The sequence below is a fragment of the Dama dama genome, chromosome 24 (genome assembly GCF_033118175.1).
Source record: "Dama dama isolate Ldn47 chromosome 24, ASM3311817v1, whole genome shotgun sequence".
NCBI lineage: Eukaryota > Metazoa > Chordata > Mammalia > Artiodactyla > Cervidae > Dama > Dama dama.
This window is the reverse complement of record NC_083704.1, coordinates 61127889-61700288: the sequence shown is the minus strand read 5'-3', so window position 1 is coordinate 61700288 and position 572400 is coordinate 61127889. Positions and strand designations below refer to the sequence as shown.

Below are 572400 nucleotides of genomic sequence, written 5' to 3'. Positions count from 1 at the left end.
GGTGGAGTGAGGGAGATGCAGCTTGAGATGAACCCACAGAGAAAGAAATATTTCTTAACCAGGGTAGTTACAAGGGTGTTCACTTTTCATTATCTTTTCCTCCTCCTCTGTGTTACAGTCACATGCATATTTTATTATTTTCTTTATTTTAATATTTGTTTTTATTTATTTATTCCCAGGTGGCGCTAGTGGTAAAGAACCCGCCTGCCAATGCAGGAGACACAAAAGATGTGGGTTTGATCCCTGGGTCAGGAAGATCCCCTGGAGGAGGGCACAGCAACCCACTCCAGTATTCTTGCCTGGAGAATCTCGTGGACGGAGGAGCCTGGCGGGCTAGAGTCTATAGCGTCTCAAACAGCCGGATACGACTGAAGTGACTTGGCACACACATGTATTTATTGGCTGCGCTGGGTCTTAGTTGCAGCAGGTGGGATCTAGTTCCCTGACTGGGGATTGAACCTGGGCTCCTTGCATTGGAAGTGTGGAGTCTTAGCCTCTGGACCACCAAGGAAGTCTCTACAATGTTAAGTCTCCCTTCCAGTTCCAACTATGCTGATTCCTCAGGCTTGGGTTGGGGCCCGGGGATGAGCATTTTAAACATGCCCCCACCACCCCTGTGCCCTGAAGATTCTGATTCCCAAGGTCCTGAGGCCACATCAACCTCTAAAACACCCACGTGTTGGGAGGAGGAGCCCAGAAAGCAGCCCCCAGTCGGCAAGCAGGGCCGTCGCTGGTTAGAAGCGCCCAGGGGACCCCGGCACTGTGGCCGGCCCACGGCAAGTCCGGTCTGTGTCGGTGCACTCAAGGCTGACCTTGGGGGTTTAAGGAAGGAATTCCTGCCGGCGGGTGCCACTCTGGATGTGGGTGATACTGGAGGGGAGGGTGACACAGTGTTGGTGAGTCGCTGAAATCCCAGCACAGAGGGGCTGGCGGCCCAGTGTGCCCACTCTGGAGGCCAGGCTCAGTGCCTGCCCTTTAAGGAAAACAGAAAGGATGGGGAGGAAGCAGTTAAGAGGCTGCCATCAGACAGGTGTCTGCTCGGGCTTCTGCCGAGGCGCGTTTGGTCTCCCCAGAGTCCAGGTCGGGGTGGGGGAGATGGGAGCGGGAAAGCTTCAGGCCCACCCTCGGCACGAGGCCATGGAAGACAGAGCCGTGTGGATGCTGCCAATCTGCATCAGTTGCTACCCCATCACCTCGGGAGGGAGTGGGCTACCCCCACAGTAGCTCCTGAAATGCTGATCACCCGCTAAGTGCCAGGCCCCGGGGCAATGCTGGGGAGAGAAAGAGGGCAGTCCCAGCCCTCTGCCGTGACTCAGGGCATGAGAGGGGGCCAAGGGAGGCTTTCCTGGAGAGGATGCTGGGCCAAGTCCACAGGATTACTGCGGGTTCCCCAGGGAAGCCCCCTATGCCCCAGAGGCAGAGAGAACTGCATGGGCAAGCGTCTGGGGTGGGAGTAAGGATGAACACGCCTGGGTGCTCCCCAGGCTTGGCTCTGGGGCTTTATGCAACCACGTGGATTATGGCGTGATGACGCTTTCATGCAGGTGTTGCTATTCCCATTTTACAGATGAAAAGACTGGGCCACAGAGAGGTTAGGTAGCCCGCACAAGGTCACACAGGAGGCCTGCGTGGCTGGAGCCCAGAGAGGGCAGAGGGAAGCGGGGATGGGAGAATGGAGCGGGCGGAAGTGCCGGGCCACACGAGAGGATGCTGACCTGGATCCTGCAGCGGCCAGGAGCCACTGGAGGAAGGAGGAATTTAGGGCATCGGACACATGTTTCAGAGGTGTCGAACGGCCAGGGTACGGCCAAAGTCGAGCAACAGTGGATGGTGGACAGACACCTCCTCTGTTGTTGGGCATTGACTGAGTACCTCAGTGGTCTTTCCTGCAGACAGCATGGTCCATACTGACTCCTGACAAGGCCATCTTGGGCACAAATGCACAAATGTTACGATGTGACGAACACAAGGACGCGCTTCCCGGCACGAGCCTCCAAGACCCCACTTAAACCTTTATTAATCCTCTACAAAGCGCAGTTAAGCCACTTCCACGGTTTCTGTTGCCGTTTTTGCTTTACTGAGGTCGATTTCATCAAGACGAAGTCTTTCTTAATTAAAACCTGTAATGAAGACTTGACTCATCAATCAGTTCCTTTGCCCACAGCACACACCACTGATCACGGCATCTTCTGCCGCCTCGGATTCCCTGTTCCGGCTGTGATCTCTGTCAATTTCAACTCTATCGGGTCAGAATCTTGCAGATCTTAATGTTGGCATGGAGATTTGATCCTTCTGTCAATTTTTAGATCAATAACTACTGTTTTTTTTTTAACCGTGCACAGTTTTAGCCAATGTCAGTTTTATTTTGTGAGGGTTGTTTCTACCGGCGATGTTCATAACAGATTGGGCTGGAGACAAATGGTCCGTGATTTTTTCTCAGGGAATCTGTGACAAATGGAAACATGCTTGCAAACCAGAAAAAGAACAGGGCTCTGAAGACCGGGAGAGAGATCCAGACCCAGACAGAGATGGGGAGAGAGATCCAGACCCAGACAGAGACCGCAGATAGAGGCTCACAGGGAGACAGAAAGACAGGGAGAGAGGGAGATAGACAGCGACAGGGAGACCCGTGAAATGACAGTGTAGCTCCGCAGAGTCACAGGCGGCATTCGAGCAAGCAGGCCACCCTGCCCTGCTTCCTCTCCAGCCCCTAAGGGACAGCCCCACCTGCAGGCCGTGGTCCTGCCTGGAAGGTGAAGAGGTTCTCGGAGTCCTTCCCGGCTCTACCTTGCGTTCGCGCCAGGGGAGGGCCTTCCGCCAGGCGGACCCGGACTCTGAGACGGGCCAGGGCCAGGGCCAGGGCTGGATTTGGTAGCTCTCCTCTCACCGGCCATCCCCGATCCATCAGGAGCGGCTGCGTGGAGATGGGTTTAGAAAGCCTCTGAGGTTAAGTCAGCAGGAAGGAGCGAGGCAGTCATCTGGCAGTGGGCCGGGGAGTGGTTCTTGTGTCCCCTGTGTCTCCAGTTCGGGCAGTGAAAAGTGAGGGCCCGGAGATCTGAGTTTGAGTCTCAGCCACCACCTCTCTGGGCCTCCGTCCATCTGGGAAATGAGAATATTTCTATGATTTGGTCTCAGGAATTGTTGGGAGGATTAAGAGAAATAAATGAGGTGCATGTATATGTGTGTGCGTGCTCAGGCACTAAGTCTTGTCCAACTCTTTGCAACCCCAGACTGTAGCCGGCCAGGCTCCTCTGTCCACGGGATTTCCCAGACAAGAACAGAGGTGGGTTGCCATTTCCTCCTCCAGGGGATCTTCCTGACACACGGACTGAACCCGAGTCTCCTGTGTCTCCTGCACCAACAGGCAGATTCTTTACCGCTGAGCCATTTGGGAAGCCCAAATGGTGTATTACACAGGTGCCAATAAATATTACGAATGAAAGGACTTTTTTCTTATTTACTGGGTGAGTGCATGATGAGGTAAGAAGCCCCGGGCTGGACTGTCTCACACTGGGTGTGCCAGATCAGCTGCTTTCTCTCTCTGACCCTCAGGTTACTCATCCATAAGATGGGTCTGCTTCTTATAAGCAGCTGAACATACACTTGGCATGTAACCCCGTAGTCCCACTCCTGGGCATTTAGCCAAGAAAGACAGAAACGTGTGTTCACACAAACCCTGGTCTAGAAGGGCTCCTGGCAGCTTAAGTCACAGTAATCCCAAACTAGAAACTACTCCAATGCCCAGGAACAAAAGACAGAGTAAAGACACCCTTTTTTCTTACACTTGGCAAGAAAAAGAAAGAGATTCTGTCACACAGCAGCACTGGGGGAATCTCAAGTCATGATGAATGTGCAAAACTATACACGTATGATCCCATTTCTATGAAACCCTAAGAAACACAAATCAATTTATATTGATGAAAAGCAGATGGGTACTTGCCTGGGTCTGGCAGAAACTATTTGGGAGGGGCACAAGAAAGCTTTCTTGGGTGATGGGAAGTCTCTAATTATGCATGGATTGGGGCAGTGGTTACACAAGTCTATACATTTGTCAAACTTTCAAACTGTTCACTGAAGATGTGTGCATTTTATTGTGTGTAAGTTATACTTCAATACGGTTCATTTTTAAATGGTTCCTGAGACAACCTTCTTGCTAAGTTTCTTGGGTCGGTCTATGATCAGATGGTCTATACCGATGGACAGGTCAGACCTTGTCACCCTGGAACAAACTCTACAAGCAGGAGGGGTTGGGGGCATTTCTTCGGGTGGTAGCAGAAAAAGGAGCCCACAGCACCAGCTGTGTTGAGATTCCCCTGTGAGGGTGACCCAGCTCCGGGGTCAGGCTGACCCGGGTGGGAATCCTGCCTCTCACCTTCACCAACTCGCTGTGACACTTGGGGCAAAGCAGTTTCCCTGCCTGAGTCTCAGTTTCTGGAACATTCCTCTTTGTCAAGGTGAGCTGAGCTCCTAGCTCCGGACTGGACACCAGGCCATGCCATCAACCCTCATCAAAACTGGGAGACCAGTACAGACACGAAGCACCTCTCCCGGGCTCCCAGCTCCACAGAGGCAGCCAGCAGCTCTTGCACGCTGCTCCTCTGGGCAGTGAGGCGGGCCTGTCCATCTCCTGCGTGATGGTCTATCTGCCGCTAATCACTGTGATTCTCCCATCAGCCTCACAGCATCTCCCTTCCTCCAGCACAGGGGCTGATGGTGAAACGACCTCACATCAGGGTGCTCAGACAGCTGCTGACCGCACCATGGGACTGCATGATGGACGCAGGAGGTCTCCCCAGCTGCCCCGACAGCCTGGGAGGCCTCAGAGGGTAAACTACCCACTCCCTGACCACCAGGCTGCCTGGGAAGACCCCGCAGACCAGAACCCAGAGCAGATGAGAACCAACACTCGTCAATGAGCTCGGGATGAAATCCGCACCCAGCTGCCCCTCTGGCCCCAGAGGGTTCTCCTCTTCTCTCTGCTGAGGCCATAGGCCTCTCCTGCCCTCCCTGAGGGGTTTCTCCCAGCCTTAGGTGAGAAGGGGGCAAATACACCTTGACGTTGCCAAGTGGGGCTTATCTCAATAAGCACCATGGTTGCTCTGAGACAGTTCCCTTTATGTGTCAGCTTGGAGGTTTGGTCAAACCACAGTCTAGATGCTGCTGTGAAGATATTTTCTAGACGTGATCAACATTTATGATCAGTTGTTTAGTGAAGCTGATGACCCTCCATCACGTGGGTGGGCCTCATGCTGTCAACTAAATGTCTTAAGATCAAAGACCGAGCTTCCCCCCATTAGAAATCTGTCTCAAGGCTGCAGCACAGAAACCCTGCCTGGGGCTCCAGCCTGCCTGAGCTGCCCTATGGATTTCTGTATGCCAGCCCCAGCATCACGTCCGCCAATTCTTTAAAACGAATCTCTTCTTTTTTGATAGCTATACAGATAAGATAGATCTCTTATCCCTTCTGTTTCTCCAGAGAACCCTGACTGATACACTCTGAGCCCACGCTTCTCACTTAAGTGAACTGAGGCCCCCACCACGGACAGTTGTGTGTCCCATCCATCATCCAGACTCCGGTCTTCTGGTAACAACACTCCGATTTTGCTCCAGGGAGGCCCCCACCCCCACCTGCTGTCCATGCGATTCATGAGGCTGACCTTGCTTCCAAGGTGGGCACAGCCAATCAGAGCAGCTCACTCTCCCAGCCAGCGGGACCCAGCTGTGCATTCTTGCCCCACCAGACTGTAGGAAGGTACAAGTCTGCAGCAAAGCCAGCAGCACAGAGAAAGAAAGACAAGGAACAGAAGGACGGAGCTCTGAGGTCATCCTTTGAGTCCCTGGATTCAGCCCTTCCTGAAGCTGTTATGAGCATGTCAGGTCCCTCCCTTGCCCGTGCCACTTGGGGTTGGGGTTCTGTCGTTTCTAACCCACAGCTTCCTGCCCGACACCGCCTCCTCTGCAGTCCTGAGAGTGAGCAGGTGGTCACGGCTCACGGAAAGGGCCCGATGTGTTTTGTATCCTGGTGTGTGCGAGCCAGAAGCAGAGCTGATGAGCAGAGCGGCGGAGGGAAGGCTGAGGAGAGAGAAGGAGCAGGAGGAGGCACCCAGGACAGGGCTGCCAGAGGGGACAGGCTGGGGGACAGCAGGGAGCGGCGGGTCAGCTGAACTCACCCCGCGCTGCCGCGGGTGGCATACACCTGCTCCTCGTCTCTCCAGGGACCCTGCCGGAAAGCGAGGTCTCTGCTCCCACCCTCAGCGCGTGATGTCCCGCTGCGCCACCTCCACACAAACACTCAGCAGTTTCAGCCTTTTCACCGTGGGCCCTCTGCTGGGGATCTATCTGTGCTTTGTTCAAACAAACAAAAAAAATTACTTATTTATATCTGGCTGCATCAGGTCTTAGTTGCGGCATGACAGATCTTCTTTTTTGCATGCGGGCTTACCTGCCCCATGGCATGTGGGATCTTAGTTCCTCAACCAGGGATAGAACCTGTGTTCCCTCTCTTGGAAAGTGGATCCTCGACCACTGGACCACCAGGGAAGTCCCTCTCTGTGGCTTACTTTCCATGTCCCTCTATGAGATGCTGCCAAGCACTTCCACACACATTTTATTGGCCGTTGGGATCTCCTTTGTGAACTGCCTGCTTGGGTATCTTGATCAGTTTGCTTTTGGCTTGCCTGTCCTTTTCCTGTTGATCTGTATGTATTCTGGATGAGCCCCCTGTCTGTCGGCAATACAGGCTACATAGGACTGCAAGGCGGGCCCAGAGAGAAGCCACAGGCCACTCGTGGGGCTCACGCTTATTCAGGATGGGTCTTTGTTGTTCAGTCGCTCAGTCGTGTCCGACTCTTTGCGGCCCCATGGACTGCAGCACGCCAGGCCTCCCTGTCCATCAGCAACTCCCGGAGTTTGCTCAAACTCATGTCCATTGAGTCCACGATGCCATCCAACCACCTCATCCTCTGCCATCCCCTTCTCCTCCTGCCTTCAATCGTTCCCAGCATCAGGGTCTTTTCCAATGAGTCAGCTCTTCGGATCAAGTGGTCAAAGTATTGGAGCTTCAGCCTCAGTATCAGTCCCTCCAATGAATATTCAGGGTTGATTTCCTTTAGGATTGACTGGTTGGATCTCCTTGCAGTCCAAGAGACTCTCAACAGTCTTCTCCAGCACCACAGTTCAAAAGCATCAATTCTTCGGTGCTCAGCCTTCTTTATGGTCCAACTCCCACATCCGTACATGACTACAGGAAAAACCATAGCTTTAACTCTATGGATCTTTGTTGGCAAAGTGATGTCTCTGCTTTTTAATACGCTGTCTGGGTCATACACAGGATGAGTCTAAAAAAGTCAAGTTGTGAAGCTTAGATATTTTAGAAATCTCTGACCATTACACCTGAAGACATGAAGACTCAAGCACAGGCTAAAAAGCAGGAGGGCAGGGGAAGGAGGAAGAAGTCCAGTGAGTATGTGCCCTGGGCCAGGCTCTGTGCCAGAGTGCCACCTGCTTCATCTCAAGTGCTTGTGCGGCCCCAGCCTTCCCAGAACGTGCAGACCTGTCTGCACCTCGGGGCCTCCGCATTGGCTGTTCCCTCTGCCCATGCGGTTCCCTGCAGATCGGGCTTCTTCTCACCACCCAAGTGTGTGCTTGATCATCCCCATCTCGGAGACAGCTTCCTGAGGACCACAGGTGAGGGGAGTCTCCACCCCCTGTCTGCCCCGCCTGGGTTACATTCACTCTCATTGTCACGCATCAGTCGGCAAGGCGCTCGGCTGGAACACACTGGCATGTGAGATCCGTCAGGCACGTCCGGTCTGTCTCCTCACTCTCTACCCCCAGGGCCCAAGGCAGTGTCTTCACAGAATGGCTGCTCAGCCAACAGCTGTCAAACAAATGAACAAGTCTCACGACAACCCTGTCAGGCAAATACCAACGGTGTGCCCATTTCACAGATGCAGACACTGAGACTCCGAGGAGTTGGGTAAGGTGCCGCAGGTCTCAGAGAGAGTGAGGGGAATCCCAGTCCTTCCGAGTCTGCAGGCTGCCCCCGCCCCTTGCCTGTCTCCAGGCAAGCCTTTCTTTCAGCCCTGGAGGGCGGCAGATCCCGTGAACTCTTAACCCTGTCTTAGAACTGGATTCCATGGCTCCAGATGAGCTGAGCAAGGGGGACAGAAGAACTGAATGGGGACTGGGGAGAATGCGAGGCTGGGCCCCCGCCAAGAGGCCAGCGCATGAACAGAAGCAGGTCAAGTTTGCAAAAGCTGGGCCCACCAGTATGCCCATCTCCATCCCCATCTCCAGAGATGCCCTGAGCATCTCCCAGCCCAAACCCCACCCAGGACAGAGGCCCTTCCTGCTGAATGGGGCGCTCCACCCCTCCCCGGGCAGTCCGGTTCAGTCTGGCCCAGTTCCCAGGGAAGCAAGATCTGTGGGAGTTGTCCTCAACCTGAGCTTGGCTGGGAGGCCTGCAGGGGATGCCCAGCACCTCCAGAACTGGGAATTTCGAGCACTGCTGGATATCTGGCTAGAAATTAGGTTAAAGCAGGAATAATCAGCTCATTAGCCCCCTCGCTAGACTCCACACGCACCCAGCCTGTCTCAGAGTGACGCTGCCTACTGCTGCTGTCTGCCTGGATCCGAGGAGAGCGGTACAAGTGAGATATTTTATTTATGTGTCGTGCATATTTATTAGGAAGAAGTAAATAAATTAGCTGCCTGCCATCTGCAACCACCAGCCCACACGAAGTTCCCTCCGTCCTCATATGCCTCGGCTGGGGCCACAGCAGCGAAGCTCAGATCCGGTAAAGAAGGGGTTCCTTTCTAGAAGGATTTTTCTCCAGGGTTTGAGCAGCGCAAGGATTACCATTTTTCTGAAAAGAAATCGATATCGGGTACTATTCTAGGCCATTTGCCGATAGCTGCTCCTCCCATCAAGCCTGGGAGGTAGGCATATTGCCATCCTCATTTTAAAGATGAAGACCTGGAGGCTCAGAGAGGTCAGGTCACTTGCTCAGGGACACAGAGCAAAAGAGTGGAGGAGTGGAGCTCAAGTCAGGGGAGGCTGAAAGACTTCTGCGATGTGCTGGGGAGGAAGGTTGGCCCGGGAGGCAATTATATTCCCATTCTGGTGCTAGTTGCTGTGAGGTCCAGGCTGGTCCCGGAACTCTCCTGGCCCTTGAATGTTGAATGGGAAAATAAAACACAACAGGACAGACTTCATACGGTGGAAAAGCAAATCACCACCCGTCCAAAAGCTGAGTGGCCTTCAAGCACATCCCAGAGGCTCCTGACTCCCCCCTGGTAAAGGGGCCCAACAGCTCCCCGACACCTGTCCCAGACCTGCTGCTTAATTCTGGGCACATCACTGTTCTCCTCTGTAAAAGGGGAAAACAGCTGGTTTGGGGAGGGCATGGGCGGTGGGGAAGAGGATCTCATGGGCGTGGGAAGCCTGTTAGGTCTGATGGAGGCAGGCGGCAGGTGGGGCCGAGGACAGGGGAGCGGGAGGGAGCCCAGAACACCTGGTGGTGCTCCAGAGCCCAGAGAAGGGCGGTGACTTGCCTAGAGCCACACAGCAATCACAGCCACCCGGAGTCTCACACCATCTGCCTCCCAGGGCGCCGAGCCCAGCACCGTCCAAGCTCAGCCTGGATCTGAATCTTTCATGAAGCGCCATAAATCTCCCCAGAACCGCTCCTGCCCACAGCCTGCAAGCCTTGCCTCCCTGCCTCTGCCTCCCTGCAGGCCTTTCTCATTAAATGAAGTGCAGAATCCAATGCAATTGCTTTTGATTTTCCCGGAGGGGCCACCTGCCACCTCCCTCCAGGGTGCCCGCGGGGCGCTGACACTCAAACAGTGCGGAGATTTCTAGATAGAGCGTTACCGTTTAAGATGTTTGGTTTAGCATCTTCAGAGCCGAGGTTGGTGAGCCCCCACTACGTGCCAACACAGCCCCCTGAAAGCCCTAGGAGGTAGAATTGGCCCAATTCACACAGAGGACAGTTCAGAGCAAACACAGGCCCACCAGATCCCCTAATTCCTGGGCCGGGGGAGCTGGGGGGAGAGGAGCTGCCGATGCTAAAGCCAGCTTGTCCTCGGGCCACTGTCAGAGAGGGGACAGGGGTGAGCTGCAGCAGGAACGGGACAGGTCAGACTCGAAGGAGACCAGACCGTGCAAGCCCGGTGCGCTCAGCATCGAGAGTCTCAGCCCTCCGTCTCCCACACGACCAGGGTTCAACCCTGCATCTACCGTGGGCCAGGGCCTGCAGTGGTTTCCCAGGACGCTCAGAAGAAATTCGGACTCCTCCGCTCAGCCTGCGGGCCTGGTTGAGCTCTCCACCTCACCCCACAACACACCAGGGCACCCCTGCCCCAGGACCTCTGCCCCTGCCTTTGCCTCCGCCTGCAGAGCTTCTCTCTCGTGTCTTCCCTCCGCTGGTCCATGCACAAGCGTCCCCTCCTCCAGCAGGCCTTCCCTGACCACCTTGTCACTTTTTATCATCTCAGCCCATGTCTTTATTTAAATAGTTTTATTCATTTATCTGCTCTTGGCTGTTCTCGGTCTTTGTTGCTGGGGGGGCTTTACTCTAGTTGCGGGGAGTCAGGGCTACTCTCGTGTTTTGGAGCACAGGCTCTGGGGCGCGTGGGCTTCAGTAGTGGCAGCTCCAGGGCTCTGGAGCACAGGCTCAATAGCTGTGACGCACGGGCTTAGTTGCTCGGTGGCCTGTGGGATGTTCCCAGATCAGGGATCGAACGGGCACGTGTATTCTTTACTGCTGAGCCACCAGGGAAGGTCCCCATTTAAAAATATATATATATTTATTTGGCTGTGCTGGGTCTTAGTTGTGATGCACAGGATCTGTGATCTTTGTTGAAGCATGTAGGATTTTTTTTTTTTTTTTTAAGTTGTGGCATGCGGGATCTTTTTCAGCTTCGGCATGTGAATTCTGAGTCATGGCATGTGGGATCTATTCCCTGACCAGGGTTCGAACCTGGCCCCCCCGAAGTCTTAGCCACCGAACCACCTGGGAAGCCCCTCATCCCATTTCCTTGTCTTCCTTTGTCTCTGTGAAGTCTTATTTATTTGTTCGCCTGTCTATGGCCCAACTCCCCTGCTCCATAAGCACAAAGACTGTCTCGTTGGCTGCTGCAGCCCCAGTACTTAAGGCAGTGACTAGCGCCTGGCAGCTTGTGGTTAACGACTGCAGAATGGATGAAAGTCAGGAAGGAAGGAATCGGTCCACTTGGGGCCAGGACACAGGCAGGAGGGAGGCAGCAAATGCCTGGGGTCCCACATATGATGACAGTCCCCTCCTGGGCTCCCCCCTCCCCCGACCACCCAAGGTCAGTTCCCTGAAGCAAAGGTGCTAGGGGGACGGGGAGGCTTCCCGGAGGGAGTAGGGAGACCTCATGGGATACAGCGGGCTTCCCTCGTAGGGTAAAAACTCTGCCTGCAATACAGGAGACCTGGGTTCGATTCCTGGGTGGGGAAGACCCCCTGGAGAAGGGAGTGGCTGCCCACTGCAGTGTTCTTGCCTGGACAATCCCGTGGACAGAGGAGCCTGGCGGGCTACACTCCGTGGGGTCTGCAAAGAATCAGACATGACTGAGCGACTAACCTACTACTACTACGGGATACAGAGAGGGAGAAACGGTTTAGAACATGAGGAATAGCAACACTCCGGGAGATTATGTAGCCATTAAAAATGACAAGTGTGAGAAATAACATCTGCAAGGGAAAAGCCCAAGCAGAATTGCCTTACAGGCTGATGACAGCCACAAGTCAGCTGCAGCCTTACTTGCAACAGCAAAAGGCTGCAAACAAACCTGTGATCCAGCGCGGGGGAGGCGAGCCGGTAAACAAACTGTGCCCCACACAGACACTCAACAGGGCATTCTGCAGCCAGAATAACCCAGGGAGAGGCTGACCCAGGGAGGCTGAGTGAAGAAAAAAACAAAAGCAAAACGTAAAATGTCACATGATACCAGCAAAAATAGACAGTGGAAAAAAGACTCAGAGGGAACACATCAAAGGGTCCCTGGATGGTGAGTTGACAGAGAATGATTTTAGCTTTGTTTTTGCTCTTTATCTTTCTTTCCAAAATGGTCTGCTTTTAACAACAAATGCATGCTTAAGCAGGTAGAAACTTAATTTTTTTCTTTTTCTTTTTGGCTGCTCTGTGCAGCACGCGGGATCTTAATTCCCCAACCAAGGATCAAACAGGTACCCCCTGCATTGGAAGGGTGGAGTCCTAACCACTGGATCACCAGGGAGGTCGCAGAAAGTAACTTAATTTAAAAGGATACCTTTGTTAATTTTTAATGATGGCAAAAAGCCAGAGGAATGAGCACACATCAGTGCTACACAGAGAAGGAGGGGGGCGTTGCAATGCCTTTTTAAAAGTTGATATTGCTGTGCTTAATTATTTTAAATAGTTTAAATGCCCAACAAACATTTTATAAGATTTCTTTATGGCAAACAGACAAAGGAACAAAGGAACAGACAAAACAGACAAAGGAAGAACCAGGAAACTGGTCAACAGGAGGGTCAGAGGACCAGTTTCAGCTCAGGGGCCAGGTGAGGCCTTCTCCCCTCTGGGCCTCAGTCTCCTGGTCTGTGGAATGGGATGAATCATTTGCTTCCCAGTGTTGCTGCAGAATCCAGGCCTCTAGAGAAGGGGTGTTCCCATGCCCAACACTTAGTGGAATCTCAGTAAATTCTGGTGCCCTCTGCTCTCCAAGCAAGGGACATCCCAGTAGGGTCCTCCCTACTGCTACCCTCCTATCAGGGAGGCAGGGAGTGGTCCCCAAACACTTTGGATCTCATACTCCCATCTACAGAAAAATGTTTGCACGCTCCCTTGCACCAACATATGCATATCATTTATGGACTATCCATGCTTCACTGTATCTGTATATCATGGCATACAACACATGCAAAAACAGAAATAGTTAAATTGCGAGAAAACGCTACCACAAACTGAAACTCAATATTCTTTCCCGTCTTCCTCTTCAAGAGACGTCCTGGGTGTGGCAGCTGCACCCCACTGTGGGGAACCACTAGCTGAGCCTGCAAGCTTCTCGAGGGCAGAGGTCTCCAGAGGGATCGAAGAGCCAACTGTCCCAGCAAACTGCTGAGGTTCCAGGGGGTGACAGAGGATGAGATGGTTGGAGGGCATCATTGACTCAATGGACGTGAGTTTGAGCAAACTCCAGGGGATGGTAAAGGACAGGGAAACCTGGTGTGCTGCAGTCCACGGGGTCGCGAAGAGTCTGACACCACTGAGCGACTGAACAGAGCAGTGTGGGGGGATGTCTGTGGTTCAGGCTGGTTTACATTTGAAAGAAACAAAACAGCTGTGAAAGGTCAACCGTGCAAACCCGAGTCTGACTCCTCGGATCTGAAGGAACTCTGGCGTCCGCAGAGGCACTGGGCCACACTCTCCCTCTCCCTGGGCAGTCTCCCCACCGAGAACCCGAGAGAACTAGCCCAAGTCATCTCTGAGGGAGGGCCCTTCCTGCTGCCCCTGGGCATCACCGCCCCCCAGTCCCTTCCCACCCACTTGAGGGAGGCGGCCTCTCTCGAGAGGCAGGGAGGTCCGTGATTTACACCCTCCTGGGGCCCAGCCTCACTGTAAAATACAGCCGCCCCCATCCTGCCAGCCCTCCAGGACTCCTGCCAACCCAGAGCCAGCTGCCCGTAAACCCCCAGACGTAAATCTCGAGACCCAGTTCCATCAGGACAGAAGGCAGGCAGTAAATTCATGGCTCCGGGGTCTCGGGCAGCAGCACCTCCTGGGAGAATTCATTTTTCACCCTAGGATGAATCACCCTTGCTGGCCGGGAGAGGGGAAGAATTTGTTCATCCAGTTGAAAAACGATTGTTTGAAGGGCATTCCTCCTTCCTTGGGGTTCCCCAGCTGGGCTGCCAGCTCCCAGAGCTATGCAGCCAGCCAGGTGCCTCTAGGCAGGGGTCTCTTGGCAGGCCCCTCCCATTCAGCTCCCAAAACCCACTCCTGCACATCCCCCAGCAAAAGATACCAGTGTAACTCCCCAGGCCCTGAGGATTCCCAGTCAGGAAACTGTACGTCACGAGGTCAGCTGGGTCCCCTGCATGGCCCACTGCCTGCCTCCCTCTGGAGGCTCTGGGATTCAGCTTCCACCCTGCTGGGCAGACAGACCTGAAGCCCAACCAAAGTCACTACCTGCCTAGCCTGGGGACCCTGAACAAGTAAAACCACTGCTTTATCCTTTTTTGTGTAAAATTACACAAATCCCCAAAGGGAGTGTATGTCAGAACAGCAACTCTGGAGAGTCGTGTGGCCTTGGGCCGGGGCGTGATCTATTTCTCACCCCAGGTCGGACGCATTGGTGATTGCTGTATCTTGATCTTTCACAAGTACCCATGTCTGAATCGCTCTTCTTCGTGTCCAGTATATCTCTTAATGAAAGCGCAGGGTAGCAGGCCACCCCTTGCATAAAGTGAGGGGAAAGAACAGGAGTGCAGACTTGTTTATTACGCACAGGAGAAATTTCTAGAGGCGTGCACTAGAAACAGATGATGGTTTTACCTACCGTGGGACAGGCGGGGACTTGAACAAACAGAAGACAGACCCTGGGGAGAGACTCTTCAGGGAATTGTTTCGAGGTTTTCCATCTGAACCACGTGACCCTCGAGTTCTCAGGCCAGCCGCCTACCAGTGGACAGCTGCTTTATGCTCTTTAGTTTTTTTTTCACTAACACTGCAATGAATGTCCTTATCCATGTTGCCTTATGCATTTATGTTAGATTTTTTTCCTGAGCATAGATACTTAGAAAAGGGATGGATGGGACTTCCCTGGTGGTCCGGCGATTAAGAATCCCCCTCCAACGCAAGGAACACAAATTCGATCCCTGGTGGGGGAAGATCCCACATGTCGTGGGGCAACCTAAGCCCACAGCCCCTTGTATAGGGCCCGTGCCCTGGAGTAACAGAAGCCATCGCAATGAGAAGCCCGCACATGGCCGCTGGAGAACCACCTTCGCTCACCGGAACTAGAGAAAGCCTGTGCGTAGCAATGAAGACCTATCGCAGCCAAAACGAAAAGGTTTTAAAAAGAAAACGGATGGCTGAGTCAAAGGATGTGAGCACTTTCCATAACTGTCAAACTGTCCCCCCAAAACGGTCCTACCCGCTTGCTGCGTATATCAATCTGCTCACTCACGGTCTCACCGGCAGTAGACGCTACTAATTTTTTCATTTCCCCTCAAAACTGACAGTGTGCTACTGTTTCTACGCGCATTCTTCCTAACGCCCACAGAACAGTCCCCCCGAGACGGTGAGGCTGACCATCTTCTCATTCACTGTCTGGTCATTTGTGCATCTTCTAGTCACTTCCTGCTCAAAGCCATTACACTCCTCCTAAATGGCTTTCTTTTCTTATTGATTTGCAAACTTCCTTGCACTCTAGATGTTATTCTTTTGTTCAGTTCAGTCGCTCAGTCATGTCTGACCCTTTGCGACCCCATGGACTGCAGCACGCCAGGCTTCCCCGTCCATCACCAACTCCCAGAGCTTGCTCAAACTCATGTCCGTCGAGTCAGTGATGCCATCCAGCCATCTCATCCTCTGTCGTCCCCTTCTCCTCCTGCCTTCAATCTTGACCAGCATCAGGGTCTCTTCCAATGAGTCAGTTCTTCGCCTCAGGTGGCCAAGGATTGAAGCTGAAGCTGAAGCTTCATCATCAGTCTTCCCAGTGAACATTCTGGACTGATCTCCTTTCGGATGGACTGGTTGGATTCTTTGGTTAACATTGATCTGTTTCTGGCTGTCTCAGGGCTTCGCTGCGGCCCGCGGGATCTTTGGCTGCCGTGTGCATACTGCTCCCTCGCTGTTGCACACGTGCTCCGGAGCAGACGGCCTCAGTACTTGCAGCTCACTGGCTCAGTTGCCCTGTGACACGTGGGATCCTAGTTACCCGACCAGGGATCAAACCCACGTCCCCTGCATTGGAAGCGGATTCTTAACCACTGCACCACCAGGGAAGTCCGTGGATTAGGTATGTTTTAAAGACTTTTCCTCCCGGCCTGTGGCTTGTCTTTGAACCTCACAAATGGTTTCCTTGGTCATACAAAACTTCTACATTTTTTGGTGGTCCAATCTCTCCATTCTTTCTTTCATGGCATCTGCTTTTGGAGTTTCTATTTCCTCATCTGATAACCTGGCCTTGCAGGGTTAAAACGAGGAGTGAATACGAGGCATCTCACAGGGCTGAGCAAATATGACAAGGACAGTCGCTGGTGAGGGGGTGGGTCTTCCTGCCTCACCCTGCCTCCCAGCCCCCTGGCAGCCAGCAGGAGCTTTCCGAAGATAATCACTCTCCTGCCTGAAAACCTTTCAGCTGCCTCAAGAAATGACGCATAAACTGCTTCAGTGGGTGAGTTCAAGGTCTCCCGCACCGGGTGAGTGCGTGAATGCGTCATCGGCTGGACGGGGGCGGTGGGGCTGGTGACCACACACCACAGGCGCAGCGGCGGGGCGCGCCCAGGGTCGCCAGGTGCTCTGAAGAGGGCTGCACGTCTGTTTTTCCCGTGTGAAAGCTCCCCGCCTCCTCCCACCTACCCTTAAAATTCAACAGCAACTAATTTTTTTCAAGCTGCTGTCAGTGCCAAGCAAGGTGTATTTACGGGCTGGGTACGACCGTCTCTGCCCTGACAATCTGGCCAGACCCACCTTTCCAGAACGGAGCCCCACTCCCCCACCCCCAGCCACTTCATGCAAGCCCACACACACAGCTGTAGACACGACACATTTTTCTGAACTCTGCTTTTTTCACCCGCTGATCTTTTGGTCTAAAGTGGCTTTCTCTGCTCCTTCCATTCCTGGCCAACTCACCACTGCTCTTTGAAACCTCAGTCAGAAAGTGAAAGTCGTGTCGGACTCTTTGTGACCCCGTGGGCTGTACAGTCCATGGAAGAGTTCTCCAGGCCAGAAGACTGGAGTGGGTAGCCTTTCCCTTCTCCAGGGGATCTTCCCAACCCAGGGATCGAATCCAGGTCTCCTGCATTGCAGGCAGATTCTTTACCAGCAGAGCCACAAGGGAAGTCCACTCAAGCCAGATGTCAACACCAGTTCCCCAACCCAGACAGAGTTCCGTGCTCCTTCCCTGAGCACCCCATCACTCCTGACTCTTGGGACTGGAATTCCAAGGGAAGCAGCCTGGGCTCACAGAACAAGCCTTGGCTTGGGAGAAAGATGCCCCTGGGATGACATTCCTGCTGTGCTGCAACCCAGCAGCGCGTTCTCAGGCAAGCGACTTAACCTCCCTGGGCCTCAGGTTCCCAAGTGTGAGACGGAGATGATGAGCTCTGAACTCAGGCGGGGTTTCTGAAATGGCATAAGCCGAAGCATTGGTGCTTTCGATCTGTGGTGTTCGAGGAGACTCTTGAGAGTCCCTTGGACCTCAAGGAGATCAAACCAGTCAATCCTAAAGGAAATCAACTCTGAACATTCATTGGAAGAACTGATGCTGAAGCTCCGATACTTTGGCCACCTGATGCCAAGAGCAGACTCACTGCAAAAGACCCTGATGCTGGGAAAGATTGAAGGCAGGAGGAAAAGAGGGGGACAGAGGATGAGACAGTTGGATGGCATCACCGACTCGATGGACATGAGTTTGGGCACGCTCCGGGAGATGGTGAAGGACAGGGAGGCCTGGTGCGCTGCATGCAGTCCATGAGGTCACAAAGAGTCAGACATGACTTAGCAAGCAACTGAACAACAAATAAGAGAAGGGCCTGGCACTTAGTAGGGGCTTGGTAAGAGTTTGCAGGATGAAAGGGCAAACTTTAAAAACAAACAAATATTTTCTCAGAATGCTCTGAATGCCCCACATGGAAAAGTTAGCTAATTTTCTGGAGGGGAGCCCGGGGGTTCCCTACACTCTTGTGCAACCTGCCCTTTACTGCCATCTCCTGATTTCAAAGACGGCTACGGACTACCTGCCCATCCATGGCATGCGCTCTGAGGAGCCATTCAAGGCTGAGGACCGCGGAGGAGTGAGTCCCTGGAGGGTAAACTGAGGCAGACCAGCCAAAGGAAGAAGAGTGGGCAGATCCAAGCCCCTGGTGTTTGGGAAGCACAGCCAGAGGCAGCAGCCCGCAGGGCTCAGCCGCACACGTGCACGCCCAGGGCTCAGCCGCACACGTGCACGCTCTGCGAGATCTCGGCCTCCTTGATCTTCAGCACTGTGTACACACAACAGGAGCTCAAAAAAACATCTGCCGATTGAGTGGACTGCTCATTAAATAATACCAATAAGGATGTTTTGCAGGGACTTCCCTGGTGGTCCAGTGGTTAAGAATCTGCCTGCCAACATGGGTTCGATCCCTGGTTGGGGAACTAAGATTCCACATGCCTTGAGGCAACTGAGCCCGTGAGCCAGAACTCCTGAAGCCCGAGCGCCCTAGAGCCTGCGGTCCCCAACGACAGAACCGCAAAGAGAAGCCCGCACCCTAACTAGAGGGGAGCCCCCGCTCGCCGCAATTAGAGAAAGCCCGTGTGCAGCAATGAGAAGACCCAGCACCGGCAAAACACAAACATTATGCTACACTCCTAGAAGGGTGATGTGGCTGATAAACCAACAGAGTATTTAAAAAAAGAGGGGGGGACGTTTTGCAAAGCATAAACTGGCATACAAATGCAGCTCCCCATGCAGGGATTTGCTGCCCTATCCACGCTCAGATCTGTCCTGGCCGGCTCCCAAGCTGGGGCCCCAGGGCGGACACTGCGAAGAAGGATGGGACAGGGTTCCTGCCCTATGGAGCCCGAATCCAGCGGACAAGAGAGATGAGCAGACACATAGCTACTCTCCAGCAGGAGAGGAGCTGGAATTCAAGTGTGGTGGGAGAGACCAATTCTGCCATGTTGGGGAAGGGGACAACAGGAAGCTGCACCCTGCCCTGGTCTAAGCTAGGAACGCGAGGATACACTAATTTGCTGGGTGAGAAGAGGGTGGGAGAAGAGGCACTCCAGGAAGAGGCGGCAGCCTGAGCAAAGGCTCAGAGGTGGGGCAGAACAAGGTCTATGCACGATTCCGGAGCAAAGAGAGGTTACTGCAGCCAGATCCCGAAGGGCTTGGAATATCAGAGGCCTCCAGCTTCAAAGGCAGCATCATCTGACCCCTCAGAGTTCGTTTAAATTGATGCTCAGCATTTTAAAGTTGGCAGGTAGCACTTAAAACTGGCTTTTTAGCTTCTCTAGGAAAAAAGAAAACAGCAACAACAAAAAAGGTCAGAATACCTGGTGGGCTGAGCCAGGGCTCCTATAAAGTCTAACTCTCTGTTTCAACTCTGTCCTCCAGGCTCATTTTGCTCCCTTCAAATATTTATTGAGCAAGTACTATGTTTGTTTGCTGTTGTGTTTCTCCCCCCAAGCCTTCCTCGGCTTCTGCTATAGAAAGTCAACCTCAATCTAAAGAGAAACGATGCAAATGAACTTATTTAAAAAACAGAGACAGATTGAGACTTAGAGAACCGATATCATGGTTACCAAGGGGGATGGATAGAGGGGAGGGAGAGTTAGGGAGTTTGGGGTGGACACGTACACACTGCTGTATTTAAAACGGACAATCAGCGAGGACCTACTGTGTTGCAATGGGACTCTGCTCTAAGCTATGTGACAGCCTGGATGGGAGGGGGCTTTGGGGAAGAATGGATACCTGTGTAGGAATGGCTGAGTCCCTTCGCTCTCCACCTGTTACTGTTACTACCTGTTACTAGTTGTTACTAGTAACAGGTAACCTGTTACTACCTGTTACTAGTTGTTACTAGTTACTAACTGTTACTACCACTACACTGTTAGTCAACTATACTCCAGTACAAAATTAAAAGTTTAAAAAAAAAGGAAAAAGGAAGTCACAGCAAAGGAAACACTTGGATGAGGGTTTTGTTTGTCTGCTTCCCCACTCCCTTTACAAGTGAAATTAAAGTGCAGACCTCTTGTCCTTTTGCCCACAAAGTGAAAGAAAAAGACATGCTATTTAAAAAAAAAAAGGGGGAGTGGAGAGAAACACCAGATCTATAATCTTATACCATCCTTCTTGGCTGGGCGGGGGGAAGCAGGCGATTCTGCACAGTGACATCACAGTCTGCATCACGGGACATAACTTCCGCCACTCAAAGGGTGATGTGCATTTCTGGAGATACAGGGAGAGGTTTCAAGTCGGCTTCAGCGTCGACACCGCAGTTATTAAAACCAAACAAAAGATCCTTTCTCAAGTCTGGCTGGCTCTTCTTAAATTTCTCTGAGCCCCCACTACCTGATTTAAGGCAACGAGCAGATGTTTCACAGCAGGAAGCACATTAGCTCCAGATGCCGCCGCTTTGTTCAAGACATGCACACAGACGCACTGGCAGACACACACAGACACACACACACGCGCGCGCGCACACACACACACACTCACACAGGACTTGGGGCAGCTCCCCTTCCAGCACCTGGCATGCCCACATGGACCATTTGTAACCTCTGTCTGCAAGTCTGACAGAAAGATGAGCAGCGGGAGTAAGCAGCCAATCAGATCCCACCCCACTGTCTTCCCGCTGTCTCCTAGGTAACCAGCAAAGGGACACATCAGCTAGCTGGGTACCACGGGGACGGACACACACACACGATCCCCTGAAAATCCGTAATTGCAGAGCCACTGGGTGAGCCTCTCAGAACCCTGGACAGTTCCCCCAACATGCTTTCAGTGCCTTTGGTTGCTGCCCATCCCACAGTTTCGGCTCCTATAGCTTTCCCGCCTCCACCCCTATACCCATGCCATCCTTCTGCCTGGCACGCCTCTCCCACCGCCATCTCCATCACTCAAAACCTTGCTCATCTTCGGAGCCAACCCAAGTCCTTGGTCAAGACTTCCAATACCTCCCATCGCAGAATAAAATCCACCCTCCTCTCCTATGGTAATCTGGCCTTCCGTGACCTGGCTTCTCCAGCCTCTTCATTCATCACCCTCCTCCCTCGACTCTTTCTCTTCCTCCAATAGGTCAAACCCGTCCTCCCCACACTACCCCTTGGAAGCCAGGGCTTTTGACACTTGCTGTTCCCTCTACCTACACAGGAGAAGGAAACGGCAACCCACTCCAGTATTCTTGCCTGGAGAATCCCCTGGGCAGAGGAACCTGGCAGGCAACAGTCCATGGGGTTGCAAGAGTCGGACACGACTTAGCAACTAAACCACCAACCACCCTACCTACACAGCTCTTCCTTCTGCTCTTGGCATGGCTGAGCTTTCTTGTTCTTTAGTCTTGGCTCAAAAGTCACCTTCTCAGAGAGGCCCTCCCTGAACCCTCCCTGGCCACCCTCTCTAAAGAAGTTCCCTCCTCCGGGACTCTCCACTACATCACTCCATGTTCCTGTGTTGTCTTCACTTCACTGCTGACGCTGAAACCATCCCATTCTTATTTACTTGCTTACTTGTTCTCTGTCTCTCCCCAGACGGAGAAGGCAATGGCTCCCCACTCCAGTACTCTTGCCTGGAAAATCCCATGGACGGAGGAGCCTGGTAGGCTGCAGTCTATGGGGTCGCGAAGACTCGGACATGGCTGAGCGACTTCACTTTCACTTTTCACTTTTGTGCATTGGAGAAGGAAATGGCAACCCACTCCAGTGTTCTTGCCTAGAGAATCCCAGGGATGGGGTCGCACAGAGTCGGACACGACTGAAGTGACTTAGCAGCAGCAGCAGCAGTCTCTCCCCAGAAGGTAAAGTCCCTTACAGCGGGGTCTCTGTTTGGTTCATGGCGGTATCCCCAGCCCCCAGAACAGGGCCCAGGAAATATCTGGTAAGTGACTAAAAAGTCATTTCCTCCTGACTGCTTCTGTATTTCGCCCTCTCTCTACTAAGAGAGCTGGGCGTGATGAATTCTATTAACCCTCCTGGCTAACATTCCAAAAGTCCATTAGAGAGCAGAAAGGACTGGCATAAGGAGGAAAATTAATCAGGCCACACCACGGGAAGAACTTGCCGGTGGAGATCCGACTGTCTCCACTGGGTCACCATTCCCTCCTCCTCTGAGCAGCCTCTCTGACCAGGAATTGTCTGCTGCTTTCAACTCCACGTTCCCCAAGCACTTACATCTTGAACTTTTGTCATCTGAGGGACTGGGGGGCAACCTGAGGCTGAGGACCAGCTTTTATTTTTCTGATCCCACGCAGAGGTCAGCAGGAGCCTGGAGGAGGGAGGCGAGGGTCCCCTAGAAGGGTTTACTGCGGCGAACAGAAGGGAATCTGTTGCTGTCTGTGGGGCCACAAACCTCAAGGTGATGGTTCATTAGCACACCTTTCTCTCTCTCCGTCTCCCCCACACCACACACAGACACACCTCAAAAGCCTCATGAAGCTAGAGTCACAGAGTTCGCCAATTCCTGTGGCTGCGTGTGATCCAGACACACACACTGTGTAACTGTGTGCTGAGCCCAACCACACTTTTGGCCAACCTCACTGGGCAATGGATCCAAGTGGCTACACGGCAGACACAACCCAGACTGGGTTCCCCCAAACCCTAGGAGTGGGGAGCCTCCAGATGACCGCTCATGATCCAGAAACCCACCCTGAGTCTTGAGTGCTCCACTGACCAGTACCCTAGATCACCTCCCCAAATCTAAGCATGCGGGCGTGCTCAGTCATTCAGCCGTGTCCGACGCTTTGCAATCCCAAGGACTGCAGCCCGCCAGGCTTCACTGTCCATGGGATTTCCCAGGCAAGCATACTGGAGTGGGTGGCCATTTCCTCCTCCAGGGGATCTTCCTGACCCTGGGATCGAACCAGCGTCTCCTGTGTCTCCTGCATTGCAGGTGGATTATTTACCTCCCGAGCCATCTGGGAAGCCTCACCCTCACCCCACCAAACCTGAAGTGGGTGTAAAGATCCAGAAAGGAAGATGGGAATTAGTATTTCTTGAGCATAGACCACTTGCTAAGCCACTGACTCTCCAAGACCACCTGCAAGGGAACCCTACCCACTTTCCGGATGGAAAACCGGAAGCTCAGAAGAATTAAGTAGTATGCCCAAGGTCACACAGCTGGCCAGCAGAGACGCTAAGCTGGGGCCCTGAATCTGGTCTCCAAGCCCACTCGCCTTTCCCTGGGGCCTTAACTTACCCCACCCAACAAGCAGACAAGCTGGTCTCGTTCAGAATGTCCCTCCTGCTGACTGAAGCTCTTCTCTGAGGATGCCAGGCCTGTGGCCCCATCTCTGCAGCCCTCTCTCTCCCACAGGTCTCCCGTCCAACTGGACCCACATTGCAGAGTTTCTCATCAGAGACCTGGCCCACAGGAAACCATTTTCCCATGGCCCAGAATCAGCTGGGGATTTTTGTCTTTTTAAAATAGCAATTTCCTGCTGGGTGAGGGTGGAGGCACCAGTCACCCTCCGATTCAGTGCCAAGCTCAGAGATTAACGTCAGGTAAGATTTCCCAAGGAAAACTCAGATGCTGGGTATCTCATGGCACTGTGGGAGGGGGCAGGGGGCTCCTCTTCAAGACGGTGGCCAGCGGCAGGCAAAAGGTCTGCAGGCGTCACAAGACCCCCTCGCCTGGTACAGGTCACCCGTGAGCCTTGGGCACGCCCACTCGCATCTCAAACACGCCACCCACGTGCCGGCATGCACACCTCACACACACACACCACCCACGGGCCTCACCCATGGCGAGTGGGAATCCAGGAGCAAGGCAGCAACACCCTCCATCCCAGGACATCACAGCCTCCCACTTGCCAGTCTGTCCTGGGCCGCGCGCTGTGCCCAGGGGCCAAGATCCCGCATCTTCCTCCCTAGGCAGGCCCTCCCCTTAGGGACACAGAAAGTGAGCCTCCCAGAGCCGGAAGGAGGGTCCAAGACTACGGAGCACGCCTGTGGCTGAGCTGCACTGTTTTCTGAAGGCTGGTGCTGGGCCCCTGCCTCTGAAGATGCCCTTCTTAATTTACTCCTCTCCTTGGGGGCAGCTCCGCGGTGCCTGCTCTACCCTGCTGCCCCCTCCCTCCACCGAAAGGAAGGAAGCCTGGGCACCTGCCCCGCCCCCACCTTTGCACGGGTTCCAGAACTGACCTAGCGTTGGGGACAGGACAGGAGTGGCAGGGACCTGCTCTCAGCTGTTCCGCCTCCCCGCTTCCCTCGCGCCCCAAACAAGAGCATCCTGGCCTGGACTGGGCATGGATCCTTTCCCAGGAACTGAGCCTGGTCCGACTCGGGGCGGGCAGAAACGGGAAGGAGTCGGGGCAGGGGGCTGGCACGACCGAAATCTTGCCAGTAAAGCAGACCTGGGTTCGTTTACCTCCAGCTTTTCCACCTAGTGGTGTCGTGACCTTGGGCGAGAGGCTTCCTCCCTAGGGCCCAGTGCCCTCCCTGGCCAGCAGGAAAGAACAGCGCCCTCCCCAGGGGTGGCCGCGAAGGTGAAAGGCAGAGGCGGAAGTGTGGGCCCGGACGCACAGTGCCCGCTGCCTCTAAGCCCGACTTCGTGCCCCCCGAAGTGAGCAGAGGGTGGGCACTGCCATCCCCGCCTGGCTCTTCCCCCTCGACACCGTTCTGGCAATTCACCGAAGCCAAACTACCCTCGGCGGTGGCCGGACCCGGGCGCGCGTGTTCTTCTTAACCTCCAGGGTGCACGGCCAGCGGCTCCGACCACAGGTAAGCAGCGGGGCAGCCCGAGGGGCGGCCGGGCAGAGGCGGCTGCGCCGCCGCGCTGCGGCAGGGCCCGGCCGGCTCCCCGCCCGCCGCGCACCCCTTCCCGCCTCCGGCCTCTCTGCAACTTTGAGGAACTGCAGACTCTGGGGTCGTCGCGGGGCGGCTGCCGGGCGCGCAGAGGAAAGTTGGGTCCCAGTGACGGCAGCCTCGGGATCCCCAGGCCCCAGCCGCGGTGAGCGCGCGCACACCGGACCCCCCACCCCCCAACTCGCGGGGACGCACGTGGTCGCCGCGCCGGCCACGGCCGCTCCAAGGACCGGACTCGCGCGCCGGTCGCAGGCTGCGCCCTGGGGCGTCCAGAGCCCTTCGCTCCCCACCCCCAGCCCCAAGCGGTCGCCTGGGCCCTGGTCCCACCTCCGCGCGTCCCGTGCAGCCGCCCACCGTGTCCCCCCGGCCCGGCTGCGCTCCAAACTGCATGTCCTGCGATGACCCTTCGGGCTCGGCGCTTCAGGCGCTCCCCTCCCGCGCCTCGGAAGCAAACGACCGTCCGCCCCTCGCCTCCCGCGGGGACCCCCAGCGGGCGCCCCCCGACCAGCCCCGCGCTGGGCCCGCCCTCCTAGCCCCGCGCCGCGCCGGTGCTCACCGGCCTGGGCGGCGGCCGCGTCCTACCTTCGTCCGGCAGCCGCTGCAGGCAGAACGCGAGGTTCCTCCGCCAGCTCCGCATCCCGGCGGCCGCCCTGCGGCCCGGCCCGGCCTCGCCAGCCCGGCCCCGCCCCCGCCGGGCCCGGCGGCGCAGCGCAGCGCTGGGGAGGGCCGTGCGCCCAGGGCGCGGCGGGCATGGGCGGCCGCCGAGGGTCGGGGGGCCCGGGCGGCCGCCAAGCGCTCGGCTCGGCTCCGGAGCCAGCCGCTGAGCAGAGGCGCCCCGAGAGCGCGCGCTTTCCCGGGCGCGGGGGCGCGGCGGCCGGGGCCGGCGGGGGCGGCGCGGAGCGCGGCCGGAGGGGCCCCCGCAGCGGCCTGAGCTCGCTCGCCGAGCCAGCCTCCCGCGAATCCGCACTTAGCACGTCCCAGGAACGCTCATCACCGCGAATCAGACCGTGAATGAATGAGTGAAAACAATGAATGCCTGAATAAATGGGTGAATAAGGGAGGGAATCAGTGAGTGAATACATGGGTGTATGGATGAGTGAGAAAACGGTGACAGAATGAATGAATGAATTAGTGAATGGGTATATGATTTATGTAAATTAGCGAGTGAATAAATGGGGGGTGGGGAGGAATACATCAGTAAGTGGCTGAATAAATGAAAGAAAGAGTGAATCAATGAATCAGCGAGTGTCCCCCGGCTTCAGGCTTGTAAAAGGCAAACGACTTTCTACAGCAGCCCTCACCTCTGCCCTGGGCGCGGGGTTGTATCTTGGGGTAAAGGAGGCTCAGAGAGGGCGGGCCCTGCCCGTGGACCCAGCAAAGTCTGGAGGCCAGTGGTCAGAAGGTCTGTCTGTCTGCAGGCTTTGTCCACTGAAGCCCACCAGAGCTGGCTTCCATCAGCCCAGCAGCCACTAAGCTCCCCAGGGCGCAGAGTTTCTAAGGAAGAACAGCCGGGGAAGGGCACTGGGCGTCCTAGCCCTGGAAATCAGACTCGCTTCTTCCCTTAAAACGGGGGGGGGGGAGGAAGGTGTGTGAGCAATCCAAAGGCATACCACACAGCCATTAAAAAAAGGAGGAAGGGTCTCTTTGGAAGAAGGCAAAGTGGAGTACCTGTTTATAAAATGTGCAGGGGTAAAAAGCGGAGACTCTGCCTTCATGTTTGCTCAAGCATGTGGAAAATTCTCTCTTGTGGACACACAGATCCCCTTGACAAAGTGGCTGGGGGCAGGTGCGAGAGACTCGATTCTCATTGCATCCTCGTTTGTGCTTCTTGAAAATTTTTAAAGTGATTTTATTTTTTATATAAAATTATTTTAAATAATTATATTTATTTTCAGTTGTGCTGGATGTTCTTTGCTGCAGGGGCTTTTCTCCAGTTGCCATGGCTCCTCTTGTTGCAGATCACAGGCTCTAGGGGCACTGGCTGCAGTAGTTGCGGCTCCCAGGCTTTAGAGTACAGGCCCGGTCATGCTCAGAGGCTCGTGGGCTCGGTTGCTCCGCCACATGTGGCATCTTCCTGGACTAGGGATCGAACCCGTATCTCCAGCCTTGGCCGGCAGATTCTTTACCACTGAGCCACCAGGGAAGCCCTTGAAATATTGAACCCTGGAAATGCATTAAGGAGTTCATGCTCAGTCATGTCTGACTCTTTTTCAACCCCCATGGACTGTAGCCCACCAGGCTCCTCTGTCCGTGGAATTCTTCAGGCAAGAATACTGGAGTGGGTTGCCATTTCCTCCCCCAGGGGATCATCCCTCCCCAGGGATCGAACCTGCATCTCCTGCCTTGGCAGACGGCTTCTTTACCAATGTGGATTACTTATCTAAAAAAATTAATTCAGGTTCTTAAATGAATAAAGTTTTATGACAGCATGAGAAAGTGTTTGTACCTCAATAAAGGCTGCCTCCCCCCTGCCCAGTCAAGTCACCCTGTGTGCCTGGCTGCCTCCCTCCCCCTCCTGCTCTGAGAGGGAGGGGGTCTTGCTAGTCCGCAGCAGAGTGATGTGCTAACGCTGGACCCAGCAGAGAGCGCCACCCCCCACGAGTGCTGGGGGGGACAGCTGGCCTCTGCTTGCATCTTGGGTTAGTCTGTGTTTAGCCAGGTGTCCTTGGGCAAATGACCTTATCTCTTTGAGCCTCAGATCCCCCACCTGCAAACGAGGAGCCGTCCTAAGTGTCCTCCCAGAATCCAGGAAAGCTGAAGCCGGGTGCTTGTATTCCAAAAGGGAATCCCGTGGTGGAACCCCGGGTGTCCTATCAGTGATCCTATCAGTGAAGCCAACCTAACCTTTGGCGTTCAGAAGTACCCCTTTTGTAAGGTGAGCATGGGCTTTTATGGGATCTTAGCTCCCCAATACTTCTGCAAGGTTGGTATAATTAACCCATGTTACAAAGGAGGGCAGTGTGGCCCAGAGACATTGAGTGTCTTTCTCAAGGTCACACAGCCATAAGTGGGCAGAACTGGCCATCAAATCCAGATCTGCCCAGCTCCAAGCACTCCCAGACAGTGCTACACACACAGTCTATCTGATCCACATATCACCTATTTGTGCTCCTAAGACCCGCAGATGGGTCACTCCCCAGCCCCATATTGATCGTGAATCATTAATCACTTTAGTGCGTGGGGCACAGGCCCAGGGGGTTGGGACGAGGCCGGGGCAGATCAGTACGCAGGCCCGAGCCCGCAGAGTGCTGACTTCAAAACTTGTCGTGTTGGCCGAGAGCTTTTGACAAGGAAGTAAGTCTCCCCCGGCGGCAGAACTGTGAATCACTGCTGTCTGTACCCAGACGAATGGCCTCACGGCCAAGATGCCCACGGCCCAGAGGACAATGGGGCTGGGCTCGCTGATGGGACAGGCAGAGGTGCCAGTGCCAAGGTCAGGAGGCTCTGGCGGAAGAGGGCAGTTAGCATGTCAGGGCAGGGCAGAGTGCCGGGACTCTCCAGGATGGGCCGTGTGGGCAAGGGGAGAGCCTTGCAGCTCCTGCTGCTGCAGAGGATGCCACTCTAAACTCAAGTGGTGTAAAGAGAAAAAGTTATAGCCAAGTTATTATGGCTGTGAGTTGTAGGGTCGGGAATCTGGACAGGGCAGAGGGCATGTCTCAGTTCCGTGATATCTGGGCGCTCCTCAGGGAAGGCTGGAGGCTGGCACCATCCGGAGGCCTCTTGCCTCGCTGGCTCCTGAGCTGGATGGCGGCCTCAGGGCAGCTGAACTGCTCGCATTGGGCTCAGAGCTCCCAGTGCGAGCGTTTCAAACAGCACAGGTGGGGCCCGCTCCACTTTCACGACCCTGCCTCAGAAGGCACGAGCCTCACTTCCTGTTTATTATTTTTTTTTTTTTAGTTTTAAAGCATCTGTTTATTTTAAAATGTTATAAATGTAATACGTATTGCTGTGAATAAAATAAACTCAAATAATACAGACATATCCTTAAAGCAGCCACCGGCCCCCCAAATTCCAGGCACAGACTCCCCTTCTTATGGGAGGGTGTCGAAGGATTTGCACGTAATTTTGATTCCCACAGAAGGGAAAAAATGTCAGAGGAAAGAAGAGGAGGAAGAATAACAGAAGAAATCCTATTCGCTGAAGGAGAAGAAAGAGAAAAAGTTACAGAGATGATGACGAGTCAGAGAAGAAATGATTTGCCAGGAGGAGTGATCAGAGAAGTAGCAGTAATGAGAAGACTGGTGCTTGGACAGGTAACATTAAGGACAGGAACAAGAAAAACAATAGCAGCCCGACTAGGAGGAACTGTAGTAAGAATTGGTTGTTTTTCAGTCCCTGAGTTGTGTCTGACCCCATGAACTGCAGCACGCCAAACTTCCCTGTCCTCCGCTATCTCCCTGAGTTTGCTCAAACTCATGTCCATCGAGTCGGTGATGCCATCCAACCATCTCATCCTCTGTCGTCCCCTTCTCCTCCTGCGCTCAGTCTTTCCCAGCATCAGGGCCTTTTCTAGTGAGTCAGCTCTTCGCATCAGGTGGCCAAAGTACTGGAGTTTCAGCATCAGCATCAGTCCTTCCAGTGAACACCCAGGACTGATCTCCTTTAGGATGGACTGCTTGGATCTCCTTGCAGTCCAAGGGACTCTCAGGAGTCTTCTCCAACACCACAGTTCAAAAGCGTCAATTCTTCAGCACTCAACTTTCTTTATGGTCCAACTCTCACATCCATACATGGCCACTGGAAAAACCATGGCTTTGACTAGACGGACCTTTGTGGGCAGTAGGAGGAGGAGGGTTAAAATAGGAGAGGTTGTTCTATGGGAGGGAGAAGAAAAAGGGAAGTGTGCAAACTCTGAGGCAATATGTGCAGAGTAATGCCAGGGAAATAGTAACAAGAATGGCAGCAAGTGAGTAAGCTTGCAATGTGATAGGACCAGGGGAGAAAATAGTAGGAATGGAATGTTGTAAGCAGAGAAATAGAAGTGGGAAGAGGAGCCAAAAGTGTGGGAGAAATGAGTTCTTGATGAGGGCGGAAGCAGCAGAAACAAGAGGGGGTGTGGCAGAGAGATTCAGGACCCAGAAGACTCCAGAAACAGGGAGAAAGGACCACATTTCCAAACCAAAGAAATAAACGGCTAGAAGGAGCCATCAAGTTCATCTAGTCCACCGTCCCATTTTACAGATGAGGGAACTGAGGCTTCTAAGTTTAGTTAGTAAGCTTTCTTACTGCATGTATAAGTCAGACTGATGTGGGTTTTTGAGATGTCGTTCTTGTGGCCCTCAGGGAAGATGGATTGGAGAGACAAGATCAGAGGCAGGGAGGCTGATGAGGGGTGTGTGATGGTCCAGGTGAGGGTGAGGGGCCGTGCCCAGGGGCAGGGATCCTAGAGATGACTGAAGGGGAGGAGGCACATATGGTGACGTTGTGTGATGTGGCTGTGCTCCAACAATGAAGGCTGGCTGAATACCCCACATGAACGAGTCTGAAATCTCTACTGAGCCAGTAGGATATGTGTGTGTGTGTGTGTGTGTGTGTGTGTGTGTACATACATATAGATATTGACATATCGATATATAGATATTTAGACATAAATAGGTATAGATAGATTTATTTTTAAGAAAGAGCCTACCCTGGTGGTTCAGATGGTAAAGAAGCTGCCTGCAATGCAAGAGACCTGGGTTCGATCCCTGCTTTGGGAAGATCCCCTGGAGAAGGAAATGGCAACCCACTCCAGTATCCTTGCCTGGAGAATCCTATGGACGGAGGAGCCTGGTGGACTACAGTCTATGGGGTCATGGAGTCAGACATGACTGAGCAGTTGACTAACACACGTGTTTATGGAGACGGAGAAGTCTAGACCTGGGAAAGCTAATGATGAAAGTTCCGGTCTGAGTCCTAAGGCAGGAGAAGACCAACGTCCCACCTCCAAGACTGGCGTAGAGAAAGGCTTCTTTCTTAGCCTTTTATTCTATTCAGGCTTTCAATGGATTGGACGAGGCCCACCCAAGCTGGGGAGGGCAAGCTGCTTTACTCAGTCAACTGATTGAAATGTTAATCTCATCCAGGGACGTCCACACAGACACACGCAGGATAACACTTGACTAAATACCTGGGCGCCTTAAGGGCAGTCAAGCTGACCCATGAAGTTAACCGATCTCATTTAATGCTTCTGATCAAAGGGGGGTTTGTGCCTTGTCCTTTGCAGCTGAGGGAACTGAGTCCCAGGGAGGCCACCTGTGTCTCAGCTGGAGCCCCACCCTGTTCACGCCAAGGCTGACGCTGGGCCACAGCATCAGCCAGGCTGACAAATGACCCGACCCAGATGAACTCGTTCCAGGAACGTTACCTGCAGGACCCAACAGACCACCAAATCCTTAGTGGCGCAAATTCGAGAAAGCTTCTTTCTCACTCATGGGAAGTTCCAAATCAGCTTCTCCATGTGGTCATTCAGAGATCAAGTTTCTTCTGTATTGTGACCCCATCTCCACGTGATTTATACACGCTGAGCTGGTGCAAAGGGAACAGGACACAGGGATGTTTGAGGGTCCTCTAGGGTCCAGGCCTGGAAGAGGCTTACATCACACAAGATATGTGGATATAGACATATACATACAGGACTCCCCTGGTGGCCCCGAAGGTGAAGAATCTGCCTGCAGTGCAGGAGACTCGGGTTCGATCCCTGGGTCAGGAAGATCCCCCAGAGGAGGACACGGCAAACCCACTCCAGTATTCTTGCCTGGAAATTCCACAGACAGAGGAGCCTGGCGGGCTACAGTCCATGGAGCTGCAAAGAGTAGGACCCGACTGAGCAACTAACACACACACACGCACACAGATATGCACAGGGTTTCCCTGCTGGCTCAGTGGTGAAGAATCCGCCTGCCAGTGCAGGAGACCCAGATTCAATCCCTGGGTTGGGAAGAGTCCCTGGAGAAGGGAATGGCAACCCACCCTGGTATTCTTGCCTGGAGAATCCCACGGACTGCCAGGCTACAGTCCATGGAGTCACAAAGGTCCTAACACGACTTAGCGACTGAATAGGAGGAGGATACACACACACACACACACACACACACACACACACACACACACTGTCTTTGAGTACGCCAAGCCTTAGACAGGCACTGTTGTGCACGCATTTATGTAAGGCGAGCTCGGGAGTACCTGGTAGGGGGGAGAGAGAAGCCACATGAGGCAGGGAAGAAACCAAGCAAGCAGGGATGTGGTTTCAGGAGAAGTCTGGCCTCAGCCTGACCCCACGAGTGGCTCTGGAGCAGGAACAATACTTGAGGGAACAGTCCTTGCCCCCTTCCCACGGGAAGAGTGTAGCATCCCAGACGCGGCCCCCAGGGAGGCTCCCGCCGGCTGAAAGCCATTCTCGGGGGCAGGTGCAGCCAGAGCTCTTAGCAGTCAGCACGCACAGCAGCTGGGAGGTGGGTGCTCTGTTTTGGTGACGGGAATCTGGGTGGAGCGCACTCAGCATCTCCTACGACAGGAGAGAGAGAGAGAGAGAGAGAGAAGGTTTCCTACAGGAGAAGGCTTTTGATCAGGGTCTTGAAAAATCAGTTGGAGTTTTCCAAGAGTGGGGAAATGAAGATACTGATTTGGGGACTTCCCTGACAGTCCAGTGGTTAAGACTTGACCTTCCAATGCAGGGGGTGGAGGTTTGATCCCTGGTCCAGGAGCCAAGATCCCACATTCCTCATGGCCCCAAAACCAAAAGCCATAAAACAGAAACAATGTTGTAACAAATTCGATAAAAGACTTTTAAGGAAAAATGATCCACATCAAAAAAAATTTTTTTTAATAGTATCAATTTGTCACTTACTGTGAACCAAATGTGTAGTACAGGGAACTTTACCAGTGGTAGTTAAGTGGAAAAGGACCCGCCTACCAGTGCAGGAGACGTGGTTTTGATCCCTGGGTCAGGAAGATGCCCTGGGAGAAGGCAACGGCAACCCACTCCAGTACTCTTGCCTGGAGAATCGCATGGACAGAGGAGCCTGGCGGGCTGCAGTCCATGGCATCGCAAAGAGTTGGCCACGATTTAGCAATTTAATAACAACAGTAGTGAACCAAATACTCTCCCCCGCATCTGAGCTTGCCTTGTCCCAGGTCTGCAGGCTTCACACACTGTATATGAGTGTCCTGCCGGGACGGTGTGTGGCCTTCTGGGGACAAGTTCTGGGTCTGTTCACTTTCACCCAGGGCCCCTTTCTCCAGCTCCATGCTATGTACCAGATCCACAGGTGCCAGAGTCCCCGAGGGGCTGGGGGACCCCAAGGTGACACAGACAGATAGGTAAATGTGTCAGCACCAGACAAGGGTGGCCAGGACATGGCCCAGGAGCAGTCCCAGCACCTGGCCCCGCGCTCATTCAGAGAGGGGCCACGTGTTTGCTGAACGAGAGAGGAACGTCCTTCCCAGTCCTGCCACGTCCCCAAGGCCTCGCTGCGTCCCCGACACAGAGTGAGGTGCTCGGCAGGAATGTGTGGAGTGGGCGTCCCTGGGCACGTTCTGGGCCCAGAAGAGAGAAGCAGGCTGAGCCAGTTGGAGGGGCCGAGTGAGGACCCCAGCTGCTGAAAGACTCAGAGGAGAGAAGGCTGTGATCAGAAGTGAGGTTGAGAGAAATGGCGAAGCCTTATCCCATGGGCTCTGTAGTCCCGTGAGGAGTCTCTTCATCCGTTTACTTGTTTGCTTGTTTGGGCTGAAATGGGTCTTCACTGCGATGTGCGGGCTCTGGGTTACCGCACCCAGGCCTCTCTACTTGCAGCACGTGAACTTCTCCAGGTGTGGCTCACACGGGCTTAATTGCTCCGCGGCACATGGAAACCCGATCGGGGTAGAACCCTTCCCTGTCCCCTTGATGGAAGGTGGATTCTTAGCCACTGGACCACCAGGGAAGCTCCCTGTAAGGAGTTGGGATTTCACTCTAAGTCATGTGGGGTTTGGGGCAGGAGAGAGACATGGTCAGATTCACGTTGCTAGAAGTCCCTCTGGGTGGGGTGGCCTGCAAGAGTCCATTCTGTGAGGGAACGGATGTCAAGGGTGGATGAAAGAGGGGGTGGTCATGAGAAGCTGGGGAAGGGTCTACAACTGAGCTAGCGGTGGTCTGGCAAAGCAGGGGGGTGCAGAACAGGTGAAGGGGGGAGGTTATACCTCTTGATCTTAATGCTTTACCTCCCGGAGCTTCACGCTTTGCCATTGAACTTTGCAGTGCCTGTTCCTTGACGCTGGACTTGGCCACCTGAGGTGCTCCAACCAATGGGATTTCAGTAGATGTGACCCCAGCAGATGTGACCCCAATATGCCAGCAAATTTGGAAAACTCAGCAGCGGCCACAGGACTGGAAAAGGTCAGTTTTCATTCCAGTCCCAAAGAAAGGCCATGCTAAAGAATGCTCAAACTACCACACAATTGCACTCATCTCACATTCTAGTAAAGTAATGCTCAAAATTCTCCAAGCTGGGCTTCAGCAATATGTGAACCATGAACTTCCAGATGTTCAAACTGGTTTTAGAAAAGGCAGAGGAACCAGAGATCAAATTGCCAACATCCGTTGGATCATCGAAAAAGCAAGAGAGTTCCAGAAAAACATCTACTTCTGCATTATTGACTATGTCAAAGCCTTTGACTGTATAGATCACAATAAACTGTGGAAAATTCTGAAAGAGATGGGCATACCAGACCACCTGACCTGCCTCTTGAGAAACCTGTATGCAGGTCAGGAAGCAACAGTTAGAACTGGACATGGAACAACAGACTGGTTCCAAATAGGAAAAGGAGTACGTCAAGGCTGTATATTGTCACCCTGCTTATTTAACTTCTATGCAGAGTACATCATGAGAAATGCTGGGCTGGAAGAAGCACAAGCTGGAATCAAGATTGCTGGGAGAAATATCAATAACCTCAGATATGCAGATGACACCACCCTTATGGCAGAAAGTGAAGAGGAACTAAAAAGCCTCTTGATGAAAGTGAAAGAGGGGAGTGAAAAAGTTGACTTAAAGCTCAACATTCAGAAAACTAAGATCATGGCATCTGGTCCGATCACTTCATGGGAAATAGATGGGGAAACAGTGGAAACAGTGTCAGACTTTATTTTGGGGGGGCTCCAAAATCACTGCAGATGGTGATTGCAGCCATGAAATTAGAAGACGCTTACTCCTTGGAAGTTACGACCAACCTAGATAGCATATTAAAAAACAGAGACATTACTTTGCCAACAAAGGTCCATCTGGTCAAGGCTATGGTTTTTCCAGTGGTCATGTATGGATGTGAGAGTTGGACTATAAAGAAAGCTGAGCGCTGAAAAGTTGATGCTTTTGAATTGTGGTGTTGGAGAAGACTCTTGAGAGTCCCTTGGACTGCAAGGAGATCCAACCAGTCCATCCTAAAGGAGATCAGTCCTGGGTGTTCATTGGAAGGACTGATGCTGAAGCTGAAACTCCAATACTTTGGCCACCTCATGCGAAGAGTTGACTCATTGGAAAAGACCCTGATGCTGGGAGGGATTGGGGGCAGGAGGAGAAGGGGACGACAGAGGATGAAATGGCTGGATGGCATCACTGACTCGCTGGACATGAGTTTGCGTAATCTCCGGGAGTTGGTGATGGACAGGGAGACCTGGCGTGCTGCGATTCATGGGGTTGCAAAGAGTCGGACACAACTGAGCGACTGAACTGAACTGAACTGACCCCAGCAGAGGCTGAAATGGGGCCGGTGCACTTGGTCATTGGTCGCCCTGAGCCTCTGCCGTCACCATGTGCCAGGCTGGCCTGGCGGAGGACAGAGACATGTGGACTTGCTCCAGGTCAAGACCAGCCTAGATCTGTGGCCAGCCAGCAACCCCCAGGCACTTGAGAGCCCATCCAAGGCTAGAGAACTGCCCAGCCCACCCCCGGCTGATCCTGGACCCGTGAACAGATGCTACCATTGGATGCTCTGAGGTCCGGAAGTGTTTGTTATGCAGCAGTATTTGCCCCCGCTCTGTTCCTCGGGGAATAAAATCCATGACCTGCAGAGGTGCCTAATAGCACGAGTAGTACCAAAGCCTACACAAACTGTGCTTTTTTCTTTTTCAATTAACTTAAAAAATATGATTTTGCTTATTTATTCTTGGTTGTGCTAGGTCTTGCTGCTGTGTGGGCTTTTCTCTAGTTGCGATGAGCAGGGGTTGCTCATCAGTTGCAGTGCGCAGGCTTCTCGCTGCAGCGGCTTCTCTTGAAAGAAGTGCAGGCCCTAGGGCACTCCGGCTTCAGGAGTTGTGGTGCCCGGGCTTAGTGGCTTGCCTGGGAAAAATCCCGCAGCATGTTGGATCTTCCCAGACGGGGGATCAAACTTGTGTCTCCTGCATTGGCAGGCAGATTCACCAGGGAAACCCCCAGGGCTTGCTTTTCTTACAATAAAGTGTAACGTAGAGATAAGGCACAGTCAGAGAATATCTGAGATGCTGGCATCGGCACTCTTGCGCTCTGGGACCACTGTTAAGTCAAACAAAGGCAACTTGAACACAGACACCGCGATGCCAGGACAGCCCATCTGATACCCGAGACGGCTGCTAAGTGACTGACGCGAGGAAGGGGAGCGTATCCAGCATGGACGTGTTGGACAAAAGGGTGATTCACATCCCAGGCGGGAGGGAGATTTCAGCACAGGACTCAGCGCAGTGAGCAATTTGAAACTCATGGATTGATTATTTCTGGAATCTTCCACTTAAAATTTCAGACCACAGCTCACCCTAGGTAACTGAAACCCCAGAAATTGAAACCGTGGATGGGGTGGGAGGGGTGACTAGGTTTTCTTACTCAGTGGCAGGTGCAGGAGGGGACAGAACCAGATCACTGTACCATCGTTTGCTGAGAATGAGGGGGTGGGGGGGAGTCTGGGGGACCCTAGTTTTCCGGGTGATGGGAGCCCTAAATAAGGACGAGGAAGAGGGGGTTCGGAGACTAGCCAGGAAGTAGGTCTGTTGCGAGGAGCGGCGCCCCATTCTCTGAAGGACCGCAGGAAGTCACCCAGGGCTGCAGAGCCCCACGGTGACCTGGGACCACGAGGAAGGAGGTGTCCTGAACCAAGCGCCCGTGGGGCTTTCCCAGAGGCGGAACTTAACTGTCTTTTGTCCCTTCTGTTCCCAGAGAGAAACAGACCGTTTCCCCCTTTTCCAGTTGCTAGGACACTAATCTGTTGGAGAAAGGCGTGGGAACATCTGGTTGGTGGGAACAGCGCTTCTGGGAATATCCTTTGTATCCGTGATTCTATAGACTTTCCTGGTGCTCCTGAGGGCCAGGGCCCTCCAGCGAGGGGCTGGCAGCTTAGGCAGGTCACCTGGGGAGCAGCGAGGGGGCAGGGCCCCTTTCAGGGACCTGCCTGGGGGCCAGTGAGCCCGGGGGGGGGGGGCTGTGGGTGCTGCTCCCCTCCCCCAAGGGGCTGGCGCTCAGAGTGAAGGGACCGCCTTAGTGTTCCCTGCGTTATCTTTCTTCCAAAGATAGATACTAGTTTTGTGTCTGTTATTACCTGGCTCCCTAATGGAAGCTCCATGAGGCCGATGCTCTGGTTGGTCACCAGTGTACCCCTGGTGTGTAGAGGAATGTCTGACACGTAGAAATAATGGTTCTAAACATTCATGGAGGGTTTGCTAGCTGCAAGGAATTTTTCTGATTTCTTTAGACATACTAACTTTTTTTTTAATTTATTTTATGTTGGGGTAGAGCTGGTTAACAGTGTTGTGATGGTTTTAGGTGAAGAGCAAAGTGACTCAGCCATACGTATACACTTATCCAATCTCCCCCCAAGCCCCCTCTTAATATCGAGCAGAGTTCCATGTGCTCTGCAGTCTTTGTTGGTTATCCGTTTTAAATATAGCAGTGTGTCCGTGTCCATCCCAAACTCCCTGACAATCCCTTCCTTGATCCTTCTCCTCTCCTACCCCGCCCCGCCCTGCCATCTTAAGTTTGTTCTCTAAGTGGGTGAGTCTCTTTCTTTTTTCTAAGTTCATTTGTATCTTTTCTTTTTAGATTCCGCAAGGATATACTAGTCCTTTTAGACTTCAAAATTTGGGGAAGCATTTTCCTCTCCATTTTACAGGTGAAGAAACTGAGTCACAAAGAGACGAAAGAACTTGATCAAGGAAGCAGCAGAGTGGGGGGTCCCGGGCGGTCTGGCCCCAGAACCTTGCTCAGACGGGAAGAACAGCTTGTCGAATAAATCAATGACCTTGCCCCCAAGGTCACGCTGGGGAACGGGCGTCAAGAGTCCCGCGCCCTCCCTCACGCACACAGCAGCAGGGGGCCTTGTCACTCTCGTCTTCGTGGGGTGTGGATCTCCGGAAGAGTGGGGCTGGGTTTTGTCCGCTGCCTCACCTGGCGGGGAGACCACAGGTGGGCTCTGCTCAGAACCATCCTGGTGCCCGGTCACAAAATTCCCTCCGGGCCACCAGCCCCTTGCCAGGCTGCAGGCACCCGTCCCACCTCCGACGGGGTGATGAGCTGGGGCTGTGTACACGGGGCATCTCAGATAGAAACAGAGGCCTCTCAGGGCACAGATGGGCCCTTCCTGCTAACCCTCTGAGCAGCGGTCCTCCCTGGGCGCCCACAAGGACAGCCAGATCTCTGTAGCCCTCATCTGGACTCCCTCATACTCATCTCCTCCCTGCTTTCTCAGTCTAGAAAACCATCCAAAGTTCGGAGGCTCGGGTCACCCAGCTCTTTGTCTCTTCTCCCCAAATCTGTTGGTTAGCACACCAAATCTGTGCATTGACTCAGGGCTTCGCTTTCCGAAACCCCAAAGGTCAAACTCGGGAAAATCAAAATGGCATTTGAAACTTATCAGTCTTGGCCTTGGAATTCAAGGTTTCCAGCATTTGAAACTCAGAAGTCTTAACTTTCGAACGAGAAAGGCTTTGCTTTTGAAATTCTTGGCATTTGACTCCAAGAAGTCTAGACTTTTAAAAGTCAGCTCCCCAGGCCACCCTGTGTTTCTGTTTTATCATTCTTTTTCTGAATCAGTGTAAGATGGGAGAGAGTGAAGGACTGGGGATAAGGCGGCTATGGGTGTGTGTGTGTGTATCTGTGTGTATGTGTTCATATGTGTGGGGAGGAAATACCTGTGGATGAAGAGTTAAACAAACCCCCTCTCCTTCTCTCAAAAACACATTTGACCTTGGATTAACTTACTATCTGTGTTAACCCCAGAAACTGGAGAAAAGTGGCACATTGGCTGTGTTGCCAGGCAACATTGCTTATGTTAAAAATGACTCTTGATTGGTGAATTGCCTCTGGACTAGAATGACCACGAATGAGTTCTAAATGCTCAATGGGGACATCAAAACATTGAACTTCCCCACGTACAGAGTCTTTTGCTGGGTGTGTCCCTTGCAGGCTCCCAAGAAACTTTTCACGTGGAGCTGTTAATTGTGTTTCCGTAGTGTAGTGGTTATCACGTTCGCCTCACACATGGAGCTGTTGTTACCAGAGACATTGATTCCTAAGGCATGAGTCTTTGAGGTCCACACTTCTTGCCCAAAATCCAGTGCAGATTTCGGCTCCTGGACCTAAGATGTCACCTGAGGACCGGACTCCTGAGCTGCTATGGGAAGTCCCAGGGGTGGGAGAGGCCTGGTGCTGCCCCTAGGCAGGCTATTTCTTGGACGGTGTCCAGAGTGACAAGTGTGTCTGACAATCAGGGATGGATTTCATTGTCTAGTTGAACCCAGAGAAGACCTCTCCTGGTGGCCTCCCCCATTAGCTCACATCTCTGTTTCAGTTCCGGCCAGGGAGGCACTTGGCATATACACCTTCGCTGGAGAAATGTCTAAAGGGAGGGGAAGGCCGTGGCCACTACCTGCCTAGGACTTCTGCATACTGTACAAGAGTTCATCTCATCTCACAACACCTGCTTCAGGTGAGGATAACCATGCCCATTTTACAGATGAGAAGACTGAGGCCTCGGAGGTAAAGAGACTTGCTGAAGGTGACGTGGAAAGTTGATGGCAGAGCTGATGTCAGGAGACTGTCATGTACTGACAAGGGCTGGTTCAAGTGCAGGCTCTGCTGGGTATGAGCCAGCAGACCTTGTGGGCTACTCTGAACCTCAGTCACTTGCTCAAAATAAATGGATATAATCATATTACCACACAGGAAGCCCACATGGCTTGAAGTAGTCCAGTTTCACATGTACAGTACAATAGAATTCCAGATATTCCCCAATCTCCCCACTCTGTCTACTGCCAACCCACCCAGGGGCTGTACTATTGGACAACAGTCTCTAGCTGCCACTGGCCACATGGCAGATGTCCCCAGTTCTGCAGGGCAGCGTTTCCGTGGCACCGACTGTCCCAGGGCCCAGCTAGAACAGTGGTTCTGGCTGTGATGATAACCAGATCTCATTCAAAATGAAGAGCCTGGTCGCTGGCATTCCAGAACTGCCTCTGGCAAACGTGAGTAAACATAGCTGCTGTTAAGACAGCTGGAAAGAGTCCATCCATTCGATAAATATTTGATGAACTCCCACTACGTGTGGGGCATTGTGAATACCGTTGTCTGTGAGTACACTCTTGTGGCTCAGCTGGTAAAGAATCCGCCTGCAATGCGGGAGACCTGGCTTCTATTCCTGGGTTGGGAAGATCCCCTGGAGAAGGGAAAGGCTACCCACTCCAGTATTCTGGCCTGGAGAATTCCATGGACTGTATAGCCCATGGGGTCACGAAGAGTCAGACACGACTGAGCGACTTTCACTTCACTTCACTTCACTTCTACTATGTGTAGGGCATTGTGAATACCGTTATCTGTGAGTACATGTAATCCTTGCCCTTAGAGTTAGGGAGACAGACATGAATCAATTAACTGCTCAAATTTATATATAGTTTTTAAAAGCCAGCAAACGTTACCAAGGCAAAATTGCAGGATGCCATGATAACTTGTAACAAGTGGTCTGTTGTAAACTACTGGAGTTAATGCCCACCCAGCCTCATGCCTTCATTTTCTCAATTTTCCTTTGGGGACCCACTTTTACCTTCCACCAGGCCCTATGATTCAGGTGATGATGGTGAGCTTAAGGTAGGCACAGGACCCTGGCTAATCAGAGCATTCCATTCCCTGACCACTCCAGTGATTTGTCAAAGATATATGTGTGACCTAAATCTGGCCAATGAGATTCAGTGCTGGAACTTTTGTGGGGATGAGTGGGAAAAGACAATTCTCTTTCTGCTGGGTGTTTCTAGGTTGGAGGATCAAAAATTTGGGTTTTTCATGAGCACCCAAGGGGAGAACCTGCCTAAATCTGGAATCCTCTAGAGGAAGGTAGAGAGTTTTTTTTTTCTTCTTCTTCTTCTTTTTAATCTATTTATTTTATTTTTGGCTGTGCTGGGTCTTCATGGGGCTTTCTCTAGGTGTGGGGAGTGGGGACCACTCTCTAGTTGAGGTGTGCAGGCTTCTCACTGCGGAGGCTTCTCTTGCTGAAGAGCGTGGGCTCTAGGGCCCGAGGGCTTCAGTAGTTGTGGTGCTTCGCAGCTGCCCTTCCAGGTCAGGAAGATACCCTGGAGAAGGAAATGGCAACCCACTCCAGTATTCTTGCCTGGAAAATTCCATGGATGCATGAGCTGGTGGGCTACAGTCCATGGGGTCGCAAAGAGTCAGACACGACTGAGTTTCTTCAATCACTCACTCACAGCTGCCCTTCGGCATGTGGGATCTTGCTGGATCAGGAATCCAACCTGTGTCCCCTGCATTGGCAGGTGGATTCTTCACCATTGGACCACCAGGGAAGTCCCTGAGAGATTTTTTCAAGTAGCTTCCTGGTGGTGTCATTTGAGACCCTAGATCCAACTGTACCTGAAACCATTACCCCCAGGCTTTTCTGTCATCTGAACTGATTGTCACTCTTTTGGACTTAAGTCAATTTAAGTTTGTTTCTCCACCACTTGCCATTGAGAGTGTGCCTAATACAGGACTAATGGGTCTTAGAGGAGTTAGTCCCTGAGGAGTGACATGCTGAGTGCTGAAGGATAGGTAAGAGTGAAGTACGCAGAGACCACATCTGAAGTCAGCAGCTTTGGCTTGCAAACCTGAGGATTCAGGAAAGGAGAGGGGCCTTCACTCTGTGTAGGCAGAAAAAGGACAAACAAGGGAAGACAATCATGGGGAAGTGGCAAGTCTCAGATCACATGTGTACTTAGATCATTCCTTGCTGTTCATTTCAGTGAGCACAGAAATGGATTTTGCTAAGACCTAGGCTTCCCCGGTGGCTCAGATGGTAAGGAATCTGCCTGCAGTGCAGGAGACCTGGGCTCGATCCCTGGGTTGGGAAGATCCCCTGGAGAGGGCATGGTAACCCACTCCAGTATTCTTGCCTGGAGAATCCCCATGGACAGAGGGGCTTGGCGGGCTGCAGTCCACAGGATGGCAGACAGTTGGACACCACTGAATGACTAGCATACATATTACAATGAGTTCCCCTTGCAGGCGGAAAGATGCCCAACCCGACACGGCCATTCTCACAGGACAAGGTCTGAGCTTTCAAAGGCATTTCTACTTCTGGGTTTGGAGGCAGAAAAAAAAAATGTTTTTTCAAGGGAAGTCACAATTTAAACAAAAAAATAAAAACAGACTGAAAATGAGGCTTATTTTTAAATGCAAATAACCGTTTCTTAAGTTTTATAACATTGTGTAATTTTGTGTTTTAGATTTTCTTTAATTTTGAATGTTCTTTTTTTCATTATGAAAGTAATATAACAATATTCTGGAATATACAGAAGAGGAAAAAAATGACCCTTTATAATTCCCTCATTTCAACCCAACCAAAGTTAATTTGGGGTATTTTTCTGCCTTTTTTTTTTTTTAATTGGCTGCTCTGGGTCTTTGTGGCTGTACACAGGCTTTCTCCAGTTACAGTGAGTGGGGCTACACTCTAGTTGCAGTGCATGGGCTTAGTCGCCCAGACCATGTGGGATCTTCCTGGACCAGGGATCGAACCTGTGTCTCCTGCATTGGCAGGTGGATTCTTAGCCACTGAACCACCCAGGAAGTCCTTTCTTCTGTCTCTTTGTTTGGTTAGTTACATGTAGCTCAGAGCCCAACACTTTTCACCCAGGGACTTGTTAAAATGCAGATTTTGACTTAAGAAGTTCTGGTGGGGGGAGTGGGGCTTGGATTCTGTTTTACTAATAAGCTTGCAGGTGATGCCACTGCTGTCCCAGACCACACAGAGTCATGCGGAGTGGGGTCAACTGCAGGCTCTGTGGCCTCAGGCAACGCACTCAACATTCTGTGCCCCAGTCCATGAGTTCTGTTGACCCCTAGGCTGGATTAAAGAGCCACATGACAGCAAACGCCAAAGGCACCAACATGTGAGTGCTGCTGAATATCACTGGGAAGACTGTGGGTTTGCCAAGCCTCCGAGGTGGGGGTGAGATTCTTGAGGAGGCTGCTCCAGTGGGAGGCTCCAAGGAGGGTGGGCCCTGGTGCCTTCTGAGAAGGGCGGTCCCATAACTGCAGGGCTCTGTCTTCCTGAGGCAGTGGAATGCAAGTTTGGGGCCAGAGTGGAATTGCTCAGGGTAGGGAGCAGAGGTTGAAGCTGCCACCCACATCTTCCTCTCCCCTTCGCATGCAGCACCTGCCCCTCTGCCACGTGAAAGCTGAGCACCTGTATCATTAAGCTTGGCCACAGAGGCGGGAGGCGGTTAGCTTGTCCAGGGTCCCCCAGACCTCAGCCTTGACCTGTGTTCACTGAGTGTGACCTCAGCTGACATCTCAGCATATGAAGCCCTTAGATATCTGCCTGTGAGGAAGACACTTTCTGTGAGAGACATTCATAAAGTCTCTACAGTTCTATGAGGCCTGATCCACCTTCCCTTCTGCTTCCCACATATAAGCATCTACTCTCTGCTCCCCCAGCCCCCCAAAGGAGAAAAGACGACCCTGGCAGCCTGACATTTGACTGTGATCTGGCCCCTTCTAGCATCCCTGCCTTATCTTCTTATGTCCCATATTCCAGGCATATTGAAGGACTCCCAGGTCCTGCCTCCACTCCTTTATGTTACTTCCTCTGCCTCAAATGCCCTTCCCTGCCTTAATCATCAAAGAACAAACTTCTATTTATCCCTCAAAACCCAGATCAGAGGTCTCTTTCTTCAGAAGCTTTCCAAACCCTTTATTCAGTGGCTGATCTCTTGCTCAACTATGCCTCCTTTGTGTCTTGCGCACTCCTTTGTATGATTCTTGGTAGCAGATGGCTTAAGGAAAACAGGGTTTGTTTGTTTTTTCCTTTGAGACCATAGGTTTATTTAGGGGAAACACCCATGTGGGAGAACTGCTTTGAACACTGCTGGGACAAAGGGTTAAACTGAGCCACCCAGACTCTGCTTCCAGCATGCACTGGCTCGGCCTTCCTCTGTGTGGGCTTCTACCTCAGGCAGCCCCCAGAAACCCCTCCAAGTTCAGTGTTCACCTCCCAGAAGTTCAGTCCAAGGCTGCCTCTCCCAGCAACCTTGTAAAAGTCCCAAGACTGAGTCTCATTGGTCAGTCCTGGGTCACGTGCTGGTCCTTGGACCAATCCCTGGGACCAGGGGATCGACAGCTCTGATTGGCCTAGCTGGAGTCACATGACACTCCCTGAAGTCCCAGAACTAGAGTCCGGAGGGGCAACTTCTGGAGGGAAAGTTCAGGGTGCCCCCCAGGCCAAGAGGGGACCCAGCAGCCAAAACCCACAAGTGCCTACTATAGATGCCTCTTAGAGCCCTTTCACACCATACAATTATTTGTTTATTTGTGTCTCCTCCAGCTGGTAGGGAACAAGGGTCCTTCTCATTTATAATTCCAGAGCATCATTCCAGCCCAAGGGAAGAAGAGCTTAATAAGTGGCCATTAAATTGTACTTTTCAGGCTTTTCCTTGCTATGTGACCTACATAGCAAGTAAATCAGAGCAATCTGACAAGGATTTTTGTGACATGTATATTAACGTAATGCTTCCTGACATTTAAAAGATCATAGACGGTTTTCTCAGTGTCCACGTCCATTCAAGGTGAGTGAATCGATGTATCTCTCATGGAATCTTCACAGTGCTTGGGAAAGGAGACACTCTCCTTGACAGGTAGAAAAACTGCGGCTCAGATGCCTTAAGTAGCTTATCAAGGCAACACAGCTGACTAGTGGCATTGCTGGGAGTTAATCCCGGGCAAGCTGACTTCCTGATGGTGTGCTGGAGGGGTTCTTAATTCAGCAGGACAGAGGGAAGGATCTTGGGATCGCCTTTGGGGCTTTTAAAAAATATTCCTCTGTCTTAATTTGGGTTCCCTCAGAGGCAGACCCTGAGTGGAGAATTCAAGTGCGTGCATTTTCCTTGGGAAGGGATCCAGGGTGCATGGCTGAAAAAGCCCGGGTGAGACAGGGGAGGCAGCCAGCAAAGAGTGCTCAGATGTGGACACCGCTGAGGGCAATTGGAGCGGAAAGCCGTGGAGACTTAGCTGAGGGCCAGGGAGGGAGTAGCTCAGAGTTGTCCTACCTGAAGGGCGAGGGGGCTGGCACACTTATACCCCGACTCTCTGCAGCCATTGGTTGGGGCTGATCCCAGGGGACAGCGCATTGCCAGCGTGTCCAGCAGCCAGAAAGAGGCCTCGGGCACCACCAGATGGACGGCCAGGGCCCCTCTCAGGACACTGACAGAGGCTGCTGGGACCCTTGTCCTCCCAAGCTGGGAACCACTCTGTAGAATCACAGACCAAAATATCTGCAATTGGGGCCATCCCAGACCCTTCCTGGTGGGGCAGTTCATGTGCCTCTTCATTCCCAGAACCCGAGAGGTCCAAGGGGTGGGCGATCGGAACACAGCAGATGCTTCAGCAACATGATTGACATTGATTGATTTCCCTTTGCCCCCAAGAAAGTACAGGGCTGAAATTGCCTGAATACCATGTAGCCGATGTGAGGCGGAGCTTGTCAGGAGCAGGATCTGGTGGGAATGCAAACTTCTGGACGGAGCTCCACGAGAACAGGGACCCTCTCTGCACCAGCAGCACACAGCAAGTGTTCAGTGAGTTGTTCAGTCGCTCAGTCGGGTCCGACTCTTTGACCCCATGGGCCGCAGCACGCCAGACCTCCCCGTCCTTCGCCACCTCCCAGAGTTTGCTCAAACTCATGTCCGTTGAGTCAGTGATGATATCCAGCCATCTCATCCTCTGCATTCCTTCTCCTCCTGCCCCCAGTCTTTCCCAGCATCAGGGTCTTTTCCAGTGAATTGGCTCTTCGCATCAGGTGGCCAAAGTATTGGTGTTTCAGCTTCAGCATCAGTCCTTCTGATGAATATTCAAGACTGATTTCCTTTAGGATTGACTGGTCTGGTTGGACCTCCTTGCAGTCCAAGGGACTCTCAAGAGTCTTCTCCAGCACCACAGTTCAAAAGCATCAGTTAAAAAAAAAAAAAAAAAAAGCATCAATTCTTCGGCACTCAACCTTCTTTATGGTCCAACTCTCACCTCTGTGCATGACTGCTGAAAAAATCCATAGCTTTGATTTATTGGACAAGTGATTGGATAGTCTGAGATGTCTTGGATCCCAACCTCGAGACTAAGGTGGGGTCACCCCAGAACTGAGAGCAAGGGGCTTGCCTCTGAGGGGGAGGGCATTGTTAAACTATGTTGATGGTGCCCCATGAGGTTTTATGCGTGCCCTGGCTTCGTGCCTCCAAGTCCTGGGTTTTGGACCCAAGAGAGAAGGGGTGGTCAAGTGAGCATGGTGGCTTGTGGGACCCATCACAGACAGGGAGCAGCAAACTGGGGCCTCACACCTTCAGACTGTGACATTCAGGTGTGGGGGCGCACATTCTGTGTGAAGTTGAGGCAGTGCTTTGTAAAACATTAACAAAGTCCTATTTTAAATGCAAAATGGAAAGGAATATAAATATCACCCCCTTTGCACGTGTACATGCACACACACACAAAGGCACCAGTGAGAAGAAGGAAATTCAAGTGTCAACCATTTTCAAAGCAGGCAGGCCTCGACAATTCTGTCATATTGCCCTTCTGCCACACGGTGGCGCCGCTCAAACTGTAAACAAGTTGCCTCAGTTCGGTCCTTGGGGGTCTTGAATTACGAGAGTTTTAAATTATTCATGGTCTTTGGGAACACATTCCTCGTTGTGGGTTTTTTGTTTTTTTTGGTTTTTTTTTTGGTGTCGTGTTGTTTAAAATGTTTATTCTTTCATTTGAATCATGTAAAATATATTCCTTTGTGTCACCATTTCTTCACTGTTTTTTCTATCAGACTGGCTTAGTGTCTTCATCTCTAATGAAAGTGAAGGGAAATGAAAGTCGCTCAGTCGTGTCCGACTCTTTGTGACCCCATGGACTATACAGTCCATGGAATTCTCCAGGCCAGAATACTGGAGTGGGCAGCCTATCCCTTCTCCAGGGGATCTTCCCGACCCGGGAATCAAACCAGGGTCTCCTGCATTGCAGGCAGATTCTTTACCAAAGATTTGCTTTCCTGTTGACCCTGGAGAGATACCCTTAGTCTCCCCTTCCCTCATCCATCCATGCATCCCCAGAGACTTCCGTGTGTATATTCATGAAGCAAATACTCTGAGGCACCCACTCTGGAAAAGGCCTGGTGCTGGCAACTGGACATCAGAGATGGACCAGCCAGGGCTCCCCGGCACCTAGAGGCTGGGAACATCCAGGGGGGGCCTCCCAGAGGAGGTGATGCCTAAGCTGAGTCTTGGCATCGTTAGGTTAAGAGTGTGGACATGAACATGAAATTATTAATTACCACCTATGTGTTTATTTTACTGACTGGACCGCGAGCTCCTTGAGGTCAGGAAACACCTCATTCACCTACTTTCCTGCCCTTCTAGTTAACAGAGAAACCGGCAAGTGAGTGCAGTGTACTAAGTGCTCTGAACCACGCCTGACTGCCAAGTGTAGCTGCTGTGATGGCGTCATCATGCTGTTGTGGTTTTAGCCAAATTACTGTGTATGGAATAATGTACCATGTAAATGAATGAGTGAATAAGCAAGTGGCCTGGTGGAAAGACTTCAGACCAGAGACCGATGGCCTGGATTTGAATCAAGGGTTTGCCCTTGACTAGCTCTGATCCTAAGTTCACTGTCTGTAAAATGGGGATAATAAAATCTTTCGGGACTAGGTGTTACGATGGTGAAATAAAATTAGAGGACACACATATGAAGCATCCAGCACATCGTAGATGTTCAACGCTGATTCTGTTTACCCTCCTCATTTTCTGTTCCCTGGGTGCTTAGCATCAGACTAGGTATGCACATGGCCTCAGTAAGTATTTATTAATGGTTCCTTGAGTAATGGGCTTCCCAGGTGGTGCTGGTGGTAAAAAAAAAAAAACCTGCCTGCCAATGCAGGAGATTTAAGAGACGCGGGTTTGATCCCTGGGTCAGGAAGATCCCCTGGAGGAAGTTATGGCAACCCACTTCAGTATTCTTGCCTGGAGAATCTCATGGACAGAGGAGCCTGGCGGACTACAGGCCATGGGTGTCACAAAGAGTCAGACACGACTGAAGTGGCTTAGCATGCATGAGTGATATTCTTACTGCTTTAGCAATAATAAGCATGGTTCATGCTCACTGTCTCAAACAAACCCTGAGCCAGGAATGGGAAATATCTGCCATGCGAACCTTTGCTCCCTACTCACGTGCCCAAGGCAGACGTTACTAATCAATCATGACACTCTGTTAGTCAGGATTCTTCTGGCTGAAAGAGATCAGCTTAAGGAAAAAGGGATTTATTGTACAGACACTGGAGTTGCTCAGAAAGCCAGAGAAGGAGCTGCAGGCAGCAGGGAAGCTCTGGGCTCTCCTGATGACCCCATCAGGTCCCTGTCTCACCTCTTCATTTCTCCTCTTGGTGTTCGAATGTTTGCTAGCATTATTGTCTCAGGCAAGGCTCTTAGGCTTTTGGTGACTGGAAGCTGGCAACTCTGAGGTTACCTCCTTTCTGCTATGAACCTGGGGGAAAAGTTGAGAGCATGCCCCTCTCCCTCCAATTTGAACATTTCAGGAAAGGTCTCAGATTGGCCAGCAGGGGCCATGTGCTTAGCGGTGGGAGTGGGTGTTGGTCCCCCGGACTGGGAGCCATTCCGGAATCACAAGGGGTCAGAAAGAGCCATTCTTTTTTTTTTTGGAGCCATTGTCCTGAAGGAAACAGAACGCGAAGCTGGGCAGACATCAGTGATAAAGTCCAACTTTTTTTGGATAAAGTCCATCTCCTCCACACAGAGCAGGAATGAAGCCTCAGCATCCTTCTCAGCACAGTGACTGGAGTTAGCACTCAAGGCAAAATCGACTGCATGTTTATATCAAGGCCATAGGGGGGTTCCTGGTGCAGTAAAGAGATGATTTTATTAGAAACTGCTCAGCCTAGGTTTGAATCTGAGTTGTCAGCCAGCAACAAGTTGCTACGCCTTTGTGAGCCCCAGTTTCCTCACTTGAGTAAATGAGTATTGGGCTTCCCTGGGTTGGCTCAGTGGTAAAGAATTTGCCTGCCAGAGCAGGAGACCTGGGCTCGATCCCTGAGTCAGGAAGATCCCCTGGAGAAGGGAATGGCAACCCCCTCCTGGGAAATATCCCATGGCCAAAGGAGCCTGAAGGGCTATTGTCCATGGGGTCGCAAAGAGTCAGACACAACTCAGAGACTAAACGACAAATGAGTTTAACAGCGCTGACCTCAGGGGTACTGTGAGGGCAGGTGAGACAATCCGTGTAAAGTTTAGCATTATCCCTAACAGAGAGTAAACGTGCAAATAAATGTTAGCTCTTATCTGAGTCTGGGTTCCCCCAAAGCAGACTCTGTGACTTAAGATGTCCACCCGAGTAGTTTACCCGGGAGGTATTCCAGGCTGTAAGGATGAAGGAATGGGGGAGTAGAACAGGGAAGAAGGGGGCAGTAGCGAGCGAGCTGTGGGCAGTGGGACCCGATGCTGCAGGAGAACTCCAAGAGCTGGCTGCGGATACCCCCCAGAGTTGTGCCCGTCGGCGGCGGGGCGGGGGTACTGATGCAGCAGCTGCCACTGATGGTTGCTTGAGGGGCGCTTCTGGGCATTAACTCCCAGGTGTTTACAGACTGCCTTGTGCCTGGGCCGAGTTTGCTCCTGCGCCCAGAGAAGCACTTGCTGGTGGAGTCACAGGTGTTTGCAGCCACAGGCAGGGGGGCAGGGACAGTGTGGGCTGCAAATGTTACCATTAGTATCTGTACGCTATAGAGCCCTGTGCACTCATAAGGGATTTAAAAAAAAAAAACCTTTGGCCACACCATACGGCATGTGGGATCTTAGTTCCCTGACCAGGAATGGAACCCGAGAACTCTGCGCTGGCAGCTCAGGGTCTTATCCACTGGAGCACCACAGAGGTCCCCCAAGGGATAAAAACTGAAAGTGTTAGTCGCTCAGTCGTGTCCGACTCTTTTCTACCCCATGGACTATAGCCTGCCAGGCTCCTCTGTCCATGGAATTCTCCAGGCAAGAATATTGGAGCGGGTTGCCCTTCCCTTCTCCAGGGGACCTTCCTGACCCTGGGATCGAACCCGTGTCTCCCACATTGCAGCCAGATGGTTTTAAGACATTGTCTGTTCTAGAGGAGCTGGAATCACATGGAATGGTCCCCATCTTCTTCAGTCCACAAACCCTGACACTTGTTACCCCTGTTTCTGCACCTCACCTTTCACCTTTCCCGTGGGACCCGAGTATGCCATTCCTCATCTTTGATCTGGGCAATTCTCCAGCTCCATGGGGAACTGACATCTGTGGGCAGGCTGGGGCCAGCCGGCTTCCCGCCACTGAGGCAAACCCAAGGGCAGATGGACTGCCTGGAACATCCACTCCTGGATTCTTGGTGGCTAAGTGCTGGACATTCAACCCCTGCATATGTGGGGCATTTGTACAGAAAATAAAATCAGCCTAAAATTCCTTATCTACATCTGCTTTATTGACTATACCAAAGCCTTTGACTGTGTGGATCACAATAAACTGTGGAAAATTCTGAAAGAGATGGGAATACCAGACCAACTGACCTGCCTCTTGAGAAACCCATATGCAGGTCAGGAAGCAACAGTTAGAACTGGACATGGAACAACAGACTGGTTCCAAATACGAAAAGGAGTATGTCAAGGCTGTATATTGTCACCCTGCTTATTTAACTTATATGCAGAGTACATCATGAGAAACGCTGGACTGGATGAAGCACAAGTGAGAATCAAGATTGCCGGGAGAAATATCAATAACCTCAGATATGCAGATGACACCACCCTTATGGCAGAAAGTGAAGAGGAACTAAAAAGCCTCTTGATGAAAGTGAAAGAGGAGAGTGAAAAAGTTGACTTAAAGCTCAACATTCAGAAAACTATGATCACGGCATCTGGTCCCATCACTCTGTGGCAAATAGATGGGGAAACAGTGTAAGCAGTGAGAGACTTTATTTCTTTGGCCTCCAAAATCACTACAGATGGCTACTGCAGCCATGAAATTAAAAGATGCTTGCTCCTTGGAAGGAAAGTTATGACCAACCTAGACAGCTTATTAAAAAGCAGAGACATTACTTTGCCGAAAAAGGTCCATCTAGTCAAAGCTATTGTTTTTCCAGTAGTCATGTATGGAAGTGAGAGTTGGACCATAAAGAAGGTTGAGTGCCGAAGAATTGATGCTTGTGAACTGTGGTGTTGGAGAAGACGCTTGAGAGTCCCTTGGACTGCAAGGAGATCCAACCAGTCCATCCTAAAGGAGATAAGTCCTGAATATTCATTGGAAGGACTGATGTTGAAGCTGAAACTCCAGTACTTTGGCCACCTGATATGAAGAACTAACTCATTGGAAAAGACCCTGATGCTGGGAAAGATTGAAGGCAGGTGGAGAAGGAGAAGACAGAGGATGAGATGGTTGGATGGCATCATTGACTCAACGGTCATGAGTTTGAGCAAGCTCTGGGAGTTGGTGATGGACAGGGAAGCCTGGCGTGCTGCAGTCCATGGGGTCGCACAGAGTTGGACACGACTGAGCGACTGAACTGAACTGAACTGAGCATTCCTTATGCTCTCACCTAGGTGTTCATCCCCGAGCCATTCCCCCTCACCAACTTCCTTCACACGAACGAGGTCCTGCCCATTCTTTCAGCTCCTCCCAGCATGGCAGGTTTTTCTCTTTCTCTTTTATATAGCACTTGCCAAGATAACACTTCACATAATATAAAATTCACCATTTTAAAGTAGACATTTCAGTGTTTTTTTTTTTAGTATATTCACTATATTGTGCACCTATCTAAGTCCAGAATATTTCCATATCCCACAGAAGAAATAACACATCTCCTAACCGCTAGTCTAAATTCTTCCCTTCCCCATTCCACAAGTGAAAGTGGCTCATTCATGTCCGATTCTTTGGGACCCCATGGACTATAGTCTGCCAGGCTCCTCTGTCCATGGGATTTTCCAAACAAGAATACTGGAGTGGGGTGCCATGTCCCTCTCCAGGGCAACTTCCTGACCCAGGGATCGAACCCAGGTCTCTCACATTGCAGGCAGATTCTTTACCATCTGAGCTACCAGGGAACCTCCCCACTCCACGGCAATTGTTAATCTACTTTCCATCTGTATTGATTTTTCTGTTCTGGACATTAACTATGGTGGTGGTGGTTTAGTCGCTAGGTTGTGTCTGGCTCTTGCAACCCTATGGACTGTAGCCCGCCGGGCTCCTCTGTCTGTGACATTAACTATAAATGGACTCATATTTGTCTGGCTTAGCGTCTGTCTGCTTTCTCTTGGTGCAGTGTTTCAGGGCTCACTCACCCATGTTGTAGCCGTACCAACACACTATCCTTTTATGGATGAATAATATTGCATTGCGTGGATAGACCAGATTTTGTTTATCCGTCTTTCGTTTATTCGTCATCTGTTGATGGGCATTTGGGTCGCCTCCACCTTTCGACTCTTGTGAACAGTGCTGCTGTGAATAATTTGTGTACAAGTTTTTGTATGAACACGTTTCCAGTTTTCTAGAGTACAGACCTAGGAGGGGAATTCCTAGTCATACGATAACTGTATTTAACTGTTTGGGGAACTGCCAGACCACTTTCCAAAGTAGCTGCCCCATTTTACCTTCCTTCCAGCATCGTATGAGGGCTCTACATCTTGCCAATGTGCTTTTTTTCCATTAAAAAAACAGTTCTAGCCATTCTAGTGGGTGAGAAGTGATATCTCATTGTGGGTTTGATTTAGGCTTCCCTGATGACTCATGATGCTGGGCATCTTTACACAGAGCGTTGCTTTTGATTACCACACAACATGCAGAAAAATTCCTAGCCTTGGGCTTGGGCCTTTAGCATCCACCAGGCTCAAGCCTCATGCCTATCAGCAGGCACCCTCAGTCTGCCCTTGAACTGAGCCCTGCCCTGATTTCTTGGGAGCATCAGATCCCTTGGTTAAGTAAATGCCTGGCATGTGTTAAGATTCTCCTGGTGGAAAGTGTTAGAAACCCACTTTACACCGACTTGATCACAGAGGGATATATGACTTCACTTATGTTGCACTTTCCAGGGCCATGACAGCTTCAGGCATGGCTGGATCCAGGTGCTCTACCGATGTCATCTAAGTGATCTCCTTTCCTCTAGGTCAGCTTTATTCTGTGACAGGCCCTTCTCCTCTGAGTGGCAAGATGACTTTGGGCAGCCCCAGCCTCAACTCCTGGCTGTTAGCAACACTTGTGAAAACAGAACTTCTCTTTCACCAGTAGCTCCAGCGACGGTCCCAGACTTGCCTCTCACTGGACTGATCTGGGTCACGTGCCCACCCTCAGACCAGTGACTGAGACCATGGCAATGGAATCTGCCCGCTGGCTGGGCCTGGGTCACACCTCCATCTCCAGAACTAGATGGGGGTCAGCTCCTCCCAAACCAAGTAGACCTGAGGCAATAGTGGTGCCCCCCATAAACTGGGGTCCTCTCACCAGAAGGGGGACTGGACACAGGACCGAGAGAGACCTCGGGTGTCCAGTGGACCCCTAGAGCTGGCTACCAGGGGCCTGTCCCTATTCTTAAATGGCCCAGCAAGTCACCCACGCGTCCAGTCTCATGCCAGGACAATGTGATAGACCAAAGGCTGGGAACACAGCCCCAGTGAGGACAAGGAGCGTGAAGAGCTGTCTCCCTGATGGTCCAGGGGAGGAATAAACAGAAGCCTTCCTAAAACTCACTCTGGCTTGTTTTCAGAACTGGTTGTGAGACTTGGACACCCTTCCACGTTGATTACTTCCGTGAAGAGAAGCCCAATTCCTTCATGATAAACTGCTTCTCACACTGATGAGTCTCCCTAGAGCTGGTAAGAGTCGGTTGATTTGGTTCTTTGTTCCCTCTAAATTACTGAGAAGACATTTTTCCCCGCTTTGGGCAGCAGCCCAAAAAGCGGACAGCCCGCTCCGTCGGAAAACATCGTCACCCTGCTGCCCTGGGCGGCAGCGGGCGGACTCCCCGCCTGCGTTCTGCAGGCTGGTTCTCTTTTGGCGGGGCTGTGTGTGCTCCCACCGCTCCAAAACACAACCCCACACAGTCACGATGCCAAGACCACCAACCACAGACATAGGATCCCTGGAGGGGGTGTGTCTCCCACGCCTGCGGCTGCCGACACAAACCCTTCTGCAAAGGCATGGCAATTCTTAGACAGTCGGGTGTGAGTATCGTGCTGACATTTATAGCGCGTCTTCTCGCCCACGCGGAACCATGCACCTGCAGGAGGAGTCGCGAGCATCCGAGCTGCAGATGTTCTGGGCCCTGGAGATGCTTAAATATGTACTGTCTGGGGAAGGCGTTGGTACCCAAACACAGGACTCTGGGAGGGAGGAGCAGGGAGGGGTGAGCTGGTTTCCCCAAGCCTTCTCTGGGTGACCTGAATGGACAGCCTGATAAATCCTCGCCTTGGATGAAAGTAAAGCGTTATCTTGGCTTTACTTTTTAAAACAAGCTTGGGAAAGATGTTAGAATTTATTATGTGTGTGTTAACACACATGCATGCACACAGCAACACATGGGTTGTGGAGTCAGAGAAGTCTGATTTGGGGTCTCAATCCTCTCCTCTCTAGCTGGGTGACCTTGGGTTAGTCGCTTAACCTCTCTGAGCCTCCTCACCTGTAAAATGGAGATCTCAGAGGTAATTGCTTCTGAGGGTTATGGCCAGGTTAGGTGAGTGATGCATAAACCAGAGCAGTGTTGAATATCATTTTCTTTATTTGGACTTCTAAGTCAAGGTGGCGTGTCAGGCAACTTTGTCCTGATATGAGAGAAATTACAATTTCCACCTGCCCTGGAATTCAGCTTCCAACTTTGGCATTCCCAAGCATTCCAGAATTGGGTCTACAGGTCGTCTCTTCTGCAGATCCAGCCCCTTCCTTGCTGTGATGGCAGTGAGTAAACCACCAGGGAAGCCGCCCTACAAAAGATAAAAGCATAGTCACTGCACAGCCTGACTTCCTTGGTGACTCAGATGGTAAAGAATCTTCCTGCAGTGCAGGAGACGTGGGTTCGATCCTTGGGTCAGGAAGATCCCCTAGAGAAGGGAAGGGCACCCCACTGCAGTATTCTTGCCTGGAGAATCCCCATGGACAGAGGAGCCTGGTGGCCACAGTCCACAGGGTCTCAAAGAGTTGGACACGACTAAGCGACCAACACAGCAATTCCTTAAATACCTTTCCTCTTGCTTTTCCGGCTATTCAGGTACAGTTTATTGCATTTATCTTTGGCGGGGCTGGGCCTTCACTGTTGGAGTGTGCAGGGGCTACTCTTCATTGCGGTGTGTGGGCTTCTCGCTGCAGCGGCTTCTTCTCCTGTTGCAGAGCACAGGCTCTAGGCTTGCAGGCTCAACAGTTGTGGTGCATGTGCGACCTTCCTGGGCCAGGGATGGAACCCATGCCCCTGCATTGGCAGGCGGATTCTTATCCACCGCACCACCAGGGAAGTCCCACAGGTACAGCTGAAATGTCCCCTGCCCAGAGACAGCTTCCCTGGCCGCAGCCTGTATTAGGTCGCTCCCACCACCTCACGTTTCTCTGTCCTCACAGCACATATCCGTCATCCTTCCACTGGCAACGGCGGTGACTCACAGTGAGCCGGCGTGCTGGTTACCTTGTGACGGAGGGCTCTGTCTCCCCCTGGAATGTAAGGACACAGGGACAAGCACCATGTCCGTCTCATTTATTTCTATACCTCCAGTGCCTTGCACAACGGCTGGCACGTGTCAAAAATAACTTTTTTTTTGAATGAATGAGTAGACAGTTATGAGTTGCAAGAGCAGAGTCTTTGCAGTCAACATCCCTGGATGGAGTTCTGGTTCAGCTGTGAGTCACCATCGCTCTCTTCTCATCTGTGAAATGGGTGTAAAAGTCCTCCCCCCAGGCCCACAGGCTGCTGTGCAGGTAAATGGGGAGAGCGTGTGCAGAGCCCCTGGCATGAGTCCCAACATGGAGCAGGCCCTTGTTAGCCGCGTGTTGGGTATAGAATGCTCGGATAAAAGCAGAACACTAAACTCCCTGCGTGTGTCGTGTGGAGGCTGAACTCAGGGAGGAAGAAGATGGAGTCGGGGTGCAGGGGGAGGCTCTCTGGAATGAAGGAATGGAAAGGTGTTTTCATGAACAGAGCCCTGATCACCCAGGCAGCCTTTGCTTCTCTTTAAAAAAAAAAAAACTAATTTATTTTTGGCTGTGCTGGGTCTTCGCTGCTGTGTGGTCTTTCTCTAACTGCGGCGAGTGGGGGCTACTCTCTCCTGTGGTGTGAGCACTTCTCACCGTAGCTGCTTCTCTTTTTGCACAGCCCAGGCTCCAGGGTGCTCAGGCTTCAGTAGTTGTGACACACGGGCTTGGTTACCCCAAGGCATATAGGATCTTCCCAGACCCGGGATCGAACCGGTGTCCCCTGCTTTCCAAGGCAGGTTCTTAACCACTGGACCACCAGGGAAGTTCCTGTGTATGTTGTTCTGAGGGTGAACGCTGGGGGAGGGAGGAAGAGGGATTTCGGGCGCGGAGGGAGGCTCTGGAATGAAGGGACAGAGGATGTGTGCTCATGAAAACAGCTCTGGTCACCCAGGCAACCTCTGCGTCTCCCTCTCTTAATGATCCTAGGCCTTCCCCACCCTCCAAGACCAGGATCCTAGCTCCCTCCCGCCAAAATCATGGTCCCGGCTGACTGGCTGGCTGGCTGGCGGCAGCTTCTCCGCAGCGTGCCCCTCCCTTGCGGGAACCAGGAGGCACGTAGCCATTGTGAGCGTCTCTCTTGTGAGAGTCGTGGTCCACCCCCCATGGGCACCTCTCCCGCCCTGTCTCTATCTGCGTCCATCTAGACCATGCAGCAAATGAAAGTGGGCAGCAGGGCGTCCACAATAAATAGCTCAGGGACCCAAGAGTATCTGCAGGAAGGAATGTGGTTCCGGGCCCTTACCTTCCAAGTACATCCTCAGATCAGACTTGGGGCCGCAAAGGAACCTGGATCATATCCACCTCCGGACGCGTGAAGGGTGAGGACCAGAGGCAAGAGGTAGTAGAGCATCTTCTCCTGCTCATAAGAAGCTGTTGGGTTGAAGCTGGGAGGCAGCACTTGGGCCCTGTTTGTTGGCCGTCTTCTCAAGGTTGTAGAGTTCTTAGCACCTCTTGTTTTCACTGATGGCCTCAAGCACCGATTTCTCAAGCTGTTGGAAAAGCCCCACTAATTATCCAGTTACCCCAGATTTGCAAGCTCAGCTGGGCTTTTCAGGGCACCAAAGGATCCTTGTCCAGTCCCAGCTTGCCCCATCAGACCTCCTGGCATTTACCTGGTGGGTCCCTTCTGTCTTCAGTGATCTAATGACAGTGCCTAACTGCAGAAATATTCTGGGGCCAGCTCCTCCAAAAACGTCTCCCTTCTCCAGTAAAGCTGAATGGATTAACGATTACATGAATGAATGAATGAACATGGTGAATATAGTCTCAGACCCACAGGAGGAGGACAGTGTGAGGTCCTGGAACGAGGCTTCCTGAGATCAAATCCTGGGGCCAAGACTAGCTGCGTGACCATGGACTAGTCACTCAACTTCTCTGCGCCTCAGTTGCCTCATCTGCTGAATAAAATAATAACAGCACCCACCATCGAGGCTGTTGTGAGGAGTCCATGAGGTAATGCCAATAGCTGATTCTGTGCCTGATGCTAATAAAGGTGAGCGTCTTCATCATCCAGGGCATGAGTCTGGGTATCTTTATACCGCATGCTCTGCTCATATTTAGAACCTAATTTTCCTTAGATCTGACCTAATCTTTTTTTCACACACTGGACTTGGCTGATCCAGCCACACTGCTGAGTAACTCGGGATCAGAGACAGTGTGTGGGAGATGGGACAAAGGTTAAGACACTGCAGGTGGGACGCATCTGGGAGAGACACACTTTCCGTTTGAGGAAACAGGAGACTGTGTGGAGAGAGGCCACTCACGTGCCAAAAGGAGCCTGGGCTGAATTAGACCTCTTGACTTAATTACCCATTAAAATATTAACCATGGCAACAAGTTCATGCCAGAAAGTGACTGCAGGGCCCCACTTTAAAAATAAGAGCCTGCCTGGGTGGCCGTGCTCGAGGGGGAAAATCATTGTTTCCAAAAGCCACCTCTCTTCCCCCTTTGTTTACAGTCACTAGGAGATCTGACAGATCATTAAAGTCCATAGGAGGGGAAAAGGAAGAAGATAATTGCTCTCCCACCCAGCCTCACCCCCAGGGATCCAACAGCAGTTGGGGCTCAAGCTGGAGCTCAAAGCACTGCAAAATATGCAGCGTCATAACACAGCCTGTCCCCAGGCACAAGTCTTGCGGTGAGAAGACTGGCGCTGAATGAACGTCTGTGTCCCGAGAGAGATGTGTGCACAGCACTTTGCGGCTTGCACACCCTTTCCACACCCCTCTGTACCTCAAACATCCGTGCACGCAGCGGGGTGCCAGAAGTGAGGCTCAGAGGGGTGACGCGAGGTTCTCAAGGTATCCAGAGGGGTGCAGTTCGGCTGAGCGGGGGCCTGGAGGAAATCGTCTGTGCTTCTCACCAGACCAGGGGCCTGCCCTCCCCTCTCTTCCATAACAAACCCAGGTCCATGTTCGAGACACAGTGGCCTGACATCCGGTTTAGAACATGACACCCCAGGAAGACAGCATAGTGTGGTGATGAACAGAGGGCTGTGGCCTCAGTTTTTTTACCTGGTGAAAGTGAAAGTGTTACCTGCTCAGTCGTGTCCGACTCTTTTCAACCCCACGGACTGTAGCCTGCCAGGCTCCTCTGTCCTTGGGAATTCTCCAGGCAAGAATACTGGAGTGGGTTGCCATTCCCTTCTCCAGGGGATCTTCACGACAAAGGGATCAAAGCCGGGTCTCCTGCACTGCAGGCAGATTCTTTACCTTCTGAGCCACCAGGGAAGCCCCTTAGAGGAAGGCAATTCCAGACAGATGTAGACATTTGGAAAGCATAAAAGGAAGAGGAGAATTTGAGGAACGGAGTATGTGAAAAATGGCTGGAGTGCCAGAAGGGCATTCTGGTCAATCCAGATTAAGTTTTCTGTGCTTCTCTAGACGTGGATGTGTGCAGGGGCCGGGGGCATGGGGGAGACTCATTGGTTTGCTCCTGGTCACTGAAATGCCTTGGAAGGCAACTGAAATCAGGCTGGATGCCACAGTAGTGAGGACTTCAGATGAGGGTGATGGTACAAATCTGCCTAATGAATAAGCAAGGAGCTGACTCATTAGAAAAGACCCTGATGCTGGGAAAGATTGAAGGCAGGAGAAGGGGGCGACAGAGGATGAGATGATTGGATGGCTTCACCAACTCAATGGTCATGAGTTTGAGCAAGCTCTGGGAGATGGTGAAGGACGGGGAAGTGCTGTCCTGGTGTGCTGCAGTTCATGGGGTCAGAAAGAGTCACACTCAGCTTATGGATCGAACATGGAGATGCTGGCAAGGACGCTGACAGGCCTCACACAGAGAAAGCTAAACTCTCCAGGTCTTCTGGGGTATTCATAAACGACTAAATGTTCTTTCTTTTTGGCAGCAGAAGATCAGAACGCTGACTAGCCTCACTACCAGTGGCTGGCTGGCAAGGAAACTAAAGGTTCTTCTCTTTACAAGTAAATCGAATGCAAATAAATAACTCACTGTCTTTGAGTGATTTTTTGACACTGGGGTCCATCACTTGTGCATGCATACATGCTTAGTCGATCAGTTGTGTCTGATTCTTTGTGAACCCATGGACTGTGGCCCTCCAGGCTCCTCTGTCCTTCAGATTCTCCAGGGAAGAACACTGGTCCATTACTTACTAGTTGGCAAATGCCCTTTGGCATGTCATTTAACCTCTTGGGCCTCATTTTTCTCCTCAATAACATGGGATAAATAGCTCCCACCTCTGGGATCCTTGCAAGCACTAAACGAGATAATCCACGAAAAGAGGTACACGCATGCTATTGCTGCAGTTGTTATCGTTCGTATCATTCGTTGTTTACTGAACAACGTAAATTTATTCTCTTAAAGTTCTGGAGGTGGGAAGTCTGAAATGAGCCTTACACGGCTGAAATCTAGGCGTCAGCAGTGATGCACTGGAGACTCTAGAGAAGCACTCAGTTCCTAGTCTCTTCTAGCTTCCCTCTTCAAAGCCCACAGTGTAGTGACTTCAGACCTCTCTCACTGATTCTGACCTTTCTGCCTCCCTCTTACATAAAACACCCTTGAGATTGCCGTAGTTGTTCAGTCGCTCAGTCGTGTCCGGCTCTTTGTGACTCCGTGGACTGCAGCACGCCAGGCTGCCCTGTCCTTCATCTTCTTCCAAGTTTGCTCAAACTCATGTCCATTGAGTCAGTGACGCCACCCAACCATCTTGTCCCCTGTCACTCCTTCTCCTCCTGCCTTCAATCTTGTCCAGCATCAGGGTCTTTTCCAATGAATCAGCTCTTTGCATCAGGTGGCCAAAGTACCGGACCAAAGTACTTCAACCTCAGCATCAGTCCTTCCAATGAATATTCAGGGTTGATTTCCTTTAGGATTAACTGATTTGATCTCCTGTATTACGTTGGACTTTACTTAGATAATCTCATCTCAAAATCTTTAATTTAATCACACGTGCAAATCCCCTTTTGCCAAATAAGGTAACATAATTTTACAGGTTCTGGGGATTAGAAGATGGACATGGGGGGGTGTCATTAGTCTGAAGAGCACAATCATTAATATTTTTATCGACTAGCTCATTTACTTCATCTAATTTTCACTGAGCCCCATGTAGTACTATTTTATTCCCATTTGGAAACTGAAGCACAGAGAAAGTAAGAAACTTTCTTAAGGTCACACAGCTAAGTGGTAATGGAGTGATATAAATTGAGGAAGTTGACTTCTGGAGTTCATGTTCTTACCAGCTGAAATATGTAAACTAACACAGGGTAAGCACTGTATCAACATTAGCTATTCTTATTGTTGTTATTTCTACCAGAATTAATATGCTAATCTTTAGCTCATATGACTCTTGTAAGAATTTATATAAATTAACCTGTGAGACGCACCAGCAGTGCCTGGTGAACGTCAGGCGTTCAAGGGTATTTAGATCTTTCCAGTCCTACTAACATTTCTTTCTTTTCGCTAGGAAGATAATCATGTCAGTTCACTCCGCCCTTCCCAAGATGGCGCCTTCGCCACACCCAATCCGCCCCACTCAAGATGGCGTGCATTGCCCTGCCAGGCGTAAGGAGACCTTCTCAAGATGGCACCAAACACCAGCCCTATTACCTTCTGCCTTTTTCAAGATGGCCTTAGCAATTAGCTTCACTTCTGAGCACCCTCTGACCGTCTCAAAATGGTGAAGGACGGATTACTCGCTACACTCTGACCCTCTCAAGATGGCGCCAGAGCTATAAATACCGTCGCTCTACTAAAGTGACTTCCGGTTCCAGCGGAAGGCGGTATAAAAGGCAGGGCTGGTACCTTGAGACGTACACCTAAGGACACTCCGGGGCGAATATGGACAGGAGAAAGAAGCCCTTGGACGTCACGGCGTCCTCGGTGAGTACGGGGATAGATGATGCTACGGGCTCCGCGTCTCCCCGCCTCCGCGGGATAAGAATCTCGACCTAGCTTGCTTCTTCACTCGGGGTCCCAGACTTGGCCTCTCCTCAGAGAGGACGCCGGACCTGGCTTTTCTCTGGGAAAAAAAGCGGAGCGTGCTTTCTTCCTTACGGGGAGCGGGCCCACTTTCTCGCTAGTAGAACTCTGAATTTGGCGTCTCCCCTCGGCCGGGGCGGCGGGCCCAGGCTCGCCCCTCAGACGCCGTCCTGAGCCTGGTGTCTTTTCCGGGTTAGGACTGGTCCTGCCTCCCCTCCGCGACGACAGGCCAGGCCTCCTTGGCAGCCTTGCCTCCGTGACTGTCGGTAGGGGACCCCGGCCTCTGCGAGCTGTGCAGACACGTTCCCCTTGAGCTCAGGGACCAGCACCCCCCCCCCCCCCAAACATTAGTGTGACTCGTACCCCTGGGTCCGAGAGGCCTAGCGTCCCCCGGCAGGAGGACGGCTGAACAGTTGTTAATCCACCCATGGGATGCGCTGCCTGGGAGCTGTAAGGTCTAACAGGATGTAAGCACCTTTGTTAATTTAGTTACTTCTTGAGAGTCCCTTGGACTGCAAGGAGATCCACCCAGTCCATCCTAAAATAAATCAGCTCTGAATATCCATTGGAAGGACTGATGCTGAAACTGAAACTCCAATCCTTTGGCCACCTGATGCGAAGAACCGACTCATTGGAAAAGACCCTGATGATGGGAAAGACTGAAGGCAGGAGGAAAAGGGGACGACAGAGGATGAGATGGTTGTACGGCATCACTGTCTCAAAGGACATGAGTTTGAGCAAGCTTGGGGAGTTGGTGATGGACAGGGAGGTCTGGCGTACCGCAGTCCATGGGGTCGCAAAGAGTGGGACGCAACTGAACTGAGGAAGAAAACCAGTTCTGAGTACTTGTTTGTGCCAGCACTTTATATGCACAGTGTCCCTGAGTTCTACTGACTGCATTAGGAGGCAGGCGCTAGTAATATCCCCACTTTATGGATAATGCCACTGAGGCTCAGAAAATGAAGTGGCTTTCTTCAGCTCACAGAGTTCTTAGTGGTAGAATTGGGCTCTTGTGGTCTGGTTGACTCCATGGCAGTTGTCTTTTCCAGTAGATCAGAGCAAATTGCCCAGCCTTTGGGCTAATCTTGGATTTACTGCAGAATGTTGGGTGCGAGGGATATGAAGGAAATATCCCAATATTTGAGCCCCTTGCCCCCGTCTTATACTGAAAGTCGGTACTAGTTAATAATGTTTGAGGGCTTCCCGGGTGGCGCTAGTGGTAAGGAACCTGCCTGCCAATGCAGGAGACGTAAGAGATGGGGGGTTCGACCCCTGGATTGGGAAGATCCCCTGGAGGAGGGCATGGGAACCCACTCCAGTATTCTTGCCTGGAGAATCCCATGGACAGAGGACCCTGGAGGGCTACAGTCCATGGATTGCAAAGGGTTTCACATGACTGAAGTGACTTAGCGCACACACATAATGTTTGAGGATTAGGTACCAAAAAACTATAAAGTTAATTATTTTTTCCTAATGGGTTAAAATTAGTAATAATAATGTGAATGCCATCTGGGAACTGACACTTCTCTGAGCATCTTCCTTTTAAAATTCAAAAGTATAGTAGGAAAATGTGCGACTAGAAAATTGATGTGGTTAAGAAGGCTTAGAAGAAAACGCTTAAGTTTTTGTTTTTTAAAATTTAGAGTATAAGGTTCTGGGATAAACCAGCCCTTAACGTTATTAAAATCTGTACCAAACCTATTTTTAAATACTTTCTTCCAAAACAGAAATCACTGAATGCAGTCATTTTGATTTCCCTTAAAAGTCAGTCTGTAATGCTGGGTTTTTTAAGTATTCAGTTTACAAATGTCTGTGTATATAAGCAGCTGTACTTCGATCCTTAAAAAGGAAACTGCCATTTTACCCTTTTGTGCAGAGTAGATAGTGATGATAGATCCAAGTCCCCTGTTCCTTTTGCTCTGACTTTTCTTGTTCTTGGACTCTGTTGTTAAGCTGAATTTGTGGTTTCCAAAACATGCTGAAATAAAATTCACTCAGTCTATTTTATTTCTAGTTGAAATCTTGCCTATCCTTCAAGGCTCATTTCAAAGCCATCTCTGATCACTCTGGACAAAAGGAAATACTCCTTTATCTGAATTTTTATGCCACTTAATTTCCCTGTTAAAGTCACGTATTACATCTGACTGATGTTGTAAGTTAGATTTCTTACTAGATTGTAGGTTCTTTGAGGCAGAAGAGTATCTCTAATTCACATTTGTATTCTGCTCTTCAGTGTTAAGTGCCAGGCACATAATGGGGCTCAGATTGTTGCTGATCAAAGATGTTTTCCTGTAGAAATAAGAAATGTTTGTGATATTTAAGTGAAATTAATTTTTTTTTTTTTACTTGTACTACATGAAAAAGCCAAGTACAATGCCAGTCAGAGAGAAAGTGGTTAATGATGTTAGTTGAATCTGAATCTAGAAGATGCAGATTTCATTTACTTTGCCTATCATTCTCTCTTTGCCCAGAGGAAAGCCTTGAAGTGTTGACAATTAAATATGTTTACCACAGAGCTGGAATGAAATATGACTTGGATTTATTTTGTGCTAGACTCTACATTTAAACATTTAATTTTATATCCACTTTTGTCCATTTATAAGAGCTTGTGATCTTGTTTTCAGAATTATAAAAACTTAGAAATCCAATCACTCATTAGAGTTAATTGGTGGTTTTTTGTGGTTTTTTTTTTTGCTTTTTGGCTTTATTCTAGTTGGTAGACCTTAAGGCTGAACTCTTCCGAAAACAAGAAGAATTCAAACAAGAAAAACTTCTAAAAGATGCTGGAGTTTTGGGAAAACCAAAACCAACTAACAAGGTAAAAATAAAATCTAATTATCTCCATTGACCCCAAACATAAGGGAATTAAACCATAATTAAGTTTTTTGAAAGTGTCCAAGGTATCTGCTACCTATAAATCCTTGTATTTGAACATCTGCATAAAGTATTTCAAATATCGACATAGAAATTAGTAAGATTCAAAAGCACATTAAAATGCTCTAATTCTTCAGTATGTGAATGTTTTTCTAATTTTATAAGTAATGGTATCTATTATTTGTATTACTAAATCTGTTATATGTTTTTCATTAATGTCTTGAATTAGGTTGTAATCATTCAGGAGATTTAAAAAAGTAACTGCAATTGTATAAAGAAATTTTTAAATGTAATTTAGGGTCTTTTTTTTTTTTTCCAGCTTCAGCTTCCCTATGTATAGTTTATTTGCAGGACATAAGTTGGCTGTCAGTGGTCCAGTTATTTCCATTGATTCACAAGATCTAATTATCTTTTTTCCCCCTTCTGAGGTACACGTAGAGATTTTTTGCAGTCAGTTGGTGATTCTGTGTTTTTTAAATTATTCTCCAGAAACCAAGCATCTGGAGCAAACAGAATGCAGGAGTCTCTAACCGAGCTGAAAAGGATGCTGAAGAGCAGATTGCAGAACAGAAGACTCTGGACAAAGCGAGGTAATGTCACTCTAAGTGAGGCTGTCTCTGGGGCTCCCTGAGTAAAGACGGGGAAGGTCAGCTTGATTTCATTTACAATGTTAATTTTTGTCATCCTTCTAACCAGATACTCTTACCTGAAAATAATATGATTTGCAAGCATATTTATAATCTTATAAGAAGATAAGACATAGCCTCAGTTTAAAAGATGAAGCAAAGCCCCTGTGAGCCCCTGTTAGGCACTGAGATTATCCCCAAGTGTTTAAGAAGTGTCCATGTGGTGTGGTTCAGGGCTACTAGGTGGTGTGCTGTTAGTAATTAGAAATTGAATTTTCCTCCCAACTTTTTAATATGAAAAGCTTTAAACCAGCAGAATATTTGAAACAAGACTACAGTGAACATTCTAATACTTCTCACCTAAATTCACCACTTAACATCTTTTAAAATTTGCTTTCTTTCTCCCCCTCCCTCTCTCGTGTGTGTGTGTGTGTGTGTGTGTGTGTGTAGAGAAACTTTGTTAAACATCACTGTACTTTACCTCTAAATGTTTCAGCATTTATCTTCTGTATGATACTGTTTCATCAGTGGCATATTTCTGGGATATGACAGCAGTACTGTGGTTATGCAGGAATAAGGACGTTTCCCTGTGTAACCACAATACTGCTGTCATATCCAAGAAATTTGCCACTCTTAAAGTGGTGTCATATGGTCCATATTCATATTTCACCAGTTATCCTAGTGCAGATATGTCCTTTATTGTTTTTTAAAACGTTTAATTAAAGAGTACGCATTGCATGTAGTTGTCATATCTCTTTAGTCTCTTTTAATAGAAGATAGTTCCTTTGCCTGTTTAAAAAAATGTTTACAGTTTTATTTAATTATGGCTGCCCTGAGTCTTCGTTGCAGCATGCAGGCTTTCTCTATTTGTGGCGAGCAGGGGCCACTCTCTAGTTGTGGCGCGAGGGATTCTCATTGTGGTGACTTCTCTTGTTGCGGAGCACAGGCTCTAGGGCACAGGAAGCTTCAGCAGTTACACGCGGACTCAGTAATTGTGGCACACGGGCTTAACTGCCCTGTGGCATGTGGGATCCTAGTTCACAGGTCAGGGAAGAACCTGTGCTCCCTACATTGGCGGGCGGATTCTCAACCACTGGGCCACCAGGGAAATCCCTCCCTTGATTTTTGTTGTCTGTTACACCACTGACATCGTTTGAAAAGTCCAGGCCAATTGTTTCCGCGGTGTCCCACAGTCTGATTAGAGTCAGACTAATTACCAACGGTTGTTAACACTATCTAGGTGATGATTTGTCGTCCTGTTGAGTTACATGAGGAGGTTCGTGATGTCAGCTTAAGTCATTATTGGTGAAGATAAGTTTGATCACTCAGTTAAGGTAGATCTGCTGTAGTTTTCCACCAATAAGATGCTCTTCCTCATTTGAAATTAATAATAATCTAAGGAGGGAAACTGACGCTGTGTGAATATTCTGTTCACCAGTGTGTTTTCATGTGATGATTAAGTCATCACTGACTCAGTTATTACACTGATGATTTCAAAATTAGAATTTTTCTAAATCTGTCATTATTTTTTCATTCTGTTTACTAGCTGGCATTCTTCTATAAAGAAGAGCTCTTCCCTTGTTTGCACTATCACCCTGGATTCAGAATCCCAAGTTTTAATCTCTGGCGTGACTACCATGTGTGTGTTTAGATCCATTGCATAATAAAAAGTTGGCAGTTGAAAATAGTGGTTGCTCAGACTGCTTGGCTCTTCTGGGTCTGAGAGTAAAGGGCAGAGTATTAGCCCATTTAGGGATTATTTTCTTAGCGTTTGACCTATCCCCAACAGGCTGGAGACTTTTACTTAAAGACATGTTCACTGCTGAGACATTTTTCTCACTATTGGACATTATGCTTAGAATTTCAATTTTGTTGAAAGATACTGTAACTTTTTTATGCTTTATATATGTGTTTTATTAAGGTGTAATTGAAACATAACATTGTATTAGTTTCAGATGTGCAACAGAGTTACTTAGTATTTGTATGTATTGTGAAGTGCTCACCACAATAGATCTAATAATTAACTAAGGTCTATCACCACACAGCTCGATCCCTGTGTCAGGAAGATCCCTTGGAGAAGGGAATGGCACTCCAATATTCCTGCCTGGAGAATCCCATGGACCGAGGAGCCTGATGGGCTCCAGTCCATGGGATCGCAAAGAGTCGGACACGACTGAACGACTAACACTTACTTAACTAGGAACATTTGAGATCTACTCTTTTAACAGACTTCATGTATGCAATGCAGTATTAACTATAGTCATTATGCTGGACATTGGATCCTCATTGCTAACATATTTTATAACTGGAAGTTTGTACATTTTGACCCATTTCATCCATTTCCTTCCCATCCTCCTGCTGCCTCTGGCAACTGCCATTCTGTTTACCGTATCTACGAACTTATTTACTTTTTTTTTGGCCATACTGTGTGACATGCAGGATCTTAATTCTCTGGACAGCCACTTATACGAGAGTGAACCCATGCCCCTGCAGTGGACACTCAGAGTCTTAACCTCTGGATCACCAGGGAAGTTCCCATATGGTAGTTCTGTTTATTTTGTGAGCAATCTCATCCTCTTTTTCCTTAGCGGCTGCCCCAGTTTACATTCCCCCCTACACAGCATGAAGATTTCCTTTTCTCCACATCCTCACCAACTGACCCTTGTTATTTCTTAGCTTTTTGTAGCAGTTGTTCCGTCACGTGTGAGGTGACATCTCACTGTGATTTTGGTCTCCATTCCCCTCATGAGTAGTGATGCTGAGCACCTTTTCATGTACCTGTTGCCCATCTGTATGTCTGACAGGATGTTTATTTGGATCCTTTTTTAAAGTTACACTGTTTGGTTTTCTTGCTGTTGAGTTGTAAGTTCTTTATTTTGGATATTAAGTCTATGGCAGACATTCGATTTGCAGATATTTTCTCCCATTCAGTGATGGGTTGCCTTTTCATTTTGGTGATGGTTTCCTTTGCTCTGCAGAAGCTTTTTAGTTTGATATAGTCCCTCTTGTTTATTTTTGCTTTTCTTGCCTTTTTTTTTGTTGTCAAATCCTAAAAAATCATTGCCACACTGATGTTAGGAACGTGTTGCCTGTGTTTTCTTCTAGGAGTTTTATGGTTCCATTGTGAATTTTTAATTCAGATGTGTAGTACAGTTTTTTAGGTTCATCATTTTGCATGTGGCTGTCCAGTTTTCCCAACACCATTTATTCACGAGACAGCTCTTTTGCCATTGCATATTCTTGGCTCTTCTGTTGTAAATTAATTGACCATGTGTGTGTGGGTTTATCTCTGGGCTCTCTTTCCACCCCGTTGATCTGTGTGTCTGTTTTTATGCCAGTCCCATACTGTTTCGATCACTATGGCTTTGTATTGGATTGACGGAAATGTTCATTCGAGTTTCTCCGTAACATCTTAATGCCCTATTAGCTAACATCATACTCACCATTAGAAATGAAATTTTCCACTCTCATAAAGTACGATCCTTCACAAGCAAATGCTCATATGACTTCTTTGGTGCTCTTTATCATCATAAATATTTCTAGAATAAAAGAATCATCAGGTCTTAGCCACCAAAGAGTAAATGTCACTAGAATTAACATGAGCAGAGAGGCTGCTGAATTGAAATGCCAGGGTTGATGTTTGTTTTTAATTAGCTATCTGTCATGAATAATTTATCTATGTTCTGTATAAAACAGACATTATCATATTTTTAACAGACTTCTAGGAGGTTGGTCTCTGCCGCTCTTAGACCTGATTAGCTAAGGGGAGACCAGGGACCCTTGTGTAAAACGAGTGATACAGAGTTACTGTGGAATTTGGTGATCCGTAACAGAAAATGTTTTTGTTTAGATATCTCTGTTTTTTTGGTATTTAATTTGTTGCATTTGGCATTTAAATTAAATTGGAATCTTCATTCATTCATGTATTCATTCCTCAAATACTGACTGAACATCTGCTATGCATCAGGCATTGTTTTTGGCCCTTTGGTACAGTCGTGAATGAAAGAAACATGGGCCAGGCTTTATGTTTAGTTGGCAGAGCAGACCTGGCTATGTCTGAGGGTCCCCTCAGGGTGGGGACTCAGCTCTAGTCATAGTCATCAGACTGGGCCCCGTGGGCAGGTTGTAGCAGTAAGGCTAGGGGTGAGTGGGGGGGGGGGGGGTGGGGGGGGACAGTTTTACCGGGAGTGGCAGTGATAAGACCATTTTTATACTTGTCTCTTTTTTTTTCCTCCTAGGGAGAAATTGGAAGAAAAAGCCAAATTGTATGAGAAAATGACTAAAGGAGACTTTATAGGTAAATATAATTATTTATGCATCTTTATTTTCTGTAATTCATACAACTCTGGGGTATTTTCTTTTTTGGGGGGGGGAGTGTATTTTCTTATTTGTTAAAATAATTATGAGAATAGGGAGAAACTTAAATAGATTTGAGTTTCTGTGTCAGCATCTTCCTAACCCAGGAATCAAACTGGGGTCTCCTGCATTGCAGGCGGATTCTTTTACCAGCTGAGTTCCCAGGGAAGGCCTGCGTGTCAGCACAGAGATAAAAAAATCAGCAATAGTTTTTTATTTGCCCCGTGGGTGCTGGGCCTGTTAGGTGCTATAGAGGGACAAGCCGGTCAGTATTAGCCAGATTCTCTGCCTCTGCCCTCAATGGGGGTATCATCAGTGGAGGAAAATGGCACAGAAGAAAACAAATTTAGGAATAAAGGTCTAAATAGGCCATTGTTACAAACATTTACGGCTGTGTTTAAGAAAAAACAACCTGAGCGGAATTATGGTTATATCAGAGTACTGGGGTTATCATTCCTTTCCCCTGTTTTTTTTCCTCTGTGTTTAATTTTAGTCTTTGAAGTGCTTATAGTTGCTTTTTGTAATTTATTTTTTAAAAAGTGAAAGTTTTTTTGCCGTGCTGCGCAGCATGCAGGATCTTAGTTCCCTGACCAGGAAAGTGGAAGCTCAGAGCCTTAACCACTCTGCTGCCCAGGAAGCCAGTATAGTTGCTTCTAAGATAATATTTAAAAGATCCTCCCTCCTTATACCTGCTCCACAAAAAGGAAACCCAACCTAGAGTTCAACAACAATAAAAGAGATTTTATAAGGCAGTACATCTCTTACTGCCTTTAAAAGGCATATGTGGAAGTCTTTAGGGAGAAGGTGGCTCTGATGGGAGTCTTAAAGGTTTTGGAGAACTGCAGAAGGGCTTCTGCAGGGGGAAATGGGACAAGCAGAGGGAGGAGAGGACCAGAGCTGGCCGGGCTGACTTGCGGGGCTAATGCTGAGGGCCAGGCGGGGGGTGGGGCGCAGCAGGAGAGGAGGCGGCGGGACCCTGATCATGGCTGCCCAGACAGCAGGAACACGTTCCTGTGTGCTGGGAGCCCAGCAGGGGCAGGCTGGGTGCTCACAAAGCTGAGGGCTCTGAGGGAGGCCCTGCCCTCCCCCTGAAGAAGCAGCAGGTGTCAGCCAGCCAGGAGGTCTCAAACTGTTTTGTGGTCTTATTTAACTCAGCTCTGGGAAAATATATTTCTTTCTTTTTTTTTTTTTTTTGGAAAATGTATTTCTTTCCCAATTGAATTACGTATTTTTGTGGCTAAAAATACAGTCTTTTTTCATTTAATTCAAACTTTACTTATATTGTTAATATAGAATCAAGTCAAAGGAGTGTGTGGATATGGAGATTTGGTTTTGTCCGTACCGGCAGACCCACCTCCTGATGGGCTTATTGGATCTGCATGTTTGGGCAAGTTTTGGAGCCTCAGTTATTTTCCACTGTATAGTGAGGGTAACATCAACTCCTGGTAGTAGGGAACCTACCATCTGTTCCTTAGAGCTTAAATCCAGCAGAGTGAAACTTGATGCATACGTTGTTTGTGAATGCATCCGCTATCCTGTGTTAAATTAGAATGATGGATTACTATTTAACTTTCAGCGTAGGTTTCAGCTTAAGTAGATAAGGCCTGCAAGTAGATGGCACATTAGACATCTCTGTATGTCCTGCAGATCCTGGTACTATGCCTTACCTGAAGGTGATGTTCATGGATTGAAAAGAATTCAGATGACTTCTTTTACCTGTGTTAGGACCCTTTGAACACTTGGCATTCCACAGCAGTATACCCAGGGCTATGGGATATGACCCACATGGTTAGAGATGGGTGTCACTGAGTCACAAAGGCTTACTGGGCAATGCCGTTCTGCCTCTGTGTTGTCTGATTGGCTAGATGAGTCTCTTGAAGTCAGACACTGTTATCTTCTCGTCTTGTTATTGATGAGGCAGCAGGAAACTCCGGGCTTTTATTTATTTATTTGTTTTTTTTTTACTCCGGGCTTTTAGAGGTGAGTCCGCGGCCTCTCTGCAGCGTCTCTGTCAGGCCGCAGGCGGCTCTGTGTCTTTGGAGTATTAGGGGCGGGTGGAAACTAGTGAGCTGTCGGGTGGTGTGGCGCCCAGTGGTGACTGTGACTGCTTCATGGCAGCTCCGTGCATCTGAACGTTGATGTTTGTGTCCTAGATGAAGAGGTGGAGGACATGTACCTTGTGGATTTCACACAGAAGATGATAGACAGACACAAAGAAATGGAAGCGGGTGGTGCCAATAGAGATTACAGAAAGACCGAAGAAAGAGACGATGATGAAGCAGCTCTTTCTGAAAAAGATATTCCTCCTCCCCAGGATCCCAGTGAAGAGTGGTTGGTGATATTATGCCATTTGGTTATGTTAATGTTGTCAGACTTGGGTTTACTTTTTGAGAGCCATTTATTTTGCTGTTATCAAGCCTTTTCTCACTAGTCTTTCTTTAGAGACTCTACTCTGAGTAGGATTGCACTTATAGATGTAGAAGTAGTAGCTGCTACTTGATACAATTACAGACAGACTGTGTTCCTGCCATGTGCCAGGCACTGTGCTGGGGTGGAGGCATTGTTTCCCTTTTCATTGATGTGAAAGGGTTGTTTGGGCAGAAGAATGTTCCTTTCTACCCACCCTGCCGCCTTACCCAGGTGCTTATTCGGGCATCATCATGTAGATAGCGTGAGCTCTTGTTTCCAGTGAAAACGGGCTGGCAGGACTGATCCGGTGAGCCTTCCTCTGGCTGTGGCATTTTCTGCCAGTATGGCTGAGGTATCATGGACCTGCATCTGGACAGCATGGGCTCTGCCTTTCACTGGTGGTACGGTTGTGATCATGTTCCTACCCTCTCTTGGCTTCAGTTTCCTCGTCTGTAGAACAGGAATGGTGATGCCTGATAGGTGAATGATGGGGAAACCAAACTAATCTTTCCTTTATAAGGAAACCACAGAGGAAATGGCATGGTGATTTTTCTGTACCTAAGATACTGTTTAGAAACGTGTTCAGAAAGGCTTGTGATTGCATGAGGTGCACTGATGCTGTGTTCCTGGGAGTAACCCTGCCTGACGCTTCCTGCCGGTGTGGAGCCCACCGCTCCCCACCCAAGGCTCAGATGTCCACATCATGGGAGTATTTGTTAGGAACTGCTTAGGGTTGTCAGCAGGACCTGTTGATCTTTTGTCAGCCATTCCCCCCATGGGAAGGAGTCTTTTATGAGTGAAGAGAGCGGTCCCCACTGCTCGGGAACGTAGAGAACTTGCATCTTCATGCTGCAGAAGGGTCTTCTTACCAGCCTTCTAGAACACTTACATCTGAGGTGGGCAGTCACAGAGGAGCGGGTATGATGCCATCCCTTTCCTCATACTTTTCTTCAGCATTTCTAGTCTAAACGGTCTCTCTCTCATCTGAACTCTGATATTAAATATACTTCCTGCTCCTTTGGGTCTTGTTGTTTAGTCGCTAAGTTGTGTCTGACTCTTTGCAACCCCATGAGCCCGCCAGACTCCTCTATCCATGGAATTTTCCGGGCAAGAACACTGGAGTGGGTTGTCATTTCCTCCTCCAGGGATCTTCCCAGCCCAGAAACTGAACCCACATCTCCTGCACTGGCAGCTGGATTCTTTACTGCTGAGCCACCTGGAAAGCCCATATTGACACATAACTGGCTTCCTTACCAGAAAAGGATTGAGACACACTTTGGGGCCGTTTTATATCCTGCCTACTCTTGGTAGGAGCGTCTCAAGGGTCTGTGCCCTGACTTCCCCAGCGTCCTGTGTGGAGGGCATGACCGAGCCCTCCTGTGTCCCCTCCTGCCTCAGGTGATGGTTTCCCTGAGAGCTTGCGCACTGGTTTTTGTTGCTGGCTGCTGTCCTGCCACTTACGTTTCAACGAGATCTTCATGTTTTAGAGGCCTTCTCCAGAGACAGAATAGCTTATGATTGCTTTTCATAGCAGAAATCTCATCTCCTTTGAAAGGTTTAATGTCTCCCCACCCCCCTTATTAATGCCTGTATGATTACAACCAATTTGTTACCGATTTGAAGAGTTTGAAGGGCAGTTGAAGGTGTCACATGCCCCATAGGGTGAAGGAAGATGCACTGCAAGCAGTTCTGACACTTTCTTTGTTTCTAAGTTAGGTTCCAGAATTGTAACTGCTTGTAAAATCCTTTTGCAGTTCAGTTCCAGGTGGTGGGAAATCTTTCCACCAAAATACTGTAAATAATTACTCAGATCATCTGGTTAGGTGGTTTTGGTTCTCCATTCATTGAAGGAAAAGAAGAAAAGGGAGAAACTGCTTTTTGCTGTTGGAGGTTTTGTTTCTGTGGTCATCAGCTTTAGGACTAGTGGTGGATTCCCAAGCATTCACCTTTTAAATCATAAGCTGACATTTGGACTTGGCATGTGTGACAGGAAAGAAAAGACTCACAAAACCGCAAGCCACATGCGTGGGAATCTGACCTTGGGTTGGTCCAGCAGTGGTGCTGGCCCTTCTGTGCTTTCAGCCTCCTGCCAAAGGATCTGGGGGAGTCCCTGCCTGTAATTTAAAACATTAAAAATCTTTTGCATCATAATGCAAATGAAACGTTATCCATGAAAACCTGCCCTTATTTCCTGTTGTGGACATCAGAGTACTTCATTGGCCTTGCTGGCTGCCTGGTTTCCCTGCCTGGTACATGAAACAAGGTACTTACTTTGGGCCAAGATGAGGAAAGAAGAACAAGAGTGAAAGATAACAGACTGGCCCACTGTTGAGGGGCTTTTGTAGTACAAATGTGTGTTGCCTTGGCTTCCTCCTAGTTAAAAAGAGTCTCTCAGAAAACTTCTATTCGGTTCAGTTCAGTCGTGTCCCACCCTTTGTGACCTCATGAATGTCACAGTGAATTCACCTTCCAGTGAATACCCAGGACTGATTTCCTTTAGGATGGACTGGTTGGATCTCCTTGCAAATGTGTAAACCGGATAAAAGTAATTTCTGAGATAGTGCAGCAGGGGTCTGTGTGGAGTTTTTAATCTTTGAGATCAGAGATACACATGGTCAATCATTTTCTACAGTTTCTAAAATTAAGATTTAATCAAGGGTGCAATGAAACGATTGTGTGTCAACTTTTAAGTTTGAAGAGCATGTTTGTACTAGTGGTGGTGGTCTCTCAGGTTGAAGGTTTTTCTTGGTGATGTGTGGCAGTCGCTCAGTCATATCTGACTCTCTGTGAGCCCATGGACTGTAGCTGCCAGGCTCCTCTGTCCGTGGGATTCTCCAGGCAAGAGTACTGGAGTGGGTTGCCTTGCCCATCTCCAGGGGATCTTCCCAACCTATGGATCGAACATGGGTCTCCCGCATTGCAGGCGGATTATTTACAGTTTGAGTTACCCAGGAAGCCCTTGGTGATGGGTTTGTGATGGAGCCTATGTTAACTTTTCATTGTGGACAACTCCTTATCTTAGGGAACTGTATGTTATGTACAGTTTTTCATGTCTTTTCACTTTTATTTCAGGGTGGATTATGTGGATTCTTTAGGGCGATCCCGGCGCTGTATGAGAAAGGATTTGCCAGATCTGCTGGAAATGGATAAAAATCTTCAGGGGAGGCTGTAAGTGTGTGACACACAACGCTTTGCCCAGGTCTGACATGCAGACGCAGGGATTGTTTTGTGAGCGAGGCTGTTTTTAGTTAATTATCTTTCGGGCTCTGTTGTAAGAATATTTTTTTAATGTGTAAGAATGTTTGCAGAAGCACTTTTTTGTGGTTAACATGCACATACACACGTAGTCCGCATTCAGAGAACAACCTGAATGATTGATCATCCATGCTAAAAGGAATGAGTTAGAGCCTGTCTGTTTACTTGGGAGGATGTCTGTCTACAGAGTAACAGAGAATGAGCCCAGAGTAAATGAACAAACCACTGCATAGAAAGTGTTTAAGAATATAGATTTGGTTTTGTCACACCAGGCCCTGCACTGGAGGCCCCCCACCGAAGGCCCATAGTTCCTCTCCTTGCCTGGCCTGCCCCTTCCATTCAGCCAAAGACCAGGCTGGGAAGGAAAGTGATGTGTCTGAGTGCTGAGGCAAGATTCTATTATGCTGATGAAACAAGCTGCCTCTTTGGATTAAAGAAAGGTGGAAATATTTTTTTTTGCAGTTTCCCAGTGGTATTATGAGTCAGAAACCTCTGTAAGGAACTGTCCTCTTCACAACTAGAGTTACTCATCATGACCCCAAATGTCTGAACCAAAGCATTGCCATGCTACAGCTCTTACCTAAGATGATTTTTGCTCTATTCTCCTAGTTTCGTTAGTCCTGCAAATGAGAAAACCTTACTGTCTGAAGATATGAGAAAAGAACTCCAGCGCCAGCAGTGGGAGGAAGAAGAGAGGGAGGCCATGAGAAGGCCAATGGGGCCCGTACATTATGAAGACATCCGTGAAAATGGTACCGTCATCTGACAGCTTTTTAAGTCATTTTTTTATCTCGAACATTTAAATAGCAGGTGGGAAAGGAAGTATTCACAAAGCAGCAGCTCTTCTGTATAAATAAATAATTTTACTTTTGGAACTGAAAATAACTGTTTGTTCACTTTTTAGCCTAACAAAGGGTCTGTTAATCCAAGTGTGTGCCCCAAGAATAGTGGAGACAGCTTGTGACTAAAAAATTAATGAATACTTGTTGCGTGTATCACTTGGCAAACAGAGTGAAAGAAACTTCTAACGTTTTTTTACCTGCTTCTTAAACAAAGTGTGGAAGACATCCCTGTGTTCCTCTCTGCTTTGGTAGAAATTTGTCCTGAATCTAATTCACTGTGCAGGGAAATCTAATCTTTGGGGTAATTTTTACTTATTTCAGAGGCCCGGCTAGAAATTTGGCCTAAATCTAATTCACTGAGAAGGGAAATCTAATCTTTGGGTTTGGGGTAATTTCTACCTATTTCAGAGGCCCGGCAACTTGGTGTTGGATACTTTGCTTTCGCCCGAGATAAAGAGTTGAGAAACAAGCAGATGAAAACCTTAGAAATGCTGCGTGAACAGGTACAGATTAAACTCAGTTGACTTGAAGGATTTGAACAGTTGGGTTTCTCATTGAGTCATATTGTTAAAAAAAAAAAAAAAAAACCTAGTAAAACTAATTAGAAATGTACATAGCTATTCAGAATTCAGTTACAGGTTTCATAAAGATAATTGCCATATTATTTTGGTGTTTCAGACTTTAAGATTATAGTAGTTCAAAAGTAACCTGTGTGACTTTGATTTTTTAAGTTTAGTTTCCAGTATGGCACTTTTGAAGCAGCCTGGGTAAGAAAATGGAAAGTTATTAGAGGGGGATTAAGGAATTGGCAGAATTGGTTGGTTTCCTAAAATGTTAATGCTTCTGGGATGTTCTGTGAACTGAACTTCAGAAAACATCAGAGGGCTTGTATAAGAGCCCTTGTATATACAAGAATATTCATTTTGAACATTTCAACGGATGGCTTCTAAGAGGTGGCAGAAAAGTCAGTTTATTTTTAGAATAAAATTATTTCATCCTTTTCAACAGAAATATTATGAATGGAACTAATCGTTTTCTAATTTTCTGTCCTGTTCAGACAACAGATCAGAGAACAAAACGAGAAAACATAAAGGAAAAGAGAAAAGCCATATTAGAAGCAAGACTTGCCAAACTCCGACAGAAAAAGATGAAAAAATCAAAAGAAGATGGAGCAGAGGAAGAAAACAGAGGTACATCATGGCTTGTGTTTCTGAATCTGAAAAGGAAATATTTTAGTTCCGTTGACATCTCAGTAGTAGGAATGACTGTGTAGAAATCAGCCATCTAGTTTTGTTTTCTGAGCACCTCAGAGGCACATCCGGGAACAGGAACAGCTTTTTACACCAAAGTGGTGTGGAATTACACTCCCAAGAAAATATCAGTTTGTAGACAAGGATGTTAGCAGTACATTTTGTTGCTTCATATAATAGCACAGTTCAGTAAGTGAGACTTAGAGGCAAAATGCTTAAAAGGTATTTTAGGATAAAATTAAGTTGTGCATGTACATATTTTAGGCTTATTTTCTTTGGCTGTGGCAGCAGTTTTTGTTGGTTATTATAACTGTGTTTTAAAACTGTGTTTCTGTATGTTTAATGCATACAGAAAGGTAGTAAATAATTTACAAATGTGGGTAGAGACAGCTTACTAAGGTAGAGATGTGGGTGGAGACAGCTTACCAAGAGACTGTTAAATTGCTTGGGAGCACTCTTCAGTACTGTGGTCAGACACGCTCACGGTGTGAGTTACTGCTCATCTGGGCTGAACTGCCCCAACAGACTGCATAGACTGGCTCAAACCAGGGGGGCATCTGCTTCTCTAGTTTAGCATTGCAGCAGTGGGGGGTGTCGAGGGCAGCTAGCAGCTCTGCCCCGATGGTCACCTGTTCTCCCGCTTCCTCCTGTCTTGCTGCTTCTGCCGTTCCCTAGAAGGTTGCTGTCACCTGCATGGTCACTATCTCCCCAGGACCTGCTCATGATTCAGCCCTGGGGAAGAAGGGGCGGGCACCAGCTACCTTTCTAGGAATGTGCGTTGGGATTCACACACAACCTTCTCACTTACATCCCAAGGGCCAGAGTCCACAGACCACCCCCAGCTGGAGGGGTGGGGGAGGCTGGGGAATGGCCTCATTGGTGAGGCGTCACACATCCAGCTGAAGCTAGGGGCAGATAGAAGCTTCTCCAGCTCTAATGTAAGCCCGTGCCATTTTTAAATTCTGGACTCACTTCAGTTTAGCTTTGAAAGAGATTGGGACACTTAAAAACTGGAAGATGGCCCAGTTCGCTTCGTGTAAACACTGTCTCCCATGACATGCTGAACTCTGTGTGCTGTTTCTGCTTTTGCTCTGCTCCTGAACACGTCATTTCCACAAGACGTGAAGTGCCTCCAGTGTTTTTTTAAAATACCGTTTTCTTTTAAAATATGGCCAGAATTGAATAGCCTGCAGACTGTCACCAGGCTCCAGCTCTCTCATCACCCTTGCTTTGCCTGAGACTCTTTCTTTGAGTAATTGAAGGGTTTCTGGTCCTTCGATTGTTGATCAGGGGAGGTAGGGTGGCATAGTGGCAAACAGAGACTTTGAAATCCATCCAATCTGGGTTTGAATCCTGGCTCTTCACTATTTACCTCTGTGGCATTTCTGATGTTAATTTTCCTTATCTGTAAAATGGAGATAAAATGGAGCACCAATTCTGACTTTGTTTGGGTTGTTACAGAGCTAAGTGAACTACAGTGTACAAAGTACTTAGCCCACAACCTGGCATATAGTAGGTGCTCAGTGAACACCAGTTATTGCTTGTATTCTCAGGATAAATATGTCTATTTAACTTTCTAAAGTAGTCGTAAGTTTTATTGTGATGAAATCTTTATTTCCTTTACAAAAATAGGTGGAGATGTCATTGGCCCTTTGCCCCCAGAACCAGAGGTCACGCCAGCTCCTCGTACAGCTGCCCAGAGTAGCAAAGTGGAAGTCATCGTTCAGGAGAGGAAAGATACCAGACCCGGGGTGCCACACGTCCGCGAGTGGGACAGAGGGAAAGGTGAGGGGTCAGTTCTCCAGAGCAGACTGTGACTCTGGTTCAGGAGGGGAAAGACATCAGGGCTGGGGTGCCACACGTCCGCGAGTGGGACAGAGGAAAAGGTGAGGGGTCAGTTCTCCAGAGCAGACTGTGACTCTGGTTCAGGAGGGGAAAGACATCAGGGCTGGGGTGCCACACGTCCGCGAGTGGGACAGAGGAAAAGGTGAGGGGTCAGTTCTCCAGAGCAGACTGTGACTCTGGTTCAGGAGGGGAAAGACATCAGGGTTGGGGTGCCACACATCCGCGAGTGGGACAGAGGAAAGGTGAGGGGTCAGTTGTCCTGAGCAGACTGTGATTCTGGTGAGTCTTAGTGGTCCTGGGAAGCTTAAAGGAATCTCTAGGTCCTTGAGCTTGCTTCTTCTCAATAACCAGGAGCACTGGAAAGTGTGATAAAAAGACCAGGGTCTGCAAGGCATCATGCCTAAAGGATGAGGTATTTTAAAGACGCACTTGAGGGAGGTTTCGGTAATTCCTGCTGCCCCCTTGTGGTTTTACAGCTTCGGGATACTATTTGTCCAGAAGTGCTTTTTTAAAGTCTTAGGAAAGTTTGGTACTTTAATGTATTCTGTGTTTTTAACAGTCTCTTTTATGCTCGCTTAAAAACAGTCTGCGTCCAAGTGTCATAACTTGGATTCACATATGGTTCCACTGGGTTATGCGAAATTTTAAGTTTTTTCCTGCAAATACACCGTGGTACCTGCAGCAGCCTCTCTTTGGGAATAGACTCTGGTTTATGCCGTTTTGAAAACAATCATTTCAGTGGTACATTAGCTGAAATTGTTGATGCCTGTGAGATCCACGACTCAAGTAAAAGATGCAGGTGGCACATGGCTTTGGCTGGTGCCGCTGTTGGAGGCAGACAGCTCTGAGCGGTGCCTTTGGTGTCTTCCAACACTCAGTAAAGGACAAAACTTGTGTTTTGCTATGAAGTACCTATAACATGTCAAGCAAATCATTTAAACACTTAGTTATTTCTGTTTTAGTGCTTTTTTGGCATTGTCTCCAGAACCTGCCAACTTTCTGTCTCCACAGAACCTTCCTTGAGCTCTCTGTGTGGAACTTTTCACTCTTTTTTTTCTTAGCCTGGTTCCTTCCATGTACTTCTGTAGGCATTGCATGTACCTTGTAGTTTAGTTCTCCAGAGAATTTAAGGTGGCTTTTAAGAAATACATATGATAATTAAAAAGTTAAAACATTCAAATTCTTCAATAATCAGTTCTAATAACACTTTTATTTTTACTAGACTTTTCCTTTGGGTACTGGTCGAAGAGGCAGTCAGATCTCCGGGCTGAGAGAGACCCTGAGTTTGCGCCACCATCGTATTACTTTGCGGACCAAAAGAGAACTGAGTGTCTGAGCAGCCAGGCGTGGAGCCGACCTGCCCCTGCACAGAGGGACCCGGGGCAGCACCCTGGCCAGAGCCATGACCCCTGCGTGTCACAGACATCATCTGCTCCTGCCCCCAGCAGCCCGCCACAAGCCCCGACGGTCACTTTTGAAACTCTGGATGATATGATATCATATTATAAACAAGTAACATGAGCTTAAAAACATTATAACTTGGGTCTGTACTGTTAATGGTGCCTTCCTCTCCCACAGTGGAGAAAATAACTTTAGGGACTGAATTGTAACTTTCTCTTCCTGTCCTTTCCCTGAAGACCCAGACTTCAGGCTGGATTTGTCAGCTGGGAAGAAAGTGAATGGTACTGTGGGAACTCTGGCCACTTAGCTGTTCATTTCATTCTGATGGGTATGGAGACACCAGTTCATCTGGATTAACATGTGAGCTGAGATAGAGGAGACATATTCTGTAATATTTGATGCTAAGGAGTCTGTAATCCTGTCTCTCATGCCCACTCTGATGACTTACTCAGATTTAAAGGCTGTGTTTCTTTCCTTTTGCCAGTCCTGGCTGGCTGATGTCTTTGTTCCAAGCATTCAGCTTCCAAGTCCGTTGATGGAGCATCTGTTAGGAAGAATTTCAGCCTGCCAAATGGTAGCACAGAAGGGGACATTGGGGGACTAAGTGATCTGGTCTCCAGGAGGACCCTGACACTGGTGGAGAATTTAGGGTATCATTTGAAATGATCAGGAAGACCAGGGAGGACTTCGTAGTACAGAAAAGCAGATGTTGACATCACTTGCAGAGTAGGCGTTCAGTAAGAGTGTATTGGGTGACGGGCACACGTGGAGGCTGCTGGGCCTAGTCAGTGTGAGAGATGCTTCTTAGCCATCAGTCAGTTCTTCAGCTCTGCCCGCCCTCCTGCTGCTGCGTATCTAGGCCCTCATCTCACTCAGGAGCCGACTCATCCCAGCCTGAGTGGGATGGACTTGGGCTAGAGTGAGGGGCTGCTAGATCCTTTTGTCTTTGCTAACAACAGGTGGGTTAGTAGTGCTCCAGAAGGACCTCCTGTGCCTGGGTACCATCTGTGTCCTCTCCCAATGTCCTCTTCACAGCTGCAGACAAGCAGCAGAAGTTGGCCACCAGGCCTGCCGGGCTGTCACAGCTTCCTCCCTTGCCAGTGGGTCCTGTAAGAAGCTGCTGGAGCGGATCCTCCAAGGGCCCGCAGGAGCCCGTGGTCTCCGCTCCACAGCACAGCGGTGTTGGTGCGAGGACCCCGTTCTTAGCACAGGTGGCAAGCTGTAGCACAGGGTCGGCGACTCGTCACATGGTGTCCAAGTGGCAGGTGGTTTAAGACTCATGCTTTCCCCAGCACCCTCTACTCTCTGTGTTTAATCCCAGTATTGAGCAGTATTAGACAAAAATTCCAAATTCTTACATACTTAACCTTAGAAGTCCAGATCAAGGGCAGAGTTGCAAGACCTATGAAAGGTCATTTTGTCAGCCTGATCAGGCAAATACATCTAGCAAAAATAATTCATGAAAACCAAGCTTCCTTTTTTGTGGAAATTGTTAGACTCATCCTAAAATTTGTATGAAATTATAAGAGACCCAGAATATCCAAAACAATTTCAAAAAAGAAAAAAGGACAGAGTTGGGGGACATACTTCTTTATTTTAAGACTTACTACAAAGCTACCGGGATTGGCACAGTGTGGTTCTGACCTATTAATAAACAATGAAACAATTTTGAGAGTCCAGAAATAAACCCATACATCTGTGGTAACTTGATTTTTGACATTGGTGCCAAGACCATCCAGTAGGGAAAGAATTGATCTCAACATGATTCTGAGACATTCGACTCTCTACCTCCAAAAGAATGGCCTTGGACACTTAACTCATGCCATGTATAAAACCACCTCAAAGTGGACCAAAGACTTCGACATAAAGCTGTAAGACCAGCTGAAACAGCTTGTAGGACAAATGGAGAGGAGACAGACAGAAATTGGAGTACTAAGAGGAAAAACAGAATTGTTAGATATCCTAGGGTCATAAGGGAAAATAGAGAAGAAGGTAAATGCTAGACAAGGGAGAGGGATGGGAAGAGAGTGTAAGGCAGAGGGACGTGCAGAAGGTGATGTGCAGAGGGACTGGGGGGGGGGGCGGGCAGCTGTCGGGGGCGGGCGGGGAGACGGGTCGGCAGCAGTCAGCCCACGAGTACGGGAGGCGGGGGGCTTCCCCGGTGGCTCTGACAGTAAAGAGTCTGCCTGCACTGCAGGGGACCTGGGCTTGCTCCCTGGGTCAGGAAGATCCCCTGGAGCAGGGCATGGCAACCCACTCCAGTACCCTTGCCTGGAGAGTTCCATGGACAGAGGAGCCTGGCGGCCTGCAGTCCATGGGGTCACAAAGCGTCAGACACGACTGAGCAGCTAACACTTTCACTTTTATGGGAGGCAGTGGTCGTGGGAAGGGCACCCAAATAACCTCTTGTCCTTACCCAGGGCACCCTCGGTGGAAAGCAGACCAGTCTGTGCACATTGGCTCATGGTCGCTGTCAGCTAATAACTGTAAGTTGGATTTTCTGTAGGATTTAAAAGCCTACAAGCGTCGTCCGAATTCCCCTTTCACAGCATACAAATTAGTTGAGTGTCTTGTGCCTCGTTGTTACGTCCTCTTCCATTTCAGACCCAGGGTCCTTCAGCATTAACACAGTTCAGTCTTGCCGTTTCTCTTGGGCCTGTTATGTGGGAGTGTGTCCAGCAGATGGCACTGGCGTTCCTAGACGGCAGACCCGTGCTCTGAAACGGCAGTGCCCGGTAGAAGTGAGGTGTAAGCTGTGTGTGTCAGTTTGTTTTCTAGGAGCCACATTTAAAAAGCGAACTCTTCCTGGGTATAATGCCATCCCTCTGTGTCTGCGGGGGGATCAGTTCCAGGACCTGCTGTGGGGAGCAGAGTCTGTAGATGCTCGAGTTCCCCAGTCGGCCCTCTGCACGTGCAGTTCCTATCCGCACACTGAGCCGGCTGTGGAGCGTGTGGTGCTGTAGTGTTAGTGAACAGTCCACGCACATGTAGACCCTCCCAGTTCAAACCCAGACTGTTCAGAGTCAACTCCACTTAACCCAGAATGTCCAGAATATTTCAGTATTCCAGCAATATACAGAAAGTTTAATGGGGCATTTTGCATTTCTTTTCACACCAAGTCTTCAGAACCTATTGTGTGTGCACTTATAGCACATCTTGATTCAGATGCTCAATTTTCATCAGAAATACTTGATCTCTATTTGGATTTCACAAAATATACATTTGAAAAAGTAGATTCACATACCTAAGTTGATCCAAACACACTTAAAAACATTTAAGAGTTGGCCAGTAATGAAATTATCAAGCTTTAAATTTCATAAACTTAAAATGTAGTTCCTTGTCATACCACACTTCAGATGTTCAGAAGACACACGTCTAGTGCTAGTGAATGCACAGCGCAGCTCTGAACGATCTGTTTTTACACGTTTTGTGGTTTAACTGTATATAATTCTCCTGTTAGTAACTAAGTGATCGGCAAACAAATCTCTTCCAGCCATACATTAAGCACTCACGCTACCCTTTTGGCTGTGTTTGACTTGGGAGCCACCAATGCTGAAATCTCCGGTCGGAAAGCCTGACCACACCTCGTTCATGGCGTTGTGGAGCAAAGCAAAATGTCTTGGATTAGAAATTGCTTTGAATTATTTGTTTTCATTGTAATGTTTTCTCCAGGCCTTTGTGTGTTTTAATACAGTTCGTTTGAATTGGCTAAATAAATCATTTTGTTTGCTTGCAAAAGTCCCAAAGGAGAAACTTTAAATCCATATACATGAGATTCCTGCTATGTTTAGCTGTACATTTGCCAAAGACTTGCAGTATAATTTATTTCCTCTTGAAGCCTTAGTGCAGCCTGGGAGATGGCTCTCAGCTGACCTTGTTGTGACATACAGATGAGGCAGTAGAATTTAGAATCTGGAATGGATGAGGGTACTGGTCTTTACAGTTAATACAACACAGAGCAGCCACGCCATATGTGTGTAATTTCTTTTCAGCCAGTAAAGTGAACTAAGTCAGTTAGATGTCAAGCAGTTCCTATAAGAAACTATATGGCTAAGGTAAGTGGTGATAGCTGAATCGGTTAACCAGCTGAAAATCTTGAGAGAAAATGGAACTCCCCTGATCCCGGCACCTGCCCTGCCGGCTGGTTGGTGGTGAGGTGTTTGCTGGTGTGGGTCCGGACGTTAGCTTAACACATATAGAGCAAGTGTGAGAGGCAGAGTGGGGAGAACGCTGGGGTGGTGGAGCTTCTTGTCTCAGAAGACTGGGAAACCAGCAGAGTTGGACGAAGCAGGGTGCTTAGTGAAAAGCTGTCACCCAGACCTAGTGTTGCTCTTTTGTTACTGTTTCTCAGTAAATCGCAGGTGTTTGTATAACTATGCCCGGTAAGTGTACATCTCTCCAGGGACAGGAGTGTCCACAAATATTTTTTTCTACCGTCCATTTAAACAGCATCTTCCCCACTACATTTCTAACTGCCATGTTCTCTCCAATCCTAAGCTCACCTGCTCAGTGGTGGTTTTGCCTGATTGTAACTCTCTTTTTGGGGTACAACGTGTTCTGTTTCTATCCGGTCATATTCCCTGAGCTTGAACATGGGTATAGCTCCTGACCCCCTCACTCCCCACACCGTTCTTCTCTGCACAGACAGTCCCAGTTGTTCGGAGTTGATGTGGAAACCAGGAAACACACAGTGGGCCCTGCCTCCCACCCCACCCAAGTCTCCTAGGTCACAAGCCTGTCTGAGAGCATGCTGCCATCTTTGCAGGGACCCTTGTTTACTGTTTTCTCTCCTGAAGTGTCATCTTTACCTTCAAACAGAAAGACTTTGTGTCTCTGCTTCCCATTACGATCAGCGTACGTCTATGGGACGTGTCATCACGTAGGCCTGCCATCCACATGTGTGTGTTTTTAACATTATTTCTCAAAACCGAACTCAGTTATTTTTTCGCTGGCTGATGGTTCGAGTGAATCTATGTTGTTAAGCACTTCCTCAGTTGTTGGCTCTCTGCAGTATTTCACTGTTGGGAATGAAGTGACTGTAAGCATCTTTTTGTTTGGCTTAACTACAAGTATACAGCTGCCGTCCCTCCTTTTAAAACTGTTGCCTTGGGCATTTCACAACTGAAATCACTGGGTCAGAGGGTTGATCATTTTCATGTCTCTGGATGAGTCTTTCTGGGAGACTCATCTTCATGGGCCCTTTGGTGCCCCAGTAGATACCGCTGGTGGGGGATGGAGGTGGTTTTCAAGTGAGCTCCACTCGATGACAAGTGGTGACTGCAAGGTTCTCGTCTCGCAAGTAAGCCTTGCCGGGCATCAGGCGGTTAAGCTTGAACGTGTGCATGTGGCCCCACTCTGCTTCCTCTCACATCCACTTCTTTCCATAGCTCAGCCCCTCTTCCTCTCATCTGCTAGAGAGTTCATACATCTGACCAGAATGTTCTTTATGTATTGAATGGAGAGGACAGCATCTGTTAATGTTCCTGTTTCCACTTCCGCCTCTTTCCTCTTGCCTGTCCCAGCCTGAAGCTGCATTTACTCACAGATGGTGGTCACACAGTTACATCTGGACTGCTTACCATCCTTACCAAAAGCATTCTGGTTAAAACTAAAGAGAGGCAGAAACTAGAGAAAAGAGCAAAGAAAGCCAGGACCAGGTCACCTGAGGGGGCTGAGTTTAGTTTTGTTTTTAAATATACAGCTGGATACAACTTCTACCCCAAAACGTATTCTTGAGTCAGTGCCACTAACAGGGAAATATGCCCTTTTCTCTTTTTTCATATCCATGCCTGAACTTCCTCCTCGGTGTCCTTCTTGGTCAGGTGCCCTTGGTTTTCCCAGAGCCTGTTCAGGACTTTCCCACTTTTCATCCTTGTTCTGCTGCGCTCCATGGTATACCCCTGGGAGTTTACTGGGTCTGTGCCTTCTGAGGAACTCTTTGAGGTGCAGGGGCTGGGAGTTGCTTTTTCACTGTACGCAGAAGTCAGGGTGCTGTGGCACAGCTCTCCTCGGCCGATCCCACTGCAGTTGTATGTCTCACTCTGCCCCACCACACTACCGGCCCCCCGGGAGGAGCGCCCTCTGTACAGACGCCACTTCTGCTTGCAGTCCTTCCGTGGTTTCCCATCACATGGGAGATGAAGGCCATGTTCAGCGGTTTATACCAGTTCCTCTCAGCAGGCTGCTGCCCACCCCCAACCCTGCCGATAACCTGTGGCATCCTTGAGTTACATGCAGTTCCCCAAATTTGCCAGGCTATTTAGAGCCTCCAGCCTGAACCAGGGCTGTTCCCATCACTTGGAGTGCTCTTCCTGTCCTTGCTCACTAGTCAGCTTCAACTTGTGGACCAGTTTCTGTCATTTCCGTCATACAGCCTTCTTCAACTGCTTCAAATAATCATCTTTTTCTGCTTAACATTCACTGAGCACTTTGCTAGGCATGGTGCCAGCCCTTAACACATGTGGCCTCATTTAATCCTCATAGTCCTGGGAAGCAGGGTCTAGAATCTACAGGTTCCAGGCTTGAGGTCATGGGGACTGAGCTGTTAGCTACCCAGTGACACTGCCTTTTCTGGATTTTCCTTCTCCCTGGCAGAAAGCACTCTGATTTGCAATGTGTGTGCCCCTCATCTCTGTCCTTCCCCTGGCCTGGGACAGAGGAGACGGGCAGAAAAACTTTGAAGATGCTGGAATGAAGATGGTCATTTTTCATATCCGTTACAAACTTCCATGTTCTTTCACTTCTTTGTGGGAATCATTCATTGCAGCTTTGTGTATAGCTGTCTCTGTGGGTCTCTTAGGCTATCTGTTGGACTTTGATGCTATAAATATTTTTCACTTTCTGCCGTGTGGCAGCTTAGTTGGTGTCTTACTGAGAGTCATGGAGACTGTGAAAGGGGAAGAGGACATGGAGCCTGCCATGGTTTGCAGAGGCCACGTGGGAGGCAGCTGGCAATCAGAGACAATACGTTGGAGTACTTGTACTGAGGATAACTATATAACATGCAAATTCTTTGGTATGGCATATAAGGCCCTTCAGGATCTGATTCTAGACACTTTTTCAGCTTTGTCTGCTGCATCCCCGTAGAGCCCCAAGCCCCAAGCATCCTGAGGTGTTCTGTGGTTCCCGGAATCTGCCATGCTTTAAATGTCTCTCTTCCTTTGTACATCCTCTTCTTTACCAAGAATGCCTTCTCCTCCCTACCTGCCTGGTGGCTTCTTACTGTTTTCTATGACAGCCTTCAGTGTGGCTTCCTTTAGGCTTTTGTCTTTGGGTTTTCATGGCCTTTGTCTTTTTTTTTTTCTGGCGGCATGACCCTTATGATACAGATTTTGCAAGTCTGTTCTGCCTGATGAAAGTTGAGGGCAAGGCACATGTCTCAGTGATGGAAAGATGAACAAGTGACAGTGAAAATAAGATATGTGGGAAGGAGGGAGTGATGCTGTCCCCGCGCAACTGGCTCGCTGGCAGGAATCACATTTGGCTGCAGGAATAGAGATCCGAGTAAAGGGGCTTAAAGAGATCAGGGGTTCATTCCCTCATGTGACACACGGTTGGAGGCAGGAGGTTAAGCGTTGGTGTGGGGGCGCCATGATGTCAGCAGGAGCCCTACCCAGCAGCTCTAGATGTCTTTCACAGGCCAGAACGGAATCACGTGGTGCCCTCCAGCTGAATTCTGAAGAGAGAAAAATATATGGTAACAAATGGAAGTTATTTGTGCGTTTAATTTAAAATGACATTTCTTTAAAAAAAATTTTTTTCAATCTGAAAAGGCTTTTCCCCAAAGAAGATAACAAAAGTAGCCAATAAACTCAAAAAGATGCTCAGCATCCTTAGTCACTAGGGAAGTACAAATGAAAACGACAATAAGATAGCACTTTATACCCTCTAGGATGTCAGTGGAATCAAAACAATATGGTGACAAGCATTGACAAGGACATGGAGAAATTGAAACCCTCATACATTACTGGTTTTGCAAAAAGAACTGTAGAATGGTGCGGCCACTTTGGAAAGCAGCCTGATAGTTCCTGAAAATGTTAAACGTTGAGTTACCGTATGACCCAGCAGTTCCATTCCTGGCTCCCAACCCAAGAGAGTGAAAGCCTCCATCCGCACAACAACTTGTATGGATGTTCAAGTCCTGTGAATGTTCACAGGAGCACTGTTCGTCACAGCCAGAAGTGGGAACAACCAAAGTGTCGTCAAGCTGAATGAATCAACAAATTGTGGCCTCTCCATATAATGAGATATATGAGTGAAGGACTGACACTTCCATAACATGGATGAACCTCAGAAACGTGACTGTAAATGAAAGGAGCAAGTTAACAAAAGACTGCAGAGTATACGATTCCATCCGTGTGAAATGTCCGGAACAGGCAGATATGTAGACACAGACAGCAGATTAGTGGTTGCCTGGGGGGAGGAGGAATGGAGTGAGTGCTAATGGGTTTCTTTTGGGGGTGATGAAAATGTTCTAAAATTAGTGGTGATTGTTGCACAACTGCGCCTATACTAAAAACCATTGTACACTATGAAAAGAGTGAAATGTATGGTATGTGAATTGTATCTCAATAAAACTTTTAAAAGCCAGAGTTTATCTGTTTGTAAGGCATGTCTTCCAAATTAATGTCACAAGAAAGGAACTGGTAGGGGGTAGGATGGGGTTCCTCAAACCAGTGAACATTTCACGGATTGTATTCGTCTTCTCTTCATTTGAGTCTTGGCTTTAAAACAGATCTGCCCTGTCTGCTAGGGTCAGATCCCTCTGGCTGGTTGCCCAGATGACCACGATTCTGAGTGGTCTCTTTGTTCTGTAGACTTATCAGTTCAAAAACGAACCTATTTTTCTGAGTCTCCAAAGCTGAGGAATGGAGCTGCCAGAGGGTCAGCAAATAGATGTAGAAAGCCACTTTATCTGCAGACCAGCAGAATGTCAGAAGGGTTTGCTCTCTGGCACCCTTGTTCTTTGGAGATTTTCTTGCTGACGGATGGGCAGGCAGCTGGAAGGCTGTGGGGGAGTCATGTTTGGAAAGGTCTCCCTGCCAAGAGTCTGCAGACAGACAACTCCCGACCGAGAGCTCCGTCTCCATAAGCCTCCAATTCCTCCATTGGTGAAACCGGAGTGATAATAGCCTCATCACACCAGGGCAGCGTACTGGAAACACAGGGTTTGCACCAGGGGCGCGGTTCTAGAATGGCAAACTCGGGCTGGCTCCCGAGGACACAGAGTGAGGAGTGAAAGGGTGACATTTGTCTGGCAGGAGACGGGGGCGTGGACGTGGGGAGCGCTTGTCAGGGTGCCCGGTTGTAGAACTGATGATGAGAAGGCTCAGTAGTGGGAGTTGCCTGAAATTCTAGATTTGCTGAGATGTGGTAAGTGATACTGGTTATTGGGTTAAAAACCTCATCCTCCTTGCTCTCTCCCCTCTGCCCTTGGAGATGTAAGTTGAATCCAGGTCCATCCTTGCCTTGCAGCTGGAAGTTTCCACATCACTTTCCCTCATCAGGGACCAATGAAACATCTTTTTTATTTTTGCAGGTTTTTATTGAGAGACCAGAAGAAGAACTTCCATCCTCAGATCTCTGACTCCTAGAGGTGCCATGGAACCTTTTCTCTTCCCCTTCCTTTCCCTTCCTGCAGCCCAGGGTCCATGTGGGGAATTTGCTTATCCCCAGGCTCCTCCCCTTGTGACTCACTAAGTTGGTCTCTGACATGTCCCCGGGAAGGGAAGCAGGGTGGGGGTGGCATCCCTTTGCCAGGGAGAGTGACCAGTGATACATCTACCCTCCCACATAGGATGCACCGGCTCAATGACCTGTAAGGGCCGTTCCAGCACGTCCATCTGTCCTGAGACCTGACCTTAGGTGAGAACACAGGCTCCCATTCAGCCCTCAGGCTGTCTAGCTGCTTACAGCTGAAGGTCCCTCTTGTCTAGAATGGACAGCATCACCTAGCAGTATGCGTGCTCTAGTACCATGAACGACATCAAGAGTAACCGAGAACTGTACCTGCAGTACACCGCCACGGCCCCCAAGCTGCTGGCCCACGTCTCCAGGCTGCTCGTTGGCTGCCGGAACGCAGGCATTTCCATACCCAAGGGCATCAGAAACATCTTTGAGTTCACCTGGGAGGAGCTGATCACCGACCCTATGGTCCCTACCCCCTCCGACATCTTGGGCCTGGAAATCAGCATTGGCGCCCCGCCCGTGGTGCTTATGGAATCAGCTCCTGTGCAGGCCCCCATCCAGAAGAAGCTGCCCCCACCAGCGCTCCCGCTGCCGATGCTGCCCGCTTCTGGCGGGCCGGCCAGATTCACGCACTCTCCCACCCACGGCCGCCCCAGGCAGTCCAACCAGGAGACCCTGCACAGGTTCCAGCGGCAGTCCATCCACCTGCTGACCGAGCTCCTCAGCCTGAAGATGAGGGCCATGCTGGAGTCTGTGTCTGGTAAGTTGGCCAAGGCTGGCTCTGTGAAGCGTGGCTCGTTTTTCTGGGCCCGGAGGGTCTGGCCTGGGTGTGTGTGTCCACCATACCCTCCCCAGACAGGTCTACAAGGACGTGCTGTTGGAGAGGTGGCAGCCGAGGGTCTGCTTTGCAACTCAACTCCTTCCTGAGACCACCCCCGGGAATCATCCATCTCCCTCCACCTCTGTTCCCCACTTTGTCCTCTCATCCCTCCAGCTTTGCCAAGCCCAGGTTGAGAGGTTGACAGTGAGCACAGTGTGAGGTCCAAGGTATTGAAGGGCCCAGTTTGTGAAAATGATGCAGTGGTAGACAGAGGCAGCACCCAGGAGGAGGGGGCTAATTGGGAGGGCTGGTTGGTAGCCAGAACCAGGAGAGTCGTGAGAACCGGGGTCTGTCCACGATAAGGGTCTTTCATCCCACTGTCGGGGACCTGGGACTCATCACTGGTGAAAACTTCTGGGTGCTGTTATTTTAAATACCAGTAGCATCAGCTTAGATAGCATCACCAACTCAATGGACATGAGTTTGAGCAAACTCTGGGAGACAGTGAAGGACAGGGAAGCCTGGCATGCTGCAGTCCACGGGGCGGCAAAGAGTCAGACACAACTGAGGGACTGAACGGCAACAAAAGCATCAGTCCCCAGCCTGTGGGTGGGGAGAGAGAAGGGGAAGGGGGCAGAGAGCTAGGGGCCACCTAGAGATCGTCAGAGCTCAAGGCCTTCTCGCTAGGAGCGCCCTCACACCTGCTCACCCTGGGAATAGATCTTCACCCCCTCTTACTTCCAGGGCCACTTAGGGAAGTCCTTTTCTAGAAGCACTTTCCCCATGCTGGAGAAAAGTGAGTAGTTGCCTTTGATGACTTTCTTAGTAGGTGCCAACCCCCTGGACATTACACAGCGCTTCGTGGAGGCCAGCCAGCTCCTGCACCTCAATGCCAAAGAGATGGCTTTTGACTTCCTGCTTGGCACCATCGGGAGAAACTGTGGCAGTGCCGGACAGATGGGGAAAGGTGGGTACCTGAATCTCAGCTCTTAGGTGAAAGGTCAGACAATACCAACAAGAGTGCAGTGGAAAGGTCAAGTCCCCAGCCTAAACGTTTGACGTTTCCAAGAGTTGAGGTGGATGCGAAGCAGCAGGGATTCTCACATGCTGCAGGTGAGTGTGCATATTGGTGCAGTTCCCGTGGAGAACAGGGTGCTGGTGTCTGCGAGGGGGGAGATGCTGTAACATCTTACCACCCAGCAGTTTCTCTGCTGAGTCATTCCCTAGAGCTGTGCTTCTTAAACGCTCTGCAGTGAAGGACCACTTTGTAAAATTTGCAGTCCCTTGTGGAACACCCCGTTTCCAAACATGATATTGTCACAGGAACATCAGATTGGTACATAGACTTCTAAATGTTTATTCTCATTTACTGTATTTACCTGGTCATGGTCTGGTATGGATTTATACCAGACCACACTTGAGAATTGCACTGCCCTAGAGAAACTCACATACATGTTATAAGAAGTCATATCAGGATGTTTATTGCAGAATTGTTTGGGATGGAAAAAAAAAATGGAAACAACCTAAATGTTCATCAACAAGAGAAAAATTACAGTCTTTAGATGATGAAATATAATGAGAAGTGAAAATGAATCAAGCACTGAAGGGCACATATCAATACAGATAAACAAAAAATGGTGCTAAGCAAAAAAAAAAAAAGTTATAAAAGGATACATTTGGTATAATGCCATTTAAATAAGGTGTAAAATAAGAAAATTATAGCATACTGCTTTTGAGCACGTTATACAAAGTATAAAGACCAAATCTGAGTGGGAATAATCAGAGGGCCTGAAATAAGAGACACAGAGCTAGAGGACATGGTCTCTGCTAGCAGGAAGGGGAACAGCTATGATTTAAGAGACAGCAGTTTAGTCACATCTGTACTGTTGTATCTCTTAAGCTTGGTGGATATAGAGGTATTCATTTCAAATGCCTGAAAGTCGTCGCTGTTAGGAACCTTGATGGGGAAGTATAATAAATTTATAACCCATAACCATTTGCCCTAACCTATAAAATCCATCCCCTTTTTAGCATTTCTCCCTGTCCTCTGACTGACTGTCAGGCTTCCCTTGATGGTCAGTGGCTAAACATCTGATAATAATACATGAACACACAGGGCAAATAAATTACACAGTAAAATTGCAAGGCTTGGGGGGAAATGTAGGATTTCATGAACTCAGTGAGAATGATGTTAGAGATCTGCTGGTTGTCCACATGAAGCCACCCATGAGTGATGCAGAGAGGCAAAATTAGTTACTGCCAAGGGCAGGAGAGCTGACCTGGGCGACCGCTCCATGGAGAAAGGATGACTTGGATATCAAAGGGTTGACAATACAAACAAATTGGGACCTTTTCGCAAAAGGCAGATGTGAAGGGACTCATGTTTTATTGCTGTCATATAACCATTCAGAAAAAAAAAAAAAAATCATACCATCTGAAAAAACCGACAGTTGTTTTTATTTCTTATAAGAATTAGGCATGTGCTTACAATATCAGTGGACTTATGGTAAATATGAGCTAGAGAAGGTTATTTTGATAAACTTTGATTTCCTTTCCTAAGGTGAAGTCCCGATCAAGCATACCCCAACTGTTTACCATGAAGTAGCTTCCCAGGGGGCACAGTGGTAAAGAATCCACCTGCCACTGCAAGAGACACAAGAGATGTGGGTTTGATCCCTGGGTGGGGAAGATTCCCTGGAGGAGGAAATGAAAAGCCACTCCAGTGTTCTTGCCTGGGAAATTCCATGGACAGAGGAGCCTGGCGGGCTACAGTTCATGGGGCCACAAAGGGTCAGACACAACTGAGTGTGCACACACATGGGTTTCTTTCTGCTTTAAGAGAATGCACTCTGCCCGTTGTGTTCAGGGTCAGCTCTGCTCTGATGACACAGGCCCTCTGATTATGCCCTATTTATGCAGAAGGTTGCCAGCAGACCTGGAGTTCTGCACGCTGCACTCCACATGGGGCTTGGCGCCCCACTCCATTGCAACTCTGCTTCGTTTGGGAGACAGCTGCCTGATGGTCTGTCACATGGGTAGGCGAGTCCTTGGGAGGGAACAGTTAGCCTGGCCCAGCCACCCACCCTCAAGCCTGCGAGCTGGGCTTTCTTGCCTGAACGTTGTGTTCCCCGACCCTGAAAGTGAAGCAGTCATCCCTTTAGCGCTCCACCTTCCAGGGTGTTTAAGCACCTCTCAGGGTCACAGGCTTTCACCTGTGATGCAGTGGCTTCCCTGACGGCTTGTGGTGAACCTGCCAGAGGAGACTTTGCAGAGACCCAGTTGGTGATGCTTGTCTGTCTGCATCAGAGGAGCGCTGAGCAAGCCTCCCCTGCATCACGCTCCCCCAGGAAATCCCTGTCACTTGTTGGCACCTCTATTCCTGATGCTCCTTCAAATAAACCTAGAGTTTGAAAAGAAACTCTGAGTGACAAAATATAAATGAGGGAGCAGTCTGTTTCTTTTGGGAAAGCATTCATCCTAGGAGTGCTTTAAAAAGAAGATTCAAATGCCTATTGGTTGATTTGTTTTGCATGAATTTTGCTTTTCTGGACCCTTTAATGGCTGAGGTAGACCCAAGTTGTGACTGAGTCTGGAGTGGTGTTCCTTGAGTGCTGTAACTAGAGTATACCCACTGCTAAGGCAGCATTTCCTTAGTAATGAAATTACTTCCTGTCTCTTCTCCTGTCTAGTCCTGACATGTCAGGAAAGAAAACTGGACTGCTGCTTGATTTTTGGTTGATGGCCATGTTATGAAATAAAACAGCAAAAAGAAAACAGATAGTCTTGCCACTTTTATACAATAGCTGTTTTTTTACTTTTGCAGTTCCCTTTGTGGTTCTTCTCTCTGTGTGTGTCTTTGGTATGTATATATATTTTCCTAAGAATACTATAATTTTTCTGTTTTTCAGTTTCCTTTCCGTAACAGACACAGTGTAGTCCAACATGACTATGCCTTTACAGTGGTCACTCTGAGTGGGTGTAGCGTCCTTCTGACGTTCATGCTCCATAATTAACAGAAGGCGCAGGCTTCCAGGCTTCTTGCTGTTAGTGTAATATGCATTGTGATACGCAACTTCATGCATATTGAAGTTCTTATCACTGTTGTGTTGGTTATTAAGATTACTCTCCCAGGAGAGAGGATTACTGGGCAGAAGGTCTCAGGATGTATATAGTTGTTGTTAAATATTGCTTTCTTGATGAATTTTCTCTGCACCAGTAGGACTGACTGGTTTTATTCCATCTTTCTCAGCATTGGCTATTATTAGTTCTTTTCATGTGGTCCTAATTTCCGGCTTTGGGTTACCAGTGAAGGTGATTGTCTTTGGTTAGTATCATTCAATGTGCAGTCTCTGGGTACAGGTTTTGTCTATTTAGAAGGTCGTGTTTGCCATTTTCTTTATGAATTTGAATGAGCTGTGATGAATTGCTTGACATTTCCCGACAGTTTCATGCCCAACATGTGAAATGACTGTATTTGGGGGAAGAATAAGCAAATGATTTGATGAAGTTTGTGAAAGAATAACCAAGATTTTCCACAAGTAAAGGGGTGCAAAAGTTTAATTCTTAAGTGGTCTGCTATCAAGTGATTTTGTACATGACAGTGTAATTCTGCAAGAGACTAATCTGTTGTTGCAGAAGCATCTGATTTCTGTGACTTGGAGAAGGGGAAGAGATAACTCTAAATTTTCTTCTAGCTAGTCCCATGTTTAGTCTCTTGACCTAGTGTAGCAGCTATATCTGCATTTATCCTTAGAGTAACGTCACCTTTTGTGCCTGCCTTCTCTTCCCTGCTCTGATACCATTTCATTCTTGAGAGATATTGGGGACCAGGCGGGGGGACACTGTAGAGGAGACTTTTAAAGATTTCTCTTAATCACTCTGAGTCTTCTCCAGCAGTAAAAATCTTTTTCTTCCAGAATTAGGTGGTTTTGTAACAATAGGGCACTTTAGAATATTGGCCTACCATATGACTAGGACAGAAAGTTCATTATTGTGCTCTTGGTTAAAAAATTAAAATTAAAAACTGAAAGCAACATCCCTGTCTGTCCCACTCCAGATTCCTTTACGAGTATCCCAGCCATGGGTGTGAACTCGCCTTACCAGCTTGTGTACGAGGCCACTTCTGGCTGTCTGAGCTTTTCCCTCTCAACCGGAAGGGAATTCAAGAAGAAAACAGGTAACGGTGATCCCCACCCCCATATCTTTGGTGGTGGGGGTGGGGTGGGGCGGCGGATAGAAGGTTTCCTGTGGGGCTGATGAGATGGTTCGGTTTTCTGATAGGAAGGATAGGTAGCTGCCCTGGCTGGAGACCCAGCGGCTGCTAACAGACTGTGTGCCACACCAGGTGACATATCTCAACCCAGCCCCTCCACCCTGCAGTCTCATTGTTGGATGTTTACAAGCCCTCCACTTCTGTTAATGTGCTTCCTGTTACCTGGGGCAGCACCCCACCAAACCCACATCTTCCACCTACTGCGCTATCCCACACTCACACCTCTGCCCGGAGACTTACTTGTGTACTCACCCAGAAGGTAGGGGAACCAGTGCCTGAACAGAGATGTTTGGATACCAGACCTTAGCATGTGTCCCCAGCTGGGCCAGTTTATGTGGGCAGAAAACAGACATGGAGGCTGCTGCTGTTCTATTGAAGAAGACAGAGGAGAAGGAAAAGCTTGAAGGAAAGAACTGGTGGCAGGTGAGACCATAGCGTGTCTCACTGACCACGCAACCAGAGCTTAGAGGAGGGGTGAACTGGGGCTGGAGAGGGCGGGGAAGGAACTTTGCTCCCTTTGGATCTCCCAGGGCCCCCCAGGCTGTGATGGCAGAGTGGTGGGGTAGGGGAGGAACGCATGGAAGGTTGGGAAGCTCAAAGACTGTCTAGTGATTCCCACGGACCCTGGAGGTCAGGCTGGAAGTTGAGAAGCTTGGGTTTTTTTCCTGAGCCTACCTCTGATGGAACACGAATTTTGCCTTCCTCCAGGCCTCACTCTTCATATCAAGCCAATCCTCTCACTTTTCCGTCAGTGAACAGATGTTTGTTGAACAATCGCTAGTTGTCAGTCACTCTTCTGAATGCCAGGGCTGCACGTGTGGATTCTAAGACGAACACTTCCCTGCTGGAGCTGACATCCTCGGCTTCTTGTTCCCCCTGTTGATGCCCCTCTGAGCATCACTTCCAGCATCCCACTTATTCTCCTGGTTTATCGTATCTCCTCCCAAGCTGGCCCTACATCAGTGCAGTTACTTTGAGGGGAAACAAAGTCTCCTCAGGACACTTATTGAATTCATGATTTTTCTCCCTAATGACTTCAGTTCAAGGGTGATGCCTTGAGTAAGGTTGTTCGAAAACAAAAGCTCCATATGTCTGTTGATCTCTTTCTCGACGTGGCTGTTTTCCTTTGCCACCTGAGGATGTGATCACCCTATGACATTGCATCACTCTCACTAGGATGTATGTTCAACAATGCTGCATTTCTTATAGGTTCCTGACATTGTTCAGAAATTATTCTCACACGTGAGTGCTAGGATGGGTGGTTAACCTTCCCTAATAGTTTATAAGTAACCACGTGTCCTAGTTTATCCACTGAAGTCCCAGTTTATGCTGTTGTCCTGACGTAACTATTAATTATGCCCATGTTCACTCTAAAGTGCTCTATCTTAAGGAACATATAGCTGGTGGTCCAGTAGCGAAGACTCCATGCTCCCAGTGCAGGAGGTCTGGGTTCAATCCCTAATCAGGGAACTAGATCCCACACTCCGCAAATAAGAGTTCATATGCTGCAAGGAAAAGATCCTACTAATGCTGAAGAAGCTGAAGTTGAACAGTTCTATGAAGACCTATAAGACCTTCTAGAACTAACACCAAAAAAAGAGATGTCGTTTTCATCATAGGGGACTGTAATGCAAAAGTAGGAAGTCAAGAGATACCTGGAGTAATAGGCAAGTTTGGCCTTGGAGTACCAAATGAAGCAGGGCAAAAGCTAACAGTGTTTTGCCTAGAGAACGCACTGGTCATGGCAAACATCCTCTTCCAACAGCACAAGAGATGACTCTACACATGGACATCACCAGATGGTCAATACCGAAATCAGATTGATTATATTCTTTGCAGCTGAAGATGGAAAAGCTCTATGCAGTCAGCAAAAACAAGACCTGGAGCTGACTATGGCTCAGATCATGAACTCCTTATTGGAAAATTCAGACTTATATTGAAGAAAGTAGGGAAAACCACTAGGCAATTAGATATGACCTAAATTAAATCCCTTACGACTATACAGTGGAAGTGACAAATAGATTCAAGAGCTTAGATCTGATAGAATGCCTGAAGAATTATGGACAGAGGTTCATGACATAGTACAAGAGGCAGTGATCAAGACCATCCCCAAGAAAAATAAAGGCAAAATGGTTGTCTGAGGAGGACTTACAAATAGCTGAGAAAAGAAAAGAAGTAAAAGGCAAAAGAGAAAAGGAAAGCTATACCTATCTGAACGCAGAGTTCCAAAGAATAGCAAGGAGAGATAAGAGAGCCTTCCTCAGTGATCCGTGAAAAGAAATAGAGGAAAACAATAGAATGGGAAAGACTCGAGATCTTTTCAAGAAAATTAGAGGTACCAAGGGAATATTTCATGCAAAGATGGGCACAATAAAGGACAGAAATGGTATGGACCTAACAAAAGCAGAAGATAATTAAGAAAAGGTGGCAAGAATACACGGAAAAACTCTACAAAAAAGATCTTCATGACCCAGATAACTATGATGGTGTGATCACTCACCTAGAGCCAGACATCCTGGAATACAAAGTCAAGTGTCCCTTAGGAAGCATCACTATGAACAAAGCTAGTGGAGGTGATGGAATTCCAGTTGAGCTAGTTCAGTTCCTAAAAGATGATGCTGTGAAAGTGCTGCACTCAATATGCCAGCAAATTTGGAAAACTCAGCAGTGGCCACAGGACTGGAAAAGGTCAATTTTCATTCCTATCCCAAAGAAGGGTAATGCCAAAGAATGTTCAGACTACTGCGTAATTGCACTCATCTCACATGCTAGCAAAGTAATGCCCAAAATCCTCCAAGCGAGGCTTCAATAGTATGTGAACGAAGAACTTCCAGATGTTCAAATTGCATTTAGAAAAGGGAGAAGAACCAGAGGTCATATTGCCAACATCCGTTGGATCATAAAAAAGCAAGAGAGTTCCAGAAAAACACCTACTTCTTCACTGACTACGCCTTTGACTGTGTAGATCACAACAAACTGTGGAAAATTTAACTTAAAGGGATGGGGATACCAGACCACCTTCCCTGCCTCCTGAGAAATCTCTATGCAGGTCAAGAAGCAACAGTTAGAACTGGACATGGAACAATGGACTGGTTCCAATTTGGGAAAGGAGTATGTCAAGGTTGTATACTGTCACCTTGCTTGTTTAACTTGTATGTAGAGTAAAGTAAAGTTCTCAGTCATGTCCGACTCTTTGCGACCCCATGGACTATAGCCTACCAGGCTCCTGAGTCAGTGGAATTTTCCAGGCAAGAGTACTGGAGTGGGTTGCCATTTCCTTCTGTATGTAGAGTACGTCATGGGAAATGCTGGGCTGGATGAAGCACAAGCTGGAATCAAGATTGCCAGGATAAATATCAATGACCTCATACACAGGTGACACCACCCTTATGGCAGAAAGTGAAGAGGAACTGAGGAGCCTCTTGATAAAGGTCAAAGAGGAGAGTGAACAAGCTGGCTTTAAAGTCAACATTCAGAAAACCAAGATCATGGCATCTAGTCACATCACTTCATGGCAAATATATGGGGAAACAATGGAAACAATGGGAGACTTTATTTTCTTGGACTCCAGAGTCACTGCAGATGGTGACTGCAGCCATGAAATTAAAAGAACCTTGCTCCTTGGAAGAAAAGCTATGACCAATCTAGATAGTATATTAAAAAGCAGAGACATTACTTTGCCGACAAAGATCCATCTAGTCAAATTATGGTTTTTCCAGTCATCCTGTATGGATGTGAGAGTTGAACCATAAAGAAAGCTGAGCGCTAAAGAATTGATGCTTTTGAACTGCAGTGTTGGAGAAGACTCTTGAGAGTCCCTTGGACTGCAAGGAGATCCAACCAGTCAATCCTAAATGAAATCAGTGCTGAATATTCATTGGAAGGACTGATGCTGAAGCTCCAATTCTTGGGCTACCTGGTGTGAAGAACTGACTCAATGAAAAAAAATACTGATGCTGGGAAAGATTGAAGGCAAGAGGAGAAGGGAACGACAGAGGATAAGATAGTTGGATGACATGACCGACTCAGTGAACATGAGTTTTAGCAGGCTTCAGGAATTGGTGATGGACAGGGAAGCCTGGCATGCTGCAGTCCATGGGGTCACAAAGAGTCGGACACAACTGAGCGACTGAACTGAACTAACTGAAAAGATCCCACAGCCAAATTTAAAAAAAAATTTTTTTTTAAAGAACATATTGTGGAGTCATTGTGGCTTTAAGTCACTTTGGGTTTGGGACCTCTGCTACCTGTTCCACATACTCATGCTGTCACACCTTCCCAGCTGGCCCTCTTTGACATTCTAGGGTCACACAGACATGAAAGGGAGTTGCACCTACTCTCTGAGTGGACAACAGCTATTTCTGGAGTATAGCCCAGCTTTTCAGGCAGAGAACTCAGAGAAGTCTGTCAACAGTTGTTCCTGGTTGTCACACTTTGGGATCGTAACCAATCAGGGGCAAGCCAGAAATGAGTGCTCAGGCCAGCAGGTGTTCTAGGAGGCTAGCAGCTGGCAGCTGGGCCTCTGGTCTGGTGGCTGGAGGAGTCAGGAAAGGGGCTACGAACCACTGAAGGTAGCAGGTACCAGAGATGGTACCCAGGCACCAACCAGAAACCTCAAGTCTTGGCTAGCAGTGAGGAAGGCTCCATTCTGAAGCTTTCATGGCTCAGGTGGAGCCTAAGCAGCGCCCCTTGCCTGAAGTCTCATTTTGTTATTGAGACCAAGGTGAAAATGAGCCTGCATTTATCAAAGGAGAGCATATGGTTCCAGCTGAGTGGGCAGCAGAGGCTCAGAAGCATGTAGGATCTGAATAGGTGTTTCTGGAAATTCAGCCACGGATGATCACCTCCACAGTTTTACGTCATCATATCCTCATGCCACCTAACACTTAAATGAAATAAGCATAAAATATTTCCACTACAGATTTCAGCAGACAGAAGAAAATCCATGAACTCAAAGACAGGACAATGGAAATTACTGAGTTTGAAGAACAGAAAGAAAAAGATTGAAGAAAAATGAACAGAGCGTTGAAGGCAGTCCTGCAAAATAAAATGAAAGGACAGTAGACAGAACCACAAACTCACAGGGAGAATAAAGGTCTCCATAAAGGTAACATATGGGAAATTATAACATTTCAACAATGAATTCTACCAAACATTCAAGGAAGAACTAATGCCAATCCTTCTAAAAATTTTCCCCCAAATTGAAGAGGGAATGCTTCCCAACTCATTCCATGAGGCTAGTATTGCCCTGATATCAGAGCCAAAGACACTGTAAGAAAACTACAAGAAACCAGTATACCTGATGAACATTGATGTCAAAATCCTTAGCACAGTATTAGCAAACAGAATTTGGCAGCGTATTAAAAGGATTATATAACAAGACACCAAGCAGGATTTATTCCTGGAAGGCAAGCATGATTTAACAGATAAAACTCAATCATTGTAATATATCACATTAACAGGATGAAGGGAAAAAAAATCCACATGATCTTCTCAATTGATGCAGAAAAAGCATTTGACAAAACTTAACTTCCTCTTATGATAAAAAAAAAAAAAGGACTCAACAAACTAGGACTAGCAGGAAACTACTTCCACTTAACACAAGTCGTATGTGAAAACTGCACTGTGAACATCGTATTCAGTGGCAAAAGATGAAAGCTTTTCCACTATGCTCAGAAATGAAGCAAGGATGTCTGCTTTCACCTCTGTTCAACTTATTACAAGAAAAATAAATAAAAGGCATTCAAACTGAAAAGAAAGAGTTAAAATTACCTGTTTGCAGATGATATGATCTTATATGGTTGTTGTTCAGTCACTCAGTTGTCTCTGGCTCTTTGCGACCCCACGGACTGCAGCACACCATGTTTCCCTGTCCTTCACCATCTCCCAGAGCTTACTCAAACTCATCTCCATTGAGTCCATGATGCCATCCAACCATCTCATCCTCTGTAATCCTCTTATCCTCCTGCTTTCTATCGACCCCAGCATCAGGTTCTTTTCCAATGAGTCAGCTCGTCACATCAGGTGGCCAAAGTATTGGAATTTCAGCATCAGTATCAGTCCTTCCAATGAATATTCAGGATTGATTTCCTTTAGGATTGACCGGTTGGATCTTCTTGCAGTCCAAGGGGATCTCAAGAGTCTTCTCCAACACCACAGTTCAGAAGCATCAATTCCTCTGTGCTCAGCCTTCTTTATGGTCCAACTCTCACATCTGTACATGACGCCTGGAAAAACCATAGCTTTGACTAGATGGACCTTTGTCAGAAAAGTAATATCTTTTTAAAAATACGCTGTCTAGGTTTGTCATAGCTTTTCTTATATGAGAAAACCCTAAATATTCTACACAAAAGAAGCTATTAGAACTAATAAATGAATTTAGCAAAGTAGCAGGCTACAAAGTCAACCCAAAAGTTGGCTTTATTTCTATACACGAACAGTAAACAATTGAAAAGGAAATTATGAAAACAGTCCCATTTACAATAGTAACAAGAAGAGTCAGACACTTAGGAATTAACAGAAGAGGTGAAAAACTTGTGCAATGAAAACTATAAAACATTGGTTAAAGAAATTAAAGAAGACATAAATGGAAACACATTCCATGTTCATGAATTGGAAGATTTGACATTGTTAAAATGTCAGTACTTCCCCAAGTAATCTAAGGCTCGATATAATCACTATCAAAATGCCAAAGATTGTTTTTTAATTAATTTATTTGTTTATTTAGGCTGCGCTGGGTCTTCATTGCTTCTTAGACTTTCTCTGGTTGTAGCACGTGGAGGCTCCTCGTTGTAGTGCGTTGACTTCTCGCTGCAGTGACTTCTCTTGCTGCCACCGGCTCTAGGGCACGCAGGCTCTGGTAGTGACGGCATGCAGGCTCAGTAGTTTCAGCTTACGGGCTTCAGAATGCACGCTCAGTAGTGGTGACACATGGGCTTAGTCGCTGCATGACACGTGTAATCTTCCTTGACTGGGGATGGAACCCATGTTCCCTGCATTGACACGCAGATTCTTAACCACGGTACCACTAAGGATGTACCCTAAAGATGTTTTTTTGAAGAAATAGAAAAACTCATCCTAAAAGTTATAAGAAATCTCAAGAGACCACTGGGTAGTCAGAAAAAATCTTGAAAAGAGCGACAGGGGACTTCCCTAGTGGTCCATTGTCCAAGACTCTGTGCTCCCAATGCAGGGACCTGAGTTCAGTCCCTCGTCAGGGAAGTGGATCCCACATGTTGCAACTGGAAGATCGTGCATGCTGCAACAAAGACCAAAGATCTTGCAGGCCACAGCTAAGACCCAGTACAGCCACATAGATAAGCAAAAGCAAATAAATATTTTTAAAAAGAACAGTAAAATTGGAGGACTCACAAAATTTCAAAACTTACTGCAAAGCTGAACTCATCAAAATAGTGTGATATTGTCACCATGACAGACATATTAACCGATGAAATGGAGTAGAAAACCCAGAAATAAATTTTTACATATATGAGCAAATGATTTTTGACGGGGTTCCAAGACCATTCAATGGGGAAAAGATAGGCTTTTCAATAAATGGTGATGGGAAAACTGGATATCCACATGGAAGAGAATGAAGTTGGACCCTTACCTAACACCATATATAAAAATTAACTCAAAATGGATCAAGGACTTAAATGTAAGACCTAAAACAATAAAACGCTTAGAAGAGAATGAGACAAAAACATGATGACATTGGATTTCACAATGACTCATGATTCAGTGAATCCGTGACCTAATCCCTGATCCAGTGACTCACTCCCTTGGGTATGTCACCAGAGGCATTGGCCAAGAAAGAGAAACGTAGACACATTGCATTTCATGGATTTTTAAAATTTTGTGCATCAGAAGACACTATTGACAAAGTAAAAAAGAGAGTCCACAGAATGGCAGAAAATAATTGCAAATCATGTCTGATGAGGGAGTAATATCCAGAATATATAGAGAGCTTCTCAAACTCAAGAACACAAAAACAACCTGATTCAAAAATGGGCAAAGGACTTGAATAGACATTTCTCCAAAGAAGATATAGGTGGCCCACAGACACATTAAAAGATGCTCAACATCACTAACTATTGGGAGAATGGATATCAAAACTACACTGAGATACTACCTCACCCCCAGTAGGATGATTACTGTCAAAAACCAGAAAACAAGTGCTGGTGAAAATGTAGAGATACTGGAACCCTTGTACACTGTTGGTAGGAACGTAAAATGGCACAGCCAGGTTTACTGTGGAAAACAGTATGGCAGTTCCTCAAAAATTAAACATGGAATTACCATATAATCCAGTGATTTCAATTCTCAGCGTATACCCAAAAGAATTAGAAGCAGGGTCTCAAAGAGATGTTTGTGCAAGTGTTCATAGCAGCTTTATCCACAGTAGCTGAAACATGGGTGGAACTCAACTGTCCATCAGTAAATGATGGATAAAGAATAGTTGGTCATGGGTCATCCCTGGAGATCCAGTGGTCGAGATGCCATGCCTCCAGGGCAGGGGGCTTGAGTTTGATCCCTGGTTGGGGAACTAAGATCCACATGCCACATGGTGCGGTCAAAAAATAAAATTTTGTCTGTACCTATGGAATATTGTTTAGCCTTAAAAAGGAAGGGAATCCTACAGTATTGTTTAGTTTAGTATTTATTGAACGACTAAGTAAGTGTTAGTCACTCAGTTGTGCCCAACTGTTTGTGACCCCATGGACTGCAGCCCATCAGGCTCCTCTGTCCATGAGATTTTCCAGGTAAGGATACTGGAGTGGGTTGCCATTTCCTTCTCCAGGGGATCTTCCCAACCCAGGGATCAAACCCGGGTCTCCTGCTCTGCAGGCAGATTCTTCACCAACTGAGCTACAAGGGAAGCAATATTGTTACAACATCAGTGAACCTTGAGGACATTATACCACATGAAATATTCCAATCACAAAAAAGACAAATACTGTATGACTCCACTTATACAAGGTCCTTAGAGTAGTCAAAATCACAAAGATACAAAGTTAGACTGGCAGTTGCCAGGGGCTGAGGGGAAGGGAGAATGGGGAGTTATTGCTACAGTTTAAATTTTACAAAATGTAAAGAGTTATGGGAATGGATGGTGATAACAGTTGCACAACACCTGGAATGTATTTGATATCTCTGAACTGGCCTCTTAAAAATGAAGTTGGCAAGTTTTTGTTACATGTATTTTACCAGAAACACAAGCAGAAAACTCCAAAACATCACATTCCAAGTCTCAGTCGATATACTCTGCCCTCTGCTGAAGGCTGAGATAAGCCAGCATCACAGAAGTGTTGAAGCTTGTTCCTTGAGCTGGAATTGAGACTTTTTGCCTTGGTCTGAAGTATCACAAGGAATCCCTTCTGTATCCATGGCAGCCATGGGTGTCCTCTCCCTATCCAGAACCAGGCTGCCCTTGGGGAAACGTCGCTGGATTCACCACCCTGCATGAATGTTCCTGACACACAGTTGGTTGACTCACGGAGTAACGCCTGTTTCATAAGACCTGCTGGGAGTTCCTATCTCTGGAAGCATAAATGATTCCCAGTTATTTTGACTCTCAAAGGATGCAGCTCTCCTGCTGTCCCCAGCCATCTTGAGAAACCATTGTCTCAAACTGTCCTTAACCTCTTCGTCTCCAGCTACAGGCAAACCCAAAAATACAGACGATGCTTTGGCATCCCCGCAGCGAGGAGCAGGAGTGGGAACCTCTAGCTCTGAGGTTACCGAGTTGAGCGACCCTTGCCCTGAAGCCCGGGAGAAGCTGCAGGAGATGTGTCGCATTATGTGAGTGCCTTAGTGGTTGGGGCAGGTGGGAAAGGAGGGCATGGCCTGTGTGTGCGGAAGGGGGTCCTGGGCAAGTTGGCCACACAGTGCCCCCAGCGCCAGTGGAGGGGTGATTGTCATCCCTCACACGCACATCCCTAGTCCTTTGCCGTCCTGCTATAACCTTATGGAGAGGTAGGTTTATGCTCGTTCTGCAGATGAGGAAACTGAGGTACTACCCCAAGTGCACGGTAGTAAAGCTTTGTCTGAGGTGCTCCCACTCAGTGAGCCTGACCCAGGGCAATGCTTTTTGCCTCCTCACCAGTGAGACCCCTTTGCATGGCTTCTTATAATTTACACAGTCTTATAGTTAAGCATGTTTATTTCTTAACATAATTTGTTAGATGTTCTCTTTGGAAAAAAAAAGAAACACCTCTCAAAACATATCTACATGGGTGATTAATGATATTTATGAGTTTGTGGGTCACGAGTCCTAGCAAGTGAACCTGCATTTCCCTTGTTCCCTGGAACAAGGCCCATGAAGGACTTCAAATGTAGTCACATCTAAGCATATATGTGTCCTGGAGCGTCCGGGTGACTGTCTCTGCAGCTGTAGAGCTTGGGTAGAGGGCAGCCACCCAGTTTGCTCATGACTGTGACATTTCAGAAGGAAGCTGTCTTCGTTTGTAACCTCAGGATTGGGAGGGGATCAAAGCCTCCAGCTTCCCACCCCATTCTGCACACAGGCCCACCCCATGGGTCTCCACCACTGTGCAAAAGGTGGAAATGAGGCCAGGACTAGTCTGACAGGGGTACAGTCCTTCCCAGTTCTTCCTAAAAGCATTACCTGTGAGGATGAGGTGTTGGGGTGGGAAAAGGTCCTCCGGGGACAGAGAGATGGGATGGGAGTCTCAGGAGCTGGGGAGGGGCTACAGGGTGAGTGAGAGCCAAGTGGCTAGAAGACATGTTGATCTCCTTCCCCGCAGAGAAGCCGAAAGGGTCTCATGGAAAGGGAGGAATATCTTCTACCCCATCGTCATACGCAACTACAGGGCAAAGATGCCCCCGCATCTAATGTCGACCCCCAAAGGCGATGCTCAGACCCACAGCTCCCACCACCCTCACCCTCCAGGTGCTCAGACTTCTGCGCCCATCCCTCACCAGCCTTCCGCCCACCACCTCCACTTCGGCCGGCATTCTCTGGAGTGGAAGGGACCCAGGAAGTTCATCAAGTTGCACTACTCCTTCTATGACGGGTCCTCCTTCGTTTAGTATCCTTTTGTTCGGTACTTTCTCCCCAGCAGCTCAGCCCAGAGAACTCCAGGGTTTGACAAAGCCGGGGTGTTTCCTTTGGCTTTTCAGCTGATCATAGAAGCCTGGTGACCGGTGCTCCAGGGCGTTAAGAATTTGTCCAGGTCAGAGGAAGAAGTCCTGAGAGTCAAGCCTCCAGTTCAGGTCCTGTCAAGCAGGTTGCATCAAAGCCAGCTGTGTGTGATGGCGTGTCAGTCTGGGCTGGGGGTGTAGCAGTGGTCTCTGCCTTCGAGGCTCCCCCAGGAAGAAGAGGTTAGAGACACAGAGCATCTCTAGCTGAGACAAAGTGATAGGGAGCCCCTCAGTCCAGGTGGGAGAGTCTTCGTCTTTCTGTTCCAGGCTCATTGGGTGAGCCCTGTGGTTCTTGAATACTTTGCCCACAAGATCCATGTATTTGTGGAGTCTAACCCACACCCCAGAACCCCACCTGGCATGTGCCTGCCCAGGTTGCTCTGCAGCAGAAGCCTGTCTACGTTCATGAGCACATGGGCAGCTGGGTCCCAGCCTAGGGGTGTGGGAGTGGCACAGGGGGACACTTTCTCTTCGAGAATTTGGTGAAAGGTGTAGGCCCTCTCCTAGAAACACGCACTGAGACATGCATGAAAAACATCGCCGTGGTTGCAGGGGGTCTGCAGACCTCCACAATCTGTCTGTATACCTGGATTTTCGAACGCTAGGTTGAGGAAAACTGAGATGTCTAATATGCAAATCCTTTTTGGCGGGTAAATACTGAGGGTTATGCATATTTTAGAGTGAATGGAGTCAGATTGCTTTTTTCTTTCACAAATGTTTATCGAGTATCATATGTGATGATGAATAGAATGAAGGTGCCACTTTACCTTAGAGGGAGCAACTTGAATATTGCTTTCTTCTGAAATGAGGGAAGGGAGTTTGAATTTGGGTGTGGATGGTAAGAGAGGGCTTCCTTTGGAGAACAATCCGGGGGAGAAACAGTGTATCAGGAAGGCACCTTGGACCCTATGCTCCTTACAGGGGCCCTGTCGCCCTCTCCCCAACATGCTCTAGAGCTGGACTGGACTCAGATGCACAGCCTGTTTGTCAGCAAGGCTCCGAGGCCAGAGAGGGCAGAGTGCTTACTCCAGACTCTGCAGCCTCAGTTGGACGAGATGCAAAGAGATACCAATCTCTTCATTCTTGTCCCTTCGTTGTAGCAACAGGGAAACCAAGACCCAGAGGGGTGACTCACCCAATGCCACAGGGGAAATTGGTGGCAGAGCCAGGCCTGGGTCCAGGGTCTCCTGACCTCTATTGAGGGCCCTCTTCCCAGCACCATTTTTATGCCTTTCAGGATTATTCCCTCCCTCAGAGAGCAGGACAGGGGTTCTGGAAGCCAGAGGGAAGGCTCATTTTACTAATAAAACCACTAAGCATACAGGGTCCACCACTTTTGGCAGAGGGAGTGGCTCTCTGAGCTGTCTCAACAGGCGGCTCAGCAGGTCTGCCGGCCATGGCCCCCTCATTTTCTTTGACTTCCTCTCCACTGAACTGGGCATTCAGAACTGCAGTGCCTGTCACAGGAGTCCTATTGTTTCTCTGGCCATAAATGAGTGCATTCATCACCCTCTGCTCAGCCCCGCTTCCAGGGCACCCTGTATGTTGAACCCAGCACACTCCTTCTTAGGCAGCTGCTGCTCCCCTCTCTGACGCCACACTGCATGGAATGGGAGCGTTCCCCAGAGCTCATGAAGCCTGTATCTGTGAGTTAAGCTGCCATCAGAGGGGGTGAACTAGTACAGATCAGGGGTTTGGGGGACCGCAGGTCAGCCTGCTGGGATCCATACTCACTCCCCTGCTGCAGAATCCTGAAGGTCTCCTGCTGAAGACCTGAGCCATCGACGCCGGTGTGCCTGACCTAATCCCCAATGATCATCACATCCTGGCCATTAATGTAGTTCCACTGTGGGAGTCCCAGGAGGCCTGGATTCTAGGCCCAGTTCTTGGTGACCCTGCCCAAGCCACTGCATCCCTCTGGGCCTTACTCCTCTCCATTATAAAATGACGAAGTGGGACCCAGTGATCTTGAAGGACAGCGTCTGTGTTACTGTGACCAAATGGCCAAAACACAAGTGCGGCTGTTGGATTGAGTCTTCCTCCCGCCCGCTACCGCCCCAGTCTAGCTAGAGTTTTGTTAACGTCACAGGTCTTTTCAGAGAAACAGTTTGGGGTTTTGTTGGTTCTCTCTATTGTCTTTTTCTGTTCTTTGTTTTCTCTTCTTATATTATTTCCTTCTTCTGCTAGCTTTAGTTTTACTTTGCTCTTCTTTTAATAGTTCATTACAGTGGAAGGTTCAGTTGTTGACTTGATATCATTCTCCTTTAATATAAATATTTTTTAAAAATTTATTGGAACATAATTGATTTACAGTGTTAGTAGTTTCTGCTGTACAGTGAAGTGAATCTCCACTCTTTTTAATTTTTTTCATCTTTTTAAAAATTGATACATAGTTGATTTACTATATCCACTCTTTTTAAGATTCTTTTCCCGTATTAGTCATGGCAGAGTATTGAGAACAATTCTCTGTGCCACCCAATAGGTCCTTAGTTTTCTACTTTTTATATAGTGATGTGTATATGTCAACCCCAGTCTCCCAGTTTATCTCCCCACACACACTTTCCCTCCTGGTAACCACAAGCTTGTTTTCTACATCTGTGGCTATATTTCTATTTTGTAAATAAGTTCATTTGTACTGTTTTTTTTTATTCTGCATATAAGCAGTATCATATGATATTTGTTTTTCTCTGACTTATTTCACTTAGTATGATAATCTCCAGGTCCATCTATGTTGCTGCAAATGGCATTATTTCGTTCTTTTTAACAGCTGAGTAATATTCCATTGTATATATGTACCACATCTTTCTTTATCCATTCATCTGTCAGTGGACATTTAGGTTGCTTCCATGTCTTGGCTGTTGTACTCAATGCTGCAGTGAACACTGGGGTGCTCATTCGAACCATGTTTTTCTCCAGATATATACCCAAGAGTGGAATTGCTGAATTATATCATAGTGCTCTGATTTACCTTTCTCCATATTTTCTAGTTATTTTCTTAGTGGTTCCCTGGTATAATGGGATATAATTATTAAGATGCAGTCATTTTGGATTAGAGTGAGCCCTCATCTACTGGTGTCCCCATAAGAAGAGAAAACAAACACAAACACACAGAGAAAAAGATCATGTGATGATTGAGATAAAGGTTAGAATGATGCATCTGTAAACAAAGGAATCCTGAAGATTCTTGGTAACCACCAGAAAAATAGGAAGAGGCAAGGAAGTGTTTTTCCCCAGAGCCTCTGAGAACATGGCCCTGTCAGCTCCTTGATTTCAATTTCTAGACTCCAGACCATGAGAGAATAAACTTCTGCTGTTTAAGTCATCCAATTTGTGGTACTTAGTTACAATAGCCACAAGAAATTAATTACAATTGACAACAAATTAGTTTGAGTAAATACCAACATAACCTTGATAGCATATAAGACTCTGCTCCTATACAGCTCCATTCCTCCTCCTTTGTTTTGTTATTAACAGAAAATAACTCTTTATATATACATTGTGTGCCGTTAACATAGATTTGCAATTATTATTTTATGTAATTGTTCTTTCAAATCATATGGGAAAGAATAATTATAAACCATAGATAATATAAAGCTGAATAATGTATTTACTTATGTAGTTACCTCTGCTAGAGCTCTCTGTTCCTTTGTATGTCTTTGAGTTATTGTCAAGTGTGTTTTCACATCCTGGCAGTATTATGTCCCAAATCATTCAAACTCAGCTTCAACAGTACCTGAACTGAGAACTTCCAGATGTACAAGCTGAATTTCGAAGAGGCAGAGGAACCAAAGATCAAATTGCCAACATTCATTGGATCATGGAGAAAGCAAGGGAATTCCAGAAAATCATCTATATCTCTTCACTGGCTACACTAAAGCCTTGACTGTGCAGATCATGCAAACTGTGGAAAATTCTTGAAAAGATAGGAGTACTAGACCACCTTAACTCTCTTCTGAGAAACCTGTGTGTGGGTCAAGAAGCAACAGTTAGAACTGGACATGGAACAATGGACTGCTTCCAAGTTGGGAAAGGGGTATGACAAAGCTGTAAATTGTCACCCTGCCTATTTAACTTATATGTAGAGTTCACCATGGAAAATGCCAGTCTGGATGAATCACAAGCTGGAATCAAGATTATCAGGAGAAATACCAGTAACCTCAGATATGCAAATGATACCACTCTAATGGCAGAAAGTGAAGAGGAAGTAAAGAGCCTCTTGATGAGGGTGAAAGAGGAGAGTGAAAAAACTGGCTTAACACTCAACATTCAGAAAACTAAGATCATGGCATCCGGTCCCATCACTTCATGGCAAACAGAAGAGGAAAAAGTGGAAGCAGTGGCAGATTTTATTTTCCTGGTCTCCAGAATCACTGCAGACAATGACTGTAGCCATGAAATTAAAAAACGCTCCTTGGAAGGAAAGCTATGATCAACCTAGATAGCATATTAAAGAGCAGAGACATCTCTTGGCCAGCAAAGTTCCATATAGTCAAAGCTGTGGTTTTTCCAATAGTCATGTATAAATATGAGAGCTGGATCATAAAAGAAGGCTGATTGCTGAAGAACTGATGCTTTCAAATTGTGGTTCTGGAGAAGACTCTTGAGAGTCCCTTGTACTCCCAGGAGATCAAACCAGTCAACCCTAAAGGACATCAGTCCTGAATATGCATTGGAAGGACTGATGCTGAAGCTCCAATACTTTGGCCACCTGATGCAAAGAGCCGATTCACTGGAAAAAAATCTTGATGCTGGCAAAGATTGAAGGCAAAAGAAGAAGGATGAGGCAGAAGATGAGATGGTTAGATGGCATCACTGACTTAATGGACATGAATTTGAGCAAACTCTGGGAGACAGTGGAGGACAGAGGAGCCTGGTGTGTTGCAGTCCATGGAGTCGCAAAAAGTCAGTCATGACTTAGTGACTGAAAAACAACAATAAATGGTTTTTTCATTTCAGCCTTAAGAACTCCTTTTAGCATTTTTTGTTGGGCAGGTGTATTAGTGGTTAACTCCCTCAGCTTTAGTTTATCTGGAAACTTTTAATTTCTTCTTCATTTTGAAGAATAGTTTTACTCAATATAGAAGTCTTGGTTGATAGCTTTTTTTCTTTCAGCTCTTTAAATATTACATCCCAGTACCTCTGGCCTCCTTGTCTTCTGATGAGAAATTGGCCAATCATATTAAGGATTCTTTGTACATGACAGGTCTCTTCTTTTGCTGCTTTCAAGAGTCTTTGTCTTTATGCCATTTGATAATAATGTGTCTCAGTGTAGCTCTGTTTGAATTTATTGTACTTGGAGTTTGTTGAGTTTCTTGAACATATACAGTCATATCTTCCCGGAAAAGTTTTCAACCGTTATATCTCCAAACATTCTTTCTGTCCCCCTACTTCATCTTCGGGACTCCTGTGATGCATACATTGGGATTTTTTTTTTTTAATTTGTATTTTAACTGGAGGAAAGTTGCTTTACAGTGTTGTCTTTCCATAAGGCACCTGAGAGCAGAACCTGGAGAGTTTCTGTTATTTCTGCTTAACCATTTCTGCCAGCTATCCCTCTGGAAACATCGCCGTGTGTCAGATCCCCACATGCTGCAGAGGGAGAGCCATCACCTGCCTCTTTAATGACACACCCAGCTTCTCCTTCCTGGCCCTGTTCAATGCTGAAGGCCAGGGCTGTGTTCACTACAACTTAAAGGCCCGGTGAGTAGGTGGGAGGAATCTTGGCCCCATGGAAGAATCTCAGTGTAATGAAGTGGGGCAGTGAGGTAGAAAGTAGGAGCCCCTGGTAAAAGGAGGGGCCAGGCCACATCCAGAGGTCTAGGAAGACAGCGTGGCAGGGCCCAAGTGGTGCCTCAAGGACACGGATGCCCTGAGGCCCTTCCCTGCTGGATCCATGTCACAGCCAACGAGAAGAGAAACTCCCCAAGTCCTACTCCATTTGTTCCCCCAGAACACTGAGATCTTGACTGGCAGCTAGGTTCATGGAAGAATTCTTTAGGGAAGAGAAGTGTTTTATACTAGGAAACAGTGAAGGAGAGGCCATGGGTAGCACATATTCTTGGCAGCCAAATATGCATTTTGTTTGATACTCTTAAGGAGCCGTGTTGGAAGGAATGACTTACTTTCATGAGACATATGTTCCATTTCCCATTTTAGTGCCTGAGATCTTTCTTAACATGCTCAAGCTCCTGGGCTGCAGGCACACATTCCATTTCTGTCTCCCTTGGGTTTAGCCTGAGTCTCCACCGTCTCCCTCAGACCTGCGCTTCCTAGCAGACTCCCCCAAGTAGCATCAACAGATGTGAAGGGACCTCAGACCATGTTAGGCAGGGGAAGTGGGGCTGCTTGCAAGAGTCCACAGTTCCTCCATCTAGGGCAGAGTCTCAGCGTCCTGCCTGCTGATAGCCTGTAGTGATGAGGGCTTCCTTCAAGGGCATGGAGGCAGCTCCTCATTTATGTATCTCTCCTAGCTGCCCATACGTCTTGGTCTTGGACGAGGAAGGTGGGATCACCAACGACCACAAGGGCTACGTAGTCCACAAGTGGAGCTGGACTTCCAAGACGGAGACTTTACTCTCTCTGGAATACAAGGTAGGGGTGGGCAGCAGAGGTAGGACATTAAGAGCCAGGAGGCTCCCTGTGTGACGGGAGCCCTGGCCTCTAGGAGCTTGTAATCTCATCCAGAGGTTCCCACGTTGATGGGCCCATGATTGGCTGAAGTGAAAGTTTCAGTTGCCTGCAGAAACTGTTGTACTGACCTTTCTTAGTAATATTCTTCCTGTTGTATTTTTATTATGAACAATATTATGTTTTATAGTTAAAAATGTCCTTTATTTTAGGAATTAACTGTTACAGTAGTTGATAGTTTTATTTTAAATGTAGTTTTATTTTTAATGTCTAATGTGGCAGTAAGAAAAGTTAATATTATGTTGGTCCTTGTCAGTGTTTGTTTTTGTAATTTACTATCTGTGAAATAAAGAAACCTGAGCATTAAAGGTAGCTGATAGACAAAAATCCTTTTTTCATTCTTTTGGTTGTTAAGCTATTTTTCAAAGATTTACTGGGTAATAAGTTAATGTTGAATTACTAGTACTAAATAATAACTGATTACATTAACTTACTAATAAAGCAAATTAGGTGTGCTTATCACTTTACCTATGGCAGAGTTTCTCATCCCTGGAACCACTGACATTTTGAGATGGGTAATTCTTTGTGATAACTGTGCATTGTAGGATATTTATCAGTATCACCCCAGATGCCAGTGATACCCACTCTCCTAGTTATGACAACCAAAAATATCTCCAGACAGTGCCAGAGGCTCTCTGAGGGACGAAAATCACCCATTGTGTAAAATCACCAACCTTGGGGATAGAAAGATAGATTATACCCCTCAAGGAACTTAGAAGCCTAGGGGAATAATACGTGGTAGAGGACGGTAAGCACTGTGAGGCAGGGATTAGCTTGTGGGTTGGGATTCAGAGAAAGATCATAGAACATAGAATCCACTCAAGGTAAGAGTTACAGACAGAGTCACTCTTGGAGTTTATGGTGGGGCTCACGCATCCTATCTCATGCCCTTCCTGTTCATCCTCTACATTGGCCACTGGATTCTCATTCTTATAAGTCAATTCCTGTAGTCCATACCTCTGTTTAGAAACATTCAAGTCTTTGAACATGACTCATCTTTCCCACCCCATTGGCCTGAAATATGTCTTCTCTGCCAATCCAAATCATTCTTCCTTCAAAGCCCTACTCAGACTTCCTATCTTTGTGGCTCTCCAGTTCACACCCATTTCTCTCTTCTTCTAGGGCCCACTGTCTGGATTAAAAGATAGTCCACACTGAAATGAGGAATTTCAGTCATTGGACAATTAGTTATGCAGTGAAGAGGTTCTAAGTTGTGGCTGAATACCCGTGGAACTTTTAGCAGAAATACAGACCCCAGACACAGCTCCAGAGAGATCCGGAGTCAGTTAGTCTTCCACAGGTTCTGGATTTTGTAGTTTTCACAAGTCTTTCTATTGCTTGACCAGGTCCCAGCTCCCCAGTCCAGAGGTGTATTGTTATTGCCTTAATATTTAACATTTTGTAGTTGTGTGAAAAGTTTACAATTCAAAAAGATTGTAAGTTGCTCGCAAGCAGGCACCATATGTTATATGTCAGTGTGGCCAAGTAGACAGAGAACTGGGATGAGGATCTGAGGAACCAAGTGCTAATGTCTTGCCGAACCCTGGCTGTGCAGCTTTCTAAAAACCACTCAGCTTTTCTGAGTCTTGGTGTCTCATCAGTACAAGGTGGGTCACCAGAGCTTCCGTCCTTGCCTCACACTGCTTTTGTGAGCACTGAATGAAACGATGGTGCTGCAACATCACTGACGCGTTTCAGCAGTGTGTTTCAGTTCATTCTTCTAGGCCCTAGAGCTGCATGCAGAGATGCACAGCAGAGTCTGGTGCAGTCAGGAGTGGCCTGGAGGACAAGGTGGCCTTGAGCTGTAACACGAGTGTGCATACTGTTTTCAGAGATACAGATAAGAAGGAGGGAAAGAACTTTGGGTAGAGGAACAGCATCTCCAGAGTTAGGCATCAGTGTGGCATTGTTAAAAGTTCACGGGTGCTTTCTGTGCAAGAAAAGAAGCCAGCAGCTGTGTGTATCACGGGGTGGGGGCAAGAGGCACTGGATGTCAGGCTGAGGAGTTTGCATGCTGTCTTGAATGCTGCAGTGGCCAGTTTGTTTCTGCCCAGATGTTTGCCATTCCCAGCATTTTCATTCCTCCCTGAAAATCCATTTTCCTCCTGGTATCATTTCTCTTCAGCCTGAAGAACTTCCTTTAGCATTTCTTGAAATGAATATCTTCTGGCAACAAATTCTATTGTTTTTCATGTGGAGAATGTTTTTATGAAAAAACATTTTTGCTGCGTATGGAATTCTGTTTGACTTCTTAAAAAATTAGCATTTTAAAGATGTTCCATTGTGTCTGTCCTCCATAGTTTCTGATGAGAAATCTGTGGTTATTTAAATCATTGTTCATTTTCTCTAGCTGCTTTCAAGATTTTCCGTTTTTGTTTTATAAGTTTGACTATGATATGTCTACATGTGGTTATCTTCATATAAATTCTGTGTGGGATTTACTGAGCTTCTTTAATCTGTAAATTCACATCTTTCATCAAATTTGGGAAGTCTTCTCCCCCTACTTTGGGGGGGCGGGAGTGCTCCAATCTCTTTCCATCTCTTCTGAGACTCCAATTACATGTATTTTAGACCTTTTAAGATTGTCCTGAAGGCCCCTGAAGCTCTGCTGTTTTTGTTGTTGTTACATATTTTTCTGTTTACTTTTCAGATTACATAATTTACATGGACATATCTCCAAGTTCACTGAGTTTATTCTGTCATTTCCATTCTGCTGTTGTGCTAATCCTGTGAAGGTTAGAAATTCCAGGTATTTATTTTCAACTCTGTAATTTCCATTTATCTGTTTTTTATATTTTCTGTTTCTCTGCTGAGATTTCCTAATTTTTTCATTGTAAGTATATCTTTCTTTGCTTTATCAAACATAGTTAAATTAGCTGCTATAAAGCTTTGTCTGCTAATTTCAACATCTGGGACAATCAGAAAGGATTGGTTATTTGTTGCCTTGAGAATGGCTCACACTTCACTGGTTCTTCACACGTTGAGCCGTTTTGGATTGCTGACATTGTGGATGTTATGTTTTGGAGTCTCTGAGTTCTGATGTGTTGATTGTTTTTGTTTTAATAGGCAGTGGACTTAGTTAGAGTTACAGTGCAAACTTTGTCTCACCAGTAGTGGGCAGCAGCTCAAATCTCAGTTCAGTTTTCTGTTTCCCTGGAAGTAAGCTGCTTTGAGTCTGCACTGTTCACACATGGTCCAGGGATCAGCCAGAGCTGTGGACTGATTATTAAAGCATCTGGGATTCTATTTCTCTATCCCTTGTGTAAATCTCTCCTTACTTTTCTGAGACCGTCATTTGCTCCAGGTTTTGTCCTTTGGGTCTTTGGGCCAGAAAGAACTCATCCCATGTTGGTCCTTTTAAGTTTTGACTCAGAAATCTGCCTGCTTTTGCTCACTCTTATGATCCTTTGGATAGTTGTTTTGTTGTATTTTTTCCCATTTCTGTGGGGGAAATCAACCTGGTAAGAGCTGACTCGGCTATTGGATCCCTCCATCTCCTTCACAGCTGCTTACAGGTTTGTGTTGGAAAGGGAAGGGGCAGTGGTAGAGAAACATCCTTACTTTTTCTACTAATCCCTCAAAGAGAAATGGGGATTCTTCTGTCTTCTCCACAAAAGCAAGATTCTAGCGTCATAACCAGAGAGATCTCGCGGCTCCCTCAGCCCCAGGCCAAAGGGGGTTTTGTGTTTTGCAGTATGTCGGAAGCAGCAGGTGGGACAGTGGAAGCAGGGGCCCACCGAGTCCTGGTTCCTTCCTCCACAGGTGAATGATCAAATGAAGCTGACGGTGCTCGGGCAGGACTCTATGATGGTCACCTTCACCTCCATGAACGAGACAGTAACGCTCCCCATATCGGCCAGCAACTGTCCCCACGGGGTATCGCACGATAAGCGGGTAAGGCTCATAGACCAGTCCCCCGGGCCTGAGCCCAGAGCATCTCACCCCATACCGGGCCTGACCTCTTCCCCTGCTCATCGTCGAGTGTCAGACTTTAGCACTGCCTTCTCTGGGAGACCTGTGTCACCTGTCTTTCAGGCGCCTCAGAGTCCAGCGCAGGCTGCCTTAAGCATGGAGAGACAGCGCTGGCTCAGCAAACCGAAGTCAGTCTGTAGCTAGGCAGCGTCAGACACGACTGCATCCAGGCCCTCAGAGATCCATAAGATCTTCCCCTCCCCTCGCCCTGCCCTCTCTTTGTTGGCTTCGTCCTCGAGGAGTTTCTCTCACCTTAGGGTGACCAGATGGTCCTGAGCCTCTCTGGGCTCATTGTTCTTCCAGCTTTGGTTTTCCCAAGAGAAAGAGAACCTGTCTTTGCTATGCGTTCTAGTAGAGGTGCCAATAGCAACATCATTAGCCCCATCTGGTGCCCACGCCTGGGATGTTCTCTGTGGCCAGAAGTGTGTGATGCTCTCACTGGCCAGGCTTGAGTGTCATGTCCGGCCCAGGAGCCAAGGGGTGTGATCAGTCCCTGGTATACCACTTGGGCAAAGGACTAGGCAGGAGTGTGTTCCTGAAGGGAGATTCTGGTGCTGTTGCCGGAAGAGGGAGAAATGCTGCTGGATAGAATCACTGCCCATGTGTTGATCCTCTCCACCACCTCCTTGCCCATCCCAGGTAGAGTCCTGGCCCCTTACTCAGCCCTCCAGCCGTGACTCACCTCATTCCAACACTGCTTTATTTATAAGCCAGCCTTCTCTACTGAACTGGGGATTCCTACTTGTGTCTGTTGCCCCCGGACTCAGTATGAGGACTGCTTTAGATGGAGTACTCGCTGAGGGGGCAGGTGAGACAGTGGCAGAGTCTAGAAACCCAGTTCTTCATTCACTGGGTCTTCATGGAACCTCCTGTGTGCCTGGTCCATAGTATTGCAGAGAGATGGATAGGATGAAGGGGATAAAGTCCCTGATCCCCCAGGAGTTTAAAGTCTAGAGGAGAACAGTTGACATTCACTGTGAGACACTGGGGTAGCCACGGACTCCTTGTGGCACCAGCCACTGGCATTACATACAAGGGATTGGCTTGCTTGGAGTGGAAGCAGGGGGACCACACCTCCCAGTCTTCCCCGGCCCAGTCCCGGTTTACACCTGTCAGCCCAGAAATCATTAGTAGCGTCCCTTTCACTCTCAGGCTTCCCCTGTGGCCCAGCTGGTAAAGAATCTGCCTACAATGTGGGAAATCTGGGTTTGATCCCCGGGTTGGGAAGATCCCCTGGAGAAGGGAACGGCTACCCACTCCAGTGTTCTGGCCTGGAGAATTCCGTGGACTATATAGTCCAGGGGGTGGCAAGAATCGGACACGACTGAGCGACTCTCACTTCACTTTCATTCTCAGAAGTGTCCCAGGTTCCCTTTCTGTGGGCACAGGAGAGGCAGACAATTATTGGAGACCAGTGTTATCTGAACAAAATACAGAGGACACCTGTGTTTCTCCTGGAGGGAAGCGCTGCACTGTTTTTTCTTATATTTCAGTAGCATTTCAACTTTTTTAATTGATTAGTTAATTCAATAAACATAAATTGGCACCTGCCGTGTGCTAGATTGGCCACCAGGGATATTTAAGAAGCCTCACTCCTTCTCGTCTATGAAATATGTTCAGTCTAACGGAAGGGGCAAAAGCATCACTGTGGTTATGATGCAGCTTCGCTGGCTTGGGGTAGGGGAGCGAGGGGAGCTGAGGGGGTGCTGGGTTCATTCAAGGGTCTCATCAAGCAGCCAGGAATCTCAGATGCCTGTGACTTCAGCCTACACTCCCCACACCAAAGACCAAAGCAGCCCCAGGGTTTTGAGTCCCTGTGGGCTGAGACAAATGGCTGTGCTGAGCACTGAGTCCATCCTGCCAATTTGGTCCCCTGCTCTTACTCTAAATGTCACTGTTGGGTGACTAAGTACACAGAATGTATGCAGTCCCATGCCTATATTTCTTGAAAACCTTTTTATACTGTATTTTTAAAATGTGCATTGACTTATCAAGGCAGTAGGTAATAGAAAAAGCTTGTTCCCGTAAAATTGCAGTAATGCGTCTTTGTCCTGGCACCCTCCTGTCTGATCATCTCTCACATTTGGAGCAGGGCTGAGAACCAGCACGTAAGCAGCTGAAGACCCTCGTGAAACAGCCGAGAGAGTCACTCTAAGTCCACATGCCAAACATGCCCCCTGGGCCTCGGGAAGCCCCACAGTCGTTCACATCTTATGTTTCCTTCACTGAATGCAGCCTTCGTGAGCTAGAATCAGAGGTCCAGAGCCTTGTGTTCCAGCTTGGTAGCTGTGAGTCACAAATGCCTATTGAGCACTTGAAGTGTGACAACTCGAGGCTGAGATGGGCTGGAAGTGAAAGCACACGCCGCGTTTCAAAGACTCAGTATGAAAAAGAATATCACAGTTCTTATTGATCGTTTATTTTGAGTACATGTGGCAGTCATCATATTTTTGACGTATTGTGTTAGATAAATATGTTATTAGAATTGATTTCATCTTCTGAGAACTTTTTAATGTGGTTTCAGGAACATTTAAAACCACATGTGCAGCTCACTTTATATTTCTAGCAGATCTACAGCGGGAATCTAAAGGTGGAATTCCCACTACAGGAAGCTTACAGAGGCTGATGGTGCAGAAGGAAGCTGAAAGTTGTTTATTAACAAGAACAGTGTAACTCTTTCTTTTTTATTTTTTTAAATTATAAAAGTATGAGAACACATTTACAGGAGATTTGAAAAATACAGAACAAACTTACATACAGTTCTACTAGATGTTATAGTTATTTTCTAAGTAGAGAAATTAAGATTTTAGTTGGAGTTTCAACATGAAACTCTCAAAAATTAATAGAATGAATAGACTGGAAAAAGTAGAAGGATACAGTAGACATGAAGAGCACTGTGAACCAATTCAACATACTTAAGATTTAGATATACAATTTTCACACAACAGCAGGATATAAATTCTATTTGAGTTCTCATAGACTGTAAAGTAGGAAACACTGGAACATATCCAGCAACATAAAACAAGATGCAAAAATTTCATGGTCTAAAGGTAGTGAAATCACATACGAACGTTATAACTCTAAAAGCATAACTGTCTTGGGTACATTTAGTGTAGGGATAAATACATTAAAACAGCTTCTGAAAACTGCTGCATTCTAGACGATAGTCTAGATGTTGATGTTGACAGAGGAAACTGACTCGCCCCAAAGCGTCCTCGTCATAACCCCTTCTCTTTGAGAATGCAGGGTGGTGTACTGGATTTTACAGCCTTCTGACCAGGAAAAACAACAAATGAAGAAATATCAGGCTTACTGTGGGTAACAGGATTTTCAAATGTCAACCCTAGCTTGCAGGTTAAGCATCTCAGAATATTTTTATGTGAAATCTTGAGAGAGAGAGCACCATGTCTAGGAGGGGGCCTCGGGCCATCCCATCTACTGTCCCTTCCTGGGTCTCAGATTCCCCATTTGTTTAGTGATGTGTAAAGGCCCACCCAGCTTTCCCACACTTCTTTACTGGGATTTTAAAATTCCGTTCAGTTCTATCATGTGTGTGTGTGTGTGTGTGTGTGTGTTTGGGGCTACCTGTCACCCATCAGCAAACCTGTGGCCATCCGGGGAAGCTGAGGGATGCGGGTAAGGAGGCCTCTTCCCTCACAGTCCCTGTCACTGGAAAACTTGTTAAATGGTTCCCCAGACACACATTACCCTGGATGGAACTACCCATCAGAGTGACAGGCAGAGTGGCAGTCCCAGATTTTATGGCCCTGCAGTCAGACTCCTCACTAAATATTTCTATCAAGGCAGCACTTTGGAAGCAAGGAAATGCCTCATTTTAAATGCTTTATTCACCCAGTACTGCCTCAAATACTTTTTGGAAGCAAGATGGGTATAAATTAAAAATAAATAAAATTAGCCCAGAGACAGAGGTTGGGACCAACTATCAGAAGGATGGTTGAGGCTTTGCTGTTAATCAGGGCATTATTTACAGAAGCCTTGCCCGCAGAGGTTGACCTACAGGATGGCCTCAACTGCTTCACAGGAGCCTCGGAGCCAAAGTGGCCGTTCGTAGTAATCCCACACTGAGCTGGAGACCTGGCCTGGTGCCCATGGGTACCAGTCAGTCTCTGGAACCCTGGTACACGACAGTCTCTCAGCTGAGAGCTGCCAGCAGGGTGAAAAGGGTTCTGAGGGTCATGCAGGCAGCAGAGGCTCCCGAGAACATTTGTCCATCCAGCTATTCATAATACAACAGGCGTAAACTGAGCGCCTTCTGTGTGATTGGCTCCCAGATACAGAGAAGACCGAGAGCTGATGCTTGTCCTCCAGGAGGTTGGAGTCTTTTTGGGGAGGCAGTCTTCCACGCAGCTGATCACAAAGGGCTACCTGACATCTGTCTTCAGACTGCATGGAGAGCACAGTGGGGGTCCAAGGCGAGAACAGTTCTGCCTGGACCAACCGGCGCCCCTAGGGGTGGGGGACACTTGAGGCGGGTTAAGTCAGCATGCAGGAATTCACTTGGCCGAGGGGACAAGGTGGGTCCCCTGCAGGGACAGCACATCCTCTGTGCCAAGGCCACCCCTGTGGTCACTGGGCTGGGCAGACGGCTTCTGGCAGGGCTGCTGACGATGCCCTTCCCTCGGCCTCTCCCTAGATAACCCGCAGAATGAGCGGCATGGACGAAAAGATATCTAAGATGAGCCGGGCCCTGGCAGAGATCAAGAGGAGGTTTCAGAAGACAGTGTCCCAGTTCATGAACTCCATCCTGCTGGCGGCAGGTAGGGAGGCAGAAACGGGGGTGCAGTCCTGTCCCAGGGCTTCCCAGATCCTGGGCCACATTGAGGTCACCTCCAAGGACAGCTCTTGAGCACCCCAGGGAGATGGTGCAGCAGGATTCCCCATTGGTGATGGGATGACCAGGCTCAGAGTGGGGAGGGAGCTTCCTCAGGGCTGCTCAGCTGATGGTGGTGGCCTTTGCCAACCTCAGCTTCTGAGAGCTCTCTGTGTGTCTTTATGTCTCCACGTGATTGCTTTTTTCCTGGGTCTCTCTTGGTCTTTCTGTTGCTCTCTCTGTCCTCACCCCCACCCACACAGGGTTCACTTTTTGGCTCCCTCTCCCATATCGTCCATCATCCACTTGCACCCCCTGTTCCTCTCATTGCTGGAGGTCTTGGTAGAAGAGAGAAAAGCAGCCAAGTCACCAGGCTGTCCCTGTCAGGCCCACAGAGTACCCCAGGGCTGGCGTGGGTGGCCTCGAGACCCCTCCCATGTCTGGGCTCCCCTTCTCACTGCTCATGGGCCTGGGTACGAAGAAACATTGATTCTCCCACCCCACGCCACCCCCTGGCTGGGCACACAGGGGCTGCGGTGCCCGCCACGGCCTCCCTGGGGAGTTGCTCCTCGTCCCCAGATCCTCAGCTCAGCTACGCCTGCCTCTGGAGAGCCCTCCCATACCTTCTAGCAGAGCGTCTCACACCCCTCTGGGCTGCCACAGCACTCGTCCATGCTGTAATTATAGGTCTTCCCACCTAGCATTATGAGTACTTCTTTGTTTTCCCATCTGTCCCCAACTCCTGCTTGGAGTCCCTAGAGGCAGGGAACCTGCGCAGGTCATCCTTCTGCCCAGTGCCCAACACTGAGGAAACGTTTGGTAAGTGAGTGAACAAATGAGAGGTCTCTGGCCAGTCTAGCAGAGAAAGCAAAAGAAAAAGACAACAAGTACAGCCGGGAACAGAGAGGGAGGCCCTGGGAACAGCGGGGACGCGTCGGGCACCCAGCCTCCACAGAGACTGTAGGAGGACAAAGCTGAACGAAACCCAGGCTCTTGGGGCAAGAGGGATCTGAGCTGGGCTCTTGACAGAGGGCCAGGATGGAGACTGATCTGTTCTTCCAGTCCGCCAGCTCTGGCCGACCACCACCCGTGCTGGGCCAGACAGCAGTGGTGGGGGCAGTCCTGCATCAGACCCTAGGGAGTGCAGGCTGGAGAGGAGAGGCAGCCCGGCAGCCTCCGAGGAGGCGCGGTGGCCAGGGGAGTGACCCCAGGGTCTTCTGTCCACAGGCCTGTTCACCATCAAGTACCCAGTGAAGGAAGAGGCAGACGTCAGCCGGGCCAGGCGGAAGTCTGGGCTCTTCTCGGAGCGTAGCACCAAGCTGAGCCTGTACTCGGGAGATGCGCTCCTACTGCGCTCGCAGTCAGCCCGGGCCGAGTCCCTGATTGAAGGGGCCCCAAAGGAGGAGCCTGAGTCGGCTCCTGTGAGCCCCACGCGGAAGAAGCCGGGCAAGCCCCGCACCAAGGCCACGGCCCCACGCAGGTGGGCTTCCTGTGTCAGATGCTGAGACTGGCAGGAGACTCACAACGCTGGGCAAAACCGAGGGAGAACAGATAGAAGAGAAACATGGGAACAGCTGAAACACTTCAGATGGGGAGAAAGCCTGGGAAGAAAGTAGAAATGGGTTAGAGCAGAGGCTGGCAAACTACGGCCAGGGCTGACATCTGGCCCCCTCACTGCCTGGTTTGTTTATGAGCTAGCTAAGAGTCATTTTTATGGTTTTAAATGCTTGGGAGGAAAAAAATTAAGAGAATTTTTTGTGACATGTGAAATGATAGGAAATTCCAATGTCAGGACCCATGAGTAAGGTTTTATTGGGACACGCCCATGCCCACTCATTCATCTGTGGTCTGTAGCAGCTTTCCTTCGAGGACAAAAATGGTGTGTCACTGTGACTGAGACCACTGGCCCTGCAAAGCCTAGGCTTTTTATCATCCGGTCAAGGGCCAGCCAGCCCCGAGCATGGGGAGTGACTGGGAAGGGGGTGGGGTGTGTTCCCCTAGGGAGACATTCGGGGAAGCAGTTCTGAAGAGATATGTTAGCGGAGGCCTGAGGGATTGGAAACAAAGGATGGAGAAGGAACATGAGGCAGAGGACGAAACAAGTACAGGGACCTTGAGTCAAGAACAAGTTTGGTGTGTATGAGGGAAAGTGAGAAGACCACGGTGGAGCATCGTGAGGAAGATGGGAGAGGGATGCAAAGTGAGCACAGAAAGACAGGCAGGAGCTGGACCAGGTAGATCTCCGAGTCTTAGAGGAAGCCGTTCCGTAACTATAAGGCAGGAAGTGACACCATCTGATTCATGAGGTTTTAAGAAAACAGAAAAATACATAGGATCAAGGTATCTCTTTTATGCTTTAAAAATTTTTATAAAATACAGAAAAATTAAAAAAATCCTAAGTGTATAGCTCAGTGTGTATCCCAAAGTGAGCATACCCCATCGGCCCCAAGAAATAGAATTTCCCTTTTTTCCCCTCCCAATCAATAATCCCACCTTCCTCCCCAACAGGAAGAGATCTCCCATCATAGCTTAGTGTTTATTTTTTAACTATTTCAATAGAACCATTCAGTATGTATCCTTTGGTGTCCGGCCTCTTTTGCTCAATATTATACTGTGAGATTTAGCCATGTTTTTGTGTGTGGCAGAATCAATGCCTCTCTTCATTGCTATGTAATAATCTATTGTAGGATTACACTAAAAATTTTGCACATCCTAATGTTGACGAGTGTTTAGGTTGGTTACTGTTTCCGTTTGGGTAATGACAAACCATGCTGGTGCTTGCATATGTCCTTCTCTCTAGTTGGAATATTCCAGGATGTGAAATTGCTGTCATAGAGTATGTGTATGTCTGTTAGATCCTGTAGGTCCACAGAGACTGTCCATTTTATTTTATGAGGATCTGTTTTCATTCCAACCCCAAAGAGGTGCAATGCCAAAGAATGTTCAAACTATCATACAGTTGCTCCCATTTCACACACTAACAAGATTATGCTCAAAATCCTTCAAGCTAGGCTTCAGCAGTACGTGAACTGAGAAATTCCAGATGTACAAGCTGGGTTTAGAAAAGGCAGAGGAACCAGAGATCAAATTACCAACATTCATTGAATCATAAAGAAAGCAAGAGAATTCCAGAACAACATCTACTTCTGCTTCACTGAATATTGCTAAAGCCTTTGATTGTGTGGATCACTGGAAACTGCAGAAAATTCTTTAAGAGTTGGGAATACCAGACCACCTTACCTGTCTCCTGAGAAACCTCTGTGTGGGTCAAGACGCAGCAGTTAGAAACAGACATGGAACGACTGAGTGGTTCCAAATTGGGAAAGGAGTGCAACAAGCTGTGTATTGTCACCTTGCTTATGTAACTTCTGTGCACAGTACAACGTCGTGTGAAATGCTATGCTGGATAAATCACAAGCTTGAATTGAGATTGCTGGAAAAAAATATCAACAGCCTCAGTTATGTAGCTGATACCACTCTAATGGCAGAAAACAGAGAGAAACTACAGAGCCTCTTAATGAGGGTGAAAGAAGAGAGTGAAAAAGTTGGCTTAAAACTCGACATTCAAAAAACTAAGATCATGGCATCCGATCCCATCACTTCATGGCAGATAGATGGGGAAACAATGGAAACATGACAGATTTCATTTTCTTGGGCTCCCAAATCACTGTGGATGGTGATGGCAGCCATGAAATTAAAGGACGCTTGCTCCTTGGAAGAAAAGCTATGACCAACCTAGACAGCATATTAGAAAGCAGAGACATAATACTTTGCCAACAAAGGTCCATCTAGTCAAAGCTATGGTTTTTCCAGTAGTCATGTACAGATATGAGTGTTGAGCCATAAAGAAGACTGAGTGCCGAAGAATTGATTTTTTTGGATTATGGTGCTGGAGAAGACTTTTGAGAGTCTCTTGGATTGCCACGAGATCAAACTAATCAATCCTAAGGGAAATCAACCCAGAATATTCATTGGCAGGACTGATATTGAAGCGGAAGCTTCAATACTTTGGCCACCTGATGCAAAAGGCCAAGTCATTGGAAAAGACCATGATGCTGGGAAAGATTGAAGGCCAAAGGCGAAGGGGGTGACAGAGGATGAGATGGTTGGATGGCATCACCGACTCAATGGACATGAATGTGAGCAAACTCTGGGAGATAGTGAAGGACGTGGGAGCCTGGTGTGCTGCAGTCCCTGGGGTCACAAAGAGTCGGACACAGCTTAGCCACTGAACAGCAACAGTTGAATCTTTACTGTTATCCTGCTGAGTAGAACTCTCCAAACTCATGGATTTATGTAATTTTTGTTCTGTTGGGATGGAGAAATAAAATAACCAAAATAAATAGGCAAAATGTATATCGTTTTGGACTATGAGCAATGCTAAGGAAAATAGGCAAGGACGGGGGACATGTGTTGGTGGTGGAAGGGTGCAGTTCCTAACAGGACGGTCAGAGAAAGTGTCACTGAGAAGGTGACATTTGCATAGAGACACGAAGAAGGTGAGAAAGTGGGTGTCTGGGGGGAAAGCCAGGCAGGCAGAAGGAACAGCAGGCGCAAAGGCCCTGAGGTTGGAGGGTGAGAAAAGACCAGCACGGCTGGTGCAGCGAGCAAAGCTGAGACTGCTGGAGGAGAATACGGGGCTGAGAAAAGAGCCGGATCAAGCACAGGCTTGGAGGGCATTGCGGGGACTTTGGCTTTTATCCTGTGAAGATGGGAAGCCACTGAAGGGTTTCAAAGAGAGTAGTGACATGGTGTGACTTGGCTCTTAAAAAATTTTTTTTAATTACAGTGTAATAGATTAATGGGCTTCCCTGGTGGCTCAGTGGTGAAGAATCCACCTGCCAGTGGAGGAGACAAGGATTCAATCTCTGGGTCGGGAAGATCCCCTGGAGGAGGAAATGCAACCCACTCCAGTATTCTTGCCTGGGAAATCCCATGGTCAGAGGAGTCTGGCGGGCTATAGTCCATGCAGTCACAAAGAGGTGGATACAACCTGGTGACTAAATACAACAACCACCTAGTTGATTAATAACATTTCAGGCATACAACAAAGTACACACACACCTTTTCAGGTTATTTTCCTGAAATGATATTACAGAATTACAGGTTATTACCAAATATTGGGTAGAGTTCCCTGTGCTATAGAATAGGTCCTTGTTGTTTATCTTTTTATGGACCTTTTGTATATACGTGCATGTGCAGTTGCTCTTTGTAACCCCATGAACTCTAACCCACCGGGTGCCTCTGTGCATGGAATTTTCCAGGCAAGAATACTGGAGTAGGTTGCCATTTCCTCCTCCAGGGGATCTTCCCAGCCCAGGGATCGAACCCATGAATCTGCATTGACAGGCAGATTCTTTACCACTGGGCCACCTGGGAAACCTCATTTTATGTACAGTAGTGTGTATACGTTCATCCCAAGCTCCTAATTTATCCCTCAACACTCTTTTCCCCTTTGGTAATCATAAGTTGTCTATGTTTGGGTGTGACTTGGTTAGGAAGTGAAGTGAAATTCACTCAGCTCGTGTCCAACTCTTTGCGACACCATGGACTGTAACACAGTCCTTGGAATTCTCCAGGCCAGAGTACTGGAGTGGGTGGCCTTTCCCTTCTCCAGGGGATCTTCCCAACCCAGGGATCGAACCCAGGGCTCCCGCGTTGCAGGTGGATTCTTTACCAGCTGAGCCACCTGGTTATAACAGGATAATTGAACAGCCAGGCAAGAGCAGTTGAAGGTTTAGATGTGTTACTAGAAGTGCAGGCAGGGAAAGTGGTCGTATCCTCGATTTGTTTTGAAGGTAGAGTGAACAGGCTTGCTGATAGACTGGATGGGACATGAGATGTGTGAGAAAGAAAGGCGTTCAGGACGATTCCAGAGTCTGTTGGATGAATGAATTCCCTTGTGAATACTGCTTTGCACCAGAGGAAACTGAGGCACAGAGAGGTCAGGGGGCCCCTTGAAGGCACAGCTGCACATTGGTGGCGGAGGCCAGGCTAGAAGTGCCTGGATCTCGACTCCAGCTCTGTGGTCACGTGGCCTTTGTCCACCTGGATCTGGGATTGGGCTGCTGGAACCTGCGTCCCGCCCGCTGAGTGCCACTGTTTGTTCTTCCTGGCAGAGGGAAGGCCAGAGAGGTTCGCAGCCCCACCAGGTGGGCGGCCTCACTCTCCGACTGCCCCCTGGTGCTGCGGAAGCTCATTAGCAAAGAGGACATCCAGGCCGGCTGCAAGTGTATGGTGAAGGTGCCCCTGGTGTCCGACGTGGAGCTGGAGCGCTTCCTGTCCGCGCCCCGAGACCCCAGCCAGGTGCTGGTGTTCGGGATCATGTCGGGCCGTAACCCCACCAAGTCGGGGCAGCTCCAGTGGCTGCTGGACACGCTCTACAGCCACCGGCAGCAGGGCCGCGCCTCTCCCTGCATCCAGGTGAGTCCCGGGCCAGCCCAGAAGGCGGGTGGAGGGGAGAGCCCCCCAGGGCTGGGCCTCTGACTGAGCCCCCGGGGGCCCTGTTCCATCGCCTTTCTCCTGGGCCTTCACACACGCTCTTCCTACTCTCTCCCATTCATCCTCCTGTCCCCGAGGAATGTCGCCACTCGAGGTGGGGGCCTGTTCTGACCTTGAGACCCATCAGGGTGCTGCCGTTTTCTCCCAGACCACAAGCTGCACATGGTGGTCACACACTAGACTGAGTATTGAGAGGAGCTGCACTCGCCATGAGGCCCTCAGGGCTCTGGCCTGTTCATGGCCGAGCACCCCAGTGTGGGTCCTGTGCCCAGGGGGGCACTCATGGCGGCCCCAGCGAGGGCCGTGAGAGGACAGGGCCTGTAGGATCCCAGAACAGGGCCGCCTGCCTCAGGGTCAGCCCACGTCTCCCAGGAAGAGAGGCTCTTGCTGGTGGGTGGGTGTTCCCAGCAGAGGCAGCGGCCTGTGCGAAGGTGGGTAGGGAGTGGCCACTCTAGGTTCCAGCTCACTGTGCTTGAAGTCCCAGGGGTCAGTCAGTCAGGGGTGCGTGGAATCCACCCGGTCCGCTTGCTGCAGAGTTGTTCCCAAGTCTTAGCCGTTCCCGGCAGGGTTGGCACACTCCACGGTGTGGCCCCGTCCTCAGGCCGTGAGGAGCGGAGGGCCCAGGTGTGGGCACGTGTGGGCACGAGAGCTCCGTGTCCTCCTGCTGACCGCCTGCAGAGCCTCGGTGCCCTGTGGCCTCTCAGACCCGTTGCGTGGCCCTGTCTTCCAGCTGCAACCCTGAGTGCTGAATTTCCACGTGTGCCCTGGGCATGCCCCCTCCAGCCCTCTTCCCCGGGGTGCCACCTCCCTGACCCCTGAGTGTGCCCCCTCGGGTCTGCATGCCAGCCAGGGCCCAGGGCTTGGCAATGGAACCTTACTGATCGGATGCCAGAAGACTTCCTATGGGGCTCATACATCAAAGCCATGTGTGTTTTCTGGAGCCAGGTCCAGTTTCATTAGATTCCATGAGCATTATTACTGCATCTGCCCGTGTATGGATATCATCCCTGGCCATGTGGGAGATTAGCGTTGACTTTAGTTTATCTCAGGGCCATTTGCTGTTCATGAATTATTGTCTGGAGGAACAGGAAGGCGCGGCGGCCCAGCATGGGCAGTATGAATGGCACAGGTCTGGCCTGAGGTGATTGAAGCAGTGCAGGGGTGAGCGGCGCGATTTGAGGACAGAGGACGGGCCCGGGAGTGGTGTTGGGTCTCACGGTGACTCTGGTTCCACTGTTCTGGGGTCTTTGGTTAAGGCAGAAATGTTCCCTGATGTTCTCCTGCTCTGATAACTGGAACCCTGGGTGCAGGGTTTCACATTTTAAACTGAAAGGGCAGACAGGACAGCTAGGGGCACCTGGAACAAAAGACAGATAAAATCAGAAGATGTCACGTTACGCAGTAGTCATATCACTGGATCTGTAGCATCAAGGAGGAGAGGAGAGAGACCAGCTTTACTCTGGACTGACCAGGCTGTACCCAGAAGTATATGTCCAGTTCAGGTTCTGGCTGGATTGGGTGACTGGGGGTGTTCAGAGGGGCAGCCAGCCAGTTTGGATAGAGCAGGGAGGAGTCCTGGAAAGGGGGACCCCTGGGAACAGGACTTACCTGCAGATCTCTGCAGGGCTTCTCCCAGGTAAAGGGGAGAAACAAATCCTGCAGACCCCAGGAGGCTGGCTCGTGGATGTCACGTGGTGTGAACAGTCATCTTTGCGATAACCTTCACCAGTAGAGGGCCCTGAATGGACCCGAGACATCCTCTGGGGATGGTCAAGGGAGGGGTCAAGGGACGGTTGCACAGCAGGGGCTGAAGGGGCCTTGGGCAGGAGTTGGGGGGGCTGTGGTGCGGGGCTCGGGGCTCAGGGGAGCCCGACCTGGCTGAAAACATGGGAATCTCAGTGCGTCTCCTTGGCGTGGGGGCGACAGGCACTCCTTTCTCTCTCGGCAGTGCCAGCATGACCCCTACCGCCTGCTGCGCTATGACCTGGATGGGCCGCTGCAGAGGGACCCGCCTCTGCTGGTGAAGAAGTACGCTGTGATGCAGGGCATGATTCTGGTGAGCCAGGGCCCAGGGGCCCCCGCCGCCCGCTGCCCGCCACCCTGGCCTCTGCAGCCGCTGCCCTCGCAGAATCGCAGGCATAGGGGCCAGGCCGAGGCCCGGAGAGGAGCACAGACCGAGGGGCCCCCAGCACATGAGCTGGGGCTGCAGCCGGGACCCTCGTCCCCCGAGCCCGGCCTTCCACCCCAGGCTGACCCCACGTGTCCCCCATCCCAGGAGGCTGAAGGGGCAGGGGATGCTTCACCGGGAGAAACAAATCCTCTTCACCTGTTTACTTTTAAGTACTGTTTATCTAAATACAGGATATTGTGTAAGCATGTATATTTGTTGTAGAGATTTTGGAAAATGCAGTTTAGAAAAAGAATCACTGTATCAACTCCCCCAGATGGCCTCATTGTTCCCACTGGGCGCCTGGAGGCACCAGTGCTTTGGGAAGCCCTGGGGCACACCCTGCTCACATTTGGGTATCTGGCCTGTCCAAGAATGTTCTGACTTTGAGATCCTGCTTTTTAATTATGGTTTTTATCTGCAGCATAAGAATCTCTCTATTTCTCTACTCGTGTTCCTTCTGTTGAATGTTTCTGTATTTCCTTGTTGATTTGGGCCGTAACAAACAGGCATCCTTGCACTGAAACCTCAGACAGGCCTCTCAAGTTGAGACTGACACACACAGGGAAGGGGTTCAGAGAGCAGTAGGAGGAACTACGCTTTCTGCCCGCGGGGCCCCCGTCCAAGCCGGTCGGTGGCCTCTGAGAAGAAAGACACTTTCTTGCCCCAGGGCTCTGGGAAGGGGCATTTCAGCCGGTCAGGGCTGCAGGGAGCAAAGGCCGGGACGCTGAGGCCACCCTCTGACCCAGAAGTCTGGCTAGGGGACAGGCTCAGCCACACTCACTGGGGTACTTGGGCGAGAGCACGCCCTTCCCTGGAGCCACCAAAGGGAGGCTCGGATCCGGGAACAGGCTCTGAGAGCCAGCAGCCCATCCTGAGATTTAGTGCTGAGGGCAGCTCGCACTGTTTCCTTCTCGTGTCAACAGATGTTCGCTGGGGGAAAGCTACTTTTTGGGGGCTGTGTTTTGAACGGCTATGGCTTCAGCAGGCAGAATCTGCTAAAACAGATCTTCCAGGCTCGACAGAACTGCAAGATGGGCTACTTCCTGCCTGAGAACTACAAATTCAGGTAACGTGTGAAGCGTGTGGGGTGAGGGCTGGGCACAGGGCAGGGCGGCTGGAAGGAGGGGCTGGCGCCGTGGGAGGCGCCTGGGCCCCGCCTGGCGCGGGAGGGGCAAACAAAGCTAGGTCTGTCGGTGGCAAAGGCACGCGCCTGGTCCAGGGATGGAGCCTGGGGTTTATGACGCTGCTGACGACGGTACTGGGAGCCTGCACAGATTCTAAAGTGCTCGGGCAGCACCTGCCTGAGAAGCACTGCCTGCCCGCCGTCACGCGCCTGCCGGTGATTGCGCCCCACTGCGCTGAGTCCAGCAGCCTGCTCCTCCCACCAGGCCCTCAGTTTCCTAGGAGTCCTGACGCCAGTGTCACCCCAGGGTGCTGAGTTTGGGCTTTGTCAGAATGTCTGCCTGACCCTAAAGAGGTCTGGGGAGAAATTCACTCCTGGAGGGACGTGGAGGTCAGGCCGTGACCCCAGAATCCTGGAATGCTTAGTGGGGAAGTCAGGAACTGGAGGAGCCTGTGGAAGGGCAGACGCTGACGGTGTGGAGAGGAAAGTCGTGGCTGAAACTCAAAGCAGGGGGCTTGGAGGTCCTTGGAGACCAGCTCATCAGCAATCCGGGGAGAAGGGAAGATGGAGGCAGTGGGGCAGCGAGGTCTAAGTAAGAAATACACTGAGACAGAAGGAGGAGGGGAGACATGGCTGGAGGGGCCAAATGGAAGATGAGCCAAGGTCACAGGCGGAGGCACTTTCAGAAACATTCAGAAGAAGGCTGGCCCTCCACTGAGGGGTGTTCGAGCTGCCAAAGACCGTTAAACAAGTTGTAGCCATCCTCAAAAGGATGAGCTACGAAGGGAAAATGCAGCATCTGCCTGAGATAGAAAGGGGCGGGGGAGGCAGGAGAAAGAGCACCTCTATGTGTGATCTGGGCCAAGCGCTTAGGCTCTCTCGGCCTCTGCTTATGTGTCTGTAAAGTCAGAAGGTGAGAGGGAGCACACTGCTCACCGACCTGGATGGTAGGGGTCAGATGCTCACCAGCATTTCCTGAGAGGCTGCAAGCGACAGTTCTCAGTGCTCTTGTTATTACTAAAATGAGTTCCAGGTTCCTGCTTTGTTATGTTCAAGGGTTCTGAAGGGCATCAATGCTATGTTTACAACACTTTTTGAGAAATGATGGGAAAAGAAGAATCATACACGTGTGCGCTCACGTGTGTGTTCTCACACACACCCCCACTCCCACCCGACCCCCCCCCCCCCCACACACACACACATGCCCACAGTCCAGGTTCTTGAAATTGGAATGGGGCAGATTCCTGAAAATACTGTAAACCAGTAGGACGCCTCCTAATTCTCGAAAGGCCTATTAACGTTGACAGTTTTAAAGCACTCAGGGGAAAAAGGGAATGGAATCTCTACCAGAAGATGTTGCCATAACAACAGTTCCTACTGTCTGTATCTGTGAAACAAATTACCCCAGCTTAGTTGTGTGAAGCCAGAGAATCATTTGTTATTGTCTCTGACTGGGCTCAGCCCGGTGGTTCTTGCCTGGGGTCTCTTGTGTCTTGCAGTCAGACCTTGACTGGGGCTGGGGTCCTCTCAGAGGCTGACTGTGACAGAGTCTAAGACTGGGCGTACCCAGGGCATGGTCAGGGAGGGGATGCTGCAGGGCTCCCGGGAAGGCCCCAGACTCCTACAGCCCTGGGGGGCGGGGCCGCCTGGGGCCGGAGGCCCAGGCAGTGGGTGGGAAGTGGCTGCAGGTCTTGGTGTGTGTGAGGCCATCGGAGGGCTGGGAGCCCTGCCGCACGAGCCCTGGACCCCCGCTTTCTTGTCTTCACATCCTCTGCTCAGGGCCAGCACAAAGGAGGCCCTTGGGAAGTGTCTGTTGCATGAAGACCGAGGGCTGATTTTGTCCCAGGGCGTCAGAGGCTGGGTCAGAGCAAGAAGAGGCTGGCACACAGGGTGTCTGCTGATCACCGGCCACCTCTGCACATCTGCAGTGGTGGGAGAGCCCTCTCTCCAGAGGCCACCCCTTTGCAGCCTGAAAGTCAGGCCACTCGGTCAGTTTCTAATCAGCGGCCGCTTGCCCAGCCTTGCGCTTGGCCCTGGGGATTTGGAGGTGGACAAGACCTGGTCTACACTACCGTCGCTCCTCCGCAGGGCCGGAAACCGCCGTGAGAGGGAGTGAAGAGCACTGAGCATTGGAGAAAGCACCCGATTCCCTTCGGGACGCCCACCGGTAAACAAACAAGCAGGAAACAGCAAGTGTCGGTGAGGATGGAGAGACGTTGGAGCCCTGATGCAGGGTGCAGCCGTGTGAAAACCAGTCTGGAGGTGCTTAAAATAGACATAGAATCACCGTACAGCCCAGCAGGTCTACTTCTGGGTATGCAACTAAAACAGCTGGAGGCGTCTCAAAGAGAGATTTGCATACCCTGTTTGTAGCTCACTGTTCCCAGTATCCAAGAAATAGAAGCACCCCAAGGCCCATCGATGGATGAGTGGATGAAGAAAGCGTGGTCTGTCTGCACAGTGGAGTATATTCAGCCTTAAAAAGGAAGGAAATTCTGACACCTGCCGCAACATGGATGAACTGGGAGGCTTATTTCATTGTGAAGTGAGCCAGACACACGGCAGATACTCTACGACTGCACTTTTGTGAGGCCCCTACAGCGGTCAGGTCCATAGAGGCAGAGGGTAGAGCGGTGACTGCCAGGGGCTGGGGGACAGGGAGGTTTGTTTAACGGGGAAAGGTTCTCCTTTGCAGGATGAAAACGTTCAAGAGATCTATTGCCCAGCGATGTGAACGTACGTCCTGCTGCACCTCACACTATTGAACTGTACACTGAACAACTGTCAAGGTGATAAATTTTACGTTACACACTTTTTACCAGTTTTTAAAGAGGGGAACGGAGATGCTCGGTGGGTGCTTGCCGCAGTGGGGAAGAAAGGGCGTGTTTTCCTCGGCTCATGGGCTCCTGGGGGCAAGGGCTGGTTTGGTCTCAAAGCCCCCCCTTTCCACTCCAGTAGTACCAGGCCCCGTTCTCCCTCCGGCCACAGGATCGTCCCCTCCCTGCCCCACCGACCGGTCCACATCAGTCCCGCAGCCCGCACTCACAGGGTGAGCCTGCCTTCCCTCAGGTCTCCTGGGTGCTCCGTGCTGCGGCTCCTTCCTCCCATACAGGCCCACCAGGAGGGAGCCCCCCGAACCCCTCTGCACAGCCAGCCAGGCTGAGTGGAGGCAGGGAAGGAGAGGCACACTGCGGGCATGGCCCCAGCTGTCGTCTCTGACCCCCAGGACAGGGCCACCTACGCACGGCCCAGTGAAGGCTCCTGGCCCAGCACAGAGAGCCCCAGCTGGGAGCCAGGGCCAGCCTGGAGACCAGAGACACGCGGCCGAGAGTGAGCCTCCATCCCCGGCAGCCTTGCACTCAGCACGCGTCCGCGCCGGCCCAGCCCGCTCCTCACCCCCTCGGCTTCGCTCTGGCATGCTGCGGCTCTGGGGTGGGGCTCAGGCAGTGGCACAGAGGGCTCGGCGAGTGAGGGGCCCCCACCGCGGGAGGGCTCAGCGCCGGGGGACAGCAGCTGGGTCAGAGGACAGCTGGAAGGACGCAGGGTGGTGCCCTGGGGAGGTGGCGCCTCGTGAGTCTGAGCTGCTGCCCTCTGGGTGTTTGGCAGCTGCTCTTCCTGCCGCCCTCACGGGGCTCGGGGAGGCCTCCTTGTGGCCACAGCAGGCTGCGCCTCTGGCAGGCCCTGCGATGCGTGCCCGTGAGCAGAGGCACGCTGGGCTGCAGAGGCAGCCAGGGCCGGGCAGTGCCACAGCCCGGGGCAGGAAGGACCCCCTCCCCCAGGAGAGAGCAGTGAGGTCCTCCTGGAAACACCTAGAGGTTCCAGGTGCTGGGTGCTCACCCCCGCCCTGGAGTGGCGGTGGGGAGTGATGGAGGCAGGGCCACCAGATTCCCAGACCGCGGGTGCAGCTGGCAGCCAGGGGCGGCAGTGGTCTGAGCAGGAGGGTAGCCCAGGCAGCTTTGAGGGCAAGGCCGCAGCAGGTGGAGCCCTTGATAGGCCCCAGGCGCTAAGGTCTCCTCAGGGTGGGGTCCGTGGCTGGGGGCGGTGGAGGGCTCGGGTGGGGGTGCCTCCCCGTCAGGGTCACCCCACTCTTGTCGTGACTCCTCCACTGGTCACCCCTCACCCAGGGTCCTTCCTGCTCTGCCTGACTCCGCCTCTCCACTTGGTCCCGCTTTGAGTTCCTCAGACATGATAAGCCACGGCCCCTCCCGGGCACAGGGGCAGGTTGGATGGCGAGGGGGCCCCGCCATGTGTCCAGTGCAGGAAGTCTCAGGAGATGTGCCCACTGGGGTCTGCTTTCCTGCCACCTCTGTCTGTGGTGGTTTAGTTGCTAAACTTGTCTGACTCTGCAACTCCATGGACTGTAGCCCGCCAGGCTCCTCTATCCATGGGATTCTCCAGATAAGAATACTGGAGTGGGTTGCCATTTACTTCTCCAGGGAGTCTTCCTGACCCAGTGATTGAACCCAGGTCTCTTGCATCGCAGGCAGATTCTTTACTGCCTGAGCCACCGGGGAAGCCCTGCTGCCACCTGGATTCAGAGGGCGTGGGGCCAGGGAGGCAGCCCGGCCCCCAGACCCAGATCCACTCGCCGCTGTCGTGGCTGCTGCCACCTGGGCCTGCCCGCGGGACCTGGTGGGGCGGCGGGGAGAGGCCAGTGAAGCTGCGGCTCCGGCCCGGCCGCTGGGCGACGTGTCCGGGAGGTGAGCCCCCTACAGAGGCCTGGCTGGCGAGGAGCCCCTCCCGCAGCCGCTCCATTGGCATGGGGAATGCAGAAGGCAGGCAAGTGCCAGGAGAGGCGGGGCCGGGCAGCGCCCCACACGCGGCATCAGGCAGCCACCTGCCCGCTGCCGGCAGGGAGGAGAGCCCGCGCTCCCAGGACCGTCTCGGAGCAGGGAGGCGAGAGAACGAGAAGCTCTGGGAGGGGATGTGCTCTGCGATGGCATCGTGCTTGGTAAACTGCGTCTGCCCAGTAGAACTGCAAAGCCCACCTAAACTGTCGTGGGCCCGGTCAGCCCGGGAGCGCTGTACACAGTGAGGTGAGATCTGAAAGGCCAAGGCCTTTCCCAGGCGTTGCCTGCCACACCAGCCACGGGGGCCGTGCGCGCTGACGTGCCCCGTGGACTCCAGAGCGTCCTGTAACTCCGCGTGCCCTCCGCCCGGACACCAAGACGGCCTTGGGCTGGGAGCTGGGACAGTGCTCCACAAACTGTAAGGCGCCCGGCACCCTGTGAAGCTCTCTGTTGACCACAAGACACTCGCAAATGCCAGCACCACTTCTCAGCTGACCAGCTCTCTGTGAAGAGTGCGTTTCAGACAGGGAGCACAGTGCAGTGAGCGCCCAGGGACTCCTCGCCAGGCTCTGTAAACTGTAGTGTTCCGTATAAACTGAAGCAGGGGCTTTGTAAACTCTGAAGTGCCACCGTGCATGAGGGGAAGCGCTTCCGGGCTCTGCCGCTTGACAGCGTGCCTACGTCGGAAGAGGTGGAGGGGCCCCAGTGGTGGACGGAGGGGCAGCTGGCAGCGGGCCGGGCCCAGTGTCGGGAGCCCCTCCCCCTCAGCTGTGCCCCCAGGCTCCATCCAAGGAGGGCGCCGTGAAGGGCCGGCCCAGTGCCGGGGAGAAGGCCGCCCCCGCCAGGCCCTCCGCTGATGCTGTCAGGAGGGACGGCCCCCTCCGTTCACGCTGCCATCTGCCCTGGGCCCTCGGGGAGCCCACCGGGGAGCTGCCTCTGCAGGCCGGGCTCCCCGAGGAGAGTGCTCGTCGTCCGTGATGGCTGCAGAGCCTCGAGGTGCGCTGAGGGGTGAGCCCTGACCAGGTGCCGAGCGTGTCTCAGGCCGGAGTCCAGACAGAGGTGTGGCCGCGGCGCTCCCTCCGCGGGCGCCAGGGACGGGTCTGTTCATGCCCCCCTCCCACTCCTGGGGGCTCCCGGGCCGGGCAGCACGGCTGTCCTCACGAGGCGTCCCCCGGGCGTGTCTGCGTCCACACTCCCCCCTTTGTGAGGGCCCCAGGTCGACGAGAGGTCACGCTGCTCTGGTGTGAGTCCGTCTCCACTCATTTCCAAATGAAGTCACGTTCTGGGGGTCCCAGCGGTTGGGACTCCAACCTGAGGATCAGGGGGACGCAGTCAACCCTTAACCCGGTGCACGGGTCCAACTTGCTGGGCCTCTGTGCCTCTGTCCTCTGCTTGCCCCGCGGAGCCCCCTCGGCCGGCTTTTCCAGTGGTCAGCACTGGGCCGACCGATGTGGCGGACACAGAGCTAAGGGCAGGTCCAGCTGTAAAGAGAAGCCAGGGCAGTTGAGCTCCAGAGAGTCTTGGGTCCCAGGGGGTCCTCCCTCCATCCACCTCAGGAGGAGAAGCTCCAGCGCCCATTTTTCTCGGAACCGGAAACTTGACGGGTTGGCGCCGAGCCAGGGCGGCTGGCCCGGGCCCCCTCTCCCCGCGCTGTGCCTCCACTGAGCGCTCCCTCCCCTCCCTGCCTCCCCTGCAGCGTTTTAGCCTCCGTCCCGGGCCTGGAAGACCCCACCTCAGCCAAGAAAGCGGTCTCGGGGGACGTCCAAGGAAGCCTCTCCTCGTTGGCCTTGGGGGACAAGTTGGAGGAGCCCTCCACCGAAGCCGAGAGGAAGTAGGTGGCCACCCCGGCCCGGGGCTCAGGGACCCCCTGTGGTCGGCAGAATGGGTGTGCTTGCGAAAGGGCTCCCGGCTCCACCGCAGGCCGCAGGGGCCACGTGGGGCCAGTGGCCTCGGGCAGGTCACTGCCCCCCGGGCGTGGGTCCTCCAGGAGTCCCGACTGGCCCTTTCTATCAGCACGACATCCAGCTGGCCCTGCAGGCGGCTCCCTGGCGCTGCCGGCAGTGGTCTGGGTGGTGGAGATGGAGGCCTTTGGTAGACTTCTCGGCGAAGCCCCACGGCCCAGGCCCATTGCTCTGAGACTGCCTGCTGCCTCCTGGCAAGAAACATCCTAGGCCTTCAAGACCCAGTGAGCTGGCCGTGGTAACGGTGAAGCAAATCGTGTTCTGCATGAAAACCGCTTATTTCTCATGAAGACAAAAAAGCCAAACTGAGCATCCAGGAAGGTCACAGGTGTCACCAGGACCCCCGATCGGAGCAACACCCAGGGGCCTCAGCTGCGAGGCGGCGGGGCCCGCCCTCCCAGGCTCAGGCCAGGGAGGTCCGGGTGCTGGCAGACCAGCCCACTCCACCCGTCTCCCAGCGCCTGCTTCTCTCTGCTTTGGTTTCTAGAATGATCCAGCCTGATTTGGATCTGCGTGCTCTCAACAAAGCCTGGAAGAGCAATAAGAAGACAGCCACCTGGAAGAAGCAGGCCTCCAAGAAGTGATGCCACCCCCTCAGCCACCTGGAGCGTGGCCTGGACGCAGCCCCTCCCACGCCCCTCCCGGACCCCCGCCCTGCCTCTCCAGCCTCCCACCCCTTCTCTGAACTCAGCCTAATAAACGAGCATGCCGCCAGCATCCGGGTGCGGCCGTGGGACGCGCTGGCTCCTACGAAGCTGGAGGCCCCGACAGCCCTTTCCAGGCCAAGGCCTTAGAGATACAGTGCCTCCCACCCAGAGCTTCCTCTGTGGCCGGTGCAGTCAGCCCAGGAGCCTCCCAGGGAAACAAAGGTCTCCAAGGGGCCGAGCCGATGACACGTGAATCCCAGGGAGGTCTCGGGTGGGACTAAGCTTTGCTTAGTGTGGGGCCAAGTGGCCTTTGCTGGGTGGGGAGAGGCCCAGGTTCTGGCCCAGGTGGGAAACAGGGTGAGAGGAAGAAGAGGTAGCAGAGAGAGAGAGAGAAAGCCAGGCGGGTGGGAGAAGAGACCGGACGGGAGCACCCAAGAAGGCAGAGTGGGTGGGGGGAGGAGAGAAACAAGGCCCGAGGCTGGCTGAGGGGCGGGGGCAGGGGAGGGGCCTGGGGGGAGGTGGCAGGGCAGTGAGGGGCGTACCCTGGCGCCTCTGGCGGCGCTGGGACAGCCAGAGCCCCGTGGCCTCCACCTGCGGGCGTCCCGTGAGCCCAGCCCCATGCCCTTTGATGGATTGGATGCCCCTCCCCTGAGCTCAGAGATGGCAGTGCCCTCTGCGGTTCCGGTTCCTTTCCGGTGGTCCCCGAGTGGGGCCAACGGCACATCAGCTGTGGGTCCACTTGTCACAGGCTCTCGAGAGCCACTCCCCAGCAGGGCGAGGACCCCCGAGGCTCTGCCTTGTTCTGCAAGCCCAGAAGAGACCTCAGGCCCTGGCCCGTGATGAGCTCTACGTGTAACTCCTCACGCTCCCTCTGTGAATAGATGCTGTTTATGTTCAATTCTTTGACGTTTAATTTTTATCCTTTGTATCATTCAAAGGCTTTTTTTGAATTATACATTTGTTCTGCTAAAAATGGATTTGAAATGATTTTCTGTGTTCTTAAGCCTGCATCCTCTGACCTTAAGGGCCTGATAGTTGTCAGGGGTCCCGGGCATCTCACCGCTCCCCCGTCCCCCCCTCCTGAGCACAAGGACACAGGAGGACCAGAAGGCACGGGGAAGCACCGTCAACCCCTGTCCTGGCACAGAGGCACCCTCCAGCCTCCCAGGCGGGACTCTGGTGAAGGTGTAATGGAGACGTTGGCTCACCACGTAACCTCCACCGCAGATCTGCCCGCGGGGCCTGCGTGCTCAGCTGTGCGCTTCAGGGCTGCGTGCCCAGGAGACACACACCTGTCTGTAAAGGGTGGCCCTGGACCCCACGCGGGGTGCTGGCCATGCCAAAATGGGGCCAAAAGTGAGCTGGCGTGAGCAGGCGTGCCTTCCGCTGGTGGAATGGGTAACTTGCCTCTGGTAACTCAACTAGGAAGAGGTGTGGAGACAGGAATTGAATGCAGAAAGTTAGAACCTTTTTTGAATTTAACCTGTTAATAAGGGGATTGTCCAGACATTCAAAGAATGTCCAGTGCTACCCAATCCAGCCGTCTCCTGGGAGGAGCCAGGAAAGGGGAAGCCCCCTTTCTCCACGCAAACACCAGGAGAGGGGGCTACGGCGTCATGCCCACAGCAGTGCCGTCCACAAACCAGGCGTGGTGGGAAGGTGTGAGACTCTCTGAGGAAGTTGTAGCTCTCGTGTGACTAGAATAGAAGGTATTTTCTTCAGGCTTCCTCAGAGAGTCCAGCTGAATGTGAGCTGCTGATCCAAATTCTAAAAATGCCAGCCAAAGTGAGTGACGACATATACCGAACACCAAAACAGCCAAGACTCTGGATACTGGAAGTGTCGGGCAATATAAAGTGAATACATGTCAACGTTTAAATAAACAGAAGGATCTGAAAATGTATGCAAGGACCAAGATATTATGAAACAGAAGGAGACAGGGGCTTCCAGCACCGGTGGTCCCGTGGCTAAGAACCCGCCTTGCAGTGCTAGGGGTACTGGTTGGATCCCTGCTCAGGGAAGATCCCACGTGGCTCGGAGCAGCCCGGCCCGTGCACAACTGCTGTGCCAGACCTGCAGAGCCCGATCTCCTTGAGAGAGGCCCCCGCAGTGAGAAGCCTGCGCACTGCAGCGAAGAATAGGCCCTGCTCGCCACGACTAAAGAGAGCCCGTGTGCAGTGGCAAAGACCCACCACAGCCAAAAGATAAAAATAGATAAGTCTTTTCTTAAAAAGTAAAAAAGAGAGAGAGAGAGATGGACTGATTTTTGCCTCCAGACACAGTGCCCCTCCAATCCCAGCTTTCTGCCAAAGATGCCTTCTGGATCATGGTCCAGGGAAGGAGAATTCAGGCACAGTGCGCCAGTATTGCCGAACTGAGGAGAGAGATGAGAGTTTGGGCAGACAGCGGGGACTGAAATTTGGGTGCAGACTTATCAAAGGGAGCTAGCTATGCAGAGATGGCTCTAGGAGTCTGCATAGAGGTTTCCTTGAATCGCTACAGAATGCTAAACTGCACACGCTGAGGGCGTGGCTTCATGAAGCCCGGTAAAGAACTCCAGGATGGGGAACACATGTACACCCATGGCTGATTCATGTCAATGTATGGCAGAAACCACTACCATATTTTAACATAATTAGTGGCCAATTAAAATAAGCAAATTAATTAAAAAAAAAAAAGAAGAAGAACTCCAGGGCGCCGTGAACCAAGGAGTGGGAGATTCTCAATCAGAAGACCTGGAGACCCCAGAAAAGCCAGGCCGTCGGAATGGGAATAAACTAGTCTTAGAAACAACCCGTGTCAAAACTATAGGGACAGAAAAAATAGGTAAGTGGTTGTCTGGGGGGAGGGGGAAGGGGATGACAACAAAGGACATGAGGGTATTTCGGAAGGGGGCAGTAATGGAATTACTTTATATCTTGATGATGGCAGAGGTTCCCTGATCGTATGCATTTGTCAGAACTCATGCAAGTGTATACCGCAAACAGTGATTTTTTTTTTTTGCTGTATATAAATTGCACCTTAATTTTAGAATTATAAGAAAACAAGCCTTGAAAGGATCAAGGTTCACGTGGATGAACCTCAAAATAATTATGTCAAACCCAAAAAGCCACATATTGTATGGATCCACATACACTAAATATACACAGTAGACAAATCACTGGAGACAGAAAGCAGATGAGTGGTTGCCAGGGACTGGGGGATTTAGCGTGAAGACTCATTGCTTATAAAGTATGGGCTTCTTTATGGGCGTGATGGACATGTTCTGGAGTTAGTGGTGTATGTGTGTAACACTGAATATACTGAAAGCCACTGGACCGTACACTTTAAACTGGTAAAAATTGTGAATTTTACTTTAATTTTTTAAAAAACAGGAAAAATTAAAGACAAATAAATAGAAATACATAATTTGTGTATTAGAAGACTCAGTATTGTTTTTTAAATTTAATTTTATTGAAGTATAGTTGATTTATAATGTTAATTTCCAGTGTACGGTACAGTGATTAAGTATTTTTACAGATTATACTCCATTAAAATTTATTAAAAGATAATGACTATAGTTCCCCGTGCTGTACAGTATGCCCTTATTTCTCACCTAGTTTACACGTGGTAGTTTGTATCTCCTCCTCTCCTACCTCGTATGCCCCTCCCCTTTCCCGCTCCCCTTTGGTAAACTGCCGGCTTGTTTCCCGTGTGAGTCTTTTCCTCCCCTGCGTATGCATTCATTTGTGTTTTCTAGATTTCACATGCAAGTGATACACAGCACTTGTCACTCTCTGACTTATTTCACTAAGCATAATGTCCTCCAGGTCCATCTGCATCGTTGCAGATGGCAGGATTCCGTTCTTTTTTACGGCCGAGTGATACTCCTGTGTGTGTGCGTCTGTGTGTGTATCACACCTTCATCCATTCTTGAGCCCTTGGGTTTTGCTTCCGTATCTTGACTGCTGTAAACAGAGCTGCTGTGAACACTGGGGTGCGTGTATCTTTTCAGATCAGTGTTTTCATTTTTTCCAGATACATACCCAGGAGTGGAATTGCTCAATCATATGGTGTTTCTATTTTTAGTGTTTTAAGGAACCTCCATACTGTTTCACATAGTGACTGCCCAAATTTACAGCCCCACCCACAGTGTACTGAGGTTCCCTTTCTCCACATCCTCTCCAGCATTTGTTACTTGTGGACTTTTTGATGCTAGCTGTTCTGACAGGTGTGAGGTGATATCCCATTGTGGGTTTGACTTGCATGTCTCTATTAGCAATATTGAGAATCTTTTTATGTGCTTAGTATCTATATTCTTTGGGAAAAGGTCCATTCAAATCTTCTGCCCATTAAAAAAATTATTTTATTTTATGTTGAGTTGTAAGAGCTGTTTGTGTATTTTGGATATTTACTCCTTGTTGGTCACATAACTTCTCCCATTCCATAGGTTGTCTTTTGTTTTGTCAATGGTTCCCTTTGCTGTGCAAAAGCTTTTAAGTTTAGTTAGGTCCATTTGTTATATCTGTTCTAATTTCTTTCGCCGTAGGAAATGGACCCCAAAAATATTGCTGTAATTTATGTCAGAGTATTTTGTTTATGTTCTCTTCTAGGAGTTTTATGGTTTCAGTCTTCCATTTAGGACTTTAATACATTTTGAATTTATTTTTTTATATGGCTTGAGAAAATGTTCTCATCTTATTATTTTACGTGGAGCTGCCCAGTGCCACTTTTTTAAGAGATTCTCTTTTCCCCATTGTATATTCTTGCCTCCTTTGTTGTAAAAGAATTGACCGCAGGTGCGTTGATGTATTTCTAGGCTATCTATTCTGTATCACTGATCTCTCTGTCTGTTTTTGTGCCAGTGCCATGCTGTTTTGATTACTGTAGCTTTGTAGTCTGGGAGCGGATACCTCCAGCTTTGTTCTTTTTCATCAAGATTGCTTTGGCAATTCAGGGTCTTTTGTGGTTCCATATGAATTTTAGGACTATTTGTTCTAGTTCTGTGAGAAATGTCATGAGTGTTCTAATGGGATTTCATTAAATCTGTAGATTGCTTTGGGTGGTGTGTGCATTTTAATATTAATTCTTCCAGTGCAGGAGCACAGGATATCTTTTCATTTCTTTGTATCATCTTCGGTTTTTTATAGCTTTCAGAGTATAGATCTTTCACCTCCTTGTTTAAGTTTATTCCTAGGTATTTTATTCTTTTTCACATGATTTTAAATGAACTTGCTTTTTTAACTTTCTCATTCTGAAAAAACAAAAGAAAAAAGATCTTTTTCTGATAATGTATGTTAATCTTGTATCCCACAGCTTCACTGAATTCACTTGTCAGATTGCTGTGGCTAGGACTTCCAGTGCTGTGTTAAATAGAAGTGCTGAGAGTGGGCATCCTTGTCTTTTTCCTGAATTTACGGGCAAGGCTTTCAGCTTTTTACCGTTGAGTATGATGTTAACATCTTGTTGCTGTTGGTCAGTCATTGAGTTGTCCTGATTCTTTGCGACCCCGTGGACTGCAGCACTCCAGGCTTCCCTGTCCTTCTCTATCTCCCAGAGTTTGTTCAAACTCATGTCCATTGAGTTGATGATGCCATCTCAACCTTTGCTGCCCACTCCTCCTCCCGCCCTCAGTCTTTCCCAGCATCAGGGTCTTTTCCAATGACTTGGCTCTTTGCGTCAGGCGGCCAAAGTATTGGAGCTTCAGCTTCAGCATCAATCCTTCCAATGAACTTTCAGGATTGATTTCCTTTAAGACTGATTGGTTGGATCTCCTTGCAGTCCAAGGGACTCTCAAGAGCCTTCTCCAACACCACAGTGCAAAAGCATCAATTCTTCGGTGCTCAGGTTTGTTATGGTCCAACTCTCACATCCATACATGACTACTGGAAAAAACCACAGCTTTGACTAGATGGACCTTTGTTGGCAAAGTGATATCTCTGCTTTTTAATATGCTGTCTAGGTCTGTCATAGCTTTTCTTCCAAGGAGCAAGCATCTTTTAATTTCATGTCTGTAGTCACCGTCTGCAGTGATTTTGGAGCCTAGGAAAATAAAATCTGTCACTGCTTCTAATTTTCCCCCATCTATTTGTCATGAAGTGATGGGACTGGATGTCATGATCTTAACTTTCTGAATGTTGAGTTTTAAGCCAGCGTTTTCACTCTCCTCTTTCCCCGTCATCAAGAGGCTCTTTAGTTCCTCTTCACTTTCTGCCATAAGGGTGGTGTGTGTCATCTGCGTATCTGAAGTGGTTGATGTTTCTCCCAGCAATGTTGATTCCAGCCTGTGAGTCATCCAACCCAGCATTTTGCATGGTGCACTCTGCATATAAGTTAAATAAGCTAGGTGACAGTATATTGCCTTAATGTACACCTTTCCCTATTTTGAACCGGTCCTTTGTTCCACGTCCGGTTTTAACTGCTGCTCTGCAAAGCTAGGAGCAAGATGAGTAAACTGCTGTCCAAAGCTCAGCCGTGTCCGGCCCTTTGTGACCCCATGGACTGCAGCCCGCCAGGCTCCTCTGTCCCTGGGATTTCTCAGGCAAGAGTACTGGAGTGGGTGCCGTTTCCTCCTCCAGGGGATCCTCCTGACCCAGGGATGGGACTCGAGTCTCCTGCATCGGCGGGTGGATCCTTTACCCCCGAGACACCAGCGGAGCCCCTGTCAACAGCACTGTATTAGAAATTCTCAACACTCTATGGAGAGAAGTAGAAACAGGAGCGTCCTAGTGAGTTCAGGCTGCCCTTACAGAATACCGCGGGGTGTGCGGCTTAAACCACAGACATACACTTCTCACCGTCTGGAGCCTGTAAGTCCAAGGTCAGGGTGCTAGCGTGCTCGTCAGGTTCTTGGTGAGGCCCCTCTTCCTGGGCCTGGCTTTCCTTGGTGGGTGCATGCAGAGAGACTCTGCTGGTCTCCTCCATTTTTAGGGGCCCCAGTCTCCTGGTGAGGCTCCACCCCATGACCCCATCTAAGCCTGTGGTATGTGGTGTGCTAAGTCAGTCAGTCGTGTCCGACTCTCTGCGATCCCATGGACTGCAGCCCGCCAGGCTCCTCCATCCATGGGATTCTCCAGGCAAGAGTACTGGAGTGGGTTGCTATTCCCTTCTCCAGGGGATCTTCCCACCCCTGGGATCGAACCCACGTCTCGGGTCTCCTGCATTGGCAGGCGGTTCTTTTCCATTCGGGCCACCTAGGAAGCCCCATGTAAACCTGGTTACCTCTAAAAGGCCCACCTGCAAATACTACCACATTGTAGGTTAGGGCTCCATCATATAAACTTTGAGGAGAAGCACAAATGTCCATAGCAAAGAGTTACAAGGATGTGAAAGGAAATCATGAAATGATCACTGTTTGCAGGTGATTCACTCATCTGCGTAGAACAGCCAACCGAGAATCGATAGACAAATAACAGACCTAGTATGGCTTCACCGAGGTGCCGGACACAAGAACAATACGTGAAGTCAGCCGTCTCTCAGTGAGAAGCAGTGGGCCAGGCTGCCCGCGCAGCAATGCAGGGGTCATAAAATGCAGCCGGAGTGGATGAGAACCAGCTTGAGATGCACGGCACAGCAGCATTAATGCCAGGTGTTCCGCGAGGCGGGAGACAGAGCTGGGAGAGAGAGGTTGTGATTGAGTAGGGGGAGTCCTCTGAGGTCCCTGACATCCCTCCCTGGGAACCTGAAAGTGTCTCCCCCTCCAGAAAACAAAACCCTGCGCTCCTCCCATCCAAGCCTTTGGACTATGGGCAGATGACTTTGTCTCTGGGCCTTCACTTTCCCCTCTGTAAAGTGGGGACGATCCCAGTTACAGCCTTCCAGGGCTGTGGGTGGATTCCATGTGATAATGCGGGGGAAAGGCTCAGCTCATGCTCAGTGCACGTGGCCGAGAATATTTATTAATAAGTAATTGAAGAGCCCCCCAACCCCCACCCCAGTGCCCAGCTCCGCTGCAGGGCCCGCCTGCCGGCTGCCTCCCAGCCTCCAGCTCCATCAAGGGTTAATGAGCTTGGCTGGCTGCTGGAAGCGGGACTAAAGCTCCAGCCCAGCATTGCTCCCTATCTGTGAGCCATCTCCTCCCACCCCCAGCTCAGTCTGCGGAAATGAAAGCCCCTCTAGACGAGGCTCCTCCATGGGCTGCATCACAATGACTTTCCCCACCGGGGAGATGGGGGTGGACCCTCCGCTGTTTCCGCAGTTCCGGGGCTTCAGGGACGGGGAGCTGCCCCAGAGCTGTCAGCTCACAAGCAGGAGAGGAATGGGGTCTTTCCGTTCCTGGCCCTGTGGGGATGGAGGAAAGTGAAATGGGGCAGGGGGAGCGGGGAGGGGGTGCTGATGGGTGGGGGAGGACCCAGTGGGCGTGGGTGCCCGGAGTCTCAGAGAGCAGCACATCCTTCCGGGGACCCGCAGGTGACGACCCACGCCCACTAGTGAGCTGTGAAGCCCATTTACGGGGTTGTGATCCGCATTTTTAAACAGAGAGCTGGGATAGGACACAGAGTGCTTGGTGGCTAGTGAGGCCTCAAGCTTTATTTCAGTCACCTCGCGTGTAGTGGTCAGAAACGCAGACCCGGAGCCCACTGGCCTAGGCCTGTTACCGCGAACGCATCGTGCCGCCTTCCGCCTCGGTCTCCCTGTCTGTCCGTGGAGAAGAGCCGCTCCCACGCCTCCGTGGTCGTGAGATCACAGCAGGAGCTCTGGCGCGATCAGGAGCCGAGCAGCCACATGGCTGTGGGCTCTTTGTCCTCACGGTGTAAAAGCGTTCTTCCCTGGGAGATGAGTCACAGAAAGTTGAAAGCCACTGGATTTGAGGACTGGGGACAGGACCTGTCTACAGTGAGGATTTGGGTTACAGGCTTGAGCAAGGGGGTCTGCTCGCAGCAAAAGAGAAGAGAGGGTTTCTTGGGGGGAAAAGAAAAACCAGAGTTCCCAGAGGCAGGCCTGTCCGTGTGTGCACAGCCCTCCACAGCCCGATCAGAAGCCCCCACTTGGTCTTCAAATTAATGGTCTTCAAATAATTTCCTTTGGCCTTCAAATTAATAAACGCTTCTTTCAGACTCTGCACTCGGAGCTGTCCTCATGTGCCCCCATTCAGGCGTGACATTCGACTCAGAAGGAAGGGACTCTCTAATCTTTTTTTTTTTTTAAGATAAGCTTTATTTTGTAGAGCAGTTTTAGGTTCACAGCAAAACTGAGCAGAAAGTACAGACAGTTCCCATTTACTCCTGACTCCCTCCCAGTCCCCAGCACACACACAGGCCCAGCCTTCCTCCCCATTAACATTCCACACCCCAACCCCACGACCCCCACACCCCAGAGAGGTGTATCTGTTAACAACTGGTGAACCTACGTGGACACGCCTGTATCACACAAGCCAGTAGTGTACATTGGGGTTCACTCTCAGTGATGTACATCCTGTGGGTTTGGACGAAGATGTGATGATGCCGAATCCACCATTATAGCATCACGGAGTGGTTTCATTGCCCTGAAACCCCTCTGTGCTCCTTCTCTTCCTCCCTCTCTCCCCTCCACCCTCATAGCCAGGGTTTTTTCTTTTCTAGAATGTCATGTAGTTGGACTCATACAGTTTGTAACATTCTCAGATTGGCTGCTTTCACTTAATTATATGCATTTAAGGTTTCTCCCCATCTTTTCATAGCTTAATAGCTCATTTCTTTTTGCTGTTGTCCCTAAATCCTGTCCGACTCTTTGCGACCCCATGGACTGCAGCACGCCAGGCCTCCCTGTCCATCACCTTCTCCTGGAGTTGACTCAAACTCATTGGATGGTGATGCCACCCAACCATCTCATTCTCTGTCATTCCCTTCTCCTCCTGCCTTCAGTCTTTCCCAGCATCAGGGTCTTTTCCAGTGAGTCAGCTCTTCCTATCAGGTGGCCAAAATATTGGAGCTTCAACTTCAGCACCAGTCCTTCCAATGAATATTCAGGACTGATTTCCTTCAGGATGGGCTGGTTTGATCTCCTTGCAGTCCAAGGGACTCTCAAGAGTCTTCTCCAACACCACAGTTTAAAGGCATCAATTCTTCAGCGCTTCACTTCATCTTAGCACTGAATAATATTTCATTGTTTGGATGGGACACAGTTTATTCATTCACCCACTGAAGGACGTCTTAGTTGCTTCCAAGTTTTTGGCAGTTATGAATAGTAAAGCTGCTGTAAATATCCACGTGCAGGTTTTCATTTATGTTTCGAAAACAATTTTTCAACTCATTTGCGTAAACACCAAGGAATGTGGTTGCTCAGTCATATGGTAAAAGTATGTTTAGTTTTGTGGGAAACCACTGACTGTCTTGCAAAGGGGCTGTGGCGTTTTGCGTTCACACCAGCAATGGGCTGGTCGCTCCTGTAGCTCCACGTTGGGTGGTGTCCGCGCCCCGATCTGGGCCATTCTCAGGGGGTGTAGTATCATCTCGTCGTCGTTTTAACGTACACTTTCATCATGGCGTATGATCTTGGGCATCTCTTCATGTGCTTACTTGCCCTCTGCACATCTTCTTTGGTGAGGTGTCGCTGTAGATGTTTTGCCTATTTCCCTCTGCTTTCGTTGTTTTATCTGCTTTGGACTCTGCTGGGTGTCTCTTGCTGTGCCCGGGTTTTCTCTGGTTGTGGGGCGGGGGCTTCCCGAGGCGCTGACTTCTCTTGCGGAGCACACATGCTAACCTCGGGCTTCAGTCGTCGCAGCAAAGGGCTCCGCGCTTGTGGCCTGCAGGCTCTGGAGTGTGGGCTCACTAGATGTGCCGCACGGACTTAGCTGCTCTGCGGCCGGTGGGATCTTTCCGGACCAGGGATCAAACCCATGTATCCTACATGGCAAGACGGACTTTTAACCACTGGACCACCAGGAAAGCCCCCTTTGCCTGTTACTCAATCAGGTTGTTGATGTGTTGTTACATTTTAAGAGTTGTTTGCGTGTTCTGAATAACTTTTCTAGGTGTCTTTTGCAAATATTTTTCTCCCAATGTCCCTTTTCATTGTCTTGACGCTGTCTTTTGCAGAGCAGAAGTTTTTAATTTGAGTGAAACCTAGCCTATCAGTTATTTCTTTCATGAATATTGCCTTTCCTGTTGTGTCTAGAAAGATCTCACCATACCCAAGGTCTTCCCGATTTTCCGCTCTGTTACCTTCTAGGAGTTTTATAGTTGGCAGTTTATATGCAGGTCAGTCACCCATTGTGAGTTACTTCCTTTTTCTAATGTTTATTGTTGTGTATTTATTTATTTGGCTGCACTGGGTCTTAACTTGTGGCAAGTGGTATCTTTAGTTGCGGCGTGTGAAATCTAGTCCCGTGACCAGGGATCGTACCCAGATCCCTGCATTGAGAGCTCAAGTCTCAGTCACTGGGCCATCAGGGACGTCCCCATTTTGAGTTAATTCTCGTGAAGGATGTGAGGTCTGGGTCTAGTTTTTTTTCTGTGTGTGTAGATGTGCAGTTGTCCCAGCACTGTTTCTTGGAGAGGCTGTCTTTCCCCCGCTATGTTGCCTTGGCTCTTTCGTCGAAGATGAGTTGATTATACTTTGTGGGTCTGTTCCGGGCTCTCCTCTCTGTTGCACCAATCTGTCTGTTCTTTTGCCAGACCCATCTTGTCTCGATCTCAGTAGCTTTAGAGTAAGTAAGTATTGACCTCAGGTAGTATCTCTGACTTTACTTTTCTAGTCTCTGTGTTTTTTAGAAGTGGAAATTGAAACACCGAAAGGCTAAATAACTTACCCAAAGTCACACAGTAAATGGCAGAGCCAGGATCTGAACTCAAGCCTTTTGAATACAAAGTTTGTGCTTAGGACAGAGATTAAAATGCTGGAAATGGGGAAAGAGACTCAGAGGGGAAAGAGGAAAAAAATAAGACAGGGAAGGAGAGGAGAGTGTCAGAAGAATAAATAGCAACAATTTCCCCCAGAAATATTAACGTGAGTCCCTCCTCCCCCAGTGCTGGGATGAACAGTCTGGGGGCGAGGAGGAGGCTGGGAGAGCATGGATGTGTTTTGAAGATGAAGCCAACAGGATTTCCTAACAGGCTGGGTTTGGGCTGCAGAGAGGAGAAGGGGATTAGGTGTGACTCCAGTGTTCTGGAAGGATGGAGGTGCCGTTTCCGAGGAGAGGCTGCCTGGGGGCGAGGGTGAGGAAGCGTGCCCTGGAGCCGCCTGGGGGAATGGGCTGACACCACCTCTCCCAGGTCCAGGGGCGGGCGTCAGCTCCGCAGGTGAGGAGGGAGCGCGGGGACCTGTCTGCTCAGGAGGAGCTTTCGGGAGGCGTGCACGGCGCTGGAGCTGCAGGCTGTGAAGGAGGTAAGGAGCGCTGGGGCGTGCTCAGATCCTGGGCTCTCCCAGCCTGAGGCCCGGGACCCTTCCCCAAGCTGGCCTGCTGGTCACGTGGGGTGGGAGTTCAGGAGCGGACCCCCTGAGGATGACTGGAGCCCTCACCTCGCTAGTGCTTTCAAGGACACTTCTCAGCTGTGTCACCAGCTGTAAGCGGTTTATTTTGGGTGAAAGCAGGCAGAGCGCAGAGCGAGAAAGCAACTCCTTCCTTCCCCTTCCTGCCCTCCCATTACAACAAGGCCAGTGTCCAGTGGGTGACCCCATCTTTAACACCTCTCTCACACTTGCTTCTCCCTTCTTAACCAAGGGACTTTGGCCTGAAGCTCAAGGTCTTTGCAAGCAACAGTGTTTGGCTAGAATTTAACAGGGTCACTCTATGTTCCGTCTCCGCAGTCTGCGGTGACCTCGTATGAATGGCAAATCAAACAGTGATCGAAGTTTCTCTTCATTCCAACTGATTTGAAAATGTGAATGGGTCTACTAAATAGAGATTTGATAAATAAAGGTGGCGAACATCTTGGCGGTGATACATCAATATCCAGCGATTGGGGAAGGTCCCTTAATCGGCATGTGTGTAGGGTGGCTGAGAGGTTTGTCATTTTGTCTGGGGCACGCGCTGAGTCTGCCTCTGTCTGTGATATTTGTTCCCTCCTGTTTCTCATCCCCTGGCCATTTCCTCTAGGAAGTGGGAGCCGGTGGGATCCCGCCTTTTCTCCCTGCCCTCTGATCTCGGCGGGCTCTTCTCTGTCTGAGAACCTTGGGTCGGTGTCCTGTGGTCCCCAGTCCACTGGGGGGCGTCTCCACGAGGCCCGACCTGCCCACACTCGCACTGACCTCACGCCAGCCACCCAGATCCTTCATCAGGGGCTGGGGAGCCAGAGCTTGCTGCGTCACGGCACCGTCTGTGGCCCTCTGCCCCTCAGCAGCCCCGGGACCCAGGGCCCAACCCTGAGAGGTGATGTGGCTGCGCGGTGGCCGGGCGGGCGAGCCAGGGTGGCAGAGTGAGGCCAGTGCCAGGCTGGGCTCCCAGGCCCCATGGAAGGGCCCCGTGGGAAAGGGGGCGGGAGGAAGGGGGCTTAACAGGCGGGGGGCTGGGGTGGGGCCTCTTGCCAGCCCCGCGATTGCCCCACCACACATCTAGCCTGTTTAGGACAAAACCAGGTCCCCAGGCGTGGGGGACTTACTGTGAGTCGCAGAGAGGGCGGCGCTTGGGACGCAGGGCTGCCGTTTCTGACCTCTGAAAGGTGAGGGCTCCGCTCGAAATCCCTTGATATTCGTCATGTTTTTTTCACATTTACTCTGTGTCAGGCACGATTCTGAACGACTTTGTGCTTGCTTCTCCTGATAACCCTATGATGCAGGTGCTTCCATGATTCCCCTTTTGATGATAGGGACACTGAGGCTCCGTGAGGCAGAAAACCTTGCCTGAGGTCACACAGCAGGTCCGCGGCAGAGCTGGAAATCAAAGCCAGAGACTTTGGCTTCCCCTCTTGTCAAAAGTCACAGGCCTGGGGCTTTCCTAGAGGTGAGGAATCCGCCTTGCAACTCAGGGGCCATAGAATCGATCCCTGATCGGAGAACTGAGACCCCACATGCTGCAAGGCGACAGCCTGTGCACCCCTACTTCTGAGCCTGCACGCCTCAACGAAGGGTCCCCAGTGCTGCAACCAAGACCCAACGCAGCCAAATAAATAAATGTTAAAAAAAAGTCACAAGCCACGCTGTGGTCTCCACTCCCGCTTGAACCTCCGAGGCTGCTGGTGCAGAAGGGTCAAGGCCAGAGCTCCAGAGGCCGGAAGGGCCCTGGGCTCCCTGCCTCCCACCTGGCCCGTCACCCCTTGGCAGCCTCCCTGGTAGGTGCCTTGCCCCCTCTGCATGCACACCCCCAGTGGAGAGGGCTCACCTCTCCTGGCCGCCCGGGCCCCCCTGCTCCACTCCGCCTGAGACCTGTGAATCCAGGGCCTGCCGGGGTCTAGCACTGCCCCGTGGACCCCAGCCCTGCCCACTGCCCTGCTCTGGGACAGCGCGTGGGGGCCTCTCTGACTGCTGCGGAACCAAGAGGCTCCTCTGAACCCCAAGGTCTGTGACTCTAGCCTGAGAGGCTCCAAGGATGGAATTATCATGAGCTGTGGCCACCTGTCGTGTGTATGTTCCAGGTGGTAGGCTCCGCTTCCACCCAGCCTCCCCCCGACTTTGCCCCCACAGCGAGGCCAGCCTGGTTGCACTGTTTCCAGGGTCCGGCTCTTTTTAAATTTAGCTGCAGGAAAAAGCAGTTTGTGCGGGCCTGGACCGCGGAGACAATCAGCAACAGGAAAAAGTCATCCGAGGGGAGTTTTCAGTGAATTATGGAGGCATTGTTCCTGCGCCCAAGGAGCCGGGGCTGCTAGTCCAGCCTCGCTGACCCAGCCCAGGCCTCTGGGGCCAAACACTGCCTGAGCTGCGTCAGGACAACACAATGTAAGCGTCTGAAGGCCAAGGGGGAAAAAAATAGAGCAGAGGAAGAAAAATACTGGAAATTCCCTGTGTTGCAGCTATGGAAGAGCCTTTCTTGAAAATCAACAGCGGGGGAAAGCTTGCTGCCCGCCCAGGCCGGGGGCCTCGGGGGCGGGAGGAAGTCGAAAGCGATATTCTGAGATATTTTCAGTCTGGTGTGATGCCCGTGGATTTTCCAAAACATGAGGACCTCACGCTGGGGGTAGAGTTGAGGTTGGACTGGGGTTGACCGGGGGTGGGGCCAGGCTCAGGATGGGCCAGGACGAGGACATAAACAGAAGCTGACCCAGTTGGAGCGCTCTGTTGTCCCAGCTGGCTGAGGTGCAGGCCCCTCTCGGCCCTGGGAGGCCCAGGAGGCCTCCCGTTGATCCAGAGGCCTTTCGGATCTCACCTTAATGAGAGAACCACACATGAATGCTGGGGTCCCCTGCACAGAAAGCTTGCTAGGTGGCCAGGCAGATTCTGCTTGCTCACCTCTTCTGATGGGGAGCTCACTACCTATGGTCATACTAACCTATTTCTGCACAACTCAGGCTTGGAGAAACAATAAAAAATACTTCTGGAGGGGACACAGTGGTGAACAAAATAGACATAAATGTCTGTGCTCAGAGAGCTGACATTCTAGGAGACAATAGACACAGAGGAGACACAGACAATACACAAAATGAATATGTTTATAGCATGTTCAGTTCAGTTCAGTTCAGTTCAGTCGCTCAGTCGTGTCTGACTCTTTGTGACCCCCATGGACTGCAGCACGCCAGGCCTCCCTGTCCATCACCAACTCCTGGAGTTTACCCAAACTCATGTCCATTGAGTCAGTGATGCCATCCAGCCATCTCATCCTCTGTCGTCCCCTTCTCCTCCTGCCCTCAATCTTTCCCAGCATCAGGGTCTTTTCCAATGAGTCGGTTCTTTGCATCAGGTAGCCAAAGTATTGGAGTTTCAGCTTCAGCATCAGTCCTTCCAATGAACACCCAGGACTGATCTCCTTTAGGATGGACTGGTTGGATCTCCTTGCAGTCCAAGGGACTCTCAAGAGTCTTCTCCAACACCACAGTTCAAAAGCATCAAATCTTCTGCGCTCAGCTTTCTTTATAGTCCAACTCTCACATCCATACATGACTACTGGGAAAACCATAGCCTTGACTAGACATGTTACCCGGGGATCAACCCACATTGGCAGGGGGATCCTTTCCCACTAGCGCCACCTGGGAAACCTGGTAGAAATCATAAGCACCATGAGAAGGGGCTTCCCTGGTGGCTCAGATGGGAAAGAAGCTGCCTGTAATGCAGGAGACCCAGTTTCGATCTTTGGGACAGGAAGATCCCCGGAGAAGGAAACAGCTACCCACTCCAGAATTCTTATGTGGGGGATTCCATGGACAGAGGAGCCTGGCGGGCTGCAGTCCATGGGGTGGCAAAGAGTCGGACACAGCTGAGCGAGGAATGCTTTCCCTTTTCACTTTCATAAGAAGGTAAATCAGGGAAAGAAGCAGGAGGTGCTTGAGATACAATTTGAAAAAGAAAGTTAAAGAGAAAATTCCTCCTTCCTCTCAGCGGGGAGCAGCCTCACTCTGCCGGCGGGCCTATAAGCCGGTCTTCTCCTTCCATCCTGAGACAGCCCTGCTCGGTTCCCGGCTGCGCAGGGTCAGCTCCTCTTGCGATGGGGGCTCTGGCCCCCTCTTCGCCCCTCTCCAGCAGCTCCGAGCTGAGTGCCTTCCCTGAAAGCGGGCACAGTGTTTTAACCCCCCCCCCCTCTCTCCCTGGGTGCACCTCGGTCCCCATTTAGCTGTTTTAGAAGCTGCATCCCCCTGTCACCTCCTCTTGAGCTGTGGCCAATCACGCTCCCAGCAGCAGTGTCAAGACTGACTGCCCACCTCCTTGCTGGCATTGAGCAGCCAAGAAGCCCCACCTCCTATGTCCAAGGTGCATGGGGGTTTGCAGACCCAAGAGTAAGAATTTGCATTTATTCCTCTTGCTTCCTCTTTCGGAATTCTTTTTTTGGCACAGAGGTGGGTCACGTATGAGAAAAAAAGACTTAATAGTAACATACAAAGAGTGCCTGAAAACACAGAACAAAAATCAAGGAAGAAAAACAGGCAAAGACTCTGATCAGGCCATTCACTACAGAAATGCAAATAGCCAATAAATGAATGCACAGCCGCTCCTCAGGCAATGGTGGAGATGCAAACAAAAAGAACAGTGAGAAGCCATTTCTCTCCCATCAGATCGGAAAACAATATTAAATATTGATGACCTCCAGTGCCAGCAAGGTAGGGGGCAGTCAAACAGTTTTGACACCGCTGGTGGGACTGTGAGTTGCCACAATCTTTTGGGACAATAATCTGCAGTTTCTATTAAAGTTTAAAATGTGTGCGCCCTTTGATCCAGCAATTCCACTTCGGAGAATTTATCCTGCAAAACCATACAGACACATAAGGTGCTATGTTCAAGAATATTTGTTTCAAAAAAGGGGGGTGTACTACGTGTTGATCTACAGGCACTGCTTAAATGAATCCTGGGACATTCATTCTATAAAATATTTGGCAGCCGTATGTACGGACCTGGAACCCTGCTTGTTTATATTACTGGACAAAAAAAACAAGTTGCAAAGTCAGGTACATGGCGTGATCTTATTTTTGTAAACATGTTTTGAAAGAGCAAAGAGTAAAATGGAAAGAACTCGTCACCAAACGGCTAACATTGTTTACCCCCGCCCAGGGCAAGAGGATTGCTAGGAGCAAGATTACTGTATTTTTATGTCACTTCTGTATTGTTTTGACTTTCACAGTAAGTTTTTATAGCTCCAATTGTTAAAGCAGTAAATATCAACGCTTTTTCTTTAAAAAAAAAAGCCATTTTGAGTAGTTCTTACCATGTCATCATAATGAACAAAGGACAGTGGGCCAGGAGGTCGTCCTCTGTCCGCCCAGCTGGGAGCCAGGCTCACCGCAGACCCTCCGAGGAGTAATCTGGTGTCCACGCCTCACCTAACCTGAGTGAAACGTTTGGGGGACGAAGACAGTACTCAGGTTCCCCCCTGGCATGCCAGCTCTGAGCAGTGGCAGAGGCTGCTGTGTAGAAAGGAATTCTGAGGCCATTTCCAGGCTCCACTGGCCAGAGCGCTGTGATTGATTAGCAATGTCTGCTCTTGTCAGGGGACTGGTGGACGGATGCCGCAGATACTGAGGCACCATGCCTGGTCTAGGCCCGCAATTCCCAACCTGAAACTTGCACAGAAGTCACAGGGGACCTTAACGCGTAGATTCGGGTCTGACAGGTCTGGGGCAGGGCCCAAGAGTCTGCATTTCTAGCAAGCCCCCAGGAGATCTGGGACTGTGGGTCTGACCCACTCTGAAGATCTTTGCACTCTTTATTCATGACTGCCTTCTCTTCTCCCTCAAGTTTTTTCACACATTTGCAAACAGAACTGACCAAGCCCTCCCCACTGTCCAGCACTTTTTATATCCATCACATCTCTGATCCTTGGAACATCCCAGGTTATTACCATCTCCCTTGACAGACGAGAAGCAGGAGGTCGGGGCGGGGAAAGACGTCACCCACGATCCCCCAGTCGCTGGTGGCAGATTGACTGCCCACCTCCCCCACTCCCAACCATCTTCCTGGAGCCAGAAACCAGCCAGAAAGACCCTGCTGCTCCGCGAAAACCCGCTGTCCCAGCCATAAATAAGGCCAGCCTGGCCAGGTCCCTCCTCCTCCCTCAGCAACATTTCACAGCAGGCCGGGGCTGGGCAGCCGCGGAGGGAAGGGAGGCCTGTGGACAGCGTGAGTTATGGGCTCCGGGAAGCCCATTAGTCACCGAAGCGAGAGAAGTTAACTCGAGCTTATTAACTCTAAACGTTTATTATTCACATTGATCACCCGGCAGACAGCAGCCACCACCCCAGCCCGGAGCCGGCCGTGCATTCTGATGGCAGGATGGTGGTGTGGCTGAAGGGAGTCCCGAGTCCCCAGGAAAGGCAAGCAGAGCGCAGGCAGCCTCCACTGCCCCTTGCAAGAGGCAGGAAGGGCTTCTCATCACTGACCTGTCACTCGTCCGCTCCCCACACATCTCCCGGGCTGTGTTCTGGGCCAGGCCTGCACAGTGTGACCCGTCTCCACCGTCACAGACTGGCCACTCGGTGGGCGAGGTGGGACAGCCTGGTGGTGGGTAGCTCAGCCTTGTGGTCTGCCCGCTTTAATCTCCGGCTCTGCCGCTCAGCAGCAGGTGACCTTTCGTTTAAGTCCTGTGACTTTTCAGACGCTGCCATCTGTCATCTATAAAGTGGGGACACGCTCTTTCACTGGACGGATAATTTATTGAGTCCCTATGGACAGAAAGGCTCGCTGCCCTCAGGGAATTTGTATTTGGAGATGGAGACAGATAGGAAGCCGCTGAGGAACACAAATGGAAGAGAGTCATTTCAGATAGCAGTGAGTGCCAGGAGGAGAAGAGCCTGACTTGCACGGGGTAGAGTGACTAGCGGCGTTGGGGGGACACCAAGGAGGTGGCACTTGAGCTGAGACCCGAATGACGGGCAGGGGGCAGCCGGGGAGAGAGCTCGGCCAAGGGGAGGCCGGGCAGAGGGAGCAGACCGGGAGGACACACAGCGGAGCGTGGGGAGCGGAGACAGGGTGGGGGCCTGGGCATTCCCTGAGACGAGGGCGGACAGAGACGGGCCCGCAGCCACTGGGGGACCGCAGATGGCATTGTACGGAGTGGTTTGGGGCTAAAAGCGTTGTCAGGGATGTTCCCATCCTTCGCCTCTCTCCACGGTTGTGATGAAGTGCAGCGGGCACGGGGGTGCCGCGGTCTGAGCCCTGTTGCAGGACGAAGCCCCAGTCCTCTCCCAGCCGCAGTGATGCTGGCCGCTAATGGCCGACAGCTGCCCCTCTCCCGAGCATTGCCCTCGGTGCCACCCTTCCAGGACCCCTTCCCTCAAGGTGGGGCCACCTCTGCGGTGCTCTCGGCGCTCCAGAGCTGGGATGGGGGTGGGGTGGGGGGAGGGGGAGGGGGCTGGGCAGAGGCCAGTCTCCAGCGGGGACCACAGCCTTGCTTGGCATCTTGCCCCGGCCTCCCTCGTTCCTGCCGAGAGCGCTTCTTCAATAATTCACGTGGATCCCTGCGTGGGGCTCTCGCTTCTAGGGGACCCGACCTAAGACACGAGGATCATGTCCAACAGTGACAGTAATGGCTGAACCCGAGGCCTGCTGCGCAGTGGTCACTCAGGGCAGCAACTTGTCTGGTTTCACCACGGCATCCGTGTTTTTCGTACCAGAAACCCTGCCACCCAGGAAGCCCCCTCGGTCCTAGGCAAGCCAGGGTGGTTGGTCGCTGGTGACTGCTTGATGCAATCATTCATCCATCCCGCAAATTCCACCTGGCGGGAGCCTGTGCCCCACTCTGTGAGTGGAGTCACGGTCAGCTTCCGCCTCACAGAGCTCCTCCCAGCTCCAGGAGGCCGGCAGGGTCCTCAGATCTCACTCAGGCCTGCAGGTCAGGAGAGCCGTCCTTGAAGGGGGAGGAGTTGCCACCCAGTGAATGGGGGGGCGTTCTCAGGATAGCACCCACCCTGGGGAGCTGATGCTTAGGAAAACCCCGAGCTTCAGATCTCCGGATGCAGAGAGAGGCAGCAAGAAGCAGGTTCTGGGGTGCCACTGGCCATGCCCTCAGCTGCTCCAGGCAACAGGAAATCCAGGATGCCTGCAAAGCAAAAACCTCTTTGGGGAGAGCCCTCTGGGGCCACTGAGGCCCCTGGGTCACCAGTTAAGATGGTTAAGACAGGACAGGGAAACTCCTGTGAGCCCCACAATAGCCCAGATAAATAGGCCTAGTATCTCCATTTTACAGATAGGAAAACTGAGGCTTAAAGAGGAATTGTCACTTGCCCCAAGTCACCCAGCCTGTGAGTGGTGCAGCCTTGTGGGGGGCGCGTCCCAGGACTCTCAGGCTCAACAGCCACCGGGCTGCCCCGTTAATTCTCTGGCCAAGGAAGGCATTCCAGCCTGCATTTGATTCATCCCTGTCTGCACCTCCCCTCTCCTCCACTCTCTGATTCTAGAGGGAAGTGGATGAAAGTGCAGGTCCCAGAGCCAACCTGCCTGGGTCCAGACCACAGACCCGCCTTCCCTCTCTGTGCCCCGAGGGCCTCGTCTCTCAAAGAGGGGGTCACAAGAGCACCTCCCTCCAAGGCTAGCTGTAGAGATTAAACGCGTTAATATATGGAAAGCACTTACAGCAGAGTCTGGCACATGGTCTCAGCTATTATTGCTTTCTTTATGACCATGACTTAGAACAAGCAAGTCATAAAAATAAAACATTGGAAACAACCCCAGTGCTCAGCAGTACAGGAGTTATTAAGCCAACCGTGATTTATCAGTTTCGGCGGACACGGTAGTGACTAGGACAGGGGGTCTTGGCACAACTGCAAACAGCTGGACTGAGAGAAAAGAATAGCGAGCGCAGAACTAGACCAGCACCGCTGCAATCGCCAGATTGATAACCACACAGACCCTGCCGCGGAGTGGAATGTGATGAGGAATTTTAAATAAATGCTGCTGGATTGGCAGGACATGCACATGGAGGAAAAAAGACCCTTGACCTCTGCCTCAGACCACACGTGCAAATCTGTGCCAGTGAACTCCGAGCACCTACCGTCCTGACCAGAACACTGGCTCTCTTTATATGAAATGCCGGGCTGGATGAATCACAAGCTGGAATCAAGTTTGCTGGGAGAAATATCAACAACCTCAGATATGCAAATGATACCACTCTAATGGCAGAAAGTGAAGAGGAACTGAAGAACCTCTTGATGACAGTGAAAGAGGAGAGTGAAAAAGCTGGCTTAAAACTCAACATTCAAAAAGCTAAGATCATGGCATCCAGTCCCATCACTTCATGACAAATAGATGGGGAAGAAGTGGAAACAATGGCAGATTTTATTTTCTTGGGCTCCAAAGGCACTGGGGACAGTTGACTGCAGCCATGAAATTAAAAGATGCTTGCTCCTTGGAAGGAAAGCTATGACAAACCTAGACAGCATGTTAAAAAGTAGTGAATCACTTTGCTGACAATGGTCTAATCAGAGCTATGGTTTTTCCAGTAGTTGTGTATGGATGTGACAGTTGTACTATAAAGGTGGCTGAGTGCCAAAGAATTGATGCTTTTGAACTGGGGCGCTGGAGAAGACTCTTGAGACTCCTTTGGACTGCAAAGAGATCAAACAGTCAATTTTGAAGGAAATCAACCTGATGCTGGAGCTCTAGAACTTTGGCCATCTGATGTGACGAGCTGACTCTTTGGAAAAGACCCTGATGCTGGGGAAGATTGAGGGCAGAAGGAGAAGGGGACAACAGAGGATGAGATGGTTGGATGGTTTCACTGACTCAATGGACATGAATATGAGCAAACTCCAGGAGACAGCGAAGGACTGGAAAGCCTGGCATGCTGCAGTCCATGGTTTTGCAGAGTCGGACCAGACTTAGCGACTGAACAACATTTCCCCAGTCTTGCACTTTGAAGAACGTAACCTTATGAGAGAATGTGAGAACTTGGAATAATAAAGTCACTTCAAGAGCGTGCACAGACTCTGATGAGGAAGCCAAGGCAAATTTCAGAGGCGTCGATGGCTTCACGTGAACGAAAATTGCGGCTGTAATGGCTGTCCTTTCAGTAAAATGATAGTCCTTTATTCTGAAGTTTGCTCATGTAACTCCCCCCAGTCCAAGATAATTATAAGAATGGGAAGATGAATTTTAGGCAACAAATAGTCAATAAGAAAGTTCCAATTTCCTTTGGAGAAAAAGGAAAACATGTTTTGTTGTCCCCCGACAGTGAGATGGAAAAAAAAAACAAACCAAGGGAAAAGTCACCCCACGCTTTCCTTGTGGCCGTGGGCCCCCACCACCGAGGCGCCGCGAGGAAGTCGAAGGTTGCCTGAGCAAAACATGTTTTCCTTCGGCAGGACGTCTGTAGGAACTGTTGGAATCAATTATTGGGAAACACAAAAATAAAACAGACTTCAGCGCATGGTAAACATTACCTCTTCTTTCTGGGATCAGGAAAACAAAGGTCAGGATTGGGGTCAGCCTGGAACAGTGGGCCAGCAGTCCGGGCAGGAGGCTGAGATCCGGGCTCTGGTGAGACCCGGCGGGGCTGGACGCCTTCCCCAGCCTCCGTTCACCCGCTGCAAGCTCACGATCCTGCACCCACGTCACCGGGCTGCGGGAGCTTCCTGCCCAGTCCGTGTGTCCTTGGCCCCCGTTCCCTGCCAGGCCGGGGGCCGGGCACTCGGAGACGCTGCCCCAGAAGCTCTGACGTGCACAGGGCCAGCTTCACGGGCGCGTGGCCTTCGCAGGCGTGCAGGGACCCAGGGTCAGGAGGGCCCGTGCTTGGTTTAAACCCCTGTGTTCTACTGTCACCGAGTGAAGTTCTTGAGTTTTGGACGGGAGGCACTGCAGTCTCGTTTTGCTCTGGGCCCCACAGCTGCATGGCCGGGCCTGGCTTTTTGCTTGTGCTCCGAGTGTGTCTGACCCCAGGGTCCCCTCCATGGCTTGGCACAGACAGGGTGTCGATACACGGGGTTGAAATGAATGTCAGAAGAGAGGCCGCGGTTACAAATACTGCTCCGCCGCTGCCCCAGGTGTGTGCCCTGGTCACAAGGGATCCCTCCAACCCACGTCCCTGCTACTGTTCAGGGGGAAATTATCTCCCTCTTGTTTGGGAAGGTCCTGAGATAGGACCGTGGGAAAAGCATCAGCTGGGGTCACAGCTTTCTGCTGCTCTTCTGTATTCCTGAGCAACTCCCCGGGCCTCAGTTTCCTCATCTGTAAAATGGGTACATACCTGTCACACACAGTGCCTGTGATGATTAAACGTAACGTGTGAAGCACCACAGCTCCACCAGTTTGAGGAGGGACTGAGTCTCTGCAGGTGGGTGGGGTGGGGGGGGGTCTGCATCCGAGAGAGACAAATCCTCCTCGGCCTTTAAAAGTAAGTTTGACCAGACCCTGGAGCAAGGTCTGGGCGCTGCTGCCTGTTCACTAGTGAAATGTGAACACAGTGTGTTTATGAATAGCTAAAAATTAGTCAAACGCTTAAGTCAGAGAGGAGTGGCGTATGGATTAGACCTTCACAAACACAAGCACGTGTCTACCTGCTAAAAGACCTCAAATCATAACTGATGGCCTGTTCCACACCAGCTACTTCTTCACGAATAATACTTAGTCATGATATCTAACGTCGTCGTTGTTCAGTCGCTTAGTCGTGTCTGACTCTGCAACCACATGGACTCCAGCATGCCAGGCTTCCCTGTTCCTTCACCATCTCTGTTACCATCTCTTGGACTTTGCTCAGACTCATGTCCTTTGAGTCGATGATGCCATCCAACCATCTCCTCCTCTGTCGCCCCCTTCTCCTCCTGCCTTCAATCTTTCTCAGCATCAGGGTCTTTTCCAATGAGTCAGCGCTTTGCATCAGGTGGCCAACGTATTGGAGCTTCAGCATCAGTCCTTCCAACGAATATTCAGGGTTGATTTCCTGTAGGATGGACAGGTTGGCTCTCCTTGCTGGCCTGGACAGTATCTAACATACACTTATTATGTATTAACAGGCACCAGGCTAAGCGCTGCAGGGTCATTGTCTTGCTTCACCTCTCCTAGTGGGCATGCGGGGTAGGTGCTAGAAGTGCCCCCTCTTATAAATGAGGAGGAACACCCAGTGGGACAAGGACTTGCTGGGGGCCCAGAGCTGGGAGGTGGGCCGGGCCTTGGGGCTCAGACCCCAGAGCGTGGTCCATACCCACATCCCAAAGTCTGAGCTCTGTCCCCCGCTCACACGGTGAGATCACGGGAATCCACCAGACCACGTGCGGAAGGTCCCCTCCCTCATATGCTGTCCCCCCCGCCTGCCTAGGGGCTCCCCTCAACTGGAGGGGGCCAGGCTCCAGCTGGCAGCCCCCCTGCTGGAGGGCAGCTAGGAGGCATCTCCTGCAGGGCGCCCTGTGTGTTGACCGCAGCCCCTGCTGGAAGGATGGAGACCCCAGCGCCGGGACAGACTGAACACCGGAGGTGGTGTTCCCAGACTGAACCTGCTTTGTTCCTCTGTGTCTGGATTTCCGGTAGGAGAGGCTCACCCCCCAGAAACTGATGATGTCCACGGCAGGGGGTCACATTGCCTCTGGGTCCCTCCGCACAGGTGCACACGTGCTCATTAAGCTAATTCATATGGCCTTTCCAGAGCCGCTGTCTCCCCCGGCCTCTGCCACTGGCCAGCAGAGAGACTCGGCAGCTCCATTGCGGAGCTCCACGGGGAAAAATAAACCCCAAGTCAGGCCCTGCGGCTCATCAGAATGCCTCTTTTACAATCACCAGTCTTGCTGGTCCGTCAGGGAAGGTGACACTGCCACCTCGGTCCTGCAGCGATGTCCCGCGAGGGGACGACGGCCCTGTGAGGACGTGAGCTCCCTGTCGCAGGGGGCAAGTCAGGAGCAGGTGGCCGTCGGGGGTTGGAGGTCGGACTCGGCCACTTGGCAGGCCTTCCTGGGGGCTTGCCCAGCACGCCGGGGCGGGGTTTGGACACACCCCTGCCCCCTCTGACGTTCCTGCACACTGCTGGGTTATTAATGGACCGGCTCTCGTCTGATGACCCAGTTGGAACCTCAGGCTCTGCGGCTGGAAAGGGTCCCTGTGCTCCTCCCAGCCTGGTCTCCAACTCACAGTGGGGCCTCCACAGCCGCAGCCCCGTGTTTCCCAAAAGGAATTCCCTCCGCCTCAACCCCCGGGACCCTTAGCTCACCGGGCCTGGAATGGGGTTTTGGAAGTCATCCTTGAACAGCCCAGAACTGCTTCAGATCAGGAGGTTTGTGTCCCCCTGTGTTAACCCAGTGACGTGGCCGATAGCGGTGGCCTGCACCAACCCTCGGAGGCTTTTCAGAAAGTCAGTCACCTTCCCTTTCAGCGTGCGGAGGGGAAAGGGGAACGGCAGAGGCCCACCGGGTTTCCCTCAACTCCACGCCTCCCAGCTGTGTGGTCTCAGGCTCAAGACTTTGCTTCTCTGAGCCTCGGTTTCCTCACCTGAAAAGTGGAGAGACTGATAGCTCCCTCCCAGCGCACTAGCCCCCGACACAGTTCTTGTGAAAATGAAAGCGCTAGTCACTCAGTCGTGTCCGACTCTTTGTGACCCCGTGGACTGTAGCCCGCCAGGCTCCTCTGTCCGTGGGATTCTCCAGGTGAGGAGACTGGAGTGGGCTGCCGTGCCCGTCTCCGGGGGATCTTCCTGACTCGGGGATCGAACCCAGGTCTCCTGCGTTGCGGGCGGATTCTTGACTGTCTGAGCCAGCAGGGTTGCCCCCATACAGTTCCTGGTGACTCAGTTGCTGAACCAAGTCAGCTTCTTTACAGGGCAGACGTTTAACCCCAGGTCCCCTCGCCTCCCACCGGCTCTGCCCGAGAGCTGCCTTCCGGGTGAGAGACGCGTCTTCAGACTGTGGCGGTGAGCGGGCCCGGGAAGGCGGGCCTCTGTCGCTGTCGTCCCTTGGGAGCGGCACGCCGTGGGCCCTGCCAGGCTCCGCCCCAGGTGCCCTGTCCTCCCGGGCGGATGTCCCAGGACGCTCCAGGTGGGCAGGTGGACGCCACGCAGGGAGACAGGCGAGGTCCTGAGACCGTCTCAGGCGTGGTGAGTGCGGGCAGAGATGGGACCCTGGTGCGGGGTCAGCGAGGGATGCGCCTGTGAAGAGGGGACACGGGAGAGCTGACAGGTGGCGGGGGGTGGGGTGGGGGTCCGCCCAGCCCCGTGCTGAGGATATAGGAAGGCATTTTATTTTCTTTTTACTGTTAGCCTAGCCATTCTTTCTTGGACCGATCCTAACTTACTCTGAAATCGTTCACATTTCTTTAAAAATATTTATCTATACATATATATATGTATACATTTATTTATCTGTAACTGGAGGACGACTGCTTTCCAGTGTTGTCTGGGTCTCCGCCGTGGTCAGCGTGGGTCAGCCACAGGCGCACATGTGCGCCCGCCGTCTTGAGCCCCTCTCCCACCCGCCCCCAGCCCGCCCCTCGAGGCTGTCACGGGGGTCGAGCTCCCTGCGTCCCGCAGCACATTCCCCAGAACAGACTGTGGACCCCGCGGGGAGGACAGGGAGGGATCCGCGTGGAGAGGAGCACGGAGACACATTCCATGTGGGAAGGCGCGTTGGTGGTGGTGGTGGTCGTGTGAGTCGCTCAGTCGTGTCCGACTCTTTGCGACCCCAGGGACTGCAGCCCACCGGGCTCCTCTGTCCATGGGGTTCTCCAGGCATGGATAATGGAGCAGGTTGCCGTGCCCTCCTCCTGGGGAGGCACTTTCGAGAGCAGGAGAAGTCCCAGGGGCCGGAGGGGTCCAGGCAGGGTCTGGGAGGCAGAGGAAGGCCATGTGGCCAGTGCGGCCGGAGTCAGGACTGGGGGCCGGGGTGGGGAGGGGCCCGGGGGCCGGAGGTCACAGCGAATGCCACACCGCGTCCTCCTCGAAGCAGGCCTCGGGCATGCGAGGCGGGGAGGGCGGGTGTGTCCTGGCGGGCCACGAGGAGAAGGCTGCCCCCCAGTGCCAGTGCAGACGGCCTCTCCGCAAAACTCAGGGCTCTCTGGGGTCCCAGGGCAAGGGCCCCCAGGAAATGCTGTTACTCGGGGCGGCCCCTCCAGCCAGAGGCAGACCTTCAAACACGCGGACGTGCCCCGCCTGCCTCACCGCCCAGCTCTGAGGGCAGACCTGGCTCCCGGCTGCCCCCTCGCCCTCCCCCGGGCCTCAGTGTCCCCAGACGGCACAGCTGCCACCCCGCCGCCCCCACAGCACCGGTCACTCCCCGTGAGTCTCAGGTCTGCGTGGACGTGTGGGCCTTGACCGCCCCCACCCCCCTCTACACACTCAGCCTGCGAGGCAGGAGGTTAGTGCTGTCGCAGCCACACCCGAGGCCTGGAACGGCCCGAGCGCGTGGGTGCCAGGGGTGCTGTCGCCCGTTTCACGGGTAGAGAAACCGAGGCCGGAAGGCTCAGCCACCAGCCCCCGCCCCCCACCCCCAGGAACCCAGCCGGCCCAGAGCCAGGCTTCAGCGGAGCCGGCTGACCTCTGACCCCGCCCTGTGCCCCGCTGCACTTGACTCGCCCTTGGAGTTAATAACCTCCACGTTGCCATCCATCCAATGGGTATGAAGTCCGGGCCCTGCCCCCCCCACCCCCGCCCCGGAGTGGTGGTGAGACTTGGAGGGTGTGACCTGCGCAGCGCCACCCCCATAAGGGGCTGGGAAGAAGGGGCCTCCGCCAGGCCAGACCTCAGAAGGGTTAACCTGGCCTCTTTGTCCCACGGTTGCCATGGGGACTGTTCCTGTCCTTCAGGAAGCAGGGAGAGCAGTTTCCTGTTTTGAAGAAGGCTCGAGGGCTGTTTTCCTCCAATCAGCCTGCCCAGAGAGGGGCAGGAAGCCTAGGGCCGGGCCACCCCGGCCGCTGGGTGTGTGGTGGAGCCATGCCCACGCCCGGCCGGCCAGGAGGGGCGTCGTGGAAATGCGGCCTCGGGAAAAAGCCAACGGGGCAGCAGAAAGGGAAAAAAAAAAAAAATGGCTGGCCGGAAGAGGGCGGTCACTTCCTCCACAGACCTTGGATCCCACCCAGTGGTGATAAAAACTCTGAGTGGCCCTGCCCGGCCCAGGACTCCGCTCCCCCCAACGCTCAGCCCTTCCTCGGGGCGTCAGAGGCCCACTGGACAAAGGCCTTCGAGGCCTCTGCCTGTCCCCCTCAGCTACATGCCTCCCGGACGCATCGGCCCCACTGGGCTCCCGGCAGCCCCCAGTCCCAACTCCCACCCCGCGCGGCTGCTCTCTGCTGCTCCTGTCTGCTTGTGTGATTTTTTTTTTCAGGGTGCAGAGCAAAGCCTGCCTCCTCCTGGAAGCCTTCCTTTCATGCATTTGAACTCTGCAACTTGAATCAGGGGCATGCATGAACTTAGGCCTGATCTCTCTTGGGGGCCCTGCTCCCAGCCTCCGTGGGTCATCCTGCCTCCACGCTTGTCCCTCTGGCTCCTCTCCCACTCCAGCTACCACACAGGTCTGGCCCTGTCACCCCCTCGCTCCCCTGTAAATACTCTAAGGCTTCCCATCACCTGCAGGGTACAGTCCAGGCTCTCTGGCCGGCCACTGGAGATCTTGCCCCAGGCCCGCCCTCTTGCATCCCCACAGGCTGTATCCCCACCTGGAATGGCAACCTTACCCCTCCGCCATAAATGCCACTTGACCTTAAAAGCCCAGCCCCTTGTCACCAACCCTTCCCTAGCCCCACGGCCCAACTCACTCCTCTGCCTTCACCCCCAGCTCTACCGTGTCACGGTGAGCTGACCCAAGCCCTTTTCTCGGAGCAAACCACGAGCTCTTCAAGGACAGGAAAGGGAAGAGAGAGAGGAACTCACATCCTTCAGCCCTCACCACGACCCGAGAGAAAGGTCTCACTGTTCCCATTTTACAGAGGACAAAATTGAGGTGCACGGAGTCCAGGTGTCCCCCCCCCCACCCCAAGGCCACAGGGTCAGTGACTGGTGAAACTAGGGGCCTTCAGGATGCCCCCTCCTCCCTGGTTCACGCCTAGCCCTGGTGGGTGTAGTGGATGCCCCCTCCTCCCTGGTTCACGCCTAGCCCTGGTGGGTGTAGTGGGGTGGGGTTGTGGGCTGATCTCTGGGGCACAGGAAGGGAGGGGTGGCCTTGCCAAGCCGAGTCCCCCCCGGCAGGTGTCTGGCTCAGACCTGGCCGCCCCTGGAGCCAAGAAGGCAACTCAGTTACTGTCGAGGCCGCCGGGTTGTGGGGTGGGCAGCCCAAGAGGCCGAAGAGGCGGCAGGGCCCGGCGTCACTTCCTTTTGAATACCATGCACAAGGCGTGCCTGCCCACGTGGAACCCGGGAAACCAGGGGTGTCTGCTATAGAGAAGGCTGTGAAGGTGGCTGGCCCACGCCCCAGCTTTATGCCAGACTTCCCATCTCGGCCAAAAACAAAACCCTGGGCTGGAGCAGGAAGCAGGGCCCCGGCAACCCCCCATGCTCCTGGGGGGCCCCCGCGTTGCTCCCTCTCACCCGTCCCAGTATACAGAGGCTGCTCAATAAACGCTCTCTCCCATCCCTCTTTGGCGCTGATTGTGGGGCGTGCCTGCCCCCCGTTCCCCGAGTACTTTGTTTGGAAGCATTTGGACACCAACTCTGTCGTACGCGTTCTAAATGATTAATGATCATTTCTGGAGCACCTCCCGTCTCCCCTTCCCAGCTCCTGAATGCTTTAGATAATTTATCTCCTTTTACGACCAGACACCATCATCATGTCCTTGACAGGGCGGCAGAAGTGGGTAAGAAAGCCGGCCCCCACGCCAGGGCACAGTCCCCACGACTCACTAGCTGCGCCTCCTCGGGCGAACGCCTCAGCCTCTCTGTGCCTTGGGGGCCTCCTGCGTAACCCGGGGGTCACAACATTGCCTGCTTCATAGGCTTGTTGAGAAAAGTAAATGAGCTACTGAGACACCAAATAAGTAAAGAGACTCAGGTGCGTGCGTGCAAAGCTGCTTCAGTCGTGTCTGAGTCTGTGCGACCCCGTGGACTGTAGCCCCCAGGCTCCTCTGTCCACGGGATTCTCCAGGCCAGAATCCTGGAGTGGTTGCCATGCCCTCCTCCAAGGGATCTTCCGCACCCAGGAGTCGAACCCGCATCTCCTGTGTCTCCTGCAGTGGCAGGCAGCTTCCTTACCACTAGTGCCACTTACTGCGTGCACCAGCTAAGCGCTCAGCAAACACCAGATATCAGAGGGGAGGCTGAGGCTGGGACCTGCCCTCCCCCTCAGATCACTCCGGCATGGCTCCTGACCACCGTGCCCTACCGCCAGTCCAGGACACTGGGCCCTGGAGATCTCACCGCCTGGGTGCTCCCTGTTTCTGCACACCCAGCTTCAGAGCTGGCTCTGCCCTTGGCCGAGGCTGCAGGCAGGCGGGAGCGAGGAGCTGGATTTCAGTGGTCTCAATCTACGGCCACCTAAGTCGTGTGCAGGGCACCACGGCGTTCCGACTTGGGCCTTGGATGTCAGGGGGTGTAGCCCCCAGCCTTGGAATCCCCTGACTCACCATATTTTTCCCGCTGGGCCTCAGTTTCCCAGCCTGTCAAGCGGGCATAACACCTACCGTGAGTGGCTCATGTCTGCTGAGAGGAGGAAGTAAAATGGTGAACGGTTCCCAAAACGTGAAGTCTAGGCAGCCTTTGTGCCCGTCACAGCGAAAGCAGTACAGCCTGATAAGAACAATTTCTCAGGGTGAAGCCGGTGGGAGTTCTGGCTGGACTGGAAGGGCCGGTCAGTTCGCCAGCCTGGGCCTTGGTTTTCCCATGCGTGAAATGGACAGATAATAAACCCTTTACAGGGTTCCTGGGAAGAATATGTGCGTGAAAGGCTCAAAACCAGAGCGAGGGTGGTCATCACCGCCACACAACATTCACCCCCATTCCTGAGCTCTGAGAGCGGTTATGGCTCGGTTCCACGCGGACTAAGCAAGTCCAACCACCAGTATTAGCTCCGGATGTTTGTAGAGCCCTCTGGTCTCTCCCATCCATTTTCTCGTATTAGGAAAAGCAAACAAAGCACTAAGCATTTCAACTTCACAGCCCATCACTCCTCACCACCGTGCGGTTTCAGCTAAACAAGTTCAGACCTGGGTTTTTTTTTTCCCCCAACTGCCCGTGGTGCTGTGATCTTTTTAAAGTAGACTTTGCTTAGTCTCAAATCCCAAATTCAACAGTCGTGACAAGGTCTTAGCCAAGCACCAAGGTCTCTTCCTGCCCTCCCTTCTCCCTTCCGCAGGCCCTACAGCGAAGGGTAAGTGGGCCGTTGACTGAGTCAGCTGAGCCTTCTGCTCCTGCCTGGGGGGTCCTTGGTTCCTTGGGTTTTACTGCTAGTTCTCAGAGACGATCTCAGCTTTTAAAACATATTTTCCTCTTGCATCAAATATCGCAGTGATTGGTCCACTCCCTCCTCTGCACCCATATTCAAGTGGACACCTCCCTCTCTCCGGACCACCACGTCCATCATCTCCTCCCGAAACACCACGACATCACGCCTTCCACCCTTGCTATGACTTTCACAGCTACTCCCAGCCCCTCACGACCTCCCCTCACCCCATCTCCTTCACCTCCATCACACCTCACCACCTCCATCACCTCCACCGCTTCCACACAGGGATCCATAAAGTTTACGAACAGCCTGTCTTAAGTAACACAAAGGCTGCCATCACTTTCCCATTTCAGAGGCAAAAGAATTTCCCCACAAAAGGCCAGAGGCTTAAGGACTCTGTGGCAGTTCAGAGGCGAATACGTCCTTTGAAAGGGTCAAATTCATTTCTGAATCTGGAGAAACAGGGAGGTACACCCTGGAACCCTTGCCTGAAAGTGTGCATCATCTGATTCTGTACTGTTGGGTTAAAAGATGGAAAAAACAAACCCTACAGACCTGGGTAGGTGTATGAATGTGCTTGGTGAGTGTGAAAACACTATATAAGATTTTTTTTTATCGTGATTGAGAGAAACATATATTGATTCCTGTCTTCACTACGTGTGCACTGAACACCTTCTGTGTGTTAGGCATCAACTGGCTCATGAAACAATTCAAATCACACCTTCATACAGGTTGTGTATATTTGAGTGAGCACCTAATAGGCACCAGGGGTCTTCCCTGGTGGCTCAGCAGTAGGGGTTTGATCCCTGGGTCAGGAAGGTCCCCTGGAGGAGGAAATGGCCACCCATTGTTGGTATACAGCTCCGGTATTCCTGCCTAGATCATCCCATGGGCAGGGGAGCCTGGCGAGCTACAGTCCACGGGGTCACAAAGAGCCAGACAGGACCGAGTGACTAAGCAACAATATGCACCTGGGGTTCTGCTGGGTGCTGACCCCCAGATTTCTAGAAACCTGCCCACCTTCCGATAATGTATTAATAAGGAGACAGAGGTCAGAGACTTAAGTTGTCCCTGCGATGAGAACCTGGGGAAGTCTTCTCTACTTCTCTGGACTTTGGCAGCACATCTGGTCAAAAGGTAATGGGTTGAGTTATCCAGGGCAGGGTTTCTCCAGAGGGATGAACAGATGCCCTGGAGAGCTTGTTAAAATGCAGGCTATGGTTCAGTGGGGCTGGGCTGGGGTCTGAAACTCTGCATTGTTAAGAAGCACCTGAATGCTGCCGCGGGGCTCCATGGACGTCGCTCAGAGCAGTGAGGTGTTTCATCTATGAAACCTAAGTATCTGGTTCTCTGGGGACCACCTGGACCACAGGCTGGGCCACAGGCATCTAGGTTCAGGGAGGACAGCCACGGCTGCAAAAAGCTTCATGTCCATTTGGAATTCTGCCTCCTCACAAGCAAGCTCCCAGCACAGCTGGTCAAAGTCACAAAAATTCTAGCCTCTGCCATTTTCAGTCCCAGAAAATCCCAAACAACTGTCTGAAGCTCTGTCCCAGGCCTTTATTTTTGTGGACAACACATATCTTGTGAAGACCTACTAAGTGCTGGGTTCTGTACTAGACGCCAGGGCTGCAGGGGTCAGCAGAGCAGACATAGGCCGTGCTCTGGAGCCATCACCCTGGCAAGGGGTCATTTCTGGGCCTTTACTCCCCACATGAGGGACAGGAAGGGACATAGTGGATACACTGGCTAAATTGCCTGGTGGTTGGTGGTTTAGTTGCTAAGTTGTGTCCAACTCCTGTGACCTTATGGACTGTAGCCCGCCAGGCTCCTCTCCCATGGGATTCTCCAGGACAGAATACTGGAGTGAGTAGCTGTTCCCTTCTCCAGGGGATCTTCCCCACCCAGGGATTGAACTCAGGTCTCCTGCATTGCAGGTGGATTCTTTACCTTCTGAGCCACCAGGAAAGCCAGCTAAATTGCCAAGCTGCCCCACGCCCGAGTTCCTTCCACAGAGCGCCGGGGTTGCCGCTGGCCTGCACTCTGGCACACGGAGGGCTCACAACCAAACTACTCCATGACCAAGCCGCAGCTTGAGCTGGGCCCCGTAGATGCAGACATGGAGCAACCAGGGCAAGAACCGCCAGACAAGCTCATTTTAACTCTTAGCTCACTCGTGTTCCTCAAATGTAACATGGGAAGAGTTTTGCTACCAGCTTCATAAGGCTGTGGGGAGACTTAAATGGGTCAGCGTGCAGATACAGACCTTAACACTTTGCCGGGCACACAGTAGGTGCTCCGGAAGGGTTGACTGCCAGTTATATAGGAGACAGCTTTCAACAGCTGATAGAAGGAAGCCTTGGTATGACATTCAAAACACCGCACTGTCTGTGCCTCTTAACAGATGCTGCCTCCCCTTCACCCTGCCTCGCTGAACCCCTCCTGGCTCTTCCATCAGGTGGTACCTTCCCACACCTCCAAGTCTGTGCCCAAGCTACTCCCTCCATCTGAAAGGTTTTTTTTTTTTTTTTTTTGCTGGTACCCACTTCATTCAGGGGTCACCTCTAAGTTCCCCCAAGTTCCTGCGCAGACCTGTCCTCATACCAGTGCTCGTCCAGGGAAACAGAAATGCCTATGTTTGCGTGGCCAATCCGACAGGGGCTCAAGGGTAAAGGCTTGCGTCATCCACGTCTGCCAGCGCCAGGCCAGGGTCCCAGCGAGGTGCTGATCGGTTTGCGCCGAGCAGACAAAGGTCCTGCTTACAGGGTCTCCTTTTCCATGTCACTGCCTCGGGGAGGCCTTCCTTGATCACCTGTTCTGTCCTCCAGAGGTTGTCAAGCTAGCTGGCATCAGAAGGATTTCTTACCAGGGGATTTCTGAGTCAGTAAGTCTGGGGAGGGCCCTAAGAATTCGCACTTTTAAAATTACAGCGCTGATCGGCTCACTTCGCGCGCTCCTGTTCTGCCCCCACGTCCCTGGTTTATCTCCCTCAAGGCACTCGTAACTCTCTGAAATGTTTTTTGCTTATTTGTCTTGTGTTGCCACAGACCTCCCATCTAAGCTCCACGAGGGGCAAGAATTTTGGGTTGTCTTGTTCTGCGCCCAGCACGGCACAGGGCTGGGCCCGGGACTGAATGAATGAATGCCTGAGGTTGAAAATCAAGTGACAGACGGTCCGCTGGGCGAAGGGACCCCCTAGAAGCCCAACTCGCCGCTTCACCATGCCCCCCGTCCTACTCCCTGGAACCTCGCGCAGCTCCCCGAGGCCCCACGCCACGGCCCCTTTAAATGTGCGCGGGGACGCCTCGCCCCTCGGCTCCCTCGATCCCTGACGGAGCAGAAAGGAGAAATTTTAAAAGCCTTCCTCTCGGAGAGCGGGAGGAAACGTCTCGGAGCGGGCGGAGGCGCAGCGGCCGCAGCGGCGGCACCGGCAGAGGCCCGGCTGCCAGAGCGCAGCGCGCGCGGAGCCGGGCGCCCGGAGCGGACACGACGCCGCGCGCCGGCCCGGCCACCGCCCCCCGCCCGCGCGCCCGCGCCCCCGGCCCCGCCCCCCGAGGCTCGCGCCCCCCGGCCCCGCGCGCCGCGCCGCGGCCTGAGTGAGCGCGCCGCCGCCCCCCGCGCCCCGACCGCGCCCCCGCTCCGCTCCCCGGCCCCGCCCAGCCCCGGAGGCCGGCGCCCCGCGCCCCCGCTGGCCCTGCGCGCCGCGCGGAGTCCGGCGCGCGCCGGGGGCGGGGCAGGCGCCGGGGGGGTGCGGGCCCCGCGGGGCGGCCATGGAGTGAGGCGGCGCGCGGACTCGCGCTCGGACGGACGGAGGCACCGACGGGCGGCCCCGGGCTCCGCGCGCTGGAAGATGAACAGAGCAGGTAGGAGGCTCCGCGGGGCACGCGCGCCAAGGGGCCCCGTCCGGCGCTCCAAGTTGGAGCCCGCGAGGCTCTCCGGAGCGAGCTGCCCAGAAACCCCCCGACCTTCCGCCTGGGCTGAGGGACGGGCGGGTCCTGAGGAGGCCGAGAGCGTCGGGGGCTCTCAGTCCCGTCCGGGACGCCCCACCTCGGGGATGCCTCCTCGGTCTCGGCGGGGCCGCACCCCACCCCCGATAGGCCGCCTCCGGCTCCCACCGCGGCCCGCGGCTTGGGGGTCCCCTCGCGACGGGGAAAGACGCTCCCTTCGCAAAAGCGACTTGGTAGCGCCCCTGAATCCTCCCTCCTGCTCCTTGGGGTCCCCTTCAGGCTCTCGCTGGCCCCCCAGAGGCCCTCTTGGCCCCCCGGATCCGTCTGCGCTTTTCCCCACGCCGGGGTCTATGCCTGGTCCCTCACTCGTGCGCGGCGCGCCCTTGGCGGCTTCTCGCGCCTATCCCTCTCCTGGACGCCCCCCCGCCCCCCCAGACTTGGAGCTCGCTCTCCTTTGGAATTAAAAAGCCCTAAATGATCACACCCCGCCCCTGCCCCCCCCCCCCCGCCCCGCAGCGGCGCGGCCCCATCCCCTGCGGGGCCCTGCCCCGGGGCCCCCGCTTTGTGCCTCGCCGGCGGGACCGAACGCCCAGGGGACGGCGTTCCCTCCCAGCCCTCGCGTCACTGCCCTGAGAATCTGCCTCTGCCCGCCCGGGGCGTCCGTGAAATCCCGAATGCGTTCGACGGTACAGAGAGATCCCCTCCGAGGAGTGCCATTTAACAGACTTACTGACTGAGACCCAGAGATGGGCGGTGCCTGGACCCCAGGTCTTCGGTGTCCTGACTCCTCCGCGGGGAGGGCAGAAAGTTGCCTCCAAGAGGCGAGTTTACGAGGAGGCAGCCGTCCCAGCTAACTTCACTTGCCTGCCAAGGAGCGATTATCGCTCTTTTCATATATATATATATTTTTTTTTCTCATAGAATTTAGCAGAAGGCAGCTCCCTCCCCGGCCAACACCCTTGTCCGAATCCGAACTCCAAAACACACATCCCTAAAGAAACAGGAAGCCACCATTTTGGCTGTCTTAGAACCATATCCTGCTGCCCTGGGTGGGTGTAAAAAAAGTGTGTGTGTGTGTGCGTCTGTGCGTTGTGGGCTTTTCCTTTCTCAAGTGTTTTTAATGAATAAAATCTTTGTTTGAGGAGTGAGGTGCGGGTGGGAGACGTTTGGCTCATTGATCTGACAAAGGAGACACTTGGGGGCTTAGGAAGGCGGTGGCCGCCTCCCTGTGTCCAGGCCCGGCTGTGGCCAGCACACAGCTGGACCCTCCGTGAGTGTTGGTCGCGGGGTAGGGGCTGGGGGTGGGGGCGGGGTGCCACCTTGGTGGAGTGGAGAGAAGACCGGGGCAGGGTCCCAGTGCCCAACCAGCCCCCTCCTTCTAGGAAGGAGGTGGCCTGCTGTAGATCTAGCGCGGACAGAGCCAGGCTAAGTCTTTCCTACAAGCCTAATAAAACTCGCTGGAAAACAATGGTGAGAGCCCCGTGCGGTTTTCCCACGTTTCCCTGCACGAGACTTGGGCAAGCCCTCTATTCTCGGAGACTCCAGGGTTTGGAGTGAGCCAGAAAACGCTTAAGGGGCGGCAGGTTTGGTCCCAGGAAATCTCAGCACTTACCACTCTTGGGTTCCAGCATCCTTTAATTTGCGTCTAGCATAAATCTGGTTACTTTTTCTGTGTGATGGCTGTCATAGATCTCACGTAATGATATGTATGTGCTTGGCTCTGAATGTCTTGATTATGCAGCCGAGTGGTTCATACTCTGTGGGACTGAACCCCATAACCACCGTATGCCTAGTTATTTGACCTTGAGCAGGTTGGTTAACCTCTCAATGTCTATTTCTTCATCTTGAAAATGGGGATAATAAGATCTTTGTTGTTAAGGTCTCATAATTAAACAGAGCTTGTCCGCGGCCTAGCACGGTGTCTGTCACCGTATGTTGTTGTTATTTAGTTCCCAGGTCGTCTCCGACCGACTCTTTGTGACCCCATGGACTGTAGCCCACCAGGTTCCTCTGTCCATGGCATTTCCCAGGCAAGAATTGCCATTTCCTCCTCCAGGGATCTTCCTGACCCAGCGATCGAACCTCCTGCATTGCAGACAGATTCTTTACCACTGGGCCACCTGGGAAGCCCCCATCACATTATACGTAACTAACAGATTACTAGTTAATATTGAACCAGATGCTGCTCTTTAGTCTGTTATTCTTGTATCAGTTTTCACAGTAACCTCATCCTGAGTACTGTTGCCATCCTCATTTTATCGATGGGAAAATTGAGCTGCAGGGATTTTGTGGTTGCTGACCTAATAAGGAGCTGAGACAGGGGTGAAACAGACTGTCCAGCTTGAGAGCCTGCTTTATTTATCCGGTGCATAACACATAGTAGGTGGTCAGGAAATGTCTGCCAGTTGACTTTGTTAGGTACCTTATGTGGGTTTTTTGCCTTGAACAAACATTGTTGCCTTGAACAACAATGAACAGCATTATGAAAAAAGCAGAGTATTTCTTCCATTTTATCTAGAAAAAAACTGAGGCTCAGAGAGGCACAGTGATGTGCCTGAGGTCACACAGCTGACGTGTGTGGAGCTGAGGTTGGAGTCAGGTCTGTCCCAGCCATGCCTTTTCCACGTGGGTCGTGGGTCCCACACCCGTCACGGGTCGCTGGACTCACCTAACCGCAGCCTCATTAGAAATCATCAGGCTTGACTTGGACATTCCAGCAGGCATCCAGGAATGAAATGTAAATTAAGATGCAATTGGAAGGTGAAATTGGAAGATAATTACTCTTGGAACATATGGTTATGAGAGTTCCAGGGGGAGAACAGTGAACTGCAGTTGCAACAGACGCAGGGGCCCAAGTTGGGGATGTCAGGGAACGTCATCAGAAAAGTCACAAGTTTAAAAGACTGTCGCCGGCCAGAGGAGAAGGCACTTACTGACTGTTCGGTACAGTCCCCTCACCCTGCAGATGTGGAAACTGAGGCTCAGGAAAAGGAGGGGTCTTGCCCAAGGTGTCCCTTCAACTCATGGCAGAGGCAGCCATGGAGATCAGAGCTCCAGTCCAGTGCTCCTCCAAGTACCTCTTCTCATTTAACCCCTGCATAGCTGACAAGGGGGGCTTCCCTGATAGCTCAGCTGGTAAAGAATCCGCCTGCAATGCAGGAGACCCCGGTTCGATTCCTGGGTCGGGAAGATCCCCTGGAGAAGGGATAGGCTACCCTCTCCAGTATTCTTGGGCTTCCCTTGTGGCTCAGCTGGTAAAGAATCTGCCGGCAATGTGGGAGATCTGGGTTCGATCCTTGGGTTGGGAAGATCCCCTGGAGAAGGGAATGGCTACCAGCAGCATGAATGTGTGAGTGGCAGATATTTAATTAAAATAGAGAGAGAAAATACAAGCTGGTACCAGGGGGCTGGCTGGCTGTGGATGATTTCTATCTCCAGAGGCTGTGAAAAATCTCTTCCTCCTGTCACTGTGGCTCCCCACCCCCGCCCTCAGTTAACTCTTGGCATCTTGACTCACGGGTATTCTGCATTCAGGTCATCCTCAGGGGTAGCGCATTGCCAGGAGGTCTTGGGCATTGGTACCTCAGGGTGGCGAGGGTGTGCCCCCCAGGCTGTGTGTTTCGGGGAGAGAGAAGGTCCATCCACGCTCAGTTCTTGCTGTGGTTGTTCACTTGCTCAGTCGTGTCCGACTCTGCAACCCCATGGACTGCAGCACACCAGGCTTCCCTGTCCTTCACCATCTCCTGAAATTTGCTCAGACTCACGTCCACTGAGTCAGTGATAACGTCCAACCATGTTATACTCTGTCGTTCCCTTCTCCTGCCCTTAGTCTTTCCCAGCTTCAGTGTCTTTTCCGATGAGTCGGCTTGTCACATCAGATGGCCCAAGTGTTGGAGCTTCAGCTTCAGCATCTGTCCTTCCAGTGAATATTCAGGGCCGATCTCCTTTAGGATAGACTGGGTGGGTCTCCTTGCAGCCCCCAGGACTCTCAAGAGTCTTCTCCAGCACCACAGTTCCAAAGTATCCATTCTTTGGCACTCAGCCTTGTATATGGTCCACCTGTCACATCCATACATGACTGCTGGGTTCTAGAGAGTCAGAAAGTTACACTGAACCCAGAGGAGGAAGCCCCTGCTCTGATTTATCCTGTTATTAATCCATCCCCGCCATATTCTAAAGCTCAGCCAAACTGGACTGTTGATCATGCTTCCAAAGGCCTTGCATCTCACTGCCTCTGGGCCTTTGCAATTTCTGTGCCTTCTGCCTGGAACACCTAACCTGGTTTCTTTTTTTTTTTTTTAATTTTTATTTTATATTGGAGCAGAGTTGATTTACAGTTTTGTGTTTTGTGTACAGCAAAATGATTCTGTTATATATATATATATTGGGTTGGCAAAAAAATTCGTTCATGTTTTTTCATAACATCTTTGACCAACCATATTTATACATATGTGTGTGTATATATATATATATATATGGAATATATATAGGGGCTTCCCCAATGGCTCAGCAGGTAAAGAATCTGCCTGAGACATAGGAGACGTGGTTTGACCCCTGAGTTGGGTAAATCCCATGGAGGAGGGCATGGCAACCCGATCCACTATTCTTGCCTGGAGAAGCCCATGTACAGAGGAGCCTGGCAGGCTTCATGAGTCACAAAGAATCAGACGTGATTGAAGTGACTGCGCTTGTTTGAGTATTTATATACATATGTGTGTGTATATTCTTTTCAGACTCTCTTCCCATATAGGTTATTACAGAATCTTGAGTAGGGTTCCCTATGCTGTACAGCAGGTCCTTGTTGATTATCTTTCTTATACGTAGTCGTTCAGTTCAGTCGCTTAGTCGTGTCTGACTCTTTGCGACCCCATGAACCGCAGCACGCCAGGCCTCCCTGCCCATCACCAACTCCTGGAGTCCACCCAAACCCGTGTCCATCGAGTCGGTGATGCCATACAACTATCTAATCCCCTGGTGTCCCCTTCTCCTCCTGCCCTCAATCTTTCCCAGCATCAGGGTCTTTTCCAATGAGTCAGCTCTTCACATCAGGTGGCCAGAGTATTGGAACTTCAGCTTCAATCTCAGTCCTTCCAATGAACACCCTGGACTGATCTCCTTCAGGATGGACTGGTTGGATCTCCTTGCAGTCCAAGGGACTCTCAAGAGTCTTCTCCAACACCACAGTTCAAAAGCATCAATTCTTCGGAGCTCAGCTTTCTTTATAGTCCAACTCTCACGTCCATACATGACCATTGGAAAAACCACAGCCTTGACTAGACGGACCTTTGTTGGCAAAGTAATGTTTCTGCTTTTTAGTATGCTTCTAGGTTGTTCATAACTTTCCTTCCAAGGAGTAAGCGTCTTTTAATTTCATGGCTGCAGTCACAATCTGCAGTGATTTTGGAGCCCAGAAAAGTAAAGTCGCCATTGTTTCCAGTTTCCCCATCTATTTCCCATGAGTTGATGGGACCAGATGCCATGATCTCCGGTTTTTAAATGTTAAGTTTTAAGCCAGCTTTTTCACTCTCCTCTTGTACTTTCATCAAGAGGCTCTTTAGTTCTTCTTCACTTTCTGACATAAGGGTGATGTCGTCTGCATATCTGAGGTTATTGATATTTCTCATGGCAATCTTTATTCCAGCTTGTGCTTCTTCCAGCCCAGTGTCTCTCTTAATTCCAAATTCTTAATTTATTCCTCCCCCACCTCCCCCCCCCACCATAATCATAAATGTCTTTCCTAAATCTGTGAATCTGTTTCTGTTTTGTAAATAAGTTCATTTGTATAATTTTTTTTTTAGATTTAGAGGAAAGTGTGAAAGTGAAAGTTGCTCAGTTGTGTCTGACTCTGCGACCCCATGGACCCTACCGTCCTTGGAATTCTCCAGGCCCGAATACTGGAGCGGATAGCCTCTCCCTTCTCCATCGAATCCAGGTGTCCCGCATTGCAGGTGGATTCCTTCCCAGGCGAGCCCCAAGGGAAGCTTAGATCTGGATGTCATACAGTATTTGCCTCTTCCTGTCCGACTTACTTCACGCTGTGCTGGTCTCTAGGCCCATCCGTGTTGCTGCGGATGGCATGATTTCATTCCTTTTCTCGGCCGAGTAATATTCCATTTATACGCACCACAGCTTCTGTATCCACCCCTCTTAGGTCACTTCCACGTCTTAGCGGTTGTAGCTAGTGCTGCAGTGAACATTCTGGTGCACGTATCTTTAGAATTAGGTTTTCTCCAGATGGATGCGCGGGCGTAGGATTGCTGGATCATATCCAACTTCATTTTTTTTATTATGAAAGTTGTCCCCATCCCTCAGCATGCACCCTGGTGTATCTGTCCCCTGGGCCTTCTCTAGGCAGCGCTGGTCTGAGACCCAGGTCACCCGGCCCTGCGCGCAGGGGCCCTGTGTGGTTCCTCCTTGGGAGGGAGGAGAGCTGGGAGCCGCCTCCTTCCTCTTCTCGCCTCCTGCGTCCTGTCTCCTTCGCCGGCTCCTTCTCGCGTCCTTGGGGCCAGTGGGGCTCCATCCCAGGCTCTGCTCTCTTCTCTGCCCCCCACGCGGTCACTTGGTGATTTTACCCGGCTCGCGCCCTAATCCCATCTCTGTGATGGCTGCCTCCAGCCATCCGCTCCCAGGAATCCAGGCTGGTCCATCCAAGAGCCCGCCGACAGCTCCTTCCAGGGCTGTGATGGGGAACTCGGATGCAACAGGCACACATCGAAGCTCTGGCTTCCTACCGCAACACCGGCTGCCTTCCCGGGTTCAGCTGCTGGCAACCTCACCCTGCCGGTTGCTCTGACTCAAAGCCTTCGCGTTGCCCATGATTATTCTTTCTCTCACACCCCACATCCGAACCGTCTGTAAATCCCACCAGCTCTACCTTCAAATTCAGAATCTGATCCTTTTCTTTTTCTTTTTTTGATCACTTCCTCCGCTGCAGCCTGGCCCAAGCCGCCATCCTCTCTGGCCTGCATCATTATCGCAGGTGCCCCCTCCCTGGCCTCCCTGATTTCATGCTCAGCACGGCTGCCGCTTTTAGCACACTAGCTGGAGTGGGCTTGGCCTTCTGCTCAGGACCGGGCTGTCATCTGCACTCTCCCCAGGACCCCTCTGCCCTCACCTCCTGCCCCTCCTTCGCGGCCTCACTCCCTTCCCACCACTCAGACGTCCTTGGACACGCTGGGTGAGTCCTGACTCCCCTCTCCTTTTTCTGACATCCTCTCACTGAGACCCGTCCTGGTCTGTCTGTTTGAGGTTGCAACCTTCTCATCTTTCCTCCAAACTCCTAGCTCCTGATATTTTCCTGTGAACTTCATGATCCTCTAACATATGATGGATAACAAACTTAGGCTTTTTTATCGCTCTTCTCCCACCGCTAGTATGTAAGGGCCAGGAGGAATGTGCTCTTTGTTATGTTTATTGATGTATGCGGAGAGTCTGGACGAGGGCCTGGAAAATACTAGATGCTTCATCAATACTGATGTAGTGGACCTGGATTAAAGAGAGCTGGATGGGAGCGAAGGAAAGCCAGTCATTCACTCTGTGGTCACTCCGTCCTTCTGACTCAGCCTTATGGGAATTTCTCACTTGGTTCGCTGTCCCGAGTCTCTCTGGCCTCAGTCTCCCTGCGTTTTGCCTTTCTCTGCTTCACTCGAAGTCGGGAGCCCTGAGTCTGCTCTGTGGAAGAGATGCTCAGTTGCATCTGACTCTTCACGACCCCGTGGACTCGTGAAGGCCACGCAGGCTCCTCTGTTCATGGAATTTTCCAGCCAAAGAACACTGGAGTGAGTTGCCATCTTCTCCTCCAGGGGATCTTCCAGACCCGGGAATTGAACCCCCGTCTCCTGCATTGGCAGGCGGATTCTTTACCGCTGAGCCACCGGGGATCCCATCGAAGAAATGCTTGATGGCAAAAGGGTGAAAGCAGGGGTTCAAGGGACTGGACCAGAAAGCAAGAGACTCCGTTCTGCAGAGGCCCTGCTCTGGACTCGCTGAGTCCCCCACCGGTCCCCCGCCCTGCCTGCGCCTCGGTCTCCTCTCAATGAGGGGTCGGGCGGGGCCCTTCTGACTCTGCCATCCTTGGACCTCAGAGGAGAAGGGGGTGAGACGCCCTGAACTCCAGAGTGGGGAGCAGGACGTGGATGCTGGGTACTTGTCACTCCTCGGGGCTCCTGTGGGGAAGGCATTTTCTTGCTGGATCACGCCTCGGACGCCCACTGTAACCTTTTTCCGAGGAATTGGTGCCCACAGATCAATAGCTCGCTTGCAGGAAGGATGGGGCGGGGTGGGAGCGACGCATTTTTCATGGCCGATCTGTCCCTCTGGCAGGTCTGGTGATGCCTGTGTGAAATGCCACCTGTTAAGGATGAGAAATGAGAGTCCCCACCCCCCGGAGAATAATTTCACACCAGTGTCTGACGCCTGATGTTGAGACCGTGAAGCCCCTATCACATCATTTGTCAGTGTAGATCCAGACTTAACAACAGGAGAAGGCGGCAAGGAGGGGAAGCCTGACTTTATTAGAACAACGATAGTGTGAAAAAGGGTTGCTCGGTCATGTCTGACTCTTTGCGACCTCACGGACTGTAGCCCGCCAGGCTCCTCTGTCCATGGAATTTTCCAGGCACAGTACTGGGGTGGATTGCTCTTTCCTTCTTCAGGGGATCTTTCCGACCCAGGGATCGAACCCACATCTCCTGCATTGCAGTCAGATCCTTTACTATCTGAGCCACCAGGTTATGGAGAACTTCCAAGCAAAGTCCTGCTAACGTATATCTTTGGATCTTTATAACAGCCTCTTGTACCTGTTTCACAGATGAGGAATCTGAGACTCAGCTTCATAGCTTATAAGTGGCAAAGGTAGGGTTTGAACCCAGATCACCAGGCTCCAAAGGCTTATTACTGTTACCCTGTTATGCCACATTGACAGAGAGCTGCAGCTTAGCTGTTTAAGCTCCAAGTATTTCGGGCTTGAAAAAAAAAAACTAAATTGAACAGAAATTTTTCTAAATTAGGATGTATTTGATTGTGTATAGAAACAAGGAGTTGGAAAGTCACTTCTTTCATCTTGAAGAAATGTTTATCTGGATGCCTGCGGCTTTACTGGGTTGTTGGTGCATGTAGATGTGAATGTAGATGTGGGTTGGGGCATTGAGGAAGTAAATGCTTTCTCTTTAAAACCTTTTAAAAAATAGTTATTTCTTTAGCTGCGCCAGGTCTTACTTAGGGCATGCGGGGTCTGTTTCCCCGAGGAGGGCTGGAACCCCGGCCCCCCTGCGTTGGGAGCGTGGAGTCTTAGCCGCTGCACCACCAGAGAAGTCCCAAGCCTTTAAAGTCTTGACCGCTTGGCCTCTTCCCTCCTGTTCTTGCTGTCAGCTGCCACATCTTAAAACTGACAGTGTCCCTGCCTCACTGCTTCCTCGCAATTAGCTGTGCCCTGGGAAACCACGCCAGTAAGTTCACGAGATTTATGTGCCGCACACAAGTAAAGGCTTTGGGGTCAGGCCCTTCCAGGAACAGAGTGCGTGGGCTTTATAATCCTGTATTATTGGTATCCAGGGCCTTTTTTTATTTCCTTTGGGGCCCCTCAGCTGAATTTTTCATAGTTGTGCCAGCTGGGGGAGACGACACTGACTTTGGCCTCAGATATACTGAAACGGGGGCTTCCCTGGTGGCTCAGAGGGTCAAGAATCTGCAGTGCAGGAGACCCAGGTTCGATTCCTGAATCGGGAAGATACCCTGTAGAAGGGAATGGCTTCCCACTCTAGTATTCTTGGCTGGAGAATCCCCTGGACAGAGGACCCTGGTGGGCTACAGTCCATGGGGTCAAAAAGAGTTGGACACAATGGAATCAACCTAGCATGCGTGCGCACACACACACACATGCCCACACACACACACACACACACACACACACACACACACACACATGCGTGCGTGCACACACACGTGCAGACACACACGCACGCATGAACTCACACGCACACACATGTGCACACGCGCGCGCACACACACTGGCATGGAGGGGCCAGCGGGACAGTCCCCGTGGAGATGGGCTGAAGTCAGCCGGAGCTGTGCTGGCCGCCACCCCTGTGTGCTCCTGAGCACCTGCGGCGGGGCTGGTCTGAGTCGTGACGCGCTGCAAGTGTGAAATATACCTTAAATTTTGAGGACTTAGCACCGTAAAGAATGTCGGATATCTTCCGAATGAGCTTTGTGTATCAGTTACATGTTGATCCAGACATGATTCCTTGATTATGTGATAATGTCCAAAGTGATATCTGGGATGTATTGAGTTGAAAAATGTATTGTTAAAATGGGTGTCACCTCTCTCTTCTTTTACTCTTTCCTATGGCTATGAGAAAATTAATAATTATGTGTGTAATGATAAATGGGGCTCACATTATATTTGTCAGTCTGCCCTGGATTAGAAATGACTGAGGTCAGAGATGGAGCTGGGAATTGAATGCCATGAGAGGGGGTGGTGTTTGCTGGCAGCCCTCCAGGCCAGCCGCTCCATCTTCCCTCTGTCCCAGGCTGAACTGACACGCCGAGCCGGCTCTGTATCAGAGTTTCACGCCCAAGGCTTAGTGGGGATGGAACTAGGAGTTGAGACTGGACTGCAGCAGGGACGTGCACGTCCTAATCCTGGGCAGTGGACAGCCAGGCAGTGCTGAAGTGAAGATGGTAGGATGGAGTTGCATTCCTGGGAATCCCCATTCCTCACCTGTCTGCAGCATGGACAGGGGCTCAGAAGCCCAGCCGCAGGTGTGAAGGCCTGGGCTGGCTGTGGCAGGAGAGATGCTGAACTTGGAAGTGGGCGATTCCACCACCCTTGACCCTCCCGCTTGTCTGGATCCCTCCCACCCTGCCAAAGTGAGCTGCAGTGTCACCCCCTCTGAGCGGTCTTTCCTAGCCGCGGCACCCTTGCTTCCCTAACCCCCATGACACGTGCGTGTTGTCCATCTTCCATTTTGTCGTGACCGATAGAGCCTCAGCATCCACAGGGGATGAGACCCGTGTTGGAAAATACCATGTGATTTCCCCTGTGAGGTTTGGACGCAGGGCAGTTGGCTGGACACAAGCCTCGAGGCATGTAGAGTTCAGGGGTGACCCTCAGAAGAATGGTGTCACCACCGCAAGCCTGGTGGTGTGTCATTCTTGAGGGAAGGCAGTACTCAGTCATTATATTGCAGGAGTCTGAAGCTGCTCTGCTTGTTCTCTTAGCCTTCTTTTTTTTTGGCTGCCCTGGGTCTTCATTGCAGCACGCAGACCTTTTCTAGCTGCAGCCCACGGGTTTCTGTTGCTGCGGAGTACAGACTCGAGCGTGCATAGACAGGCGTGGTAGTTGTGACGTCTGGGTTTAGTTGCCCCAAGGCCTGTGGGATCTTAGTTGCCTGACCAGGGACTGGAACCTGAGTCCCCTCCTTTAAAAGGTGGATTCTTAACCACTGGACCAGCAGAGAAGTCCCTGTGTGTCAGGCTTGTCTCCCTAATTCGATTTGTGAGTATTCAGCAGAGTGTTCTTCTCTTCTTGGCCCTGGAAGACTCTGCCGTCTACGGTGCAGTGTGTGGAGACAGTAGATTGTACTAATAGGAGAAAGACTGTGGGCTCCTTGAGGGCAGCCTGGATGCTGACTGTTACGATCTTCATTGGCTCCTGGGCATGTGCATGTACTACATACTTGTTGAGCAAATGAGTGTAGAGATGTGGACACTTTTATCTGAGGAGCACAGGCTGTCATTCATTTGGGTTCCGCTAGCTGGATCCTGTTTAGAAGAAAGATCTCTTCCCCTTGTTTACAGAATGAATCTTGAGTGGGAAAGGAAATGGCAACCCATTCCAGTGTTCTTGCCTGGGAAACCCCATGGAGAGAGGAGCCCAGGGCTACGGTCCCGTGGGGTCCCATAAGAGTCGGACTCGACCCCAGGGCGTGAGCACACAGGGGATTTTAAAGATGGTGGTGATAGGTTGGGTTCACGTGGGCTGGGAAGCCAGCTCCAGTGTTCTCTTGAAAACGGTAGGTAGGAGACTCTTGAGTGGAAGTAAAGGTAACTGTACTTTCTCTCCCCTTCTTGTCTGTGTTTTCATCCTTTAGATTCACCCAAACCACCAGTCGCCCCCAAGCCGAAGGCTGCCAGTTCCCTCACGCCACAGACACCACCCAAATTCTGCTCCTCGTCACTCCGGCCTGAAAGCCTTCACAGCCCCAACTCCTCCATGTCCAGGGGGCCGAAACCCCCCATCGCCCCCAAGCCCCGGCTGGCCACCCCCAGCGAGTGGAGGGCCAGCGTCTACGTGATCAACAGCTTAAACAAATGCAGCAACGGGAAGCTGCCCTGCGTGGACAGGGGCCTCTACGAAGAGCGCCGGTCCACCCCGGAATGCTCCGAGTCCGAGGCCGACGAGGATTACATCGTGGCCCCCAGGGCTCCGCCGGGAGAGGACGGAGCCAAGGATGCGGGCTGCGTGGAGAACACAGTCACGGGGCCTCCGGAGGCCGGCGAGGAGGAGGAGGAGGAGGAGGGCCAGGAGCGGGGCGAGGGGTGCGGGCCGGCGGGGCCCACGGCTGCAGAGGCCTGGGCGGTGCTGAGTGGACAGGCTGACCGAGACGTCGCCCCCGCCCCCAAGGACGCGGAGGGGGCAGTCTGTGCCGGGGCCGCGGGGACCGAGGACCAGACGTTCACGAGTGAGGAGGACGAGGAGGAGGAAGAGAAGCTGGTGGAAGAACACAGCGCATGCAGCCTGGAGGACGGGGGGCCTGGAGATGGAGGGGCGGAGTCTCCGAGCGATAGCATCCCAGCCCACCTCGAGGTCGTGGACGATGCTGCGGCCGACGGCGAGGAGGAGCCCGGGGCCCCTGGGACCCCCGAGGAGGCTGATGCAGAACCGGACCGCGGTGTGGACGAGGGGGACAATGCTGGCGAGGAGCCCCCAGAGGACGAGGGGAACAATGCTGGCGAGGAGCCCCCAGAGGACGAGGGGAACAATGCTGGCGAGGAGCCCCCAGAGGACGAGGGGTCGGCTACGGGTGTCCCCGAGGCCGAGGTGGCCATAGACGACCCTGACGTCTCCCAGGAGGCGTGTGAAGATGCTGTGGGTGCTGGCGGCCAGCATGGCGGCCAGGATGAGCCGGCTGGCCCGAATGAGAACGCTGACCCGGCAGAAGCGGAGGTGGGGGAGGACCCCCGGGAGGGCGAGGACCCGGTGCAGGATGAAGCGGCCGAGGACAGCTGCCACATCATCCCGTTTGAGAGCGACAGCGTGGACGACCTCGTGCCTCCTCTCTCGGCCCGTCCCTACGAGCTCTTCCCCACCGAGAGCACCTCCTTCTGTAGCGAGAGCTACCCTCCTTATTCCGAGTCCGCACAGGAGCCGGGGCCGGGAGAACGCGCGGAGTGGGACCCCGAGGCTGGGCCGGGGCGTGAGCGGCGGGGCTCCGCGCAGGGTGGCGCCGGGGAGGAGGGCCCCCCTGTGCCCGACGTGCTGGTCCTGCCCGAGGACGAGGATGCCAACCCCTACGAGATGGGAGTCGGCCCGCCCTGCGGGGCGGACCCTGGGGAGGCGGAGACACCCGGAGCGCAGGCCGCCTCGGAGGAGCTGAGTCCCGATGCGGAGGGCGGCCTGGTCCCCATCGACAGGAAGAACGTCATGGCGAGGGCCAGGCCCCACTCCGGGAAGGTGGCTGGCTACGTCCCAGAAACGGTCCCGGAAGAAATGGGGCCGGAAGCTGGCTCAGCGGCGGCCGCGGAGGCGAGGAAGACAGTTCTGTCGCTGGAGGGGAAGCCGCTGGATGTCGGCAGGGCCCTGCCGGCAAAGCCCAGAGCCTTCACGCTGTATCCGCGATCGTTCTCCGTGGAGGGCCGGGAGATCCCTGCGTCCCTGTATCGGGAGCCCGAGGCGTGCGGCCTCGACGGCCACGGCATCAAGAGGAAGGAAGACAACTTGTCCCTGCCCTGCGTCATCGGCTCCTCCGGCAGCTTCTCCCAGAGGAGCCACCTGCCGTCCAGCGGCACCTCCACCCCCTCGTCCATGGTAGACATCCCACCCCCGTTCGACCTGGCCTGCATCACCAAGAAGCCCATCACCAAGAGCTCCCCCTCGCTCCTAGTGGAGAGCGAGCTCCCGGACAAGCAGAAGAAAAAGAAGTCGTCCTTCAAGCGGTTCCTGGCGCTGACGTTCAAGAAGAGGACGGAGAGCAAGGTGCACGTGGACGTCCACGTGTCCTCGTCCAGGTCGTCCTCGGAGTCCAGCTACCACGGGCCGGCCCGGCTCCTGGAGATGGACCGCAGGAGCCTCAGCAACTCGCCACAGCTCCGGGTGCGGACGGGCAAGCTCCGGGCTTGCGACTCGCCCTCGTCGCTCATCTTCTGCCGGGAGGGCAAGAGGAAGGGGGTCCCCTTCAGCAGGACGGTGTCCCGGGTGGAGTCCTTTGAGGACCGCTCGCGGCCCCCCTTCCTGCCGCTGCCCCTCACCAAGCCGCGCTCCATCTCGTTCCCCAACGCCGACACCTCGGACTACGAGAACATCCCGGCCATGAACTCGGACTACGAGAACATCCAGATCCCACCCCGGAGGCCTGCGCGGGCCGGGACGTTTACCAAGCTGTTTGAAGACCAGAGCCGGGCCCTGTCCACGGCCAACGAGAACGACGGCTACGTGGACATGAGCAGCTTCAACGCCTTCGAGAGCAAGCCGCAGAGCGCCGACCCGGAGGCAGAAAGGTACCGTGACTGTTGTCTGCCTTTCGCCGGCCAGCGGCGGTAACCATCTGAGAGGCAGGCTTAGGCGAGGGTGGCGATCCCCAAGCTTTTTGGTGCCGAGGGCCAGTTTGGTGGAAGACGGTTTTTCCACGGACTCGGGCAGGGATGGTTTGGGGATGAATCTAGCACATGACTTTCATTTTGCACTTTATTTCTGTTCTTATTACATCAGCGCCTCAGATCATCAGACGTTAGGTCCCGGAGGCTGAGGATAGGCATAGTGGTCAGAACAGACTGGCTTTTTCTCCTCTGGCTCTGTCTCTCTCTAGCTTTGTGACTTGGGCTGAGTGGCTCTACCTCTCCAAGTCCTGGTTACTTCACCTGTGAAATGAATCCCTGCTACCTCTAGGCAGAGTGTTTGGAAAGATCGGCGTACCTAGTCTATTTGAAAATGTCTTAGATGCCAAATATAGTGAATGTGTTTTGCTGTTATTTGGGGTACATTTCTCATCTCCTAGGCAGATGGTTTTACTACTCCCCTCCGGGAAAGTCACCAAAAGAGAAGGGCCTGGAATCTTGCCAAACTAAATATCTTTCACCATCAGGAAAATACCCTAAATTGAGATTGATCCCTTTTTATTGTGTCAGTATGCACTCTATTCAAGGGAACTAGAAAAGACAATTTATTTAAATTGTTCGAAGAGCTAAGGGCGCCCTAAGCTAAATTTCTCAATAGAGATCTTTAAGAGGTATGTCCAAGCTGATTTTTTTTTTTGTTTTTGGACTCGGTCACCTTGGGAGTGAGAGTGAAACACTGCAATTATTGACAACAGTGGGGGTTTTCTGACCTCACCTTCCCGAGACTGACTGAATGGCCTTATTGATCATCCCAGGGGGATAATTGCCAAGTCTTGCTGTTTTTTATGCACCGCGGATGCACCTTAAAGGCACTGCAATTCAATCTCCACCACTTACACACATGGGGGCACCTGATCTGAATTAATGAAAAGTCAGGATGGTGGTGATCTTCAAGGAAAACCTGGTTCTTTCCCCGAATGTCCAGTACCTCAGTCTAGTCCCACACGGCTGTCGCTGCTCCGAACTCCCAGGGGACCTGCAGTAATGAATAGATAATGATTTGCAACTCGCATTAGCTCTCTGTGGAGTGTAGACACTAGGAGTGTTTGTGTGACTTTTCTCCTGAATTTTTCATACGGTTCCCCACCCTGTCTCCCTCTCTCCCTGCCCCGAGTCTGGGTAAGCCTATGAATTGGTTCTTTCTGTGAACTGGTTCGGAGCAGAGGTGGGCATCAGTGCCGCTAGAGGGATCCAGTTTAATGCTAGAGGGATCCAGTTTAATTTGGAGAATGGGGGCATGTGCGCACTTTAAAGAGGGTGGGAGCAGAAAAGCAGACAAGGTCACTGCATTAGTAGTTTCCAGTGGGGTTTGACAAGACCCAACCCCGGTGGGTGTGGGGGAAGCTTCCCAGGTGGTAAAGAACCCCCCTGCCGATGCAGGAGATGTAAGAGATTCGGGTTTGATCCCTGGGTGGGGAAGATCCCCTGGAGAAGGGCCTGGGAACCCACTCCAGTAGTCTCGCCTGGAGAGTCCCATGGACGGAGGAGCCTGGAGGGCTGCAGTCCATGGGGTCGCAGAGAGTCAGACACGACTGAAGTGACTTAGCACGTGTGCACACGCCCCTGGTGGTGTCCCTCCAGCACTGGGAAATAGAGCCAAGGTTTGAAACAAGATCTCCGTATTGGGATGGACCTCAAAGGGCGTGTGGTCTAACTTCCCGGGTCTAATAGGTCTCTCTCCTAACCTGGTCTGTAGTTGAATTCTTCAGTCCCCAGGGGACTCTCCACCTCCCAGAGCTGCCTCATCTGTTGCTCGGTCCTTCTATTTTTTCTTTCTGTCTGAGCCAGAAGCTGGCTTCCCATCATGTCCCCACCCCACCGAGGTGAAAGCCAACCCCTCCACTATCCCTGCCCCCTCCTGCTGACTCTTCCCCCAACAGCCAGGCATCTGAGTTCATTTCCTCTTTTGTACGACTGTCCTTTGGAAATGGAAATCTGCTTCTGTTGAATCACAGAATTGTAGAGCTGGAAGGGAACTTCTGACAACATTTGGTCCTGTTACAGAGGAGGAAACTGAGGCATGAAGAGGGAAAGAGACTTGCCTCCAGTCTCCCTTGGTGGAGAAATCAGTGTCAGGACCCCGACTCCCTGACTCCTGGTTCAGGGGTTTTTGTGAAGGATGCTAAGGGATGCCAGGTCTAGTTGTGCAGGTTGCACACTGCCCCACCCCAGGCTCACACTCACCGTTTAGTCTATATATAGTGTCCGTGGGATTGTGCAGTGTGCAGGCCACTTGGCCGTATGCAAAGGGCCTGTGGCCTTGATCTGTTGCTGTTTAGTTGCTCAGTCGTGTCTGACTCTTTTGTGACCCCATGGACTGTAGCCTGCCAGGCTCCTCAGTCCATGGGATTTTCCAGGCAAGACTGGAGTGGGTTTCCATTTCCTTCGCCAGGGGATCTTCACAGACCAGGGATCAAACCCACGTCACCTGCATTGGCAGGGGAATTCTTTACCACTGAGCCCCTTGGAAAGCCCGCCTTGATCTTTGCTTAGTCCAAAAAAAAAAAAAAAAAAAAAAACAGAAAAAAAAAAAAGCTGCCTTCATCCAAACCAGAATAAAATACCGCAGAAGATGCTGATTCTTTCCGTGTCCCATGTCCCGCCTGCTTGCTGTGTTCCAGCCACCGTGCTGGGTGCTCGCCCCGTAGGGTCTCACATTTGAGGCTCCAGCCTGGAGCCTTGGCTAAGTGTCTTGAACCCTCAGACTCTGTTGCGGAATGGATTTCCCTGCAGGCCAGACTGGCTGGGATGTATCTCCCGTGCGGGAACCACATCCTCTTGGACATCAGTCAGTGAGCAGAGCTTGCTTCCGTTTTCCTGCATGAAACAGGGAAGCAGAGGGCCAGAGAAATCCCCGCTCTGGGCTGGAACATGTCTGGGCAAGGGCAGCGCCGGACACACGGCGTCGAGAGGCGGCGGGGGCTGCCACGAGGTGCGGGGGGCCCCGGCTTCTTCGCCTGAATAGGGGCTTTGAGAACCAAGGGCAGGGGGATGCTGCTGACCTGGGACACATGCTCAGGCGTGCTGGGGTTGGCCGGGACCCGATGAGAGGATGGCAGACCGTTCCCTTCCTCCTTCCACTGCTTGTGTCTCCCCAGACCTCACTGCAGTGAGGATCAGAGGCTGAGGCCAAGATAAATATCGACGCTCCTGAAAGAGGGGCGGACAGTGAGCCCCAGGAGGGGGAGTTCAGAGCCCACCCGGCCCTGCCTCCCTGTGGACCCCCCGTTTGCGCCTCTGTCCCATGGTCTGATTGGAGCAGATCTGTTATTTCTCAGCCACCCACACTATGGCTCACTGCTTGTCTTTTAAATCAGTCCATCTTTTTTACTTAAAAGATATTTCGAAAGGAAATTCTGTGTCACTGCCGGCAAATGGAGAAGCAGTATTAGTTGTCTTAAGTAGAAGGCAGTTGTGAAAATAAGATACAGGACAAAGAACTAAGCCCGGGCCGGTGAAGTCCCACATGGGCCTCGAGCCTTGCCAAGGCCGTGAAACGGAGGCTCCGTCCCCTTGTTGAGCAGCGAGAGGTGTGAGAGGTGTCCTGGGGCCAACACGGAGACAGTCTCCTTGGCGTGATCAGAAGGATCCAGGAAGGGTGAAAAGGGAACAACTCTCTCGTGGTGCGATTCAGTGTTATTTAAACCCAAGTCCTTTTCCTAACGAAAGTGCCTCCCTTCGAGAAACGTGTGGAGTGTGTAATAGAATTCAGAGTTCTCTCAATTAGAGCAGCAGCTCAGGGTTTGATGGATGATGGTAAAGTTTCTTCTATGCAGTTACTTCCTTCCAGGTTTGTCCACACAGATAATAGCATTTTCCCAGTTAAAACATTCTCTGTAGCTGTCTTCTGTCTTATGAAATAGGAGTATACACATTGTTGCCTGTGTACATTTTCCCCGGTATACACAACTCCGGGCTTCTCAGATGGCACTAGTGGGAAAGAACCCACCTGCCAACGTGGGAGATGTGAGAGCCACGGGCTGGGTTGGGAAGACCCCCTGGAGGAGGGCATGGCAACCCAGTCCAGTATTCTTGCCTGGAGAATCCCATGGACAGAGGAGCCTGGCGGGCTACAGTCCATGGGGTAGCTAAGAGTTGGACACGACTGAGAGACTTGGCATCCGCACGCATACACAACTTTGATTTAAAGAGTATCCTCAAAGGATTCTTTTTTCCTGAATTGACTCTCATACACAGTATGTGAACCGTGAACTTCCAGATGTTCAAGCTGGATTTAGAAAAGGCAGAGGAACCAGAGATCAAATTGTCAACATCCGTTGGATTATTGAAAAAGCAAGAGAGTTCCAGGAAAACATCTACTTCTGCTTTATTGACTATGCCAAAGCCTTTGACTGTGTGGATCACAACAAACTGGAAAATTCTTCAAGAGATGGGAATACCAGACCACCTGACCTGCCTCCTGAGAAATCTGTATGCAGGTCAAGACGGAACAGTTAGAACTGAACATGGAACAACGGACTGGTTCCAAACTGGGAAAGGAGTACATCAAGGCTGTATATTGTCACCCTGCTTATTTAACTTATATGCAGAGTACATTATGAGAAACGCTGGGCAGGATGAAGCACAAGCTGGAATCAAGATTGCCGGGAGAAATATCAATAACCTCAGATGTGCAGATGACACCACCCTTATGACAGAGAGTGAAGAGGAACTAAAAATCCTCTCGATTAAGGTGAAAGAGGAGAGTGAAAAGGTGGCTTAAAGCTCAATATTCAGAAAACTAAGATCATGGCATCTGGTCCCATCACCTCATGGGAAATAGATGGGGAAACATTGGAAACAGTTACAGACTTCATTTTTTGGGGCTCCAAAATTACTGCAGATGGTGACTGCAGCCATGAAATTAAAAGACGCTTACTCCTTGGAAGAAAAACTGACCAACTTAGATACCATATTGAAAAGCAGAGACATTACTTTGCCGACAAAGGTCCATCTAGTCAAAACTATGGTTTTTCCAGTAGTCATGTATGGATGTGAGAGTTGGACTATAAAGAAAGCTGAGCACCGAAGAATTGATGCTTTTGAACTTTGGTGTTGGAGAAAACTCTTGAGAGTCCCTTGGACTGCAAGGAGATCCAACCAGTCCATCCTAAAGGAAATCAGTCCTGAATATTCATTTGAAGGACTGATACTGAAGCTGAAGTTCCAATACTTTGACCACCTGATGTGAAGAACTGACTCATTGGAAATGACCCTGATTTTGGGAAAGATTGAAGGTGGGAGGGGACTGGGACGACAGAGGATGAGATGGTTGGATGGCATCACCAACTCAGTGGACATGAGTCTGAGCAAGCTCTGGGAGTTGGTGACGAACAGGGAAGCCTGGCTTGCTGCAGTCCATGGGGTCGCAAAGAGTCAGATACAACTGAATGGCTGAACTAACTGAACTGAACACAGAAAAAGTGTTCTCAACAGCCATCTAGTCCAACACTCGTCCTTTTCCAGTAGAACACTTTGTGTCCTCAGTCAGGACGCTTGGTTGGGGGAACCTAGTCCTTACTTCTGAATATCCCCCAAGACCTTGGTATGTTGGTTATGCACTAGGAGCTTAATAAATGCATGTTGATCAGTTGGTGATTTTGAGCTTCACGAGGGGAAAGAACTGTCGTTTATTAAGTATCTTCTGAGACACAGTTTGATGTGCTTTGTATAAGCTTATTAAATAGCCATTGGATGCAAAACACCACACACACTGGTCTGTCCTAAGTGTCTCGTTTAAATCCCCATAATTGTAACTTCGCTTTTTGCACGATGAAGCGTCTACTTTAATCACTCAGTATTATCCCTCCACACGGATCCCCAAGACCCCCTTTCCCCATTTCATTATAAAAACATTCAGACTTAGGGAAGAGCAGGGAGAGTTTTCCAGTGAATGTTGGTGGGCCCGCTTCTTAGATCTGACATTAACATATTGCCGCGCTGGCTTTTCTCATCGCTTTCTCTGCCTGGCTTTCGGTCCACGCTCTACCTCTCACTGTGACTTACCTCTCTGCTCTCTCTGCTTCAGTGTCTTTTTCTTTCTGGTTGCATTGCGTGGCATGCAGGATTTTAGTTCCCAGACCAGGGATTGAACCCACCATGCCCCCTGCAGCGGAAGCGCGATTCTTAACCACTGGACTGCCAGGGAAGTCCCATGTATCTCGGTTTCCTTACCTGTAAAAGGCGACGCTAGGAGTCCCGGGCCTGCTCGTGTCATTAGGACGGAATGAGTTAATGCAGCACCGAGTGAGGAGGCCAGCGAGCACCAGCCGTTATGGAGTGACGCGGTCAAGGTTCCACAGCTGTGCATGCGGGTGCAGAACAGGGTCTTTCACTGAGAGGGTGTCTGTGTCTCTCTTACAACTTGCTGTGCGTGGGTCAGACCCAGCGTTAAGGACCTCACATACATAAACCAGGAGCGGGTGTGAAGTCGTGAGCTGTGGGGTGTGGCGTTGACGTTGCCCCTGCCTTCTGCGGGGAATGGGGTCGGGGCTGCCCGCACCAGCCTGGGCACCCCAGGACCGGGATGTTCTGATTCTGAAATCTCACCGTCTGTGCCTCTGTCTGTGGCTGTTATTTCACTTGTAATTCATGATCAGTGAGGCACCTCAGGGCTTTCCAGTTCCCATTTTCCAGATGAGAAGGCTGAGGTCCAGGAAAGAGATTCCAGCCATCCTCGGTCACACAGGCAGTAAGTCGCCACACCAAGACTCACACCCAAGTCTTTCTGACTCTCCACCCAGTGCTCTTTCGACGTCCTGTCCTCTGTGGTTGAAAAATGCCACGTTCACTGGTGCCCTCTGCCTGAGAGCTCCGAAGTGGCTCACTCGCGGGAGTCAGGCCGGCACGGCCACCACCCACGTGCTGGCTTTGCTCGGAGGTCCAGGGGCGGGAACGCGAGGGAAAGCGGAGGGACAGCCTCTTTTGGTTTCTGCCTGCCAGTGGGTTTGCTGCCGTTTCGGCAGCTTATCGAGAAGGCGGACAGCCTCTCCTGGGACTTGGTGATGAGGTGCTCAGGTGCCGTTCCCTCCCGCCGGGCACCGTGATGGGGAGACCCTTTCCCTCCTGCGGCCCTTGGCATGGGATGAGTGACTGGAAGCTCTGGGTTGGAGCAGCCGTCTGTACCGCTCAGAGGCCCCGAGAAGCGGTGGCTTCCAGAGAAAGAGAGCCCAGCATGTCCGGCTCCTCCAGAGCTGTCCACGGTCTGAACGCGGCTCGGATTACGTGCCCAGGAGTTTGTGAGGACCAGGACTGGGGGCATCCAGGTGCCTGAATCTCTTGGCTTACTGATGACGGCCACTTGAGAAGTGAGTACTGTGTGGGGAGAGGTGAACCACCCCATCCTCACCGACCTCAGTGGGGGTGTAGTCGAGGGAGTTGGAAGAGGACCTAGTCTCAAGTCCCTGGAATGCAAGATCGGAAACGTTCTGGACCCAAAGAGTAGGCGTCCAGAGGAGGGTGGGCTGGCGGCGTGGACAAGGGGGCATCTGAACAGGCACTTGAAGAAAAGTTCTAACTGTCGTTCTGGAGGAGACTCTTGAGAGTCCCTTGGACTGCAAGGAGATCCAACCAGTCCATCTTAAAGGAAATCAACCCTGAATACTCATTGGAAGGACAGATGCTGAAGCTCCCATACTTTGGCCACCTGATGCGAAGAGCTGACTCAACTGGAAAAGACCCTGATGCTGGGAAAGATTGAAGGTGGAAGGAGAAGGGGACGACAGAGGATGAGATGGTTGGATGGCATCACTGATTTCAACGGACATGAAAGGGCCAACTCTGAGAGACGGTGAGGGATGGCAAGGCCTGGCGTGCTGCAGTCCGCGGGGTGGACGAGAATCGGATGGACTTGGTAACTGAGCAACAACAGGATTTCCCCGTACGGAGGTAGAGGAAGGTGTGAGCCCAGGAGGACACGTGTGGTTTTTAACAGGTTAAACCGCAGTCAAAGTGACCTAACTGTGTTTATCAAGATAATATTCCCTTGATATCTTTTTTTCTGGAAAGCTATTCCCATCGTCTGCAGACCCGGAGACCATGTGGAGGAGCCTGGGTGGAAAGGCGTAAGGACTAAACCCGCACCATCTTTCCCGGATTTCCAGTCTTGTGGTGGAGCGTTCCAGCAGCTCACTGATTCCGTCACCGCCAACCACTCAACATCGGCTGCTCTTCTAAGTACTGGCCTGTGTCGGGGTGATGTTTGCCACCCTCGGGGTGTTTCCGGCTGGCTGGGGGGAAAGGCTGATAGAGGTCCTTAGAGCCTAGTGTGATGAAAGCCGTGTGCGAGGTCCGTCCAGGCGGTTCTGAGGAGGGGGCGGCGAGGAGCCTTTGCCGTCCGGGGGGCCCCAGGGGGACAGCGAGGGGCTCACGATGGAGACACACCGTCCAGGGGGGAGCAGTAGGCCGGGCAGGCGGCTGGAGTGAGGAAAGACCTTTACGCGTTCAGACCGCGGAGCCCGGCATCCACGCCGGCGAGCCGGACGCGGGAAGGCTGCCTGGGGCCCAGCCGAGAAGCACCCCGTGTTTCGGCTTGACACCCCAGGGCCGCGGGGAGCACCCGACGGGTTTTCAGCCGGGCAGGGCTGTGGTGGGGCTGTTCCTCATTGGCCTTCCAGGCAGGATGCAGAGCGGAGGGGATGAGGACACGGGAAGCAGGGAGGTGAGCCAGGGGCGCCCCTGGAGAAAATGAAGACCCGGTGGGGCTGCATCGGGTTCAACCTCCACACTGGGCACAGACGCCCTGTCCTCCAGCATCGGTTCCACCCAGGGCCCCAGCTGTGTCTGCCTTTGCTTTTCTCTTCTCAATCTTTTTTTTTTTTTTTTTAAAGCTTTCTCCTTCTTTATTTTCTTGGCCGCACCGTGCGACAAGTGGGATCTTAATTCCCTAACCAGGGATCGAAACCCCGCCCACCCCCCTCATCCTTGGAAGGTGGCATCTTTACTGGACCACCCGGGAAAACCTCTCCACTCGATCTTCCCTTCATCTTTTACAATCTCTCTGGTCCGTAACAAAAGGTTTTGAGTTGGTTTCCAACAAAAGACGTACAAGAAATAATCAGAATTTAGTCCCGAAAATAAAAGCTAAAGGATACAAGCCAAGTAACAAAGTTGGGGGAGGAGTCGCGGGTCACAATACAGACTGTCCAGACAGAGGACAGAGGCTGCGTTTATAACTCTGAAATGAGCACAGACTCTAGCATGGAGGGCCCCTTCCAGCATCTTTAGAATGCAGTAGGTGTTTCGGTGAAGTGGTTCCCTGAGAGTGAAAACCTGACTTTTTTTTTTTACAGACAGTGCTGCGGCAACAAAAATACACATCATTGTGAAAATAAAGGTGATTTACGGCCTCAGCTGTACATCCTTGAGTGGGTAGACAGCAGGGTTGCAACCAAGCCTCCTGCCGACCAATTCCATTGGTGTCGAGAGTCGGCTGGCCAGGTTTTTGGCACATCCCAGCGGTGGTATTCATTGGTATCTCTCTGTCTGCCTGCAAGCCGGGAGCCTTCCTATTATTATTATGTTTTTGACAAATGAACTCATGCAGAGCTTTCATTAAGTTTCATCGAAAGGACCTGGAAATGCCATAAAAATTACCGTAATCTCAAAACCATCACATTCCTAATGCGTGCGGCTGTGCTTCTTGTTGAAATTGACTGATGAGAATATTCAGTTTTTAATTTTCTGACTTAAAATAAGACCATCTGCAGCTGTTTCTTTTAGCAATAATTTTTAATTAAATGCAATAAAATTCACAAGGAAGGACCCTAATAAGAAAATCGCGTCAGGAACACACCGATTGTAACATTTACTAGAGTGGGATGAAAGCCCCATCTTTTTTTTGTTTTTCCCCTCACAGAGCTATAATACAGACAACGTCCTGATTAAGTGTTAATCACTATGCGGTTTTTGCTTCATAAAGTCAGGGTCTCCCTCTGTGGGAGGCGTGAGAACAATTCTCACTAATAGCAGGCAGCCTCAGCGCACGGATTCTTCGGGGAGATGTCAGCGGCTGGTGTCCTTGACCAGCTGAGCCCTGGTAGACGCTTTGTTCTAGCCTGGGCGTGGATGGTGCCGACGTCTGGGCGGGGGCAGGAGGGGGCCTCAGTGTTCCTGCCCGTGGACTGGGGACGAGCGTATCGTGCAGAGAGGGTACAGCCAGAGACCAAAGCTTATCTCTGTCGTGCGCGCATTTCCTCACTGAGCTTGTATCAAGTGCCGCCTCCATGCCTGGCGCGGCTCTGGCTGCCGCAGTGGTGGCAGCGAGTGGTCGGGTCAGCTGTGTCCCTTGGCAGAGAGCTGGTATTCTGCTGGGGAGAGGCAGAATGTAAGACAAGCTGAAAAGTCAGCAGGAGAATCGTAGATAACAAGATCTTTCTTCTGTGATGAGGTTATTCTTTTGTGAAAAAGAAGGAAAGAGAAAGGTGTGATAGAAAGTGACCGCTGGAAGGGGTGGTTTAGACAGGGTAGTCAGGGAGGACTTCTGGGAGGAGGTGACACTGTGTGAGATCTGAATGGTGATGAGACATCGTCAAGAGGAAGGGCATTCAAGGCAGAGGGAACAGCAGGGACAAAGGTTCTGAGACTGGAGGCCCTTGGGGGGTTTGTGGAAAGGCCTGGAGAAGAGAATGCAGTGAGGAGAGTGACCGGGCGCGGGTGGGCAGGGGCCTTTGTAAAAGATTTGGATTTTGCTTTAATGAGACAGCATTGGAAAGAAGTGTTAGGATCCAGAATTGTTTCAGTTATCTGAACTCTTTCAGATTTGTACGTTTATTTCTATGTTTGGACTTCCCAGGTGGCTCAGCAGTAGAGAATCTGCCTGCCACTGCTGGGGACACAGGTTTGATCCCTGAGTCGGAAAGACCCCCTGGAGAAGGAAATGGCAACCCCTTCCAGTATTCTTGCCTGGGGACATCCCATAGACAGAGGATCCTGGTGGACTACAGTCCGTGGGGTTGCAAAGAGTTGGACGCGCCTGAGCACACGTACACAGATGTTTATGGTTATCGGCAAATAATTTGAAAATGCAGCAAAGAATATTTGCTATTCAGAGTGGTCCTGGAGGTATTCAGAGCTTTGAATCTGGGTCCCAGCTCTGCCCCTGGCTGTATGATTTTTGAGCATCGGAGGCTCGGGTCTCTTTCCCACCTGCTGTTGCTGTGGACGGGCTTGGAGCCCACGGTTCTGAGTCCCTGTCTGAGTGCTCTTAATGGAAGAGGGTCCCGGGAGCTGAGAGGACATGAGTCCAGCAGCGGGAGGCCGGGAGAATCCCCGAAAAGAAATGTGCCACCTTTGGACCCGTGCTCCCTGTGTGAGCTGATTCGATCTGTGCGCCGTGGGGAGCTACTGAGGGTTTCAGAGCACGCTCAGCTAGTGCTCTAAGCCCAGGAGTGTAGTGAGGAAGAAGCCTCCCTCCTCCCAGCGAGGTTTCCAAACATCGAGGGATCAAGGCATGCCGACAGGACTCGCCTCGCAGCCTCCGTGGTGCGATGGCCCCCCCAGCCTCAGCGGCTGCAGGATCACTCAGAGCAGAGTGACCCAGAGCTCTGGCTACTGCCCCGTGGGGGTCTCAGGGGGCCTGATGGTGGAAGGCAGCGTGGCTGACCAGACCAGAGAGGCAGGCGCATGGCCGGAAGAAAGTGAGTTGGAGTCCGGCTCTGCCCCTCGTCTGATCCGAGACGCAGTTTTCTCACTGGTTCTGGTGGTGCGGTTGGTCCCTTCTCACGGAGCGGTCCTGGGGAGTCAGAGAGAATCCACGCATAACCCCGTCAGTCTCGGCCTTTGCTGCTGGGAGCTGTGTGCTCCGGGGCTCACGAGGCTTCGCTGCATGTTCACGAGATGCCAGGTGCTGTCTCAGACCCTTTAACATGTGTTAACTCAGTTCATCTGGGGGAGAAATAAAAACAACCACCCTGCCACACAGATACTTTCTTTTTTAAAATCTGCACCCGGCAGATGAGGAAGCCAGGCTACAAAGAAGTTAAGTGAAGGGCTGAAGGTCACACAGCTGCTCGGCAGCCGAGCCAGGACTTTAACCCGGGCCGTTTCCAGCACCTGTGGTGCTCTCAGACGTGCCGGGAGGTTGCTTCCCACTCCGTGGGCATCGCTGCCTTTAATTTGTCAACTGTCCCTTTGGAAGTGGTTCTAAAACCTCACTCGAAGAGGAAACTGAGGTTTGGAGTGGTAACATGACTGGCAAGCCAGTCAGTGATGGGGCTGGAACAGGAAGGAAGGTATCTTTGGGGGTAAATTCTTCCCTTTCTCTGATTCACCCCCTTTGAGAACTTCCCAAGTGGAATCGACCCTGCAGATGTCAAAGGTGGGGACACACACCTTTGAATGAATCTGTAGAACGGAAATGTCCTTAGTACAGGCATTCGGAAGGGACAGCTTGTAATGACGGTCCCCTTACTCAGATCCACATGGCTGGGGGATGATGTAAAAACTATTTATAGAGAGCTCAGCGTGCCCTGTTGCAGTCCCCGTCAGAGGGATGATGTTGTAAAGGTTAGCGCTTCTTTAGATTGCCGGGCCGGCCTCGGGACGGGCCCTTGGGGGATTTATCATCCGTGCTCACGATACTCCAGGTCAACAGGACAAAAACCTCGTAATAATTTCTGAGTGATGAATTGATGTGTTTCATCAGGCTCCTTGAGAATGTCCCAAGACTGCCCAGCCTCCCGGAGATGAAGGCAGCCGCTCGGCTTGGGGACCTCTGAGCTTGCAGCTGACAGTTGCAGCATTTCTGTGTCTTGGAGAGGCCTCCGTCTTTGGCCGTTTTCCTGCAAAACGAACGTCTCAGGGTTGAGATTGTTGGGGGAATGACGTGGCTGGTCTCTATGTAAACAGACCCGTTCTCTACGTGCGTGAGGTTGGTCTGGAGCCCTGAATGGGGCCCAAGAGAAGTTTCTCCAGGTCAGGGTACGATCCAAGAACTTGAAATTTCAGGGTGCTTGCATCATTTTAATTAAGAAAATAAGACACACACATTATATGTGGGGGTGGGGGGAACCCAACCAGACAAAACCAGAATCTGCTCAGAGACCTGAAGTTCTGCTCTGCTGGCAGCGTGAAGGTCTCTTACGCTTCGAGGGGGGTCGGGCAGGGCTGTCCTGGGGGGTCGTGAGCCTCCGTCACGGGCAGTGATTAAACACCAGTGGGAGGGATCATGACTTAACACAGGGGCCAGGAAGTCTGAACTCTTGGGCTTATTTTTGGCTGGGCAGGTCGAGTCCCAAGGAAGTAGTTTCTGACGGTGCCCTGCCCCCAGTGTGGAGAGGCCCCAGGAGACTACAGGAGAGCTCGGCAGCAGCTCTGAGCTGGGATCCAGAAGGCTCCTCCTGTTGCAATGGAACAGGGTTTTTCTGCCCCCAGCCTGTTGCATCAGAAGCCTCCGAAGCGCTGAAAAGGCAGTCTGTGGGGGCTGCTGCCCTGGGGCGGAGGGGAACAGGAGGCCCCCTCCTGGAGTTGAGGCCCCAGCAGCGCCGAAGCAGACGGGAAGGTTGGTTGTTTGCTCTTTGGGGAGCTCCCTCACACGCTTCAGCTCAGCGGTTTTCAAACTTTCTATTACAGCAGGATTCTTTTTTACATGAAATCTTAACTGCGACATGAAACCTTAACTCAGGACCCCAGCATAGAAGGCAGAGCTTTGTTATTATCATTCTCCTTCATAAGTTCACAAATTTTACCATTTCATGGTGGTGTTCAGTCACTGAGTTGTGTCCAGCTCTTTGCAATCCCATGGATGCAGCACCCCAGGCTCCTCTGTCCTTCACTGTCTCCTGGAGTTTGCTCAAACTCATGTCCATTGAGTTGGTGATACCATCCAACCATCACATCCTTAGTCATCCCCTTCTCCTCCTGCCCTCAATCTTTCCCAGCATCAGCATCTTTTCCAGTGAGTCAGCTCTTCACATCAGGTGGCCAAAGAATTGGAGCTTCAGCTTCAGCATCAGTCCTTCCAATGAGTATTCAGGATTGATATCCTTTAGAATGGACTGGTTGGATCTCTTTGCTGTTCAAGGAACTTTCAAAAGTCTTCTTATTCATGTGTAATTTAATCCGTGGTTTGTAGACCTCTGTGCGGGGGAGGTGGAGAACTGGTGATTTCTGCCCATGTTTCAAAAACAGGCTGTTAGTTTTGTTGAAGGGAACAAGGTGTGGCAGTTGGAGAAGCAATTGAGGATAAATAACTGTTGGATCACAGACTCCTGGATTATAATAACCCCTTCACCATCTAGTTTACAAGAATAGAAATGGAATTAGCGATATTAACCCCACTGCTTTATACACATTATCTCATTGATTATCAGCCCCATTTTACAGATGGGAAAATGGAGGCGCCCAGATGTCATGTGACAGAGGAGGCAAATAGGGTCTGAGGACACACGAGTGGGTCTCAGCTCCACTGAGTGGTCCTTGCTCCTGGTAAGAGTTGCCCCTGCCCCTTAGGAGACAGTTTCACCCTCACTGTGGGTGTGTGCAGAGGGGCTGGGTGAGCCCCTGATGGGAGGGCCATCCTGGGGATTCCTTCTGTGGGCCAGAAAGCTGGACTTGAAAACCCAGGAAGTTCAGAATGCCGTGAAGCCTCGATGCGGCAGCCACATACATGTTCATTGCACTTGACCGTTTGCAAAGCTTTTGGATGTCTGCTGGCTCCATTGTTTCTCCCGACAACCTCTGTTTGAAGTAGGCGAGACTCTGATTAAATCAAAAGCAGTGTTTAAGCAAAGACCTGAAGGAGGGCAGGAAATGATCAGGCAAGTGGTCAGGTCTAGGTGGGGCCTGCAGTTAGCCATTTTCCTGGAACCTTTCCCCATCTCCCGGACTGAAAAATGGGGGCAGGAGAGTGACAGATACCTGATGGTTAAGAGTAACCCACGCCAAGGGCTTGGTGCAGGGCCTGGCATGAAGCAGGTTCTCGTTTATTGTGGAAGCTGGGTGGTGGTCGTGCTTAATCGCTCAGTTGTGTCCGACTCTTTGCAACCCCATGGGCTGTGTAGCCCACCAGACCCCTGTGTCCATGGGGATTCTCCAGGCAAGAATACGGGAATGGGTTGCCATTCCTACTCCAGGGGATCTTCCTGACCCAGGGACCAAACCCTCATCTCTTGTGTCTCCTGCATTGCATGCAGATTCTTTATCCTCTGAGCTGTCGGGCAAGCCCTGAATGTCACTATGACTGTGGTTCTGATTGTGCCGGAACACGGAAGGGCAGGGGGAGAAGGTCCCCGTCAGACTGGGGATTTGGAATATGCCAGGGAAGAGCAGAGAAGGAGCTGGGGGCTGGGAGAGTGTTGTCCGAGGTCCCGCAGCCGGCAGATAGGGCTCGGGTGCCTGCTGCAAAGCTGCCAGCCACGTGTTCTGTGCTGAGTGTTGAGCTGAACAAGGCTGGTCCCAGCTGGGACTGACCCCGGACAGGCTGCGGTAGGTCCTGGGCGCCCCTGGAGCTGCTCTGGTGATGACAGGGAAAGGAGGTGGTGTCCTGGGCTGGGGGTTGTGCTTGCCCCGCACTCCCCTCCCGGAGAGTCCCTCGCAGATGCTGCATCTGGTTTCCAGGGAGGTCCCTGGTGCAAACCCAGGTTTCCTTGCCGGCCCGAGGCCAGAGGTCAAGGCTGGGTTTAGAGCCGTGGGGGTGAGTCAGTGGCTTAGCAAAGACCAGAGCGGAGGCAGCTGCTCGCCTGGGGGATAAGGAGCCCCCTACTCCCTCTCCAAACCCAGTCTCGGACCCCAGGAGGCCCCAGGGTTTCATCCAGGGCAGAGAAGCAACACCAGGGTGAAGAGATGTTTGTGTGTTGCTGGGTTTGCCCCGACTTCCGGTCTTTCTTTGACCCTCCCCTGTTCTCAGCATTGGGGAGGGAGGTCCAGGATACCACTGAGCCTCTCTGAACCCCCTCGCTTTACAGAAGGGGCAAGTTGAGGCCCAGAGAGGGGGCTTGGTCCTTCCATCCCTCCTCCCCTGGATAAGCTGCCACCCTCATAAACGTGTGAGTTGATGACGGAGAGAGGGGTGGTGGGGGCCCAGGGGAGGGGCATGCCGCTCAGCTGGGGGTGTTCAGACCGCAGATGGCATTCTCGGAGCAGGCTTCCAGAATGGAAAGCCTCCTGCGGTGTCCCCCAGACGCCAGCAGGTCAGCCCTGCCCTCCCACCGTCCCCTCCCCAGGGCGGGTCACCTTCTCCGCTGCGCCTCTGTACAGCGTCTGCCCGCCCGTGTCGACTAGGAAATGGTCTCCTGTGCTGCACTGCGGGCCCCTCCCTGGCGTCACCACCGCAGCTCATCCCTGTATCCCTGGCCCTTGGCATAGAACTTGGTACCCAGTTCACTTCAGTTCAGTCGCTCAGTCGTGTCCGACTCTTTGCAACTCCGTGAACCGCGGCACGCCAGGCCTCCCTGTCCATCACCAACTTCCGGAGTTTACCCAAACCCATGTCCATCGAGTCGGTAATGCCATCCAGCCATCTCATCCTATCTCGTCCCCTTCTCCTCCTGCCCCCAATCTCTCCCAGCGTCAGGGACTTTTCCAGTGAGTCAACTCTTCGCATGAGGTGGCCCAAGTATTGGAGTTTCAGCTTCAACATCAGTCCTTCCAGTGAACACCCAGGACTGATCTCCTTTAGGATGGACTGGTTGGATCTCCTTGCAGTCCAAGGAACTCTCAAGAGTCTTCTCCAACACCACAGTTCAAAAGCATCAATTCTTCTGCACTCAGCTTTCTTCACTGTCCAACTCTCACATCCCTACATGACCACTGGAAAAACCATAGCCTTGACTAGATGGACCTTTGTTGGCAAAGTAATGTCTCTGCTTTTAAATATGCTATCTAGATTGGTCATAACCTTCCTTCTAAGGAGTAAGCGTCTTTTAATTTCATGGCTGCAGTCACCATCTGCAGCGATTTTGGAGGCCAAGAAAATAAAGTCTGATACTGTTTCCACTGTTTCCCCATCTATTTGCCATGAAGTGATGGGACCGGATGCCATGGTCTTAGTTTTCTGAACGTTGAGCTTTAAGCCAACTTTTTCACTGTCCTCCTTCACTTTCATCAAGAGGCATTTTAGTTCCTCTTCACTTTCTGCCATAAGGGTGGTGTCATCTGCATATCTGATGTTATTGATATTTCTCCCGGCAATCTTGATTCCAGCTTGTGCTTCTTCCAGCCCAGCGTTTCTCATGATGTGCTCTGCATATAAGTTAAATAAGCAGGGTGACAATATACAGCCTTGACGTACTCCTTTTCCTATTTGGAACCAGTCTGTTGTTCCATGTCCAGTTCTAACTGTTGCTTCCTGACCTGCATACAGGTTTCTCAAGAGGCGGGTCAGATGGTCTGGTATTCCCATCTCTTTAAGAGTTTTCCACAGTTTATTGTGATCCACACAGTCAAAGGCTTTGGCATAGTCAATAAAGCAGAAGTGATGCTCGGTAAGTTGTTACATAAAGGGATGTCTTCCAGAGACTGAAGGGCACTGTGGTCCCCGACCAACGCCCCACCAGCTAGGACTTCCCACGGATTCCTCCTGATCCCCGTCAGCACCCTGGGTGCTGGGACAGTGAGGAGATGCAGGGCAGGGTGACAGTCAGCCTGGGGACTCAGACAGGAGACGCCTGACTGGGCAGCGAATTGCTTAAATTCGTCTGTGCTGAGTGCTCCAGAGAAGTGCAGGCTGTTCTGAGAGCTTCTCATGGGGGCCCTGGCCTGTTTCTGGCTGGAAAAGAGCTCTGAGAAAGTGAGATTGGGACTGAGTCCTGAACTGTCATGAGGAATGAGTGTGACGGAGGATGAGACTCGGGGAGGACTCTGAGAGGGATGAACAGTCATCTTTCCCATTATACAGATGAAGAAGCTGAGGCTCAGAGCAGGGACATTACTTGCCTAAAGCCACGTGATTATCCAGAGAAGATGGGGTTTGCACACAGGTCCGTGTAACTCCAGAGCCCGTTCCCCTTCTCCTGCTTGCCTCTGCCCCGGATGAGGACGCCCAGGCTGGCCGTGGTGGCGTCACATGTGCCGGGTCAAGGCCCTTCCTTCCCGCACCTGGGGGCTCCTGCGCCCCCTCTGCTCCTTCCCATTCTTGTTGGCCCTGCACCTCATCTGTCCCGGCGCCCCTGGGTGACCCGGATCTCTCTTCCCCGCTATGCAATGAGAGGAGCAGGTAGCCAACTCTCTTGGGCTCCTGCCTCTGGGATCTTACTGCATAGAATTCTGACTTGAGACGCATTCCTGAGTCTCACCTCTAGAGAGAAATACTCAGATCAACTTAAGGAGCAACCCAGTGGGCATCTTCGGGGTGCCAGCCCCCTGCAGGACTGGGAGCTGTGGGTCACGGGTGCACCTCCGACTGTGGCCCCGCTGGGGGTGGGAGACAGATCCGTGAACAGCTGCCTGGCTGCGATTATAGGTGCGGTCGGAAAATGAGCGATGTTCTGGCACCCCAGAAGGAGCCACCAAGTGCGTTGAAGATGGGCTTCCCTGAGGAGTCTGCAGGATGCAAATCGGGCCTTGTAGCTGGGCTTGTAAGTGTAAGTGTTTGCACGGTGAGGAAGCGTGGTAAGAGTGTTCCAAGCAAGGCACAGAGTCAGAAAGGGCCCAGGGTGTCCAGAGACAAGACCCGGCACGGTGGCCAGATCGTCTGCGACAGGGAGTGACCGAGAGGTTGAGGTTCTGCAGGTCAATGCAGAGGCTGAGCGAGGTGGGCGCTGGGTGGGACCCCAGCCTGGGATCTCCCGGCCATGACCACCTTCATCAGCCCGTCCCTGCCCTCTCCAGCCTTCATCGACCTGATCTGGGATCACGTGAGACTCTCGTCCCCCGAGTGGGGCCGGGGAAGGGTGGATGTAACAGTGTGTTTGCAGGCTGGGGTCTGACCTGCCTCCCAGTTATCTCTGGAGGGGCCACTGCTCAGCTCACGGGGCTCCAGCCTCGAGGTGCTTCTAATCCATGGTGCCCGGGTGGCAGGCAAGATGTGTGCCCTTTGAATAGGCCAGTTGGAGCTAATCGGTGGCAGGGGGTAGGGGTGGTGGCACTGTTATTTAGGTGGGTTTGGCCGGGGGACTAGCATCCTGGCCTCTGAGTCGGTCTCTGCCCTAATCCCGCCCCTACCCCGTCCCTTTCTCTTTGGCCTGAGTCCAGCCCGGGTGGACTCTCCTCTCATGGAGATGGAGGCCGGCTGGGACCCCTCGCAGGCCCTCTGGGAATCACCATGTTGGAAGAGGCTGGTGATGGCCGTTCGCCGTTCACAGAGGTGCTCACTCGCTCCTCAGGGTGGTTTGGGGCACAGCCCTGCCTCCCTTGGAGCCAGCCCAGAGCCCCTGGGCCCTTTGGCTCGCTCCCTCTCTCTGCCTCTTGCTCTGGAACCTGCATTCCACTCCCTGGACCTCAGTTTCCCCATTTGCCAAAATGAAGGATTCAGGGCAGTGACTTCTGAGATGACATATTAGTTTTCTATTACTGTCATCACAGTTTATTACACATTTCTTGGTTTAAGACAGTGTCTGCTTTTTCTTTCAGTTTATTTTTAATTGGAGGATGGTAGTTTTACACTATTGTGTTGGTTTCTGCCGTACATCAACATGAATCAGCCATGGATTTACATGTGTTCGCCATCCTGAACCCACCTCCCACAACCCTCCCCATCGCATCCCTCTGGGTCATCCCAGTGCACCGGCCCATTGTGTTGGTTTCTGCCATACGTCAACATGAATCAGCCATATATGTATATGTCCCCTTCCTCTTGAACCTCCTTCCCACCTCCCACCCAGAGTCCACTTTTTAACATCTCTCTCTTCTGTAGGTCAGAAATCCAGTAGGCTAGGCTGGGTACTGCTCTTAGAGTCTCACAAGGCCAAAACCAAGGTATCAACCAAGACAGTTCACCCTCTGACCCCCAGAGACTCGTGTTCATCCCAAATGCAGAGTTCGCGCCATCCCACGGTCCCCAGAGATCTCATCCCATGACAGCTCAGCAGATCTCCTCGGAATCTCATCAGCTCAGAGGTCCCAGGTCTCATCATCTAAACCCTCTCAGTGAGTGTGGGTTTTTCTCTCTGGCAGTGACAGGTTCTCGGGCTCCAAAATCATTGCGGATGGTGAAATGAAAAGATGCTTGCCCCTTGGAAGGAAAGCTATGACAAGCCTAGACAGTAGCAAAAAGCAGAGACATTCCTTTGCCAACAAAGACGCGTATACTCAAACCTATGGTTTTCTAGTGTCACCTACAGAAGTGAGAGTTGGACCATAAAGGAGGCTATTGTTGTTCACTCGCTCACTCGAGTCCGACTCTGCAACCCCACGCACTGCAGCACGCCAGGCTTCACTGTCCTTCACCGTCTCCCCAAGTCTGCTCAAACTCACGTCCACTGAGTCGGTGACGCCATCCAGTGACAGTGACAGGCTGTTTTCTCGGGCTCCAAAGGCGGCTGAGCACTGAAGAATCGATGCTTTTCAACTGTGGTGCTGGAGGAGACTCTTGAGAGTCCCTTGGACTACAAGGAGATCCAACCAGTCCATCCTAAAAATCCTTCCAATGAATATTCAGGACTGATGCTGAAGCTGAAACTCCAGTACTTTGGCCGCCTGATGTGAAGAGCAGACTCGTTGGAAAAAGACCCTGTTGCTGGGAAAGATTGTGGGCAGGAGGAGAAGGGGGCTACAGAGGATGAGATGGTCAGATGGCATCACCGACTCAATGGACATGAGTTTGAGCAAACTCCGGGAGGTAGTGGAAGACGGAGGAGCCTGGAGTGGCTCCGGGGGTCACGAAGAGTCGGACACGACTGAGCAACTGAATGGCAACAACACAAGGCTGTGTGTGTCCTGCGTCCTCCGGCTTAATTCCTCGGCAGCTGTGAGTCTGGGAAACCAGAGAAACCGTTTATCTGCTCCCAAGATACCAGTTACACACATTCCCGCTCAAACAGGGAGAAAGTGGAAAGTAGAATCCTCTGACATCCCAGGGAGCTTCATCCCCCCTCCCCTAAACTACACAACAGAACCCCTCTGCAGTGGCCGACTGTATTCTGGGCATTGGGAGAATACATTTGAGCAGCTTTGTGTCCATGGATTAGAAGCAATAGGGAATTTAGTTGAAATGGAGTGAAAAGGACTTAGGTCAGTAGGACTTGTGATGTTTGATGTGAGAAGGGTTTGTTCACGTGTGTTTGCAGCATCTCCTCTTGCTCCACCATCATGAGGCAGTGGGAAATGTGCAGATTCTCGGGTTAGATGTGCCCACTTCTAGCCGAGTAGAATTCAGAAATTTCTTTCACCTCCATGTCCTCTCCCTAGACTTGTTCTGAAGCTGCAGTGGGAATAGTATGTGAAACACGTTTTGTAAACTTGGAACTGTTTGCAGATAGTAGGTGGACTTGTGGTTTGAGTCCCCAAGACCCCTGTGCCCTCCACCCCTGACCCAGGGAGGTTTGACGGCCCAGACTGCGTCCTTTTCATTTGGAACACCCGATCCCCACCCCAGGCTAATCTGATTAACTGACCAGTGTTCAGAGGGCGAGAGGTGAGCATCCCACCGTGGGTGGCCCAGCGCGGGGTCACAGGGTCAGTACAAAGGCCAGAATTCTGGTCACAAGGAGGAAACCCTGCTGTGGGGGTCATCTTTCTTTGGGAAGAGAAATTTGACCAGTTCATTTTGGTTCAAAAAATCATTTTTAACGTGTTTTGTAGAAGGTAAAGTGCACTTAGGAAATTCAGATCTGTGGCAGAAAATGAAATGTCACACCACTGAGCTTCTGTTCTCCAGTTCCTCCCAGGATGTTTTAGGCTGTGCAGACACGCAGGGATGCACACACGCACGCACACACAGACACGCCCATCCTTGACTGCTTCTGAACACACACACACACACACACACACAGACACGCCCATCCTTGACTGCTTCTGAACACACACACACAGACACACACAGACACACCCATCCTTGACTGCTTCTGAACACACACACACAGACACGCCCATCCTTGACTGCTTCTGAACACACACACACAGACATGCCCATCCTTGACTGCTTCTGAACACACACACACACCCACCCACCCCTGACTGCTCCTGAACACACACACACACAGACACGCCCATCCTTGACTGCTTCTGAACACACACACACACGCACACGCCCATCCTTGACTGCTTCTGAACACACACACACACACACACACACACACACAGACACGCCCATCCTTGACTGCTTCTGAACACACACGCACACGCCCATCCTTGACTGCTTCTGAACACACACACACACACACATGCCCATCCTGACTGCTTCTGAACACACACACACACACGCACACGCCCATCCTTGACTGCTTCTGAACACACACACACACGCACACACACCCATCCTTGCCTGCTTCTGAACACACACACGCACACACACACACGCCCATCCTTGACTGCTTCTGAACATAAATGGAAGCATGTTGAATACATTCTTCCTGACCCTGCTTTGGTTACTTTGTTGACATTGACAGACATTGTTCCCACTCAGGGCACATAGATCTGCCCCCACTTCTTCATTTGAAAAAAAGGTATTTATTTATGCATAATTTTTGCTTGCACTGGGTCGTCACCGCTGTGTGCGGGCTTTCTCCAGCAGTGGCCAGTAGGGGCTTCTCTGGGTTGGGGTTCGCAGGCTGCTCGCCGGGGCAGCCTCTCTTGCTGTGGAGCACTCTTCTCTGGCTGTGGAGCACGGCGTCTAAGCGCTCAGGCTTCCGTCGTTGTGGCTCATGGCCCCTAGAGCGCGGGGGCTTCAGTAGTTGTGGCATAGGGGCTTAGTCACTCCGAGGCATGTGGGATTCAAACCTGTATCCCCTGGTGGGTGGGCAGGTTCTTATCCACTGCGCCACGAGGGGAGTCCTGCCCCCATTCTTTCTAATGACCGCAAGGAGCTCCAATGTCTAGTCCCCTATTGATTCTGGCCTGGAGAATTCCATGGACTGTATTGTCCATGGGGTCGCAAAGAGTCAGACACGGCTGAGCAACTTTCACTTTCATTATTGATGGACATCTAGGCTGTTTACAGTCTTACACTCTTCTGAAAATGCTGCAGTTAATAAGTTTGTGTACACATGTGCACACTTACACGAATGCTATATGAAGGTTTAAAAAAAAACAAAACAGTCCTGACCTAATCAGTGCTGACATAGTCAGTCCTAGCATTGGGTTGTATCTGGTCCTTATGTGACTGTATCTAGACTTTAAAAAGGATGTACTTACCATTGTGCATAAACTCTGTTACCTTGCTTAGCTTTCCGGGTGTCTCAGACAGTAAATAATCTGCCTGCAGTGCAGGAGATCTGAGTTTCATCCCTGGGTCAGAAACATGCCCTGGAGGAGGAGATGGCAACCCAGTCCTGTATTCTTGCCTGGAGAATCCCATGGACAGAAGAGCCTAGCGGGCTACCGTCCATGGAGTTGCATAGAGTTGGACATGACTGAGCAGCTAACACTTTCACTTTATTTTATTACGTGCATATTGTATTAAATGATTTGCTTGATTAATGAAAGTGGCGAGGAGAGCGTCTGGTAGATTCTGGGAATGCAGCAGTACCAGGCGACTGCAGACATATTCCCTTTGGGGGTGGTTGTGCCCCCAGCTAACCTGCTCATTCCCTTTCACCGTGGATACAGGGCCTTGGGAATCACTTGCTGCGTCAGAAAGCGTGCTCAGGTGAACGTATTTATAGTGAAGGCTTTTTCGGTGTTTCATGGGTTATTTCCACAGGAGAGGTGGCCGGAGACCGGGGTGCTGCCCAGAGGGCCTGCCTGCCCCGTCGGTCCCATCTAAGAGGACCGCTCATGAGGATTGTTAACAAAAGCGCGACGGTGGGAGCCGGTGGGAGGTGCCCGGCGGCCTCTGATGCTGAGCTCCCAGTGGCCCGGGTTCAACGCCGCTCTGCCCTGGCTGGTATCAGATTATGGTCAGCGTGAATAATTCAGGATTCTGAGACATGGAAGGGGCTGCTGGAGCAGGCGGGGAAGGAGATGAACAGGCTTAGTTAAGGAGAAGACGTGTGTTTTTAGGATAAGATTTCAGAAAAGACAGGGGGGGAATCAGACATCGAAGGACATGGTTATCGCCCACCGCTGTCCTTTTCCCCTTATCCAGAGAGGACACGGGGTTGGGGGGGGGGGGTCCCTGGGGCATCGCCCTCGGATCCGGGTGTGAAAGGAAGCTGATTGCCAGGGACCAGGCAATGGTGACCTCATGGATAAGATTAAGGGGTCCCTGCCCCCCAAACAGCTCTCTCCAGCCTCCCTCCCACAGTCACCTGAGTGTGCTTTGCCAGGGGCTTTAGAACCGCCTTCAACCTATCCCTGCAGTGTGCTAGGGCCCCAGACCCCCCACTGCCAAGTGTGTTAGGGGTCCCAGAACCCCCACCCTGAAATGTGTTAGGGTCCAGGCCCCCCACCCCGAAGTGTGCCAGGGTCCCAGACCCCCACCCCTAACTGCCAGGGTCCCAGACCCCCACCCCCAAGTGTGTTAGGGTTCCAGATCCCCACCCCCAACTGTGCCAGGGTCCCAGACCCCCACCCCTAACTGTGCCAGGGTCCCAGACCCCCACCCCCAACTGTGCCAGGGTCCCAGACCCCCCACCCCTAACTGCCAGGGTCCCAGACCCCCACCTCCAAGTGTGTTAGGGTTCCAAACCGCCCCCCCCCCCCCAGCTGTGTTGGGCTCCCAGGCCCTGCCTGTCCACAGTCCTTTTTTCCCAAAGAGGACTCAGGCAGTAGCTAACATCCGGCACTGGGCTTGCATCTCTGCAGCCCAGCCTGACTGCTAAGTTGTGGGGTGGGGGCGGGGGCGGGGTTTTTTTTCCTGGCTGGGCATTGGCTTGAGCTGCTGCAGCTTTCCGGGATCCAGGGAAACATCTCCGTGTTGAAAACCCAAGGTGTCCTCAGGACGCTGGAGCGGCGGTCGCAGCAGCCCCTCCGCCCTGTGCCATGAGGGGCTGAGGGAGCGTCTCCCCTCCCGGTCCAGCCTCAGCATCACGGGCACCCGGAGACCCGCTGCTCCCTGGGGCTGGGAAGGGCTTCTCCGGGGGGCCAGGCGCTTCTCAGAGTGGCCTTCTCTTCACTACCGGGGTGTGGGGATGGCCATCACAGAGGCCAAGGCTGAAGCTCGGCCCCGGAACCCGCTCAAGGCCCGGCACATCCGTCAGGACCCTCTCCTCCTGACAGCTCTGCCCCATCCCTCAGCCGGCGTTCAGCCTCCTCCCCTCACTCCTCCTGCACATCGGACTTCTGAGCCCCGGCCCACGTGGTCGCTTCGTCCCGGCTGCTCCGCCTACCTTCCTGCAAGTTCTCCTTCCCGGGGGCACGGTTCAGCCTGTGTCCAGGGCCACCTTCTCCTTGAAGCCTTCATTGTATCTTTTTTTGGCTGTTAGTGGTGTTTCTCACGTCATCTGAATTTTCCCGGTAGGTTCTCCCTGCTTCTCTTCCGGCCCCGAGATCTTTCTGCTGCCTTCCCGTGTTGGAGCTGTGTGCCTGTTCCTGGCTGTTGGTCCCCTCCACCACACACCCAGCGTGCAGGCCCTTCTCCTCGGCCACGTGTTCCCAGGAGTCTTGCTGGTGCAGTACTGTGTGCGGGTGTGAGGAGCGTGGGCGCTGGCTGGGTGGACAGACGGGCAGGTGGTTGACAGGAGGCTGGCTGTCAGATCCTGGTCCCACTGTCCATGGTGTCCCCTTGTCCAAGGCGGCTTGGCCCCTTAAACCTCTGAACTGTGCTTTCGCCCCATTATTAACTTTTTTTTTTAGTTCTGTATTTTAGAGTGAGTTATATGTATCAAATGAAGTCTTACGTTTCTTATTCTTGTTTGTAAAAATCCTGAGAATTGACTCCTTGATGTTTCTTCAAGAAAACAAGAATCTGAATCGAGCTGCCTGTTTTTCATGTTTGACGTTTTGCTTGATTTATGTGTTTCCGTTTTGGACTCTGGCTCTCCATGAAAGGGAGGGTGCCCCTCCAGAACTTAGCACAGCCCCCTGGCACCCAGCAGGGTCTCCGTAAATGTGAACCGCACGAGATGAACTGAGCCATCCTGTGCTCAACAGCCAAGGAGCCCTTGGGGTCTCTGCCGCTGGGAGACCGTCCCCCGCGTGTACTACTAACAGGGAGCTTTTAGCTGGGAGGAGAGCTAGGCTGGTGTGCGGAGCCAGAATTCCCTGCTGTGATCCTTTCCTCTTGGCCTTGAAATGGGGGGCACCCCTCTCCCCCTTCCCTCTGTAGGCGCTCTCCTGGGGGCTGAGTCAGGCCTGGCTGCAGACAGCCCCGTGCCCTAGGGCTCTGCCCAGACAGTGCATGCGGAGCACCATCTGGATGCCAGGAGGCCCACCTGCCCTGACTCGGGGAGGGTGTGGGGTCCACCCTGCCACCCTCGACCGCCCCTTGCCCTCAGGACAGAGTGCCAGTCTGGTGGCTGGAAGGCACCCGGGTCTCTCAGGGTCCACACCTGGGCACACCCAGCGAGCTTCCCTGACTTCCTTCCATGCCCACAGCAACCACATGAGTTGGAGCGAAGGGACTCCCACCGGGCAGATGGAGAAACTGAGGCTCGGGAAGCGGAAGTGGCTTGCCCAGGGTTGCATGGCTAGGGCAGCTGGGCTTTGAACCAGAGTCTCCTGACTCTCTTAGCTGTAACAGTTCTCAACTCTTCCTATGCCTTTGGGAAAAAAAAACCAACTATCAAAGATGCAGTTTTCTAGGACCTGTACCCAGAGATTCTGACCCACAGGCCGTGGGATGTGGCCCCAGGAATCTGCATTTATAACAGAGCAGGTAACCCCCAGGGCACCTTAGGAACGCTCCTCTAAGTATCTGACTTCTCCTTAACTAGGGGCGGGAGGAAGTCGCCTCCCCTTGGTCCCGTCCCTCCCGAGGGCAGGCAGTCTTGGGACCTGGCTGGCACGCCTGTGTTTACATAAAGGGAGGGTCAGGAGAACGGTCCCTTTGGGGAAGGCCGGCCTGGACCAGGAGATGCAGGTCACACTGCCTGAGCATCTTGCTGTTGTCTTGGAGAGACTTGGAGTAAAACTCAGGCTACTGTTTTGCAGCCGTGTGGTCTGAGGTTCCCGGCCCCCCGTCTCTGCCCCTCAGAGCCGATAGCCCTGCCGCTTCGGCTTGCTGGGGAGACTAAAAGACAGCGTCTCCGAAGGGCTGGTGCAGCGCTGTGCTTGAATGCACAATCTCCTAAACAGGCCACACTCCCATCTCCTTGCCTTTGTGCTGGCTTTTTTTTTTTTCTTTCTGGAAAGTCTTTCCCTCACCCCTGCTCTTCCCTGGCTGCTGTTGGTCTGGTCATTTGCGGTAACCCAGGACTGGCGCCTCATTACCTTCTAAGGTGTGTAGGGACGTCCCTGCGTCTGGGTTTGGAGTAGCTTTGGGAAAGGCAGGTGTCAACCTCAGCCCAGGTTCCAAAGAAATCCTTCCTTAGCTCACTCAGACCTAGAGCTTTTTTTTTTTTTTTGGAGGGGGGCGTTGGTTTTGTTTTCCTTTTCTGTCACTTGTCCACAGGCCCCTCATGATGCCCCTCACCCAGCCCAGACCCTCTCCACGCTGAATGCTCTGAAGGCAGACAGTGAGTCCCCTGTCCACAGAAAAGGTGCCATCCAGCTGCGTTCTGAAGTCATCCTCAATGTGCCGGCCCCATCAGCTCCTAACTTATTTCACTCTGGGAAGTGTGGGTTGAAAACTAGTGAAGTCAGTCACGTAGGGGTTGGAAGGGACTTCCGAGATAGGGACGCCCTGCCGCTCACTGGGCGCTTCGTCCTCAGCCAGGCGGCGTTTGAGTACCACCAGGGACAGGGTTCTCGTCTCCCACCCAAGGCCGTGGCATCATTGCACGTTTATCTGTTAGTTCCTCGTTGTGCTTGCAGAGGTTCAGGAAGTTTCTCTGGCCCGAGGAGTCTGGGAACAGGTGGTGCAGCCGGGATGAAGGTAGCGGGATTCCTGAGCCTAGGAGGTGAGAGGGTTTAGCGTGACGGGTTCCCAGAGCCTGGAGTGGGGTTACAAGGTCAGTTCAGTTCAGTCACTCAGTCGTGTCCGACTGTCTGCGACCCCATGGACTGCAGCACGCCAGGCCTCCCTGTCCATCGTCAACTCCCGGAGTTTACTCAAACTCATGTCCATCGAGTCAGTGATGCCATCCAACCATCTCATCCTCTGTCGTCCCCTTCTCCTCCTGCCCTCAATCTTCCCCAGCAACAGGGTCTTTTCCAGTGAGTCAGTTCTTCACACCAGGTGGCCAAAGTGTTGGAGTTTCAGCTTCAGCATCAGTCCTTCCAGTGAACGCTCAGGACTGACTTCCCTTAGGATGGACTGGTTGGATCCTTTAGGGTGGACTGATTACAAGGTGGACTTCCCCAAATCAGCATGGTCGCGGCGGGCCCGGGCACAGCAGTCACCTTCCTGTCTTACAGTCTCCGCAGTCGGAACGCTGCCTTGATGGGCTTCGTGTTCAGATCCCACGGAGCTGAATAGAGTCCCCTAAGCTCCTCCCTGACCAGGGGCGGGATGAATTCAGAGTCTGGAGAGGGGCTGAGACTGAAGCTGGGGGTAGGGTGGTCCGGCAGGGAGAGGGGAAGGATGAGGGGTGAGGAGCTGGGATGAGGCTGGCTTGGGGGCTGGAAAAGAGCCTGTGGTTTCTGTCAGTAAAGGGAAAGAATGTGAAAGTGTGAGTCGTTCAGTCGTGCCCGGCTCTCTGCGACCCCATGGCCTGTAGCCCGCCAGGCTCCTCTGTCCATGGGAGTCTCCAGGCAAGAATACTGGAGTGGGTTGCCATGGCCTCCTCCAGGGGATCTTCCTGACCCAGGGATCGAACCTGGGTCTCCTGCAGTGGAGGCAGATTCTTTACCGTCTGAGCCACCGGGGAAGCCCACAGTCTTTCCGTAAAGGCGACTCTTAGAAAAATGCTTCACAGGTTGCCTGGTGCTTCCAGCTCATTTCACAGAAGACTTCTCACCTGAATCACTCACTGGGGACAGACTCATCACTGAACCGAGGTGTGTGGTTTGACCTTCACATGGAAGAGTATGTTTCGGCTGGCCTGGGGGCAGACCACGCCCAGCCCCCCACCGCCAGGGGGACCTGAAAGACGGGTTCGTGAGGGTGAGGGCGGGGCTGAGGGAGGAGCCAGCCGCGCCACGCCATCCCCGAGGGCTCTGTTTTCCAGCTCCTTGCGTCTTTCCCAGCGCTTTCTTTCATCCTGGGCCAGAATGGCCTGTGGGACGGTGGTTTCCCCAGCATTCCTCTCCCATAGTCTCTGTCCTGGGCAGGTGGGGGGTGGGCAGTGCCCGCTGGTGCTGCAGCCCAGAACCTGCATTTCAAAGCAGTCACACACACACACACACACACACACACGAACGGCTTAGCTGCGTGGTTCATCAATACTTCCAGATACCGGGCCACCGGCCCCTAGAACTTCTCACGTGGCACCTGGGAGTGCTGGGGCTGATCCTGGGCCGGGACCCACCACTGGCGTCTGTCCGGGCAGCAGGCGTTGTTGAGCGAAGGGGCGAGCGCTCAGCCCGGGCGGGGCATGCGTCCCAGTCTCCTTTTCCACTCTCTGCTGTGGGGCCCCCGGGGCAGGTCGCTGGGGCTCTCCTCTCCTACCTGGAGGGGATGATGCCCACCTCGCAGGTTCGTGGGGAGGGTCCCCTGAGGTGTCTGCGGACTGTGGAGTGCTGAGGAGACCATAGCTGGGCGGTGAGGAAATCCTGTGCGGCCTGTTTTTAGCCATATGGTGTATGAGCGTAAAGGGCGACCCAGGTGGCTCCGTGGAGAAGAACCCGCCTGCAGGAGACAGGAGACACAGGTTCTGTCCCTGGGTCGGGAAGCTCCCCTGCAGGAGGAAATGGCAACCCACTCCAGTGTTCTTGCCTGGGAAATCCCGTGGACCCGGGAGCCTGGCTGGCTGTGGTCGGTGGGGTCGCCAAGAGTCAGACAGGACTGAGCGACTGAGCAACTCACACACACCTTAGGTTGAAGCCTCGGTTTTATCGTCCGTGACGTGGGATGTTAACAGCCTCTCGTGGGCCCGTCTCCGACGTCCCTGGGAGGTCATACGGTTACGGACTTGGCTGAGGCCTGGTGCGCAGGAAGCGCTCCGTGTAGCTGTAACATTAGCTGTGCCTAGAAAGAATTTTCAGAGTTTATCATCAAAGGTGAAATTTGGGGATGATCTGCTTGGCAATGCCAGCTTCTGCCTGAAACACCTAACACGTTGATGTGCTTTCCCGTCTCATTAGATCTCCCGACAACTCAGGAGGTGGGCAGAACAGGGGTTTTAATTGCCCTTTTCAGAGATATAGAGCTGTTTGTGGCTCAGACGGTCAAGAATCTGCCTGCGATGGAGGAGATCTGGGTTCCATCCCTGGGACAGAAAGATCCTCTGGAGGAGGGCATGGCAGCCCACTCCAGTATTGCTGCCTGGAGAAGCCCATGGACAGAGGAGCCTGGCGGGCCACAGTACCCTGGGGTCGCAAAGAGTCAGACAGGACTGAGCAACTGACACTTTCACTTTGGAGATGAGGAGACTAAAGCACAGGGGAGGGGAGTGGCCTTGCCTCTGGGGGGCTGTCACCTGAGGACGTGGGTCTGTCCTGGACGGAGCGTTCGGGAAACACTAAAACAGCAGCAGTCACATAGCCACTACACCCCAGGTACTGTCCTGGGTGCCGTATATAATGTATATTGTATATGCAACTCACTAAAAACTGTGTTAGCTGCTCAGTCGTGTCCAACTGTTTGTGGACACGTAGACTGCCATGGACCGTAGCCCGCCATGCCCCTCTGTCCATGGGATTCTCTAAGCAAGAATACTGGAGTGGGTTGCCATTTCCTCCTCCAGGGGATCTTCCCGACCCAGAGATCGAACCTGGCTCTCCTGCATTGGCAAGCAGATTATTTTTTATTAATTATACTTATTTATTTTTAATTGATGGATGATTGCTTTACAGAATTGGTTTCAGTCACACATCAGCATGAATTAGCCACAGGTGCACGGACGCCCCGCCCTCTCAAACCTCCCCCCCACCTCCCTCCCTCTCCCACCACTCTGCGTTGTTACAGGGCCCCGATTTGAGCTCCCCGAGTCACACGGCAGATTCGCACTGACCCTCTGTTTTACATGTGGTAGCGTATAAGCTTCCACGCCACTCTCTGCGTTCATCTCGCCCTCTGCTTCCTCTCCCACGCGCTTGTCCGTAAGTCGGTTCTCTGTGTCTGTGTCTCCACTGCTGGCAGGCCGGTTCGTTACCATCTGAGCCACCTTCCCTGGTCAGCTCACTGAATCCTCACCCTCAGTGGATGATGAGATCGGCACTATCATTCCCCGCATTTCACAGATGAGAAGACTGAGGTGGAGGTGGTTGCCTGGCTGGTAAGCAGCAGGTGTTTGGAAACCCCGGGCAGGCTGGCTTCAGAATGTGTGCCCCTGCCCAGCGCCTTCACCTCCAGGACTGAACACGCGGCCATCAGGGTGGAAGGGGCTGGTGCGTGGGGTCCCCGCGTGGCCCTGCAGACTTGCCGTGCCCCTCCTGCGCCAGGGGAGTGTCCCACCGTCCAGCTCTCGCCAAGGGTGGCGTTTCTCTGGGTCACAGGGAAGGCCCCGGGCTGTTGGAGGGGCCAGCCGGAGCCCCGGGCCAGCCATTGTGTGCTGGGCTTGCTGGCCGCCGGGTGTGGCCCCCCCACCCCCCAACACCGCCAGGCCCTCCCCCCAGAGGAAGTGCTGGTGTTTACAGGAAATGCAGGACAAGGCTGGGAGGTGGGTGGAGGGGGCCTGGAAGATGTGTCTTGGCCCGGCTGGTGGGGCTGAGGGCGGGGGCCCCTCTCCCCACCCCAAGGACGAGGCTTTTTGTTGTTGCTGAAGGGAAAGGTCCCACTTCCCGGGCAGCCCTGCCCCTCCCCGGCCTCTTTCCTCCAGGACGCCACACCCTGCCGGCCTCCTAAACCCCCCGCCAGCCCACCCCTCCTCCCCAGGGAGGCTCCTGAGAGAGAGGGAAAAAAGAGCCCTGAGCTGGGCGACAGCAGCGTCTGCCACTGGTCCCTCTGCTCTGGGCCTCAGTTTCCCCACCTGTTAAATGGGCGGCTTGCTGCAGCCCCAGCAAACCCACAGCAGTGCTCACGGCCCTGGTGCAGCCCAGCTGTGAGGCGGAGGGCGGACGGGCCGGCCAGCCCCGTGACCCAGGGAGTGCAGGCCGGCCTCGCTTACACTACAGCGACGGCCCGAGAAGTCTGTGCGTGTGGAGTCCTGTCAGATGCACCCAGGGAGCACGAGTTATTTTTCAAAGCCTGAGTAGGAATTGGAAAAGGGACTAGCATCCTCTGAGTCCGTGCCAGGTGTCAGGTACGGTCTTAATGGTTTTTATGTCCCTGATTTCACCCTTCGAGGGACAGGAGTTCTATTTGGGGCAGGAAGACCTGAATCTGAGTCTTGGGACCCCCCCTTTGCTCACCACGTCACCCTGAGCAAATCCCCTGGCGTCTCGGAACCTCAGTCTTCCCATCTGTGAAACAAGGGTAATAATAGTTGGCTTGTTTCACCTCTTTCCCTCCCACGGACTTGCCTGAGCCCCCGCCTCGCTGGTCCCCACCCAGGCGGTCTCCTCCTGCTGGTCTTCCCACGTGGCCGGGGTGAACTCTCTCAGCTGCCTGGGTCCTTCCCCCGGCTAGAACCTTGGCTGGCCCCCATCCCTCTTGGGAGGCCGACTCCAGGGGCCTTTGTGAGCCCGCTGCCCCGCCAGCCCCTCCTCCCGGCCCTCCCCACCCACGCACGCAGGTCTCACCACCTCTCCTCCTGTCCCTTCTGCAGGCATTCCTGGGAGCTCTCCCAAACTTTTGTTTTCCTCTCTGTCTCCTGTTCAACCTCGAGACTGGCTGGGATCTCCCCTGGCCTGGAGTCCTCCTGCGACCCAGCCCCACTCACCCCCACGCCCACCCCCACAGCTTAGGGCCCCTTGGCTGTGTACACTCAGTCATGTCCGACTCTTTGTGACCCCATGGACTCCTCCAGGCCAGAATACTGGAGTGGGCAGCCTGATGTTGGAGCAGACTCTTGAGAGTCCCTTGGACTGCAAGGAGATCCAACCAGTCCATCCTAAAGGAGATCAACCCTGAATATTCATCGGAAGGACTGATGTTGAAGCTGAAACTCCAATACTTTGGCCACCTGATGTGAAGAGTTGACTCATTGGAAAAGACCCTGATGCTGGGAGGGATTGGGGGCAGGAGGAGAAGGGGACGACAGAGGATGAGATGGCTGGATGGCATCACCGACTCGATGGACATGAGTTTGCGTAAACTCCGGGAGTTGGTGATGGACAGGGAAGCCGGGTTCATGGGGTCGCAAAGAGTCGGACACGACTGAGCGACTGAACTGAACTGAACTGCCGTGGTCACAGCCCTCCGCATACCTCTCCTGCGTGTCTGTCTATGTTCCCGCTGGGCTGTGGGCGCCTCAGGGCAAAGAAAAGGGCATCTCCTCCCCGCCCTGTGTCCCCCGCACCGGGGGTGGGGTAGCCGGTCAGCACACGCGATGTGTGTCAGGTGAGACGGGGCAGGCAGCAGGCGCTCTGCCTGTGGGGAATTTCACTGTCCGTGCTGGGGGGCAGCTGTGACTGGGGACGCCCCCAGATCCGTGTCTGCTCACAGATGCACACACTCCGGCTGGAGCCGCTTCCCCCAGGAGCCCGCTGAAACCAGCAGGTGGGTGGAGCAGCTGCTGTGTGCAGAGTTCAGCACTGGGGGCTGGCGAGGGAGGGGAAACCTGTGCAGGGCTAAGGCCACAAGCAGTGAGGGGAGCTCACTGCACGTAGGGGGAGCAGGGCCTTGGCAGGCAGGCAGGGCCGGGCAGGGCAGATTCTGAAGCGTACGTAGTTTGGGGAGTCTCTTTAAGATGAAGAATGTACAACAGAAGATAGAAAATAATCTACAAAGCCGTGAGAGGGACTCATGCAGGTGTGGGGCCTGAAGCCGAAGTCTCATTAGGTTCATGGTAGACCTGCTCAGTGGTCAAGGAAGGCTTCCTGGAGGAGGAGGTGAGGTCGCAGCTGGGAAGGCTTCCTGGGAGAGGGGGTGAGGTCAGAGGTGGGCCTGGAGAGGAGAGTTCATCTGCCCGGAGACTCGGCATTTCCCAGGCATCTGTCCTCAGCCAGTAGCTCTGCCCTCGAGAAGCAAGGGGCATTCACAGGCCTTTGGCAGAGCCTGGCATTTCTCTGGAAGTCCTCCTTCCCCCTGGGGGCAGAGGAGGCTGGTGTTGCTGGGCACGGCCACAGATGAGTCACGTGACAGGAGCGTGTGTGCGTATCGGGTGTCTGGTCCAGGCCTGTGGCCCTCACCTGTGTCACCTCCCTTCCGGGTCTCAACCTTCGGGCGATGCTCTCTGTCTGGACCCCGTGTCCCCCATCCAGGCGTCGGGCTCCAACCACACTTGACCCGCGTGTTCACATGTGTTGGGGCGGCCCTGCCTCCTGCTGCCACTGTGCCGGCTGCCCTCCGAACCCGGTGTGTCCAGGCACCTCTTGCACATTTGCACATCTGTCTCACCAGCACAGAGGGCAGTGGGCCCAGGTGCAGAACACCTGAGTGTGCTTCCGGGTGGGAGAGGCTGGGGGAGGGGAAAGCGGACCTGGGGGAATCACGTAGCCCTGCAGAGCCTCAGCATTCCCGGCTGCAGGAGGCGGGTGGTAGCAGGGCTCGTCCCGCCGCGTGCCGCAGAGGGCCGCCGGGGATGAGCCCCGCCCCGGCCCGACCCCCCTGGGCTGCTCCTGCTGGTGGACACAGTGTAGGGGGGCGGTTACAGGGACGGGCTCTGAAGCTGGGGTCCCTGCATCCAGGTCAGACCCCAGCTCTGCACGTCCCCCGTCGCTGCTTAGCTCTTCATCTGTGAAGTGGGCGCCTTAACACCCGCAGGACACGGTGCCGGAGAAGGAAGGATCCCTGGGCTCGGCCTCTCCTCCTGTTGCTGCTGCCGTTTTATTGTCCGACTGTGTCCACGTGGGGCTTCCCAGGCGGCTCAGTGGAAAGAGTCCGCCTGCAGTACAGGAGATGCGGGTTCCATCTCTGGGCTGGGAAGACCCCCTGGAGGAGGAAATGGCAACACACTCCGGTATACTCGCCTGGAAAATTCCACGGACAAGGGTGCCTGGCAGGCTGCAGTCCACGGGGGTCGCAAAGAGTCGGACACAACTGAGCGAACACGCACACGTGTCCAGATCCAGCCCACGGTGGGGTGGGGGTGCTCTCCCAACCCCCACCTTCAGCCATACTCAAAGCAGTATCGAAGTACGGCCGGGACTTCCCTGGTGAACCAGTGGCTAAGACTCCACGTTCCCAGTGCAAGGGGCCTGGGTTCGATCCCTGGTTAGGGAACTGGATCCCACATGTACAGCTAAGACTGGGCACAGCCAAATAAGTGAACAAAAATAAATATTAAAAAAAATTTTTTTAAGAATAGTCTAATTAGCAGAATAGCTCATCTGTGCATTAAGACTCGTCTGGCCGCCTCTCCTTTGGGGTCGGCCTGCCTGCCCAAGGGTACGCTATCCTTTGTTTGCCAAGTAAAACTCTGAGCTGTCACCAAGCTCCGTAGACAGTCATTCGACACACGCTTGCCGTGCCCCTACTATGTGCCTTTCACGGAAGACACCAAAGCGCACGGGGAGCCCCTGACTCCTACCCTCAGAGAGGGCTGGTAGGGGAGCTGGCTCAGGGGTGCAGATTTCCGCAGCCATGTGTAACTGTGGACGAGAGCCCCATCCCGCTGGAGAGGCGGAGAAGGCTTCCCGGAAGAGGTGGTGTGTGGCTGGACCGTGAGGGGCCAGGGGAGCAGGAGGCAGGCAGGCAGGAATTCTGGAACAGCCTCGAGAGCGGCGCGGAGATGGGGAGGGACCAGGGCGTGTGGTGGACAGGGCAGTGGTGGTCTGGCTGCACGCGATGGCTCAGAACAGCAGAGATGAGCAGGAATCACTGGGATAGATCCCCTCAGCTTCCCCGGGGACCCCTTTGGACGCAAACTCACAGAACGTCGTGGTGGTGGGGCCTACAGAAGACCTCTGACTCCCTCGTGTCGCAGATAAGGAAACTGAGCCTCAGAGAGAGGAGAGGGTCCGCCCAGCAAGCTGGTGACAGAGGTGGGGTTACCACCCAGGTCTGTAAGGGGTCGAGACGCTCTGGCCTCTAGCTCAGACTGGCTAAATGAATCCACCTGCCGGGCACTGTGCTGAGCAGTCCACCCGCCTCATGCATACGTATCGTCTCGTAAACCCTGGCAGGGGAAGTGCTGTTAGCATCTCCGTTTTACAGGTGAGGAAACTGAGGCAGGGTAAGCAGCTGAGCTCTGGGCGTTGGGCTGACAAGTGGCAGAGCTGGGGCCTGACCTCGGGAGGTGGAATCCTAACCCTTGTGACCTTTAAGGTTATCCTCTCCCGTGGCCCCAGAGATGGGGTCTGGGGTCAGTGGTCCAAGGAGGGCCACCGGCCAACAGTGTGGCTGTTCCTGAGGGCCAGACACGCAGGACTCTTCACCCACTGCCCTCCCCGGCTCGCCACGTTGCAGGAGGCAAAGACTGTTACCTGAAGCCAGAACCAGAGAGAACGTCACGCTGGCGAGACTGGGGCTCTGGCCTACGGTTTTCCTCTGTCGCTGCCTCTTGATATCAGTCTGTCATGTTACGAGGCCTCTGCAGAGCCTCCAGAGGTAGTCACGTGTTCGCCCTGCACCTCTGAACCTCATTTGATTTTCTGTAAAGGAAGCCTTGGGAATCACACTTACATTTCTCTTTGAATAGGAATTACTGTAGTGTTTGTTTGGGTCAGGAAGAGGCTGAGCTGTGATCAAGGAGAACAGAATTCCTTGACAGTCCCCGTAAACCGCTTCAAAGCCGCTAGGAAGGCTAAAATAACAAAGGCAGACAGTAGCAAGTAGGGATGAGGATGTGCAGAAATCAGAACCCTCAGCGCTGCCAGTGGAGTGCAAAATGTTATGCTAAAAATAGTCCGGCAGTTCTTCAAAACGTGAAATGTAGAGTTACCGTGTGACCCAGCCATTCCACACCTGGGTGTGCCAAGAGAAATGAAAACATACCTCCCCCAAAAAACTCTTACGTGAATGCTCCTAGGAGCACTCTTCAGGCTGGCTGAGATGAGGAAACAGCCCAAGTGTGTCTCGAGAAATGGATGGACAAGCGGAATGTGGCAGGACCATGCCGTGGAGTATTAGTGGCCATTGAACAGAGTGCGGTACTGATAAATGAACCTTGTAGTAATGTAGAAGCCAGACACAAAAGGACGAAGGATGGCTTGACTGTGTGATTCCATTGGTATGAGATGTTTAGACTGGGCAGAGCCATGGGCTTCCGTGGTAACTCCGTCGGTAAAGAATCTGCCTGCAGTGCGGGAGACACTGGTTCCATCCCTGGGTCAGGGAGAGTCCCTCGAGAAGGGAATGGCGACCCACTCCAGCATTCTTGCCTGGAGAATCCCAGGGACAGAGGAGCCTGGCGGGCTGCAGTCCAGGGGGCTGCAGAGAGTCGGACACGACTGAGCGGCGAACACCGCTACTGCTGCTGGAGACAGAAAGGAGTTAGTGGTTGCCAGAGGCTGGGGCGGGAGGGGGATGTGGCTGATTGCTAAATGGTACGTGGTCTCGTTTTGGGTTGATGAAAAGTTTCTAAATTAGACAGTGGTGATGGCTGCACTGCTCTGTGCCGATACTAAAAAGCGCTGGATTGTTCCCTTTAAAAGGGTAAACCTTCTGGTATGTGAATTACATGTCAATAAAGCTGTTACAACAAGAAAACAAATCCCTATAAAACCCCCAGGCGTGTGTGCTTGAGGAAGAGGGGTGTGGCTATCGGGGGACGGAGAGCGCGGATGCACTTCTGTTTCTACTTAGTGCAAGATGGAAATTGAACTTTTAGAAAAGCCTCTCCTTCAGTCATGTTTCTGGGAAGCATTACGAGCACTCTCCCTTGGCTGACCCCGGGTGTGGGACGCGCTCCCTCCAGAGGGAGCGAAGCAGAGTCTTGCGCCAGGAGAAGACTGCAGGCGGCGGCTGCTCTCAGAGCCTGCCCCCCGCCCTGCCCCGGCCCCAACCAGGCCGTCGGGTGCACACAGTCCAGGCTCAACACCCGTTTTCACAGCTGTGGGTGTCTGCTTCTCCATTTTACAGATGTACAAACTGAGGCCCACCAGCATGACCGTGCAGCAGGTTAGCAGTGAAGGCAGGGCTCTCAGGCCTCTGAGCCCCATCTTCCTGGGCGGTTTCCACTGCCTGAGATTCAGAGCCCCCAGTGCAGGTGATACGTGTATCCAGGAAAACTTCCAGAGCCTTTGAAGGAGGAGGACTGGTGAGGGGTCAGGTTTGAGTGACCAGGAAATATCAGGGCAGAAGATGTGTCTTGGAGAAGGTCTGGAGGGACGTTTGAGTAAACTCTGAAGGTGCTGAGATCAGGGAGTTAGACTCGTGTCTGAGGATTTGGAAATCCCTGATTTTGCACGCAGCCCGCCCTCTGTCCCCTTCTAAGCTCTTCCAGCCGCCCAGCTAAATGAGGATAGTCATATTCGCCGAGTCCGTCATCCTGTCTCCTCCATCTCAGACTTTCCAGCTCCCAGAGATCGCAGTGCCGAAGCCCCTGCACCCCCCCGCCAAGCCGGCAAGCTCCAGGGAGCTTCCAGCCTATCTCAGAGGGGCCAGGGGCCGTGACATCTGCCATCTGGCCGCCTCCCACGTGTCACTGCACCAGCGGGGGCGGAGCACGGGCCCGAGGTGCCCACGAGAGGCCCCCACAGGGGACGGCGTCCCCGCTTTCTGAGTTACGAAGCCCCTTTGGCGGCGCTCAGGGTTACGGCTCCCAGTGAGTGTCATACTGGGTGGGATTTAACGGGCAGATCTGGACTGCCCTGGGCCAGCTTGCAAAGTGCTCTTCCCCCCCACGTGGGTGCCGATATCCTTTTACGACTCCAGGCTGCTGGAAAGGACTGTGCTCATTTGGAGGGTCGTTTAGGGTAACGAGCTCTGAGCAGCTTTAATTTATGTTCCCTTTAAAGCACAAGTCAGCCCAGGGGGAGGACACAGCCCTGTGGAGAATAGTCTGGGGGATTTAAAACTTGGCCCCTCTGCAGGCTGGCCAAAAGGGACATACTACAGTCTAGGAGATGGCCACTTTTACCGTCATGTTCTCATTGAAGCCCACAGTGAACCTAGATAGTCATCCCCTTTAAGGATTACAATCCCACTTTAAGGATTAGAACCAGAGAGGTTGGGTGCCTTGCCTGAGGTCACACAGTGCCTCTCCTTGATCTGATGCCGAAGTTCTAGGCCATTTGGTCTCGAAACCAACAGTGCTGACCACGTGGCATTTTTGTCTGTTTTCCCAACATGTGTCATTACCCTTGATTTGCAGATTAAAAAAAAAAAAAGCAGGCATGGAAAGTTGCAGTAATTTGCTTAAAGTGGTAGGGCTGGGATTCAAACCAGGCAGTCTGAGTTTTGGACCCATCCTCTCAGCCAGCAGTTCGCACTGTACTGTAGTCATCCTTGATTCCTTCACGGGCTTGCTCTTTGAAGTAGGTGTTGCTTTGCCTTTGGTGAGTAAGTGACTGAGGGAATGGAAGGATGGATGGTGGGGTTGGATGGATAGAAGGAGCGCCGGGTGGGTGGGTGGATGGCGGGATGGCTAAGCAGATGGGTAGTTGGACAGATAAATGGGTAGGCCAGTGGGTGGATGGAGGGATGGGGGGACTGATGGAGAGAAGGAGGGAGGGAGGGGTGAGTGGCTGTGTGGGCAACTGGGTGAAAAGTGTGTAGATGGGTGAGTGAGTAGACGGCAGGTGTTTGGGTCAGAGGGCTTTCTCATGTAATGTATTGGTGCATCCAAAGAAGGTGTCTGGAGACAATGCCTCCCTAGTTATGATTTTTTAAACAGAAATTTTATTTTATTATTTGATGTTTATTTGTTTGACTGCACCGGGTCTTAATTGCAGCACTCGGGATCTTTAGTTACAGCATGTGGGATCTAGCTCCCTGACCAGGGATCAAACCTGCGTGCCTTGTGTTAGGAGCGTGGAATCTTAGCCACTGGGCTGTCAGGGAAGTCCCCCCTTTATGATTATAATGGGCATTTTGACGGGAGAGGCCATGGAACAGACAGTGTGTGTTTGTTTACCACTGTGTTAACAGTACCTACAGTAGAGTCTGAATGCTCAAAAACCAAACAGATGGGAACCAGATAGCTAAAAAGACAGACCTTGCAGCCGTCCTTAAGGCATACTGTGCAAAAGACCTGTCTCACAGGTTTATATTGATGGACTGGGGAAATGGATTCTCCAGTAGTCATGTATGGATGTGAGAGTTGGACTATAAAGAAAGCTGAGCACTGAAGAATTGATGCTTTTGAACTGTGGTGTTGGAGAAGACTCCTGAGAGTCCCTTGGACTGCAAGGAAATCCAACCAGTCCATCCTAAAGGAAATCAGTCCTGAATGTTCATTGAAAGGACTGATGCTGAAGCTGAAACTCCAATACTTTGGCCACCTGATGTGAAGAGATGACTCATTGGAAAAAACCCTGATGCTGGGAAAGATTGAGGGCAGGAGGAGAAGGGGTCAACAGAGGATGAGATGGTTGGATGGCATCACCGACTCGATGGACATGAGTTTGGGAGAACTCTGAGAGTTGGTGATGGACAGGGAGGCCTGGTGTGCTGCGGTTCATAGGGTTGCAAAGAGTCAGACATGACTGAGTGACTGAACTGAACTGAAATGGGGAAATGGATGAACCCTCTGTGAGGGTTCCCAGTCTGTCCCAAAGGGAGGAAGTGGTTACTCACCAAGGACATGAGCTCTCCAGGGCCTGTTGGAGCATTTGGGCAGAAGTTATTAAGAAAGCATGTCTTGGAGGTGTTTTTCTTCTCCTGGATTTGAAGATCAGTCTGGTAGCAAATATCAAGTGTGTAGACGCAGTTTCTATTGACATTAGTGGTCCTAGACTATTTTGATTTGCTTATTTAACTAATGACTCCAGTCTAAGATAAGGTCTGTCACTAAGGCTTCCATTGAGTCTGTCAAGGCTTGGGGTTGCAGTTGCTTTTTCATGTTGTGAAAGCGTATTTTTAATGGCATTTTGCCTCCATCTGTTGTGCTCACAGCCCCTCAATAAGACAGTGAAATTAATGAGCCAGAATATCATGAGAGCACCTCAACCCTTGTCTCCTGACTCCCCTTTTAGCTCTTTCTAGAAAAAAAAAGTGAGAAGAAGTAGATTAGAGAGCCTAGGACACGTTTCTAGCCAGAAGCTGAGGTTGGATTGAGGACAGGTGGCGGGTCTGTGCTCACTGGGTTTGTCTCTGAAGGTCTGTGCACCTTCGGGGGAGGGCAAGGTCATTGTCGTCAAACACGTCGTAGATGAATAATCGTGTGGTTTATTTTAAAGTGTTAGAGAATGCGTACTGCGACTTCATGGGTGTTATCAGGATGAGGTCAGAGTAGAGGCAGATGGTAAAGACGAGCTGACTTGAGCTGGCGTTTGGTCCAAACTGGGGCAGCCGTGCTCAGCTAAGCCCAGCTGGTGAGGAGGAGAGCCTTGGCTCTCCTTTATTGAGTTATTACGTGTCAGGCGCTGTTGTGAGGGTCGTGCAGTATAATTCGTTGACCTCTCCCACCAGCTCCATGAGTTGGGCACTGCTGAGGCTTGGGAAGGTGATATAATACCTGGCCAGGATGTGAACCCAGACAGCCCCGCCTGGGAGTGTGAACGCGAGTCGCTGCGCTCTGTGCTACGCTAAGTCGCTCAGTCGTGTCCGACTCTTTGCGACCCCGTGGACTGCAGCCCGCCAGGCTCCTCTGTCCGTGGGGATTCTCCTGCTGCTGCTCCAAAAGGAAATAAAATGAGCACAGAGAACAAAAGCAAAGCGCCTTTGCCCTTGCAGCCTGAGAGTCAGCTGCACGCAGTGGTGCATTGAGGGAACCCAGCTGGGCCTCTCTTTTCATGTCTGTTAAATGGGATCAAGTGTAGGCAGAGGCCCTGTGTTTTGGCCCCCATTTGCCAGGTGACCTTGAGCCAGCCCCTCCCCATCTGTGGAGTTTGGGCGTCCATGAGCTGTCTCCCCAGTGTCTGCTGCAAGGAGTCCAGCCCTCGCCCCCCAAGTTCCCGGGTACCTGGCAGTGTCCGATGCTCAGTGGACTTCACGGCAGCATTGGGCGCAAGGATGCCTGGCTTTCCACGCCCCCGGGTAGCGGAGCTCTGCCCAGCAGGCTGAGCTGCTGGGAGCAAATCCCCAGACCGTTTCAGCAGGAGGGTGGCAGGATCAGGCGGGCTCTGAGACGGTCCCTCTGACCGCCGGGTGAAGAGATGAGAGGGCAGCCCCAGGGAAGGGGCACCAGCTGGAGGTGAGTGTTACAGACCTGCAGGCAGGCGATGGCGTGGGCTCCAAGGCTGTGACAGAGAGGCCGTTGGCGTTGAGGAGGGTGTGAGGGTGAACTTGGGAGACGTTTAATATTCGGGCCCGAGATGTTCAGGTTTCCGACTCACTGCCCAGGAGGATGGAGGCAATAGTGGCCTCGTGGAACGAGTTGGGAAGTGTCTGCTCTTCAACTTTGGGGGGGAAATTTTAGAATGATTGGCATTCGTTCTTCCTTGAAAGTTTGGTAGAATTCATCATTGAAATTTTGTCTTTTCCCAGGCGTTGCCTTTATTTCTCCCTGTGAGTTTGTGGTTCTGCCTCGTGTCCTCTTGTTTCACTTTGCAGGACTCCCTCGCACACTTCCTGCAGCGCAGATTTTGTTGTCACAAGCTGCCGCAGGTTTATTTAGGACTGTCTTAACGTCCGGCACAGTTCTGAAGGACAGTTGTATGGAATTCAGGATGGATTCTTAGCTGACAGGTTTTTTTCTTTTAAGCATTTTGAATATATTGGCCCTCTACCTTGTATCTTCCAAATTCTGATGAGAAATCTTCTAATGATCTTAATGAGATTCCAGAAAAGCCCAAACGAACTTTCGGGCCATCCCATAATTTTGAAAAAGAACTCAGAGCTGTGGGCCAGAAGGGCGGGGGCAGTTGGATAGCTGAGCGGGTCCTGGCTCCAGCCTGGGTCAGGGCTGTGCGTCCACACACAGGTGCACGGCTGCAAGCCCACACTACACACGCACATGCACACACACACACACACACACACACACTCTCACACCCACCCACCATGACTACAGCCCCGACTACACACACACACACACACACACCCCCACACACACACGGCTCCAGCCTGGGTCAGGGCTGTGCGTCCGCACACAGGGGCACAGCTGCAAACCCACACTACACACACACACACACGGCTCCAGCCTGGGTCAGGGCTGTGTCTCTGTACACTCAGCTGCGTGACCGTAAGCCCACACTGTACACACACGCACGACCCCAGGAGTCCAGGCAGGAATAGGCCGCGTTCCCTGATCTTTCTGGCTCTTGGCCACCGTGTGGGCCAGAGGACTCCGGTCCTTCTCTGGGCAGACCTGGAGAGAGGTTCCGTGGTCTTTCTGGTGCCAGGAATAGCCTCTTCCTTGCACCGCAGCCTAACACTCATGTCCTCTCCTGATGGACCCTCCAGGCCATGCTTCCCCCTGCATGGACCAGGCCTGAGGCAGGGGTCCTGAGCCTGCCCATTGACGGCCTGGAATACAGTTGGCACCGCCACTCCAGAGAGTGGAGACTTCTTCCTCACGGCTGTTTCTCCATCCATCCATCCATTCATCCATCCATCCATCATTCCCAGAGGGCAGGAATCAGTATCGATAAAAATTTAATAAGGCAAGATGCTTGAATTTTTAGTATGAAGAGAGATTTTATGAGAAGTCATCTGGGACCATGTTGCCAAAGGCAGGAGGAGCCATTGAACGTTCTTGAGCAAGAGAGAGTGGGTTGTGGCCAGTTTGTCTTGTAAGACAGTCACTCTGCTGTGTAGAGAGGGGGGCTGGGAGCAAGGAGGCTGCTGTGATGGGGCCAGCCCGCCAGGCTCCTCCATCCATGGCATTCTCCAGGCGAGAATACTGGAGTGCGTTGCCGTTCCCTTCTCCAGGGGATCTTCCTGACCCAGGGATCGAACCTGGGTCTCCTTGCAGCTAATGGGAAGACAGGTCTGTCTTGAATAGCATGTGTAAAGGCCCCGAGGCAGTGAAGAGCTTGGAACGTCCCGTGAACCAGGACAGGCTGGCGGGGCTGGGGCGGGAAGGAGGTCCTGCCTGATTTTACCCGTCTCTGGGTCCCCGTGGAGGCATGGAGCACTGGGTAACGGCTCGTGATGTTAGCAGGGCCCCGGCCAGTTCGCTGTCCCTTGGCCGGACTGGCAGCTCTGACCCTCTCGCTCTCCTCTTCTGTGTCCCTAGCGCCTACACCGAGCCATACAAGGTCTGTCCCATCTCGACAGTGGCCCCCAAGGAGGACCTCACGTCGGATGAAGAGCACGGAAGCTCGGAGGAGGAGGAGGACAGCGCTGCGAGAGACCCCAGCCTCACCCACAAGGTAGGCGGGGGGCCGATGGGCTGTGGGGGTCAGAGATGTGAACGTGGAGGGGACGTCCACTCCCTTCCGTCTCGGGGCGGAGAGAGCTCTTTGCCGACAGCTGAGCCCTGGCTGGATGCAGAGGCAGAGTCTCGTTCGGGGCTGCTGCCTGAAGACACACGGCAGACGGGGGCCACGGGATGCTGCGGGGCTGGCTGCTCGCGCCCGCCTGGGTCCCTGGGGCTTCCAGAGCCTCGGGTGGGGGGGGGGGGACGTGGGATTGAGCTGCCTGACTTGAATCAAGGCAGCGCTTCCCTGGTGGTTCCGATGGTGAAGAACCTGCCTACCATGCAGGAGACCGGGGTCCAGTCCCTGGGTCGGGAAGATCCCCTGGAGGAGGGCATGGCAACCCACTCCAGTATTCTTGCCTGGAGAATCCCCACAGACAGAGGAGCCTGGCGGGCTACTGTCCACGGAGTCACGAAGAGTCAGACACGACTGAGTGAGCACAAAGGGCTGGATTCCGATGACCTCGGGGCCCTGGGCCTCAGTTTCCTCATCTGTGAAGTGGGAATTGTGAGGCTGCCATGAGTTAGGCGTGTGTGTGAGTTTCATGAAGATGTCCTTACTCCCTGCAGTGATGTTGGAGTGAGGGGTGGGGAGGTGGGCCGGGCTGAGAGAAAGTGAACCCCAAAGTGCTAATCACTCAGTCGTGTCCGACTCTCTGCGACCCCACGGACTGTAGCCCGCCAGGCTCCTCTGTCCATGGGATTCTCCAGGCAATACTGGAGTGGGTTGTCATGCCCTCCTCCAGGGGATCTTCCCAACCCAGGAATCGAAACTGGGTGTCCTGCATTGCAGGCAGATTCTTTAGCATCTGAGCCACCACGGAAGCCCCGGAGTGGGTGGTGAGGCGAGGCCCAGGTCACAGTTGAGGCCGGGACCTTGTTATCAGGCATCAGGCCTGTTCATGGTGCTGCTTACATCTGCTCGCCATCCGGTGCTGGCGTGAGCCCGCCCCTCTCGCCATTCCCGACCCAAGCTCAGTCCTTTCACGCACTTCCCGGACACACGGGCTGTTTTCCCATATTCACGTTTGCAGAAACTATCGGAGCCGAAGAACCTGTCCGTGGCCACACCGCTGTTACTGGTGTCCCCCAGGCGACATCACGAGGCGCTGGGGCCCAGGAGTTTAGACCAGAGTGGCACCCATCGCCGGGCCGCCCGAGACCAGCCTGGGGTTCTCCCCTCATCTCCTGGGCCCCCTCCCGTCTGCCGGGGAGAAGGAGCCCGAATGCAGAGGAGCAGGCTCCTCCCTCAGCATCTGTTCCTCTCTGTCCCCCACTGTGGGCAGGCGTCCTCCCCTCCCAGCCCAGGTGAGGTGGTCCACTCTGACCACAGGCTCTTCCTCTGGGAGCACCGGCCCAGGTGCCTGGCGCTTACCGAGCAGTTGACAAATGGGCATGAGTTTCATTTTGGTGCGTGCATTTGGTTTCTTTTAAAAGTTCACTCACCTGTCTGCACAGGGCTTTTCACGTCATCTGCCCGGTGCTGTGAGGATGTTCAAGGGTTAGGGTTGGGTTGGGTTAGGGTTAGGTTAGGGTTAGTGTTGGGTTAGGGTTAGGTTAGGTTAGGGCCAGGGTTAGGTTAGGGTCAGGGTTAGGTCAGGGTTAGGTTAGGGTTAGGTTAGGGTTGGGTTAGGGTTAGGGTTAGGCTAAGGGGGCTTTCCCACCAGCGGCTGTGTTCCCTTCCCCTTCCCTCCTCTCCCTGCTCCTCACTCTCTGGGCAGCGAGCTGTGTGCCGGGCACTTAGTGCTCCCAAGTCCGCTCTCTCTTTCATTCCTTACAACTGCGCTGAAGTCGGGGGCGTTTCCCCTGTTCGGCACTCGAGGGTGTAGAGGCTCAGAAAGGTTAAGTGCTTGCCCAAGGCCACACTGCACATGATTGAAGGGCTGGAAACAGGGCCGACTCCAAACCCGCTCTTGTATGTCTGTTTCTCTGCTGCCATCCTGGTGGCCTTCTCTCGCCTCTCTGCTTCCTCCCCTCCCTCCGGCAGGAGCTCTTGGCTCGGTGAGGGGTGGGCGTGTAGGGAAGGGAGGTGAGCTCTGACTCTGGCTCTTCTGGGCACCGCTGGGGTCGTGGAGCCTGGGAGCAGAGCGCCCCCGCTGTCCTCGGGGGTCGGTCCTCACTCTGACGCTGGAGCTGGGTCTGGGTCCCCGCAGAGCCGAGGGGCCCCCCACGTGCAGCTCCATGTAACCCGTGATGGTTCCCCACCTTCCCCTGGGACCGCCTGCATCTCCCCCCTCCCGCTGTGTTGCCGGCCACTTGCCACCATGAGAAGGACCGTCCCGTCATCTCTGAGCGCCCAGAGGGAGACGGGGCAGGCCAGACCCCCCCCCAGGCTGGTCGGTCCACTCTCGGGAGCCCAGCCTCCTCACCTGCCAAACAGACTGCGCGCCCCCCTCTAAGCCGCCCCCTACTTCCTCCCTGTGAGGCCTTTGTGATGCTGCAGCAGTGCAGGCCCCTGTGGACATCAGGTCTCCGTTACCCGAGGCGTGCTCCGCTGGGGGGTCCTCGTCACATCTGAGATCCCCGCAGGCGAGGGCTCTGTGCCCTGGGGCGCTCCTTCCCCGCCCCGGGGCCCTCACTGGGGTACCTGGTACGCGGTCGGCTGTGTGTCCTTCCACACCTTCTCCCCTGTATTCCACTGACATCCATCATTTATTAAGTGTTGGAAATGGATGAAATGGATGGAATTATTTGTGGAGCTGTGTTTTTTTTTCCCCATAAACCGTACCAAGCTCTGAGAAACAGAGGCAATCGCTTGGTGGGGTTCATTCACTAGTGTCTTAGATGTTGTCCCACGTCGGTGCAGGGAGCTCTCCCTTCCTTTTTTTCGTGCCCGACTCTTCCAGTATCTGGATGTGCTGTCATTTTTCTGCCCTCCCCTCGCTGAGGAGCACTTAAGTGTCTCTGATGTTTGGGAAATAACTGATTTATTGGGCTGCACACAGGATTCCCGGCCTTTGTTGCAGCATGCAGGGTCTTTTAGTTGAGGCGGGCAAACTCTTAGTTGCAGCACGTGGGAGCGTGTTCCCCGACTGGGGATCGAACCCCCAGGCCCCCTGCATTGGGAGCTCGGAGTCTTAGTCGCCTCTGCTCTGAGGACAGCCCTGCAGGGCACCTGTTCGTACCCCTCCTCACGCACACATTTTCCTGCGGGTGGATCCCGGGAGAGGGTTTCAACCAGTGTCTGTACCTCCTGATCAAGCCCCCACCACAGGCTGTTGCAGGGCTCTCCCTGGCAGTCCTGGGGGGTGAGGACTGCTCAGCCACTGGGAAGTTTCCAGACGGAGCAGTCTTTCCTGGGGTGGGGAGGTAGAACGTTCACTTCTTGTTCTTCCGTCTCCCATCCTCGATGAAAATTCTGGTTCTCCGAAAAGCAGACCTCACCTCTCAGTGCCTTTGTTGTGTCCTGGGGGCAAGGGGACCCATATTTCCACCCCAGCCGTCTCAAAGGGGCAGCCCTGGACTGGGATGGCCTCCCCTGGACCTTGGGTGTGTGTGGGGATATGGTGGTGAGCCCCACCCTTCCTCCAGGGTGATACGGTTTATGTAACAATAAATAAAAAGTGCTGAGCCCCACCCACCCTTCCCAGATGTTTTGGGATGACCCAGGCGGGAGGGGAGAGATTTTTGCAGCAGGACAGGAAGCTGAGCCCAGCTGGTCCACCCACCTGTCTGACCTCTCTCGCTCCCACTCGCGGACAGACAAAGGGTGTGGGTTGAAGGAAAGAGGGGGCAAAGAAAGGGAATTGAGACGGACCTAAAAATAGATCTAGCAATGAAAGGAGACATTCACAAGCTGCTGGCCGGTTCTCCTCCCGACAGTGCGCCCGGTTTTCAAGCTAACGGGGAGTTTTCGGGCGACGTGCCAGCTCCCCCGAGATCAGCCCCGGAGTCGGCGGCCCCTTCGGTTACTTCCTCCCTGGCCGGAGTCCCGTTGTCACCAAGGATGTTGTTTTCTTGGACGGGTCCACCCCTGAGCCCAGCCCTGTCCTCCGGAGCAGACCCGTCCTGCCTGCCCACCCTCTCTGGTCCCCGCCCAGGCAGGACGCCCCCTCCCGGCTGCACCCAGGGTCCCGGGGGCGGCCCCCTTGCTGGCCTCCTGCCGCCAGCTTTGCACCTGCGGCCTCGCCCTGACCGTCTGTCGGGGTTAAAGGATCTGCTTGAACCCTGGTCATCTCCACGGGGCCAGCCCCCAACCTGTGTTAAATGTCGCCCTGCACCTTCTCCACGCCGCAGACCCTGAACCCCGTGTTCCGGCGCGCGTGGGCTCCGCTGCAGACGCGCTCCCCCAGGCCGGGAGGCCGGGCCACCCCTGCCGCAGCTTCCTCCCCTGCAGCCAGCCCGCCTTCCCAGAAAACCGCCTCCTGTCGGAAGTGGGCTCCCTCCCGTCTGCACCTCTTCTCTCTGTGACCTCACCCAGTTCCACCCGGCCCTCCTCCTCTTCAGCAGAGTGGTGTTTCTTTGTCAGTTATTTACTGATCACCTGCTGTGTGCCAGGCACCCCCCTGAGGGCTGAAGAAACAGCAGCCACAGGTCAGGCCAGGCGTCTCATGGCTCTGCTGGAGTGTACCCTCTAGGTGATGAGCAGTCGTCCAGAAAACCCCCTCAGATGGGTTTTGGTGCTACAAACCACGCAAACCGCAGAGGTGGGGGCCGAGCACCGGGGTGAGGAGAGAGAGGGGGAACTTTGGGAGGCTGAAGAAGGCTTTTTTTTTTTTTTTTTCCGTCTTTAAGAGTTTTGTTGAAGGACTTCCTGGCAGTCCAGTGGCTAAGACTCCACGCTCCCAGTGCAGGGGGCCTGGGTTCAGTCCCCGGTCAGGGAGCTAGATCTCACATGCTGCAACTAAAGATCCCACGTGCTGCATTGAAGATAGAAGACCCCGTGTGCCGCCGCTAAGACCTGGCACAGCAAAAAAATAAAATAAAAAAGGTTTTTAAAATGCACATAGCAAAAAAAAAAATGCACATAGCATACAATCTTCCACCTTGACCATTTTTAAGTATAAGGTTCAGTCACGCCAAAAACATTCACATTGTTGGGCAACCGTCCCTACTGTCCATCTCCAGAACTGTTTCATCTTCCCAAACTGAGACCCAGTGCGTCTTAGAGAGCAACGCCCCACCGCACCACAGCCTCTGGCACGCACCATTCCACTCTCTGCTTCTATGATGGTGATTACTCTAGATCCCTCCACTGTGCGGACTCACAGGGTATCTATTTTTGTGTGTCTGGTTTAGTTCACTTGGCAGAACGTCCTCAAGGTACATCCATGGTGTCACATGTGTCAGGATTTCCTTCCTTGGAAGGCTGGATGATATTCCATGACGTGTTCATATCACATTTTGTCAGTTCATCCATCCATGGATGCTCGGGTTGCCTCCACTTTCCCACGACTGTGAATCACGTTGCTGTGAACTTGGGTGTGCAAATCTCTCTTTAAGATATCGATTTCAATTCTTTTGTATGTGTACCCAGAAGTAGAATTGCTGGATCACATAGTCATTCTTTGTTGTTGTTCTGTGGCTCCCTCGTGTCTGGCTCTGTGACCCCATGGACTGCAGCACGCCAGGCTTCCCTGTCCTTCAGTATCTCCCAAAATTTGCTCAAATTCATGTCTGTTGAGGCAGTGATGCCATCCAACCATCTCATCTTCTGTCGTCCCCTTCTCCTCCCGCCTTCAATCTTTCCCAACATTAGGGTCTTTTCTAATGAGTCTGCTCTTTGCATCAGGTGGCCAAAGTATTGGAGCTTCAGCGTCAGTCCTTCCAATGAATATTCAGGACTAATTTCCTATAGGATGGACTGGTTTGATCTCCTTGCTGTCCAAGGGACTTTCAAGAGTCTTCTCCAACACCTAAGTTCAAAAGCATCAATTATTTGGCACACAGCCTTCTTTATGGTCACACCCTCACATCCAGTACATGACTACTGGAAGAATCACAGCTTTGACTATATGGACCTTTTTCAGCAAAGTGATGTCTCTGCTTTTTAGTATGCTGTCTGGGTTGGTCATAGCTTTTCTTCCAAGGAGCAAGTGTCTTTTAATATCATGGCTGCCAGTCACCATCCACAGTGATTTTGGAGCTCAAGAAATTTTTTGAGGACCTGCCATACTCTTTTACAAGCTGGCCCATTTGAGGTTCCCTCCAGAGATACAAGAAGGTTCCAGTTCCCTGGGAAGCCTTTCTGATGAGGAGGAGGAAAGCTTTGAGCTGGGAGCTGGCTGTTGGGAAAGAAGACGAAAGTGGGAAGGTCTGGGGACCGCCCTGTGGGCAGGGAGCCCCAGGGCAGAGGCGGGAGTGAGCCCAGGAGGTCAGCCCAGGGCGGGGGGCGGGCTGGACAGGTTCTGCAGGCCTTTGCTCTGGCTACAAGCAGGCTCCTTCCGGCTCCCTGCCCCCTCGCACTCTGCACACTGTCCGCCTCGGACACCGAGCCTCTGCTCTGGTGGTCTCCCCGCCCCAGGAGCAGCCTCTGTGTCTCAGGCTCTGTCTTCTCCTCGTTCTCTCTCCACTTCCCTGACCATCCGCTCCATGGAGGTGTTGATTTCCGGGGCCTGGGCTCCTCCAGCCCCACTCTCCTCCCCATCCTCTGCTCTGGCAGCGGCAGCTGCTTGTGGGCCAGTGGCCAGCCCTTCTCAGGTGTGTCCCCGAAGCTGACGTTCCGCCCCACCCCTCCCTTTAGCCCCACTTTCCAGCTGCCACCTGCTTTAGGGGGCCCTTCTCGGAAGCCCTGCAGCTGCCTCAGACTCGGCACATCCCCAGCAGAACTCGCCACTTTTCCGTGCCTCCTACCCCCCACCCCCCAAGTCCTTCCCTCTCCTCTCGAGTTTGCTATTCTGGTGATTGGCACCAGATTGGAAAGACTTTCAAGTCCCTGGCATTTCATCTCCTGTTGTCATGTGTTAATCACGGATGGAATGGAATTCAGCCACAAAGGCTGCAGAACGAGGTGGTCTGTTCCTTACCCGCACCCCAGGGCCTTTGCACTTGCGCTTATTTCCACGCGAGACGCCCTTCCTGCCCTTGGCACCACGGTCTGCAGGGCTCCGAGGAGACGCCAGCTCCTCCGAGAGGCCTCTCCCAGCTCACTCACTCCTGTCCTTTCCTTCCTCTTCCTTATCTAAGGCTGTGATTGTGTTCTGTGTTATTTCTTCTGCTTAGTTGCATACTGTTTACCTTTCCCTCTCAGAATAGCTCCAGGAAGGCAGGGACCGTGATTATCCTATTCGCAGTTATGTCGCTGCTGCTTGGCACGTAAAGTAGCATTCGGTAAATATCCTCAAAGAAACTGATACATAAATGAATGCATTAGACCCAGGTCCTGCATTTAAGCAAGGAAAATGATCGCACATGAAGGACAGTTTAATGAACAAAACACCCCTTCAGTCATGAACAATTTACAGAGCATGGCGGTTCGGCCAAGTTAACACAGAGAATTGACTTTCAGACAGTTGAGTTGGAGGAGGATGAAGACGCAGACTCTCAGAACCTAAAGCGGAAGGGAGAGAACGGGGGCGCAGAGGTCCTGGGGGGTGTCCTGGGTGCCCGCCTGTCCCACACATCCTTGTTCAGGGCCCTGGAGGGCTTGTGGGCTGTCAGGAGCCCCCAGACTGGGGACGGCAGCATTGGGACGCCCCGGTCCTCGGAGCGCTTCCTCTGTGCTTGGTTTTCCTCTCTGCCAAGGCTCAGACCCCTTTGACCAGTTTAGAACTGGGGCCACGAGGTCACCTTTGCCCTCCCGTTCTCCTTCCTGACTTAGCGACCGTCACGCTCTGTGCCTGGCCCACAGCCCGGCTGCTCAGAGTCTGACCCGCGGACCCCCAGCACCCCAAGGCCCTGGATCTGTCCAGTATCTGCATGTTAACAAGAGCCCCCCGGCGGCTCATATGCGCGCTCAAGTTTGAGCTCTGACCTGTGTGTCAGCCGTCCAGTCTGTGTGGAGCATCTGCAGTGCCCTCTGCGCCCCGAGGTGCAGGAAAAGAAGCCAGTGGGGTGCCCGACCGTGGGGACTTAAGGTCAGGGTGGAGAACGAGAAGGCTTCTCGTGTGATAATCTGTCGGCGCTACCTTTTATGTACTTTCATGAAGGTTACCCATCACAGTTACTTACAGAACAAAGGCTGCAAGGGAGCCGGAACAATTACGGGGTCTCAGTTGTGTAATTGTGCCTGAGCCGTGTGAGTGTCCCCAGTCTCCAGAGTCAGGACAACCAGGGAGGCTTCCAGGAGGAGATGAGGCGTAGTGCGCTCTAGGAAGGAATGTAGGAAGTGGCCACATAGACAGGAGAGAGATGCGTAGGCGGTAGAGCATGCAGCATGAAGGCGGGGAGCCCAGTCGTTGACTGGCGTCCTGACCTTTGGGTGGTCCTTTCTCAAACTGCAGTGAGATGCTACAGATGGGACCGCTGTGTTTCTTTACTTTATTACGAGCACTTAACATGAAATCTACCTTCTCAGTGTCCGTCGAAGGATGGGTGCATAAACAGCGTGGTCTCCACACACAGTGGGATACTCCTCAGCCTTTAAAAGGAAGGCAGTCCTGTCACGTGGTGCAACGTGGCCCAACCCCGAGGGCACGGTACTCGGCGAAGTCAGGGAGTCAGAGAAGGACAAACACCACGTGCAGGAGGAGACCGAGCCCGTCAGAGCCACAGACGCAGAGAAAGGAATGGTGGATGCCAGGGATGGGGAGGGGACAGGTGTGGGGGCTGTTGTACGCGAGAGCCCTTTGTCTCCCAGGGAGGAGACCGCGGCTCTGGGAGAGGCCGCCGCTCCCCCGAGGCTGTCCGGCAGGTTGGAGACGGAGTCAGAAGTCAGGTCTCCTGAAGCCTCGTGGGGTGCTCCGAGATAACACACCGTCAGCATCACATATCGCATCCAGGACCAGAGACTCTCTGCGATGCTGGAAGTTTTCTGAAGAGTCTGGGCCAAACCCAGACTCACTCCAGCCTGTGCTCAAGAGCTCGAGTAAGGCTGGGTGTCCCCGGAGCAGAAGCTGACCGCTGGTTCCTGGGGGAGGGGAGACGGGGGGAGAGGCTCCGTTGGCCCCACCTACTTTCCTCCTTGACCTGCTGGTGTGGCCTCTGCTTGGCCCGCCTCATCCCTTCTCTGCCCCCCATGCAAACACAGGTGACAGCTGAGATAAAAGCAACCTCCTCTCCCCAAGCACCTGTCTGAACCTCCCAACAGCCGCCGAAGTCCGTGCCGGAAACCCCGGTGCGTTCCGGCGGGGAAGATGCTGTCCGTTCTGGCAGCACCCCGGGGGGCCTCGGCGACAGCATTCTCGTGGGGTCCCTGCCACCCCGTGAGTCTAGCTCCCTGCGCTCCAGGCGTGACCTCAGGGCACTCCAGCAAGGCCCCTCGCTGGGACCCTCAAAACGGCTATGGCTCATTAGGAATATTTCCCAGGGTTTGAAACTGCCCTGGTCAGCAGCCCCTTCTCTCTGTCCGGATGTGGTCCCCCCACCCACCACCCACAGGATATGCGGTGGAGGAGGCTGGCGGGCATGGAGCGTTGGGGGCCCACCCTGGCGCTCTGCCCAGCCAAGGTTTAACCGGTGACTTAGAGACACTTCATAGATCACAGGGAAGTTCTGGACACAGGAACCTGCATGAGCCGGAAAGCCCTGAGGTACAGAAAGGCTAGGTGAGCTTACGGAATAAATCTGAGTTCCTTGGGACAGTGAGGAATGGAGGAATGGAACGGGAGAGGGATAGGACTTCCCTGTGCCTCAGTTTCCCCATCTGTGAAATGGAGGTAAGAATAATAGTGCCTACCTCATATGTTGTTGGGAGGATTTAATGAGATAATCCATCTAGAAAGCTCAGAACCATACTTAGCACACAGTAGGTCTTCAAGCAAAAACATCACTTTGCCAACAAAGGTCCGTATATAGTCAAAGCTATGGTTTTTCCTGTGGAAAATTCTGAAGGAGTTGGAAATACCAGACCACCTGACCTGCCTCTTGAGAAACCTGTATGCAGGTCAGGAAGTAACAGTTAGAACTGGACATGGAACAACAGACTGGTTCCAAATAGGAAAAGGAGTACGTCAAGGCTGTATATTGTAACCCTGCTTATTTAACTTATATGCAGAGTACATCATGAGAAACGCTGGGTTGGAGGAAGCACAGGCTGGAATCAAGATTGCGAGGAGAAATATCAATAACCTCAGATATGCAGGTGACACCACCCTTATGTCAGAAAGTGAAGAGGAACTAAAAAGCCTCTTGATGAAAGTGAAAGAGGAGAGTGAAAAAGTTGGCTTAAAGCTCAACATTCAGAAAACTAAGATCATGGCATCCGGTCCCGTCACTTCATGGGAAATAGATGGAGAGACAGTGGAAACAGCATCAGACTTTATTTTTGGGGGCTCCAAAATCACTGCAGATGGTGACGGCAGCCATGAAATTAAAAGACGCTTATTCCTTGGAAGGAAAGTTATGACCAACCTAGATAGCATATTAAAAAGCAGAGCCATTACTTTGCCAACAAAGGTCCGTCTAGTCAAGGCTATGGTTTTTCCGGTGGTCATGTATGGATGTGAGAGTTGGACTGTGAGGAAAGCTGAGCGCTGAAGAATTGATGCTTATGGACTGTGGTGTTGGAGAAGACTCTTGAGAGTCCCTTGGACTGCAAGGAGATCCAACCAGTCCATCCTAAAGGAAATCAGTCCTGAATATTCATTGGAAGGACTGATGCTGAAGCTGAAATTCCAATACTTTGGCCACCTCATGCGAAGAGTTGACTCATTGGAAAAGACCCTGATGCTGGGAGGGATTGGGGGCAGGAGGAGAAGGGGATGACAGAGGATGAGATGGCTGGATGGCATCACTGACTCGATGGGCATGAGTTTGAGTAAACTCCAGGAGTTGGTGATGGACAGGGAAGCCTGACTTGCTGCAGTCCATGGGGCACAAAAGAGTCGGACACGACTGAGCAACTGAACTGAACTGAACTAATGGTTTTTCCGGACGGATGTGAGAGTTGGACAGTAAAGCAGGCTGAGGGCCGAAGAATTGATGCTTTTGAGCTGTGGTGCAGGAGAGGACTCTTGAGAGTCCCTTGGACTGCAAGGAGACCCATCAGTACATCCTAAAGGAAATGAGTCCTGAATGTTCATTGGAAGGACTGATGCTGAAGTTGAAACTCCAGTACTTTGGCCACCTGATCGGAAGAACTGACCCTGGTGAAAAGACCCTGGTGCTGGGAAAGATTGAAGGCGGGAGAAGGGGGTGACAGAGGATGAGATGGTTGGGCAGCATCACTGACTCGATGGGCATGAGTTTGAGCAAACTCTGGGAGATGGTGACGGACAGGGGAAGCAGTCCATGGGGTCACAAAGAGTCTGAACAAGTGAACAACCATAGTAGCTGTCATACTGTCCGAGAAGCACCAGCTGTTGTATTACTCAGTGGGTGTTGTTCTCCCTGTTTTACCGATGGGGCTCAGAGAAGAGAAGGAACTTGTCCAGGTGTGTAGGTGAAGGGGTGGAGCCCACGCCTCAAACCAGGTCTCCTGACCCCAGAGCACAGGCGTCAGCATCAGGTGGGAGGGCAGGTTCTCTCGGGGGCTATGGGGCTGCTCGGGGCTGCAGGTGACAGAGAGCGGCAGCCCCCCAACCTTGGGTGGACGGGAGTAGGCCCCTGGCTGTAGCTCTCATGAGCTAAGAGGGCAGATCGGCTGAAGCCACGGGACGCTCGGGAGCTCAGGTCTGCGATGGTGACCAGAGACAGCTCACCCACTTAGAGCAGGGCAGTTCTGAGTGGGGACGAGGCGCGGGTGGGTGGAGCAGACACAGATGTTGGTGACAGTCATCTGAGAAGGAAAGGTGTCTCCAGGAGGCAAGAGACTGAGGGTTACGGCGTGGGGGCTGGCGTGCCCAGGTGACTGCAGGCAGGGGGCAGGTGTGCATGGGGGAGGGGGCACTGAGCCAGGCCCCGGACGTCAGGACACGGGGCTCTGCCGGAAGCCAGCAGAGACCAGGGTGAAGGAAAGAGGCAGCTGTTTAAAGGCCAAGCAGGTCTCAACCCAATAGGCCTGCAAACAGGACAGAACAGGAGTTTGGGAGTGGCTTCTCCGTCTGCGCAGGACAGGACGCTGGGGAGAGATCGGTGGTCCCCGGCATACACGGGGCCGTGCTGAGGGCCAGGCACGCAGCCTGGGGCTCATTACCCTGCTTCGCACAGCAACGATGACAATGATCACTATTATATTGCAGGGGCCGCGAGGCCTCTCTGCGACTTAGCTCTTCACTGAGGATGCAGAGCGTTTCCGCCCACAATCCTCTGTGATCAGTGTGACAGCTTCTAAAACAGTGCTTCTTAAAATCTTTCGGTCTCAGACCCATATATGTCCTCTTAAAAATGATTTGAGGCCCCTAAGAGGTTTTGTTTCTGTAAGTTGTATCTATCCATGGTTACCACGTGAGAAGGTAACACTGAGAAAAACTTAAAACATGTAACTTTCCACTCATTCTAAGAGAGCAACCATAGACCGTTTTAGGGCTTCCCCGGTGGCGCTCATGGTAAAAGAACCCACCTGCCAATGCAGGAGACACAGATTTGATCCCTGGGTCGGGAAGATCCCCTGGAGAAGGGAATGGCAACCCACTGCAGTATTCTTGCCTGGAGAATCCCATGGACAGAGGGGCCTGGTGGGCTACAGTCCACGCAGAGAGTCAGACTTGACTGAAACGACTTATCATGCACAGGCCATTTTATGTTAACATAAACAGCACTTATTATGAAAAACAGTTATTTTCCAAAATGTTTAGGGAGAAGAGCAGTGGTGAAGTTGCCCAGTCGTCTCCGACTCTGCCACCCCGTGGACGGTAGCCCACCAAGGCTCCTCCATCCATGGGATTTTCCAGGCAAGGTACCGGAGGGGATGGGCATTTCCTTCTCCAGGGGATCTTCCCGACCCAGGAATGGAACTCAGGTCTCCCATATTACAGGCAGACGCTTTACTGTCTGAGCCACCAGTGAGAAGAGTAACCAGGTTTTAATTTTTGGCTATGCTGGTCCTTCATTGCGGTGCACGGGCTCAGTGGCCCCGTGGCTTGTGAGATCCTAGTTCCCCAACCAAGGCTAGCACCCTTGTCCCCAGCACTGGCAGCTGGATTCTTAACCACTGGACCACCAGGGAAGTCCCTAGGTTTTACATTTTTGCAAACATGTTGTTCACGTCTGGCTTCGTAGGAGACACCTGGATTCTCCTCTGTTGAGAATTCCGTCTATTGAAAGTGTTCTTTTGTTCAGCTTCGGTGCAAATCCAGGCTCACGCAGATACGTAGTTGGAAAAGGGAGGTGGAACCCCACAGTTGCTCAGACCAGACTTAGGAGACCGCTTTTCTAGGAGACAGAGAACTACTATCCTCGAGCTGGAGACAGCTGAGCCCCGGGCAGAGGACCGGGACTGCCAACTCTTCCTGCGTCTGTTTAGCCAGGAGGGTCCCTGAGGGAGGCCTCTTCCCCTCCCTCCGGCCCTGCCCTGGTCCCAGGACAGCCGGCACTGGGCCGGCAGGTCTGCTGGGGCCTGGGGCGGAAGCGCGGCTGGGCGGCCCCGGGGGAGCGGCGGAGATAAGCGTCTTGGAGCTCCCGGGGCAGAGGGGTGGCCGCCTGGCGTAACACCCACAGCGCCAGCCTGAGAAGTGCGATAGCGCAGGCCCCGGCCCCCACGCTCCTGGGAGGAGCCCTGTTCCCAGAAGTCTGTCCCTGGACACTGCCGTCAGCCTCGGGGTTCATTTCCTGGTTAAACAAACATCTGTATGAAACGGGCCCAGTGGGGCCACGCCCAGGAGCAGCTTCGGAGGAGAGTCCCGGGCACATGGCTTTACCAGGCCCCCTTCTTGTCTTGCTGGTGAAGACGCATCCATCACGGGCACAATCAGAAAGCAGGACGGCCCCGCATCCCACCCGGAGTCGGCCCGTCCGGCGGGAGGGCTGGGGAGGGACGTGCGGAGTGGCCCGGGCCCAGAAGCACCTCCCGACAGCCTCCAGCCTGTGACAATGTCGGTGGCGACAGCTCCAGCAGCTTGGGCGGGACGTGACCCCTCCATCCATCACCTCCTCATCCGGGCTGTGCAGCGGGGGGACGCTGACCCCCCAGCTCCCCGACGAGAAAGCAGGCGTCTGAGCGGGGCTTGCGCTCAGTCCTGCCGGGCGGTGGGGCGGGAAGCGTCCCGACTTCCAGCCCTGTTCTCCTTGCTGGGTGCCAGCGTGCGCGCTGCTCTGAGGCGGGGGGTGAGCACCAACCCCGGGCGCCCCTGCAGTGCTGGACGCCTGCCGCCACCCTCACAGTGCAGGTCCAGGACGGGTGTTTCCCGATTGGAAGGCTCCGCCTCCTTCAGTGAACCGAAACCCCACTTACTGAGCGCTTGCCGAGGGCCAGGCACGCCGCGAAGTGCGTCAGGGTTGGAGCTGACTCCCTGTGGCTGAGTCCAGCGTCTGCCCCTGACAAGCTGTGACTCTGGGCAAAGGGTAGGACTTAGTTGTGCCTCAGTTTCCTCATCTGTAAAATGGGTCATAATAGCAATTACCTCCTAGGTTGTTGGGAAGGTTCGGTGAGATAATATATGTGAAAATCCAGAGCTAAACTTAAGTGTTCAGTAGATGCTGGCTGGTATGTTATTGTTATTCTTTCCTGGTGGCTCAGATGGTTTTAAAAAAAAAAAAATCTCTCTGCAATGCAGGAGACCTGGGTTCGATCCCTGGGTCGCGAAGATCCCCTGGAGAAGGGAATGGCGACCCACTCCAGGATTCTTGCCTGGAGAATCGCATGGACAGAGGAGCCTGGCGGGCTACAGTCCATGGGGTTGCAGAGTCAGATCATTCGTAGGTATTATTATCAGCCGTGTTTTCCAGATGGAGCTGGGAGAAGAGGAATAACTTGTCCAAGGGTGTAAGTGTAGGAAGGGGCGGAGCCCAGGACTTGAACCCAAGCCTTCCCACCCCAGAGCACAGGTCTCAGCATCAACCTGGGCACAAGTGAGAATGGACACACAGGCCCCTGGAAGATCGGCGGTCGTCTTGACTCTCGTCCTCGTCTCCTGACCCCTGTCCATCCTCTACAAAGTGAGTCTCATTACGGAAGCTTGACCACAAGGTTTCCTTAACCGTCCAGACCCGTACCGGCAGGATACATTTCCAGCCTGAGAGTTTTGTTTCCAAAGCCTTTTCGTTTGCGGGAGTCTGCAGGACCCCTGCTTGGGAGGTGGGCTGCCCTCAGCGGCCACAGAGCTCACGCCAGCCCTGCGGATGCAGAAGACCGACTTCGACGTGGTGCCTGTTGGGGGCAGGAGGCTGGGTGAGGCCTCACAGGTTTCCCCCTGCTCTGCAGCAGAGGGGGCAGTGAGAGGCCAGAGGAGGGACTGACCACGGGCCCACGTCCTGCTGAATCTGGGTGGCCTTGGAGAGACCGGAATCTCCAAAACACTGTACTCTTAGGTAGGAAGCAGTTAGCGACAGACCAGTCAGGGAAGCAAGCTTATTTATTGAGCACATACTATGTATCTCAATTCCATTCGTTCATTCAAACGTGTCTAGAACTTCTCCTGTGTGCCGGGGCAGCGTTAGATAGTGTGACTGCCATAAAGAAAAGATGCAAGAAGCAGGTTAGAGTAGAGGTGCCCACCGGGGGCGAGCTCGTGCCCCAGGGGCCATTTGGCAGTGTCCGGAGGCACATCCGGTTGTCTCAGCTCAGGGCAGGGCTGCGGCTGTCATCCGGCAGGCAGAGGCCGGGGACGCTGTTGACGGGCAGCAAGAACTGTGGGGCCCAGAGAGTCAGCGGGGTCAAGGCTGCTGAGAACCTTGAGTGAGAACCAAAGAGAGACCCAAAGTGAGAACCCGGGGTGAGACTGGTCACGGATGGCCATGCTGAGGGTGTGTGTGGCTTTTGAGCAGAGACCCGAAGAAGTCCGAGAGTGAGAATGAGAAGATTCAGGAATTGCTTAGTGGTCCAGTGGCTAAGGCTCCACGCTCCCAATGCAGGGAGCCCAGGTTCCGTCCCCGGTCAGGAAACTGGATCCCATATGCCACAATGGAGAGTTCACATGTGCGGAGCTCATTCGCTCAGTTGTGTCTGACTCTTTGCGTCTCCGTGGAGTGTAGCCTGCCAGGCTCCTCTGTACATGAGATTTCCCAGGCACGAATACTGCGCTGGGGTGCCATTCCCTTCTCCAGGGCATCTTCCCTACCCAAGGATCGAACCTGCGTCTCTTGCATCTCCTGCATTGGCAGGCAGATTCACATAGCACAACTAAAACACCATATCCCATAGTGAAGATCGAAGATTCCTCGTGCCGCAACTAAGACCCAGTGCAGCCAAGTAAATAAGAATAAATTTTTTTTAATTAAAAGAGTGAGAAAACCTGGGGAAGAGTGTTGCAGGCAGAGGGAACAGCAAACGCGAAGGCCCTGAGTTAGGAGGGCATCGTCCCAGAGCCAGCATGTGAAACCGGCCGGTCACTCTCCGCGTGTTTCAGGTGAAGAAGTGGAGGCTCCGAGGTCGCGGTGCGCCGGCCGTCTCACAAGTACACGATGCCAGGGCCGGAGTTGGAACCTGGGTATGCTCAGTTCCAGGGTCCGTGTTCCTCTGCCTCTGCTGCTGTCGGAGGAGGGGCTCGGCCTTGACCCCGCGGTGGGGGCCGTTCCCTGCTTGGCCCTGAAGATGATTCATTCCGGCTCCATCCCTGGGTGCTGGGTTCCGTTCCTGGTATCTCCTCAGGGCGCAGAAACCGCAAGCATAGGGACAGCTGATATTCTGTAGCGTTTCCCGTATGCCAGCCCATACCGGGTGTGCGATGCAGATGCGGACACAGCCACAAAGAGAGTGCTTCCTCTGTGCACGTCTGTGTGTGTTAGTCTCTCAGTGGTGTCCAATTCTTCGCGACCCCGTGGACTGCACCCCGCCAGGCTCCTGTGTCCATGGGGATTTCCCAGGCAAGAAAACTGGAGCGGGTTGCCATTTCCTCCTCCAGGGGATCCTCCCGACCCAGAGATCGAACTCAGGTCTCCCGCATTGCCGGCAGATTCTTTACTCTCTGAGCCAGCAGGGAAGCTCCATGTGTGTGTGTGTGTATATATGTACACACACACTTGTTTAAACTTCGCAATATGCATGTGTGTGAGATGCCATTATAGGACTGTGCCCATTTTACAGATAGGAAAGTCGAGGTACAGCAAGGTAAAATGACTTGTTTAACAAGTACGAGGCAGAAGCGGGGTCTGAGCCCAGTCTGCCTGGTTCTGGCGTCCGAGCAGCTGCTCCCTTGACAGGAGGTGCGTTTTCTGGTTGTGGGAGTAGATCGTCACTTCTCAAGTGGAATAGCTCGGAGGTTGAGCAGAGAAGGGCCTTCAGAGGTCACTCTGCTCACACACACGGGAAGCTGAGGTCTGACCTGAGAAAGTGACTTTGCGGGGCCACACGGGGAGGGGATGAGAGGCCAGGAGACGTGGGGCCCCTGGCGCCCTCTGCTCCACCGCGACTCAGCCTCCCAGCCTCACCCACACAGGCGCCGTGTCCGTCCCGTCACTGCCCCGCAGGATCTCTGCTGCGGATCCTCCGCAGTGTCTGATACTGGCAAGTCTGGGGCCGCAGGGGGTGCCTATGGCAGAAGGCCGGGGCCTCTGCCTCTGCCCCTGCCCTTGCCCATCCTTCCCGTTTGTAGCCAGAATCTCAGTTATTCTCCTGTCTCAGAGATGCGGAGGCTGTGGTTCAGACGGGTTAAATGGCTCTCCTTCGCGGTCAGCCAGGAGAGTCAGTGCTTCCCAAGTGGCATAAACAGTCATTCTTTCTTTTGGTAACGGAGGAGGGCAGCCCCGTGCCAGGCACCGGCTGCAGAGACGCACCTCCCAGGCCCTGCCTCCGGGGAGAGGCAATCGGTGTCCTGAGAGATACTGCCCAGAAAGGACACCTAATCCAACCAGTTGGGGAGGGGAATCCAGAGGGCTTCTTGGAGGAGGCAGTAGACACCATGGCTAAGTCTCCAAGGATAACGGGGAGGTGGGCAGGCAGAGAGGGAGAGGCCCCTGGGGACAGCAAGTACAGAATCAGGAAGAGAGGGCTCGCTCGGCACGGAGGACCACAGGTTGTTCAGAACCTGCCCGGCTGTGGGCAGAGTCCCCTTGGGCGGCTTACTAAGCCCGCAGGGGGCAGCAGGCACCGGGCTGGGCATTAGATGCTGCTGATGTCCCGTCCCCATTACAGGCGGGGCAGCCAAGGTGCGGTGAGGCTGAACACCGCCCTGGTAGTGAGTCCTGGGGGGTAGGATGGCTGAGAAGCGTGTGGAGTCCTCCTCCGACAGCGTGACGGTCCTTCTGTTAGCCTGACTGGCGCCTGTGGAGCTGGGCTTCCCGTCCTGCCGCCCCTGTGGGTACGGTCCCTCCTGATGACTCTGTTTTCCTCCCGCAGGTGGAGGGACAGTCCAGAGCCCACGTCATTGCGCAGGAGCTGCTGTCTTCAGAGAAAGCGTGAGTCCCTGAGCCGCAGCCCGTGGCCTTGAGCTTGATAACAGAGTGTCAGCCCCTGCCCGGCTTGTGCAGAACGAGAATTAATGCCCACTCCACCCTCTCTCCCCCTGCAGATACGTGGAGATGCTCCAGCACTTGTATCTGGTGAGTTAGTCATTTCAATTGTCCAGAGCGAATTGCCCTCTGACACGGCTATGATACAAGGGGCAGAAAAGCAATAGAGGAGACAGGTGCCTTCCACTAGCAGAGACCCCGTTCACCGGGGCTTCTCGGGGAAGCCGGTCCCCTGATTCCTGTGCTTCGGGGGGCGGATGGCATGGGCTTCCCATGGAGCTGCACTCTGCCTGGGTAGGGGGTGGGGGGTGTATGGGGAATGTGCTAAGGTTTCCGGAAGGGTGTTTGCAGTCTCCTTGACCCTCAGATTGAGGAAGACAGAAGGAAGACAGGTGTCTTCTGGGTTGTAGCTGTGTGTGTTGAGTTCAGATGTGTGGGGTGGGGGCACGCATGTGCATGTGCATGTACATGTATGTGCATGCACTATGTGTTTAGGCCTCTGGGGAGGGAGTGATGTGTTTGCACAATGACCCAAGCGGCTGGGGTAGTGAGAGGTTGTCTCAGTTACCCTGGCATTGGGCCAGCAGCGCCTGAGCCCGTGGGAGGGGCGGGGGCAGTCCTCTGGACTTTCAGAGGAAAGGAGGCCAGACTGGGGACTGCCTGGATTTGCGGCTCGACCACCCTCCACAGCCTGCCACACTGCCTGCAGTCCCCCTGAGCCATCCGTTCCCTTCCGTTCAGTGAACGCTTTTTGGACACACGCTGTGTGACGGGAGCTGGGGGTGGAAAGTGGGATCAGACAGGGCCCTTCCCCAAGGGCAGTCTGGCCAGTGAAGGAGACAGGTGAGTGGGACGGGTAGTTATCCGGAGCATGGGGGCGTAACTGACAGCCTCAGGGAGTCTCGGCAGGCTTCCTGGAGGAGGTGGCGTTGGGACTGCGTCATGAGGAGGGGCAGGGGAGAGGGCACAGCAGAGCCGTGAGGACACGCGTCACATAAAGGCTCTGGTGGCAGCTCCCGGCTCGGCCGCGCTCTCACCGTCTGCGGGCTCCTCGGAGGTCGCCTTCTGGTCCTCTGCTTCGTATGATCCCTTCCGTCTTTCCGAGAGCATCAGAGCTGGGAGCGTCCGTCCTGAACATTGCCTGGGTGGTGACATGGAGGCCCAGAGGGGGTGACTCGGCCAGGGTCACGCGGTGACCGGGCCGGGATGAAGCCCCGGGTCTCCTGATTCCTGGTGCGCTCCCGTCGCGTGTCGGGAGTTCCTCGGCGCGGGGGCCTCCCTGGAGGCAGCAGGTACTGGTGCCCAGCCAGGTGTCTGGTTGAATCCCGCTGAGGTCCCTGTCGGTGACATCACCCTGGTGTCCCATTGCTGCCACCAGGGTCCCCAGGAGGGGGACAGAGCACTGCTGATCTGTGCTCCCAGACCCTGGTTTTCGCCCTTCTGGCTCAGGACTTGTTGTGCAAGGTTAAACCCCCATGCCCTTGGGCGTGAAGCGAACCAGCCCCAGGGATGAACCTCAAAGATGCGTTTAGCAATGGCTACGGGAAGCACGACTCTCCCGCGGCTGATGTTCTCTCGCTTGCTTCTGAGCTGGCCGTGTATCTGAGGGGCTGGGCCTTTCTGTTTTATGACTTCGTTAAGAGGGTTCTAACTGGGAATCTTCCATCTGGGCTTGCACTATTTCCTGCCAGTTGGAAAGATGCTGAAACCGCTGGTAATCCATGACAATATCCTGAGGAGGGAAAAAAAGAGCCCATAAAAAAAAAAATCACAATTCACAAGCTAGTGTGGGAAATTGTGGTCTGGATTTGCACTGTGACATCAGTGTTTATGGGGAGAGACATGGCAGAAACACCCCAGTGAGACTCTTGAGTCCTAGCCAGGGACACTGGTCCAAAGGAGACCACAGACTCTGGGATGTTCTCTACCACTGCCCTCCCCCAGGGGCTTTGCCTGATTGCTGAGGTTGGTGGGTACTCTTAAGAATTTCTCCATGGAGATCCACTGCTTTTGAAATCCCAAGGCTGCCCCGTCATGGAGAGGGACCAAGGGCCCATTCATTCCAGAACACTCCTCAACTCCACTGTGCTCTTGATGAGAGGCAGATGGGGATGGCCTCTGACCTTCTGTGTTTCGGATTCAACTTCGTGTTTCTCATGTTGTTGATGGAGCTGTCTCTGGGATTAGTAAAATTTCTGGTCATCTGGAATTGAATTCTGATGGTCAGGATCTTGTTTTCATATAGCCTATGAACTAAAAATGGATTTCACATATTTTAAACACTTGCGGGGAAAAAAGGCAAAGAAGAATTACGTGACTGAGACCATATGTGGCTCACAAAGTCTGAAATATTTTATCATCTGGCCTTTACAGGAAATTTTGCTGACTTCTGGTTTAAAGACTTGTTCTGTCCTTCCATGAACCAAGTCCTAAATATATTCATCCACCCATCCACCTGTCTGTATTTTCAATTTCTCATCCACTCATCTAGCCAGGATTTCATCCACTCATTTTTCCTTTCATCTGTGCATGCAGCTAATGATGTATTCATCCACCCAATCATTCATCACACTCCCCGTACACCCATCCACCCATCTATCCAGCCAGCCAGCCATCCATCCATCCATCCATTCAGCCATCCACCCACCCATCTATCCACCCAGTCATTCATCAAACTCCCCATCCACCCACCCATCCGTCCGTCCATTCATCCATCCATCCATCCATTCAGTTGTCCACCCACCCATCTGTCCATCTAGTCCTTCATCAAACTCTCCATCTATGCATCCATCCATCTATTCATCCATCCACCCATGTATCCCATCATTCATCAAATTCCCCATCCACCTACCCATCCATCCATCCATCCATCCATCCATTCATCCAGCCAGCCATCTATCCACCCACCCATCTATCCATCTAGTCATTCATCAAACTCTCCATCTATGCATCCATCCATTCATCCAGCCATCCATCCATCCATACACCCATCCATCCATCCAGTCATTCATCAAACTCCCCATCTATCCATCCATCCATCCATCCATACACCCATCCATCCATCTATCCACCCACCCATCTATCCATCTAGTCATTCATCAAACTCTCCATCTCTGCATCCATCCATCCATTCAGCCATCCACCCATGTATCCCGTCATTCATCAAATTCCCCATCCAGCTACCCATCCATCCATCTGTCCATCCATCCATCCATTCATCCAGCCAGGCAGCCAGCCATCCACACACCCATCCATCCATTCAGTCATTCATCAAACTCCCCATCCATCCATCCATCCATCCATTCATACGCCCACCCACCATCTATCCATCTGACTTACCCATTCCTTCTGGACAGAACATGACGGATGTTTCCAACACCATAGGCACTGGGATAGGCCTTGGGTCCGCAAGATGGAAAAGGCCCAGAACCTTCCCTTGAGCAGGTGTCTCTTTCTCTGTTGAGGGGAGGGTGGAAGTAGGGAGGAGAACTGCGCGTGAGCCTCGGTGCTGCTCTGTGGGGAGTGTGACTTGTGCGGATGTCCTCAGGAGCGTGGGGGATGGACAGGCTGATTCCCCTTGGGTGTATCCTGGAAGGTAGGCGGAAGAGCTGCCACGGACACGGAGTGTGAGGAAGTCCCCAGGCCCGGGTGGTGGAGGAGGACAGGTGGTCAACCCAGGAGCACTCCCGGGCCTGAAGGTACATGTAACATGTGACGAACGGGCACTGTCAATGCATGGGTGCGTTTGGAGAGGCGGGCTGGAGATGGAATGAGGGGTCAAGTGGCTGGTCCAGAGCCAAGGTTAGAACCGGACTGAGATGTCCCTAAAAATGCCAGGCTCGGTGGCTTCTGCTTTTCCTCGCATAGAGTGAGTCACTGGCGATTTTGAAGTGATGTGGTCCCAGACACCTTCAGGTCTCGGTTTTCTCATCTGCAAAACATCCCTCTCCTGGCAGACACAGAGCATTCCCACCCTCGATCTCCCCTTTGGGCTCAGACGCTGTAGGCCTGTGCAGAAGCCAGCGTGCCGACTGGGAGAGGTGACTGGAAGCTGTCACCGTCTGAGACCCCAGGAGAGGCCCTTCCCCGGGGAGGCCCTCCTTGACCCGATCCTCACCCGTGTCTGCACCGTCTCCTCCGACCGCTTCCTCCCTGCTGTCCTTCACAGACAGTCACGTCTGTGCATTTTGCACCTGCGGTTCTGGGGGAGTCTCGCAAGGCAGGCTGCGGGTGTGGGTTCGATCTGCTCAAGGTGCGTGGGAGGCTGTTGGGTGACCCCCGCAAGAGTGCCGGTGGCCTGCAGCGCTGCGGACTGTGAGCCGGGTGACCGCGGGAAGGGGAGGGCGGGCTGACCTGTTGGCTCGTTAAGGCAGCAAGCGCTGGAGGGGGTCAGGCTAAGCCTGGGGACAGATGGTGGGTTAAGTCGCGGGGGCGGAGGGTGGGGGCTTGGGGAAGGATGTGCATGGGAAGTGTTAATTGGAGAGTGGTTAGCTGACACTCCAGGAGAGGGCTCTCAGCCTGGGGTGGGGGCGCTGAGGACTGGCAGGCTCTTAGGAAAGAGCGAAAGGACTTGGGGAGGGGGATTAGGCAGACACAGTGCAGAAGGGCAAGGAGAGGCTCACGGGTCCGCCCTGAGCCCTCCCTCTGACAGCGACCCCCTCAACCCTTCTCGGGGGCGGTGACCGCGGGGAAGGGTGTCGGGGGCATCAGGAGCGCCATGGACCCAGCCCGACTCCCCACACTGCCCAGAGAAAGCGGGGAGTCACTCAGCCCTCTGTCTTACCAGCACGTAGGAGGTTCATTTGGCGGCGGCCTCGGTGCTGACATGAATGACTGGGCCAAACGCAGGGTCTAGAGGGACTTATCGGCGAGTTTAAGACTTTATTTACCTAAACTGGTGAGCTGTCAGCTTGAGCCTGCTAGCCCCCCTTTCCCCACCCAGCCGTGGGGCACTGGCGGAGCGCCTCCGGCATGCGCTTGGCAGTTTACTTACGTTAGCTCACTCAGTCACACACGGTTTGTGCTCAGCAACTATTTCTCAGGTGGTTGGGTGGGTCCCAAACTGAGTCCCAGAGAAGGTGACTTACCCAGTCACACAACCAGCGAGCAGCAGAGCCAGGCCTGTTTGACTCCAGAGCCCTGAGAAACTGGTTGGTGTTCGGTCGCTCAGTCACATCCAACTCTTTGCGACCCCATGGACTGCAACACCCCAGGCTTCCCTGTCCTTCACTATGTCCCGGAGTTTGCTCACACTCATGGCCATCGCGTCGGTGATGCCATCCAACCATCTCATCCCTGTCGTCCCCTTCTTCTGCTGCTCCCAATCTTTCCCAGCATCAAGGTCTTTTCCAGTGAGTCGGCTCTTTGCATCAGGTGGGCGAAGTATTGGAGCTTCAGCTTCAGCATCAGTCCTTCCAATGAGTATTAAGGGTTGATCTCCTTTAGGATGGACTGGCTGGATCTCCTTGCAGTCCAAGGGACTCTCCAGAGCCTTCTTAAACACCATAGTTCAAAAGCATCAATTCTTTGGCGCTCAACTTTCCTTATGGTCCAATTCTGACGTGTGTGTTCACTAAGTCACTTCGTGTCCGACTCTTTGCAACCCTGTGGACTGTAGCCCACCAGGCTCCTCTGTCCATGGGATTCTCCAGGCAAGAATACTGGAGTGGGTTGCCATTTCCTTCTCCAGTAGGGGATCTTCTCAACCTAGGAATTGAACCCTCATCTCTTTCGTCTCCTGCATTGGTAGGAGGGTTCTTTACCACTAGCACCACCTGGGAAGTCCCCAGCTCCCACATCCATGCACAGATAGATGTGGGACATTCCAGTGAGGTGGCAAGGAGCCTGAGGAGGGAGGAATTCATGTGAGCAGGAGGAATGAAGTCAAGGAAGGCTTCCTGGAAGAGGAGATGTTGAGATGGACAGGAAGTAGAAATAGGCTTTTCGGCAGGTAGAAGCAGCAGAAACAAGTTCACAGAGGGGAGGGCTTGGGAGTGTGGGCAGAACAGGAAGTGTCTGGAGGCCTGGTCTTCAGACAGAGCCTGAATGCCACGATGCTTTGTGTTTCAAAAGGGAAGCATAGGAATCTCCAAGCCCTCAGGACTCGAGCAAGGCAGGTGCAGGGAAGGAGTTGTAGGGGAGGTTGGTCTGGTGGGTTTGGTGGTGGGGAGTGGCACTGGGGGACCCCAAGTATAACCCAGACTAAGCCCCCAAATGGCTTCCTCCTGGGAAAGTGGGTGCAGAACCAAGAAAATTCTGTGTTTCTCAGGGACAGGGAGAGTAACTGTCTCTGACTTATCTTTGCAGCCCCTGCCCATTCAGAAATAGTTTTTAATCATCTGGGAGGGGTAGGGTGGGGGTTAGGTTTGTAAGTCTTTGCTGGGCTCTTCCAAGGCAGAGAGCGCATTGATCTTTGGGAGAAGCAGAGAGAAGCAGATTTTAGTCGTGTGAGAAGACGTGCTTTCTTTCCCACTGAGCTGATGGGGTGAGCGGGTGACGGGCTCCGCGTGCTGGGAGGTGTGGAGGCCGTAGCTGTTCGGGGCATCTTAGGAGAGGAGGTTCCCATTCTAGGCGTTGGCTCCTCCTTTTATATTTTCATGTGACACGGGAAAAATTGCCTTGTGACCTTGGAAAGTCTCTTCCATCTTGGTGCCGCACCCGAGACGGCTGGTGGGACTCAGATGTCTTTAGCCACGGAAGCTTGTTCTCAAAGGGAATGACACTCAGGACGCCAAGACGAAGAGTGGGTGAAGCAGAGACACTTTTGTTCAGAGGCAGGGGGAGGCCACAGTCGCCTCTGCCTCCCTTCCCCCTGAGTCTCCGCGGAGGAGAGTGTGAGAAAGACTTGTCTCCATCAGCAGGTCTCAAGGTGTGGTCCCTGAACCAGCAGCGTTAGCACCTCCCAGGAGCTTGAGAGAGAGGAGTATCCTTAGATCCCACCCCAGATCTCCTAGGTCAGAGACTTGGCGGTGGGGCCTGGACATCTGTGTCCTCAGGAACCTGCAGGCAATACCTGTATTGACACTGACATTTGAGACCCACAGATGGGTGATCTTGTAAGTTCCCTGAGCACAGACTGCCCGTGCCTGGGTACCCAGGAGCTTTAAAAAACACGGATGCTCAGGTCCCACCCTCAGAGATTTATGATTCTTTGGTCCGGAGTGCAGCCTGATCATTGGGAGTTGCAAGGCTGCCCCTGAAACTGAGAACCTAGTGGGAAAGTAGCAAACATCCATTCAGCACGGTTGTGAGCAAAGCCAGGTCAATGCGAGAGTGAAAGAAAAATGGGTGAGACAGTCTGCTCCCTGCTTGACTGGAGGGACGATAATAGAAACATGCAGACAAGGGTAGGTAGCCTGACAGTGCAAAATTCTGTATAGTCGTTACCTTCCAGGCTGGGACACATGTGAGTCCACTGTGGGTAGACAGTAGGTGGCCTGCCGAGTAGGTGAAGTCCCCAGAGAAACATGACACATTTATTAAGAGCCTCTGTTTGCTCTAGATACGTAATTTTAAATAAATTGGACATGGATATATTTGGGTGCTTCCCTGGTGGCTCAGATTAGGTAAAGAATCTACCTGCAATTTGGGAGTCCTGGGTTCGATCCCTGGGTCAGGAAGATTCCCTGGAGAAGGGAATGGCAACCCACTCCAGTATTCTTGCCTGGAGGATCCCATGGACAGAGGAACCTCGTGGGCTACAGTCCACGGGGTCGCGAAGAGTCAGATGCAACTGAGCGACTAAGCATAGCGTATTTGGGAGAACAGTGTAAAATATGCATTCATTTTTAAGCTGAAACAAGAGACTTCAGAGACATTCTGAGATCAGGGTGGCTCTCTTCAGGCCATGACCCCAGATCTCTGGAGCCCATCCTCCACAACGAGAGAACCCGCACCTCGCAATGAAGATCGCACATGCCGCAACTAAGACCCAGGGGCTAGTCGCTCAGTTGTGTCCCACTCTCTGCAACCCCATGGACTGTAGCCCACCAGGCTCCTCTGTCCATGGGATTCTCCAAGCAAGAATACTGGAGTGGGTTGCCATGCCCTCCTCCAGGGGATCTTCCCGACCCAGGGGTTGAACCCAGATGTCTTGCATCCCCTGCATTAGCAAGTGGATTCTTTACCACTGTGCCACCTGGGAAGCCAGTGAAATTGTCGGGTCGTAGGGTGAGCGTAGATTTAGCTTCATTGGAAGCTGCCAAGTAGATTTATAACAGGCTGAAGCGACATGCACCCTGACTCCCAGCGTGTGGGTCTAGCACTTCCCACGCACGCTGGCCAGCATACCTGCCGTCGGTGCTTTTACTCACGGCCGCTGTGCCAGTCCATAGCGGTTTCTCATGTTGTTTCAACCTGCATTTCCCTGATGATTAATGACATTGAGTATCTTTCCTCTGTTTACTAGCCATTTGGAAATCGTCTTGTGAAAAATGTCCTTGACCTATTCTTTCATTGGGTTGTCTGTCCTTTTCTTAATGATTTGTGGGAGTTATTTAAATATTCTGGACATAAGTCCATTTTCAGATATGGGATCGAACTCACATCTCTTGCATCTCCTGCATTGGCGGGCGGATTCTTTACCACTAGTGCCTTCCCACTGGTATAGTATGATCATTCCAGTTTATCCAGTTCCTTGCACTGCTTGTTGTTATGTCTTTTTAATTATAACCATCCTGGTGGGTGTGAAGCGGTATCAGTTGTGGCTTTGATTTTGCGTTTCCCTGATGACTAATGATGTTAGGCATCCTTCCACATGTTTCTTGGCCACTTGTATATATTTTTTGGAGAGATGTCTTTTCAAATCCTTTGCCTATTTTTTTAATGGGTTGTCTTTTTACTATAATTCTGTATACAGCCCCTAATCAGATACATGATTTGCAAATATATTTTCCCATTCTGTATCCTTGATAGTATTCTTTGAAGCACAGAAGTTTTAAATTTTGATAAACTCTAATTTATTTTTTCTTTCATCGCTGTGCTTCTGGTGTTGTATCTAAGAAAGCTTTGAAAGTGAAAGTGAAAGTCGCTCAGTTGTGTCCAACTCTTTGCCAACTGTATAATCTGACTGTATAGTCCATGGAATTCTCCAGGCCAGAATACTGGAGTGGGTAGCCTTTCCCTTCTCCAGGGGATCTTCCCATCTCAGGGATTGAACCCAGGTCTTCTGCAAAGAAAGTTTTGCCTAACCCTAAATCATGAAGATTTACTCTCATTTTTTAAGAGTTTTATAGTATTAGCTCTTTCACTTTGAGTTAATTTTTGTGTATGAGCTAAAGACGGAGTCGGCATTCATTCTTTTGCATTCTTTTGCATATCTCAGCACCATTTGTAGAAAAGATTATTTTCCCACTGAATTTTCTTGGCACCCTTGTCAAAAATCAATTGACTATAAATGTGTGAGGATTTATTTCTGGATTCTCAGTTCCATTTCATTAACCTGAATATCCTTATATCATTACCACAGTCTCGATTCTTGTAGCCTCATAGTAAGTTTTGAAATCAGGAAGCGTGATTCCTCCAGCTTTGTTCCTTTTTAAGATTGTTTGGGCTATTGTGGATCCGTTACATCTTCGTATGAACTTTAGGATCAGCTTGTCAATTTCTGTTTAAAAAAAAAAAGGCAGCTGGGATCTCGATAGGGGTTGATGTGAATCTGTCAAATCAGAGTGTGCTGATCTGTTAACAGTATTAAGTGGTGTACTTTTCTGTCTGTTCATTATGTTAATTTTTGAGAGTTTGATATTGAAACTCCAACTAAAAATATTAATTTATCTACTTTAAAAGATAGTTGTAATATATAATGGAACTAGAGATCTCTTCAAGCAAATTGGAGATCAAGGGAACATTTCATGTAAAGATGGGCACGATAAAGGATATAAGCAGTAAGGACCTAACAGAAGCAGAAGAGATTAAGAAGAGGTGGCAAGAATATACAGAACTGTGCAAAAGGTCTTAATGACCCAGATAACCACGATGGTGTGATCACTCACCTAGAGCCAGACATCCTGGAATGCGAAGTCAAGTGGGCCTTAGGAAGCATCACTACGAACAATGCTAGTGGAGGTGGTGGAATTCCAGCTGAGCTATTTCAAATCCTAAAAGATGATGCCGTTAAAGTGATGTACTCAATATGTCACCAAATTAGGAAAACTCAGCAGTGGCCAGAGGACTGGAAAAGGTCAGTTTTCATTCCAGTCCCAAAGAAGGGCCATGCCAAAGAATGTTCAAACTCTCGTGCAGTTGTGCTCATTTCACGTGCTAGTAAGATTATGCTCAAAATCCTTCAAACTAGCCTTCAGCAGCATGTGAACCGAGAACTTTCAGATGTACAGGCTGGATTTAGAAAAGGCAGAGGAACCAGAGATCAAATCGTCAGCATTCATTGGATTATGGAGAAAACAAGGGAATACCAGAAAAATATCTACTTCTGCTTCATTGACTACATCAAAGCCTTTGACTGTGTGGATCACAACAAACTGTGAAAAATTCTTAAACAGAGGGGAATACCGGACCTTACCTGCCTCCTGAGAAACAAGTATGCAGGTCAAGAGGCAACAGTTAGAACCAAACATGAAACAACAGACTGACTGCCTCCAGTTTGTTCTCCCAACAAAGTGAACTTTTAAAGAGAGATATCTGGTCATTTTACTCCCCTATTTAGCACCCTTCAGGATTCCCCATCACCCCAGGATGAAACCCAAGTCCCACATCTGAGCACTGTGGATGGAAGGAATGGTCTTTGGACGGCATGTCCACCTCCTCCTCGCTGCTTCCTAGTGTAATGAGCTACACTTTGCAGAACTGGACAGGGCAGTGTTGGAGCCAAACCATTTTTGGCTACCTTCAAGCTAATGGTTAAAGGACTCTCTTGATTTACAGTTGTTGGTCCAAAGACGTTGCTTCCAGCCATCACGCAATAAGTGTGTGTGTAATGAAAAGGATAAAAAAAAAAAAAAAAAAAAAAAGAAGCCTGCCAGGGCGCCTGTGAGATGGGTCCCGTCTGACCCCTCAGCATCCTTATCTTCCAATCCTGAGTGCACACACACTTGCACTCACTTGGCCACACCCACAGCACTCAAACCACACCCCGCTTAGCTCCTCCCCCACCTCAGGGCCTTTGCACCCGCTGTCCCCAAGCGGGCACCATGCACCCTCTTGTCTCCAGGGCGTGGCCTCCCTGGAGCTAAGCCCGGTCTCCTTCCCGGGGTCTGCACGGCCCCGGTGCTTTTCCAGCGTGATACTTACACCCTGTGTTGACATTATCACGTTGCCCTCTGCCTTTCCCCGAGACTGCAGGCTCTTTGAGGGCAGGACAGCGTCTCTCCTGCTCCCACCCTTCTTCCCTGACGGCTCGGAGCAGAGCAGGTGCTCAGGATACTTGTTGAGTGATAAAGAGATGAGGACCATGGATCCACTCTGCCTTTCCTCCGTCTGTGGTGGTTGCTGGGCCCCCAGGTGCAGTGACAGCAGAAACCGTCGATCGATCCCTGGATGGGGTGGTGGGTTCTCCGCACTTCCAGTGAGTTTGCAGAACCGATGTCTGAACAATTCCCATTGTGCACCAGTTTATGGAATGACTCATGTTGATGGTGGCCGTCCTGCCCGTTGGGACTGAGCCAATTGAGTGAGAATTAATTACAGATGAGAAGCCAGCTTGCAAAGCCATTAATATTTCAGCTCCCTGGAGTGTGATGCAAACGCAGCCTTGTCTTTGCTTGTCCTTCCCACTCCCTCTCCCCGCTTCGGTGTACTTGGTCTGCATGTCAGGGTGACCCAATTCAGGTCTTGGTTCCCCCATGACTCACTCTGCTTTTCTGTTAAATGAGGGTCCTGCCATCCATCCATCTGCAGGCGTTATAAAACTCCTTTGTTGATAATGCACGCTCTGCTGGACTTCAGAAGATGGGAGGACCCTGTTCTGAAGATGTCTTATCTCAAACAGAACCAGGGCTTCCCTGGTGGCGCAGTGGATGAGAATCAAGTGCATGGGGACATAGGTTCGATCACTGGCCCGGGAGGATCCCAGATGCTGCAGAGTAACAGCTTGTGGGCCTGAGCACATGCTCTGCAACAAGAGAAGCCACCGCAGGGAGAAGCCAGAGCACCACATCTAGAGAGTAGCCCCCACTCCCCACAACTAGAGAAAGCCGCCAAGCAGCCACGGAGACCCAGTGCGGCCAAAAATATTTTTAAAAATAAAATAAAGCAGAAGCATTGCTGCTGTGGGAAAAGCGCTTTACAGTTTACAAAGCAGTTTTAAACATGAGGATGAGCCTCTCAGGAGCCTCACGCTGTGTATACTTGGTGGACTGTCATCCCCACTTTACAGGTGAGGAAACTGAGGCTCGGATAGCTTGGCAGTTTGCCTGTGATCACTTCTGGGGTAGCTGAGCTGGAACCTGCCCAGAGCCGATGAGGGAGTGTGTTTAAAGTCCGCTGTCAACCAGCTGCCAGGCAGGAGGGGCCATCAGCTGTGTCGGCATGTTTTCCCTCTTTCTCTGGGATGCCAGGGCTGAGATGTCCCTTGGACAGCAGGGACATCAAACCAGTCAGTCCTAAAGGAAATCAGCCCTGAATGCTCACTGGGAGGACTGATGCTGAAGCTCCAATCCTTTGGCCCCCTGATGCGAAGAGCTGACTCACTGGAAAAGACATTGATGCTGAGAAAGACTCAGGGCAGGAGGAGAAGCGGGCAGCAGAGGCTGAGCTGGTTGGACGGCATCACTGACTCAGTGGACATGAGTTTGAGCAAACTCTGGGGGATGGTGAAGGACAGGGAAGCCTGCGTGCTGCGGTCCATGGGGTCACAGAGGGACACGACTGAGCTACTGAGCAGGGCTCGGGAGTCCCTGTGGGGCTGGAGGCTGGCTCCTGAAATACACAGAGACCCGGAAGGAAGGGGTGGGTGGGTCCTCCCACACCAGGTCAGCAGAGAGACCTCCCCTCCAGGTTCAGAACGACCCCGGGGTCCCAGAGCCGGCTCTGGGCGGAACTGAGAATTCAGAACCACCGCCCTCTGCCTGCCGACCCCACCCAGCTGGCCTCTCCCTGTCACTCATACTTCCTCCACCCCCGGGACTGGCTTTCAGGAAAGGCTCTGGCTGCTCAGGTACAATGGAATTCGGTTTCTAATTATGGCTCGAGCATGTGGTCTCCGCTTAAGGACACACATGCTCTCTACCCAGAGGACTCCGAGTTTCTGACCTGAGTGATGGGGAGGTGAGCTCCTTGGCACTGCAGGCCAGGGTGACCGCCCTCCTGGTGGCCCCCTTGCCGGTGGTGTAAGGAGGTCAGCTCGGGACAGGGTGGGGTGTTGAGCAAGTGGAGACCTCTGCAGCCTCGTACCTGCTGTCCCGCCTGGAGCACAGTGGCCTCCTTGCCGATGTTCTGGGGCGGCCAGAGAGTCTCCCTGGGTCTCCGCCCCCCTCCCGCCCGCTCCTGTGATCTGTCTCACTCAGTCCATCCTTGCCCCTTCCTCTGCCTTCTCTTCTCCCTTTCTTCCCCTCTCCTCCGCTCCCTCTCTCAGCCCCATCCCACCTCCCTGCCTCTTGGGCACTAAGCCTTTTCAGATATCTATGAAAAACTTCCCTAACAGGGACAACTGTTCAGCGATGGGATTAACCGTCTTGCCCACTGATGAGTTCCCCGTCAGGGAGGCAGTTGAAAAAGGCAGGGTGGTTGTCCTTCCTGAAGGCAGACAAGGCGGCCTGACCTTCTGGATTTGGGCTGAACCAGTACTTTGGCCACCTGATGCGAAGGGCTGACTCATCGGGAAAGACCCCAATGCTGGGAACGATTGAGGACAGGAGGAGAAGGGGGGTGACAGAAGATGAGGCGATTAGATAGCATCACTGACTCAATGGGCATGAATATGAGCGAACTCTGGGATGGTGCTAGTGGTAAAGAATCCACCTGCCGATGCAGGTAAATGTGGGAGATGTGGGTTTGATCCTTGGGTCGGGAAGATCCCCCGGAGGATGGCACGGCAACCCACTCCAGTATTCTTGCCTGGAGAATCCCATGGACAGAGGATTCCTGGGCTACAGTCCATAGGGTTGCAAAGAGTCAGACGTGGCTTAGCGACTGAACAAAAACTGCATGGCCGGACCATGACTTCTGATGCTGAGGTTCACCTGATGTTCGTTGCTTCATGATTCAAGGTGGCTTCAGGATATTCCTTGTATTTATAACTCTGCAGTGCTGAGCCTCGTGTAAGGACGTGTGTATTTGAAGGTCAGATATTTTTGTTGTGAGAAAGAAGTCTTAGATTCTTTATAATGTTAGTGTTTATTAAATTTAATTTTTAAAGAACCTAATCGTTTCACAGACATTTTAGAAAACAGAGACGAGAAGAGGGAAAATAATCGATTCCTAATTCCATACCCCTGACACTATCTCTGTTGACATTTCATCCCATTTCCTTTCAGCTTTTCCTTTGTTCATCTTTCACACAGCTGTGTTGTGGTGGGAAGGCAGCTTTTTCTTGATTTCTTAGTCCTACGTGTGGAGGTTTCTACATAGTCACCGTCTTCACTGTTTTTACACCCGGGAGCGGATGCCTGTGGTTTCTTTAGATTTTGTTGTGAAAGAGCAGCCCATGAACGTCTTTAAAGATGCATAATTGTAAAGCAAGAGCTGCATAATATTTCTTCAGAGGAGGAATTACCCCACTTCTTACCCGTCTCGTAAAAGAACAGGGTACACCCAAGTTCCCAGAAGGAAGGGGAGGGATGAACAAGCTTTAGACCTGCTCCATGCCAGGAGCTTGTGGGGGCTCCTTGGGCAGCTGTTAGCTGTGATCACCAGGAGTATGCTGTCACCCCTGGTTCACAGGGTCTGAGACGGTGGCAGGAGGTCCCTGGAGTCAGCACGGAGTCAGGACTCCAGAGCCGTGAGGCGGTTGCCAGGGGGCCTGGGTTCAATCAGCCCTGTGGGCGTGCGCGTTAGTAACAGGCCTCTCCGGGTTTCAGGATTTCCACGGAGCGGTCGTGAAGGCCTTGGATGAGACGGACTACGAGGGCAAGGACCCGGTGGCCCGGGAGGAGCTGCGACGTGGCCTGAGTGAGCTCCCGGCCATCCGCGACCTTCACCAGGGGATCCTGGAGGAGCTGGAGGAGAGGCTGGCACAATGGTTAGCGGCCCCGCGCCCCCACCCCCACCCCGTTGCCAAGGGGAATGCTGGAGGGGGCGGGCAACCCCCCCACACACACATAAAGCGGTGTCTCCATCTGACAGGCGGGAGAGCAGAGACACAGGGGTGTCTGGTCCCTTGCCCGCCGCGGGAGGGTCCCCCCAGGGTCCACCACCTGGGATGCAGTGCAGGTCCTCACTGTCGCGGGGGCCATGAGGCTGAGTTCTTGGGGGTCCCGTTCCCCTCTACTTGACTGCAGGGAAGGCCAACAGAAGGTGGCTGACGTCTTCCTGGCCCGGGAGCAGGAGTTTGAGCACCACGCCGCTCACATCCTGCAGTTCGACAGGTACCTGAGTCTGCTCGGTGAGAACTGCCTCCACGCCCCGCGGCTGGCAGCGGCCGTCCGAGAATTTGAGGTGGGTCCCTTGGTCCTCCCAGGAACCCACTCTCAGAATGTAGGGGTGGAGGCGGGCATGGAACAGCTTCATGCCAATCAATCAGGGGAAGGTCAGACCTGGATGGGTGGGGAAGAGAGGGTGACCCAGCAGAAGAGAAAAGCCAGAACATCCTGCCTTGGGCCACCACTGACAACTCCGTGAGCACCAGCCACGGGGAGGGTTTTAGCAGCTGTTCTGTCCCGGGAGAGGAACACAGAGCAAGTCGGGGCCCTAAAGCCTTTGGAGTGAGCAACAAATGGCCACCAGCTGAGGATCCAGTAACCTGCTAGCTTCATGGACTTTTCTCTACAGCTCACAGGGGCTGGGAGAGATGTATTGCTGAGTGTAGCAGTGTGTGAGCCTGAAGGAATGAGCTGTCAGAGTGGGGCAGAGCTAATCTGAGAGGACTTCCTGGAGGAGGGGACCCTGGTTTGGGAGATGGCTCGGCCCGGCCAGGAGAAGGCCCGGCTGGGACATGTGTGGCTGGGCTCACGTGGGATGCCGTGAGCCCGGAGCCGGGGGCAGGGGTCCCTGATGGAGTTTTGTTGTTCTGGTCTCTTGGGAGCAGCAGAGTCAGCAGGGAGGCGGCCAGAACGTGAAGCACCGGCTGCTGCGGGTGGTGCGGCGTCTGTTCCAGTATCAAGTGCTCCTCACAGGTGGGCCCTCGGGAGGGCAGGTGCAGGGGCCCGGTGGGGAGGGGGGAGGGGAGGCACCTGCGGAGCCGCGGGGGAGACCCGGCCAGGTGTGCACGACGGCGACCTCGCCTCCCACTATGGCCGGAAGGGGTGGGGAGGGTCGCTTAGTCCTGCCCCCCGCCCCTGCGAAGGTGCCAGGCACCCAGCCCACCCCCTTCCTCCCGCTGAGCTCCAGACCCCCGCGGCACGTGGAAACTTGCTTGAGTGTCCGGCTACTGCATCTCGCTGCAGCCTCTCCCAGCCAAACACACAGCAACTCACATCTTCCCCTGATCTGCATTTCCTCCCTGGCTTCTGTGGGTCTCGTTTCCCTAAATCTGTTCTTATCACCAGAGCCCTCCTGAGTCAGCGGATGTTTTCCCCTCGGACCTGCTGGCCCTCTCTGTGGCTTTGTCACTGACCACTTCCTGCTTCTCAAAGCCCTTTCCTCCTGGGCTTCTGTGATACACACTCTCCCCGCCTCCTTCTGACCTCTCTGACTCTTCTCACTCTCCTCCTCGTGGCTCCAGGAATGTCAGTGTTTCTTGGGTATCAGCCCCAGGTCCTCTTTGCTTCCTTCTCTACCAGCTGTCCCCTGGGAATGTCATCCCCTCCCCGACCTCTGCTGGCCAGAAACACCCTTATCTCTGTCCTGAGCAACTGCCCCCCAAGTGGACAGAGAGCCCCTGGCCCAGGAGCTGATGCTCTGTTTGCGAGAAATGGAACTGCACCCGTAGAGATATGCGTGTAACTCCAGAAAGCGATCAAGCTGTAAGAAAAGACATTCAGGCCAGGAGATGGAGGGTTTGTTCATCTAATTCAACCAGGATTTATTCAGCACCTACTGTGTATTGGACTCGGTGCTAGAAACTGAGGAGGTAGAAGTGAATTAAACAGCCAGAGTCTGTGACGCTATGAGCTTATACTCAAACAAGCAAATAAGGAATTAAGAATATATATTATGTCCGTGATAAGAGCTCTGAGGAAAATGAAGGCAGATTAAGGACACTCAGGGGAACAGGCTGCTGTGTAAGATCCAGGCCTCAGATAAGATTTGTCCGAGGAGGTAACGTTGAACAGCGATATCAGTGAAGTGAGGACACGAGCCATCCGAAAGGAGAGTGTACCGAGTGGAAGAAACTGTGAGTGCAAAGGTCCTGGGGTCTGAGCAAACGTGGCACCTTTAATAAGTAGCGAGAATGCCAACCCTGCCCGAGTGAGCGAGTGGCGTGGAGAGGTCGCTCGAGTGAGACCAGCTTGTGTTGAGCAGTTGTGGGTGTGAATGTGTTCAGGGGTCTCGCACGTCACACTCTGCCGGGTGGGGGTCACATCTGTGTCCCCCTCAGCAGACTGTGTGACTCTTCCGGCCTCACACGGCAACAGGCACACGGCAGGCGCTCAGTCAGCGTCTGTGGATGAATGAATGAACAACCAGCGGTGGCGGGCGCCTTACTGGTGGTAATGCTGAGGGCCCGGCTTCATGCCGGTGCTGGTGTGTTCTTACAGTCTGGTTGGCCGGAGAGAGGCGGTTCCCCTCGTCCTTCTGGAAGTCTTCCTCCATCCCTGGAGATGGAGGGTCTCCTGTTGTGGACCCCAAGGGCAGGCCTCACCAGGGCAAACTGACTCCCAGCTCTTGTTCTGTCCGCAGACTATTTAAATAACCTTTGCCCGGACTCAGCGGAGTACGATGACACGCAGGGTAAGTCTGCATGTGAACCCGGAGGAAGCGGAGCTTCGGGCCCCCCATCCCCTGGCTCTGGACTCCACCCCAGTTCCCAGGCGCACAGCCCGGCCCCCTCCCGGCTGGCTGGGCATGCAGGGGCCAGGAGGCCTCCAGGCCTGTTGAGTGACACCCCCTTTGCCTCAACCGTGGGGACTCCCCGGGGGGGCGGGCTAACATCCAATCAGAGGCGGTGACCAGATTTTGGTGATAGGAGGGGGCGCCTGCTCTAAAAAACTCCCTAGACTCCTGATTCCCTCCCCGTTCTGTGTGGCCGTCACTGCATACGAGTTGCCAGGGCAGTCTCTGTGTTGACATGCTCCATGTGCAGCCAGGGAAACTGAAGCATGGAGGGGTCACACTGCTCTCAAGGGCACTTAGGCAGTAGCGGCCAAGCTGGGGTTGCGCCAGTGCCCTCACCCAGCCGCGGGAAGGATTGGTGCTACCCCCTTGCGCGGCCCTGCAGGGGGACCTCGGGGGCAGGAGGCGAGCAGGTGGCAGCTAGCCTGGCCCTGCCCGGAAGGTCCAGTGCTCTCTGCTTCTCTCCACAGGTGCACTGACCCTCATCTCCAAGGTCACAGACCGGGCCAACGACAGCATGGAGCAAGGCGTAAGTCTGGCCCCGGGCACCTTCTGTGGGTGCAGGCGCCAGGGGCCCTCCACCCTGCCCAGGTCTGCCTTGTGATACCCCCGCTTCTTGGTGGGGGGACGCAGGCCATCGTGTGTCTCACGGGATCCTGCAAAGAGCTGTGGTTTCTGGCCCTGACACTTGCTTTGTGACTTCAGGTCCTGTGTGTCCCTCTCTGAGTTTCCAGTTCCCCATTTATTTGAACAAGGAGGAGGGCTGCAGGCTTGCACAGACCGGATAGGTAGCATCCAGACCCTGGTCTGAGAGCATCTACAACAGCACCTGGAGTGCTCTGTAAACTACAGATTCCTGGACATGCCTTCTGATCTTGCCAGCTGGAACTTCTGGGGTAGGGTTCAGAGATAGGCAGTTTTAACAAGCACCTCAGGTAAATGTCTGGCCCACAAAAGTTTGAGAGCTGCTCATGCACAGGACCACGTGAGCTCTAGGCACACGCCTGATTCTGACAGTGTGTAGCTTCATTCGGGAGACACTGATCAGATGTTTACTGGGTGTCTGTCTGGGATGGTCAGCTTTATCCCACCTCCCAACTCTGTTCCCGTGGTTTCCATGGTTAGTGGTGTCTACACTTTTTTCTGCTCCTTTACGCTGTAAATAAGCTAGAGCTGTGTGCTGGGAATGATTCTGAAGCTGAGTCCTGGCTCGGTGGGGAAAGTTCGGTGATCGATTAGTGATGTCTGACACAGGCAGAGGTGGGAGTGATGGTGGTATGTGTGCCAAGCTGTTGCTCGGCTTTGCTGTGACAGATGCACAGAGCATCCTTACAGCGAGTCATTCACAGGTAGAAAAGGGGGAAGGGAAGTGACATCTCTTGGACCCCTGCTGTATGTCAGGTCTTGGGTTGGGATCTGGAGATACAAAGATAAAACCAAGAGTCCTGGCCCTTGAGGAAATCACTGCTTAGCAGAGCATTCTAGACATGGACACGAAGCATCATGATAAACATCATGAGAGAAGTTTCAGAGAAAGTTTTCATCTCTCCCCTGGGGATGCTGAGACGTGATGATACAGGAGGTGCCCCTACAGGGAGGACTGTACGCATGCAATGAAGGCAGAGGGGGCCAAGGTGATCCCGGAGGAATGTCTGGATACAGGTGTGAAGACGGGAAAGTGTTGGTGTGTCAGAGCACTGGGTCACCTAGCGAGGCTGGAGGATGGGACCAGTGTAGGCGCAGTTGGAAAAGAGTTTGTGGGGAGAGGTCAGGGTGGCTGATGGAGGAGTCTGCAAGCCTGGAGGCTGAAGCCAGCGGGGTGGGAAATCTGGTGGGTCATCGGGCCCTCCCCCCGTTCTCCCCGACATCCGGGGGCTCCCTGCTCTTTGGCATTTTGTGTAGACAGTGAGATTTCCCTCAATGTAGCCAAAATACTGGAGAAGGAAATGGCAACCCACTCCAGTGTTCTTGCCTGGAGAATCCCAAGGATGGCGGAGCCTGGTGGGCTGCCGTCTATGGGGTCGCACAGAGTCGGACACGACAGACGTGACTTAGCAGCAGCAGCCAGAATACAGAGGCGCTTTGGAGTACGTGCAGCAGATATAGCAGCAGATGGACTGGGGGGCTCCACACATCCTGTTGGGGGGATGTCTCTGCTTCCAAAGAGAAAAACCAGGTCAGGAAGGGCCACGTCTTCCCTCCCACGCTGAGCTGTCATGATTAGACTAAGTTTATAGTTTGGGCTTCCCAGGTGGCACTAGTGGTAAGGAACCCGTCTGCCAGTGCAGGAGACATAAGAGACGCAGGCTCGATCCCTGGGTCGGGAAGATCCCCTGGAGAAGGGAATGGCAACCCGCTTCAGTATTCTTGCCTGGAGAATCCCATGGACAGGAACCTAGCAGGCCACTGTCCATGGGGTCGCAAAGAGTCGGACACAACTGAAGCGACTACGCACACACGCATGCATAGTTTATAGTTTAGTGGGGAAAAGATCACAGAAAACACTCCTTTCTTAATATCGAATGAAGGTCACACACTGGCAACATGACATACAACTGTTCATGTGAACCGTGATTACCTGGTCAAGGCTGTGCTGGTTGGATTTCTACATGTAAAGCTCCACCCTCACCTGCCGGTCCACACTGGTTGGAGGAAAGTCTCCGTGCACAGCCCACACGTAAGGAATGGGGAATTATGCTCCCTCCCCTTGAGGAAAGAGTATCTACCTAAATTATTTGGAAATCTTCTGCACGGGAGATTGGCCTCTTCTCCCTTGTTTATTAATGTGTTCACTAGTTCTAAATTAATTTATATCTAAATTATTTACATCAGTAAGAACTCACGGGTCCATGTTTATGTTTGACTTCTGATCCCAAGCACTTGATTTTATTTCTCACATTGTCGCAGCTTTGGCCGTTAGGAGCTGGCCAGCTGGTTCCTGTGTCCCTTTCACATGCCCCCATCAATGTGGGTTTGGGTGGAGATTTTTATTTTGCTTGTTTTTTGAGCACTTCCTTACTTCCTGGTACTATGAGATGCTCCAGATGCTTCACATTGAATGTTTCCTGCCCCAGTCCTAGAATCAGCTATTTCTCCAGAGAGCCTTGGTTTGTTTAATTGGATAATGATATTAGAAACCAGGATGTGGGCACGGTTTGTTCACTGCTACTGGGGTATCATTTCTTCTGATTCTGTCAGCTACAGAGCAAAGACATACATGTGTATATACTCATATGTATAGCTGTTTCTATACATAGCCACCTGTATTAAGCTAAATATGAGTTCTTACTGAGTCTTCAACTCCACTTGTTATGAAGTGGATCATTCCAGCCTCCTCCCCTGGCTTCTCTGTAAGTTTCCTCTCCAAGAGGAGTGATAGAGTAGAAACCTGGCTCCTAGCATCCAACATCCATTTCTTTAACTGACCAATTTATTTTCCTTTTTGAAAAATGTTCTTCCTGGGTATAGAAATCTGGGTTGACCAGAACTTTCTTTCAGTACTCTACAGATGCCACTCCACTGTCTTATGTCCTGCCTAGTTTCAGAGAAGAAATCTGCTGCAGTGTTTATATTTACCCTCTTTGTGTGATGGGTCCTGTTCTTACTGGCTGCCTTCAATATCTTCTCTTTACCCTTGACTTTAAGAAGTTTGACTATGATGTCTAAATATGTGTGTTTTGGAGAAGTCGTGGCATTTATCCTCTTATGATTCTCAAGCTTCCTGGTTGTGCTTTTTGTCCATTAATGTTGAAAATTTTTCTTGGGTGCTCTGTTCTTTCCTCTGCGCCCCCACGCTTATTTTCTCTTTTTGTTTCAGTGTGGTGAATCTCAGCTTGAAAAGAAAGTGAAAGTGAACATTGCTCAATCTTGTCCGACTCTTTGCCACCCCATGGACAATACAGTCCATTGAATTCTCTAGGCCAGAATACTGGAGTGGGTAGCCATGCCCTCCTCCAGGGGATCGTCCCAACCCAGGGATCAAACCCAGGTCTCCCACATGGCAGGCAGATTCTTTACCAGCTGAGCCACAAGGGAAGCCCTCCCCAAGTTCATTCATTCTTTCCTGAGCTGTGTTCGATTTGCTGCCGAGCTTGTCATAGGAATTCTTCATTTCTGATAACACATTTCTCCTTGTTCATGTTTCCATCTCTTGTTTGTTTCCGTCTCTCCTGAAACTCCCTCTGTTCTTGCATGCTGTCTGTCTTTTCCAGTGGCTCCTTTAACATAATTAATCATCGTTATTGTGATGTCCTTGTCTGATGGCTCCAGCGTCTGTGTCACCTCACGTTCTGGTTTTCTGGAACACTTTATGTCTTGACAGTGGGTTAGGGTACTTCCTTGCTTCGTGTGTTTCCCATTGAACAGCGTTATATGCAGATCTGTAGACTCTGAGGGAAGTAGTATCTACCTTTAAAAGTGGACATGTTTCTTTTTCTACTCATGCCATTCACGTCAAGGGTGGGACCTGAATCAGTGCAGTCAGTAATTGAGCTGGGTTTAGGTTTTGTCGTCAGTCACCTTCAGACCCCCGCAGACTTCACGCTCCCCCAGGAGGTGGCTGCTGTCACCTGCTGCTCTGTGTGGGACCCGAGGGGCCAGGGACTTTTCCTGCTGCGTCTTCAGCTTTTTGCAGTCTCTGCAGTCTCTGCACCACGGAAGGGACCTCTGCGTCCTTCACCTCCTCAGGGCTAGACCACTGCGTCCTGGTACGCAGGGCTCGTGGGTCACGGCTCCCGAGGACAAGCCTCGGTCTTAAGGAGGGCCTGCGAGCCCGGCTCTCTCTCGGCGTTCCTGCCCCTCCTTCACGGGCAGCCGGCCTCTGCTGTGTGTCAGTGGCGGGTCTTGGGCAGGTTTCTGCTTTGTGTTGGCGCGTGATCCTGCACCTGAGAAGTCACCCACCTCTTCTTGGACCCGGTACCTCTTGCTGCTTCTGCCCTTGCCTCGGAAGCCGTGGGCTCTTTGCCCCAGGGCCTGGGAGTGGGAGGGTTGCCCCGCCTCCCGCAGTGGTGGGGGCTTTCATAGCAGAGAGGGCCCTGGGGAAGTGGGCTGGGTTTCGTGCCAGCCTCACAGTTGGCAGCCTGCACCCCCTCCAGCACCAAGAGGGGATTCTCTCTGCTCCCACTCCTCCTTGTAAGCACCGGGCAGAAATTCCTGGAAAGAGCTTGCAAGGGGTTCCACGTGCCCCGTGGGTCTGGGGCTCCCCGTATTCTAAAACCGTCCCAGCGGCCCACACCTGACCTTTAAGAAGCCATTAACATTTTAGCTGCTTTCTTCTCAACCTTCTTTGTGCCGACCACCTCCTCCCTGTGTGTTGCCAGAGGCGCGATAACTCATTCATCTCCTGTCCTCAGTGGGGTCCTGGGGGCCCCAGCTCTCCAATAAACATAAGCAGAGCTCTGCTTTTGTAGATGACGTGATTCTTTTTTTTCTCCCTGTTAGGGTGGGGGCATTGTTTCCTTGCAGCTCCTAAGTCATAACCAGAGGTAGAATAACTTGTACACGTTTTCTGATGGGTAGGATTTTATGCCCTAAACTGAACCTGATGCTGGGAAAGATGGAAGGCAGGAGGAGAAGGGGGTGACAGACCATGAGATGGTTGGGTGGTAACATCGACTCAAGGGACATGAATTTGTGCAAACTCTGGGAGATGGTGAAGGACAGGGAAGCCTGGTGTGCTGCAGTCTGTGGGGCCGCAAAGAGTCGGACACGACTGAGTGACTGAACTGAACTGGGGACAGTGTCGAGGCCTTTTCAAAGCATTTTGTCTGCACAGTTTTCACCGTGTTCCGTTGACTTTAAACCCAACCCTGCGTGAGGTTCAGGGTCATCTGCCCTTCCAGTACTCCCGGCCACTGGGACAGGGGAGGGGCCCAGTACCCAGTACATGTTGTGAATTCCCAGTGAGCTCCTGGGCACACGTGTTTCTTCAGGGAGCCCAGAGCATTTCTTCCGCAGGCACTGCGTTTTCTCGGTCACTCTGTCTCAGTAACCCAGCTCTCCACCAAAGGCTTTAAGCCCACAGAGCCAGTCTGGCCTGAGGCTTCTGTCCCTTCTGGGTTATTGCGATCTGGATGCTCCAGGTGTTACGGGGGACACAGGCTAGAGTAGGAGCAGTGGCCCCAGATAAAAGGATATCGGACAGCACACTGAGGCCAAGTGACCACCTCCACGGCGTGCAGACAGAGGGCGGGTCACACCCCAGGCCCGCAGGGACTAGGTGGATTGCCGGGAGTCCACACAGGTGGCATCCCGCGGACCCAGGCTCTGCTCCTGGTCCCACCAGCGACAGGAAGTCGGACTGGGAGCAGGTCCCTCCAGGACTGTGTTTCCTCCTCCGCAGTGGAAGCAGGGCCGCTCCTTAAAGAGGGGATGAGGGGCCCTGACCATCTCCCCCTTGCCCTGCTCCCGCCCGCAGGAAAACCTTCAGAAGCTGGTCCACATCGAGCACAGTGTTCGGGGCCAAGGGGATCTCCTCCAGCCAGGAAGGGTGAGTGCCTCCACCGAGGAGGGTGCCGGCAGGCAGGTGGGTGAGGCCCTGATAAGCCCCATTGTTCAGCCGGGCTGGCCCCAGACAGGCCTGGCTGCAGGTGCCCGTAGGCAGGGAGGGAGGGGGGCAGGGGTAGGGCAGGGTGGGAGTGCAAGGGCTCTGCTGGGCTCCACAGGCCCCTGGCTGTCTCCCCTAGGGCTTTCTGCTCTCAGGGGCCTTTAAAAAGCAGTGCCATTGGGGTTCCATGTGCCTCTCAGAAGAAGAGACACCGGCATCCTCAGTTTAGTCCAGTTGCTGGGAAATCTGGGAAACCATCTCTCAGGAACCCCAACATTTTTAAAAAGACAGGTTTACCCACTTTAAAGCTTCCAAATGGAAAACACAAAACTCAGCTCAAGAGCAGTAAAAAAAAATGTGTTCATGACCTTTTCCGGTCCATGAAGGACAAGAAACAAAGGAGTGAGAGGTGGTACTTAGGTATAAAATCCCACCTAGTGTTTTGGCAGGAGTCCTGTTTAGTGACTACGTATTAGACATCGGTTTGTAGCCTCCAGAATTGAGGGGTCTGTAGCAACTGTTCACAGATCTTCAGCCGCTTTAGCAAACTGGTGTCTCAGGGGCTCTGTTCTCCTCGGATGCCCGTGGGCATCCGTTTGCCCGGCAAACTAGGGACCGAGTCACTGTTGGGACCACTCTGTGGCTGGCATGCTGTCTGGGTTGGTGTGGTTCAAAGAGGGTGCTCCCGAAAGGCCAGACGCCTGTCTCCCGGGCTGCCCCACCAAGCGTGGAGCACGGCTCCTGCGCAGGGGCATCTGCCATGAGCCACTGTCCCGAACTCCTGGAGGCACCGCAATTGGTTTCCCGCTGAAGGGCCTCCGCCCAGCCTTCTCCAGGGCAGAGCGGGGGGGTTTCAGCCTGACCACCGGGGTCTGCTGCTCTGCTCACAGGAGTTTCTGAAGGAAGGGACGCTGATGAAAGTCACAGGGAAGAACAGACGCCCGCGGCACCTGTTTCTGGTAAGTACCCAGCCCCTAGTTAAGCCCGGACTGCGGGTTCTGTGAAGCGTTTGGGGGCCGTTACCCGAGGACGGCAGGAAGGCTGTGGAGACCAGAGCCGAGCCCTTAGGGTGAGGATTGTCCAGAGGAGACAGGTGTCCCCGAAAGCCAAGGGCTTTCTAGCCTCTCCCTCGTGGATTACTTGATTTCAGGGGAATGTTGCGACATGTAATGTCATTATTCATGTGTCCATCCTAAAACCAGAAGGGTCTTAAACTGGGAGTTACTGTTCAGCTGCCTTATCTGACATGTGAGCCACCAGAGACCCAGAAATAAGAGTTGACCTGGCCGGCCCTCCCGGCAGGTCGGGGGCGGAGGCCCGAAGGAAGCCAGGGCTCTGACCTGAGCCCGGCCCTGTCTGCATTCTGCACAGGACGGGCCAGAGGGATGTCCGGGATGGTTTCCCGGCCCAGTCTGGACCACTGGGGCACGTCCAGGCCTGGGGCGTGGGGGCAGTACCAACTCACTGGAAAAGACCCTGATGCTGGGAAAGACTGAGGGCAGGAGGAGAAGGGGACGGCAGAGGATGAGACGGTTGGATGGCATCACCAGCTCGATGGACACGAATTTGAGCAGGCTCTGGAAGGTGGTGATGGACAGGGAGGCCCAGCGTGCTGTGGTCCGTGGGGTCGCAGAGTCAGACACAGCTGAGCGACTGAACAACGGCAGTGGATGCCGAGCTGTAGGCAGCTCTTGGCCCCAGTCCTGAGGCCGCCAAGGGGGTTTGCCTGTTAGGTTCTTCTCTCTGCAGAAGTAATTTTTCCCTCTGCTCCTTCACCGTTCACTGTCAGCTTTTGTTCTATCAGTTGAGCCTGCCGTTACAGCCTCCTTACACTTTGTTAGAATTGTGTGCAAAGTAAAAGTGGAGAGGCTGTGAGTCAGTGGGTAGGAGTTCTCTCTGTTGAAGCACCTCCTGTCTGCTGAGTGCTGGAACCCAATAGCTAAGAGTCCCTTCTCTGCCCTCAACCTCCAGTGTCTGGGGTAAAGATTGAGTTATGAGAGTAGTTCGGGCAGAATCTCGAGGGCAGGGGGCTTTCTGGAAGGAAAGAGGAGGATCCAGGAGAGTCAGGGGATAGAAAGGTGGATGACACCATGGCGGCTGGCATTTGTTGAGTGTTCACTGGGTGCTCTGCCCTATGTTGAGTGTTTTGTATGTTTTTTTTCTCCTGGGGAAAACTGTACCCGCGTTAAGTTCGGAAGGAAGGACTGGAGTTTTGTCCGGCAGGTGAATGAAGGGCATTTCAGGAGCAGGAACAGCAGAAGCAAAGGGTGGAGGCGTGAGGAGCACGCTGTGTCTGGAACACCTCTGTTGGCCTGGTGGAGTCACGGGAGCAGATGGGCGCTTTTGCTCGTAGGGCTGGCGGCGGGTGGGGTGGTCTCCAATGGACCTCGGATAGACCCTGCCAGCTGGAGGGGTCTGAATTCCAGATTGGCGTCGCGGGCCTTAGCAGGAGAATCGAGAGCCTGGCTGGAAGCGTCTTGTCTGCGGGCGGCCACCAGGGTTTGCTGAGCCTCTGTGGCCTGTGCCCCGGGGCCTTGGCCCGGCCTCGGCAGTCACTCGGCTCCGTATAGAGACCAGAGGAGCCGAGTCCAAAGGCTCTTCTCCCTCTGCTTCCCTCCCCACCTCCTGTCACCTCCCCTGAGAAGCCCTCCCTCTGGCAGGCTGGCGCTGCCATGCAGGGAGGCCGTGTGGTCCTGGACCACTCACAGAGCTCTGGGTGCTGATGGCGTTGCCATGGCAGCAGTGGCCCCAGGGGCAGCCGCAGAAAGGCGGGGTCACCGTGCTGACACGGGCGGGTTCCCCGGGGGTGGGCGGGGTGTGGCCACCCCCAAGCACACCACCCTGGAGGCACCTTCGCTCACTCCTGATCCCGACCCCTCCACGGATGAGCTCTGTAGACCTGGGAAGGGGGTCTAGCCCGTCTGTGGCTCGGTTCCCGCTCTGCGCCTGCCTGAGGGGTCGCTGGGGGCCGAATTGAGATCATTTCTGCCAGGGGCTCAGCCCAGCGCCTGGCCTGGCCAGTGGTTCTCGTCAGTGTTAGAAGAACAGAGCTGGACAGGGCTTGGAAGCTTCCTCTGGCCCGGGGGTCGGCTGGCCGCATGTTTTGCTCAGAGAGGTCTCTGGGAGTGCAGCCTCAGGCGTTCTTTCTTGAGTGTCGCTGGTGCCTGCTTTTGGGACACAACGGCTGAGTCAGGCAGTTGAAGCAGAGACCATCTGGCCTACAAAGACTGAAATATTTACTCTCTTTGTTGTTCAGTTGCTCAGCTGGGTCTGACTCTTTGCGACCCCATGGACTGCAGCACGCCAGGCTTCCCTGTCTTTCACTATCTCCCAGAATTTGCACAAACTCATGTCCTTTGAGTCGATGATGCCGTCCAACCATCTCATCCTCTGTCACCCTCTTCTCCTCCTGCCTTCAATCTTTCCCAGCATCAGGGTCTTTTCCGATGAGTCATTTCTTCACATCAAGTGGCCCAAGTATTGGAGCTTCAGCTTCAGCATCAGTCCTTCCAATGAATATTCAGTGTTCGTTTCCTTTAGGATGGACTGGTTTGATCTCCTGGCAGTCCAAGGGACTCTCAAGACAGTTTGAAAGCATCAACTCTTCAGTGTTCAGCCTTCTTTACGGTCCAACTCTCCCATCTGTACATGACTATCTGGCCCTTTACGAAACAGTTTGCCGACCCTGGTCTGTTCCAACTCTGTTCAGACAGTGAAGCCCAGAGAGAGGGAGGGCTTGCCTGAGGCCACACCGCGGCTCAGTGCCCAGGCCAGTCCCAGAAGCGCCAGGAGAGCCGGTGGCAGGAAAACTTGCCCATCCCGCCCCCTCTGCAGACGCCATCTGCAGGGAGAGGAGCGCGGACCCTGAGTTCTCTCTCCCCCTTCAGACCCCATCTTCCTGATCCCCTTTGGCTCCCACGCATAGGGCCTCCCCGGCGGCCACTCTCCCTCTATGCTTGTAGTGAAGTGGAGGTGGGGTGTCCCCCACTTGGCAGGGGGTGCGGCTGAGGCCCCAGGGAGCGAGACAGCTTGTCTGGAGCCACTCAGCTCCTGCAGAGCAAGGTCGGGACCGACGGCCCACAGCACCACCTGGAGGACGCCATTGGCTCTTCACGCTGTGCACTTAGAAACTCACTCTGAAAGCAGAATGGCTTAAGTTTCTGCATGTCTGCCCTGCATCGGGGCGGAAAGCTTCAGTTGTTCGTTCAACAAACCTTAATTGAGCACCAGCTCTGTTGCTGGAGGTGCAGAAGTGAACGGGCTTCCCTGGAGGCTGTAGACAGTAAAGGCTCTAGACATCTTCCTGCAACGCAAGAGACCCGGGTTCCATCCTTGGGTGGGGAAGATCCCCTGGAGGAGGAAATGACAACCCACTCCAGTATTCTTGCCTGGAGAATCCTGTGGACAGAGGAGCCTGGCAGGCTACAGTTCATGGGGTCACAGAGAGTCGGCCGTGACTGACGCTGACTGTCTAACTTGCAGTGAACAGGACCCACCGGCTCCCTGTCCCCAAAAATCTTGCCCTTCCCTCCCTCCTTTCCTTAACTCTGCTTGTTAGGGGCTGACTTGATAGAGGGTTCAATGTATCAGTTTTGAGTGTACATGTCAGGGTCTGTCGACAGCTCATATCATCATGTGACCACCACTTGGGTCAAGATACAGAGCATATCCAGCCCCCCGGAAGTTCCCCGGAGCACCTCCCCTCACTGTCCCCCAGGCATCCACTGCCCTTATTGCCACCGGTGCAGGTTAGCTGTTCTGGAGCTTCATATCCATGTTGTGAAGCAGCGTGGACCCTGCAGTCCGGCTTCTTCTCGCTGGCGTGTGTTGGAGGTTGAGCCCTGTCGTCAGGCGCGTGTCCGTCTGCCCGCTGGTTGCCGTGTGGCTGCGAGCTGTGAATGTACTGCCGTTGCCGTGTCCTGACACCCGCCGATAGATGTTTGGGTTGTCTCCCTTTGGGGCGGTGCTGGATAAGCCTCGTACCAACACCCCATACCGGACTTGCTGAGGGCATATGTGCGTTTGCTCTTCCATGTCCGTGTGAAATTGTGGAGGAGGGGTCTCCTGTTTCAGGCCAGAGTGCCCTTGCTCCCCTGGTCCCTGGGGATGCGAGATGCTTGTGCTCGGTGACGTGCCCAGACACGCCCAGCACGGGCTTTCTGGGCCCAAGAGACGTCTGACGGGGTCCCCTCTCCCCAGATGAGCGATGTGCTGCTTTACACGTACCCCCAGAAGGACGGGAAGTACCGGCTGAAGAGCGCGTTGGCGGTGGCCAGCATGAAGGTAAGACCCTGGGGCAGGGGCCCTGGGGGGGCAGCGGCCGGGGCCCTGGGGACGAGGAGACACAGCCCCACTGTGGAACTCGCAGCCCTCGGACGAGGAGGACCCCCCCGGCTTGTGAGTTGCCCCAGGATTCTGTTGTCGGGAGCTCAGGGAGAGTGGGGGTGAGGGAGGGCTGCCCGGAGTGGATAATGTTTGGATAAATGCAGAAGGGGGACAAGGAAAGGGGTCCTGGGGGGAGGAGAATGCAGAGAGAGGAAGCAAGCAGGCGTTTGTCAATCATGGTAAAATACACGTACATTTACCATTGGAACCATGTTTTAAGCGTACAACTGGACGGCATCGAGTGCGTTCACATTGTTACACTACCGTTGCACCAGCCATCCCCAGCACTCTCTTCATCTTTCTAGTCTGGAGCTCTGTGCCCTTAAATGCTTTCATTCTCCCTCTCTCCTCCCCCAGGCGTTGGCAACTACCATTCTACTCTTTGTCCCTATGAACTCAGCACCCCTAGGGACCTCGCATAAGTGGACTCCTGGGCGATGCTTGTCCTTCTGTGACTGGCTTACTTCTCTTAGCGTAACAGCCTCAGGGTTCATCCATGCGGTAGCAAGTGTCAGAATCTCCTTCCTTTTTAAGGCTGAACAGTGCTTCATCGCGGGTGTAGGCTAGACCACACGTTGTGTACCCATTGTCCATCCGTGGACACTAGAGTGGCCTCCAGCTTTTGGCTGCTGTGAGTAACGCACGCGAGTGTGCAAATGCCTGTTCAAGCGGCAGCTGTTTCTTAAGAGAGGCCGGCTCAGCTGGACAGTCTCATGGGTGAGCTTGGAGAGACAGGACGGTGACCGGGTCAGCTGTGATCTCACTCAGTGTGACCGGGGTCCCAGATATGGGGCTGGTTGGGGCTCATGGGGATTTTCAATGAGCAGGGAGTTTTAGGAAGGTAATTCCCGCCCATCATGGGGACGGGGTCAGAGAGGGGAGCACTGAAGTGGGGAATGGGGTACGTGCGGACTGTCACTTGGGAGGGAGGAAGAGCTGAAGGGGGCCTGCAGGGGGCTGTCTCCCTCCTGAGGCTCCCAACCTGGAGAAGGGCGACCTCGCTAACCTGGGAGGTGTCTTCCCTTTTTGGACCAAAGCGTCCGTCCGCTCAGGAGTCCGACAGAGGCCATGTGGGAGGGTGCCTGCTGGGCAGGTGCTTGCCCAGCACAGTGGGCTCCGAGAAGGATGCCTTCCTGGGGGTCAGCGGGTGGCCCCAGAGTCAGAGTCAGCAGCGGGGCCCCCACTGTGCACACATGCACACAGACACACAAGCACACGTGCACACACACAGACACACACACCCCATCTTCCAGGTGAGAAAGGTTTGCCCTTCGCAGTGAGGCAGCTCAGGCTCAGTTGGGCGGTGGCAGGACCCCTCCCGTGCCCATCCTGAGGGGCTGCTCCTGCTTTCCAGGTCAGCCGCCCTGTGATGGAGAAAGTGCCCTATGCCCTGAAGATCGAGACTCCCGAGTCCTGCCTGACCCTATCTGCCAGGTACGAGGAGAGGAAGGACAGGGGGGTTGGGGGGCAGGATTTTGCAGGTGGGAAAGTTTGGAATCGCAGACGCCGAATATGTTGTCATTTTTATTTTGGTGTTCTTTTGGGTAAATGACTTTTGTTCCGTTATTTTTTTGTCCGTTTTTGGACAGTCATGTGACAAATCTGATAAAACCAGAAAACATGAGCATACACATAAAATTTTACATGGAATCTCAGGGGTTTCCAGAGCCCATTGCTTAAATACAACAGTATCTCCTCGGTGTAAAACCCTACGGATCATTGGGTCTTTGCAGCAGTAAGAAAGGTTAAAGCCAGTGAAAAGTGCATGGCGCATCTTAGCTCATAAAATAGTCTGTGTTTAGGCTGCCAGGTCTGGAGAATGAGAGAAACATCAGGGGTGAGCATTCATCAATTTATTTTCCCTTTTACTTTTGCGGGGGTGAGGCCTTTCTATCAGAGATGGCTATTTTTTCCCAGGCCCTCAGGCTCTGCCCCAGGGTCCCGGTTTTGTTGGTTTCTGGCAAAGAAAGAGTCCCCCCGCCCTCTTCCAGGACAAGACCAGCTGGAGCTGGGATAGGGGCTCAGGGGGTGCGGGGGGCTCAGAAACCAGAAAGGGGGCTCCTGCCAGGAGCTGCTCTAGGCACGGCGGCGGGGTCAGAGCGACACCTAGTGGTCTCTGTGAGAATTTCCACCCGGCGGCTGCTGGGGGGCATCACCTCTCAGGAGACCCTGCCAGGCCTGGAAGGGAAGGTGGGATGTCTGCGCTCCGAATGAGTGAATGACTGGGAGGGCGTGTGGGAAACTGAGGAGGAAGGTGGGGAGAACGAGATCGTGACCGTGGCCAGCACCTGTGCACTGCCCCCCCCCCAGTGGTACCTGGCTCTGCCCACCGTCAGCGCACCCCTCCAGGAGTGTGGGACCCTTGCTTCTGCGCAGGGCTGTGCCATCGGCAGAGTCCTCCACCTGCCACGTGTCAGCCGGTCCCCGAGGCCGCCCTGGGAGTTAGAGGAGGAGTGTTTGATGTCCCCACATTTACAGGCCGGGCCCAGAGACACCTGACAATCGAGGCCGCCCGCCTGGAAGCGGACGTGCCGCCGTGCAAGTCTGGCGGGTGGCCTGGCCGGGGTTTCAGGCCTTGGGGGTGGGGGCGCGGCGGGGGCCGCGGGGACGTGGTCCACCCAGAGAGGACGCACCCTCGCTCACTCCGGCTTGTGCCCGCAGCTCCTGCGCAGAGAGGGACGAGTGGCACAGCTGCGTGAGCCGGGCCCTGCCCGAGGACTACAAGGCCCAGGCGCTGGCCGCCTTCCAGCACAGCGTGGAGGTGAGCGGGCCTCCCTGCACCCCCACGCGCCCGCGAGGACGGGCATCTCCTCCCACCAGGGCACCACCGCGTCCTCCCCGCTCCCGGCTCAGGGTGGTCCCCATGCCGCCTAGAGCCTGGCACCTCCGGCCCCGTTTCTAACCGAGGTTGGCGCCCTGGAGGCTGCGGGGCGGGGGCGGGGGGGGGCGCTGTAGAGTGGAGTCCAGCCCGCCCCTCCCGTACACACACACACCACCCCCCCACAGGACGGGGGGCTCCGGCCCAGCTGGTCTCCTGACCCCGCTGCCTGCCTGACTCCGTTGCTCCAGATACGGGAGAGGCTGGGGGTCAGCCTGGGGGAGAGGCCCCCGACCCTCGTGCCCGTCACGCACGTCATGATGTGCATGAACTGCGGCTGCGATTTCTCCCTCACCCTGAGGCGCCACCACTGCCACGCCTGTGGCAAGGTGAGTCACGGAGACGTGTGCGCGGGGCTGGGGACCCGGGGCGGGGGGAGGGGGCGTCCAGCAGCTGCTGCGGGTCGGGCCCAGGCTGGGGCGTGCCCTCCCACCAGGGCTCCAAACCCCAGACCCCTTCCACTCCACCGCCTCACTCCCCAAAGGAAATGGTAGCGGATTGGATTGTTGTCCCGGGAGGAAGAGCAGCCGGTCTTGGTTAAGGGCGCAGGCTCATCAGAAAACAGAAAGCTTACGGCTTGGTAATAACGGTCAGCAAAACTGTATCATAGAGACACCCCTGGTGGTCCTCTTGCTAAGAGTCTATGCTCCCATGCAGGGGACAGGATTCAATCTCTGGTCAGGGAACTAGATCCCACAACTAAGACCTGGTGCAGCTAAATAAAAACTAATTAATTTTAAAAACTGTATTGTATATGTGAAAGCTGCCAAGAGAGTAGATCTTTAAAGTTCTTATTGCAGGAAAAAAAAACTTGTAAACTATGTGTGGTGATGGATGCTAACTAGACATTGTGGTGTCTAGGATATCCGTCAATATCCATGGGAGACTGATTCTAGGATCCTAGGGTCCCTGTGGATACCAAAATCCAAGGATGCTCACATCCTTTAATAAAACGGTGTAACATTTGCACCTGATCTACACACATCCTCTAGCATACTTCAGATCATCTCTAGATCGCTTATAATACCTAATAAAATGGAAGTGCTGTGTGAAAAGTGAGAGTCGCTCAGTCATGTCTGACTCTTGTGACCCCCTGGACTGTAGCCCGCCAGGTTCCTCTGTCCATGGAATTCTCCAGGCAAGGAATACTGGAGTGGGTAGGCGTTCCCTTCTCCAGGGGATCTTCGCAACCCAGGTATAGAACCCAGGTCTCCCGCATTGCAGGCGGATTCTTTTCCAGCTGAGCTACCAGTGCTGTGTAAACAGTTATAAATACAGTGAAAATTCCATGCAAATAATTGGCAGCACATGACAAATTCACTTTTTGCTTTTGAAACTTTGTGGAATTTTTAAAAATCTTTTCGATCCACCACGGGTTGAATCTGTGGAAGTGGAACCCGCAGACATGGAGAGCCAACTGTATTACATATATTGAATCACTGCATTGTATATCTGAAACTATTAATAAAGTAATGTTATATATCACTTCTGTTGGGCTTCCTGGATGGCTCAGTGGATAAAGAATCCGCCTGCATGCAAGAGACACAGGAGACGCGGGTTTAATCCCTGGGTCAGGAGGATCCCCTGGAGGAGGAAGTGGCAACCCACTCCAGTATTCTTGCCTGAGAAATCCTATGGACAGAGGAGCCTGGTGGGCTGCAGTCCATGGGGTTGCAAAGAGTTGGACATGACTGGGCACAAGCATAAGACAAGAAATCACTTCTATAATTTTTTGTATACTATTTTATAATTTTCTATAATTTTTTAAAAAGAAAAACAGAAGCACCTGCAGAGAAGCATAATAACTCTGCTCGGAGCACAGGCCCCTCAAGGAGGTGGGGGCGGGTCGGAGGGGTCGGACAATGTCCTCTGCTTTGGCCGGGGCAGTGAGACCCTGTGACCTGCGGGCCCCCTGTCCCCCCCCAGATCGTCTGCCGGAACTGCTCTCGGAACAAGTACCCTCTGAAGTACCTCAAGGACCGCATGGCCAAGGTGTGTGACGGCTGCTACGGGGAGCTGAAGAAGAGGGGCGGGGACGCCCCAGGCCTGATGAGAGGTACCGCAGACCACTGTCCCCTTCTTCCCCACATGGCTTCTCCCAGCCGCTTTCCCCGGGGGGCTACGGACAAAATGCTGCCCTCCAGGAGGAGACAGGGTTTAAACCCCCTTCTGGGGCACCTTCTCCCCCACCGTTGGTTCTGTAGAAAATCCAGAGGTGCCCCCAGAGGAAGGGTTCCAGAGCAGCTGAGTCTGGGACATGTGTCTGGGACACGTGTCTGGGTTGTGTGTCTGGGACATGTGTCTGGGTCATGTGTCTGTCTGGGTTCATATGACTGGGACGTGTCTGGGACATGTGTCTGGGTCATGTGGGACACATGTCTGGGTCATGTGTCTGGGACATGTGTCTGGGACATGTGTCTGGGTATGTGTCTGTCTGGGTTCATATGTCTGGGTCATGTGTCTGTCTGGGTTCATATGTCTGGGACATGTGTCTAGGTCCATGTGTCTGGGTTATGTGTCTGGGACATGTGTCTGGATCCATGTGTCTGGGTCATGTGTCTATCTGGGTTCATATGTCAGGGACATGTATCTGGGACATGTGTCAGTCACGTGTCTGGGTCCATGTGTCTGGGTCACATATCTGGGTCTGTGTGTCTGGGTCATGTGTCTGGGACATGTGTCTGGGTCCATGTGTCTGGGACATGTGTCTGGGACATGTGTCTGGGTCATGTGGGACATGTGTCTGGGACATGTGTCTGGGTCATGTGTCTGGGACATGCATCTGGGACATGTGTCTGGGTCCATGTGTCTGGGTCATGTGTCTGTCTGGGTTCATATGTCTGGGACACCTGTCTGGGACATGCATCTGGGTCATGTGTCTGGGTCATCTGGGACATGTGTCTGGGTCCATGTGTCTGGGACATGTGTCTGGGTCATCTGGGACATGCGTCTGGGTCCATGTGTCTGGGACACATGTCTGGGTCATCTGGGACATGTGTCTGGATCCATGTGTCTGGGACACGTGTCTGGAACACAGCACGCTGGGTCCATACATCTCCATGATGAGGCCAGTAGGCAGGCACTCATGTTGCTCTCCACAGCGGCCCTATTTTCAGGCCTGGGTCCCCTGGGGCCCTCTTGGAATGAGGATGGCGAGATGGAGACCAGAGGCATTGTGGTCGGGGAAGGGGCTGAGGGTCCTGGATAGCAGAGCTCGAGGCGGCTGAGAGGGCCTGTGAGCGCCCGTGCTCAGGGTCGGCTCGAGGGGGAGCAGGTTGGATCTTGGGCCTGAAACCAGAGACTCCCCTTGGTCACCCCCCTCCCCCCCCAGGGCTGCCCGGGGCGTGGAGAGGACTGCCCGGCCTCAGCAGACATGGGGAAGAGGGCATAGCCAGCAGCGGGAGAGCCTGCCCCACTCCAGCTCTGTGTTAGCAGGGGGGGCTGCCCCTTCTCTCGGGTCACACGGAACCCCCACCCCACCCCACCCTACCCCTCATGGCCAGGTGCCATCTCGGGAGGGCTGGGAGCTCAAGTCTTGGAGGTGCCTGTGTCCTCCGCTGTGGGCGCAGATGCTCACCTCCCTCCCCGCGGCTTGTCTCGCTGCAGAGCGGCCCCTGAGCATGAGCTTCCCCCTCTCCTCCGCCCGCTTCTCGAGCAGCGCCTTCTCGTCCGTCTTCCACAGCATCAACCCCTCGGCCTTCAGGAAGCAGAGGAAAGTCCCATCGGCCCTGACTGAGGTGAGGCGGGTATAGGGCTGCCTGCCTGGGGGCCAGGGGGATTTAGAAGGTTCTGGGTCCTCAGACCCCCCGCCCCAGCCAGACCAGGCTCTTGCGGACACGTTTGAGAGCATCCCTCACGGGGGGGGGGGGGGGGCGTTCTGTGCTCACAAAGGCCGCCCTGAAGCACAGGCTGTCTCCCAGGCATGGCCAAGAAGACCCCCGTTGGTGGCAGAGAACAGGAGCCTGAGTAGCTGTCGGAGGTGCAGGGAGACATGTCGCGCGCCCCCCGCCCCAGCCTAGACCCATCTCCAGGTGCGCACAGCGCTGCAACACTTGGGTCTAAAGCCGCTCGGCCTGGCTCAGCCCTCCCGAGTCTGGCCCCTCAAGCTGCATCCCTGTCTCATCCTGGGGATCCCACACAGGCTCAGGCGGTGAGCCTCCTCAAAGCCGTAGGACTCTTTGCAGGAAACCTCAGAATTAGCCCAACTCAATTCCTTCCTGCAGACAAAACCAGATTATTGACTGTATTCTTTTTTTTTTTTTTATTGACTGTATTCTAATCATAGCCACAAACAAGTGTGTGCCCGTGAATATACAACCTGTCAAAAGAAGCATGAGCAGCTGTTACCAAGTATTTTGAAATATTCATTATTGAATAGCAGGTGGCAAGGGTTCAAAAAGTGTTAGGGATGAAAATTTTAAGTGAGTGTGGTTCTATCCATTAACTTAATTCCTTTTGCATCTTAAAAATCTTGGAAGTAACACTTAACAAATTTTTTTTCAAAAACACAGAAGAATATGTGATGAGAATGGAGTTTCTCTCCCTCCCTCCCCAGACTCCTTCAGTCCCACCCCTTAAAGCTAACTGCCATCAGATTTCTTATGGATCCTTCCAAAAATATTTATGCATATACATAATAAAGACAGACGATCATAGATCCTTTTTTTAACTCAAAAGATGATACTCTGAATCTTCTATACATTTCTTTCATTTATCTTTGATATTATTATTTCACATTAGTTTGTCCACATAAACCTCACACTTCTTCCACTGTATGGCTGTCTCGTCATTTAACTAGTCCCCTCGCACAAACTGAGTAAAGACCACCCTGTCACTCCCACAGTCTGGTCGACACGAGCTGAACTCACGGAACCTGAGTGTGCCGTGGGTACAGAGTTTGAGAACCACTGTTCTCACCTTTCAGACATCAGGCCACCGTGATCCAGGTGCCGTGTGGACCTGCCCCAAGCCATGTTGGCAGGTTTTGCCCAAAGTGACAACCTTTTTATTACTCAACAAGGACTACACCATGGGCTCCGCAGCAGCCCCAGAGAAATATGCCCCCATCTCCCGCCGCCCTCTCCCTCGCCCCCAGGAGCCCCACCCAGGCATTGAGACCTGCTTCCCAGGGGAAGGTCTGCTGAAGTGCTGTTCCGGGAGCATCTGATGGGGGGCAGATCGCAGACTCTGGGAGCTGCTCCGGCAGGTCAGGTGTGGGGAGAGGAGGCGTGTCTGAGTTAGGGGGGTCCTGGGAACCCGAGGGGCAGGTTCCTTTCCCGGTACTTTTCAAAACACCTGGCTGGTTGTAGCTTCCTCTCCTTACACTGGAGTTGCCTGACCTCAAGAACATTTGCCGAGAGCTCTGAGTATCTCGCGCTCTCTTCAACTAACTCGGGATTTCACCTTCGGTAGATACCCCGCCCCGCCCCCAGTTCCTCCGCCCCCAGCTGTGAACTGAGAAAGTCAGATGAAATTTTTGCATAACCCGGCCTTCTTGCTGTTGTATGAAGGTGAATGTTTATGGAGCACTTAACTGCGGGTCAGGCACTGCACGCGACAGGTAGCTGTCTGACGTCATTTGATTCCACTTTTAACTAGTCAGGACGCGCAGACCTAGAGGAAGTAAGTGGTCTCACATCACCCCTCTAGTGGCCGCTAGAGTCTGTGTTGGAACCCGAGATGGGTCTTACTCCAGGCCTGTGATCTTAGCCCCTGTGGTTTGGTCAAAAGACCACACCATTGATACTACTAAAAGAAAGCAAAGTCGCTCAGTCGTGTCTGACACTTTGTGACCCCATGAACTGTAGCCTGCCGGGCTCCTCCGTCCGAGGGATTCTCCAGACAAGAGTACTGGAGTGGGTGGCCATTTCCTTCTCCAGGGGATCTTCCCAACCCAAGGATCAAACCCGGGTCTCCCGCACTGCGGGCAGACAAGCTTTTACCCTCTAAGCCGCCGGGGACGCCCTGATACTACTAACAGGAGTTAACAAACTCACTAGGCAGACCATACAACCTTTTAGGGAAACAGTTAAAAAAAGAAAGGACCCCCTCTTAAAATGTAGGAAAAAGGTAAGCTGAGGAGCCTAAGAATCAGGTTAATGAGGAAGAAACTTGCACCCGGATAGATGGCTGCGGTTTTGTGATTTGGGGTCTTGAGGCGGCGAGAACCAGGCATCTGACTCACCGCCAGAGGGCAGCAGTCCTGCAGGCAGCTGTCGATGGCCGCGTCTCGGGTCCCTTCAGTCAATCCTGTCTCTCAAACGCGGCCCTGTCGTGCGGCCTTTGGGGGGCCGGATGCGCCCCGACTCCGGAGCGGCACGGACGCCCCGCCGGCCGCCTGGCAGTGTCGTTTTGGCTCCGTCGGAACCGTGTGCATCCGCCCCGGGAGCCTTGACCGCCCCGCTTCCTTCCCTCCGCCAGGTGGCCGCCTCGGGAGAGGGCTCCGCCATCAGCGGCTACCTCAGCCGGTGTAAGAAGGGCAAGAGGCACTGGAAGAAGCTCTGGTTCGTCATCAAAGGCAAAGTGCTCTACACCTACGCGGCCCGTGAGGTAGCGTGGTCCCCGCCTTCTCTCCTGTCCTCTGGGGGGCCGGGGAGGGGGGAAGCCTCGCCGCACACAGGCCGTGTGGGCCCGAGGGCGCCGCGAGGCCTGCGTCTGGTCCCCGCCTCAGGTGCCGCGTCCGGCGGGTCTTCTCTGAGGGCCGCCGTGCGGATGCACCGCCACGCGTCTGTCTCAGCTCCGAGGAACCGGCCGTTGCCTTGTGGGCCCAGGCGGCTCAGCGGGCAGGGCCGCTGCCGCGAGGCCTTGGCACGTCCCCGGGGCGCTGCCTGAAAGAGAGCTCCTTCCTCTCTGCCCTCCGCTTCCGTGGTTCGGGACGGAACGCGAGAGCCTGGGGAAGCTACCGTCCTCTGTGTGCGTGCATCGGTCAGGGAACTGAATTGCCTCGTGCATGGCATTTCTTCTACTAAAGAAGCCCGACGCTCACGTGTATCCCATCTTAGGCTTTCACCTGCGAAAACAGCGGGGAGAGGCCTTGTCCCCCTGCTTCCGCAGCGGAGAGGTGTGAGCGGGGCTGCGCGGCAGGGGGCGCGCTGGTCCCGGCTCGGGCTCCACCTCTGAGATAAGGAGAAAGACCCCCATCTTCTGATGGTTGCCGCGGGCGAAATCCGCTTTGGAAAACGGGACTTAAGTGCAGTCTCCGCACGCGCAGGGGGTTGGGTGCTTCACCCGCGAGGAGGAGCGCCTCACCTCAGGGCGGGCCCTTCTCCCCTGGCCCGGCAGAAGGCACGTCCCCTTGGGCGCATAAGTCTCCCTCACGAGGGACCTCGCCCAGGATCCCAGACGCATAGAGGGGACCGCGCCCCGCCAGGTGGACGTTCCTCGGGACACCCACAGCAGCGGGGGGACCCTCTGAGACGTGGGTTCTGAGAGAACTGAGCGGACAGTTGGCGAGGCTTCCTCACAGCAGTGCTTTTGAGGGGGTGCACAAGGGTGTGTTGTGGGTCTCCCCGAGGTGTGGAGAGCGCCCGGCTGTCCTGAGAGCAGGCCCGTCCTCCACAGAGCATCTCATGGAAAACACACTTGGGGAACAAACGCTATTGACAGTTAACCAACCATCAGAGTGTGCATCCTGTCTGAGAGCGGGAAAGCCCGAGCCTCTACGTCCTGAGCGACGGGGGTCATGGAAGTGACAGCGTGGGTTGGTTTTCAAAGATGGATTTCAGGATGCTTCCAAAGCCACTTCTTCAGAGAGAGGAACTTGTACAGTGGCTCAGTAAGCCTAAACCAGTGACAGGGCCAAGCTTTCAAATTCCATCAGAAGAAGGAGATTTGATAAAGTGAATGGGCAGATTTCTACTGCCATGCACCCCCGTCATGTACCCTGAGGTAACTTGCTACTCAGTATCAGCCCTGGGAGAGAGTGCCTGTCAGAAATATATAGGAATCTTTTACATTTTTTTCCCCAGTATTTTATTATGTAGTTAATGTATTTTTTATTATTACAAAAAATTTCAAACATAAACATTGAAGGAATTTTGAATTTACAGTTAACATATTATTGTACTTAATCAAGTATCTATTAGTCTCTCATCCATCTTGCTTTTTGATGCTTTTTAAGTATAATTCCCCCTGAAAAGTGAAAGTCGCTCAGTGAAAGTGAAAGTCACTCAGTTCTGTCTGACTGTTCTCAACCCAGGCCAGAATACTGGAGTGGGTAGCCTATCCCTTCTCCAGGGGATCTTCCCAACCCAGGAATCAAACCGAGGTCTCCTGCATTGCAGGCAGATTCTTTACTAACTGAGCTAATTCTCCCTAAGAGTTCGATATTTGTGTTTCTTTTTTTTTTTATTTTGAAGTACAACTTATATATGATAAAGTACACCAATCTTGATACTATTTGTTAAGTTTTGACTAATGTATACCCCTGTAAATCCTCACCTCACCCCCATCCCCAGAGGCAACACACTGTGTTTTATCTTTTCCTACCATTATATTAGTTATATCTTTTAGATCTTCAGATAAATGGAATCATGGATGATTTCTTCCACTCAACACAATGTTTTTAAGAGTCATCCATATTGTTGCATGCCAGTTGGTCATGCCCTTTTATGGCTGAGTAGTATTCCATTTGGTGAATATACCTCTTTGTTTATCCATTCACCAGTTGAAGGACATTTGAGTTGTTTCCAATTTGAGGTGATTATGAATAAAGCCAGTTTAAACTTTTGCATACAGGTTTTTGTGTGAAAATAGGTTTTTATTTTACCTTGGGTGAATACCTAGGAATGGAATTTCTGAATCACACAATATACACATGGTCTTTAAGAATTTAATGGGTAGTTTTCCAAAATGGTGTGGCGTCTTATAGTCTCTACAACAATGTAGGTAAATTCGGGAGTTCTCTTTGCTCCACGTTTGTGAGCACTTGGTATTGCCAGTCTTTAATTTTAGCCATTCTGGTGAAGGGATAGTAGTATCTTAATATGGTTTTAATTCTTTATAGTAAGCCTTGTGTAAGTCCTCCAGCTTTGTTCTTTTTTAAAGGTTGTTTTGGGTCTTTTGTGTTTCCATATAAATGTGTCAATCTCTATAAAAATGTCTGTTAAGATTATGACAGGGATTATTGAATCTATATATCAGTCTGGGGAGAATTGACACCATAGCCATGTTGAATTTTCCAATCCATGAATAATCCATTTATTTAGTTCTTTAAATTCTGTGTTTAATGTTTTGTACTTTTTAGTATAGAGGTTCTTATACTTCTCTCATTTCTGTTACCTTTATTCCTAACTTTTATTTTTGGAGGTAGTTTTGAATGGAGTTTATTTTCTAGTTGTTCACTGATGTTACAAAAATATTTTTTAAAAATAATTAATTGTCCTGTGACATCACTAGATTGATTATTAGTTCTAGTAGTTGTTTTGTGATCAGACATGTCCTTTTTATGCACAGGTAGTTTTGCTTCTTTTCTGATCTTGATGTCTTCTGTTTCTTCTTCTTGTCTTAGCGAAATGGCTAGGGCCTCCAGGGCAGTGTTGAATTTCATTGGTAATGGGCAGTGCCTTCTTGCTTTGTCTCAGTCTTAGGGGAAAAGCATTAAGTAGTTCACTATTGGGTATGATGGTATTGGTGGATATTTTATAGATACCATTTGTCAGATTAAGGAAGTTCCCTTCTGTTTATTTATTGGCTGCGCTGCATCTTTGTTGGTGCACGAGGGCTTTCTCTATTTGCCGTGAGCGGGGGGTTACTGTTCTTTGCATTGAGCTGGATTCCGTGGCTTCTCGTGTTGCAGAGCCCAGCCTCTGGGCATGCGGGCTCAGTAGTTGTAGCACACGGGCATGTGAAATCTTCCTGGAGCAGGCATCAAAGCCACGTCCCCTGCACTGGCGGGTGGATTCTTGTCCACTGTACCACTGGGAAGACCCAGGAAGTTTCCTTCTATTTCCTAGTTTGCTAAGAGTTTTTATCATGAGTGGATGTTGAATTTTGTCAGATGTTTTTTTCTGGTCTAGCAGCCTTAGAAAATTGATTGCCTTTTATACACAAATTTAACTCTCCCTTCTTTCCCAACAGTCATTCTAATGTACTTAACCATTTATCTCTCTTCATGTATGATCTTATTAAGTTGTATTCTTTATGGACGTGTATCTGACATAAATATGGGTGTGTTTATTATAAAAAGTCCTTTACATATATAAAGCTCTTTCTTTTTCCACCGATCTCCATGATTTTAAGATCTGTGTGCATTCTGTGGGTGCATCTCACCAAATTGTTACCAACTTTGTAGCACGAACACCCTGGGTGCTCCATATTGAAGCACTGTGAAAGAGACCGTGGGGGACTGAGCACAGAATACATTAACGGGGGTAATGACAGTGGAAAATCTGAGTCACTTCCACACCAAGTCAGTGGAAGGAATGCGGAGTTTCAGGTGTTCATGAGTTCCAACGCTGGCCCTGTCCCTTCCACGATGTGTGATCTTAGGGCGTTATTTACCTTCCCTGAGCCTCAGTTTCTTCTTAGCTTGGGGCTGACGCCTTTCATGACCGTCATGAAGACTAAGCAAGATAATGTGGAAGTCCCAGGACTCTGTAAATGTGGTTGCAGAATGTTAAATCTCTTTTCCTCGTGACTGGTGCTGGCAGGAAGTAAGGGTGAAGAGCGTGGATGCTCAGCTCTTGGTGTGTTTAACGTCCCTTTCCCCTCTGCCTCTCTGCAGGACACAGTGGCCTTGGAGAGTATGCCCCTGCTTGGCTTCACCATTGCACCAGGCAAGGAGGAAGGCAGCAGTGAAGCCGGACCTACTTTTCATCTTTACCACAAGAAAACCCTATTTTATAGCTTCAAAGCCGAGGATAGTAATTCGGCTCAGAGGTACCAAAATAACTAGTCCTGCATTTCCCCGTCCCCTCTCTCAGAAAGGAACCAGCTGTCACCCTGGGCTTTGGCTTCTGGCTCTCCTGTCCTGTCAGGTTCCCTTGGGCCACAGCAGAAGAGCGGATTGAAATTCCCAGGCAGACCTCAGACAGACTGTGGGTGGGGTTCCGGACCACGCGATGAAGTGCATGCGGCAGTCGAGGGAGTCCCAAGCTTTTGGGTTTCCCAATGCATACATAAGTTACGTTTATCCTGTAGTCTATTAACTGTGCAGTCGCGTTATGTCTACAGAAGTGTGCGTTCCTTAACTGGAAAATACTTTATTGCTAAAAGTACTAACCATCATCTGAGCCTCTTCAGAAGTCATAATCTTTTTGGGGTAGTAACAACAAAGACCACTGGTCACAGATCACCACAACAAATCGACTAACGATGGAGAAGTCTGAAATACGGTGAGAACTGCCAAAATGTGACGCAGACACACAAAGTGAGCAAATACTGTTGGGAAAGGGTGCTGCTTGCTAGACTTGCTGGACACAGGGTTTGCACAAACCTTCCAATTTAGAGAAAAGGCAGTGTCTCTGAGCACAGGAAAGCAAAGCATGAGAAAGCGGGGGCTGCCTGTATTATGATTCATCCATACAGGGGTGCACTGATTCAGCAGCTGTGCACCGCACTCTGGGCCTTTTGCTAAATGTGAGGGAAACAAACCACATAGGACCTGGTCGCTCACCTTGGATTAATGATACTGTTGTCGCATCACTCTTGGGTTCCGTGACCAGAGTTCCAGGCAGAACCTCCACACCAAGTGTCTCCCCTCTTGTGTGTTGCAGGTGGATGGAGGCCATGGAAGATGCAAGTGTGTTATAGCAGTTACCTAGCATGTGGACTCAGAGGACACTCTTAGGTTGATATGTGGACCCTTCCAGAAGCCAATCCGTGTCTCCACCCGTCCGGACACATATCTGGGTTCAGCACGGGGCCTGGCCTTTTTGGCTGTCACCCCCTCTTTCACACCTTCACAAGTGGACCCCTTAAGGGATATTTATGGACCTTTTCTGTCTTCGTGTTGTCCAGCCTCCCCACTCCAGCGTAAACTATTTCCCTTTCCAGTAGTGCGTTAAAATTTAGTACCATGAGGACGTGGAAACCAGTAGAGAAGTATGTTGTAGAACTGCAGGCTTCTTAGTGGAAACAAGCTTTTACAGTTTTTTTTTTCACTCCTGGTAAACATGATCGCCTTTCATGTCGTTGATGTCGGTGCCTCAGGTGAAATGAAAAACAACCAGTAGATAACAGCTACTGTCATCAAAAAGCACTTTATTGTTTTCCTGAGCAGCAACCTCCGGTTTGATTTTTTTTTTCCCCCAAGGGACTTCCGTAAGTCAGTGGTAGATGGAGTCCTGTGGACTAATTTGCCACCAGCACTGGCTGTGGTGGACCAGCAGGTAACGCCGGGAGGGTCCCCCTGGCCTCGGAGGGCTCAGGGACAGGAAACCCTGGGAGCAGAAGCAGAGGACTGTCTCCTCCAAGTGACCGCTCACCCTGCAGACCACCGCAGCTTCCTAAAGGAAACTGCCTCCTCCCTATAGCAGTCCTGACACCTCACCAGTGCTGGAAACTCGGCTGCTGGCAGACCCGGCCCCCACCCTGGAGGTCACCACAGACCCTCCCGAGAAATGGGGTCTGCTTTAATTTATTGCGTGCCTTCCTGAGTTTACCCCGCACAGGCCAACAGCGATATGCTTGTGAGAACTGTCCTTTTTTTCGACATCGTGATCCTTCTGCTGTATTCCTGAAGCCTTGAAAGAGAGGGAAGGAGAGAAGACAAGATGTGATGGGAAGGTGAATTCGTGATGTTGGCCAGTGGCTCTGGACACAGTTGAGGGAGGCCTAGAATTGTGGCTTGAGATGCCCTGTGGGCGCCTGGGGCTTGGTCCCTTCCCGCTGATGACTGCTCACGATGCTGGACGTGTTTTTACATAAAGCAGAGTGGCGGGGGGCCTCCTTGTTACTGTCATCGAAATAAAAAGCAATCATATCATTTTCTGATGTCTTGTCCTCACCTTCCTGTTGCCCTGTTCCCTAAAAAAAAAAAGGCAGTTGCTGAACATTTTATAAAAAGCACCATCTCCAGGAATTAACTTACATTAAATATTTTCAGGGGAATGTTTTTTTTTTTTTTCCTAGTTTGCAGTTCTTTAAAAAATGTTTGGTTAAACATTTTGAGGACCCAGACTAAGTGATAAGAGAGGTCTTCTTGTTAATTTTTGAGGACTTAACTCCCATGGAATCATTTTCATCATCAGACCTATTGAGATGGGCCTTCTAGACTCTGAGCCTTTAAAAAGCACAGCAAGGGACTTCCTTGGTGCTCCAGTGGCTAAGGCTCCACGCTTTCAATCCAGGGGCCTGGGTTCAATCCCAGGTCAGGGAACCAGATCCCATATGTTGCAGCTAAGGGTTTGAATGCCACACCTGCAGGCTGCAACAAAGCTCTAAGGTCCTGCCTGTACAGCTAAGGCCTAGTGCAGCCAAATAAAGCATTTTTAAAATTTTTAATTTTTAATTTAATTTATATTTAATTTAATTAATATATATATATTTCTTAAGTGCAGCAAGACTTTAGCAAGAGGAAGCGGGCACTTCCCCAGCCTGCCTGTGCTGTGGCCCGTTGTCAGTTTCTGAGCTCCAGGTAGAATTATGTGTCCGGAAGTCCCGTGAAGATTTCTTTCCCCGAGTAACATCCTATTTCTGGTACTCTGTAAAGGAGCTGTGACAGGGCTTTTTCTTCTCGGTGAATCGTTGCCCCTGATAGCAACCCGGGTTGTAGATAGAACACATCAGATGGGTCTCGTAAGAGGAGGGAGCCGCAGAGGTCTTCCACAGTTCCTGCGTGGCGGGGCCACGACCTGCCTGGTTCCCTGGGCCTTGTTTTCACCTGTGCGCCCCCTGGTTCTGGGAAGACTCATTTCATCCGATCTCTTCTAGCCCACTTTGCTCGTTGTCCCTCACCTGCCACCCTCTCTGTCCAACTTGCCTCATGTGTTTGTGTCACTGTCTGCCCACTGGGTGAGCCTGGAGTAGCTCAGAGGAAGCCGCCCCCCTGGCTGACGGCGCTTTTTCTCCTGGGCCCAGAGGTTGCAGGAGCAGCCGCCCACGGCCCCACAATTTACTGCTTCTCCGCCTGCCCCCCGGGGGCGCGGGCAGCCCCTCCTGCATGTCCCCAGCAGAGTGCATTTCTAGGGAGGAGGCAGTGCTGTGACCCAGAAACCAGCGGCCCGGAGTCCCGGGGCCTTCACCTGTCACCCGGAGACCCTCCCGGCCCCCCAGAGCGTTCAGCGCACACCGGCTGTTTGTCAAAGCGGACCGCAGGCCCCGGCCCTGGAGAGCAGGTAGCACTCCCTTTAACTGCGGTGGTTTCACAGCTTTCCTGAGACTGGGTGTGTCTCTCCAGCCTGGACGGGGCCTCGTCAGAAGGAAGAAGTGTGATTGTCATCACTGACGGGGCACACACGGGAGCGTCCAGGATGGTGATTGAGGACCTGGGTCCCCATAATGAAGCTTCTGGGTGTCAGGAATCCGCTCTGAGTTGTTCTGCTCAGGCTGACAGACTCCCCTGGACACTGCCCGGGCTGGGGAGGTGTGGGGACGACGCCCAGGGGGTGTCGGGGTGTGCACCATGCGCTGGGGCTGAAGTGTGCGGGTCGGAGTGCTTTCTCCGTCTAGTCCAGCCTCTCGTTTGATTGATAGTGGGAATGGCATCGCTGAACACTGAGGCCGTAAATGGGGACGAGGCCACCTGGGCTGGGAGCGGTGGGAGCAGATGGAGCCCAGCTTTCTCTCTGCCTTGGGACAAAGTCAACAACATTCTGGAAGATTCTTCCATTCATGGCTTCAGCCTGGGGTATGCGGCCTCTACGAGCAGGGAGGCTTCCTTGCTTCCATGTGTTAACTGTCAGTTGAGGGGACAACTGTGCCCACACTAAGATGTCTGTTTTTCAACAGCAAGGAAAAGGAAACCAGCTTCACACTGCATTAAACAGCTAGGAGATCCCCTCAATGAGAGGAGGTGGGAAAAAAGGGTGGGTTCAGGGCTGGACAGCGTCTCCCAAGCTCCAGACTCTTTGGGTTTCTCTGACCTACCGTCCGTTGTCAGCTTGATTCCAACGCTGGTTCCCAAGAGGCTGACTGCTGACCACCCCCAGTGGTGGGGGCTGTAGCTTTTTCTTAGAAGCCCTGAGCGGGCCCTGCACACGGCTGCCGGACACTTAGTGAGCTGGTCACTGTGAAGGGCACCAAGGTGGCCCCATAGACCAGTCAGCTAGGGGAAAAGGAGGGGGGTGGGCCGGCTGCTGGGGACTCACCCCCAGTGGCCACTCTCTGGACCACATTTTTTGAAAAGAAGACTGTGGTTTGGATTAGTGCAGTGTAAGGGCTGTGCCTTGCTGTGAATTTGGGGTATGTTTTGTGGGAAAGTAACTTACATAAGTGTTATTGGGGCATCTGTTACATATATTGCTGAATATATTACTTTAAGTGACTTTGGGGAGGCTGGTTTGATGTTACTGGTATTTTAAGCCCCTAATCAATTACTAAATCAGCAGCCAACAGCACTGACCTCTTACAAGCTCCTAGGAGACCTTTGTGTGATTATTAACAACAAATAATAAATAGCAAGCATCTCAGCATGAAGGACTCTAAGCACCTTAACCCCGCTCCTCCATTTATTTGTCCCAAGGATGTGTTGAGGTGAGTTCTTCTTCTTCTTATCTCCATTCTGCAGATGAGGAAACTGGGAATAGAAACCTTGTGTCACTAGCCCGGAGTCACACACTCGAGATCGGGAAACCTATACTGCTCCTCTATAGTGTCTCTGTTCAACGTGTGTGGACTGATACTCTGAGTTATTAATATTTTCTCAGACTTGCAATGTGAAGTCCCTCCTAAAATCAACAGAAAACTCTGACTGCTGTGGACCAGTCAGTAGGACCTTTTCCCCAAAGTCATAACACACACAAGGTGCATTTCTTTATCCAACCATGTACGTAACCCAGTGTTATTTCAGTATTCTAACTGCAACGATGAATACAGTTCTGTTTTTCTGCTATCATGCACAAGGTTTGCTTCAACTTAAGCTGGGGTATTTAAAATCCAACTTAATATTTTAAATCCAAAGTACACACACTTTAAAAAGTTTTAACATTTCATGCTTCTAGTGTGATTCAGTTGACATGTTAGGAGGAACACTCACATATGAAGGATTTTTAAGGCAAGTGATCCTGGGGATTCACCACATGTTTCTCACATAAAGGAATAGATTAGAATTTCTAAGATATATTTATAAATAATAATAACCTAAAAATCAATCAGTTACTTGCTATTCTTGAACCCTTTGTGAATTTATATCCTCTGGTGAAGTCATGCCCGAAGGTTGCAGTTAACACATGTCCTGTAAGAATGGACAGGTCTTATTTTGGGGTGGAAGCCATCATGCCCTTGCCACTCCAGTTCCTAGGGAGAGAGAACACCTCTGTGTCCTGGGGGGTCATGTCCCCAAGGGACGGGGTTATTTCCAGAAATGAAACCAAGCGGGGCACAGCCGGGGGCCTGTCAGTCAGTCGTGTGAAGCCAGAGCAGTGTTGTTGGGGTGACCACTGTGTACAACATGCTGCCAACAGAGCCTGGGCCCCCTTACCAAGGCTGCCCCCCTTGGGGCGTGGTGGGTAACATCGGAGGCGGAGCCAGCCCAGGGGACAGCTGTGTAGGTTCTGTGGCCTGAGATGGCCAGCGTGAAGTGGAGTTCATCCCTGCCTTGTCTGCGTGGCCTTGGGCTTCTCCCGTGGCTCACCCCTCTCCTCTGGGGTTCCCTTCTCTAGGTCTGCAAGTGCCCTCGGGACACTGTGGATGTGCAGGCTGGCGATCTGGGCTTGGGAGGGTCTGCGAAGGTGTTCAGAGTCAAAGCTTGGTCTGGGGGCAGTGACCCCCAGGTTGTGGCCAAACTTGGAGTTGGCAGTGGATAGTCAGATTCTGAGCCAAAGAGGAGACCCAAGGGCATCTGGAATGATGTGTTAGCAATGACGGCTGTCACTGGTACCATGACGGGACCTCACGGCACCTTTTAGGATGCGACAGTGTGCTAGACGATCTCAGGACGAATACACAGCCGAGGCGGTGGACATCGGAGGGGAAGCCGGCTCAGACCCGGGACTGTGGAGCCAGTGCCTGGCACGGCAACATCCCCTTCCACAGAACTCTCTGGAGAAGCTTAACGCTCTGTGCCCACCCTCACAGCGTCCTGGTGGTCATGGAGCGATTTTGCAGACACGCTGTCTATGTGGCCGGGGTCTCTCCTGTGGACAGGTGATTGATGATGACTTAGAGGAAAGGGCGTTCTGTGTTGGCAGAGCAGAGTGACAGGTCTCTTCTCTGTGCTGATCACCTTTTGAGGGTGATGTAACAGTGAGGGGAGCGAAAGAGAAGCTTGAACAAGAGAAAATCTGTATCCAGAAAGCGCAAAGCAAAAAAGAAAGGGGTGGGGGGGGGGGGGGAAGCACCATAAGTGAAGTTTCTTTTTCCTTGTTTTGCAAACTCTGAGAGTGAGTTACAAATCAGTGTCATGGATCACAACCAGGACCCCGCTCTGCCTCACACAACCGAGAGCAAAGTAGAAGGCAGCAGGATAGTCCATCATCACCAGGGACCAGATTCATGACATTTTTGTTTTAATCATATGTATACATATACATAGTATACATATACTATGTATATATGTGGCTTCTCAGGTGCTGCTAGTGGTAAAGAACCCGCCTGCCAATACAAAAGATGTAAGAGACAGGGTTCAGTCCTTGAGTTGGGAAGATCCCCTGGAGGAGGGCACAGCAGCCCGCTACAGTGGTCTTGGCTGGAGAATCCCACGGACAGAGGAGCCTGGCGGGTTCACAGTCTACAGGGTTGCAGAGAGTCAGACATGACTGAAGCGACTAAGCACACACGCACACATACTATATATGATGTGCTGCTTGTTGATGTAAAATATATTTATACTTAATAGATCATGGTCAAAAAATATTCTGAACCACTGGCTTAAAAGTATCAGGTAAGGGGGAAAAAATAAAGAGCACAAAGTTGCAATTAGACAAATTAAACCTAAACAGAAGAAGTAAAATCACATATTCAAAAGTAGTGACACTTGGTTTTTTCTGAATGCTTCAAAATACTGCAAAGAGGAAAATGTATGAAATTCATGGCAAATCTACAAAAATTGTCTTTTTTGAAACTGACTTTGCCGACTGAAACTCTGATCCACTCTTAAATATTGACTTTCCTAGCACAAAGAGACGCTGATTTACCTGTCATTTCTGAAATGTCTTTGAACAAATCAAATTTCATGTTGAAACCTGGAGCCTCAAGAAGAAGCTAGATAACCAGGAAACATGCATTTCTTGGCTCCCTCCCAAAACCTACTGAAAGGACTGTAAACGAATAAAAAGATATGACCTGAAGGACAGAGAAAATCCAAGAGGCCAGGGTGTGGAAACTGTCATTTTTGGAAGATACAACATGTGGGGACAGTGACGGCTACCTTGGCACAGAATTCGAACACTAAAGGTACCCCTAGGGAGAGATGCCAGCCAGACACATTGGCCTCTGCTTCTGGAATAGGATCGGAAGCCGGAGGCACAGGGTCTGGGAAGGCCACGAAGGGAGTAAAGACAGGAGCGCCAGTTGAGTGTCTATGAGGAACCCTGAGACCCTCATCCCCTGACCCCACGCTGTACAGACAAGTGACTGCTCTCCTCCTGCCCTGGCAGGAGACAGGAAGTTTATTCAAAATATAAGAACTAGAAGAGGAACAGGCCCCCATCTGCATCACACACACACACACACACACACACACACACACACACACACTTTGGATTCAACTTCTAAACGAGGGGCTCTTTTTCTGCCTGCCAAGTTCCTTTCCTTGACATGCAAACTATGCTCAATAGAATCACAATTCTGAGTTCCACAGTGTTTTTGTCGGAAGACCACCACTGCCATCAGAAGGTGGCAGAAAGGACCCCGGGAAGGACTTTCAATCGCCCTGGCTCAGGAGTTTGGATTTTATCTGTTTACTCAAAGGTCCCAAACTAGTTCTGAGGCCCAGAACCATGCTTAAGAGATGCTGCTTGCTTGGCCCGCAGAGTTTAGAAACCGGTTGCAAACTGCAGTATGTTAAAGGTAAGAAATTTCACATTTACACATCTGGATTCCTGGCTTCTCTTGAGAAATCTGAGATGCGGTGTCTCTGGGCCGCATTCCAGGTACTGATGAGGGGCTCTACCCTTTAAGTGGGTGGTGAGCTCGCCAGGGGTCACTAACACCATTTAACATGTGAATGGTGTTTGTGTGTTTCTGAACCTCCCTTAGACTGCCTGCTAGACTCCTACCCCCACTCAAGGTCCTCACCTTAGGCATCTGAGTTTTCCCTTCAGCCCTAAGCAATGCAGAACCATTAAGAGAACTTCTTAAACAGAAGAGGGCTAGGAGTGGCTGTTTCAGCAGCAGCACAATCGGAGCAAGGAAGGGTGGATGAATGAATGGATGTGGAGGGAAGCTACTTGGACTAGTTAGGAAGGCTAGGAGACCACAGCAGTTAAGACAGAGATAAGACCTAAACTTGGGACCAGAGGAGGAGGGGCCAAGTGTGACGGTAAAACCAAGGGGATTTGTGTTGTTTAGACCCTCAGTCTTGACCGCGCACCCAAAGCTCCCTGGAAGCCGGAGGCCTCTAGCAGCGTCCCCCTCTCTCCCCAAGGCTGAGGGCAGGGTCCAAAGCAAAGCACTTAAGGGAGAGGCTTTTCCAAGGAATCGGCTTTGAGGTGCATTTCCTGGGCTATAGTGAACAGGTTTTGGGGTGGAACTCATCTCTTAGGAAACTCAAGGAATGCTATTTTAGACAGCTGGCAGCCCCAAGTGGCTTAGCTCTTGAGGTGGTGCTGGATTAGTAAAGAACTCCAGGCCTCACGACTCAGAGGCCCAATTAGATGACATTTAAAAGCACAACATGCTCCCAAGCATATTCTAAAAACAGGGGACCAAGGGCAGGTGGATGGTGGCTCAGATGGTAAAAGCGCCTTCCTACAATGCAGGAGACCTGGGTTCAATCCCTGGGTTGGGAAGATCACCTGGAGAAGGAAATGGCAACCCACTCCAGTATTCTCGCCTGGAAAATTCCTTGGACAGAGGAGCCTGGTAGGCTACAGTCCATGGGGTTGCAAAGAGTTGGACACGACTGAGCGACTTCACTCACTTCACTTTATTTGCCATGCCTTGTGGGATGCAGGATCTTAGTTCCCCGTCCAGGGATTGAACCTGTGCCCTCTGATAATGAAGCATGGAGTCTTAACCACTGGACCACCAGGGAAGTCCCAGCAGGTGCCCTATTCTGAGAAGATAATCTGATTTTCCCTTGTTTTCAAGATAATGTGAACCAAGTAAAACTTATTAAGGCATGGGAGCTGGGGGGCAGAAACCAGAGTTGGCACTTCCCTGACCAGGGATATAATATCCTGCATGCTGCTCAGCATGGCCAAAACCCAAACAGAAACAACAAAACCCCTTAGTCATGACTCAGTAAAAGCCATTCCGGAGGGGTCTGGGACCCACTCTTGCAGTGTTCCTGTGTTCCAGAACCATCCATCCACCGCAGCACTGGGCTTTCTCTACCTGGGAAGAACAAGGGTCACTGATACAGAAGCTGAGACTTCCCCAAGTAACCTTCTACCATGACAGAGCTTGACTGTGACAAAATTACACAGGTGGGTAGAAGAGAAAGGTTTTTTCCTTTTCTAAGTCCTCAAGGAGAGAAGAGATTAAGCAGAAGGAATTCCCTAGCGGTCCTACCATTCCCAGTGGTTAGGCTTTCACTGCCCAGCGCATGGGCTCAATCCTGGTTTGGAAACTAAGATCCCTCAAGCTGGGCAGCATGAACAAAAAAAAAAAACAAAAAAACATATATGTGTATACACACACACACACACACACACATATAAAACTTAGCAGAAATCACTATGATAAATGTCCCAGCACATGCCAGCCAGGTGACTTTGCAGATGTTATTCTCCCTCTGTTAAAAGGTTTTCTGCCTCTTCAGTTGTTTAAAAAAAAAAAAAAAAGATAATACCATCTACTTCACGGGGTTATTATAAAGATTAAACAGGATAATGTGTAAGTATAAGGAATGTGCAATCTGGTATTCAGTGATTACATCTATTCAGATTCCAAGTTATTTTTTTAAAAAAAGGCTAGTAACAATTATATGAGGTTTAAAAGTTTATTTTATAAATGTGTCATCATTATATAAATGACAGAAGTGTCACAAATACTATATATAATAATACAGAAAAATGATACAAAGATGTACATAAGTACTTATGAAGGTAATTATTAAGTCTTCCTAGTCTATGAAAATAAAAAGGAAAAACCATTATTGATGCTATCACAAAAGCCATACTTTTTAGGTAAAAAGAAACTCTACTTGATAACAGTAATTTGAAAAATTTAGCACATCTACAACTATTGTTTAAAACTTGATTTTCGTTAACATTTGTCATTTAAACACAGATAAGCTTGGATGGCAAAAAACATCTACTCAGGTATAAAATGAAAACTGCATTATCTACTTCCTGCTCTCAGTTAATGATTGCAGAACAGACCTGTTTTTAAGTGTTGGGTGTTGTGGGAAAAAAGACCTGTCCAGAGGACCACAGAGGCCAAGGAGAGTGAATACCTCGATCTCATTCACAGGCTCTGTGTAGGGAGCTAGAAGCCTCAGGCTCACAGGCCAGCTCCAGGAAGTCTAACTAAACCATGTTTTCACTGAGTTCATCCGTAAAAACAAGATAATACCAACACTATTCATCATACACTGCTGCTGGGAAAAGCATTCACTATGAAGTGGGTACCCACTTCATACCCACTCTGTTCTAGGTACTGTGTTAAGGGCTGAGATAAGGACAAGGCACATTTCAGTACAGGCTCAGTGTGGGTAGATGCTGAGGAAATGAACATAGAAGCGCTGGGTACTACCAGATAGATCATTCCCAATGGTTCTGTGAATGAGCAGTCTTCAGGCATAGTCAAGAAGTTAAAAAAAAATTCTTGAACAAAAAGTTTTCTTTTTGCCACATGTTTTTGGAATTCGATCAGTGATTTGAGCCTGTGGCATGCATCAGAATGATATGGGGTGCCCAGTAGACATGCTGTTGCCAGGCCCCACCCAGAGTTTTCAGACCCAGCATGCGCCTGGCAGTTCTGAAGTGCACTCCCCAATCAGGAATAGTTTAAAGGCTGATAAAACAACTTTCAAAGCACTGTGAATGCAAATGTGGATATTTTGTATTAATAGTCAAATAAAGAAAAGTATACCTAGTGTAAGACAATGTGTGTATTTTTGTTATAAAATCCATCAAGTGGTACAAAGTCACTTAACAGTTACCACTAAAAACTTCTGTCCAACACACAGTGGAGCAAAAGAAACGGCACTCTGGCAGGGCCTACCTGTTTGCAGAGGCCTGTTACCTGCTGATACTGTAACAGCAGTCTGCGTGTGCATGTCCATGTGCTTCTGTTTCCTGAGGCAGAAAAGTGCTCAAGATTATGAAGCCTTGTTATTAAAAAAATTTTTTTAAGTCTTTATTGAATTTGTTACAATATTGCTTCTGTTTTTTTGCCCACAAGGCATGTGGGATCTCAGCTCCAGGACGAGGCCTCCTCTTCCTTGCATTGGAAAGCCAAGGCTTAATCATTGGACCCCCAGGAAGGTCCTGCTATTACTTTTAATATCAACATTAACCAAGGTTTTAACTGGCAATTTACTGACTACTACTACAAACAGAGCAAACTGATATGGCATGGCTTACAACATAAAAGTTCAAAAGGACTAGATCAGAGCTTTGGCTTCATTTTCTGCACCTGTAGCACCAGAAAGGTCACTTATCTGGTCATCAGTTCCTTCACCTCAGTAAAATGAAATAACAGTGCCTTGTTCACAGAACTGTGAGTATTAAATGGAGAAAATCATAAGCCATCACAGAAACATTAATTATTGTTTAGTATTCATTTCAAAATCTAGTACAATTGTAATTTGTTTGCCCCTTCTCCCCCCCAAAAAACACAAAGAACCTCAATGCGTGTATTTTAAAGCTATAGCTAGAAGCGGTATTCAACACTGAAAACCTAATTTGGGGGAGGAAAGTACACAATTACAAAGCAGTACATGTTTACAAGGATTTATCACCAAAATACTGTGTTCCCTTAGGCATATCATTTGACCTTTCTGGTTCTCATCTTCCTCTTCCTTGAGAGGTGAAAACAAGGAAAATGGGTGTGTAAAAGCATTTCCTAGCAAATAAAAACATTACAAGATTATGGACAAAATACTCCAAGTTGAGGTCACACTGATAAAAGCTAAATGGCTACTGGTTGGAAAAAAAAAAAAACACGGTTAAATCATCCATCTTGGAGTCAGAATTTATTCATAATAAACAAGAAAAGTTCAGGGAAAAAAATCAATCAGCGGATCTTATGCCTACAAAGCATGGTGATCAAGCAGTCTGGCCTATGCAGTTGAGGGCGTCCCAAATAAAACGGCAGTCCGCACCATGCAAAGCAAGTCAAACCATCACTGAGAGAAATATCTAGTGAATACCTACAACCCAAGATTCATAGGATCAAGAGAAGCAACTGTATTTATATACGTAAGCAACTCTACAAGGAGTTTGCTTATATACACTTAAGCATTGTTGCACTTCATTGGTAGGACTGATTCTGAAGCTGAAGCTCCAATCCTTTGGCCACCTGATGGGAAGAACTGACCCATTGGAAAAGACCCTGATGCTGGGAAAGCCTGAAGGCAGGGGAAGGGGACGGCAGAGGATGAGAAGGTTGGATGGCATCACCGACTGGATGGACATGAGTTTGAGCAAGCTCCGGGAGTTAGTGATGGACAGGGAGGCCTGGCGTGCTGCAGTCCATGGGGTCGCAAAGAGTCGGACACGACTGAGCGACTGAACTGAACGGAAGCACTGTTGTTCAGTTTCAAACCGCGAGGAGACTCTGGACGTTAAGACTTGGGGCATATATTCCAGAAAAGACAGTGACAGGTTTGGCAGGGCTTCAACACGTTACCTGATACTCCCAGAAGCTGGTGCATCCTCGGATCATCCGCACCGAGGGCACGAACAGGTCAACGCCCACCCAACAAACCACCCACTTCCGCCCTCCGGGCGCTCCGCCGCCATCACTTCTTCAGTCCACAAGCACAGAGGCTTCGGCTGGGCTCGGCGGAGGCCGGGGTGGGGAACGTTACGGCGAGAACACGGCCCCCGCCCGGCCTCGAGGAGCTCGCGGGCCCCCCGGGAGGCGCGGGCGGGCCACCCCGAATAACGGGAGGCCGGCGTTCCCGGTTTCTGACAACGACCAGCCAACCCCTCGCCCCGATGACCCCGGGGTTTAACCTCCGTGGTGGCCGTATGGCGGCGCGACCGAACCCGGGCGGAGACCCCAGCGGACACCGGAGCCGCCGCCCGGGCCGCGGCCGCGGAGGGGCCGGCCGGAGCAGCGCGGCCGGCGCGTTCCGGCGCGCGCGCGCGCCTCAGCCAATCGCGTGCTCGCCCGCCCCCCGCGACCGCGGCGAGGCTGGCGCTGGGAAGAGGAAGAAGAACATTCGCCCTCCTCCTCCCAGCGCGCGGGCGGCGGCGGCGGCGGCGGCGGCACCGGGGTCACGAACTCTGACCTTTCACTGACAAAAACAATAACAAACCCCTCCTTCCCCGCGACCCCGGCGGCGCCTCCGGGCCCGCCCCCGCCGTCCAGCTCCCACCTCGGCGTCCCGTCTCTCGCCAGCTGCCCCGCGAGCCTAAGCGGCCCGGGGGCTCCCGCCAAACGCCGACGCCGGGAAGCCGGCCTCCTCCCCGCGTCCTGCCCTCCGCGCCGGGGGCCGACCCGCCGCAGACACGGGACCTGCTTCGAGGCCGCTTTGGCGCCAAATCCTGAGGTAAAAATTGAAGGGGAAAAAAAAAAAAAGGGCCGGGGCGGGCTCGGGCCGGCGGCGGAGGGGGCGGGCCTGGCGCGCGGACATGGAGGCGCCGCGGCGGCGGCGGCGGCGGCGGCTGAACCCGACCCTTTTACCTTTGCCACGGGGCGGTGGCGCCGGGCGCTTTGCATAGTGGGCCGGGCCGCTCCCCTCCCCTCCCCGCCCGCGGCCGGCGAGGCGAGCGGGCTCCCCCTGACCGGCCCGGCCGGCGCGAGGGTGGGGGCGGAGGGGGGGACACGGCGGCCCCGCCTCACAGTTGGCCCTCCGCCAGCGCCGCCATTTTGTCCTCGGCGGCGACGGCTCCGGCTGGGCCGGGCTCCCCTCCTCCTCCTTCATCGCCTGCTCCTCCCCAGAGCCCTCCTTCCCTCGCTCCCCGGCTCCTCTCCCCTCCGCTTCCCGCCCGCCGTTGGCGACCGCCGTGGCCCAACCGCCGTTTCTGTGTTTTTTCCCCCCACCCGAAGGGGAGGGTTGGAGGAAAGGGAGGAAGGCGGGTGTGCGGGTGCGACCTTCTGAGTGACAGCTGAGGGGGTCAATTGGCGCCCAGATAGGAGGGCCGGGGACTCTCGGCCCCGCCCCCTGAGCCTCTGCTGATTGGGCTCTGCTGGCAGGGGTGGTCCCCTCGCGGCGCGGGAGCCCTTGGCGGGGCGGGAGCGGAGACCCGGGCGCGGCGTGGGGGCCTGGGGGCGGGGCGCGGGGCCTGGGGGCGGGGCGCGGCCGGGGGCGCGAGGGACGCGCGGGGACGCGGCGAAGGCCGGGGCGCGTCCTCCGCCTGGAGTGCGTACGGAATGAGTGCTGCTGAACAATAGTCATGAAGGTGATGAAGCATCCTGAACCCAGGGCCGTCGGCTCGTGGGATAGGGCTTTGTGGAATCGACACCTCTTAGGGCTCCTGCCCGTGTTGTCGGCGCGGCTGCGGGCGAATCCCCTTACTGAGGCTCAATTTCATCGACCCTAAAATGGGAGGATGGGCGTTCTTACCAGGCCGGACCTCCCTTGTCAGCTCGTGTGAGGTGCTCAACTCAGAAAATGGAGCCCAGGCTACTTTGCAAACATCGAGTCCTGCAGAAGTGTTGTTATTTTTGAAAATGGAGTGTGGAGCCACCTGGAGTGGAAAGCTTACGGGTATGGAGGGCTTCAGAAAACAGAGGGGAATCCGGAGTATTGTCTTTTCATTAATTGGTTAAATATGTATTCGCTCAGCCCAGCGTACTGGGATACATTCAGAGAACCAGGTAGACCAGGCCCCTGCCCTCCTAGAATTGGGGGTAGGGGGTGGTGTGTTGCAGGCCTGAGAAAACTGTCATTGAGTGGCCAGGGAGGCCCTCGGTGAGAAGCTGATTGAATAGAAGAAACCAAGGGAGGAATTGCATGGGAGAGAGAAAAGGGCCAGTGCAGAGCCCCGGGAGGGAAGGGCGTTTGGTGTGCAGTGAGGCTGGCCAGTTAGTTCATTGCTCCATCCGTTCCCCCCCTCCACCTCCGAGCTAAAGTCTGTGAAATATGATAAAGGTAACGGAGAAGAATAATCAACGAGACTCAAGGAAAATAAAGCCATGAAATGCATAGTTGTTGAATACGTGACTTGGTGGGTAAGCATCAGAAAATCACCTTACTTCCACATTAAAATCCTATATCATCCCTTCAGTTCCTCAGATACTTGCTGAGCCCCACTATTACCCAGGCGCTGGATGATTTAGACATTAGTGGGTGTCAAGTATGTGAATGTCATTCCAAACACCTGCGTTCTGTTCTGTCCCTCTTCCCTCAATATATCTGTATACATACACACCTACAGACAGATGTTGTAGGCAGAAGCTAGTGTTGTGGTTAACAGTGCCAGTATTTACTAGTCCTGTGACTTTGGATAAAAGTTATTTAACTTTTTTGAGCCTCAGTGTCTTCATCTGGACAGTGAATAGAACTTTCCTTCTAGAATTTAGGATTAAATGAGTTAAATGTAAATAAGGAGCTTAGAAAAGGGTGGTAAAAATGCTCACAATTGGAGTTATCATTGTCATGAACTCGCTGTCTGGAAGAGACATTGGACTGGTTAAGTGAGGCAAACAGTGAAATTTTTAGACAACGTGTTATAGGGCAGAACTCTGGATTAGAACTCTGGGGAACTAATTTTGGCTCTTAGGTTTTCAGCTGGTCACCTGGCGTCCAGGCCAAAAGTGAATTTAGAAAGAGAAGTAGTGGGACTAATACAATTGACAAAATTGTGCAGTGCTTTACAATTCATAAAATTCTCTTACAGGCATTATAGTGCTCAAGCCCTACCAGAACATAATGCTAGAGGTCCTTTTCCTCCCTATATTCAAACATTTCTAAGACTTTTCATCATTTTCTTATCCCTGTATTCCAAGCTCCTTGTGCACGAAACACACCGTTCTGCTTTCAACTTCCTTGAAGGTGTGGCTCACCTTTCCCCAGGCTCTTTCAGATGCTGTTCCCTTTTCCTTAAAATTCTCATTTGCTGTCCCACCCCCCCACGCCCAGCAAAGCCCTGCAGATGTCAGCATAAGCCTCACTTTCTTAGGGAGTCCCTCTCTGATCCCCCATACCAGTCTAGATCAATTTCTTTTTCTTTACACTGTGTTCTTTTTCTTTATAACATTTCTCTCACTGCATAATTACACTCTGTAATGTGATCGTTTGATGGATACCTCTTCCTGTTACCTCATGAGAGCAGGAATAATTTTGCACATCATTGTATTTCCAGCACTTAGCATAGTGGCTTGGTAACTACTTGTTGAGTGATTGAATTGTTGATACTTTTGATATCTGATAACTAAGCTGCTGCTCATTACTGGTGTCTTTTTATGTGGGCTTGTTTAGCGGTTAAGAAGCAGTGTCAGCAATAAAATAAATATCTGTTACAGTATTTGGTGAGTTAGGAAGTGGTTTCTCAGTGTAGCATTGCCTACAGACACAGTGTGCATGCGTCAGTTGTGTCCAACTTTTTGCAGCCCCGTGGACTGTAGTCCACCAGGCTCCTCTGTCCATGGGATTTTCCAGGCAGGAATACTGGGGTGGGTTGTGGTTTTCTGTTCCAGGGGGTCTTCCCTATCTATCCAGGGATTGAACCCACATCTCTTGTCTCCTGAATTGGCAGACAGATTCTTCACCCCTGTGCCACGTGGAAAGTCCACAATACACGAGGGAAACCGGAGAGGAATCCTTTTCTACTCACCTAATGTGTTGATTTATGGCTTTTTATTTTTTTGAGACAAGAAATAGATAATTGTATCATAAGGTAAACTATATGAAAGTTAGTAAGTGAGAATGGAACTCTTTAATAAACAGCATATATATTCATGCCATTTACTTTAACTAGGGGGTTAAGGCACCAGTGTGATTTTCTTGAAAAAGAAAATGCTGGTCTTACTGTATCACAGAGGATCAGAGGACGGAGAAGACTTCGTGAGCTTGCAGAGAGTTGGGAATTCAGTCTCTGTAGACATTAATTTAAAACACTTATCTTTTCAAAGATGAATCATGCAATAGAGTCACTGAAAATCACCTTGTAATTGCTTTACCAACGTTACAAGCGGATTTGTCAGATATATATCAAACTTCTGCTTAAGAGTCTGGTAAATGGAACATTTCTGTTGACTTATTTTATATAATACAGATTTTGCAAATATTACAAAGTTTTTTAAACAGTCACCCTTTTATTTAATCACTTATTTTTGGATGTTTCTTTTCTGTCCTGTTTACGAACTTTTTGGTATTATTTTTCAATCCAGCACTTTTGATTCCTTGAACTCCTTAGGGTAGCTAAAGAACTGATAGTTTAGAGGAAAAGCTAAATATATCTATATCTTTTATATATATATATATGTATGTATTATATCATTATTTATTGCTTTTAGCAGTTGCATTTATGGTGACCTTTAAGTTTTGTTGTCATAAACATGCCTTTCAGAAAGAGGAAAAGCTTTGTGATAACCGCAGTTAATGAGGGCTTCTGGGAAGTTTTAGCGATTGTCTCCAAGGGGTCAAGTGACTCCTGTCTCTGGAACTTCAAGTGGGGAGATTCCATGCTTGTAAGATGGGGAGGCGGGGGAGCCAGCACTGAGACCGGGGTCAGGAACAGGGGCCTCTTGTTCCCAGGTGGCACAGAGGGCAAGGCAGGCGGGCCTGTCACCCAGCCCCCCTTCAGCCTGGGCCCTGAGCACTGGCCTGTGCGTCTCGCTCCCTGAATGTCTCCACATTTTGGGGACTCTCACTTGGGTATTTTTATCCTTGAGTCCTCTTTCTTTTGAGCCGCGTGCTCCTTTAGTCCCAAAGCATCCGTGGGGCAGATGCTAGTCCCCCTTAATCAGTACTGTATGGGAGAAACCTGGGAAGGATCCATGTTAAGGCTCATCAGGGCTAGCCTCACACCTGCTGCAGAAGTCCTCTGTCAGAGGTTAGTTTCCTCTTCTCACTTTGTTGCTAGTTATGGGGAACTTAATATAGACTTTTTTCCTCCAGGTATGATTATCATCTTGAATAGGCTCTTCCTTAGCTGTTGTTGCAGTTTCTTTTGTCTCAGCCTACTCTGCCTGGGGGCTGAGGTTCTCTTTGTGACTGTCCCACCCTGCCATTCTCCCCCCATAGCCCTTGTGGGGGACAGCTGTTTCCTGCTTTCCATCCACTTTCTTCAGGTGTCCTGAGTGCTTGAGTTTAAGCAGCAGGGACTCTGTACTCAAAGGCAAGTCTCCTGGGAACACTCAGCTAGTATAGCCACAGTGATGATGGGAGAGTGGATAGGGGACTTGAAAGCCCAGATTAGGGCATGGGCATAGGACACGCTTAGGGGACAGAAAGAGCAGCTTTCTACCCCAGCATCTGGGGTCTGGGAGCAGAGGGGTGGGAGGGGATTAGGATGGGAAAGGAAGAGACTGGCTCAGATACTCAGGTATCTTTCTGATTACCCACAGGCTCCAAGGAGCCTGTAATCATGACAGTCAGCCTGAGGCAAGGTACGATTTTTAGGGACAATAAAAATTACCTGCTTCACTGTAATAAGAGGCCTTGAAGTCCATAATGGGAGGGCTTCGCTGGTGGCTGTCAGTGGTAAAGAACTCGTCTGCCAGGGCAGGCAATGTGGGTTCAGTCCCTGAAGGAGGAATTGGCAATCCACTAGATTTATTCTTGCCTGGGAAATCCCATGAGCAGAGAACCCTGGCAGACTGCAGTCCATGGGGTTGCAAAGGAGTTGAATGTGACTGAGTGACTAAACAACAACAAAGTCCATAAAAGGAGGTGAAACCTTTTATTCTAATATTATGGACAAGTAATGCTGAAGATTCTTTGAACTGTTAATGAGTCAGTAGGGAGGAATCTCATGCCAACGATGGAAGAGGCTGTCATTCTCTCCTGCTTGGATTAGCGGAACGTGTGAGAGAGGGTGTTGAGGCTTGGAAAACGGGGTGAGTGGCATCCAAAGAGCGGAGAGAGAAGTGAGAGGCTGGTGGGCCAGAGAGCAGATCTGAGGCGGCATGGTTTTCCTGGGCCCCTGACGGTTTTTTTTTCATGTTCTTCAATAACTACCTACCTCTGTGTGGCCGGTAGGTCTCCACTGAGAAAGATAGCTGGCTGAGATTGGACGGCTCTTGGGAAGTTAATGCCATCAGGCTTCAGGATGCGTTTCCACTGGTGGTGTTTATTATATGGTGCATCTGACTGTGTAGTGTTTGCTGAACATTTCAGAAATGTCGTTTGTAGCGCCCTCATTGCCTCTCTCATCCCCTGCTCCATTGCTTCTGAAATAATGCATCCTTTTATTAGATTGATTAGGTGAATAAGCTTAGAATTATTGAAAAATCACCTTTTACCAAGGTTAAAAGCAGGTGTCTCAAAGTGCATGTCAGTCTTTTGCTGAAAAGATTGCTGATTGGAATATGTTTATCAGTTTAGTCACTCAGTCACGTCTGACTCTTTGCGACCTCATGGACTGCAGCACACCAGGCCTCGCTGTCCATTACCAACTCCCAGAGTTTACTTAAACTCGTGTCCATTAAGTCAGTGATGCCATCTCATTATCTCGTCCCCTTCTCCTCCCGCCCTCCATTTTTCCCAGCTTCAGGGTCTTTTCCAATGAGTCAGCTCTTCACATCAGGTGGCCAAAATATTGGAGTTTCAGTTTCAACGTCAGTCCTTCCAGTGAATACTCAGGACTGATGTCCTTTAGGATGGACTGGTTGGATCTCCTTGCAGTCCAAGGGACTCGTCAAGAGTCTTCTCCAACACCACAGTTCAAAATCATCAATTCTTCGGTGCTCAGCTTTTTTTATGGTCCAACTCTCATATCCATACACAACTACAGGAGAAACCTTAGCTTTGACTAGATGGACCTTTGTTAGCAAAGTAATGTCTCTGCTTTTTAATATGCTGTCTAGGTTGGTCATAACTTTTCTTCCAAGGAGTAAGCGTCTCTTAATTTCATGGCTGCAGTCACCATCTGCAGTGATTTTGGAGGCCCCCCCCCCCCAAATAGTCTCTCACTGTTTCCATTGTTTCCCCATCTATCTATGCCATGAAGTGATCGGCCCAGTTGCCATGATCTTAGTTTTCTGAATGTTGAGCTTTAAGCCAACTTTTTCACTCTCCTCTTTGACTTTGATCAAGAGGCTCTTTAGTTCCTCTTTGCTTTCTGCCGTAAGGGTGGTGGTACCTGCATATCTGAGGTTATTGATATTTCTCCCGGCAATCTTGATTCCAGCTTGTGCTTTATCCCGCCTAGCGTTTCCCATGATGTACTCTGTATGATATATAGCCTTGACGTACCCCTTTGCCTATTTGGAACCAGTCTGTTGTTCCATGTCCACTTCTAACAGTTGCTTCCTGACCTGCGTACAGATTTCTCAGGAAGCAGATCAGGTGGTCTGGTATTCCCATCTCTTTAATTTTCCACAGTTTGTTGTGATCCACACAGTCAAAGGCTTTTACAGCACAGATTTATTTATTTATTTAATTTTATTTATTTATTTTTACAGTACAGATTTTTTAAAACTTAAAAAACTTTTTAAGAATTTGTTATTTTTGGCTGCACTGAGTCTTTGTTACTGTGCGTGGGCTTCCTCTAATGGCAGCAAGGTGGGAGCTACTCTCTCGGGTGTGTGGCCTTCTCCTTGCAGCAGCTTCTCTTGCTGGGGAGCGTGGGCTGTAGGCGCACAGGCTTCAGTAGTTGCAGCTACCAGGCACTAGAGTGCTGGCTCAGTAGTTGGGGCACTTGGCTTAGTTGCCGCGCAGCATGTGGGATCTTCCCATACTCGGGATCGAACCCATGTCCGCTGCACCGGCAGGCAGATTCTCAACATTGGCTGTCAGGGAAGTCCTGAATTTATAATATGTCTCTTTTCGGGAGAGATAAAAGATAGTTTTTTAAAGTAGGAAAATTTTCAAGTGAAGAGAAGATAGCATTGCATCAAAAGGGACATATGGATCTTCCTTGATTTATGATGGGGTAATTCATAAGTTGAAAGTAAACATAAAAATGTGCTTGATACACCTAACTTGCCAGAGATCGAACCTTAGCCTTGTTTACCTTAAATATGCTCAGAACACCGACATTAGCCTGCAGTTGGGCAAAATCATGTGATGTAAGTCTATTTTATGATTACTGAATATCTCCAGTAATTTATTGACTACTATATTGAAAGTGAGAAACAGAATAATTGTAACAGTTTAATTGTTTAACTGTAACAGTAATAATTGTAACAGTAGCTTATGTGACTGACTGGGAGGTAGCCACTGCCTGGCATCATGAGAGGATCATAACTGTATACTGCTAGTCTGAGAAGACTTCAAAATTCAAAAATCAGTTCAAAATTCAAAAATTGAAGTGCAGTTTCTACTGAATGCATATCCCTTTCACACCATGGTAAAGTTGGAAAATCATAAGTTATACCGCCTTCAGCTGGGGACGTTCCGTGCAGGAGTGCTCAGAGGAACGCCAGTCATTAGAGCTCCAAACTAGAAACGATCTCAGTGCTCCTCAGCTGTAGAGGGGATAGTAAAGAGCGCCACAGGCGCGTGCTGGGATACTGCACATGCCTGAAGATGCGCTCGCTACGCATGGCCATCACAGCAGTGAGCGGCAGAAGCCAGACTCAGGAGACCTGCACTAGCACACAGCTCAGAAACAAGCGGACTCCGTGAGAGCGGAGGTCAGGAAATAAGTGGCCCTGAGGGCTGTGAGGGAGGGGCCTTTGAGGTGCCCACAGTGCTGTTTTCCGAGGGGAGTGCGGTGTGTGTGTGTGTGTGTGTGTTCACTGAGGGAAGATGCGTGGAGCTGTTCCATTATGATTTGTGTGCACTTTTGTATCTGCATGTTATGCCTCAGTAGAAAAATTTTTACTTTAAAGACTGTAAAATTACCCTCGCTATTTTAATCAGTATGATTATTATGTCGGTAAAATTTATAAGGGGAAATGTGTTCAGGTTCCAAAGGAACTGGCCTGTTGCTGTCTGGGTGGAGCTAGGTCAGAATTTCTGTGAGTAACACTGAAACATCAGTCACATGTTTAGGAATTAGCGGTTATATAAATAAGTTACTAAAGATCTCGCATATTGATGTAAACTGTTTGTTCCTTTGGATGATTAGCTGGTCTCCTGTCACTCTTGATAATTCTCTTCTGTTGACTTCGTCTTTCAGGAAACCATTTTGAAGGGCAGTCTGGTGCAGAGGGAAGGTTGTGGTTTTAGAGTCAGAGAATCCTGAGTTAGAACCCCAGGTACACTTTTTCCAACTGGGTGGCTTAGGACAAGTGGATTAAACTTCTAAGTCTCCTTTTTTCCCCCCGCTGTGTGCATTGGTGGAGCTAATAATGTTGCACCTACTCAGAAGGTATGGATTTAAGGATTGAAAGCTGCCTACTGTGACTTCACTTTCATGCATTAGAGAAGGCAATGGCAACCCACTCCAGTGTTCTTGCCTGGAGAATCCCAGGGACAGCGGAGCCTGGTGGGCTGCCGTCTATGGGGTCGCGCAGAGTTAGACACGACTGAAGCGACTTAGCAGCAGCAGCAGTGATGTCAGGCACATTGTAGGTGCTCCACAAAGCTGTCCTGCTTTCCTTCCAGCTCTCGCTGGGTGACACTAATGGAAACAAGGAGTGTGCGTTTAGTCCATGCACTTGGGCCCTTGGTAAACTGAGAGCCCCCGTGGGGTGGGCAATGTGCAGTGGAGTCTCAGGACAGGTCTCCATACGGTGACCTGGAGCACTGCTCTGGTCGCGGGGACTCCACAGAGCTAAGACCTGCTCCTCTTCCCCACAGTCCCTGCTCAGCCGCCTGCCCGGCCCCACGCACCGCCACTGCCCTTTCCTGGAGCCCAGCCCTGTAACAGGGAGAAGCAAGTTTCCTGTGGGCACAGGAGCTCACCTGACCCCAGAGCCAAGTCATCTCTGAGTCTCCTCCTGACGACAGGGTGTGCACCGCAGCCTGCCCTGCTGGTGTCCTCGTGAGCATCTTTCGTGTTGGTGGGCGCTTACTACATCTGCCACCGGATTTCTGTTTCCTGCTTTCAGAAATCTGTGATTTCACGTCTTGATCTATGATTTCAAGTCTTGAGCTGTGTATTTCTCATTTTTTAAGTTCTCAGGTTTTTTATATTTATGTTTTTGTTTTTATTTTCTCATGAGCACAAAGAGACTTCTGACATTCGTAGCATAATAAAACTTACACTGAATACCTTGTTCCCTGTCAAGAAGTTCTCTTGTCGTTGACTTACTAAGTTGTGTCCGACTCTTGTGACCCCAGGGACTGTAGCCCATCAGGCTCCTCTGCCCCTGAGATTTCCCAGGCAAGAAATTCTATACGCAGTAGTATTTTACAAACAGTTGTTGGTGTTTGTTTATTTTTAAATATTTGTGAGATTTATCCTAATTCAGCCCTTTGATTTCTCAGTTGTGCAGTTTAATAGAGTGAATTATAAATACTGTATGAGTATATAATACGTATGTAGTTAAATTTCATGTGGCTCTTATGTCAAAATGAGGGACCTGATCCTGATTATCATATGTATTATACAGTTTGTTGTTGCTTTCACATGACTTTGAAATTTGTGCTAGCAGTAGCGCCCATGCAGTGCGTGCCCGCTGTGTGCCTGGCACAGTGTGAGGCCCTTTATATGTGTATCAAGGGCTGTTCTTCCTGATAATCTCATGCAGTCCAGCATCAGAGAGATCAGCTTAGAAGCCTGCCAGGGCCTCTGAACCCAGTATATTTGTTTAGATGAGGAAATATCAAGGCAGTAGATCTTTAAATGTTACGTAATTTGGGGCCACATAATATATAAATAAGGATGATGTGAATCAGGTCTTTGTGAAGGGGAAGGCAGGCTCACCCATTCCTACCAGCGAAGACAGAGTTTCCTTGTCCCACGACTTGTTTATTGTCATTTGAGACCCTGGCCTCTCAGCTGCCCCTGTGGAGAGCACGGCCGGGCTCTTCTCCAGCTCCCTGGGATTCAGGTGTCCCCAGGCTGAGCCCCGCTTTCACTGCAGTGGGGTCTGTAGCCCCCTGCTGAAACCAAAGACACGCTGGTTGCAAAGTTTGGTCAGCTGGAGGCTTTTTGTAAATCTGGGGGAGTTGATTAAAGTCACCATTGTGTCCTCTTTGTTGCTAAGAGTGATACTGATCTTGTACTTGAAGGAGTTTATGTTCTAAGACCTCCTGCCACGTACGGCCAAGCAGTAGTGTTTTCCTTCTGCCGTCCAGCGGTCTGTGTGGTGGTGTTCCTATGCTGTGCCCTGCGGTCCCTGTGTGCGGTACAGGAAGGCCTCGCTCGTTCCGGTTCAGGCTCTGTATCCCTCGTCTTTGTTGCCACCACTTTCTAACTGGCCTTGCGCAGACCGTCCTTCTCTGTCACCTCCTCACTGTCTCCGGAAGGATTCGTTTTGAAGAGCCACTGCATCTCCCTGCCGCACTCTGGTGGTTCTCGTCCTCAGCGTCCGCCACCCTCCTTCCTTGGCTGCTCCAGCAGTCTCCCCAGGTCGCTGCTGGTCCTCACTGCGCGGTTCCCCTGCGGCCTGCCGGTCCTTTGAGCTCTGCTTAGAACCCTCCCACCGCCCTCTGTGCGTCTGCTCAGTTCCGCTTCCCTTCAGGACCAGTCGTCTTGCCTTCTCTCTCTCCTGCCACACTGTCGTTGCTTCTCCCTTCAGACTGCAGTGTTGACCCTGCTCAGCTCTTCCTGGTTTCCTTCAGAAGTTCTTCAAGGACAAGGGCTTTCTCCTTTATTTCCTCTTCTTCTTGTTACTCATGCTCAGCAGTCAACTTGTTGCCTAGTTATTTTAAAAGGATGGATGATAGTTGAACTTGTTTAGTTTAAAACCACCATAGGAAAGTATTCTGTAGTAGGTTGGTTTTGTTGTTGTTTGACTTAGGGTACGTGGTTTTATGCTGTCTGATTAATTAATTAGGAAAGGGGGGTGCAGTGCTCAGGGTTAGAAGCCGAGTGGGTGAGCACCAGCCTGTGAAGCCTCGCGCTTCTGAACCAGGGCTGCGGTAGCGTCCTGCCCACGGTGCTGGCGCCTGCAGGGCCGGGGCGCCCTGAGCACGCAGCAAGCGGCAGTTACTTCTGCATGATGCTGCTTCGCTCTGCCAGCAAGCCTGTTTCCAAGGGCTCTGTCTAGTTTGTAGTGTCTAAACAGTAGGGTTTTTCTGTTTTGTTTTTCAGATTTCAAGTGCAGAATTATGTTGTACTAGTGAATATGGCTTTTCAAACTACATGTGGACATAACCCACTGTTCCCCAGAGCTGCTGTTTCTTGAAAGACACCCCCTAATTGATAACCATCTCCCAATACCCTTTCCAAGGCTTCGCCCTTCCCTGTGTCCCAGGGGCCGCCTGTGGCTGGGGTAGCCAGTAAAGCAAGCTCTGAGATGCGCCTGGCCTGCTGACGTTATCTTTTTTTCTGGGGCGTTTGAGTTAAAGGCTCGCCCTCACTCGCTGACGTCACTAGAGGACGCTGTTTTACCTCTTTCCTGCTGCACTGTGAGGCCTGCAGGAAGCGGCCTCGTCTGCTCTGGTTTATACCTGAGGATAAGACATGGTCTGCAGCGTAACATGTTTTTTCAAACATGATGAAATGGAATATATTTTTAAAAATTTCTCTCTCTCCTACCTGGTCTCACTGGATTTAAACCAGTGTTGAGAGCACTTTTCATAGTTTCAGTCTCTGGTATTCTCTTTGTATCTGCTTGCTTTTCCAGAGGTGCACATTCCTCCTGGTTCATTTGTAAGCACTTCCTAAGCTGCTGTTGGTGATGCCTATGGCACCTTTGATGGCAGAAAACTGACAGATCAAGAATTATAAGACATCGAGTATTGGGATGGCCAAAAACTTTATTCCGGTTTTTCCACAGCGCCTTATGGGAAAAACTCGAACGAACTTTTTGGTCAATCCCATATGTAAAGAAAGGTGGTTGCTCTGGGTATTGAGTGTTTGCTATAGACCAAGAGGTTGGCGTGGAAGGGAGAGCAAGGTGGCGGGGGCGAGGGGGGCACTTGCCCCAGCAGAGAGCTAGCCTGAACTGTAAAGGGGTAGTATCAGATGAGGAGTAGACAGAGGAAGGTAGGACAGCAGTGCAGTAGAACAGAGAACCTAGAATCACATCCTCACAGGGAAGCTCGAGATGTGGCCAAAGTGTCAGTGCAGACTAATGGGGAAAGCTTAGATTGTTCCATAAATGGGGTTGAAAATTGATTATCCATATTTGAGGGAAATGCACTGGGCCCTTCGTCTACCTCTGACTCAAGAGTTACTTTGCAGATGGATTGAGGACTTAAATGTGAGAGACTTAAACATTTTAAAATTAGGCTTGTGACTTTGGGGTATGACAGAATTTTCATAAGTACTAACTGTAAAGAAAATAATTCAGCCTTATGAAACTTAAGAACTTCCGTTCATTGAAAGACACCATAAAGAAAGTAAGCAGATGAACTGCAGAGTAGAAGATATTTAACATTTATATAATCAACAAAGGATTAATATGCAGAATGTTTAGCTTTTCTAAACTTAACAGCTAACTGCTACTTCCCTGAGACCTAATGTCTGTAATCACCAGTCATTAGCAGTATCTTGGGACCCCCGAGCTGTATCTGAGGTTGATTAGTCCTGCAAATTTAGTGTTCAAGTGAGTCACTACAGAAAGGTTTCTGAGTTACTATCTATCAGACAGTCACCTGTAAAATCCTTTTCACCTCATATCCTAGAGGTTCAAGCACCTCTTTTAGGGAAACCTGGTAGAAAGATATGCCTTTCTAATACTTTGTTATTTCTCTACTCTAATACTCGATGATACTGCCCTAATGCTATTTTTTTAATACTCAGGTTCATGTGTTTCTTGCATCAAAATGCAGTTGACAGCAGCAGAAATGCTAGTAACACCTCAAAGTGTTAGAGTCACAGCTGCATATCTGGGTTTATTTCTTAATGTAGCGTATCTGTTTAGATTTTATTTCTTAATGTAGTGTATCTGTTTGCTATCTTTATCCATTTGATTCCTTAGAGTGCTTATGGTTTTAAGGAAAAAAGATTAGAGGTCTAGGCTTTTCACATGCAGCAGTTATGTTCTCATCAAGTTGATTTCTGGTACAGAGGAAGTCATTCTTTTTTCCTCTGTGTCTTATTAGTTGGAACCAGACTAAGTAGGGGAAGAGACAAGAGTGTTTCTCAGAGCTTTTTCTTGTAAAACAAAGAGGAGTAAACAAATGTTAAAAGTCTTGGCTACTTATTAAAAGAATAAATGATCGGAAACACTTCCTCCCTTGTCTTGGACCTGATCTTGTTCTATGAAGATCATCCACTGACACTGGTGACCTGGGGTCATTGTCAAGGTCGGTGTAATGCCTGCTCTTACAGGACAAGTGATCCTTGAAGTCTCGGGCCATTCTTCTCTTATTTGTCTGTCATGCTTTCATTCTTCCATCTCTCTCTCATTTTGGTAATAAAATAATCTGAAGGGGAATTAGTGATAATAGAAGTGGCGACTGTCTAACAGTGGATAGAATATAGAAGGTTACCAGAGTAAAAAAGTTCTACAGACATCAGTGCTTAAAATGACACTTTAGGTGCTCGCTTCGGCAGCACATATACTAAAATTGGAATGACACAGAGAGGATTAGCATGGCCCCTGCGCAAGGATGACACGCAAATTTGTGAAGCGTTCCATATTTTTTAGCATTGAAACAAGTATACTATCAAGGGTGAAGCAGATCACCAGCCCAGGTTGGATGCATGAGACAAGTGCTCAGGGCTGGTGCACTGGGAAGACCCAGAGGGGTCGGATGGGGAGGGAGGGGGGATCAGGGTGGGGAACACATGTAAATCCATGGCTGATTCATGTCAATGTATGGCAAAAACCACTACAATATTGTAAAGTAATTAGCCTCCAACTAATAAAAATAAATGAAAAATAAATAAAAACTATTTTTAAAAAGTCTCAAAAAAAATGACACTTTAGGTGAGAACTATAGGAAGGTGTTCCGTAAAGTTGCATTGCAGAATATTCAGTGACTGAGGAGTGGCCAGGCATGTGGACTGTATGTGCATTTGGTGTACTACACACTTGATGGGACCATATAGGTTTTATGTGTGAATGCTGAGAATAAGTCACACAAGAGCTTTAAATTCCTGTTAACCATGGATCTGTGCAGTCACTAATGAAGTCTGCCTTGTCCAGAAAGTGGGTCCAAAGTGGAGTCCCCTTCTCCTGGGTTCACTGTGGCAGAGTTACTGGAAAGGGTCTAGGGAGCACTCAGGGTTTCCTTGATGGCCTAGAAGGCAAAGAATCCACCTGCAGGGAAGGAGGTCCCCTGGAGAACGGGATGGCTGCTCACTGCAGCATTCTGGCCTGGAGAATCCCACGGATAGAGGAGCCTGGCGGGCTACAGTCCGTGAGTCGCAGGGTCGGAGAGGACTGAGTGACCGACACTTAGAGACCCCTCAGGGGAGCGTTGTCATGTGACCTGCAGAGACCAGGGCTCAGTTTCATCAGGCGCCTGCGCTCAAGTGCTCCTGACCCAGGAGACTAGCACTGTGTTGGGCCTTTAGATGATCTCCCTCAATTTTGAGGCAAATGATGGCGTAATTTTTCTAGTAACATAAAGCTGAATTATTTGTGTTTCTAATTTAATGAGGACTTAAAAATATAAATTGATAAATTTTGGGGTACCAGGTTCTTAGCCAGCTTTAGTAATGTCTCCTTACTTCTTTTGTTAATGTTTGCTTTTTAACTCATGAGTGAGGTGTGTTAGCACCTGGCAGGGCTTTGCTCCTTGCTTGGTCACTGGTAATGGAAGCATAGTTGCTGACAGCAGTCTAGTGCTCTGTCTGGAAGTCAACCTTAAACCTTAACAGCTTTCTCAGAGAGCCACCTTTGCATTTAGCACACTGTGACATGGGGCCATCCAAAAAGATGGTGGTTCCCACCTGCCTGGGAAGTGAACCAGGCTGCTACAACCCAAGAGACCTGGTAAGGTTCCAGATTCATCTTTGTGTTTACCAGGGGGAGTCTTGTCCCCAAACTGAAGCGTTTCTGCTAGTTAGTGTTGGTACCTGTGGTCTGAGGACAAAATCTGCGCCAGACAGTACCAAAGGAGGATTTTGATTACTGATGTTTTTCAAGGAGGCTGGTTTCTGCCCACCTGATGGAAGTCGCTGCATCTTTCCAAACAGGTTCTCTAATGGTCTTGCTTCACCATGGCTACAAATGCGGAGGGGCTGGTGCAGCACAGAGTGGGGACCCGGCAGGTGGCTGAGGTGAGTGACGGCGGCTGGCTCACCAGCCGGCACGCTTGCCCTTACAGCAGAAGTGCGTCAGTACGCGCCGCCCTGTAACATGCTGCCGGTGGGGTCAGCATGCCCTCCAGTCCAGAGCAGGATGCTGCCCCTGGAGCCGGGTTAAAACCACAGGAACATCGACTCCTCAGCTTCCTTTGCATGAATAAGGTGGCCTAGCTGCACATGATAAGGTGACTTTAAAGATTTTACCTTGAACAAAAACTCAGAGTTTGGTGCTTGTCAGGCTTGTGAAAGTATAGTTTCAAGTCCCAGGCTCTTAGTTTCTTGCACATTTGATACTCTTAATACCGTGTGTGGCAGGGAGTGGATTCTGTGCAGTCCACAGCCATTGTTGACCTTCTTCCCTGTCCTCGGTGTTTTGCTAAGTGGCTCAGTGGTAATGAATCCGCCTGCCAGTTCAGGAGACTCGGGTTTCATCCCTGGGTCGGGAAGATCCCTGAGGAAGGAAAGGACAACCCACTCCAGTATTCTTGCCTGGGAAATGGCATGGACAGAGGAGCATGGTGAACTACAGGCCATGGGGTCGCAAAGAGTCGGAGACGACTTAGCAACTAAACGGCAAGAAATGTGGAGGTGAATAAGCCGTTAGTCTTACCTTTAGTGTTCTTGGGGTCTCGTTAAGGAGTAATTATAAAACGGTGAGACATAGAACTCCACGTGTGGAGGGTACTCCTGGAGGTCCTCTTGCACTGCAAGAAGAGGCAGGGTTGGAACCTGACAGGTGCTGAGCGGTGCTTCTTAAGTCAGAAACCTGTGCAAAGACAGGGCAGAGACCTGAAGTCCCTTGCTCTCGGCACGCAGCTCGAGGTGTCCAGGAGGGAAGTGGTAGGGCCAGATTGTCTCACTCTGGGCCATCCCTGCACAAGGGCTTCAGTCCTCAGCACCCTTCTGAGGTTGATACGATCTCTGAAAGTGAAGGTGAGGAAAGCAAGGCTCAAAGAAGTAATCGGCCAAGGGCACACTGACCCTGTTGCGTTTCACTTCCAAAGCTCCTCGTGTAAACCATGCTTCGTGCTGCAAATAGGAGTCATTGGAAGGATTCAGAGTTGTATTTGAGCCACTAATCATATTCCTAGAGTGAAGCAGCAGGTTTGCCGAAGAATGGACATTTATAAAGGAAGGATTTTTTAAAATAAAAATTAAGTACACACATGCCAGCTTAAATCAGTAAAAATGGTGAGCAGATTTTTCAGATTTTCGATAAACCATTAATTTTAAGGCAACAGTATAATCATCCCTTTCACCCAGCAAATCATCAGGTCAGTTCAGTCGCTCAGTTGTGTCCGACTCTTTGTAACCCCATGGACTGCAGCACACCAGGCTTCCCTGTCCATCACCCACTCTCGGAACTTGCTCAGACTCGTGTCCATCGAGTCAGTGATGCCATCCAACCATCTCATCCTCTGTCACCCCCTTCTCCTCCTGCCTTCAGTCTTTCCCACCATCAGGGTCTTTTCTAATGAGTTGGCTTTTACGTCAGGTGGCCAAAGTATTGGAGCTTCAGCAGATCATGATTAAATCATGTCCTTTAACCATCAACAAATCATGGTTAGTGTTAACTGAAGATGAAAGCATATAAATTTCACAGATTTTTCAATATTATATTTTTTAAAGAGCTACAGAGCTGTGAAAATATCAGGGTTAAAATGCTTGTGTTTATTTGTTGCATTAGTTTGTGATAGGAAGTTATTTTGAAAATCATTGTTGACTTTTCAAATATTTAGGGTTATTTTGCATTTAATACAGTTTCCAGTTGACACAGACTTGGAGACTAGTATATGGATCACTGCCTTAAGATGGGAAGAGGTTAGTTACCTATAGTACTCACCTATAGTAACTTACAGGATAATATAAGTTTTGTGTATGTATTCTGAAATTTTCTGTCAGGCGCCTTATTTACATGAGGAAATGGAATTTCATGTATTAATTTAGTGCAACTATTGATACCCATGGAAAACAGTACATTTTGTGGAGACTTCCACAATAATAGGAGGCATTATTAATTTGAAGAACAAAAGCAGTCTTCCTATTTAAAATATTCCCTATATTTCCATGATGATTTTGAAATTTTAAGCTTAATGACTTAAACTATTAACACACGGTAACTGTATAACATTAGGTCAGCCACATGTGTAAGAGAAGCTGCAGGTCATCATTTTGTTGCTAAACAGTACTTGAGTGGGAATAAATTTCTTTAGTTTGGGGTTAATAGCAGTCAGTGTGGGATAGTTGTTTATTCATTGAGCAGACGATGAAGGGACCCCTTCCCTGGCTGTTTGCCAGAAGCCCACGCCGGGGAGTAACAGGCCTGGGGATCTGCTCCCCAGAGCTCTGCTGTAGGGATGAGGCATGAGACAGGCTGCCCTAGAGGGTAGGCTCTCCAGGGATCAGGAAGATGCGGGTTTGAGTCCAGGCCCTACCACTTGCCGACCGTGACTGCCGTGTGCCTCAGTGCCCTCACCCAGGAGTTGGGAGGAGGAGTGGCGCCTGTTATTTTGTGGGACTGTTGTGAGAAGTCATTGAAATACAAACGCGTAGGAAGCTTTAGCAGGGCCCTCCCTAGGGGCTCAGATGGTAAAGAAGCAGCCTAAAATGTGGGAGACACAGGTTCGATCCCTTTGTTGAAAAGATCTCCTGGAGAAGGGAATGGCAACCCACTCCAGTATTCTTGCCTGGAGAATTTCGATTTCATGGACAAAAGAACCCGGTGGGCTCCAGTCCGTGGGATCCCAAAGAATTGGACACAACTGAGCAACTAATTTCTTCTTTCTTTTCTTGCTTTTGCCATATGAATGAGATACAGCAACATAGTCACTTGTGTAAATGATTTTTTCCCCAAGTCCTCAGAACAATCTTTTTTTGCTATAGACCAGAGAAATCACATTACCAAAATAAACTAGGAAAGATGGATCATACAGAATAACAACTTTGGTGTACTATAATGTATTCAGGTTTTTTCAGTTATTCAGAGAGTTTAATACAGTGGTCAGGAGTAGAGACTCTGGCCTGGTTTAAATCCTGGCCCTGCTGCTTGCATACTGTGTGACCTGTTTTTTTGGAATTGTTTATGAAGAATTGCTGATTGTTCTTCAAAGGTCTGGTAGAATTCAGCATTGAAACCATGTGGGCTTGGGGGTTTTTTTGCAGGTAGTTTTTTAGTTCCTCATTTAGTCTTGTCACTAGTTACAGGTCTATTCATATTGTCTTTTTCTCTTGAGTCAGTTTTAGGAGTTTGTGTCTTTTTGAGGGGAAAAAAAGGTTGGTTAATACGTATTGGAGAGGATGTGAAGAGATTGGAAACCTGTGTTATTGGTCATAATATAAAATAGTTCAGCCACTTTGGAAAACAACTTGGCAGTCCTTCAAAAAGTTAAACATAAAGTTACCATATGACCCAGCAATTCCATTCCAAGCTGTATACCCAGAAGAAATGAAAACATAAAAACTTGTTCACCAGTATTTATAGTAGTATTATTCAAAATAGGCAAAAGGTAGAAGTAGTTAAATGTTCAACAGCTGATAAATAACAAAATGTGGTATATCTGGACCATAGAATATTATTGAACTATAAAAAGGAATGAATTACTGATACATGCCATAGCGTTGATGAACCTTGACATTATACTAAGTGAAAGAAACTAGTCACAAAAGACAGCATATTATTCCATTCATATGAAATGTCCAAAACAGGGAACTCTGTAGAGATAGAAAGTAGATTATAGTGGTTGCCTCGGTCTGGATATTGGAACTGATGATTCCTTTTTGAGGTGTTGAGATTTTTCTGAAATTTACTGTGGTGAAAGGTTGCACATATCTGTGTATATACTAAAAACCTTTGACTTGTACTCTTCAAATGGATAGAGTGTATGGTAGGTGAATTATATCTTAATAAAAACTTTTAAAAAAAATAACCCATAACAACAACCAGATGCTACTACTGAAGTTAGGGGGTATTTTCCAAAATAAACGAAAAGAAAAAAACCTAAAAACTAAAAGGATTTGTGACTTCTGCTTTCTAATTAGAATTACATACTTTCCAAAACAGTAAAACTTGATGACGTATGAATTAAAAACAATAGTGTATACAGTTTGATTCCAGTTTTGTAAGGTATTTATAGTTAACATGTATCTGTCACTATATAATATAGTGTACTTGGTATTATGCTTCAGTTCATCACCTCATTTAATACTTTGGTTAATACTATAAGGGAAACATTACTTTCCCCACTTTAAATAAGAGGAAACTAAGAGGTAGAGAGATTGCTTTGCCATGTGTGAGTAACTTCAGAGCTGACTTTTATATGTATGGCACAGTAGGTTCATATTTTATTCTATGAAAAACATTTTTTTCTCAGTTTTATTGAGATACAATTTACATACAGTACTGTTACATACAGCTGTACATTAAAAAGCAGAGACATTACTTTGCCAACAAAGTCCGTCTAGTCAAAGCTATGGTTTTTCCAGTAGTCATGTATGGATGTGAGAGCTGAACTGTAAAGAAAGCTGAGTGCAGAAGAATTGATGCTTTTGAACTGCGGTGTTGGAGAAGACTCTTGAGAGTCCCTTGGAGACTCCAACCAGTCAATCCTAAAGGAAATCAGTCCTGAATATTCATTGGAAGGACTGATGCTGAAGCTGAAACTCCAGTGCTTTGGCCACCTGATGCGAAAAGCTGACTCACTAGAGAAGACCTTGCTGCTGGGAAAGATTGAAGGCGGGAGGAGAAGTGGGTGACAGAGGATGAGATGGTTGGATGGCATCACTGACTGAATGGACATGAGTTTGAGCAAGTTCTGGTAGTCAGTGATGGACAGGGAGGCCTGGTGTGCTGCAGTCCATGGGGTCGTAGAGAGTTGGACACGACTGAGCAACTGAACTGACCTAAAGCTGTGAGGTATGCAGCATAATGATTTGACGCATACACATCCTGAAATGATTAGCACAGTAAGGTTAGTGATCATCCATCATCTTATATAGATACAAACTAAAAGAAAAAGAAAATAAGTATTTTTTCCCCATGATGAGAACTCTTAGGTTTTATTTAGTCTTGTTAACAACTACCATATGTAACATTCAGCAGTGTTACCTATGTTAGTCATGTTCTGAGTTACATTCCCAGCATGCATTTACCTTAGAGCCGGAAGTTGGTCCCTTCTGACCACCTTCCTCCAGCTCCCCTTCCCTCCACCTCTGATAGCCACAGATCTGATCTCTGTGTGCGTGTGTGTGTTTTGAGCTGTAGATGACCCACAGCACCATGTTCCTAGTGCACAACGTCGTGATTCAGTATTTCTGTATGTACATTACAAAGTGATCCCCACAGTGACTTCATTTTTAAAATACCCTAAATGCTAAAAGCATTTTTAATTTTCTTGAATATGGGCAATTTTCTTTATACCTTCATTTTCCAAATTTTAATTGTAACGCTTTGTAAAGTCAGTAACTCTTACTTAAAGAAATTAAAGCTATTCTTTCGTGGTCACAGAGTGTCAGAGCCATGGCTAGATCCAGGCTTCTTCTAAATGTGTGTGCTATAGAATTGACTATGACATTTGATAAAGAACATGGGTTAATTTTTTTAAAGGGGATAGTTGGCAGTTGAGAGTTTGTAGCTGAAACAGTGGGAGGCTGAATCATATGTAACAGTAGCATTTGTTTTACTTTTCATATCTTTGAAATGGAAGACCCTGTCACCACTGAGAAAGTAGCCAAATTCTTATGACCCTGTTCCTCCTTTGATCGTCAGGACTTGTATCACTGTTGCCGAAAGCATCACACCTAAGGGAGTGTTTAAAACCTAGGGCACCGCCTGTGCTTGGAAAAACTCATCATTGGCAAGACTGCATCCTGAAGTGGGAGAAAGCAAACTCATTCCTGAAAAGACACGACGTGTTACACTTTATTATTCTGCCCTCATACACACTAGCATTTAAGTTTTCATTTTCTTGTAGTATGTATACATCCATTTTCTTGTAGTATGTATACGTTGATTTAAATGTTGGCCAATTTTTTGTTTGGCTTGAAACAGAACAGGAAGCTTCTGAACCACCCCCACCCTTTCCTTAACCTCAAGTCTCTAAATTTGATTTCTTCTGGTATTTAACTCCTTATTCTAAAAGTATCTTTACCTTGCCTTTTTTTTTTCTTTTTTCAATTTTTAAATCAGTGTTAGACTGCCCTTTTTTGGGAGAAAGGTATTTTTTTAAATTGTGGTAAAATTTAAAATTATAACCATTTTAAGTATACTGTTCTGTGACATTGATTACATTATTATATAACCATTACCACTACCTATCTTCAGAACTTTTCACCTGTCCAAACTGAAACTCTCTACCCCCCCACCCTTTTTTAAACTCTATACCCTTTAAACGCTTAATAACTATTCTCTCCTTCCTTCTACCCTGGCAGTATTTTATTCTTTTTGATGCTGTTGTAAATGGAATTATATACTTAATTTTTTTTTTTTGAGCATCATTGTTAATTGTGTAGAAGTGCAGCTGATTCTTATGTGTTGATTCTATATCCTGCAACTTAGCTGAATTTGTTTATTTTACCAGATGTGTGTGTATGTGAGAGGGAGAGACCGAGGGTTTTTTGTGTGGAAGATCACGTCATCTATGTACTTGCTCCCTCAGTCATGTCCACCTCTCTGCGACCTCAGGGACTGTAGCCTGCGAGGCTCCACTGTCCGTGGGGATTCTCCAGGCAAGAGTACTGGAGTGGGCTGCCATGCCTTCCTCCAGGAGATCTTCCCAGCCCAAGTCTCCTGCATTGCAGGCAGATTCTTTACTAGCTGAGCTACCAGGGAAGCCCCTTGTCATCTGTGAATTGAGAAAATTTTACTTCTTCTTTTCAGTTTGGATGCCTTGTGTTTATTTTTCTTGCCTAATCATTCCGGCTGGAACTTCCAGCACATTGACTAGAAGAGGTGAAAGCAATCGTCCTTGACTTCCTGGCCTTAGAGAAAGATTTTTCGTTTTTTCGTCACAGAATGTGATGTTAGCTGTTACATGACATTTATTATGTTGTGATAGTTTCCTGCTATTACTAGTTTGTTGGATGTTTTTGTTAAAAACACGTGTTGAGTTCTGTCAGGAATGAACCTGAAAGGTTGTTGCTGAACGATAAGACGCGGGATTCTTGGCCTCCGGAGGAGACGAATTCAATCCGGGGCCAGAGACGAGGCTGGATTGCTCAGAGCTTTTGTGTAATAAAGTTTTATTAAAGTATAAAGGAGATAGAGAAAGCTTCTGACATAGGCATCAGAAGGGGGCAAAAGCGTACCCCTTTGCTAGTGTTAGCAATGGAGTTGTATACTCTCCAATCAATCCAAAGAATGTCTGGAGGTTGTAAAGACCTCACCAGACCTACTCCCGTAATTTACATTTTAAGATAACAGAGTTGGCCAGAAGATTTAATCCAGAGATTGTCCTCAGGCAGGATACATCCTTGTAAAGACCAGACCTACTCCCATAATTTATGTTTTAAAATAACAGAATTAGCCAGAGGGTTTAAGCCAAAGACTGTCCTCAGGCAGGATACATTATTGTTATATAGTCACTCACAATCTGAGTAAGTAGGTTGGGCCATTTGGCAGAACCAACTTGAAGATAGAGTCGTAGCTTTAGACAACATTTCCATAAGAAAAAGAAATGTATTGGTTAACTCAAGGTTTGAGAGTAGTTAGCTTCAGGTGAAACCAGGTGTCATGGCAACACAGCATTTTAAGAGAAACCTCCTTTTAAATTTGTATAGAGAAGAAAAAATATTGCTGGTTTGTTTCCTCCTGCCGCTTGAGAGAGAAAAATGTCTGGCACTTGCAGCCTCTTTCCTCTGTTTGGAGACCCCTGGCCTTCCTGCCTGTTACCCTCTCAAACCCCCTTGGGCTTCCCAGATGGTGCTAGTGGTAAAGAATCTGCCTGCCGTTGCAGGAGCCGCGTTGGAGGTGAGGGTTCAGTCCTGGGGTTGGGAAGATCCCCTGGAGGAAGAAGTTGCACTCCTCTCCAGTATTCTTGCCTGGAAAATTCCATAGGCAGTGGACCTGGCAGCTACCGCCCATGGGACTGCAGAGAGCTGGAAGTGACGGAGCACACAAACCCCATTCAGCCATGGTGTATGACCTTCTTAACGTGCTGCTGGTGGTTTGTTGAGGCATTTTACAGTAGTATTCATAAGGGATGTTGATCTGTAGTATTCTTTTCTTCAGTCTTTGCCTAACTGTTGTCAGGGCAGTGTTGGCTTCATAGAATGAGTTTGGGAGTGTTCCCTCCTCTTCAGTTTTTTGTAAGAGTTTGAGAGGAATGGTGTTAATTCTTCCTCGGATGTTCAGTAAAATTCAGTAGGACAGGGCCAGGGATTTTTGCGGAGTGGGGAGGCTTGATTACTGATTCAATCTTACTAGTTATAGGTCTACACAGATTTTTCTGTTTCTTCATGATTCAGTCTTGGTATGTTACATGTTTCTAGGGATTTGTCCATTTCATCTAGGTTATCCAGTGTGTTGGTATACAGTTGTGCACAGTTCAGTTCAGTTGCTCAGTCATGTCTGACTCTTTGCGACCCCATGAATCGCAGCACACCAGGCCTCCCTGTCTATTGTCTATCACCAACTCACGGAGTTCACCCAAACTCATGTCCATCGAGTCGGTGATGCCATCCAGCCATCTTATCCTCTGTCATCCCCTTCTCCTCCTGCCCCCAATCCCTCCCAACATCAGAGTCTTTTCCAGTGAGTCAACTCTTCGAATGAGGTGGCCAAAGTATTTGCTTATAATCCTCTTTATTTCTGCAAAATCAGTAATAAGTTTTCTACAACTTCTCTACCATATTGGAGATACTAGGAATTATGACATTATCACAGATACTGCCTAGTATCACCAATAGAGTTGTAGAACTCTCTGAATACTATTTTTCATACAAGTACCTCAGAGGAATTTTCGGTTTCCTTTGTTTTCCTGTGAAAACATTCCTCCTAAAGTCCTGTGACCTCCTGCTCCAGTCCCTACTGATTGCTTTTTAAGCCAGCTGCACAGCTGTCATCCTTTATTTCTCTTTTGTTTGGGATTCTTTCCTTGAGTTCATGTTTTTTTTCTTTCTTTCTTTTTTTTTTTTTGTTTTTTTTTTTCTTTTTAAAAAAATAAAATAACATGCTCCAATAACTTCCTAAGAATGAGTGCATCAGAAGTGAATTGTTTTTAGATCTTAGCTATCTAGATATGTCTTTATTTACACCCACATGCTTGAGTGATAGTTTGATGGAGATAGAAATCTAAGTTGAAAATAGTTTACTTCAGAATTTTGAAGCATCATTTTATTGTCTTCCAGCTTTGAGAATCCATTTACATTCTTGATCTCTGTACAAGTCTCTCTCCCCCATTCTTTCTTGCCTTTTCTGTCCCCTACCTCCATTGTTAAGATCCTTTCTTCATCCCTGTTGTGAAATTTCACAGTAATGTCTCTTAGTGTAGTTATTTTTTCATACACTGTACTGGGCGCTCAGAGGGTCCTCTCGATCTAGAAACTCGTGACCTCCTTTTGAAATTGTTTGACACTAGTTCTCTGATCATTTCTTTCCTCAGCACTTTCCCAGTCTCCTTCCAGAACTCCTCAGTAAGCGGATACTGGAGCTCTCCAACTAATCCTCTCATCTCCTCATCTTTTATCTCCTATTTCCAGCTTCCTACTGCTTTTACTTTGGAGAGATTTCCTGACTTAGATCTGTCTTCAGCTCTCAGCAGTTGCTTGAACATACTATTTAACCTTGCTGTTCCAACTATCAAATGGGGTTAATGATGGCACTTACTGTGGAGGGTTATCGTTCCGAATTAGTGTGTCTAGAGCATGACATATAGTAATAATACATTGCGGCAGGCAGCGCCCAGCTCCTATTGCTGCTGCAATTTTGTTTTCTTCTTTGCTGTCTTATTTTTCATTTTAGGATTTTTTTTCCTGTTTTTCTTTCATAGCAACTTTTTTTCTTTTATTTTCCTTTTTTTTTTTTTTAATTTTCCTTTCTTGATTGAAGTTTTATTGGTTGTTTTTGAGGATCAGTACACAAATATTTCAGTTTGTACACAATTTGTAATGTATTTACCAAGCATCTGAAAAACCTCATAGTTGGGAGTTACATTAAGAGAATATGAAATGCCAGTATCTTCAAATGTTGATAAACAGTTACACTGTAAGTCCCACTGATTCACAGTTTAGTATCATACATATTCAGATTTTCAGTCTTTCACAGCATATTAACAGTTACTAGGAAAATGGACTACCATGACCAAAGGCATTACAGAGAGCAGGCAGTTCTGACAGGCAGAGCCAAGATCAAGGAGTTGTCTTCTTGAGGAAACAATTTTACTGAAAATAAGATGAGAACAGAAATAATTTTAAATATTAAAGGCATATTAAGTGCACAACTGGGGCTCCCAAGTTGTCATTTAGTATGCTTTACATAATAGGAAATGAAAAGTACCACCATCCGTGGCACGTTGAGCTGACACTCAAGACAGTCAAAGCGTCCTGCACTCAATATTCCGCTATTTTCAGGTTGTATTGAAAAATAAGCAACAGCAGATGATTCACCACTCAAAAGAAAAAAAGCATTTACCCTTGACAGATTGTATATGGTGGGGTTCCCTCCTTCTTAAAAAATGTTTCTAGATCTTTTTTTTTTTTTTTTTTTAAAAAACCCTGTGTTTACAAAATAGCTGGTAACTATTCCTCTGCATGTCTCACTAAGTAGACAGGGACGTCTAAGACTTGTGTGTAACGCCCCTCAGGGTGGGCCTCTCTCTCCCACTTCACGAGAGACTGGGCTCTCTTCTCTCAGTTCTCCGTTTTCTGCAGATGAACCTCTAGTTTCTGGCTTTTGGTGAGCCACTGTGGCCTGTTTTCCTTTGCTCCCCAATTCTTTTGTGTGTTTTGTCTGAAGAGTTATCCTTTCCCGTTTTGTCTTTGTTTCCACTCTTGCAGGAGCAGGTTTGGCTGAGCAGGATGGAACTCCATGGCAGATTTTCCTTGTCTCATGGACGCGGCAGTTTGTCCTTTTTCAGGGAGGGTGATGATTCCAGTTTCTTGCTCTCTTTAGTTTTCCTTTGCTGCTTCCATAGATGATGTTTTATCCAAATTCCTTTCTGTCTCTTTTAGTTCCTTTATTCTATAAGGAATATTTTTCTCAAGTGGCTAATGATCCTTATTGTTGGCTCACATTTTTAAAGTGAAGCTCTTAAAACCGGAAGCAAAAACAGACGTGTTTTGTACAGGAGTGCGCCTCGTCAGCTCTCAGTTTGACTTTACTTCTGGGTGATTAGATGGCACCACACGCTTTGTTTGGAGAGTGCCCCGGATGTCACTACCCATGGGTTTCTTTTCTGGATCCGTTCAGATTTTCTAAGCAAGAATTCTTCAGTTTGGTGGCAGGTTGGGTGGTGGTAGGGGCACTTCATGCCTTGTCTGCAGTATTTTCAAAGCTGCGGTACAAGGTGAGGGTTTGAGGTTTGCAGTCTGAAGAGTGGGTGCTCCCTCCTCATTGTGGAGATGTTTCTGTGTCTGGTCTGGGGCCTGGTGGCTCCGCTTTCCCCGCAGGGACATGAGGAGGGAGGTGGGCGTGGGTGAGTCACATGGCTGCATGACACGTGCTCAGCCAGCCCTGGTTTTCAGCGTGTTCCTCAGCCCGGCCTTCTGTGGGACTGCGAGGTCTAGTCCTGAGCCCTTCCAGGGTTCTGGGGAGGCAATTAGCTTATTTCTCATTAGTATTCCCCTCCATAGTCATTTGGAGTTCGGCTTTGTTCTTTATGCTGAGTCAGTTTCCTCTCCACCATCTGCTTTCCCTCTTCCTAGAGTTTGTTAGTATTTGTGATCCGCTGTCATCTCCTTGACTACTATTTTTGCCCTTGTGGATTTGTACTTTTTTTTTTAATCCTTTACTCATACTTAAATGGGATTTGTTGAAGAAATAGAGATAATAAATGCCTGTATTTGCTATATGTAACTGGAAGTCAGGTAAAGTATTACTAGTAAATCAAATTGCAGTTGTTCACTGATAGACTTCATAAATATCCATCCATCCATACAAGTATTTAATGAGTGCCAACTGTGTGCTAGGCCTCATTCTGGTTTTTAAGATTTTCTTCTCGAATGAAACCTCTATTCTGTTGGGAAATAACCAACATCTAAATAAACAAAAAATTGTCAAGAGAGCAATAAGTGCTCTAAAGAGAAGTGAAGAGACAGGAAATGATAAACAGTAGGACTGTCTAAGCACATTCAGGGAAGCCTTCTCTTAGAAGGTGACGTTTTAAATGGAGACCTGAGTGACGTGAGAGAGATTCATTTGTGAGTACCGGGGCGTGGCACCGGGTCACGGTCCAGGTACGGGAGAGGGAGCTTGGCACAGTGGCGGAGCGTGAAGAGGCCTGTGCGGCAGGAGTGCGTGGGGGGAGGACAGAAGTGGTGGGAGATGAGATGAGTTATGCTGGCTGTGGTGGAGAATTTGTATTTTCTTCTCTGTGTGTTGGGGAGCCGCTGGAGCATCCGAGCAGGAGGTTGGCCTGTCTTTGAAGGTTGTAGCAGGGCCGCGCTGGCCACGCAGGCCGGCACCCAGACCCTGACCCGACAGGCCACTCTCTCCCTTGAGGGTCGGCGCTTTGAAGTGCTTCCCACTTTGAGACTGATGCTGTCCGTAGTCCCTGCTGTGGATGTGCCTGTGTGACCATGTCCATAACACATTGCCCTGGTCTTGATTCAGCCAACCTGTATCCCTGGTGGACTGATTGAGCTGGTAAGATTCCTACTCTTAAGAACTGGAAAGTGAGCATTTTTGTTTTTACGTGAAATATGCGTTTCTGACAAACTTTGTGTCCTCTGCACTAAAAGTAACAGAACTTACAGGAAAAAAGCATTCACAATGGCCCAGAGCATTAACAGAAATAATAATCCTAGTAAAAGTGCTAATATAATTAAGAAGACATTAAATTCCTAATAATCAAACATTGGAGTAAGCATAGGATTTTGTCTTAAAAACAAGGTCAAAGTAGCTTTATAGTAGAGGATTCAAGGGAGGGTTAGAGATGGTGAATTATTGCACGAATGCATAAAGATTAAGGAGAACCGTGCGATGAGCTTTTCCAAGGCACAGAGCACATGGCCAGAATGAAACTAGGGAAGAACTTGGTGTGAACAGGCCTCGCGCACAAGGCTGGGTTTCTGTTCGTTTCGATGCCAGTGTGCTTTGCACTCTGTGGTGTTCACACTGTGCTGTGGAATAGAACGTGTTAAGGAATTGCAGGCAGTCACTGTGAGTCACTGTGATTTCAGCTCTTGTATCCCCACCATTTCTCTGTTCACAGCTTTGTAGAATCAAAATCACGTGACGGAAATAACCTTGCAAGTGAACATGCTTTGCTAACAGTGATACCTGTTGAATCCTTACTGTGAACCCAGGTATTGTTAAACTCTGTATGTGTTGTCATTTTGCTTAATCTTAATGTCTGTGAAATGGTGCTCTCACTCTTAATAGTTAAATAAGTTAAGACCCAGCAGAGAGTTAAATACATGTTTACTGACACCTGGGCGGTAAAGGTTACATTAGACTCTGGAGTTAGAAGATTATACAGCATCAGGTCTTGAGTTGATGCGACATTTAGCCCAGGTGGTTGGGAACATAGAAGCAGAGAAAGCTAGTCCTCCAGGAGAAGCTGGAGAGTGATCAGACTCTCAGAAAAATGCTGAGGAAAGTGGGCAGGTAGCCTGAGAAAGAGGGAGAGAGAAGCTGCCTCACAGTCCTCCACTTTGCAAATAGCGCAGTCTCGCATCCTGAGAGACTGGGCTCTGTGAGCGGCCTTCCAGCAAGTATTTGCCCGAGCAGGTTAGAGTGTCATTTGTAACCTCTCACAGGTGGAAGCACCCAGAACCTCCCAGTACTACTTGACATGTGTTTGACATGTCACATTTCATAGGTATACACTGCAGTTTTCTCTAAGTAGATTAATTTGACTCATTTTCCCCATGAAATTGAATAAGTTACCTGTTGGGATTCAAGCGCATGGCTCTCAGATACACACGTGGGTTGGTTTTGGGTGGGGAAGGTACTGTGGAGAGGCGGGGGAACGTCAGGAACGGAGGAAGAGGGCTCCAGTTCCTTCATTTTCTCTCGGTACAGCTATCATGTTCCGTTGTATAACTATCACATCATGTGTTTATTCTGCTGCTGGTAGACATTTGGATTGTTTAAAGCGAAAAGTGAAGTCGCTCAGTCGTGTCCGACTCTTTGTGACCCCATGGACTGTAGCCTACCATGCTGCTCTGTCCGTGGGATTCTCCAGGCAGGAATATTGGAATGGGGTGCCATTTCCTTCTCCAGGGGCTCTTCCCGACCCGGGGATCAAACCTGGGTCTGCTGCATTGTAGGCAGACACTTTACTGTCTGAGCCAGCAGGGATTGTTTATCCCTCCCCTTCTGGGAGTGACAAGATGGGGATGACATTGGTGACGCATGTGTCTCTAGTGCACGTGTGCAAGAGCTGCTTTAGGTTCACGGCTGATACTGTGGGCTTGCTTGGTCGTGCGGAGGCACCTAGTCAGCTCCAGGAGGTAATACCACACGGTCCAGTCCCATCAGCGTTGGTTGGATGAGAATAACTGACGCTCCACATTCTTGCTACTATGTGGTAGGATCTCACCAGTCAGGTAGGTATGAAATTCTTGCCCAATATGGCTTTATGTTTCCGCATTTATTAATGACATTGAACATGATTTTATATTTTTATGGGTGCATCATTTTTTGAAATTGTGTTCTTAAATGTATTTGTGTTTTCACTTGTCTTTTCTCATTAGTAGGAATTCTTTATAGATTCATGATGTTAGTCTTTTTTTATTATGTTTTGTGAGCATACTCTCAGTTCATGGCTTACCTTTTTATTCTCTTCATGATATTGTATATTCATCAGTCTTTTCCTTTGTAGTTTGCACTCTTTGTATCTTGTTTATGAAATTCATCCCTACCCCACAGTTCAGTGGTTAAATTGTCTACTGAAGATTTAGTTTTGCCTTTTAGAGTTTAGGCCTTCGGGACTCCTGGAATTGACATTTAAGTGTCATGTAAAGTTTTATAATAAGGATCAAGTTTCCTTCACTTTGTTCTTTGCCTTTCAGATTGTTGTGAATACCTGTGGTCCTTTTGACCTTCAGCATATGTTTTAAAGTTAATTTGTTCGGTTATACATACAAGAAACAAAAAGCCTATTGGCTGTTTAAAATTGGCATTGCATTTGCTTCATGAATGAATTTAGAGAGAATTTATAGCTTTAAAAAAAAATGATTTTCTTTATTTTTGGCTGTGCAAGATCTTTGTTGCCGTGCAGGCTTTTTCTCCAGTTGTAGCAAGTGGGGGCTGCTCTTGTTGCGAAGCCTGGGCCTCAGTAGCTGCAGCTCCTGGCTCTGGAGCAGAGGCTCAGCAGTCGTGGCGCGTGGGCTTCGCTGCTCTGTGGCACGTGGGGTTTTCTTGGATGAGGGATTGAATCCACGTCTTCTGCATGGGCAGGTGAGTTCTTTATGAGCCACCAGGGAAGTCTCAAAAATTATATCTTGATGGCACGGAGTCTTATAACCCATAAACATAGCAAATTTTCCCGTTTATTTAGGTGTTTACTTTTTTCTGCTGAAATGCAGCATAATTTTCATTTGATTTGTTTCCCAATACTTTATGTTCTTTGACGCTATTTGAAAATAGCATACTAAAGTTTTATTTTCCAACTCTGCTGGTATATAGAAATGCAAGTGATCTTGTCTATAGATATGGTTTAAATCCAGCAATCACTTATTTTTTATAGGGATTGCATTTTTTAAAATTTATCTTATATTGGAGTGTAGTTAATAATGTGTTAGTTTCAGATGTACAACAGAGTGATTCAGTTATGCCTACATATGTATCTCTTCTTTTTCAAATTCTTCTCCCATTTAGGTTATTACAAAATATTGAGCCAAGTTCCCTGTCCTATATAGTAGATATAGTAGATACTTGTTGACGATCTATCTATTTTAAATACAGTGGTATGTACTTTGTCAATCCCAGGCTCCCAATTTATTCCCCCTCCCACCTTTTCCCTTGGGTAACCATAAGTTTGCTTTCTAAATCCATGAGTCTGTTTCTGTTCTGTAATTAGCTCATTTGTATCCTTTTTTCTTAAACTATGGCCATTGTATTTTCTTTGTCTCTCTCTGTTTGACTTCAGTTAGCATGATAATCTCTAGGTCCATCCATGGTGCTACAGATGGCACTCAGGTCAGTTCAGTCTCTCAGTTGTGTCTGACTCTTTGCGACCCCATGGACTGCAGCATGCCAGGCTTCCCTGTCCATCACCAATTCCCAGAGCTCAAAATTGTGTCCATCGAGTTGGTGATGCCAGTCCAGCCATCTCAGCCTCTGTCATCTCCTCCTCCTGGGCTCAATCTTTCCCAGAATCGGGGTCTTTTCCATGGAGTCAGTTCTTTACATCAGATAGCCAGAGTATTGAAGTTTCAGCTTCAGCATCAGTCCTTCCAATGAATATTCAGGACTGATCTCCTTTAGGATTGACTGGTTGGATCTCCTTGCAGTCCAAGGGACTCTCAAGAGTCTTCTCCAACACCACAGTTCAAAAGCATCAGTTCTTTGACACTCAGCTTTCCTTATAGTCCAACTCTCACATCCATACATGACTACTGGAAAAACCATAGCTTTGACTAGACAGACCTTTGTTGGCGAAGTATTGTCTCTGCTTTTTACTATGCTGTCTAGGTTGGTCATAGCTTTTCTTCCAAATGGCATTGTTTCATTCTATTTAATGGCTGAGTAATGTTCCCTTGGATATATGTGCCACCCCTTCTTTATCTGTTCATCTATTGATGGACATTTAGGTGGTTTCCATGTCTTGGCTATTGTAAGCAGCACTGCAGTGAGCGTTGGGGTGCATTTATCCTTTCAAACCATGGTGTCCTCCAGATAAATGTGCAGAAGTGGAGTTGCTGAATTATACGTTAGCTCTATTTTAGTTTTTTAAGGAACTTCCATACAGTTCTTCACAGTGGTTGTGTCAATTTACATTCCCACCAACAGTGTAGGAGGGTTCCCTTTTCTCCACCATAGCTCCAACATTTACTGTTTGTAGACTTTTAATCATGGCCATTCTGACTGATGTGAGGTTATACCTCATTGTAGTTCTTTTTGAAATTTTTTTTACTTAAAAATATTTATTTTTAATTGAAGGATAATTGCTTTACAATATTACATTGGCTTCTGCCATGTATCAACATGACTCCGCCATCGGTACCCATGTGTCCCCACCCTCTTGGGCCTTGCCCCCGCCTCCCACCCCGGCCCCACCCTACCCCCCTAGGTTGCCACCGGGCACCGACTTGAGCCCCCTGAGTCACAGAACAAACTCCCCTGGCTGGCTGTGTCACACGCGGCAGTGTGTATGTCTCCATGCTGCTCTCCCCTGGTCCCACCCTCTCCTTCCCCGTGCCGCCCCCACACGTCCACACGTCTGTGTATCAGTACCGTCTTGCCAGATTCCTGTATATGCATTAACATACGATACTTGGTTTTCTCGTTCTGACTCGCTTCACTCTGTACAAACAGGCTCTAGTTTCACCCACCTCCCTAGAACTGACTCACACGCCTTTTTATGGCCTAGTATTGCTCCATCCTCTCTATGTAGCGTGTGTCCTTTCTCTGTTCACCTGTCGATGGACACCTAGGTTGCTTCCGTGTCCTAGCTACAGTAAACAGTGCTGCTGTGAACACAGGGTACGTGTGTCTTTTTCAGTTAGGGTTTTATCATGACACATGCGCAGTAGTGGGATTGTGGGGTCATGCTGGTTATATTCCCAGTTTTTTAAGCAGTCTCCACACTGTTCTCCATAGTGGCTATATCTATTTACAGTCCTACCAGCAGTGCAAGAGGGTTCCCTTTTCTCCACACCCTCTCCATTCTGACCTGTGTGAAGTGATTCCTCATTATAGTTTTGATTTCCATTTCTCTAATAATTAATGGTATTGAACATCTTTTCATATGCGTCTTAGCCACTGGTATGTCTTTGGAGAAATGTCTGTTTAGGTCTTCTGGCAGTTTTTTCATTGAGTGTTTTTTTGTTTTTTAATATTGAGCCTCATAAGCTGTTAGTAAATTTTGGAGATTAATCTCTTATGGGTCACATGGTTTGCAGATGTTTTTTCCTGTTCTGTGGTTTGTTTTTGTTTAGTTTATGTTTTCTTTTGCTATGCAAAAGCTTTTAGGTTTAATAAAGTCTCATTTTAAAATTTTTTGTTTTTATTTCCATAACTCTGGGAGAATTCTGTCTGTATTAATTCTAAAGTTTTCCCTATACATTCATTTTAATTTTTTTTTTTCCAGTCCTTATGTTTTTGTCTTGCCTTTCTGTCCTGGCTAGAATCTCCAGTGCAGAGTGTAACAGAAGTGGTGGGAGCAGGCAGTGTTGCCTTGTTCCTCATCTCACAGGAATGCTTTCAATGAGGCATTCTCTTCTGTTGCTAGTTAGAAAAAGACATACTCAGCAGATGTTGGGTTTTTAATCACTTTTAAAAAAATATACTAAAATGTGGTATCTCTCTTTTAATCAACTTGTGGTGAATTAGATTTATTTTAAACTCCTCTTGATTCTGGGGTTTTTGTTGTTCAGTCGCTAAGGCGTGTCCAGTTCTTTGAGACTCTGTGGCCTATATAGCACGCCATACTACGTGCTACAGATTCTGGGGTTAATCCCAATCTAATCATGATTCGCACATACATTTTAAATTCAGTTTGCTAATGTTTTGTTTAGGAATTTTCCATCTGTGTTTATGAGAAGACTGACTTTAAATTTTCTTAAGTTTTGTAATCAGGGTTATGCTAGCTTCACTAAATGAGTTGGAAGGAGAGCCCCTCCATTATCTACTTTCTGTAATAATTGATGTAAAATTTAAATTATTTGGTCCTTCAGTGCTTATAGAACTCATCAGTAAAACTGCCAGGGCTTAGAAAGGTTTTAAGCTACTGATTTAATTTCTTTAATGGTTAAAAGGCTATTCAGATTTTTTTTATTTGTAATTGAGTTTTAGTAAGTTACGTCTTTCTAAGAATTTGACTTCAAGTTTTCACATTTTTTGGCATATAGCTACTCAGAATAACTGTGTTTTATATTTTTAATGTTTGAAGCATCTCTAGTTATAGCTTGTTTTCATTCCTAAGGTTATATTATTTGTGTCATCTCCCCTTTTTTCTTGATTGATTTTACCAGAGAGTTGTTTTTACAACTTTACATGTACTTATTTGTCCTTCATATTCCATCTTTGATAAAGTACCCGTTCAAATCTTTAGACGCTTTTCTTTGCTGCTGTTGACTTACTCTTGAGTTTTGACAGTTCTTTATGTATTCTAGATACATGTCTTCTATTAGATAAGTGGTTTCCAAATATTTTCTCCCAATCTGTGGCTTTTCATTCTTTTAGCAGTGTCTTTTGAAGAGCAGAATCATATTTTTTAATTTGATAAAAGTCTAATTTATCTCTTCATAATATTATAAGTCAGGCTTTTGATGTCGTATCTAAAAATCTTTACCTAACCCATGGTCACAAAGATTTTCTCCAGAAATTTTATAGCTGCTGGCTTTACATTTATGATTTTTTTTTGTTGTTGTTATTTTAACTTAATCACAATATAATAAAATCTGGTCTGTATGATAACCAATTTTGTTGTTTTCTGAGCTTTGGTGAAAACAAAAGCAATACCTGACCATTTGTATTTTTTCAAAAAATTCCAAGATAATTCTGATATGCATCTGGATTTTTAAAAGTGATTACAGGTTTTCTATTAAATGATAGTTGTAGTGATAAAGAATTCTGTTATTTTCTGTTGACCAGTCATGATACAATTATTGTATTAAGCAAAAATCACAATAGTGGAAGATGTTTATCAGTTTTCACAGTCAGTCACAATAGTGGAAGATGTTTATCAGTTTTCACAGTCAGTAGCCAAACAAAAAAATAAAAGACCACTACAATTGCAAGCCATGATTAACCTAACAAAATAAACACATAGAATTTGGGGTGTTAAGTAGAGTGGTGTGATAAGGGAAAGTGCAGACATGCACATGTTTTTCATCTACCCAGCCACTCTTTGTTGGTTCACGCATTTACTCCAGTTATGTTTAAGGTAATTAGTGATATGTATGACCCTTTTACCATTTTCTTAATAGTTTTGGGTTTATTTTGTGTAGGTCTTTCCCTTGCGTTTCCTGCTTAGAGAAGTATTTGTCGTAAAGCTGGTTTGGTGATGCTGAATTCTTTTAACTTTTGCTTCTCTGGAAAGCTTTTGATTTCTCCATCAAATCTGAAGGAGAATCTTGCTGGATAGAGTATTCTTAGTTGTAGGTTCTTCTCTGTCATCACTTTGTATATAGATATGTTTGGTATGTCTTGCCTTTCCCTTCGGGCTTGCAGAGTGTCTGTTGAGAAACCAGCTGATAACAGTATGCGAGTCCCCTTGTGCGTCTTCTGTTGTTTCTCCCTTTGCTGCTTTTAGTGTTTTGTCTTCGTCTTTCATTTTTGTCGGTTTGACTCCTGTGTGTCACAGTGTGTTCCTCCTTGGGACTCTCTCCTTGCCGGACTTGGCTGACTGTGCTTTTCCCATGTTAGGGAAGTTTTCATCTGTTATCTCTTCAGATATTTTCTCGGGTCCTTTCTGTCTCTTCCTCCTGGGGTCCCTGTAATGCGAATGTCGGTGCCTTTAATGTTGTCCCAGAGGTCTTTTCAGCTGTCTTTTTTTCCCTCCTTTCATTCTTTCTTCTGCATTGTGTTCTGCTGCAGTGATCTTGACCGCTCTGTCCTCCGGGCCATTTATCCATTCTTCTGCCTCAGTTATCTTGCTGTCGATTTCCTTCTAGTATTTTATTCATCTGTTTGTTTGTTCGTTAGTTCTTGTAGGTCTTTGGTAAACTTTTCTTGCATCTTCTTCATTGCTTTCCTGAGATCCTGGATCATCTTCACCATTATTCTGAATTCTTTTTCTGGAAGGTTGCCTGTCTATCCAATTCACTTAGTTGTTTTTCTGGGGTTTTATGTTGTCCCTTCATCAGGGACATAACTTTTTGCGTTTTCATCCTGATTAACTTTCTATAATGTGATTTTCTTTCTAGCCATTGTAGGATTGCGGTTCTTCTTGCTTCTTCTGTCTGCCCTCTGTCTGCCCTCTGATGGAGGAGCCTAAGGGGTTTGTGTAAAGTTCCAGATGGGAGGGACTGGGAAAAACTGTGTCTTGCTCTGATGGGCAGGACTGTGCTCAGTAAAGCTTTAATCCTAGTATCAGCTGATTTTGGACTTGTTCTCCCTTCCTGTTAGTAGTTTCAGCTCAGTTCAGTCACATCGACTCTGTGACCCCACGCACTGCAGCACACCAGGCCTCCCTGTCCATCACCAGCTCCCGGAGCTTGTTCAAACTCATATCCATTCAGTTGGTGATGCCATCCAACCGTCTCATCCTCTGTCGTCCCCTTCTCCTCCTGCCCTCAATCTTTTCCAGCATCAGGGTCTTTTCCAATGAGTCAGTTCTTTGCGTCAGGTAGCCAAAGTTTTGGAGTTTCAGCTTCAGCGTCAGTCCTTCCAATGAATATTCAGGACTGATTTCCTTTAGGATGGACTGGTTGGATCTCCTTGTAGCCCAAGGGTGTCTCAAGAGACCACACCACAGTTCAAAAGCATCAATTCTCAGCTTTCTTTGTAGTCCCAACTATCACATCCATACATGACTACTGGAAAAACCATAGCCTTGACCAGACGGACCTTTGTTGGCAAAGTAATGTCTCTGCTTTTTACTGTGCTGCCTAGGTTGGTCAGAGCTTTTCTTCCAAGGAGTAAGCATCTTAATTTCATGGCTGCAGTCACCATTTACAGTGATTTTGGAGCCCAAAAAATAAAGTCTGTCACTGTTTCTATTGTTTCCCCATCTACTTGCCATGAAGTGATGGGACCGGATGCCATGATCTTCGCTTTCTGAATGTTGAGTTTTAAGCCAGCCATTTCCAGCTCTCCTCTTTCCCTTTCATTAAGAGGCTTTTTAGTTCTTCTTCGCTTTCTGCCATAAGTGTGGTGGTAGTTGTGTAGCCTGAAGTAGCCAGCCCTGAGGTCTGTGGGCTCCATGGTACGGTTAGTGGCGACCTCTAAGAGGACATCACACCAGGGGCCCTTCCAGGACTGCTGCTGCCAGGGCCCCTCGCCATGGCGAGCCCCTGCTGACCCGCGCCTCCACAGGAGACCCTTCAACACTAGCAGGTAGGTCTGGTTCAGTGTCCTGTGGAGTCACTGCTCCTTTCCCCTGGGTCCTGTTTCCCCCAGTCCTGTGTAAGTCCTGTAAGCAAATCCCACTGGCCTTCAAAGTCAGATTCCCTGGAGATTCCCAGTCCCTTTTTTGGAGCCCCAGGCTGGGAAGCCGGACGTGGGCTCAGAACCTCTACAGCAGTGGGAGGACTTCCTTGGTACTGTCGCTCTGCAGTCTGTGGTTGGCCCCCGGCGGGTGTGGGATTTGACTTGTAGCGTGGCCGTGCCCCTCCTTCCGTCCTTGCTGCCGCTCTTCTCCGCCTCTGGCTGTGGGGTGTCTTTCGGGGCCCCAGTGTCCTCCGTCTGTAGTGGTTCAGCAGCTAGCTGCGACTGCGCTGCTCTCGCAGGAGGTGAGCACTCAGCCTTCTACTCTGCCGTCTTGAACCCGAAGCCCCAGTTTTTTGAAATTCGTTTATTTTCAGTTTGGTGTGGTACTTCAGACGTTTCCCTGAGTATTTATGTTCACGTATATGTAACTAGAAATATATAGATTTTTAAAATTTAATGTAAATGGAGTCACACTAGATAGATGTACTGTTCTATAGATTGCTTTTTTGACTGTCACAGACAATGATATGCATAATTCTTTCACTGTCACATTGTATTACATAGGTTACAGCTATATTTTTTAGCCCCTCCTCTTAGAAGCACATTTAAGTTGCTTCTACAGTTTCTCAAACACAAATAGTGCTGCAGCAGACATCTTTGTATTTGATGCCTTCTGGGCTCACTTGTGGGTATATTTCTGTAGGCTGGAAGTAGAATTGCTGAATTGAAAGCTATCTAGGTGGCAGACAGAACTTTAATTTGGAAAGACACATGCGCCTCAGTGTTCAGAGTAGCGCTGTTTACAATAGCCAAGACATGGAAATAAGCTCAGTGCCCACTGAAGATGAGTGGATACAGAAGATGTGGTACATATATACTGTGGAATATGAGCCATAAAATAGAATGAAATATACCATTTGTAGCAAGATGGATGGACCTACAGATTACCATAGTAAGTGAAGTAAGTCAGAAAGACAAACACCATGTGGCTTTACTTACATGTGAGATCTAAAATACGGCACACGCGAGCTTACCTACAAAACAGGAACAGACTCCCAGACACAGAGAACAGACCTGCGGTTGCCCAGTGGGGAGGGGTAGGAGGGACGGGTAAGGAGTGTGGGGTCAGCGGATGGAAGCGGTCACACGTCGGATGGATGCCTGGCGCAGGTCTGTGGCATGGCACAGGGGGCACACCAGCATCCTGTGGGCGGTCGTCGTGGGGAGGGATGTGAGAAGGGACATCTGCATAGCTGAGTCGCTGCTGTGTGGCAGAGGTGAACACATTGTAAATCACCTGTACTTTAGCAGAGTTTTTTAAAAAACTATCTGGTTGGAATTTTATCTTGCAAGTTGTTTCTTTTCCTTTTTAAATTTTTTTTTTCTTCTTAAATCAGTCATGCATTCTTATATGCAAAAAGTAGCTGGGTCATTGATCAGCTCAGTTGTTAATTCAGCAAGCATTCATTGAGGACATACTGTGGGACTCTTTCTTGGGGTTTTCATTTCTTTCCAACTCAGCCCCCCCTATTTATTGCAGTATTTTTAAATGAACCTTTTATTACACCAGAATGATGTTCAGAGGAAATACAACAATTCATATACAAATAACTTGAAAAAATTAATATAGTACAGTAACTATATTCAACAGAAATAAAAGGAAGGCAGTTTATCATGAAGGCAGTATTTCATGTAAATGCTTAGGTGCAGCTGTCACAGAAGATACAGTGGAGAATTCAGATGGTTGTACGTACTTAAATAACCTGTGACTTAAGAGTAGTAAGAAGATGAAGCGTTTTGGGATTTGGAAGAAGATCACTGTTGGAATAAGTGGTGCGAGAGATAAAGAGGTGATCAGACAACGTGTGTTGTCATTGTAGAAGAGCTGTACCTTATGGAGAAGTGTCTTGTCAAAATAATTTCCTCCGCTGTCTCAGAAGAAAACGGTGATGATCTCTACCAGAAAATGTCTCCTTTCTTAAAACCTCACTGCATTTGAGGTGTATACCTTTAGTATCTGAAACTTTAAAAAGACTTTGGATGCCATATTTGTTCATTGGTCGCAGGACTGGGGGTTAGAAACCTTTTTGTCTACCAAAACATAAAAAACAGAAAATCGTTAACATCTTACATGGGGAAAAAGAGCATTTTACTGAGGATTGTAGTTTTAACAGTGCACTTGATTTCCTCAGGAAACTTGTAATAGAAATGCTTTTTGTTTTATATACTACATAGCATTTATGTTTATTGCCTCATTTAATCCTCCCAAATATCTGTGAGGAAAGTGGTATTACCTGAAATGAGTAGACAGAGTCTTAGAACAATTACAGGACTTATCCAAAGGTATCCGAACAGGAGCTGGCAGAGGGAGATGTTTCCAGGGTGCTGGCTGCCCACTGAGATGATTCCATTTAGATCATAGTTACAGAAACACAGAGCCTAATTTAAAAATAACTTCAGTAGCAGTTCTTTAATAGGTAAGGAGATTGAGGAGTATTTTTTTACAGCAATTTTTAAAACTTTGTATTGGAGTATAGTTGATGTACAATGTTGTGTTAGTTCCTGCTTCCCAGCAAAGTGGATCAGCTGTATATACACATAGAGCCACTCTTTAGGTTTTTTCCCGTATTGGTCATTACAGAGTATTGGGTAGGACTATACAGCCGCCCCTTACTGTGACCTGTTTTGTGTCTATTTTATGTGTCCCCGTCTCCGGGTTTATCCCTCCCTCCACTTTCCCCCTTCATAACCATAAGTTTGTTTTCAATAACTGTGAGTCTGTTTGTTTTGTAGGTAAGTTCATTTGTATCATTAAAAAAAAATTGGGTTCTACTTACGAGTGGTATATTTGACTGACTTCACTTCAGTCCAGTTCATTGTGGGCTTCCGTGTTGGCTCAGTGGTAGAGAATCTGACTGCCAGTGCAGGAGATGCAGGTTTGATCCCTGGGTCAGGAATATTCCTTGGAGTAAGAAATGGCAACCCACTCCAGTATTCTTGCCTGGGAAATCCCATGAACGGAGGAACCTGGTGGTCTGCAATCCATGGGGTTGCAAAGGAGTTGGGCAAGACTTAGTGGCTAAACAGCACCAGCAAATGGTCCATTTTATATATGTCCCACATCTTCTTCATCCGTTCTTCTGTCGGTGGACATTCCTGTTGCTTCCATGTCCTGTCTGTTGTAAATAGTGCTGCAGTGAACATTGAGGTGCATGTATCTTTTGAAATTTTGTTTTATTCTGGATATATACCTAGGGGTGGGATTGTTGAATCATATGGTATCTATTTTTAGTTTTCTAAGGAACCTCCATATTGTTCTCCATCGTGGTCGCACAAATTTGCCTTCTTGCCAACAGTGTAGGAGGGTTCCCTTTTCTCCACATCCTCTCCAGCATTTATTCTTTGTAGATTTTTTTGATGGTGGCTATTCTGACTGGGGTCAGGTGATACCTCATTGTAGTTTTGATATACATTTCTTTAATAATTAGTGATGTTAAACATCTTTTCAAGAGCTTTTTGGCCATCTGTATGTCTTCTTTGAAGAAATGTCCATTTCTTCTGTCCATTTTTTTGATGGAGTTGTTTTTGATATTGAGCTGCTTGAGTTGTTTTTATATGTTGGAGAATAATCCTTTGTTGGTCACTTTGTTGGCAAGTATTTTCTCCCATTCTGTGGGTTGTCTTTTCTTTTTGTTTGTGGTTTCCTTTGCTGTGCAGTAACTTTTAAGTTTAATTAGGTCCCATTTTGTTTTTATTTTCATTTCTCTAGGAGGTGCATCCAAAAAGGTGCTGCTGTGATTCATGTGAGAGTTTTCTACCTATGTTTTCCTCTGAGAGTTTTACAGTATCTAGTCTTACATTTAGGTCTTTAATCCATTTTGAGTTTATTTTTTTGTAAGGTGTTAGAGAATGTTCTAATTTCATCTTCTATATGTAGCTGAGCAGTTTTCCCAGCATCACTTATTGATAAGATACTGTCTTTTCTCCATTGTTTATTTTTGCCTCCTCTGTCATAGATTAGGTGACCATGGATGCCAGAGAGTGGGTTTATCTCTGAATTTTGTTTCCTGTACCATTGATCTGAATTTCTGTTTTTGTGCCAGTACCATACTATACTTGATTACTGTAGCTTTGTAATATAGTCTGAAGTCAGGAAGCTTGATTCCTCCATCTCTGTTTTTCTTTCTCAAGATTGCTTTAGCAACCTGGAGTCTTTTGTGTTTAATAACAAATTGTAAAAATTTTTGTTCTAATTCTGTGAAAAATGCTATTGGTAGGGATTGCATTGAATCTGTAGATTATTTTGGGTAGTATAGTCATTTTGACAATATTGATTGCTTCCAATCCAAAAACATGGTCTGTCTCTCCATGTTTGTGTCATCTTTGATTTCTTTCATCAGTATCTTATAGTGCAGTATGTTTTTATATCTCATCTTAGCAAAAAAGAAAGAAAAGCTTTCCTTGTTCTTTCTTGAATGGGTAGAAGTTTTTCTTTTAAAAATGAAGAAAAGAAGAACATGATTATTTCAGAGTTTGGATGGAAAATAAGATTCATTGTACTAAATTCTAGCAATATTTGTTGGTTGTAGAAGGTAACTTTGTTTTGGAAACACTTTTTTGTTGTTGTTCTTGGCTTTTTGGCCACACTGCTTGCCTTATGGGATTTTAGGTCCCCAAGCAGGGATTGAACCTGGACTGTTGGCAGTGAGAATGCCACTGGGCTGCAGGGAATTCCCTGGAAACAGTTCATTCGTTTTTTCTTTTTCTTTTCTCCCCCCCCCCCTTTTTTTTTTTAACTGTAAAAGTGATACAACATTCTGGAAATTTTGGAAAAGAAGAAAACCATATTTCCTTCATTTTGACACATTACTTTGCTGACAAACGTCCGTCTAGTCAAATCTATGGTTTTTCCAGTAGTCGTGTATGGATGTGAGAGTTGGACCATAAAGGAACGTGACTAACTTTTTATTACTTTATCAATTACCTCCCTATAAAAAATAGAATGACCACTTCTGCTTCTATCTCTGTCACTCTTTATCCTCCTTAATCTTATTTTCCTCCATAATGCTTAACACCATCTAACAAACATATACTTATTTACCTGTCACATGAATTGTAAATTCCAGAAAAAGGCAGGAACTTTGTCTCATTTGCTGTTGTGCTCCCCGCCCGCCTGTCTAAAACTGGAACACAGTAAGCACTCAGTGTTAAGATTTCTTTTTTAAATGAATAAACATATAGTTTTTTATCTTTTTCGGGTGCTTGTCATCCAGTTGTAATCATCCTGTGCATACAACTTTGTATCTTTGGTCACTTTCATGTTAATTTCACAGACTAAATGTCATCATTCTTTTTGCAGATTGCTACATGGCCTGCATGGCCATCATTTTTCATAGCTACATAATTCTGTAAAAGGGAGCATAGCATAATTCACTCTAACCCATCTCCTAGTTTGGGACATTCATTTCTGACCTTTCTGTAATATAAATTAACACTGATAAAAAAAATATGTATCCATGCTACATTAGTCAGTGACTACAGCCGTGAAATTAAAAGATGCTTGCTCCTTGGAAGAAAAGCTATGACAAACCTCAACAGCATATTAAAAAGCAGAGACATTACTTTGCTGACAAAGGTCCATCTAGTAAAAGCTATGGTTTTTCCAGTAGTCGTGTATGGATGTGAGAGTTGGACCATAAAGAAAGCTGAGTGCTGAAGAATTGATGCTTTTGAGCTATGGTGTTGGAGAAGACGCTTGAGAGTCCCTTGGACTGCAAGGAGATCAAACCAGTCCATCCTAAAGGAGATCAGTCGTAAATATTCATTGGAAGGACTGATGCTGAACCTGAAATTCCCAATACTTTGGCCACCTGATGCAGAGAACTGACTCCTTGGAAAAGACCCTGATGCTGGGAAAGATTGAAGGTGGGAGGAGAAGGGGACAGCAGAGGATGAGATGGTTGGATGGCATCACTGATTTGATGGACATGGGTTTGAGCAGGCTCCAGGAGTTGGTGGTGGCCGGGGAAGCCTGGCGTGCTGCAGTCCATGGGGTACAGTCACAGTACACACAGTCAAGGAATCTAATAGCAAATAAGACCAGAAACCAGCTGTTGGTGATTTATTTATTCATTTATTTTCTGGACATTTTTATTTGTAACTTTTTAAACACCAAAACATTTTGTATTGGGGTATAGCTGATTACCAGTGTTGTGATGGTTTCAGGTGGGCAGTGAAGGGACGCAGCCATGCATGTTCATGTATTCATCTTCCCCAAACCCCCTCCCCATCCAGGCTGTCACATGGCATTGAGCAGAGTTCCATGTGCTATACAATATGGTTTTTTTTTGGTTTGTTCATTTTAAATATAGCAGTGTGTACATGACCTTCCCAGAGTCCTTAACTATCCCTTCCCTCCAGCAACCATGAGTTCGTTTTCTAAGTCTGTGTGTCTCTTTCTGATTGTAAGTAAGTTCCTTTGTATGATTTCTTTTTAGATGTCACATGTAAGGAATGTCATGTGATATTTCCCCTTCTCTGTCAGACTGACTTCAGTCAGTGTGACACTCTAGGTCCACCCATTTCTATTTGCTGCAGATGGCCTTATTTCATTCTTTTTCATGGTTGACTCATGTCGCGTTGTGTGTACGTACCACACCTTCTTTATCCATTCCTCTGTTGATGGACATTTAGGTGGGTTCCATGTCTCGGCTGTGGTAAACAGCACTGCAGTGAGCATTGGGGTGCGTGTATCCTTTCGAACCATAGTTTTCTGCAGATACACGGGCAGGAGTAGAGTTGCTGAGTCATATGTTCGGTTTATTTTTAATTTAAACAGAAGTGAGATTCTCAGGAAGCATTGAGTTAAAATATATGTGAGGATGGATGGATAACTTATTTGACAGAGCTACCAGGAGAGCTGGAGAAGGAGCTCTGCTGCTGGGCACGACACACAGACCCCACAGAAGAAGTGGTCTGATGCTGTGACCGCGCACCACACCGCCGCGGCCCGGCTTGGGGCTCCTGCTGCTGCTGCAGTGTTGTCCGAGCCTGACTGGCCCCTTGCCCTCCCCCACGGGAACCCAGGTCTGCAGTATCTGCCTTACCTGCACCCCTGAGGAGAGGAAATTCCTATGTTCCCTAGGAAAATAATACAGGGTTACACACTGTCAGTGTTATTTCTGTATTTAGGGTGGTTTGTGTAGGGTGGATTCCTGGAAGTAGAATTACCAGTCCACAGGGCATGAACAAAATTTTTGATGAGAAGATCAGACCTGTTGACCTCAACAGTTGGGCCTTGTAGCTTTTTGCTTCCTTGGATTAATCTTTCCTTGAATGTGTCGTTTATTGGCTATACTTAGTGAACTGAGTTTTTTAGAACTTTAGTTCTTGATATGGTAGGACTTTTAATTTAATCTCTCCTTTAAAAGAGAATCATCTTTTCCTCTTGATTATTTTTTCCCTTTTGGGTTGGGGTGCCTAGATTGTACTAGAATCTGAAAAATGGATGGCATATTCTTTCAAATTAGATTGTTTCAAGTTAGTACACATACAGACTTAGGGTGTGGAAATTTATTATTCATGGCAATGTGAACTTAGTTTTTCAAAAGTTCCTTCTTTCAATCCCGTGCTCCCATCCTACATAAAAGTAAACATCCATATGTTTCTTCCTGCCCTTCCCCTAGGCTTCCTTGTGTTTGGTCTGATTTTGGTGGTGGGCCAGCATTCACTCAGCTTAAAGCGGGAGGCAGGTGCTCTTAGCTCCACCCCCAGAGCTCCCTTCCATCTGTGGCCTTGGGGAGAGCAGGAGGCTTAGATTCGAAGCCGTTCCACAGTCACTCACCTGCTCCAACTACACCTTCTTTCTCACCAGAATCGGAGGCTCTTCATGTGCCTGTCGCGTGTTGGGTGGATGTAGGGAAATGTTTGTTAGCCGAGCCCACTGCTTGTTATTCCTGTGGGTGTTTTCATATGTAATGCAGACGGTTAGGTTGCTGCCTTTGCTTTCAGGGAAGGAGGAACTTGCAAAGACCCTGTATCTTTACAAATAGTAACTAAATCTACTGCGATGTTGAAAATGCTGTGTGCAGACCTTGGTATTTCTGAGTTCTTCAAGTATTCCGTTTACCCCTTATAGTTTTAAAACTGTTTTGAGTTGGTTGCACCCCATGGTAACATTCTCCTGAGCCCCCTGTTCAGGAAAGGTGGTCTAGGGTGTGGATGGGAGGCGTGGCATGTAGCAAAGGCAGCAATCTAGGTCAAGGGAGAACTTTGAAAAGCAAAATACATCTTCCCTAGAAACAATTAATCATATTATTAGACAAACTGCTTCAGCAGCTGGTGAAACAGCAGGAACATGTCAATTTTGCTTCCTTAGTTACCGGGAGTGATAGTGCACTTGACCTTCAGCAGAGCAGGGTCATAGAGAGGGCATCTTTAAACAGCTCTGTCTGGTTTTGGCGAATGGAATCTGCACTGGCAGTTTGAAGTACATGCCCATGAGCTCCCCCATCAACCCCTGGCTCTTTTGGTTGGACTGTCTGGCCGGGGAAGTTGCTGAGGAAAAAATGTAAATAAAGCTGCAGAGAGCCATTGGCATGGTAAGTGCGGTGTCCTGGAGAAAAACAAGATTCGTTTTCCAGCCTTTTCTTTTTATCTGTTTCTGGAGGGAGTCTTCCTGTGATGCAGCATATTTCATAGGCACTTGTTCTTCGAGTAGTTGGTAAAATAGCAGTGGACTTAGATGCCTGCTGTGTGTTTGAAGGGAGCTGATTTAGTGTCTGTTTCTGTGCTTAGCACCTAGCAAGTTTTTCTTCGTGGGAACTTGTATAAGAACGTGCTGGGTAGATTCAAGTGGGGCAGGAGCTGTTTGTTTCTTGTTTTCAGCAGGTTAATCTGCTTCTGAGCAGAGAGTGAACCCCACTGCTCTTACACACCTCCTTGTTTTATATGATGGGGGGAATCCTCATTGATTTTGGATCTCTGTTTTTGTGCTAAATTTAGGGCTATAGGCTTTTTAAACATACTGTCAACTTGATTTAAAATGGTTGATCAGTCCTGACATAAATGAGGCTGATTTATAATACTGAGAGGCTTTAGTATAAAGAAGAGCTGGCTTTGCCACTCCTCAGGAGATGTCGTTCTTTAGAAACATGGACACTGGAAGCCTGAGATTCTAGTCCTTTGTAGGAGGTGATGGCGAGCACTTTGAAGACCAGCAGGCTCCTCTGGCTTCTTCCCTCTGGTGTAAGCTGCCACACAAAGAGGTTAACCCTTTGCCCATTGACCCTTCATCATACTTATTTCATGGTCCTTTGAAATGAAAATAAAAGCAGGATGTGGTACATTCAGTTCAGGCTGGAGGTGTCTCCTGCCTGAAACCCTTTACCCACTTGGGCACTTGTTTACGTTGTTCATTATTTCGCTAGGAATGTTAAGGAGAAGTCGGAAGTCCCTGATTGAGATTGGCTACATGTTGGGTCTGCATGATCTGTTGTTTCCCCCACACACAGGGTGTGAACTTTGTTGCCCTATTAATAACCCATGGGAATGTTGCAGCCAAAAATTGAAATCAGGATACATTGTAGATTTAGAAATTTAGTTTTTTCTTAATTAGCTGACTGCTGTGGGCATTCTCTTCAACCTAGATATTCATAGCAAATGACTAATACAGAAATTTTTCCTAAGAATTATTCTCCCCCCAGCCCAAAAAATGCTCCCAAGGCAATGTCATGTTATGGTAAAAAGAGATGGTTTTCACTCGAGGGCAAAAATAAATGTACTTTCCCGTCAGCCTCATATATTCACGTGTGTCGGTGGAACCAGTATGCTTTGGCTTATTTATATAAGAAACTGCCGGGGCGGACGCTGTGGGGTGCCTGCAGAGTGTTTAGTTAGCAGACAGGTACCAGAGTGGAGAGAAACCAGAAAAAGCCTAGGCAGAATCCCAGGATCAAGGATTGTAAAAATGACTTGTTATTTATTCCTGAATTTAAAAACTGTTCCTCGCTAACCAGTCATTGTGGGCCCAGTGTGTGCCTGGCCTGAGGAGTCGAAGGAGCCGTCCCTTCCCGGCCTCTGCAGCAGACGTGAGCGGGTGCTGGGCAGGCCCTGGGCCGAGGGCTTGGATGCAGGCTCTCTGGGAGCCCCGAGCTGGCCTTGGGCACCAGCCCCGGGGCCAGGGAGGGAGCCGTGCAGAGGAGCGAGGCTTTCGTGAACTCTTTAGACAGGAAACAAGCATTCGTGTGTTGGTGAGCATGGTTCACTTTAGAAAGAGTGTGGAACGGAACCAGCGACTTACTCTGTCAGCGCCAGTCAGAGACCGTGCTCTGGAAGAACCGTGTCCGAATGCTTTCACACCCTCCTTGCTCATGGTTTAGTTGAGTCCTTTGGACTGGCAGTTTTCTGGCAAGGGGAAGCACTCTGGCCAGGTATAACACACCTGGGTGTTGCCAGGCGTTTACACGTCACTGTGAACTACATGGGCTGGAGCAGATTCAAGAGGGGGAAAGTAGGCTAAGGGGGTGGGCCACGACGTACTTCAGCACTAAAACGGGAGGCTGGAAAGGAGATGCTTCCCCTGGTCAGAAATGTATCTCGTGCTTTTGTGGCCTGTTACCAAATTGACTGTTGGGTTTTTTTTTAATTATTATTTATTTACTTTTGCCTACGTTGGGTCTTTGTGGCTGTGCACAAGTGCTCTCCCGGGGCGAGTGGGGGCTACTCTCCAGTTGCAGTGCTGCTCGTTTTGCTGGCTTGTCGTGGAGCCTGGGCCTCCGGAGTTGTGGCGTGCAGGCTCCGCGGTCGCGGCTCGTGGGCTCAGGAGTTGTGCACACGGGCTTAGTTGCTCTGCGGCACGGGGGATCTTCCTCGATTAGGGACCCCAGCCGTGGCCCCTGGATTGGCGGGTGGATTTTCAACTACTGTCCCACCAGGAGAGTCCCTAAATGCACTTCTTATCATTGTGCGAAATGATTTTCAACAGAATGCTTAAGGGAAAAAAGTAGATGGCCTGCTTTGATGTCTGTTCATAGTATTAGGCTTTTAAATTCACACAGCTGCAAGAATTTCTGAGGAATCCCATCATGACATCACTTTGCCTTCAAGCTGAATCGTATCTAAAAACTGCCCCTGGTACCTCTGGAACACACCTTCTCTCTAAAGGTCTTAGGGGTAAGGGATCTGAAGTATTTTTCCCTTTCACCTGTCAGTTCTGAAGTTAGGCATCCTTCTCTGAATCCCAGGGATATTTAAGACTGTTCACCCAATCTTACTTTATTACTGAGCTACAGGGAGCCCATCACCAACATGACGCTTGCCCCCATCAGCAAACTTGTGGAGGTCTTTGCGCTTCTCATGTGAAAGGAATTAGAAAATTTATAAGCATATCCCTTAATGTGAAGGAACTAGAATCCAGAGAGTTTATACTATAGCTCAGGCAGGGTCAGAAAGCTGCAAATCGTCCAGGTGCCCAGCCCACACTTCCTCCCCTGTAGCCATCCACCCGCACCCCCCGAATGCAGGAGAGGCAAGGCCCTTTCTGGTGGCCATGCATGCCCAGCGCACAGCCGCAGGGGCCAAGGTCGGTGCGTAGCAGGCTTCGGTGGAGCTTGCACAAGGGTCACTCTGGCTTACTGAGTTAGAATGCTTCCCTGAGTCCCTGTGAAATACTTTTTGAATACTGTTATTCTTTTAAATAAAGTCTTGTAGTATAACATACCTGCATTCACAGTTCATAAATGTGTAACACAGTGCTGCTGTGAATATTCATGTAGAGATTTTCACATGGGCATATGTTTTCCTAGCTCTGGTGTACATATCTGGAAATGGAATTCCTGAATCATACGGCAGCTCTGTGTTGAACCATTTGAAGAACTGACTCTTTTCCGAAGTGTACCATTTTATATTCCGACCAGCAGTATATGAGAGTTCCAGTTCCTCCATGTCCTTACCAGCACTTACCTTCTTTTTCATTATAACCCTCCTGATGGCTATGAAATGATATTTTAATGTGCTTTTGATTTGCATTTCCCTAATGACTGATGATGTTGAACAATTTTTATGGGTTTGTTGGCCATCTGTGTATCTTTGGAGAAATGTCTGTTCAGCTCCTTTGCCCGTTTTTTCTTTTCTTTTTTTTAAAATGTATTTATGTTTTAATTGAAGGATAATTGCTTTACAGAATGTTGTTTTCTGTCAAACCTCAACATGAATCAGCCATAGGTATACACATATCCCCTCCCTTTTAAATCTCCCTGCCCACCCCACCCCTCTGGGTTGATACAGAGCCCCTGTCTGAGTTTCCTGAGCCTCACAGCAAATTCCCGTTGGCTCTCTATTTTACCTATGGTGATGCAAGTTTCCACGTTTCTCTCTCCATACATCTCACCCTCTCTTCCCCTCTTCCCATGTCCATAGGTCTGTTCTCTATGTCTGTTTCTCCATTGCTGCCTTGCAGATAAATTTATTGGTACCATCTTTCTAGATTCCATATATATACATTAGTATACAATATTTATCTTTGTCTTTCTGTTTTACTTCACTCTGTATAATAGGCTCTACTTTCCTCCACCTCATTAGAACTGACTCAAATGTGTTCCTTTTTATGGCCGAGTAATATTCCCTTGTGTATATGTACCACAACTTCTTTATCCATTCATCTGTCGATGGATATTTAGGTTACTTCCCTGTTTTAGCTGTTGTAAATAGTGCTGCAGTGAACAATGGGATACATGTGTCTTTTTCAATTTTGGTTTCCTCAGGGTGTATGCCTAGGAGTGGGATTGCTGGGTCATCTGGTGGTTTTACTCCTAGTTTTTTAAGGAATATCTATACCGTCTTTCATAGTGGCTGTATCAATTTACATTCCCACCAACAGTGCAAGAGGGTTCCCTTTTCTCCACACCGTCTCCAGCATTTACTGTTTGTAGACTTTTTGATGATGGCCACTCTGACCAGTGTGAGGTGATACCTCATTGTAGTTTTGATTTGCCTTTCTCTAATATTAATGAGTGATGTTGAACATCTTTTCATATGTGTTAGCCATCTGTATGTCTTCTTTGGAGAAATGTCTGTTTAGGTCTTTTTCCCACTTTTTGATTGGGTTGTTTGTTTTTCTGATATTGAGTTGTATGAGCTGCTTGTGTATTTTGGAAAATAATCCTTTGTCAGTTGTTTCATTTTGCTATTATTTTCTCCCATTCTGAGGGTTGATTTTCACCTTGTTGGTAGTTTCCTTTGCTGTTCCTGTGCCCATTTTTAAATTGTTTTTTTGATATCTAATTAGAAGGGTTAACAGTGTATTCTGAATACAAGTTACTTATCAGATATGATTTACAAATATTCTCTCTCATTCTGTGGACTACTTTTTACTTTATAGTGTCCTTTGAAGTGTAAAAGGTTTACATTTTGACAGTTCATTTTATCTTTGTCTCTTTTGCTTTAAGTATAATAACTAAGAAATCATTGCCTAATCAAGGTCATGAAGATCTGCACCTTTGTTTTCTAATCTGTGTGTATAATGTGAGGTAGAGTTTAATATATTTTTATAAAAAGAAAAGAAATTTCTGTTCAAGGGATGTCTCAATAGTACAATTAATCGTGTGTAACAAAGATATTTATACACTGTTTATAACTCAGGCTTTAGAAAAACATTTTCAGGAAGTTTGTGATATTATTAGTAGCAACTATGTACTAAATAAATAGCATTAATACTTCAAATATTACTTATTAACCCTCTCATCAATCCCATAAAGTAGTAACAACATGACCGTGTTGAATTTGAGGAAACTGAAGCTTAGAGGGTTAAGGGACTTCTGTCAGGGTGACGGAACGTACTTCAGAGCCTAGGTCTATCTAATTCCTCGCGTGTGGGTACTCAAGTGGTGCCGATTGCTTTAAAACTTCTCAGGAGTAAAGTGAGTCAGAAAGGCAGCATATTGTTCTATCGGTTAAGAATTCAAAGTATCTGAAATGGGTAGAATTAACTTACAGAGTAGTTATAGACTCAGCCAGAATTCTAAATGTTCATTATTAAAGAAGGATTTAATTCCTGTGCACTGACAAAGTGACTGGCCAGGCTTTTCTTAATCAGAAATAAACAGAGCTAACAGATGGTGTAGGTGGATGCTGGGAGATACATTCTGTAAGGTTTAAGCCTCGTCCACCCCCTCTAAAATAGTTTCTGCCTATTCTGCCTGTCTTAGCCAAGAGAAAGCTAATGGACACGAAGCATTTTGTAAACTAAAAATCACCATGAGGATATTGCATTCTCTTTTTTTTATTTTTTTCTTTTTAAAATAATTTATTTTTGGCTGTGCTGGTCTTGGTTGCTGAAGGCAAGCTTTCTCCAGTTGCAGCAAGCAGGGGCTACTCTTGGTAGCTGTGCACGGGCTTCTCATGGCGTCTCCCGTTGCTAGGCACAGGCCCGGCGAGCAGCTCTGGAGCCCAGAGCACGCGGGCCTCAGGAGTCGCCGCGTGTGGGCTCGGTTCTTGTGGCTCCCAGGTTCCAGAGCAGGGGCTCAGTAGGTGTGATGCACAGGCCTAGTTTCTCCACAGCATGTGGAGCCTTCCCGGGGCAGGGATTGAGCCTGTGTCCCTTGCAATGGCAGGCGGAGTCCTAGCCACTGCACCACCAGGGAAGTCCCATTCTGTTGTCTTTCTACGGTGAATTTTTTGTTGGTAAAATTAATGCTTATGAAAGAAAACTTTTCCTAACTACCCCAATAATTCTTCATGCTATGCTTTATATACAATTCACTTTCCGTAAATGTCACCACTTTAAAGTGTACAGTTTACTAGTTTCACAAAGTTGTACAGCCATGACCACTATCTTAATTCCAAAACATTTTCATCATTTAAGAAAGAAATTCCACTGAATTCCCTGGCTGTCCTGTGGTTAGGTCTCCGTGCTTTCACTGCCAAGGGCTTGGTTCAGTCCCTTATTGGGGAACTAAGATGCACCAAGCTGCTGGGCTCAGCCAAAAAAAAAAAAAGAAACTCCCTGTCCATTAGACGCTATCTCCCCTTCCCCCATCCTTTCAGTGTCTGACAACCACTGATGGACCTTCTGTGCCTACGGGTTGCCTACTCTGCACTGTTACGTAAGTGAAATTATACAAGGAATGGTCGTCTATGACGTGCTGCGCGTGTTCCCCTGTGGTGTAGCAGGTGCCACTCTTCAGTCTTTTTTATTTTGCCAAGTAACACTCGATTGTGTGCACATACTGTGTTTTCTTTATTCATCGTTAGCAGGTACTCAATCGTTTTTACTTCTGAGCTATTATGAATGATGCTAATGTGAACATATGGATAGTTGTAGACATATGTTTGCCTTTCTCTGGAGTATATACCTAGGAGTGCAATTGTTGGTTCACATGGCAACCTTTGAGAATTGGCCAGGCTGTTTCCAAAGAAGCTGTACCACTCTGTATTCCCTCTAGCAGTGTTGTAGAGTCCCAGTTTTTCTGCATCCTTGTCAGCACTTGTCATTGTCCATCTTTTGGATTGTAGCCATCCAGATGGATGTGAAGTGATACCTAGTTGTGGGTTTAAATTTAATTTCCTTAGTAACTAGTGATGTTGAGCCTTTCATATGCTACTGGTCATTTGTATATCTTCTTAGGAGACATTTCCATTCATCTCCTTTGCCTCTTTTTAAAAAAAGTTTTAAGTTGTATTAGTTGTCCATGTATTAGGTACATGATCTGCAAAATTTTTCTCCTATTTTATAGGCTGTCCTTGCACTTTCTAAATCATGTCCCTTGAAGCACAAAACTTTTTCATTTTGATGGTGGCCACTTCATCTTTTGTTGTTGTTGTTGATTATGCTTTCGTGTTATATCGGGGAAACCATCACCTAATCCAAATTCACAAAGAGTTACACCTATATTTTCTTCTAAGAATTTATAGTGTTAGCTCTTACATTTAATACTTAGATCCGTTGTGAGTTAATTTTTCCTATTTTTAAATTATGAAATATATAAAATTGACTACTTTACATATATAGGTCAGTAGTGTTAAATACACTCATAACGTTGTGCAGCGTCCACCACCATCCATCTCCATAACTTCTCTTCATCTTATAAAACAGACTTTTTACCCATTAAACACTAATGCCTGTTGCCACCTCCTCCTCGTACCCAGGAACCACCGCTCTACCCTCTAACCTCTAAGAGTCTGACCACTCTCAGTGACTCACCTAGGTGTGTGTGCTGACTCACTTCAGTCGTGTCCAGCTCTGCGGTCCTGTGGACTGTAGCCCACCAGGCTGCTCTGACCATGGGGTTCTCCAGGCAAGAACACTGGAGTAGTTGCCATATTCTTCTCCAGGGGATCTTCCCGACCCAGGGATAGAACCCATGTCTCTTCCGTCTCCCACACTGGCCGGTGGGTTACCACTAGCGCCACCAGGGAAAGCCCAGGAATCACCACTCTTACTTTCTGTGATTTATTTTTTTTTCCCTTTACTTGCCTGTGCTTTTTGTATCATTTCATGAAATCGTTGCTAAATCCAGTGGTGTGGTAACTTTTCTCCTAGGTTTTCTTCTGAGAGTTTTATAGTTTCAGGTCTGACATTTAGGTCTTTGATTGAATTAATTCCTGTGTATGGTATGAGATAAGAGCCCAGCTTCATTCTTTTGTATATGGATATTGTTTTTCTAGCACTTTTGTTGAAAAGAATGCCCCCCCCCCCCCCCCCCCCCCCGCCATTGAATGGTCTTAGCTCCCTTGTCAAAAAATTGTTTAACCATATATGCAACAATTTACTTCTGGAATGTCTTTTCTTTTGGTCTATATGTTTGTCTTTATGCTGATACCACAGGTTTGTGACTAAAAGCTTTGTAGCAGGCTTTGAAATCGTGAAGCACAAGTCCCAGCTTTGTTCTCTATCAAGGTGGTTTTGGCTGTTTGGGGTCCCTTGGGATTCCATATGCAGTTCAGGATGGGTTTTTCTGTTTCTGCAAAAAAAAAAAAAATCGTTGAACTTTGATAGGAATTGTATTGAATCTGTAAATCACTTTGGGAAATACTGACATACTACCAATGTTAAGTCTTTCAACCCATGAACATGGAAAATGTTTCCATTTATTCCTCTCAGCAATGTTTTGCACTTTTTAATGTACCAATCTCTTACCTTTTAGGGGCTTCCCTCATAGCTCAGTCAGTAAAGAGTCTGCCTACAATGCAAGAGACCCAGGTTCAATTCCTGGGTGGGGAAGATCCCTTGGAGAAGGAAATGGCAACCCACTCCAGTATTCTTGCCTGGAGAATCCCATAGACAGAGGAGCCTGGCAGGGGTTGCAAGAGTCGGACACAACTGAGCGACTAAGCACACACTTACCTTTTACTTCTTCTTTTATAACTTGGATGCATTTTCTTTCTTTCGCTTGCGTCATTGCTCTGGCTGGAACTTCCAGTACAGTGTTGAGTAGAGAAGGTGAAAGCAGGCATCCTTGCTTTGTTCCTTATTATCGAGGAAAAGTTTTCAGTCTTTGACCATTGAGTGTGATGTTGACTGTGGGTTTTTCATATATGGCTTTTATTATGTTTCGATAATTTCTTTCTATTCCTAGTTCATTGAGTGTTTTTATCATAAAAGGATGATAAATTTTGTCAAATGCTTTTACTCCTTCTATTGAGATGATATTGTGGGATTTTTCCTTCATTGTGTTAATGCCATGTGTTACGATGATAGAGTTTTATGTGTTGACCCAGTGTGTTTGCCTGGCTTGTATCAGGGCCTTGCCGGCCTCAGTAGGACGCGTTAGGGAGTGTTCCTTACTCCTCAGTCTTGTGGATGAGTCTGAGAGTGCTGCTTTCAGTATTTGGTAGAAATGACCAGTGAAGCTGTTGGGTCCAGGGTTTTCTTTATGAGGAGATTTTTTAATTGATTCATTCTCCTTAGTAGTAATGGTCTATTCATGTTTTCTATTTCTTCATGCTTTAGTCATGGCAGGTTTGTTAATTTCATCTAGGTTATCCAATTTGTTGGCATACAACTCATCATAGTATTCTTTTATAAGCTTTTTTATTTCTATAGAATTTATAATAATATCACTTTTCTTTCTGATTTCAGTAATTTGAGTCTTCTCTTTCTTTCACCTTAGTCCATCTAGCTAGGTTCGGTTCAGTTCAATTCAGTCATGTCTGACTCTTTGCAACCCCATGGACTGAAGCACGCCAGGCTTCCCTGTCCTCACCAACTCCTGGAGCTTGCTCAAACTCATGTTCGTCGAGTCGGTGATGCCATCCAACCATCTCATTTCTGTCGTCCCCTTCTCCTGCCTTCAACCTTGCCCAACATCAGGGTCTTTTCCAATGAGTCAGTTCTTCGCATCAGGTGGCCAGAGTATTGCAGTCCAAGGGACTCTTCAACAACACCACGGTTCAAAAGTATCAGTTCTTCTGTGCTCAGCTTTCTTTACGGTCCAGCTCTCGCATTCATACATGACTACTGGAAAAACCATAGCTTTGACTAGATAGACCTTTGTCAGCAAAGTAATGTCTCTACTTTTTAATATGCTGTGTAGGTTGGTCATACCTTTTCTTCCAAGGAGCAAACGTCTTTTAATTTCATGACTGCAGTCACCATCTGCAGTGATTTTGGAGCCCAAGAAAATAAAGTCTGTCACTCTTTACATTGTTTCCCCATCTATTGCCATGAAGTGATGGGACCAGATGCCATGATCTTCGTTTTTTGAATGCTGAGTTTTAAGCTGGCTTTTTCACTCTCCTCTTTCACTTTCATCAAGAGGCTCTTTAGTTCTTTGCTTTCTGCCATAAGGGTGGTGTCTGTCATCTGTGTATCTGAGGTTATTGATATTTCTCCTGGCAGTCTTGATTCCAGCTTGTGCTTCATCCAACCCTGCATTTCGCATGGTGTACTCTGCATGTAAATTAAATAAGCAGGTGACAACATACAGCCTTGACGTACTCCTTTTCCGAGTTGGAACCATTCTGTTGTTCCATGTCAACTGTTGCTTCTTGACCTGCATACAGATTTCTCAGGAGGCAGGTAAGATGGTTTGGTATTCCCACCTCTTGAAGAATTTTCCACAGTTTGTTGTGATTCACACAGTCAAAGGCTTTGGCATAGTCAGTAAAGCTAGTAGATGTTTTACTGGAACTCTCTTGGTTTTTTGATGATCCGTTGGTTGTTGGCGATTTGATCTCTGGTTTCTCTGCCTTTTCTAAATCCAGCTTGAACATCTGGAAGTTCACAGTTATGTACTGTTGAAGCCTGGCCTCTAGAATATTGAGCATTACTTTGCTAACATGTGAGGTGAGTGCAGTTGTGCAGTAGTTTGAACATTCTTCTTCAGTTTTGTCAATTTTGTTGATCTTTTCAAAGAATCAACTTTCAGATTTGTTGACTTTTTTAATATAGTTTTTTTTATTATAAATAATAATCTTTATTATATCCTTTCTCTTGCTAAACTTTGAATACAGTTCTTTTTTTTTTTTTTTTTACTCTATTTGTAAAAGGTTATTCATTTGAGATCTTTCTTCCTTTTTTTTTTTTTTAAATCATTTATAGCTCATAAGTTTAAATTACCCTCATGATTTTCTTTTTGATTCATTGGTCATTGAAGAATGTATTGTTTAATTTCCACAAATTTGTGATTTTTTCCAGTTTTCTTTTATTGGCAACTTCTAACTTCATTCTCTTATGCGCAGAGAACACTTTGTCTGATCCCTGTTTTTTAAAGCTTGCTGAGATTTGAGTTCTGGCTGCATTTATGTCCCTTGTGTGCTCGAGGAGAACATGTATTTGTTTTTCTTGGTAGAGTGTCCTGTCACAGCGTGTTCAGTCTCGTTAGTTTCTCTCGTGTTCAGTCTTCTCTTTCCTCATACATCTTCTGTCCGATGGTTCTTTCCTTCTTGAGATTGCGATATTGAAGTCTCCAATTATTATTGCAGAACTGTCTGTTTCTTCCCTAAGTTCTATCAGTTTGGGCTTCATGTACTTTTCTGGTTATTAAGTGTGTAACTTTGTGATTATTATATCTTCTTGCTGTGTTGAATCCCTTATTAGTATCCTTCTTTGGCTTCCCTGGTGGCTCAGAGGATAAAAGAGTCTGTCTGCAGTGCGGGAGACCTGGGTTTGATCCCTGGGTTGGGAAGATCCCCTGGAGAAGGAAATGGCCACCCACTCCAGTATTCTGGCCTGGAGAATCCCATGGTTGAAGGAGCCTGGCGGGCTGCAGTCCATGGGGTCACAAAGTCAGACACGACTGAGCGACTTCACTTTCTTCTCTCTTTGTCTCTCAAACCCTTTAAACTCGAAAGTCTGCTTTGTTTGATTTTAGTGTGCCTGCCTCTGCTCTCTTCTGGGTTTGTTTGCATAAATTATCTTTTTTCCTTCCTTTCCTTTTCAGTCTGTTTGTGTCTTGGGTTCTATAGTGAGTCTCCTAGGCAGCATGCATGAAGCAGAGTGTCTCTATGGTGTTCTGCCATTATCTCTTTGGATTAGAGAATTTAATTGATTTGCATTTAAAATATTTACACATGAGGAGCTTCTCTCATTTTGCTCTTTATTGTATATATGCCTTACAGCTTTTCTATCCTTCACTCCTGCGTTCCTGTCTTCTTTTGTATTTAGTTGATTGTTTGGTAGTGAAATGTTTAAACCACTTCTCATCTTCTTCTGTACCTATTCCATAGCTATTTTCTTTATGGTTACCATGAAGATTACAGATAACATCCTAAAGTTACAAATTCACACGAGTATGAACTTAGACCAACTTAACCTCATTCACTAGCAAACATTTTTCGTTTACAGCTCTGTCCCTGCCTCTTTCAGTAGTTGATGTCACTGATTACATTTTGATGCCTGCAAACATAAGCTAATAATTCTTGTAAATACATTCTGAGTTTCATACCAAAGGTACAGCAGTAGTATTCACAAGAATAATGGGAGGTTTTTCCGTGTGTCTGTAGAAAACAAAGTAGACTTGTAAGCCGTTGCTACAGTAACACCAGCTTTTTATAATTGCCCACGTGTTTGCGTTTATTGACATTTTTGTTTCTCCAATGTCCTAGTGTCTTTTCCTTTCTCCTTGCAGGACTCTCTTGAACATTTCTTGCAGGGCAAGGCTAGTGATCACAAATTCCCTTAGCTTTTGTTTATCTGGGAATGCCTTGGTTTCTCTCTCACTTTTAAAAATATTTATATACCGGTTTATTTCAATTGAAATACGTGTGTGTGTGAATGCTCACTCAGTCGTGTCTGACTCTTTGTGACCCCTTGAACTGTAGCCCACCAGGCTTCTCTGCCCATGGAATTTTCCAGGTGGGAATACTGGAGTGGGTTGCCATTTCCTTCTCTAGAGCCTCCAGACCCAGTGATGAACCGGCCTCTTGTGGCTCCTGCGTTGGCAGGTGGGGCCTTCACCACTGGGGCCACCTGGTGGATCTACGATGTTACAGCAACATGATCCAGTTATGAGTATATATAGTCTTTTTCATATTCTTTTCCATTATGGTTTATTAGAGGATATTGAATATAGTTCCCTGTGCTATACAGTAGGACTTTTTTTGTGTGTATTGTGTGTGTGTGTGTCTGTGTGTGTGTGTGTGTATAATAAGAGAAATTTTTACATATTAGATACAGGGAAGTCATCCTGTTTTATGCATGAGTTAACTTGAATTTTATGCTCATTAGAATAGCCTGTTTGTGGCCTATCAAACATGCATTGTATATCTGCTTTAATTACTAAAAAGAAAAGGGCACATTGACCAGAAGAATGTCCATGTTAAAAATAAAGATTAAGTTCCTGTCTTCTTGGATTGCCATTGCTAGTCCTTCTTTGATGATAAGACTCTCTTCCAAGGTGCCAAGGCCATGCTGACTTACTGATCTCTGATCCATGTGGGGTTTTGTTTGTTTTTGTTTTTAAACCTTGAAGAAATATAATGTTCTTTGTTTTGACAAGATGCAAAACCATGCTTCTCCAGAGGAACTTGTCAGAGTAATCTGGGAAGCTGGCCTCTGGGCTAGTCTTCAGTTTGGCTCACATAAAACTTTTCTTATTATAGAACGTTTATTGATTATTTTTACTGACATTTGTATTTGCTAATCCCAGAGTCCTAACTTACGCCCTTCCCCTTTGGTAACTGTAGTCTGTTTTCTGTGTCTCTGATTTTGTTTCTGTTTTGTAAACAAGTCCATTTGTATAGTTTTTAAAAGACTCAAACATATAAGTGATTCCATGTGCTATCTGTCTTTCTCTTTCTCACTTCACTTAACATGATAACCTCTGGGTCCGTCCATGTTGCTGCAGACGGCATTATTTCATTCTTTTTCCCCCCATTCTTTTTTATGGCTGAATTCTATTCCACTGTATATATACACACCACATCTTTAACCATTCATCTGTCGATGGACATTTAGGTTGTTGCCATGTCTTGGCTATTGTAAGTAGTGCTGCCATGAACCTTAGGGTGTGTGTTATCTTTTCCAGTTAGACTTCTCACCAGATTTATGCCCAGGAGTGGAACTGCGAGATCATATGGCAGCTCTGTTCTTGTTTTTTTTTTTTTTTAAGGAACCCCCCCCCATACTGTTCTCCAGGCTTCCCAGGTGGTGCTGGTGGTAAAGAACCCGCCTGCCAGTGCAAGAGATGTAACAGATGTAGGTTCGATCCCTGGGTTGGGAAGATCCCCTGGAGGAGGGCGTGGCAATCCACTCCAGTATTCTTGCCTGGAGAATCCCATGGACAGAGGAGCCTGGCGGGCTACAGTCCATAGGGTCACACAGAGTCAGACACGACTGAAGCGACTTAGCACACACACGCACACACTGTTCTCCACGGTGGCTGTACCATTTACATTCCCACCAGCAGTGTAGGAGGGTTTCCTTTTCTCCAAACCCTCTCCAGCATTTCTTATTGGTAGACTTTCTGACTATGGCCATTCTGACTGGTATGAGGTAATATCTCATTGTTGTTTTGATTTGCATTTCTCATAATTAGTGATGTTGAGCACCTTTTCATGTGTCTTATTTGCCAACTTGTGTGTCGTCTTTGGAGAAATACCTAGGTCTTATTTTTTAATTGGGTTGTTTGCCTTTTTTGTTACTGAGTTGTATGAGCTGTTTGTATATTTTGGAAATTAAGCCCTTGCCGGTTACATTATTTGCAGGTATTTCCTCCCAGTCCACAGGTTGTCTTCTCATTTTGTTTATGGTATACTTTGCTGTGCAAAAGCTTGTAAGTTTTATTTTTATTTCTGTTGTCTTGGGAGGTGGACCTAAGAAAACTATGCTTCAGTTGTGTCTGACTCTTTGGGACCCCATGGACTGTAGCCTGCTAGGCTTCTCTGTCCACGCGATTATCCAGGCAGGAGTATTGGAGTGGGTTGCCATTTCCTTTTCCAACTTTCACTTTCACTTTTTTTTTGCTATGCAAAAGCTTGTAAGTTTTATTTTTATTTCTGTTGTCTTGGGAGACGGACCTAAGAAAACTATGCTCTGATTTATGTCAGAGAATGTTTTGCCTGTGTTCTCTTCTGAGAGTTTTATGGTGTCATGTCTTATATATGTCTCAGCCATTTTGAGTTTATTTTTGTGTAGAGTATGAGGGAGTGTTCTAACTCCTTGATTTATACGTGGCTGTCCAGCCACTTGCTGAAGAGACTGGCTTGTCTTCATTGTGTACTCTTGACTCATTTGTCTGAGATTAATTGACCATAGATGGGTGGGATTATTTGGGGGTTCTCTGATTTTGTGCCAGTACTACCTGATTTTGACTACTGTAGCTTTGTAGTATTGTCTGACGTCTGGGAGGGTTATGCTTCCAGCTTTGTTATTTTTTTCTCAGGATTGCTTTGGCAATTCTGGGTCTGCTATGATTCCATAAAAATTTTGAAATTATTCTAATTACATGAAAAATGTCGTGGGTAATTTAATGGGGAATCACATTAAATCTGGAGATTGCTGTGGGTAGTATGGCCATTTTAGCAATATTCTTCTAATCCAAGAATATGGTGTCTTTCCATTTTTTTGTATTCATATTTCTTTATCAGTGTTTTAAAGTTGTCAGCATAGAAGTCTTTCACCTCCTTGATTGAGTTTATTCCTATTCATTTTATTTTTTAATGTGATTTTTAAAGGAATCTTTAACAAGATTTTTTCCCTCCCTACTATTTCATTATTAGTGTAAAGAAATGCAACTGATTTATGTGTGTTAATCTTGTATCCTGCTACTTTGCTGAATTCATTTATCACTTCTGGTAGTCTTTATGTGGAGTCTTTATACCTAATATCAGATTTTTATATCTAGTATCAGATTAGATGGCACCTAGTCTAAGACTCACGGTTCATTAAAAAAGCCATGATACCTTTATACCCGGTAGTCCCTAATCCTTATATACTTCTGGAAAAAAGACCCCCAGACAGCAGCGGGTTCTCACTCTCATTTAAAAGATGCTTTCTCTTTCATCCCATTGGCACCAGAATCACAGTACTTGTTGCATTGAAGTAGAAATCCTCATCACTACCCCCTCAGTAGTTGACCTACCCCAAGGCTTTAGAGATAGCCCCCATCTTTTGGAGCAGGCTCTAGCCCAGGATCTAAAAGACCTAACTCTTGAGGTGGGAACGTTTATTCACTATATTGATGATCTCTTGACCTGCTCCCCGACTCAGTCCCACACCATTATATACACCATTCAGGCCCTTAATTTCCTGGCTTACTGGGGTTACAAAGTGTCCAAATCTAAGGCCCAATTGGTATAACAAGTGTCCTATTTTGGGATTATTTTTACCCCTGGTAGGTGCAGCCTTCTGGCAGATTATACACAGGCAATACTGCATGTACAGATTTCCACTACCCATAAACAACTACAAGCATTTCTGGGCCTAACTGGGTATTGCAGTCTGGATACCTAACTGTGGTCTCATTGCACAGCCCCTTATATCAAGCATTAAAAGGTAAGGAAGATCAGGTACCCCTCAAATGGGGACCAGTCCAACAGGAGCTGTGAACACTTAAGGAGCCTCCTCCACAGCGCTCCCACTTTGGGTCTGCCTAACCCTTCCTAAACTGTTCTGACTCTGCACCCAGAAAACGGGGAGTGTGGCCTTGGGAATCCTAACCCAAAGATTGGGAGAAACCACACAGCCAAAGCCTATCTCTGCAAACAGCTGGAGTCCACTGCTGAAGTCTGGTCTCCCTGTCTTAGGGTGCTAGGAGCACTGTCCCTCCTAGCTGAGGGAGCATGGAAATTTACTCTGGGAGCCCCATTCAGGTTCGATTGCTCACTAGGTACCAGACCTACTAAATGATCAAGAATTCTCAGATAGCAAGTTCTTTTGTTTGAAAGCCCACAGATATGTTTGAGTATTTGCAAGACTCTAACCCCAGCAACTTTACTGCCCATACCAGGAAAAGAGGACCCTTCTCAAACTTGCTCCGAGATCCGGATAGTTTCTCCCAGTGTCCACCCAGACGTCTCAGACCAACTCTTAGCCAATACTGATTAAATCTGATTTCCTGGTGGAAGCAGTGACATTACAGAAGGAAAACGCAAGACTGGGTACACTGTCACGTCCCTTTATGGGAATATTGAAGCCCGAATTCTAGCCCAGGTGACGTAGGGCTTCCCAGGTGGCGCTAGTGGTAAAGAACCCGCCTGCCAGTGCAGGAGACATAGAGACTCAGGTTTCATCCCTGGGTGGGGAAGATAGCCTAGAGGAGGGCATGGAAACCCACTGCAGTGTTCTTGCCTGGAGAGTTCCATGAACAGAGGAGTCTGGTGGGCCACAGTCCACAGGATCGCAAAGAGCTGGACACGGCTGACGTGACTGAGCTCGTGTGCGGGCATGTTGGGTGCATACGTTAATGAGTGTAACATTCCCTTCTTGTATTGATCCTTTTTTTTTTTTTTTAATCGTTATGCAGTTTCCTTTATCTTTGTTTTTGGCTTTTGTTTTAAAATCTGTTTTGTCTGATATGAGTATTATTACCCTTGCTTTCTTCTTATTTCTGTTTGCATGAAATTACATTTTCCGTCCCCTTACTTTCAACCTGTATGTATTCTTTGCTTTCAAGTGGATCATTTGTAGGCAGTATATTGTAGCCTCTTGTTTTACTATCTAATCTGCCACTTTACGTCTTTTGATTGGAACATTCAGTCCATTGACATGTAATTATTGATAGATATGTACTTATTGCCATTGTAAAGCTTGTTTTCCAGTTGATGTTACACTTCTTTTCTTTTCCTTTGTGGTCTGATGGTTTCCTGTTATATTGTGCTTGTGTTTTCTTCTTTTTGGTGTCTGTGAATACGTTGTATGTTTTTGATTTGTGTGTGTGTGTTAGTCACTCAGTCGTGTCCGACTCTTTGTGACCCCGTGGACTGTAGCCCACCTGGCTCCTCTGTGCATGGGATTTTGCAGGCAAGAGTGCTGGAGTGGATTGCCATTTCCTCCTACAGGGGATCTTCCAACCCAGGGATCGATCCCGGGTCTCCTGAATTGAAGGCAGATTCTTTACCACCTGAGCCACCAGGGAGGCCCCCATTTACCTTAGACTGGTGTTCATACATATTCCAAACACACTCTAAAAAGCAAACAAACAAAACCTACTTTCTTACCTCCCACACATTTTATGGTTTTGATGTCTTTTATATCTTCATGTTTGTCCTTTTCTTGTTTGTTGTAGCTATTATCACTCACACAATTGTTTTAAAAATTTTAGTCGGTGTACTGGTTTATTTAAGTGATCTACTTTCTAGTTGTCTTTTTCTCTTTCCTATAGGTTCTTCCTTCTTTACAATTTATTTATTTTAACATTTTTTAAATAATTTATTTTAGCTGCCTTGGATCTTCATTTTCATGCCCGGGCTTTCTCTACTCATGGTGAACTGGGGCTACTCTGCACTATAATGTGCAGGCTTCCCATTGTGGGGGCTTCTCTCCGTGTGGAGACAGGCTCTCAGGCTGCAGACTTCAGTAGTCACAGCACACACACAGCAGTTGTGGCTCGCAGGCTCCAGAGTGCCGGCTCAGTAGTTGAGGCTCATGGGCTTAGTTGCTTTGTGGCATGTGGAGTCTTTCCAGACTGGGGATTGAACCTGTGTTCCTCCTTTGACAGGCAGATTCTTACCAGGGATGGCCCCTTCTTTCCTATTTAGAGAAGACCTTTGGTTATTTTTTTAACAGTAAAAGTTTAGTCTTCCTGTATTTTAGTTTTTGCTTGTCTGAGAAATTCTTTCTCTCTTCTTCTCTTCTAATGATAATCTTGCTGGGTAGAATGTCCTAGGTTGCAGGTTTTTCCCTTTCAGGACTTTGAATTTATCTTTGCCACTTCCTTCTAGCCTGCAGTATTTCTGTAGAGAAATCAGAGGTTAGCCTTATGGGAATTCCCTTTTAAACTCTTTTTTTTTTTTTTTTTCTTTTTTTTGCTGCCTTGAGAATCCTCTTTAACTTTAGCCATTTTAATTATAATCTCCCTCACCTTTGAAGGACTGTTTTGCTGGGTATAGGATTTTAGATTGACATATTTCTTTTATTTGAGCACTTTGACTGTATTGGCCAACGATCTTCTAGCCTCCCAAGTTTCTAAAGAGAAGTTGGCAAATAACTTAACTGTGGGTTTTTTTGTCTGTGACAATTTGCTTCTCTTTTAAATGCTTTCAAGATTTTCTCTTCTTGTCTTTTGGAACTTCGATTATAATGTATCTTGATTTGGGTCTCTGTGAGTTCCTCATATGGTGAGCTTGGATGTTTATGTTCATGTCTTTGATCAAATTTGGGAAGTTTTTCAGCCATTGTTTCTTCAGCTACTCTCTGCGCACACCCCCCTCTCTCTCAGACTCCCACAGAGCTGTTGGTCTCACTCTTGGTATCCTGCAGGCCTCTTTGGCATTGGTCACTTCTCTCCAGTCTTTTTTCTTTCTGCTCCTCAGACTCACTAAATTCCATCAAGGTAACTGATTCTTCTGCTTATTTGAATCTTCCTTTGAATCCATTTAGTGGATTTTTCATTTCAATTTCGGAACTTTTTAGCTCCAAAATTTTTTTGCTTTCTAGGTTTTCTCTCTCTTATTGGTATTTTTATTTTGTTCATATATCATTCTCTGACTTCTCCACATCTTCCTTTAGTTCAGTTCTTATCTAGTACATTTGACGTGAGATCTTTTTCAGATGTAACTTTTTTTCCCCTTGACTGGGCCATACTTTTATTTCTTTGTATGCCTTGTGATTTTGTTGTTGAAAACTGGACATTTGAATCTAATAATGTGGTAACTCTAGAAATCAGATTCTCTCTCTTGGCAGGTATTTGCTGGTTTTTGTTAATTTGTTTTTATTGTAAGCACTTTCTGTAAGCAACATCCTGACATGTAAATTTAAGGTCTTTTCTAAACCTGTCTTTCCCTAAGCATGTGTAGTTACTTTCTAATTTTTCCTGTGTATGTAGTTAGTTTGAAAGTCTTTGTCTTTAATGTCTAATTCTCAAAAGAGGAGAAAAGAGAAAAGTAGGTGGTGAGAGAACAAACCAGTCTTTTAAGTCCCCTGGAAATCACTTTAGCCGGAGATGGGCATTTGCAACAGGAGAAGGGGGTACACAGACCATGGATGCCACCTCCTTGTCTGCACCTCTGGGGTCAGAAGCAGTCAGCGACTGGAGCACAGGCCCCAGTATTTGAGGACAAGGACCCTGTCTGCCGCCCTGGCTCCCACGAGCTGTGTGCGGGCTGCTCCTGGAACGTGTGGACACTTGCCTGCTCTAGCAGGGGCAGGGGATAGGTAGCTGCTCCTGCTGTGCTAGGAGCTGAAGTTGACCAAAACTAACTGCGCTGTATCGTCCAAGGCTTCCCCTGGAAATTGCAAGTCTCCATTGGACTCTGGAGTTCCACAATAGTCCCATCAGACAGTTTCTGATGTCTGTCTGTGATCTAGGTAGAGAGACAGATTCCTGGTGCTTCCTACTCCACCATTTTCCCAGAGTTCTCTCTCTTGAATTAATTGTTTCTTATATAATAGGAGTGAGGTATCCAATTTCATTCTTCTATGTTGTGTCCGATTTTTCCATCACCATTTGTTGAAAGTGCTCTTCTTTCCCCATTGAGTTATCATGGCACTTTCATCAAAAATCATCTGACCGCTGATGGATAGGTTCGTTTCTGTGCTCTTTGTTCTGTTTTGGTGGTCTATAAGTCTGTTTTTATGCCATTGCCACGCTGTTCTGATTACCATTGCTTTCTAATAGGGGCTTTCCAGGTGGCAGAGAAGCGGCCTGCCAATGCAGGAGACACAAGAGACACATAAGTTTTGAAACCAGGAAGTTGAGTCCTCCAACTTTGTTGTTTTTCAAGATTGTTTTGGCTATTCTGGTTCCCTTGCATTTTCATGAATTTTAGGATGAATTTATCAATTTATGCAATACAGGCAGCTAGAATTTGAATAGCAACTATATTGAATCTGTTGATCAATTTGGGTAGTATTGACACCTTAACAGTATTAAGTCTTCTGATCCATGAACACAGATGTCTTTATGTTTATTTACATCTTAATTTCTTTCAACAATGTTTTGTAGTTTTCAGTATATAAATGCTATATTTTGTTTGTTAGACTTATTCCTAAGTGTTTTCCTGTGTTTGATGTTATAGTTAGTGGGATTGTTTGAGTGCTCTTTACTAACATATAGAAAAATAACTGATTTTCATATGTTGATTTTGTGTTCTGCAACCTTGAAACTCATTTATTAGACCTAGTAGTTTTTCTGTGGAGTCTTCTGGATTTTCTATATAAAGGATCATATTATCTGCTAATGGAAATAGTCTTCCTTCTTTCCAGATCTTGCTGCTTTTATATCTTTTTCTTTTCTAATTGACTTGTCTAGAAGTTGCAGTATAATGTCACGTGGAGATGGTGAAAGTGGACTTCTTTGCCTTGTTCCTGGTCGTTGGGAGAAGGGTTTCAGTCTTATTAAGTATTATGTTAGCTGTGTTTTATAAATACCTGTTAACACATTGACATATCAGTACTTCTTAGTTTGCTGAGTGGGATTTTTTTTTTTTTTTTTTTTTGGTAATCATGAAAGAGTATTGAATTTTGTCATATGCTTTTTCTGTCCATTGAGATGATCATTTGACTTTTGTCCCCTTCTAAGGTATATTATATTGTTTGATCCATATGTTGAAGCAACTTTGTATTCCTGGGATAAATCCCACTTAGTCATACATAGTGTTTGGTTCTTTATATGCTTCTGGATTCATTTTGTTTGGATTTTGTTGCAGATTATTACATCTTTATTCATAAGGAATATTGGTCTGGGTCTGTAGTTCTCTTGTGATCATCTGTCTGGTTTTGATATTAGGTGTGGTATTGGCCTCATAGAATGAGTCAAGAAGTATTTTCTTCTTCTTCCTCCTCCTCCTCCTATTCGTCTTCTTTAAGTTTGAAAAATATCAGTTCATAATATACTTTTATTCAAAGAAAAATAATACCTAATCACTTGAGGTGTCAAAGTGACCGTTCGAAACCTTGAACCTTTACTTTGATGGGTATTGACCTTGTGTTATTGATGAACTTTTTCAAGTTTCACCCCAGTGAGGGTGGGAGGTTGCCAGACTCTTTCACAAGTACCAATAATCCTGGTAGTTTACAGTGTAATTCTGGTTCTGTTTGCCACCCTCAGCGGTGTTGTGAGATCCTTTCTTCTGAAAACTGTCATCTCACAGGAGTGCTTTATAGCTGGCTTTGGAGACAGTGCGGGGGGTTGGGGGGGGGGGTTCAAAGATGATTTCTAAGAAGTTATTTTGGTAGCTTTATATTTTATTGCTGGTGTACAGAGTAGACCTGAAAATTCCTTTCATTTTTTCTTGCATTTTCAACATTAGAAATAGCTATTTTAGCTGTTTTTCAGGATCATTCTGTAGAAATGTTTCACTGATTCTTTGTCATCCTAAAGTACACATTTTGTCACTCAAGGCCACAGTGAAACCAGGAGGCATGGTCCTCAGACCCCTGGGCATCTCTGTGAGTCCCCTTGTGATCCAGCCCGCTTCTCGCCCACAGGTACCACGCACACAGACTTCTCGGCCGGAATCTCCAGGGATGACCAGCCCCTCCCCGCGCATCCAGATAATCTCCACTGATTCTGCGGTAGCCTCACCTCAGCGCATTCAGGTACCGCACCAGCCCCCCTGGGGTCCAGCCACCTGCCCTCCCTGAATCTGTTGCAAAAACAAAGCTGCCTAAGGGTCTCAGTAAGGAGCTGTGCCTCTTAGGCATCCAACATAGTGCAGTCTTATTTATTTTTTTAAATGTAAAAGAAGAAAGAGTTTACATTTGCTAAGCTAACTTACTTTTAATCTAAAAGTCTATAAAGTGTCACTTCAAACTATTGGAATGAAGTACCGTTTTATAACTTTCGTACTTCAGAATTGAGAGGCAGTATGTCCTGGGATACTAGTTGAGTGTGGACCCCACGTGAAGTCAGACCCCAGTGCTCCACTTCATAGCTTTTCCAGTGTCTCAGTTTTTCATTTAGAAAATGTGCATAACAGTGGTGTTTACCTCATAAGGTTATTAGGAAGAATCAGTGGATATTGCTTGTAAGATGCTTAAAACGGTGCTTGGCACATGATAGTGTTGGGTGTGTGCTAGTTATCTATAATAACTATTAGTAGCAGTATCGTTCTTGTTAACTGTTTCATATTCACTTACGGGAAGGTTACTCTTCCCCAGGGCTCTGAGCCTGCCTCTGGCTCATTGAACAAAGAGAACATTTGTGTATCGAAATCATGACCCAACAAGCAGGAAGAAGGGGAAAGTACTGATGACACAAATTAGATTCATAGTTACCTCAGAAGGCTGAATCAGAAGACCAAACCAAAGCACATGAACAGAAATAAATGGCAGAAAAAGCACTAATTGTGTAATAGAAGTCTGAGAAAATACTAGGCAGACAGGTATTCGAGTGAATTAGTTAAGGTTTGCTTTCATTTTCAGTTTGTTTACTTTAAGCTAAGTAAAAGTGAGCAGTATGCTGTAATAACAAGATGGCTTCTATAGTGTTTCCCCATTCTTAAAAGTGATTTTATGGATTGTTAAAACCTAAGCATAAAAGAATTGTGTTAAAGAAAGTGAAATGAGTTGTTAAAAATTATATTTCCATCATGCCTGTTTTACATAATTGTTAATCGTAAATACAGAAGTTCATATACTTGTCATTTTTTTCACTTCACACCAAGTAGGACACACGTATCTTGAGTGTTTGGAAATTCAGGAGTAATTGGTCCAACATTAGTGAGGTTTTACTATTTTTCAGAATTAGAAACTTTATGTAGCTAAGTTATTTTTTCTTTCACTTTGTTTTTATTTGCTGATTGTGACTTGAAAATGAGTCCTTTATAGCTTAAGATAGTAGGTATTAGGATCCTGCCTACGTAACTCTCCCAGGTCTGGAAAAGGGACTAACTGTGTGTATTTAACCGTGCCTGTTACATTGTGGTTTCACAACCGTCCAAGGGCAGGTGAGAACATAGAACACTCCCACAGAAGACTCCAGCTAGTCCTGGAGCCAGCGTATATTTCAAGAGAGAGTATACAGCCCCCTGTATTGATGTAAGAAGAATACTTATTTTCTTAAGGGCTGTTTGGGCATCCCAATTCATCCAGTGGGGTATCCCCATGCCCTGGTGCTTGGCCCATGGTTCCACCACTGTCCTGGCTAGAATGCAGTTAGATTCTTGAGCCAGAAGTCTTGTAGAATGGATCTGTGGGGGTGTGCTTTCAGTTTCTCTAGGGAAAATAAACCCTTAGCATGAGTTTTATGTATAGTAAGTATAGCTAAAAATCATTTCATTGAGAACTGTTAATAAAATTGAATATACTTTGCTTCAGTTGAAGTGTGTTTGAAGGTTTGGTATTTTAAAGAAAAGTTATGGTCATAACCAACTTAAGTTGGTTTCTAGTTCTTGATGTTGGTGCCGATGTCTTCCATGAAGTTTTCCTTTCTAGCCCTAACTTCAGTGTTGGATCTCCAACCCATTGTGGGAAAAGAATTCATTTCCTGATGTTTTAATGAGTAATCAGTGCTCTGACCTAGATAGTAGCTCTGTGATAAGTTTGTGAGGGAAAGATTATTCAATAAGGATGGCAAGCTCTGCAACATTTAGGAACTTCTGGCTCTGAATGGAACAGACTTTAGGATTAAATCTTGTTTCTACTCAGTTGTGTGACCCTGGGGAAAGTTTCTATAACATCTGTAACTGTTAAGTGACAATGGTAATAATACCTATTTTATGGCACTGTAAAAAGATTAAGAGATAATGCCTATAAACCTATAGGAAGTAGACATCAATAGACATTAGCATCTGTGTTATGATTTTTTAATGTTTTATTTTCATACAAGTTCAGACATAAGGAAGATAATGCATAGGAATCTTGTATTCCCTTTATACAGATTCACCAGTTTTTGCTGTAACATTCTGAATGTATGTATAATGTATTTTTTTCTGAATCATTTGAGAATAAAAATAGAGACATCACGCTTCTTTGCCCTGGATACTTCAGTTGTATTTTCTATGGAGAATGACATTCTCCTACATAATTACACTACAGTGATCAAAACCAGGAAATTTAATATTGAAGCAAGCCATTATCTAGTCCATAGTCCAGATTCTAAAATTTCATCAGTTTTCTCAACCACATCCTCTACACTTGTTTTCTCCCCCATCGTAGGATCTCTTTTTGCTGTTTTTAATAATGACAGCAAAGATTAAGGTGCCAGTCAGCACACGACCAACAACTCATCCCGTCGTGCAGACTAGCAGAGGGCTGCCCTGACGATGGGTCTGCGTCACTGCCGCATGTCATCCCGCTGGCTGTCAAAGGGCCTTGGGACCAAGTGGGGACGAGTGACGCTCCCGGTGCGGAGAGGTAGCCTTGTGACTGGGGTGGAGGGCTGTGGTGTTTGGGGATGCAGAAACTGTGGGAGGAAGAAGATGGACATAAGAAGGAATCGCCAGCTTGTCTGAGAGGGAGGCCTCATTGGAGCAGTCCAATCACAAAACCTAGCTTCTCAGGAATTTTCATGAGTTTTCATCTAGGCCAGTGGTTTTCAAGCTCTGTTCTTTGTTACTTCCAAGATTATGCAAATATTACGTTCAGATGTCATTTTTTAATTCAGCTTTCAAAGCGATTTGTTGTTGTTCAGTCACGTCTGACTCTGCGACACCGGGGACTGCCGCACACCAGGCTCCCCTGTCCCTCACTGTCTTCTGGAGATGGCTCAGTTCCATGTGCGCTGAGGCAGTGAGGCTGTAGGTTAAAAGAGAAACACCTGCACACATTACGTACCGAATCTGACCTGCTGGAGGTCACTGTGCTCACTTGGACGCCACCCTCATTCTCTTCAGGGCAGGTCTTGGCTTGAAGCTTCTTTTCCCCCTGTAGATTTTAAGGTGTCCCTGAGCTATTCCTCCACACTTTCCATTTCATATTTATGTTTTCAATACAGCATAATTGTACATATTGTTTGACTGAAGGAAAATTTTTAATTTAAGCTTATGAAATACATTTATATGATATGGTGCTTTTTTATCTTTTTATCTTTTTTTTTTTTTTTGATGTTCACCTGTTACTTGCTAGAAAAGACTTCTGCTGTTTGCTGTGTAAAAGTTTGGAATCCTCATTCCCTTCCCCAGGGGAATGCACCTCGGGCTCCTGCAGCTTCCTTCCCTGGGTCTCTCTCCCATCAGCGCTCTATTCCTGCGCTCTGTCCTTCCTCCATCCGCAGCCGCCGGGTGCCTCGTCTCTGGCTCTGAGAACGCTGGGGGCTCCTCTCAGCTTCTCACAGAGCTGTTGGTATGTGTTCAGTGGGCAATGGGTGCACGCCGTGAGTGAGTCCCACCAGACACAGTAAAAGACGGGTCTCCCTCTCCACAGCTCCCCCAAGAACAGCCACGGCTGCCATATTGCTTATTCGTTGTTTCAGAGGTGGGCTCTGCCCCTGCACCTGGGGGCGTGCACGTCAGCAGACAGCTTGGTTCACATGCCTGTCCCCCTTCTGCCCGCACTGCTCTGCGCTTTACTCTTAAGTGAAGTGGTACAGATAGAGCCGCCTCTTTTTATTAAGTAGGGTTTTGAGATTTCATTTTATGAATGCTGCGATCAATAACCTTTCACCTGAGAGTACTTCTGTGGGATCAATTATTCAAAACAGGGTTGCTGGTAGTAAGAGTGTGTCGTGTGATTTTGACAGTAGTTGCCAGGCTGCCTTCCAAAGAGGCTCTGCCAGTTTATGCTCCTGCCAGCCTGGTATGAGAGTGCCTGTTCCCTTACACACTCAGTGAGATATTTTGAGGGGTGTGTGTGTGTGTGTGTGTGTGTGTGTGTGTGTGTGTGTTTTATGGCCCAGAATGTGGTCCGCCTTAGTGAATATTCCATGCAGGCTTCAGAAGAATGTATGTTCTGCTGTTGCTAGCTGGAGTATGTTACAAATGTCAGTTATATCAGGGTGATTGACAGTGCTGCTCAGGTCAACTATACCCTTATTGATCTTCTGCCTGCATAACCTGACAGAGAAGTGATAAGTCCAGATGTAATGGTTGATTACTTTGTTTCTTTTTGGCAGTTCTATCCTCTTTTGCCGCATGTATTTTGTTGCCCTGTTACTGGGTTCATGCACACTTAGAGGGTGGTTATGTCTTTGCTGGGAATTGAGCCATTTTATCATACGAAGCCCCTCTTTATGCCTGAAATTTTCCTTGTTCTGAAGTCTGCTTTGTCTTTACATTAAAGTAGTTATTCCAGCTGTCTTTTGACTTTTTACTTTTCACCTGTCTGGCTTTAGGGTTTTCTGTAGACAGTGTATAGTCAAGTCTCCTTTTTTAATCCAGATGACAATCTCTTTTGGATGGTGTATACAGAACATCCACATTTAAAGTGGATTGTGAATATATTTGAATTAATATTACCGTGTATGTAACTGTTCCTGGTATGATGCCAGGCTTCTTTTTCTGCCTAGTTTTGATTGAGCAACTTATCTGATCCCACTTTTATCTCTTTTCTTAGTGTATCACATGTACTTCTTTACAAGTGTTTTAGTTGTTGCCCTAAAGTTTACAGTGTACATTTTACACTAATCTGAGTTTGTTTTCAACGGACAGCCTTCTGTCTCGCGTGTAATGAATGGGAAGCGTCTCACGGCGCTCCAAGCCCTGCCTCCACCCTTTGTGATGCTGGGACTCCTCTCCGTTACCCGCATACTGTAGTCACCCAGTACATGTTACTTAATTTTACAGTTGTTGTTTTTTTTTAAGATCAATTAAGAATAAGAAAAACAAGGTTTAGTTTTACCTTCATTGATTCCTTCTTTGGTGTTCTCCCATTCTTTATGTAAATGCAGGTTCCTGATCTGTTCCATTTAACTTCTGCCTGAAGAAAACCTTGGGACATTTTTTACAAGGTGTATCTGCCAGTGATGAATTTGTGAAGTTTTTGTCTGAGAAAGTCTTTATTTCACTTTGAATTTTTCCTTATTGGTTTTTTTTTTTGTTTTTTTTTAAATGATTTTCTGTGAAATACATGACATAAAATTAAGCATTTTAAAGTAAAGAGCTCAGTGGCATTTAACATATTCATAATATGATGCAGCCACCTCTTCTGACAAGTTCCAAAACACTTCTTTCACTTGTTCACTCCCCTTAACCCACTGTGCAGTTTTCCCTGTTCCTCCTCCTGCCTGGTCCCTAGTGGTTATCTGAATTCTATCTCTATGGATTTATCAATTCTGGATATTTTATATAAATGGAGTCACACGGTATGTGACCTTTTTTGAGTCTGGCTTGTTTTGTGTCTGACATAATGTTTACCCACATTTATGGCATATATGTTATTCTTTTTCAGGGCTGCATAGTACTCCACTATGTGTGTGTGCCATAATTGATTTATCCATTTATTGATGGAGCCTCCTTCACGTTTGAATGATATGTTTGTCAAATATAGAATTTTAGTTGGGTGGTTTATTTCAACAGCATTTGAAATATTTTGCTCTACCATCTTCTGTCTTGCATGGTTTCTAAAGACAAATCTGCTCTAAATTTTTTTTTTCTTTATAGGTCAGGTGGGCTTTTCTCCCAAAGGGAGAGTGGGAGAGAAATCTTTTCCTGTGTTTCTGACAGGGAGAGTTAAACTCCTTATCTTTTTTGGTCTTACGAACAGGATTTACTGAAATGTGGGTTTTGAGTGCTTACTGCGCTTGATGCTTTCTGAGCTTCATGGATCTGTGGTTTGATATTTTGTCATTAATTATGGAAAGTTCTCACCTATTATCACCTTAAATATTTCTTCTTCTTTCTCCTTCTGGTATTCTACGTCTCTGTTGTCTCCTGCAGCTGTCCCATAATTCTTGGATATTGTGTCCTGGGTTTTGTGTGTTGCATTTGTATCCTGTATTTGTTTTTTCCCATGCTTTTCCCCTCCACATTTCAGTTAGGAGAGTCCCTGTGGGCCTGTCTTCAAGCTCACCAGTTGTTCCCTTGGTTGTGTCCAGTGAGCCTGTCAAGGCATACTTCATTTCTGCTACAGTATTTTTGATTTCTAGCATTTTATGTTTTCTGAGAATTTTCATCTCTCTGTAGATTTCTCATTTGTTCTTGAATGTTGTCTTTTTTTTTTTTTTCCCCTTCAGAGATCCTTAGATACTAATCATGGGTTATTTTAAATTCCTTTTCTGGTAATTCTAACATTTGTGTCACGTCTGGGTCTGATGCTTGTTTTGTCTTTCCAGATTGTATTTTTCTTATCTTTTGAAATTCTGTGCAATTTTTTTTTTTTTTTTTTTTTTGCTAAACGTCAGACGATATTGGCTGTGTTAGATAACAGGAACTGAAGTAAGTCAGCCTCTACAATGAGGGGTTATGTTATTCTGGCTGGGAGTTGAGCTGTGTTTAATGTTTGCTGTAGCTGTAACTGGCTGAGACTTCAGTTTCCACTAGTGTCTTTGTCATCCTCTTGACTTTGAGCTTCCCTAGATATTCCTCCTCAGAGAGTTTGTGTCTTGATGCTCAGGCGTAATCCACTGTTAGCATTTTGTAGCCCAGTTGGTAAGGTGTAAGGGGAGGATGGTTGTTGTTCAGTCATGTCCAACTCTGCGACTCCATGGATCTGCAGCACACCAGGCTTCCCTGTCCATCACCAACTCCCGGAGCTTGCTCAAACTCATGTCTGTCAATTCAGTCATGCCATCCAGCCATCTCATCCTCTGTCGTCCCCTTCTCCTCCTGCCTTCAATCTTTCCCAGCATCAGGGTCTTTTCTGATGAGTTGGCTGTTCGAATCTGGTGGCCAAAGTATCGGAGCTTCAGCTTCAGCATCAGTCCTTCCAATGAATTATTCATAGTTGATTTCCTTTAGGATGGACTGGTTTGATCTTCTTGCAGTCCAAGGGACTCTAAAGAGTCTTCTCCAACACCATAGTTCAAAAGCACCAATTTAGCTTCGTCAGTAAAGAACCTGCCTGCAAGGCAGGAGTCTTGGTTTCTATTCCTGGGTTGAGAAGATCCCCTGGAGAAGGAAATGGCAGCCCACTCCAGTATTCTTCCCTGGAGAATCCTGTGGACAGAGACACTTGGCAGGCTGCAGTCCATGGGGTCACAAGAGTCGGACATGACTTAGCAACTGAACCAGCACTACCACCAGCCTTCCTTATGGTCCAACTCTCACATCCATGCTCGGCCACTGGAAAAACCATAGATTTGACCAGACGGACCTTTGTCGGCAAAGTGATGTCTCTGCTTTTTAATACACTGTCTAGGTCTGTAATCTTATGATGAAATCTCAGTATTTTAGTGGTCCTTTGTCCTTAGGCTATGACCTTCACAAGTATTTATTTCTTTCCCCTGCCCCCACTTAGATGAGAAGGGCAGGGTAGAGGGACCTGGAGTTGAAGAAATGCCCTTTCCCCAGTGGGTAAGATAAGTCTCTGGTAAAGTCTTTTCTCCTAGGGAATAGACCTTTGTTACATAGAGTTTTTTGTTTTTTTGTTACCAAGAATACTCTTCCCTTCCCCTGCCAGAGTCACCAGAGAATCGTTCCCATTTCTTTGCCAGGAGAACCAAGCAGGGTTCCTGGAGCTGAAACTCGTGAGAGCGTGGGACCCTCTGTGACTGTGAGCGCCCCCCGCCCCAGGAGCTTCTCGCTCCCATGCTAGTATATATGAGGTCCCCAGCCTCACTGTGATTACCACTTGTGTGCCCTGCCCGCTTGACTCCTGAGCCAGGTAAGCAGACCTCAGACTTGATGACTTGACTTCTCTCCAGATCTGAGTTTGCCTCAGGAAGGTCAGCTCTGTGATGAGCCCTCAAGGAAAGTCCTTGGTTTTCAGTTTGTTTGGTTTTTCTTACTTTGAGCTTGGCCCATCTGTCCGGTGGTTTGTTGGACATCCTCACCTGGGCGTCTCACACTGGGAGCCAGAGACAGACTCTGAGTCCCTGCCGCCGCTCACCCACCCCCCGCCTGCTCTGACTGCAGACCAGAGAGCTGCTTCTAGCCACCGCCTCGGTGAGCACACCCCGCCCCCGCACCCTGCCCTCCGCACTCCTCCCTGCCTGCATCCCGTCCTCCTCGCTCCTCCCCCCCTGCACCCCGTCCTCCGCCTGCACCCCCCCTGCACCCCGTCCTCCGCGCTCCTCCCCCCCTGCACCCCGTCCTCCGCTCTCCTCCCCCCTGCACCCCGTCCCCCGCTCTCCTCCCCCGCCTGCACCCCGTCCCCCGCGCTCCTCCCCCCCTGCACCCCATCCCCCGCGCTCCTCCCCCCCTGCACCCCGTCCCCCGCGCTCCTCCCCCCCCTGCACCCCGTCCCCCGCTCTCCTCCCCCCCCTGCACCCCGTCCCCCGCTCTCCTCCCCCCCCTGCACCCCGTCCCCCGCTCTCCTCCCCCCCTGCACCCCGTCCCCCGCGCTCCTCCCCCCCTGCACCCCGTCCCCCGCGCTCCTCCCCGCCTGCACCCCGTCCCCCGCGCTCCTCCCCCCCTGCACCCCGTCCCCCGCGCTCCTCCCCCCCTGCACCCCGTCCTCCGCTCTCCTCCCCCCCCTGCACCCCGTCACCCGCTCTCCTCCCCCCCTGCACCCCGTCCCCCGCTCTCCTCCCCCCCTGCACCCCGTCCCCCGCTCTCCTCCCCGCCTGCACCCCGTCCCCCGCTCTCCTCCCCGCCTGCACCCCGTCCCCCGCGCTCCTCCCCCCCTGCACCCCGTCCCCCGCTCTCCTCCCCCCCTGCACCCCGTCCCCCGCGCTCCTCCCCCCCCTGCACCCCGTCCCCCGCTCTCCTCCCCCCCTGCACCCCGTCCCCCGCTCTCCTCCCCGCCTGCACCCCGTCCCCCGCGCTCCTCCCCGCCTGCACCCCGTCCCCCGCGCTCCTCCCCCCCTGCACCCCGTCCCCCGCGCTCCTCCCCCCCTGCACCCCGTCCCCCGCGCTCCTCCCCGCCTGCACCCCGTCCCCCGCGCTCCTCCCCCCCTGCACCCCGTCCCCCACGCTCCTCCCCCCCCTGCACCCCGTCCTCCTTGCCCGCTCTCAACCGGGCTGCCCCGGGGCACCCTCACTGTCCCCCAGCATCCGGTGTCCTGTTTGCCTTTTCTCCAGCCAACATCTAAGAAGGTCTTTGTTTCCCATCATTCCCTCACTTAAAACTTTGAAAAACATGTTTTACCTTATGTAAGAAAGAAAACTTTGTCAGATGTTTTACCCACCTGAACTTGTAGGAGTTGAGGCATTGGTGGGGCCGAATGGAGAAGATACTTGTTTTAATCATTGTTGCCTGTGAGCAACGCTGATTATTCCTGAGTTATTTATTTAAGTTAAAAATTCATTCACCTTTTTGTGTACTCCAAACAAAATTTTAACCTTTTTTACCTTTTTCATTTTAAGTTTAGTCATCTTTGCTGCTGTTCTTTGTTATACTGTAACATGTGCTGACCTGTAATGATGGCAGATTTTGTGTGTATTATATAAAGGTCTGTGTGTCTGTCTGGCATGCATGTGTGGATGTATGTGCGTATAATATAGTATAGGATAGGTGTCCAGTAGGACAAGGAACCAGAAGACCTGGTTCGGGGGAAGCAGCCCCTGAGTGGCTGTCACTGTGCTTAGAAGCCCACTCTCCCCACAGGGCCAGCCCCCTCCCCTCTAGATCCTCGGGCCTGACATCAGTTCCCAGAGTGCCTTGCTCTCAGGACTTCCCACATGCCAGAACATCTCCTGTTGCTTAGAACACACTTTCCCCTAAACCTGTACCTGGCACCCTTCTTGGCTTTGAATCTTCTTTGAAATGTCACCTCATCACAGAGGCCTTCCCTCATCTCTCTTTCTAAAGTGCCTATATTTTTCTCTTACCCCAGCCTGATCTTTCCCCTCAAAGCATGTATCATACACTTAAATTATTTCCTGGTTGGTCTGTTTACTTGTTTTTTTTTGCCAGTCTTTCTCATTAAACTAAAAGCTTGGTGAAAGCAGGCACCATCTCCGTAATGCCTGTCTTCTAGCCTAGTGCCAACAAAGGTCTGTCTAGTCAAGGCTATGATTTTTCCAGTAGTCATGTACGGATGTGAGAGTTGGACCATAAAGAGAGCTGAGTGCCGAAGAATTGATGCTTTTGAGCTGTGGTATTGGAGAAGACTCTTGAGAGTCCCTTGGACTGCAAGCAGATCCAACCAGTCCATCCTAAAGGTGATCAGTCCTGAATATTCATTGGAAGGACTGATGCTGAAGCTGAAACTCCAGTACTTTGGCCACCTGAGGTGAAGAGCTGACTCATTGGAAAAGACCCTGATGCTGGGAAAGATTGAGGGCAGGAGGAGAAGGGGACGACAGAGGATGAGATAGGTGGATGGCATCACCGACTTGATGGATGTGAGTTTGAGCAAGCTCTGGGAGATGGTGATGGACAGGGAGGCCTGGCGTGCTGCAGTCCATGGGGTCGCAAAGAGTCAGACACGACTGAGCGGCTGAACTGAGCCTAGTGCCTGACATGCGTGGGTGAGCTGCAGAAGAAAGTTCTGATTTACTCAGTGGGGAGAACTGATGAGATGAAATGGCTGAGACAAGACTTCCCAAGTGAGGGAGAGAAGTGTGTGAGAGCTCAGAACAGGGAAATACTTCTATCTAGGTCCTGTTATGTTCCGGGCCTTGTGCTAAGCACTTTGACACATGTTGTTTCACTTCCCTAGTGATCCCTTTTTTAGAGATGTAAGCAGGCTCGGAAAGCTCGAGGGCTGCTCCACGCTGACGCGGCTGGGAGGCAGTGGGCAGGCGTTCCAGGCGTGGCTGCAGCTCCAAGTGCCGTCTCGGACTCACGGGCTCAGGTGTTCACAGGACCATGCGGTGGAGGAGGAGGGTGAGGCAGGGGTCGGGGAAGCCAGCTAAAGGGGCAGCCGCGCCCACCCAGCTGGTACCGGCGGGACATGGGCCCAGGACAGCCAGAGCTGCTGGTTTGTTAAAAAGAGCTCTGTGCGTGTGTGTGTGTGTGTGTGTGCGCGCGCGCGCACATGGGTGGTCATTTGTGTCCGACTCTTTGTGACTCCATGGATGGATAGCCCACCAGGCTTCTCTGTCTATGGGATTCTCCAGGCAAGACTACTGGAGTGGGTTGCCATGCCCTCCTCCGGGGGGTCTTCCCAATCCAGGGATTGAGCCCACATCTCCTGCATTGCAGGTGGATTCTTTACCCCTCAGCCACCAGGAAAGCCAGAAGAGCAGTGAACAGGACTTTTATGGGAAATACCCCAGTTTTAAATGTCGTCCATCGGGTTTTGGTTTTTTACTGTAAAGTTTGGAGAAATGAAACGTGTCACCTCACGACTAGCTTTCTGCCTTCAAGCTCTTCTTTCCGAGGAAGCAATGGGCCCCGCCTGGCTGAGACAGAGAGGGTGAACAGACGGAAACGGCAGCATGGCAGGGCGTCGCTGAGGGCCTTTTGGCTTAGAACGGGGGGCCCTGGGCTGGTAGAGTGCAGTCGGCCCTGCTCTGATGGGGCTGCACATCCCCAGCAGTGCGCCTTGTGCAGAGTGAGTGGCGAGAACCACACAGGGCTAACGGGACGAGATGGCATGAGGGGCACGACACGCAGGCGCTGTTGCGGACACTAAAAACAGGCGTGGACTGAATGTCAACCGCCACGTACATGTGTCAGCAGTTAGGGGTACATGCTGACTCCAGGACATGCGTTTCTCCGTGGAGGAGACCTGGAGCTTGCTTGTGGAGGGTGCGGGGACCACGTCCCGGGGTTCCTGGGCCTGGCGCTGGCTTCTCCCACGCCACTCACTTCAGCGGGAGGCATTTTGTGTTCACCTGGTGTTTCTCACTGAACAGAGCGTAGTAAACAAGCAACAGAGCGTAGTAAACAAGCTCACGATTCACATTAGACCCAAATTGTTCTCTAATGTATCAGTCCATGGACTGTACAGTCCTTGGAATTCTCCAGGCCAGAACACTGGAGTGGGTAGCCTTTCCCTTCTCCAGGGGATCTTCCCAACCCAGGGGTAAAACCCAGGTCGCCCACATTGCAGGCTATTCTTTACCGGCTGAGCCAGCAGGGAAGCAGTGTATCCGTCGCGTTGGAACAAAAGCAGTTTTCAAAACCAGCATTGAAGCAGCACTGATAGTCACCAGGCTGTGGAAGGCCTTACCCTTAAGAGTCAGAACAGCGCCCCTTGTTCCAGTACTCCCCCAGCCCCTCCATGCCCCGCCCGCAGCCTGTTACCGAGTTGGCAGGTTGGGAGTCTGAATATTTGTTCCAAGTAAAGAAATTAAAGTTTGCCTCTTATGTTTGTTTCCTGGGGCTGCTGCAACAGATGCCCACAAACTGAGTTGCTTAAAACAACAGAAGTGTGTTCCTCTCACAGTTCTGGGGGCCAGAAGCCTGGAGTCCCGGTGTCGGCCGGGCCGGGCGCTGCCTTACGGTTCAGGGGCGCGTCTCTGCCTGCAGCCCGGTCGTGCCGCAGCCGCCCTGTCGGCACGCGCCGCCTGGGAAGGGCAGCGCAGTGTGCTGTCACCTGAAGCCGACGGCGTTCGCAGAGGCTGTTCCCTTAGGTCACCCGTGTGAGTCCTGGGGGCAGGGCTGAGATGTCTTTCTGAGGGGACGTGATTCTCCCCACCACACCTCTCTCCTCCACAGGAGACCTGATCTTTGGCTACGTCCTCTCAGTTTGATGTCTCAGTCTCATTACGGGGTCTGCCTGCCCATGTGTGCTAGCGAGGCCTCTCAGCCTCATGGTCACTGTGAGGTCCCAGAACACCTCAGGAAGAAAGTGAGAGCTGACAGGCGTGAAGAGGAGGTCAGACCTCTGACTCCCAGATCTCCAGGCGAGGGGAGGGCCTTTCGAAGGCTGTGCAGCTTCCCTCCTCACGAAGGAGGCAGGCAGCCTCCCTGGGCCGCCGGGACGTGCTGTCTCACCCAGTCCAGCTCTCTGTCTCCTGTGGGCCTGCTCCAGGGCCCGGCACGCCGCAGGTGGTAACAGTGAGCACGCGGCTTCAGGCACCCAGGGCCTTGGCCCCTCGGCGGGAGTGACGTGTGCTGAGCTCCGGTCCACTCCTCCTTCCCCGTGACGTGTTCTGCTCATTCCCCTGCCGTTTGGTCTCCTGCGTGGCGACTGAATGTGAGGCAGCTGGACCGGGAGCAGTCAGCGAGCAGCTGCCCAGTAAACACGCGCTAAGCGACTGATGGTCCTTGCCTGTGTCATTTTCTTCGGCACCTGCCAGCGTTGTCTCGTTTTCTGTACTGGGCATTGGCAGAACTGTTCTGCAGGACTCTGTGCGTTTGCTGTCAGAACCTGGGGATGCCAGGTCCCGAAGCAGTCCTGCCAGGAGGGGGCACAGGATGCGCTCCAGGGCACTGGGGTCCCCCAGAGACACCACACATCTGCCCGGCCCAGGGCCCAGCGCAAGCGCCCCAGGAGTCCTGTCTGCCAGGAAGGCCTGTTGGGGTCCTCAGGGAGAGAGCGGGCAGTGCTCCAGGCTAGGCACCTGGCCTAGAAGAGTCAGGAAGGGGCTGAACAGCTTCTGAGAACATCAGAGCAGGAGGAAGAGAAGTTGCTCTTCCCGCAGCAGCTGATTAGTCATGGCTGGTGCACTGGGGCAGGGACGCAGGGAAGAGGCCCCCTCTGGCGGGGACTCCTAAGCAGTGGGCGTCCCTGGAGAGCCGTCGGCGCTCACTGCCCCAGGCCTGCCGCGGCCTCGTTCACGGCCTCTCTGCGGTGCCGCCCCTGGGGGTGAGCCCCCGGTCAGGTGTCATGTCTGTGCTTGAGGACCTCTGAGTCAGGATGTGGGGAGCTGGGGTGTCAGCAAGGAGTCCAAGGCGGGCATTCACAGGGCCCCTCAGAGCCCGCCCTTCTTTAAAGCAGCCTTTGTCAGCTTGGGGTTCAGAAACTCCGGTGAGGGCATTCCCTGCTCATCCAGTGGTTTGGGCACCACGCTTCCAGTGCGGGGTGCCTGGGTTCCATCCCTGGTCGGGGAACTAAGACCCCACGCACCAGGCAGCACGGCCAGCAAACAAAAGCTAGGGCTGCTGCCATTCCTCCGTCTGCCTAGAGCAAGGAGATGCGCACATCCATACATACGGGGTCCATAATGCGCGGACGCGTGTGCCTCCTTAACTCTCTCTATATGTATGTATGTATATGTATGTATATGTGTAAGTTAAGCTACTATCTCTCTTTATTATTGTTTCTCCATTTCAGTTGTAACACAAGGGGCCTTTCTTGGTCCAGTGTTACTGAAACGTAATTGATACGCAGCACTGTTCTGAGTGTAGAACATGGTAACTTGGATAGATTGTAAAGTGATGGCCACAGAACGTTTAGTTAACATGCACCATCTCATACAGATGCAGAGGAGAGATGAAAACAATGTTTGCTTTCCTCGTGAGGAGAACCGGGGAACCTAGTCCCCGAGCCGCTCTCATGCGCACAGTACAGCAGAGCTGACCGCAGTCACAGGCCGTGTGTCACGCCCCCGGGACTGACCTCGTCACTGACGTCTGTGCCTCTGGAGTGCCTTCATGCGATTTCCCTTTCCCTCATTCTGAAGAGCATTGTGATTGTAAAAGCAGTGGGGATGATAACATCCGGAATGACACGGTTTTGTGAAAAGTGGACTCTGGAAAGCTCCCTGTTGTCTGCTCTGTCTCCGGCACTGGTGAGCCCGTCCTGGACTAGCCGACTCCAGGCTGGCGCTGGCAGCCGCTGCCCGTGCCCCATGAGAGCCCCCTCCGTGTTATGTCTTGTAGATTGTGACCGACCAGCAGACGGGACAGAAGATCCAGATCGTCACCGCGGTGGACGCCTCCGGATCCCCCAAGCAGCAGTTCATCCTGACCAGCCCCGATGGAGCTGGAACTGGGAAGGTGATCCTGGCTTCCCCGGAGACCTCCAGTGCCAAGCAGCTCATATTCACTACCTCGGACAACCTTGTCCCCGGCAGGATCCAAGTAAGACCCGTTGACAGGCATTTATCTCAGCATTTCTGCTCCCACGCTGTTCTGGACTCTCCCCTCTATTCTGGAGGCCAGCTCCGTCTCTGGAGGTCCTTCAGGGCTTGCAGCTGTGGCGGGTTGCTGCCTTGGCTCAAGTGAAAACCAGCAGGTGAGGGGCAAGGCCCAGAAGGCAGCCACTGCAGTGCCCGGGGAGGGCAGAGACGGTGACCGACTGAGAGGTCAGCGTGGCCCCCGGAGGACTGTCTCTGCAAGGCTGACCACGTCCGGCGAGGGCCGGCTGGTTCTGACCCTCCTCGGCCTGGCCAGCCCCCTGTCTGTCCTTGCTCCTATGGGCTGCCTCTGGTCTCTGTCCCTGCCCTGCTCCGCCCTCTGAGGACAAGGTGGGGTCTGGGCGGTGCAGGAAGGGCAGGTGCACGAGCTGGCAGAAGAGCAGGCTTACTGGGACGCGCCAAGTGTCCGGGCCCAGCCCCTGGGGGAGCAGGCGCTTGAGGCCAGGATCCCGCGTTGGCCAGGCACAGGGCGCCTGCAGTCCACAGTCTCGTTTGGTTCTGCTTTCTAATTTAAAAAAAAAAAAAAAAATTGTGGTAACATGTGAACTTCACTGCCTTAATCAGTTTTAAGTGTCCAGTTTAGTGTATTGACGTCGGCGTTAAGTGTATTGACAATTATTTTGCAATGTGCCCCCGCCCTGGTCCATCCACAGAACGCTCCATCCTCCCCAACTGAAGCTCTGTAGCCACTAAACACCTCCTGTTCCCACCCTTCCCCAGCCCCTGGCTGCCACTCCTCTGCCTTCTGCGGGTCTGACGACTCTAGGGACCTCACATAAGTAGACTCCTGTAATATTTGTCCTTCTGTGACTGGCTAATTCCACTGAGCCCAATATCTTCACGGTTCATCTGTGTGGTCACATGTATCAGGATTCTTTGCTTCTAAAGTTGAATGATATTCCACTCTGTGGATGGACCACGCATGGGTTATCATTCATCTGTTGATGGATACTGGGGTTGCCTCGACCTTTAGACTACTGTGAACAGTGCTGCTGAGAATCCATGTGTTTTGAAGGGGGCTTTCTGCTGTGGAGAAAATCCAGGAGGAGAGGGTTTGTTTCCTTCTGCTCACACTGTGTTCAGAACACCAGTGTGCATAGCTTTCAGAGCAGACACTGCCTGATGGCCTCAGTGAGTGTCTCCTTATCCTTCCCTTCCCAGCTTCCATTGTCATCACCTGAAATCTGAATTCCTCCCCGCTTGCTTAGACTCCTCGCTGGTGAGAGGATGGCTGTGATTCTTGCTTCTCTTAAAAGAGGTCATCCCGAAAAAAAAAAAAAAAGAGGTCATCCCGCATGATGATTCCTGTGTGTTTCACTGCTTAGACCACTTTAAGGCTTACTGATGGTGTTGGTTGTTCAGTCACTCAGTTGTGTCCAACTCTTTGCCACCCCATGGACTGCAGCAGGCCAGGCTTCCCTGCGCTTCACTGTCTCCTGAAATTTGCTTAAATTCATGTCCATTGAGTCAGTGATGCCATGCAGCCATCTCATTGTCTGCTGCCTGCTGCTGCTTTTGCCTTTAGTCACTTCCAGCATCAGGGTCTTTTCCGGTGAGTCAGCTCTTCACATCAGGTGGCCTAAGTATCGGACCTTCAGCAGCAGTCCTTCCAGTGAATATTCAGAGTTGACTGATTTCTTTTAGGATTGACTAGTTTGATCTCCTTACGGGCAAAGGGACTCAAGAGTCTTCTCCAGCACCACAGTTCGGAAGCATTGATTCTTTGGCGCTCGGCCTTCTTTATGGTCCAGCTCTGGTATCTGTATGTTACCACTGGAGAAACTGTGGCTTTGACTGTGCAGACCTTTGTTGGCAAAGTGATGTCTGCACATTTTAATACCTTGATCTTACCTTTCCTTCCAAGGAGAGAGCACCCTTTAATTTAATGGTTGCAGTACTGTCTGCAGTGGTTTTTGTAGCCCAAGAAAATAAAATCTATCACTGTTTCCACTTTTCCCCTTATTTGCCATGAAATGATGGGACCTAATGTTGTCATATTAGTTTTTTGAATGTTGAGTTTTAAGCCAGCTTTTCACTCTTGTTCTTTCACCTTCATCAAGAGGCTCTTTGGGTCCTCTTTACTTTCTGCCATTAGAGTGGTGTCATCTGCGTATCTGAGGTTGTTGATATTTCTCCCAGCAATCTTGATTCCAGCTTTGATTTATTCAACCCGGCCTTTCACATGATGTACTCTGCATGTAAGTTAAATAAGCAGGGTGATAATATACAGCCTTGTTGTACTTCTTTCCCAATTTTGAACCAGTCAGTCATTACTTCTACTGTATAATCATAAGGGATTTGATTTAAGTCATATCTGAATGGCCCAGTGGTTTCCCGTACTTTCAATTAAAACCTGAATTTTGTAATAAGGGGTTCATGATCTGAGCAACAGTCGGCTCCAGGTCTTGTTTTTGCTAACTGCTAAGAGTTTCTCCATCTTTGGCTGCAAAGAATTTCAGTCTAATTTTGGTACTGACCACTTGGTGAGGTTTATGTGCTTTTGAAAGAGGGTGTTTGCTCTGACCAGTGTGTTCTCTTGGAAAAACCTGTGAGCCTTTGCCCTGCTTCATTCTGTACTCCAAGGCCAAACTTGCTGTTACTCTAGGTATCTCTTGACTTCCTACTTTTGTGTTCCAGTCCCCTGTGATGAAAAGCACATCTCTTTGGTGTTTGTTCTAGAAGGTCTTTATGGAACAGGTCAACTTCAGCTTCGGCATCAGTGGTTGGGGCATAGACTTAAATTGCTGTGACGTTGAATGGTTTGCCTTGGAAATGAACTGAGATTTTCTGCTAATTTTGAGATTGCATCCAAGTACTGCATTTCAGACTCTTGTTGACTATGATGGCTACTCCATTTCTTCTAACAGATTCTTGCCCACAGCAGTAGATACAATGGTCATCTGAATTAAATTCTCCCATTCCCGTCCATTTTAGTTCATTAATTCCTAAGATGTTGATGCTTACTCTTGCCATCTCCTGCTTGGCCACATCCAACTTACCTTGATTCATAGACCTAATGTTCCAGGTTCCTGTGCCATATTGTTCTTTTATAGCATCAGACTTGACTTTTACCACCAGACACATCCACAACTGAGCGTGGTTTCCACTTTGGCCCAGCCACTTCATTCCTTCTGGAGCTATCAGTAATTGCCCTCCGCTCTTACCCCAGTAGCATATTGGACACTTTCTGACCTGGGTGGCTAATCTTCCAGCGTCATACCTTTCTACCTTTTCATACTGTTCGTGTTTGGGGAGCTCGCGCGGCAAAAATACTGGAGTGGTTTGCCATTCCCTCCTCCAGTGGACCACACTTTGTCTCCACTCTGACCCGTCCGTCTTGGGTGAACGTGCGTGGCACGGCTTGTAGCTTCATTGAGTTACACAAGCCCCTTGGCCTCGACTAGGCTGTGACCCACATCATTTCACAGCAGCTGCTGTTCACTCTTCCATGTGCCTTTTTCATTTCAGTCACATTACTCTTTCAGATGGAGAGCACTGTGGGTCATGTAGAAAGTCACCTACAAAGGAAGGAGAAATAGGTTTCAGAGGTTCCCTGCCTAGTCCCTCCACTTCCAGAGCCTCACGAGAGAGCTAGTTGTTTAATCAGTAAGGCTTAATTATTTTTCTGCTAAATGTACTAGTCTGAATTCCAAGCTGTTTGATGAAAGTAGAGAAGCATCCAGAGAGACCTCCTTTGTCCTCGCGGTTGGAGCAGCTGCATGGGACTCCTCCACAGCCCCAGGTCTTGGTGGTGGTAGCAGGTTGGAGGGTGGGTCATTGAGAAGCAGCATCTGACCCCGGGCAGCCCCACACCCACCCCAGCCACAGCTGAAGGGCATGGGCCAGAGGCACAGCCTTCCATTCCTGCTGGCAGGTGAGGTTGTCAAGTGGGATTTTCCCAGTTCTGCCCAGAGTTGTTCTTAGAACAGAGATTAGGAATTCACAGTTGAGCCTGACTTGGCTTCTTGCTCTGGTTTTTCATCATCTTCAGTTGAGTTCAGTTGCTCAGTCGTGTCCGAGTCTGCGACCCCATGGACTGCAGCATCCCAGGCCTCCCTGTCCATCACCAACTCCCAGAGCTTGCTCAAACTTATGTCCATCAAGTCAGTGATGCTATCTAACCATCTCATCCTCTGTCATCCCCTTCTCCTCTGCCTTCAATCTTTCCCAGCATCAGGGTCTTTTCCAGTGAGTCAGTTCTTCACATCAGGTGGTCAAAGTATTGGAGTTTCAGCTTCAGCATCAGTCCTTCCAATGAATATTCAGGACTGATTTCCTTTAGGATGGACTGGTTGGATCTCCTTGCAGTCCAAGGGACTCTCAAGAGTCTTCTCCAACACCACAGTTCAAAAGTATCTCTATTCTTCAGCGCTCAACTTTCTTTATAGTCCAACTCTCACATCCACACATGACTACTGGAAAAACCATAGCTTTGACTAGATAGACCTTTGTCGGCAGAGTAATGTCTCTGCTTTTTAATATGCTGTCTAGGTTGGTCATAACTTTTCTTCCAAGGAGCAAGTGTCTTTTAATTTCATGGCTGCTGTCAACCATCAGCAGTGATTTTGGAGCCCAAGAAAATAAAGTCTATCAACTGTTTCCACTGTTTTCCCATCTATTTGCCATGAAGTTGAAGGGGCCAGATGCCATGATCTTTCATGAATGTTTTCTGAATGTTGAGGTTTAAACCAACTTTTTCACTCCTCTTTCACCTTCAAGAGGCTCTTTAGTTCTTCTTCGCTTTCTGCCATAAGGTTGGTGTCATCTGCGTGTTTGAGGTTATTGAGATTTCACCCAGAAGTCTTGATTCCAGCTGTGCTTCACCCAGCCCAGCATTTCACATGATGTACACTGCATATAAGTTAAATAAGCAGGGTGACAGTATATAGCCTTGACATGCTGTTTTCCCTATTTGGAACCAGTCTGTTACTCCATGTCCAGTTCTAACTGTTGCTTCCTGACCTGCATACAGATTTCTCAAGAGGCAGGTCAGGTGGTCTGGTATTCACATCTCTTTAAGAATTTTCCACAGTTTGTTGTGATCCACACAGTCAAAGGCTTTGGCATAGTCAATAAAGCAGAAGTAGATGTTTTTCTGGAACTCTCTTGCTTTTTCAGTGATCCAGCAGATGTTGGCAATTTGATCTCTGGTTTCTCTGCCTTTTCTAAATCCAGCTTGAACATCTGGAAGTTCACGGTTCACCTACTGTTGAAGCCTGGCTTGGAGAATTTTGAGCATTACTTTGCTAGCATGTGAGATGAGTGCAATTGTGCGGTAGTTTGAGCATTCTTTGGCATTGCCTTTCTTTGGGATTGGAATGAAAACTGACCTTTTCCAGTCCCGTGGCCACTGCTGAGTTTTCCAAATTTGCTGGCATATTGAGTGCAGCACTTTCACAGCATCATCTCTCAGGATTTGAAATAGCTCCACTGGAATTCCATCACCTCCAATAGCTTTGTCCATAGTGATGCTTCCTAAGGCCCACTTGACTTCGCATTCCAGATGTCTGGCTCTAGGTGAGTGATCACACCATCATGGTTATCTGGGTCATGAAGATCTTTTTTGTACTGTTCTTCTGTGTATTCATCATGTTATTTCCTGTTTATTCTTAGATCGTCACGGACTCTGCTTCTGTGGAGCGTTTGCTGGGGAAGACCGACGTCCAGAGGCCCCAGGTGGTAGAGTACTGTGTGGTGTGCGGCGACAAAGCCTCAGGTAAGTAAGCGGTGGTCAAGCTGGGTGCACCTCGGGGGCCAACATCACGACCAAATCCGGGTGGGGGGGTGGTCAAAATGTGACTGTACTTTTCTTTATTGGAATGATGATGTCCATAAGCAGATCAGGTTGTCAGATTATAGGAATCAAAAGAAAAAGTCAAGAAACTGAGTCTGTGATTTGTAAATCATGGTTGAATGTTGATTATCTTTGTACTAGTAAGAAGGTAATCAAGACTTCCCTCACGGTCCAGTGATTAAAACCATGCCTCCACTGGGTTTGATCTCTGGTTAGGGAACTAAGATCCCACATACCTTATGGCCCCCCAAAAAAAAGTAACCAGTCATGAGCGTAGTTACCATCTGTCCAGTGCTTTGCAGTTTCACAGGATGTGCCTGCTGTCCGTCCTCCCTGGTCCTCACGGCAGCTCCGTCTCTCATGCCCTCACTGTCACCCAGGTGATAAACAGGAGGGAACATGCCCTACGGCTGGAGTCCCAGGTCAGGAAAGGCTTGGAGTCAATTCGTGACCTCGGTGGCTGAGCATGTGCTGTCGGATAAAGAAAAGGGGGCTCCAACTGGCGGCCCGGCCCGGGGAGCATAACGCGCACGGCCCCCGTGTCTCTGGGGACGCACTCCTGGGCCTCCGTGGTCGGGAGGGGACGAGGGGACTTGAGAAGAGGCCTGGCCCCGGCGGGAGCCATCGAGGCTACTGATGCCGGGGACACTGACCGTGCTCTCTGGTCACTGCATCCTTAGCAGCTTTGGGTACTTGGTGGCCCTGGTTTGCAAAAGCCAGGTGAGCCAAGCCTCTGAAGAGGAAGACAAGCCCCGGCCAGGAAAGTCCGCTCCAGCCTTGCCCGCTCCTGCCGCAGCGCTCTCCCTTCTCTGAGCCTCCCCGCGCAGCCTTTGTCCTCTTGCCCTTGTGTTCAGACCTCTGGGCACTGGATGTGCTCTTTTCTAGTCACTTCCTGACAGGCCTGTCTGACCCCTGCATCTCTGTATCCCCATCTTCTTGCTCAACAAGGAGAGACACTGGAAAGATTTGAGCAAATGAATGAAGCTTCAGCATGCCAGAGGCCACAGAATCTGCTCAGCTTCCCCCTTCTGGGCTTAAAGCTCACCACAGGCTTGCAGTGCCTTTGTCTCCAGATGTGAGAGGTCACTCTACGGCCTCGAGAGCCCGAGGAGATCCACTGCAGGGAAGAGAAAATGATGTGTGCAGAGTCAGTTCAGCACCACTGTTGTTAGAGGCCCACAGTTGGGGCCCCCAGCTGCACGGCTGGAGAAGGGCCTCATACGTCAGAGCTGAGGGCGGTGGGTTGCTCTGCAGCTGCCGTCCGCAGTGACCGTGTGAACACTGACCCTGCAGTGTAGTCATGACCCTGGGTTACAGGGGAGCGTGCCCGAGTCCATTCCCGCTGGGGCTGTGAGGACGGGTAAACTGACGGGACCCTTTCATGTGGGAGGGAGTCAGAATTCAGAGACCGCAGAGTATACAAGCTCAGAATAAAGAGCTGTGTTCGGGGCGTGTGTCTCGAGGACTGGGGACCCCCGTGGGCCGCAGGCATGGTGGCCTTCCTGGGGCCTGGCCGCACGGTCACAGCCCCCACGCTGTGTCCTCCGGTCACGCCCCCGCCCCCAGGTCCGTCTACAGCCAGGACGGGACTTACAGAGGCAGTGAACGTGGGCTGAGACACGGGGGGGGGCTGAGGAAGCACGGGCTGCTGTCAGCTCCGCGGCTCCTGGCAGGACAGGGCAGCTGAGGGCTTCCCAGCCGGGCCGCCCGCCCAGCCCTCTCCGCGGGCCCTGACAGGTGCCGAGCTCGGCCACGCCGTCTGCCAGCGCCGCGTGCCGTGTCCGGGCTTGCGGCCTGCGTCATGGCCTCGCTGGCCCCTCTGAAGGTGGGAGGAGAGCGTGTAGGCCCAGGGGCCCGCGTAGTGCTCAGGCCTGCGGTTGGCCTGTGGCTGCCAGCACGGGAGCCCACACGCCAGGCCCCACAGACGTGCCTTCCTCTTTCAGGCCGCCACTATGGGGCTGTCAGCTGTGAAGGCTGCAAAGGTTTCTTCAAAAGGAGCGTGAGGAAAAACCTGACCTACAGCTGCCGGAGCAGCCAAGACTGCATCATCAACAAACACCACCGGAACCGCTGCCAGTTTTGCCGGCTGAAGAAGTGCTTGGAGATGGGCATGAAGATGGAGTGTGAGTAACAGGGCTCACGCCCACAAGCTTAACAAGAGGGAGAACGGGAGGTCTCGGAGACATACCAAGGAGACCATGTCCGCCGGCTTCGTTCCGGTTCACCCTCTGGGCCAGCTCGGTGGTGTGGTGACGCCGCCGCTGGGCAGGGTCAGTTTCCACACTGAAAACCTCGTCCCGACGCGCGGGAGCCAGCGTGTGTGTGGGGAGCAGACACAGGCTTTGGGGTGAAGCCAAGAGAACGCAGCCCCGGCCCTGCCCCGGGCGCTGGGGGGCCTGGGCACGGCACGTGGCCTCTGAGCCTCCGGTGCCGCCTGTGAAGTAGCGCGCTTGTCTTGCCACGCCTGGCTCCCCTCCCTTTCCCCGTGGAGGTCTGTCTGGTGGCTTCTGGCACGTGTGTGTGCACTCGCACCGGACACCGAAGGGAGAGGCTGCTGCTGTGACCTCCGCCCCGGGCGGCGTGGGCCCACTTGAGGGGCTGTTTCTCCCCTGGGAGAGAGTCCTGCGAGCAGCCAGAGTCCCCAGTGGAAGCTGGGCCAGGCCTGTCTGCCGTGGAGCTTATCATCCCCACAGCAGCCAGCTTGGTCGAGGGGACCCCATCTCCTCCCAGAGGGCATGGCTTTTATGGGTGTGGCTCTTCCCTCTCAACACTGGTGTCTCTGTTGTCACTTAAGCTGTGCAGAGTGAACGGAAACCCTTTGACGTGCAGCGGGAGAAACCAAGCAATTGTGCTGCATCCACTGAGAAGATCTACATCCGGAAGGACCTGCGGAGTCCTCTGATAGCCACGCCGACGTTCGTGGCCGAGAAGGACGGGGCGAGGTCAGTGCCCGTGAGCAGCCGGGGGGCCCCTGGGGCTGACACGGGAGGCGCCGGTGCTCCCCGTGGGGGCTGACCGCCCGCCTGCAGGCGTCAGCCCGCCTCGCAGGAGCTGCTGCGGTCACAGCCCTGGACAGGCCCGCAGAGGGTGGACTCAGGATGGGGTCAGAGCTTCCTGTCTCGGGCTCGGATGACGCGCTCTAGTTCAGGTATCATCCACGCAGGAAAGCGGTGGTTCCATGAGTCAGGATCGGAGCTCTGGCAGTAGAGAGAAAAGGCCCGAGATCCAGGTGTGGTCTGGGCAGTGCCGTGGGTCAGTTTATTTGCTGTATTTAACGTGACCTCTAAAACCTCACTGTAGACAAGCAGAGGGAAACGGGAAGCCCTGTTTTGTGCTGTGGCGAGCCCCAGAGCTGGGCCTGCCCTGCTGGTGCTCCGCGGTCAGGCGGCATCACTGGTAGAGCCGGGGAGGCACGTCCGCGTCCTGTCTCGGGCAGGCCCGGCTCCGAGCGCGTCTCCTTGCAGAGCAGGGCTGGCGGCTCGCTGGGCGCCGAGCAGGTGAGCGCATCCTCCGGCCTGGCCCCGCAGATGCGCAGGGTTGATGCCGCGTGAACTCTGCAGTAAACGCTGGAAGCTACTCTGGGTTTCTTTATGTCTTAACTAGACAAACAGGTCTTCTTGATCCAGGGATGCTTGTGAACATCCAGCAGCCTCTGATCCGTGAGGACGGGACGGTTCTCCTGGCCACGGACTGCAAGGTGACGTCGCGCTCGCGCCCTTCCCGCCCTCTGTCTCCACGTGCGCGCTTCTCTGACGCCAGCGCCCGCTGGCGGGTGGAGGGTGTGCCCTCCCCACCTCCGTGTCCTTGGGACAGCCGGGTTGTGACGGGCCAGCCGGCAGGGCGGGCTGCTCACGGGCACAGCACGTCAGGAGCTAGAGTTCGACTTGGTGAACGTTCTGTGGTTCTCTTTCCTTCTGAGGTTTCTCCCCCGGTAGTGCAGTTGGGCAGGCTGCTGGCAGGCTGAGGCGGCGCTGCGTCTCCCAGGATGGCCTTTGGTGCAGCCCCTGGTTCCGCTGTAGTAGGTGACCGCAGGAAGGAGTCCCGCCAGGGTTCTGACGGCTCTGACAGGGACAGAGCGAGGCCGCTCCAGGGAGCCCAGTTTGCAGACAGAGACACTGGCAGCCTCCTGTGGAGGACGCTGAGGAGAGGGCTTTATCCAGGCAAGGGGCGCAGTGTCTCTGACTGCAGTCCCTGCCACAGCCCAGGTGACGGGGCCGGCAGCTGCAGTGAGCCCGAGGGGCCGCTCCAAAAGGAGCCCCGAGCCGACAGGGCTGGCCTCGCTGTCCCCCTCAGAGCCGGAGCTGGGCCCCGGGGCCCCGTCTGCTCGTGCACACGCGGTGCGTCCTGCGGTGTCCTCCTGGGGCCAGGGGACGGGAACGAAGGCTGAGGGCCGCTGAGGCCCGATGGCCGCGCCCCCGTCCCGTGTGCCGCCTGCCCCGAGGCCGGGCCGGAGCCGGCACACAGCAGGCGGGGGTGCCGGAACCTCGAGGTCAGCTCCGCGAAGCGTGCAGCGCCCGCTCTGCCACCGCTAGCGGCGCGGAGTTGGCTGTGGAGAAGGAACACAGACAGGCTGGGCGGTTGGGGTGAAGTGTGCTGGGGACACAGGCGGTGCGCCGCGCCCTTCCGCACGGGGGCGACAGGACCGCCCGAGGCTTGTCGGGTGATGGGGCACGCACGGAGCCCTGAAGGCGGCTGTTCTCAGGAGCTGATCGTGGAACTCTTTCCTGTGAGATAATTACACATTCAGAATCATTTACTCTGAGTAAAAGTAATGGTATCTCGAAAACACCACCGAGACCCATGCTCCCTTCGCGCCCTCCGTCCGCGGGGCTCCGTCTTACAAGGCAGTAGCTCAGGGCCGAGGGCGCGCGAGGCGGGTGCGGGCGCGGGCGCGGGGGCGTCTCCCCTGCGCGTGTCTGTCGTGTGCTGTGTTCACACGATGGAGACAGCAGGTCTGTATTCTGGTACGTGGTGGCTCTGTGACTTACTAACCACTTCTCTGTTTATGATCTTTTCTGCTGATTCTGGTCTTTCACGTTTATAATCAAGACACAGCAGACGTTTTTGTTTACGTACCTTGATTTGTTTATTTGTCCATTTTTTGGCTTTCTTTTTTAAAAAGTTGAGATATTAATTCCCACACCTGAAAAATTTACCCTTTAAGCATATAATTTGTGGTTTTCAGTATATTAACATAATTGTTACAACCGTCGCTACTAATGCTGGAGCATTTCATCACCCAGAAAGCAAACTGAACCCACTAAGCAGTCACTGCCCCTTCTCTGCTCCCAGCCCGTCAGCCGCTCGTGTGCCTCTGACTGGGGTTCTCTCAGCACTGGGCCTTCACACAGAGGGAGCTGTGTGACACCTGGCCTCTGTGAGCGGCTCTTTCCTGTAGTGGGATGTTCTCGAGGTGCACCCCGTCCTGGCCTGTCAGTTCTTCCTTCCTTCTTGTTCCCCAGTAATGTGCCGATAAACAGCTGTGTCCTGTGTGGTTTATCCGTTCGGCAGCTGATGAAGTTGCGTTCCTGCTTTTTGCCTCTTAGGAATGATGCTGCCGTGAACACTGTGTACAGGCTTCTTTGTGCACATATATTTTAACTTCTCTTACATATGTACCTAGGAATGAAATCTCTGTGGTCATGTAACAACTGTACGTTTAGATTTTTGAAGAGCTACCAGACTTTTCCACAGCAGCTGCACCATTTTGCATTCCCACCGCAGTGTGTGAGGACCCCCATTTTCTCCACGCCCTTGCCAGCACTCGATATTACGTCTTTCGACTGTGACCATCCTCGTCGGTGTGATGTGACATCCCATTATAGTTTTTATTTGCATTTTTAACTAGCTTATTTGTTTTTCTGTTATTGAGCTGTAGGAGTTCTTATAGCTATTCTGGCTACTAAACCATTATCAGATGTATAATTTGCAAAAAGTTCCTCTCATTTTGTGGGTTGTCTTTTGTGTGGGGGAGGAGAGAGGTTGTCTTTTTACTTTATTGATAATCTTTTGAAACACAAAGGTTTAAACTTTGGTGACATCCAGCTTACCTGGATGTCATTTTATCTGTCACTTTGTTCTGTCGTTTTATGTCCTGTGTAGGTTTGTGTAACTACCTTCACAATCAAGATACAGAACTGTTTTATCCCCCAAAAGCGCTTCCCCTCAGTGCCCATCATAGTCACACCTCCATAGCAGCTGCTTTCAAAACAAAGTTATCCCTTCATTTCTCTGAGAGTCGTGTGTGTGTGTGTGTGTGTGTGTGTGTGTGTGTGTGTGTTCCCCTTTAATATCACTGTTTTCCGGGTAACAGGCTGAAACAAGCCAGGGCGCCCTGGGCACATTGGCAAACGTCGTCACTTCCCTCGCGAACCTCAGTGAATCCCTCAACAACGGTGACAGCTCAGAAATGCAGCCGGAGGACCAGTCTGCCAGTGAGATTACTCGGTACGAGCCGGTGAGCGGAGGCGCCTCCCGACACACAGCCCCTGCGCGTGAGGGTGGCTGGCAGCATGTTGATGCCCACCCCATCTGATGACGGACTGCAGAATTGTCACAGGCCCCTGCGTGTCTGTCTGCTTCGTTTTCACTGTGGGGATGTGGACCTGCTTACGTTACAGGATACAAAACAGTGTGAAAACTCTTCCTTCCAGATGATGAAGGAGACTGAGTGATTCAGGGACAGCCTAAAGTCCAAGCACACTTGTCACTGGTTATTGGACCTAAACGTCAACAGTGCAGTCCCGTTCTTGCTTGTGTGTTAGCCTATTTGTCTCAAGTAGTGAGTCCAGAGCGGAGATAGACCCCTCAGGGTAGACGGATACTGACAGTGAGATGGCGCCGGCTGGTTGGACGCCTGTGCCCCTTGCCAGGTTACACGCCCTGCAGCCGGGCTGTGGGTTTGCTCCTGTTCCGTTGGACCTGCCGCTCCTGCCCGTCATGCCCGGCCAGTCAGGGGCCACTCAGCGGCAGCAGCCCTCAGGTTCCCTTGTGGTCTGGTAGAAGATGCCACTCTGGATCCAGTGGAAAGAGAGCGGGATGTGAGTTGGGCCAAATCCCAGTTCTAGCACTTAACTCCTGGTGGTTTTGGCAGAGTTAGCGCTCACATCTCTGAGACGGAGGGAATTCCACCTTGGAGAGTGTTTCTGTAAAACAGAAATTACGTGTGAGAACAAATAACGTTTAGCTTCGTGTCTGAGACCGTGTGGAGACACATGTGACGGCCACTGCTCCTCCTCTCGGGCAGAGTTAACTGTCTTTCTCCCGCTGTGCTGTTTTCCCAAAGGACGTCTCAGCTAGAGCGCTCCTCCTCGAAGCTGGACTTTCAGCACACGCTTGCTCCCTTTCTGCTTGCAGGGCATTCGATACCTTAGCAAAAGCACTTAACACCGCAGACAGCGCCTCGCCTCCGAGCCTGGCAGATGGGATCGACGGCGGCGGCGGGGGGGGCATCCACGTCATCAGCAGAGACCAGTCCACGCCCATCATCGAGGTCGAGGGCCCCCTCCTCTCAGACACTCACGTCACGTTTAAGGTGAGGGCTTCCACCTGCCGGCCGTGGTTAAAAGCCAGACCTGGAAGTGAGCCCATCAGGTGGCGGCAGCCTTCTCGCCCGTCTTTGCTCACCTGGCCGTCTGGCTCTGCCGCTGACCCTGGGGCGGCGTGGTCTCCTGTCGCCGCCAAGACAGGCCGAGGCGGGCTGTCCTGCCTTCTGCCCTCCCGCCCAATGGGGCCACAGAAAGTAGCGCTCAGATACGCTTGGAGGCTGGTCAGGTCCCCAGGGCTGCCCTCAGCACTCGCCTCCCGAGCCTCACCCCTCTCTTGAGGACACTCACTCCCAGGCTCCATGAGCCCCCCAGTCTCGAGGTCTGCAGACTGAGTCTTCAGTTCCTCATGTTCTCCACTAGAATGGTCTGGTCAGCCACCTAGGGACACGTGAGTCCCTGCCCACAGCTGCCCAGGGGGTCCAAGGGCAAGGGTCCCTGGGGGATTCCAGCTGCAGAGGCAGTCGAGCCCTTCCGGGACAGAGGGGCTCCTGGGTCCCAGCCCGCCCCCCGGGCTCTGCTCTGCTCTCCCTCGCTGTTCCCTGAGGCCGCCTGCCGGCTCACTCCCACTGGAGTTAGACCTGAACCCGTGGCTCTGAGTGGAAATGCTGAGAACCAGTACCAGTGCAGGGAGGCAGCGTTGGGAAACGTGTCCTTGTGGATGAGCTGGCCCCGTCCCCCAACTCCAGGCCTGTCAGACCCTAGCTCACTGGGCGGGCCCGCCCCATGGGGGGGTCCGCGTGGGGCTGGGTGCTGACAGGCCCCGGGCCGTGTGCCCTCTCCTGCAGCTCACGATGCCCAGCCCGATGCCCGAGTACCTCAACGTGCACTACATCTGCGAGTCAGCCTCCCGCCTGCTCTTCCTCTCCATGCACTGGGCCAGGTCCATCCCCGCCTTCCAGGCCCTCGGGTGAGTGGCTCTTCCCCCTCGTGACCCTGGCAGGACCTCCCCCGCGCTAGGAACGGCCTGGGGGGGCCTGAGGGCCCCCCAGTGAGCTCCTGTGAATAAATACAGTCAGCAGATGGGTGGCGAGAGACCACCTTGGCTGCCAGGGCTCTGACGTCCCCCGGCCTTTACTGTGCCTCCTCAGGCGTGGTGCCGGGAGCAGGGACAGAGTGGACGGAAGGCAGATGCTCCAAGGTCTTGAGGCCAGGGTGGGGGCCCCCCATTGGGGGCCTCTGGGATGACAGACAGTCTCAGGGGGCCTCACCCGCGCTGTCCTGCGTGGAGACCCCACCCCTCCCTGGGCAGCGACATGTCTCTAGCCTTGGGGTCTCCCCTTGGTCACTGCAGCCTCTGGGGACAGAACCACCCAGGGCTGCTGAGAGTAGGCTGTCCTCAGAGGGACTTCAGGCGGGCCAGTCGTGTGGACACGGCGTTCGTGGAGAGCAGGCCTGAGCCCTCCAGAGGCCTCTGGCACACCACGCCAACGGGACTCGGTGGGGTGTGCGGGGCTTGGGGCAGGGCCAGCGGCCCCACGCCCAGCCTGCCTCTGTGTCCCCAGGCAGGACTGCAACACCAGCCTGGTGCGGGCCTGCTGGAACGAGCTCTTCACCCTCGGGCTGGCCCAGTGCGCCCAGGTCATGAGCCTCTCCACCATCCTGGCCGCTATCGTCAACCACCTGCAGAATAGCATCCAAGAAGGTAGGGCCGGCGCTGCCCCAGGCTATTCCTACCCACCTGCTGCTTTTCCTGTGAAGATGAACGGGAAAAGGTGCTGAGTTCTGATGCAGACCTTCAGTACTGTTTTCAGAGTAGTCACCGCCTCTGTCTTCATCTTCAGGGACAGGTTACCCTTTTGTGCAGCTCACAAACCCTCACGAGCCTGTGGATTAGAAACTGTTCCCCGGGGTGGTGTGTGGGAGACCAGGTCCCAGGGAGGTCCCTGCCTTGCCCTGGGGAAGCAGCAAGTGGGAGCGCTGGGCCCGGTCCACGGCCCCCTCGCACAGGGGGTGGGTGGACGCGCGGCTCTCTGTGAGGTCGGGGCATCAGGGCTGGGAGGCAGCCCGTGGTCCCTGCGTGCTCACGGCGCCCGGAAGACTGGCAGGTGCCCGCGCTGCCCAGGGTCTCGGCTGACCCTGCGCATCACACCTGTCGCCGCGCTGGAGCTGGCCGCTCTTCCCATTGGCCGTCCCGGTGTTGGAGACCGGGTGTGAGTCACCTAGTCACACCTTCGTTTTTCTAGTTACTTCCTTCGGAAGTTACATAAAGGTAACTTTTGTAACCTGTAACATTTTATTGAGTTTTAGATTTGTTCACAAATGAGCTTTAGTTTTCTTTCTAACTGAACATAATAACACTGCCTTCAGCAGTATACTGTCATGAAGTCTAAATCAGACAGTAGATAAAACTGTTGTAGCAACTAAAAAATGCCGAGGTGTTCAGGTCGGCACGTTTATTCAGTGCCTGCCTTGACAGGGTCTGGCGTGTGGGCCTCGGCGCGTGCGGGCCACAGGTGCCGCCCAGGGAGAGTCGCTGTCCCAGGGGTGGGGTTGACAGCCGAGTGGAGTTGGGTGCCTGGAGCCACCTCACCTACAGCTGCAAAATGGGGCTCTTGAGATAACTGGGTTTTCATTTAAAAGTGAATTCTCTCATTTTTTCCAGTCTGTCCCCTCCAAGAAGCTAGCTCCCTTACTGTTCTTACTAGCCTTTCTCAGAGGATGTGTGTGTTGATTTCTAGATAAACTTTCTGGAGACCGGATAAAGCAGGTGATGGAGCACATCTGGAAGCTGCAGGAGTTCTGTAACACCATGGCGAGGCTGGACGTGGACGGCTATGAGTACGCCTACCTCAAGGCCATAGTTCTCTTCAGCCCCGGTAAGACATGCGGTGGCCACTGGCGGCAGGTCCCCACTGGGGTCTGCCGATGGCTCTGCACGCGGGCCTGTTGCCCGGCCGTCAGCAGGCAGAGCGCCCTGCCAGCCCGTGCGGCTGCGTGTCCCCACTCTTAACGTGAGCAGGACAGTTCTTAAAGTTGTTTATATAGTAGTCCCAATGTTGTAGTATCTTCATGTGTTCAGTAGATGTCATTTGAACCCTAACAAACGGATCATTTATATCTCATGGGCCAAACGAGACCACAGCTTACAAAATTGAGTATACATTTGGCCTTTTGTATCCACGGGTTCCACTTGAGTGGATTCAACCAACCGCGAATCAGAAATACTCAAGGGAAGGGCCTCCCCTGGCCGTCCAGCGGTCGAGACTCCGAGCTCCCAGCGCAGGTGCCCAGCTTCAGTCCCCGAGTGGGGAACCAAGTTCCCACATGCTGTGTGGCCAAAAAAAAAAACAAATCCAAGGAAAAAAATGTTCCAGGAGTTCGAAAGTAACACAGAGGGGATTTAAAAGTATACGGACAGACATGTGTAGGTTATATGCATGTTCAACGTAAAGGACGTCAGCGGATCTGCTGTGCGCGGGGATCCCAGAACCAATCCCCTGTAACTACCGAGGGACAGCTAGACCGCACCCGCTGCCCTCTGCTCTGGTCTTGCTCTCCACCAAGTTTTAGGTATGTTAGCACACAGGCCAGTACAGACGGAGCCTGCACACGTTTACCCACGGTCTCTGCAGAGCAAAGACCGTGTGTGGTCACAGCAGAGGCGGCGGCGGGACTGCGGGGAGAGACTGGCCGCGGCCAGCCTCACTCGCCGCCCCTCAGCCATCCTCTCTGAGCCTCCTGAGAGGCCGCTGGGTTAAGTTGGACCCAGCTTAACCTCTCCACCCCACACCTCCCAGCCGCCTACTCAGGAACAGGAAAATAGCTAACAGAATGGGAGACACTACGTGATGACGTGTCTAGAAAGCAGGTGGTGATTCCTGATTTCGCATGTATGTGTTTCCTAGAGTAGGAAGCCACAGGTCTAGAGCCAACCCCGGTGGGATTGCAGAGGCTGGTGTGCCCGCTCGGGGCCAGGCCCCCCTGGGAACCTGCAGGTCTCGGCAGAGCAGAGGAGAAACCAGAGTTCTAGCAGCAGTGTCTGACTGAGACCAGCCCCCGGAGCGCAGTCTGTCGCACTTGAGAAGTTTGCCAGAAGTCTGATTAAAAATAAGTACTGAGAAGTCCACACACAAGGCTTTCCGAATACAGAGGGCAATTTGGGGTACTTTTCTTCTTCAGATCATCCAGGTTTGACCAGCACAAGCCAGATTGAAAAATTCCAAGAAAAGGCACAGATGGAGTTGCAGGACTACGTTCAGAAGACCTACTCGGAAGACACCTACCGGTGAGGCACACAGGCGAGACGGGGGCGAGGCTGGACCTCGCTGAGATGTCAGCTACGCTGGCCTTCCGCTTCGGGCAGCCCGGTAGAGCCTCTGTGTGACCACATGTTAATGCTTGCGTTTTCTCGGTGACCGTGGACTGCGGAGGAAGTCCAGGAAGCCCCCTGGAAGCCCCGGGGAAGCCCAGGAATCGGGAAGCCCAGGCCGTCCCCGTGTTGCTGGGTGACTGTGGGCAAGACCTGGGCTTGCTCCTCTAATTCGAGGGGTTGGGAGACATCCTCTCCTCTGGGGCTAACAGTGTGTGTGAGACCACCCCCGAGTCCAGAAGAGTCAGCAGCTCTGACCCTGGCTCTGCACCTACTGAGGAGACAGTGCTAGCTAGAGCGCTTGACAGAAGAGTCCATTGACAAACTAAATCCGACTCCTACAAAGTGCGATTGGGTTGTACAAAATAATAATTTACTCCCTGCGTAAATTGGTATTTTAAAAACCCCTTTATTCAAGGGCAAGTTTATCATGTTTGGGCCTCAGGGACCTGTGCCCAGCGTGGCTGGCAGAGAGCCTGCTCATGCTTTAGGCATGCTGCCATGGCCAGACACAGCTTTTGCCAAAGCAAGATCCATTTTCTACTAGCATCTTTTTCACTTAATACTCAGCAAGTATGTGTATTCTTAGAGTCATTTTCCGTGGCTGAGGAGATGCCGCAACTTCCCCATCATTTCCCTCCTGATGAAAGTGCCCTGCAGTACAGTGTCCCGGCGCCCACCCCTCCGGGCGCTGCCTGTGGACTGGCCCATCCAGGTTGCCACAGGACAGGGCCGTGCTGTGCCCTCCTGGGGTTCCTTCAGAATAAACATCTCACTGCTTTCCTTTTAATTATAATGCTAAGTGAACACTGGAAATTAGAGCAACACAGAAAAAGTTTTGATAAAATCACTTAAAATCCCAATACCCAGAGGTCAACAGTTAGCATTTTTGTGACTGTCCTTCCGAGTACCTTATTTACACGCACACCCAAATGTTATTTGTGCTAGAGCACATCCTGCTCTTAAGTTCTTATTCAGCTGTGTGTCATGGGATTCTTATCAGTGAACAGACTTTCATTCTCCTCCTTAATGTGTGTAGTGATTTGACACGTTAGTTTAACTTACCTTCCATTAACAAGCTTCCAGGTTTTTCTTTTTGGTGGGATTGGGAAGAGTTGTTATAAACAACGAAGGGAACACATTGGTACGTAATCATTGCACTCATCATAAATCTCTACAAGAGCAACTACTGAAACGAGTGGACAGTGGGTTTTGGGTTCGGTCCCGAGGGCTGCAGACAGGCCCTGTCTGGGGGAAGCCTCAAGTGCCGCGGCCCGGCCCCCTCTAACAACCCCCCTCTTACAGGTTGGCCCGCATTCTCGTCCGCCTGCCGGCACTCAGGCTGATGAGTTCCAGCATAACGGAAGAGCTGTTTTTCACTGGCCTCATTGGTAATGTTTCGATAGACAGCATCATCCCCTACATCCTCAAGATGGAGACGGCGGAGTATAACGGCCAGATCACCGGAGCCAGCCTATAGCGCAGGCCCGCCCTGCGAGGAGCGCCGGCTGCCGGGCCGCTCAGACAGACAGTGGAGTGGTGGGGTTTGGTATGTGCAAGTACTCCAGTGTGTTAGCTGTCCCCAGCTGGCTTCTCCTTAGCTGTTCGTCCCAGACAGTAGCCACTCAAAGACTAGTAGGATCCTCTCCTGCCATAAGAAATGTTTTAATGCCTTTTGATGAAGCAACAGATTTTGAAACAATCTTTTATCTCAATTTGTATCCAGAAATTCTCAAAGGGCAAAAAAAAAGCAAAGTTTTATAATGTCAGAGACTAGTATTAAAACTAAAAGAACCTAAGAGAACGGTATGTGTGTATATATTAAAATGTCCTTGGAATAGCTACTAATTACCAGGGTAATAATACTAGCACTTTCTAAGCACTTATCGATGTATGATGTTAGCAACACCTTGCCAATGTGCAGGGCAGATGGAAACTGTGTCTGTCTTTGCCGAAATGCTAATGGTTTCTGTGAACATGCAGTAGGGTACAGGAGACAATCACTCACGCGTAAGGAGGCGAGGCGTCATTCCTGACCGTGCGCACACGCTGCCGGCCTCGAGCCGGGTCCCGGGAGTGCGGCGGCACACACGTGCTGGGCTGAGCGGGAAGCTTCCTCGCCCGAGCAGATGCTGACTGCATTTCCTGGTCTGTGATTGGCCTCCGCGGGCTCCTCCGTGACTGGTTCTCAGAACTGGATTCAACCACCAACTCCTGCGGCAACCGAAAACATCGCTGCATCACCTCTGCCGCTCACGGCAGATGGAGTGGTCTGCCCAGCAAGTGCAAGGTGGGCCTTCTGAACCCTTGTCGGGGCCTCCCGCCCACATGTCTTCGGGGGAGGGCCGGGAGGGCTATGACATCCACGGTGGAGCCACGCGGCACGGCTCTCTTTGTCTCCAGGCCCAGCACCACCTCGGGCCGTGGGCTTCTCGATGGTCCTGGCGCGGCACACTGGGGTCCCCTGGGGCCGAGTCTGCAGATGACCCCTGGAGTGTTTTAGATGATGGATCAAAGGCAGGCTGCCTTCTCCTTAAAAACAATCTTTAACCCCAAAGTCACCTTAGTGACCGTCGTTTTATTAAAACAGAATGCAGTTACTGGGAAGTTTACCTAGAGGAAAGTGCTCGTAAATCCCCCTGGTTGTAAGCAAGCAGCATCAGGTGTCCGCACCCTCAGTGTGGCCCAGATTAAGGAAGTGCAGCGAGGCCAGGTTTGCATCTCCTAAAGCTTTGGATCAGGTGGCACCTCCTAGGCCCAGGGCAGGCGAGCAGCAGGGTGGCGTGACGCCGGGTCACCGCACGGGCCCGTGGCAGGACCAGACGGCACACCGTCGCTGTCGGGAGCACTTAGTCATTAGTGGGAATCAAGTGGGAACAGTGGCTCCAACTTACAGATACTCTTGTTTGTATCAATTATATCATTTACTGTTCATGCTTTAAAGCATATCTTAGAGAAAGTGTAGTACCCATTGTAAAGTGATGGAAAGGATTTAATATTGGCAGCTTACAATTTTGGTTTTCTAACTTCAAAGTGACTTTGTAAGATAGGAAACTGGCCAAGAGGATGACCAAGGTGGGTCTGTTTCATTTCTGCTTGGGAAGCATTTTCACAGAGGCATTCTGAAGCATTTGTGTACGTCTTACACACTGAGGTGCACACTTGTCTGTTCTGATTTTTGATGTAAGCACGTCTGAGGCTCCTCTAGCAGCTCCCTGGGAACACACATCGTCTTGTGTCACATCTTTCGGGTCTGAGCACTCTGTGATGGTGAGAAGGTCAACACTGGCCTGCTCTCTGGGGCATCGTCCTGTGTCTGTGAGGCCTTTACATTCAGGTGGCCTTAGGTATTAGGACAGCTTAGCCAAGACCTGGGCTGAGGTGCTGTTGAGACAGGCTGGGAGTAGAAGGTGGGACGGCGGAGAGACAGTGAACACTGGGATAGGCACGTGCCCTGCACCCGCAGGACGCCCTGGGAGAAACGCCGATTTTAACCGGGTCTTGCGCCTGAGTCCCAACGCTGCTGATGGCTGACTCCAGTGGACCATTCTGGGCTTTGAACACTCCTCTTTCTTGTCCCAGATTGCCTTGGCCTTACTTTGAAGTGGCCTTTTCCTTAAAAATTGGCTCCACACTACCTGAATTCTCACCTCCCCCAATCATCTCAAACCTTTGACAGCAGGCTCATCCCTCTCCTGTCAAAGTGGCTAAGAGGAGCCCAAAGTCAAAAATTAGAGAGACTGGAAGCAAATACTTATCCTCAACTTTCACAGGGCTCTTCACCCGTGAGTGGTTTGTGAGACTGGTTCAGGGAAGGGAGAGCGGCCTCTGCATCTGAGTGAAACAGCCAGGATGGGGTTCTTGGTGGCCTGTTGACACCCGCCGTCTGGGGGCCCCGCCGCAGAGCAGAGGGGACGAGTGCCCCTGAGGGAGGTGAGGATGGACGCACGGTGATGCTTCCTGAGGAAGCGGGCTCTGCGTCAGGGGCGTTTCAGACGGTGGGGACAGTTACATGTTGAAATGTGTGGAGTTCACTACAAGTTCATTACATAACAAGACGACATAAAGACCAAATTACTCAAGCAGGCATTTTCCAAGGTATTCCTGGAAAGTATTTTTAAGGAAGTGTGTTACTGCCCTTCTGATTTTGAGAGAGGTGTGTGTGGTTTTTTTTTTGTTTGTTTGTTTTTTTGGCGAGGGGGGTGGCTACCTTATTTATTCTCTAACCTCTGCCAGGAGGCTGTGGTCAGGGTCCTTTTGTGGTCCGGGTTTTCGTATCTGGTCTCATGTGCAGTCACTCTGAGGTGTTCTGTGATCACCCTTGAGAGGGACTGGTCTCTAGCCTGTCAGTATTAAATGTGGACTCTGGCGAGGGTCATGGTGGCAGAGCCAAATACTCACCAGGCTCTCATGGTATCTACTGCTTTTATCCTGGCGCTTTGGGGGAACGCCCAGCAGAGCACTCTTGCTTCCACCCTGCCCTCTGCCCGACAGGCAGCCCTTGGCTGAGGACCCAATTTCCAGGGCCTGAGGATAGATGAGAGCCTGGGAGCATCCTGCCCATTTTCCAGGGGAAGTAGCCTTATGTGCAGTGGGGCTCCAGATGACATTTCAGCTCTCCTGAGTCCAGGGAAGGTGGCATCTTCTGATGCGCGCATCTTGACTTTGGAGGCCGCTGCCCTGCACACCCGGGAGGGTCCGACAAGGCTGGGCAGCCACCCACGCCCTCCAGTGTCCCACTTCCCTTCTCCACTGGTTGTGCGACTCTTAGAAAATGTCTTAACTCTGATGCAGATTTGCAGAGTCAGCCTCTCATCACAACAGAGTGGTCTGAGTCTTTTGTACACAGGGTCCTGGGCTTCCTCACCCGTGCCTCCTGCTAATGGGCACTTCTGTGTGTCCAGCCCTGGGGTCCCTTCAGCGACATTGTGCGTGTACAGATTTATAGGCTTGTATGACTGACTGAATGTACATGTGTTTATACCTTCTCTGTATGTACAGTGTATATAGCATATGTGTACATAGATGTATATTATGTATACAGACCCGTAGCCAGCCTTCCCTTACGTTTTACAGAGAATCTATGATAGAGTTGCTACAGTCATTGACGTGGGTGTTCCTTGGTCCCTCAGCAGAAGGATGGATTTGCTGACATTTTCCTTGGGGTGAGCCTGGCTGGGAAAGGCCCCGCCCTCCACCAGGGCCAGGAAGCTGGAAGACATTAGTTTATCCCAATGTCCGAAACGAGGTGGGGACCTTTAACCTAGTTGTTATACATCTATTTATGGCCTAACCGGGAGGACCTTGGTAGGCAGTGGTGTTGGCCTCCCCCACGACCGACAGCAGGCTGTGTGGTGGGCCCTGACTCCCGGTGCGGTGGGAACAGCCCACACGTGCTCTGGGACTCACGGACAGTGAATGCCGCCTCTGACCATCTACCACAGCTGACAAATAAGCATGAATGTTGATGGCTAACTCCTTTGGCATATAAATTACAGATATTTTACTTCTGTAACTGTAGCATGTGAATAAAATTCACTGCCCTTATTCCTTTCTATAAATTATGATTCTAAAATTTTTAAATTTCAGATAAAAACTGCATTCTAGTACAGATGTATACCTTAATGCTACAGATGCCAAATTTCCCTTGTTCAGGTCTGTTCTGATGAATTCTCCCCATTAATCGCACTCGGGAGCCAGGGCCCAGCGATAGTTACCCACGCACCTGTAAGCAGGAGACCTGAATGGTGGGAAGGTTGAAAGCTGGCCTGCTGAAAGAAATCACCAGATAAGTACGAAAACTCAGACACCACAGGTTACTTAAAAAAAACCTAAGCTTATTGGAGTGTTTGGAAACAGCTCATTGAGACCGCGGTCCTCAGTGCCTTTTGTGAGACGGTGGGTGTGCGGCCTTCGGCTTCCCACGGCTTTGCTGTGACGACGCTCCTGCTACTCCAGTGGCCTCACCCAGTGGTGGTCCGACCTTTCCCACGTCCTTACCTGTCGTGACAATCACACTATAGAAGGGGGCTCTCCAGGTAAAATACAAGTGGAAGCTTGGCAGTCTCTAAGTGAATCTTTAGGGGTTCTCCTTGGGGCTATTTACCTTAACTAGTCTAGGAGTAAACTCTCAGTTTTAAGAGTATTTTAGGGGTGAAGAATGTCTGAGATACACTAGGAACAAAGGCTCAGCAATATTTATCAATTGACAGACTGTGATAAAGCTTAACACTTGGGTAACATTTGGAAATGTATAAAAAACAGCTTTTCTTTAGAAAGCGTGTCATCAATTATTTTAACCACCAGAGCACTCACGGACTCAAATGCTGCTGCCACACAACTCAAGAGCTGGAGTATTTTTCTACAGTCTCCCCGTCCTCCCAGTTAGCTCGTGAACCAGTCTTCAACTAGTTTTATACCTGAAAGCTGCACATTTTTCATAGTACAAACCATAGTTTTTACCTGTAGTTCAGAGCTCTCTGTTAAAATGTACCTGCATTACAAACCCTTTTAAAAGAAGTGTGTTAAAGGAAAATTTGGGTGTTACTTTCTTGGGACCGTTTCTGTAACCTCTGCCCTTCACAATATAGAATATATTGTTTATGCCATCACATTTTAATTCCAGGTTTAAAATCTGTTGAAAGCTGTAGCTTGAAATCAGCTTTGTTTATGTGATGGCATTTAAAAAATAGCATGTTCTTTTTAAACTGAATTTTATATCTAATCAATGTCTTCAGTCTTGAAGAAGAATTTGCATTGTTGTGTTTGTATATAGAGTATTGCAGTGCATGAATTAGCTTTATGCATTTTATTAAATGCTGTTTCAATGTGGCATTATTGTTGTGGCTTAATACTACTACCTAAATGAGGTTTATACTATTAAAGCGAATTAAAAACTAGTAACGCACGGATATCCTGCTTTTCATTTCTCCTCATAATGGTAATAACATCAGTAACCCTGAACCCCAAGTCGTTGGCCAGGAGCACCTGGTTGCCAGAACCGTGCAGCGCTCACCCCCCATGTTCTGTGGTCTGCGCGTCACAAGTACCCTTAAGGGAAGCGTTGGCGAGACCCTCGCCTGGGCGTCTTCAGAAGCCACACGCAGCTTTCAGCAGCAGAACACAGCCTGTGCCGCCGAATGCACAGACGGACGCGTGCATTCCTGGAAGGGTGTCTGCGGTCCAGGGGGTGAAAGACCACCCCTCGTGGTGTCATCTGACGGCTCGTTTTACAGGTGAGGATGCTGAGGTCCAATCAAACTCATGGCAGAAACCACTGGCGGCCAGATGATAGCTTTAAATGGCGTTGCCAAGTAGAAGTCAAAATGGAACTCAGACGGGTTACTTCAGGAGAACAAGGCCAAAGACCATCTAGTGAACACTGCTTATGCAAATTAAAGTATATCCATTATAAGATCCTCATAGCAATCTCTTACCATTGCTTCTGATTTCTGCACATTTTAAACCCATCTTTTTGTCCCTGTTAAAGTAGGACATAGAGAATAATGCCCCCAGCAGTGCTGATTCAGCCTGTTACCTGCTGCCTACAGAACAGCCCAGGAGAACAGCAGCGCCTTCCCGTGAGCTGCTGGACATCATTCTCTCTAGAGAGGGGTCCGCACCTACCTTGGTTCCGGGTGATCCTCCTACTTAGCAGCCTTCTTAGGGCGCCCCTGTGGCCCTGGAGGGAAAGGCTGTTTCCATGAGGCTGTCTCACTGCGCTCTGGAGACCGGGGGGAAGGGAGCCCACTCCCTGACAAGCCCAGCCGGCCTCGCCCTGAACCACACGGGTGTGGTATCAGAAACAGGGCGGGACCGAGACCCCCGGCCCCCCGGGACAGGCTTTCCGCTCCAGTGCGGCGGTGGGGGAGGGCGCCGAGGGGGTGAGTTCCAGTGAAACCACCCCAGGAGTAAGCCTGTGGCCATTGCGGAACCTGCCCATTCCTCCTCAGACCCGCACGTTTAGACCATCTCCCTGAAGGCGGATTTGGTACAAAATCACAGTAAATCATCACCCAAACATCAAACGTGAAGCGCGCCAAACTTCTATTATCCTGAGATAAATTTGCAACGTTTATACACAACATCTCGCGGCGCGCTCGGGGTCAGCCCAGGCCCTGTCTCCTGAGGCCTGAAACCAACAGGACCAGAGCACAGGCGGCCTCGGCGTCCAGTGAGGCGAGGACTCGGACAGAGCCGGTGGCGTCGCTCCCCTCCCAGAGCGCCGAGCGCGCAGGAGGCTCTGCTCCGCGGGGGCCTGCGGGTCTCGCACAGCCGCGGCCTGGAGCTCGGGGGCGTCAGTGAAACGGGTCTGAGGAGGCCCCGCCGAAGGCCCAGCGGCCGGGGTCCCGCCGCGCTGCTCGGTGACGCGGTCTCGCGGCCGTGACGGCGCAGGGTGTCCACTGAGCAGCTCGGCTGCAGCCCGACCCCGCGCAGTGTGCTTCCCACACGTGTGTAAAGCGGGCTCTTCATTGCAAAGCGGTGGTCAGTCTCGGGGCACAGAAGCGGGGCTCTCGGGGCCTCAGTCCTGGGCGCCGGCTCTCAGGGCGGCCTGGAACTTGCCGGTCAGCTCCCGGGGCAGCGGCGCCACGGCCGGGCAGGGCACCTGGCCCTCCACCTCGCAGATGCACTCCCGCAGGCAGTACTTCCGGGGTCCGAAGTGCGCCGGGTGGGAGAGCTGCTCGCGCTCCTGCTGCTCCCTCCGGAGGGTCTCCCTGCGGACAGCAGAGCGCAGGGGGCGTGGGCGCCGAGCCGGGACCGTGCAGTGAGCCCCGCCCTGCGCCCCGCGCCCCAGGCCGCGGAGGAGGGCGCGCAGGAAGGCCGCGGGCGGGCGGGCGGGACAAAGGGGCCTGGGGCCGCTCACCACTAGGTCCCACCTGAGAGGCCCCCGGAGGGACACGGTCACAGCCACCAGGGCAGGGGTCTCAGAGGTTTCTCAGCCCCCTGCGGACCCAGGAGGAAGGGCCTCCGGCTGCCCCCTCGACACCCCTCCCGACCGCCTGTCTCCTCCGAACACTGGACCTCTGCAGGTCGCCTGCACCCCTCTAAGTCCAGCCCAGCGACTCACTCGTTCTTCCCCAGGATCTTCTTGACGTGCTCCATGATCTCCTTGTTGCTCTTGGTCTCCACGTCCACCAGCACTTGCTCCCCGGAATCTGGAGCAGGAGGGGAAGGAAACGGGGGGGAGGCTAAGAAGGCGGCAGGAGGCCGCTCCGTCTCCGCTGGTGCTGGACCGGGGCTGTGCGTTCAGTGGAGAATTCTAGCAGTAAAGCAGGTGTTTACATAACCCACAATGCAGCCCTTTTCCATTTCTGTAGTTGTGAACACAGATGAACTTCAGGTATGTACAGAAGCGTTCATTCTCTTTTAAAGGAAACAACCTCCATGTTCATGGATAGGAAGATTTCATATTGTTAAGATGGCAGTCGTAGCCAAGTCGGTCTATGGATTCACTCCATCCCTCTCCAAATCCTAGCAGATGTTTTTGTAGAAGCTGAAAAACTTTGCATGAATTTAAGGCTAAGGACCCAAAATAGCCAAAACAACTCTGACCAACCCGAAAATAGGAAAACATTTCACTTTCCAGGTTCAGTTTTACTGCAGGCTACAATATGGGCTTGCCAGGTGGCGCAGTGGTAAAGAATTCTGCCAACGCGGGAGACACAAGAGATGGGGGGTCGATTCCTAGGTCAGGAATATCCCCTTGAATAGGAAATGGCAACCTGCTCCAGTATTCTTGCCTGGAAAATTCCATGGGCAGAGGAGCAGGGTGGGCTACACAGCCCCTAGGGTCCCAAAGAGCCGGACATGACTGAGTGTGTACACACACACCCCCACAGGCTACATAATCAAGTCAGTGTGGTATGAGCGAAAGAACAGACTATAGAACCAAACTGAGTCCAGAACTAAACATGAAATTTACGGTCTACTTTTCAACAAAGATGGCAAGACAACTCCATGAGAAAGAAGAACATCTGATAAAAGACCTGTTTTCCGACTAAAGAACTCTTACAAACAATCCCAAGGAAAAATGGGCTTAAATACCTGAATAAACAACAATAATTAAATGCCTGAATTTAACAAGAAAAATGGATAATAAGCACATGAAAAGGCACTCAATATCATCAGTCATTACAAAAATACAAAATAAAATCACAGTGAGATATTAAGGTGGCTAATTTTGTTTTAAAACACAATACCAAGTGTTAGGATGCAGAGTAACACTCAAAACTTTCCTGAGTTACTGGTAAAAATGCAAAAACATTACACCCATGTCAGACAGGTAATTAGGACACACAAAAAAGACTGGAAAGAAGTAAAACTCTCTTTGTAGAAGGAATGATTGTTTATGTAGAAAATCTTAAGGAATTTAGCAAATAAAAACTACTAGAAATGTGAATTATCAGGGTTACAAGACACAAGACCCACATATAAAATCAGCAGTACTTCTATAAGGCTGTGTGATGTTAACCAAAGAACAGAAAAATGAAGCTATAAAAAATGATGGGAAGAGCTGACTCATTTGAAAAGACCCTGATGCTGGGAAGGATTGGGGGCAGGAGGAGAAGGGGACAACAGAGGATCAGATGGCTGAATGGCATCACCGACTCGATGGACATGAGTTTGGGTGAACTCCGGGAGTTGGTGATAGACAGGGAGGCCTGGCGTGCTCTGGCCCATGGGGTCGCAGAGTCGGACACAACTGAGCAACTGAACTGAATATTTACAGAAAACATACTCAATACTATTAAAATGTCCATTATCCTCAGTGATCTATAATGTAATTCTGATCAAAATCCCAGCAAGCTTTTCCCCTAGAAACTGGTAAGCAGATTTTAAAGTTAATATGGAAATGCAAAGAACCTACAAGGGCCAACTTTAATCTTGGGGGGGAAAGAGAGGGCGGGGGGACAAAGTTGGATGTACACTACCTGCTCTTAACACAGATTTTAAACAGACAAAAACCAGTACGGTGTGCTATTAGCGTGAGGACAGACACAGATCAGTTAAAGAGGATGAAGAGTCAGAAACTCGAACAGCCAAAACAATCTTAAAGAAAAACAGCTCAAGGAGTCATGCTCTCTGACTTGAGACTACACCAGAAAGCTGCGGCATCCCAAACTGCAAGATACTGGCACAAAAGCAGACACAGATGAGTGGGGCACAGAAGGGACTCCAGAAACGCAGCCGCACAAAGAACGCGAGAGCGCACAACGGAGAAGAGACGCTCCCTGCAGTGAGCGGCGCTGAGACGCTGGAGAGTGATGAGTGAAATCAGGACGTTTTCTAACACCATCTACAGAGATAAACTCAATATGCATCGAAGGCCTAAGACCAGCTACCACAAAATTCCTAAAAGAAAATAAATATGAAATAAATCTCAGCAATATTTTCATTTTTTTTGATCTGCTAAAACAAAGCAAAAGTAAACAAATGGGGAACCTCTTTGGTGGTCCAGGGGTTAAGAATCTGCCTTGCAAGTCAGGGGCCTTGGATTTGATCCCTGGCTGAGGAACTAAGATCCCTCCCACGTGCTGCGGAACAACTAAGCCCGAGTACCGCAACTGCAGAGCCTGCGTGCTGCAGCTGACACCCGATGTAGCCAAGCACATACATACTTGTTTAAAAACTAAAAACACATGAATTTGAGCAGGCTCCAGGAGTTGGTCATGGACAGGGAAGCCTGGCGTGCAGCAGTCCATAGGGTCGCAAAGAGTCGGACACGCCTGAGCGACTGAACTGAACTGAACAACAAATGGGACCTAGTTGAACTTAAAAGCTTTGGACCCAGCAAACCAGAAAACAAAAAGACAAGCTATAACGTGGGGAAACTAATGACAAATGATACGATAACGGGTTAACATCCAACATATATATACAGTTCACACAACTTGGTATCAAAAATAAAAGCTGTAAAAAAATGGGCAGAAGAACTGACATCTTTCCAAAAGGAAATGCAAATGACCAACAGGCACAGAGAAAGATTCTAAGATAATCTCCAGGGAAACGCAAATCAGAACCACAATTAAGATATCACCTCCCACTTGTCAGAGCGGCTATCATCTGAGAGACCCCATGTCCAAGAGTTGGCAAGGATGTGAGAAAATGATGTGAGCCACTGATTGTGGCTCAGATCATGAACTCCTTATTGCAAAATTCAGACTTAAATTGAAGACAGTAGGGAAAAGCCACTAGACCATTTGTGTATAACCTAAGCCCTTATGATTTCCCTTATGATTATAGACTGGAGGTAATGAATAGATTCAAGGGATTAGATCTGGGAGAACTATGAATGGAGGCTCGTAACACTGTACAAGGAGGTAGTGATCAAACACATCCCCAAGAGAAAGAAATGCAAGAAGGCAAAGTGGCTGTCTGAGGAGACCTTAGAAATAGCTGAGAAAAGAGAAGCAAAAGGAAAAGGAGAAAGGTAACGGTATACCTAACTGAATGCAGAGTTCCAAAGAATACCAAGGGGAGATAAGAAAGCCTTTTTAAGTGAAAATGCGAAGAAATAGACAAAAAACAATAGACAGGGAAAGACTAGAGATCTCCAAGAAAACTGAAGATAGCAAGGCAACGTTTCATGCAAAGATGGGCATGATAAAGGACAGGAATGGTAAGGACCTAACAGAAGCAGAAGAGATTAAGAAGAGGCGGCGGCGGCGGAGGGGGGGGGCAAAGAAAAAAAAAAAGAGGTGGCAAGAATCCACAGAAGAACTGTACAAAAAAGGTCTTAATGACCCTGATAACCACGACGGCATGATCACTCACCTAGAGTCAGACACATCCTGGACTGTGAAGTCAAGTGGGCCTTAGGAAGCATCTTTCTTTGCTAGTGGAAGTGATGGAATTCTAACTAAGCTATTTAAAAAGACAATGCTGTTAAAGTGCTGCATCTAATATGCCAGCAAATTTGGAAACTAAGCAGTGGCCACAAGACTGGAAAATATCAGTTTTCATTCGAATCCCAGAGAAGTACAAAGCCAAAGAATGTTCAAACTACTATACAATCATGCTCATTTCACACACTAGCAAGATAATGCTCAAAATCATTCAAGCTAGAGTTCAACAAATATGTGAACCAAGAACTTCAAGCTGTGAACCAAGATGTATAAGCTAGATTTAGAAAAGGAAGAGGAAGCAGAGACCAAATGGCCAACATATGTTGGATCATAGAGAAAGCAAGAGAATTAAAAAAAAAAAAATCTACTTCTGCTTCATTGACTATGCTAAAGCCTTTGACTGTGTGGATCACAACAAACTGTGGAAAATTCTTCAAGAGATGGGAATACCAGACCATCTTACCTGCCTCCTGAGAGACCTGTATGCAGGACAAGAAGCAACAGTTAGAACTGGACATGGAATAGACCAGTTCAAAACTGGGAAAGGAGTATGTTCTAGGCTGTATATTGTCACCCTGCTTATTTAACTTATATGAAGAGTATATCGTGCGAAATGACAGGCTGGATGAATCACAAGCTGGAATTCAGTCCGTTCAGTCGCTCAGTCATGTCTGACTCTTTGCGACCCCATGAATCGCAGCACACCAGGCCTCCCTGTCCATCACCAACTCCTGGAGTTTACCCAAACTCATGCCCATTGAGTTGGTGATGCCATCCAGCCATCTCATCCTCTGTCATCCCCTTCTCCTCCTGCCCCCAATCCCTCCCAGCATCAGGGTCTTTTCCAATGAGTCAACTCTTCGCATGAGGTGGCCAAAGTATTGGAATTTCAGCTTCAGCATCAGTCCTTCCAATGAACACCCAGGACTGATCTTCTTTAGGATGGACTGGTTGGATCTCCCTGCAGTCCAAGGGACTCTCAAGAGTCTTCTCCAACACCACAGTTCAAAAGCATCAAATCTTCTGCGCTCAGCTTTCTTTATAGTCCAACTCTCACATCCATACATCACCACTGGAAAAACCATAGCCTTGATTAGACGGACCTTTGCTGGCAAAGTGATGTCTCTGCTTTTTAATATGCTGTCTAGGTTGGTCATAACTTTCCTTCTAAGGAGTGTCTTTTAATTTCATGGCTGTAATCACCATCTGCAGTGATTTTGGAGCCCCAAAAATAAAGTCTGACATTGTTTCCACTGTTTCCCCATCTATTTGCCATGAAGTGATGGGACCAGATGCCATGATCTTAGTTTTCTGAATGTTGAGCTTTAAGACAACTTTTTCACTCTCCTCTTTCACTTTCATCAAGAGGCTCTTTAGTTCCTCTTCACTTTCTGCCATAAGGGTGGTGTCATCTGATTGTCTGAGGTTATTGATATTTCTCCTGGCAATCTTGATTCCAGCTTGTGCTTCCTCCAGCCCAGCGCTTCTCATGATGTGCTCTGCATATAAGTTAAATAAGCAGGGTGACAATATACAGCCTTGACGTACTCCTTTTCCTATTTGGAACCAGTCTGTTGTTCCATGTCCAGTTCTAACTGTTGCTTCCTGACCTGCATACAGGTTTCTCAAGAGGCAGGTCAGGTGGTATTCCCATCTCTTTCAGAATTTTCCACAGTTTGTTGTGATCCACACAGTCAAAGGCTTTGGCAGTCAATAAAGCAGAAGTAGATGTTTTTCTGGAACTCTCCTGCTTTTTCGATGATCCAGCGGATGCTGGCAATTTGATCTCTGGTTCCTCTGCCTTTTCTAAAACCAGCTTGAACATTTGGAAGTTCATGGTTCATGTATTGCTGAAGCCTGGCTTGGAGAATTTTGAGCATTACTTTACTAGCGTGTGAGGTGAGTGCAATTGTGTGGTAGTTTGAGCATTCTTTGGCATTGCCTTTCTTTGGGATTGCAATGAAAACTGACCTTTTCCAGTCCTGTGGCCACTGCTGAGTTTTCCGAATTTGCTGGCATATGGAGTACAGCACGTTCACAGCATCATCTTTCAGGATTTGAAATAGCTCAGCTGGAATTCCATCACCTCCACTAGCTTTGTTCGTAGTGATGCTTCCTAAGGCCCACTTGACTTCACATTCCAGGATGTCTGGCTCTAGGTGAGTGATCACACCATTGTGCTCATCTGGGTCGTGAAGATCTTTTTTGTACAGTTCTGTGTATTCTTGCCACCTCTTCCTAATATCTTCTGCTTCTGTTAGGTCCATACCATTTCTGTCCTTTATTGAGCCCATCTTTGCATGAAATGTTCCCTTGGTATCTCTAATTTTCTTGAAGAGATCTCTAGTTTTTCCCATTCTGTTGTTTTCCTCTATTTCTTTGCATTGATCACTGGGGAAGGCTTTCTTATCTCTCCTTGCTATTCTTTGGAACTCTGCATTCAAATGGGAGTATCTTTCCTTTTCTCCTTTGCTTTTCTCTTCTCTTCTTTCCACAGCTATTTGTAAGGGCTCCTCAGACAGCCATTTTGCTTTTTTGCATTTCTCTTTCTTGGGGATGGTTTTGATCCCTGTCTCCTATACAGTGTCACGAACCTCCATCCATAGTTCATCAGGCACTCTATGAGATCTAGTCCCTTAAATCTATTTCTCATTTCCACTGTATAATGTAAGTGGAATTAAAATTTAAACTAAGCTGGATAAACTAAGCTGAATTAAGATTTATTAGTTAAGCCAGGAGAAATAACAACGTCAGATATGCAGATGACACCACCCTAATGGCAGAAAGCAAAGAGGAACTAAAGAGCCTCTTGATAAAGATGAAAGAGGAGAGTGAAAAAGCTGGCTTAAAACTCAACATTCAGAAAACTAAGATCATGGCATACGGTCTCATCACTACATGGCAAATAGATAGAGAAAAAATGTAAAGTGACAGACTTTATTCTCTTGGGTTCCAAAATCACTGTGGATGATGACTGCAGCCCTGAAATTAAAAGACACTTGTTCCTTGAAAGGAAAGCTATGACACACCTAGATAGCATATTAAAAAGCAGAGACATTACTTTGCCAAAAAAGGTCCATGTAGTCAAAGCTATGGTTTTTCCAGTAGTCATGTATGGATGTGAGAGTTGGACCATAAAGAAGACTGAGCATCGAAGAACTGATGCTTTCAAACTGTGGTGTTGGGGAAGACTCTTGAGAGTCCCTTGGACTGCAAGGAGATCAAACCAGTCCATCCTAAAGGAGATCAGTGCTGAATATTCATTGGAAGGACTGATGCTGAAGTTACAATGTTTTGGCCACCTGATGTGAAGAAGTGACTCACTGGAAAAGACCCTGATGCTGGGAAAGATAGAGGGCAAGAGGAGAAGAGGGTAGCAAAGGATGAGATGGTTAGATGGCATCACTGACTCAAGAGACATGAGTTAAATGGGGGAGCAAACTCCCAGCAAACTCGGAGACAGTGAAGGACAGGGAAGCCTGGCATGCTGCAGTTCATGGGGTCACAAAAAAATGGACACGACTTAGCAAATGAACAACAATGTAAGTGAAATAAGTCAGACAGAGAAAGACAAATACTGTGTGTTATCGCTTATTTGTGGCATCTGAAAAGTACAACAGACCAGTAAGAATAACATAAAAGACGACTCACAGATGCAGAGAACAAACCAGTGGTCACCAGAAGGGAGCGGGAGGGAGAGAGGGACAGTAAGGGGCAGGCACATGAGGTACAAAGTGTTATGTATGAAAACCATCTACACAGATGTACAGCGTGGGGGATACAGCCAGTATTTTATAAATTGCATATAACCTTTAAAATTGTGATTCACTGTTTTGTACACCTGTGACTTATACTAACATCAACTATACTGTACTTCAGTTTTATCTGGTTTTAGCCTTGTGTCTTTCAAGATCTTAGTTCCCCAAACGGACTGAACCCACGCCTTTGGCTGTGACAGCATCAGGTCCTAACCGCTGGACAGTCAGGGAACTCCCCCATTTAACCGTCTTAAGGTATAAAATATGGTGGGCTTTAGCACACTCACTATGTTGTGCAACATCACCGCTACCGAGGTTCCAGCACTTTCCTGTGACCCCAAACAGACCCCGGTACCCGTGAAGCTGTCCGTTCCTCCTCCCCACAGCGCCCCAGCCCCAGACAACCACTTCCTGTCCCGCGGCTTTGCTCCCTTCACCTCACACAGATGGACTCACACACGCCTTCTGCATCTGCCTTCTTTCTGCTGGCTTGTTTACAAGGTCCACCCATGTTGAAGCATATGTCAGTACTTCAGTCCTTTTCGTGACTGAATAATATCCCACACTGAATGAATACATGCATTTTGTTTATCCATTCACAGTCAATTTTTATTTTTGACAGAGACGTCAAAGAAATCTCATAAGGGAAGTGACTGTCTTTCAACAGACGGTGCTACAATAGCTGAATATCCCAAATCTAAAAAAAACAAAACTGAACCTCAATCCTTATCTCACTTAACACACAAATAACTAGATCACAGACCTGAATATAAAATTAGAGACTCGCCCAGTTTTAAAGGAAACACAGGAGAAAAATCTTTGCACCTCTGGGGAAGAGAGATTTCTTGGCCGGCACACAAAAAAGTACTAGACAAAAGAAAACAGCTGAGAAGCTGAAATTAATCAAAATGCAAACTTCTGCTCTTCAAAAGATACCTTTAAGAAAAGACCACCACAGACAGGAAATATTCACAACACGTCTATCTGACGAAGGGACCGAATCCAGAATATACCAGCAACTCAACAAGAAAAGAGCCCTCACCTTTTAAAATTTTTAAACAGACAAAAGATCCAAGTAGACCCTTCAGAAAAGAAATGAATGGCCAATAAGCACATGGAAAGACACTCACAGGGTAATGCAAACCAAGATGTCAAGGAGACATACCCCCGCTGGAATGGCTAACACTGAAAACCCTTAAGTGACAAGAGATGGCTCCCGTAGATGGACCCCCTCTTCGTCCGCTAGAACCTGTGAGTATGACCGCTGATGTGGCCAAGGGGCCTCTGCAGGTGCGATTAAACTCAAGGACCCAGAAATGGGGCGAGTCTCCCAGACAACCTGGCGCCTCCATTTTCCACAGTCCTTAAAGCTGGAGAACTTCCCACGCTGTGGTCAGACGCACACGGGACGGGGAGGCAGCCGGCCGCCAAGGCAGCGCCCAAGGATGGAGGGAGGCCCGGAGCCAAGGGCGGCACGGCCTCGACAAGCTGGACGAGGCCCGGGAGTGCTTCAGCCCAGGGCCCCCAGGAGCGGAGGCTCTGCTGACAGCCTGAGTTTACACCCTGCTGGATTGAGACCTACAAAACCCTCAGGTATGCACTCTGCTGCTTTAAGGCCCCAAGCTCGTGGTGATGTTAAGAGCAGCGACAGGAAATGCAGGTAGTAACGGAGGGCCGGGCTGAGGCTGGAGGGCCAGCAGGACCCCCACCCTGTGCACGGCAGGCTGAGCGGCAGGGTCACCTTGGAGGCCTGCCTGGTGGCTTCTAAGGACGCTGTGTGTCCACTCTGTGGACAAGCCAGCCCGAGCCCGTGCCCAGGGGAACTAAGCACCAAGGTCCACAGAGACGGCCGCTCGCAGCCCCCTCGAGCGAGGACACCCCACGCCCCGGCAGCAGAGCCAAGCCCGGCACCCCCAGGCCTCGGTCCAGGACCTGCTGCCTCTGCAGAGCTGCCCGCCGGCCAGCCCCCCAGTTCCCAGCGCTGGACCTCCATCTGGGGCAACTCCTGTCCAGTCCTCCTTCCAGAGACGGCAGACCTGCCTTACCATCTGAAGACTTTCCCTGCCCGCCACCCCGCCCTCCATAGGGCTCACACCTGTAACTGTCTGGGCATCTATCAAAAACCCAAATGTTCATCACACTGCTCAGCAGTAAAAATGAGTGAGCTACGGATACACACAACAGGGGTGACTCTCAACACCATGAGCAAAAACCAGACACAAAAGAATATAGACTGTGAGACTCTATATTAAGTCCTGAAATAAATAAAACGAGGTAGTCTCGGACGTCCCTGGTGGTGCAGTGGATGCGAACCCGCCTGCCAGTGCCGGGGACACAGTTCAATCCCTGGTCTGGGAAGAGCCCACACCTTCCTCAGAGCAACTAAGCCCCCAGGTACCACAACTACTGAGCCCGCACGCCTGGAGCCCGGGCCCTGCGACGAGAAGTCCCCCGCTCACCTCAACTCGAGAAAAGCCCGTGCAAAGCAGTGAAGCCTCAGTGCAGCCAAAAATGAATACACAGATAATCAGTCTATGGTGAAAGAACTGCCGACAGTGGGAATTCCCTGGTGGTCCGGTGGTTAGGATTCAGCGCTTTCCCTGCTAAGGGCCAGGGTTTGACCCCTGGTCGGGGAACTAAGATCCCACAGGCCATGCAGTTCAGCCACATACACACACAAAAAAGGAAGAACTGCTCGTAGCGGTTGCCTCTGCTGGGAGTGGGAACTGACTGGAAAGCAGGCCTGGGGGACTTCCTGGAGTAGGAGAGATGTTTTGTCTTCACTGGGGAACAGTGACACAGGTCCTTCACATCTATCAGAGCTCATCCCTCCGTGCACAAAAGACCTGTGCATTATGGGTAAATTATCCCTCAATAAAGTTAGTTTTTTAAAACAACAACACAAATACAAACACAGAATTGCCAAACCACCACCATGCTCCTCAGTTCCACCTTGCTCTATTTTTCTTTTTTCCCATCTTCTAACAAACCATGCTATTGAGTTTCCTGTTCATTCTATCTCCTCCTGCTGGAATATCATCTCTACACGACTGGAGGTCTTTGTCCTTATGGCTCCCTGACACCCCAAGCACTCAGAAGAGTCCGTGGGTCCTAGCAGGAACCTGATACATAGTTGTTAAATGAATGAAAGAACATCATCGATTTGTTTCCTGATGCATTTCCCAATCTACACTTCATTTGATTCTCGTAACTGTGTAAGGCAGATATTTTGCCTTCCCCTAGAAATACAGAACTGGGAACAATACTTGATCAGAATGATTGATGAGAGAGCCGGGCTAAAACACTGGGTCTGACTTCCAGGGACTGAGCCCGATTGAATGGAGTCTTCACATTTGTTCCTCGAGAGGACAGGAGAGCATTGCCAAAGTACGTATGATCCAGAAAGGTCTCACACACACACACACACACACAGTTCAAGAGAACGTGGCCAGTATGATCAGACACACACACACACACACAGAGTTCAAGAGAACGTGGCCAGTATGATCCAGAAAGGTCTCACACACACACACACACACACACACACACACACACACAGTTCAAGAGAACGTGGCCAGTGCTGAAGGACACACCCTGGGAGACCAATCTAAGGTGCAGGGAAGGCTTCCCGAGGGAGCTGGTGCCCAAGCTGAGTCTCAAAGGAAGGTAGCAAGGGGATTTCCAGCAGAGGGCCTGACATGAGCAAAGGCATCAAGGGCAAGGGAATTTGCAGACTGGCCCGTATGATGTGAGGCCTGCAGGAGATGTGGGGCGACAGGAGTGAGTCTGGCGGAGGGTTAAGGCAGGGGATTAAGGCGGGGGCGGGTGGAGAGACCTTGTGGCCGCTGGGCAGCAGGGGCAGAAGCCAAGGTGACCAACAGGTTTGCAGCGCCCCCCTCAGGCCCCAGTGACGGCCGCACAGGAGGAACACAGGGGATCGGCAAAGGGCTCCGTGCTCACTGGGGAGCCCTAACCCAAGGCCACAGAAGTGGAGCTGAGAACCAAGGTCACCTCCGGAACTGACTGAGCCCCACTGTAACCGTTCCCAAAAGCCCCCCCGGTCAGCACCAAGCAGGCTTCTTGACCCCAAGTTAGGCAAAAATGCCCACTCCAGTGCTCACCCTCGAGGGCCCTAACCAATCACCCAATGCCACCCTTCCAGCAGGAACTTTCTCTTCAGATGATAAAAACTGGCTACTGACCCCCGAAAAGCGTGGGCTCTCCCTGGTCTGTCAGGAGGTGTTGGCCCGCTGTGTTTGCAGTGTCTTAACATTATCTCTGCTCTTTGCTCTTAATAAACTCACTCCCTTCTGAAATGCTCGTGTCAGGAAATTCTTTTCCAACCCGCACCAGACAGCCGGGACACTCACCCAGATAGAACCGCAGGAAAGGGGTCGGTGTCATGTTCTTAAACAGCATCACCTGCACCCAGGGGTTCTTGTACTGGATCTGAGGTACGTTGAAAAACACGAATTTCCTGCAACACAATAAATTAAACCCATGAGAGTTTTTACCTAAAACTTTAGGTACCTGTGTATTCTTCTAAAGAGAATTCTAAAGAGTCCAGAACTCTCATCAGATTCCGAGAGGACTCAGCGCCCCAAAAAGGTGGAGTGAGGAAAAGCAGGTCACAGGAGTCCATTAACATGCTGTCTGAATGGAGGTGTTGGGACCCCTGATTTGTCATTTAAGGAAAAGAAATCTATATCCTTACCTCACACTGCACATTAACCTGAAACTCACCAAAGCACGAGTGTAAATACAAAAATGAAATGTCCCTGGTCTTGCTTGGTGTGACAGTTACACAGTGTACTCATTTGAGAAACTGTATATCTCCAGGTGAGCACTTTATGTTTTTTATCATCGTCATGAAAGTTGGTCAGTCATGTCCAACTCTTTGCAAACCAGGCCAGAATACTGGAGGGGGTAGCCTTTCCCTTCTCCAGGGCATCTTCCCAACCCAGGGATTGAACCCAGGTCTCCGGCGTTGCAGGCAGATTCTTTACCAGCTGAGCCACAAGGGAAGCCCAAGAATGCTGGAGTGGGTAGCCTATCCCTTCTCCAGGGGATCTTCCCGACCCAGGAATCAAACCAGGGTCTCCTGCACTACAGATGGATTCTTTACCAGCTGAGCTATCAGGGAAGTCCTTATGTTTTTATACCAATATTTAAAAATAAAAGGAACCATAAGAACAATCATGGGGAATACTCTTACAATCTAGGAGTGGATAAATCACTGAACTCAGAAGGTTTAAAACACAGACCAATTTGATTAATTAAAACTTTTGCAGGATTTCCCTGGTGGTCTGCCATCACAGCCTTGTGGTAATGAAGGAGCTTGCATAACTCAAGCTATGCTATTCAGCGCCACCCAAGACAGACGGGTCACAGAGAAGAGTTCTGGCAAAACGTGGTCCACTGGAGGAGGGAATGGTAAACCATTCCAGTATTCTTGTCACAAGAAGCCTATCAATAGTATGAAAAGGCAAAAAAAGGTAACACCAGAAGATGAGCCCCCCAGATCGGAAGGTGTCCATTATGCTACTGGGGAAGAGCAGAGGACAATTACTAATAGCTCCAGAAGGAAGGAAGCCTCTGGGCCAAAGTGGAAACGATGCTCAGTTGCGGATTTGTCTGGTGATGAAAGTAAAGTCTGATGCTGTAAAGAACAATACTGCATAGGAGCCAGGAACGTTGTTAGGTCCATGAATTAAGGTAAAACGGAAGTGGTCAGACAGGAGGTGTTACAAGTGAACATCGACACCTTAGGAATCAGTGAACTAAAATGGACAGGAATGGGTGAATTTAATTCAGATGATCATTATATCTACTACTGTGGGCAAGGATCCCTTAGAAGAAATGGAGTAGCTCTCACAGTCAACAAGAGTCTGAAATGCAGTACTTGGGTGCAATCTCAAAAAGGACAGAATGATCTCAGTTTGTTTTCAAGACAAACCATTCAACATCACAGCAAACTAAGTCTATGCCCCAACCACTGATGCCAAAGAAGCCGAAGTTGACCTGTTCTATAAAGACCTACAAGACCTTCTAGAACTAACACCGAAAAGAGATGCCCTTCTCATCATAGAGGATTGGAATGTAGAACTAGGAAGTCAAGAGATACCTGGAGTAACAGGTAAGTTTGGCCTTAGAGTACAGAATGAAGCAGGGTAAAGACTAAAAGTTCTGTCAAGAGAACGCACTGGTCATAGTAAACATTCTTTTCCAATAACACAAGAGATGACTCTACACATGGACCTCACCAAATGGTCACAGAAATCAGACTGATTATATTCTTTGCAGCCAAAGATGGAGAAGCTCTATAAAGTCAGCAAAAACAAGACCGGGAGCTGACTGTGGCTAAGATCATGAACTCCTTATTGCTAAATTCAGGCTTAAACTGAAGAAAGGAGGAGAAACCACTAGACCACTCAGGTATGACCTAAATCAAATCCCCTATGATTATATGGTGAAGGTGATGAATAGATTCAAGGAATTAGATCTGGTAGACAGAGTGCCTGAAGAACTACGGATGGAGGTTTGTAACACTGTACAGGAAGCAGTGACTAAAACCATCCCAAAGAAAAAGAAATGCAAGAAAGCAAAGTGGTTGTCAAGGAGGCTTTACAAAGAGATGAGGAGAGAAGAGAGGAGAAAGGGAAAGATACACCCGACTGAGTGCGGAGTTCCAGAGAATAGCAAGGAGAGAGAAGAAGGCCTCCTTCAAAGAACAGAAGATAACAACAGAATGGGAAAGACTAGAGATCTCTTCAAGAATACTGGGGATATTAAGGAAACACTTCATGCAAGGATGGGCACAATAGAAGACAAAAATGGTAAAGACCTAACAGAGGCAGAAGAGATTAAGAAGAGGTGGCAAGAACTACACAGAACTACACAAAAAAAGTCTTAATGATCCAGATAACCACTATGGTATGATCACACACCTAGAACCAGACACCCTGGAATTCGAAGTAAACTGGGCCTTAGGAAGCATTACCACAAACAAAGCTAGTGGAGCCAGCTGAGCTATTTCAAATCCTGAAAGATGATGCTGTTAAAGTGCTGCACTCAATATGTCAGCAAATTTGGAAAACTCAGAAGTGGCCACAGGATGGGAAAAGGTCAGTTTTCATTCCAATCCCAAAGAAGGACAATGCAAAATAATGTTCAAATTACCATACAATCACACTCATTTCACACGCTAGCAAGGTAATGGCTCAAAATCCTTCAAGCAAGGCTTCAGCAGTACGTGAACAGAGAAATTTCAGATGTATAAGCTGGGTTGAAAAAAGGCAGAGGAACCAAAGATTAAATTGGCAACATCCATCGGATCACAGAAAAAGCAGGGAATTTCAGAAAACCATCTATTTCTACTTCACTGACTACATTACAGCCTTTAACTGCATGTATCACAACAAACTGTGGGAAACTCTTAAAAGAGATGGGAATACCGGACCACCTTACCTGTCTTGAGAAACCTGTATGTGGATCAAGAAGCAACAATTAGAATTGGATATTGAACAACTGACTGGTTTCAAATTGGGAAAGGAGTATGACTAGGCTGTATGCTCTCACCCTCTTATTTAACTTATACACAGAGCATATCATGCGAAACGCCAGGCTGGGTGAAGCACAAGCTGGAATCAAGATTGCGGGGAGAAACACCAACAACCGGGAAGAAGAATTAAAGAGCCTCTTGATGAGGGTGAAAGAGAGCTAAAAAGCTGGCTTAACACTCAACATTCAAAAAACTAAGATTGTGGCATCTGGTCACATCACTCCATGGCAAATAGAAGGAGAAAAAGGGGAAGCAATGACAGGTTTTACTTTCGGGCTCCAAAACCACTGCAGATGGTGACTGCCACCATGAAATTAAAAGACACTTACTCCTTGGAAGAAAAGCTATGACAAACCTAGACAGTGTATTGAAAAGCAGAGATATCACTTTGCTAACAAAGGTTTATATAGTCAAAACTATGGTTTTTCCAGTAGTCCTGTACTAATGTAAGAGCTGGACCATAAAGAAGGCTGAGTGCCAATAAATTGATGTTTTCAAATTTCCGAAATTCAAGAGCCCCTCGGACAGCAAGGAGATCAAACCAGTCCTAAATCCTAAAAGAAATCAACCCACAATATTCACTGGAAAGACTGATGCTGAAGTTCCAATTCTTTGGCCACCCGATACAAAGAGCTGACTCATTGGAAAAGACCGTGATGCTGGGAAAGATTGAGGGAATGAGGAGAAGGGGAGGGCAGAAGGCCAGACAGTTACACAGCACCATGACTCAACAGACACGAATAGGAGCAAACTCCAGGCAACAGTGGGGGACAGGGAAGTCTGGAGTGCTGCAGTTCATGGGGTCACAAAGAGTCAGACACGACTTAGCAACTGAACAACAACTGGTGTTAAGAGTCCACTTGCCAGTGCAGGGGATACGGGTTCAATGCCTGGTAGGAACTAAGAACCCACATGCCATGGGGCATTTAAGCCCATGTGCCCCAGTTATTTAGCCTGGGAGCTGCAACTACTGAAGCCTGCATGCTCTAGAGCCCATGTTCTGTAATGAGAGAAGGCCCTGCTTGCTGCAACTAGAGGAAGCTGGCTTGCAGCAATGAAGAGCTGTGTGCCGCAATGAAGACTCAGGGCAGCCACAGATAAATAGATAAATAAATACAGCCCTCCGCAACGCAAAACTTGCCAAAAACAAAATCAACATCTGCCAAGCACAAAACACAAAACAAAAGGTTAATTCCCTTACACAGAATTCTGCACGCCGTTAACAAGATTCATAATCCAGTAGGGCAGGCAAAGGCTACAAACAGGCAGAAACCCACATGGTCTATCAGAGAAGGATCCCCAGCATCTTCCCAACAACTATACATGAAAATCATCCCTTTTCATCTCTTAGAGTGCTTAAAAAGTGAAAGTGTTAATCGCTCAGTCATGTCAGACTCTTTGCAACCCCATGGATCACAGCACTCCAGGCTCCTCTGTCCATGGAATTCTCCAGGCAAGAACACTGGAGTATACTGCCCAGAATCTTGGGCAGCCGTTCCCTTCTCATTATAAGCAATTAATTTACAGAAGTGAGGGGGCTTCCCTGGTGGCTCAGATGGTAAAGTATCTGCCTGCAATGCAGAGACCAGGGTTTGATTCCTGCGTTGGAAAGATCCCTTGAAGAAAGGAATGGCGACCCACTCCAGTATTCTTGCCTGGAGGATTCCATGAACAGAGGAGCCTGGTGGACTACAGTCCATGAGGTCGCAGAGAGTCGGCCATGACTGAGCAACTAACATTTTCACACTTACAGAAGTGAGGAAACCTTTCCTTATGTATATTCATTGGTTTGACGTCCTTGGGGGTCATTGTGGAACTAGCACAGATCTTGACTTAATGATTTCACCTCTGCCTTTAGGTATTTTCACACTTGAATGCAAAGACACCCGTGAACTTTACTGATCATTTTTTACAGCAAAGGGACAAAAACAGCTTAAATGTCAGGCTGACTATATAAATTATGACACAAGCGCACACCAGGATCCCTCTCTACCTGCTCTCCATCCTGAGTGGCTGACAGATACGCCCTAGGGAGTGGGCTTTCTTCCCCAGTGGCTTCATGTTGGGTTCAGCCCACAGGGAGCATTGTCAAAACAACAGAAAGAGTCAGGGAGAGTCAAGGAAGTTCTTTGTCTGGCTCGACCCCAGGCTCAGTCCCAGCTCCGCAGGCTCCTGTCAGGCAGCCCTCTTCACCCCCAGGGCCCAACAACCATTCTCCTCACTTCTGCAGCCTCGACCTGGGGTCTTGCACCGTTCCCAAGACCCGCGGCCCTTTGCTGCAGTCCTGCAAAGCCTGCACCTGGTACCTCTTGGGGAGCTACAAAATACAAAGAAACTATATGGGCCTAAAAATAACCCCCTGTGCATGCGCAGTTGGGGCAAGTTCTCCACCAAAAGATACAAAATTTACAAATCCCAACGGCCACTTCTGAAGAGCCGGGAGCAAAAACTGGGTGTCGGGAGCAAAACCAGGGTACTGCGCATGCCCCACTGCACTCAGCACCACAAAGAGGTGGGCCAAACACCTAAGCCCCACCTCAGGCCGACCCCGGACACACCCCCACCCTCACCCCATATAAGGAGCCAGCGCCAGGGCCTGCTCCCTCCCTGAGCAGGTGCGAGAACTCCAGCGAAGCGCCGTCTGGGTCTCCGGTCCGTCCGTCTCTAGTGACTGGGGAAGGCCGGGAACCCGACCAGCGATGGCACCCGACCTGGGCCAGGCCCCTGCCGGGGCGAGGACCGGGGAAAGTCCGAGACCACCGAGCGAAGCTTCTGCGTGGCTGACCAACGCCTACCTGAACCGCATGCTTCACCAACACCGCCTGCTGTGAGTCTGCCTTCCTGGCCCTGGGGGCCTCGGGACCCTGGTTCGGGCAGTGCTGTCCCTCCGCAGTGCCCTCCTCCCTCTCCTGAAATCTCTGTCCTCTCCTTCTGAGAGAGATTTGTGCGTGTTAGAGATTGTAGTGGCTGGAACTTCTATGGTCCCAGTATTCTCTTCACTTCCCTGCTGTCTTGTTCTCTTTTCCAGTCTTTTCTGTCCCTCCTCCCTGTAACTCCCCTTCAGTCCTTATAACTGTGCTCCTGTTCCCTCTTCTGTCTTTAAGGTTTTGTCACTGGGGTCTTTCTTTTATGTACTTTTGTCTGTCCGGTTGCTCCTGCAAGTCTCTGCCCAAACTGTGGGCAGGGTGGAGCATTTAAATTTTGAAATACAAATGCAGCCCACATTGCCTGAGACTTTAAGAAAGAAAAGACCAGAGGGGCTTGCACTTACCTCCTCCGCTTTCACAGTGTAACTATTCTGCCTGGGCTCTGGGAGCCTGCAGCTGTCCTCTGCTTTTGCAATGTAACTGCAATGTAACTATTTTGCCTGAACTCAGGAACAGCCCGCTTCATCTGTAGCCCCAGACTGAAGGCGGGGGCAGGGTGGGGGGGTGGGGGTGCCCAGGGGAAGGAAGCCATTTTAAATTCAAGCCGGAAAACTAGGAAATCTCTGGTCCTATAGAAATTGGCTAGTCTGACTTTAAGCTTGTGGGTTTACCTCATTCAGATCTGTCTTGAGAGTCATCAACGATAAGTATAATACTTTCACTGTACCTAAGGTTACTGAAGGTCAGTTAAGTACACATTGTGTTTTTGTTATGAAATTTGCCAACAGGTGTAATAATCTGATATGATTAAATTTTTAAGTAAATGGGATGAACAACTGTTGGTTAACTCTAGGGGAATGACTATGTTTTAGAAGCATCCATCTAAAACAGTCTCTTTACAGGACCTCCATGCTGCTCCAGGGGTTAAGAAACCATCTTGCAACCCGCAGGACCAGAGTGCGACTCCTGGAGAAGGAAGGAAGGCTCGACTCGCCACGCCAAGACTGAGCCCACGCTGCAACTACTGAGGCCGAGGACCCCAACTAGAGAGTCCGCAACGAGGGATCCCGCGCCACGCAGTGAAGATCCCCCGTACTGCCAGTGAAACCTGCCGCAGCCAAATATATGAATAAATACTTAAAAGCAGAAAAACGTCTCTGTACATCCTGGTACTCAAAACTAAATTACGTTAAATGATAGGAATTCACTGAATATCCAGGCCATTTCAAATATGATGGATAAAATGTTGGGAATATGAATTGCTAAATAAGTCTAAATTTGCCTGCTTTTGAGAGAGAAGCTGATGCTTGTTTGGGGCTGCTTTGAGAATAGAATGCCAATGTGAGAGAAGGTTTGTAAGATGTATGTTTTTGGGAAAGGAGGTATGAGGAACGGACATACACTTTGTTAAGGGAAAAAGGGTGATTTTTCTCCTAAGGCTGATTATTTCTAAATTGAAGAATAAGGGACAAAGTATTGCTACAGAAAGGGACAGGTTTGCAGAAGTAGAACATTGAGAAGAATTTTGTATGGGGTTTGGATTTTCTACAGTGGAATTAAACCTTACTAGGTAAGTGGGTTTTACTAAGACAGGCTATAGAAGGGCTAGATTTGGCCTTTGCTAAGAGAACGACGTTCTCCAGAACGCTGCTTCTGGTAACAGATGCTGAGTTTCTGTGCCTTTAGGTGATCTGTACTTAGTTTACTTGGTTTTGAAACTTTTTTTTCACCTTAGCTTAAGGAATAATTGCTTCACAGTGACCAATGATTCTGACTGGGTTTTTGAAATTTTTGACAGACTTCCCAAACATCAAATTCTAATTAAAGTTCTCTTGACCTCCAGCTAACCTTGGGGGTGTTTCAAAGGGCCCCTGGAGTATCCCAAACAGACCCTAATTTAACTGGTAGGTTAAATTACATGGGCGATGCTGTCCAAACCTGTTGTTGCCTGTATCAGATAGAGGTTGTCTCCAATTTTATCGCAGTCACTAAACATACGGGGGAAAGGGTTTCAGGTTTTTCTGCTGTCTAGTCTCTCACCTTATTCTATGTCCAACAAATCCCCTGTGGGAGCACTCCCACCTCCAGCCCTCAGTTCCCGACCCCAGGGTGTTCCCCACTGTGCCCAGCTCCGCTTCCCCACCCGGGGGCATTCCCCACTGTGCCCAGCTCGGTTCCCGACCCCGGGGCATTCCCCACTGTGCCCAGCTCGGTTCCCGACCCCGGGGCGTTCCCCACTGTGCCCAGTTTGGTTCCTGACCCCGGGGCATTCCCCACTGTGCCCAGCTCTGCTTCCTGACCCTGGGGGCGTTCCCCACTGTGCCCAGCTCGGTTCCTGACCTCAGGGCGTTCTCCACTGTGCCCAGCTTGGTTCCCGACCCCGGGGCGTTCTCCACTGTGCCCAGCTCGGTTCCCAACCCCGGGGCCTTTCCCACTGTGCCCAGCTTGGTTCCTGACCTCGGGGCATTCCCCACTGTGCCCAGCTCTGCTTCCCGATCCCGGGGTGTTCCCCACTGTGCCCAGCTCGGTTCCCGACCCCGGGGCGTTCCCCACTGTGCCCAGCTCCGCTTCCCCACCCTGGGGCGTTCCCCACTGCCCAGCTCGGTTCCCAACCCCGGGGCATTTCCCACTGTGCCCAGCTCGGTTCCTGACCTCGGGGCATTCTCCACTGTGCCCAGCTCGGTTCCTGACCTCGGGGCATTCTCCACTGTGCCCAGCTCTGTTCCTGACCCTAGGGCGTTCTCCACTGTGCCCAGTTAGGTTCCTCTAGGAGTTCCTTTCTCCATCTCTAATCTCCCCTTTCCTCCAGGCTTCGGCAGCCCGTACCTTATTAGACTATTCGGCTGGCCACGTCCAAGCAGCCCACATCCTGGGATTTATAGATGCCCACTCTTGAGGAATACACCCCAAAATCCGACATAGAGAAAACTGCTCTAAGACAACAAGCTCATAGACAACAGATGCCCCCCCCCCTCAGGGAGAGTCCTGGCAACGCACTGGCACTGGTTCAAATGTCCCCCATCGGGAACCCCTGGTGCAAGGGATGGAGGTAGCCAGAGTAGGGGACGCTCAAAACCCCATTATGTGAGGAGGGCATGCCAACCCCACTCTGACAAAAGTCTCCTGGAAAAATGTCTCTGGGAAGTTGGGTTTCATTTCTAGGAGTGCTCTTGGTTGCAGATGACTCAACATGGGAGGATCCTCTTCTAAGCCAGAAGAGACACCTCTGGAATGTATCCTTAAAAATTAAAAGTGTTAAAAATAGATGGGCTGAAAGGGGGGGGGGGTGTACTTTACTATAACGCTGCCTGGCCTTTATAGAGGTTGGGAGATGGATAAAAATGTCCTGAAAATCCATCTCTAAATTACAATATCATCTTGCAACTGGAAATCTTTACTGTCGCAAGATAGGAAAACGGACTGAGGTTCTGTATGTCCAAGTCTTCATGGTCCTTTACCAAAACCCCGCTCACTCCAGGCGGTTTCTGGGCATTCGAAGGCACCCCTGACATCTCAGGTCATCTCCTAACATCCACCAGCTCTCAGGGGGAGACCAAGCTTCCCCTGCTTCTCTAGACCCTCCTACTTCCCCGGAGGCACCTACTTCCCCAGATCCCTCTGACCAATCCCACACCCCAGCAACTCACAGTGGAACTTCCTATCATCCAAGATCCGGCAAAGTGTGCCCTCCGAGGGAAGTGGCAAATGGCAGGGAGACAATCAAAGGACACGACCCCTTCTCTTTAATCGATGTAGTTAGCCCAAGGCAGACTGAGCCAGTTTTCTCAAGACCCTAGTAAGTTTGTCGAAGGGTTTCAGGCCCTAACACTGGCCTTTGATTCTACTTGGAAGGATGTCCAAATAGTCTTCTCTACTTGCTGTACCTGCGAGGAAAGAGAATTTGGGCAGCAATCCAGCGTCACGGTGACCAGCCTGCCAATTCGTGTTTGTGCTGCTCCAAATCAGGAGCCCAGCGGGAGTAAGTTACTGGGAGGGAACAGAAGCCGGGATGTGCGTGGTGCGTGTGCATTAGGAGGGACGGGAAAGTGTACCCACAGTCAGGTAACTACGAAAAGGTCAAAGAAGTGACCCAAAAGAGAGAAAGAGAAAATCCAGCCTTCTTTCAGGGACAGCATGTGGAGGCTTTTAGAAAATCTACTGACATTGATCCACCCACCCCTGACCGTCAGACCTTGCTGGAACATGCTGTCAGCCCTAACATTAGGCGGAAACTCCAGAAGTTACAAGTCGGCCCACAGACCCCAGTGCCGCAACTCCTAGAGGCGGCCCTTGGGGTATTCAGTAATCCAGACCAACCTGAGGATGAAGAACCTGATGTGAAAACGGGCCAGGGCTCAAGCTAAACTGAGGGCCACGCCTGGCAACCTCAGGACAACCCAAGGCGGGAAAGGAAGTTTAAGCATCCACCTGGAGGTAAAACCAGCAAGGGGGATGCTTCCAATGTAAGTCAACCAGCCAGTGGGCTCCAGAGTGCCAGGAAGAACTCCCTGGTCCGTGCCCAGTCTGCAGACAAACAGGTCATTGGAAGTGGGACTGTCCCCAGTCCCAAAGGGAAGGGGGACTCCCACTCCTGAGACAACCACACTGGACAACTGAGGAGCCCCGGGATGCTGGTGGCTCCCCTCCAACAAGATGTCTGTCTCCCTCAAGGAGCCTCAGGTGGCCCTTGGCATGGCAGGTAAGAAAACCAATTTTTAACTGATACGGGAGTCACTCACTCTGTCCTGATTTCTCGGGCTGGACCTCTTCTCTCCAAAAGCTGTGCTGTGATGGTGTCGAGGGAAAGCCTCACACTCGTTTCTTCGCTGGGCCTCTCACTTGTCAATCTGAACAGCGTTTGACCTCACACGCCATTTTAGTTGTGCCTGAGTGTCCCAAACCCCACTTGTGGGTTCTCTTGGAGTCTTATTACAGCTAGCAGACCCTGAGAGGCCCCTCTCCTTGACTCATGACGGATCGGCTGGAGGAACAAGGGCTGACTGCCAGCCACATCCCGCACACAGCAGACCCTGCGGTTTGCGACAAGGGAGTCCCTGTAGCTCAGTTGCTCAGTCCTGTCCAACTCTGCGACCCTGTGGACTGGGAATCCCTGGGAGAGCTACAAATGCCCAACCTTTAAAAACAAGCCTTAAGCCAGAGTCGCTCATCCTAACAAAAGACAGTGTACCCTATAAAGGTGGAAGCAAAACAACGTTTGCAGCCCTTCACAGAGAAATTCTTAAATTATGGCCTCTTAGCGCCTGTCAGTCTCCATGCAATGCCCCTATTCTGCCAGTTTTTAAGCTAAATGGGGACTATCGAGCAGTTCAAGACCTTAGGGCAGTAAACAAGGCAGGGGTCCCCACACATCCCCTGTGGCCAATCCGTAACAGTATGTTGGTCCCAAGTCCTGGAGATGCCGGGTGGTTTACTGCACGTGACCTCAGCGATGGCTTCGTTTGTGTCATCTCATCTGTCTGCCTTCAAGTGGACTAAGCCCGAGTCAGGCCAAACGTAACAATACACCTGGACAGTACTGCCTCGGGAGTTTCAAGATCGCCCACATTGTTCGCCCAGGTCCTAGGAAAAGAACTAGGGAAATAGACTTAAAAAATGGAGCCCTGTGGGAATTCCTTGGTGGTCCAGTGGTTGAGAACCCACCTGCCAACGCAGGGGACATGGGTTCCATCCTTGGTCTGGAAAGATTCTGCATGCTGTGCGGCAACTAAGCCCAAGGCCCACAACTAGAGAAGCCATCGGAATGCAACTAGAGAGTAGCCCCTGCTCGCTGCGACTAGAGAAGAGTCCACACCCAGCAGCGGAGACCCAACGCAGCCAACAAAGAGACAGAAAGAGGGGCCTTTCCACAGTATGTAGGTGACGTGTTAATACACAGTCCTGCCATGGAGGCCTCGGATCAGAATATCACTTCAGTCCTTAATTTCCTTGGGGTCCGCGGCTACAGGATCTCCCCGGGGCGGGGTGGGGAGGGGGGGAGGGAAGCAAAGCACAAATCTCAAAGCAACAAGTTAAATATCTGGGATATATTACCAACCCTGGGAGGAGACAGTTCTCTCCAGACAGAAGACAAGCTATATGAGGCCTGAGCATCCCAAAGACAAAAAAAAAAAAAAAAAAGTATCTTTGTACTTTCTTAGGCATGACAGGATTTTTGCAGATCTGGATTCCAGGATTCGGACTAATGGCCAGACCTGTATATGAAGCCACCAAAGGCCCAGATGCAGAGCCATTACTTTGGATTGGGGAACAAGAGAGGGCTTTTAACAAAACCACGGAGGCCCTCACCAGAGCTCCTGCTCTGGGGCTCATCAACTGGAAAAAAAGAAAAACAAAACCACAGTTATCTTCAGTGTAGCTGAGAGCAGGCGGGCACCTCTAGGGGTCCTAGTACAAAAGCCAGAAGTTCCTCAGCCTACAGGCTATTTTCTTAAACTAGATTTCGTGGCCTGGCTGCCTCCGCGTGGTACCTGGCGCTGCTTTTTTAGTGGAGGAAGCTAACAAGTGTACCTCTGGACAGTCACCAGAAGTCTAGGTCCCTCATCAAGTACCAGGGACTCACCACTGACTAACCAGGGGTCACCTTGCTAAGGACCAGGTTTGACTGCTTGACTTCTCACAGCTAACCCCCAAAACGCGCCAGTGCGAATGCTCGCTAGCAACACTGGAGTGAGTGGACAGATGCAGGCCCCGTCGGCCTGTGCCCAGACGGGCGCGTGCCACCGCCGTGTCACGTGAGGCTGCGTTCCCACGCGCTCTGCACCTCCATGCGGTATGCACCGCAAACTCTGTGGACTTCTCACAGTAAAGGACCTAGAATTCTAAACAGTGAATTAAAACACTGAGCCTACTAACTACTACATTAACAAGCTGACTCGGGTCATTTTTTGGAGGTTATAAGTGATGCTGGTTTGTTTAAAACACTCCATCACCGATCTGCTTTCACGAAAATCGTTTTGTTTTTATTATTCTCAGTGTGTGCTCCCACTTCCTCAGTGATCTTTAGCAATTAGAGGTTTTTAACATTTATACACTTTCCAATTTTCAATATTATCATAAAATAAAAACTAGAAAATAAGGTAGAAAAATGTGTGTTCCGCTTTAAAAGAAAACAAACAAAAATCAGTGCTTTATTCCAATGTTGTATCTATCTACTTTAATCTGTACATTCCACTTTCCCCATTCTTGGAGATAAAAAAACGGGGTTAGAAACTTTAAAATATGACAGCCTACACAGAGCAAAGTGGCTGGTGCCGCACCTACCTGGGGTCACAGCGTTTGGAAGCTGAGGCCACGGTTTCAGGACAACGACGAGTTGAAAGAGTCAATCTGGTCTGTGTTTCTAGCTGACGAGGACATCCTCTGAGGAAATGCCAAATGCTCTTCAGGCTCACTGACTGCTCTTGGGTTTTTTGTTTGTTTGTTTTTAAGCAGCAGCAGCAAAACCTTTGCCACCTAACACTTCAGCCCAGAAGGCTGAGCTAACAGTCCTAACTAAGGCCTTACGTTGGGAAAAGGAAAAATGAGACATACACATACAGACTCAAAATATGCCTACCTTGTTTTACATGCCCATGCAACTCTCCAGAAAGAAACAGGGCTTTTGAATGCAAAAAATTCCCCTGTAAAAGATGGGACTGAGACCTTATATCTCATAAAAGCAGGTCAAACACCAAACTAGTGATAGCCATTTCCTGCCATAAAGACCAAAAGGAAATTTTTCAAATTACCCCAAGGGAACAACAGGGGCGATCAGTAGGCAAACAAAGCAGCTCTGATGTCCAAACCAGGTAAAAACCAACACTGAGAAAACTTCCCTGCTGGTGCAGTGGCGAGGAATCCCTCTGCCAAGGCAGGGGACGCGGGTCTGCCCCACGCCCCAGAGCAAACGGGCCCGTGAGCCCCAACTCCCGAGCCCTCGCGCCCAGAGCCTGGACGCCGCCAGGAGAGAAGCCGCAGCGCCTCCACACAGAGCCGCCCCGCCGGCCTCAAGGAGAGAAAGCCCCCGCGCGGCAGTGAAGGCCCTGCACAGCCAAAGACAAACAACGAAGCAAAAGGATAAAGAGACCAGCACTGAGAAAAGCTGACAAGCCACTTGGCTTCAGCAGACAATTAACCACCAAATCTTGCTATTCTTTATGGGCAGGGACACCCAAAAACGGTTTACTAGTGTGTTCTCCTGGATTCCACAAGGTGTAAAAAACTTTGGAGGTTTTTATTTTCTTGTTAACTCTCTCCTCTTCAGTCACTCTTATTTAGGCTGTATTTCCTTGGATACACTGTTGTCTTCCCTACTGTCGTAAACCTGAAACTAAGATTCTTCAATCCAAGGAGACCTGGGACCAACAGGGCCAGACCTCACATTCTAAAAAACAGAAAAACAGGCACATCTCTGGTGGTCCAGCGGACAGGACTCAGACTCCACACTCCCAAGGCCAGGGGCCCAGGTTCACTCCCTGATCGGGGAGCTGGATCCCACACAGTGGAACTAAGGGTTTCTATGCTCCAACTACAAAAGATTATAAATGTCACAACTAAAGATCTCATATGCTACAAGTAAGACACTGCACAGTTAAGATTTTTTTTAAAAAAAAGAAAAGAGTATATTAATAAAAAAATTAAAGTAAAATAAAAATTTTTGACCAAACTTGTAAAATAGTGAATATAAAACCCAAATAAACAAATGGGACCTAAATAAACATAAAGCTTTCTGCACAGCTTAAGAAGCCATAAACAAAACAAAAAGACAACCCTCAGAATGGGAGAATATAATCGCAAGTGAAGCAACTGACACACGATTAATCTCCAAAATATAAAAGCAGCTTGTGCAGCTCAATATCAGAAAAACAAATAACCCAGTCAAAAAATGGGCAGAAGACCTAAACAGACGTTTCTCCTAAGAAGATATACAGGTGGCCAACAAGCACATGAAAAAAAGCTCAACATCACTCATTATTAGAGAAATGCAAATCAAAACTACATTGAGATATCACCTCAAACCATTCAGAGAGGCCACCATCAAAAAAATCTACAAATAATAAATGCTGGCGAGGGTTTGGAGAAAAGGGAACCCTCTTGCACAGCTGGTAGGGAGGTAAATTGACACAGTCACAAGGGAGAACAGTATAGAGATTTCTTAAAAATCTAGGAGCAAAATTCCCATATAACCCAGCAACCCACTACTGGGCACATACCCTGAGAAAAATCACAATTCAAGAACACATATATATCCAAATGTTCACTGCAGCACTGTTCACAATCGTCAGGACGTGGAAGATGCCTAGACGTCCATCGACAGAATAAGAAGTTATGGTACATGTATAAAATGGAATATTACTCAGCCATAAAAAGGAATGGATTTCAGTCAGTAGAACTAAGGTGGATGAACCTAGAAGCTCTTATGCAGAGTGAAGTAAGTCAGAAAGAGAAAAAACAAATATCGTATATGGATGTATATACACGGACTCTAGAAACACGGTACTGACGAGCCCACTTTCAGGACAGGAAGAGAGAAGCAGACTAGCAGACCGGTGGCGCGGCGGGGGAAGGAGAGGCTGGGATGAACTGAGGGCAGCACTGAGACACACACATTATCATGTGGGAGACAGACAGCTAGGGGGAAGTTGCTACATAACACGTGGAGCTCAACCCAGGGCTCCACGGAAACCCAGACTGGTGGGATGAGGTGGGTGGTGAAAGGGAGGTTCCAGAGGGAGCAGGCCTATTTATAGCTGACTCAAGTTGTTGTATGGCAGAAACCAACACAATATCCTCAAGAAATGATCCTCCAGTTAAAAATAAAAAAAATAATACAGCTTCATAAGAGATATGGCATCATTACCCGGAACCACATCCATAAAATTTAGAAAATTTCTTGTGTATTGCCAGCTTATTTTGCCTGTTAATGTAAATAATATTTTCAACATTAGCCACCAAAAGGATATATTTCTTATAACTGACTTTGTATTTAATTCTGTCAGATAACTTCCCCTGAAATCTGATGAAGAATATACTGTGAATAATTTCTGGCAATCTTTGTTTTTTAATTCTGTTTTGCTAAAGAGGCCCAATCTGTTGTTTGTTTGGAGTTGTTACCACATTAAATTGATTTAGGGACACACACACACACCAAAAAAAAAAAAAAAAAAAAAAACCCAGAAGACCTAAACAGACATTTCTCCAAAGAAGACATAAAGACTGCCAACAAACACATGAAAAGATGCTCAACACTGTTCACTATTAGGGAAATTCAAACAAAAGCTTCAATGAAGTATCACCTCGCAATAATCAAATGGCCATCACCCAAAAAAAAAACCAAAAAACCTACAAACAATAAATGCTGGAGAGGATGTGGAGAAAAAGAAACCCTCTTACACTGTTGATGGGAATGTAAACTGATACACCTACTGTAGAGAGCAGTATAGAGATTCATTTAAAAAAAATTAGAGATAAAACTACCATATGACCCAGCAATATACTGGGCATATATGCTGAGAAAACCATAATTCAAAAACACACATCTACCTCAATATTCACCGCAACACTATTTACAATAGCCAAGACATGGAAGCAACCTAGATATTCATCAGCAGATGAATGGGAAAAGGTGTGGTAAATATATGTAATGTATTATTACTCAAGTCATAAAAATGAATGAATTAGAGTCAGTTGAGCTGAGGTGGATGAACCTAGAGCCTGTTATATGGAGTGAAATAAGTCAAAGAAAAAAATAAATGTTGTATATTAACGCATACATACGGAATCTAGAAAAATGGTACTGATGAACCTATTTGCAGGGCAGGAATAGAGATACAGAAAACAGACTTGTGGACACCGAGGGGAAAGAAGAGGGTGAATCGAATTGAGAGAGCAGCAGTGAAATATGTATGTGACCATCTGAAGAAGAGCTAGTGGGAAAGCCCGGTGTAACACAGGGAGCTTACCCTGGTGCTCCGTGAAGACTAGAGGGATGGGATGGAGGCTCAAGAGGAGGGCTCGATATATGTACACTTATGGCTGATTCACGCTGTTATATAGAAGAAACACAATACAACACTGAAAAGCAATTATACTCCAAATAAAAATATTAGTAAACATTTAAAAATGCAAAATACTTTTAAAAAGGCCAAAAAATTCTTAAAAAATAAACATAGAATAAATTTTTGACATACTGTCTAAAATAATGAATGTAAAAACAAAAAATAAACAAATGGGACCTACTTAAAAAGATTTTGCACAGCAAAGGCAACCAAAAACAAAAAGAAAAAACAACCCTCAAAATAAGAGATGATATTTGCAAATGAAGCAACTGACAAAAAGTTAATTTCCAAAATATACAAACAGCGCATGAAGCTCATCAAAAAATAAACAATCCAATCCAAAAATATGCAGAGACCTAAACGGACATCTCTCAAAGAAGAGACACAGATGACCAACAAACACATGAAAAGATGCTCAACATCGCTCATTATTAGAGAAATGCAAATGAAAACGATGAGGTATCGTGTCACACCAGTCAGAATGGCCATCATCAAAAAATCTACAAACAATAAACGCTGGAGAGAGTTTAGAGAAAAGGGAACCCTCTAATACTGCTGGTGAAAACAAATTGGTACAGCCACTACAGAGAACAGTGTGGAGGTTCTTTAAAAAACGAAACAGAGAACTACCATATGACCCACCAATCCCACTACTGAGCATATATACCCTGGGAACACCATAACTCAGAAAGACACATTGAGGGATTTCCCTGATGGTCCAGTGGATAAGAATCCGTCTGCCAATGCAAGGGAAACAGGTTTGACCCCTGGTCTGAGAAGATCCCACATGCTGCAGGGCAACTACACCTGGTGCCCCAACTCCTAACCTGAGCCCGAGCCTGCAAGCCGCAGTAACTGAGCCTGCGTGCCTCGACCACTGAAGCCCGCCGCCTGGAGCCTGCACTCCACAAGAGAGCCACCGCAGTGAGAGGCCCAGGCGCCGCAACAAAAACCCGGCACAGCCGAAAATAAACAAATCTAAAAACAAAAAAAGACACATGGACCCCAATGTTCAGTGCAGCACTGTTTATAATAGCTGGGCCACGGAAGCAACCTAGATGTCTATCGACAGATGAATGGGTAAAGAAGATATGACACATATATACATGACATATTACTCAGCCATAAAGAGAAACGAATTGGAGTCAGCTGAACTGATGTGGATGAAACTAGAGCTTGTTTTACAGACTGAAGTCAGAAAGAGGAAAAACAAGTATCATATATCAACACACATATACAGACTTTAGCGAAACGGCACTGGGGCACCTACTTGCAGGCATGAATAGAGACACAGACAGAGAGGAAGGACGTGTGGACACAGGCGTGCAAAGAGAAGGGTATGGATGAGACGAGCACTGACGTGTGTACTTGACCACGTGTAAAACGGAGAGCTAGCGGAAAGCTGCGGCACAGCACGGCTGAGGGTTCCGTGAGGACCTGGACAGGTGACATTCGGGGGGTGGAAGGCTCAAGAGGAAGAGGATATATGAACACACAAAGGATTCACCATGCTGGACAGCAGAAACCAACAACTCAGTAGCAATTCTATTCCAATAAAAATAAAATAGAAAAACACGTTAGACTGTAACCCTGAGATTAACAAAAATACACATCCAAGCACAATGGCTCCTTGGGAGGCGGGAGGGGCCCATCACCTGCTGTCCGGCCAGCAGTAAAACCAAAGGCAACCTGGTCCCACCCCATCCTAGGTTCCTTAGTAGCTAGAGTTGTGGTTCTCCTTTTAGGCCTTTTTTTAACCTTTTAGTAAAATTTGTGCCTTTTTGGCTGTAACAGTTCAAAGTTAAGCATATGATGGCTATTCCAGATTGGACAGGGGGTGGGGAGAGAGATTAAAAGAGGGAGATGACACATGTATATTGACAGCTGAGTCAGGTTGCTATATGGAAGACACCAACACAACATGTTAATGTAATTATACTCCAATTAAAAATCATTTGTAAATACTGGTTAAAAAGTTAAAATAAAAATTGTGGATCCACCTTTGTGAACATAGATGGCCAACAAACACATAAAAGATGCTCAATATCGCTCATCTTCAGAGAAATGCAAATAAAAACAATGAGGAATCATTGCATACGGGTCAGAAAGGCCATCATTAAAAAAAAAAAAAATCTACAAACAAAAAATTCAGAAGAGGATGAGAAGAGAGGACCCTCTCGCACTGGTGGTAAAAATGTAAATTGATATGGCCACAATAGAGAACAGTATGGAGACTTAAAAAACAAGCAAAAAAACCTACCATATACCCCATCAATCCCACTACTGAGCATACACCTGAGAAACTCTTGAACTCCAGGGTCCATTGCACTATTTCAGTGCAATGGATAGTCACTATCCTGGCTATCAACTCTGCTTTTTATGATAGGATATGCAGTCAACCTAGATATCTGTCAACAGATAAATGGATAAAAAAGTTGTGGTACATATATAGAATGGAATATTATTCAGCCATAAAAAGGAACAAATTTGAGTCAGTTCTAGATAGGTGTATGAATCTAGAGCCTCTGATACAGAGTAAAGTAGGTTAGAAAAACAAGTATCGTATATTAATGGAATATTATATGGAATCCAGACAAGTGGTACCGACGAACCCATCTGCAGGTGGGAATTGAGAGCCTGAGGTCAAGAATGGACTTGTAGACCCACTGCAGGAAGCACAGGGTGGGAAGAACTGAGAGAGTAGCACTGAGACATATATATCACCAGCGGTAAGGTGGATAGCCAGTGGGAAGGTGCTGTGTAGCAGAGGGAGCTCAGCCTGGCGCTCTGATGACCTACAGGGATGGGATGTGGGCGGTGGTGGATGGGGCAGGTTGGAGGGACATTCAAGAGGGAAGGGATGTACGTATAATTATGTCTGACTCACTGTTTTATGGCAGAAACCAACACAAGACTGTAAAACAGTTAACAAAAATTGTCAGGAAAAAAAATTTTAATTTTAAAAACCAAAGAAAAATTATTTAAAAAATAAAAATAGCTTGATCCACCTTTGAAAATAATGACTAGAAAGACAAAAATAAACAATTAGGACATATTTAAACTTAAAAGCTTTGGCACAGCAAAGAAACCACAAACAAAATGAAAAGACAGTCCACAGAATGGGAGACAACGTTTGCAAGGTCTGCAAAAACAGCAACTGATGAACAATTAAGCTCCAAATTATACAAAAAGCCCATGGAGCTTAACTTTAAAAACAAACAATCTGATCAAAAAATACCTGGAAGACCTAAATAGACATCTCTCCAAAAACATGTACTCTTGGCCAGCAAACTCGTGAAAATATGATCAACATCACTCATTAAGAGAGAAATGCAAATGAGAAACTCAATGAGGTACTACCTCACATGGGTCAGAATGGCTATCGTCAAAAATTCTATCAATAAATACTGGAGAAGGTGTGGGGAAATGCGTGCCTCTTAGACTATTACTGGGAATGTAAACTGATATAGCAACTATGGACAACAGTATGGAGATTTGTTAAACTAGGCATCATATGACCATACTGTGCAACTAACAAGTTGCTCAGTCATGTCCAACTCTTTGCGACCCCACGGACTGTAGATGGCCTGACTCCTCCGTCCACGGGGTTCTCCAGGCACGAACACCAGAGTGGGTTGCCAAATAGGACCATATGAGCCGGTAATCCCACTACTGGGCATATACCCTAAAAATATCATAATTAAAAACCAGACATGCACCCCAAAGCGCACTGCTGCACTGTTTATGATAGCTAGGACATGGAAGCAACATAGATGCCCATCCACGGGTGAATGGAGAAAGAAGTTGTGTTACATATATGCAGTGCAGTATTATTATTCAGCTACAAAAAGGAAGGAATTTGGGTAAGTTCTGAGGGTGGTGGATGAACCTAGAGTCTCTTATACAGAATGAATTCAGAAAAACAAATATCATATATTAACGTTATAGGGAATTTAGACAAATGGTATTCATGAACCCATCTGCAGGGCTGGAATAGAGACCCAGAGGGACAACGGACTCGTGGTCAAGGTCGGGGAAGGACAAGGTGGGATGAATTGAGAGAACAGCACTGAAATATAAACACTACCATGTGAAGATGCACACTTCATGGGAAGCTGCCGTATAACACTGAGAACACAGCCTGGGGAGCTGGGATGACCTAGACAGGTGAGGGTGGATACAGTTCAAGAAGGATGGGATATACGTGTATTTGTGACTGACTCCGTTGCTGTATGATGAAACTAACACAACATTATAAAGGAATTTTACTTCAGTTGAAAGAAACTTTAAATTATGAAAAATAAAATAAAAATCTTGACCCATATTCAAAAATGATGAATATAAAAGCAAAAACAGACAACTGGAACATTCTTAAAACCTTCTGCACAATGAAGGAAACTACAGACAATATGAAAAGACAACATTCAGAATGGAGGACAATATCTGAAACAAGGAAACTGACACCAGATTAACTTCCAAATTATATAAACAGCTCATTGAGTTCAGTTTCAAGAAAAATTGTGTTGTTCAGACGCTCGGTCATGCAGGACTCTTTGCGACCCTGGGACTGGAGTACGTCAGGCTTCCCTGTCCTTCACGATCTCCTGGAGTTTGCTCAACTCATGTCCACTGAGCTGATGATGTCATCCAGTCATCTCATCCTCTGTTGCCCCCTTCTCCTCCTGCCCTCAATGTTTCCCAGCATCAGCGTCATTGCCAATGAGTTGGCTCTTCACATCAGGGGGCGAAAGTATTGGAGCTTCAGCATTCATCCTTCTAATGCATATTCAGGGTTGATTTCCTTTAGGATTGACTGATTTGGTCTTCTTGCAGTCCAAGGGACTCCCAGGAGTCTTCTCCAACACTACAGCTCAAAAGCATCAATTACTTGGCACTCAGCCTTCTTTATGGTCCAACTTTCACATCCATACATGACTACTGGAAAAACCACAGCTTTGACAAGACAGACCTAGGTCAGCAAAGTGATGTCTCTGCTTTTTAATATGCTGCCTTGGTTGGTCATAGCTTTTCTTCTAAGGAGTGTCTTTTAATTTCATGGCTGTTAGTCACCATTCACAGTGATTCTGGAGCCCAAGAAAATAAAGTCTGTCACCGTTTCCATTTTTTTCCCTATTTGCCATGAGGTGATGTGACTGGATGCAATGATCTTAAGTTTTGTGAATGCTGAATTTTTAGCCAGCTTTTTTTTTCACTCTCTTCTTTTCATCTTCATCAAGAGGCTCTTTAGTTTTTCTTTGCTTTCTGCCATTAGGGTGGTGTTATCTGCATATCTGAGGTTACTGATATTTCTTCCAGAAATCTTGATTCCAACTTAAGCTTTACACAGCTTGTCATTTCACATGATGTACTTTGCATATGAGTTAAATAAGCAGGGTAACAATATACAGCCTTGACATACTCCTTTCCCAATATGGAATTTGTCACTTGTTCCATGTAAGGTTCTGTTGCTTCTTGACCTATATACAGGTTTCTCAGGAGACAGGGATGGTGGTCTGGTATTCCCATCTTTTTCAGAATTATCCACAGTTTGTTGTGATCCACACAGTCAAAGACTTTAGCCAATGAAACAGAAGTAGGTGTTTTTCTGGAATTCCCTTGCTTTTTCTATGATCCAGTGGATGCTGGAAATTTGATCTTTGGTTTCCCTGCCTTTTCCAAACCCAGCTTATATATTTGGAAGTTCTCGGTTCAGGTACTATTGAAGCTTACCTTGAAGGATTTAGAGCAATGCCTTGCTAGAATATAAAATGTGCATAATTGTGCAACAGTTTGAACATTCTTTGGCACTGCCCTTCTTTGGGACTGGAATGAAAACTGACCTTTTCCAGTCCTGTGGCCAGTGCCGAGTTTCCAAATTTACTGTCATACTGAGTGCAGCACTTTAACAGCATCATCTTTTAGGAATTGAAATAGCTCAGCTGAAATTCCACCACCTCCACTAGCTTTGTCTGTAGCAATGCTTCCTAAGGCCCATTTGACTTCACACTCCAGGATGTCTGGCTCTAGGTGAGTGATCACACCACTGTGGTTATCCAGGTAAGACCTTTTTTGTACAGTTCTTTTGGGCATTTTCTGTGTATTCTTGCCACCTCTTCTTAATATCTTCTGCTTCTGTTAGGATATTGTACCCATCCCTGCATAGAATGTCCCCTTCAGTTCAGTTGCTCAGTCGTATCCGACTCTTTGCAACTCCTTGGACCGCAGCACGCCAGGCCTCCCTGTCCATCACCAACTCCCGGAGTTTACTCAAACTCATGTCCATCAAGTCAGTGATGCCATCCAACCATTTCATCCTCTGTTGTCCCCTTCTCCTCCGGCTTCAAACTTTCCCAGCACCACATTCTTTTCAAATGAATCAGTTCTTTGCATCAGGTGGCCCAAAGTACTGGAGTTTCAGCTTCAGCATCAGTCCTTCCAATGAATATTCAGGACTGATTTCCTTTAGGATGGACTGGTTGGATCTCCTTGTAGTCTAAGGGACTGCAATGTCCCTTGTCCCCTTGGTATCTCTAATTTTCTTGAAGAGATCTCTAGTCTTTCCCATTCTACTGTTTTCCTCTATTTCTTTGCACTCTTCTGAGAAGGCTTTCTTATCTCTCCCTGCTACTCTTTGGAACTCTGTATTCAGATGGGTATATCTTTCCTTTTCTTTTTTGCCTTTTGCTTCTCTTCTATTTTCAGCTATTTGTAAGACCTCCTCAAACAAACATTTTGCTTTTTTTGCATTTCTTTTTCTTGGGGATGGTTTTGATCACTGCCTCCTGTACAATGTTACGAACCTCCACCCATAGTCCTTTAGGCACCCTGTTTATCAGATCTAATCCCTTGAATCTGTTACCTCCACTGTATAATCATAAGGGATTTGATTTAGGTCATACGTGAATGACCTATTGGTTTTCCCTAGCTTCTTCAATTTAAGTCTGAATTTTGCAGTCAGAAGTTCATGATCTGAGCCACAGTCTGCTCAAGATAAAAGACAATCTAATACAAAAAATGGGGGGAGACTAAATGGACATCTCCAAAGAAGAGATACAGATAACCAACATGAAAATATGATCAACATTGCTCATTATTCAAGAAATACAAATGAAAACCTCAATAAGGTATCACTTCACAGGGTCAGAAAGGCCACAATAAAAAATTCGACAAAGAATAAATGCTGGAGAGGGTGTAGAGAAAAGGAACACCCTTGCACTGTGGGTGGGAATGTAAACTGACACAGGCATCATGAACAACGGTATGGACACTCCTTAAAACAGGTAGGGGTAAAACTACCATGACCAAGTAACCCCACTACTGGACATATACCCTGAGAAAACAATAACTGAGAAAGACACATGTATCCCAATTATCCATGGAGCTCTGTTTACAATAGACAGGACATGGAAGCAACCTAGATGTCTGTCAACACGTGAACAGATAAAGAAGTTGTGCTACAGAAATACCACAGGATATTCAAAGTGAAAGTCGCTCAGTCATGTCCTACTCTTTGTGACCCCGCGGACCACACAATCCATGGAATTCTCCAGGCCAGAATACTGGAAGGGTAGCCTTTCCCTTCTCCAGGGGATCTTCCCAACCAGGGATCGAACCTTGGTCTCCCACACTGCAGGCGGATTCTTCACCAGCTGAGTCACAAAGGAAGCCCACCATGGGATATTACTCAGCCATAAGGAACAAATTTGTTTCAGTTCCAGGGACATGGTTGAACCTAGAGCCTCTTAGAGCGAGTGAAGAAGTCAGAAAAACAAATATTGTATTTGATGCATCTGTATGGTATCTAGGAAAATGGTATCAATGAACCTATTTTCAGGGCAGGAACACAGACCCAGAGGTAGAGAATGGACTTGTGGACTCAGCAGAGGAAGGACTGGGCGGAACAAATTGAGAGAGTAGCATGGAAATACATACATGAGCATGTGTAAAATACATAGTGAGTGCATAGTTACTGTGTAACACAGGGAGCTTATCCTGGTGAACTGTGACGACCCAGACGGGTGGGGGTTGGTGGGACGGAGGTTCAGCATGGAGGGGTATATGCACATATATGGTTGACTGACACCTTGTATGGCAAAAATCAACACATAATTGTAAAGCAAACATACTCCAGTTAAAGAATGAAATAATTATGAAAAATAAAAATAACAGTTTTTGACCCATTTTCTAAAATAATGAAAATAAAACAAAAAATAAAAAATTTGAACCTAATTAAACTTAAAAGGTTTTGCCCAACAAAGGAAACGACACACAAAACGATAAAGACAACACACTCAGAATCAGAGACAATATTTTAAAGGAAGCAACTGACATCATATTACCTTAGAAAATATACAGTTTCTGGAGCTCAGTGTCAACAAACAATAAAAATCCATTCAAAACACATGCGGAATACCTAAATGGACATCTCTCCAAAGACATACAGATGGGCAACCAACACATGAAATGTCGTTCAACATCAGTCATTATCAGAGAAATGCAAATGAAAACTTCAGTGAGGTATTACCACACAAGGTCAGTATGGCCATCAACAAAAATTCTACAAACAGTAAATGTTGGAAAGGGTGTGTAGGAAAAGGAACCCTCTTGCACTCCTGGTGGAAAAGTAAAGTGATACACCCACTCGGGAGATAAGTATGCAGAGCCCTTAAAAAAATGAGGATAAAAATACCGTATGACCCAGCAAGGCCACTGCGCACATACCCTGACAAAATCATGATTCAAAGTGACACATGAGCCCGCTGTTGTCTGGAGCACCATTTACGAAAGCTGGACATGGAAGCAATCTAGATGTCTGTCAACAGATGAATGGATAAAGTTGCTACGTACATCCAATGGAATATTACTCAGCCATAAAAAGGAATGGATTTTAGTTGGTTCTAAGGAATCAGCTGAACCTAGAGACTTTTATAGAGAGTGAAGGAAGTCAGTAAGAGAAAAACAAATATTGTATATCCAGGCACATGTATGGGGTCTAGAAAAATAGAATACAGAGGCAGAGGTAGAGAATGGATTTGTGGACACAGTGGGGGAAGGAAAGGGTGGGACCTACTGAAAGAGTAGCATATAAATATATCCATTAGCAGGTGTAAAACAACTAGTAGGAAGATGATGTATAACAGAGAGCTCAGACTGGTGCTGTGTGATAGCTTAGAGAGACTGGATTGGGGGAAGGTGGCAGGGAGAGAGGTACAAGGGGGAAAGGATGTATCTATACTTATGACTGGTTCATGCTGTTATATGGAAGAAACCCAGTGACACTGTAAAGCCATCATACCCCAATCAAAAATCAACTTCAAATACCACAAAATATATTTTAAAAAATAATAATAGAATAAAAAATGTGAAGCCACCTTCTAAATAATGACTATTAAAACAAAAATAAACAAATGGGATCTAATTAAACTTAAAAGCTCTTGCACAGCAACGGAAAGCACAAACAAAATGAAAAGACCACCCTCAGAATGGGAGACAATACTTGAAAGCTAACTGACACAGGAATAATCTCCAAAACATATTAACAGCTCATGGAGCTCAGTTTCAAGAAAAAAGACAAACTAATCAAAATTGAGGTAAGATTTAACAGACAGCTCTTCAAAGAAGACATACAGATGACCAACCAACACATGAAAAGATGATCAACATCACTCATTATTAGAGAAATGCAAATGAAAACTTCAATGAGGTACCATTATCACCTCACCAGGTCAGAATAGCCATCATAAAAATTCTACAAACAGTAAATGCTGAAGAGGGTGTGGAGAAAAGGGAACCCTTTTGTACTATGTGGAAAGATATGGTCACAGTGGAGAACAGTATGGAGAATGCATAAGAAAAAAAAGAAACCTACTATACCTACAATACCACTACTGAGCATATAATTGAGAAAACATTTTTTAAAAAGACACATGTACCTCAATGTTCCCTGCAGCACTATCTGAATAGCCAGGACATGGAAGCAAACTAGTTATCTCTGGACAAGTGACTGGATAAAGAAGGTGTGCTACATATACACCATGGACTATTACTCAGTCATAAAAAGGAACAACTTGAGTCAGTTCTAGGGAGGTAGGTGAACCTACAGCCAGTTATACAAAGTGAAGTCAGAAAAACAAGTAACATATATTAATGCATATATATGGAATCTACAAAAATGGCCTGATGAATTTATACGCAGGGCAGGAATACAGACCCAAAAGTAGAGAATGGTTTTTGGGCACATCAGGGCAAGGACAGGGTGGGAAAAACCGAGAATAGCAAGGAAACATTTATATTACCATGTTAAAGAGCAGAGGTAGTGGGAAGTTACTGTATAACCCAGGAGGCTCAGCCTGGTGGGCTGTCACGATCTAGACCGGTGGGGATGGGGAGATTTAAATGGGAGGGGATGTATGTATATTTAGGGCTCACTCATGTTGTATGGCAGAAACCAACACAACATGTACAGCAATTATACCCCAATTAAAAAATGAGAAAAAATTATGAAAATAACAATTTTTGATCCATCTTCTAAAATAATGAATATATTTTAAAAATAAACAATTGGGACATATTTAATCTTAAAAGCTTTTGCTCAGCAAAGGAAACACAAACAAAACAAAAAGACAACCCTCAGAATAGGAGACAATCTTTGAAAACTGAGCAACTGACACAGGCTTAACCTCCAAAATATACAAACAGCTCATGGAGCTCAATTAAAAAAACAAAAAAAGCCACTCCATTCAAAAAAAACAATCAGAACACCTAAACACATCCCTCCAAAGAAGATATACTGATGGGCAACAAACACATGAAGTGATGCTCAACATCACCCATTATTAGAGAAATACAAATAAAAACTTCAATGAGGTATCACCTGACAAGGTTAGAATGGCCATCATCAAAAATTCTACAAACAATAAAAGCTGCAGAAAGTATGGAGAGAAGGGAACCCTCTTGCACTCTTGTGTAGGCTGAAACAGTCTCTAAGGATAACAGTATGGAGATTCCCTAAAACCCAGGGATAAAAATACCGTATGACCCTGTAATCCCACTACTGGGTGTATAGTCTGAAAACCGTAATTCAAAACAACGCACGTACCCCAATGCTCACTGCAGCACTATTTACAATGCTGAGACATGGAAGCAACCTAGATGTCTGCTGACAGATGAATGGATAAAGAAGTTATGCTAAATACACAGAATGGAATATTACTGAGCAGTGAAATGGAATGAATTTGAGTTAGTTTTAGTCAGGTGGGTGAACCTACAACCTGTTATGCAGAGTTAAGTCAGAAGGAGAAAATGAAATCCTATATATTAACACTTATATACTGGATTTAGAAAAATGGTCCTGATGAACCCATTTGCAGAGCAAGAATACACAGATGTGGAGGATGGATTTGTGGACACAGCTGGAGAAAGAAAGGGTAGGACAAACTCAAAGAGTAGCACAGAAATATATATAAATCCATGTGTAAAACAACAAGCTAGTGGGAAGCTGATGCATAACACAAGGAGCTCAGCCTGGTGCGCTGTGATGCCCTAGAGAGACTGGACAGGTATGAGGAGGGCGGGAGCAGGCAGCGAGTTTCAGGAGGGAGAGGATATATGTATACTGACGCCTGATTCATACCGTTGTATGGAAGAAACCAACACAATATTATAGAGCACTTATACTCTAACTAAACATCCATCTTAAATACCCCTAAGAAATGACTAGGGCTTCCCTGGTAGCTCGATTAAAAATAAAATAAATAATAATAAATAAATAAAAACAATAAATAAAATTTTTGAATGCACCTTCTAAATAATGAATATAAATCCAAAAATATACAAATGGGACCTAATTAAACTTAAAAGCTTTAGCAGAGCAAAAGAAACCAGAAACGAAATGAAAAGACAGCCATCAGAATGGGAGACAATATTTGCAAATGCAGTAACTGAGAAAGGATCATTTATCTTCAAGATATATTAATACAAACAACTCGAGCTCAATTTCAAAAAAAAGACATCCAATCAAAAAATGGGCAGACCTCAACAGAGAGTTCTTCAAAGAAAACATACAGATGGCCAACAAACACATGAAAAGATGCTCAACACTGCTCATTATTACAGAAGCTCAAATGAAAACTTCAATGAGATATCATCTCACAGAGTCAGAACAGCCATCATCAAAAATTCCACAAAGAATAAATGCTGGAGAGGGTGTGGAGAAAAGGGAACCTTCTCGCACTGTTGGTGGGAATGCAAACTGATACAGCCACTATGGACAACAGTATGGATATTCCTTTAAAAAGCAGGGGCAGACTACTATGTTACACACAATCCCACCATAGGGCACAGACCCTGAGAAAACCATAATTCAAAAAGACACGTGTGTCTCCGAAGTTCGCTGCAGCACTATTTTCGATAGCCAGGACACAGAAGCAACCTAGATGCTCATCCACAGATGAACAGATAAAGACGTCGTGGTACACATATCAGTTCAGTTGCTCAATCATGTCCAACTCTTTGTGACCCCATGAAAAATGGCACGCAGGCTTCCCCATCCATCACCAACTCCTGGGGCTTGCTCAAATTCATGTCCTTCGAGGTGGTGGTACAAATATTCTGTGGAATAGTACTCAGCCATACAAAGGAAGGAATAAGACTCAGATCTAGTGAGGTAGATGATCCTAAAGGCTGTTACACTGTGATGTCAGAAAACAAATGTATTTATGCACATGCATGGATTTAAAAAATGGTAGTTAGGAACCCATTAGTAGGTCAGTAACACAGAGGCAGACAGTACACATTCTTCTGGACACAGCGGAGAAAGGAGAGGTTGGGATGAATTTAAAGAGTAGAATTGAAATATACAGATTACCATGAGTAAAACAGATAGCCATGGAAATTCACTGTATGAGCCATGGAGACCGGCCTGGTGTCTTGTGACAACCTAGAGGGGTGGGGTGGCGTGGGAGGTGCCGAGGAGGTTCAAGAGGGAGGGCACAAGTGCACACCTGTGGCTGACTCATGCTGGTGTACGGCAGAGACCAACACAGCATTGTAAAGCAATTATCCTCCAATTAAAAAACTACCATCACCCAGCATTCTCACTACTGGGCATATACCTTGAGAAAACCATAATTTAAAAAGCACGTGTACCCCAACATTCACTGCAGTGCTATCTGTGACAGCAAGGACAAGGAAGCAACTTAGATGTCCGTGGATAGATGGATGGATAAAGAAGCCGTGGTACATATATGCAATGGAATATTACTCAGCCATAAAAAGGAAGGAAGTCGAGTCAGTTTTAGGGAGGGGGATGAACCCAGAGCCTCTTATACAGAGTGAAGTCAGTCAGAAAGAGAAAAACAGATGTCGTATTAACACATATATATGGAATCCAGAAAAAGGGTCCTGATGAACCCATTTGCAGAGCAGGAACATGGACGCAGACTTGGAGAACAGACTTGTGGACACGACAGGGAAAGGCTGGGATGGGATGACTTGAAAGAACTGCAGAGAAATACACATGCAGTCATGTGTAAAGCGGTGTGAAGTTGCGGTGTAACACAGGGAACCCAGTCAGGTGCTCTCTGAGGACCTAGAGGGGTGGGATGGGGGTGACAGAGAGGTTCAAGAGGCAGGGGATGTATGTATACTTATGGGTGACTCCTATTGTTGTATGCAGAAACCAACACAACACTGTACCACAGCTATGCTCCGATTAAAATTAATCTTTTAAAATGCAAAGAAAAATTATTTTTAAAATGGAAATAAAAAAATTTTGACCCACCTTCTAAAATAATGAATATAAAAACAATCAGAACCTAATTAAATGTAAAAGCTTTTGCAAAGCAAAGGAAACCACAAACAAAACAAAAAGACAACCCGAAGAATGTTGAGACAATATTTGCAGACAAAGCAGCTGACAAAGGTTAATTTCCAAAATATACAAACAGCTCACAGAGCACAAAGTCAAAAAAACAATTCAATTAAATAATGGCTGGAAGACCTTTATGTAGACATCTCTCCAAGGAAGACGTATAGATCACCATCAAAACACATGAAAAGATGCTCAACACCACTCATTATTAGAGAAATACACATCAAAACTATAATGAGGTATATCACCTCACACAGGTCAGAATGGCCATCTTCAAAAAAATCTACAAACAATAAATGCTAAGAGTGGAGATAAGGGTACCCTCTTGTACTGTTGGTGGGAATATAAACCGGTACAGCCACTGTGGAGAAGAGTATGGTGATGTCTTCAGTTCAGTTGCTCAGTCACATCTAACTCTTCGAGACCCCATGGACTGCAGCACACCAGGCTTCCCTGTCCATCACCAACTCTCGGAGCTTGCTCCAATTCATGTCTATTGTGTCGGTGATGCCATACAACCATCTCATCCTCTGTCGTACCCTTCCCCTCCCACCTTCACTCTTTCCCAGCATCAGGGTCTTTTCCAATGAGTCAGTTCTTCGCATCAGGAGGCCAAAGTATTGGAGTTTCAGCTTCAGCGTCAGTCCTTCCAATGAATATTCAGGACTGATTTCCTTTAGGATTGACTGGTTGGATCTCCTTGCAGTCCAAGGGACTCTCAAGAGTCTTCTCCAACACCACAGTTCAAAAGCATCAGTTCCTCAGTGCTCAGCTTTCTTTATAGCCCAACTCTCACATCCATCTATGACTACTGGAAAAACCACAGCTTTGACTAGACAGACTTTTGCTTGCAAAGTAATGTCTCTGCTTTTTAATAGGCTGTCTAGGTTGGTCATAGCTTTTCTTCCAAGGAGCAAGCACCTTTAAATTCATGGCTGCAGTCACCATCTGCAGTGATTTCATCAGTGTCTAAGGAGATGCCTTAGACAATAGAAATAAGACTACCATACGTCTCAGGGATCCCGCTACTTGGCACATACCCTGCCAAAAACATAATTCAAAAAGACACATGTAGGACTTTTCTGGTGGCGCAGGGGATAAGAATCCACCTGCCAATGCAGGCGACACAGGTTTGATCCCTGGCTGGGGACGAGTCCACATGATTTGGAGCAACGGGGCCCATGAACCACTACTACTCAGCCCCTGCTCTCGAGCTGGTAAGCCACAGCGGCCGAGGCTACACACCGCAACTGTTGAAACCTATGTGCCCGGAGCCTCTGCTCCACAACAGGAGAAGCCACCGAAATGACAAGTCCATGCACCGCAACAAACACTAGCCCCACTCACTGCCAACTAGATGAAGCCCGTGCACAGCAACAAAGACTCACTGTGGCCAAAAATATAAATTTTTTAAAAAAGACACATGCACCCCTGTGTTCATTGCAGCACTATTTACAACAGCTAGGACATGGAAGCAACCTGGATGTCCATGGAGGGATGAATGGATAAAGACAAGTGGTACATTTATACAATGTAACAGTACTCAGCCATAAAAAGTAACAAATTTGAGTCAGATGAAATAATGTTTAACCCAGAGCCTGTTCCACAGAGTGAAGTTAGAGATAGCACATATTAATGTATATATTTGGAATCTGGAAAAATGGTACTGATGAACCTACTGCAGGTCTGGAATATAGGCTCAGACGTAGAGAATGGACTTGTGGACATGTGTTGAGAAGGAGACGGGGGACAAACTGACAGACTAGCAGTGACATTTATACACTACCTTGGGTAAAACAGATGAATAGCGGGGAGCTCAGCTCTGAGCTCTGGGATGACCTAGAAGGGTGGAATGCGGGGTGGGGTGGGAGGCTTCAGAGGGAGGGGATACATGAATATATACGACTGACTGATTCAAGATGCTGTACCGCAGAAACTAGCATCATACTGTGAAGCAACTATACTCCAATAAAGTACAGTAAAAATAAACCCAGGAAAACATGGTGGAGACTTCACCCCTGGGATTGACACAAATACACATCTGAGCAGAACAGCTCCTTGGCAGGAGCAACGTGAGCCCTACTCTCGTCAACAGCTAAGCCAAAGGTAACCTGGTTCCTTCCCCTTTCTAGTCCCTAAACAGCTACTGTTGTAGTTCTCCCTGGACACACCACCACCGCCACCTCACAGAAGGAAACAGCTCAAGGGAACCTGTTACTTGATTTCGCTCCATCCTGCAGCCGGAACAAAAGCCCCAGTAAAGCCGTGCCTGAATCTCTTGTCAGGACTCTAGTCAACTTCTATTGCTTGGGGAAAGCCAAGAACCCTGGTCCGTATCTCCCTGTGGTTTCTTTTCCCATCCTTGCCACACCTTTGCAAATCATCCCTTGATTAAAGGCTCCCCAAATGACCCGAATTTCAAAGCACCCTCTGCTTCCTGCTGCAGCCCTGCCCTCACAGCAGACCATGCACCGGTGTGAGTGGTACCTGGTAGAAGAGTGCCGCCTGGCTTTACCACGTCCCAGCCGTCCGACCCAGGGCAAGTCACTGCTCTGTGCCTCAGTGTTTATGTCAACACAGTGGCAAGGCAAGACAGGCAGTCCACACAGGAGCTTGTGGTCTATTCTCAAGAAAAGGATAGGAGCAACAGAGAGCCTGACTGTGTGACATCTTTAGGCAGACGTCCAAAACTGGGGCAGAATCCAAAGTCAAAACAAAAGCAATGGCAATTAATAATGCTAGGGAAACAAAAAACTGCAAAAAGAAAAATAAAAAATAATCACCGTACTCTGTCTGACTCAACTGTGTATAGTGTTTACAGTCATAGTAACTTAACAGTGAATACCGATTTATTCAAAATTCTTAAATGACTACATTGGGAGGATGGTGGAGTCCCATACCAAGGCCACAGATGCGACCCTGGTCATCTCCAGAACTGACTGAGCCCATAGCAACCACTGCCATGAGCACCCAACCCATCTAAACCGGCCAGCTCCCTCATCCCACATTAGGTACAAATACCCACCCTAACCAATCACCTAATGTCACCCTTCCAGCAGGAATTCTCTCTGTCTTGAGACTATAACAATCGGCTACTAGCCCCGCATTGGCTCTCCCTGGTCGGTCAGGGGTCAGTCCTCTGTGCCTGCAGCGCCCTCATTTATCTCTGCTCTTTGTTCTTAATAAACTCCTTTCTGAAATACTGTGTCTAGAAATTCTTTTCCAACTCACACTCGACATGCATGTGTTGGGGTGGGGAATGGCAGTGCTGCTGGGAGAGTTAAATCCTTGCCTTCTAAAGTAGCAAGTCAATCGATAAAGCCTAAAGCTAAGAAAATAAGGAGGAGCTAACTACGGTATTTATATGAAGGTAAAACACTTCGCTAATCAAATGGTTAGAATTGAAAAGTAGTTGCCTCTGGGAAGAAGTGGAAGCCGAGTACTAACTATCATAATAAGCCATGGAGACCATCACAGCTCACAGGACTGGACTTTCCCGGATTCAGGACCCCTCTCCTCAATTCCCACCCCACAGCAGAGGATTGCCATGTAGCAAAACTGTTTACAAATAAATCAGGGCACATCTGTGTAGGAGCTTCTCGCACCTAGTACTACTGGAACATTCAATAGGGCTATGTAATGGTTCCTGCTGGAGCCTGGGGGGAAGGTTAATAACAAAAGGTCATCTGTTGTGCCAGACACCTCGCTGGGCACTTATACTCAAACACGGGCAGCAACCCCAGAGGGTAGGGTTTTTACATTAAGAAAACATGTCAAAAAAAAAAAGAAAACATGTCAGGGATCGGACCCAGGAACCCTGCATTGGAAGCACCGAGTCTTAGCCACTGGACCACCAGGGAAGTTCGTATGCCCCAACTAAATATCCCGCATGCCGCAAAAAAGATCGAAGATCCTGCATGCTGCCACTAAGACCCAGTGCAGCCAAATAAACAAATGTTTAAAAAAAAAAAAAGTCCAAAAAGTAAAATGTCCTTGGTCACATGACCAGAAAGCCACAGACTCAGGGCCGTGAGCATTGGGCTCCAATCATTATCAAATTCATCTGGAGCCTGCAGCACAGGGCTGAACACAGAACCCGATAAATGTCAGCAGCTGTTACTACTCCTGTTGGATCGTAAAGGCAAGAACACCTGGCAGAGATGAGGCTCTCAGACACTGAATAAGGCAGCTCCCCACATACCCAGCGCACACCCCGAGACTCACTAGCCTGGGGCTGTGCCGGCCACTGGCACTTGAAACGAAGGGACAGCTGAAGTGCTGAGGTCAAAGGCCAGTGAGGTCAAAGGCCAAAGAGCAAGTCTGCCAGGCTAAAATCTCAACACCAGTGAGACAAGGCAAGCCTCTAACACTAGGAACACAGGCTGTTTGGCTCCTGTTTACCTAAAGAGTATTAAAATATTTGAGCATGCAAGTATGCGAAGGCCTATTCTGACTGGTTTTTTTTTAAATATACATATTTAAAATATATATATATATATACACATATTTATTTATTTGGCTGCCCTGGGTCTTAGTTGCAGCAAGCGGGATCTAGCTCCCTGACCAAGGATCGAACTTTGGGCCCCCTTCATTGGGAGTACTGAGTTTTAGCCACTGGACTGCTAAGGAAGTCCCAGAAGTCCCCAGCTGACCATTTAAAACATCAGAGACTTACACAAAAAGCTGAATTTCAGGCTTCTTGACAAGTCAGAGATTCTCCATGGAGCCCACCTAGCTAACATGTGGCCAAGCAGTGAATGAGCCCCTGAGACAGGGCATGATTTCACTTTACTGCAGGTCCATCCACACTGTGTCCCTCCTTTGCTGTACCTGTCTGGCCTCTGCCCCGGGACTCCTGGTGTGGATGGAAGGATTCCAAGTCGGTTATGAAGAAGGATCTGGAGCCCATTCAGCCCTATGACTGTGTCTTCCAGGAAGCCCTCATCCCAGCTGACCCCACACAAGTAGGTCCAAGTTCCTAGGTTCACCTGTTGAAAGCAAACACACCTGGGGGTAGCTTCTGGCTTTCCTGAACAGCCCTACACTGAAGAACCCCCCCCCCCCCAGAGCGGGGGCGGGGGGTAGGGGGGACCACCCTCCACAGGGAGCTGCTCTCCAGTCACACCGATCCATCCCACACACCCAGGCCCAAAGTTTCTGAAAAACAGGAATTACATTCCCTGCACATATCACAGGGCCCAGCATAAGCAGGCACTCGGTAAATTTATATCTAACACCTGAGAAGCCCAGGGCACTGTCGCTGCCTCAAGGTCCAGTTCAAACCTTTCATTTGCAAGCTTCCAAAGAATCCCAACTCTGCTGCGGCCTAAAGAGCATCAGGGAGTTGGGGGTGCAGGGGCGAAGTGGGTAACGAGCGGCTGCAAAGCTGACATGGGACAGTCCCTTCATTTATAAGGGTGATGAGTCGGGACATTCCTGGTGGTCCAGTGGTGGAGCAAGGGGCGCAGGGGCCATCCCTGGTCGGGAACTAAGATCCCACATCCTGCAGAGCATCTAAGCCCGGGCGCCCACTGCCCATGGTCCACAACCAGCGCAATGAGTAGCTCCTGCTTGGGCAACAAAAGAAAGCCCCCCCCACACACACACACCGCCCCCCTCTCCCCGCGGCAACTGAAGACCAGCACGGCCCAAAATTATTTTTTAAAAAAAGAAAAAACGGTGATGAGCCCTTGGAGAACGAAGCCCTTTCAGAGCTGCCCTCACCAGCCTTCAGGAGTGTGTGCCTGGCCGAGCCGGTCCCTTACCGTCTCGCGCTCCCTCATCCCCGGGCCGGGAGCAACACTGAGGTAAACAGCAGGCGGCCTTAGCACGCGGAGCATTCAGACACCCCGCTGCACGCCTGAGGGCTCCGGCTCCACCAAGGCCAGCGGCGGTAACCTCTCCCAGCGCACCGCCACCTCAGCCCTGGGGCACAGGTGTCCCCTCAGTCGGGACACTGAGGAAAAGCAGCTCGCCTGGAGCCGGCGAGTGCCAGGAGGGCCGGGGCGCCAGCCGCTCGGCGGCCGCCCGTCCGGGCTGAGCTCCGTCCACCCCGCCCCTCACCCAGCCCGGCCCAGGGTCCCCTTCTGCTGTGGGACCTGGGGCAGCTGCTCGTCCGCGCAGTGCGGCGGGGACCGTGGCGCCAGGTCCCCAGCGGGCTCGCAGGCGACCGGCGGGAGCCTGTGGATCGGACTGACCTGGCGCCTTCGCCCAGCTCCCCGTGCGTGTTGTAGTTCACCGTCATAACCTTCACCGAGTCCTTGAACACCACGTCCCCCTGACTGAGGTACTGCAGGGTGCGGCGGATCGGGAAGCGGCCCTTCATGGGCATGGCTGCAGCGGAGTGGGTGCCGGCCGGCCGGCCACGAATCCAGCAGCGCGGAGATGCGAGCACGGCCGACAGCTCCCCCGCTCCCCGCGGGCAGCCTCGCCTCAGCGCCGGCTTCCACTTCCCGCGCAGACTCACGGGAGAGGGAGGGTCGCTCCCGGCGGGCAGCCTCGCCTCAGCGCCGGCTTCCACTTCCCGCGCAGACTCACGGGAGAGGGAGGGTCGCTCCCGGCGGGCAGCACGCGCGCCGCGGAGCAGCTTGGGACTTGCAGTCCTGGCTGGCGGAGCTCGCCTCAGGTGGCGGCGGCGCGTGCGGGGAGACCGCGCCTCTGCCTACAGCCTTAGAACTCCTGGGACGTTGAGGTTTTCATGCTCTGTGACTCGGTCCTTCTCCCCTCCGCCAAGGGAAAACATTTTATATGTTTTAACAGGAGGAAGTAATTCGGGAGAGCTGAGTTTCAATACCAAGGCGCCCAATAACTTTCTGTTCAACCTCAAGCGTGTCAGTTTTCCTCCCTCAGCTTCTCCAGCTTTACGGTGAAGGGTTAGAACTGTGCAATGTCTAACACGGACTTAAAAAAAAAAAAAAAAAACTGATTTGCAAAAGGGGGGAAAAAAAAGGAATTGAGTATCTATCCCCTTCCTAGTTCCATCACTTGAGAGCTCTGGATCTCTGTTTCTTAAAAGCAAAAGGTGGCTGAGAAGTACTCTTTCTGAAGTACTCTTATTGATCCGAATATGTCAACTGTTCTTTCCTTTTGAAGGACAGTTTTGCCAGATACAGAAATATAGGTTGGGAGTGGGGGGCAACTTTCAACACTTTAAATGTTTCACTCCACTCTCCTGCATGGTTTCTGAATAGTAGGCAGCTTTCTTCCACTATAGGTTAAGAGTTTTTTCTTCTGGTTTCTTTCAAGAGTTTCTTTATGTCTTTCATTTATAGAGTTTGAGTAAGATACACCTAGGAGCATAGGTTCGGAGAAGGCAATGGCACCCCACTCCAGTACTCTTGCCTGGAAAATCCCATGGACGGAGGAGCCTGGTAGGCTGCAGTCCATGGGGTCGCGAAGAGTCAGACACGACTGAGCGACTTCACTTTCACTTTTCACTTTTATGCATTGGAGAGGGAAATGGCAACCCACTCCAGTGTTCTTGCCTGGAGAATCCCAGGGACGGGGTCGCACAGAGTCGGACACGACTGAAGTGACTTAGCAGCAGCAGCAGCAGCAGGACTATAGGTTGTGACAATCATCACCTTTGTCATCACCCACACAAGTAGAATTCAAATTTAGGTATATGGCATGTGTGTGTGTATATATGTGTGTGTATATACATACACATATATACATATAACCTGCACACAGTATGTATTTCTAGCAAAATTAAATCTCTAAGGTACTTGTCAATCCAGTGAAGTGCACCAGAATAAAATTTCTAGGTAAAAAAAAGATATACCTAGGTGTATATTTTTGGTATTTATCCTGCTTGATGTTCTTGGAGCTTTCCTGGACCTGCAGTTTGGTGACTGCTATTCATTTTGGAAAATTCTTGGCCATTATTACTTAAAATATTTTTATTCTCTCATTTTGTTTTCTCCTTCTAGTATTCTGATTCTGTATGTTTTACCTCTTCTGAAATTGTCCCATCATTCTTGGATGTTCTGTGGGTTTTTTGTTATTGTTGTTTTCCATCCTTTTTCCCATTTGCATTTCAGTAGGGAAGTTCAGTAGGGAAATCTGCCAGTAAATTTGGAAAACGTAGCAGTGGACACAGGACTGGAAAAGGTCAGTTTTCATTTCAATCCCAAAGAAAGGCAATGCCAAAGAATGCTCAAAGTACCATACAAGTGTGCTCATTTCACATACTAGCAAGGTAATGCTCAAAATCCTTCAAGCTAGACTTCAATAGTATGCGAACTGTGAAGTTCCAGATGTACAAGCTAGATTTAGAAAGGGCCAAGGAACCAGACATCAAACTGCCAACATCCCCTGGATCATAGAAAAAGCAAGGAAATTCCAAAAAAATTCTACTTCTGCTTCATTGACTATGCTAAAGCCTTTGACTGTGTAGATCATAAGAAACTTTAGAAAATTCTTAAGAGATGGGAGTACCAGACCACCTTACTTGTCTCCTGAGAAATCTGTATGCAGGATAAAAAACGGCAGTTAGAACTAGACATGGAAAAATAACGGACTGGTTCAAAACTGGGAAAGGAGTATGTTAAGGCTATATACAGTCAACTTGCTTGTTTAACTTATATGCAGAGTATGAATCACAAGTCAAGATTGCCAGGAGAAATATCAACAATCTCAGATATGCAGATGATACCATTTTAATGGTAGAAAGTGAAGAGGAACTAAAAAGCCTCTTGATGAGGATGAAAGAGGAGAGTGAAAAAGCTGGCTTAAAACTCAACATTCAAAAACTAAGATCATGGCATCTGGTCCCATCATTCTGTGGTAAATAGATGGGGAAAAAGTGGAAACAGTGACAGATTTTATTTTCCTGGGCTCCAAAATCACTGAGGATGATGAGTGCAGTCATGAAATATAAAGACACTTGCTCCTTGGAAGAAAAGCTATGAAAAACTAATACAGTGTTTTAAAAAGCAAGAGACATCACTTTGCTGACAAAGGTCCATATAGTCAAAGCTATGGTTTTTCCAGTCGTCATGTATGGATGTGAGAGTTGTACCATAAGAAGGCTGAGCACCAAAGAATTGATGCTTTTTAACTGTGGTGCTGGAGAAGACTCTTGAGAGTCCCTTGGACAGCAAGGAGATCAAACCAGTCCATCCTAAAGGAAAAGTGAAAGAGAAAGCCACTCAGTTGTGTCTGACTCTTTGCGACCCCGTGGACTACACAGTCCATGGAATTCTCCAGGCCAGATTACTGGAGTGGGTAGCCTTTCCCTTCTCCAGGAGATCTTCCCAACCAGAGATCGAACCCAGGACTCCTGCACTGCAGGAGGATTCTTTACCAGCTGAACCACAAGGGAAGCCCAAGAATACTGGAGCGGGTAGCCTATCCTTTCTCCAGTAGAAATCAACCCTGACTATTCATTGGAAGGACTGGATGCTAAAGCTAAAGCTCCAATACTTTGGCCACATGATGCAGAGAGCTGACTCACTGGAAAAGACCCTGATGCTGGGAGAGACTGAGGACAGGAGAAGGGGTCGACAGAGGATGAGACAGTTGGATGGCATCACCGTCTCAATGGACATGAGTTGGAGCAAGCTCCAGGAGATAGGGAAGGACAGGGAAGCGTGGCACACTGCGGTCCATGGGGTCGCGGAGTCAGACACGACTTAGCAACTGAACAACAACAAAGGAAGTCTCTATGACCAACCTCCAGACTCACTGATTCTTTCCTTGGCTGTGTCCAATCAACTGATGTGCCCATCAGAAGCATTCTTTGTTAGTGTTTTTTATTTCTAGCATTTCCTTTCAATCTTTTCTTAGTTTCCTTATCTCTGTTTCCATTACTCATCTCGTCTTGCATATTATTTACTTTTACCACTAGACTCTTAACCGTATTAATCACTTAACTTTCCTATCTGGTAACTCCAACATCTGTCTAATATCTGAATCTGGTTGTGATATATACTTGTAAGAGTGGGATTTTTTTTCCTTACCTTTTTTTTAGCACACTTAAAATTTTTTGTTGAAAGTCAGACATTATTGGCTGTATTAGGTAATAGGAACTGAGGTAAATAAGCCTCTGTTACGAAGGGTTATGTTCTCCTGGTTGGGACTTGAGCTGTTTAATGTCTGCTATAGCTATAGGTGCCCAGAGGCTTCAGCTCCTCTAGTGTCTGAGCTTCTGTCTCTTGTGACTCTGGGCTTCCCTGGAGTGTGCGTTTTGCACCTCATTCAGCTAGACTGCTCTTAAACTGGCGTTCCGTTGGTGTGGTGGTAAAGTGTGGGGGAAGGGAAGCATTCTGCAATTTTATGGTGAAATCTCAGTATTTTAATGGGTTAGTGTCCTTGGGCAGTGACCTTTAAAAGTGTTTCTTAATCCACCTCTGTGATAAAAAAGAAATATATTTGGTCTTTTTTCCCAGCTCCTGGCCAGAGCTCCTAAAACCCTTGTAGGGTACTTTCCTGGTGGTCCAGTGCCTAGGACCCCACATTCCCAATGCAGGGGGCCTGGGTTCAATCCCCAGTCAGGAACTAGATCCCACATGCTGCAACTAAAGATCTGACATGCTGCAAAGAAGATCAAGGATCCCAAGTGCTGCACCTAAGACCCAGCACAGCTAAATAGAAAATTTTAAAACAAAACAAACAGGTAATACTTAGTGCTTGCTGTAGGTCAGACAGAATGTCAAGTATTGGGTATGGGTACCTCATTTAATCCTCCAAAGAACTCCAGTTTACAGATCAAAGAGTGTGTGGTGAGGTTAAGCATGCTAAGGGTTACACCCCTTGGATTCCAGCCTAAGTCTGCGTGACTCCAAAACCCAAGCTGCCCTGGCCTGCTTCGTGTACACTCAAGTTTCTAACATTAGGGAGGACATTTCATCCATAGGAAGCACCTCTTCTGAACTTTAAGGTCAAAATCTCTTCTGCCTAAAACTCTTCAGTAGCCTAGCATGGTTTTCAAAAAGCCTTCAGGACTTCCAGCTTCAGCTCAGAAACATGAAGAGTTTGGTAGTTGTCACACCTGTCCTTACATGAGAAAGCTGGGCAAACTGAAAGCCAGTGAGTCTTCGGACCCCAGAGAATGGAGTCGGCAGGGCCGACTACCACCTAGAAATCTGGAGAGGTGAATGCAGAGTGACAGCCAAGATCTGCTTACCTGCAGCAGAAGCCACTGGAGCCAGAGCTGGAACACTAGATGAACTGCTGGAGGCTGAGTGTGGACTAGCATGGGAGTGGCAGCCTAAAGGACACCCCACACTCTCCTAAACATCACCTCCTCCTGGTTTAGTCCTGGGAGGTCTCAAAGGTCCAAGTGATGGCAGCATCAAAGACCCACATAGCAGCTTCCTCTCTTTTCCCGTTGCCCACTTCTGCTACCTTTGGGCACGACACCTGTGTAAGACAGTTCATTTAATCAACACTGCAGGAATCACTGAACATAAGGGCAGAACTAGAACCCGTATTTACCCCCTGGGAAGACTCCTGGTTTTGTCTGGAGGCCATAACCACACAGGAACACAGGAGCTGGAGCTGTTTTCTTGTACTCAGAAGTCATTAAGGAAATGACCAGATGTTATCTGGTAATGCTTGGTGTGCACAAACACACACACACACACCCAACCATGAATATCTTGTTATTTTATTTTTTAAAAAGGTTCCAATACAAGGCCCCAGAGTAGTACATGCAAACCAATGACCCTCCAACCGTCATTGTCAGGTGACCAACACAATCTACTACTGCAGCCGGTGACCTACTGGAGACCAGCCTCTCACCTTGAGTCCCACCGCCTATCTATGCCAACGTCCAGCCTACCACATGGCTCTTGGTGACTCAGGTACGTTTTAGTATCTGGACAAAAGAGACACATCGAGCAGCGAGTATAATGAGTAAGTGTCCTTAGTGTATTAGACAAGGGAAAATACAATCAAGGCATAAAAGGGGAAAGTCAGCTTCATTTGATGCCCGACTCCCCAGAGTCTCTTCCACACATGACCTGTGTCTATGGACATCTGCCAACGACGGATCAAGGACTTGCTCATTTTCTGATGAGATGGATGGAGCTGTCTGCGGTGAAGGGATGTAGGATGGGTGAAACACTGACATGAGGGAAAAACTTGAAGCTGTGGTTGCAATTCATAGGCCACCTTTTCCATGATGCTCCCCCATCCCTGTAAGTCCAACACTGTGCCCATCTTGGGGTCTATGAATTCTGGGAAATGGTACAATGGAGGGATAGAGAATTCTGACTCCAGTCATGTCTGTGATTACAGGAGAATGCAGCTATGGAGGAATTCAATCACATCAGAGGGTTTTAGTTTGGGTTTAGTATATTCAGTGATTCTTACTTAAATTTAAAAACATGTTTTTTATAGGTCTGGTTCTCAGTGCTCTTAAGTTACTAACAGATTGCTACCTGCAGCTGATTTCAGGGAAAGGGTATGTTTGGTAAACTAGTTTTAACTGAAACCACCAGCTAACTAAAAGAGATATATTCTCATTAGAAAAATAACTATGAGGGCAAGCAGCACTTGGCTCCGGGAACTACCTGCTTTTTGGTGCAGAGAGCTTCCTTCTTCTCGGTCAGAGAGAAAGGACAGACTGATCATCCAGGAGCATGCAGTCATCCCTAAGTCCCTCGAGAGTAACAGCATGAAGGGCACTGATCTTGAGGGGTAAGGACATCTGTACCAGGCAGCATTTGAGATGCCTGACTGCCAGCTTCCCAAAACCATGACAATCAGCAAGGCTGGTAACTGGCTGACCTTAGTAACCCACTCGCACTCCTTTGTGAATAGGACCCAAACTCAAGAGGTCCTGCATAGACGCTCTGCACACCCACTCCCCACTGCCATGCTCCCGTACAGGACCTCTTCATTCAGCCCAAAGAGCCAGCAGGGGCTAAAGAAATGTGAATAGTGTCAACACAAACAGAGATTACTATTACACCACAGTGTTTTTTCAGACATTCCCAAGATCAATAGGGGTCTTCCCAAAATGAGACAAAATAAATGTCAGCTCTTACACCAGTAACCAGTGACCATAAGAGCCAGAGTTAGTTATGGGTATAAAGTGACTAGTGGTCAGTTATTGTTCATTAGTTAACAAGCGTAACTGCAGCAACTCTACCCAGAGCTGAGCACACTTGGGTATCTGATGTCAGATGTCAGTTAAGGTCATGTCCCTGTAAACCTAAGCACCAAAGCAAAATGCACAATCTCCCTTTCTGCCCTTAACTGGTGAAGAGTTCAAGCACTGCAGTTCTACCAGAATGGTCCTGGCTGTGCCTCCTGCAAACATTTTACTTTTTTTTTTGGCCACACCACACCCCTTGCAGGATCTTAATTCCCTGACCAGGGATTAAACCTATGCCCTCGGCAATGAAAGCTCGGAGTCCTAACCACTGGACCACCAAAGAATTCCCCATTTAATTCTTAATACTACTAAACGTAGGTGAGAGAGTATCTCACCAGCGCCCACGGTCAGCACAAGATGACCCGCAAGACAAAAAGGCTCATCGACGAGCCTTGGAAGGTACTGTCATTGACCTTCTGACTCAGGGGACGTCAGCTCTTCTGACAAGGTTCCACGAGGGCTTCCTGACCACCAACTCCTAAATTATAGCCTGGCACCTTTGAAAAAGCCCAGATCAGAGTAACTGTGCCAAAGCTCTAGAGGACACTTTCTCCAGGGACAGACAATTGTCCCAGCGGTCATTCAGTTCCACAGAGCAACACCTGGACAGAGACTCTGCTCCCAAAGTATACTACTTCTATCAGCCAAAAAGTTAAAAACTGCTGTTCTCTAAAAAGCTCATGAACAGACTCACAGTGATAACCCTGCACTGGGAGATTAACTTCCTGAAAGAGAGAAATAAGAACTGAAAGGAAGAGGGCGAGAGACCCTGATGAAACCTCACCCCCATCACCCCTCTTAAGAGGGGCTTTCCTGGGTCTAAACTATTGCCTCCACAGTGAGACCTTCCCCTGCCATCGCACAGGACGTGCCCAGGAGGGCAGTGGAAGTCCCAGGCGAAAGGAACGCAGTCTGATGGGACGGACGTCCGCCAGAACCGAGACAGATGTAAAGGGCTCTCTGCTGTGTCTTGGCTAAAGGAAGGGCCCTATAAAAGGCTGCAAACGGACCGACGCTAGGCAGGAGCGAGTGCAGGCACGAGCTGCACTCGGGAGCCGTTTCCGACCAGGGCCCAACAGAACCGCACTCGTGACACCTCGGCAGTGAAGGCTCCACGTCCCTTCTACGGGGAAAACCCAATTATTAGAAAAATTCAGGAAAAACAGCAAATGCATGCTGATCCTTCCTGTTCTCGTTCCCATTTTATTATTCAGCTGTCACGGGAAAAGCTCCAAGTGCCCAGCACCAAACAGCGGATTCCTCCCCGCTAACCTGCAGGCACCTTAGACGCCGCCCTCCTCCTCCATGCCCCCCAGCCCTCCTGCCTGCTGCGTGGGCCCCTGCCCGGCCTGGTCAGTCGCTGCCCCCCTTCTGTTTGGCCAGGGCGCGCCTCAGCTCCCGCAGGTTCTCCGTCAGCACCTCCACCTCGTCCAGGCGGCCGCGCTGCTTGGCGTCGAATATGTACGCCTTGATGTTGTCGATCTGCTGGAGCAGCAGCTCCTCCTCGATGGGTTCGGCGCCAGCCTGCCCGCCATCGCTATCCTCCTCGAAGGGGTTGGTGCAGGGGGCCTCCTCAAAGGGGTTGCCAGGAACAGGGGGGGATGCAGGTGTCCGCGGGGGGTGCTCATCTTCCTCGTCGAAGGGGTTGGGGGCGGGGCTGTCTGGCCTAGCGAAGGGATTCCCGGCCACGGCCTCCTCTTCCTCCTCTTCCTCGAAAGGGTTGTACTCTCGGAGCAGGCGGGCTGGCGGGCCAAGGGAAGGCTCCGGAGCAGGAGGGCTAGCCGTGCCCTCGGCTGAGGGGCTGGCGAGGTCTTCTTCCTCATCAAAGGGATTCAGGGAGGGTGCCTCACTGCGCTGCGACGGGGTGCTCTGGGGCAGGAACTCCTGGCCCAGAGCTGGGGGCCCAGACCACCCTCGGAAGGGCTCGGGAGCCAGGCTGGGTGGAGAGGTCTTGGCGGCAGTGCCGCTCTGAGCTGGGGAAGAGCCCAGGTCCACAGCGTGAGCGAGGTAGGTGCGCGGCTCTCCGCCCGGCTCCAGCTGAAAAGGCCGGACTTCCCGGAAGTCCAGGGACCGAGTGCGCGTGTGCAGAGAGGCCGCCTGGCCCTGCTCGCGCGCCCGCTCGCGCGCCCGCAGCGCCTGCAGCTGCTCGCGCTGCAGGTCCTCCTCCTCGGCCTGCCTGCGGGACAGCTCGATGGCCTTCTCCGTCTGCTGCTGCTCGTACTCGTCCTGCAGCTGGCGCAGGTTCTCCTGCAGCGTGCGCACTTCGTCCGTCCGGCCCGCGGCCCTGGCCTGCCGGACGAAGGACGTGATGTTGTGGATCTGCTGCAGGAGGGGGTCCGGGTCCTCGCTCTGCCTCTGGCCTTCCGACAGCGGGAGCCAGCCCTCGGCCTTTCTCGGCGGGGCGGGACCCCTCCGAGGGGGCACCACCTCCCCGTTGGTTGCGCGTGATGCCAGGTCACTCCGCCTCTCCTCAAGCCTCCGCTGGGATTCCAAGGCAGCCTGGGAAGACACCAAAGCCAAAAAGAAACACGGTCACCAGGCCAACAGCCACACTGCCGGCCACCACTGCGGTCACAGCATCCCCATTCCAGTGAGACCCCAATTCCCCACCTCAGGGCTACAATATCCCGCTGCTAAACTCAAACCATGCTTTTTCAAAATTAAAATAACAAACAACAGTAAGTTCAGGCGTAAGCTTCTCTCCATCTCACATTCACTGGCTAGGCACTTATCTTAAACCTCTGAGGTCTACTACCACTCATCTACACTGGAATCCCACACAATCTTAAATACACATATTATTCTGTTTACTACTGCATATTCCAAGCACTCTAAGAACTCCCTGGTGTCTGGGTCGTCTGCAGCCTGTGCTGGGGGCAGGACTGCCAGTCTCCATGGTATTCTAGACAGGAGAAAATAAGCAGAGCCTCTGAAAGAAAAATAGGACCTTGGGAGGAAAATAATTATTTGATTTCTAAAATGCGAGAGGCCAGAACAGAAGGAAAACACAAGCCAGAGCGAATAAGAGCTTCTGACTTAACGACAACCTCACGGGACCTCCTGGGAGCCTGTGGAGGCCTCTGTGCTCATGGGAGCCGCTCGGAAGAAGCCAGATGCCAGCGTCCCTGAGTTTCACTCACCTGCCTCTCCAGGATCCTCTTCCGCTCTATCTCCTGCTTCCTTTTCTTTTTCAGTTCCTCAAACTGTTCTTTGGTCGGCAGTGACATCAAACCAAGCAACTTTTCCTGTAGGGAGTCACGGACAATTTTACACTTAAACCCTTTCCGCGGGAAAAAAAAAGAAAAAAAGAATCTGAAGCTCCCTAATGAGAGCCCGCTGAAGCTACGTCACGTCGGTCTCGGACAGCCACCCTAATGAGCAGAGCAGGGAAGGACCTAACCCTGAAATCGGGTCCGTGCCAGCGTCCTTCTGGAAGGGCCAGCCTTTTCATTAGGTGATCAGCACCAGACACCTTGGTTCCCTGCCGTCTCAGTGAGGCCTTTTCCTGCCCTCCCTGTCTACTAACACCTCCGTAAGCCGCCATCTGAGCCCCACCCCCACGCCCTCCTTTCAGTTCTCCGCAGCCCTTTCCACCCTCGTAAGCCATATGTCCTGTTCTTTCTCATCTATCCCCTCTATAATACAAACTTTATGAGAACGGGACGGTCTATCAGGACACCCAGCACCTAAAACATCCCCTGGGCTGCAGCGGGCACCCACCAACGACTATGGAATACAGTCATCCATTAAAAGCAGGAAGGGCCTCACTCTGCATTATGGTATCAGATAACTAACCCAACAGGACACGTAGATCTCCGTCAGGGCCCCACAGGGGACTAACTGTGACTCTCACAAGGGCTTTCTGAGGTCGAGACGACTCAGATGCAGTCTCCCAGGTGGAGTGAGTCCTTGAACAATCACTGTATCCTCCAGACCAATAGCCCAGGAAGAGTCCCCCAGGAGCTTATCCAGAGGAGCAAATGCTCTGTGCAAGCAGGTCCACCAGGCACTCCTCACAACAGCAGAGAAGTGGGAGCCTATCAAACGCGCAGGGACAGGGGAACAGCTACATAAAGGGCGGCGCACACTCAGAGCAGGGTCTGTGTCACTTTTCTTTGACATGCAGATTTTTCTCTAGATGTGGCTGACACCCTTGTAATCCTAAAGAGAAGTAAGTGTACGAACAGAAAACAAGCAAGCCGTGGGCCCGTCCGCCCTCTGATGGTGGAAGTGCGGTGGCTTTACCTGCACAAACAGTGTGGCCGAGTATCTGATCATCCTCTGCAGCCGCAGAGTGTTCGGATGTGGCGGCGGGTCCTGCTTCACGTCTAAGGTTAAGATCTTCTTACTGCATGAGAACAAACACGTCGCTGTAAGAGGCACGGCCAGCCTCAGAAACACGGGTGGAGAATCCCGAGTCGCCAGGCTTGCATGCTGGCAAGCGATGAGGAGAAATGGGCTCAAGGCTCCCCTGAAATGCCCTTGCGGGTGAAGCCCATTTCTTACCCGATGGCTGCACCCAAGGCCCCAAACAAGCACGGGGGCGAACGACAAACACTCAGCCACCTCGGACCCGTGACTGGTGCCACAGAGCAGCCCTGTGCTTAGTTTAACATTCTGCTCCCTGTCTCACAAGTCTCCTTTTTCACATTTATTTATGTATTTGGCTGCATCAGGCCCTAGTTCCTGCTGCGGGCTCTTGGGTGTGGCACACAGACATCTCTCCAGTTGTGGGGCGAGGGCTCAGTAGTTGCAGCACACGGGCTTAGCTTCCCCGTGGTCTGTGGAATCTCAGTTCCCCGATCAGGGATTGAACCCATTTCGGAAGGCAGATTCCTAACCACTGGACCACCAGGGAAGTCCCTTACAATTCTTAACTTTGATCAGGGGACCTACATTTTCATTTTGCATCTAACCCTGCAACCTATGTAGCTAGTCTTTCATGTACAGATGGACAAGGGTTCCGTATCTCTGTTCCCTGAGTCAGAGTACTTCCTACACTGCAAAGGGCTGATCTAACCCCAATAGCCAACCCACAGTTAAAAAGCAGTAGCTGGGAATTCCCTGGTGGTCCAGTGGTTAAAGACTCGGCCACTTTCACTGCCCTAAGCCTGGTTTTGGTCCCTGGTTGGGGAACTAAAATCCCCCAAGCCACACAGTGCAGCCAAAAAAAAAAAAAAAAAGCAGTGGTGAAATTGAAGAAAGGGCTCCAGCACTTTGGCTAGCTGTGGGGCATTCCTGCACCTATGCAATGGGGGTGCTACCCTCTACGTCACAGGGTAACTGTGGTGGGACACAGGAGCCACTCTGTGTGGAAACAGCCGACACACAGCTGATGCCATTCAGCTCCCGTTCCTGTAACAATCACGAACAGTAAAAATCCTCAGGCAACAGTTACTGAGACGCACTGAGGCCCGGAGCTGGCAGCCCCCTCAGCCTCCTCCTCACACACACCCCCGATCAGCAGGACCAGGTAAGCTAGGTCTGCTGGCCGCCCACCACCCCGTAAACCCAGCACATCCTCCACTGAAGGCAACAGGTTCGAACGTCACCTAACAGATCTTACCTTAACGCATCTATTAGCTCATACACTTTCTGCACTTCCACTCGAAGGTCACTGGCGTGTTCCAGACTGTAGGTTGTCTCTCCGGCACTAGGGAGAAATAAGGCAGATGTTTGATCTAAGTTTCACTGCACTGAATGGAGACGGTGGTGTAAAAGGCTCTACAGTTTAAGGCCTCACAGAGAGGGGGACAGTTAATGCTCTTCAAACGGCATTTTGGACTCCCCCACCTGGTGGCTCCGCTGGTAAAGAATCCGCCTGCAATGCGGGAGACCTGGGTTCGATCCCTGGGCTGGGAAGATGCCCTGGAGACGGGAAAGGCTACCCACTCCAGTGTTCTGGCCTGGAGAATTCCATGGACAGTATGGTCCATCGGTCACAAACAGTCAGACACGACTGAGCGACTTTCACTGTCACTTTCATATAATGCAATATTAGTTCCTTTTCAAATTGTGAGTGTTAATTAACTGGAAATCGCTTTTAATGTGCCAATGCCGTGGGAAAACTAGTGCCAAGGCCTATGGGGCCACCTCCTAAGCTCACTGTCAAAATAAGTAGGACTGACCCTGCTTCAGCCTACTAACACTTTCTCTGAACAACTTCTGTGCATCTAGGAAGAGAAATGAAATGGTTTACACATGAGCTGCTTACACTAGACCAGAAGGGAAGGCACTTTTCTTTCCTCGAAGACTACCCAGAGAGCAGAGGACGGGACGTTAGGAAAGGCCAGTGGGAGCTTAACCTCAGTCTCAGAGGAACAACGCGGTTATCATGTGGTCTTAGGATTTCATTTACGAGTCTGCCACTCCCACCAGGCGGCTTCCTTGGGGGCTCAGTGGTAAAGACTCTGCCTGCCAAGCAGGAGACCCTGGATTCGATCCCTGGGGCAGGACGATCCCCTGGAAAAGAAAATGGCAACCCACTCCAGTATTCTTGCCTGGGAAATCCCATGGACAGAGGAGGCTGGCAGGCTGCAGTCCATGGGGTGGAAAAGAGTCAGACATCACTTAGCAACCAAGAGCACACACACACTCCCACCAGACTGCTGAAGGCCAAATGCAGTGACCATGGCTTTTCATTTTTACACCCCCAGTAACTAGCACATGGGACGAGCCTAAACAAGGTTTACTGAGAACAGAAATATTTCAGATGATCTCCCAGCTATTAATCCAGCCTCAGCTACAGCCACTAAACTCCCTTCCTGAGGCAGCAGCAAGTAAAGTTAAATAAAAGAACTGCCAGGTCTACCTGTTTTCCCTCTATCAGGCAATCCTGGCTGGAAAAATCCTGGCGTGTTCTGTAATCTACAGATTCAGTAAAGTTGCTTCATCATCTCTAACTGCACAGTTTGCAAAAAGAACATCAGACCAGAACTAAGAGGACTTGGACTTAGTCTCGATATCACCAAGTCATGTGAAAGATAACAGGGCTGGCCTAAATCTGGAATCGCTGCCCTGGTCCCAGGCACATCAACCCACCGTGTTATCCTCGGGGCACCCATCAGGCCGGGCTTCGTTATCCTGGGTGTTATTGCCCACTTGTTACGGTCTGCGCTCCCGTGATAATGAAGCTGTCTTGGCTATGCACTGCTGCAGCCCCAGCACCCAGAAGCGTGCTTGATAAACATCCCCTGAATGAATGAGGGACAGACTGAACGCACTCACTCGAAGCCCTTCAGAACTGGTCTTCGGGGGAAGAGTTAAGACACCTGGAAACGTTCTCAGCAATGGCAGCTCCCCTCTGGCGAGAGGAGAGCCCACTGACCCACAATTGTGTCTAGAGCACAAAGCAAAAAAGCCAAGAGCACGCTGGGAGAGGAGGCCCTCGGGTGACAACGTCCTGAGAGAGAGGCTGGGTGCCAGCACGATGCCAGGAACACAGCTGTCCTTGCTGGCGTCCAGGTAGAAGGCAGGCCTGCTCTAATTTCAAACCCACGGGCAGGGGCGGGAGGAGGGCGTGTTGAGTCCAGTGAGTTCGTTAGGAAAGGAGCAGGTGGCAGATGCTCCGAATCGACTCCCCGCCATCCCAGGGAGGTTTACGCTTCTTCGCACCAACTCACAGGAAGGCAGTGTGACCCACTGAGTCACATGACTGCTCGGTGAACTGCAGGCGGAGAAGGGACTGGGGCCCTTCCCTGCTCTCCTTCAGGGCCAGCGGTCTCAGGCAAGGGGTGCAAAGAGGACTGGGACCCAGGGGGCGCAAATATACGGGGTAGTTAGGGACACTGGGGCTGAGAGGGCTCAAGAAACAGGGCTCCCCGCACTTCCGCCGTATGCTGCCAGGTGCTGTGGCGTCCAGTTGTGAGCACCGAGGGGAAAGGGGCAGGGCCTACACTTTCAGCTACTAAAGAACTGACCTAAAATGACAGAAAACAGTCACTACTGAGTCAGTAAAACATAGAGGAAGAGCTTACTTTAATGATGCTGCCATCTTGATGTATTCAGGAGCTTTCTGGTCAACTTTCTCCATGCAAAGCCGTAATTTCTAAGAACAAAAAAGAAGAGATGAGTTGTGTCTCAAGGTACAGAAAATGCAACAAAAAGGTTATGCAGAATCAATGGAGATGTATATAAAATGTGCAGTTTTCTAAATTTAAAAAAAAAGCAGAGAGTGGCTTTTTAGTTTTGTTCTGTTCACTGTTATCAATTTCCTGATTTACAGACCTACTCTACAAGAAAATCTTGTAGGAAGGAAAGAACGGTGAACTTTGACCAGATGTTTTTGACAGGAGCAAGACCTTCCAGGACACAAGTCATGTGAGTTCACCAAGGTAGCGAAAAGATGTCAGTTGCTATGGCCTTTATCTGCCAGGTGACGCCGGACACCACACAAGGCACGGCCAGGGCTCCCTTCAGAAAAGCAGGAAACCACAAGCTCGGCGGCTATTTACAGAGACTGTCAGATCATGATCTCCACACAACAGTGGACAACGGCAATGTCTGCAGCGCAGCAAGGTTTAATTAACACCACTTCTAGCAGTCTGACTGTTTTCACGGTGGTTCCAGAAACACAGCCACTGGGACAGGAAGAACTGCTAACAGTTACCACTCAGTGATGACCAGACAAAAACTCTCTCCTCCCTTGTCCGGTTTTGCTCAAGCTGCTTCCTTCCGCTGCCAGGCTGCTTTCCTCCTCCCCGTTTCCTATCATCTCCCTGCCCAACACCCTCCTGCCTCATCCTTCTCAGCCTGCAGGCCTCATCCGGGTTAGGAGGCAGTCAAGCTCACGCCCAGTCAGACTCTAAACCGCAGGCTCTGACCACACTCTGCTCCTGTAACGCAGCAGCTCCTGAAGGCCCTGCAGGGCCGCTGGTGGTAACCAGAGCTGAGGCATTTGAATGGACTCAAAAGAGGAAGCTCTACGCTTCTGGGAAGTTTCTCAAACTCCCAAGTGAGTGTCCTAGGACCCTCTGGTCCACCATTCACCACTAGCTCCTGCTCCTGCTCTGACCACAGAACCTGTCTACACCGCGTGGCAACCAGCCTTCCTCCTCTTGCCCCGGGCCACCAAAAGCGCCAACATCCAACTCTCAAGCAGTGGGCAGGGAGGGCAAGGAAGCAAGTTTGTTGCAACACACCCAGTGACTCCGCGACTCACTCAGGGCCCTAGCTAGTGCCCTTTGGCAGAAACTAAAAACGATTGAAAGGAACGGTTTCACAAAGCATTCTTCAAAATCTGCAGGCATGCACATGACAATCAGCCCGGCCTCTCAAATCGGACTCAGCCGGCCCAGGAATCACCTCGTAGAGCTTCACGATGTCGGGCGTGTGCTCCTTCTCGTCGATTTGCTGCTCCCTCTTGAGAAGCGTGTCCTTGCAGTGTGTGCAGCAGCGGATCCGGTCGTCGTCCTTCTCGTCCAGGACAGAGCTCACGCTGCTCACGCTGCTGATGCTGCCCCGGCGGGAGCCGTGGACACTGTTGGGTGACTGGCTGGGGCTGGTGTGAGTGCTCAGTGAGTCCTTGCTGGCACTGGTGAGCTTGTCTGTAAAGAACACAGGACAGGCAGCAGTGAACCCCAAAGCTTAGATCACCCCACTGCCCGCAACAGCAGTGGAGTCCACAGGTGGGGGCCAGATGCTGCCTCTGGGCAAGAGGCACCCACACCTCTGCCTGCCGGGGCTCAGGCTCTGCAGAGGGCTGGATGCCCAGCGCCTCCAGCAGAGAGCCACGAGCCAAAGACAGGCTGTCCTTGAAGCTCTGAGGCTCACCCCAATCTGGCCTTACCACCTCCCAGCTTACCAGCTCCCCTGCTCCAGCTGCCCAGACACACCCAGGCTCTCCCTGGACCGTCCCCCGCAGCCTTCCCCGATGCCCAAACCCCAACTGCTACCCCTGCCAGAGCTCAGCTCAAATGGCACATCCTCCAGGAAGCCTTCCCCAATTCCTTGAGGCAAACACCATTTGCCCGCCTATCAGTTCCCACCACGGCGCTCCTCCTGGGGCACTTCCCACTTGCTGCGTGTGATGACAGCTCTATGCACAGCCCAGAGCTGCCCAAGCAGTTGTGACGCCGAGGGCACGAGCTGTCTTTCATAGCTGCATCCCTACGGGTTTCTTCCAATAGGGCTACCCCACAGCAGTTGCCCAGTAAATATCAGTTAATCAGCCCAAGAGAAGGAAGGTGAAGAGTGTCCCCAAAACACGGCTCAGCTGAGACAGGGAGTCGTCTCGGGGAGACAGGGAACTTACCAAGGTGACGCGTGCCCACTGGACGTCAGAGCCCCCACCCAGGAAACATCTGCCCCGTCCCACGTTACCCAGACGCCCTGCAGCCAACAGCACGTGCAGAGTCAGCGGAACTCTGCGGGGTTGCAAAACCACCCCACACATCCCAGAATCAGCCAAAACGCCTTGAAATCATCTCCAGCAACTTTTCACCAGCTGAGATTCAAAGTCCTGGGCCACTGGGTTCCTCCTACCCTGGAGGAATGGATGATACTGATAGACCACACGTGGGCAAACGACAACTGGCAGGCCAAGTCCAGCCTGGTTTTGTATGGCCCTCAAGCTACCTGTGGTTTTTACACTTCAAAAAGGCTGTGTAATAAAGAAGAAATGTCACACAGACAGGATGTGAGCCACAAAGCCTAAAATACTCACTATCTGGTCTTTTATGGGAAAAGTTGGCCAACCTCTATTATAGACCATTGCTCCACTAGGCCCTAGCAAACTGCCGAGGCTGTAGTGGGCCTCAAGGAATCAACAGTAAATGAATGAAGGTCCCATGGGCCATACATTGAAACAAAAAGACCCCAGTCTCCCACCAGGGGCTGGTCTCGGCAGGAGGTCAGGGGCCAGGCTGCCTCCACGTCACCTACTTGCCAAGGGAAGGCTGATAAGCTCCATGCACTTCTTGCACATGATAGACCCGCAGAGGCGGCAGTGGTGGCGGCGGTTACGAATGCTGAACTTATTCCCGCAGTCCGGACAGAAAGGGACATCCTGGTCATTGACCCAGGGCACCACGGACTTTTCTATTGCTGTGGGAAGAAGACGACAAAAACCAAACACACACAAAGGGAGGCCATTTAAAAAAAGAGAGATCGGGTCAGGATGAAAAATAAAGAACAGAAGGAACGTGAGCAAAGTTCGCGAGTTAGTTACCTCGGATCTTCGCAGACTCGGTATTTGTTCTGTCAAACGCAGTCAGCTGACAAGGAGAAAAAAGGGTCAGAAGGAATGAATCTGGTGGTGGATACACTGTCTACAGGCGGAAGCATCAAGTGGGAATGAGCACGCAGGCATCACTGAAGTCTTATGTCGTCTCCAACCCCACGATGTCACAAAAACAACTTCACGGGGGACAGAGGACTAGCTTTGCACCCAGAAGGCACTCCCCTTCCTATGACCCATTCCAGTCTCTCGACTGCCGGCTGCCCACGAAAGCAATAACCCGGGGCAGGCAAGGACACGGTGGGGTGGCTACCGAGGGCGAGGGGGAGCCTCCAATTCTCCACAGCCCTCCTGGACAATGAAAGCGGACACAATATTCCTGCCCCACGAAGCGCAGGCAGAGAGCTGAACCTGTGGTGCTGCCAAGTCGGCCTATCTCACAACCCAGATGATACACAAGCATTTCCAGGGCTGATGTAAAAGACAGCGGTCATGGTGCTGAAGACTCGCTCCTAAACCAACCGCAGGACAAGAGGTTCCCACCCCACATGCTGGTCCTGGTGGGTGCTCCTCCCGCGCCTGGCTCCCAGCCTGTCTGCCATCACACGGGATCACCCACTCCACCCCTTCATGTGACGGTGCCTGTGACCCCCAAACGAGTAAAGGATCTGAAGGCAGAAGGCTGCCAGGCAGTCAAGTGGGCTTCACAGGAAGGAAAAGGGCAGCTGGGTATGTGTCGGTCATCGACCCAGGCTGCTACCCTCTGTAAAACCAGCCCAGGCTAGAACCGGGCTCCGCATCCTCAGCACCACTCTACGCAGGGTGTTTTCCTGCCAGCGTCAGACAAACACAATAGATTTAAGACAAGATGTGTGCTGCAGAAGTGTAATTTCTCCCTCCAAAGAATTTATACTTGCAGGAAAAAAACATGTTTTAAAACAAAAAAATTTACCTTCTCTAACCTGATTATTAATTTATTGACTTCAACGACATAGTGGTCGATTCTGGCAGCTCGGTGTTTTTTGAAGTCAGAAAGATGGCTTCGCATAGCACCTAGAAGAAAGTGGGGAGGCAACATAAATGACTTGTCACTTCTCCGAGGGAGCCTCCCTACCTTACATTTCAAAAGCAAGCCAAAAATCTAGGATTTTAGAGTCTTAATAAAAATTTAAAAACTAGAAAAGCAAACGGAAGGAAGTTTGCTAAAATGTTGACTATGGTCACCTTGGGGCCGCAAAGTATGTTAAGAAAGGCCTCAAGGACAGAGCCTGGACTCTGGAACCAGCCTGTGCTCAATTCTGCCACAGACTGTGTGACCTTGGACAAGTTCCTTAATGTCTCTTTAACTTGGAGTACTCAGCTATAAAATGAGGAAAACATGGGTAGCTACTGCACAGTGCTGTTATCCGAATTAAAGAAGTTAAATTTATAAAATCCTTAGAACACTGCCCGGCATGTGAACTTTTGTTAAACAAAAAGGAAATAACATTATGGGCTATTTTTCCTATACTTTTCAAAGTTGGTACAATATGGCTTTTTCATCAGGAGGAACACAACCTTTCTCTAAATAGCCCCCAACATGCAAATGGTAAGAGATGCCTTTGTGGGGCTAGCTCAACCGATAGCATCCTCAGTCCACAGCCAAGACCTAGGACAATCCTCATACAGATGGAACCGAGTAGCCTGTTGTCTCAGAGCATCTGAAGAGCTCCTGCTCAATCTCGCACTGCTTCTGAAAGCTGGCCCTGCCCTCTAACCCTCCCAGCACTCAATTCATTTCTTCCTCCCAATGACGGCTTGTTCACATAGGTACTTTACTGTATCTAGATCTTTATACTAGATTCTTAACCATCCGTTATTCTCTTCTTCCTAGCCATACTTTAACATCTAATTAAAATTTAGCTTCAAATTTTTAGGAGTGTCGATAAGCATTAACTGAAAATTTGCCATTCACTTGACCTTTTGCAATTTGTGCCTTCCTTCAGTTGTTAAATCAGGGACGTTAAATGAAACATCACCTTGATAAATTTAACACTGGCAATCATGAAATATGTTATCAAAAAACTAATAAGAATTCATACACTTAACATGTCTCCTTCATGTTTTTAATTGTCTTTCACATGTAACAAATAGTTATATGCATATAGTCTTATTTTTATTTTCTCCTGCCATGATGAAAAAACATTTCCACTCTCTAATATGTTAGCCACTGGCCACACATGGAGACTGAGCTCTTAAAATTTGGCCAGTGTGTGGTCATGGAACTGACTTTGACTTTTAAATCTTATTTAACTTTAAATGGAATGAGCATCACTATCCTTCCTACCTCACATGGCTTTTATGAAAGATGAACAAGATAATGAGTATCAGAGTATAATAAAGCAGTACGTGACTTCCCTAGCAATTGGTGGTTAAGACACCACGCATCCAGTGCAGGGCCTGTGGCTTCGATCCCTGGTCGGGAAATTAAGATCCCACATGCCACATGGCTCAGCCAAAAAGCAAACGAAGTATAACAAAATACTACAAGAAAAAAAAAGAAGCATTATTTATCCATCACATGGATGGACAGTATTATATTAATGATCACTAACGTTCAACAGTTAAAGGACATGGAAGATAAGTTAGTTCAGCTCCATGTGGCATGATCTTTTTGGTAAAAGCTTCACTGAGTTATCATTCAAATACATACAATTCACCATTTAAAGCATACAAAATCAATGGGTTTTAGTTTACTGACAGGCTTGTGCAACCATCATCAAAATAAATTTTAGATTATTTCCATTACCCTTAAAAGATGCTAATTCGGAAAGCAAGTAGTTGATACCATAATTACACACTTCAGAAAATTAAGCTGCATGACCCAGTGCTTTTCAGTAGGCAGGTAATGTCTACATGAAAAGAGACAATGGACTATGTCTGGACTGACAATCAGAAACTCATATTCCAGTTCTGCAGTGCCCCAGCTGTCTGACCCTGGGCAGGCCCCCATGGAGTTCGGTAACAATTAAATGAGAGTCCATATGTAAGATTTATGTGGTGCCTAATGCCGTAATGCTTTGTGTTCGAATGCCCAGCTCATCCTTGTAAGTTATCTCCCCCTACTAGGACACAAAGGTCATGGGAAGCTTAAGACCATGCTGGTTTACTGGTGTCTCTTCAGCAAACTCTGAAAACATACAGATGCTCAACAATGAATGAATGAATGAAAAGCATTTCTTACCAAGCTCCTGGGGTTCCCACATGTAAGGATCGACCCCTCCATAGCTGAAAGACTCATATCCATGGCTGCCTGATTCAGCTCGATCATCTCCTTCCCGTTTCAACAGCCTGTTCTTTGCTTTCCTAGCCTTCTGGACAAGACCTTAAAAAATGGAACAGACGCCATATGAATCCATGAAGAATACCCAGTGGAGTGTTGAGGTGCTACAGGAAGAGCACTCAGGTTTCACCTATCAACAGGGTCCCAGTGCATTTCGTGAATTCTCCTGTTTCAGGGTTCCTTCATTCCCCAAGGACAGAAGCAGTGAGGAAAGGAGGCAAACTTCTAGGACCAGTGTCCCGATCCCATTTACTGCTCCAATTCCATCCTCCAGCCCATGTCATTATAGGGATCTTGTTGCTTAAAAAAATCATTGATTTAAATCAATTATGAAGTTAAGGGGAGACTCAACGACTCAAAGGCAGGCTGAGGAACATTAGCAAATCCTACCAGAAAATCGGTTCTGAGGTAAAGACTCTTTGATTCAAAGATCTGGACGTGTACTGTGAAAGATCTATACATGCTGGACGTGTAGTACAGAGAGGAACTCCTGGGTCTCGGGTCCCGTAAGAAAGCTGCAGATTGTGATTTCAGCAGTACTGTTAGGATTTACTCTAGTCTAAAATCTTAGGGCTGCAAAACAGCCTTCAGATAAAATTCAAGAACTTCAAGGACGGTAATAGTTGGAGGCCAAGTAAGGACACTCGAGGAACCATGTGCTTCTATGAGGACGAAAATGCCCAGTCAAGAGTTCAAAAGATGGAGAGGGAGAGCTAGCCAGCAGGAGTAAGGACACTATGGAGAGCATCGTCTACCCCCAGTAAGTCACTCCCTAGCCTTGGGTCTTGCCTCCCAGATTCCAGCAAGACAAATAGAATCAGAGTCTTTATGAACACCAGAGTGGCTTCCAGATTTCAAGTTTCCCAAATAAGAGGCTGATCTTAAGAGGAACAGAGACAATCAGGGAAGTTAAATTCAACCGACAGCCCTTGTATCCCGAAAATGCTTTGTTAAAAAAAAAAAATGCATTTCAGACAAGGCACATGTCCTCAGTTCAAGATGGACCAGGCAATGACTCCTTCCTGAAAGGTTTTTTATGGCTTTGGGACAGAAGGCAGCTACAAAGCAAGCCTAGAACCCACTGTGTAGCACAGAGAACTCTACTCAATGCTTTGTGGTGACCTAAACAGGAAGAAAATTCAAAAAGAGGGGGAGGGATGCCTGTGTATAGCTGATTCACTTTGCTGTTTGGTAGAAACTAACACAACATTGTAAAGCAACTGTACTGCAATAAAAATTAAAAACAAGACGGAAAAACAGTCCCCAAAAGATCAAAAATAAATAAATAAAATAATCTAAAAAATAAATAAAGTAAGCTTAGTGAAGGCACCAGGAGGACCATGGGCTGTGTACATAGTGTTCCTCTGATGTCAGATATTGGGAGTTAGGAGAGAAAACAGCCCGTAACCTGCCCTTGAAGGGATGGTGAGGCTACTTTTAAGAGGCTATGTTGGAGTTAGAACCAAAGCTTGAGCCAACCAAAGAAGGTCCCTCTTGCAGGCTTCCAGTGTGACCAACACTAAACGGAAAATGAGAAACGCCCTTCCGAATAAAAGCAGGCCTTAGTGCTTGCAGCCTGGCCCCTTAGCTGGCATCATCTTTGAGAGTTCTTTCCAGTCCCGGGTTTTCCAAGCGTCCACAAGTCAAGTAAAGGAAGCAGGAGGTAGGAGCAAGGAACTCCACATGGAGACGTGGTTTCCAGTATCTGATCAGCCCAAAGTATTTCTTCAGCTCAGTACCACGTTTCTCCTTTTCATTAGTTGAGAAAAAAGCCCACGTCTTGACTCCTTACAAATGTTTTGTGATTATGAGCCAGATGAAAGGAGAAGGGACTAAAATCTAGGCATCTGATTCATTCTGCCCGTCTTCCCTTCGCAGCCAAAGCCAACAAGAAATTCACTGTCTCTCAAAGGAGGCAGAAACAGAAAAGCAGAGAGAAACAGACAGACAGAAAAGAGGAACTAAATCTGGTAACTTCCAGTCTCTCTCTAGCCAGTATTCACCATCAACCCTCACTTCCTTTCAGTCGGAAACAAAAGGTCCTGTATCTATTATTTCATCAATAATCTTACACATTTTCCCTAACAAGAGTGCAGCCGTCCCAGCCATGTGAGGACACCACTCTCTAACCTCTCTAGCCACTAGCACCAAAGTCTTAGCAGAATCCCAGTACACGGCCCAGTTCAGCTGACACTAAGACACCAAGACACTGAAAACCACGGAGCCCCTCAGCTGTCCGAAGGCCACTTAGACAAGCAGTGCATCTGTTTGCTGGTTTTCCAGCTGCAGTGTCTGCTGTGATGGGAATACAGGGCCTCACCTCAGCTGTGATGCCACGGGCAAAGAGCGGCATTAGGTTCAGAGGTGATGGAAGACACGGGGTCAAGGCCTAGCTCTGTCAATCCCTACGTGACCTTGGAGAAGCCGCTGCACATCTCAGAGTCTTGCTTTTTCTCTGTAAAATGAGATCAACCACCTTCCTGCAGGGTTGCTGGGAGAGCTGATGAAATGACAATGTATGTAAAAGAACATACATTTCTCTCTTTTTCTTTTCGTCTCCTAAGAGTCATGCCTCTGCTCCAGCCTCTGCAGCCAGAAGCCACCTTGGCCATCGCAGCCTTCAGGATTTTGAAAATGTCTAACTGTCATATTTTTTGTCAGGGGTTATAAATAGTAATGCTTTCAATTTCAACAACCTTTTTTTCTGAACTGAAAAGTGAGACATGGAGTGAGATTATTTTGATTACAGGGGGCGTGTGACTGACAGGTGTGGAGGCCAAAGTCCACTTAGGAACACACGGATCACTCCTTTCTCACCCACCCGACACAGAGCTGTGAACATGCCATGAGACCTTTTCAATTTCATTGCCTTCAGAAGCGTGGTTGGCGGTTAACTGAATCACTAGGAAAGAGAGTTCCAGGGCACCAGCATCGTACTTAGGGGTTACAGTCTGAAGTCTAGGAAACGAATACTCTGAACAGCAAAAATTACCTTCAAAAATTCTTTCTGCAACCCTTTAGGACGTGAGGGTCCTTGGAAGCTCACCAAGTTTGGAAACTTGGAAGACACCAAGTTTCACCTTTGTGGGTTTTCCTCCTCACATTTCAGCCATACCTTCCTTTTCCTGCGCTCCACAGGACAGGGCACAGTGAAGGAAGTAAGGATGGCAGGGAGGCCTGAATCTGTGACAGGTAAACGGTGGACAGTGTGCCTCCGCTTACAGGGCAAAGGAAAGGAATTCCACCCCAAAACCCTCTGGCACTGGCAGTTAGATAATTCAAACAGGCTAGGAAGAGACAGCAGAGAACAGTAATTACACTTACTAGGTTCAAAGCCAGGCTCTACCTCACTATGTAGCTTCACATTATGTGTGAAGCCTCACTGTGTAGGCAAATTGTCTCTGTGTGTCTAGAGTTCTCATCAGTAAGATGGGGCTCACTGACAACATAGTCATGGTGAGAATTCAATGAAATTAATGCAGGGGAATGTTTTTAATAATGCCTGCTACAAGGAAAACACTACAAACATGTTCTCTATTATTATTATTATTAATTTACCATTATTTATCCTGTGATGGTGGTGTCAACTACAAATTGGCACTTACCAAGAGCACTGCCAACAACTGAACAACAAAGGCATTTGCCATTTACCTCTATGGAGATTGAACCCCACACTGCTCCAGCTGTTGACCTTCAACAATCCCTGAGGGAGTTCAGGGTGGAGTGAGGTACTCTGTGCTCTAGGGAATCTGGTGGGACAGGTCTTTAGGTAGTTGGATGTTTTTAGGAACAGATTTTATTATCTCAATCCTTGCATCTCCTCATATCTACAGAAGCTCTAAATCCCTTCATGGTGACATCAGACCCTCATAACTAACAAAAAACCTTTTGTAAATTGAGTACTTCATGGTATTGAATTCCCCCTTCACCAAAGCCTTATATATTGACCTTCCCCACTGCTGCTGTGAAGCAGTCTCTCAGAGCTGTCTGAGATGCTGCCTCCTGGGCTGCAGTCCTCATTTTGCCCCAAATAAAACTTAACTCACAACTCTCAAGTTGTACATCTTTTTTTAGTTGACAGTGGCAACGATAGGAGCTGATAAAAACCATCCCACTAGTTAAAGCTCCCAGTGACAGAACAGGATAGGCAGGAAATCCTAGCCTCTTACTTTTAATTTGCCCTCTGACATCACGGTCTTCCCCGGAGTGCTCTTCCTCATAGTGTGACCGCAGCTGATGTAAAGACTGCAGGTCCTTCAGGCACAAAGGGCAGAGGAAGCCCTCTCTCACTTCTCCTGGGTCCTCCAGGGATGCCATGGGGTGTCCCTCTCAACCCCCACAACGCAGGGCCCTCATGCCAAGAGTCAGCTGGATTCCTCCACAAGAGACAAGGGATCCCGCAGCATTAGCTTAGACAAGGGATCCAGCAACACCCAGACGATGGGGAAGTGGCATCATAGTCCTGGATGAGGTGTCCTCTCTGGAGTAGAAGTCCTAAGAAAGGAAAAAAGAAAGGGAGGGGGGAACAAATTCAGGCAAATTAGCAGCAACTGAGAACTTTCCTTGTTCTTTTCACAATTCAAGATGGGTACTTAATGTTTTCTAGTGCAAGTCTGAGAATACAAACTGCTTTCTCAAATCCTTAGATGGAAACCTAAACTTTCTAAGACAAGAGACCATCACTGGACAACAGCAACTCAATGAAGGAGGAAGCACAGACTCCTGAAGATAAGAAAGAAAAATATAACATCAAAAGTGTCAATTCTCTAACATTTATTCCAACTTCATAACGTGTATACCATGTCTGAAGTAGTTCTCAACAAGTGCAAGTTTTTACTTGACTCTCTCTCCCTTGACCATTTTATTCAACTACATATATGGAGTTTTTGCATCTGTGTCAGAAATGCACTGATGTAAAAGGGATAGCATCTATCCTAGAAACCAAAAAGAAATTCCAACTTCGGTCTAAGGAACAGCATTAGAAACTTGAGCGATCAGAAAGAAAAATTTACTTTGATAGCCTCGAACTGAAAATAACACAAATACTTATCAAAAGAAGAAAAATATATTTCGTGCCTTATGTTTGTACAATACTTGTTCTCCAATAAACTTACTAGACTTTATAAACCAGCAAGCCTAACGTTCTCCCTGCCTCGAAAATAAAAGAACCCGGTGCTTAAACAATTCAGAGTTTAATAAGTTACATTTTCAGTTTTACCCAGTCTGGACAAAGTCACTTTCAATGTCAACTTGGAAAGACTCACAGCCATAGGGAAAACGTAGGCAAAACCATTCCAACAAAGCAGAGAAATTTCTCAAGAGTCTGAGGCCACAAACGAGGGTGGAGAGTGAGGAGGACGTATGAACCTCAGCTTTGAGCTGCGGATGGACCCGCTTACAGGGCCACTGAAGAGGGACTGCCCAGTCATCAAAGCGAAACGGGTCGGTGACCCAGGAAATAAACAAATGAAACACGAGGTTCCTGTTTTCTTCCTCCAGTGAAAAAGCCCGATGATTACACACACTCACTTCTCAGCCCCTTTTCCAGACAGCCGCTGAAAGAACAAGCAGTTCCTAGCCAGAGGCTCACGAGAGCCTCTTCTCTTCCTACTCACCCAACCAGCCGCAAATCCAAAACACTCCCGAAATCTCAAGGCACCCTCAGGTCCTCGGAAAAGCGCTGCTCACGGTGTTCTCCTGTCCCGTAGCCCTGCACCTCTCTTCACAGCACTAACCTCAATTTGTAATCACTGGTACACAAAGCGACTAAAACCCACAGCCTGTGAGCTGTGTGAGGGCAGAGGCCACGTCCACGTTCTTCCACCACACCCGCTGGGTCAGTACCCGGCACGAACCTCCGACGATCCCAGTAACGCCCCGGGAGGGAATGAATGAATGAACGAACTCTAAGATCCCAAAACCAAACACCCACCACAAACCACCTAGCTGGGCCCCACGTCCACACACAAGCGAGCCCCTCATACCCGAAATCCTGTCCGAAATCCAAATAAGGCCCACGGTTCCTGCATCTCCTCGTCCAGCGCGAGAGCCGCCGGCCGCTCTCTGCCCCCTGGGACCACGCAGCCCCCCGCCGCAGAACCCAAGACCGCTAAGGCGCCCCCGCGCAGCCACGGCCGGAGTAAAAGCACCGCGGACACTCGGGCGGGACGCGCGGCTGAAGAGGCCCGGCGCCCACCACGCAAGTCACACCCACCACAACACAGGGCCACCAACCGCCTGTCTGCTTTGCCGAAGCGGGACGGCGCCCCGACCCGGAGACTCGCCTGCCCCTCTCTGTACCCGGCTTGGAACTCCCGCGGGCGCGCAGGCCTGTCCAGTCCTCAGAAGCGGGCTCTGGGCCTCCCACGAGCCTTCACACGGGCGCGGCCGCCATCTCCATCAACAGCTCGGCGCTCGGCAGGCACGCCTGCGGCGACACCGAAACCAAAACACCGGGGGAGAAAAGACCTAGGAGCGCCGAGTCGTCGAGAGGCCGGAAAAAATTTCCCCAGAACGGCGCAGCGGCGGCCTCTGCGCAGGCGCCGGAACGAGTGGCCGGGTGACGCTCCTTGATTTTACGTTTTTCCCAACCCCGGAAGCTGGGGTTGTTGTTCAACGGCTAAGTAGTGTCTGACGCCTTGCGACCCCACGGACTGCAGCACGCCAGGCTTCCCAATCCTCTCTCGGTGTCTCTCTCGGAGTTTGCTCAAACTCCTGTCCATCGAGTGGTGATGCCGTCCAACCCGCTCATCCCCTTCTCCTCCCACCTTCAATCTTTCCCAGCATCAGGGTCTTTTCAGTGAGTCAGCTCTTCGCATCACGTGGCCAAGGTACCGAAAGTTCAACTTCAGCATCAGTCCTTCCAATGAATATTCAGGGTTGATTTCCATTAGGATGGACTGGTTTGATCTCCTTGCAGTCCAAGGGACTCTCAAGGTTCTCCTCCACAACTGGAAAACGTCAATTGTTTGGCACTCAGCCTTCTTTACGGACCAACTCTCACATCCTTACGTAACTACTGGAAGTTCAGGGGCTGGGAGTGGGGGGGTGGGGCGGGGGGTAAGTGAAGTTAAACCCCACCCCTTGCTTTCCACTCCATTGCACAAATTGGAAAACTGAACCTTGTAGCCCTTTAGGCCTTGGCCAAGGTGTGCGGTAGATGAGGCATCCAGGGGTCTTTAATGCCTCCTCCAGACCAACAACTGCAGTTCTATTAATAAATTAATTAGAAACAATAAAAGTTCTGGGGTTTCCCAGGTGATTCAGTGGTAAAGAATCCTCCAGGCAATGCAGGAGATGTGGGTTCAATCCCTGGGTTGGGAAGATCCCCTGAGGAGGAAATGGCAACCCACTCCAGTATGCTTGCCTGGGAAATCCCACGGACAGAGGAGCCTGGTGGGCTACAATCAGTGGGGTCCCAAAGAGTCGCACGCAACTGAGCACATATACCTAGTACATAAAGTTCCTGAGAGCTAGAGAGAAAAGGCGTATTTGAGAAACATGCAGTATGTGGAACTGTCTGGAATATTACTGCATGAGCTTAAGCTTGAAATAAGACAGAGGATCCAACCCAAGCACATATAGTGTTGTCTGGGAAATCTGTGAATCTTCAAATGCAAAACGAGGTGGCGGTGAGACATCACCTTTGTGTTGGTGAAGATGGGAACTGGGAATGATGCAGCCACTGTGGAAAGCAGTACGGAGAGCCTCAAAACATTAAAAACAGAGCTGTAATAGGGCTCACTAATTGTGCTTCTAGGTTTTATCTGAAGAAAAGACTAACTGAAAAAGGTATCTGCATCCACTTAGCTATTGCAGCATCTCTCAAGAGCCAAGATATGGAAATGACCTAGAGTATCCGGGGATGGATGAATGGATTTGAAAAAAAAGGGGGGACCCAAAAAAAGGGGGGGTTGCTCATTATATTCAGCGTGGGCCTTGGTGACCCTGACTGCTTTGACATCCCTAAATCTGAGGAGCCTTGGATCCCAAGGCTGTACTACAGTGGGGGTGAGGGGGGTAAGACAGGATAGTCTGGCAAATGAGCCCCATTTGGGCCTCTAATACCTCATCCATGCTAGTGAAGACCAAACTCTCCTGACCCAGGCAGGCGCTGCAGCAGTATAACCAGACCTACTGCACCCAAATGACGGTGGACATGAAAGATGCAAGAGCTTCGAAAAGTCAACTGGTCTCCACATATCCTAGTGGTAGGGTAGCCTTAGGGGCTGGACTGCAAGGAGATCCAGCCAGTCCGTCCTGAAGGAGATCAGTCCTGGGTGTTCACTGGAAGGACTGGTGCTGAAGCTGAAACTCCAGTACTGTGGCCACCTGATGCGAAGAGCTGACTCATTTGAGAAGACCCTGATGCTGGGAAAGATTGAAGGCAGGAGGAGAAGGGGATGACAGAGGATGAGATGGTTGGATGGCATCATCAACTCAATGGACATGGGTTTGGGTAAACTCTGGGAGTTGGTGACGGACAGGGAGGCCTGGCGCGCTGCAGTCCATGGGGTCGTGAAGAGTCAGGCATGACTGGCAACTGAACTGAACTGAGGGTAGCCTTCTTCCTCATGGTCACACCACCGATGAACCACAGCACACTCACCATAGAGGTTTATGCAAGGGTGGACATTTGCCCTAGGTCAGGGGGAAGGGGCGAAGCTTAAGGGGGAAGAAGTAATAAGACACAAACCCTTGACTGTTTGCTCTGGTACATTCCACTCTAATTCACAAGCCAGGACAAAGACATTCATCAAAGTTCTGGTCACAGAACAAACCAGAGTCGTACAAAAAGAACTGCTGCCACCTCATGGCTAGTTCCAGTAAAAATATCAAGCCTGTGGTTTGTTTTTGTTAAGTTATATCCAAATCCTTTGTGACCCCATAGACCGTAGCCCGCCAGGCTCCTCTTTCCATGGGATTTCCCAGGTAAGAATACTGCAGTGGGTTGCCATCTCCTCCTAGAGTAACTTCCTGACCCAGGGATTGAATACACGACTCCAGCACTGGCAGGCAAATTGTTTCCCAAAGAGCAACCTGGGAATGCAACAAGTGCTTAGGGGCTGTTAATATTAACAAGTCATAAGGGATATTAATGAAACCTGTTCACAAAAATTAGCCCTGGGGAAAGTAATTGAAAAAGAATTCAAAAAAGCTTTCAAGAAACGAATTAAAGGAGGTAAATTTTACTCACAATGTTTAAAAAAAAAAGGATAAGACTGGATGCTCAACATCACTAATTACGAGAGAGAGGCAAATCAAACTATGTCAAGAAATAACCTCCAAGAAGTCACAATGGCCATCATCAAATTGTTACATTCAATAAACGTGGAGGGGCAAGGAAAAAATGAACTGTCCTTCTTTTTGGGAATATGAATGGGTAAGACTTAGAATGGAATGAATGTTCTTTAAAAAAAGAAAATTTCAATGAGGGACACTTCCCGATAGTCCAGAGCTAAGACTCCATGCTCCCAATGCAGGCGGTCCAGGTTCCATCAATCCCTGGTCAGGGAGATAGATGCCACAACTAGGCAACTAAGAGTCTGCATTTGGTAAATAAAGATCCTGGGTACTGCAACTAAGACCCAGGTCAGCCAAACAAGTAAATAAATATGTATTTTTACAAAATACCACGAAAAGTTGAGCCAGTGATTAAACTCCTGGACATACATGCAAATAAACACCTGATGTTCAAAAGGAAACATACAAACAATGTTCACTGCATCATAATTTATGATATGATAGCCAAGAAGTGGAATCAATGGAAATGTCCAGAGAGAGACAGATGTGTCAATATGTGGTACTTATATATAATGAACAATGACTCAGAGAAAAAAAAAAAATGAATGAAAAACTGCCTTTTGCAACAACATGGATGGATCAACATGGAGTTGATCATACTAGGTGAAGGGTGTCAGGCATAGAACAAAAAGTGGCCTATGATTTCATGAGATGGTATCAACAAATTAATACAAACACAGCCATTTACAAAGCAGAAATCTATTCCAGGAATCAGACAATAAACTGATGCTTAACGAAGCAAAAAGCTAAGCGGAGAGATACATTAGGAGTACAGGAGTAATATATCAATTCTAATACATATAAATAATCAAGGAGGACCTAATCAACAAGGGAACACTACTCAAAATAATCTAAAAACCAACAATTAAAAAAAATAACAAAGACTACTTCTATATAAATGTATAACAGAAACAGGATGCTAAACACTCAAAGAAACAACATATGAAATCAACTTTATTCCAATACAAACAAAACATCTGAAATTGAAAGAAGAAAAAAAAAAGGATAATGCCAAGGCTCTATACCTGAAGTCTTGGTGACCGGGGCTTGTGTCACGTCCCCGGAGCCTGAGCAGCCTGGGGCCCCCGAGGCTGGACTCTGGGCCAGCTGAGAGAGCTGGGGAGGACGTGTCTCTCCCGAGACCTGGAGTGTGGATGGGACCATGATCTCACGATCCAGGTGCACCCTCTGGGCTGGAAGAGCTTTGAAAAGTCACCTGGTGTGCAACTCTCACGCTGGTGGAATTCCCCACTGCAGCCTCCTCGCATGGAGCCCTCACCCCACCTAGGAAACACAGCATCCTCAGCGGAGCAGTCTGTCAGGGCTTGGCATCCGTCAGGGGTGGGAAACGTTCCCGGGAACAGTAAGGAGCACAAGCCCTCGGCTGTTTCTTCTCTCCCCGTCCACCCTCCTCTCCCACCCAGGAAAGCCACTTTCTTTTAAGGCTCTGCTTGCCGCCCAGTTCAGTTCAGTTCAGCTGCTCAGTTGTGTCCGACTCTTTGCGACCCCATGAACTGCAGCACGCCAGGCCTCCCTGTCCATCACCAACTCCTGGAGTTTACTCAAACTCATGTCTATCGAGTTGGTGATGCTATCCAGCCACCTCATCCTCTGTCGTCCCCTTCTCCTCCTGCCCCCAATCCCTCCCAGTATCAGGGTCTTTTCCAATGAGTCAACTCTTCACATGGGGTGGCCAAAGTACTGGAGTTTCAGCTTCAGCATCAGTCCTTCCAATGAACACTCAGGACTGATGTCCTTTAGGATGGACTGGTTGGATCTCCTTGCAGTCCAAGGGACGCTCAAGAGTCTTCTCCAACACCACAGTTCAAAAGCGTCAATTTCTGGACTCTCAGCTTTCTTCACAGTCCAACTCTCACATCCATACATCACCACTGGAAAAACCATAGCCTTTCAGACGGACCTTTGTTGGCAAGGTAATGTCTCTGCTTTTTAATATGCTATCTAGGTTGGTCATAACTTTCCTTCCAAGGAGCAAGCATCTTTTAATTTCATGGCTGTAATCACCATCTGCAGTGATTTTGGGGCCCCAAAAATAAAGTCTGACACTGTTTCCACTGTCTCCCCATCTATTTCCCATGAGGTGATGGGACCAGATGCCATGATCTTAGTTTTCTGAATGTTGAGTTTTAAGCCAACTTTTTCACTCTCCTCTTTCACTTTCATCAAGAGGCTTTTTAGTTCCTCTTCACTTTCTGCCATAAGGGTGGTGTTATCTGTGTATCTGAGGTTATTGATATTTCTCCCGGCAATCTTGATTCCAAGCTTGTGCTTCTTCCAGCCCAGCATTTCTCATGATGTACTCTACATATATGTTAAATAAGCAAGGTGACAATATACAGCCTTGACGTACTCCTTTTCCTATTTGGAACCAGTCTGTTGTTCCATGTCCAGTTCTTTTTTTTTTTCCATATCCAGTACTAACTGTTGCTTCCTGACCTGCTTACAGGTTTCTCAAGAGGCAGGTCAGGTGGTCTGGTATTCCCATCTCTTGAAGAATTTTCCACAGTTTGTTGTGATCCACACAGTCAAAGGCTTTGGCAGTCAATAAAGCAGAAATACATGTTTTTCTGGAACTCTCTGGCTTTTTTGATGATCCAGCGGATGTTGGCAATTTGATCTCTGGTTCTTCTGCCTTTTATAAATCCAGCTTGAACATCTGGAAGTTCATGGTTCACGTATTGCTGAAGCCTGGCTTGGAGAATTTTGAGCATTACTTTACTAGCGTGTGAGGTGAGTGTAATTGTGTGATAGTTTGAGCATTCTTTGGCATTGCCTTTCTTTGGGATTGCAATGAAAACTGACCTTTTCCAGTCCTGTGGCCACTGCTGAGTTTTCCAAATTTGCTGGCATACTGAGTGCAGCACTTTCACGGCATCATCTTTCGGGATTTGAAATAGCTCAACTGGAATTCCATCACCTCCACTAGCTTTGTTCATAGTGATGCTTTCTAAGACCTACCTGACTTCACATTCCAGGATATCTGGCTCTAGGTGAGCGATCACACCATCGTGATTATCTGGGTCGTGAAGATCTTTTTTGTACAGTTCTTCTGTGTATTCTTGCCACCTCTTCCTAATATCTTCTGCTTCTGTTAGGTCTATACCATTTCTGTCCTTTATCGAACCCATCTTTGCATGAAATGTTCCCTTGGTATCTCTAATTTTCTTGAAGAGATCTCTAGTCTTTCCCATTCTGTTGTTTTCCTCTACTTCTTTGCATTGATTGCTGAGAAAGGCTTTCTTATCTCTCCTGGCTATTATTTGGAACTCTGCATTCAAATGGGAGTATCTTTCCTTTTCTCCTTTGCTTTTCACTTCTCTTCTTTTCACAGCTATCTGTAAGGCCTCCTCAGACAACCATTTTGCCTTTTTGCATTTCTTTTCCATGGGGATGGTCTTGATCCCTGTCTCCTGTACAATGTCACGAACCTCCGTCCATAGTTCATCAGGCACTCTGTCTGTCAGATCTAGTTCCTTAAATCTATTTCTCACTTCCACTGTATAGTCATAAGGGATTTGGTTTAGGTCATACCTGAATGGTCTAGTGGTTTTCCCTACTTTCTTCAATTTAAGTCTGAATTTGGCAATAAGGAGTTCATGGTCTGAGCCACAGTCAGCTCCCGGTCTTGTTTTTGCTGACTGTATAGAGCTTCTCCATCTTTGGCTGCAAAGAATATAATCAATTTGATTTCAGGATTGACCATCTGGTGATGTCCATGTGCAGAGTCTTCTCATGTGTTGTTGGAAGAGGGTGTTTGCTATGACCAGTGCATTCTCTTGGCAAAACTCTATTAGCTTTTGCCCTGCTTCATTCCGTACTCCAAGGCCAAATTTGCCTGTTACTCCAGGTGTTTCTTGACTTACTACTTTTGCATTCCAGTCCCCTATAATGAAAAGGACATCTTTTTTGGGTGTTAGTTCTAAAAGGTCTTGTAGGTCTTCATAGAACCGCTCAGCTTCTTCAGCATTACTGGCTGGGGCACAGGCTTGGATTTCGGTAATATGAATGGTTTGCCGCCCAACCAGAGCCAAAAATGGAAACGTGCTGTCTCCTTGTGGACATGTCCTGTAACAACACCTTGAAAATCACTGCTTCTGGGCACTGGATACTCACAAGGGCTGGGGCCCTGGAAATGACACCCTACCTCCAGAAATGTCCTAGGGTTGGTAATCATAAACAGTTCAAAAAAGAACCCCATTCATGAAGCAAACTTCAAGAGGTGAGTGGTAGGTAGGCAGAATGAGTTCCTGCGGTGGTGATTTTGCTAGAGCACAAGAGAAGCAAGCATTAGGGAGAGGCGGATGGAAATCTCTATCAGATACCATTTCACAGCCATCAGAGAGGAGATCAGGAAAAATGCAACAGAGAATCAAAGCGGAATAGGGCCTGGGGGAAAGGGACCCATCCAACGGTCGTTTGGGGAAGGGAAAAGCGCAGGAACCACGATGGCAAAGATTTGAAGGTCGCACCCTCAGAGAAAATAAATACAAATACAGACCAATCGCTACCGATGGGTCCTGCAATCACATTCCTGAAACTATATGCAAAGAAAAACCCTGATTCCCAAACAATGGGTGAAAACAACGAGCAAAACCAATGTTCACTACAGAATAATCTGCAATCACCAAGACCGGCCGACAACAAAAATGTCCATGGACAGATGGATGCGTCTGTGGCACCCAGATGCAATGGACTCTCACTCAGCCATAAACAGAAATGAATTAAATACTGCCTTTTGCAACCACACAGATGAATCTGGCTCTGATCATACTTAGTGAAGGACCTCAGTCACAGAACGACAAATAGCCTGTGATGTCACCTAGATAGGAGGTGGAAAACGGACAGAAACAGACCGGTTGACCTAAGAGAAAACAATGCCCAGACCCAGGAAAAAAAACACAAAACTGATGGTTACCAATGGAAAAAGGTGGGGGGTGGTTAGGGATGAATTAGGAGTCTGGGATTGACAAATCCCCACTAGCATACAGAAAGTAGTCATGAGGACCAGCTGTCCAGCATCAGGGACTCTGCTCAACCCTCTCTAACAACCTGTATGGAAAAAGAAACCTGAAATGAAATACATGGAGAGCAGTTAGGGTACCTAACACCCAAAAGAAGCACAACATTGAAAATGAACTCGATTCCAATTGAAAAAAAATATGTAAACTTTAAAGGAAGAGGGCACACACACACACGCGCGCGCACACACACACACACACATACGAACATACGCGCGCGCGCGCGCGCACACACACACACACATGCCACGGCTCTTCCAGGAGCCCTCCGTGACCTGGGCTTGTGTCATAGCCCTGGAGCCTGACCAGCCTTGAGCCCTGAGGCCTGGGAGATGGAAAATGGAGACCCAGAAAATGCTAGGGGAGGTAATTTTAAAAAATTAAAAATTAAAAAATAAATTAAAAATAAAAAATTTTTAAAAATTAAAAAAAATTCAAAACACAAGCACCTTTCAGAGAGCAAACGTCAAGAGGTGATTTTTTACACCCACTGTGTGTTTTAATTTTTTGCATAAAAACCATGGCTCTCCCTTATCAATTATTATGAGAGGGAAATCAAATCACAACCAGGTATTACCTCACACCAGTCAGAAAGCAGATCAACCACGGTGGACAAAGAATACATTCCAGGGAGGGCACGGAGGAGAGGGAGCCTTCCTTCGCCATTATTGGGAAGGTCAATTGCTAAGAGCCACAATGGAGAACGGGAGAAAGGGCCCCTTCAAAAATAAAAATACACCTACCACTTAAGCCTGTGATCACACTCCTGGGTGCTATGTGAAAAAAATAAAAATTAAAAACAAACAAGTAAAACAAACCTTCATTCAAAAAGACACACTCACCCAACCTGCATGCAGCATCATTCACAAGTGGAGACCTGGAAACAACAAAAAAATGTCCATCAACGATGGATGCCTCAAGAAGATCTGGCTCATTCATACACTGGGATATTACTCTGCCAAAATAAGGACTGAAATACTGCCTTTTACAGAAAAAACAGAAAAATGGATGGACCTGGAGTGGATCACACTAAGTGAAGGGCCACTGGCATAGAACCACAAGTACCTTTTGATGTCATTTAGAGACGGAATCCAAAGACTGAAACAAATGAACTCATTTAGGGAAGAAAAACCAATTTTTGGGACCAGAAACCAAACGGATGGCTATTGAAGCAGAAAGGTCAGGGAGAAGCACATACGAGGTGTTTAACAGTAATAGATATGCACTAATATATAGATAAATTATCAAAAAGGTCCCATTTGCACAGGCTGCTTACTCCACACACTCCAGAAATCTGTATGGAGAAAGAAATCAACACAGAAAACTTTTATGTTTAGCATAACGGAATCAGGTGGCTGGAAACTCCCCCCCGCCAAAAAAAACCCCACAACTTTGTAAATAAACTCTATTTAACCTAACATAACCCTTCAACCTAGAGAGAAGTGGGGTGGGGGAAAAAAAAAACCCAGAAATATGAACACGATTTCCCTGAAGCCCCTTTGAGCAGGCTTGTGTCACCTCTCTGGGGCCTGAGCAGCCTGGGGCCCCCCAGCCTGGACTCTGGGCCAGCTGAGAGAGCCGGGGAGGACAGGTCAGCAAACAAGCCCCTCTGAATCCTGGAGTGTCTGGTCCCCTGTGACCGTGACCACTACCTCCTGATCCAGGCGCACCTCCTGAAAGCTCCATGAAACCTCCTGCATCCAAAGACCAGCGCACGCTCTGGGCTGAAAGAGATTGGGGAAGTCACCTGGTGTGCAACTCTCACGCCGGTGGAATCCCGGTTGCAGCCTCCTTGCACGGAGCCGTCGCCCCACCTAGGAGCCACAGCGTCCTCAGCGGAGCCGTCTGCCAGGGCTTGGCATGGTTCGGGGGTGGGAAACGTCCCGGGAAACAGCAAGGAGCACAAGCCCTCGGCTGTGTCTTCTCGCCCTGTCCACCCTCCTCTCCCACCAGACCTGGAAACGGAAACGTGCTGCCGCCTTGTGGACACGTCCTGTAACAACATCTTGAAAACTACAGCTTCTGGGCACCGGATACTCATAGAGTCTGGAGCCCTGGAAATGACCCCCTGCCTCCAGAAATGTCCAGAGCTGGTCATCAGAAACAGTTCAGTAAAGAACCCCCGTTCACGAAGCAAATTTAAAGAGGTGAACAGTAGGCAGAACGTGCTGCTGCGGTGGCGATTTTGCTTAAGCACAAGAAAAGCAATCATTAGGGAGAGGCAGATGGAATAATCTCAACAAAATACCACTCAGATAGACAAGGAGAAGATGAAACCAGCAAGGAAGAACCCTGTAGACTATAGGTGATAGTGAAATAAAGCTCCAGGGGAAGATCTCTGCAGCGTGTCTAGAAAGCAATCAGCCCCGAAAGGAACGGGGGACACAGGACTCCGGGATGAATGTCCCCACGAAAAGCAAGAAACAGAGAAAACACCTGATGTGTCTGCCTACAAAGCAGGATGTTTTACAGATTTGCAAGAGAGTTTGAGGGTGAATTATTTACAGGTATACAAGACCTTCCAAAACTGACACCAAAAGAAGATGTCCTTTTCATCATAGGGAAATGGAATGCAAAAGTAGGAAGGCAGGAGGTAGCTGGAGTAACAGGCAAGTTTGGCCTTGGAGTACAAAATGAAGCAGGGCAAAGGCTAACAGAGTTTTGCCAAGAGAACGCACTGGTCATAGCAAACACTCTCTTCCAGCAACACAAGAGACAACTCTACACATGGACGTCACCAGATGGTCAATAACAGAATCAGGTTAGGGCTTCCCTAATAGCTCATTTGGTTAAGAATCTGCCTGCAATGCAGGAGACCCTGGTTTGATTCCTGGGTCGGGAAGATCTGCTGGAGAAGGGATAGGCTTCCCACTCCAGTATTCTTGGGCTTCCCTTGTGGTTCAGCTAGTGAAGAATCCACCTGCAGTGCAGGAGACCTGGGTTCAATCTCTGGGTTGGGATATCCTCTGGAGAAGGGAAAGGCTACCCACTCCAGTATTCTGGCCTGAAGTCTATAGGGTCGCAAGGAGTTGGACACAACTGAGTGACTTTCACTTTTTTTCACTTTATATTCTTTGTAGCAGAAGATGGAAAAGCTCTATATGGTCAGCAAAAACAAGACCTGGAGCTGACTAAGGCTCAGATCATCAGTTCCTTATTGCAAAATTCAGACTTAAATTGAAGAAAGTAGGCCATTCAGGCATGACCTAAATCAAATCCCTTATGATTATATAGTGGAAATGACAAATACATTCAAGGGATTAGATCTGATAGACTGCCTGAAGAACTACTGATGGAGGTTCGTAAGACTGTGTAAGAGGCGGTGACCAAAACCATCCCTAAGAAAAAGAAATGCAAGAAGGCAAAATGATTGTCTGAGGAGGTCTTAGAAATAGCTGAGAAAAGAAGAGAAGTGAAAGGCAAAGGAGAAAGGGAAAGATACACCCATCTGAATGCAGAGTTTCAGAGAAAAGCAAGAACACAAATGAAAGCCTTCTTAAGTGAACACCACAAAGAAATAGAGGAAAACAATTTCCTTTCAAAACAGAAAGGGAAAGACTAGAGAGCTCTTCCAGAAAATTAGATACCAAGGGAACATTTTATGCAAAGATGGGCATGATAAAGGGCAAAAACGGTAAGGACTTAGAAGAAGCAGAAGAGATTAAGAGGAGGTGGCAAGAATACCCAGAAGAACTATACAAAAAAGGTCTTAATGACCTGGATAACAACCATGGAATGGTCACTCACCTAGAGCCAGACATCCTGGAGTATGAAGTCAAGTGGGCCTTAGGAAGCATTATTGTGAACAAAGGTAGTAGAACTGATGAAATTCCAGCTGAGCTATCTCAAATCCTAAAAGGTGATGCTGGTAGAATGTTGTACTCAATTAGCCGGCAAATTTGGAAAAGTCAGCAGTGGCCACAAAACTGGAAAAGGTATTTTCATTCCAATACCAAAGAATGTGCAAACCACCACACAATTGTGCTCATTTCACATTCTAGCAAGGTAATGCTCAAAATCTTTCAAGCTAGGCTTCAACAGTATGTGTACTGAGAACTTTCAGATGTACAAGGTGGACTTAGAAAAGGCAGAGAAACCAGAGGTCAAATTGCCAACATCCACTGGGTCACAGAAAAAGCAAGAGAATTCCAAAAAAAACCATCTACTTCTGCTTCATTGACCACACTAAGTGAGGGCTTTGACTGTGTGGATCACAGCAAACTGTTAAAAATTCTTGAAAGAGATGGGAATACCAGATCACCTTACCTGCCTTCTGAAAAACCTGTATGCAGATCAAGAAGCAACCGGACATGGAACAACAAACTGGTTCAAAATTGGGATAGGAGTACATTAAGGCTGTATTTTGTCACACTACTTATTTCACTTACATGCAGAATACATCATTAGAAACGCTGGGCTGGATGACAAGCTGGAATCAAGACTGTTGGGAGAAATATCACCAACCTCAGATAGGCAGATGACACCACCCTAATGGCAGAAAGTGAAGAGGAACTAAAGAGCCTCTTGATGAAGGTGAAAGAGGAGAATGAAAAAGCTGGCTTAAAACATTGAAAACACTAAGATCATGGCATCCAGTGTGATCACTTCATGGTAAATAGATGGGGGAAAAAATGGAAACACTGACAAACTGTACTTTCTTCGGCTCCAAAATCACTGCAGACAGCGATTGCAGCCATGAGATTAAAAGACGCCCCTTGGAAGAAAAGCTATGACCAAACTAGACAGTGTATTAGAATGCAGAGACATCACTTTGCCGACAAACGTCTGTATGGTCCAAGCTATGGTTTTGCCAGTAGTCAGGTACGGATGTGAGAGCTGGACCATAAAGAAGGCTGAGCACTGAAAAATTGATGTTTTCAAACTGGAGAAGACTCTTGAGAGTCCCTTGGACTGCAAAGAGATCAAACCAGTCAATCGTAAAGAAAATCAACCTTGAATATTCATTCAAAGGACTCATGCTGAAGCTGAAGCTCTAATACTTTCACCATGTGATGTGAAGAGCTGACTCATTGGAAAATACCCTGATGCTGGGAAAGACTGAGGGCAGGAGGAAGAGGCGGCAAAAGAGAGATGGTTGGATGGCATCATTGACTCAATGGATGTAAGTTTGAGCAAACTCTGGGAGACAGTGAAAGACAGGAAAGCCTGGCATGCTGCAGTCCATGGGGTCACAAAGAGTTGGACATGACTTAGTGACTGAACCACAACATAGAAACTAAGCAAGCAAACATAGAAACTAAACAAATGGACTGATTAACTCCAAGAGAAACAAAGTTGCACAGGAAAGTAAATTTCACAGTAGTATATCACAGCAATGCAGAAAGCCAGTTCCTTAATAAATTTTGACTATTAACCTAAAATTATGTAATAATTATGCATACATGCATGCTCAGTCACTTCAGTTGTGTCCTGACTCTTTGTGACCCCATGGACTGTAGCCTGTTAGGATCCTCTGTTCATGGGATTCTCCAGGCAAGAATACTGGAGTGACTTATCGTGCCCTCCTCCAGGGGATCCTCCTGATTCAGGGATTGAACCCACATCTCCTGCATTGCAGGTGGATAGATCTTAACCATCTGGGTGGATCACTGAACCATCTGGGAAGCCCATGTGATAACTATATGTGGAGCATAAGTGGGTGGTGGGGAAGAGAGAGATGGAAAAAAAGAATGCGTGAGAAAGAGAGTGTGTGTTTGTGTGTGAATGGAGTGCATGAGAGTACAACATTCTCATTTTCCATAAAAGGATGACAGAAAGTGTACAAAATTGAAAACAAATCAACAAATAACAATGAAATGATATTACTTGTAAATATGGAGATAAATATCAGAGGAATCAGGGAAGGAGGTGAAAGCAGTTGCTCTGGGAGTAGCGCAGACAAGCAGGAGGCGGGCAGCAGGGGACCGCTGCTTTTTGCTAAAACCTTGGGGCATCAGCTGGTTTTTAAGGTGTGCAGGCACTACTTTGAGAAAAGTAAAAATTAAAAATATCTCAATCTAAAGCAAACATGGCAAAATCTGTTAACCTGAGTGGTGGGTATTCTGGGCATTCATGTTATTCCCTAATATTACATTTAAAATAATTCCTGTTTTTTAAAGTTTCCTTTCAGTTCTAGAAATACCATCAATTTGTTATTCAACATGAATTGCCCCATTATGTGGAAGAGAAGGAGCTTCAAAAAACTTAACAGTCTTATCTTAAAGATTAAAAAACCATGAATCCTATAGTTAAAACAATCTTATATCCAAATTACATTTTTCAAAGGAAAAGTTTTTTGACTTTTATTTTCAAAAAACTGAATATTTTTTTGAAAAGTGCCATGAAAGTTTTGTCTGCTATGTCAAAAGAAAAGTCCCAAGACACAATATGTATAACAAGTGGGGAAAAACAAGCTTTGGAATAACGTGTATGAATACACTTATGTAAAATAAAACCAAATGAAAAAGACCAAACTGCTTCATACATGGAACAACAGACTGGTTCCAAATAGGAAAAGGAGTACGTCAAGGCTGTACATTGTCACCCTGCTTATTTAACTTCTATGCAGAGTACATCATGAGAAACGCTGGGCTGGAGGAAGCACAAGCTGGAATCAAGACTGCCGGGAGAAATATCGATAACCTCAGATATGCAGATGACACCACCCTTATGGCAAAAAATGAAGAGGAACTAAAGAGCCTCTTGATGAAGGTGAAAGAGGAGTGTGAGAAAGTTGCCTTAAAGCTCAACATTCAGAAAGCTAAGATCATGGCATCTGGTCCCATCACTTCATGGGAAATAGATGGGGAAACAGTGGCTGACTTTATTTTTGGGGGCTCCAAAATCACTGCAGATGGTGACTGTAGCCATGGAATTAAAAGATGATTACTCCTTGAAAGAAAAGTTATGACCAACCCAGACAGCATATTAAAAAGCAGAGACATCACTTTGTCAACAAAGGTCCGTCTAGTCAAGGCTATGGTTTTTCCAGTAGTCATGTATGGATGTGAGAGTTGGATTATAAAGAAAGCTGAGCGCAGATGAATTGATTCTTCTGAACTGTGGTGTTGGAGAAGACTCTTGAGAGTCCCTTGGACTGCAAGGAGATCAAACCAGTCCATCCTAAAGGAGATCAGTCCTGGGTGTTCATTGGAAGGACTGATGTTGAAGCTGAAACTCCAAAACTTTGGCCACTTAAGGCTAAGAGCTGACTCATTTGAAAGACCCTGATGCTGGGAAAGGTTGAGGGCAGGAGGAGAAGGGGACGACAGAGGATGAGATGGTTGGATGGCATCACCGACTCAATGGACATGCACTTGGGTGGACTCTGGGAGTTGGTGATGGACAGGGAGGCCTGGCGTGCTGCAGTCCATGGGGTTGCAAAGAGTCTGACATTACTGAGTGAACTGAACTGAACATGTGTATACATGTACAAATACACACAAAAGTGCATGCAATGAGATTTGGAAGCAAATACACCAACCTGTTAATAAGACAACTCTGGGAGGCAGATGGGTTTGGAGGCAAAAAGAAGGTAATTTCAGAGTTTGCTTTCATTTGTGTTTGATTAATAATTAATATACGTAGCAAGAAGTTCAAATGGCACAAAAGACACACATGGTGAAGGCTGGTCCCCACCCCCGGCCTCATGTCAGCCCCAGTCCCCTTCTCCAGAGGCAGCCTCCTGTCACCAGTTTCTTATGTTACCTTTTAGCCTTATTTCAAATACACAGAGAACATGTTTACACACAAAACGCACTTTCTATGGATACATTACTTCACTGGTCATACTGCTCACCCTACTTTCCCCCTAAACGGGCTCCTGCCTCAGGACGGACCATCCTGTCCCTCCGACCGCTCACCTCCAGGCTGCCCTGCTGGGGCTTATACACCACCTGGGGGCTCTCCTGCAGAATGCTGCCATACAGCTCCCGGAAGTGGGCCATGTTGGGCTTCACGATATTCAACACTTTTGCCTTATCCTCTCCAACCACCATCCGAAAGTCACCTGGTTAAAACAAATACAAAACCAGTTTTGCACTGCGACTTCAGGCTCTGCCCTGTGGACTGCAGGCCCCCAAATAACCTGTGAACCAAAGCCGCCCAGCTGACACCGCACCAGTTCAACCCGGCAGGATCTTGCACTCGAAACGCTGGCTTTTTCACCTTCAGGACATGAACATAGCACCCCAGGAATGCAGGCACTTGCTTGGGGGAAAATAGAGCCTTTCAAATCACAAAGCCCGTCAGCCAGTTAAAATATACTGAAGTATAGAAGGAAGTCACCCTGAGAGTTAATATGCACTTGTTTTTCCAACGCAGAAGCTTCTCTATTATAAACTTTCATCTTGTTAACAAAACTCCGCCTGTGACCAATCAGAGACGGGAGTTGTGTGTATCTCGTCCTTGGTGCTGCTCACTCAGCTTGGCCCTGCCTGCTGCGTTTGTACGAGGGCTTTTGAGGTGCTCTGTGAATATAAATAACCTTATTATATTTGATAAGGCAAAGTTTACATTTAGGATAAACTTTAAAGCTGATATAACTTTAAAAAGTTGCAAGTGGTGAACTGCCGATCTAGAGAAGCTAGAGGCAGCAAGGCCTCCTCCTGGGGACAGAGGCGCTGATGGCCGCCCTCCTGAGGAGCTCACTCCGCCCACGACTACTCCGCTGCTGGCCAGGGCATCTTGGCGTCCTCCGTCCAGCCCGCCAGCACCAGCCTGCTATCCAGTGGTCCGGAACCGCCGCAGGCCCTGCAGCCAGTCACCCATGGACAAGCCCCGACCACGGGAGGTCAGCAGCCACCACACAGGTAACTCGTGGGCCAGGGAACCGCCCTGCCTATGCGCATGCCCGGAAGCCAGCCCCGCCTATGCGCATGCCCAGAAGCCAGCCCCGCCCCAACAGAAGGGCCCGTGAGGCCTATCCAGGGGGCACCCGGGAGCCTATGTTCACTGCCGCATTATTTACATTTGCCAAGATAAGGAAACAAGCTAAGTGCCCACTGATAGATGAATGGATAAAGATGGGATATATATACATACATAGAAAGGAATATCAGCCATAAAAGAAGAATGAAATTTTGCCATTTGCAACAATATAACTGGGCCTAGAGGATGGTGTGCTCACTCACCTAGAGCCAGACATCTAGTCAGACTGGAGTGCAATGTCAAGTGGGCCTTAGGAAGCATCGCAGCAAACAAAGCTAGTGGAGGTGGTGGAATTCCAGCTGAGCTATTTCAAATCCTAAAAGGTGATGCTGTGAAAGTGCTACACTCAATATGCCAGCAAATTTGGAAAACTCAGCAGTGGCCACAGGACTGGGAAAGGTCAGTTTTCATTCCAATACCAAAGCAAGGCAATGCCAAAGAATGCTCAAACTACCGCACAACTGCACTCATCTCACACGCTAGTAAAGCTCAAAATTCTCCAAGTCAGGCTTCAATAGTACGTGAACTGTGAACATCCAGATGTTCAAGCTGGATTTAGAAAAGGCAGAGGAACCAGAGATCAAATTGCTGACATTAGTTGGATCATCGAAAAAGCAAGAGAATTCCAGAAAAACATCTATTTCTGCTTTATTGACTACACCAAAGCCTAGTCAAAGCTACGGTTTTTCCAGTAGTCACGTATGGATGTGAGAGTTGGACTATAAAGAAAGCTGAGCACCAAAGAATTGATGCTTTTGAACTGTGGTGTTGGAGAAGATTCTTGAGAGTCCCTTGGACAGCAAGGAGATCCAACCAGTCCATCCTAAAGGAAATCACTCCTGAATATTCACTGGGAGGACTGATGCTGAAGCTGAAACTCCAATACTTTGGCCACCTGATGCAAAGAGCTGACTCATCTGAAAAGACCCTGATGTGGGGAAAGATCAAAGGCGTGAAGAGAAGGGGATGACAGAGAATGAGATGGTTGGATGGTATCACTGACTTGATAGACTTGAGTTTGAATAAGCTCCGGGAGTTGGTGATAAACAGGGAGGCATGGCGTGCTGTGGTCCATGGGGTCGCAAAGAGTTGGACATGACTGAGCGCCTGAACTGAACTGAGAGGATGTTATACTAAGCTCAATAAACAGTACCAAGGACACAGCTGTGGTGATACATGGAAGAGGCTGGGCACGTGTGAGGCCCTCCAGGGGAAGCCTAGAGAAAGCTGCATGGCTAAAGGCCTTGCTGGGCAGAGAGAAAGTCGTCCAGGGGAGAAGTGAGGTGGGAAGAACAGACACATACCTCAGCAGCTGAGGAATCCCTGGGGTGAGGGTGACAATGTAATTTATCATCCAAAAGAGGCCACTTTTGACAGTGAAGGGGGTGCTATGAGTCATCACATTATGATGAATATAAAGTGGGCAAACCAGGATATGTGGTTGCCCTTGCCAATTTTTTTCCGCAGAGCAGAAAGGGAATCATCGAAATTATGACCTGCCATGCCAAATTTTCTAGAGCAAACTGTGGGTTTGTTTGAAAAAATTAAAAGATACCCAACAGTAAGTATGTACCTCAGTGAGGAATAAAATACACTGCATTTTTAAGCTTCAAAGCACCAACACGCACTGCAATTCAGTAGAAAGCGTGTGGGGGCTACAAGCTTTGGAAAAGATTCACAGGCAGCCTCTGGAACCTGACCTCTGTGAGATGAGGTGGGGACTGGTTAGGGCAGCGAGCTCGAGCGAGTCCTGTCCTGACAAGCTGCTCAAACACAGACGACAGCGTCTTCTCACTGTTTGTTTCCACAGTCACACACGAGGATGACTGCTAGTGAGAGGGTGGAGACACCGGTTCTCTCACGTAACGCTCTTGACTCTGTACACTGCTGCAGGCCTTCTGGAAGCTGTGACTGACGAAGCCTCATCTCTGGAGAGCGAGCCCCAAGCCCAAACCCAAACCGAGGCCAGGAGGTGAGCTCACTGAGGGTCTGGGTCATCGTCCTACCTCGTCTGTCCACACGGCCGTCCCCTCAGGTGGGCACTGCCCCCTCCCCATGTGGCAGGAAGGGGACAGGGACACGGGGACGACGGAACCAGCCTGAGGTCTCCCAGGAAGCCAGTGAACACCCTCCACACACACACGACTGTTCACTGAAGCACGATTTACAACACCGAAATCGTGGCAGCAACCAAATGTCCCTCAACAGGGAAGCAGTGCACCCACACCAACCACGGACCACCCACACCGACCATGGACCACCCACACCAACCACAAACCGGGGCGTGCCCACACTGACCATGGAGCACCCACACCGACCACGGAGCACCCACACCGAACACAGACCACCCACACCAACCACAGACCACCTACACTGACCATGGACCACAGAGCACCCACACCGAACACAGACCACCCACACCAACCACGGACCACAGACCACCCACACCAACCACAGACCACCCACACCAACCACGAACCAGGGCATGCCCACACCAACCACGGACCACGGACAACCCACACTGACCATGGACCACCCACACCAACCACGGACCACCCACACCAACCACGGACCACCCACACCAACCACGGACCACGGACCACCCACACCGACCACAGACCACCCACACCGACCACGGACCACCCACACCAACCACGGAGCACCCACACCAACCACGGACCACGGACCACCCACACCAACCATGGACCACCCACAAACCACAAACCGGGGCGTGCCCACACTGACCATGGACCATGGAGCGCCCACACTGACCGCAGATCAGGGCATGCCCACACCGACCATGGACCACTCACACCGACCATGAACCGGGGTGCACCCACACCAACCACGGATCACCCACACTGACCACGGACCACCCACACCAACTGTGGACCACGGACTACCCACACCGACTACAGACCACAGACCACCCACACCAACCACGGACCACAGACCACCCACACCAACCACAGACCACCTACACTGACCATGGACCACAGAGCACCCACATCGACCATGGACCACCCACACCAACCACAGACCGGGGGCACACCCACCCTGACCATGGATCAGGGCTCACCCACTAAGCGTTACAGGAACCACACACTGAGATGGAAAATGACCACGGAATAATGTGCAGCTGAGAAGCCAGGACACAAAAGTACCAGAAGGAAACAAGTTTGTAAAAAAAAATGAGACAAAAGACTGTTTTTAAATGGCTATGTTTGCTCTAATAATAAGAGACACATTTACTGCGGGCTCTTTAAAGGCATGTGCTCCGCATCTGCTGTCTCGTTTAAGGCTACCAAGCCTCACGAGGAAGGTGCAGATTATCCTCAGTCTCACAGACGAGGACAAGGAGCGACAACCTGCCCAAGGCCCGGCCACCTCTCAGATCAGGGCAGTGACATTTCAGGTGCTAACTTCACTTCACTCTTCAATTCTCCCCTGTAATTTCCCCCCTCTCCCTCACTTCTGTAACGCTGGCTCACTACCTCTAGCGTTCTGAAGTAAGTTCAGGGATGCACAGACATGCTGTCCCAGCAAATGTGAATGGAGAGGCAGCTGGGTTGACTTTCAATTGTGTATATACCCTCATGCTTTCATTCAGAGCCTATAAATGTTTTCTGTTTCTCCCTGAAGGGATGAAATGTCATCAAACTCTGAGTCTCACACAGCTGGCTCAGAACTGAAGGATCAGTCTGCACCACTGTCGAATTCTAAATGTTTATGCCACCTCCTCACCGCCTGTCCGTTTAACAAACAAAAGCTCTTACATTTTAGACAGTAACTTTCTGAGAGAGGGAGTATATTTTACCAAAAGTTAAAGGCAAATGATCCAAACCCTCCCCAAACAACAACTGCCGGCCACGATGGAAGGAGCTGGGAAACATTAAGGAATTTCTGGGGACAGGGACCAAGGCGTGTTCGTCCCTGTGACCCCGGCTCTTCTCCCGCTGCCTGGCACATGAAGGCAGATCCATAAATGTCTGCCGAACCGGATTTCTCCAACTGCTGTGCAGCAGAACCAGCTCAGCCATGGGGAACAGCAAGCAAGTGGGCTTATCGCCCGCTGCTTCAGAAAAAAGTGAATAGAACTGTGGACACAGCATGAACCAGCATCTGATCCTAAGAATCGGTTTTTCTTACCTCTGGAGATACACTCGCAACAAAACACAGAGGTTGAGAAAATCCGATTGCTGACTCATATTTTATGGGAGTTTAACTCTTAACTGCCCAAGCCAGAGAACAGCCTGTCTAATGCAATGGCTACACAAAAGGGTAATCTCTCCTTGACCTGAAGTAAGACAAACTCAGAGGCTTGTAATCCATTTGGAGCTGGCCTGCTCTATGATTCCAGCACATCCCCAGCGGTCAGGGCCCTTATTACGAACATAGGGGTGTGAGTGGAAAGGCCCTGGCTCTCCGGTCTGGCCATATCCCTGGGTGGCTGGGGGGTGAGTTACTTAACCTTTCTCAATCAGTTTCCTTCTTTGCAAAATGGCTGTAACAGTCACGCTAACCTCCCAAGACTGCCTTTAGGCTTCCGTGATTAAGGTATTAGAGGATGCTCTGTCCACAGTGAGGGAGACATCACTGCTGTCATGATGCGTGTATGGGAGGGGCAGGGCAGAGGGTGCAGGAAGCACTGGGTCTCTATGACACTGGCAGGCTAACTTTCCCTCCTAGACTAACTGCCATACTCCTGTCATCTCAGTTCAATAAATACCTGGGTGGCTTCTAAGTGCCAGGAACTGTGTGGGAATCAGGGCATACAAAGATACAGACTCTGCCTCAAGCAGCAAGGGACATGAAAACAGGGCATTTCAGAGCAGGTTACTGCCCGGGACTCCTGATGTGGAAGTGGTCAGGAATAGCAGCTCAAACTGGAAGTTGATATGTGCAATGTAATACTCATCTTTAACTGGGTGTTTTTGTTTTTTTTTTTTGAGATATAAATCACATACCATATAATTCTTATATAAAGCATGTAACTATGTTTTTTATAGATATTTACAGGGTTATGCAAGCACCTAACTTTAGGCCATTTCGGCCTCCCTAAAAGGAACCCCGTCCCGTCAGCAGTGACTCGCCCTCCCTGCTCCCACCCTCAGCCCCACACAGAGACTAACCCACTTTCTCTCTCTACAGATTTTCCTGTTCTGGACACTTTGTATGAGTGGAACTGCACAATATAGGGTCTCTTATGATTAGCATGTTTTCAGAGTTCATCATGTTGCAGCAACTATCAATACTTATTCCTGTTTGTGGCTAAGTAATATTCCACTGGGTGGATGTACCACATTTATATATCTATCTCCCAGTTACCAGGCATTTGGGTTGTTTTTACTTTGGGACCATTTTTTTTAAATCAATAACACTGTTATGAGCAGTTGTGTATGAATTTTTGTGTGAATATATATTTTCATTTCTCTTGGGTAGATACCTAGGAGTAGAATTATTGGGTCACATAGTTGCTTCAATATTTTGAGGAACTGCCAAAATGTTTTTTCCAAAGTGGCTGTATTATTTACATTCCTCAGCAACATATGCAGGTCAGTTTCTCCACAGCCTCATCAACACCTGTTCTCGTCTGTATTTTGATTATAGGTTTTGAGAGTGAATTGGGGTCTAGTGGCAAACAGTGCTGAGCTTTTCTTGTGTTTATCTGCTATTTGTACACATTCTTTGAAAAAAAGTCTATGCAGATCCTTTGCCCATTTCTGTATTGAGCTATTTGTCTTTTTACAGTGTTCTAAAAATTCTTTATATATTTCAGATACTAGTTACTTATCAGATACATGATTTGCAAGTATTTCTTTCCATTTCTTTGGATGCCTTTTCACTTTCTTGAAAGTTTTGTTTGCATCACAGAAGTTTAATTTTTATATGGTCCCATTTATCTGTTTCTTCTTTTGTTGCTTGTACTTTTGTTTTGTATTTAAGAACACACTGCATAACTCAAAGTGATTCTTCTAAAAGTCTTATGGTTTTAGCTCTTACATCCATGATCTGTGTGTGCTCAGTCACTCAGTTGTGTCTGACTCTTTGCAGCCCCACAGACTGTAGCCTGCCAGGCTCCTCTGCCCATGGGATTCTCTAAGCAAGAATGCTGGGGTGAGGTGCCATCTCCTGCTCCAGGGGACCTTACCAACTCAGGATTGAACCCGTGTCTCTTGCATCTCCTGCACTGGCAGGCGGATTCTTTACCACTAGTGACTCCTGGAAAGACCCATCCATGATCTATTTTGAGTTAATTTTGTGTAGGGTGTGTTAAGGGTCCAACTTCATTCTTCTGCATGTGGAAAAATAATTATTATTTCAACAAAGATGACTAAGGCAGTATTTCTAGGAGGGAGCCTAACAGACCATTCAAAATACATCCTCAAAAATATCTCCACGGCTGCAGAAACGATACCATCACTGCACTAACTCACACATGGAAGAGAATGAGGTAAGAACAAACAGCTGATGCACTGGTGATATACATTTGAATCATATATAAATTATTCTCTCGCACACTTTAGAGAACACAAAATGGAGAGGTGTAGGAAGCATCAGGTTTACGATACTGATTCAGGAAGGAACCAATACCACCATCCATCCATCCGTCCATCCATCCATCCCCTAAGTATCTACTGAGCACCTGGTGTGTGTCAGGCACCACTGTAATCACTGAAGGAGGGAACAAAGCAAGAAAACACGCCTGCCTTCCGCGTCCTAGCGGTGGGACAGAGACCAGAGACGAGAAACCCGACAGATACACAGTCCCTCAGAAGGTGGAGAGTGCAAAGAAGGAAACACAAGCAGAGGAAGATGGCCAGGAATGGGGAGGAGACCCACGGGGCCCTACAGTCCCTCCCATAGTCCCCGGCGTGAGCCAGGAAGGGCACGCGCCACACAGATGCTCTGCAGGACGGGGAGGGGAGGAGCGAACATCCTGGACCAGAGACAAGAAACCCGACAGATACACAGTCCCTCAGAAGGTGGAGAGTGCAAAGAAGGAAACACAAGCAGAGGAAGATGGCCAGGAATGGGGAGTAGACCCACGGGGTCCTCCAGTCCCTCCCCTAGTCCCCGGCGTGAGCTCTGCAGGACAGGGAGGGGAGGAGCGAGCATCCTGGACCAGAGCGCCCGCGTGCATCCGCACTCCGGACCAGAAGCCACAGGGACGAGCTCCCTCCTGCTCTGGGCTTCGGGAGCTTCACACATGTTACAGTATGGAGCAGCAGGACAGCGAGTCCATGAGTTCCCAGGATTAAATGAGTTAATCCACGTAAAGCACTTAGAACACTCCCAGACACACGGTAAGTAACCTGGAGACGTTAGACATGGTTGGTGACTGAAACCCTCTCAGGAGTGTGGCAGGCTCAAAAATCAGCTAGTGACCGAGTAAAGCAGCGCTCCGAGCGAGGCTTCAGCAAGAGCGCAAGCGGGCCAAGCCTGCGGAAATCTGTTTCCAAATGACTGCGAGAGTCAATGCCAACACCCACGTCACCCAGGGACACTGCTGGCGCGGGCACAGAGGTGTGACTGTCATGCGAGAAATCGCAGGAGCTCTCAGCCCAGAGGAAACGTCTCTCTACTGGCTTTTACCAGGATCCAGAGATGGGGATGTTCACTCGCGCTGGAGAGGGCTGGCGCTCACCCCTGATTTCTTCTCTAAGAATCACTCAGCTAGCACTTCCTCACTGCTTTGTCTTGCTCCTAGAAGTAGCTGAGCCTGCGATCAGACAATCTGGCATCAAAAAGAAACCCACTCTCTCTCTCGCACATGTCAGCCGTTGAAGGTGTTTTTCGTTCCTCAAGGACTGTGAAGGGCCAAGTGACTCTACCTGACTTAAGTCCTCTGCTAACTCTGACAGGCATCATTTGTCAACATGCACCAGTTTAGTGGTTAGTATATCAGACGACATAATCCCAGTTTGGCGAACGTGTCCAAGGAAGCCAGTGTCCCCCTTTGCCCTCTTCCCTACCAAACCGATTTGGCGGAAGTGAACCATAGTCACGTCGTTAGTAAAACAAAGGCAGGCGAAGGCGGCCTGAGCGCCCGCCAATCACTGAATCACTGGGCCGATCAGGGTGTCTCAGCCTGAGGAAAACCTCTGCAGCCAGAATGATACACGGTAACAGTGATAAGTAATGATAGGAGTCATTTTCTGAGCGCCAACCATCAGTGAGCTGTGATACTGGGGGCTTTTATACATATTATCTCATGGAAAATCTTTTCAGGAAATAGTTATTTCCACTTTACAAAGGAGAAAACAGGCTCAGAAAGGTTCCAGCACCTCCACCACCTGAGGCTGGCGTTCAAACTCAGGTCTGACTGCAGCCTTGCCTTTCTGTCTACAGCAAGCGGCTGTATTGTGTGTGTGTGTGTGTTAGTCAGTCATGTCCAGCTCTTTGTGACCCCAAGGACTGTAGCCTGACAGGCTCCTCTGTCCATGGAATTCTCCAGGCAAGAATACTAGAGTAGATTGCCATTTCCTCCCCCAGGGGATCTTCCCGACCCCAGGATCAAACCTAGGTTTCGCACATTGCAGGCAGATTCTTTACTGTCTGAGCCACCAAGGAAGCCCTCTGTTAATACAAGCAAACATGGATCTAGAATAATATGGGACAACGTTTACTGAGCATTTATGATGTGCCAGGCACATACAATTTAATCTACATGTATGATTTAATTTCATCCGTATAAAAACCTCCTTTAGAGAGAAAGAAACTGAGTCACAAGGAGATAAGAAACTTGCCCAAAGACATAAAGTTAACTAAGGTTAAAGGTAAGAGGTGAACCCAGGAGTCTGACTGCAGAGCCCCAGCTTGTAAACACTTTAGTAATGCTGCCTTCCATGAAGTAATATAATGATTAAAAAAAGCAAAGTATTAAATAGAATGGGCTTCCTGGGTGGCTCAGTGGTAAAGAATCCACCTGCCAATGTAGGAGTTGTGGGTTTGACCCCCGGGTCGGGAAGATCTCCTGGAGAAGGAAATGGAACCCACTCCAGTATTCTTGCCTGGGAAATCCCATGGACAGAGGAGCCTGGTGGGCCACAGTCCACGGGATCGCAGAAGAGCTGGACACGACTTAGCGACTAAACAGAACAAGCAGCCGTTTCCACGTGAGGCTGTCCACGGTCCTGAGGCCCTGCTTGAGCCCTCATCGTGGTCCAGACTGGCTGCGCTCTGTCCATCCACCCACACGCATGCTGAGGGGCCTGCCACGCGCCACGGGGGGTTCTGGAGGCGACCCAACACAGGCCGGGTCCCAACCGTCCTCCCTGCAGGGCCCTCTCTGCCTGGTCAGCTCTCCCGGGGTTCTCTTCACGGGTGCTCAGACGTTGGTGCTCAGCTCCCACCCCGGGGGAGGCCGTCTCTGGTTGCACTAAAGTGACACCTGCCCCCCCACCCCGTTCTGTGCTGCCACGTGTCTGCTGGCTGACTTTCCAACCGCAGAGAGAGCCCCAAGAGGGCCGCGACCGTGCCCGCCTCATCCCCAGAGCTTAGATGGCGTCCAGCAGAGGAAACCCTCGTGACCGTGTGCTAAGAGAAAAAACATTCTCATTCTCAGTCTTTCTCCCTCCTGCACACTGCTGGCAAAATTATCTTTCCACAACCACAAATCCTGGACCAACCTGCAATGCCAGAAAACTTCTGTGGCTCTTGGTTGTCAAATTCCCATCTGCTCACTTTGTCTTCAACACCCTGCCCAATCCAGGTCTAACCTCTTCCCTGAAACACCAGAGAGGCAGTGAATTTCAGTGGTTAAGAATGAGGGCTAACATGGAACTCCGCTCAATGTTATGGGACAGCCTGGATGATGTTATGGGACAGCCTGGATGTGTGGGGAGTCTGGGGGAGGATGGATACATGCATATGGCTGAGTTGCTCTGCTCTGCACCTGAAACTACTGCAACATGTTAATCAGCCGTGTGCCGACCCAAGATAAAAAGTTAAAAAAAGTGTGGGCTAAGATTCCAGCTCTACCACCTACTAATCTACCAGACAACTGGCCTGAGACAGATCTGGGCCTTGGTGTTCTCATCTGTTAAATGGTACGATAATATAGCACCCTATCAAAGGGCTGTGTGTGAGGATGAAACGAGTTATTGGATCAAAAGTACCGAGAGTCATTCCTGACAAAGACAAAGAATGCGACCTTCTCCTGCCACCAGCATGGACCTCCATCACATCTGTCTGCTCCTCCCTCCCCGAACGGGACGTGCACTCACACACGCCTGCCTTTTCCACACGGGCTGCTCTTAAGTCTGCCACGGACTCACGTGACTGCGTGTTTGTGACTGTGAAGCTCCTCAGAGCAGACATTGCATCCTTAATTCATTATAAGGTATGGGACGGTGATTCACTTGAAAAATGTTAAACCAGGGATCATTACCTAAAACGAGTCATTTTATAGTCTGTACTTTCACGAGAATGTGGAAGGTGGCCCTTTAAAGTCCATTCGGTTTCCTTTCCTGTTTACTTAAACGCTGAGTTCTAAGAATAACTGAAGGATTAGAAGGCTTTCTCCTCCCCAGTTTTGTAGGCTCCCATCTTCCACCCACTCCTTTCTCACCATCACTTATAACAATAATGCCATAAATACTGACCCTGGGGCAGTTAAAGTGATCCTCAAATACTACACAGAATACAGGGATTATTATTATTATTATTGCTAGTAATACTGACGGATCCTGCCTCCACCAGCAATTACTGGCAAGAACTTGTCCAATGACACGGATACCACTGTTTTCTCCACGTCCCCCAGACTCCGCCAGGGAGAAACAGAACTTCGCAGGTTAGGGACAACATATCAACTATCTCAACTGAAAACAGGTGTAAAGTAGATGTCCAAGTTTGTAAATAAAAATGAGATTGGTGGGTAAGTTGAAGTCTGGAATATTCTGAGGGCTTAGGAGGTTTGGGTGGTTTCCTGAAGGGATTAGAATCTGATCAACTCAGGTATACTGTGTTCTCAGAAGCCTACGAAAGGCAAGTAGAAAAGCTGATGTTTCAACACATCACCTGGGGCAAGTCTCACATCTACAGAAGACACCTGCCTGCAGGGTCTAGATCCTTCCCATCCGCACCATCCCAGTCTAGTTCCATCATATCACGGGCTAGTTAACCATTAATTACACTGTATCCTGGCTTACCAACAACCATCATATATTATGCTGTTTCAATGGGAAAATATATTCCCAATCTAAACAACTGATTTACAAAAGACTTTGGAAAAGGTCTTATTCACAAGATAGGGGTCACACAGAGTGGGAATCAGCCCCCTCTGGGGAGGATTTGTAAAGCACTGTGTCCTAAGTGTTGCAGGAAAAAGAAGCCAACCTCTTTGAAATGAGTAATGTAGGCTACTTGGCCAAAGTCACAGACCCTAGGCTGATTAAGCAATGACAAATATAACTGCAAGAAAACAGGACGAGGCGAGATGAGGTATGGGAGTGACCAGAGGCCGAGGGGCTGGGGTCAGACACAGCAAGCTGTGAGACCAGGCTCCGGGGAGCAACCCACTCGTCGGTCATTTCTTCCCCAGCAGCCCCGGGCCGGCTCGTAGACACCGTTCCCTGCCTCAGAGGGCCTTCCTGAACCACCCCCTGAGAAACAGCCCACCCTCAACCTGAAGCATTTTCTTCTCCTCATGGCACTCACCACTGTCTGAAACCGCCCACTGCTGCTTTACTGTCTGTCTCTCCCTGAAAGAACATGACCTCCATGAGGAGTTTCATTTGTATCTCGCTTGTGAGCGGACGCCCGGCCTAGTGCAGTGTGTGGCCTAGGGAGACACAGGACACACACACGTTTGCTGAACGGACAGGGCTGCACTAAGAGGATTCTGTGACGGAATAAAGGAATAATGCTCCATCCACCTACCCACGCATCCACCCACCTACCTACTCACTGACCTACTGATTATGGAACAGCATCGCTATACAGCAGCTCCTAAGGAACATTCTAGAAGAAGCGGAAGAGAGGATGATACTGCTGTGAGTCAGCAAGTGTTTACTGAACAACAGGAGAAACCAGGAGTATGTGACATGGTCCTTTCAGGAGGCGGAACAAAAATCAGCTCAAGATAGAGAGCAGCTTGAATGCTTGCTTAAAGTCTGTAAGTAAATGTCTTCAGTCAATGTTTGGAATTTACGGAGAACTCCTAGTGTCATGAAATTAAAAGAGTCTGCTCCTTGGAACGAAAGCTATGATGAACCTAGACAGCACATTAAAAAGCAGAGACATCATTTTGCCAGCAAAGGTCCCTCTAGTCAAAGCTATGGTTTTTTCTAGTAGTCATGTATGGATGTGAGAGTTGGACCATAAAGAAGGCTGAGCACCGAAGAACTGATGCTTTCGAACTGTGGTGTTGGAGAAGACTCTTGAGAGTCCCTTGGACTGCAAGGAGATCAAACCAGTCAATCCTAAAGGAAATCAGTCCTGAATATTCACTGGATGGACTGATGCTAAAGCTGAAATTCCAATACTATGGCCACTTGATGAGAAGAGCTGACTTACTGGAAAAGACCCTGATGCTGGGAAAGACTGAAGGCAGAAGAAGGGGGCGACAAAAGGATGAGATGGTTGGATGGCATCACCGACTCGATGGACGTGAGTTTGCGCAAGCTCCGGGAGATGGGGAAGGACAGAGGAGCCTGGCGTGCCGCAGTCCCTGGGGCCACAGAGAGTCGGACACGATTGAGCAACTGAACAGCAACAGCGGCCTGGCGTCCGCCTGACACTAAGCGGAGGCTGACGCCGCGGTCAGAGCAGAGGACGCTCTGCATCTTCTCCCACAAAGTCAACCAAAGGTTCAGGCCCACCTTTCCTCACAGGGGAGCGGGGTGGGGGAGGTACCCAGACAGAGGCCCCGTCCCCACACGTGCCTCCCGGATGCAGCCCCACCATGCTGGCCCCTTGGCCTTTGCTGACAGGCAGGGAGGCTGCCGTGAGATGCTGGAAGCAACCAAGACCAAGGCGACTTCACCTGCCTTCTCACCCACGCTGCCATGACAGCCGGGCTCACAGCACACACATTTTGGGAACAAGACTGAAGAGCGAGATCCTTCGTGTCTCTGTGAGCACAGCGTCTCCATGCAGTCTTATCTGTGCAGGGATTCAGAGGATGAGTTAGCTGCTTCTGCAGTATTTGAGCATAGAGTTCTCTGACTCATACTTAAAAGCTGGGAAAGAGGGATATTTAGGATAGTGGTTTTCAAACTATGGTTTAAAAGACAGACTACTTTTCTGAAAATGGAGTTATGCACAAATCCTTAACACGTTAAACAGATCTCTGGGGGACTCTTGGGCTGAGGCTACGGTGAGGGGCCCGGCTCTGCCCTCTCGGCCTCCCCCTCCCCGATACCTCTGAGGAGCACAGCTGTCTTAAGGGGAAAGGAAGTTAGTATTTAGATAAATTAATAGATGAATGGAGGAGGAGGGAGAAAGGTTTCCTTAATACGAGGAAAGGTGGAGCGGTCAAGTCACCACTTTGCACGCATCACAGTAAAGACTATTCCAGCAAGAATCGCCAGTGGAAACTCACCCTTGGAGGGAAAGTTTGCTAAGAAGCAGGACACTGGCCTGATCTTCAGATGTCTCCCCCCTAGTTTGTTTAGATGGGAGAAAACACTGCTTATCAGGGCACCAACATCACTGGTCTGCAGACTGCAAATATGTGAGTGTCGTACGAGACAAAGAAAGGCTGAGGAAACGTTACATATTAAAAGATAAAAGAGATGGCATCTAAATACATTATGCAATCCCTGATGGGATCATGTACTTGAGGGTAAAATATTAGAAAGGGCATTATTGGGACAACCGACAACATTAGAAGTGAAAATCATCAGTTTGATAGAAGTGATGTATCGCTGTTATTTGGTGCCTGCACTGTGGTTCTGTGAGAGGATGCCCTGTTCTCAGGAAACACATACTGAAGCAATGGGCCTAAACGGGACGTGACACGTGTGCCCTGCTCCCCAACAGCTCAGAAGAACATACATCATACGGTGTATTTACACGCAGAGAGGGAACAGTGGTTCTCAAAGTGGGCTCCCTGGAGGAGCATCAGCATCACCAGGAACGGGAGAGAAACACAGACTTTGGGGACCCGCCCCAGACCTCCCAAATCGGCGGTCTTGTCTGTTCTGACAGGCTCTCCAGGGGATCTGCTGCCAACTTCTGAACATCACTGATACAGACAGAATGATAAAAGAAGTGTGGTGAGATGTTTCTGGGGACAGGGCATATATGGTAGCTTCCTGGATGATTACTGAAACTTACCTGTACTCTGAAACTGTTTCAAAATAAAAATGAACAATAACAACAATAGAGGGGTTACCCTATGTAGAGATGTGAAAAGGAAGAGACCCTGGGGAAGGAGGCAGATCGCCGGGTTCCTGCAGAGACCCTGACAGAGGTGCTGGGACCGGAACCTCAGTTGCCAGTGAGGGGCGGGGGTCGGGCCTGCCTGGTCTCCCCGCAGTGAATCTCCTTCTGGAGGAAGCGCAGCGTGAAGCCTATCAACCTGAGTAGGAGAGCCCGGCGATCTCTGTAAACAGGTCTTCCTCAGAAAAGCTTTCCGGGAGCATGAGGAAAGCCGCAGTCACAGCGCTCTTCAGGTTTTGATCCAGGGCTGAGCGCAGAGCCACGTCCTCATTCATCGCCACGATCTTCACCTGGAAAAGCAGGACGTTCAGAGGAAGATGTCCTGAAGTGGAGCACGGCCCAACCTGGGTGTTACTACGTGCAATGGAACTGTCCTACACCCTCAGCCCTGAAGATGCTGCATCATTAGGCCAGTTGACATGAAATAGTTACTAATCTAATAAGCAATTCTGGAGACTCCTGTTTTAAGCCCAAACCAGACAACTCATGACATAGGAAAGAAAACAAAATAAACATTTTTCTTAAGTGAGGAAACTCCACATGAATTTTGAAAAAGTTAGTACAAAATGGAATAAATGACCTTTGAGAAATTGAGACTTTTATTTTTTAATCTCTTTGTTCTTCACTTAATTTTACAGTGGACAAAGGCATTTTACTTCTTTATTCAGAACTCATCTCTGTTCTTATCTAACCTGGGCAGGCCATGCTCCATTTTGAACTGATTTTGAACCTGACTAAGGAAGAAGAAGGGAAAACTAGCTAGTAGGAGCTACCATCTTTGACGTTCCCCTCCCATCAAGATACTAACTGCTCCGGTGTGTTTGGCTGGTTGTAAAGACTGCACTGCAGTCAACAGGATGAGCCCAAGTCCCATCTCTGTCTCTTACTACCTCTGTGACGGGGTTAATAACTGAACCAGGCTTCTGAGGCTGCTGGGAAGATTAAGTGAGAGCCCGCATCCGAACCCACAGCTGAAGGCAGCTTCCCCGCGTGTCTCTTGGTGCACAGTGCACGTGTTTCTCTGAGCCGGGCTTCTCCCCTTCAGTGAGATCAGAGTCTCCTGCGGGCTTGTTAAAACACCCAGTATCAGGCCCATCCCCAGAGATTCTGGCTCAGCAGGCCTGGGTACATTTCTGCCAGGCTCCCAGGTAACGCTGACGCCGCTCCAGGGACCGCGCGGGAGCCCCACTGCCCTAAGGCATGTGCTCGGAGCCCGAACGGCCAAGGTGCTCTCTGTGTGGTTGTGCCAGTGTGCGCTCCTGACACGACTGTAGACCATCGTGCTGCTCCTGACGGATTTTCTAAACAAGCAGTGCGTCTAGAGCTCCCTACTGAGGACACTCATGTATCTGAAACGTAGCCACTGTCTCTAAACCACTCAGTGCTGTAACCAAACTCTTCTCATGTTCCAGAAAGTAGGGTTTAAACTGCCTTTTATTTATCAAACAAGGATAATTTCTGGCAAAATTCAGATGACACATAAAAGACACATATAGTATGAGAAACTCCAAATTAAAACTGTATTAGATAGCAAGGAAAGACGGGAGTGATGTACATCCCAAAGGATAGTTTCTTCTGTTTTTTTTTTTAATTAATTGTGAATAACAATATTAGAAAACTTAACTATTTTATAAATCAGGCTTAAGAATCTGATTGAAGAAAGACTGAAGGTAGGAGGAGAAGGGGAAGACAGAAGATGAGATGGTCGGATGGCATTACCGACTTGATGGACATGAGTTTGAGCAAGCTCCAAGAGTTGGTGATAGACAGGGAAGTCTGGTGTGCTGCAGTCCATGGGGTCGCAAGGAGTCAGACACGGCTGAGCAACTGAACTGAACTGAAAAACCTGAATTCTACCTTTTACCTTTTATCCTTATTTTTTTTAATGGAATATTTATAACACACAAAGCTTCATACGGTACGTAAGCTACTTAATTCCATATTGCCTCCTCCCTCACAATTATAAGGACTTAATGGCCCTGAATTAAGCCTTGGAGCACTTGGCTGAGTGTGGAATTACCGCAAACATCTGCAGAAACTCAAAGCAGGGAGCATCCCAGAAGCATGGTCCGGAGACGAGAACCATCCCTAACAGAACACTCACTCACCGGTTTTTGGAGTCAACCAGCAATGTATAAGTTATTCCAGTTGAGAAGATCTTCAATCAAAACACTGGTGCTAATAACTCCATATTTGATAAGCTGGAAAAGAAAAGAAATGTGCATGAAAAAGAGCAAAATACCATCCTGACCCTTGTGCAAGTGCAAAATATAAAGAACTAAATTTCTGACCAGGGCAGAAGCTTGATTTCCAAAGCCACTCAAAAAACTGCCTACCTTGTAAAAACACATCTCCACAAAATCTTTTGCAAAGGGTTAGTTTCCAAGACTGTCTGTTGCCTAAGGTATTCATGGTGCAATGACCACAGTTTTAACTCTGGCACTTGTGATGTCAGAGGCAGAATGGCTCTTATAGGCTGTCTGGTCTTGGTCCTCAATGGACTGGAAATATCAATAAAAACACTGGTCCCGACAGACACGTGGTACAGTTCATTCTCCTCACGTGAGAAATAAGAAACCTGATGCTCAGAGAGAATAAACGATATGCCCGAGGTGGCGCCCGGAGGAGCAGAGCTAAACCAGGTCCCTGAATTTCAGGCTGGGCTTCCAGTGTTTGTTTCATCGCAGAGAATGAGAAATTTTCCTCAAAGTTTTCACTGACATCCTTGACATGGTGAATTTCTCTTTCACCATTGACTTCTGTAACTACAGTGCAACATGCAAACATAAAACCTCTTTATCAGCTCTGAACACATGGAATTCTGGTCAAGCTCATTTCAGTAGTAATTTGCACAAACCCTGAATGCAGTTGTTCTAGGTTACAAAATTCCATTTGTTTCAACAGATATCTTCAGACTCACTTCACTGAACTTCAGTATCTAAGCAGCCTTTGCAGGCTGCAAATATCTAAAAAGTAGCTAAAGAATTTTAATTAAAAAGTACAGTCCCTTTGACACACAATTATGCCCAAACATTTGGTTACTGGAGCCTGCAATGGTGTTTGAAACTACTAATTAGAGGTCGGCTCAGCATAACATTAACCCTGGAGAAAGCACAGAGCTCCGAGCTCCATGACTAGTGCGGATGTGCGGGGCTGGGCTGAGTGACCGCCTTCCCCCCACTCCGGCCACCACAGCGCAGAGCCCTTCTTGCTGCAGGCGCCTAACAGACAGGAGGCAGGATGGACGGCAACCAGAAAAGTAAACGCCCGGCCCAAAGGCAATGCAGACATCACCCTCAGTGCTCATCCCTGCCTCGCTCAGAGAGGCCTGCAAAATCCTTCTCAGGTCAGTACTCCAGCCTCCTGCCTTTCAAAGTGTGGTCCACCGCCCAGCAGCATCAGCGTCACAGACCAAGTGAATCAGAATCTGCGTGCCAACAAGATCCTCAGGCGACTCGTCTGCCTGCAGAAGAGTGACGGCCCTGAGCCGTCGGGAGCCTGGCGCAGCGCAGGCGTGGCCGACACCCTCCACCCGGCCGACTCTAGGAGGCCCCTGACTCAGCTCCCACTGGTCCTCTCACACTGGGGTCATGCTGGGTTCCTGGCCGTCCTCTTAGAGCCTGGACCCCTCATCAGAATGACCACTGGGCAGGGTCCCCGCAGTCAGACAGCCCTCCGCCGGGATCTGGGGTGCTCACCTGCCCTCCAATGCCCGTCATCAAATTCCACCCAACCAAGGGTACTGAGGGGATCCCCCCACCAGGCACCCATGCTCCCAATGACCTACGACCCCTCTTCACTTCCAACTTCTCCCTGGGCGTGTGCGCCTCTCCGTACAGACAAGATAAACTTCCACCCTGATCCAAAATGGTCTGCCCGTTCCTCCCACTGACCAAACCAGTGGTTCTCAAGGTGTGTTCCAGACGGGCAGCATCAGCATCATCTGAAAGCTCGTTAGAAATGCAAATCCAGGGGGCAGGAGAAGGCGGGACAAAGGGAGAGAGAAGCACTGAAATATACACCACCGTGTGTACAAGAGACAAATAACGGGTCTGTACAACACAGGGAGCTCACCTGATGCTCGGCGACAGCTTAGGGGGTGGGATGGGGTGGGAGGTATGTTCAAGATGGAGGGGACATGTATACCTCTGGCTAATTCATGCTGATGTATGGCAGAATCCAACACACTAGTGTAAAGCAATTATCCTCCAATTAAAAATAAATAAATTTTTAAAAAAGAAATGCAAATCCTTGCTGCTGAGAGAGTAAACCTTAAAAGTTCTCATCACCAGAAAAAGAAAACTAATTATGTATGGTGATGGATGTTAACTAGACTTACTGTGGTAATCGACCCGCGGTAAGATCAATCGTTACGCTACACACCTAAAACTAGCACAGTGTTACAGGACAATCACCTCTCAATGTGTAAAAAGTGCAAACCCTCAAACCCTATCCCAGGCCTACTGATTCAGGAACTCTGGGGGTGGGATCCACCATCTGTGCGCCCGACAGGCACTCCGGGTGTTGTTGAGGCACGCTAAAACTCGAGACCAAGAAACATTTGTTGCTGCTGTTCAGTCGGACACACTAAGCCGTGTCCGACTCTTTGTGACCCCATGGACTGCAGCACATCAGGCTTCCCTGTCCTTTACCAGCTCCCAAAATTTGACTCCGGAGTCAAACTCATGTCCATCGAGTCGGTGATGTGGTCTAACCATCTCATCCTCTGCCGCTCCCTATCTTTCCCAGCCAAAAATCACTTGGCCAAAGGCAACAAATAAAACACAGTCACATTCATCATGTTCATCTGGCAAAAGTGTGAACAGTTCCTGACTGTAAGAACATACATATTTAGCTGGGATTCTAAGAAGAAAGGTTAATAGCCACCGAAGTTAAGACAGAGGCCCGAGTCACTCACCCTCCCGTCACACATGATCACTGGTGCCATGGTCATTCTGGACAGCAGTGATAATCCTGGGTCTCAATACTTTTTTTTTTTTTTTAAGTCACTCAGTCGTATCCGCCTCTTTGTGACCCATGGACTATACAGTCCATGGAATTCTCCAGGCCAGAATACTGGAGTGGGTAGCCTTTCCCTTGTCCAGGGGATCTTTTTTTTTTTTTCAGGGGATCTTCTGAACCCAGGTCTCCCACACTGCAGGCGGATTCTTTACCAGCTGAGCCACAAGGGAAGCCCAAGAATACTGGAGAGGGTAGCCTATCCCTTCTCCAGGGGATCTCTCTGACCCAGGAATCGAACTGGGGTCTCCTGCACTGCAGGCAGATTCTTTACCAGCCCGATACTTTAAAGAAAGAGTAATGGTTCCAATTTTTCCTTAGGATCTTTGAATGTCACGCAACAGGGTCTCAATTGTGAACACGAAGTTCAACATGGCATTCTGGGAGGTGAATAAAAGAGGATTTTTAGTTTTAATTCCTAGAAAGATGGCGAGACAGAGTTGAAAGACTCAAGACTCAATGACTCTAAGACTCAATGCTGCTGTGATTAACAGCACACTCAGGGTCAGAAACTCAAGCAAACCTCTGGAACCAAGTTGAGCTTCTTTTTGTCAACTCACATAACAGTAATGCTGACTGAAGTAATCTTCTTTTAAATATATTCTGTATCATACATACAGTAACTCTTTTTATTCTCAAAACAATCCTACAAGCTAGATACCATTATTATCCCATCTCTACAGGAAAGGAAACCACGGCACAGAGTAAGCTCTGACAGAAACAGTCTGGTTCCAAATTCTGGGCTAGACCACTTTGCCACACTGTCTTCCACCTAAATCTAGTTAAATGTGTTCCACTTTTCTTCCAGATGAGATAACACCATGTGGACAAGCTCTATAAAGCATTATGCAAAGGGAAATCTTATTTTAACTTCACCCATTAGCCAACCTCTCCCTGATCGTCTATGAGGAGCTCTGAGAGGTCCTGGGATAGAGGTAAAGAGTTCAAAGTCACCTGGGGAGAATAGACAGATTATTAATGAAAGGACTTGTTAGACGAATTTCACTCAGAATGGGGTCACAGAGGAAGGAGGAATTTTCCTATAAGATGACACTTTTCAAGACTCTGGTAAGTCTGAGTCTTCCAGAATGCACGAGTTAAGCAGATTTGGTGAAGTGTTAGGAGAAGCCTGAGGAAGTGGATCGGGGGAGTCCTGTTGGATGAAAATGCTCTTGAGGAGACTGGGCAAGTTCTGGGTGCTGTGCTTAGGTTAGTAGGGCTGGGATGGGATGCAGGTATAGAGTGGTGGGAGATGGGACCAAAGAGAGACGCTGGCTGCCGTGGTAAGAAATGTTCCTGCAGCAGAAAGGGAGGGTGGGCTAAAGGATGCACCACCTCACACGAGGCTGCCTGTCAGTAACCAGGGCACCGAGGCAGGGACTCATCCGGGACAGACTCAGGTGCTGGAATCTATTTGTGAACTTGCAGGGAACGAGGGTGAGGGAAAAGGAAACACCTTTTCTTGGAGGGAATTCCAGGTCTGCTCAAAGGAAAATCTTCACAGGAAAATGAAGGGGTGACTATAGAATCAGGATGCTCTGAGTTCCCTACAAACTAGTGGTGATAGTTAAGAATTTGAGTGGACATGTTTTTAAAACTTTTCATGTTAACGTATGTTGGAAAAAAAATAACCTATTATAATCTATAATTTACTATGTGCCCCAAATGTATCATTTCCCATATGTTGTCAATTTAAAGAAAAGTACTACTTAAATTAGGGGACTTCCCAGGTGGCTCAGTGGTAAAGAATCCGCCTGCCAATGCAGGAGACACGGAACTGAGGGTTCAATCTCTAGGTCAAGAAGATCCCCTGGAGGAAGAAATGGCAACCCACTCCACATTCTTGCCTGGAGAATTCCATAAACAGAGGAGCCAGGTGGGCTACAGTCCATGGGGTTGCAAAGAGCTGGAAAAGATTGAGCAGCTGAGCATGATAGAATACAAATGAGCACGTTACTTAAATACTGGTATAGGTGGTAAACAGCAAATTCAAGGCATGGTATAGATGGCCTCACCAGGAAGCGAACACGCAAAGATTAACTGAAAGATTACAGCAAGGTGTCCAAAGCCATGAGGCCCTAGTGCAGACAGCACGTGACCATTTCCTTTATTAAAAAAAAAACAAAAACCCAGTCCAGAACATGAGCTGCACATACAGAAAACATCTCTATTTAGACTCCTGCTCCTTTTACCTTAACTCAGCAAGAGCTCAAAAGCCTTGCCAAAGTCAATCACAAGCCTCACTAAACAGAAAATATTTGTCTGCCATCTTCGATGTCTTAAATTTTGACTCCATCTTGGAAGCAAACTTGTTTTCCCCCATTTGCAGGGAAAAAAAAAAATCTGCAATCACAAGGAAAACTGTACCCTCACTGCTGTTATGCTCAGCCAACTTTAAAGAATAACAATGCCTTGCCCAGAACAGACTTGGTAAATGTCCTGGGTCAGAGCAAATATACCACTCACCCACTAACTCTCCCTGTTAGTTCAATCAGTTCAGTCGTTCAGTCATGTCCAACTCTTTGTGACCCCATGGACTGCAGCACGCCAAGCTTCCCTGTCCATCACCAACTCCTGGAGTTTGCTCAAACTCATGTCCACTGAGTCGGTGATGCCATCCAACCATCTCATTCTCTGTCATCCCCTCCTTCTTCCGCCTTCCATCTTTCCCAGCATCAGGGGCTTTTCCAATGAGTCAGTTCTTCACATCAGATGGTCAAAGTATTGGAGCTTCAGCTTCAGCATCAGTCCTTCCAATGAATATTCAGGATTGATTTTCTTTAGGATTAACTGCTTTGATCTCCATGCAGTCCAAGGGACTCAAGAATCTTCTCCAACACCACAGTTCAAAAGCATCAATTCTTCAGCGCTCAGCTTTCTTTATAGTCCAACTCTTACATCCATAGACTACTGGAGAAACCACAGCCTTGACTAGACAGACCTTTGTTGGCAAAGTAATGTCTCTGCTTTTTAATATGCTGTGTAGGCTGGTCATAGCTTTTCTTTGAAGGAGCAAGTGTCTTTTAATTTCATGGCTGCAGTCATCATCTGCAGTGATTTCGGAACCCAAGAAAACAAAGCCTGTCCCTCTTTTCATTGTTTCTACATCAATTTGCCAGGAAGTGATGGGACTGAATGCCATGATCTTCCTTTTCTGAATGCTGAGTTTTAAGTCAGCTTTTCACCCTCCTATTTCACCTTCATCAAGAGGCTCTTTAGTTCCTCTTTGCCTTCTGCCATAAGGGTGGCATCATCTGCATATGTGAGGTAATTGATATTTCTCCCAGCAATCTTGATTCCAGCTTGTCCTTCATCCAGCCTGGCATTTCACATGATGTACTCTGCATATAAGTTAAATAAGCAGGGTGACAATATACAGCCTAGATGTACTCCTTTCCCAATTTTGAATCAGTTCATTGTTCCATGTTTAGTTCCAACTGTTGCTTCTTGACTTGCATACAGGTTTCAGATTTAGTTAGCGCAAGTGAAAAGTTGCTCAGTCGTGTCAGACTCTTTGTGACCTGCCATGGACTGTAGCCTGGCCAGCTCCTCTGTCCATGGAACTCTCCAGGCCAGAATACTGGAGTGGGTACCTGTTCCCTTCTCCAAGGGATCCCAACCCAAAGATCGAACCCAGGCCTCTGGCATTGCAAGCTATTTCTTTACTGTCTGAGCCACCAGGGAAGCCCAAGAATACTTGAGTGGGAAGCCTATCCCTTCTCCAGGGGAATCTGCCCGACCCAGGAATCAAACCGGGGTCTCCAGCATTGCAGGCAGATTCTTTACCAGCTGAGCTACCAGGGAAGCCCTTGCTATTTGTTAAAGTCACTGCAAATGCCCAAACCCTACCATCCATCCATCAGCTTCCCAAAGTCAGGGAATCACTTTGTATTTTCTCCCATTGCCAGAGACGGAACTCTCAGCTTGGCTGCGAGACAGAATCACCTGGGAAGTTTTTTTTAAATTCCTAAAGCCCGGGATCATCCCAGACCAATTAAATCTGAATCTCCGCAACTGGAACCCAGATTATCAGTATTTTTTTTTTTTTTTTTTTTTTTAAGTTTTCCAGAAAACTCGAGAACACTGAACGAGGACCTGGCAAGATTTTTTTTTTTTTTTCCCGTTTTGTCCCGGCACCAGCTCTTCCCTCCACATAATTGCATCTCCCGCTCTTAGACCCAAGCGGACTCCTAAGTTCCCTTCGAAGCGCAGCTCACGCTGACGCTCTGCTAAGAGCCTTTTCGCAGGGTTTGTATCAGGACTTTGCGAGTTGATACGGGGATGCGCAGAGCGACCCGGCAGCTCCAGGGCTGGGGAGGGACCGAGGGCAAAGCGACCTCGGAAGCACGTTCCCGGCGCGGGGCTGGCCCGGGCTCACCTTCTGGTCTGAGCTGGGCCCCGCCTGGCGGTACACCCCCGAGCCGTAGGCGAAAGCCAGGCTCAGCTCCTCGGGGAAGTGAGACAGGATCTTGCGGAAGGCCACCCCCGAGCTCTGCAACGCCTGCCGCGCCATGGGGCCGGGGCTCACCCAGGGCCCCCCGGAGGACGGCGGGCGGGACAGGGAACCCGCTCGGGGTGGGAGATGGAAGCCGGGGACCCGCCCGGACGGAAGAGGGCTGGGGCTGGGGGGCGAGAAGAGGGGGGCCCGCAAGGACTCGGGGCGGCAGGTCAGTCAGACACGAAGTCTGTCAGACATAAAGTCGGTCAGTCCGGAGGTAACCGGGACACAACCGAGCGGGCGAAGTCCCGCCGCTCAGGCGGCCACGCGGGCCACGCCCCCCGCGTGCACACGTGCTCCGAAGGCGCAAGAGCAAGAGCAGGCGTCCTCCCGCGAGTGGGGACGCCAGGCTTCCGCAGAGCCCCCTGGTGGTCGGAGGAGCGCGCTGCAGGCTGGCCGCCTGGGATTTAGACTTGGACATGGGAGGGGGAGCGTGACTGCTGATTGAACTGCCTTTGAGCCGTAAAAGTCCTTGCTGGTTCTCGCCTCAAAGCTCATTTTCATAAATGACTGTGAAATCACGTGTGTAGCATTGCAGGAGATCTTTTGGATGAGGTGAAATTCACATAATGTAAAATTGTACACTTTACAATTTAGTGCATTTATTGCATTCACAATATTATGTAACCATTGTTTCTATTCAGCTCTGAAACTGCAGAAGATTTTTGAAGCTTTGGGAAACACAAGTAAGGTTAAAATCACCCCAAGTCCCACCACCCAGAGACTATGACTGTTAAGATTTGGCTGTGCTTTCTTCCCATTAAAATCGTCTCCAAATTCTATGATGGGTAGGAAAGTGCTTCGTAAGTGGTAAAAACAAAAAAACAAAAAACAAACAAAAAAAACCCCACACCAAGGTTCTCTAATATTTGTATTTAATTTTAAGGGTGAGGAAGAGTCTTTTCCCCTTTGCCTTATGGATTAGGCGCACAAAGGGGCACATGAAATGCAATTTCTGATGGAAATAGGATCCTAGGTAAGAGCTCACCTCTTCTTGAATAATTAAAGAAACTTGTGGGGCTTCCCTGGTGGTTCAGTGGTTAAAGAATCTGCCTGCCAAGGCAAGAGACACAGGAGATGTGGGTTTGAACCCTGGGTCAGGAAGATCCCCTGGAGAAGGAAATGGCAGCCCACTCCAGCATTCTTGCCTAGAAAATTCCACAGACAGAGAAGCCTGGCGGGCTACAGTCCGTGGGGTCTCAAACAGTTGAACACAACAGAGTGACAGAACCACACACACACACACACACAGAAACTTGCTCCACATCACCAGGTCATTCAGGATGTATTCCTGGACAGGGACTTTTCAGCTATGCTTCCCTTCTCCCCTGATGAGCCCGGCCTCTCAAGGATAACAGAAGTAGTAATAGCTAAATTTGGGTTTGGCTAAATGCCGTTGATGCGTTTCACATGCATTTTTCATTGCGTTCCTTCTACAGCCTTGTGGGAGGAGGTGATGCCTTCATTTCGCAGATGAAGCAGCCAAGCGTTGGAGAGAGCAATGTGCTGGCTGGCCTCGCAGGGACTCGGGGCGGTGGGGGCGAGGGGGATGGCGGAGACGGAGGAGCAAACCCGGGCTAGACCTAGACCATGCAGGGGCGAGGCTGGGTGCCCAGGGCCCCGCAGGACCGGAGGAGGAGCCCCCATCAGTTCTGCCTGCACCGCAGAGACCAGGGAGACCGTCGGCGATGGCCGGTGAGCCGGGTCCAGAAGGATGGGAAGGAGTTCATCCTGAAGACGACGGGAGGGAGACTCTACCAAGGAAGGACCCACAGGACAGTAATAATCGGTGACGCTTGTTTCTGGTCTATTCTCAGGCTCTCTCTGATTTTTCTCTTCCTTACAAAGACCCCTGGGGCAGGTTCTCTTAGACCATCGTTGCTCACAAGAGGAGACAGACCATCTGAAAGGAGAAGTAAATTTCCCCAAGCCTCACGGTGAGGGCTTTCATTTTAAAATGAAAGCATACAAAATAAAAGCATGCAATAGATATTTTTTTTTTTTTTGTAATTTGCTTTTTTTTTCATTTAAAACATCGGTGACAACTTTTCATGTCAGAATGTCTAGATCTATCTCATTCCATTTATTAGCAAAATTTTCTAAAATATGGTTATGCCAGCATTTTTTAAGCATATTCATGATGGAAATAGATTATTTCTATATTTTTGTACGTGCAAACTACACTACAGTGAACATTCTTGTACACAGACCTTGGATATGTGTTAAGTCTTGCTAAAAAGTAGATTTTCAGAGGGGCCTTGCCGGGTCAAAGTGTCAGGACATTAACAAGTACCCTCCAAAAAACTGGACCAATTCACACTCCCACCAAACAGGCTTCAGCTGTGGATATAAATAAAGATTCTGCAATGTTTCTGCATTTTTCTCCCTTGCGGGCTTTCACACATAATTATCAGTAATTTTCATTTTCATAAACACTTTCCTTCCTGATAATGCAAAATCACCAGCTGGAAAGTTCCATCACGTTCCTGTGTGCATTTCGCCTCTCTCCAGAAAGAGGCAGAAGCAGTGGGCCCAGAACACCTTCGTTTTCATCAGCAGAAATCTCCCTCCTCATAGCAGCTCATCCACTTCTCTTTAAATTACCATGGCTTGCTAAGTTAGAAGCTATTAAAAAGCCCCAGTGTTCTATACAATCACTTTAGGATTCTATTGGAACTCTTATACCAAGGAAATAAAAGCGTTAGAGAGCCATTTAAAAATACAGATAAATGCCACTTGATTTGACTGAAGGTTGGGCCTCGTTTATTCTGATTTATCCAGCTGTTGGCTTTGTACTCCTTAACAATGACCTTGTCAGGCTAGGTTTCACCAGGAGGATGTTCGCCTATTTCATTTTCTAAAAAGCCCTGTGAAATCTCTATAACTTTTATGCCTTGGTTTTTCTTGTAATCAGTGTTTAAGTAAAGGACATAAAATGTCTGGGAAAAGAAAAACCGAGTTCTGTGATCCTTATAATTAATCCTACTTTCAGCTGATCTACTGATGGAACTGGAGGAGAGGGGTCTTGATGACTGTGTCCTCAGAGGTTGTCACCCTGCCACATCCATCCCTTCTCAGCTGGCTGATGTGTCCTAAGTGGGCCAGACTAACGTCATCTTTAACGCATCTTTAGTCTCTGATCAGGGGTGCTGAGGTACTATCTGGGGCCCCAGTAGTTAAGAGCTGTGTGACCTGAGCAAGGCAGCTGAAGCTCTCTATGCCTTCTTTTCCCCATCTGGAGAATGGGCATATGGATATGACCTACCTTATAGGATTGTTGGGACGGCCAATGAAACAGTATCCAGGAAGTACAGAGAATGGTGTCTGCCTCTGAACAAGCACTCAGTAATGTTCTGCATTGTACTGAATTCTTAAGAGACAAAGTACAAGAGAAATTAAGAAGCATAATTATACCTAATATCTTTATGGCACTTAGCATTTCAAGCAAAGAACTTTTCCAGACATAGCTTTATTTAAGTCTTAAAACAAATCCTGGGAAATGAGTGGTTACTAGTCCAATTTTACAGATGGATAAACTGCTGTGCAGAAAAATGATTTGCTTGAAGTTGCAGGACTAAGGCCAGGCCCTGTGAATACAGCGCCAAGTCTAATTCTTTTCCTCTTGTACCGTAAAAGGAACACAAACCATTTATTTTCCCAAGGGATTCACTCATTCATCCTTCCATTGAAGTCTTCCTCTTCCTTTACCCTCAGCTCAAATATCACCCCCTTCTGACCAGAAGTAATTGTTCTGTCCTCTGTGCTCTTATATAACCCTTTGCTCTTACGGCTTTAAGCTTGTAGCTCTCCAGCCCTGGTATTAAATTTCCAATGTGTCTATATCAAAAAGAGTTACAAAAGCCTTGTGGACTCTGGCGTCTGGTCCCCTGCGGACGGGACCAGGGTCTCCCAATCCAGGTGCACCCTCCTGAAGTCTCCATGAAACCTCCTGCATCCAAAGACCAGCGCACGCTCTGGGCTGGAAGAGCTTGAAAAAGTCACCTGGTGTGCAACTCTCACGCCGGTGGAATCCCCGCTGCAGCCTCCTTGCACGGAGCCATCGCCCCACCTGGGAACCACAGCGTCCTCAATGGAGCGGTCTGCCAGGGCTCGGCATGGGTCTTGAGGGTGAATGGTAAGGGAAGAGAATTTCTGAGACAGAAACCTTGGAGTGTTTCTTCTAGCATGTTCCCCTGGAATTAGCAACCTAGGAGCATGACTTTCTTTAGGTCTCTGACTGGGGGACTGAGTAACCTGAGTGGGGCTTGAAGCTCTGCTGTTGCCTCGTGGACATTTCTTGTAACAACAACTTGGAAACTGGTGGTGAGAACTGACGCGGAAGCTGAAGCTCCAATACTTTGGCCAACTGATGCAAAGAGCTGACTCAGTGGAAAAGACCCTGAGGCTGGGAAAAATTGTGGGCAAGAGGAGAAGGGGACAACAGAGGATGAGATGGTTGGATGGCCTCACTGACTCAGTGGACATGAGTTTCAGCAAACTCAGGGAATTAGTGAAGGACTGGGAAGCCGGGGTGCTGCAGTTCATGGGGTCAGAAAGAGTCGGACATGACTTAGCGACTGAACGACAAAAGTGAGTAGCCACGAAGGGACCTGAACCTGGTGAGGAGTGACCTCAAGGATTGAATGACTAAGCGTACACATATGCATACGTACATCCCCTCCCTTCTGAGCCTCCCTCCCACCCCTCCATCCGACCCCACTCCAATAATTTTAACGGCAGTTTTCATTTATTTAATAAATGCCAGATCCTGTGCTAGGCATTCGATATACAGTATCTTATTTAACCTAAAGCATACAATGTTTCTGTGTTTACAATGGTTAAATAACTTCCAGCTGTCTCGCCACTAAGGACATATTTTTATGAGTTTCTTGTGATGAATTCATTCAACACATATTTTATGAGGGTGTGTGTGTGTGTGGGTGTGTGTGCGCCAAGTGCTGGCTGGACCTTGGGTCTATAACAGCTAAAAGAAGACACAAGGTCTCTGACTTCTTAAATGTATCAATACTATAGTTAACTTCAAGTGTCAACTTGAAATACGTTATATCACAAACTGCATTTATAAACTGGACTCTATTTCCTTACCTGTAGAGCCCCTGGTGTAAGAATATGGCCACACAATTAGCTATTCAGTAAAGGAATTCTGGGGCTTCCCTAGTGGCTCAGACAGGAAAAAATTCTCCTGCAAAGCAGGAGACTCGGATTCCATCTCTGAGCCACAAACATCCCCGGAGAAGGGAATGGTAACCCACTCCAGTGTTCTTGCCTGGGGAATCCCATAGACAGAAGAGCCTGGCAGTCCATGGTGTCACAAAGAGTTGGACATGACAGAGTGATTATGCACACATACAGAATGCAGAAAAAAGAAAAACACTCGGTAATTTTCCAAAGGCAATTTCTCTTTAAACAATGAGGAAAGAGTTGGAGGAGAAAGGAAGATTTGAGTTGTTTTCTCTTTAAATCTCCTATGCCTTAGGAAGCACTGCAGAGAGCCTAATTTTTCATAATGTCAAAGACAAAAACCCACATAATCCCAGGTCATCAGTCACTCCTGATTAAACCTTCAGGAGACTCTTAGGAGTTGGGGCGGCAACTAAAGAGCAATGAGTCTTGATTTTCAGCAGTAGAAGGACTAAACCCCCAAAAAAGGTTTTGCTTGGAAGCTAGGTAAGACAGTGAATTGGTTAGAGGGGAGCCGAGCAGATGGGAGATGACACGGATAATGAAAGATGGAGGACTCTTTCGTTGGCCAGCAGACACGGAGACCAAGATCGGTAGCCATCTATCCATCCATCAACCCATTCACTATGCCTCTCTCCATTCATCAGTTCAACAATTACCATCCACGCACATGTGTTATACAGAAGAGTGAACAGAAAGAGTCCTCTTCAAGGAGGTCTCAGGCGGAGCTTCCAGGCACAGCTGGGTAGGGTGTGCACTGCATAACTTCAGGGGCCACTCTTGTGATAATTCTTGTCTCTTGTGAGTTGTGCGGTGTATAACCTGGGCAGCTATGCCACAGTCTAGAGAGGAAGGCAAGCAAGTAAACGGGCCATTATGGCACCATAGTTACGGCAAGTAGGGAGGGAGACTGTGGGAGCAGAGAGCAGGGGTCTGTAAGGCATTGGCCACGGAGGTGGATTTCACAGAAGGCTTCCTGGAGAGAGTGAGGTTGAAACTGAGCCCTGGGACTTCCCTGGTGGTCCAGGGGCTGAGGCCGCATGGTCCCAGTGTAGGGGGCCTGGGTTCGATCCCTGGTCAGGGATCCCTAGATCCCATAGACTGCAACTAAAGATCCCACCTGCCACAACTGAGATCGGCCACAGCCAACTAAATAAATAAATAAAAATAAAAAATAAACTGAGTCTTGTGGGAAAATGGGAGTCAGCTAGGGAAAGATGTGGGAGAAAACGGTCCAAGCAGAGGGAAGAGCATTTGAAGAGCCCTGGAGGCAAGAAAAAGCTTGATGCGTTCAGGGGTCTATGAGTAGTTTATGTGGTTGGAGTGAGGAACGGGGGGAGTGCAAGGAATATGGAAGATGAGTTTAGAGAGGTTGGCAGGGGCCACATCCCAGGGGTTCCTGTAGGGCCGGCTAAGATGCATGGACTTTATCCTGAGCCCAGTGAGGACCAATCGAAGGAGGGGCATGACATGGTCAGAGTTGCTCTTTAGAATAATCATTCTGGCTGCCGTGTGGAAGGTGGGTTGGAAGGGGACCAGACAGGATGCATGGAGTTTAGCAGGGGGGTGGGACATCATCCAAGATGAGAGGGCCCAAGGTAAGGTCGTGGAAGAAGGGAGTGGGGATGAAATAAGACAGGAGGTAGCACTGTCAGAATCTGGTGATTGGTTAGAAAACAGAGAGGCTAGCGGTAGAGAGATGAGGAATGAAGTGTGACCCCAGGGTGCTGGCTTGGTCCTCGAGTAGGTAGTGGGGCCATTACTGAGCTGAACGGGGGGTGAGGAGTGTGGGGAGGTGGTGAGCTGAGTCTGAGGTGCCTGTGGGGACCCATGGGTGTTGATGAACGTAGCATCCTCCCTGAAGCTTGGGAGGGTGATGGAGGCACCCTTAAACCCCACAGTCCTTGGAGGCGATCATTTAGGACCTGGTGAGGAATGAGAGGAAAAGGAGAGTGAGACTAGAACCCCAAGAAGCCTTGAATCTAAGGGACACTCTGCGATTCAGGGCGGGAGACTGAGGACAGCGACCCCGTTTCCTTCTTCCTGTGGCTCGTGGGCTTCCAAATCTGGCTTTAGCTACAGTACAGCGGGGCTGGGTGACCCATGAGCTCTGAAAATATTCATCATTGCACCCAAGGACTGGCATAGAGCCTGGAAAATAGAAGGATTCATCTGATGTGAGCTGAAAAAAAAAAAGATTGAATGAATAAGAAGTGTAACTATAAAGAACCAAGACTTTCAAAGCAATATCCCAATATTTATATACAACAAATACATCCCAAATCCTGTTGTTCCCTGCAAAGCAATCTCCTTAATGAATAATTACCTCCATGGAGGAAAAGGCTTTTAAATTATACCAACAAAGGGAGTTCCCTGGTGGCATAGTGGTTAGGATTCAGGGCTGGTACTGTCATGTGGCCAGGGTTAAATTCCTGGTCAAGAACTGAGTTCTTGTAAACTGCATGGCATGGCCAAAGTACGAAGAAAAAAAAGCTATACCAGAAAGAAAGATAACACATAGAAAAAGGTCTATACATTTGACTAAATGAAAGTAAAAATCATGACTTTTAAAATCATTCAAGATTGAAAAAAGTGACAAATTAGGGAGAATGACAAGACATACAAAGAGTTGGCTTCCTTACTGTATAAGCATTCTTACATTTTTTCTTTTTTCTCACAAAAAAAAGAAAAAGCTAAATATTTCAGTATAAAAGTAAACCAAAGTTATAAATAGGCAACACACAAAAGAACAAATACAATAAACCTATTAAAAAATTCCATCTTATTAATAATTCAAACGTTCATCTTAAAATAACTAAAAAAAAAATCTTCACTAACCAACTTGGCAATGAATTGTGAAAGTTTTAAACATATACATACTCTTTGATCCAGAGGTTCTATGCTTAAAAATTTGTATTAAGGAAAAAATCAGAGATGTGCAAAAAATAGATATATAGGAGAATATTATTGCATCATAATTTTATTAGCAACAAAATTGGGAACAACAAAACAATAACAGGATTACAAATAATTTGTGCTTTTGTTTTCAATCTTTTCTATTTTCTACTTTCTGCAGTAAAGATAAATGGCCTTTGCAATTCAGAAAACAAATAAACACTGCTTTTCTGAAAAAGTAAAAAAGAAGTCACCTTGACTACAAATATTCCTTTGGAAGGCTGCCACTACTCAAAATCTGCTGGAACCCCCTTGCTAGCAATCTTAAGACCTAATTTCTGAGACGCCTAGGAAATTGATCATATTACTCTGTAGTCATCATTTCATTTTGGATCCATAAAAAAAAAAGCCATGATTCAGTTTCACCGCCCACCTAATTCATCTGCCTCTATATCAAATGACTTTAGGGTCTTGTGAAAAAAATCATTCTCCCAAAGTATGAAAATGTTCCCTTCTTGAAGAAATTGCAAAGGAATGCTGTTTAGACTTTTGGAATATATATATATATATATATATATATATATATATATATGCTTATCACGGAGCTTGGCATATGGAGCTCAATAAATAGTAGCAGTTGTTATCCCCATTTTCTTATTTGGCTTTATTTATTTCCGCAGTTGTCTAGGAGGCCAGATTGCTGAGGCCAGATGGGTGAATTCTCCAGCCAATGCTTTTGATAAAATACTGACTCATTCCATCAGGGTTTTTTTGGGGGGTGGGGGGGTGGGGGGTGGACATTCTGTAGCCTCCCACCTTAAAATGTCAAGGTTCCAGGACCCAGAGAAGCAAATGAATAACGTCCAATTAACTGCCTTAGCAACATCCGTGGACTGTGCGAATAGGGCGTCGTATTGACAGTTCCTTAATGTATGTTAATATGTGGTCTTTGAGACAAGGGGCTGGGTTTGGGGCTGAGCCTTGGCCTGCTCTCCACTGCCGCCTAGGGGCAGGGAGGGGACGTGCTGCCTCTCGGGCCCGGCGGTACCTTCTGGAGAAGAGGAAGGATTGCATAGTGTCACCTCTAGAGGGAGCGCAAGCTTGTCTTCCCCCGACACGAACGCGGGGTCTGGATGAAGATGAGAAGGTAAACGGAATCAAAACCGAGTCCTCGGAGTGTGACAGACCTCCTTCGTATCCAGGCTCTGCCACTCACAGCTCCGTGACTTGGAGCCGTCGCTCTCCCTGTCTGAGTTTCGCCCTCTGTTACAATGGGGATATAATGATATTTCATAGGCGTGTTTTGAACTGAGACAGCAAAAATAACCACTTAAAATGAGGTCTGATGCATCGCAGGTGTTCCACAGATGGTGTCTCCAGATTCAAAGCATGTGATTAGTACATACTGCCAGCGGGGTGTAAAGAGATCATTGAAAGAACTGGTTGTGGGAGAAAACCTCTTAGATTTTTCTTTCCTTGAAATTTCAGGATTACACTTCTCTCTTCTTTCTAGTGAATCCAGTGCTCGGCTTCCGCCCCTGCAGGCAGGCTCTGGCCCCTTGGAATGGAAGACCTGTCCACGCAGGAGAGAGCAGGAAAGAGCGGGCGGAGTGGGTGAGTCAGGACAGCGGCTCCGCCCAGAGTCAGAAGATCCAGGATCAGAGTGTGGGGCTGGAAAAAGAGAACCAGGGAGACCACATAGTTTTCCTTTTGCACACCCGGCCTGATGTGGGGAGTAGCTGGCAGTGCTGAGAAGGAGTCTGGGATTGCCTTCCAGAACCAGTGTTGGCTGTGGACGAGAAACCTGAGGACAGGTATCTGCCAAGTGCTCGTCAGCCATGGTTCCTGGACCAGGGCTGATCTGTAGGCTGTTTGAAACCGGTCTACTGACAAGGCAAGAACTGAAATTGAGAGTTAAGTGTTCAAGAAAAATTTATAGTAACTGAACAGAGTAACTATATTGAATCTCATTGAATCTATTGAGTTTGCTGAATCTAGTAATAAAATATTCAGGCTCTTATTTGCATGTTTTTCTTATTTTTTTTTTCTAGTAATTCACTTTTATCATATTTTATCAAATTATCAGTCCGTGATCGATGCAAAGAGGGAAGAAAGGAAGTGGTCCTTCACCAGAGAGACTTTGAGAAGCACTTACTGTGAGCTCCAGGCAAAAGGAGTCGTCATTTCTGCTCCTTAACTGACCAGCAAGCTTATTAGAACCGGAGACAATAAAGTCATGAAGATCAGTTACTGCTGACATTTCTGCAACTCTCCCTCAGGAACCTGTAGCCGTAAGGGGTGGTGGAGAGTTCAGAAGTTTGAGGTCCTGACTGCCTTTTGCCTCAGAGAATGGTCCAGAAACCAGATACTCCTGTTTGCTTTTTTTTTTTTTTTGCCTTTTGTTCTCCCAAAGGTTGATTTGCTTTTGGGAAAACCGAGGCAGCTCCACAGATACGACATATGTTCTCACAAAAAGTTTCCAAGGTGGGATGGTTGACAGGACACTCCAGGTTCCCGTGGAGACTCTGCGGAGGGTGTTTGCAGGCGTCCTGAGTGGCTGGCCCAGGGATGTGCCCCGAGCAAGTGACATGATGCACGTGCGGAGGGCTGCCAGCTGGCTCAGTCCTAAGGGTACGTTTACCTCCTCTGTTCAACCTAACTGTAGATTTGGGCGATCCGATTTGTGTAGCAGCTGAGCACTATAGGGAACGGCAATTCCCAGGAAATCACTTATATGGAAATCATGAAACAAGAAGCTTATGGGAGGGGAAAGCAAAGAAAAGCCAAATGCTTAGCAGAAAATTGTAATTGTGTAGGCAGTTGATGCACGGGAAGGGTGAGTGGGCAGATGACGGCCCTGCCCCTCACCTGGGAGCTCTTTCTACTCCCCCAGAAGCAAGAGCATCTTTCCTGCAGCCAAGGCTTTGCACACTGGTCCCAGAGGCTCCATCCTCAGGGCGTGGGGGACCAGTAGTGGTAGAGGCCACCTGTTGTCGTGGTCCAGAGCCTGGGAGGGAATCAGACAGACCTGGGTTCAAACCCCAATCACTGCTTACTAACTGTGCCATCGTGAGCAGGTTGCCTCACCTTCGAGATAGGCAGTTTCCGCATCTTTGACGTGGGATGGCATTGGGATCCTCTCAGGGTCCTCGGGATCTAAGCTGACAAACCCCAAGGGACAGTCATCGAGGGCTCACCGGCCTGTAGCCCCTGCTCGTTCTCCTCGGGTGGAGTCTGAAGAGCTGGCCGGGGCCGAATGTGAGAGGCCGTGTGGGCCAGCTCTCCTATATTTTCAGAGGGGGGTCCCTAAGACACAGAGAGGGGCATGGAATTGCCTGAGGTTAACATGCCAGGACTGGGTTCAGACCCAGATTTCTTGACTTTGCAGCTTGCTAAAGCAAAAACAAACAAAAAAACCCCCTCAGAACTGCTTTGTCATCCAAGTTCAAAAGTGCTCTAAAGCTGAAATGGTTTCCTACTTCTTAGCTTACTTTTGAGAGTAGGTTGGGTTCTAGTTCAAGCCTTAGTAGGGGTTCAGATCAGAATCCTGGCTTACTGGAATACCAGTGCCTCCTGGGAGAGAAGTTATCCTTAGGGGAGAGGGTGCCTGGCATAACAAGCTTGCACATGTGCATGCTCAGTCGTGTCCAACTCTTTGTGACCCCATGGACTGTAGCCCAGGCTCCTCTGTCCGTGGGATTCTCCAGGCAAGAGTACTGGAGTGGGTAGCCATTTCCTCCTCCAATAACAAGCTTGGCTGGTCAGCAAATTCTTGTCTTCAGATGGGGCCATGTACATGCATGGTGGTTCCCCCATGACTCTGGCTGGACCCCAGACACTCCTCTCGAGGTCCTTGCACAAGAGGATTGTAAGTGACCTGTTTTACTAACAATTCTATGATATTTGGTGCGTGATCAGCACCCTCTGTGACAATTTCTAACAGAGGGCGGCAGGAAGGGAGGGGAGACGCGTTCGCTCCACTTGGCTGCTACACGCAGGGCAGCTCTGACCACCTGGAGATTTCGGTGGTGGCAGGAGATGGTGCTGTGAAGAGACACAGGGAGACAGGGCAGGCGGAAGCCTGTTACGTGCAGGTGAGTCTGTTTGAGGTGCAGTTGGCACAGCTAGTTGTCTATCCAGTGCCGTCTCCTCTTTGCTGAATGAACTACCATCTTGTTCAAAGAGGCAATGAACTTGGCCCGAATGACGGATTGCCGATAAGTCCATACCCTACTTTCCAAGGCTCCCTTGAAGTTAAGGAATGACTGTGTGCCCCAGTCTGGCCAATGTACCCTAGACGGTAATCTACTGTAGATACTTCTGAGAAAGTATACGGAATATAAGCATTGAGGGAGGGGAGAGGTGACTTGTCCTCTTTCTTCTTCTTCCTGCCTGGAATGTGATTTGATGGCTGGAGCTGCAGCAGCCATTTATTTAGAATCTCCATTAGGTAGTTCAGGCAAAAGAAAAAAAAAACGAACACTCTCCTATTTGTTTATGCCACAAAGGTCAGGTTTTCTGTTCCTTGGGGGCACCAAACATTCCAAACTTAATAAGTGAACACAGGAAAAGAAGACCTGCTTCAGAGTCCAAAGGATGTTGGACTTGAGAGGAAAGCAGATCCTACAGAGAGCTCTGTTGTTCTGTATAGTAGTTTGGGTTATAGCATGGTACTTAGGTAAAGAATTCTGAAGCAAGAGAGATTAAGAGGCATGGTTATTGGAAAGGAAACAACAAATATGTGATCATTTGCAGATACTGTAATTGTGTATGTGAAAAATTCTAAAGGATTTACACACAAATGATTAAATAAATAAATGAATTTAGCAAGGTCTCTGGATATACGGCCAATGTATAAAAATAATTTTATGTCTAAACACTAGCAACAAACAAATGAAAAAAGAAATTTAAAGAATCTCTTCATAATAGCATAAAAGACGTCAAATACCTAGAAATAAACTGAATGAAACATGTGTAATACCTTAAACCCTACAAAACATTATTGAGGGGGAAAAAAAATCTTAAAAAAAGAAAGGATGTTTCATTGGAAAGACTCATTATTGTGAAGATGACAATTCTTACCACATTTGTTTGTAATTTTAATGAAGCCCAGGGAAGACAAAAAGAAAGCCTAACAAGTATTTTGGTAATTATTGACAAGCTTGGCAAAGAGCTAAAAATAGCCAAAGCAATTGTGAAGAAGAATAAAGCTGTCTTCAGTTTTATAGCTTTTTGTCACATTCAGATACACATGCATGCCAAGTCCCTTCAGCTGTGTCCGACTCTTTGTGGCCCCGTGGACTGTGGCCCACCAGGCGCCTCTGTCCATGGGATTCTCCAGGAAAGAATACTGCAGTGGGCTGCCATGCCCTCCTCCAGGGGATTTTCCCGACCCAGGGATCGAACCCACGTCTCTTAGGTCTCCAGCACTGGTGGGCAGGTTCTTTACCACTTGTGCCATCTGGGAAGCATCAGATGTAAAAAAACCACAAAAGATGATGGTAATTAGGACTCAAGGACGGACAGGCTGACAGAAGGAGAGAGAGGCAAGTACCTGAGTGAATCTTACAGTTATGAAGAACGAAAGAAGATAAACATGAAAGGTTACATATCGTGAACTTAGTTGGAAACGGGCAGTGATTCATGGTATTAAATCAGGATAGTAGTTACCTAGGCGGCAGGAAGCGGGTGGGGCTGAGCAGGAAGGCACTTCTGGGGTCTGATCATATTGTTTCTTGATCCATGTCTGTTATTCTTCTATACGATGTTCACCAGTTAAAATATTAGAGTGTGGCCTCTGGATTCAGATTGGTCAGCCTGTTATTATCTGTGTCCTTGGAGAAGTTACCTCGGGTCAGTGTCTCGGTTTTCTTCACATGTAAATTAGAATGAAGAAAGGCAAATGAGTTAATATCTATAAAACTCTTAACACTATCTCTGGCAAATAGTAAGACTGGCTACTACTGGGACTTCCCCCATGGTCCAATGGCTAAGACTCCATGCTCCCAGTGCAAGGGGGGGCCCAGGTTCGATCCCTGCTCAAGGAACTAGATCCCACATGCCACAACTAATACCTGGTGCAGCTAAAGAAATATTTTTTTCAAAAAGATTGGCCACTATTATTTCAAACGAGAGTGGAACTCAAGATTGGTGATAGCTAGGGGAAGAACTGGTAAAGGATTAGTGTTTGGTCTTCCCTGGTAGCTCAAATGATAAGGAATCCACCTGCAATGCAGGAGACCAGGGTTCGATCCCTGGGTTGGAAAGTTTCCCTGAAGAAGGGAATGGCTACCCACCCCGGTATTCTTGCTTAGAGAATTCCATGAACAGAGGAGCCTGGTGGGCTACAGTCCATGGGGTCACAAAAGGTCAGAGAGGACTGAGCCACTAACACTTCCACTTTGTAGCCAAAATGATAAAAAAAAATCAAGATGGTCCCTCGGACTATTTGCTTACCTACTTGCTACCTAAAGTGTTTCCAAATCAAGATGAATCTGAGCCAACAAAGAGCTGGAAATCCATGGTGGAGTCCAGTTATTCCCTAGCTTGTTAGCTATCTCTGAACTTTGAAGAAAGAGGTTTCCTCATTAGTGTGCAAGTTTAAGAAAAAAAAAAAAGAATTCAATGTCTTTGCTCATTAATTTGTCAGTCAGCTGAAAGCCTACGATTGAAGACTGCTCCCAGCTTTTTGCTTACAGTTGTCGTCCCAAGACATTCCCGGTTGTCAGCTGCCAAAGGGCAGACTCGGGGTTCCTGATAATTCTGGATCTTTGCTGGTAGATAGGCTGGCAAGCCCTCACCTTGTCTTTCTCCTGGCCATCTGCCTGTAAGCCTCATCGCTCATTATAGAAGAAAAGCTTTTGTCCTCCCGTGAAAGGGTTTTCAGGCTTCAGCAATCAGAAGGGGAGGTAGACAGTCCTGTATCCTGGGAGTCACCTTGGTGGAGGGCAGAGAACCATGGTGTGCCCTGCGGGGAAGAACACAAAATAAGAACTAGTAATGGTCCTGCTCTTTAGAACAAAAACCTGCCAGCTGGTTCAAAATGTCACCTGATATATATGCATATATATATATTTTTTTATGATAGGAAATTAAATGACCACACCTGCTGTTGTTTCTGCATGAAACCTTTAGAACAGAGGACTTGTCTTTCCATATGCCTGGGGCAAATTAAAACAGCAGAAAGCTCTGATGAAAGACTGAAGGCAGGGGCTCCGCACAACCTCATTCTCTCTGTTACTGGCGCCCTTCAAAGCCGAGTATTTTCATCCATTTCTCCCTCTGGGGCCCCGAAGGATGGATGGCAAAGCCAGCCCCTTTCCTGGTTGGATAGCAGGCACTCAAGAGAGATGGATGAAGGTCCAAGGAGCAGCTGGGCTCCGAGTCTCCTAGGCTTAGCAGGAATGGATAATTATTATTCTGCAGAGTCGGGGAAAGAATATTTCCTTCTTTGTTTAAAAGCCAAAGTAGGCAGTGATCTATGAGGCCTGGCTTCACAGAGTGAGAAGGAAGATATAAAGTGGATAAGAGCAAGGGTGGGGTTTAAACCTGCGAAACACAGCTCTGTCACTTACTAGCTATGTGACCTTGGGGCTTGTGAACGTGAATCTCCTCGCCTATTCAGAGGGTCCCAGGGTACCTATTTCACAGGGTGCTGGTGAGGATTAAACGAGATAAAGCGTGGAGAGTACCTAGCCTGGAGTCTGGCGCCTGGCAGGCCCTCGATAAATGATAGCCGTTATTTGTTATTACTCACGTCAAGTGGTACCACTCGCGGCTTCTGAAATTACAGTCCATCTCTTTTGACATCCCTTCTCTGTTGGAGTGTTCCAAACAAATTTTGTGGTTGGAATGTTTGTCTGTCTCCGGTGGTCTGGCGTTCTAGTTCATCAGGCCGCGGATGTCTGTATCTTGGAGACCTTTTGCCTGGATAATTGGTAAGAAATTGAGTTAGGGGCTGAGGTCGTTTTCTCAGGCTGACCAGGCCCGCCTCTCATCTCAGGGGCCGGGCAGCCTGGCTTCTGTCTCCATCCTCAGGAAGCTGTCAGCGTGGGTGTGAGTTGAGCTCAGGCCTCAGCTGCCGCTGATGCCGCTTGGAGGGTTGCCAGCCGGAGAGGGGGTGGCCCACGCCCACGTTTGTCTGCTTCTGTGTGCCCGCAGCTGGGAGAACCAGGGCAGGGCGCTGGCTGCCAGACCGTCCGCTGCTCGAGCCGCTGGCCTGGCCCACTTGGTGCCAGCCAGCTCCACATTCTGCCTCCAGCCTTAGGATAACTTTTTAGGCCTTATTTCTGGGGTTCCCCCCAGTAATGACAATATTAGTAACATCGGTTACCATACTGTGTACTTGTCTCACAAGATACACGGCTTGCATTTGCAGAAACACGGATGGACCTGGAGATGATCCTCCTAAGTGAAATAAGTCAGGAAGAGAAAGATAAACACTGTACAGTATCACTTGTACACAGGATCTAAAATATGACCCAAATGAACTTATCTATGAAACAGAAACAGGCTCACAGACGTCGAGAATGGAGCTGCGGTTTCCAGGGGGACAGAGGTAGGGAAGGGAAGGATTGGGAATTGGGGATTAGCAGATGAAATGAGCATATGCAGGATGGATCAACCGCACGCTCCTACTACATAGCACGGGGAACTATATTGAATATCCTGTGATAAACCATAATGGAAAAGAATATAAAAAAGAGTATACATGTGTGTGTGTGTGTGTGTAACTGAATCACCCTGCTGTACAACAAGAATTAACACAACATTGTAAGTCAACTATACATCAATTAAAAAAAACAAGGAAAGAAAGACACTTGGCTCGGCCATTTATTAGCTCTGTGAATTCAAACTATATGACTGTTACTGAAGCTGGTGGTTCTCAAACTTTGCGAGAGAGTAGAATCATCTGGGGGAGGTTTTTAAAATCCCAATGCCCAGGCCACACCCCTACTAATTACATCAGAATCCATAGGGGCAGGACCCTGGCATCAGCATATTTTTTTAGTCGACACCAAAGAGCAGCTGCCTGAGGACCTGAGAACTCACTCTCCAGGCTCAGCCTTGCGCTCAGTGTGGTCCTGGACTGCGGGGTGGACATCACCTGGAAGCTTGCCAGCACTCCTGGGCCTTGGGCCCCACCCCAGACCTACTGAATCAGAATGCCCAGGTGATTCTCCTGCCCATTAACATGGATGGGAGAGGCACTGGTCCAAGGCTGGCTTTCCTTATCCGTGCGTGCACGCTCAGTTGCTTAGGAGTTCCACTCTTTGGGACCCTATGGACTTAGCCTACCAGGCTCCTCTGTCCATGGAATTTCCCAGGGTAGAATACTGGAGTGGTTTGCCATTTCCTCCTCTGGGGGAACATCCTGACCCAGAGATCGAACCCAAGTCTCCTGTTTTTTCTCCTGCACTGCAGTCAGATTTGTTACCTGCTTAGTCATCGGGGAAGCCCCCTCCTAATCAGTAAAGTAGGGATAATAGTAATACCCACTGTGTTTCTCAGACTTACCTGCACACAAGGGTCCCCTGGAACACCTGATGAAAACAGAATCATTAGACCTTACCACAGCCCCACTGAATCTGAATGTCCAGGGTGAGAGTTTGTGAATCTGTAATTATACCATGTTGATTCTTACAACCACGTACATTCTTGTAACCAGGTACATTTCGGAAACACCGAGTTCCAATTCTCAGGTATTTTTTTTTTTTTTTTTAAGAAACAAAGATTTTATTTTGATGTGGATCATTTTCAAAGTCTCTATTGAATTTGTTACAATACTGTTTCTGTTTTATGTTTTGGTTTTTTGGCCCCGAGGCATGGGGGCTCTTATCTCCCCTATCAGAGGTTGAACTGACACTTCCTGCATTGGAAGGTGAAGTCTCAGCCACTGGACCGCCAGGGAGGTCCCTGTTGTCATGATTAAGGTCGCAAGTGTTAGTCACTCAGTCGTGCCGCACTCTTTGCAACCCCATGGACTGCAGCCCACCAGGCTCCCCTGTCCATCGGGTTTTCTAGGCAAGGATACTGGAGTGGTTTGCCATTTCCTTCTCGAGGGGATCTTCCTGACCCAGGGATCAAACCTGGATCTCCTGCACTGCAGGCAGATTCTTTACCATCTGAGCTACGAGGGAAGCCCATTGTCAAGACCAAGTGAGACAATAAAGCTCTATTTTTGTTTCTGTCCTGTGGAGGGTAACTATTTGTGACACAATGCTAGCTCTGTTTTGTGCACTGTTTGATTGAATGAGTGTCTCCACTCATTGCCTACATTTTTACAGAGAAAGCAATGGTTTTACTTTTTGGCTATTAGGAAAAATTTGTTTCTTGGCTGGTTAAAGTTTCCTGGGACCCCTCCCCAACCCCGAGGGCAAAGTCCTCCACATGCCGCTGCTCAGGACCTAGGCTGGTGCAGTTCTGTGGCTCCACCAGCTCAACCCAAGACCTCTGTATTCACCATGGTGGGAGGACAGAAGCAAAGAGAACTGCCACCTGCTCTTGGGTGCTTAGCTCCGGAAGTGACATATGTCACCTCAACTAAATCCTGCTGGCCAGAACTAGCCACGTGGCCCTGTATAGTTGCAAAACTGTACTTTCCCTATGCACTCAGAAAGAGGAAAATGGAAACCAGATTTTAGTGAGCACAAGTAATGTCTATCCAAGGCAGGCCAATAATTTGGCATTCCTACAAACCATTATTCTTCAAATATTTGCTAAAAGGGTATTTAGAAAAGAGGCTGAATGTTGTTGGGTGTTAAAAATGAAAACAAATAGGAGTCCTCTCGGCAGTATTTAGTCTCTCTGTTGTCCAAGCCAAACGGCTCTGGATTCAAAGCCACGTCTCCATTCAGCAGAAAGAAGGCCAGCATTAATCTGAACCTCCTTCCTAGAAGATGAGTTAAGAACCTGTAATTATTGGACTGGAGTCTGAAGTCCAGTGGGCCTTAGGAAGCATCACTATGAGCAGAGCTAGGGGAGGTGATGGAATTCCAGGTGAGCTATTTCAAATCCTGAAAGATGATGCTGTGAAAGTGCTGCACTCAATATGCCAGCAAATTTGGAAAAGTCAGCAGTGGCCACAGGACTGGAAAAGGTCAGTTTTCATTCCAATCCCAAAGAAAGGCAATGCCAAAGAATGCTCAAACTACCACACAATTGCACTCATCTCAAATGCTAGGAAACTATTGCTCAAAATTTTCCAAGCCAGGCTTCAACAGTACATGCGTTAACCGTGAACTTCCAGATGTTCAAGCTGGATTTAGAAAAGGCAGAGGAACCAGAGATCAAGTTGCCGACATTAGTTGGATCATTGAAAAAGTGAGAGAGTTCCAGAAAAACATCTATTTCTGCTTTATTGACTATGCCAAAGCCTTTGACTGTGTGGATCACAATAAACTGTGGAAAATTCTTAAAGAGGTGGGAATACCAGATCATCTGACCTGGCTCCTGAGAAATCTGTATGTAGGTCAAGAAGCAATAGTTAGAACTGGACATGGAACAGCAGACTGGATCCAAATCAGGAAAGGAGGATGTCAAGGCTGGATATTGTCACCCTGCTTATTTAACTTATATGCAGAGTACATCATGGGAAATGCTGAACTGAATGAAGCAGAAGCTGGAGTCAAGATTGCCAGGAGAAATATCAATAACCTCAGATACACAGATAACACCACCCTCATGGCAGAAAGCAAAGAAGAACTAAAGAGCCTCTTGATGAAAGTGAAAGAGGAGCGTGAAAAAGTTGGTTTAAAACTCAACATTCAGAAAACTAAGACCATGGCATCTGGTCCCATCACTTCATGGCAAATAGGTGGGGGAAACAATGGAAACAGTGACAGACTTTATTTTTTTGGGCTCCAAAATCACCGCAGATGGTGATGTCAGCCATGAAATTAAAAGACGCTTGCTGCTTGGAAGAATAGTTATGACCAACCTAGACAATGTATTAAAAAGCAGAGACATTACTTTGCCAACAAAGGTCCTTCTAGTCAAAGCTGTGGTTTCTCCAGTAGTCATGTATGGACGTGAAAGTTGGACCATAAAGAAAGCTGAGAGCTGAAGAATTGATGCTTTTGAATTGTGGTGTTGGAAAAGACTCTTGAGAGTCCCTTGGACAGCAAGGAGATCCATCCAGTCCATCCTAAAGGAAATCAGTCCTGAATATTCATTGGAAGGACTGATGCTGAAGCTGAAACTACAATACTTCGGCCACCTGATGAGAAGAACTGACCCATTGGAAAAGCCCCTGATGCTGGGAAAGATTGAAGGCAGGAGGAGAAGGGGAAGACAGAGGATGAGATAGTTGGATGGCATCACCAACTCAACGGACATGAGTTTGAGTAAACTCTGGGAGTTAGTGATGGACAGAGAAGCCTGGCTTGCTGCAGTCCATGAGTCACAAAGAGTCACTCAGACACGACTGAGTGACTGAACTGAACTGAATTATTGGACCATGCTTCTTGGGTGTCCCATCTACCTGAAAAGTTCGTCAGATAATATTCTTCCCAACCACGCACAGTACTTTCCTCAGACGGAATTCTAAAGATGGAACAGTAGAGATGGCTAACTGCCTATCCAATGTTCAATCTCCTTTCCTTCTTTCTGAATATAGGCTAGCAATGAGAGCTAGCTACTTACCCAGTTACAATTTTCCTTCTTTTTCCTTAAGAGTAGGACTGTGTTGGGAGTAACAATGTACCCATGTGAAAAACTATATTTCTCAGTCTCCCCTGAAGATAAGAGTGGCCAGATGATAGTACTTAGGTGGGACTTCCAGGAAAGCTCTTCCAAGGATGTTGACTGTGCTGAGACAACAAGGTTACCTCTCGTGACCCTGACCTTTCCTACCACTTGGAATATAGATGCAATGGCTGGAAAGGCAGCATCACTCTTATCACTATGAGGTGATTCTGCCCATGGAAGCTATTAGATAAGCAACACAGACGGAGGATGGAGTTATCACATCTGTCATGAACTATCCATTTCCAGACTTCTTTTATAAGAAAATGAAAATATGTCTAAGCCTGTAGCTGGTGTTATAGGCTGTCCTCTGCTGCAGGCTGGTCACAGAGAGAAAGAGGTGGAGAACGAGAAGTAGAGATAAAAGATGGCATTATTTGTCAATAGTGGAAAAATTAGGAGACACAGAGAAACAACAAGAAAAAAGAATGTAGCTATCACTTGTGGTAGGCACCGTCAGCTGACTAACCTCACGCCAACCAACCCTGGGTTTTTCCCAGCTTTCCTTGAAGCTGGGGTGGCCATGTGACCCAGTTTTGGCCAATGAGATGAAAGGGTAAAGTTTTTGATTTTCTGGCTCAGAGGAACAGATGGGGCTCGTGCCATATCTTCTCCCTTGAATGTGGGATGTAACGTGTGGTGTTGCAACCATCTCGAGACCACGGAGAAAGGCCGAGGGAACTGCACAGATGCTGGCCCTGACAATGTTGGGCTGATGAGTTAATGCCAGCAGCCACCCACTTCCAGACTTCTCATTTTGTGAGAATAAACCCTCGTTATTTTAAGCCACTGTTAGTTGGGTTTTCTGTAATTTCATCATAGCTATTATTTTAATATACTCTCATCATCCAGGGATCATAAATGATGACATCCCAGCATGCATCTTTTCAGATCTTTTCTGATGCCTATGCAGCAGAAAAATATTTTGAGAGATAAGTATTTCGTTTCCTCCTAACACATGCTACTTTGTACCTTGTGTTCTGCACCCACCATTTGGGCATTTTCCAGGCATTACCCATGAGGGACAGTAAATAGTTTAGAAAAACAAAAAGCCCAAATCTTGGCTACTCTGAGGGTGACTTGAAAACTTAACAGCAGAGACAAAAGCTTAGAAGCCAGAGTACATTTGATTCAGAAGAGCCAGGATTTTGACAGAAAACGAAAAACTTATCTTCAGATTTGCAATAGCTTGACTTTATATATGAAAGAAAAACCTGGGAGCTTCAGAGCACAGTGCTTGGAAGATAAGCCCCAGAATGGAGAAGAATGCAGGTCTGAAGAAAGAGAGACCAGGTAGAATATCTGGAGAGAAAAGGGAACCTGGAAAGGCTGAAAACAGAGCTGAGCCTTGCCTCAGTTCTGAGGAGGGGCTCAGAGCTCTGCCCCACACCCGAGACTGGCCATGTGCCTTAGGAATCCTGAGTGAGTTTAGCGAGAACAGGAAAACAGGAGGCACTTGAGCTTCTCCCCCTAGGATATGAGTCCATTAAAGTCTCTCCATGTCAAACCTGGAGCCTTGAGAGGCAAAGTAGCCATTGCTTGAGTGGAGGTGGTGAGACAGAGGGCATCCTTTCAGATGTGGGAAAGCATCTAAGAATCCCCCCATGGGCCCCTGTGAAGGATACCAAATGGGCTGAAAATAAATTGGGACCAGGAAGACCAGGGAGTGCATACATTTCTCAACTAACAATTAGGACCAGACCAGAGACTTAAGTAGCAGATGCCAGAGCTTGATGATGGGGACCAGAAAAGATGACCTGCAGAAGCCAAGGGAAAGACAGAGAGAAGGGTGGGACCAGATGCCACTTCTCTGGATTCCAGGACAGCACATCTGTCTACGGAAGAGCTAGAGAAGCAGGGGAAGAGGAAGAAATGGAGAGGACCTTGAACTGACCATCTTAAATTAGGAAGTGTCAGAGTTACTCTGAGTTATAAGATTAAGTTTTCTATAATCAGCAAGAATGTAGGATAGTAGGATTAGTTGGGTTTTTAGGAATAAAGTTTGTTTTTGAAGGGTGGGGCTCCCAAGTATATCTTCTGTAAATTTCAGCTCACCACCATTCATACAGTAAAGAATCTGCCTGCAATGCAGGAAACCTGGGTTTGATCCCTGCGTCAGGAAGATCCCCTGGAGAAGGAAAAGGCAACCCATTCCAGTACTCTTGCTTGGAGAATCCCCATGGACAGAGGAGCCTATCGGGCTACAGTCCAGAGGGTCGCAAAGAGTTGGACACGACAGAGTGACTAAGCATCATGCATACATTTATAACATATATTCAATTTTTCTCAATATGGAAGAATATTGAACATGCTGTTTTGTCAATTTCTGTTCTCCCAATATATTGTGAACATTTTTCTATGCCTACAAATATTAATTTGAAAAAGTGATACTTAAAACTTTTTCTGAAAATTTTGAGAATCTGAAAAGAATTATGCACCCAGAAAAAGCATATGCAAAAATGTTTGTCTGTCTGTCTGTATTTATTTATTTATTTGAAATATTTATTTGGCTGTGCCAGATCTTATTTGTGACACACAGGACCTTTGATCTTTGTTGCAGTGTGTGGGATCTTTAGTTGAGGCATGCAGGATCTAGTATTGATGTATTTAAGGGCACTTGTTTAAGAATGCATATTTAAGAATCCTTTGCCTGCTACAAAATTTTCAGTCCTTAAATAGTATATACTATAGCCACTCTGCTATCTATTCCTTCAGCCTCATATTGTTGCACATTGAGACTCCAGTTTTCCTCTATTATAGGTGCTCTTTATGATAAATTCCTAGAAGTAGAATTTCCAGTTATGTTAGGAATGTTTCCACTGCATACAACAGAATACTCAAATAACAATGGTTTGTTTTTCTCCACATTATAAAATATTCAGAGGAAATGGCCTGGAGTCAACTCAATAATGCCATCAAGGATATCATACTTATCAATAATGCCATCAAGGACGCATACTTTTGTTCTCTTTCTGCTCTGCTCTGCTTTACTTTTTGGTTTGTCACCTCATGGCTACAAAATGGCTGTTGCAGCACCAGACATCATATCCTTCTTTAAGACAGGATAAAGAGAGGAAAAGGTAACACTTTTTATCAGCAAAGTCAGTTTTTGCTTAAGTCTACATAGCCAGAGCTAGATAACATGTCTGTAGGTCTCTAAGGGAGGCTGAAAAAGTAAATATTCCACTTGCCCAGACTTTTTTAGTGGAAGCAGTTAAGGTAGAAGAATGTCAGTGGTGGATCTTAGGTTAATCGGTATGCCACACAGGGACTAAGTCTGAACATTTTAAAGGAATTGATCTACAGAGGCAACATACTTGAAAAGGTTTTATAAACCAACCAAATATTCTGTGCAAATATGAGGTATATAATTTACTAGAAATGATGCTGTGTTTCCCCAGTAGATTGAATATGTAGTATTATTGCTAATCTCCGGGCAGCTGCCTTTCTAATTGGCCACCTCTGTTCAGAAATAAACTGTTAAAAGCTCTTTCTTATAGAAACAGCTTTTCCATCCCCAGTGACCAAATTACTTGTTTAGACCCTGTTTTGATTCTTCAGTCACCTCCTGCTGAGGTGTCAGGGAAAAGACTGTAGGCATGGGATCCAAAGACCTGAGTTGATTTCTGAGTTTTGCTTTCTGACCACAAGAAAGCCATTTCCCATCCCCCCCCCCCTCCCCAGGCCTTGGATTCCTTATCTATAGGACATGAATAATAATTTCTACTTTACAGCATTGCTAGTGGGGTAAGGTGCCGTTCTGAGTAGGAATATAAATTTTGGTTACCTCTTTTTTTTTTTTTTTTTAATCACTCATTCTCTCTCTTTTTTTTAAAATTGTGTATTTACTGTTGGCTGCACTGGGTCTTTGTTGCTATGCTCAGGTTTTCTCTAGCTGTGATGAGTGGGGGCTCCTCTCAAGCTGCGGTGCTCAGGGGCTTCTCACTGCAGTGGCTTCTCTTGCTGCTGAGAACAGGCTCGAGGGCAGGGCTCCGTCACCGCACAGCAGGTACAATCTTCCCGGACCAGGGATCCAACCCACGTCCCCTGAATTGGCGGGCAGACTCTTAACCACTGGACCCCCAGGGAAGTCCTGCACTCAATCTTGCTGGCCGTTTCCAGACCTATTGAATCAAGGCCAGGACCTGAGGTTTGCTGATAAACTCTCCAGGGGGAGAAAACTAACTTGATTTTTAGTGTTTGGTGATAGGCACAGCGGATTTCAAACTATCAACGGTTTAGCATCTAGCTACAAAATTTCCAGATATTTAACAAATCCTCTCGTTAGTTGGTACGAGCCAGCTCCAGCACGTCCTTGGCCCAGAGCAGACAGTCAGCCACCCTGTAGCCAGCTGTGCTGGCTGGGCCATAATCAGCGTTGGATCCACCTGGCAAGTGTGGTTGGCTTTCCCAGTGGCTCAGTGGTAAAGAATCCACTCGCAATGCAGGAGACGCAGGAGACTCAGGTTTGATCCCTGGGTCTGGAAGATCCCCTAGAGTAGACAATGGCAAACCACTCCAGTATTCTTGCCTAGAGAATCCCATGGACAGAGGAGCCTGGCGGGCTACAGTCTGTGGGGTTACAGAGAGTCAGACACGACTGAAGAGTCAGCACGCACACAGGGCAGGTGTAGTTATCCGCTCTCGCATGTCCTCCCTGACTCCAATATCTCTCTGCATACATACCTCTGGATTTTTGAAAGATGTCTATAAACTCCAGAGGGAGTTTAAATGCAAGGTGCTTGAAGAATTGATTTCTAGTAGTGAATAGTTCTAGGCCTGCAAAGAAAGGACCCGAGTTACACAGGGAGAAAAGCTATTGAGAACTCTCTCACTCTTTCTCCTCTTCTTGTTTATTTTTGTCCAGAATCAGGTCTCAGTCAATTTCACGTCATCTCCACCTCTATGTGCCATTCGTTTGGTTGATAAGTGACAGAACCCCAAGTCAAACTCATTTAAGAAAGGAGGAAAGTTTATGGGCTCACATCAACATGATACTCGGGATTACGCTGGCTTCAGCAAGGCTGAATCCAGCTTCTCAAACCAGGTAACCAGGACCTCAGGAAGGCTTTCTCCAGATGACAAAATGGCCATCAGGAATTTGAGTTTAGCAACCCTGTGTAAGGAGAGCACGTCTTTCCTGGTACAGCCTGTCACACTCCCAGGAATTGCTGATTTGCCCAGTTGGGGTCATGTGCCCGTTCTTGAGCCATCCATAGTCAACAGAGAATGCAGTGCTTTCAATGGAAGGCTGGAGCCTTGTACTCATTCCTGGAGCTGGAGTTTCGGTCTGCCCATCTGAAACCACATGGGTGGGACTTCCCTGGTGGTCCAGTGGTTAAAAATCTGCCTTGTGAAGCGGAGGACAATCCCTGGTTGGGGAACTAAGATCCCACATGCTGCAGAGCAGCTAGGCCCACGTGCTTTAACTACTGAGCCCGTGAGCTCCGAAGCCCACTTGCCAAAACTAGAGAGCCCGTGGGCCTCAACCAAAGAGCCCACATGCCATAAATAAGATCGAATGCAGCCAAATCAATCAATCAAGAAGCCACATGGGCTAGGAATGCTGGGAGGTGGGTCACCCAAAGAACAGTGGGATTCCACTAACAGAAGAAGAAGGATCAGTATTTGGTAGGTCAAAATAGCAAATGTCCACAATTCTGGTGTGCTTCCTGTTACCCTGGGGAGATCTGTGTGGCATCAAAGACAGAAATGACAAATATAGCTAAACATCCCTGGGCTTCATCAGCCTGTGATTCCCAAGGAGGTTGTATTAACACTAATACTCATATTTCTTTTTCATTAAAAAAACCCCTACTTTTATTTATTTATTTATATTTTTTATTTTACTAAAAAAAATTTTTTTTTAATTAGAGGATAATTGCTTTACGAGGTTGTGTTGGTTCTTGCTGTCCAACAACATGAATCAGCCACACGTAAACACACACTCTCTACCTCTCGAGCCTCATTCCCCACCCCTACCCCCCATCCTACCCCTCTAGGTTGTCACAGAGCACCGGGCTGGGCTCCTGGTGAAAAAACTGCTTTTAAAGGCGGCCTCTATGATAATTCAGAGTGTCTCTCTGGGTGGATTCACCTGGCCTCATGAATCAGTCTGGGGTACTTACTGCTCCAGCAAAGCGGTCCATCCAGTGCCCTGCTGATCACTGTGACCTCCAGGGCTGTCAGGATAAAAGGGCGTGGGCTCTGCGCCTGGAGCCCCAGCCCAGGGGGCAGCTGAGCTGAACCACAGCTTTGTATATGAAACAGGGACTATAGACCCGGTATTTTACATGTGGCTTCTTTAATCCTCTCAACAACTCTTTTTTTGTTCAGTCTCTCAGTCGTGTCTCACTCTTTGTGACCCCACGGACTGTGCAGCACGCCAGGCCTCCCTGTCCATCACCAACTCCCAGAGCTCGCTCAAACTCATGTCCATTGAGTCGGCAATCCCAACCAACCGTCTCATCCTCTGTTGTCCCCTTCTCCTCCTGCCCTCAATCTTTCCCAGCATCAGGGTCAGGGAATCTGACTTTGAAGGTCAGCGGGATTCAATTATAGAACTTCCACAGGACTGTGCAGAGACTCTGGGAGGGCACAAACAAAACCTTGTGTGATCCAGGACCCAGGAGAAAGGACCAGTGACCCCGCAAGAGACTGAGCCAGACTTGCCTGTGAGTGTTTGGGAGTCTCTGGCGGAGGCGTGGGTCGACAGTGGGTCAACAACCCTTGGAGGTGTGTATTGTATCATCCTGCCCTTGATGATAAAGCTGGAGACCAAAAGTCGTGTTCAGACTAAGTTCGCAGGACAGGGAGTCAGGATTGGATGATCAGGTGTTTTGATTTTCACTCTCTCACTCTTTCTCCTCTTCCTATTTATTTCTGTCCAGAATCAAGTCTCAGTCAATTTCACATCACCTCCACCCCTAAAACAGAGCTCCCCTCCCAAGGGAAGCTTAATTAAAGTTGGTTGAATGTAAGAACCTATTCTTGTCCCTCAGAGGCCACTGGTCTGAACGGGTGAGTTAATCCGTGTAGAGCCGGGTCATGGGGTGAGCTGCATTCTCCAAAATTCACGTGTCCAAGTCCTGACTCCCAGGCCGTATGAAGTGAAGGTGTTTGGAGACAGGATCCGAGAAGAGGTAATGGAATTAAAATCAGGTCTTGTGTATGGGCCCTAATCCAACACAATATAACTGGTGTCCTTATGGAAAGAGATTAAGATCCAGACCTGCTCAGAGGGAAGAGCAGCTGAGGACAAGTGACAAGTGACAAGACAGCCATCTACAAGACAAGTGGAGAGGCTTCCGGAGAAGCCAACCTTGCAGACACCTTGGTGTTGCACTTGTTTTAGCTTCCAGAATTATCAGAAAGTACCTTTCTATTGTTCGAGGCACCCGGTACTTTGTTATGGCAGCCTGGCAAACTAATAAAGCCAGGAGTATCTTTGAAGAAAAGGGAAATCAGAATTAAACACTGCTGAGATGGGGGGAGAATGTCTTCTTTTTTTTTATTATTAAAAAAAAAAATTGTCTAGGAATAGATCACATCCTGGGCCATAAATCTGGTCTTGGAAAATTCAAAAAAATTGAAATCATTCCAGTCATCTTTTCTGACCACAGTGCAGTAAGATTAGATCTCAATTACAGGAAAAAAATTGTTAAAAATTCAAACATATGGAGGCTAAATAACACGCTTCTGAATAACCAACAAATCATAGAAGAAATCAAAAAAGAAATCAAAATATGTATAGAAATGAATGAAAATGAAAACACAACAACCCAAAACCTATGGGACACTGTAAAAGCAGTGCTAAGGGGAAGGTTCATAGCATTACAGGCTTACATCAAGAAACAAGAAAAAAACCAAATAAATAACCTAACTCTACACCTAAAGCAATTAGAGAAGGAAGAAATGAAGAACCCCAGGGTTAGCAGAAGGAAAGAAATCTTAAAAATCAGGGCAGAAATAAATGCAAAAGAAACTAAAGAGACCATAGCAAAAATCAACAAAGCTAAAAGCTGGTTTTTTGAAAAAATAAACAAAATTGACAAACCATTAGCAAGACTCATTAAGAAACAAAGAGAGAAGAACCAAATTAACAAAATTAGAAATGAAAATGGAGAGATCACAACAGACAACACTGAAATACAAAGGATCATAAGAGACTACTACCAGCAGCTCTATGCCAATAAAATGGACAACTTGGATGAAATGGACAAATTCTTAGAAAAGTATAACTTTCCAAAACTGAACCAGGAAGAAATAGAAGATCTTAACAGACCCATCACAGGCAAGGAAATCAAAACTGTAATAAAAAATCTTCCAGCAAACAAAAGCCCAGGACCAGAGGGCTTCACAGCTGAATTCTACCAAAAATTTAGAGAAGAGCTAACACCTATCTTACTCAAACTCTTCCAGAAAATTGCAGAGGAAGGTAAACTTCCAAACTCATTCTATGAGGCCACCATCACCCTAATTCCAAAACCAGACAAAGATGCCACAAAAAAAGAAAACTACAGGCCAATATCACTGATGAACATAGATGCAAAAATCCTTAACAAAATTCTAGCAAACAGAATCCAACAACATATTAAAAAAATCATACACCATGACCAAGTGGGCTTTATCCCAGGAATGCAAGGATTCTTTAATATCTGCAAATCAATCAATGTAATACACCACATTAACAAATTGAAAGATAAAAACCATATGATTATCTCAATAGATGCAGAGAAAGCCTTTGACAAAATTCAACACTCATTTATGATTAAAACTCTCCAAAAAGCAGGAATAGAAGGAACATACCTCAACATAATAAAAGCTATATATGACAAACCCACAGCAAGCATCACCCTCAATGGTGAAAAATTGAAAGCATTTCCCCTGAAATCAGGAATAAGACAAGGGTGCCCACTCTCACCACTACTATTCAACATAGTTTTGGCCACAGCAATCAGAGCAGAAAAAGAAGTAAAAGGAATCCAGATAGGAAAAGAAGAAGTGAAACTCTCACTGTTTGCAGATGACATGATCCTCTACATAGAAAACCCTAAAGACTCTACCAGAAAATTACTAGAGCTAATCAATGAATATAGTAAAGTTGCAGGATATAAAATTAACACACAGAAATCCCTTGCATTCCTATATACTAACAATGAAAAAACAGAAAGAGAAATTAAGGAAACAATACCATTCACCATTGCAACAAAAAGAATAAAATACTTAGGAGTATATCTACCTAAAGAAACAAAAGACCTATACAAAGAAAACTATAAAACACTGATGAAAGAAATCAAAGAGGACACAAACAGATGGAGAAACATACCGTGTTCATGGATTGGAAGAATCAATATTGTCAAAATGGCTATTCTACCCAAAGCAATCTATAGATTCAATGCAATCCCTATCAAGCTACCAACGGTATTTTTCACAGAACTAGACCAAAGAATTTCACAATTTGTATGGAAATACAAAAAACCTCGAATAGCCAAAGTAATCTTGAGAAAGAAGAATGGAACTGGAGGAATCAACCTGCCTGACTTCAGACTCTACTACAAAGCCACAGTCATCAAGACAGTATGGTACTGGCACAAAGACAGAAATATAGATCAATGGAACAGAATAGAAAGCCCAGAGATAAATCCACAAACCTATGGACACCTTATCTTTGACAAAGGAGGCAAGGATATACAATGGAAAAAAAGACAACCTCTTTAACAAGTGGTGCTGGGAAAACTGGTCAACCACTTGTAAAAGAATGAAACTAGAACACTTTCTAACACCATACACACAAAAAAAAAACTCAAAATGGATTAAAGATCTAAATGTAAGACCAGAAACTATAAAACTCCTAGAGGAGAACATAGGCAAAACACTCTCCGACATAAATCACAGCAAGATCCTCTATGACCCATCTCCCAGAATATTGGAAATAAAAGCAAAACTAAACAAATGGGACCTAATGAAACTTAAAAGCTTTTGCACTACAAAGGAAACTATAAGTAAAGTGAAAAGACAGCCCTCAGATTGGGAGAAAATAATAGCAAATGAAGAAACAGACAAAGGATTAATCTCAAAAATATACAAGCAACTCCTGCAGCTCAATTCCAGAAAAATAAATGACCCAATCGAAAAATGGGCCAAAGAACTAAACAGACATTTCTCCAAAGAAGACATACAGATGGCTAACAAACACATGAAAAGATGCTCAACATCACTCATTATTAGAGAAATGCAAATCAAAACCACAATGAGGTACCATTACACGCCAGTCAGGATGGCTGCTATCCAAAAGTCTACAAGCAATAAATGCTGGAGAGGGTGTGGAGAAAAGGGAACCCTCTTACACTGCTGGTGGGAATGCAAACTAGTACAGCCGCTATGGAAAACAGTGTGGAGATTTCTTAAAAAACTGGAAATGGAACTGCCATATGACCCAGCAATCCCACTTCTGGGCATACACACTGAGGAAACCAGATCTGAAAGAGACACGTGCACCCCAATGTTCATCGAAGCACTGTTTATAATAGCCAGGACATGGAAGCAACCTAGATGCCCATCAGCAGATGAATGGATAAGGAAGCTGTGGTACATATACACCATGGAATATTACTCAGCCGTTAAAAAGAATTCATTTGAATCAGTCCTAATGAGATGGATGAAACTGGAGCCCCTTATACAGAGTGAAGTAAGCCAGGAAGATAAAGAACA

General features: G+C 49.3%; 6 protein-coding genes, 1 long non-coding RNA gene, 1 other non-coding gene and 1 pseudogene across 15 annotated transcripts; 5 read left to right on the top strand and 4 right to left on the bottom strand.

Moving 5' to 3' along the window:
• Window positions 1–54986: 54986 nt before the first annotated feature.
• On the bottom strand, window positions 54987–58859 carry LOC133046078 (uncharacterized). The gene is made up of 3 exons (XR_009690404.1): window positions 58651–58859; window positions 57161–57407; window positions 54987–55160 (listed from the first exon to the last, which is right to left on the bottom strand). It is a non-coding gene; the product is annotated as an uncharacterized LOC133046078 (long non-coding RNA).
• A 2769-nt stretch (window positions 58860–61628) lies between these two features.
• Window positions 61629–82788, top strand: CCDC174 (coiled-coil domain containing 174). The gene is made up of 11 exons (XM_061128932.1): window positions 61629–61767; window positions 64580–64684; window positions 65230–65330; window positions 69605–69663; window positions 71876–72053; window positions 75204–75299; window positions 75996–76138; window positions 76637–76731; window positions 77286–77418; window positions 79111–79263; window positions 80546–82788. The coding sequence occupies exons 1-11, from the start codon at window positions 61726–61728 to the stop codon at window positions 80842–80844; spliced, it is 1404 nt and encodes a 467-aa protein (XP_060984915.1). The 5' UTR covers window positions 61629–61725; the 3' UTR covers window positions 80845–82788.
• Window positions 82789–90262: 7474 nt separating this feature from the next.
• On the top strand, window positions 90263–140285 carry C24H3orf20 (chromosome 24 C3orf20 homolog). Its single transcript, XM_061127601.1, has 16 exons — window positions 90263–90319; window positions 90521–91171; window positions 92058–92198; window positions 96288–96407; window positions 106166–106304; window positions 107270–107554; window positions 113214–113366; window positions 114137–114257; window positions 118116–118247; window positions 122980–123103; window positions 124384–124636; window positions 129276–129579; window positions 131606–131713; window positions 132751–132893; window positions 139437–139571; window positions 140189–140285. Exons 2-16 carry the CDS (start codon window positions 90700–90702, stop codon window positions 140283–140285), a joined length of 2727 nt encoding a protein of 908 aa, XP_060983584.1. The 5' UTR covers window positions 90263–90319; window positions 90521–90699.
• A 35562-nt stretch (window positions 140286–175847) lies between these two features.
• On the top strand, window positions 175848–299732 carry FGD5 (FYVE, RhoGEF and PH domain containing 5). 3 transcript variants are annotated; one of them, XM_061128930.1, is made up of 21 exons: window positions 175848–175959; window positions 188136–190761; window positions 235257–235392; window positions 253849–253907; window positions 254021–254051; window positions 268934–269094; window positions 269354–269510; window positions 270100–270187; window positions 271854–271904; window positions 272477–272535; window positions 278422–278493; window positions 279441–279509; window positions 283750–283833; window positions 285290–285369; window positions 286597–286696; window positions 287005–287142; window positions 288740–288869; window positions 290420–290550; window positions 293234–293362; window positions 297537–297691; window positions 298528–299732. In XM_061128930.1, exons 1-21 carry the CDS (start codon window positions 175947–175949, stop codon window positions 298562–298564), a joined length of 4506 nt encoding a protein of 1501 aa, XP_060984913.1. In that variant the 5' UTR covers window positions 175848–175946; the 3' UTR covers window positions 298565–299732. The 3 variants fall into 3 exon arrangements, with proteins under 3 accessions (XP_060984913.1, XP_060984912.1, XP_060984914.1); XM_061128929.1 differs by having other exon boundaries at window positions 286942–287142; XM_061128931.1 differs by lacking the exons at window positions 297537–297691; window positions 298528–299732 and having other exon boundaries at window positions 286942–287142; window positions 290496–290550; window positions 293234–293363.
• An 11699-nt stretch (window positions 299733–311431) lies between these two features.
• Window positions 311432–421009, top strand: NR2C2 (nuclear receptor subfamily 2 group C member 2). 5 transcript variants are annotated; one of them, XM_061128922.1, is made up of 15 exons: window positions 311644–311738; window positions 327448–327531; window positions 380997–381107; window positions 396204–396404; window positions 402074–402176; window positions 404198–404377; window positions 405049–405196; window positions 405858–405951; window positions 408568–408701; window positions 409611–409788; window positions 410587–410708; window positions 411304–411443; window positions 412480–412617; window positions 413921–414026; window positions 415416–421009. In XM_061128922.1, exons 2-15 carry the CDS (start codon window positions 327472–327474, stop codon window positions 415588–415590), a joined length of 1890 nt encoding a protein of 629 aa, XP_060984905.1. In that variant the 5' UTR covers window positions 311644–311738; window positions 327448–327471; the 3' UTR covers window positions 415591–421009. The 5 variants fall into 5 exon arrangements, with proteins under 5 accessions (XP_060984910.1, XP_060984905.1, XP_060984906.1 ...); XM_061128923.1 differs by lacking the exon at window positions 311644–311738 and adding an exon at window positions 312567–312899; XM_061128927.1 differs by lacking the exon at window positions 327448–327531 and having other exon boundaries at window positions 311432–311738.
• LOC133046368 (U6 spliceosomal RNA) lies at window positions 325842–325948 on the top strand. The gene has a single exon (XR_009690498.1). It is a non-coding gene; the product is annotated as a U6 spliceosomal RNA (small nuclear RNA).
• A 1130-nt stretch (window positions 421010–422139) lies between the features above and the next one.
• Window positions 422140–472614, bottom strand: MRPS25 (mitochondrial ribosomal protein S25). The gene is made up of 4 exons (XM_061128928.1): window positions 472266–472614; window positions 435084–435190; window positions 423178–423265; window positions 422140–422824 (listed from the first exon to the last, which is right to left on the bottom strand). The coding sequence occupies exons 1-4, from the start codon at window positions 472397–472399 to the stop codon at window positions 422632–422634; spliced, it is 522 nt and encodes a 173-aa protein (XP_060984911.1). The 5' UTR covers window positions 472400–472614; the 3' UTR covers window positions 422140–422631.
• A 5047-nt stretch (window positions 472615–477661) lies between these two features.
• Window positions 477662–500436, bottom strand: RBSN (rabenosyn, RAB effector). Of its 2 annotated transcripts, none has more exons than XM_061128920.1 (12): window positions 499972–500436; window positions 497841–498165; window positions 493573–493713; window positions 491302–491402; window positions 490341–490386; window positions 490055–490216; window positions 488477–488718; window positions 487150–487220; window positions 484740–484826; window positions 483419–483521; window positions 482314–482418; window positions 477662–481672 (listed from the first exon to the last, which is right to left on the bottom strand). In XM_061128920.1, exons 2-12 carry the CDS (start codon window positions 497986–497988, stop codon window positions 480527–480529), a joined length of 2352 nt encoding a protein of 783 aa, XP_060984903.1. In that variant the 5' UTR covers window positions 497989–498165; window positions 499972–500436; the 3' UTR covers window positions 477662–480526. The 2 variants fall into 2 exon arrangements, with proteins under 2 accessions (XP_060984903.1, XP_060984904.1); XM_061128921.1 differs by lacking the exon at window positions 499972–500436 and adding an exon at window positions 498936–499236.
• A 6228-nt stretch (window positions 500437–506664) lies between these two features.
• On the bottom strand, window positions 506665–541101 carry LOC133045502 (phosphatidate cytidylyltransferase, mitochondrial-like; annotated as a pseudogene).
• Window positions 541102–572400: the final 31299 nt, after the last annotated feature.

What these genes read in the sequence shown, in the direction of transcription:
- NR2C2 (XM_061128922.1), top strand. Translation starts at nt 327,472, where the DNA reads ATGGCTACAAATGCGGAGGGGCTGGTGCAGCACAGAGTGGGGACCCGG. An exon ending in GATGGGCATGAAGATGGAGT is followed by an intron (nt 404,378 to 405,048) that starts GTGAGTAACAGG and finishes TTGTCACTTAAG; the next exon opens with CTGTGCAGAGTGAACGGAAA. An exon ending in CATAGTTCTCTTCAGCCCCG is followed by an intron (nt 412,618 to 413,920) that starts GTAAGACATGCG and finishes TTTCTTCTTCAG; the next exon opens with ATCATCCAGGTTTGACCAGC.
- CCDC174 (XM_061128932.1), top strand. Translation starts at nt 61,726, where the DNA reads ATGGACAGGAGAAAGAAGCCCTTGGACGTCACGGCGTCCTCG. An exon ending in CAGGATCCCAGTGAAGAGTG is followed by an intron (nt 72,054 to 75,203) that starts GTTGGTGATATT and finishes CTTTTATTTCAG; the next exon opens with GGTGGATTATGTGGATTCTT. An exon ending in AGCAGAGGAAGAAAACAGAG is followed by an intron (nt 77,419 to 79,110) that starts GTACATCATGGC and finishes TTACAAAAATAG; the next exon opens with GTGGAGATGTCATTGGCCCT.
- FGD5 (XM_061128929.1), top strand. An exon ending in CGGCCGTCCGAGAATTTGAG is followed by an intron (nt 269,511 to 270,099) that starts GTGGGTCCCTTG and finishes TCTTGGGAGCAG; the next exon opens with CAGAGTCAGCAGGGAGGCGG. An exon ending in GCCCGCGGCACCTGTTTCTG is followed by an intron (nt 279,510 to 283,749) that starts GTAAGTACCCAG and finishes CCCTCTCCCCAG; the next exon opens with ATGAGCGATGTGCTGCTTTA.
- MRPS25 (XM_061128928.1), bottom strand. Translation starts at nt 472,399, where the DNA reads ATGCCCATGAAGGGCCGCTTCCCGATCCGCCGCACCCTGCAGTACCTC. An exon ending in GAGCTGGGCGAAGGCGCCAG is followed by an intron (nt 435,191 to 472,265) that starts GTCAGTCCGATC and finishes ATTGTGTTGCAG; the next exon opens with GAAATTCGTGTTTTTCAACG. An exon ending in TTTCCTGCGGTTCTATCTGG is followed by an intron (nt 423,266 to 435,083) that starts GTGAGTGTCCCG and finishes CTCCTGCTCCAG; the next exon opens with ATTCCGGGGAGCAAGTGCTG.
- RBSN (XM_061128920.1), bottom strand. Translation starts at nt 497,988, where the DNA reads ATGGCATCCCTGGAGGACCCAGGAGAAGTGAGAGAGGGCTTCCTCTGC. An exon ending in ACATCGTGAAGCTCTACGAG is followed by an intron (nt 487,221 to 488,476) that starts GTGATTCCTGGG and finishes TTTTGTTCTTAG; the next exon opens with AAATTACGGCTTTGCATGGA. An exon ending in CGGCCACACTGTTTGTGCAG is followed by an intron (nt 482,419 to 483,418) that starts GTAAAGCCACCG and finishes GACTCCCTACAG; the next exon opens with GAAAAGTTGCTTGGTTTGAT.
- C24H3orf20 (XM_061127601.1), top strand. Translation starts at nt 90,700, where the DNA reads ATGAACGACATCAAGAGTAACCGAGAACTGTACCTGCAGTACACCGCC. An exon ending in CATGCTGGAGTCTGTGTCTG is followed by an intron (nt 91,172 to 92,057) that starts GTAAGTTGGCCA and finishes TGACTTTCTTAG; the next exon opens with TAGGTGCCAACCCCCTGGAC. An exon ending in CACTACAACTTAAAGGCCCG is followed by an intron (nt 113,367 to 114,136) that starts GTGAGTAGGTGG and finishes TATCTCTCCTAG; the next exon opens with CTGCCCATACGTCTTGGTCT.